This window comes from Calypte anna, chromosome 4A, assembly GCF_003957555.1.
Source record: "Calypte anna isolate BGI_N300 chromosome 4A, bCalAnn1_v1.p, whole genome shotgun sequence".
Taxonomy (NCBI): domain Eukaryota; kingdom Metazoa; phylum Chordata; class Aves; order Apodiformes; family Trochilidae; genus Calypte; species Calypte anna.
Window position 1 is genome coordinate 35,185,307 of NC_044248.1, and position 499,337 is coordinate 35,684,643.

A 499,337-nucleotide genomic window follows, 5' to 3' on the forward strand; every position below is an offset into this window, starting at 1 on the left:
CTCGGTCGCGATAAGGACAAAGCGGTCACGCACCAACTACTGCCACAAGATAACCAGAAATCATCCTGGAAAATTAACTTATTGTCAATCGAAATCCGAGTAGGGAAATGAGAAATACGAACAAATGTCAAAAACACCTTCCCACCCTCCCCCTCTCTATTTTCCTGGGCTCATCTTGGCTCCTGGATTTGCTGCCTCCTCCCCTCTGAGCAACTCAGAGGGACGGGGAGCTGGGTTTTGGTCAGTTTATCACATTTTTCCCCACCGCTCCTTCTTGCTCAGGTTCTTCTGCCCTAGGGTGGGCTCCAGCCAGAAACCCTGCTCCAGCGTGGGCTACTCTCCACACACAGACTCATCCCGGGGGCACAAGCTGCACACACTCCCCTCCCTGCTTTTGTCCCTCTCTGCTCTGCCCCCCGTTCTGGGCTGCTATGGCGGGAGACATGAAGCAGGGCCCGCTGAGAGCTCTGCAGGGTCCCTCTGACTACATCGCTGCCACTGCCACATTTTCCCTGTAAGAAAATGACAGCTCAATAACTGCAGAGTCTTAAAAATCACCACAGCACTCTGTCTGGGAGGAAGCCCCGTGGAAGGCTTTCTAATTCAATTCCTCAAATGCAGGAACACTATTTTTGGCTAAAAGCCAGAGGAGCAAATTCACAGCCCTGAAGTGACCCCAAAAGGATCTCTCCAGAGCCACCACCTAAACACCAAGCAGTTATTTCATCCAGAAGTGCCCTTCTGGGCTGCTTTCAAACTAAGGCAGTGCCACAAACCCCAACACCAGCAATGGTGCTCAGGGCACATGCTACAAAGAGGCGCTCGCCAGTCCCAGGTGGTTCCGCTCCAGAGACCTCACTGCCCTCAGCTGCACCCGTGTGCACCTGGACATGATGTGAAATTAAGGACCCAATGGTTATCCAAGGCCATCTGCCACGCTGCTCTCCACAGAGGGCAGCATTTGGACAGGCAGCTTGACTTCCCCTGCCCTGCATGCCCAGTAGCTGTTTATTTGTGCAAGGCAGGGTAACACCTTGGTGTGCCTGCCTGCCTGCCTGCCTGGGAGGAATCCAACCTGCCGGGCACCTTCAAGGCCTGCAGCTGGTGGGTGACATTCTGAGTCCCACCACTGCCTGTCCCTTTCGCCCTGCCCTCTGTCAGCTGCCAGATTCTCCCCTCCATCTACATCAGCCTGGGCTTTGCATCCCTGCCTTTTTTGTACTGTGCCCTCTACCTGCCAAGCCAACTCAGATTAGCTATGGGGGAAACATAACTGCTCTTTGTGTAATACAATGTATTATACACGTATCTGAGACTGTTGCCTAATGCAGCAGGGGTGAAAGACTCATTTTCTCCCCCTCCTACCTGTATCAAACACACAGAAAGAAGAAACCTGTTCCCACAGAAGTAAAGCAGACCCCAACTCGCCAGCGACTTGCCAGGAACATGCCTTGCCTGCTTCCTCTAGAAAATGTTGTCAAAGACCAAAAAGCTCAAATGGAAAAACAGATTTCAAACTAATTAAAAATTTAATTATTTTAGCAATGCTGCTAGACCATGGAAAATGTCTTAGAAAGCTGTATTTAAGAGCTGATGCCAAAATATGCAGTTTTCTTTGCTCCTCTTGGGCAGCAGAGGTTGGCCACCAGCATGTGATGAGCTAGCCCTGCCTTCATTATGCCTCTTGCACCACTCACTCCAGCTTTTACACTAATATCAGATGACCAAAGGCACAGAAAATCTGTCTATAGAGGCAAGGCCTGACATCCTAATTTTCTCCCTTTCTGGTCCATGGTTCAGCGGTCAGGGCAAACCAAAAACCAGAGAACAGAATTGCTCTGTATTGCCACCATCCACCCTTCCAAAGGAAAATAAAGGGGGAATAACGAAGAGAAACTTAAAGGTTGGAAATTAAAACTGAAAAAAGTTTCCTAGAACAGGGGAAGGGCAGTAACACATGGGTTAAAGCACCAATTTATAAAAATGTACAAAACCCAATCACAGTGATGGCAGGATAGGTACCTCAGGGTCCCTTATGGAAGGGCTGACACAGGAGAGGGCTCCATAGCTCTTTCCAGCACCCGATGGATGTGGGTTCTGAAAAGCACGTGGCAAGAGGATGGAAAAAAGGGATTCTCCAAGGCCTCAGAGTGCAGCTAAAGCAGCAAGGAAGAAAAGATCAGGAAAAGGGTTCAGGGTTTGGTTCCTCCTGGCTTTTATAGAGTATGGGCAGGAAATGGGAGGGAATACTGAGCCCTCTGTGTTACACCCCCCTCAGATCCCTCAGGGTCCTAAAGACCCTTTTATTAGGTCCTCATATTGGTATAAAAAATTAGCCTGCTCCTCTCAAACCACACGGTGCGACTCTGCCCAACTGCTCTGAGGTGGGAGAAGAAGGCAACATGGTCATGGGTGCAAGACTGGGGATTTGAGCTGCTGTCCCTGGGTTCTGCACAGGCATTGGTAAAGGACATTATTTCAGTATGGCTTGTGGATGGAAATGTGTGCATCTGATGGAGATTTCCAAGGGTATTCACCTGTGTGCCTGAACACTCCTCTTCCTCTTGTGCATCTCTTCCTGCTGTCTTTGTGGAGGTGGCAGGTTCTGGACTCTTTCTTCCTGGAAAACAAACTGCACCCAGCCAGGCTGCACATCCACACCAGCTGTTTTTATGGCTGTGTTCCTGTCTGGTCACCTCTGGGGCTGATACTGCAGTGGGATGGCATGAGGAAATTGAACCCTATGATGAGAGTGCCCAAATTTGACCAAGTCAGGATCCACAGCCAGAGGAAAACAGAGAACTCTCTCCCCATGGTTAAGTAAAAAGGAAATCTAGGTAACTTTATGTGTGGAGGTGTTAAAATGGGACAACCAAGAGCCACTAGAAATGCTTGTAAAGCAGAAGCAGCACATTCACCTGGGCTGGAGGGGCAGAGAAAACAAAAACAACAACAAAAAAACAGAAGAAAAAAGAGAGATCAGGAGGCATTCATTTCCTTTGCAACAGACAAATAATTGTCTTTCACAGGGCCCTGGCCAGAAGCAGCAATTGTGGAAGGAGGTTGCAGGGAAATTACTTGTCAAAGGAGGCGCATATTTGGATGATTAAATGTCAATATGTGCCTTGAATTAAGGAAAAGGAATTTACACCTCATTTTGCCGTGGCAGCAAAAACCAAATTAGAGCCAGGCTGTAAATTTGCCAGCCAATAGACACCAATTTATTTGGTTATCTAGAGGCTTTTCCTTCCTAGAGAAACGCTAAAGCATGAGTCCCCTTGGGTGGGCAATGGCTGCTGTGGGCAGCTGGCAAAATGCTGAGCTCAGCCATCCCTCTGGGCTCCTCCAGACTTCTCTGGCTCTGTTCCACCTGGCTCCTGGCCCCAGCACACACATGTGGGTCCTGGCATGCTGTGTCACGTCACAGGTCTCAGCTCCCCAGCAGATGTGCTTGCCTCTATGCCACCTGGGCTGGAACACAAGTCAGGATTTTGTGATGTTGGAGTTTTCCCAAGAGCTTTATTGCCTCCATCCTCCTCCTGGTCAGGCTGTCAGCCTGCTGTACAGCTGCAGATGGACAAAGCACAGGGGCTGTATCCCTGCTCCTTTGGGCATGTGGCAGAGGTTGCAGCATAAAGATGCTGCCACCTTCCCTCAGAAGCCCCCAGCAGTTAGCAGAGGGGGTGAGTGATTTGCCCTGGCATGTGTGGGAAGCCTTTGGCAGGAAGAAAAGGCAGAATCAAGGCCTTAAAGACTTGCAAGTCTGTGCTTATGCTCAAAGCCTGTCCCTAATGGAGTGCCACGGGGTGTCTTCTGTCCCCATGCAGCACCTTACGGTGCTCCTTCCATGCCACCTTTCTTCCTCACAGCTTTCCAGGCTGGGGAAAGCACCTCCCGTTTGCAAAGGGCAGTGTGGCAGTGAAAGAGTTAACAGAGTCATGTTAATAAATTCAGGCTCTCTTTTCCTCTAGGGCATACTTGCATATTAATGGAGGGGAATTGTAACAAACCTGTCTAGGGAGGCTAAAGGGAATATTATGCAAGGTTGGCTGAGAAGGTGGAGGATGGGAAAATGTTCATTTCCAGTGCTTTCCAACACCTCAGCTGCTAAAAGCAGGTGAACAACCTGAGCTCCTGGCAGCGCCTTGCAGAGAGTGGGTCCCCCTGGGAGTGCAGGGGGTACCTGGAAGAAGGTAGCTGCCCCGACCCTCCCAAACCTTTCCTTGTCTGGCTTCTCGTGGCTAAGCTTCACATTGCCTCAGACGTGCTTTTATTTTAAACCCAGGGCTATGACAGCAGATTGCAGCACACGTGTCCCAAATCATCACCCTGTCCTCCAAGGCATCTGGATTAAGTGCAGCTCTTGGTGGGGTGTCAACAGACAGCTCATCCCCAACTTGTTTTCAGCTGAGGACCTCTCAGGGCTTTTCAGCAGCACGGTGCTTAGTGCAGGGGGAGCCAGGGAAGGGGATTTGACCCAGGCTGGGCTGAGCCACCCCTCCCTTTCCCATCCCTGCTCCTTCCCACCAGGATGCAAGTAGCTGCAGCACATGCTTGAACCCTGCCACAATCTTTGGTGCCTCAAGCCCTACAGCCCTGCACACCAGCATGAAAGCCTCTGACAGGACATGAAAAATGCCAGGAGCTTTGCCAGGTCAGCTTCTCTGCTCTCTGCTGAGGAATCCATTTATAATCCCCACTCCAATGAACTGCCCTACAGATTTTATCTCAAGAAGGAGAAATAATCTGTTGCTTTTGCCCTGCAATAGCAGATAGAGTGAGTGTTTATAGTCATGGGGAAATCAGCTACAAATCACTAGATGGGACACTAATCACTAGGCCCCTGCTCTAACCTAGATTTAGGAATAAAGCAACCTTTATTCCTGAAAGCAGAGCATCCCTTCTTCAAAACAGCAATGGGATGCTCCATGTACCCCTGTAGCTGCAGCTGTTTTGTGCCCACACAAATGTCACCAGGGCAGGACACACTCAAATTAGCAGGATACAAAGTGGCCCAAGCCATTTTCTGCTGCAGGTTTGGTTTCCTCTCTCTGTGTCTCTCTACCCCTTTGCCTCATCTCTGCCTGTGAAGGTCAGTGTGGCTCCAACAAACCAGGTGAGAAATGTGAGGTCTGATCCAGAGCAGACAGTCAACAGGAGCAGGATTTTAAGAGGATACATGGCTTCTGCTGGATGGTTAGCTCAGGGGGTAAATTAGGGCTGGTGTTGGTGGGGTGCTCTTCACCAGGCCTCTGGAATTAGAGAGGCTTCATCCCTAAAATCCCCTTTCTTTTTCTTTTTGACCCAGTTGATTTTGGGGTCAAGGTGCAGGGGGAACAAAAGCTGCGGGATATGGAGGGAAGTTGTTGGCAGCATTCCCCAGGACTGCATGAGTAAGGGCCTGAGGATCTGATGCACTGCTCCATCTTGGAAGGGCTTAGGAGCTCATTAGTCCCACAGCTGTGGTAGACTTGTCCCTCAATGTCACCAGAGATCATCCCTAATATGGGGCCCAGCAGGTGCAGAGCCTGAGTGGCTGTCACAGGGCCCAGCATCTTCCAGCACATGGTTACATGTGAGTGGTACCCAGTGGGATGCAGAGTCATTGCTGAGTGTTTCTACAGCCTGAGCACACAAGGGCAAACCATGCTAGTAAGCTGCTTCCTGACATAAGAATCTGCATGAGATCTCCTTGACATTTTGTCATTTTTGATACAACTGTGGTGCTGTGCCGGCTGTCAGACCTCATCAGTACCTTGTGCCCATGTTCTTTAGTCTCCTGCTTTCTCCAAAAGCCCTGAAGCTTTCCTCATTCCAGGTGTCAGGACACATACGGTCTGTGATCATGTTCTCACAGCCACAGACAATAAAGCAGATGTGTAAGTGAGGTGGATAAAAAAAGCACACCGGTCCTTTAATACCAAAACTTAATTGCTGTGGGGGATTAGACTAATAGCTTTGGCTGCAGGATTTGGGGATGCAGCAGAGTGAATCTGAGGGAGCAAGTCAATCCCCTCCTCTCAGCTTGCTGTGAGACAATCTCAGTGTAAGGGATCAGCTTTGGAAACTAGATTGAAGCCAGTAAGGGTTACAGCATTTTAACCTTTAATATAACCTGTGACGTTTTGCCTCAGTGCCACACTGGATCCCATGCGGTTGGGAAGGTCTGAAAGAGTCCTGGAAGCTCTCAAGCTCCAGTGCAGTATTTATTTGCAGGCAGGCAGAGCCTCGCAGCTGCCTTCTTTGGGGAGATGGCTGTTTGCAAGTTGAAAGAGAAATGCCTCACTTGAATTTCCCAGTGTTTGGTTAAGCATCCAGCCCCTGTGATAGGACTGAAGCTGAGCTTTGAATGACGTTTTTTGCTAGGAAGAAAGGGCTGGGGAAGAGACATTTCTCCCTTGGGCTTAAGATCATAAATAAGGCAGTGTTATGTAAGGGTGACTATAACCTATTTATACATAGTGTCAGACTCATACAGTCTGGCTGTGAATGACAAATCTCCTGCTAATTTCTACGGATATAGCAGTGGTCCCTAGTTGAGTTTTGAAACACCAGTGGAAATGCATGTTCTGTGTCAGCAGTAACTGGGACTCCCCCCCCCAATTATACTGAGGGAAGGGTGACTTAGGTCTGGCATTTCCTCTCATACAGGCACAGTGGGTGCAACTGGCTTCAGGCAGCTCCTTTGCACCCATTCATGATCCCAAGGCCCAAATGGCAGGTACCAGGGGGTAATCTGCTGCCTTTCCTGGGACAAACCTGGGCTCTTGTCCCTCAGGCAGGAGCTGGGGTCCTTAGAGGTGGTTCCAGTAGGACTATGCCAGCAGCACTTTGGACTGGTATGAGGCATGGGGATGCTGAGCATCTGGGTGTCAGGACATGGGAAGAAGCAGTGGGAGCTAACAAGATCAAACCAACATCAGGAGCACCTGCTCATGTGCTGTGTTAACCAGGGGAAAGCCTCTCTGCAGGACCCTGTGTGTGCTCATCCTTATGGAACACATCCTGTTTCCCTGTACCTGTCCCCAGCATTAGCGCTGCTCAGTTTAAAGTTGTTAAGCAGAGTGGCTTAAACCAAAAATGGCCACACTAGGCTGATGCAGCCTGAGCTGTGTGGGTCAATCTTGGTTAGCATGGCCTGATGCCTGCTTGGAATCAAGATAATAGCTACTATATATAAAAAAATCAAAGGAAGATTCAAACCCAGAAGTGACTCCTGAGGCACAGGGAAATAGCCATCATAACTGTGGCCAGACAAATCTCCAAATCAACTTTGAGTTTAAAGCCAGGACTTCTTCTCCATCACCTCCCAGTCTGGGCTCTGCTTTGAGCACTGTCTCAGCGTGGCAAAAAAATTGCACATCACTGCTTCTCCTGGGGTCTCTCTTGTGGCCCCTGTGCCAGCAGCCATGATCCCCAGTGACCTGAGCATCGCTGCCATCCACAGGGGGCCCTGGCAGGAGGAGAAGAAAGTCTGAAATCCCTGTGGAGCTCCTCTTTGTCTCCAGCTAATCTCCCTTCCCTGCTTCACAGATGATCTCAGCTCCCGCTGCGGCCTGATCACACAGATCTGGAGGGCACACATGGCCCTGGCTTGTCACGCCCTGCTGTCCCCCCGATGGAGGATGAAGCAGCCAGAGGGTCGAGTGTGGATGGCCCAGGGGGTCCGAAGCAATCACAGCTGCTGTGATGTTTTCCCAGACACCCCCAGCAGAGCCCTGTGACTGATTCACCTCCTGCCTTGGTGCATCAGGCATTGACTCACACCCAGCCTGCGTCAGATGTTGTATACGTGAAGGGCTCCATGGACTTTGGCCCCAAGTATCTCCACTGAACTTTGAAGCTGGACCTTCTTTAGAGAGGGGGAGGAGGATGGGAGACCTTTGCTGGTGATGGTGTGTGCCCCCTCAGGAATGTGAAACTGGGATGGACAACTCTCCCAGCCTCCCGGGATTTGCTTCTCAGTGATTTCCTGTGCCAGCATGAGGTCTCCCTCACAACCAGAGAGGCCTGATCCTGCTGACAAAACCTTTGGGAGGCCTAGAAGGAAGCAGCAGAGATCTCAGGCTTTTTAGGCTACTGCCAAACATATTCTGGTGGCAGAAAACAAGACCTGCAGCAGTTGGCATGCAAATGGATAGGCACATGCCACCAGCTGGCTGGCAAGAGCTTGTGCCCTTGAAAAATCTCTCCCAGGAGCTCACGCTTTCCACACTCTGCTTTGCCCAGTGAGTTCATTAAAGGGAAGAGAAAACCCTTCAGAGAATAGAAAACACTCTCACAGAATCTTTGACGCCCAGACCAGCCAGAGCCCGTCACTGATCCGGTGACTCTCTCTGAGCAGCTGCCACAAAACTGGATGGATTAACCCCAGGAAGAGCAGTGAGCACCAGCAGCATTGGCTCAGCAGAAACCAGGAGACAAAACAAGAGGCAGCACCACAGCAGAAATAGTAACCCTATGTGCTAAATGGATGTATTTGGTAGATGTCCTGACCTGTCCAACAGCAGTGGGAGCACTAAAAGGATTTTTGTACTACAGCCATAATATAGAGATGTAAAAAGTCCAACCAGACCAATGACCCAGCTGAAAGTGAAGCTAACCAGCTGCAGGCACCTTGAATTCAGCATGAATGCAGGTGAGCAAGCCAGCACATCCCAGCTTACTCTTCCTATCTCGTGTTGTGTGCCTGAGGGACTTCCTGGGCCAACGATGGGATCTGTGCCTCTAATAACCCCTATTAGGTTTTTTTCTCCATGAATAGTCCTGCATGCTATTTGAACTCATGCAAATGTTGAGCATCTGCAGCATCCTTGCAACAAGGAGTTCCACCACTTCATTATTCCAGAGCCACTTCCTTGGGCCTTCTTTGAACCTGCCACCTCCTTGTTTCACTGCCCCTCCCCATTTCTGTCCTGGGAGAGACTCATCTCCCCCACAGCTATGGGAGGAGAAGAAATGGCATCCTACTTGCTGCTTTATTTGGGGGACAAACAGTGTTGCCATAAATAAACTGATAAGAGCAAAGTGCCCAACTAATTTAGGAGAACATTGCCCATATTGCATCTTATTTGCTTTATCACACGAAAGACATAGACAGGTTTCTACTCAGCATTTGTAGACTGCTCTTCACCATCAAGATTCACTAAATCATGCTGTCAGAACATCATCTTCTGAGAATGACACCATATAGCACCATACTCCTCTCACTGGGATGCAAATAATTTAGGAAAGTCTTTCTGTGAGGCTCCCCAGGTTGCTGGTTATTCAAGCCTTCTCTCAGGCTCATTGAGCTCATGGTGTGTAAGACAATTAGCAGAGAGGAAGTTGTGTTCTTGCAGCCTTTAGCGTGACGTGGGGGCCCCTTGTGCACTCATGCTGCTCTGTGCTGCCAGCACATGCTCACCAGCCATTGATAATCATAGAGTCACAGAGTGGTTTGTGTTGGGAGGGACCTTAAAGATCACCCAGTTCCAACCCCCCTGCATGGGCAGGGACACCTCCCACTTGATCAGGCTGCTAAAAGCCCCATCCAACCTGGCCTTGAACATTTCCAGGGATGGGGCATCCACAACCTCCCTGGGCAGCCTGTGCCAGTGTCTCAGCACCTTCACAGTGAAAAATTTCTTCCTAATGTCTAATCTAAATCTCCCCTCTTCCAGTTTAAAGCCACTTCCCCCCATCCTATCCAACATGCCCTATTCAACAAACACCTCTAAAGGCAAAGGGGAATGAACAAACAGACTCAAGCAAGCTTTGCACAGGAGGAAAGGTGTATAGGTGGGACAAGTCATGTATGGATATAACAGTGGCCCCTAGTTGAGTAGGCACACAAATATGTACATCAGGTCTGGGGGTTGTTCTTGTCTGCTCTCAGCATCACTGCCCTAAGTCCCCAGAACACAGCTCCAGTGACACAAAGCCAGCTGGTACACCATGACAGCTGGCAGCTAGCAGAGGCCAGCACAGTCTGCCTCTGCTGAAGCCAGTGTATCACCAAACTTGCTAAGAAAAGCAATTTCAGCCATGCCAGATGAAATCCACCTGCTGTCCCAGTCAGAGGCAGGGGGAGTGTGGGCACCACAGCACTGGGCTCTCCCAGCCTTCACACCACATCCCTCCTGTGCTGCCAGACAGCAAGGGCCCAGGGCAGGGGAAGTCCCCAGCAATGTTTCTTTTCACACCTTCATTTTAGCAGGGAGAAGCTACAGTAGGGTTGTTCTCCTTGGGTGGACTTTCCTTGGGTGCTTTTTATTTTTTTCATTTTATTTTGAAAAATGAAGGATTTTTGTCTCTCTTTCAGTATCCTTGGTGTGACCATTACTCAGTGGCTGAGCACAGTGAGTAATGGTGCTGGGTGTGAGCAAGGACTGACACAGGAATACACAGCAAGGAGGAGGAAGGGGTGCAGGCAGTGTGGCCCCACAGGCTCTCCAAAGGTCAGAGCAGTGGTGACAAAGTGCACAAAAGAGGAACCAAAAGAATAAAAATGGGAACTGCCAGACCTCCACTGGGCATCCCCTGGGGAAGGTGTGCAAGGCCAAGTCCCCAGAGCATGTTATCCACCCATGTGGGGTCCACTGGTGACTGGGGGCCTCACAGCTGACTGCTCCAGACCTTCTCTACCACCTCTGGGAGCTTTTTTGGCAGGCATTGCCCTTGCTAATGCCACAAACCTGAACCCCATCTGCCTGGTGCTGATCCCACACACATTGCTGCAAGAGCAGAGGGGTTGTCTGTAACCACAGGGATCCCCTGGGGTTGACCACCTCCTTCCCAACATTGGCTTGGCCTCCTCTTGCAGAGAAGGGACCTGGCATCCCTTCTGGGAAAGCCATGCCATAACGCTGCCTTTGGAGCATCCTGCAGCTTCTTAGCCTCCTTGGGGCTTTCCTGAAGAGAGGAAAACCTGGCTGGTGGGCTTGCCCAGGTCTGAATGCACTGCTTGTATAACTGTAATTTCAAATGTTGCCTTAAAAAAGATGGCCAGATGCTTTTTTAACTGAAATAGCCTTTTGACCATACCAACAGAAATAGGGGCTCACAGGAATTTGTGGGGGGAAGGATGGAACTATCTGCCATTATCAGCGATGCCACCAGGAGGCTTTGCTTGAAGAAGGAAAACTGAAACAATTTACCCAGAAGTAAGGACCTCAACGAGGTTACATCCACATAAAAGGAACCTCATGAATCAGGATTAATGCCTGGGATCTCCCACTAAGGTCAGAGCCAATGGTGCAATTGCAGCCCACGGGGGTCCCTACATCCCCCTTGTACCATGTGCTGGTTTCAGTTCCACCCAAAACTCCTCCTGGGCTTAAGTGTGTGGTATGAGACAGAAGAGGAGGGGAAAATTTCCAAGGGTTTTTCAGAGCTGTTAATTGTGTTTGTTTGGCCTTGTAAAAGCTCACTTCATCTGCAAGGAAAATTTCTTTAGATGGTTTTGTAAACTGCTTTGCAGTAAACTTTGAAGACCACAACAGTATCTCTCCTGATGGCCTCTTGGGCTAAGGGAAAACCTGCCTGACTTTCCCTCCCTGTGTTTGGAGAGCAAATTGGCAGGGATGTGCTCTTTCTCCTTTGCATGAGGGTTGGCCTTCCTCTTTCTGTGTGCTTAAGGAAAATTGCAAAGGTCTCTGGACAAACCTGAGCTTTCTGAGTCTCATCAAACCTGTTGTGATAATTTTCACTCTCCTCTTCATCTGTTACATATGTCCCTGTCACCTTGTCTGCTGGACAGATGAGGAAACCTACCCTGCATCTCTGAGATGTCCCATCTCATCCTATCCTGTCCTGTCCATCAGGAAAGAGCAATGGGGAAAAAGTAAATTTCTTACGTCATATTTTCTTTTTTTCTGAACATCCTTGATTGAGCCTGTTGGGATTAAAAATCTATGGACTGGGGACCATAAAGAGCCTGGAAACAGCAAAACCATCAGGGCAGAGCATCCTTCCTCCAGTAAAGTGCAACCAGGGCATACAGCAAGAACTGATGTGGATGTGCCTGTGGGTATGATGAACCAGTGGTTTAACTGTACACATGAATTTTTGCCACAGTCTTACTGATTTGATGCTGAGCATTCTGGGGCACATCCATGCCTAAGCATTGCCAGTGTCTGTTGCATGGGGAGTAAAGGCAGGGACTGGTTTTGTAATAGCCCATTTCCTTTTCCCTGACACAGAAGAAGTTTGTCTCACATTAGTGTTGTTTCCTACCCACTTGGAAAGGAAGAAGTGGGTGGTGGCCACATCCCCTTCTCTCAAGGCTGTCCCTGGTGTGAGGGGCCCTGGAGCTGGAAGAGAGGGAGTGGAGGAGGCTCACTTCACCACAGCATCAGCTCAAAGCATCTCAAACTCAGCTTTCTACCAGCCCATCACACAGACAAGGGTCAAGCATTGGCAACACACACTCTTCATCCTCATCTAACCATCACAGCAGCACAGACATTGTCTCCTGGTTGGGCAGCAATGCTGGCTACAGACGTGCCTTCCCACAGCATCCTTTCCTTAGCTGGAAAGCCCTGGCAGGCAGAATCTCCTCTTTGTCTCCTTTTTTTCCCCAGAATCTGTGCCATCCTGCACTGTCCATCCCTCAGCAGGGAGTTTTCTGGCGTAACTGCAGCTTCTGGCAGGGATGCTGCTGTGGCCATTGGCCATGAGAAACAAAGTCACAGCAGGGAAGGCTGCTGGGGCTCAGGAACAACCACTGTTTGCTCCTTGTAATGAGCAAACACTGTTAACAAGCAGCTGCAACCTCCTGGCTTTGCACCCTCCCCCCTTTCCATACACAGAGGCATGGCAGGGTGTCAGGGCAGGCTCTTCCACCCCTGACACCCTCTGTGCTTGCAGCCCGGGACCATCAGAGATGCTCCCCAGAACTGAACCAGCCAGCGTGGCCCACATGACCCATTCCCCCATTCCCTTGGCCCTGCAACCTCCATGCCAGAGCAGCTATTATACCTCTTTCCAAGCTTCTCAAATCACCCCAGCATGTGATGGGGTAGGGATGCATGTGCTTAAGCCCAGACACCCACCCACCCAGAACAATTTCATGCCCATCTCACTCACATGTGAGGTGGGGGAGTCCAGACCCTTCAATTCAAGAAAATATTCAGCCTCAGTGGCATGTTTGGGTCCTTAGATGCTCCCTTGGTAGGCCAGTGCTCTTTGGCATTAAGGTTTGACTCTCCAGCATTACCATTTTGTTGGGAGAAGAAATGTCAGGATTAGGGGCAGAGGAAAGAAAGGGTTGGAAACACACTCCATTTCCTAGATGCAGCCGCTTTTTCCTCCTCCCAAATTGCCCAGTCAGCCACAAGATGAGTCACTGGTCTCCTGCATTTCCACCTGACCCACTTTTGGCTTGTCAGGGCTGACTGCAGAGCCTTTGTTTCTAGGATGCACATACGCACAGGCGTGAAGCTGTGATGCTTTGGGCTTCTCCTGTATGAAATAACCTGGAAGCAGGGAAGCTTTTTCAGCACCAGGCTTCCCTTGAAGGCACAAAATGATGACCATCCCAGACCACCATCACCCAGACCTTGCCTGAGGTCTGTGCAGCTGCTGCAGGGAGATTTTTGACCTCCAGCAAGCTCCAAGCTGAGCTTGGGGGTCCGGGACTGTGAAGCCTTTATCCCATGGTTAGATATCCCCCTGGGGAAGTCGAACAGAATAAACAGCAGATGGGACGGCTCATTCTGCTCATCTGCTAATGGATTTCAGCAGGCTGCTTCTCATTTGCATTGCTCCTGTCTGTGGAAAGGTACTGTCATGAGTCAGGACAATTGTGCAGCCTGAAGCAAAGGCATCTCTCAGGGATGCTCAGATCACTGCACCCACCAAGGTACCTCTTTACCTTGTTGCTGCTCTGTCCACCACGGACCTTTTCTTTTCCAAAACCAGGAGCAGCACTGTATTGAACCACAGCTGAAATGGTGAGCTGGGAAACACAGGCCATCAGCAGAAAGCAGAAATGGCATCCCAGGCACAGGAACAACCCTGGGTGGCAGTATAAATAGATATGCACTTGCTCTGCTTTCTGCATGGTGGTGTCATGATTTATTTTTTTTTTCCACTGCCCAAGGGAAATTCCCAGGGGTGAGATGTCCATCCCAATCGTATTTTCCATGTCCAGCTCGTTGTACTTCCTATTTGCTCAGGCACCACATCATGAAGGATGTTGCAGGGGACTTGCCTCACAAGTAGATCATGCCTTGATCCCATGGCTGACCAGTAAGGCAGGGATTTTTTTCCTCTGTTCTCAGCTATACTGTGAGCCTGTCTCTCCATGCAGTATCTCCACGGCTGCCTGAAGGAGCCCCTGCCTGGCCTCCCTCACCTGCTGCCAAACTGCTTTGTTACAGTCTCCCACTTGGGATCCTAAATTCAGATAAAGCATCTCAACACCTCAAGCTAATGGCTGGGGCTCTTGTAGCTAGGGTGAAGGACAACAAAACCAACTCAAAGCTACCCAGAGGGTATGGGGGGGCTCTCAGGAGAAATTCACTGCAGAGGGAGAGCAAAGAGGAAGGGTGCTCTTAATTGTCTGCCAAAGGTAGGAGGACTACTTAGGGCTGTGAGAGCCCTGTTTGGCTCAGTTCCTCTCCCACACAGCGCAATGTCCAGGTTATTCCAGACCCAATTCTAGCTCCGTCCGTGCTGAATGGAGGACATTTAATGTTAGCCTTAAAAAAACCTCCCCTAGGCAGCTGCAGAAGGTGGTACAAGGTCCCTGCACTGCCCGTTGTGTACCCCAAAGATGCTCACAGCCCTCTAGAGCAGGGCAGCCATAACGTGACACCTCCGTTTGTTCTCCACAGCACCTGGCAACCCCTGCCAGCAAACTGTGGCAGCAAACAAATAGCATGGTTCCTGGCCACAGGCTGCAAAACGTGGGAGAAGGAGGCCAGGCCACCATCCCAAACAGCAGCCTCCCGGGTACCCAAGCGCAGGGAGGGCAGGGGGACGGGTGCTGATGAAACGGGCTGTTTATGTTTTCAGTGCACATGGCCCTAATTATTGGTGTCTCTGCACTAATCCATGCTCTGCAGGCAAGCCAGGAGGTGAGGTTGGGCACACCTGCCCAGCCCGTGGGACCCAGCCCAGCATGTTGGCAGGGCCCAGCAGCATGGTGAGGTGCCCGTGCCCCACACATGCGAGGCAACAAACCTCGCGTTGTGTCCACCAGCTCATGTACCAGGGATGTGCTGCCCAGCAGCAACACATCCAGAGCCAAAATGAGGGTCCTGACAGGCCTCATCTCCTGGATTTTGCACAGGTTTGGGGTGCAGGGGGTTTGCCCAGGCTGGAAAGGTGCTGATCAAGGCAGGGTAGTGGCTAAACTCTCTCAGCCACAGCCATGCCGGAGTCAGCCGCACCCTGGCTTCCATTCAAAGAGGTAGCTCCCTTGGCCAAGGTGCACTCCTCCACAAATGCTTACAATATTTGGCACTTGCTGGGCCCCTGGCTCTCTGCACCAAGATTTGGGGTGGTGTGGCAGCTATTTGTTACACCCTGGAAAAGTGGGAGACTGCATTTGTTTGGAAATCAGCATTGTTTATTTGATGGTTCCCATGATTTCTTCTGACAAATGAGAAGCTGTTTAGTGAGGCTTTTCTTCCTTCTTAAATGGGAACTACAAGTTCTGACATGGCTTTTCTCTTGTGACCCCGTAACTAGCATCTATGCTAAGCTTCAGCTCTTTGTAGCTGCATAAACCAAAAAGCACCAGGTCCTTTTCATGCCCTTTCCTCTGCCCTTGAGTAGCCTGTGGCCAAGTCTGGTCAGATTCATTCTGTTCAGAGTATGGCACCTGAACTGGTAACCAGGATTCTTTCCCAGCCACAGCCTAACACAGTGCCCCATTGCTGAGGTCCCCATCTGGGAAAAAAGTCTGCAGCATACTCCTTCCCAGGTGACTGGGAAAGGCAAGACCCACTCCTCATTTCAGATCCTGAAAATACACAGCAAAGTATTTACAAGAGAGTGAAGACATGCCTAGAGTCACGGGCACACAAACCACTTCACTCAGCCAAATCTGGGAGCATTAATGAAGCTGGCCTGGATTTACACCTGCACAACAGAATGAAATTCAGGCTTTGATTAAAAAAGAAAGAAGTCAAGGAAACCCCATGTAAATGAGACAGGTGTCAAAGGAAGAGGATGGTTTTTCACTGGTAAGGAATAAAAATCTGTACAGAAAGTCAATTAAGTGAGCAAGTAGTATGCTTTTCCCCAGTCTTCAATTTGGGAATCACAGTAAATCCCTAAATCCCCCTTTGGAGATGACTTTTAGCTGCGTCATTAAATATCACTGATGGTATTGCAATGAGAGGAAATCAGTGGTATACAAGGACCTGCTAGCAGAGAATGGGGTTCATCTGAAAATATGGTCATAATTCTTCTCTTTGCATTATTTCCCTGCTTCCAGCACTTCTCTGACTCTCCATTTACACACTAGTAGTCCACACTGAACCCCTCACCTCAGGGAGTCCTCGACTGCAGGTGCAGTAGGGTAGCAGGTGTAGTAGGGTGCCTCTACAGAGGCAATACAAAAGGACATACAAGAAAGAGTGAGCACAATTTGGGCTGTAGTCACCATCTCATAGGGCTCTTCTTACTCCATAGGGCACAGTGTTTAAATCCCCAGCACACCCTCCAGCCTTAGCCCCTAGAGCCAACCTTGCCTGCCAGAACCTCAGCTCAGTCTGATCACCCCATCCTTGGGACAGTGCCCCCCAAATTCAGGAATTATTCATTTTTGAGGAGCCATTTAGCAGCCCCAAGTTGCTCATCGTTCAGCAAACATCCTGTGAGCACCAGAGCAATGGGGGGACCACAGGATGCGAAGTGCAAAGCTTATCAGAAATGCCCCCACAGGAAACACAGTGATGAATATAGAAACCTGATCAAACTGCAACCGGAAATGGGCTGCTGAGGGCTCCCAGAGATGCTGGGCTCTCTTGTGACCTGCCAAATTGCTATCTGCTTCCTTCCAGATAAAATAAAAGAGGGGTAACATTATCTGAGGAGAAAAGTTGTATGCACAAAGGGGGGAAAGAGCCCAGCCCAGCAGAGGTGTGTGTGTGTGTACCTGCTCTTTGCAGGAGCCTGATAAGTTTCAGCCCTCTCTCATACACATCCAGCTCCAGCCTGTGCTTCTTCATTAGCTGCTGGGTCAGATCCCCATGGTCAGGGGCCTGTCCAGCACCTCCGTGGCTGGCCCCAGCCCCAAGGTGCTGTGCCCCACTCCCACTCATCACCCACAGCCCATGCAGCAGCCTGGGCTCCTCCACGTGCCTAGGGCAGGACCTGCTCAGGTTTGGCAGGGATGCTTCAGAGCCAGTTCTGCTCAGCTGGTAACATCAGGACACTGCTGAGGCCACCACCTCGACAGACTCCTACATGTGCATTGCTTATGGGTGAAGCACAGAGAGTGGGACTGGCTCCAGAAATAACAGCCCTGGCAAAAAGCACCCATCCTGCAGGCTGGAGAGCTGCTGTGCTCTGCCCCTGGAGCCTCTGCCTGACTCCCCAAGTGAGCTCTACACCACTGCTTTACAGAGAGCATCTTCAGTCTCAGTGGTGGCCATTGAATGAACCCAACTTACTTGCCCTGGGAGCCCAGCACCAGCAAGCAGAAGGGGAAGAGACATGCTGGTAGTCCAGGCTCACTGGAGTGCAGAATATGTTGTTTAAAATGTTCCCTCTCCCTGGGTATAGTCTGTTGGTGTTGAAATTCATTTGCATTACCTATTTTAAGTGCCAGCCTCTTTCTCTAAGAAGCCCTGGAGCTGGAAAGCTTCTTGGGTTGCCTCATGCGCTGCTCCATTTTGGCTCATGCCAGTTCCTAATACTTTCTGCCTCTGCAGTAAAACAAACAGGTTTTGCCTGCACATCCCAACTGATCCATTGCTTGCCACAACCAGGTTGGCCTTTGTCTTCAGTGCAGGATTCTCTACTTCAGCCATGAAGAATGGTGTACTCAGCTCTCACACTGACTCACTTGGACCTTGTAATTAATCAGCCAGCAAGGGCAATGGTTAAACAGCACTCAGTACCATACACGGGCACATAATGGCACAATTAAATATCCTGAATGGATGTCAAACCTCTTGCTTAAGGTAGCTGCTGATCTTAGACAGTTCAGAGAGTTTTTAATACCAGATGCTAATGGGCAATGCTGAAATGTAAGCCTGGGTTAATTAAATCATGTCCCATCGATCAAGTACGAGCACAGCCTCGCTGGCATTTCCAGTTTATCATTAATATGCGACCCCCCCTAGGCCCAGAATTAAACATTACAACCAATTATTCTGCCCCTACCAATAGCACTGGTGCTCCCAAGGCCCCTCATGGCTGGGCACAGAGTCTGCTTGGCTGCTGAGCTCTGTTCTGCTCCTCAGGAAGAGCAGGTTGTGTGTGTCTGAATTGTCTGAATTGTGAGCAGGTTGTGAATGAGTCCTCCTGGGGCTCATTCTTGGCTCCCCATGGGGCTCATTCTTGGCAACCAGGGCCGTGCAAGAAGGACCTTGAGCACGTCTCCAGACACTGTCAGTTTTGCAATGGGAAGGTGCTGGGTTGAGCCCGTGTCACCCAGAGGAGCAACAAGGGAGGAGGAGACCCAGGGGACACAGCAGAGATGAATGATCTTTGTGTTTCACCAGAGGCTTTGAAAGGCCACGTGTCAGTAGGCCTTTCTACACGTTTGTTTCCCCATCTGTAATAAAATAAGTAAAATAGCACTTAGTTGCTTCACAGGGTGTGCACTCACCCTTAGTTGCTTCACAGAGCTGTGCTTAATTGATACATGCAACCAACTTAAAGGTTCTGGGAAGAAGGGAGAATTGAGAGGAACCAAACGGTGCCTGTGCACTATGCCATGTCCTTGTGTACTGCACCCTTCAGAGAATGAAGCTTTCCATGTCACCACATCCCTTCCCAAGCTCTATTCTGAAGTCAGAAGGACACATCCTGCCCTGCCTTGACACACAAGACATCTTTGCAACCTTGGCCATGGACACAGGGGGTTCTGTCCTCAAACCAGGAGGCAGATGTGCTTTTTGCAGACAGAAAGACACTGAGTGTGAAATTATTCTTCAAAACAATCCACCTCAAGGCACTGAGGCAGGGAGGTGGGGGCTGAGAGAAAGTTGGAGGGAACTTATGTTTACAGAGTGCTGCAGCTCCCTGCTCTGCACTGCTGTCACAAGATGGTACCAACATTTCGCCAGTCCTTGGATGTGGCTTCTCATTTCCTTTGCAGTCATGTGCTGCCAGTGCTATCCAAGAGCCACTTAAAATATGAAATAAGCACTCTTTTCCTGGTGCCATGATATTTAGCCTGGTTTCTATCACTGTTCTGGGATGCCATCCAAAGTGCATTTTGATACTCTCTTTTTCCACATGCTTCGTCTCCCTGCTCCTCCGGATGATATCAAAGCTTAATTTTCCTTTATCTTTGCTTCATCCTGGCCTCCAGGATGAGACCTCACAGCACAAGCTGTCTAAGCCACCAGAGCTGTTGCCTGAAGACAGGCTGTCACAGCTTACTTGAACCTACCAGTGACAGACCTGTATGCAGAAGACTAAGTCCTCCTGTTCTCATGGGATTAGGTAACTTGTGCACAGAAAGGAAACTGAACCTTCAGAGGTCTTTGCTGCTACAGATGTTTCTGCCCAAGAAAAAATAAGTGAAGAGCAATGATAAACATTGTGAGTATGCCAGCTGCTGGAATATTGTCCCATCAAAATGATAGGAGAGCTGCTTTATAGGCTAGATGACAGGAGGACCATAAAAGAAATCCCCAATAAGAGGAAATGAACAAAAATTGCATCTGCCAGCATGCTCCTGCCAGCATGGAGCCACACAGAGACTCCTGGCCCCTCACAGAGAAGCTGTGAAGCTGAGGAGAAAGAAAGAAGAAGAGAAAAGAAAGAAGTGTCAGTGAAGAAAAATAAAATCAGCTGATTCAGCTTCAGGCCATACACAGGCAGAGTCAGCTCTGTCATGGAACTGAGTCCACACTGAATGAGTGAAGGGATGGGGCTCCAAGCAATGCATCCAGCCACTCATCAGACTCAGGCAGGACACTTTTTGCACATATGGAGGTATTAATTCAGACATCAGGAAGAAGGCACTGGAGATGTACGGTTCACTTGATTAAAGAAAATAAAATTGAAAGAACCAGCACAACCAGGCAGGAGCTCAGCTCTGTGCCAGGCAGTCTTGATATTGTCAACTGTTGCTAGACAAAGCCCATCACTGACAAATAATCAATATTTTGGGGAAGGACATCCTCTGTTCAGAGCACTTAGGACCCCTTCAATTCCTCCAGTGAGGCAGAGAAGTCCTTGACACCTTATGGTGAAACCACTCACTGTGTCGAGAGATGTTCAGGTTCTGGTGAAGGCTCTGCAAGATGGAAAGCCCACTCAGTCCTTTAAGTTGTTGGTCTAGGGGTCAATTCCTCTCTGATTTTATCCTTCCTCCCCTTCAGATCCTGGGATGTGATTCCCCTCTGTAGCCTAGGGTAGAAAACCCAGCACGGAGAGATATCTCCTTAAGGCAGTACCCAAAAATAGGTCATGGCTGGGACCTGGAGGCTGCTGCTGTTTCCCAGGGCAGCAAAGCTCAGGTAGTTCAGCCTGTCCCAGGAAATGGGGGGCATGGAACACCCAGGCTGCAGCTGCCACCTCACATGTCACAGGCAAGTCACTTGTTGGCCATCTCACATGAGACTTTTAGCAAGGTCTAGATTTACCAAGCACATGAGAAGCTACGGGGACTTGACTCTCCATGCAGGTCTTCACAGCAGGGTAAGAACTCAAAGCTCTGAGCCAGGACAGTAGGTCTGTAATCTCAAAACAGCTTATCTGGAGGACAACCCCCACCATATCACAGGTAAGCACCACAACACTCCACTGAAAGAGGCTGGGACCCAGGCTGAAGGTGTTAAGTTAAAAGCAACATTGACCTGCCTGGGAAGATAAGCCAGGAAGAGATAACTTGGATTATCCAGGAAGATGGATAATTTTGTGTTCTTCAGACAATTTGAAAAGTCACCCAGTTAACCAACACTATTTTTCCACACAAGTCATCTTTGAAGATTTACTATTAATGCAATTAAACTGGCTTCTCTGGCTACAGCTGGGGTATATCTACCCCTGGCCCATGTTGCTTTGGGTCAGATACCAATATAAATGACCAGAGCTGACTGAAATGAGAAGTCTTGGTTTGTCTGAGGACAGATCTTTGGTTTGCTCAGTGACTTCAGGTAAGTCAGACCATGACTCTTAAACTGACTTTCCTCATCTGCCCAGCAAGGGTAACTGCTCCAGCTCCAGGAGTGCATAGAGGCTGAGGGCTGTTCTCACATGGGCATTGCCCTTTGCCCTGTCCTTTATGAGAACACTTTTCAAAACCCTTTTTGAAAACTTCTACTGTAGTAGGATTTTGGTATGAAGTGGGCAGGGGGTAGGAAGAGAAGATCCCAAAATTAACATCTCCTTTTCTCCCTAGTATAGTCCATCCCACCTGTGACACTGCTTAGACAGCACAGCATTTGCAAACCCATTGGAAAAACAACTGTGACATTAAAAGCAGGACTGAAAACCCAAGCCCACAAGATGCACTTAACCTTGCACAGTTCTCTCAGATTTTGGTAAAGGGCCTTGGATGCATCAGATTTAACAGGCAGCTCAGATCAGCCAGGGAGGGTGTGGAGAAAACGCAGTTGCAGCTGCTACCTTCCTAACACGACCAGATGGAGACACATCACAGAAGTTTCTTGCAACTTCAAGACATTAATCTTGGGGGCTACTATAGACACGTTCAGCTGTAATGGTCCATTCCCTCTGTCATAACTAGGAGAAATAAAAATCAGGTCAACAGGGCATGGTCCTTGAAGACGTCCCCAGAAATCCCCAAAAGATCATTTGGTGGATGAATCACCATCAGCAACATGGTAAAGCCTCCTGAATTGTGGATATGGATTGGGATTTACAACAAGTGTACTGCAAAACCATTCAGCAGTTTACAAGACAATGAAAGAGCAGAGGAGGAAAAAAAGCCACCTTCAGACAGGCTTTTTTAACTACATAATTTTTAACTACACCAGCAAACCAGGGCAGACATTTAGGCTTGCTGAAAAACCTCCTTCTAGGGCTGGTCTAGCTCTTTGATCCTGCTCTTAACCTGGTGAGAGGATTGAGCAGCTCAGCTCTGCATTTGGCACGTTGCTACCACACAGTGCATTGTAACTGGTGTCCAGGTGTTGCTTGTAGCTGATGGCACCAATGAAGTGTGAGGTTTAGCTTGCAAAATGGATTAAGCCACAATCATTCTCTTTATCAATTGTTTCAAACCACCTACAGTGCACTTGTTCAATCTGCCATTAGGAAACCATGAATGCAAGAACTCTGACTGATGCTGTGGCTGTGGTTATGGAGGTTTTAAGTGCAGTGACCAGCCAATGCTCTCTATATAGTCCCAGACACATATACCAGGAACTGGGCTTCCTTCAGAAAAGATTGTTCTTAGTAAAATGTTTCAATGCTGTTCAATTTCCTTCATGGCCCCAAAATTTTCTCTTCTAGTATCTATAAATAATCTGGTGATCTTATCTGGGACATGCTCATTCCACAAGCAGATTGCTGTTGCAAAAGCTGACTTAGACAGTAGGACCACAAAAAGGAAAGTTTTAGACTCAGAGCTATGCACCCTCTTAGCACTTGTCTGAATCACACCCCACAGTGATGTCCAGCTCCAAGCTGGCAAAACTGATCAATAGTCTTAAAAACATATTGACTTTCCCTGTCATACAACATTAATCTTGGATCCAGCAGAGTGTCCTTTAATTTCTTAAAGGAGAGCAGGCAGGAGGACAGTCAGAGGGGGAAGTGCATGTGGGGCTGCACTGCTTGGCTCACACTGATCAGCCACAATGGTACAGGGGCTGGGAGAAGCAAATGCCACTAGGTGACAGTTTCCAAAGAAGGGACACCATGGCACAGTGCACAGTTAAAGCATGGACACACTGAACCACAGGATGCTGCACGTGCTAAAAGCTCTCACAAATTCAAAGAGCCATTAGACACATTCACCAGAGAAAAATCCATCAGGGGCTATTGGCTGCAAAGGCATGGTCTGAGCTTCATAAATTCCCTCAGTCCCACAAACCTGGAAGCCAGCAGAGTTCCCAACACAGTATCAGAACGTGCCAGCCCCACACTTTTATTTCTTGCTAGGCATTTTTTTCCTGGCCCTTAGCAGAGGGCTAAGGATGGATGGGCGGAGTACTGCTGGTCTCACATCAGCACGTGGCCAGGGGATGCTGACCTGGGAATACCCCAGACCTACACAGGACTTACTCTCTGTGCAGAAAATTGCCTCCAGCCCCAAGTAGCAATGTCACAAGGCTACAAACAAAACTGACCAGAAAAAAGAAAAAAAAAAAAGCAACCAAAAAATAAAAAAAACCCCCACACTTCCATTTTTATCTAGCAACATATCTGTGAGCCCCATGGAAGAGTCCCCAAGAGCAAGATCCACTGGTCATGTGAAGAAAAGAAAGCTGTACCATTGTGCCCGAACTGGAACTGCCCCTCTGATTTGAAAGCATCATCCCTGTCTCCTGATGATTTTTGCTTCCCAGAGGCTAAAATGAACAAGAATCATTAACAAGCTCAGAGAGCCCATGTGTGCTATCATGGTCTGCATAATTAATCCTGAGCCAATGTGATTTGGTGAATTAATGAAGTTGCTGTTGCTGGGGTGGAAATTCCTTTTACCTGCAGCAGGGTGGATTTGCTGTGCAGCTGCATCTGCAGGCTTGCAGACACCTGTGAGCACAGCAGCAGAAGCTATATACAGGCTATATACAGAATAAATATGCACAGAGCAGAAAAGAATGAGAAGAAATGCATCACAATCAACAGTTTTAGTGGCTCTTCTTTCCAGGAAAGAGGGCTCATCATGATTCCTGTGCAAGAGATAAGGTTTGTCATGATGAGCTTGGGTACCCAGGAGTCAGTTCTAGAACATGGGAAGACATCTCCAACACTTCAGTCTTTTGACCTTTCTACCCACTCAAGCGGTTTCTTTAGTAAACGTCTTCTTTTAGTCACCTTTATCCAGGAGAGGATAAAGATATCTTAAAGATAAAGATATCCAGGAGTAGAGGGAACTATCCTTGTTAAAGGAAAGCAATCCTGAAGACCCAAAAGGAGTGAAGTCCACATTCACTCTTCCCCCTCCATTGTCCATTTGCCCCCTGGCATCCAGGAGCAAGTACATGAGATTCTCAGGTTTTACCTGCATAACAGAGCTTGGTTTGATTTCAGAACAACCAGCTGCAGAAGTTGTACCTGCTCCAGGCACAAAGATTTATGCAAGCCCCTTTTCAACATTTGGCCTTTGATTCCACCAATATCTTTGCCCAAGTGAACTGGCTGGGTTTGGCCTTCTCTGAATTTAACTCTCCTGTTGCTGAATGTAAATATCTTTCTATATTTGGAGACATCAAGACCCTGTTGACTATCTACTTCCAGAGGGTATTCTTGGTAATTCCTGCTGGCAGCTGATATGGCAGAATCTGTGTGCTGGCAGTGGTCTAGAGAGATCCCTAAGGTCTCAATAAAATGGTGAGGATCTGGGCTGGAAATATTGAATTTGATGGTACCCTTCTCTCCCCATTCATCTCATGCAATAGGTTAGATGTCTGTCACCTTTATCAATCTCTTGATTGTTCTGTCTTGAGAGTCAACAGGCACTTGACCCACTCAGATGTGTGTCTGACATTGACCCAGTTGTTATCCACCCCTCCCTGGGAGCAGAGCCCATCTGTACAACGTGAGCAATACACACCTGTTTCTGATATCAAAACAGCTTTTCTGCATCAAGAAGACATCGTGTCTTCAGTCAGTGAGCAAGAAAGAAGGTATACAAAAATAGCCACCCAACTTCCTCTCCTAACATGTGTTTCACTGACTCCTCAGTCACCATTTGCCAGATATGGTCTGTCCAGATCTGACACCACTGTACACGTCTGAGGTGTTCTTCTGTTGTTTTTTGTGGTTTTTTTAAAATATACTTTAGTTTCTTTTACAGTCGACAGTGAAACCTGGGCTTGGAACATTGAAGAAAACAGTGCCCAGTGGTGAAGAACACACAGAAAACTGGAGAGGTGAATTTTCTGTCAGTGCTCACTCTGTTCAGTGCTAAGCTCCCATGCAATGTGTCGTCAGCAGCATTCTGCTCACCACCAAGGAAGGAAAAGAAGTTTTTTGTTCTAATCACAGATGTGGTAAAAATAGGATTTGAATCCTAGACCACAGTGAGCATTTAAATTAAATGACCTCATTTTTAACAATCATACCTAGATGATTCACATATCAGAAAAATCAGGCTATATACAGAGCTGTCCAAATGGAAAATAGAGCATGCCCAGATAAAAGTGGAAAAATGAATTCATCTTGGATTCAGATCTTCATACTACTGACCAGATTTCAGTGATGATCTCTCTGCCATTCTTTGCTTCTCCTGTTCTAAATAAATATGGACTGCAACCTACCTTGTGCTAGGAAAATTCATGAAGTCAAGAGAAAGGTGCTTAAAGACAGCCAGGGTTGCTTGATCTAAAAGAGACAGAAATACCCCATGGTCCAGAGGCCAGCTGAGATCAGGACAAAGACATGAAATAAAGCAAACACTGATAGAGTAGGAGGAAATAAATCTGCTCCAGGAGAGCAGGACAGCCCTGGATCAGGGCCTGTAGACATGGTAGCATCTCCATCCTTAGGGGCCACCCACTAGCAAACCTGACATGGCTATGAGAGTGTGGGGTAAAGGGGGGGCACAGAGACCCCCAGATGTCCCTTCCTACCTAAGCCCTTCTGTAAATTCAGAAATATGAGCTGCCCACATCTACTCCAAAGGATGGTCTTGAATTCACCAGAAAATGAAATCTAAGCAGCAAAACTTGAGCCCTAAAATGATCATGGAAATGAGCTGTGGGAACAAAATCCTTGTACTAGCAGATTGGCTTGAGCATTGGTATAAATCTATCATTCTCTCAGAAAGGACAAATATTTCCTGCAGAGTTAATAGAGCTCTACTGGGTTGCTCTTAATGGTTGTTTATTTTATTTTCCATTGTTTGTAATAAACGTCTGTGCATCTGAAAATAGCTCTCTCTAATGAGTACTGCATGAGTACCCCTGCATTATCTGTGTGCATGGGTGTGTTCCTGTGTGCTGACAACACCTCAAGGACATGTAGAGGGCTACCCAGCTTCTTGGAGAAATGTATATTCACTGAGAAATCCAAAATGGGTTTGGTTTACAAAAGTTTCACCAAATCTCAGACTGAGTTAGTGCATGATTGCAGCCCTTGGCAGCCACTGCTACATCTCTGCCTTTTGGGGAGATGGGCACAGAAGAAATTCTACAAGGAAGGCAAGGGAGACTTAAAATAGACAATCAGAGGGATGGGAGAAAAAGACTGGTTTGCTCTGATTAATATCAAAATTAACTGTCAGAAGAATTGTTTCCCCTGAACACAAAGCCTTGCTGTTTCTTTTCAGTACGACTCCAATGAAATGCTTGTCACCTTTCTCTTGAGATTTTTTTTCACAAATTGCTCTCCTGATAAGATTCAAGGTCCTGACATGCAAAATGAGAGAAAGAAGATGGATACAATGGGCTGGTGATTTCCAGCAGTAAATCTTGGTAGTACATGAAAGTCTTATTACAATATAGCATGCCTTCTTAATGAGCAAGTGAGTTTGCACTTTGGTTAAGACATATCAGTTGATGGAGGCACCTGGAGAACAGTTGGGTTATCTTAAGAACAGCAGGTGTTCAAAACCAGGGTTCAACCAAAAAGCAGTCACAGGGTGCGAGGAGCTGAGAAAAAAATTGATTCAAAATTTTGCACAGAATTTGGTTGATGCAGATGAACTCAGTGCTGGAGCAGGGAGCTGGGTGAAAGCTCAGCAGTGTGCACCAGTGAGGGAGATTGCGCTTTTAACTGAAGAGGGATGAGGTATTTTGAAGGGGCTCCTGCTTGAGCTCCACATCTTTATTTTTGCTAGAGTGCAGCTGAGAAACTCCTCATGGAAATGTTTGCAGCTGCTAAATCCGTAGGAGACACCACCTGCAGTGACTGCCCCAATCCCTGGCACAAGCAAATAAGAAGAATTCAGGCCCTATTTACTTGAGGATCTTTTCCAAGTTCAGCACTGGTTTGGGATTCATCAGTGGATTATACCTATATGCCCACAGTTGAGCTCAGCCTGTCTCCTTGTAGAGGGGGTGTCCACCACACATTCTTCTTTCTTTCCCCTGCCTTTTTTGAGGTGACCAATCTCTGCAGTGTCTGTCTGTGTTGGGGTGTCCAGCCACCTCTTTGTTTTATCCAGGACTGCCAGGTGCAGCACACTCTCACTGGGCTGAACTCTTCAAAATGAAGCCCAGGACTGGAAATAATGATGCCTGCTGAGAAATGTGGTACCAGCTGACTGCATTGCCTTGCCTTCATTGGCCTTCATTGTCTTTGTTTTTGTCTGTTAAAATACGTTTTTTGTGTTTGTTTTTTTTTTAAACCAAAATGTATTACTTTTCCATGGGATAATTCTGCTCAGCTCTGAATTGCCCCTCTTTCTCTCTGAAGTATCTTTGGCATCTCAGCTGAAGCATCAATATTTCTTTCCCACTGAAAATGGTCAGGGGTTTTTCAGAACTGCAAGCAGGGGTTGGTGTGTTTGTGGGTGACATGTGTCTTCATTTGGTGATGGAGACAGGTGTGAAAACACCAGGGACGTTGTTTCCTCTACAAGCCTCTGCGTAGACACCAGTGTAGCTGCAAAAAGGAAGGACAGAAATGTGATCCAAGCCATGGTGATGCTGGATACCTCCCATCTCCATAGCAGGCTCCAACATGGGTCACAGGCTGTCTGACCAAAGCTGTCTCTGGCCCTGTCACTTCTGCTGCTGCTGCTCTTTAGACAACCCAGGGCTGCCAGATCACATTCCCTAGAAGAAGCTGAGAGGTACTAAGTCTGTGCAGCCATCTCACTCTGCCAGTGCAGCCTTCAGGAGGTGTAACAGCATCCTTGTCCTGACTAGATTCAGGCAAGAGAAAATCAGAAAAACAGTTTTTTAAACTGTGCCATCCATATCCTTTGGATGTGCAAGCAAGCACTGCCCAGTGCCACCGTGCTGCTGGCAAGGCAGCACCGAGCCAGTAATTCAGCTCAAAAATGTTGTGGAGTAAACCAGCAAAAGTGCAGGGTGCCCAGCTAATGACACTGTAAGGACAGAGTACCTGAGAAGAAAGGGCCTTACAAAACAAAACCAGGAGATTATTTCTTTATGTGGGGTAACAGGAAGGCTTCTAGGCTTTGAGAGATGCAAATGGACAGAGAAGAATCACTCCTTCACCTGCAGGAGTGGCTCTTCTGTGCCCAGCAAGAATGATAAACTCAGGTCTGGGGTGGTTTTTTGCTTCTTTCTCACCAAACAGGAGAGGAGAAGATGGTGTCTGAGATGGTCAGCACTGTGTGATGTTTTGGGTTCCTCTCACAGCCTGGGAAGGGGCTGGTGGTGGAAACCCAGGGTCAGCTTCTTGTTTGCTCTCCCTCTCCTCCTCCTCCTCCCCACTGCAGTGTTGGAAAACCTGTCATCTTTTCAGGAAAGCCACTGGATGGAGAGGTGATGCTTGTAGGAAAAGGAAATAAAGACTCTAACAGAAGCACTAAAACTAGTGAGGTAGGGTGCTGGCTAGTTTTTCATACATGACGTGGACAAAGAGATGTTGAGAGCTGACTGATGAGTTTGTTAGGCATCCTGGAATCCCTCTGAGAAGGTGCTGATGTCCAGCTGTCTGAAAGCAGCCCCAAGCACTGCTCTCTTCCCACGAGGACCTGCAGCCAGAGCACACAGGAGAGCAGTGTCCATGCCCCAGCCCCAGGAATAGGGCTTCAGGGAGGCAAAGCAGAGATGAAATTTCCTCTGACCTCTTCCTGCAGGATCTGGCAGTCTCCCAGGACAATGGGAAGGCTCAACCCTTCGGGAGCAGTTCCCCAGAATCCCAGCTTCTCACATTTCATCCCTTGTGGTCCACTGCTGGGTGCTCCCAGCACTGCATAAGGATGCACAAATCATACAAACAGGAGCCATGGAGTGGCTCACAGCTCATATAGCAACTTGCTGTGTCCCACACTTCACTGCAGAAGTTTAGCAGGTCAGTTAAGCATAATTTCCCCTTCATAAATCTGTGCTGAGTACACCTGATCACATTCTTGCCCTTCATGGGTCTGGAAATGTTTTCCAGGATTAGCTGAGGTGAGGCTGGCTGGCCTGTTCTTCCCCATATCTTTCTTCTTCATCTTCCTGAAGACAGGAGTGGCATTTGCTTTCTTCCAGTCCTCAGCAGGTGCTCCCAGTTGCAGCAGCACTGATGATGATGATGATGAAGATGGGGGAAGCAGCATGAGCCAGAAAGCACTGGACAGGCAAAGGCCCTGGGACTTCACATCCAACAGTTCCTCACTTCTTCACTGATATTCCCTGGGCCACATCAAGCCCCAGAAATGGGAGTGCTGAGGTTTTTCTTGCCCTACATGCTGCTTTCTCTGGGAAGCAGAGAGCAGTGTGACATGCCACTCCAAGCTCTTTGGGTTCATGTCTTGCAGTTCATTAGGCATGGACTTGCCTTTAACTGACCCAAATACTTAAATGTAAACTTGCTGTTAAGGACATTGCTGGATCTGGATCTAAATTCCTAAGGAAGAGATCTGCTGTGAGTGATCCTACTGCTTCTCCTGGCCACTTCTATGGGCCCTGTCCCTGCCAGCACTCTTGACTGCCTCTGTACACGTGTGTGGGCACCTCTGCAGCAAAAAGATCAGTACTTTAAGCCTTTAAGATAATTATTAGTTCAGTTTCAAAAGCATGTACACCCTGCCTAAAAGAAGAGTTTCTAGCTCTCACCCAAAACAAGAGAAGCCACATGGGGACCTCTGGAAGAGCAGCTGGCTCTGAACAGAGCTGAAGAAAGGTATCTTTTAAAAGCCTCAGGTTTTGAGAAGATGAATAAACATTGGAAGGCAGCTAATTGAGATTCACTCTGGGTTCTCTCCAGGTGCTATAGAGCCTATTAGCCCCTGAGTCTGGAGCAAAAGCTGATGTGTGTGAAGTGGATGCTGAAAATCATGATGATTTTACTTCTGCAGAAAGTCACCCAGCTGTGGCCATGGGAAGAAGAAACATGGGGAGTCTGGAGACTGGAAAAAATTAAAAGAATTGGACCAGGAAGCCTCCTTCTATTTTCCATGAACCACAAGCCTACATATTAGTGATTTGATTTTTTTCTTTTTTTTTTAATATAGCCTCTCAATTGTATTACGGAGCTCTGCAGGTTTCTGATTGATTTTAACATTCCAGTCTAACGAAATCAAACCCAAATCCCAGCCCTTCCCCCAAAATGCCTGGAATGCAGGCATGTTTTGGCTCTGAAGCCAAGCCCAGGGGCTGCAGAGCCTGGCAGGCACTGGCAGAGCTGCTCAGCACGCAGGGCAGCACGTGAGGAGCAACCAGATCCTGCCAGGGCTCGGAGAGAGGGAGGGCATGTTGCAGAAAGACAGAGTCACCGTGACCCATGTGGGTGGATTTGGCTCCTTTCTTTGGGAATGCTATCAGTGGTGGCAGACACTCCCTCTGGGTGCTACAAGCCAGGCTCCCAAACCACCCTCACATGTGCAAAGTGGATCTCTCACCTTCTGCCAGCCCAAGGCTCCCATGGGGTGACCCACCAAGTGTGGTGGGGGGACAGGAAGCAAACCTGGCATCAGGGTCTTTGGTGTGTGCATTGGCTCCAGTCTACAAGGCAGCAACCTCCAAAAATCTGGATCAAGAAAGCTTTGGAGAGACTTTTTGCTGCATTTCCCACTGGTGTATGACCTTGAAGGTGTATGACCCTGAAGGGGGTCAAACTGGAAAGTCTGCACTACACAAGCAGTGTCCAGAGGCAGAATATTCAGAGCAGCATCTGTCAGAATGAGGGTCCCTAAGGCCCCTCTGGTCCTCCTGCTAGGATGTGTCCTCGCCTTGGTGACACAGCTGGCAACACATGTGCTGCACATCCCCACCAACACCACCTGTGGGAGACAGCAGTGATCACCTGGGACAAGTGAGTGCACCCCTGAGTATTTGCTTTCTTTCTGAAACTGGTCATTAGAGAGGGTGTCACTTGCTTTCAGCTGACAGCAAGCAAGGCGTTGTTACAGGAGCCTTCTCTGCATGTCAGAACTTTCTCACGCTCAGAAGTGCTCCTGGGCATGGGAAGGGTAGAGAAAGGAGTGGTGTCACCCTCTGAATGGATGTCTCATGCATTGAGGAAACACTCAGAGAAGGCAGGAGGAACAGGAACTGTGCTGAGGTGATTGCATCAGACCTTTGCATCAGTATCTCACCATCCCAGACATTTCAGTGTGTCTTTCCCTACCCTGACCTGCTTCTCTGAAAATGCAGAGGGGTTTCTGTGGATTTCTTAGGTGCCTGCTCACCAGGGACCTTGTTCTTGGACTTCAACAAGCCTGCCAGGCTCTGTGGTACCATGGGAGCTGGTCTGGCTGTAGGTTATTTCCAACAGTTTTAGAGCACTTGTAGTCCCTCACAGCTACCAAGCAACTCCAAGGAGCAAGTTACTGTTCTGTTTGGTACCCCCACAACATGCAGCTATCCCATTTAGGGTTACCCAGAGATTCAGCACTCCTTTAGGAGCTCTTCTTGTTGCTCTACCATGAATCCTGTGAAGCTGTCCCTCCATGGTGTCAACTCTTCTTTCCAAATCCTGCTTGCATTGCTCCCAGGTCCTCCTCCCACCTTCTTTTAGCACAGCACAACTTTCTGGCCAGAATCCATCCAGTATCATCATTAGAAGGCTTGTTGATCTCCAGAATAACATCTGCATGTTCTTTAGCAAGCACTGAATTTAGTTCACAGATGTTTTGCCCTGTGTGTGCTTTTCTTGAGTCACACAATGCTTGCTGACTCACAGAAAGCATTCCAGTGAAAAGTGATGAGAATGGTAGGATGCAGGCTGGATGGCCTCTCCCCCAAGGGAGGTAGATAAGGCTCAGCTGTTTATGTTAAAAAGAGACATTGTGCTTCTACAGACATCTATGGAAGGAAGGTTCCTGACAGAAGAGCTTCCTAATTTATAGGCAAACATAAAACAGGATCTGGAGGCTGGATATGGATACCAAACAAATGCAGGCTGAAAGCAAAGCCAAACCTTTTCTAAACAAGGTAGGGGAGTACCTAGGAATGAGGGAGAGCCCTCCATCATTTATCCTCTCAAGTAAATACTTGCCATGGGAGGTTGGAAGGCACACTATATATGAACATTTCTCAGAAGCAGCCCTGCCACACACTTCTAATCAAAGCTTCATCCTTCTTTATGTTCTGGTCAAATAGTGCTGTTATTATGCTGATGGGGACCAGAGGCATGGCAGCTTTGCTCTAAGCCACTTCCAGAAGCTACGAGGTACCTGCAAGAGTCAAGGGGCACTAGCCCTACAGCCCCCCCTTCACACAAGCATCACAGTTTTACCAGGAATGAAGAATAAAGCCAGCTCTAACCATTCACACATACAGAATGCACTGGCAGGTTTCCCATGGGGTTTGGTGTATTCCTGCAGCCAGGAAAGGCCAGTCTGGTGCTGCTCATCTCCCCACAGTGCTGGATCTGGGACATTAACATGGTGATGGCTCTTGTAAGCTCCTTTCTGACAGGTTTTGGCAGGATGATACAGCCTCCACCAGAATGAAGTCTGGAGACAAGACCAGATGAAACAGGTGGAGTGATTTATCGTGCTGGAATAGCTGTTTCTTATTTCTTAGCACAACCCTTTGCATGGCTTGCAGACTGACCATGGGACTATGCTTGAAAATTCCCCGTGCCTGCAGAGGATCTTTGGAGCTTTAAGAGGGGCCCTTAACCAAACCATTAGAAGCAGAGCAGATGTTCTACCTCACTGTGCTTGACTCTGAGGCTTCTGGAAAACCATAGCAAGATCCCCACAACTGAGGGCCAAGCTAGTGGCACTGAAGGGACAACAGCCAGCTCTGAGTTCTGCTGGCTGCACGTGTGTTTACCCCATTCATTCACATCTCACATGTAGGGAGCTGTGGATCCAATTAGAAAATAATACCCATGTGCAGCTGATTGCCTGAGCCATCAGCTTTAATAGCAGCTGGAGAGAGTTAGACTCCTGAATTGGTTCTGAGCTACACTTCCCAGTTATTATGCTTCTAATTATGGCAAACCTGCTATTTGTCAACAATGTTTTATCAAAGGTGGGGAGACATGACACTCAACTTTTGGGAGGTGGCTCAGACTTTCTATTAGGTATTACACAAGATGGAGTCTGCCATATACCTGCTTGCCTTTCAAAGAAGCATCTGAGCTTTTTCTGTGAATGTGTAGGAACAGTGCCAAGAAGCAGTCGAGCCAGCAGCTTGGTGGCATACCTGTTCCTCTTCTGGTATCTTCTGATGCCCCAGCATAGTTTTTACTCCACCTGGATCAATTCTGTGAGCAGATCTGTTCTAGAAGCCATTAAAATTTTCAGTCTGATCAGGGCAGCAGACAGCTGGGAACTGGTCTGAGCCTAGGACAAAACTTTGCTAACAGGGGCTTGTAGAGAGAGAGCCCAAACAGCACTTCTTGTTCCTGTTGCTAGCAGCTGAAGTTGTACTGGTGGCTAAGCTGATAAACCACCAGCCATCACATTTGAAAAGTCATGGCAGTCTGGAGAGGTTCCTACAGATTGAAAATGGGAAAAGATAACCCCCAATTTTTTTAAAAAAAAGGAGTAAAGAAAACCCAGGGAACTACAGACCAGCCAGTCGCACCTCTGCCAGGTAGAATAACAGAGCAGACCCTCCTAGCATCTGTACTAAGATACACAAAAAGCAATTAAGTGATCAGTGACAGTCAACATGGCTTCACGAAGGGCAAATCATGCCTGATGAATTTGGTAGCCTTCTATGACAGAGTTACAGCTCTGGTGGGTATAGAAGAGCAAGTGACACTATCTGGATTTGTCCAAGGCGTTTGGCACTGTCCCACAGGACATCCTTGCCCCTAAGGTGGAGAGACATGTATTTGATGGATGGACCACTCGATGGATAAGGAGCTGAGCCACTGAGCACTGATGGCACTCAAAGAGTTGTGATCAGTGGCTCAGTGTCCAGCTGGAGACCAGTGTCAAGGGGAGTTCCTCAGGCATCGATTCTGGGCCCAGTGCTGTTTAACACCTTTGTCAGTGACATGGACAGTGGCACTGAGTGCACCCTCAGTAAGTTTGCTGATGACACCAAGCTGTGTGGTGCAGTGAGTTCACTTGAGGGAAGGGATGCCATCCAGAGATACCTTAACAGGCTTTAGAAATGGGCCAGTGCAAACTGCATGAGGTTCAACAAGTCCACATGCAAGGTCCTGCATCTGGGTGGGACAAACCCAGGCACAATTACAAGCTGGGCACAGAGTGCGTTGGGAGTACCCCTGAAGAAAAGGACTTGGGGGTGTTGATTGACCAGAAGCCCAACATGAGCTGGTAGTGCACTCATGCAGCTCAGAAGGCCAGCTGCATCCTAGGATGCATTAAGAGGAGCATGGCCAGCAGATTATGAGAGAGGATTCCATTCTCACCCTCTGTTCTGCACCTGTGAGACCCCGCCTTGAATATTGCATCCAGCTCACAGAAGAGGCTGAGGGAGCTGGGATTGTTCAGCCTGAAGAAGAGAAGACTCCAGGGGAACCTTATAGCTGCCTTCCAATACCTGAGGAGGACCTACAGAAAGGCTGTAGAAGGACTTTTCATAAGAGCGTTCAGTGATAGAACAAGGGGAAATGGTTTTCAACTGAAGAAGACTGGATCTTAGGAAAAAGTTCTTTAGTACCAGGGTGATGAGACTCTGGAACAGATTGTCAGAGAAGCTGTGGATGTCCCCTCCCTGGAGGTGTTCAAAGCCAGGTTGGATGAGGCTTTGAGCAACGTTGTCTAGATGAGAGAAAACCCTGCCCATAGCAGGGAGGTTGGAATAAATGATCTCTAAGGTCCCTGCCAACCTTACCTATTCTGTGATTCTGTGATTCTATTAATTCAGTAAGAGTTGGTCAGTGGATCTTGAGAACTTGTTTCTAAAGACTCCCTGAGGCACAATTTTTCCTAATGAAACTCTGTTCATAAATAGGGGAGCAACTCTTTTCCATTAAACAAAAGTGTGATGTGCTGTGCTTGGCTGGATTTAGAACATAGAGCAGGAGCTCTCAGGTTGCCTCCTGCAGTCAGAGGCAACCATTGAGCAGTCATTCACAACCAACAGAGACACAGGACTGCACTCCATGAGCTATAAAGCAACTCTAATGCTCTTAAGTAAGCTTAAGATTCTCTACCAAAAAAAACTACCCCAAAAGCAACAAAAATTCCTCCTCTAGGAAGATAGCAAGAGAGCTGCAGGTTATTACCAATGTCCTTGGTGCCTGCAAGGGAGAGAAAATTGCTGAAATTCCCAGGTGTGCCTAGTAAACAGATCACATCCCTGTAACAGAAGGCAAAAGAACAACTAGCCAAACCCTGCTTTACTAGCCAGTTCGACTCAAAATTCCTTCCCAACTCCAGATTTGATGGTCTGTTTAATTGTGGACATAACACACAGAAAGGCACTTGGAAAGCTTCCTAAGTATCCATAGATGCAGCATCAGCCTCCACACTTAGCTGTGGTCAGTCTGCAATGTTGAAGCAGGGTGTGTGTGTTTCTTTCTTTCAAGCACTAGGTCTGCTTGACTTTTTCATGTGGCAGCCCTCATTGTGGTCACTGCCTCAGGCACTGTCAAAGTCTATCTCAGGATATGCAGACACAATCCTTTTTGGAGTGTCCTTGGTCGAGTACCCCTCATTGTCTTCATGGTGAACCAGCATCTTGCTCTTGCAGAAGGGGACAAATAAGCCCAGTGGTGATAATTAGTCTCTATTCAGGATGAAAAGAGACCAAAGATCCTGGAGAACTGGAGCTTCAAAACAGCAGCCCTGACTCTTCTATGAGGAACAAAAAACAGCCTGTCCTGTGAAAATCACAGGAACCAGTTCTGGGCAGGGCAGAGGCGTAGTAAACAGCTTTCACCTTCCTGTGACCCTACTGCACATCACTGTAGCCCATGTGCAATGTATTAGGCATATACAGTAATCCCACAAAGAACAGGTGACTATAAAACTACAAAACACCAAAAGGCATGTAGTTAAACCATAAGCTTAAGTGTTAACATGTAACGAGGTCTCATGGTATTTCCTGTAACCTCTAAAACCCTGAGGCCCCGGGATCTTGTGGCTCTGAGAAAAGAAAAAAAACCCTCAGCATTTTATTTAAAACACCTCCAGAAGATAAAAATTTCTTTCCCACTTTGTGGAAAAAGTTGAGTTTGTTTGTTCAGGTATTTATTACCTCTCTGAGATCTTGTGAGTTTTCAGGGGCTGGCAATGCATAAAAGTGTCTTGTTCATCAGCTGGATTTCTGGGACTGAGCATCCTCTCTCCTGTTTTAAGGATAACATCAAATTAAGGGGGAGCAGCTGATAAGCTGGCAGGCAGACAGGGCTGTGATTCAGAGGGATCTTCTGAAGTCAAACCAAGGTAAGGGCAGACTCATGCACCTGGGCTGAAGCAACCCCTGACACCAGGACAGGCTGCGTGCTGGCTGACCAGGGAGCAGCTCTGCAGAAAAGGGCCTGAGGGTCCTGGTTGACAAGAAGCTGGACATGAATCAGCAGGGTGCCTCCAGAACAGCAAAGCCCAACTGCATCTCAGTCAGCATCAGCAAAAGCACAGCCAACAGAATGATGAAAATTATTATTATGTTCTGCTGCACACTAGTGAGGCTGCATCTGAAGGGTTGTGTCCAGTTTTCAGTCCCTTTAAAAGAAGAGAGCCATCAATAAATGGGAGCAAGTCTGGCAGGGGCCATCAGGATGGTCAGGCAGCACATGGCACACAAGGAGAGAAGGTGAAGGTGCTTGATAAGCATGGAGAAGGGTTTCACTCTATCTTCCCTGCAATCCCTCTTTTTTTTTTTCTCCAGGCTGAGCATACCCAGCTCCCTTACCATCTGCTTGCATATCATGTGCTTCTCCTCATAAATGGGATGACCACATCTGCCCTGCTCATGAGAGCTGCTGGCACTGCAGTTTGTGAATGTCACCACAGAGAGAAGTGCTAGGGGCCAGGGGACAAGGGGGAAAGGAACACCCGAAGTCATCAACGAGGCACGGAGGGCAGGCTTTGCACCAGCATCCCTTTGCCTTGCACAAGTTGAGGGCTGTGACTAGAAGAAGTAGAGAACCCCTGCTGCTTTCCCCAGCCCCATCACTGGTGGGCACCCAAAGGAGCTGCCTGGCAGAAGGGAGTGAAGTTTTTTCACTGTACTTCAGGCACACCATGAGCTATGAGCAATCATTTGGAGTGGATGGCTCTTCTGCAATCCACTGCCTACTCTGGGGGATTAGCATATCTAATGAGTCTCCTGCCTCTTCTAATTGTTGCCCCTATACAATTACTGAAAAACCTGCCTCAACATGACCCAATATTCTCTCCCCACACTTGCTAATTGCCACAGGTCCTTGCTCTTGAGCACGTGGCTATAGCTGCTGGAAAACGTTCTCTCACTCAGATAAAAATTGTAACACAGGCATTTAAACTGGGTGGCTTTGTTTATTCATTCAGCTAGGAAAAAATAGCTGAGGGAAGAGCCAGCAGAGCTCATAGTGTGTGAGGAGGCGAGGCACTAACCTTTGCTCTGTGTCATGCAGTAGAATCCAGCAGATGTGTTCCCAGTGAGGAGCCCCAAAGGGACCCACTCCTAACCTACCTGGGATCTAAGAAATGGACATTTTGGAATGCTGAGCATGGACTGGCTCCAAAGAAAGCAACAAAATGGTAGCTGTTAAGCTCCTCTGAATGAGCCAAAGACATCTGGATGAGTCTGCTTGTGACCAACAGCAGTGGCATGGATGAGGGAAGAAGGAATAAGTCTTTGAGGCCCAACACAAGTACTCCAGTCATGAGTATCTCTATTAGGAAGTGCTGGCCTCAGCTCATCTGCATTCTTTTTGGTCTACTGAACCCAAACTCCTTATCTCCCATGACACAGCTCTGGCCAGTTCTCTCCAATGCTGAGGAGTGAGAAACCAGCTGACAAACTTCCTTTTTAAGATATCATCTTCCAGCATCTTCAGCTGATTCTGCACCCCAAAAGATGAGTTAGGAGATTGAAATGGAGGTGAAATTCCTTGGTTTATACTCTTAATTTTACCAAAGACTGTAATAAGAATAGACAAGGACTGTAAGCTGCCCCTCTGCCAACAGGTTTGATGTTGAGGTAAGACAAGTCCTTAAACAGAGGGAAGCTAACAGACACCCCTTCCTACAATGCCCCCCTTCTCACCACTAATTATGCTGGCACCAAGCAGCAACTTTAGATTGCAGACCCCTGAAGCCAGGTGGAATGACCCCCTCTCCTAGATCTGCATTATGGGGTTTATGTGAAACTGAAGCCATCTTTCTTTCTTCCTTCATTTTTTTTTTTTTTTTGTTTGTTTCATTTTCATTCAGACTTTCAAAGGGAAACCAAACATTAGACTCAGGTGTGGAACCAGATGTATTTGTAGTGCACCATCCAAAATCTTGTTCAGACTCATCTGAAAACTTTCTTCTGCTCTCATAACAATTTGGACACCAGTAAGGCTCAGTAGTACAAATATGTGCAGATGTACATATGCTTCAGATACAAAGAGGAAACAACCAAAAGGTGCCTGTAAGAAGAATCACCACATCCCCATTGCACGTGTGGCTTAGTCTTCTCTCTACTTCAAAGGATTGGCACCTTTTACACAACAGAGCACAAGCTCAGAGTGCTGCACCTTGACAGGTCAGGTAAAGAATACACATTTATGAAGTATATGAACCATACAGAAAACTTTCATGCACGCTGGCCACCCATGCATCTTGGCAATGACTGTTAAATTACACCTTGAAGAGAAAGTAGAGCCACAGAGTATGACTCCTACAATGAACTGGCTTCATCTAAACATAGTAATTAAGGTATTGTGCAACCACTCTGCTACTTAAGTATCTGTAATAATTATGCCCCAGGAAAGTAAGCCCAACACATGTTCACAACCTTCCCCTAACATATGGGTTGTTTACGCATTCAGGTTCCCATCCCATCTTCTTGGCAGCTTAGTTTAAAAAAGCATTTACAAATATGAGGCCACATTGCTGAAATGGCTCCCTGACAATGCCATTCAATTCAAAGACTTGAAAATCATCCTTGAGAGGAGACTAGGTGGTAGGTTGAAGGTTCATCCATGAGTTTCTGTACTAATACCCTCAAATAACAGACACTATTCTATGTACACCAGTTTTATGAGTTCTTACTGGCATTTTAGCCCAAGTCTTGTGGTCTTGTTCTCCCAGGGAGTGTTATACTTACAGTCTCAAGCACGAAGTCACAGGGATGTGTCTTGCAGACTCCAGGATCCCACCATGAGTCAAGTCTGGAAAAGACAGAAAAGTTCTGCTTTACCATGAGAAGGCTCAGGTACAGGCAAAGGACAGCTAAAAGGATACAAGGACCTGGATTTTACCTGGGGTCTGCTGTGTGGGAACAGCACAGCCACAACTCACTGTGACTGTCACCTGAAGTCTGCTCAGAGCCGGGCTCAGGGTTTGGCCGAAACCAGGTGGCTTTAATAGCCTGAAAGATGACAGCTGGTGCCAACAAGCCCATTTTCTTTCTTGTTTTAAGCCTGTGCTTACTAAGGTCTTCCCATTATCACCTCTTTTTCCTGTTTATGATTTGGTGGCCCAAGACTGACAATTGTAACATGGGAACACATCCAAAAAGCTCAGATAAAAGATCACCATTTACAGCACCAAAAATACAGAAGCCCTTCAAATGACAATTACTCCTGCAGCCCTAATACTGATCCTGAAACATCCTTCTTCCCTTTACACAGGGCTATTTTATTTGCACTTCTAATGAACCTTTTCTCTTCCTTTTTTTTTTTTTTTTTTTAAGGCTGTTTCACATGGCTGGATTTACACAGTAGCATAAGCAGGGCAGAAGGCAAACACATGTGACACAGACTGCATCATTCACATAATCATGGAGACAAGGAAGGGGGATTGTTGAATTCATTCTGGCATAATTTCACCACCTTACTGCTCATGAATTACCTACAAACCTATTTTTTTCCAGCTCAGTATCTGTGAGATGTGTATCAGTCAGTGGACCCTCAACTTCATCTGTGCCCTGGTGCATTTGTTATTCAGGCTGTGTGACAGGTCACTGAAGTCATCCATCATTTCATCCAGCTCACTGAATAATAAAAAACCACAAATAAGACCAGTTCCTGCTGAAACAACCTGAGTTTGCCCACAGACCTGAGGTTCTTCAAATAAGACAGTCTCTCCCCAGGGGATACTTGGTAAGTTATGATCAAGCCTCTGCAAGCTGAGCACCAAGTATTTTGAATTTCCGCAGCAGTAATGCCATGAGCCTGAGCCACAGGAATACACAGCAGCAGGTGGAACCCTTCCTGGAGAAGTGGACTCTGAACAAATGGTAAGGAGATGAACCCTGAAAAATGCCTCAGGTGTTTGGAAGAACGTGGCTTTTCCTGGGCTAGTATTTTGTACAGGCTTGAGCTCAGCAGTAAGGTCTGAAGATATAAGGGATGTTTATGCTTCATCCCTTTAGTCTCTTGTTTAATAGGAAAGAAGGAAAGTGTTTATGTCAGTTCTGGATTTTCACATTCTTGTCACTATTTCATATAAAATAGAAAAGGAAGAATCACATCCTGATTTTCTATGTGCATTGCTGCTCTTGGCCCCAACAGGGCATGACAGAGGACAGATGTGGCAGTATTGCATCAATCTGGTGAATATGGAAATGACTGAAGGTTCCTGGGACCCCATGATGGCTGCCACCGCTCCATGCTCCACGCTCCATGTCCTGCCTTGAAAGAGAGATGGACTGGCAATCCAAAGAGGATGCAAATATCCCAGACAAATCCAGGTAAACTACCAAATTTGGGAATGTCTCATGGAGCCCAGCCCACATTCCAGGCCTTGTTGAGGTGCACTCCTCTTGACTCATAGCACAAAGTTGACAGACTACCCACAAAGGCCTCTGAATTCTCTCTGTAATTAATTAGCCACAGGAAAACCTCAGAGAAGAGAGAAGGGAGCAATTTAGCACAGGTCTCAGAATGACACAGGATCTTGAAATGCTGAAGAGTTAAATCTGTCCCTACTTCTCACCAACCTGCCCCTTAACAAGGCATCCCAGAGGCCATCCCTCAGAAGGGGAAGGTCCCAGCTCCAGGACAGATGGTGATTCGGGGGTGAGTTTTCTGAGTCACGAGTCTGACTTCCTCCCACCTTGCTGGTTTTATTCATCAGACAACGAAAACAAGCAGTATTACTCAACAGAAAGCTTCCATCAACTTCCATGGCAATTGAAAGAGGACTCATTCTTGTTGCTGATCTTCCTGAGATGCCACTCCTGAGACACCGTCTGTCCCTCTGGTGCCCCAAATACCTTCTGATGTCATAAGATCCAGACCTAGTCAATAGAATATCTTGTGTGCATGATGCCCTCCTCCTTCCTTCTTTCTGGAGTCCCCAGCATGAGAAGGACAGAAGCCTGTTGAATTGAATTCAGAGGAGGACCATAAAGTTGATCAGAGGGCTGGACCACCTCTCCTGTGGAGACAGGCTGAAAGCATTGGGATTGTTCATCCTGGAGAAGCAAAGGCTCCAGGGAGACCTTATAGCAGCCCTCCAGTACCTGAAGGGGCTACAGGAATGCTGGGAAGAGGCATTTTACAAGGGCATGCAGTGACAGGACAAGAGAAAATAGTTTTAAACTGAAAGAGGGCATATTTACATGAGATAATATGAAGATATTTATTCAGGCGAGACACTGGCACAGGTTGTCCAGAGAAGTTGTGGATGCCTCATCCCTGGAATTGTCCAAGGCCAGGTTGGATGGGGCTTGGAGCAACCTGGTCTAGTGGGAGGTGTCTCTGTTCATGCAGGGTTGTGGGGGGGTGGAACTAAGTGATCTTTAAGGTCTCTTTCAACCCAAACCATTATTTGACTCTGTGATTCCCTTGCCTACATCCCATGGCTTTATTCAAGATCTTAATATGGGACCTGACATGAGAGTTTTTCCTATGCAACTCTATGTCCACAGTCATCTTTGATCATAACATCCTATTTGGCCGGTATTTCCCCCAAATACATTTGCTGAAAGGGTCTGAAAATAATTAATATCTGCTGAATGAAGAGGAACTTCCACTACGAGGGGGAATCCTTCTCTCCCCTCCAGTCTACATCTCTAGTGAGTCCACCTCATTCTGGGCTTGCATTTGTAACCATCTGTGACATTTAAGAAAAAGCTGAATGAATTAATCATCACAACATGGTGTGCAGCAAAAAGCTTATAATTTCCCAGCCATTTACTTCAATTACTATAGAATAAGTGAATTGGACTAAATTACAATGGGGAGAAGGGAGAAAATGGCCTTGTTGTCTTCGATTTCAGTACTCCACCTAAGTGCAGAATTTATTACCTCATTAAATCCTCTGTTGTGTTCAAGAAACAGGAAGAAGAGGGACATGCTTATGCTCTAAACCCCTTGTCTAATCAAACCTTCTGCTAATTTTGGAGTGCTTGGGGCTGGGAAGGTTGGGAAATAATAGATGTGTTTTTCTCTCCCCAGTGCATGCTGCTAGAATGGCACCTGGTGTCCATTTCTCCCCCTACCCCAGCCCATCCTACTGTCACCTCAGTGCAAGCTGCTTCACCCTGAGTGTATGTCATGATTGAGCACATGGTCCTGGCATCATGTCCAGTTCAGCCAGATACTGGTCTGTGCATTGGGTGCTCTGTGAAATCAGCCTCTAGCAGAAATGGCATCAGAACAGTCAAAGCCCAGCTGTCCACATAAAATTTCCAAGCCATGGCTCAGGCGTGGAAATGGAGATCTGAAGCCAAGGTGCTGCAGAACAAGTAGCATCAGGCCTAAGAAGACAGAGCCTTCACTCTGGATGGGTTTTTCTAGATTTCCAATGCAAAGCCCAGGCACCGACACCTCTGACTCTGTTGTCTGACTGAAGCCACCTGGGTTCTTCCAGTGTCCTGGCAACCCCGCATCTCTGTGGCCACACAGCAGCTCTGAAATGGGTGGACTATTCCAGAGCCTTGCCAACACATAGCTCCCAGCCAGCCCAGCCCCTGCTGCCTTTCCAAAGGCTTTTGCATCGGGGTAGCTCAACCTGAAGTGCCAGACTGGAGGACACATTTCCTTGCTGAGGGCTGCGGGGCTGCTCTCTCAGAGCCCTCTGGTGGCAACGAGGGAGAGCCACGAAAATGCCCTTCCTGCCCTGGAAGGGTGGAGGGTTTAGGGAGGTGCCCCGGGTGGGTTTTGCCATCCCGGTGTGGCACACCGAGGAGTGAGCTGAGAGCTGCCCTCAGCAGACACATCTCAGCTCGGCTGGGTTAGAAACGTTTCCATCACAGTTTGGCTGATGCAAGACCCAGAACAGTTTTCAGTTCTGAGTATTTCTTGCTGTTTGCCAGGGAGAAAGTTTTAGCCGGTGCTGCTGGTGTCTTGTTAGGGTCCCACATGAGGAAAGGGGAAGCAATGCAGTAGTTTTGGATGGGTTGGGAGCTTAAATAGATTTTTCACAGGAATGCCTCACGTGCTAAACCTGGATGGGAAGGGTGCATTTCCAGGTTGACTGTGACTATGTCCACAGCCAACGAGGACTCAGCTTGCTTCAGCCAGAGATTAACTTAAACTTCATTTTTCACAGATGCAAGACACATTATATGTATGGTTCCTGGAGCTGGGGCAAGTGCTGCCCCTGCTTTCCTCCTCCTGCTCCTGCACCCTGCCTAAGAGCCTCCCAGTTCTGGTTTTCAAGGAATGTGTGCATTCATAGTTCTTCCCCCACTCCAAAACACAGGTCTGCACCCTGCTCTTCTGCAGCTTATGCAAAGGAGGCTGTGGGGGTTTTAAGGTTAATTACTACCATCAAAAGTGGGAAATTCTTCATTGCCTCTGGACAGGAAAATAGAACAGAGTAGTGGATTTGCTCTGCATCTTTCACCCCAAAAGCAAAATATCAGAATGTTACAGCAATTTCTCCTTCACCTCATTGCTCTATCTATGCAACACCAACTGAGAAAAACATCTTATTTATAATAGTGAACTCCAAAAAAATGGCATGTGGTCAAAACATACTGCTTCAGCTGAAGCACCTCAATGCTGCCTTTTCCCTTCACACACCAGTGTGATCTGCCAGCAAAGGTGCACACTGCACAAGATGTTATCCTGGCTCGAGGTTCTGAAGAGAGGAGGGAGCATTTTGTCCAGTTAGCATGAAGTTTTCCATAGGAGAGAAATTCCTGCAGAAAACCAGCATCTTCAGCTGGAACACTTCATGTGATAGGGACTATTGGGTTTAACTCAAGAAGTCCACAGGACAGTGACCTTCAGACTACATCAGTGTGCTGTTCCTGTGGCAAATTAAATATTTGTGCTGTTAAAAGATGCAGGTTTGCATTTATTTATATTTCACAAATTATTTACTTCATAGGTTAGCATGTGATTTTATTTTACAGGACTGGAGACATGTGATGGCATCCTTAATTTACATAGTCCACCCTCTGGGAGCCAAAGAAATCCCATCATCATCTGATCTTGAGAGGAGGGAAATTTTATATTTAATGGAAACAAGAGGACAAATTTTACAGACTTCCTCCTGAATCAAAGTTTCTTTTTCTTTTGCTTCTTCAGGAGCACTAGCTAGAAGACATCCAATCATGCTGTCAATGCATCTCTGAGCCCTGCCTTGATTTTTACAGCAGGATCACTCTGGCAGCTCACATTTGGTCCATGTTCCTCCACAATCCTCAGATGCTTTTCTGAAGCACTGCTCAGACAGTTCTTTTCCATTCATAAAAAAAATCATAGCTCACATGCTCACAAGGTCTTTAATTCCATCTAGGCAGCTTAGCATTGGGAATTTGACTTTGCCTTCTGAAGTACAAAGTGCTACACCTGCTTTTTATCAAATTTTACCTCAAGAATTTCAGACCTTTCCAGTTTGATAGATTGCACTGAAATTCTAATCCTTTCTGTCAAGGTTCCTGTGATCTGGCCCCACAAATCAAATCGCCCTCCTCAGTTCTTTGTCCAAATTATTAACAGAAATTTGAAACTTCTGCAACTAGATTGTGATGCATCCCTGGATGGTGGATCTGTAAAGCCTTTCCAGTCTGACAGGTACCAGAAAACTGCTAGTAACTACTGTTTTTCCTTTTTTTTTTTCTTTTTTTCTTTCTTTTTTTTTTTTTTTATAAGGATTCATATGGAAGGGATGTCCTATAAGGAGCAGCTGAGAAGTCTTGATTTGTCTAGTTTGGAGAGGAGGCTTGGGTGGGGACCTCATTGCTCTCTTCAGCTTCCTGAGGAGGGGATGTGGAGAGGGAGGTGCTGAGATCTCCTCCCTGATACCCAGTGATAGGACACATAGGAATATCTCAAAGCTACATCAGGGAGGTTTAGACTGGACATTAGGAAGCATTTATTTACTGGGAAGGTAGTCAAATAGGCTTCCTAGAAGGTGGTTGTTGGCCCCAGCTTGTCAGTGTTGAAGAGGCATTTGGACAATTGCCCATGCTTTAGTTTGTTCAGCCCTGAATTAGTCAGGCAGCTGGATGATCATTGTACCTCCCTTTTCACTACTTAAGTCTAGTTCTGTATTTGTGACAAGAGCATAACCTGTGCTGTAATTCCTGACTTGATTCTGAGACTGGCACCTGGGGTGACCCCAAAACATCTTCTTTAAAGGCACTTCACACTGATGAGCTGCCCTGATTTCCAGGCCAGCTCATGTACCATAGGAGAACATTACATTAACTTGATATAATCTCTTGACAAATCCAAAGCAGCCATAAATGTATTAGCAGCACTGAAGTGTTTCCACTGAATTTTGTTTTCATGCAACTTTTGTTCTTGATAGCTCTTGCTAATCCGTTGTTTTTCAGTAAATGCTTTGGTGGAAGCACAGGTTTTGATTTTTACCATGTACAGTTTATAGGTGTATTAAATAGTTGGGCAGAGCCAGAGAAAAACAGATCTATGCATTTTGGTCACTCACATGATGTCCACTCCTTCTTGCTCCCCATTCCAGAGTCCACCAACAAGGATGCCCTGACAGCCAAGTGTAGAAGTCTCCTTTGCAATATCTGAGGCCAGTGCAGATCAGTAATGGGCACAGTGCTTCCCATCTTAACATTCTTTAACATCACATCAAACACATAGAAGAAGCTTGAAAAAAGTATTTTAAGCTTCAATATTTTCATATGCTGCACCATTTAAAGGCAGAAAGACTTTTCTTTCCTGTTACAAATGGAAGTAATTTCTGTGTCTCCATCTGCCAGTGAGTGATACTGCCTTGGTAGTACATAAAACCACTCCAAGACAGAGACATCAATTGGACCAAGAAGCACTACTCAGAAAATAAAATTAAAAAGTGTTTTCCAGTTTTATGATATTGGTTAAAGTGTGGGGGGAAGTGGTTTTTAGTCCTGTTCTATGAACTAGCCTGTTCCTTTCTCTGATAGATTCGGGGAGTTTTGGAAGCTGTTGGCATGCAGATAGCTGAAAAGAAAGTGATTGCAACTTGATAGAGCCTGATGCCCAAGACTGAAAGAGAAGGAAGAAGCTGCGATTGAGAGGAAGCTGCCTGAACTCTGCCTTTGCCTTCTGCTGCTTAGAGCATTCCCAGACATCAGGTTGCTGATTTTCCCTGCCAGGTACTCACCTGTTTTGAAATCTTCATGACAACTGGCTCAGCTGTCTGCAAGAACAAAGCCAAAGGCAGTGTTATAAAACTCCAGAATCATTTCTGAAAATTTCAGCTTCCCACAAGATTACACTTTCACACACCACATGATCTGTGTCTGCCCCAGCTCATGGTGTTGCTGGAGATAAGGGAAGTTTTGCCAGTCAACACTACATGGAGACTAAGAAAAGAAAAGTATTTCTGAGCATTTGAACACTGAGGTCTCCCAGAAGTTTATACATCCACAAAGTTTTGGATGTTTTTTTTCACCATGTCCAAGCGAAGCTGCAAATTGCAGCACAAACCTTGGAAGTTTGGGGGTTTTTTGGTTTTTGTTTTTAGCTGGGGCAAAACACAGATTTTTCCCCAGCCTCACTTTCAGAAATGGCCAAGCTGGTTTGACTGAAAAAAATTCAGCCCAAGGCAGAGGACCACACTGAGAATTTCACTTCTGACATTCTGACTAAGTTAGTCACAAGAAATGGGTTCTTAAAGAAGCATGAAGCCATCATAATAAGAGGCACTGCAACCAGTGCAGCCTTTAATACAGCTGTAATACAATCAATGCCCTTACAGTTTGCTCTTCTGGAGTGATTGTTACACCATTATCTTGTCACCCCACTGGTAAATCAGAATAAAAGCCCACGTGTAGCCAGAGCAACTTTTAGCATCTAAAGGAAACAACTCAGCACTGGGTTTTGCCACACCATCTGATCTGGAAAGACATAGAATATAGAATATCTCTCTACATATAGACATCTATAGACATCATATCTACATATAGAATGCAGACAGGAAGGATTTGCTGTGCTCTGAAAGTTGTCTTGGTCCTGTCTCTCCATGGGGATGTGGTAGTTCTTCTCTGACGAGCATCACACTGTGAAAGGAGGTGGTCTGTTCCACCTCTGTGCCCTTCAGCTCGGCTCTAAAGCACTTGTCCAGTGGTTCCATGCTCTGAATCAAATCCCTTTCATGCTTGATAGGGACATGGACATGAGTAGGAGCCTCCTGCTTCCCAGAAGAGCCTCATGTCTCTCTCTCCTGTGTCATTTCCATTCGGAGTAATACTGGGCTGGGTTTGGTCTAGCCCAGCCTCAGCCCAGTGCACAGAAACTTCTAGGCAGCAACTTTTAGGCTGAGGTTTAGTTACTGGAACTTATTTTTAAACAAAAGGACTTCAGAAGATGCCCTTTTCAAAAAGCCATTCAGTTGTGTTGGAGCTAAAATACCTCCTTCATCCTCCACAGTCTCTTCTGATTGTACTTGTGTCAGAAATCCAAGCACCATTGTACTAGCTGACATCTCTCTGGCTTAGCCACTAAATCCTGCTCTCCTCTGCATGCTGACACTGCTCTTGTTGGGAAAAGTCTGGGGGTGGAGTATAAATTTTTTTGCAGCACTCAAGGTTGCATCCTCACTGCGGAGTTGGGATTACTTCCACACCACCACACAACATCACCTTTTTCTCTTTTTTTCTCTTGAAGTGACAGCTTTGCATTTCTACCTCCACAGGCAGCTGGGAGGAATGAGGACATCTCAAACAGAGGTCACTGAGGAAGGGGCTCGTGGCACACACAGATGTTTGTGAGCAGGTTAGAGAGGGTTTTCCACAGAGGCCCAGTCACAGATGCTGATCACCCCCTGGTTGTATTCTGGGGCCAGGAGGAGGACCTGTGCTCACAGAAGCTCTGGATTCAGAGTGAGCCCCACGGGGCAGGAGGTGCTGAAAGGATCTCTAGTGCTGCTTCTTAAAAAGCTCTTTATCCTGATCTCAGAGTTTCTATGGCAAAGGGAAGATGGAGTCATCCCAATGACAGAGTGGGGTTAGCATTGAACACCTTCCTGTATAAGTCACTGCTTATATGAAGTATTCCAGCTTATACTTCTGTCTTCTATACCCTTGTCAAGCACTTGATGTGATCAGAAGGATTTCAGACCTTGCAAACAACTTTCAGGGTTACTTTGTGTCTTATATTTCAGCAAAAATCCTTTCGGGGACTCTTCATATCTCTTTTTTTCTTTGAAAAGATATTTTTCCATTAATTTGTTCCCACATTTTCCAAAATGGCAATTTAGTGAGAATGAATTTAAAAGGCAGCCCAACTCCCAGTGCCCCAGGTTGGCTGCAGGAGCCCCATGCTGCATTTGGAGTCCCTGGGAGCTGTTGCTCTCCTCAGAGGACCACAGGATGTGGAGGCACCACAGGAACATTCCCTTTTTACTCTGCACATTGTAGGCAAGATCTGATCCTCTTCACTCAGGAAACAGTTGCTGGAAGTGTCTCTTCTGTCCCTGCCATCAGGTGCCCCGTGTCCCATCTGCTCAGGGAACTCTGTCTTCAGCTGCCCTACTTTTTCATCACCTGTTCTTTCACCATTGCCATTTCCATCAGCAATTTCCAGCCTTCCTGGGGGAGCTATTGGTCTATTTGCCATCTGTCCTTCTTCCCCTGAGAACACTTGGACAACATTTCATTTAGTGGTTTTTTTTTTTTTAAGTAAGTTCCATATCACTGGATAATAAATTGCTCCTGATATCCCTTGGAGGCTCCTCCATCTCTTTTGGTGACCTCTTGGTCTTTTTGTGCATTACCATGGCTAATGTTCACCTGCCCTCTTGCTATTTCATTGGTCCACACTTGATGACAGAACAACCCCTGAGTCACAATCCTATTACTTTTCTGTAGAGTGCTTACTACTACCTGAGATTACTTTTCCCCTTGGCACCTTAGCATTATTCTTTTCTCCTTTGCATTCTTGTGCATGTACGTGTGCTGTTTCCTTCCTTGATTTTCACTCTTCATCTTTACTTTTGCCACACCCCTTTCTTCTGACCTTGAAAAACAAAGATAATCAAACTTACAACAAGCTTTTGATAATGTTTTTCTAACTACTTTTTGTTGATCTGCTGAGAGGGGATGAAAAGGAATTGTGGATACTGGACATGGAAAGGGACAAACACATTTACAATCAAAGATTCTCTGGGTTAAGTAACTGCAAGAGGTGGACAAGATTGTACTGAAGGTGATACACAGAGAAGGAGGGAAGAACAGCAAATGAAAGCAGAATCTGGGAATGCTTTCACTTAATTAGTTTCTAGAGACAAAAATAAAGCAAAATTGAGTTCCAATCGGATAAAAATATGGAGTTAGGCAAAGGTAGAACTCCATTTCATATAAGATTGGGTTTTGTCTCTGTCTTTTCAATGTTGGGACTGACAACAGAATTTTTCAAGTTTCCTTTAAAATTAAAAATATAAATAAATAAATAAATAAACAAAAAGCTGAGATTTCCTCCATCAGGTGACAGTGGAAGCTGAAGCACAAGGCTCAGACAAATACTTCAAGAGGTGGCAATGCTGGAATTTGCTTAACAGGAACAGTATCACTTCATTTCCTAAACCGAGATTTTCCTCTGAAACTTCCAGACTGCATTATTGGTTACTAGACAAGGAAATACAAAGTGCTGAGGAAAATACCAGGAGGAAGCCTATGGAGGAGCTCAACTGATTATTCACAGGAGGTGCTTCTGAACTGTCTGCTCAGCTACCATGGTCTTTATGGTCAACCCCAAAGAGAGATGTCTACTTTTTCTATGCCCTCTTTTTATCCTTTCTTCTTTTGTCTCCAGTCCTTCTTGGAGCAGTGAAAGACTGTCCCCAGACAGGTATTACTGGAGAGTGGAGCCTTGTCCACCATGGTCCTCTGCTATCATTCTTTCTCTCCCAGATAATTTGTTCTTGGAACCAGGACATGGTTTGTGGTCTGCTTGATGGTTCAGTGCTTTGAAGCAAGAAGTTACAACAGTCTCCTTAAAACATTCAGACTATCAGATCTAAAAAACACCCATTGGATGCTGTTGTTTTGTTTGCAGAGGGAGTGTTGGGCTCCTGCTGCCCATGAATGCCAATTTAATGTGTCAGGGAAGTCATACCAATGACATTACAGCAGACAGTGTTTCCTGATGAGCCAGGGGGCTATAAAGTGGTGTTTGATAGCCCATGGCTCTTCTCTGCTTCACATACTCATGGTATGAGCTGTGATCTATGATGTAGTCTGACCAAGTGTGGGTGCTGTACTTGGCCTGCAAGCTATTTCTCCAGTCCTGTCCTTTCCAGCAGGCAGTCTGAGAGAGAAATGCAGTGTCAGTAGAGGGGCTTCTGAAATTAGAGTGGTCTCCACTCTGCTCTGCCACTTCTCACAGAATCCCTGACTATGAAATGTAAAGGATACATCTCTTACCCTTCTAGCACTACCATTATCCTGTCAGTCGTATAAAAACATGAATTATTCCCCTGAGATTCCTGTTCCCAGACAGTGCCTTTCCCTCTTCCACTTTCTTTTCTTCAGATGTCTCCTCCAGGTTTTTTTTTTATGCAGCTGGTGAGCCTTGTGTGAGTCGAGACCCTATGGGGGGTTTTGAGATCATGTTGTCCATCCCACTGCCTCACTGGAGACCTAAGATCCCCACGAGCAAGAAAAACTAAGGCAGGCTGCCTTTCCAAGGAGCACAGATAGCTCTCCCACCCCACCACATCAATACAGCCAAAACTGCTCCCCAGCTAATCCATTTTGGTAGGGAATCACTATTATCTAGGTTTGTTGGTTGTTTGTTTTTTTTACAGGGAGAGGGAATGCATCCTCTAATTGTGTATTAGCATTCAAGTGCCAAGCTGGTGAACTCTTTCTGGCTCGGGTGAGTGACAGAGAGAAATTCTGACTCATTTGCAAGAAGGAAGGAGCAGAGTATACTGTGTGTTCAAAATTAGGGGCAGCAGGCAAGATTATAGCTGGAAAGGCTGCCTGCTGAGAGCACAGTGTATTTAGAAGCATCTAAAATTATTTGTATGACTCAATACTGTTTTCCTAACACTAAGAACAGCATGTGGTAACTCTCCCCCTAGGATGCTCTTTTTCTCCTCCTCTCCTTGATTTTTTTTTTAGTTGTGGATGAGAAGGGGAAAAAAAGATTAAGAAGAAAGGTTGTTACTCTGCTGCTTAGCCAGAAACAAACAACCCTTTGCACTTGTCCAGCAATTCAAGGTGTTTTGCAGATGAGCGTGGAGTAGTTGGACTTGGACCTGGGTCGGTGTCACACGGTGCCTTCAAAGCTGTGTGGTTATCTCTAAGCAGTTCTGACTCAGCTCCCAATTTTACACAGTGAAAGCCATGGCAATGGGTAGGCACCACTATGAATCCTGAAATGCCTAATCCAGCAATTTGGGGGAGCCAGGAGGGCCCAACAGTAGCAGCATTAGGAAATGCTAAGGTCGATGGTAAGGCCTCTGCTACAACTTAGCTCCATATTACAAAGGTCCCTGGTGATCCAGAACTGCCAAATAGTATTTAATATTCTCCTCATTTTTCTTAGCTGCTCAAACCCCATTCTCCCCTCACCTGTGACAGTGTGACCCTCCAGAAAAATCTGAGGGGACTGTGTGGAAGGCAATACCTGCTCTCACTGGATGTACTTTAGAGAATCTACTGAATGAGCTGTCTCAGGATTTCATTTCCTTCCCAGGTAATAAAACGAGGTACCTCCTGGCTTTTCTTAATGTGCCTCACATCTGGTTCCAGCTATTACATTTGCCTCTGTCTACTGGATCAAGCTGTGTTTGGCTGTCAGGAATGCTCTGAGGTTGTTCCCAGTAGTTGGAAATCGTGACTGAGCTACCTCTCTGCCAGCTCATTTAAGACCGGAGCTTGCTGGGGAGCTTAAAGGAAAGACAGTTTCATGTCTCAGTGTGTCTCTGGAGGTCCAAATGGACCTCATGCCAGGCAGGTGAGTGGGCACAGACACTGCTGTGCAGTCGTGATGATAACATGGCAGTGCCTGAGCCAGATATTCCCTTCCATGATTCATTATTTCGTATCTCCTTTCCTAACCAGCTTTGCTGACAAAATTAGCAGCTACCTGCTGTATGCTTAGTGCTACCACTCACAGCAGAGAAGAACATATTAATTCATCATAAATTGAAGCAAATGGACCCACATTAAGCAGGAAGCAGCTTACACTTGTATTATTCCATCGAAGTGAATGATATGCTTTGACTCATCTAATAGAGGCCATCACAGAGAAGAGCCTGCTAGGCAGAGGAGAGGAAGTCTGCATCTGGGTGAGAAAGCATCTTGTGACACCAGGAGCCATTTCTAAAGCTGTGTGAATATCAACCACAGCATATTTCTTTATTCAAATCCCCTTACACCTCATGTAGCTATTTGGGGTGGAGCTCCTCCTGATCCACTCAAACCACAGAAAAAGGCAAATGTGCCCACAGCAAGAGACATCTCAGCATTGCCCCTCTCCATAAGCACTCTCAGTGCCCAGCAAGTGCTCTGAAAATTGAAACCACAGAGAGCAGGAAAATCCAACTGAGGAGGAATATGGATTAATGTGCAACTTATTCAGCTGGAAATTCTACCTGACTTCTTTCTGATCCACTAGTTTTCTCTGGGTACTTACCATCTACCCAGGATCTACTGGTGGAAAGAATCTACTTCCCATTCATTGAAAGGACTCAGCTTAGCTCTAAGGAAAGGCAACAAACTGAGAGCTTATCTGCCAGCAGAGAAATGGAGTCTGCCCCCATGTGCATCTGCTCGTGGCCAGAACATCTGCACAGAGATCATCACACCAGTAAGTGAGGCCTCAGTCAGGTCTGTTTCCAGATGTCTTTCAGTCATACCGCAGAGGACACAAGGAGTCACAGAAATGGGGACAGGCAATAACTGCTCCATCTCTAAAACATTGTTCCCACCTTGCCTTCTTCTCCTAAATTGCTTTCCCCATAATCAGCACCCCAACAGCAGCACATTTGAGACTGCAAAGAGACAAACTCCAGACACGATGGCTTTTCCTTCTTGTTCATTCCAGGTCAGCTCCACTCCTATGGCACCAGTTTATTTTTTCCAACAAAGCGCTGCAAAAACTGTGGTAATGGGATTGACCTCTGCCTGGAAGCTGCTGCTGCTGCTGACTTCTTGGGTGAGCACTCAGGGAACGGACCCACTCTGGGCTGCCTGCTGCTGGGGAGAGCATTGCTGGGCTGACTTTCAGCACTTTCACAGGAAAAAGGGGGCTCTGGAATGGCTGGGTGAAACCCAAAGCTTGCCCGGAGGAGCTGGCTGGTGTCAGATGTTGTTAAATCTCATGAGGCTGCACAGTCAGTGCCTGTCCCCAGCAGGCAGGGTGTTCTCCTTCAACAGTTATTTAGGAGCAAGTACCTTAGGTGAGTGTTATTATTAACTCTGGTTATTCACCACTGGTTTTGACATCACTCTGCACCTGAGAGAGGGGACAGTGACTCAGATCCTAGGAGACCAGTGAAGGAATGCACAGACCATGGCATGAGCAGGTGTGTCCCAAGCAGGTACAGCAAAGCAGGGATTGTCCAAAGAACTTGCATGTTGTCTGCAGTCCAACCTGCACAACTCCTTTAGAGCCCATGGCAGGCACGCAAGAGGAGGCTGCATGTTTCATTTCATTTCACACAGATCAGTAAAAGAAAAGGAAGGGAAGAGGCTTTTCTGAGAACAATATCCATTACAAATGAGAAAGGCTGAAAGGGCTGGGGTTCTTCAGCCTGGAGAATAAGATGTTCAAGGGACACCTTGGAGCAGCCTTCCAGTACCTGAAGAGGTACTACGGGAATGCTGGAAAGGGATTTATTATAAAGCATGTAGTGACAGGACAAGGGGTAATGGCTTTAAGCTGGAAGACAGGAGATTTAGGTTAGACATTAAGAAGAAATATTTTGCTATGAGTGTGGTGAGACACTGGCACAGGTCACTCAGAAAGGCTGTGGATTCCCTATTCCTGGGCCATCAAGGCCAGGTTGGATGGGGCTTTGAACAACCTGGTCACCTGGGAGGTGTCCCTGCCCATAAAGGGGATTAGAACTGGATGGTCTTGAAGGTTCCTTCTAACACAAACCATTCTGTGATTCTATGAATTTCTGAGAGCCAAACTTGCACATTAAGCTGTGTTATGAATAAGGTCCAGCAATTGAATTCACTCTTCAGAAAAATAAATAAACCAAAAGCACGCTCAAACCAGGCATGTTCCTGATGGCATTTTGGACTTAGGTACCTCTGAGCTCTGGCAGAGTCATTCTGTAAGTCCAGAGGATGGAAGAGATGAGCTTCTCTGCTTCAAACTATCAAATTGCAGTTAGGACAGCCCTGCTTGGTGCAAAGTTTGGAGAAAAATCTCGAGGTTCTTTACCACCCAATTCTCTTCATGATATTAGATTTGCTGCTGAAAACCATATGGAAGGAAAAGCACAATACTTTTAATTTTTGCAGGTTTTCTCCTTTGACAGTTTTTTTTTTCCACTTTTAACAGCCAGCACAGGCCTCTCAGGAAGTGTACTCTTCTGTTGAAAGAAACATGCATATGCACTGACCCTTCCAGCACTGCTCATTGGTACATTTTCAGTGTCCTATATATTTTGCAATTACTGGATAGGCAAAAAATCACTTACAGTTTCTCTTGTCCTTCTGCTGACTCACTGGTTTACCCTGGAATGACTTCAGTGGCCTTGTAGCCATTCAGCTGCACAGGGATTCACAGGGACCTACAAAGAAGGTGGTTCTCACTCCTCCTTGATGCAGGAGCACAACTCTGAAATTAAGTTCTTTGATCACTCTGGGGAAATTGCTCCCATCCATGCTTCCTTTAGTTCTGGGGCTTTTCAATGCAGCAATTTATGATGGATGGGAACTGCAGCCAAGCCAAGTTTGAGTGACCAGAGCCACCAGCCAGATATGTGGTTGTGACCCTTCATGTGGCTGTATTCAGTTCAACATTAATTACATTCTCACTCAGGATTTGTGCTAGGCTTAGCTGTTGTTCACACAGTGCAGAAGATGGGCTGGTCATGTCTTGTCCTGGCAGTCAAGGGGAGAATCAGGAGCATCAGGATCAGACTGGGCACTGTCAGCTGAGCACTTTGCACCAGGAGCCTGTGAGGACCTCAGAGGTCTTCTGCAGGGACACATAAAGTGGGCACAGGCCAAACTGAGAGTTTCATTTCCCTATCTTTATCTGTTGTGCAAAAATACACCAGTAATTATTTTATATTCATGAGTGTTCACCAAAAGTGTGGTTTTCTTACAAGAAAAAGGAACAGCTTAAAAAAAATAATTCAGGATCACAAACTATTACTGCATCAGCTTTCAGCTCACCAGGGAATCCCTTTCCTCCATGAATTGGTGGGGGTTTTAGCTATTTGTGCTTTCAGCTGAGGTCTCCCAGCGCTGGCAGATTTCTGCCTGGGCTGAGAGCTCCCTCCCTTTTTCCTCCACCAGTAAAATCCACATTTACAACTGGTCGAGTCTTTATTAAAAAAAAACAGGAAAACCAAAGCCTAGACTTCTATGCCAGTGTGACAACTGTGAGTCTGTAACATTTGATTTCTTTATGAACCCTTTTCCTTGTATTTGATGGATTACCTGACAGAAATGCATCCAGACTGAATGAGCCAGGCTATTTCCAGATGGGCTTCATCTCGTTCCAGGGTGGGTGTATAAGATGAGCAGATGATTCATTCTCTGCAGGTACGAGCCTTTACAGTCTTTACAGCCCTATCATAACCTTCAGGAGTGGTGTTTTGTTGTTTATCTGCACCTGCTTGAAAGAAGTAAGTACATAACCAGTAATATCTCAGTGCAACAAATCTCATCAAATTTGGAACCCAGCATGTAACAACAGAGATATAGGTGTGCTACCCTGCCTTCCTTCTGCCATTCAAAAAACAGATGAACAAATGTAATATTATGCTATTGTAAATGGGGGGAAAATCCCCAGTAGCAGGAAAGGGTTAGTGTCCAGCAGTCACCCAAAAAGGAAAAACAGGGTAGCTTTTCAAACCTTTTTTTTTTTTTTTTCCATCTTTTCATCTCCTTTTCCCAAGCCTTTCTTTAAGAAGCAGTCTCTTCTTCTTCATTCCCACAGAGAACAAAATTCTTTTTGCTTGAGCAAGGAAATAATAGGTGCTTGCAAAAGCAAAGATCCACCTTAAATTGCTTGGGCAGCAGGAGTTGTTGTTTCAATTAATTGCCTTAACTTTGCAGAAACATCTGGTATGCTGTTTACATCCTGTGAGAAGCAGACTTCCACTAGGAATAGAGTAAAGAAGATGAATGAAAATCTGCAAAGTCTCACCCACAGACTTGAGCAAACCTAAGATCTTCAGCCTATTCCTATTGAAACCACCCTACAAACTGCATCTGCTCACACAGTCAGGATTTCAGAGTAACACAGCTTTCAGGTGCTTACAGGGGCTTTGATCTTAAGAATGGCAACAAATGGGAATGATGAAGAGTCTAATTACCATTACTGCAGGTAGAGTTAGACTGTCTGACACTGGAAAGTATTCCTGGACTGCATTCAGATGTATTCCAACAAGGACACAAGGACCACATAAAACGTGGTGCAAACTGGAGCTGCCATCCAAACCTGCATCTGCAGGAGCTCAGTGGAAAACTGCCAGGACCAAGGGCTTCATGGGGTTTGTGGAAAGGCTCTCTGTGTGTATAGGAGGCAGGAAAAACTGCATAAGCAGACACAAAAGACAGCAAGGAACCAGATCCAGGGCCACGCATCACATGGCCCCTGAAAAAAAGAAATTGAAAGGCTTATTGGTGAACAGAGGTTTAAGCAATTTCCAAGCTTCTCTAGGAGATGGGATGCTGCCTGTAGGATGCTTCCTCAGGAACAACATAGCTCCTCATCAAAATGAAAGAGATGATATCCAAACCACAGGGTTGCTTCAGACAGTCAGGGAAGATTAGTTGGCCTTGCACGTGCTGTGGCATGCACTTGATGCTCCAAAATGTAAGGTAACTGGTGGGTGAAGACCTTGATCTCTCTGACTGGTGAGAAGCTGAAGGGAAGGCTGCTGGCTGCTCTGAGATGCTTTCCTGATCCTGAGCACATAAGCTGGCTCTCCCTCCGTTGAATCAGTTGGCTCTGGATGGTGCAGACTTGGGCTGTAATAGTAAAAGTGAAAGCAAAAGTGGTACAACCCCAGTGGGAGCCATTCCCAAACCTCTTGATGGGTTAAAACTCTTCACACTCAATACTTCCAACCAAGAGAGACCTGGGTGAACTAGGAAATCTTTCCCGCATTTACCAGGCGCAAAACGGTAGGGAGGGAGCAAATCTAAAAATAATAAGCTTGTAAATTATTTATTTACCAGAGGAGGGACCAATACCTTCTGTCTTTCTCCCTGCATCTGGCTTTGCTATTATCTTGAGCAGCCCACCAGCAGAGAGCAAGCAGAGATGTGTAGAATGAGTGGGTTGGTATGGCTCATCTCATACATCATCTGCAGTGAACTTCTGGGACTGTATGGAGCTTGCAGGCTGCAGGAGATTTAATTAAGAAGAGATGTATGTTGCTCTGGGGACAGGGCTCTTGCCTTGGCATGCTGTGTTTCCATTGCACTCTTTTGACACTCAACATAAATGTTCTTCCTTCTTCATAATGTCAGTCCTTGTTGCAGTAAAACCATTGCATTACTGGTCCTGTGAAAGCACAACTATCCCTTAATGTGGTGGGGAAGCCACTTTGAGACCCTCAGCCCCTTTTGTCCCTTACTTTCTTGACTGGCAGGACACTTATAGCCTTCACTGTTCCTGGACCTGTTTCAGGACAAAGTGGCAGGGCACAACGAAGCACACTGGGGTGTCGGGCCTCAGTGGGAAGTCCTGGAACACCCCAATCTTGCTGGGTGACAGAGCCCACCTGAACATTGTCCTCTCAGCAAGCACCTACTTCCCAGCAGTTCACCCAATGCCACGCAGGAGCATCCATCACATGCAGGCAGCAATGCTGAGCTGCCATTTGAAAGAGTAATTTCTGATAGGTTCATAAATTAAGGGTGTCTTTTGCAGAACTTTCCTCTGTGAGGCTTAGGAGGTGTTTGGGCTTTAATTTAGCCATGGCATAGCAGTCATTTCACCTTGTACCTTCCTTGACATTTTCCAGCTCTGCCTTCTCTATCTGCTCTTCAGACACCCTCTTTCATTATTGTTAAGGCCTAATTAACAACAGTTTCAGTCCTTTTTCTTAATGGAGCAGCTCATGTACATAGCTGCCTGATTTAGCTCATGTAAATAAACATACAGACAGAAAATGTTCTGAAGTGAATGCAGGGTAGGAACAGACTTGGAGGTCTCTGCTGACACCAAACTCCAAGGCCACAGCATATGCATCAGCAGAGCCCATTCAGAGCTTTGCCTCTCTCAGGGCTGGTTTCTGTTCTTCTTTTTATGGATGGTATATCATTTTCCAAGCTGCCCTCTGAACTGAGGAGAGATCACTTAATTTTAAAATGATGGATTGCCTCAATGCCTTGCACTTTTGAACTCCCAAAGGAGCAGGGTAGAAGCCACAATGACAGCCACTTCGAAGGTTTTGCTGGCCACTGCATCAATGTGTATCTTTATCAGGAGCAATCTCTCCTTCCCTGAGCAGGCAGAGATCCCCCACTGCCTGGAGTTTGTTCTCAATGCCATTTTTAATGCAGTCTGTGCTCAACCATGACATGACAGCCATCAGCCCACGTTCCATCACTGTAAATAACAGCTCATATCATCAGACCTCATCTATCACCACAGTTAGAGCTCTTTCAGCAGCCTTGGTCCTGGCGTGCTTCTTTACAACCCATGGCCATCCTCTGCCTCACATGCTGTAGCTACATCTTCTCAGGTCTCACAAAGCAGTTACCTGGAAATCATCCAGCACCACCAGATTCTGCATCCCATAGCACCCAAGAGGACCACCTGAGGCAAGGCTTGGAACCTCTGACTGTTCCTCCTGACTGTTTGGCCCTGCACTGCCTCAGAGCCAAAGACTCCGGGGAGTTTGAAGCCTCTTCCCCAGAAGGCTGTATCCCAGTCCCAGAAACCTGTCCTCCTCCTGTGCAGGACCTGTGGTGCAGATGAATTGAAGTATTAAGTCTCATAGCTGACACCTCATAAGCCAGGTAGGCTGGGAGTCTCCCCAGCTGATTTCAGCCATGTTCTTCAAGCTCAGTATTGTGAAGTCCCTGGAGAGGGACAGGAACCTCCAGGTGGGGAATCTTCTCCCCTACCAGATGTCCAGAGGGAAGAACTGAACACAACTAGGAAATGAGGTACTAGGACTAAAAAAATCTGTCCTCTCATTCCTGCTCTAATATGCAGACTCCATCTCCTCTGATAGTGACCCACTAGCAACGACTCACCCCTTTCCAGAATCATCTTCTGGCAAGAGTGATGGATGAACTTTTCTAGGGTTACCTCAGGCTTCCTCCAGGCGAAGGCTAGGCTCTGGGACTGTCAGGTGCCTGCCCTTCACAGACAGGACACCAGGGGACCTGAAAAAACTCCACCACTGCTGTCAGTTTCAATCCCATCCCAAAGTCTTTGAGTTCAGTGAACCCAGGCACTGCTGGACTTTGCCTCAAACTACTTCCCAGAAGTGAGTACAAAAGTGCCACCATGCATCACCCAACTGGACTAATCCAGTTATGGGAAACATCTTAGTGTGTGCCCCTTGGTATCAGCTATGACCTCTTTAACACATTCTTATCAGCCCACTCTTCCTAAAGCACAGCCCAGAAATAGACTGTGTCAGTGACTCAGAATGAGAGGGAAGAGTCATTCTGACTCAAATACTAAGGTGGATCTCCAGAGGATGGCACATGGGACTCTTTTCACCACTATTTACAGCTCTCCATGTCTCAGGTGCCAAAGTTCCCTCCCCAAAACCTGCAGCATGCTGGAAATATTGCTGCTCCTGTCTCAGCAGAGAAGGTGATGCTGTGCTGACACTGCAGCGTGACTCAAAGGCATCACTTCTCCAATAGATCTCAGCTGGGGGCTGAAGTCCCAGGAGCTTTAACTGGGCTGTTAAATATGATGGGCCAAGGCTCACTGCCTGGCCTAGAGTGCAAGCAGCACAGCTGAACTCACATTTAAACCAAATTCTCTACAACTAAATTCCATTTTCTGCCTACACCCCCTGTCTTGTTCCACCTGAATCCTGGCCAGGCACTGCTGGAAGCTGAGACAGCCAGAGTCACAACAGAGATGTGGATGGTCTCACAGCTGAGCTCACAACCCAGATCTAATTAGGAAAGCCAAGATAAAGAGCACTCATGTTTAGCTGCTTTCCTCAGCTGGTCCCACTCTTGTTAGCACCATTTCCCCAGCTAGCAAGTGTCTCATCCACAGACAGCATCGCTGCTCCACTTCCTCAAAGTACAGCTGAATAGGAGGCTTTTCCACAGGATAGAGCAGATAATTTGCAAAAAGATAGATATTTCCTTAGAAGGAGTGAGCAGCACTTTCTTACCAGAACCTGGCTTACGTAAGACAACCAGAAATGTCTTACATCTCAGGTACCCATGATACAAGCTGGAAGGTACCTTTAATGTTCTGTGAAAAGAGAAAGCCATAGGGCTGATATCATCAGAAGCAGTAAATCCAACCTAGTAGAGACAACAGATTTTATCCGGTTCTAACATTTCTTACTAGCTTTGCCCCTTATGAACACTTCTGTTATTTGAACCTTGCACTTTTTCCTTACTGATTTTAGAGCCATTAATATTCATTTCCATACTGTCATCGAGAGCATCTATGTAAAAGCATAATTTGCTTTTACAGACAGAAAGCTGAGGTCTGCTCTAATCAAAAGATGCACTCCAGACATGCGAAATACAGTACCACAATGAGCATTACAGTGATCAATTGACAAATTGCATCAGCTCATCATTCCCAGGAAGGATTTATTACCAAGGTAAAAGGAACAAACGGTCACAGCAAGAGAGGGTTTGTTTTTCCTTGCTGATTTACGCAAAAGCTCTGTTCCAGCACTCACTTAAATGAAAGCATTAAGGGAAGAATATGCTGTCACATGAAATCATTAAAAAAAAAAAACTAAAAAAGCTGTGCAGTGTATAGAAGAAGGAATACTCACAAAGCTGTCTTCGTCATTTGGGCCAGGTAGTTGCTTTCACCAGAGACAAAAGTTGAACTGTTAAATGTGGAAGGGAATGGAAGGAATAAAATCTTATTAAGAAAAATGGCATGGAGAAAACAGAAATGAGCAATGAAAGGTGGCTTAAAAGGGAAAGCAAAAAAAAAAAAAAAGGAGCTGATTCAAAGTTATAACAAACTTCTATCATGTCAAGACATTTTTCACTTTACTATTTCAGGAGGTTCTTCAAAACCTTTTTATTCTGATAGAGTTGCAAGAAAACACCACAAAACTGGAGAATCTTCACCTGATTTCCTCCCTTTGCAATTGGCACTCTCAGCAAGGCTTGGGCAAGAGCACTGAGACATTTTTTTAAGACCTCTACAACCTTTAATCCAACCATGGACCCTCAGAAGAAATCCATCCTCTCCCTCAGCTGTCTTGCATCTGCAGGCATTACTTTAAGGCAGTACCAGTTGTTAAACGTGTCCATGTGGACTACAGGACATAGACAGGTTGGCTTATGTGTCATGACCACAAATGTGGCAGGAAATTAACATCTTGAAGAGATCACAGTTGCCCATAACTTTGTCTGGGGAGCATCAAACCCCCATTTTTATTAGGCTCAATAAAATAACTGTCACATGTGGTAGGAATGCTTGCACATAACTCCTGCTTCATGACTCCTTGATTCTTTTTGTGCCTTTCTGAACCACCCTGGCTGTGTTTTTGCAGCGTGCCTCATAATTTTCTAAATACCAGACTGGACATCAGCTTAGGAAGCCATTCCTGGCTCCCTGCCATCATTTTGCAGTAATGAGCTCTTGCATAGGAAATCACCTCAGCCCCAGGCTGGGGTCTCTCCTGGCATAAATTCTGCCTGTCTCTTAGATGGTATCAATCATTCATAGCCTTGTCCTGCTCAGAGCATCTGCTTCCCGTTCTCTTCCATAGTTTCCTCCTGATTAATAGATGAAATTGTTGAGTGCAGTTGCCTGGGAAACTGCCATTTCCTTCAGCATTTTTGGCCCCCTTTATGGGAGAAAGCAGGAAATCTTCACAGGAAACCTGAAAAGGCAGCAAGGTCAAACAGGACCCCCCTTTCATCAGGACAACGAGGCTAAGACACCAAAATAAAGGCTGTGGCAGACTGTTCCCAGGCTGCCAGTGTCTGAGGGCAGAGGTGAGAGCACAAGGAGAGGAAGGACCATGTGCTTTTCCTGTCATAGCATCCAAGTGGCAAATATGCTGCTCTGCAGGCACTTTTCCCTCAGGCAACGTTTAAAATGGCTCTCAAACTCCTACCCATGACATCATATGAGTAGCTTGAACCTTGGTGCAAGACAAAGGTGGGCAACCTTGCACTAACACCACCTTCCCTCTGCTACCTCTGCTGTTCAGCACCTGAATTCCCTGGCTGCATTACCATGATGTTCTTGGGAAGCTCCTCAAAGCATCACCAGGAGGGGTGCAGCTCGTGTGAAGATGAAAGCATGGCAAATATTCTGGCAGCCTATGGCAATGTCTCTTCACCCAGCTTTCACCCCAGGGTTTGCACAGCAGTGGTTTGCAAAGACAAGCTGGGGGCAGAGACAGCAATCATATTAAAGGCCACCTCCACCTGCAAAGCTAGGAAAGAGGCCCTGGAGAATCTGAGCCTCCTCAGGCCTGTGGTGTTTTTCTCCCTCTCCAATGACCACACATCACACTCACTGTGAGGCTGGGGATGCACAAAAGGGACTAAAATCCTGCCTCCCAGGGCTGCCTGGGGACCAGTCCTATCCATCCTCTGCAAAGGCACCAGGCATGTCTACCCCCTGCTGAAGAAGGAGCACAGAGCTCACTGACATGAGGAGACAACCAACAACATTGGGACTCTTACCATAAGACTTGATTTATGGTGAGACTCATTACCAGACAGCAACTTAGCCATAATGTGGTGAAGCCAAGAGCCTCATGGAACAGTTTCATAACTCATGAGAGGTCTGCTGGACCAGAGTATCTGCTTTGGATGCACTCTGGCTGCATTCCAGCATGAGACAGGAACCACTGGGAAGACCCTTGAATGGATGCAAGGAGGGGGATCTCTCTCCTTTACCACAAAAGGGAGAAGCTCTGATTTCAGTCTGTTCAAAGCTGTTGGTGTCAGTGTTGTTCTGCCATCATTCTTTCTTCTTCAGAAGTGTTTGCTGATCACTAGAAGGACTCATGCTATGCTGCTTTCTTAAGACTGACTCTCTCTGCTTTTCTTTGACTGGAGGAGAGAGCTAACATCACCTCTGGCAGCCCAGAGGTGCTTATGATCCCACCAGCTTTCACTCATAGCAGCAGAATATTCCTTAAAAATGGAACTAGAATTCTACTTGATGTTAAAAAACGAGTACTACAGCCACTGGTGGCTGATGAGAGATGACACAAGACAGAAAAATCACTGACTTTTTTGTATTAGTCAGCATAGATGTTGCACATGTCCCTCAGTAGCTTTTCTTTCTCAGGCCAGCACACAAAGTTCTGCCTGCACTGATCCAACCATAGGGTTGGATGGGTCTCAGCAGGCACAAACATGGACCAGGGTGAAGGCTTTCTGGTCTGCCAGGGCTGTAGTTTGGAGGTGGCTTATATCTGGCACCAATTCAACTATTCCAGCCCCCAGTACCCCATGCTCTAGGCTGGATCCCAGAGCAGTTAAAGTTGTAGACAGGGGGACATCATCACCTTTGCAAGGGAAGTTACATTAAGCAGCCTTGTCTATGCAGAGCTTGGTGACCAGGAGTCCAGATTTCTAGCTTTGCCACTGACCTTCATGGTCTTAGTCTTTTCTCCCAACCTCTTCTCTGGCCACACAACCTTTGGGCAGGGGCTGCTTCACACTCTGCATATTTACACCCTCTAGCACTCCAAATGCCAAGCCACTGCAACTTCCTCTAGACTTAAAACAAATGCAGAAACCCAAGTCTTTGTCTCTCCAGAGCTTTTGGATTAAATTCATTATTTCCTGGAGGAGAACAAACCTTCAGAACCAGTTACACCAATAAAAGAGGAAATCCCACCACTGTCCCCTCAGTCCCAGAGACTGTGTACCCTATGTCACGTCTGCTTTCCCATTGACAGCCCCAGAAACAGGGGTTTGCAAGCAGACTGCACTGACACTCCAAAAGGAAAGGGGAAGAAAAGAGATGGGGCTGCTGTATATGGGCCAGAGCTCCCCTAAAGCCTGGAGAGACAGTGGGTGCCCTGTTCAGGAGACAGAGGCTTGCTGTAGGAAAGAAGAACTTAGTTGTTTTACAGATGGAAATCTGTGAGCATTTTTCAGTAAGGATTTCAGCTGTTACAAATTGCTTCCTGGGGAATGACTAATGATAGCTAATAGGGACCCCAGAAATCAACATGACAGCATCTTCCTATTTTCTGTTCCCTGTGATCAGTGTCCAGCTATAATTTTCATCCTCCTTAGTAGTATAATGGACAATTGAATTCACATTTCCACTCTCTTATTTTACCATGGATGTCATCGTTCCTATTTTCTCTATAAACATATAAATGCAAGATTTCTTCCCCCCTCCTATTGCTTCAGTTCTCAACTAACAGAAAGAGGCAGAAGGCAGTGAAAGGTTTTTTAGCAGACCTCTCTCTAGTATACTTACACATAATACAGCTTTACTTCTTTTCTTTCTCCTTAAATAAAAAAGGTATAAAAGGGAGTTATTTTAAATTTATGAGCTGATGAGACAGTGAGTAATGGTGAATCACTGTTTAATATTTTAGTCAGCCATCTGCAAGGTGAGCTGTATTCCCATTTCATATTGCTAGAGCTAAGAAGTCACCTCGAGTTTCATGAATGGAATCAGTCTTGCATCAATCCCAAAAGGCTGTATTCAGCACCAAAACCAATCATCTTCCACCCAGGGATCTCAAACACACAGCCTTTGAATGCAGAAGAAAACAAGCACAACTATAAGCCAGAGTGGAGGGTGAATAATAGACTGAGTAAAAAAGAAGCTGCAAGGATGAATCTGGATTTATTGTCAGTGATTCTGCTGGCAGGACTACAGGGAAGAGCAGCTTTCTGGCTGTGCATGCAGGGCAGTGCTTATGGCTGTCCCTCTGCTCCCTTGTAATTTCCTCCTCTTCCTCTGCTTCCCACACCATCACTAGCACTTCAGAGCCACTAAACCTCAGCTCTGCCCAGCCTGGGATTTTCCAGCCAGTTTCCCAGAGGAAGCAGACACAAGCTTTTCTCTCCCTTTTCTTCTTCATCCATCCCAGTGACGTGGAACATCTCTGTGTCTCAGTGGCACAGCTGCCCCAGGAGAAGGGAGGAGGATGCAGCATTGTCCTTGGCAGAGGAGTCAGGCACCTGCAGATCCCTGCTGACGGGGGACACACCATGCAGCCCCATCACCTGCCCCACCTGCAGGGACAGTGTTGGAACAGAGAAGGTGCAGAGCCAGCTGTATGCATCCCAGCCTTCACATGGCACCTCTCTCACCGGGAACAACTGGAAAACTCGGAGATTCCAGGTGGCCCAGAAAAGTCTCCCTTAGAGCTTCTGTTTCCAAATTTCTCCTTCCTCCTGCTCCCAGTGCTGAAAACCTCATCAGCCTCTTGCTCCTAGCTGCTTCCAGGATAGAGCAAATGGTCTCTCCAGGATGGCTACTTAACTGTTTCTTGCCCATAGCTCATAGCCAGTTCCTCTAGGAGCCATCTCTCTGGCATGTGCTACCAGCAAAAAGCAGGCTCTAGGCCCAGCCTCTTAGTCTGCCTTTCTCCAAGGGCATCTTCAAGTTCCTTTCCTTGATTAATGCATGTTAAGGCTGACTAATTTCATACCTTCCATCTCTGTAGCTGCTTTACAGTGGGGAAAAAATGCAATTTCCTCTTGGTTGTCAAGTGTCACAAGAGCTTTGTGAACCATGACAATGTACATCACTTACTGCTGCACACTCACACACTCACACCCACCCCCCGAAATCTCATGGGATATGAATAACAGATTTGCCATAAATATGAGTTATTAAATTACTGTGGAAAGCCAGAGAAGGGTACTGCAGCCTCTGTGACCCAGCAGAAATACAGCTGATGTCAGCACTAAGTCAATAGTAATTCCTTCTCTCCCTAAAAAAAACCTGTTTCGTACTGTGTAACAAAAATTTTGGGAAGATGAGGTGAGCTGATTTAGATGAGAAAGATGTTTCCCTCTCTTCTCACACCAGTGGTTCACCACCCATCCTGGTAAACAGCATGCAAAATTTATTTGCCATAGCTACTTTTCAATGTTTTGTTTTGTTTTTTTTTACTGGACCAGACCCTATCAACTAAAAGAGCCCTCTGGCATGTGGTGTCTTATCTCTGATAACACATGGAGACACCATGTTCAGTTCACCTTCTGGACTTCTCACTTAATTGGGCAGATTTAGCACTGTTTTAGTGCTAAAGAAGTTTCTGTTATTTATCCAGGATTCTTGCCTCAGAGATATTACCTGGCACACAGAAAAATGTAGATTTGTTTTCTCAATGCTCTGTTTCCTCCATAAAATTTCAAAAAGCTTGCTCACAGGTTTGAAGGGCGTATCTTGAGGGACAGTAACAGAACAAAATCAAACATTCAAAGCAGTACCTTTTATTTTTTGGTTTTTGGGTATTTTTTCCCAGTTCTTCCAAGTGAAGCAAAATAAAGAACAAGAGAGCTTTCTGTCCTCTCAGTTTTTCAGACTTAAGAAAAGATCTCCAAGCAAACACATTTCTCTGTTTTTTTGAGGTGAGAGAAGGAAAGGAAAGCATTGGTAGCAAAAAGATAAAAAATTTTCCCTATCTTCTTAACATTTAGGGTGGCAGCGACCACCCAGCAAGACAAGGGGGCACATCTTCATACCACACCAACTCCTTTTGTTGCTGAACCCACCATGAGACAGGATAGAAAAAAAAAGAGGGTGAAAGCACTATTGTAATGCTCTGGTTCTGCTGGGACAGTTCAGTGTGACAGTGGACGAAGACACTCCCCCTAGCAGCATGTAGAGCCATTTTGCTTTCCTGGATTTGTCTGTATCTCTCATTGTTCCCCTTTCTCTACTCACTCATTGTACCACACAGAGCTGGGATCTGAAAGCCTCGTGTGTACTCATTAGTGCTTCAGAGCAGATGATTCACTTTCCCCTCTTTATAATTTTATCTCCCATCAGCTGAGAAGTCAAAGTCTGCAGAATGCACCATTGTTGTTTTCAGGAGTGGGACTGTCACTGGGATGTGAATGATACCAGGAAAAAGGTGTGATCTGAATGGAAACAGAGGGTCAGCAGGTAGCATCCTAACCCTCCTCTCAAGGTAGCAGATTAAAAATAACAACAAGGAAATCATGTCTTCTCACCATCAGGAGGAAAATAACTGTAATAAATGCAATAGCCCTGGCTGAGACACTGCATGAGAAGGGGAAGGTTAGAGGGTGTATTGCCCACTCTGGGAAGAAGGTAAACAGTGCTTGGTTTACATCCTGCATCCAAGCTCTGCCTCCTTCCTGGGAGAGCTGTATTGGTCTCCAAAAGAGCAGTTCTGTGGGCCACCAGCCACCCAGCTGCAGCAGCCACCCTTGCTTGGCATAAAAACATTGAGGAGCACAGGGGCAGAGGGTTCACCTGTGTCAGATCCAGCTCAAGCTCTACCACAGGTTGTTAATCCCTGAAGGGCATCAGGTAGCCTTGTCCAGGACTCCTGCTTTCTGCATGCCATGCTGCTCTCTATCAGTGTGTCCCTCTGCTACCCCAGCCAACAGGCTGTGAAACACACCAACATCATGGAGGTCCTCTTCTGGTTCAACCAGCTAACATAAAGCTGATGACAGTGCCAGTTGCAATGCTTGGAAAAAGATAGACTGACAAACCCCAGTGGCTGAGAGTGCCCTGACCTGAGGGCACATCCACCCCTTACAGAGTGTTCAGGTGATGAAACTCGTGGTTGTTTCCCTGGCTGTTGGTGCTGTCACCCTCCATCCTGCAAACTGAATGGCAGAGACAGAGTCCCAGACACAGCTGTAACTTCCCTGTCCTGCTCTGCTCATGGAATCGAATCATCCATCACAAAGGTCATGCCTTGTTTTTCTAAATTGTCACTGAATTTTTGCACAAAAGTAGGCCAGATGGAAGCAAACCGCATCTCCAGTATTGCTGGATACATGCCAGCAAGGCCAGATTCCCACACATGAGAGCTGTAGAAAGGACACTGTAGGCACATCTCCCTGGGGACACCTTGCAGAATATGGAACAGAGAATGCCCTCATCTCCTCTGAATTTCAATTCAGATTGTTTCTTATTTAAGATAGAGCTTATTCATTCTTGCAGAAGCAGCATTCACCCATTGTGCTCATGCTATTCATGACAGGTAGGTTGAGACATGCCAGAACCTCACAGGGCTCACAACAGCCCTATTTTCATGTGATGCTATATGCTGTTATAGAGCAATTGCTATCCTTGGCTTAGCACATAGTTGAAGATCCATCCAAGCATGCTTTTTTTTTCCCTACCATCCTTTCTCATTTTCAGGGCAACGGTTGAAGCAGAGTCTGACCCTCCATCCATTCTAGCTTGTCTCATCTTGTAACATTTGGGGTTTTAAGGCCCTGCCCAGCTCATGGACAACGGTGGCCACTGCCCTGAGACATCTGATTCTGCCCACTATTTTCATTGCATCAGCCCTGAAGTTTGTGGGATCAGGATCAAGGAAGTGTGGGGGTGGGGAGTCCGGGGGTGAAAGAAGAAAAAGAAGTTTTGTTTAAAGTGGAATCAACTCCTCAGACAATAATTCAATTCAGGGAGATGGAGAGAAGCAGGAGGATATACTCAAGGGAAAAGGAAATTCATGACACATCAGGTGGGAAAACTTGTCAAACTATGCCCAAAGTCAGAAAGTGGCCCCTCAGCTCCACTTGTAGTTAAAGGAGGAGAAAAGGATGTGTAACAACTCCCAAGCTGGCCTCTGGCTTCCAACCAATCTCCCTGGAGGCAACATATAATAAGCATCTTGTAAATCAGAGGTGGTACAAATATCTCTCTACACTGGCAAGACATCTTTCACTGCTCCAAACTGTGGTTCTACACAGTCTGATTTATCCTTCAGTTGTATTACCAGCAACACAGCTACTGGCCACCTCAAGTATGTACCATCCTTCAGTGACTACAAACCCTCAGCAGTTCTTCTGGGCAGCTGCATTATATGCCCCTCACTGCTCCATAGCATGAAAGAGGCAGTAACCTGAAAAACAGGGGCTCACATAACCACCTGGTGTTCTTGGAAAAAGCCAGCTTTGAAAGAGAAATTGGCTAAGAAACAAACATCCCACAAGGACATCCAAGAATTGGCATGCTCCTACATGAGGCATTGAGGATAATGTGAGTGTTATCCTTCTGAATGCAGCCCAAAACTCTTTCCTAGAGCTACTTAAATAAAACAAGCCCTGAAAACAACATTGCTGGTATAACTGCAACATGAACATCACCTTCAAAACAGCCTTATTCTGGCCTCTGTGTCCATGAGAATCACATTATATCTACCAAACAGAGCAATGCAGTCAGGGATGTATCATGCAGCTCTGGCCAAGAGTAATCCAAAATCAGAGAACTGGGAAATACCTAGCAGGGCTGTCCATATGGGCAGCACAATCAGGACTCAAAGGACAATGAGAAGGAAGAAAGATGTTTTTCCCCCCAAACATCGTATTATGAAGGCTGGTTATATGCTGAGAATAGCTGAAATTCACTGATGTGTGAATTAAAATTTTAACTGGGTTAATAGTTTCTATTCAACACACCTTTCAGCTACAGATCCATCAGAAATGTTGACAAAGGTCTTGTGTGCACAAGAGGAAATGAAAGGAGAAATTCACATTGTCCTCATGTACTTAAAGCTGAAGACATGAGAAGCTCACTGTGCTTGGACACATGGAAGGTGGGATCTATCTTGCATCTCTTGAGACCCCTGTAACACAGACACTTCTTTGGTTTGTTCTCCCAGGCTACCTTGATACTGAGAAATATCAAAAGATATCTCCTCAAGAGGGGGGCCTTTGAAACAAACCAGGTCTAAGTCCATCCACTGGAGACTGTTTCTTGTTCTGCACAAAGATGGCATGCTCAAATAATCACATCTGCACTTATTCCACAATGACATCCATCCTGCAAGGAAAACCAGACCACAACACAATATACCCCTTCTATTGATCACCTTCCTACCTAAAAAATTGCCTTGAAATCAACAGCTGACCTCATCTTCCTCTTTGGTTTGTAAAGCCAGTATTTATCAGTCAGAACATACCCCAGCTAAAAGCCACCCTACACTTCATCACCAGGTCAAAACAACTCACAGCACCACCATTCCAACAGAGTGCCCAGCATGGTCTCTCATAAGGTCCCACTGTTTTCTGGAAGAAGTCTCTGTGGCATGGGAATCATCCAGTATGGATGGATCTGATTCTGTTCTCGTGGCTGAAGGATGGGGCACTGAACACCAGCTGCAAAGCAACAACTATCTCCTAAGACTACTATTTTTGGAAACACAGCCTCCTTAGAGAAAATGAGGGGGTTAATTTTTCTTGAGAAGAGCACACCAGAAGCCAAGGACCTGCCTTGGTTTACTGTCTCTTACTTTGGTGCAGATCCAGAGGAAGCTCAGCTGCCAATCAACAGAGACCAGTGTGAGTATGTGCAACATTTCCAAACCATACCACAGAGCCTTGTGATAAATACAGAGCTGATTTGAAAACACAAGGATTTTTCAGCTACTGAGTGAGCAGGCCAAAGTAGAGCCCATCTGTGCCCCATTTTCTGCAGAGACTCATGCATACCTCCAAAACACTGCTGCTAAGTCTTAAACCTTCTCCATCTGCTGCACGCAGTGGTTGCTTGGACCGTAACGAACGCGCTGCCACTTCCAGCACCCAGCAGTGATTGATGCTGTGTTAAGAGGACACCAGTGGTTCCGGTCTATTTACATTTCCAAGGAGCTTGGCTGGGTTTTATGCTGTCATTTTCTTCTGGTATACCAGCTGTGGGAGACCAAAGGTACAAAAATTACTGTGACGCTCAAGCAAGGAAATGCTACTGTTGAGAAAACATCCTATTTATGCCACATTTTAAAAGGAGCCCCTTTTTAAGAGTTTTAAAGAGCTGCCACTAGAAATAAATGAGGCTGCTAATTTGGCCTGGCAAGCAGCGTTTGCTAAACACCATTTCAGATTTTAATTCATCACATGTAGATTTGGAATTGGAATTCTACGAGCAAAATCGTCATCAGGGTGGTTTTTGCAATCCCAGCTCCCTTTCTTTTCACAGCAACCCTGTCTCCCCCTCTCCCTCTGTCTTCCACAGCTGTCAGCTGTCATCAGCCAAGAAGGCAGATGAGGCAGTCCCAGCCCTGCAGATCTGACCCCATCTCCTGTGAAACAGATGCCCAGGCCCCAGCTTTTCTTTCCTCTCCAACTCCTTGTTTGCCTGTAGAAACTGCACATGCTGCTTGCTCCCTGCAAAAGGAAGAAGAACAATTGACTTCCTAGGAAGCAGACAAGGGACAGAACTGAGGTGCAAGAGCCTTCCTGTGCCACTACAGATCAGACAAGGAACGACTTCCATGTCCCTTCTTTCACCTGATTTGTCACCCAGCAGCTCCCATGGGGATTTCTCCTGTCTCCTCTCAGTTCCACCCCACCATGGGAGTGCTCAGGGCAGGATGCTACTGGTGCCTGCTTGACTCCAGCCATGCTGTTATGGTTTGAGGGGGCCCAGGCTAATCTCATGGTACCACTATGAGGACCTGAGGGAACTGGGGAGCAGAACAGGGAAGGGTCAGTATTCCCTCCCTTTTCCCACTATAGTCTATAAAAAAAGTCAGGAGGGTAGGAAATTTACCCCTTCCTGCTTCCTTCTTCATTTCTGCCTTATTTTGCTTGGACTTCTTGGAGAGAGCCTCATGCTCTTTGTCTTCAGCTCACCACGTTCTCTGCAGGATCTGACTCCATCGGTGGGAAGAGCTCTGCCCCCCCTTTCTGAGTCAGCTTTGCCATGAGGGACTTGCAAACATTTATATTAGAGATCACTGAAACTGGGTTTTGTATATATTTGTGTATTTTGCACTATAGTTCCATTTTTTATATCCTGTTCCTGTAAACTTGTTCTAGTTTGAATTACCACTCTTTAAGTCTCTCTTCCTTATTTCCCTTTTATCTTTCCCTGGGAGGGTGAAGGAGGGTAAAAGTGAGGAATTCTGTTCTCTGGGGTTTGCTTTGCCCTGACCACTAAACCAAGACATAAGTTGGCAATTTGTGGGGAAAACTTTAAGGAGTTTGATCCTCCCTCCAGCACTGATGTCTGATTCAGGACAAAGTGAACCCTGCCAAAGAGCTATATGAATAAAATCCTTTTCCCTACTGAGGCATTTCCCCACCACCATGACCACAGCTGGGAGGAAGGTTGCAGTCCCCTGGGGAAAAAGTCCTGGTTCCAAAGTGAGCTCTCAGAAGAAATGTGTGTGTCCCTGTTTGAGCTGTCCTCCAACACAGCCCTCTTGCTACTCTGAGCATCCTGGTAGCTTCCTCTGATCTATGCTCAAACAAAAGGCTCCTTAGCACAGGCAAGACAGATACAGTGATGCCTTCTGGCTAGGAACTAGGTAAAGGACTTCTAGCTCATTTCCACAAAAAGAGCCATCCAACACACCACACTGCCAGCACCCTGCCTCCCATTGTTTCTGGTATTTTTGATATCTATTTATTTACTGTCCTCCATGGCTTGTTACTGCAGAGCACAGGAGATGAACACCACATTGGACTGACTTCCAAAAATCAGACCTCCAGCCTTTTTTTTTTTTTTTTTTTACAATCAGACTTTTGAGAATTCTGTGCAGACCAAGGGGTTGGGGGTGCCTGTGCAAGAGACCTGAGCTGGTGGGTAGGCAGCAGCAGGTTCCCCACCCTGCCTTTGTTGATCAGGGCAGGTGGGCTGCCATTCCCAGGGAATGGAGCTGTCTGGATCCAAGAGAAGGAGTCATGTTTTGAAAACTGCTTTCTGAATGAGTCAGCAGAGCCCTCTCCCAAGGCACTGGAGCCTGCCAGAGGGAAGAGCAGATAGTTTTGTTGGTTTTTTTTTCTCTTCAGCTGTTGAGGTCGATTATTCACCATCTTGAAGTACGTCACCAGCCTTGGGAAGCTGTTTTCTGAGCAGAATACTTCTTGACTTTTCTATTTCTGAGGAAGTTTTCCAGCCTGCCTTGCTGCTGTTTTGCCAAAGCCAGCCTGTGAGAGTAAGGTCTCAAGGAGAAAGCAGAGAAGGCCAACACATTATCCCTGCTGGCCTGGCCTACAGATGTTTTTCCCTTCCAGGCTGGGAAAGCTGCAGCCACTAAAGCCCTCTTCATAAGGACACAATGAATTCTCTCTCCTTTCAGAGACATCCCCTTTCACTTTTCCTCTCCTGTGTTTTACAGGTATCAATTATTATTCTTTCAGAAGTGACCTCACTGGTACGTACTGAATGAAACAGTGAGCAGCTTGGACTGGCCTTTAAGTGAGCTATGTGTATTTTAGACCTGAAGAAGGATGAAACCATGTCATTTATCCATCAATAACTATTGCTTTAAGAAGGATATGCTCTCCCTTGCCCTGAGTTGTTCCTGTCAAGGTGATTGACATAGTCAAATAACTTTCTGGGGACACAGCAAATGTTCCAGCTCTTCAAGTTAAAACTCATTGAAGTTAAGAACATCTCTGGAAAAAACATGCTTGAGACAGAACAAGCTCTTCTCTGTGCTATTCCTGCATCCTGGCCACGTACATGTGACATTCCAAAAGGGCTGGCATCTCTCATCTCCATCAAGGAGCAGGGCTAAAAGGGATAACCTCTAGCCATGGTCACATTCTAGCTTGACTGTCATTCTCTGGGCAATTTTGAACCATGGCTGTGCCAGGCACAAAGCCTTGGGTAAAAGGCAGTTTGTGAATAGCTGGGGAAGGAGGTATCACGTTTGCACAGACCAAGGGTACACACAGAAGCCTGGCTATGAGATGGTCCTAGCCTAACATTCCCCTGGTTTCCATAATGATAAATATGAAAGAGACAGCTCTGTTTTATACACCCATGGAAAACAATAACAACAACAACAGCAAAATCCCATATCCTGGCTGCTCCCAGATAATGAGCTAGCATTTTCCCTCTCAGGCTGAGGACAGGGAGGGCTTCTCCTGCAGTACAAATACATGGAAACAAGGAACACTGGCCCTCTATGCATCCACTAGCATCAATTTGGGGCAGGCAGCAGCATAAATCTTATCACATGGCAAAGTGTAAGCTCTTGATGAGACTAAAAATCTAAAAATCATACACACACACACATCAGACATCTAAAGCTACAGGCACAACCAGAGATCTCTATTTCAATCTTCCCCACCACTTCTTTTTCACCCAAGCTAATTTCCCCAGAAGTCTAGCTACTTCTTCATCCCTGCAAATCACCCACCCCTATCCCTCTGCTTGCTTGCTTGATTAGCATAATTGAGTTGAACCCAGAGTAATTGCTCCTGACCTGCCTCTACTTGGAAGAAGCAGCTTCTATTCCTGACCTGGGAATGGACTTGTGTGCTGGCAGACACGTCTGCCCCCCTCCCTGATGGATGTCAGGCTGGTAAGGGATCCGAGCTCTTCCTCCAGACCATGCTCCACTGGCTTCCTCAGGCAGGATGCAGGGCTGCCTTCTGTGGGCCCTTTGCTGTGAATGAATGTACGTCACTAAGAAACAGCTTGACAGTAAAATGGTCAGAACAGCAATATATGAAAATCAGTGTCTGGCTGCACTTGGCTAGGATTAGCTCCATCAGATGAAGCACAATTAATGCTAATTTGTCGCCGCTGCAGCCAGCTCTCCTACCTCTGACGTCCTATGGGAGCAGGGATTACTGTTGAGCTAACAGGATTGTCTAAAATCATTGTGGACTACTCTAGGAAACAAGTTTTACATCCAAATCTTTATAGTTCAAATCGTTATACTCCTTTACTCTTTGGTTTTTCTGTTTGTTTGTTTTAAGTCAAGCAGAATTATTGCGATTCCTGATTCAGATCTACATAACACAAAGCCAGGTAATTTTAGGCAGCAATTTCTGTACCACTTTCATTCATTTATGATCACTTTGGAAAGCCATCTAGTCCCACATAATTCCCTGCAAATGACTATTTTTTCACAGTAGTCAATTACTGGGGTGTCAAATCCTCTGTGCTATCACACTCAGTGGCTCTGACTTTAATCTATACGCAGACCACCTTGATTTAGTGGGGAAAAACAGCGTAAGTTCTACTTTATCCACAAACTGATGGTTCCCTTTGTTCAATGCACCTGCAACAATCAAAAGCAACAGAACCAATAGATACCAGGAATGTCCAAATCCCATTAAACAGAAGGCTCCTGTCTGCTTATTACAAGTGGACACGGAGTACAAGTTGAGAGACCATGTCTTTAAAACCCCTCTCTAATTCATGCTGTGAGCCACAGAAGAGGATTCAGCATACACTGGTATACATCAGATGGTTTTTGTGGGTTGGTTTTTTTTTCCAGTTTCTCCTTCCTGTGATAACCTTTCACCCCAGGCTTTGTGCTCTTTGTGTGTTTATCAGCAAAGCACATCCAGATGCCCTTCAAGGGAGAAATGACTCATACCTGACTCACAATCGCTGAAGCAACGCTGCAACCTTTAGTTCATTTCCTCCTTCCTGGGAGAAGCATCTGTTAGATTCATCTTGGAAGATTAAGCATTTCTCACTGTCATTTTACAGATGGAGGCATTTGTGACTGGCTGGGGAAGGGTCAACTGATTCTCTGCAATGGATGGAAAACAAACTACTTGGGGCAGCTGAAGCCCCGCACTGAGGATTGTGAAGATGCTCTTGAGAAAGTGCTGTCAGCCCACTCCCTGGATGTACCTCCCACCTTGCAGAAGGAGCTCTGGTCCACTGGGCATCTTCAAAAAAAGAAAAAAAAAGAAAAATCACCCTTCCCATGAACTGTGTGGAACAGGCAGCTGGCAGGCTCCCTGCCCACATTACCCATGGGCTGTCACTGTCTCTCTGGCTGGCTGATGAGCTGCCACTCAGGAAACCCAAACTGCCCTCCAGCCCTCCAGCCCACCCTTCCCTGACAGCAGTCACAGTCCCCAAGTTGCCTATCCAGCAATAAATAACAAAAGCACTGGGAGGCCACTGCAGAAACTGTCTTGTTTAACAGAGCTGGCAGCTCAGCACCCCCAAAGGTTTCCCAGCTGTTTCTGCAGAGCCAAGGGGCCCTTCCTAATGTGAACTTTTATTCTTGAAGGACAAAAAAAAGAGAAGATCCACAAAGGACATCAAACAAGGCCAGTGCTGAAAAGCTGGGGTTTTTTTCTATCTTCCCTCAAAGAAGCCTTACTTCCAGTTTAGGATAATATATGTTTCACATAACTTTAGAATTCTAAAAGCTATTTGTATCTACCATATATCTCCCTTTTTTGATGCTGCCCCATCCTTTGGCTGCAAAAGTCTTTGTACCAGAGGGGAAGATTGTCTGTTCCTTCCCATGAGGAGCTGAGCACATGGATGTTTACACACAAACATCCCAATAAGCCCAATGCTGCCATGGGACATGGCTTTGCTTTCCTCCTCCTGCTTCCAAATAGTATGGAAATACAAATAATGATGTGTAGCCCTTGGTGTGTGCACATTCCTCTGCTCACCACTGTCTCCCTTCTTGGCTGAATAATCACAGATAATTCACTTGTCTGGATATGACTCACAGCTACTTTATTTCACACAAAGCAATCTCTAATTGCATGTTGTATGTCTGTGTTATGAAACCCTCTGCTAACTGTTATTACAAAATTAGTGCAGAAAACTCGAAGGGAAGGAAAACCACAATGAGAAACCAGGCAACAACCCACAAAGGGACAGGCCAAAACTGTGCCAAGTTCCCCATCTCTAGTACAGGAAGCTTTCCCACACAGATCCAAGGATTTCCTGGTCGCTCACACAGTAATTTAGAGGCAGTGAGGCAACTGAGGTCCTTCTTCTTTTACCCTCAGATGGGGTGAAAGTGTTTTGGCAGCAATACAGCAGGGATTTGGTCTGGCTCTGCTTGTCCTTGTATTTGTGCTCAATAAGCTTTCCAGCAGCTCTGAGAACACAAAGTCACACATGGCAGCTGTGATCTCCCAGGGAGGGAGGTGTCCTCTCCCAGGTGTCCCACTGCTCATGGCACTTGCACAAAAGCTTTCTGTGCCTCCAAAAGGGCAGGCAGTCAAGCAGAACACATCATGGCTGTAGAAAATGGAGCTGACGTTATAGACCTGGCAATTTTTCACATTTCTGGGTAGGGTGAAGTCAGAAACATGTGAATTTTCAATTTTACTCAGACTCTAGCTCCATCTGCTCCAGTGACCTCCTTCAGACCATTGCCATTGCCAGGGACTTCGGACAAAGTTGGATGAAACTGGTAGCAGGCAGGTGACAATAATCCATCCCGTGGGCTAAATTTCATTCCCACTTCTAATGCAATGTCTAGACTGGTAAATGAAACAAGAGCAAGGGAGAAAGATGAACTTCAGAACATCAAGAGTCCAAACTACCCAACCATTCAGATACTAGAGGTACAATTTTGGTCCATACCAACTGCATCTTTCCCCAGGACAGGGCTCAAGGGACAGCACACACCAGTGACCACTCCCATAAGCTCTATGGCCAAGGTCAGTTTGGGCTCTGTGACATGATATGTTTCTCTGACACTGTCCTAGTAGGCTGTACTTCCTTCACATTCCTACATGCCACATGCTCTCAGTTTTGTGCTATGAAAACAGTGCTCTCGGATGCTGAAACCCACCCCTGTCAGAACTTGGAATACATCAAGCTGGAAAAACACTCTTACAAAATGCACACAGGCACGACTTGCTCTCCACTGAGGATGTACTTCTTCTCTAAGTATCTACAGAGAGATGCAGGCAGAATGGTGAGCTTAGGGGCAAATCATCAACCGTCCTGCGTCCACAGGGATTGAAAAGGATACCAGATCTGAGTGAGGAAGGGCATCCTGCTAGATGCTGCAGGAAAGCACCCACAGGCAATCAAGACCATGAGAGGGAGAAATAATGCCAAACAAGACTCACCATGCATGCTGGGGAGGCAGATTCTTAGCAGCAAGGGGTGCTTAAGCACCTGGACAGATTGCCACAGGGCACAGAGTTCTCCTTCACTACCAATATTTATACCAAGATGAGACATTTTCTGACAATCACAGCTCAACCAGAAGCTTTCAGGCACAGAGCAGAAGGCATCGGGTGGGAGTCCCTGATCTGTACTATGCAGGTGGCCAGCCTGAAGAGTTAATGGTCCCTTCTGGCTTCAGAGCCAGAGGAAATATTGTGATTTAATCAAGCACAGAAAACCCACATGGGCAAAGGGCTCAGTTCTGGAAGGCTGCCAAGCTCTGCAGTTGGGCTGCAAATGAAGTGTCCAGTCCTTCATTTGCACCATTGGAAATCAGAGGAGCTGGTCACTGGACCCCAGAATAACACAGGCGCTTGGGATAATCAGGATTTTAGCTGTAAGCAATCAAAATAGGATGGATCCAGGGCAGACTTTGTGTACCCAAGGAAAGCAAAATACAGGGACAGGGCTGAGTGTTCATTCAGGCTCACAAGGGGACAGGCATTGCTGGGAAACGGGAACCATCTTTCCTCTTCAGCCAGCCCTGTGATCCCCTCTGGCTTCATTCATGAAAAACACAAGATTATGAATGAGAAGCCCTGCAAAGGGAAGAGGAGGAGGAGGTGGAGGGGGGGAAAGAAGAGAAAGGATTTCATGCTACCAGGACAACCATCACCATGGTAACTATTTAATTAATGAGCTGCCAATAAACCCTACCAATATGGTTCTAGTGAAGTCATGCTGTAGTAATTACCAGAGTTTCATTCATCCTGCCCTGGCGGGGGCTGTGCAAGCAGCCTGGAGAAGCCCGGGAGCTCTGGCAGGCGGGAGGGAACAGCTTGGGGGATCAATGGAAGGGGAGCGCGTGCCTGGGAGTCTGCTCCATCACCCCTCCCAGCCGGATCCCCGGTCACTCGAGCACAGAGACCTCGTGCTGCTCAAACCATCTCTCAGTCCCACGCTGCCAAAGGGCAACCCAGCTGGCCCCCTGCCACCTCCTGCCTCCGCCAGCAGCCTGCAGAGCCAGCTCTCCTCCTCCCTGCTACGCCTTCAGCCTCCAGAAGATGATGCAGAAAATAAGGAAATGAGCAGGCGAGCTGCCTCCTCTGGGTGGAGGATTGCTGTTTGCACATCAGCAGCTGCATGGGCACCCCAAGTGGGAAAAACAGCTTCTGATAAACACCCTGAGGTCTGGTGAAGCTCCTGTGTAACAGGCATAGATGAGGGCTCTTCCATATAGAAGGAGGATAAATAAAGTACCACAGATGAGATACATATAGAAGAGGGGGAAAAAAAGCCTACTAAAGGTGAGCATCAGGACAGTGGATTTCCCTCATCTTGTGAGATGAAAAGATGCCCCCTGACAGTGCAGGTGCTTAAACACATCACACCATTAGCTTGCAGTGAGCCCTGCTCCACAAAGCTCCACAGAGGTTTGTGGGACATGGGCACTATTTACATTGATCACTAGGATAGGACATCTTGGAGTCATATTTGATGCGGAAGTGTAGAAACTCATGTGCTGCAGGACATGCCCTTTTTTAACAGTTGCAACCAACAAGCCCATTTTTCCCACTTTAGAAAAAACAAATCACCCTACCAGATAATTCCAGAACAATGTATGCATCCACCTCACCCAAATCTCAGCCCACAGGATTAGCTTTGCATCCTGGAATTGCCACTACAGTAAAAATAGCCATACATTTTAGAGAATTCACTGTACACCATACTGACCAAACTGGAGGTCAGAGATCAGGGCCAGAAGTGGTGATATTTGTTGTCTTAGCCTTTTACCAAGCCCACCTACAGCTAACAGATCACACAGACTCCCTTTATAATCAACAAAGAGAAACAAACCCCTTTTGTCAGTAGTTTCAGATGTCTATGCAAGGATAATTTCCTTCTAGAATCACCCAGGTCTCCTCCCTAAGGACACAGTATATTTCTAATTAGTGAGTTTGGATGGAAACATGATGGATCTATGTACCTGGAAGGACCTGTTGTGATACAGCATCCTCATTCCTATGCTCCACATGAGCACTACGTTGGCCTGAGGAAACAGTTAAATACAGGAGCATGGTTTTCAGGCAGGAAACTGTGCAATTCATATGAAATACAAATGCTGAGCTGTCTCTGAGATCATACTGGATATTCTTCCATCATCTAGTACTTCAGCAGCACAGCAGTAGAGCAAGAGGGGTTTAGTCTGGACCACGACTGCCCTCTGGGGCATCACATCCTGTCTGTACTCTGAAAAAATCCCATTTATGTCATAGCCTAAGACCCACATCACCTTTCCTTCCCAAAGAATGAGGCAGAAAGGACAAATATTGTCTGGATAGATAGTTTCCATGCCGCAGACAGTTCCCATTCAGGTCAGTACAATATATTCTGAACTAAGCTAAATGTCACCACATAAACCTGGATCCCACGGTCCTTGTGTCTGTCTTGCACCAGCTGCTAAAGAACACCATCTCTAATTTATGAGACCATCAAACACTTTCCAAATTGTTAGTTTTCCAGGCTTCAGTTTTCAGCAGTGTCATAAGGAGGGTCAGACACTGTATTTTGGGTAAGCTGGTGCTGACAGGGCAAAGGAGCACACAACATCCCTGATCTCAGTAGCCCAAGGCTGCCTTCCTCTGCTGGCTAGTGGGATGTGATGTCTTCTGGTTTCAGCTGTAGATGAAACAGTGAGAAGAGTCAGCCTCAACAAAGCACCTGTGAAGTCTCTTTTGAAGTAAACAATAACTATTCTCTGAGAAACCGCTTTAAATTTGCTTGGGCAGGATCAGTAGCAGTGCCAAGGGTCCCACAGGAGCACCAGACTTTCTGTAACCCTCCTCTCTTAGGGTCACTTTTAGATGAGCATAAAAATGAACAGAATTTTCAAGAACAGATTATACACAATTTATGAATTCACAGTAACTACCTGTTGGCTAACAAACTCACACAAAAAGGCTGTGACCAACACACACCCCACGCAAGGGAACCCAGTGCTGACTGGATGGGCAGTGAACTTGGCCAGATGGAAAAAATTTGGTCTCTGCTTCTTCTGGGTGTGGGCTTGGCCTTCATCTTGTTGAGCTGCAATCTTCCAACTTCCTGATGTTTTTCCTCACAGTTTTTCTACCTTTTCACATCCATATGTGCCCACACAAACCAGGAAAACCAGCATCCACATTTGTCCGAAGGGCAAAATTTGTCTGTTTGCCTGAACTTTGTCAGCCATGGGAATCAGTACTAGTTACCTCCTAGTTTGGATTATTACAGGGAATACCCACTTTAAAAGCCACCTAGAAACACCAGTGCTGAGTTCATGCTGTCTTTCCTCCATAAGGACCTGAACCTCCATAGCTGTAACATCTTTTGTACCTAAAGGCTTCCCACTGAGCCAGGGACTGGAAATGAGAGGGGAGTCATCTCACCTGGCTTTAGGTGCCTACTTTAGAATGAGAAAAAGTGCTCATTGCTCCACAGTCTATAGGAAGGAATTCAGACTGTTAGCAGGGGGATAAGCCCATGGCACTGGAGATACCTCAGTCTGGACAGATGAATGACAAGACACAAACAATTACATTGAGCAAGGGATTCAGTCACACATTGCAATGCTTAGGTGGAAATGAAGTGCCTGCATCCAAAATCTCTACCCAGTATCCTTGCCCCACTGGTATTTAACTCACCTGCCAACCCTCAGGCCCACTACTGCCAAATCTGAGCATTATCTGTTCCAGACCAAATCCACACCTGAAAACAAAGTGCTCTTCTAAACAATGTCCTGAAATATGTAGGCAGAGTGTTAGAAGTGTCTCTACCAAGGTGCCTCTTTCCTGCTAATATTGCAAGCTGATTCTGCTTACACAAAAGTCTGGTTGCAGTGTTGCTCAAACCCCATTAAATCTAAAGTCAGTTTCATTTAAACTTCATTTTGAGGCTCAAAATGCAAACTCAGTCACTCTGATCCTAATAATAAAAAAGAAGAAACCTTTATCTCAGATTCCAGGCTCATTTTCTCTTAGAAAAAGTAAATTTTTTTAGAAAAAGACAACTTTCTCACCCCTACTAGGACTAAAACATCCACAGGAAAGCACTGCTTTGAAACAAGAACCGCCAGGACCCCTCATAACCCAGCCCATACAGGGTCTGCAACACAGGTCTGCCATTTTTTCTCTGAAAGCCCTTCTATTTATACTCATCTTGGCAGGCTTGAAAGTACCTGCCAGATGGACAGATAACTGACATCCGGAAAAGACACCCTGCCAGCTGCTGTTAGCAGGGGTTGGGAAGCGTGGGGGATGGTTAATAAGAAACCACTCCACTTCCTCACTGCTCCCCTCCTAAGGCTTAATGGAATTTGGAGAGAGTATTTCAAGCCAGACCATCTGTCAGCACACATATATATCAAAGGAGTCCCAGCACCTTGCTTGCACATCAAGCACAAGCTTTGTTTCCTCACAGGAACCTTTGTTGGGGAACTCTCCCTTATCTCTCCAACTTCCACAGCAGTTCCCACCAGGCAGGGGTTTGACCATGGATGGTCATGGATCATCCAATGGTCATGGTCATCCAATACCATGGATGGTGTTCCCTGCAGATGAGCTGGGAACCACACCAGTGGGCAGAGGGGTCCTTGGAGAGCTGTGGGCTGCAAGTCAGAGGCAGCTCTGTCCAGCAGAAGGGTAAGGGAGGAGGACTGGCTTTCACACCACAAGCAGTCCAGGGTGAAAAGGCTCTGGGCATGATGCTAGACACAAAGTTTAAGGAGTTGGCAGAGCATTCTTACAGGCATTTTCCCCATCTTTCTCTTAAAAACAGTGGTTATTCTCCTTTTTGACTTAAAGCAATGCCTAGGCTTCCATAGCAGGTAACACCTGAGCCCTTGTGGGCAGGCTGAACAACTGGGCAAAAAGGTACCAGCAGTTTTGCAGCCTGTTGGTCAAGAGAAACAACTGGAATAAAACCACACTGCTCGTTTACACTGCTCCCCTTTGCTCCTTTACCCTCCCTCATCTGCAAAACAGCATCCTGATGCCATCCTGTCCTCCTTCATGAACTCCTGAGAAGCATGATTTATGAAAACATGGGACTGTCAGCCTTCTGCTTAAAGGGAAAGCCCTCCACCTGCACACAGGACCCAATTAAAGTGAGTTCCACTGATGGATTAGTTTGCAGCTATTTTTGTTCTCTAGGAACTTGGAAGTAAGAGCAAGGACTGCATTCTGATGAATTAACGTGAAACTTACCTGCAGTTCACTGCAGGTATTTCTATCTTATTAACACATCTGCCTGCAGAAGAAGAATAAATTGGAACAAACAAGTGTTTGGATTTTACTTCTTTTAGGCAATGCTATTTTGGAGATCTGCCTCATACTAAGAAGGTACCTAAGTGACAAACATTACAGCTCCTCTGTGTCTATGACCTCATTTATAGCTAGAAATCTTCAGTAACTCTGCTGAAATCAAAGGAGGTACTTGTAATTTAAAGGCTGATGCTGAGATCAGCATCCCTATAATGCAATACCAGCTACAGATGCCACAGCTCCTCAACAGTTTTGCAGACACTTGCAAGTTCACCCAAGGGTGCCATTTGTCTTTCAAAGCACCAGATCTGGGAGCCTTTATCTGTCCTTCTGTTTTGGGGGGTTTTGTTTTTTCTTTTTTTTTCTTCTTTTGTTTTTGGTGGGATATTTTTGATGTGTGGTTTGTTGGGGTTTCTTTTTTGCCATTTCATTCCCACCAAGTTAGAAAGAAGCCAGAGATTCCAAAAATAAGAGACAATTAACAGTAAATTATGTTAGAAAGTCTCATTTTTTTTCCCAGGTGATTTCACATCTCTGAAGAGGTGCTTGGGTTTGGAATTTAGCAATGCCAGACTAATTCCCTGACTTGCTGCAAGACAGTAAATCATCACTGCTGACCCCTTGAGAGCAATAGTTTCAGGGGCAGTGGCATCAATATCAATACCTCAGACAGCCAGTAATTTAACAAGGCTGCTGCCCATGCTTCAAACTTCTCTTTTAATGCACAAGGTTCAAAAAAGCAAAAAAAAACCCACCAAAGCCACTCTCTTTGTCTCTCCCCAGATCCTGCTTTGTAGACAAGTTTATTTTAAATTCCTTCTATCTGAGGGAGGCCAGGACTCCATTAAAAATCATGCACTGGCACAGATTTGAAGCAGTGGCTTTTGTGACCTTGCTACACTGACAAAAAGGGACACGTGGGGCTATAAAGCTCATTAATTTCTTCTGGCTTGCTTTGCTCAAACAATTGTGTCTTTCCCACTGCAGCAGAATGACCTTGAAAAGACCTTGGTGAACCCCTGCTCTGTCAGTGTCCTGCTGCCCTTATTCACCTTCTTCATGTCCAGGGAAATACTCTGGAGACTGGAAGTAAAAGGCTCCTCACCCACAAAATGGCAAGGGATGTCCAGGGATGGCAAGAGCTGCCCTGCACAACGTTGCTGCCTCTTTGTTAAAAGGAGAGCTGTAGCAAGATGTGGGTGATCAACAGCAACGATAATTTCTGGGGGCAGAAGCCAGAGGAATGAAATGGGAGGAGACAAACCCAGCTTCTCAGTGATCAGCAGGGACAGTCACTAGTGGGGATGGTAGTGCAAGCCTCAGCCACACTGATGCACTGCACGAGGGAAGGAACTGCATGATGCAGGCAGAAACATCCCAGGAGGAGGCCATGACTTCTTCCATGGTAGGATTTAGGTATCTCAGCTGAAGTATTCAGGAAGCAGCTTAATTTCTGTTGGCACAAAAGCCCCATTTTAAGGTGATGCAACCACAGACAGGCCCCATTGCTGGCCTAGAAACAAAACTGCATTTTCACTTGGGTACAGCAGGGCTCCCATTCAAACTGGGTTTGGTTTTACACTCTTCCTGTGCTTCACAGCTGCCAGTACCACAAAGGTGCACTCCTAACCTCTCAATCCTATTGCAAATAGCCAAGGAAATGACAACATTCCACTCTTGTGTCAGTCTGGGAATGGCAGAGCAAAGAGCAGTAGGTAGTCACCAGGAGTAGGACATAATACAGAAGTTGTCAGCTCAGATAGGTTCTCCACTGTCAGTCATTTCAGCATGCAATTTGCTGAAAGGGCATAATCTAAAGTGCTCTCTATCAATAATCTACAGCTTTGCAATTCTTGAAGACTTCTTAATGAAGAGAAACACTTAAAATTAATACTTGGCTACTGGAGGAATTGTCTGCTTGATGAGGACTTTATTACTGTTATGTTTCCCACGCGAAGTTTGATTAATGCAATGAGAGAAGGGAGAGTGGCACAAGCAGCAGCAAAATCATCAGTGTCAGAAGGGGAAGCAAACCCCACCAAGTGCCCCTAGCCTTGTCCTGGAGAGGGGCACCTGATGGAAGGCAGTGCTACAATAGAGTCAGATATCTAAAGATAACTTTTTTTTTAAAAGCAGTTGACATATCACTTACTTTGACAGCTAACATTTAAAGCAGCCCAGCAGAAAGTGGGCCACAGTGAAGATGTTGAGAGATTAGATGTCAGTTCTGGAAGATTTGTTCATTTATAGTAGATGTGAAGTGTAATGGATCATATCATGAAGTGAAAAAAAAATTTGAACATCTCTGAGTTCAGGATCTGGGCATGCTGATGAATACCTGTCTACTTCTGGGACTTCCTAAACTTCTGGAATTTAGTGTAAAAGGATATTCTACAAACTTTTTGTAGCAGCTGCTTATTTATTTATGGAAGAATTGTTTCCATTAGTCAACAATTTTGTCAGTTTGGCAATTTTGATATAGACTGTTGGGTATTTCAAGAAACACAACATTCATATGCATTCAATCCCCTTCATTTCATCACAGAGTACAGCTTTCTTTTAAAACCTCCTCCTAATTGTGAAGCAAGCAACATTTCCTAACAGGTTTACAGAAAAAGCTTCACATACAAAACAATTTCTTGGGTTCTGCAACACCACTTGAAGCCATCAAGGAACCCCTCAATATATCTTCACTTTTGCTTTAAGAAAAGGATCCTGGCAGCCCAAATTTCTTATTCTTGAGCGTGTGCACCTTTCACTTTATCAGTAAATATAGGTGATTATAGAAGTCTATTGCTTAAAACTGCTCTTCAATTTTCTTTGGCCATTGCCTTTGCATGAAGGGTCTGAAAAGGCCCTTTTATATTTGCATAAACATGGAAGAGGGACATAAGGACCAAGATAAAACCATATAAGCACAGAGATAGTCAAAGGCAGCATATTAAGATGGAATTGCTCTGGACAGTCACATTGGTCCCTGCCTTATGGGAGGCTTATTGGGCAGAGAGCAGCCTGCACTGAACACCAGCTGGAGAGAGGCTGAGAGCAGCCCCAGTGCCCAAATCCTACAGAGGCTTCTGCCCACAATGGATCAAGTTTTCTCAGTTGCTCCCAAGCAAAGTCAATGCACCAACACACTAGGAAATGAGTTGTGAACTGCATATAAAGCTGAGCTTCATTTTCCTTCCCCTGAAGAGGATTTACACAGAAAATATCTTTTTCTGGTGTCAGACTCATAATTCAGTTCAATTACTTGCTCTATTATATTGCTGAATCCAGCGATTTATTTATTCAGTCTTAATTTTAACCTTATTTTCATCCTTGTCTTGTTCCTCTTTAATTAGTTTCATGAAACTGTAGTAAAGAAGCCTACTAAAGTGCTTGATGAGCACATAGCTGCTCACTTTTTTATTTTAGTAAAATCCATAAAGAGTACATGGGGCTGGCCTACCCCTTCAAGTCACAATGTGAGCCATGAACATTTGATTCTGCATATCAAAACCCCAGATTCACAAAGGTATTCAGGAACCTAAACTCCATGTTAATACAACCTGCTGCTCTCATTAATTTCCTAGTTTAATAATTTATTAAGTTAATTATTGTTTTTTGCAGCATTCCCTGTCAAAGCAGGAAGCTTTCCTCCACTGAAGGTCCAGTAAGCCCAGCATAAGGAAAATAATGCTGCTTCATTCTGCACAGGACTCCTGCTTGTAGGTCACCTGTGGGGGCATTTGGTTGTTTCCAGCCATCACACAGACCATCACACATAAAACAGCTCCAGGAGAGCTACAAACACAACGGAAACAACCCAAACACTCATGCCAGAAGCAAGCCTGAACTTTAGAGATGTGCTCATTATCAGAGCAAAGCAAAATGTTCATCACTCTGGAAGGTCTCTAATCCCCAGTCTGCAATTCTCTGACTATGTTAGACTTTCTGCACCAATTTAGAATGGCTTCTGGTAAGCAAGGTCCATGACTAGCTTGTCTTCTTCCTATTTCACAACCCATCACCCAAAAGGTTGGTTCCAGATATCTTCCTTGCTGCATTGCACAGATACTCCATCTCAAGCCTCTGCATCCCAAGGACTGGGGACAGGCTGGAGCCATTGCGTGGGACTGGGGCCTTCAAAGAGAGCCTGGAACAGCAAAAACCTGGAAACCTCCTATGCCTCCCACCTTTTCCACCTGAAAGACTCAATTCCTACTCTGCAGAAAGGGGAGAATAAAACCAGATATTTATGCAGATATCCAGCCTAACCCCAGGGTCACAGCACCAGAATAAAATGTCCCATAAAGAGTGGCATTCATACACATCCTTTGTTCTCTGTGTTAGCCTCTGACACAGGTTGGTTTTTTTGTGTCCAAAACAAACAACATAAACCACTTTGAAAAGAAAAAAACAAAACAAAACACCCATAAAAAACAGAGAATAAAGGTTCCTAAGGAGCTTCTTTAATAAAAGAGAAATCTATCAATTGTTCCCAGAAGAGCCGTGTTAGCATAGTAATGTGCCTCTAACCATGTAGTTTAAGCTGTATTTCAATAAGGGAAGTATTCAAGAAGTTCATTAGATTTTGGTCCAATTTGTAGTTTTCTAGTCCCTGGAGGAACTTTGCCAGACACCTCAGCCACAAATAAAAATAGAGGACCCATGTTCCCTCCCTTTTCTATTAGTGTAGCTCCACTGGCATGTGCTCCCCCAGGTAAACCCCAGTAAGATCTTTCTTTCCCCCCTTCCCATATAAGTCCTTCTCACTCAATTCTCTCTCTGACTGCCAAGTTTAAGAACAATTATTAGCAGAATGATCCCCAGATGAGCACTGAGCAGGAGACAGAGGTGATTAACTAAGGCAGAAAGCTCTCCACACCACAACCTGGGTTTTTTGCTCTCTTGGAGTTGTGCCTGGCACCACTGGGAGCAGCCTGGATACATTCACAGCATCCTGGTGCAGGAAGAGCCTCTGCTGAGCAATAGAGAGGAAGAAGGGGCTCAGAGAGTGGAAAGTTCACCTCTTACACAGGCAGAAAATGAGACATTTGGAACAGTCTGAAAATCAACAAGTGAAATCACACACCTGAGAATCATCATCTGGAGTTTTTAAATCCAGATTGAGCTAGCACACATCCCTTAGGAAATGCCAGATACAGATGTCCCATGGTCCAGAGCCCTGAAGTCCTCTCTCAGGCCTTCCAGTTTCCTTCTATGCAGCCCTCACAAAGCACTGTGGTTGTTTTTCTCTTCTGAAAACTGCTTTTCCCATCTCCATCATACCACCCTGTGATAAGAGAACTCCTGAAGTCACTGGGCAGTGACTACAGCCCTCCCTGGGCACTGGACACAAAGCCATAGTCAGGGGTTTTGCTTTCCAGGCAGATAATCAAGGACAATTTAGCCCTTCATTACCATATGCAAATGGTCATCTCTAGCAACAGAATGATCACACTAAATACCATTTTCAATTTGTGAGCCTTCCCAACAAATGAATCAATTACCACTTCTAGCTGGGATCATTACACAGGCTTGTTCCCTTCTGCATTGTTTGTCAGTGATGTTGCTCTGTGCCTTCATTAATTAGCAGTGATTTGGAAAGAAACAACCATAATTCATATTGCAAACGCCATCCTCCCATGTACCCACTCACTCACCATTCCTAATTAAGTTCATGACAGATTAATTCCTTAATGATTATGATTTGTAATGTTAATTAATTAGCCACTTTTCCATTAAGCATTCAGAGGTTTCCAGCATTGCATTGATTCCTTAATTAGTCTGTGGTGAGTGTAAAAAAAAAAAAAGTGAGTAACCTGCTTCATTCCCTTTGTCCCTTAGGCAAATTATCTTCTGCCTGGCCATCCAGTCCCATCTCCTTTCCCACTCCACACAGAATCCCTTTCCTCCACTGCTTCCAATACACCTGCTTTTCTCACTCATCTTTCCAAGAGGATAACATAACCAAGGAACAGATGCAGTTCACTCACATCACTCTTCCTGGGGAGAAACTGCTTTAATATGAATTAATATCACCTCATGATTCCCAATGTAGCTGAAAAATCACCTAGCATCCTCCTACACCAGGTCAAACCTTTCCAACCATTGGCGTTAGATAAGAATCCATGAGAATCTCCAGGATTGCTGAGCTCTGCCTGATGCCAGCTCTGGGGACAGTATCTCCATTACAATTTGGGTTAGCCTGCCAGGGCCTCACTGCAACTTCAGTTTTTGAGGTAACTTTTTTGGCTCCTGGTGTTGACAGAGCTTGCAGGTTGCCCATGGGTGGTTTGCAAGCTCAGATTGCCCTCTCTGCCCTGACTAAAAGTTTAACTAGCCGTAAGATGGAGGCTGCACTTTAGAGCAAAAATTTTACATTCTCCTAAACTTCAGGGCAAAGCTCTAATTCTCAGCAATGCTCTTGGTTAGAAGCATGCTTCAGATTTGGCACCAAACCAGCACAGATCATAGGCATTTCCCAGCCAGCCTTTACTGAGTTTTGAGGGACTCAAACCAGAACCTCAGCTGATCTGAACAGTGGTCCCAGGCCCAAATTCCCACTGCACTTTCTGATCCATGTCTTATCCCCAGCTGCCTGTGGAAGAGGCTTTCTGACATCTCCTAGAGGCTGCAGAGGTGTCCCTATGTCTGTGTCAAATGTGGGCACCAAGTGAGTGAATCTGCAGAAGATGAAGGGGAAGGGACTGAAGAGACAGCCAAGGTGAACAGAGCACCAGTTCACCCAGGAAGATTGCTGCACATCCAGTTCACTCACTGAGATTACTCAGAGATGCACAGACAAGAGTCCTTTCTTCCCCAAACAGTCCTGGAAGAATAGCAGAGCTTAGGACTTCCCTGAAACTCTTTTTGGATCTCTTCATATGGCATATGGGACTTTCCAGCCACTGATCACCACCACACTGATCATCACTGAAAGGCAGAGGTGAGCGGCCAGAGTGCCAGGAAAGGCCAGGAAAAGCCCTGAAACCTTTCAGAGGTATCCCTAAGGGTACCAAGGTTGAAGGTCTTTTTAAGAAGTCAGAGCATTATAGCTGCAGAGAGACATCACACAGGGGCCCTGGCTTCAGCTCCACGTTTGTCCACACAGATACTCACAGAAAGGCTTTCTACATGCTGGGTGCACCCAAGGGTGCTCCTCCACAGGTCAGGCCACTCCTTTGCTCCTCCTGCAAGAAGTAAAGCTACAGTCCTCAGGGATGACCTCAGTGTTAGCCATCAGCTTGCTTCAAGAGACTGGTAGGTAAACCCAGTAATGAGAAGGAGCTCTTGGGAAAACAGGGAGAACTTCCTCTTGGACCAGTGCAACATGGTGAGGAGCTTGCATAGTGCCACTTACCAGCAGGAAAAGCTCTGTAAAGCTAAAGTAATAGCACATGTATGAATAAGAAGTCATGACTTTTGTTCTTGGCACATGAAGTCACTGCCATCAGCAGCTATAGTTCATTCCAAGCTCTGTACTGATACTACTCCATCATTAGTTACCGCACTACACTTGGTTCCTACAATAAATGTGTCTTATAGCTCCAAACCCTCCACTTGAAGCCCAAAGCCACCTGCACCAAGCAGACCTGCTGCAAAGAGACCTCTGCACCATAAGCTGAAAAGGAAACCCCACCAGCCCAGAGACAGCTCTCCAAGTGATTTAAATGCTTGTTTAACCAAAATGCTATGAGATCAATATACTGCCTGCTTTTACCCCCTGCCTTCTCTGCAGGTTTTTTTACTGAAGTCATTAACCCGGGGTTACAGCCTGCAAGAATAGGTTCTGTAAATGCAAGGAAACAGGGGTTTGCAGGAGCCCATGGTAACAGTGGTCACAGGGCACCACTCCTCACTGTGGCACACACATCAGAAGCACAGGAAATGTGGAGGGAACAGAGTTCCCTCTTTGAGGCCACCTGGCCAGCATCTATTGCAGAGCAAAACCACCAACCCGAGTCTTGAATTTGCCAAAATGCAACTTAATAAACATTTCTTAACAAATTACTATTCTGTATATGTATCTATGACCAGAAACAGCAGGGAAAGGCAGAATAAAAGAGGAAAACAATATTACAAACCACACACACCCTTTTTGCTGGGCCTCAGTGAAGCATGCACCAGTTGCAGCACATTGCAGTCTCCATGCAGACATTTGTATAACAGCAGTAAGTGCTTCTCTGTTTAAATATGAGGTGTTTGGCTGATTTCTCATCCAGCCAGCTTGCTCTGAAGAACACAAGCCTTAAGACAGCCACATCAGCCTGATGAGATTCTTGGTGACTCGAGAAGCTGACAGGTAGGAAGCTCTCCTGTCAACATCATATGCATCTGCCAGGAAGCCTCCTCATCAGCTGGTGGCAGGGACACATGAGGATTCAAGACAGAGACCACAGCTCAGCCATGTCCCCAGATCACCTCAGGTGACCTTTCAGTTTAGATGCTTTCTGTCACTCCAAGTAAAGCTTGGCCCTGTGTTTGCCTGCCATCAGGAAAAGCTGAACATCCCTTGAAGCATTTCTCTTCTCCTCTTCCTACTGTCATTACTGCTTGGTGAGTCACTCCCAAGTATGCCCACAACCTGCTAAGCCATTGCTGCTGAAAAACCCAGCCAAATACAACACTCTGACTCCATCAAAATAAATACCACCTTGCTCCTTCCTCCTCTCGAGCACCAGCACAGGCAAAACCTGCCAGCAGAAGAGATCCCAGACCTCCAAAACGTGGCTCAGAGAGAGATGCTGTATAGAACAGGCAGATCCTGTGTGAATTAGGGAAAAGGGGAAGGGAGTCAGCCAGGAATGGCCCTTGCTGCCTGCTACCAGTCCTTACCTACAGCTTCTGGAAGCTGCTGGGATTGCCAAGCAGGTATCTGAAGGGCTGGGTGATGTCTCACATGCCCCAAACATCTTCATTCCTACACAGCCCTGTCCCTTGTGCATCCCTGACAATGTATGTTGGAGCACCCAGCCCAAAGGAATGGGCTGTTTCCTACTGAATTATGGATCTCTCCAGCAAGACAAGGAACGGGAGCAGTTGTGCATTGCTGATGCACAACTACATTAGAGCACAATATTATCCAGCTGACAACATACACGGTCCATTGAGCTCTTCAGCCTAAAAATACCTTTCAAACAAACCCAGCCGTGCAAACAGGCATCCCAGAGCACGTTCCAGGAGCAAGGCTGCCACCACATGGTACCAGGACAAACCTGCAGACTCCTTCAGCCAGAGCAGGAGCAAGGAAAACCAGCATCACACATCCATCCAGCCCTGCCCTCACTGACCAAATCCTGAAAACCCAGCTTGATCAATTCATTGGATCAGGAAATTTTGCTGTTGTGCCTTGCCCTCCCCACCAAGTCATTACAATCTCCACCAGAATCTTGCAAAATAGGGATTCCGAAGATTCAGATAAGACCTCACTGTTCTCACTAGAGAAGATTTTAATCAAGTGAACCTGTTCCAGAATGCCTCACAGATCAGAAAAGTCTGAGCTCTTGCAGTTCCTAAACTGGAATTGCTTGCAAGCAATTTGGACAAATCCAAAGTACGTGGCTTCCAACAGTGACTGGAGAGCCTTTGCCTCTTGTGTTAAACTACAGAGCAGCTCAGGTAACTGTGGTTCTGCTCTGTGATAACAGAATCATCAGAAAAAACACAATTTTTTTTTTCTTCCTCCTTTTCAGCCCCCTCAAATATTCCCCAAAAATGTGGTGAAGAGAGGAGTTGAAAAACTAGAGGAAAACTGAGATTTTTCCATTACACAAAAAAAATTGCCCTTTTTGTTGGACAGACCAGGCTTCTTTTTTTTTTTAAAAAAAAAAAAATGCTTTCTCTAGAACACATGCCTACCACTACACACCCTAGATGCCAGATACCATCCCAGATGCAGAAGCAAAAAGAGCAAGAGAAACAGCAGCTTTGTCGTAGAAGAATAAGGGATAAGGGCCAGGTCAGACCAAAGGGTGAGGGGAAAAACAAAGCTGAGATTTACCTTTCTCAGGAGCAGGCAATGTTTGTGGGACTCCTGCCTTTTGCAGGTCTCCCCTCCAGCAACACTACTCAGAAATAGTCCCTCCAAAAAGTTCCAGGCTTTGTGACTTCCTCCATTCATTGTTCTCCTCCCTTGATTGATGGCAGGTTTGTAATGAACACACAGCCCCCACAGCTGTGGCTGGTGGTGGTGCAGGCAGTAAGAGCCCATCATGCAGTGATACCTCTGGCAATGGCCTTCACAGAGAAGACAGAGCTTTCAGCAACATTGAGCCCTCCTGGGGAAGGTACCTGCATCCTTTACTCATCTCCATCTCCAAGCCACCACTTATCTTCCTTGGTGAATAAAGATCTTTTTATCCCCCACCTCAGATAATCCATCAGGCAGACAGGCATCAAAGCCTGACTGATCCTGCCTGTGATATAGCAGCCAGCTCTGAAATTCTTGTCTGCAGTTCATCCTCCCTGCTGGAGACTGTAGAAGACATTGGGTGGGTTTTCCCAGGATAAGAGTACCTTCACTTATGGGGTCAGAGAGAGCTGCAGCATGTACATGCCATGGAGTATGCTCAGGGCACAGCACTGCATAAAGAGGGCAGAGGAAAAACTGAGATATTGGCTCTACTGCCTGTCCTCCCTTTGGCAAGGTGATAGCTACCAGCAAGCCTTTCCCCTTGGCACTGCTCAGATACAGTGCTCTGAGCCCAGAAACCCAGCCCAGAAAGGCCACCAGAAACCAAACAAAAGCTCTTCTGGGACAGGGATGGGAAACAGAGGCTGTGCCTGCATTAGACATTTCTCAGATGACCACTGTGTTCACAGAGTCTGTTCCTGCAGGGGAGGGAGACATGAGATGGTGGGAGGCTGATGCTGAAAGCGGCTTTGGATGGACACTGCCTGGGCTGGAATACGTGGCCATTAAAGAAAATAAAGAAGATGCCTTTGACTTTTCAAAGCGTCTTTCCATTTGTCCATAAGACAAGTATTGCTGGATCAATTAACTTCCAAGCACTGTGTTGGATCAATAGCAGCTATGCTGCCACCACCATGGGCAGACTCTGCCCTTTGACAGCTGAAAGCAGTTTCTCCTGATGCACCAGCCTGGCTGTTCCTCTATCACTGCAGGTCATCCATGGGGTTTAGCCTTAGCGGCCAGAAGAAGGTGAGCAGCCTTCTGGGCTGGATCCCTCAACCATGTCTCTTTTAACAGCTTCAGAAGTTAGAAGCAGACTTTTGCAGACTGTCTTCAAAGTTTGGGCTCTATGAGAAAACTTCAGAGACAAGAAATGCCACTGGGACCAGGCAACTCCTTCCAAATTATGATTATGATGCCAGGGTAAATCACTAAAATGAAGTTCATGTGCCCTCTGGCAGAATGTGTGGCCCTGGTCTGCAGTGCACAAAGACAGTGGAAGTTAAAGCCAGCACTTCTAAAACTGCCCATGAAAGACTGAGTAGATAAACGTCCTTATTTGAGCTGGAAACAGCAGAAAAAATCTTCTGGTGAAGAGAGAAAAAGAAAACTATGGTGATATCTGTCCATCAGGACACCCCTTCAGGAGTTTTCTGGAGGCTCCAAGGACAACGAAAGCCCCTTTTCAAGCCTAAGTATCACAGAAATCCACACACATTTCTCTGCCAGGCAGAAGTCTGCTGCTTGGTGCTATGATGGTGATTGAGGGCATGAGTAGATCCTCCAGGAGCATGTGGGCACCTGGCAGCAGCCCTTTCCTCACTGTCCCACTGCAGGTCCACTGGTACCATCCAGCAGCACTGCCCAGAGGTCAGCATCACTCCTCAGGGCCATGCTGCTGCCATGAGGTGCTCACCCCCCCCCTCCATAGAGCACCCCCCATGTTACAGACAGATGAAAGGCAGCCAGAGACACAAAGTGGGCAGCTGGACAGTAAATAATTTTCAAAGGCAGTCAGGTGATAGATGGGGATCATGTGGGAAACAGGAGAGGATAAATTGCCCACCTGTGACTGATAGAGCAGAGAAAAGAGTGGGATGGAGCAAAAGGAATGGGCACGGAGGGATCAAAGGAGGAGAGGCTGAGCAGAGTGTACATAATTAAATCCCTGAGGCCTGGATCCTGTCTTTTGGGCTATGTGGGATTGCAAGTGTAGGAGCACAGCTGAAGTAAATGATTCATGGGCTGTGTGTTACAGATAGGACCCCCAAAGCCATCTTTTATTGGTGTGGGGGTGGGAATGCCACTGACAGGATGGTGATGGAATGTGATGAGGCAAGGAGCTTCCTCTGCATCTTTCTTAGAACATTTGAACCTATGCTTTATAACAACAGTTTGGAGAAATTTACCAAAAATAAAATAAAATAAAATAAAATAAAATAAAATAAAAATCACAGCTTAGTACTCTGGACCTGGCCAGGGAAGCAGTTTGTGGTCTGGAACCAGTTACCTTGTCAACTAGAACCAGTTATCCCTGCAAAACAAATTCAGACTTAGACCAAAACCTGATCAGTCTGCTTGGTGCTGCTGTTTTCTTCTCAACAGAAATCACTGTCAGGGAGATGAAAATGTCCAGGAAAATCAGCTCTTAACTCTCTGTCCTTCTAAGCCCTGCTGCTGTGCCAGGTTCGAGTTGTGAGAAATGGCCAATTAGCAAGTGCCAAACCATTTCTAGGGCACTCCCAGTCTCACCAGAAGCAGGGGCCCTCCAGTGCCTTGAAAAAAGAGGCTCCCAGCAGAGCCACCCCAGGCTGACAGCAGCTCAGAAGCATCTTTTCTTGTCCTGTGGTTCATTCATTCAAGAGTGCTGCTTGCTTTTACCCCAAAAATAACTCAGGTGGAAAGACACCCTCTCATACTTAGAATCATAGAATCATAGAATCATAGAATAGGCTGGGTTGGAAGGGACCTCAGAGATCATCGAGTCCAACCCTTGATCAACTACAGCCACAGTCACTAGACCATGGCACTGAGTGCCATATCGAGTCACTTTTTAAATGTCTCCAGGGACGAAGAGTCCACCACCTCCCCAGGCAGCCCGTTCCAATGTCTGATCACCCTTTCCGTGAAAAAATTCTTTCTAATATCCAATCTGAACTTCCCCCAGCACAATTTAAGACCATGCCCTTTTGTCTTACTGAGAGTTGCCTGGGAAAAGAGACCAACCCAAATAGGGCAAGAGACTCATGTGCATGGCACAAGTACAGCTGGGACCTGCCCACTGTCCCTGCCAGGCTGCCTGGAGCAATCCAGGCAACCCAGATGCACCATCCTGCTCCTTCAGTGGATGTAAACATCCTCCCCCATATGGCTCCAGGCTGCATGAGGACATTAACTGCAGGTTATCTGTGACTGTTGTATCCTTCCATCAGCCTCCTCTCTCCCAGAGAACCCAGCAGTGATGGCCAAGAGAAAACTGGAGCAAATGCAAAGCCAGACTTCTGTGTCACCTTCCTGTGGGAATTCTCATGCTATTAAGGTCCCTTACAGCTTCTTCCTCAACAGCTCTATTTTTTCCTCCCATTTTTAAGCTTTTAGCATCCACCACCTGTGGCAAAGAGAATATTCCACACCACACTGCTGATTCCTCATCTAAAGTAGGCAATTTAGTGCCTTAATCTCAACCCTTTGGGCACTAAAACAGGCTAAGACATCTCCCTATATCCATTTTAAGAGGATGAGGTGATAGATCAGCTTTCTTTCAACATTGTGAACTAATTTTACCCTGAGAACTGGTGTCTCCTAGCTTGTTCCCAATTTGACTTGCCACCTAAGGCCATGCTGCTCTTGTGCTTGAGTAAAGCTATAAGCAGCCTGATACTCTGGTTACAGAGAGACCTCATTTCCCTAGGTGGTACAAAACACCTCTCTTCTTGTCCCATTTCCAATAAATAATGTGGGGTTTCTATCAGGCTAAAAGGCCTTACTGTCTGAGGCACTGGGAAAGGCCAACAGTAGACATCAAACACCAATTCACATGCTTCCCATTAACCAGAGGATGTCAGGCAATATTACTAAAGTTTATTACACTGAGTCCCTCCCAGATTTTCAGGTGGTAGAAGAATAAGGAACATACTGAAGCCCAGTTTACTGCAAGGCAAGCACTCCCAGAAATTGCTTGTGTCTCACTGATATGTTCCTGAAGACCCAAAAAATAACAATCCATGAGGCTGAGGGGAGACCTTATCACCCTTTACAAATACTTGAAAGGAGGTTGTAGTGAGAGTGGGGTTGGTCTCTTCTCACTGGTCACAGATGACAGGACAAGGGGAAATGGCTTCAAGTTGCATCAGGGGAGATTTAGGTTGGATATCAGGAGAAACCTCTTTACAGAAAGGGTTGTTAAGCACTGGAACAGGCTCCCCAGGGAGGTGGTTGAGTATCCATCCCTGAATGTGTTTAAAAATCCCCTGGGTGTAGTGCTTAGGGACATGGTTTAATGGTGGGTCATCAGGAATAGGGTAATGGGGTTAGGATGAGGGTGGGCTCCATGATCATGAAGGTCTTTTCCATCTTGGGCAATTCTATGATTCTATTATTAAAATATGAAGTCACTCCTTCCTATACAACCACTTTCTTCTTAGGTGAACCTAAGGCTCTGAACCGTGCCCGGTGTTCTCCAGGCCAAACACAGACTCTTGTGCTTAACAGTTCTTTATTCCAAAAGGACACAGGCACACATTTCTGGTGTGAAACCTGTGCTTAGTCAGTTCTCCTACTCTTAACATCTTTTGATCACAAAATGTCTGCATTATGGATCACAGCCCTGCTAGTACCTAACTGCTTGGCAGAAAAAGAAAGAAGAACATATAAACTCACCAAAGGAGCTTTTTTCTTTCAGGAAGTCATAGACATTTACTTAGAAAAGTAACAGAAGTTCAAATAAATTCTTGCTTCCAAGCCCAGAGCGTTATTCCAGCAAGAGAGAAGCAGAGCTTCTCAGTAGGGATGTAACTTCTAATTATGTATTGCTCCCTGCAGCCTATATGCTAGGATCATTATTATCTTTCATGTTTATTAATCAGCTACCTGACATTAATGAGAAGATAACTTCTAGGAGATATGCAAATTATTCTGCAATTTTCTTTTCCCGTGACTCAGCATTCATATCAGAAATGTGTTAACAAGATACAAAGACTATTAAGACTCTGCATAATTATCCTCTTTCTTGCCTCCAGTTCTGAACAATATATGGAAGAAAATGGGTATTTTCTAATAGATACTCCATCTTGCCAGAAGAAAAGTTGTGTAAGTTATCTTGTCTTCTGTTTAAAATCTAATTTCCTTCATTTTCCCTTCTCTAAAGACCTATCTCTAAAATTTTATTCAAATAAGGCAAAGTTAAATGCTCTCAGGGGAAAGAATAGGAATGAGTGAAATGAAATGCTTTCAGCACTGAGAAGGCTGGACTGGCACCAAGCTAAAATCTTAGTGCCACACTGGGAGTTAATAAAGCTCCTGCACATTACTTTTCAGTATTTTTTCTGCAACATCAGGGGGAAGCATCCCAGACAGAACACATGGCTGTGAGTTAGTTTAATTTACTGTCACAGAGACACAACAGAAGCCTTGTGAAACCAAACCAGTCCCATTCACCCCATATATCTGGGATCAAGTGCAACAAATTGATGAGCATTTAACCCCTTGGAAAATACATTAGTGTGGATAATGCTGGGTGGGGGGGGTGGGGTGCAGCTATTTTCTTAGGTGAGGTACAATAGTACACATCCATCTCCTGCTTGCTGTGCTGGAGCTGAAGCTTTTCTTGGCTACCAACACCTCGGGCACGGAGCTCTCACTTGGTTTGTTGTGTTCAGGTTTTTTCCTGTGCAAACACAGCTCTGTGCAAGAGCCTTGCAATTAACTGTGTAATGACATGACCTTAGGAAATTAACAAGAGAGAATTCCTACCGTTAGTTTTGGGGTTTTTTCCCTTCATCTTCACCTGGCACATTTTTCTTTGAAAAAAATCACACCTTCAAGAAGCAAGGAAGCCCACTCAGCCTAGCTTTCCAGTGTTTAACCCACAGATGCTCCTTCTCCCAGGGAAATCTCTCTGGGACCTAAAGATCCCCCAGGGATGTAAATCCAGCAGCCACCCCAACAACAAAATAAGAGAAAGCAGCTTTCCTCTGAAAGTGGCTTAGCAGGCAAAGCTGGGGCAAGACCTCAAGCAAAGGTAGAAAATGAGATTGAGATCAAGATCAAGATGGAAACACCCCTCCACATGCTCCACCAGCCACAAAACATTCTGATTAGGCAACTTGTTTAACTATCCAAGCCAAAGTCTTTTTGATGAAGCATCCCTTGTGTTAGATATTAATTTCAAAGGTGCACTGTGAGTGGAAATCTAACACTGCAATCAATTTTCAAAATTTAGCTGGAGGAATAGGAACGTGTTCAGCAGGTAATAAAACAACCTGACTATCATGCTGTGCAGGCAGCACACACTGTCAGAAACACAAGGGAGAAGAAAAGCCAAGCTTGGAAGGACCCAGGGACTGAAACAGAGACAAAAAGGGTGCATGTGATGTCTGTGATGTCTGAGACACATCAAAACACTAGACAGGTCTAGACCCCAGCTCATACACAGAAGCACAGGCCACTTCACAAGAAGCTCATATCTTAGATTCCAGGAAACTGCATAAAAACAATTCCAGAACTAGACTCCATATGAAGCTAACTCCTGGGCTCTGCAAAGCTAACCACTAACCACTCTTACCAGCAACCAATAGATGAGATATTCTCTGGAGAGCCATGCTGCTCAAACACCCAGTCATGCTGACAGGACCATGTGCCAAGCCTTTCCAGCCCCACTGGCCTGGATTCCTGTGACTTTGGATGCATGTAGGTTGGCTTTATTGCTGAGGCTATAACGATTTGCTTTTCCTCTTGTTAGAAAGACATCCATAGCTCCACAAGAGCCATCTCATGTCACTTCATGAGGAGACAGGGGCTATGACATCAACAGCCACATGGCACTGCACACATACTGTGAACTTCCCCACCTTGCTCAAGGCACTCTGCTACCAAAGTACAACATTAATGAGGTTAATCTAGCAGGGAAGTGCAGAGAATTGCAGCCAGGTGCCCACCATTAATTCTGCTGCACCTTTGCACAGCCCTGACCTTGAAGTTTTCCATCCTTTGAGCATGGTCCTGGTGCGGTTTCTCCACTGCTCTGTGCATCACAGAAGCAGAGCTCGGTTAGCTGCTGACTGCTGGTTTAGGGGATTCTCAGTGGGAAAGGCAGGGATAAGCGACCTATTGGTAGGGAGGCAGAGGCTTACTTGCCAAGGACAGCATTCGGGTACCTTAAACCCAAATCTCCCCAGGACAGCAGGGAGAGTGCCTCTGGAGGTGCCTGCCCCCTCCCCAAACCTACAGAGACCACATCCCTCCCCATTCCCCCCGGCACCTCAGCCCCACAGGAGCTCCCCGCCGTGGATCCTTACTCCCTGCCTCTCCAGTATGTCCCGTGGCATCCCCACTCCCGGGTGCTCCCCATGGGTCCCCCACCCCCAGGTCCTCCCAGTAGCACCCAAGTGCTCCTCAGCTCCCCCCTGCCCCCTCTCCCGCGCCCTCCCGCGCCCTCCCCGCCGCCGTTGCGCCGCTGCCGTTACTTTCGCTGCCCGCCCCGCCCCGTCGTCCCGACCGCCGCTGTTGCTCCGGACGCTGCCAGGGATGGCTGGGCTGGCTCCGGTTCTCCTGGTGCTGCTGCCCGCACTCTTCGCCGGTACTGGGCGCCAGGGCAGTGGAGGTCGAGGGATGCGAGCTGGTCCCGGGAAGAGGGAACCGAGCTGGTTCCCCCACGCCAGCCGGTCCCGTCCCAGGGAAAGGGAAACCTGAACCGGCACCGGGCACCGGACGGCTTTGGGGGAGCGGCCGCGGAATTTAAGCCAGCAGCGGGCATCAACCGGAGGGAGGCGGGGGAGAGAAACGGCACGGGATGGTGCCGCAAGCCGTCGGGGGGTGCCGGGACCGGCTGGTTGGGGACGGGACCAGTAACGGACACCGACGGGCTGGGACCGGGGGAGGTCGGGGGGAAAGCGGGCGGGACCAGGCGCCGTTAACTCCGGTTGCTCTCCACAGGCCTCCTCCGATTTCCCGGCGCCGCTGCCAGCGTCCCGGTGAGTGCTGCCCTCCCCCACGATCCCACCCTTCAGCCCCCCGTGTCGCCAGCCAGCCCTGCCGCTGCCGGCAGCCCCTTCCCCGGGATGAGCAGGGGGTGGGAGGGTGCCTGACCTCGGCTCCGGGGCACCGGGGCTGAGCAGCGAGTGTCGTCCCCACAGCCCAGGGCTCCCGGGAGCTGAGGGCTGCAGCACTCATGCTCTGGGGATCCCCCTCTCTTACCGGCTCGGTCTGCAGGTGCCCTTCACGGGGACTCGCTATCGGGGTGTCCCGCCGACGTGAAGACGTCGGGAGAAGCCTGGTTTTGTGTCACGCGTGTGTGTCCTGACACCACGGCTGATGCCAAGTCCAGAGCAGTCATTCCCCATGGAAGATAATGTGGCACTTCCCAAGGCTGCTCCAGCTCCTCCCGAGCACTGCTTGTGTTCTCCAGAGGCTGTTTCAGCGACGCGTCTTACACTTCTGATGTCCTTGTCTGTCTTCCCCAGCCTGCCTGCGACCGATACGGTGTCCCTGGATGTCCAAGGGACTACAATCCAGTGTGTGGCACCGACGGAGAGACCTACTCCAATGAGTGTGTGCTCTGCCTCTCGAACAGGTAGGCACTTTGTCATCCTAACCACCCCTTCCCTCTCTGTAAGCGAAATAGTCACCCTGACGTCTCAGTTAACTGGTAGATAATTGGCTTTGGATCGTTCACAGTCTGATAAACTCCAGTTTTAGCAGCGTTCTCTCAAATGTTGATGCTTTGCAGCACCTTCTATCGTGATACCTGTAAATAGCTGAGATTTTATTCAGTTAACTATGAGCACGGAGATTCCTATATGTAGCTCTCAAGGGAGAGCATCTCAGAGGGGTCATGTTCATACAGTACCACATTGCCATTAAATATAATGCCAGGCTCTTTGACAGTCTCCATTAGAAAGTGTGAAACATCCCACTCGAAATGCAGAATTCACTACAAAATATTTGTACAGGATCCAATCTCCTGTACTTCCTTCCACATAGATGAGTAAGAATGCCAGATGTCAGGAGAAAATACTATTTTACCATTCAAATTGTTTCTAAATCAAGAAAAAAATCTCTTAATATTTGAAACAACGTTTTATTCTTTAATAAAGCATTCTTTTAAAAATTTGAAAGCATAGAAAATCAGTATTTAAAGAGCATTGTTAGTGCCCATTAAGGCTGAATAGAAACATCTGTAGAGCATCCTCTCAGTGCAAACTGAGAGGAGCTGCTTATCAACTTCATTTAATTTCATTTCATTAGGAAGAAGCAGAAGTATTGCTCCATGACACAAATAAGGCATTTTGCAAAGCTCCACTTGACATTCTTGTAAGCAGACAAATAGGTATTCAGCTGAACTGTAAAAGTATAAAGCTACAGCAGTTTGAAATGCTGTGGTTTAAAAGCAGTAATCTGCATTTTACAGTCAGACCATAAGGAGCTACTAAGTTTTCCTTTAGGTATAGTATATAATTCAGTATTTTTTTTAATGAATTGGATATCAGAAACAAGACAATAAAAACTGCAAATATCATGAGATATAATCATCTGTGCAGGACTACCAGAATTCCCAGGGATCTGGAACAATGGACTGAAATCAGTACAGTGAGTTAAAAGTGCGAAGTATTGCAGATAGAGACAGCAAATCCATGTCATGGAGATACAAACAGGAGAGTGTCTCACAACCTAAACAGTGTATTTGATCTCAGAACAGAACCATGGGCTTTGAAATCCAGCCTTAACATTGCTAGGATGGGTCACTTTTTACTCATGATCTCTCAGTTCCAGATGGGTGCCTGGTAGATTCTTTCCTGCACACAGCACTGCACATAGCACAGAGAGTTCTCTACCCAAACGTGCTGTGTATTTCCAGTCAGATCCTTCAATAATTCATGATGGGGCTTACATCTTATAAGACGTAGTGTACAGGTGTTGTGTGAACTGTGGGATTTAATCCTGTTACAAAAATGATGTTTATCTTAACCATGTTTTTTGCTGTCTTCTTACTTGCTCAGAAACGTGTATTTTGGTCTGAAGGGACCAAATTAATAATTCAGTATCTGGCATACCCACTGGCTTTCTAATTGAATCTGCAGTTGTTCTAAAGTGTTTGACTTGGCACGAACACAGGGATAAAACACTTTGTCTTACTGAGAGAATGCCAGCTGTGAAAAATGGTTCACATTCATAAGCAATGGTCATTTCACTTCAGGGAGTTTGAGGTACAGTTCGTCACACTCCTCAGGAGGGGAGAACAAAGAGATCTTTCTGCCCTTCTTAACAAGTTGCATGGCCAGTAGTTCAGTGATCCTCAGCAGCCAACCTACATGTCACACATCCCATGTTTAAGCCCACTGAAGGGCTTTTTAAACAGAGTTGTGCTTTCCTGGTGGCCAAGGCAATTCTGTCCCTGGGCTCTCTTATCCATGCAAGATTCTGTGGTCACCTGGAGAGAGCTCCATGTGCATCAAGTGCATTGCAGAAGTTGCTGTGGCTGACCCACAGTAACATGAGGCACCGGGAGCAAAGGTGCAGCACAACCCCTTCCCATCCTGGTTCTGCAGTGCAGCCTGTTATCTATAAGATAAAACCTGGTCTTCCTCTCTGCCTTCTGTGTTTTTTTAAAGCTTAGTTCTAATCCATTATTAAGGCAGTGCTCAAATGCAAATCCCAGGTCTCTCCCACACTTAGTGTCCAGTAGCAGTGACAGTAGATCTTAATTTAAACCTAGTCTGGCAGCAGCACAAACACCTTTTTGGAAGCAGATGCAGCAGCCCGAGCTGATTCTGCAGGGTTTAGCAAAAGGCCAGTCCTTCAGGTAGAACTTTTCCTTACATCTTTACATGTGTTTTACATCCCCTGGGCTTGATTTTTCCTTTCATAGTCCTAATCTGCTTCACTTCCTTCTGGATAAAAGATCCCTGGTATAACTATTAGTATAGTTTATCCCTGCTTTTGGGTAATTATAAGCCTCTTTAATTTCATGAGGAGCAAAACACCTTGAGTCTATTAAGATAGGGAAGGAAAATGAAGACGTAGGGCAGTTTGCAATCTATCACTTTCTTTATGTATCTCCAGTTGCTTGGTAAACAAATTTGTAAATCAAGTGCCTCAAACTACACGCATAAGACTTCCCAAAAACAAAACAAAAAAATTATGTTTCCAGAGTAAGGGAGACTTAGCTAAAATTTCTTTAAAGAAGATTCCAACATTCAGAAAAACTACACATTCAAATTTCAGTGAAGCCTGGGACACGGAGATGCAGCACAATGCACACTCTCCCCACCGAATTCCGACATGAAAGGGGGAAATTTTGTAAGAATTATGGCTGGTTCCCTTTTCAGGAACTGTGAAGTTCAGACTCCGAAGTTAGTGTTTTGATACTTGTCAAATTTTCAGATATCTTGCTCAAGTTTTCAAAGGTCACAAAGCCTACAGTGAGGCTGTTGCTGGTGAATTACTCTGTGTGATTTATAAATCTTCTCATCACTTTTATTTTGAAGCAATATTTGCTTTAAGTGATTACATGCATTGCTGCGTTTAACACATGAAAGGCACGTGAGTGTCCACTTTATGTCTCTGTTTAATTCAAGTGTACAGCTTCTCTTCTAAAATATTTTTCTTATGATTCCAGAGAAAATAAAAAGGATGTTCAAATTTTCAAGAGGGGAAGATGTTGATATGACAGATCGCCACTTTTCAAGCAAATGAGAAGGATGCAGACAGTCCAAATGGAAACAATGCCTTAAATCTACCTTCTGTGTAGCCTGTCTTAATAAATAATTTTTCCTGTTGAAATAAAGTAGTTTCCCTATTAAAACCAGTGTATAGAAACATAGCCACAGTACTCTTATAACCTAAATCCAAATTTATTTTCTCATGCAAGACAGACCATAGGGTAAGAAAGAGACGTCCTGACTGTATACCAGTAACTTTGGAGAAGGAAATGAATGGGTACCCAGAGCACTGGAGGTGTGGGCAGGGGCTGTGCACTGCCTCTGGGCTGCTGGCCCTTTGGGTTCTGCTCCCTAAGGTGCCCTGGGCTGGCACCCAAGAGCTGCTTACCAAGTGAGAAAAGACCCATTTAAAAGGTTCCATCACAGAGTGGATCTGGTGGAGCTTACCACAAGGCGGGGTGTGCGAGCCCTGAGCTTTGTCCTTTTGCTCACACACCTTCATGCAGAGGGGCACGTATCCTTTTTTACAGTTGTTCCCATCTGTTCTGCTAAACATCTGTTTTCTGCATGTTCCTTGAAATACATTTTGATTGACTTATGGTGCATTGGTAATATGCAGGTGGCTTCTACCTTTTGATCCAGGCCAAGGGGCACTTGTTCAAGCCTGGTCCTCAGACAATGGTTTCAGCAGGCACAGGCAGGGATGTGCAGCACACTTCAGGCCTGGTGAGCATTTACAGGTCAACAACTTTGGTTTTGAAAAGCAGTAATACTTCCATTTTATATAGTTCATTTAAAGGGTCAAAGCTGTCCTTCCAGCACATGCCTGCTCTAATTTCCTTCACGCAAACATTAATAATTGACAGAGGGGTGTTGTATGTGGTTTCCTGGGTTTTGCAGAGGTGTTTTGGAAGCAGGGGGGGCACAGGGATGGCTCCTGTGAGAAGCTGCTGGAAGCTTCCACGGTTCCAATTCTGGCCCTGCCTCTGCCCAAGCCAAGCAGATCTGGGAAGCTGAATGTGCCCCTGGGAGTGAGATATTCAACAAAAGGAAAACAAAATTGCTAAAATGTAAGGAGAGAGAGCTGCAGAGGAGAGGAGGAGTTGAGAGAGAGCAATGTCAGAGAAGACACCAGGAAGCAGTGAGGAAGGAGGGGAAAGGTGCCTGAGCAGAGGTTTCCCCACAGCCTGTGGTGAGATGGCGGCTGTGCCCCTGCAGCCTATGGAGGAACATGGGGGAGCAGTCCCTGAAGGAGCACAGTGGGGTAAATGTGGATCTGTAGCCCCTGAAGTGTCACGGGTGGGCAGATGGGAAGCAGCAGCCTGTGGGGGATTGCAGAGAGGGGCAGATGTGGCTCTGCAGCCGTGGAGGAGCCCGTGTCAGAGGAGGTGACTGTTCCTGAAGCAGCCGTGACTCTGTGGGCAGCCCGGGCTGGAGCAGTTCCTGAGGGACTGCACCTCACAGGAGGAACTCGTGTCCCAGGGGTTCATAGAATCATAGAATCATAGAATTGGCTGGGTTGGAAGGGACCTCAGAGATCATCAAGTCCAACCCTTGATCCACTGCCGCTGTGGTTCCCAGACCATGGCACTGAGTGCCACATCCAGTCTCTTTTTCAATATCTCCAGGGATGGAGAATCCACTACTTCCCTGGGCAGCCCATTCCAATGCTTGATCACCCTCTTGGTAAAGAAATTCTTTCTAATATCCAACCTAAACTCCCCTGGCACAACTTGAGACCGTGCCCTCTTGTCTTGCTGTTCCTGAAGAACTCTCCCGTCAGAGGGACCCCGCGTTGGAGCAGGGGAAGAATGTGAGGAGTCCTCCCCTGAGGAGGAAGGAGCGGCAGAAACACCGTGTGGGGAACTGACCCTGAACCCCCCCTGCCCGTCCCCTGTGCCCTGAGGGGGAGGCGGCAGTGAAGTGACCCGGGACCGGGGAGAGGGGAGGGAGGGGGGTAAGAAGGTATTCAGGTCTTGCCAGGGTTTCTCTTTCTCTTTGTAGGCTAAATCAGTTCTTTTTTCCTTCCCAAGAAGAACTGTCTGGACTTTGCCCATTACTGGGCAATGCAAACCTCCCTGTCCTTGTCTCTATTAAGGAGCCTTTGGGTGGATTTTCTCCTCCCTGCCCCACAGTGTGGGTGGGGATGAGGGAGCAGAGGTCTGGTTGGTACCGGCTGGGCCTGAACCATGGCAGTGGCACTGCTACAGGACTGGAAGCTTAGGGTAAAGTAGTCATGTGGAGACAGGAATATGTGGATGGAAAAGAAAGATGACAAGTGCCTCCCAACAATGTATGCCTTGTGGATGGAAAAATCAATTTCTCTATTAATAACAAATCAATTTGAGAGAGTTTCTGTGTGCTCCCAGCTCCAGATCTGGAAGTTTTCGCTTTTTCAAACTACCAAGTGCCAAAGCAATTGTGTGATATGTCATGAATTAACAAGTGGATAGAAATTTTAAGATGTTTCTTCCTGTATTACTGTTTCAATAACTAATTGTGCTTCAACAACTCCAGTCTTGTAAATGCTAGAAATGTTCCTTCGGTATCATCAAAAGGACACATAGCATTGGGGTTCTTTGGAGTTTTGGTTTGGTTTTTGTTTTTGTTTTTTTTTTTTGCAAAACTCATAAAAAAGATTTGTAAACACCACTAAGTGAAAATAATCAAAATGAAAAATAACATGTAGGCTGACAATTATATTAACACTAGAGCACTGGTCCCAATATGTTTCTTTACTATCTGGAAGTGTGATACTTGGAGGGGAAGGGGATGGGTCCTCAGTGGCACAGAAAGATGAGCAGGAGCAGAAGGGAGAGGTCTAACTGGGGGAAGCCCTGCTGTGAATCCCGTGGGAGACAAGTCAGAAGGACTTGAATTTGCAGATTTCCATCTTGCTCCCTAGGCGGCAGCATTTGTTTTCTTTTAACTCTCATTTTATTTTCTGTTCTCAGTGGGGGTATAGGAACGACTTTTTCTTCACAGAAGATGGAAGCAAGGAAAAATATCCTGGGACAAGTACAGAGACATAATCAGAGAAGCAAGAGATCAGGTTAAGAAAGCAAAAGCATGGAGAGAATTGGATCTCACAAGGGGGGTTAAAGGCAACAAGAAAAATCACAATAGGTATGTCAATGATAAGAGGAAAACTAGGGAAATGTGGGCCCACTCCAGAAGGGAATGTGAAAGCTGGTGACCCAAGATGTAGAGAAGGCCAAGGTGCTCAATGACTCCTTTGCCTCTGTCTTTACCAGCAAGGGCTCTGGTCACACCCTCAGTGTTACAGAAGCCACAGACAGGGACTGGGAAAAGGAAAATCCCCCTGCTGTAGATGAAGAGCTGGTTTGAAACTACCTAAAGAACCTGAAGGTGAACAAGTCCATGGGACCTGATGGGATTCACCCATGGCTCCTGAAAGAACTGGTGAATGAAGTTACCAAGCCACTGTCCATCATATTTGAAAGTCATGAGAGACTGGTGAAGTACCTGCTACCTGGAAATGGGGGGAAATAACCCCCATTTTCAAAAATCTGAAAAAGAAAAAAGACCCAGGGAACTACAGGGGCCAGTGAGTCTCACCTCTGTGCCTGGCAAGGTCATGGAGCCTCCTGAAGGCTCTGTTAAGGCATGTGGATAACAAAGGGGTGACTGGTGACAGCCAACACAGCTTCACTAAGGGCAAGTCCTGCCTGACTCATTTGGTGGCCTTTTACGATGGGGTCACAGCCTCAGTGGATAAAGGCAGAGCAACAGATTCATCTACCTGGACCTGTGCAGAGCATTCAACACTGTCCCACACAACATCCTGATCTCCAAACTGGAACAATAGGAATTTGATGGATGGACTGACTCATTTGACAAGGAACTGGCTGGATGGTTGCACCCAAAGAGTTGTGATCAATGGCTCAGTGTCTTCATGGAGATGTGTGACAAGTGGTGTTCCTCAAGGGTTGGTACTGGGACCAGTGCTGTTTAACATCTTTGTCAGTGACATGGTCACCTGGCTAGTTAATGCTAGGGAATCTATCAGTCAAGCTGGTCCTGCTCAATCAGATCTTTTGCATACAGTGGATGGTGATAAAGTCCCTGTTGTGTGCAAAAAGAACCTGTTGGGAAAAACTGTTTGGGTCTGTGCTGCTTTGGGCAAAGACAAACCCGTCCATGGGGTTATTTCTGCTCAAGGTCCAGGACACACTTGGTGGGCTACGCAGGAGGATGAGGAAGTCCATTTTATACCACAGGGGAACCTAACTGTAGCCAAGAGAATCTAGTTTCACTTTGTGGCGTTTTAATTGTTATATAAAAGTAATTAGTTGTATTGAGTGTTTTTTCCCCAGGATAAAGCAGTGGCATCCCAGAGTCTCAGGAACAGTTTGCAGCATGCAAGGTCATGAACACTGACGGACCCTGTACCATCTCTCTTGCTTTGAGAAACTGCTATGATGAGGATCTGCAGCCTGGAATTAAAATATCTTGTTTAAAGACAGGGCATTGTTGGGTAAATGAGTATGAAGTGAAATGGAAAGTAGTAAGGGGTGGAATGTCCACGTTTGAACAGGAGGAAATAAAGAAGGAGGGCTTTTCAGACTCTGAGAGAGGCAGAACACAGAGGGAGGGATCTATTCTCTCCTGTTTCCTGCCATACTCCATAAAAGATCAGAAAGCCAGCAGCTCCTCTCTCTTTTTCCTCTCATCTTCTGCTGGCTGTGCTACTGTTCACTCCCTCCAGCTTGCCAAGGGCTATCGGTTTGTACATATATATTTGTAGATGTTTGTATTCTTTGTTACCTTACCCTTTATGGTATTACCTTTCCCTTGTTTAGTAAAGTCTGTATCCAATTGTTTTCAGCTTACAGCTTAAGGTCTCAGCTTTATCCCCCTTTTATCTTCTCTTGGGGGGGGCAGATATAGAGGAATTCTGTCATTAGTTTTTTGGCCCACCCAAACTGCTAGACCATGACAGGATCAAAGGCAGGAAAAAGGATGGAGTTCTCTCAGGACAACAGCCATGGATGAGGACAGATTAATCTTTGTGATCCTACAGATTTATATCAACCATGATCACCAAGATATAGGTTCAGGGCTTCAGACCTCTGAGGTGGAAATCTGCCCGCTGGGTGTGCCTGGCTGTGAGTCTGTAAAGCTGCAGCTCGGCATCAGGGCAGCTCTGCAGCCATGGTGTGCTGCTGGCAGAGCTGGCAGCAGCCTACTCTTGGCTCAGGCAGGTGACCGAGCTGCCTCGCTGCACCCCAAAAATCATCTCCGTGAAGATGTTCACCTCGGAGATGCCTGTCAGCTGGAACATGCAGGAGTGGGAGGAGGGCAGCACCGTGAGCTGGCAGTGGTGAGACTGAGGCAAAAGCAGCCAGGCTGATCTCACCAGCAGTCGGGCCCAGCAGGCAATTTTCTTCACGTCTAAGCAGGATCTTGTGCAGAGGGTGCGCAGGAGGTCCGAGCTCTGATCCCCAGGCAGCTTGGAGGTGGGGTGGTGGAGAAAGCAGGAAATATTCCCCAGCAGCTGGTCCCTCCAGCACGTGCACTCCAGCCCCACGAGGATAACATTGCGGTGCCCCGCTGGCAGCTGCCTCGTGGTGTCCATCTGCAGCCTGAAGGAGTGCCCAGGGGGTGGCTGCAGGAACACAGGCAGAGTGTAGGTGATGGTGTTCTCCTGGACCCTCCAGAATCCGGAGGTGCCGTCCATCCCAGGGACCGGGTGCACCTGGGGCATGGAAGTCTTCTTGCTGAGCATTTGGCAGACACCAAGAAGGTCACCACCAGCTCCTTCACCACCTTGCAGATGTCAGGCAAACCCTGCACTGGTGATGGGGTGGGCACAGCCAAAGGCCTGCCAACACTGGGTTTACCACGGGGGCCTTCCTGCTCCTGCTTGTTGTCCTTCTCCACCACGCTGCTGGAGCCCCTGGAGGCAAGCTGCTTGTTCCTGGCCAGCCAGCAAAACACAGCAAGCAGCATAGCTCCAGCACTGATCCAAAAGGGCCACTGCTGCAAGATGGGAAGGAGCGTGGCTCCCCTGCTCCGCTCAGTCTCCTCCAGCAGCTGAGCCACCTCCTGAGGCAGATAGTCCTCACGCAGCTTCATCCACTCAGCCGTGTCCACATCCATTGCCTGCTTGCTCTGCAGCCCAGGCTGGATGGCCAGCACAGCCAGGAGGAGTGTGATTGCCACAGACATGGTCTGGAGGAGATGGGAGAAAAGGGGTCTGAGCAGGGCTGGGTGGGAGGGAGCGTGGGGCTGGGCGAGCAGGGCAGGGGCCTCCTGGAGCTGGGGGACGGGAGGAGAGGGGCTGAGGAGGGTGGGAGGGAGCAAGGGCAGGGTTTGGGAGCACTGCACGGGTGGGAGCCAGGGGCTGTCCCAGGAAAGCCTTTGGGAACTGGTTGGGAACCGATGTCCACAGGTCTGAAGAGGCTGCAGGGCTTGGAGACAGCATGGGCTGGGGCCCAGCCCTCCCAAGCCACCCTGATGGCCACCCCCTGGCTGGGCCCTGCCCCAGGAAAAGCCTGGCAGAGGACACCAGAGCGGTTTCCCCTGGCCCTATCCCTGCCACATGAGGGAATCTCATGGAGCCACAGGCACCTGGCACATCCCCAAAGCCTCTCTGGGCACCTGCATCTTTGGGAGCTCTGGGAGCCCCCACCACCTCTGTCCCCAGCCCTGGGGGTGGTGCTGTGCCCTGCTCTGATGGGCTCAGCTCTCCCCCTGGCCATCTGCCCCATCTCCATCCAGCCCAGACTTCCCCTGCCTCCCCTTCCTCCCTGCCTCCTGCACTCACCCAACAAAGTCCAGCTGCCCTGGGGCTGCCTGGTGCTGTCCATGGGAGCAGCTCCCATTGTGAGCAGCTCCCATTGTGAGCTGTCCCCTGAGGTGTCACAGTCAGCAGAGCAGCATCAGCAGCCAGGGAACCCCAACCTTGTCCCCACCCCCCAGAACCAGCAGGTTCTGGTGCAAACCCACCCAGATGGAGCTGAGCACCAGGGCCTCTCCTGACAAAGTGTGCAGACAGCCCTCAGAGCCAGAACCGAAAGGAAAATGGTGACTGCAGCTTGTGTGTCCCTGACTTAGGTAGAGAGGGCACAGTGGTCTGGCTCCCAGTTGTCTTGTAAGGAAGAGATATCATGCATTGAACAGAGACAAATCTCCTCCTCCCTCTTTTCCTCTTGGATTCCTTCTGCTGGGGCAGGACCGAGCTCTGCAAACCTTGATGATCAAGCCAAACGCTAATCGTGTCTCTGGTGCAAGTGGAAATGGTCCTGTGGCTCCTGTCTCCAGCTACCAACTTGCCCCCTGCAAGGGCAAGTGAAATTGGTGTCAGTTATTTATTGAAATGAGTAAAATCTTGAGGAAAAAAATCACAGTTGGGGGAAAAATCACATAGAAGAGAACAAAAGAGAGAGGCAGAATAAAAAGAGCAAAACAGTAAGAATTAGACAAAAACAGATTCTAGTTAGAGAAAAACATCTTAAGGAATCAGCAGCCCAGCCTTGAGACAAGCCTGCAAGACAGATGAAAGGGATGGGAAGGAGTATTCCCCAACTCCCCACAACTTATCTTAGTTACAGCCTTGAGCACTAGGTAGAAAAACATCACGCAATTGGATTCACTCTATTATATTATTTCCACTGCTTCTCCCTGGAAAGCACCCATATCTGCCCACCCAGTCACTGTATCCTGAGGTGGATAGCAAGGAGCACCCTCCTCCAGCCCTCTGCCAGACACACTGGACACAAACAAGCCTCTGATATTGACCCCCTCACAGTGCAGTGCCCCAACCCTCAAAGCTAGAGCAGGTGGGAGCTCCCAGGAGCTGGGGATGTCCAGTTGCCAGTGCCCTGTTCCATGGGGTGGCAAGGCTGTCACAGCAATGAGGAAGCCAGCCATAAACACCTCTGTTCTGCTCACCCAGCTGTCCCTGTGGCCACCCATGTAAAGAAAACTGCTGGCAGCAAGAACCCAAGTAGCTGAGATACCTTCGTCAGTGCCAGCTCCCCACGTGCAGCAAAACCGAGGTTGCTAAGGGGAAAAACATTTCTAAGTTAATTGCACAGGGCTCCTGAAAGCTCACCCCAACACCTGGCAGCCAGAGCAGAGGACCAGTCCCCATTGCCCCCCTTGTCTGCCCACTGTCACTCTTCAAGTGATTTTGGTCACCTTTCTGTGGCACGGAGGCCCCACGAGTTCCCTGGGGGCTGTGGTGTGTGTTTCAGTGAGAAGCCCCATCCTGCTCATGGCCCCAGGGTCTGTGGTAATGCCCTGGCAGCTGGTGGCACCAGGGTCACCTCTGAGCAGGCAGCCACGATGGACTGCCCTGTGCCACCCGCCCAAACTGGTCTGACAGAAACCACCAGAACCACTGCCAGCTCCAAGTCACTGCTGCTGCACCTCCTGCAGCCAGGGGCATCCTCCCTGACCCTCACAGCAAGCAGGACCCATGGGCTGCTTGGCCTGGGACAGCACAGGGGAAAATGTCACAGAATCAAAGAAAGTTAGGGGTTGGAATGGACCTTGAAAGATCACCGAGTCCAACCCCCTGCCAGAGCAGGGTCACCTACAGGAGGTCACACAGTAATGTGTCCAGGTGGGTTTTGAATGTCTCCAGAAAAGATTCCACACCTCCCCTGGGCAGCCTGTGCCAGTGCTATGTCACCCTCACAGCAAAAATATTTTTCCTCACATTTATATGGAAACTCATGCTCAAGTTTATATCCATTGCCCCTTGCCCTATCATTGGTCATAACTGAGAAGAGCCTGGCACCATCCTCCTGGCTCTCTCCCTTTACATATTTATAAACATTAATGAGCTCACCCCTCATTCTCCTCTTCTCCAAGCTGCAGAGCCCCAGCTCCCTCAGCCTTTCCTCATAAGGGAGATGTTCCACTCCCTTCAGCATCTTGCTCACTCTGTCCTGGACTCTCTCAAGCAGTTCCCTGTCCTTCTGGAACTGAGGGGCCCAGAACTGGACACAATATTCCAGATGTGGCCTCACCAGGGCAGAGCAGAAGGGGAGGAGAACCTCTCTCAACCTACCAACCATCCCCTTCTAATGCACCCCAGGTGCCATTGGCCTTCCTGGCCACCAGGACACATTGTTGGCTCATGGGCATCCTTCCATCCACCAGCACCCCAGGTCCCTTTCCCCTTCCCTGCTCTCCAAGCACTCAGTCCCCAACCTGTGCTGGTACTTAGGGTTGTTCCTACCCAGATGTAAGACTCTACACTTGCCCTTGTTGTAATTCACTAAATTTTTCCCTGCCCAAGCCTCCACCCTGTCCAGGTCCCTCTGAATGGCAGCACAGCCTTCTGGGGTGTCAGCCACTCCTCCCAGCTTTGTGTCATCAGCAAAATTCCTGAGCAGACACCCTGTCCCATCAGCAAGGCCATCATAAAGATGTTGAACAGGACTGGACTCAGCACTTATCCTTGGGGGACTCCAGTAGTCACAGGTCTCCACCTGGACTCTGTGTCATTGATCACCACTCTTTGGGCTCTATTGCATAGCCAGTTCTTAATCCATCTCACTGCAGATTCTTCTATCCCACATTTTGTGAGCTTGCTCACAAGGATGTTATGGGACACTGTGTCCAAAGCCTTGCTAAGGTCAGGGTAGGCTACATCCACTGCTCTCCCAGTATCCAGCCATTCAGACACAACATCACAGAAGGCTATCAGATTAGTCAAGCATGATTTCCCCTTGATAAATCCCTGCTGACTGCTGATAGCCTTCTTCTCTCTTCTATGTGCTTAGAGATAAATGTCAGTCTTGTCCCTCAAGGTGAAAGCTGAGGAGAGCACCAGGGCTGGATGGCATGGCTACAGGCTGGTGGGCACCTGTGCTCAGCCCACTATGGCCCCTCAGTCTCCTCAGGGACAGCCTTCAGGACAACATTACCTGCAACTGCAGGGCCATGCTGGTCACACACTTGTGGTCTGGTAGGGCTCATCCCTGCTCCAGAGAGAGACAATGTCCTTCCAGTGATCTGTATACAAGCAATTGAGTCAGGGCTTCCCAAAGCAGGCAGCTTCAGCCTCAAGGCTCAGACCAGGACAGATTTCAGCAGGCATTTTCCAACTTCCCACCTGCCTGAGTTGCCCCCGAGAACATGCTGTTCAGCCACCCAAATTTCTGGAAGGATTCCAACTCTTTTTCACATCCCTGCTGCACATGAGGAGTAAAGAGTGGCTTTGCCTGTCTCTTGGCTCTTGCCAGTGGTGGAGCTCATATTTTCCTAGGTGCAAATGTGTGATGCCCTACAGCCTCTGCCCACGTGCCAGGGCATGCCCTGCCTACCAGCAATGGCAATGCTGCTGAAAAGCCTCCTGGCAAGGAACCACACGTCTCATCGCCTGGTGTAGTCACCTCAAAACAATCTGGTTTGTAAGAGGGAGAGGAGGGAGGAAGGCTGTACCCAGGCAGAGATTGCACATGGAAATACCGATGAGATGACACTGTTCTCTGAGAGGCATTGGAACAACTGGAGGAGCTGTAAAACCCTGCAGTTTCCATCTACACGGCTGTATCCCATGGACAAAGAAAAGGCAGGGGTGTTACTGGAAGTCACATCTGATTCCTATCTGTCTGGCCTGAATCAGTTCTGATGCTGAAAGGCAAGCTACACCCTGCCCAATAGAAGAAGAATAAAATGTGTGAAGGTGAGTGCAGTCAAGGCAGCTCCTGAGCCTGGCTGGGCAGTGGGGGCTCTGATCCAGCAACAAGGGCAGTAAGAGCTGCTGGTGCTCACCTCCTCCTCTTATCCCTGCTGGAATATGATCTGAGCAGTGTGTGCTGCTGGCTCTTGGCCTGCAGCTGGTGTTGCTGCTCTCCCAGGGAAAAACTGAGCAAACAGTTGATGATTCAGTGAGGTTCGTATGTTTTGGGGTATTCAACAAAGGGAAGTGTTAGGTGGACACTGCAGAGCAGCTCATCTCTTACACTATTCTGGGGCAAAGTGGGTTTTGCAGGTAAGAATCTCATCTGATTAACTGCAAGACTTACCCTGTGTGTCAGTACTGGTTGGTTAGGAAACTCTAACTGAATGGAAGCCAAAAATTCCGTAAAGTCTTGTTTCCAGCCACATTTTTTGGGTTAGTAGCCAGAAAAACACAGCAGTTTTTTTGAAAACAAAACAGGAGATGGTTTTGTGGTTTTCCTTTGCATTGCTGAGTTCAGGGGGAACAGGAAGGTTTTGCTCCCTCTCTGATAATTGGACTGGGGAGGGTGGGTCTCTGGAAAGCACACAGTTTTTAACTCACATACGTAGAAGAAAAAAAAAAAACAACTCTGCTTAATGCCCAGACAAGAGGTGCTGGGCCTAAGCCCCATTTTCTGGAAGGAAAACATAGCAAAATCCAGGGGAGAGACATGCATGCAAAGGAAGCTGTATGAACAAGTCAGAGAAGATTAATTATTCCTCATTCTCTCCTGATGGCTGGACAAGTTGCTTCTCATTTGTCCATCTTTTTTCCATTCTGTCTCTGCACATCACTAGAGTGACAACATTTGGGCCTGGCTGGCCACAAGCTGTGTGTCCAACACCCCCCACATCATGTTACTGTAGTGCAAGCACTGGGTGACATTCAAGTCACCCCCCTCTGCATGTGGGTCCAGAGGAGTGGGATGCTCATCACAGGAGGCAGCTGTCAGATCCTCACTGCAATGCAAAATGTTCAGATGAGCATCACAGCAGCTGTATTTCTACCCCCATAGGGAGGGAAGCTCTGTGATGGGCCTCAATGCACCCTGCAATTTATTTCTATTTATTCTAAATCTTCCTGACAGAAGGACATCCTCTGGCTACAGCATCTCCTCATACCAAGTGAGGCATAAATTCCTGCAATACTCTGACCCTCTCCCGGGAAAAGAAATGGGACCTAAAAGATTTCAGGATCAGGAAAAAATCAGCATTTGCCAGCCAGATGCATACAGATTCAGGACGTGACTTTCACACTGTCACCGCAAAGACTCCCAGCAACTCTGAAGCCATTTCAGTGGCATGTCTCAGCCTGAAACACATCATTGCCAGTGCTCCCAATGCAAGCCTGGGCTAGGCTCACAGGCTAAGGGAAAAGAGTATTTTCCACATTAAAGACTTTCTCTCTGTTGACAGTGATAAACAAGGGAAGAGAGGAGCTGATCCTGTTCCCGCAGGCCAGGTTACTCACATTTTGCAATGCTTGGGGCACATGCACGGGAGAAAATAGAAGCCAGAATAGAAACAGAAGAAAATCTTTCTGGGCAGACTATCTTCCTATCTGTCCTGTCTCCAAGGGTGGCCAAGAGCAGGTGCCAGGGTAGGCATGATGCAGGTAAATAGCAATACACACCAGAGGTCCCCCAAGCAGGTGACAGTATGGAATTCAGGGCCTCTGCCTGGACCTCCCACACTAGGCTTGAAATCCAGGGCTGCCTACTGCTGTGGGGACCTTCTCCTGCCCCCTTGAACACACCCCAGTCTCCAAAGACAGGGCTGCTGAAGCCATCCCTGGATACATTTTCCAAGCTGCTTTGCCCCCACCCATGGCTACCCATGCTCCTGTCCCTTGGCACCAGTGGTAAACAGGGCACGTCCCCTTGGCTGGGTGCCTGCTCAAGGCATGCAGGATCAAGTCTTCTCCTGAAAACCTCCTCTGGCAGCCACTGAACAGCATCGCTTGATTTATCAGGCAGTGAGGCTATCCCAATAGCAAAAGCACTCTTGCTTGATCAACATCACCCTGCTAGGAAAATTGGCACCAGTCTGCCTGCCCTTTGGCGCAGATCTCTTTGCAACCCCCTTGTCTTGGCCTGTGCCTCCCCTCAGATTACAAAACCATGCAATCTTCACGATGGTTTTGGCTCACTGCTAAACACATGGCAAATTTCTTGCCTGGGTTTGTCCAGCCACTTCTCCCCTGGGGGAGGCTCCCTGACCCTGGCTCCAGTTAGCTCCACAGCTTTTTGCATCCAGTGCCAGTTTTCCTTTTGCTCTGGCAGATAATCTCAGCCACTGCATCCCAGCTTTCTCATGAGCCCTCCAGCCCTTCTGATTTTCCAGCATCCCCTTCCAGCTGCGAGAAAATCAGCTCCTCCCTACTGCACCCCACCCTAGGAGATGCATCTTCTTAAGCTGCTGCCTGATGCTTCCAGCCCACCCTGCTGGAGTCTGCAGGGTCTCAGGCACTTTAATCCAGGATAGCAGAGGTCTTCATCAGAGGAGGCTGCCCTGCCCTCCATCCTATCCTCAGCCAGACTCCTACCCTGTGCCTCTGAGGGCACCTGGACTGCAGCAGCAGGACCAGCACTGCCAGTCCTGCCCCTATACTCAGCCTGGTGGGATCAGAGTCAAGAACCTTAAACCTGGGTAAATCATTTGCAGGGGACTAAAGTGAGAGGAGAAGTCACCACTAAAGTGAGAAGGACAGAGGAGTGAGAGGAGACAGGACAGATAGGAAGATAGTCTGGCCCAGAAAGATTTTCCTCTGTTTCTATTCTTTCTTCTTCACCAGCATAAACCAGGAGTGGGGTGGGTGACCTGGCTGAGGGAGTCAGTGGTGGGGTCCCAGGGTTCCCCGAGGGGCTGGTGTGCTCAGCTGGAGCAACAATGAAGAGTTGAGCGAGGTTTCCACCCCCGTGCTGCCTTCACCTCTTCTGTACCCCCGCAGGAACACGCCAGCAGCCCTCACCCCTGCGGGCCCCGAGGACGGCGTGGAGCCCCGAGAGCGGCAGGACGAGCCTCGACGGCTGCCGGTGCCACCCGTCCGGAGAGCCCCGCAGCGCCTCCAACCACGCGTTGAGCCCTGCCAAGGGGACTGGATGCCAAACCTGAATTACCAGCCCAGAGAGTGGCTGTGGATCCCGGGAGCTCCTGTGATTTGCGGCAGGTTTTTCAGGTCCCCGCCTGTCACACGCACACGCAGATACTTAAGCAGTCACCCCAGGACCTGCGGGGTTCTTCTTTTACACACCTCTGGTCCCTGCCAGCTCCAGGTAAGCACTCAGCTGGGGGTGCTGGGGTGGATTTGCTGTTGGGGATGGCGGAGGTGGGGGGAGGGAGGAGCTGACCTGCCCGTACTGATGCCGGGGAGGTTGGAGCAGCTGCCAGCAGGGCTGTGGGGGAGAGCTTCGTGCCCGAGGAAGGGAGAGGGGCACCCAGGCAGGGAGAGACCCCAGGCTGGGGGTACCACAGGGACATGGCTCTGCTTCAGCAGCTGCCGTGCTCTTGTTTGCTTTGTTCCCATCCGATATTATCTTCTAAAAGGCTGACGGGGTAGTTTACAGGATGCCTGACAGGTGGCTTTTCCTTATTTACGGCAGGGTCCGGTTTATTTTTAAAGCTTCCATCCCAACCTTATCCTGTGCACCACGGGGGCTGATGTTATCCACAGCCACCCCACAGCAGGACGCTGAGCAAAGCTGGGGACAGGAGGTAGTTCTGCAGCAGAGCAAGGGAAGGCAGGAGGGCTCGTTTGCATTGAGGACTGCTATTTTCATCCCTGCAGCAGCAGGAAATAGCTGCAAGCTAAAACCAGACACAGGTGCTTCCAGTGGCATCCCAGCCCTGACAGTGGGGAGAGCTCTGGGGAAGGGGGTCAAGGAGCCCAGAAGAGGCTAAGGAACCCCATCAGGTCAGGAGCTACTGCTCAGAGAGTTTTCCAGGGACTTTGGATGCAATAAATTGTTAGAAAGCTGCACAGATAGACAGCAACCTATTGTGTCTGCTGTTCAAAAAAGCAAAGCTGAGCAAACAGAGATCATGTCTTTTCTGGAAAAGTGGCTGCTTTCTGCCAAGACAGTAAGTGCTGATTGCCCTAGAAGTTCTGGGTAAGCATACTGGGAGACAAAGGGATGTCTTCTCCCACCTCAGGCCAAAGCTGGGAGCTCAGCTAGTAACCCCAGGGTGTCTCTGGGAAGCAAGGTGCAACTGCAGGACACAGGCAGCATAATTGGAGGAGGTCTCTCTCCACCACCCTGCTCCTGCCTTACATCTAGGTCAGGTCACTCAAGGGCTTTGTCCAGCTGATTTTTAGAGATCACTAAGAATGGATGTGCCCCCACCCTTCATGCCTGTTCCCATGTTGGACTGTCCTGCACCATGAATACTTTTTTCCCAGTATCTAACATTACTTTCTTTTGATGCAACTTGTGTCCATCATTTGGGCATTGCCTTTTGACTGCTCACTCCAAAATGGCCCTGGAGTGCATTTAAATGCCCCATCAGCCATACTAAGAGCACAGCACTGCTGGCTGGAGCCACTTGAAGCTCATGAATCCCTTGCAAGCTTCAGCTGGTGGCTGCTCTCAAAATGCTCCACCTAAAACCAAGACAGTTAGTCAGACCCAAGTGTGAAACCCCGGGGCTCCTAAGCCTGACACTTAGCAGGTGCCACCAGTGCTGTGGTTTCACTGTGACAGTGCATCTGGCATTGTCACTTCTGCCTGGGTTACTAACCTCCTGCCACCAAACTCTCACCCCTGTGCTGCCCTGCAAAGACAGCAGTGGGCATGGGACTGCTCACAGAGCTGAATGATCACCTCAGCCCCTTTACTGGGGCTGAATATGATGGTTTACATCCTTTGCAACAAAAAAAGCCTCTTTTTTTCCAATAACCACAAAAACAGACACGAAAAAAAAGCAGTGGGCAGTGGTGTTTTTCATCAGCTGAACAAACCAGTCATGTTCCTCCATGCTCCTTCCAGGATTAAGGAAATGTAAGCAAGAAAACCACCTCTCCTATACAGGGGAGAGGTCCTGTGCAGCCTGAACACCAGGGTCAATTAAAGTAGCCAGTAGGTGAGTAGTGGTCCAGATATGGCCACTCAAGACTTTTTGGGACTCCTGGTGCCCTCAGGTCTTGTCATATACCCCCAATTTTTAGCACACAAAAGGTGTGTGGCTTCTGAAAACCTCCAGGCCTCAGTGGAACAATGTGGGGAGACCTGGAGAGTCCTCCAGGACACCCAAGGTTTTGACCCTTCCCTGAAAGCCATCTCACAGACTTGAGAGTTAGGAACTCTTCTCCCCCAGAGCAGAGGTAGAGGGCAGAGAAGGAAAAACCATCAGACAGCACATTCTGCATACTGCCTGCATCACATTCTGCTAGCAGGCAGAAGATATTATGTCCTATGGGGAAACCCCTCAGGAACCTAGAGATTATCAGAAACAGCTGTGAAGATGAAACATGAAAGGTGAAGCACATGTTCCCTATGCAAATCCATGCACACACATCAATGTACATTAATGCACTAGGCTGCAAATGATGACTTAGAAACCACCAGGACATGTTGCTGCTGGTGGCTCAGGCTGGATGCATGATCCAGAGGTGATGAGGAGCTCTGTGGTGATGAGGCTTTCTAGGACAAGGGAAAGTGGCTCAGAGCTGACACAGGGTGCTGTTCCAGGAAGGGTAGAAGGACTTGTAGGCAGAGCCTGGCCTCACCTCCACTTTGACTTCATGGAGAGCTCAGCAGCCACAGTGCCAGAGAGCAGCATCTGAAGTCCAGGGGATCTTCTCCTCTCCTGGCATCATTTCCAGAGGTCTCCAAATGCCCCAGATTAGGTGAGCAGTGTTCCATGTGACCCCCACCAGCTCACACACCTGAGGGACTAAACTTTGTCTGGCCCCTTCCTCTATGAACACCTCCAAACTGAGCCGACAGCAGAAAATCACAGGCAGCTGCTGCAGCACACCTGAAGCTGCAACACTCTGCAGAAAAGGGCAGCTTGGTCTGCAGCACCTGAGGTTTTAGATATTCTTTCCCCAGTCTATCCAGGGTGGTGGTTGATGCCTCCTACGACCACAGCCCATCGTGCTCAGAGATGCTCCAGCATTACGCAACCTCTGTGTGACAATTGGTATTTACCAAGTGACTCAAGCAGAGTGGGCTGTTTCACAACCAGCCCTGCTCTATTTATAAGCCCCTACTCAAATGCCAAAGGATTGGTCTATTAATCAAAGCAACCTCTTGTAGACAAGGTTCAGTGGGGCCTTTGGTTTTTGAGGGAAAGCTCAAAGAAGATGAGCTCTCCATCCTCTTGTGAAGAGATGTAAGCCCACAGGGCACCAAGTAGGTTAAGGGGAGTTATCTCTCAAGCAGCTGAGTTTTAAGATATGCAGTAGGGATGTTGGGTTACATCCCAGAGTCAAAGGGAAGGAGAAGCTGGACTACAAGGTAGAGTCAGGGCAGGTCTGCAGCTGAGAAGGGGAACAGGATGGTCCAGAGGAATCCTACAGCAAGCCGAGGGCTCCTGGCAGCACTGGGGAGCCAGCAATACCAGCCACCCACCTGAGGAGATGGGCCAGGCAACTCGGACAGCAGGAGAGCAGATCAAGAAGGGCCACATTTTTGCATCCAGCTCCTCCCCTGCCAACACCCCACTGCTTGGTTTCGGAAACAACTGAGATGATTCAGTGTCAAGGGACTTGTGCATGCTTTGTGGAGCCAACGCCTCCTGGTTTAGTTGACTGAATTGGCAGGCTTGACCCTCTGCCACACAGGAGCAAACCTGGAGCCTTGCAGAAGGGGGCATGGAACTCACCCGAGATGTGCTCACTTGTTTTGCTTGTGATAGAAGTCTGACAGAAATTCATGCAAAGCACAAGTGGGACAAATGTTACTTTGGAGGAGAGTGTGTGTTCCTTACTTCTGCCACTGCTGGGATCACAGCCCAAGGCCCTGAATGCTTGGGCAAAAGACATGCATGAGGTATGGTCCTCCTGGGACTGACCCCCCACTTGTACACCAGAAAACAAACATTTCAGCCATGCTCAGGAACAACATAACTGACTGCTTATGTCCATGTGTGATAACATTAAATATTAGTTTTAAAAAATCAGCTCACCTGCTCATTGCCAGCTTTCTGTGATGTCTGGCCATGCTGCCAGGAGGAGGACCAGGATCAGGATCAGGAGGGAAAATAGGGTGATTGCTGGGTCCAGACCCACGCTACCAAAAGATCTTGTGTCCTCTCATTTGTGATCCCCTGCACAAACTTGTCTGCTGAGTGAGGAGAAGGACAAAAACCAAAATGCTGGGCTGGCTACCAGATGTTGAACCCACATGCAGAGGTTAAATAATTTTCTTTTAATTAAATTTAATTTTTTTTTTTTAATTAATGTATTTAAATTAACACCCCCCCCTCCGCCTCCCCCCATGCTTATTGCAGTGACATCACTCACAAGTGACGCCCAGGCCTAAATAGGGCTGTAAACAGGAATTGTCCCCATGGGAGACGCGCTGGCTATAAATACAGCACCAGGGGAGCACTGAGCAGAGAACAGGCTGCAGTTTCCTGACAGCTGGGGATAGTGAGACAGCTCAGCTGGGCACTGTTGGTGTGTGGTTGCTGCTGTGGGGAAACTGAGGCAGGAGCTGGGGCTGCCGGATCAGCTCCCTGACATGTTTTTGGGAAGGGAGTCGTGCCCAGAGGCCACTGGGGAGGAGGGAGCTGGTGGGGAAGGGGATGGCAAGTCTGGGGCTCGGCAAGTGTGGCCCCACTGCCCACTCCCAGCTTGGGCAATGATGCTGGGCCCTCTCCACAGTGCCTGGCCCCATAGCCCTGCCCCAGGAGGAGATGGCCACGGAGAAGCCAGTGACTCCCACCGAGGAGCAGCTGGAGATTCTGGAATACAACTTCTGCAAGGTGAACAAGCATCCTGACCCCACCACGCTGTGCCTCATTGCAGCTGAGACTGGGCTCTCTGAGGAGCAGACCCTGGTAAGTGTGCTCCTCTGCCCTGTTCCCCCTGCACCCCACACACTCCCCCCACATTTCCTGCCTGTCCTGTCCCTCTCTCTCTGCCATACCCCTGCTCCCTTCCATCTCACCACAGGCTCCCTCTTGCACCCCCCCTCATGCTCACCCCGCACCCCTCTGTGCCCCATATGCTCCCTCCTTGCACCTCCTGCCCCACTCTGCACCCCTCATACTCCTCACTGTGTACCTCACACTGCACCCACACATCTCCTCTGCACCTCTGCGCCCCCAACCCCATGCTGCACCACAGAGCTCCACACCACCACACCTCCCTGCACCCCACATCCTTCCTGCTCCCCACGCCCCTACACTCCCAACCCCCCCTCATCCCACAGTCCTGTGCCCCATGCAGATCCTTGTGCCTCTCCACCCCTTTCCCAGGAGCCCCATACCCATCCTGGGCTTGGAGACCAAGCACAGAACAAGGGCACACCCCATGGAGCACAGGCTGGCTGGGGGGCTCTGAATATACAACAGTGCCTGCTGCCCTTTCCTTCCAAACCTTTTTCTGATTACCTCAGGTGCCCAAAACACCACTGGCTTTGTAGTCTGAAGAAACTACAGTCATTTTGAAACAGGTGGAGGATGGTTGAAACTCCTGCAGATGTGCTGTGGGTGGGACATCACTCCTGCTCATTACAATGAGCTAATTTAGCATCCCTAAGCCCAGATGTCAGGCCAATCTGTCAGGGTCTCTAGGAGACATAGAAGCCCCCAGGTCCCTTCACAGGGACAGGTTGCCACTGTCTGAGGCTTCCACTGAGCCCTGTGCTCCATTTGGCTACCACCAGGTTACCTCAGGCTTCAAAAGCGAACAGTTTCTTCCCAGTTCCTCAGGTTGCAGTGGAGGTGTTTTATACAGGCTGCTAGGCCCATAGCAGCACTAATGGCTGCAGAAAAGAAATCCAGCCCACTGAAAAGTTCTGCTGGCATGGCTGGCTCTCCCTGGGCAAAGCCAAAGGGATATGAGAGCTGAGCAATGCCAGTATTCAGGCTACCATAGGGAGGGGTGCTGGTGTGCCATCCTTTGCACCTATAGTCCTTGGCTGGAGTGGAAAAGGAAGACCCCTCCTACACCATGGTTTGGTGACAGGCAGGTACCACTGCTTGTTTGAGGCAGCAAGAAGGCAGGTCCCCTGAAATACCTTTTCCTCCTTAGAAATGCCACTGCTCCAGTTTTCTTTTTTGTTTTTCTAAAGCAAACTGTAAACGCAGGCCAGATATGCCCAGGACATCTCTGAAACGGTCTTAACATCTTCCCTGGTAACCATCTTTTTCCATGAATCCTGGGTGCTCCTGGAGATCTGTAGACGAAGGTCACACTAGGGACAGGAGTGAGGCTGGGATGGTGAGCTGCAAAGTGCCTGCATTGCCTATGACAGAATCATTGCTCCTGACATCTGGAGTGCTTTATTGGCTAGATAAAGCAGCCATTTTAATAAAATATTTAGTAAAAATGAGATGCAAAGAGGTACTGAGTCAACAGGAGATGATGGTTTATGATAGGAAGTGAAATTTTTGGGAGGAGGCTAGGCACACAATCATCTGACTGGATGTGGTCCAAGGCAATGCTGGTGCCAGAGCCACTTGCAGAGAGCACCGTGGTTGTAGCATTACAAACCACAATGGCTTCAAAAATAGCCATGAACAAATATAGCAACAAAATGAGCAGCAACAAAGCAAATCACAAGCACGTTCCCAAACAAAAGGCTGAGCTGTGCTTCCGGCACACATGAAGTTATCTCTCTCATATTACAGAGGTGGCCTGGCTTTATCTAGCTGCATTTTATCTAGCACTTGAAAATGAGGCTGTGTTCAAGTAGTATCAGCAGCTCTGAGAGTTGGCTTAGAGATGCCAAGCTACTCCTAAATAATGTAGCCATGTGTATTGCTTGAAGACGAAGATAATTTTTAACCCATTTTTAAAAACTATTTGTTCTTAAATTTGCCAAGAGCCACTGTGTTGTCCCTCTAACTTCTTCTGAATGATTCCTGTCAGTTCTGTACCTGCAGTGATTGTTTCACTAGTCCAGCATTTACATAGCCACCACCCAGCAGCTCCTTAGCCTGTCTGTTACTCTGTTAGCAAGAAAAACGTTACTCACAGCTATAAAATGAGGATTCACCCATGGTCTCAAGGTCTGAAGCGAGTAAGAGAAATTATTTTGAAAGAGGGGCACACATAGGTAACAAGACCATTCAGTCAGGAGTAGCCTCTTCTGCCTGGGAACCCTGCAGCACCCTGCTGCAAGACAGCAGCACCCTGAGCTTGGTCCCATGTACTGACCACATTTGCACCTTTAGCAAAACATTCACTCAGCCCAGTGCACTCACTCTCTTTCTTTATTTTCTCCAGAAATGGTTCAAGCAGCGCCTGGCAGAGTGGAGGAAGTCTGAAGGGCTGCCCTCAGAAAGTGGCTCTGTCAGGGACTAGAGGGTGCTGCTCCGATGCCCAGCCCTGTGATGGTGAAGCTCTTCAGAGTGGGTTTCCTTGGGATTCTTCTGTTGCAGTAGTTTTTGAGATACAAAGTAATACCCTGCTATTTAACAGAGGTTTTATTTAAAGTGTACATAACCAGGAAATATATATATGTGTGTATGTGTGTGTGTATACAGCTTCTCCAATGCTGTGATACCTCTCCAGTGATTCCCATCCATTAATAGCAGCTGCACAGAGCAAGGCAACTCATGGCCCTGTCCTAAGCTTGCAGAAAAGCTGCCATGAAAGGTTCTCACATAGAAGAGGGGGAAATTATTTATTTTCCTTATGATGCCCAGAAGCAAAGTATGCATGGTACCTTTAATGTACTGATCATCCAGAGAGGAGGGCACTTGGAAAACCAGATGTATTGTTCAAGTGATTTCAGTTATCTTAAGATGCCTGAGTCAGCTCTGGATATTGGCAAATCGAGTGCCTACAGCAAAATCAGACCAAGCTAAGCCCTCCTTGAAAGCATTTCTCACATTTCTGTTAAAGGTCAGCAAAGGGAAAGAACTGGTTTTTTTTTCTTTTCCCACTGCATTAATAAAGAACAAAAGTTTTTTTGATGAGAGGAGATGTGTTATGTCCCTGTTTGTGCTTCCAGTGGCAGAAGACAGACTCCTTCCTCTGGGAAGGCAACACTCCTCCAAGGCAGCCTCAGTGTGCACTTCTTGCCACAGGGACAGACAGCAGACATGGGCAACCCCCTCTCCTGGGGCACCCATGTGTCCATCCCTGGAGCCCCATGCACACCACAAACCCGAGGTGGCAAAGGCTGCTTCCATCCCAGGGTGGGGGGTGCAGACCCCAGCCTCCCTCTGGCCATTCTTGGAGCATAAGGGACTCAGTTGTGCTGGGACTCTTGCACAAAGCCCAGATTCTCATCCATCCTGTTATAGGATGATGCCTGGGCTAAAAAACAACGAGCACTGTTGCCCAGGGACCTCGTTTTGTTCAAAAATTCTCTGTTCAGTGGATTATTGCATCAATTAATGGATCCTCTGAGTAATCCTCTTCTGGTTTGTGGTCACTTGCTTCTACTCTTTTGTAAGGAAAATCAGCTTAACACAGAGAAAATTAAGATACAGTGGCATTGAAATTGCCACAGGCTATCATTTTTGGTCTTTGTCCCTAGCTGGAGAGCATCTCTCTTACCTCAGTATCTCCAGTTCATCATCACCAGTTAGGCTGCCACTGCAGAGCACACTGAGCTCACAGGAAACAGATGAAAGCAATCTCCCTGTGCCATATCCTACACAGGCTGTTTTGTTCCCCTGTAACCTAGCTGCCAAACTGACTCACCCTCAGACATGACTGGAGCTCCAAGTTTCTTCTGCAGAGTCTGGCACTGAGAGCCTTTTAGTCTTTGCAGTTTGCCTTCTCCCTTCCACTGAGGGGAACTCCGGGGGTTTTTTTGAGTTAGACTTCAAAAATCCTAATGCAGAGCTCCATTATTTTGTCCAGGGTCAGACAACTGAATGTCTGAGATTTACCCCACATCTGTAACTCATATCAAAGACAGCATTTGAGAAAATGGTCTCCAGAACCAAGCCAACTCAACACACCCCCCAGCATTTCCAAAGTCTGTACCAAAGCTCTGTACTTTATCAGTTCGAGTTCTGGATCTGGAATTCTGCAGCCTTCTGTGTTTCTGCTTCTGTCACAGTACAAAACTAAGAAGTTCTCTAAACTTTAGCAAAAGTTTTGAAACCCAAGGGTGGGAGTTGTGTTGCACCAACCGACTGCACACCATCAGCTTTGGTTTGTCAAACTTCTTTATATGAAAGAACAGTTCCTTCCTGTGCTGGCTTCCACCAGCAGTTGTTTCGTCACTTCTTTAACTATTACAGAAAAGAAAAGGAAGAAAAAAAAAAAAAAAAAAAAAAAAAAAAAAAAAAAAAAAAAAAAAGAGTGATAAACTCCAAACATAACCCATCTTAAGCAGAGAGGCTTTCCATTAGGTCTAATTCTGCTCTTCTTCCCTGCTGACTACTTTTTTTCGAAGGCACTGCCGTTTTATTTCACTCCCCAGATAGTCCCAGTAAAAAGTGGCTGCCCTAAAGGAACTGTTCCAGCTAGGTGCTGTCCCATGCTCAAGCAGGTTTTCCAGCCACAGCACTGCCTGAAGAGGGAGATGTTCCACAGGGTGATGGGGGCTGCCAGCAGGGGCAGTGGGCCGTGTTTCTGAAGGAGCTCAGCGCTTAATTGGACGAGCCAGCTCCTGGATCCGAGCAGAACAAATTGCTTTCTTAGCAGCCTCCTTCACTGTGAACGCGTCTGGGTTTAATTGAACCAAGCTCATAGAAGGCCTGGGGGAGCAAGGACAGAGCTGGTCAATTCTGACTGAAGCAGAGCCAGCTCTCAAAGCTGCTTGCTAGCTGACACGCCTCCAGCCCAGCCCTACCCTTCCCTGTCACAGGGACACAGGTAGTCACGTCTCTGCTGCTGTCACCAGGACACTAGTGAGAGGGAGTGCCCCATCTCTCCCTGGAGATGCTGTCACAGCCACTACAGACAGGCATTCCCTCACCCTCTGTCAAACATCCTACCCAGCACCTCCTGCAGCACAGGCTGAGACCAGTTGCATCATGCTGGGCAGCATGCTAGCGTGCCATCAGTCAGCTGCTTACTCTTCATAACTGCAATTAATACTTAAGAAGTCCCAACCAATCATTCCTACTGGAATTGGAAACTCCCTATTTCTTCTCTTTTGATTCTCCTTCCACCCCAAAAAAAAAGCTTTTTAAACCACAGTCCACGTAGCATTAGCACACCCAGCATATGCAATCCACGGATTCTGAAAGTGACTTAATCACACTGGCCAAGCTCAGAACAAAAAGGTGCCATGGTCTGCACAAAATGGGCTGACAGCTGATCCATTTGCCCATGGCAAGGAAGCAGCACCTACCTTTTGCAAGGCTGGGCCAGTTCCTCGAGCCTTGGTGTCATCGTTGCTTGCTGTGCAGCCTTTGACACTGGCCACTCAGCATCCCTGAGGGGCACATACTGAGCATGCACTGGTTTTGCCTTTGCCAGCTCCAGGACCCGAGGGCTCGCAATTGCTTTCTGAGCCAAGCTGGAAACCTATGGACAAATGAGGAGGAAGGTCCTTAGAGGTGCTTCTGGCATTCAAGGGTGACCAGCCTGCAACTTAATGTACCCATGTTCACAGCCCCTGACGATGCACAGATGGGACATGGTCCTGTCCACACTGTGACTGGCACCAGCAAAAGCTCTGGGAGGAGAAATCACTGCCTGGCCAGTCCCACAACCTGCCCTACAGCCTCCTTTTGCTCATGTCAAACTCATCCTCCTGCGTTGGAGATCCCAATTACACGAGTCTCTCTCTCCCCATCCTCACAACTGCAGGCTAGGCACAAATCTGCCCATCTCTTGGGGATGTTTGCTGGGAGTCAGTCAGTGCTCTGGCTGGAGGCCCAGGAAGCAGCAACATTAGCCTCAGAGACAGCAGCACACCCAGGGTTGCCATGAAGAGAACCCCTAGGCATCCCTTCCCTCCCCTCTGTCCCCTTTGCTGTCACCCATGGTCCCCGCTGGCGCCGCATTACCGGGCGGATGGCAGACTCGGGAAAGCCGTAATCATAGCAGCAGTTCAGCCTCCTGACCCGGGGCTCTGCCAGATGCTGCAGCCGTGAGGATGCTCTGGCTGAGGCTGCAGCATCTGAAATCTGTGTTGGCACCTGCAGAGGTTCAAAATAGAGGAGGAATGTACAGAGAGCTCATCCACAGGGACACAATCTCTCTCCCAGCACCCTTCGTCTACAGACAGAAGGAGCACTCGTTTTCCCAGCACCCATTACATTTCTTTCTCTGTAACTCCAAGGTCACCTTGGCACTACTGGGATTTGTACATCACAGCTAGTATTGTTTTTTCCCCCCCAGCTGTTGCCCACTCACAGTCAGGAGAGGAATGCCTGCAATGAGAGCCTGTGCAGCCAGGCAGAAAGTGCAGTGAGATTTATTTTGGGGATGAGAAATGTTTTTCATGTACACCTTCGTGGCTGCATCAAATAATCTGCTGTGCTAAGATGCTCAGATTTCAAAGTAAATACCCTGGTGCTGTTAAAAGCATTCCTATAGCAAAAGTGACTACTGCTCCAGCACTGGACTTCTTCCTCTGTTTTTCACAGGGTGACTGATGCCAAGGCCTGCTCCACCACAGCCTCCCTTATTTCCCAGCCCAGAAAATACAGCCAGGAAACTTTGCCATGGAAATGACTGTAACATGAGATTTCCCCAAGCCTTTTCACCCCTGCCAAAGCAGTCATCTGCCTAGAAGGAGCAAATTCAGAAATATGTCTCTAAATTAGGCTTCTAATAAAATACTCTTGAAATATACACAGTGTTTGCAGGCTCATCCCCCCTGTGTACACATAGGAGCATAGCTGCCCAACTACCAACATGACTGTACTCCCTAGGAGCTGACCAGGCCATTCTCATCAGGTTTCTCCACTTGTCGAGGCTGCTTTATCAGGAGATGCAGCCCAGATTCCTCCTTTGGCTCTCCTGGTATTTTAGGCTGCTCCAGCCTGGCTGTTTTCTGTCTCTCAGCAAGGAGATCTTCAAAGACAGCATCTCACTCCAAAAAAGCAGTTTCTCTTAATATCTAAAAACTCCAGCAGCAGAACCAGAGAAGGTTCTCACCTCCATAGCTCACACTGGGCACATCCAGGGGCAAGACAGAGAATGTTAAAGCTCAGGACTGAGCTGCCTCCCCCAAATCTCACTCCACTACCCCCTCACCTCTCTTCCCAGAAGGAAGTCAGGGTGCACTGTCTTTGGCCGGGCAAGCTCCTGGGTCCTCAGGGAAGCCTTATGGCTCAGTGCAGCTGGTGACACGGGCCACTGAGGGGACTGGCGAGGTCTGGAAGCAGAGAGTCAGGACACTGCCACTCACAGATATTCCTCCACATTAGTTAAACCAGGCTGCACCTGGGACGTGTGAAGGTGATGAAGAGGTGGATAAGGTACTTTATAGACTGTTGGGTAAGGTCTCACAGTCCCTACCTCTTGTTCTCATGAGGGACTTCAACTTCCCAGATATCTGCTGGAAATATAATATAGCAGAGGGAGAACAGTCCCGAAGGTTCCTAGAAAGTGTAGGAGATAACTGCTTGTTGCAGATGGTGAGGGAGTCAACAAGGAGATGTGTACTCCTGGACCTGCTGTTTGTTAATAGAGAAGGTCTTGGGGGGGATGCATTTGTTGGTGGCTGTCTTGGGAAAAGGGACCATGAAATGATAGTCTTTGATTTTTAGTGAAGCAAGGAGGGGATTCTCTAGAACTGTCACCATGGACTTCAGGAGAGCAGACTTTGATCTCTTCCAGACCATGGTTGAGAGAATCCCTTGGGAGGCAGTTCTGGGGGATATAGGAGCCCAGGAGGGCTGGGCATACTTTAAGGGAGTTATTTTAGGGGTGCAGGAGCTGACCATCCCCAAGTCATGGAAGAGAAGCTGACAAGGAAGGAGACCAGCCTGGCTGAACAGAGAGCTGTGGCTGGAACTCAGAAACAAAAGGAAAGTTTATGGTCTTTGGAAGAGAGGACAGGCAACTTGTGGGGATTACAAGGATACAAAGATGTGTAGAGAGAAAATTAGAAGGGGCAAGGCCCACCTGGAACTGAACTTGACCACTGTGGTGAAAAATACCAATGGTGAAAAATACCAATAAATGTTATATCAGCAACAAGACGAGGGCTAGGAAGAATCTCCATCCTTTATTGGACACAGAGGGAAACACAGTGACCAAGGATCAAAAAAATGTTGAGGTATTTAATACTTTCTTTGTCTCAGTCTCTAATAGCAGGAGTAGTTGTTCACAGAGCACATAGTTCCTTAAAATACAAGACAGATTGGGGAATAGATTAGGCCCTGTGTAATCCATGAGGAAATGGTTATGGACCTGCTTCATAAGCCAGACACTCATAAGTCAATGGGGCCAGGTGGTTTACACCCTAGAGTGCTAAGAGAGTTGGCAGATGTGGTTGCCAGGTCTCTCTCCATCATCTTTCAGAAGTCCTGGCTAACCAGGGATGTTTCATTGGACTGGAGACTGGCAAATGTGACACCCATCTTCAAGAAAGGCTAGAAAGAGGATCCCAGTAACTACAGACCTGTCAGTCTCACCTTGGTGCCAGGGAAGGTCATGGAATGGATAATCTCAAGAGCCATTATAGAACAGTTAAAGGTCATCCAATCATGCCCAGTCAGCATGGGCATGGAAGGTAGATCCTGCTTGACAAACCTGATCTCATTCTATGACAAGGTGACCTACTTAGTGGATGAGGGAAAGGTTGTTGGTTCAGTCTACCTGGACTTCAGTAAAGCCTTTGACACTGTCCCTCAGAACATCCTAATGGAAAAGCTGGCTGCCCATGGCTTGGATGGGCATACACTCTGCTGGGTTAAACACTGGCTGGATGGCTGGAGCCAAAGAGTTGTGGTCAATGGAGTTAAATCCAGTTGGTGGCCGGCCATGAGCGGCGTCCCCCAGGGCTCAGGGATGGGGCCACTCCTGTTTGACATCTTTGTTAATGATCTTGATGAAGGGATGGAAGGCACCCTCAGTAAATTTGCAGATGACACCAAGCTGGAGGGAATGTCAATCTGCTGGATGGTAGAAAGGCTTTACAGAGGGACCTGGACACACTGGATCATTGGGCTGAGACCAATAGTATGAAATCAAATAAGGCCAAGTGTTGGGTCCTGCATTTTGGCCATGACAACCCCAGGCAATGCTACAGGCTTGGAGAAGAGTGGCTGGAAAGCTGCCTGGCAGAAAAGGACCTTGGTGTTTTGATTGACAGGAAGCTGAACATGAGCCAGCAGTGTGCCCAGGTGGCCAAGAAGGCCAATGGCATCCTGGCCTGTATAAGAAACTGTGTGACCAGCAGGACCAGGGAAGTGATCCTGACCCTGTACTCAGCACTGGTGAGGCCCCACCTCGAGTACTGTGTTGTTTTGGGCACCTCAATACAAAAAGGACATTGAGGTGTTGGAGCAAGTCCAAAGAAGGGCAACAAAGGCAGTGAAGGGTTTGGAAAACATCCCTTATGAAGAGGAACTGAGGGTGTTGGGGCTGTACAGTCTGGGGAAACAGAGGCTGAGGAGAGACCTTATCACTCTTTACAAATACCTGAAAGGAGGTTGTAGTGAGAGTGGGGTTGGTCTCTTCTCACTGGTGACAGATGACAGGACAAGAGGCAATGGCTTCAAGTTGCACCAGGGGAGATTTGGGTTAGATATCAGGAGAAACTTCTTTACATAAAGGGTTGTTAAGCACTGGAACAGGCTCCCCAGGGAGGTGGTTGAGTCTCTATCCCTCACTGCCTTTAAAAATTGCCTGGCTGTGATGCCTGGGGGCATGGTTTAATGGTGGGTCATCAGGAATAGGGTAATAGGGTTAGGACAAGGCTGGACTTGATGATATTGAAGGCCTTTTCCAGCCTGAGCAATTCTATGATTTGTGTTTAAGCCTCATGTTTACCATGATAGAAGGCAGATTTGGCTTGTGGCCATTTCCAGTGTAGAACCTACTCATGCCATGAGTCCAGAGGTCCTAATCCCAGCAGAGCCTCTGTTCTGCATTTTGCCCTCTGCTTTACCCATCCTCTATTTCTTACTTTGTATTTACTACTTTGAAACTGCATGGATGCTATGGGACCCAAGGGCCTACCTATAGCACCCCAGGCTTTCTGACCTCTCACCTTTGTTGCAGGTAGGCAGCCTGGCATTTTTTAGGTTCAGACAACTTCAGGAGCCGATCAGAGGGGAGGCCAAAATCCACCAGTGGGGGACGCTCCCAGATCGTTGATTCCCGTCCACAGCTGTACTTGAAGAGGGGTCTTGAGGGACAGCACAAAAAAGTTAGTAAAAGGCAACTGACAGAAATTAGGATCCTGGCAGATGGTATCCTAAATGTGGTTAAACATTCATGCCTGCTGCATGTACAAAAGTCAGCACCAGTGCACATGGAAAATCCATGAACAAATGGGAATTTACACTTGAGATTTCCTGACTTGAAAGGTAAATGCTGTTCACATTTACAGAGTTCTCTTTTAAGCACCCTCAGTGCATTGCTTTCAAAGCCTTTCCCTGGGCCATTTCAAGAAGTCACTTCACAACACAAACTTGGCAGCATATCTGCTCAGCTCTGCCAATTCAGAAACCTCTTTGTTGCAATGGCTTAACAACACCTTGTGCTCTTGCAGCTCCTTTCATCTTGGGATCTCCCCAGGCTTGCCTAGTTCGTGCTCACCCAGCTTTCCATCAGCCACAGGTGTTGGCAGATACCTGTCATCATCAGGAAAGAGGTGAGCAGAAAGGCAGGGAGGGCTGTCAGATGGGGACTTAGTCAGAGGCAGCTCTCAGGTGGACGACAGCCCCTGACAGTGGCAGAGAAAACTGCATGTGTCTTGACATCCCTGCAGGCAGAGGAAAGCCAGGAATGAAACACTATCTCACCTCCATTCTCATTGCTAAGACTTCTAACAAACTAGGAACCACCACCTTGTTTCCAAAAGAGCTTCATCCCCTCTGACAGAGCTACACACAAGTTGCTTCAAGAAATGCAACATCACCCAGCCCCACTGATGTTTGTATTTTTACTGAATTTTTTTCTCCTATTCCACAGCATGGACTGTTTTGACTGGCTGCAGAGGTTTAACTCAAGGCCAGTGACCCAGATTTCCTCCAACCAGCAGGATGCTCCAAGATTTCTCTGCTGATAGCACTTCCTAATCTTCATCCTCAAGATTTAGGCCAGGCTCTAAGAAGATACAGGATCACAAATTGTGATGATCCCAGCTGCCTGGGTGGGCTACATCAGTCCCAATACAGACAGGGAACACCCTGGGGACACACAGTCCCTCTGTATGCACAGGTGTCACAAATCCATGTTTCCAACAAGGCACACATGCACACACACAGTGTCTCTGCTTCCAAACTAAAGCTGAGCTGCTGTTTGAGGGCTTTTGGAGGAACATATTCCCGTGCACTTGGAGACTTATACAGCTCTGCAGCAGCTGATCTGAACCCAGAGCTCTAATCAGACCAGCAACCACCATGCACTGCAGAAGCTCTTCCCATAAACCAGGGAGCAGGTATGAGGAAATTAAAAGGCACCAAAACTTAGCACCCCTGAGTTCCTCCTCATTTGACAAGTTAAGCATTCTGGGTGACTTTATTCCCTGCTACAAACAGCCACTGTTCCAAGCACCAGCACAGCCTGGTGGGTCCCAGTAGCATGGAGGTCCCTGCAGGCAGTATCAGCAGAAAAGGAGATAGCATCTCCCCTGCACATCCCCTGATTAGAGTGCACTACCTGAGTTGTCTCCTTCCTCAGGACGTGCAACCACATCACTGACCTGCACCGGTGCTTGCAAAAATCTTGCTTGGGCTTGGCCAGTGCCACTATTCTTGGAGATGGCTGAGTTCTCATAGAAGCTCGTGAGAGAGTCCAGATTGTCTCCTGGTTTCCCAACACGAGTCTAGCAAGGACAGCAAGGGTGCAAATGTTTAGAAACAGGCACAAATGTGAAAAGTGCTTGCTGGGCCTATGTTTTCCTGCCTAGGATGGGACAGACACACTGTCCCTATGGCTCTCTACAGTGCTGCTGCCATCCCCTGAGTACTCACCTTCTCTGACATGGAATTTCCTAACACTGTCCATGTGGTTGTACACTCAAAAAGAAATTATCCTCCAAGTGATGAGTCCAGTTTTACAGTTACCAGTGGATGTGCAGAAAGGCTTGTTTCATTAAATCTCTGAAACCCCTGGGGGAGTTTCATGATTGCATTTTTCTTGCCTCACCATTACCAGCTAACTATACCACAGGAATGACAGTAAAAACAATAATAATGTTATGGTCAGGGTGTGCCATGGAAAGTGGGTGAGGTTTTACAGCATGTTAGTGGTTACTCTTCTGTGCCTAGGGAGAATTTGGAGTTGTTCACCCCCTACTGAGAGAGAGGTCATGTTGGGAGAGGGCACCAGGGTAGTCAGGACAGGAAACAGCAGGGTGATGGGTTTGTGGAGCCTTTTTGAAGCATAGTGACACCCATCCATGCAGTGGAGAAGAGCCTTTATCAAGAGACCATTATCCTTGCTTGTCAGGCCATAGCTTGACCCTGTAATGCAGACAACAACTTAGTTCCTAAAGATGGACTGAATCCTCCAGGATACAGCAGCCTGTGACTCCAATGGGGTCCACTCTCCTTGCACCACAGCACCAACCTACCCTGGAACATCTTGTGGAGCAGCTCAGATGAGGCAAAACCAAGACCTGGGGCAAGCCCAGTGTTTGGACTGAAAACAAGGAGGAGGAAATTGAAGAGAGTGTCTCACACACTGAACATCTTAATCTGTTCTCATTGAAATTGCTTCTGCTTTTGAGAGGAAAGCACCAAAGGCAAAGGGTCTGCACCAGCAGAGGCCAAATCAGTCCTCAGCCCTTGAGCCAGAGCTGCCTGGGTGCCTCCTTACCTGGGATCATGTGCATGAGCCATTTTCTTGGGTTCTGCGAGTTCCTGTATCCTGTCAAAATTGCAGAAAAGGACAAATGTGCCATTAAACATCCAGTTAAAGCATAAAGAAGCTATTGCTGTACTGAAAGCCATAACATACCCTTGAATCCCTGTACCTGTGAAAGACAACCCTTGTGAGAGTGCATTTAAGAGATATCTCTCTCCAAGAAACTTTCCATACATTTAATCTGGAGAACTCACCAGCCCATAGATAACTGTGTTATCTCCTGGACTACAGAGACACAAATCTGCAATTCTGCCCACCCTGCAGGGTCCCCTGGGGACGTGGCAGAGAGAGGGGGAAGGTACTTTTCTAGTTAATAACATGCATTGCAACCCTAGCAGGTTGGAGATGGGTGCTCTCCCAGTCTACAGGAGCCCAGATGAACACAAACACTTGTTATCAACAGTTGTGGTTTACTAAAAAGGCATTGTGGAGACAGCACTGTTCCCATGTGGCTTTAGGAGCACAGGTGAAGACTTATTTATAATTTTCTTCCAGTCTATTTAGCATAGAGATCTTAGATGCTACAGTATTCATCAGACCAAAAGTTTTCAAGATCAGGTATTTGCTGTCTGCTCCTGCTGCTCAAGCTTCCCAAGCCTGAAATCCCAGTGGCTGGGAAGCACTTGTGCTTTGTAAGCACAGGTACGAAGAGAAGGAGGAGATTATGCCAGTGCCACAAATGTGCTGCAGAACTCCCTGATGTCACAGACTAAGCCTACATCCACCCACTGGGGTGGGTGCAGGTGTCTGCCCCAACCAGCCAGCTGAGGAACAACCACACGATGCAGGTAGCTGTGGAGGTGCCCCACCACGGAAAAAGAAGAGAAGGTGAAAGCCTGGGGCACTTCTTCCCTACTAAGTATCACCTGGCAATAAGGCAGCAGAGACCTACAGAGGAGTGGGGACGCCAACAGAGAGTAATGTTTGCTGACAGAAAGCAATCTGGTGCCTTGGGGACACGCCTGTGGTTTTTCTGATGGGGCTGATACCTCCGGTGAGATACTGAGCACCAGCAAACACTTGCTGATGAGCTCAGCACCGCAGAGACCCTTGCAATAGCAGGCTGCTGTTAGAGCATCCTCAGCACACACTACCTGAGAGATACCTGCTGATTTCTCTCTCCATCATGCCTAACCACTGGTCACAGCACTGCAAACACAGCTCCCACTGAGATCCCCCAGAAGGAACTAACTGTCCATGGGACTCTGGCTCCCTGCCACCAGTTCGAGATCAGACACACTCAGGAAGGCAGCAGGAGCTTCAGGAGATAAAAAACACTTTCAGATGTCCAACCCCAAGCAGCTCCCCAGCAGCTTATCCTTGCAGAGGTGCAAGGAGGTGAAGAATCACCAGGCAGAGGTCCCCCTGTCCAGCCTGGTTGTGTTGCAGAGCTGGCAGCCTCTCTGCAAGCAGGGTTGCTGATTTCCCTCCAGTGCTGGCACAGATCCACCACACAGACACAGCCAAACCTTGCACAAAGTCCATGTGGCCCAGGTACCCCACATCCTGGCTTGGACACTGCTGTGCAGAGCTTGCATTGCAAGCAGGCCAAGGCACAAGTCACACATACATCCAAAATAGTTCCCTTGACTCACTTGACAATTGTTAAGTTTTGGGGGTTTTTGCAACTACAAAAAAAAAAAATCTACTTCTTTATCTTTATCCTGGCAAAATCTATGGACAGGCATCCTGTCCTAGTTTGAGCCAGGATAAAGGTAATTTTTTTGTCTTGTACTTTTGCTTTCAGATAAGTCTTTTGTAAGTAGTTGCACTTGCTGACATTAACAGCAAGTTTCTCAGTGTCTGCTTCTAGGCCTGTTAACACTCGATGTTTATAGTTACTGCTAGAGACTGGTGTGCAGAGCCAAGGACACTGCTCAGCTCTGAGGAACATTTTACCCTCCAACATGAATAAAGAGGTCCCACCTGCAGCCCTCCTTTGGGGAGGAACAGACAAGATAGATGCCAGAATTGACCAAACAGTATTCCGTCCCATACACATCATACTCAGTATAAATTTGAGGGATCAAGAGGGTCAAACCCCTTCCTGCTTCCCCTTCTTTGCCTGTCCCTGCTTGCTTCAGCATCCTGGGAGGACTCCATCTGTTCCTCTGCCTGCGGTCCTGATCTGTGCCAGCCTGAATCTGTGTGTTCCTGCCTCCAGCTCCTGACTGCTGCCGACTCCAGAATTCCAGCCTGGACTTTCCCAGGGCTGCCCTGCAGCCTCGGTGGTGACGTGAGAGTTATTGGGGGAAAGGGGTGAGGAACATGGTATCAATTTTCCTGTATATTTGTATATATTTAGTATTTTTTCCTACTTATCATGACTGTTTCATTAAAGCTGTGTAGTTCAGTTTCCAACCCATAAGTCTCTCTCCCTTATTCTCTCTTCTTCCTTTATCTGGGAGGGGAAGGGGATTAATAGAGGGCATCTGTCATTCAGTTTACTTGCCAGGCCAGTGTTAAACCCTGACATGTCCCCACACAGGAGGCACCTGCAGCAGCTCTGCAGCTTGAAGGAATTAAGCCACCTCAGTGACAAAGGGAGCCTTTGCCCCCATTTTGGTCTGGCTCATACTTCCCAGCAGAGAAAACAAAGCCTCGCTGTAGCCAGACACAGAAACACCTCCCGCCCACTACCTGAGCTCACACAGACTCACTGACGGAGGGGATCACCTCCCTTTGAGATCAACTCCCTTTAATGCAAAGGGTCACAGCTTCCATTTTGAAGGGCCAGGACAGTCAGATGTTGTCTATCACAAAGAGCAGGAGGAAGGGCAAAACTCCTCTGTGTGTTTATCACAGTGTCATCTGATAGATAAAGTTTTTGCTCTGCATAAATCCCCTACTGGGCCCTGCCCAAGACACCCGGGGTATGGTCTGGATGGTATGGACACACGGACAGGACACCAGTGCTGGGAGGGTTTCTTACCTGTCGCGTGAGTGTGCAGACAAGTAAGAAGAAACTGCAAAGGCAAGAAGAGGTGAATTTAAAATCTTGGTAGCACCTGCAACCCGGGCTGCCTGCGCTTCAGCACGAAATCATCACAAGGCAGAAGCAACTTATGCATCTCCTTAGGACACCATTTCTTGACAGCTCTATGTGCTGTTACCTCCCCAGCACTGGCAGAAGTGCTCTGCTCCGCTGCAGGACAGAACACCACGTCCCGACACCAGCACCCTCCTTCTGGGACGAGCACCAGAGGCCACCGCTGACCTGCGGGATAGCGCCTGGCTCCCTGCAGCCACCCCTTGTACTGCCCGCCCTCACCTCACGGCTCGTCCTGACAGCCCCGGGGAGCAGCGGCCGTATGAAACCGGGACTCTGGAGCAGTACAGAACAAGCCGCCATCTTTTAACAGGGGTGCAGGGGGGACACGGCAGGCAAACCAGAGCCGTGGCGAGGAAACCGGGTGCGGTTCCGCGGAGCCCCGGTGGCGGTAACGGCCACGACACCGCCCGGCACCGCTTCGCCCCGGAGACCCCCAAGCTCCCGCCACCCCTGCCCCGCCCGGCAGCCCTTTGGCCGGCGGAGCCCCCGGGCACCGTGCTGCGCGAACGGGAGGTGCTGTCCCCGGACCCCCCGCAGGTTTCCACCACCCCCTTCCCCACCCACCGCGGGGTGACCCGCCCGCCGACATGGCGCTCGGTCCCGTCGTCACGGCAACGACGGCCGCAGGCCCGGCCCCGGCCCCGAGCTCGGCGACTCCCCGGGCACCGCCGCTACCGAGGCTCCGGCAGCTCCGCCGGGCTCCGGGGAGCGAGGGATGGGCTGCCCGCCCTGGGAGGCCGCGGATGGTGCGCGGGGCCTCGCAGAGGAAGGCCGGCGGGGCAGCCGGTCTCGGCAGCCGGGTGAGAAGGCCCCGGTTTCTGTCCGAAAAAGGCCCGGAGGGTATTCCGCGGCCTCCTCGCTCGGGTAAATGAATCCCGGACCACCGGTTGGGATAAAACTGTCTGCTTTATGCATCTGTTCCAAAGGACAAAACTGTAAAACCCTCGTAGAAAAAATGCGGTTGGAAAACAGGCCCTTTACAGAACAGCTCCTGGATCACACTCGGAGAGGTTAATTAAGAGGGTGGCATTCGTCAGACACTCATCTTCCTTACCTCCAGCCCCAGCAGAAATCACTTCCAAAAAAACCCAGGCTTTTCACATGTAAAGTGCTTTCTCGAGGTCAAATTGGACTAAACTTTAATAGCCTCCCAGCCTGGTGGAAGTCTCCCACCTCTGGTGCCAATTTAACTTGAATGCTTTCAGTCACTGCTTTAAATTACACTGTTCTGCTTTTGCCCTGTAGGCAAAGAAACACTTAATGTCTTACTGCCTCCATTTTCTTACTCTTACCCACTAAAGAAGAAGTAAACAACCCAACTTCCAGAGATTACTAATTTGCCACTGTCTTAGAAGCTGGATCCAATACAGCAACAATAGAAATGTTCCTGAGAAAAATGCAAGTCACAGCACTTCAGGTTTCTGACACTGGGGAAGTGAGGTCTCATTTTTAACAGAGTAACACTGTTAACAAGGTTCTCCAAAACCTGGGAAGTAAACATGTTTCCATGTAAACCTGAGACATCAAGCCAGGTTATTTTCACTGCATACACTAAAGTCCAAGATTGATTGTTGCTGGCAAGAAGCCATCTCAGACCACCTAAGCTCTATATTCCCTTAACGCCACTGTCTAATTTTCCCCTACAAATAAACTAAAAAATAAACTACTTTTCAAATGTATTTTCAAACCACTGTAAATTTTCTTACCAACTAAACAGCGTTTTCAGGGGGAATTTCACACCCACAAGGAAAAGATACCTGTACATTTCAGCTGCCACCTGGCAAACTGACCATACCCTAACACCTCATCTCCTTCAGCTGCAAATACCACATTGTAGGAAGAGAGCTGTCACTGTGTTTCCAGAACCAGCTGTGCTATCAGCTCCTTGGCATCCTTCATGCTGGAGGAGATCTCGGAGCCATCTTCTGCCACATGGGTACCAATCAAGAACATCTTCCTCTTGTCCCCAATATCAGAGAGTGCCAGAGCTTCGTGGATATCAGTGATGCAATATGCACCTTCAAGGTCCTGGAACACAAAAACAAAACAAGCCTGTTAGTTGCAAGAGGTGGCAGCATTGTTGCCTTTGTGAGCCACTGCCTTTGTCCAGGGAAGGAAGGGTCTGCAAGGCTCTGGAGGCAGGTAAGGTTTACATTTCCTAACGTGCTTTAGGAAGAAAAAATATTATTTTTATCCTTCGCCTAATTTTTTCCCAAAGAAATACGGGTACAGTTCTGGTTTTAGTCATTCCAGTGTTTCTGATAACAATATAAGACTACCTGTGTATGGCAGACCAAAGTCTTGGTGGCCTGAGACCCCAGGAACCCAGCACAGAGTTACAAAAGCAGAGCAAACATACAACAGTCACTCCCTGCATACCCTCTAAGCCCCCAGTGCTTCTGACTCCAGGACCTTGTAGCTCTTGGTTTTGATGAAGCCAAAGCCTGGACTTGTGTTAAAGTCCCAGCACAGCTACTAGGAACACACCTGAAATACTAGAAACTTAGGAGTTAAAAATGCAGAGAAAACCAAGCACACAGGCCTCATAAAAGAAAACCAGGACTTAAAAACCCTGGGATATTCTATTAATCTGATCAATCCACAGGCACAAATCTATTCCAGGTGCAGCACCAGTCATTGACACTTTCACAAAGATCTTGGGGGAAGGCACTGCCTTGTGAAGAAAGCTCTTCTCATGCTTCAGCAGCAGCCTTAGGATCAACCTACCCATTTAAAGACAAAGAACAGCACTTCGTTTTGCATTCTCTGCCAGGTAAAGATTTTGTTACACAGACATTCAGAACTCAAACCTAGCACCAGGTCTAACTGTGGTCTCCCTTGCAGCTCTCAAACTTTGCAACCTTTATTTCCACCCATAGCTCTTACCAGACCATCTCTGAACGCAGGACCTGCTCCTTGCAGATCCCAAACTCCACCTCAGATTTTTTTCTTCTGTGCCCAACAGCTGTCCCAGAAAAACCCTCAGCTCCATGCAGCCTTCTTAAAGTCATGAAGCCTCCTTTGAGAGGCTTTGTTGTTGTTTTCAGAATTTCTCCCAGCCAAAGCTCAACCAGTGGCAGGGAACTCTTACCTGCTTGTTGGCCAGAACCACCAGAGGCAGGGTGGAGTTGTTCTGGATCAGTTGATGAAGCAGCTGTTTTGCCATAGGCAGTCGGGCATGATCAGCCGAGTCCACGACATAGATGAGCAACAGCACTTTGGACAGGTACATCTTCCAGTAGGAACGCAGAGATTCACTGCCCCCGACTGGAAGAGAAGAGACCAGCACAAGATTCACCAAGTAATCCAAGCAGCAATGCTCCCAGATGTGCAGACAGCAGGCCCCGGGCTGAAAACTCAAGGTATTTGAATTAACAAAAAACTCAAAGCATTTGGGTTACTCTACATGAGACTGGTAATACCTTTATTTCCCCCAGTCAACTCCCCTGCAGGCATATCTGTACACTCTGGGGAAAAAAAAATAATCTATTCTAAGCTCTTATCTTGAGAAGATTCTGGGCTTAATTTCTTTACAATTGCTTTCTCCCTTGTTGGTTCTTGCTCTCAAGCTAGTAAGGAGAGCTGAATAACATTTAATGCCCAAAACACCACGTGAGAATGTTTCCATATAACCCATCCCCACATGCTCATTTCATCTCCAGACAAAGCAGGCCTACGATTTTCAACAAAGAAATTTAGCTCAGAGGTGGGGAGGGCATTCATCAGATCAGTATGACACTAGGGACTGGTTCAAAACTCACACAGCTTTCATACTGCCAATAACCAGGGGGGTTTAGGAAGAAGGAAAAATCAAGTCCCACCAGATTCTTTAGGCAATCCTGAGGTGATGGGAGAAACCCTTGCACAGGATACCTCTGACCCCTTCTCTGGTGGATACAGAGGAAAGCTGCACACCTTCAAAACCAGGCATTATATCAATTCTGTGGTGAAACCATAAGAATCAAGTTGCTTCCAACTGGGGACAAAGAGTTAGTTTGTTGAGTTTGGTAGGAGCAGCAACAGTATATTGAGTACTTCAGATCCATTTTCAGTTCTCCAGGTCTTCTTGCAGCCACACTGCAGAGCCATTCACTCCAGAGTACTGAGGTACTCCAAAGGTGTGTGTGAGTCACCCAAATGTAGGAAGTTTTCAAAGCAAAGACCCTGTGACTGTCTCCTGCCTCATACAGGAACCCTTTTCAAAACTGACTTGCCAGTCAGCTATCTTTTACTGCCCTCAAGTGACTGCTCTGTTTCAAGGCAATTTTGCTTTCACTTAAGTCAAAATGATTCAGTAGTTTCAAGAACACAGAAAGGAAAGCAACATTTCCCACTAGGGCATGCCTGAGACTTCTTCAGGAGCCCCAGCATATCTGCAGGCAGAACTGCAATCTGCCACTGCTGAAAGGAGCTTGAGGACAGACTGATACATCACACTTGGGACAGATGCCTCTGATTCTGTACTGAGACATTCTGGGGGCTCACCACTGTTCCCTCTGTTAAGTGCATTCATGCATAGCATAACCCAGGGGTCAGCAACCTCACAGAGAACATTTTTTTCCCCAAATCAGGAGGAACTCAGAAGCCTCCAGCTCCTACCCCTTGTAGAGGCAAGCTACCATCCACTTGTCTCTATGATGGTACAAAGAAAATGATTGAACAGTTTTCTATCTGTCTAAGCCAGCAAAATGAAAATCCTTCTGTCTGCCGATCATCTTGTGCCACATGATCACAGCACAGACTGCTAACCCCTGGACTAGGCCATGGTACAGACTGGATAAGTAACCAGATTAGAGAGCCATGCATGGATTTACCTGGCTGAAACTGGCCTGAGACATTTCATTTCATTTCCCATGGGTCAGATCGCAGCCATCACATCTCAGCCACTACCAACCTGGACCAAAGAGGGAAGGACGACTCAGAAACAACAGGTTCTGCCACAGGGTGCACAGTGCTGGGCCCAAGCCATCCCCAGGGAGGAGCAGAGATACTGTGGTTTCCTCCAGGCTCAGCTATGCAAAGCACCTCCCAGTAGGAGACACAGATGTCTTACACCCACTAGGAGAGGGGCACAAACTATGAGCATCTCTGGAGACATTATTTCCCTAAGACATCACAGAGACTCTTATGGTAGTAGGACTGGGAATGAAACTCTGCCTTAGGTGCCTCATCCTCACATCCCAAAAACTTACCTGGGAACAGCACAATACCTTTAGGCCTGTTTACAAATGTATTAAGGTGTCAAAAGGGTAGCTGCCAAGTAAGCCAGTCATGCACTGGGACAGCACAGTGCAGAAACAGCAGGAAGCCAAGGGCAGCTTCCACCTCCAGAGAAGGCAGATGTCAGTGAAGATAGGATAGTGGCCTCTCTGTAACCAGGGACCTGACTCAGGGCCTCTACCTTCCCCATCAGCTATCTACACCTAGAACAGCTGTGACACCCAAAAGCATCATAGGAGATGCTCTCTGTGGGCATAGAATACCTCAAAATCAGTGCTAAGGATAATGCAGAAAGTTTAGAGAAAACCTACAGACATTCAAAAGCCATTAAAGACTAGAAAACATCACTTAGGCAGCTTTTGAACAAAGAGCTTTTCCTCCCTCTTCTTTCACCTTACTCCTCTTCTGCTCTCACCCTTTGCCAGGCATGAGCACCAAGGAGAAGTTGTACAACATGCAATGGCTATGGACCACAACACAGGGTTTACTGGGGACACCTCTGACTTCACACAATTAGGATTGTCACTTTTCCGTGGGATCTGAGCTCCCTGGAGGACAAGGCAGAACAAACATGGATCCCTGCTAACAGCAGCACAGCGTCTTGTTCAAGAGGCAGAATATCCATAGAGAACACAACCACAACTTTGTTATCAGAGCAGACACAAGGGAATGCAGTGGTTTTAAAATATGTGCCTGATATATAGGACATAGGATAGGAACTTTTTTTGCGTTCCATGCTAAAACAGGTTTACTCACTCTCCAGGAACTCCATCTGGGACTCTTCGGTGTTGATGCAGATGGCATTGAAGCCCTGGGTGGGAGCCATGCTGCGCTTCACCTGGTTGGTTGCCAGGGAGTGGAGCACGCTGGTCTTCCCGGCCCCATCCAGGCCCAGCACCAGGATCTGTTTCCTGTGTCCTTTTCCCTGCGAAGCAAGGGACAGCACGCTCACCCAGGGGCATGTGCAGAGCTGAAGCAGGGCTGGGGGACTCAACAACGGGGCTGGAGGGAACCGCAAAAGGCGCTTCGCAGCGAGGAGGGAGGTGTCCGCGGGTGCTGCGGCACAAGTACGGGGCCGCAGGGCAGGGGGATGCCTGGGACACCCACCGGCCCGGCCCGGCAACACACACCAAGGGAGGAGAGCGGAGACAGCGGCCCCGGTCTGTCCGCCCGCCCCACCGCGGCCTCGGGCCGCGCCGCCTGCTCCGTGCCAGGGCCCTTCCTTGCTGCCGGGCAGCGCAAGGAGGACGGGAGGCCCAGGGGCCCGCTCGCACCGAGGCGGGCAGAGGCGGCGCGGCCTCTTTGGTGCTCCCCGACCCAGCGGCCTCGCCCGCTGCCTTCACCCGGCCCCGGTACCTGCTCGGCGGCGGTAGCGCAGGCGGCGGCAGCGCGGGCGGCGAGCGGAGCGGCTCGGCTGCGCAGGCGGGCCCAGGCCCAGGCCGCCACGGCCGCGCCGCCCGTCAGGGCCACAGCGGCTCCGCAGAGCACGGCGGGCCGCAGGCGGCTGCCCATGGCCTCCCCGACACCGGCCCGACCCGCTCAGCGCCCTTGGACACAGGCACGGCCAGATGCGGACGGACGGGCGCGGAGCTCCCCCTGCAGCACAGCCGCTCCCCCGGCGTCAGCGGGCTCCCGGTGTAAGGCTGAGCGCTGGGCTGCTGTCAGCACCGTGCGGAGCGGAGCCAGCCCGGGCACCGGCGGGGGTTTGCCGCGAGAGGCAGGCAAGCTTCCCTCGCTGCTGCCTGGGCACCCAGTCGCGGGGGGAGCGGTCGGAGCACCGTGCCGGCAGCCGGGTCTGGGCTCCCGCAGTGGCACAAGCCCGCAGTGCCATCCGGTCAGTGTTCCTGCCGGGTTTGACCGGAGGAGACACCCGGAGAAGATAGCGCTGCAGTATCCTCCGGTAACCTCTCTCCAAATCACCCTCCAGAAGCTGCACCGCTGCGGGACAGTGCCTCCCCCCTGCAGCACAACACCCCGGCACATCTCTCCGTGTCAGCAATCATTTCTCTTCAGCACTCTCCAGGCAGCAGTGGCTACCGCGACGCTGTTCTTGGAGAGCAGCACACACCCAGCCCCCTTCCAGATGCTCCCGGTGTGCAGTCAAGGTGATAAAAACTGCATTCTACTTAGTAGATTTTTATTCCATTGGGACCCAGAGGAGGGAGGATTAAGCAACATCAACATTCCCCTTCCTCCCCACCTCTTCAGGTCTTTGCTTTAAATCCTTTCAGAGAGAGCTCTTGATTTTTGGGCTGACACCTGACAACCTTTCCTGAAGTGCTATTTCTACCCCTTGAAAGATCATGTATGGAGAAATACACTTTAGCTGCATTCAGACCAAACCAGAAGTTTCAAGGGATGCTTGGAGGCTACCTGTGGGTGCTAGGAGAGCAGACAAATCTTCCCTTTCACTACCAGCTTTCACTCAGGAAGTGCAGGACTCTCCCCAGCATCCCACCACCACAGCCACTTTCTTTCAGCTCTCTCCTGTCTTGCCAAGACCACTAGAATAAGGCAGGTGGGTTGCAGAAGAGAGGATAGAGACAGCTGCCCCACCCTTCACCATGCCTTCTTATAACAGACTTGTCCTCCCCCTTCAAGCTATCTACTCCCCAGTAATCATAGAATAATAATCTAGCCTCTATATCTTGTTTTCCAAGACCCTTTAAGCCTGTGCTGTTTAGTGGTGTGGTGGTTCTGGCTGGGATGGTTATTTTCATCATAGTGGCTGGTATGGGGCAGTGTTTCGGATTTGTGCTGAAAACAGCACTGATAATGCAGATTTTTGTTATTGCTGAGCAGTGCTTAGTTACTTTTCTGCTTCTCCCACCACCCCACCAGCTAGTAGGCTGGGGCTGCACAAAAAGTTGGGAGGGGACACAAGTGGGACAGCTGACCCCAACCAGCCAAAGGGATATTCCATACCATGACATCATGCTCAGGATGTAAAACTGGGGCAAGAAGGAAGGGAGGATGGGGGGGACATTTGAAGTGATGGTGTTTGCCTTCCCAAGTAACCATTATGCCTGATGGAGCCCAGCTCTCCTGGGGATGGCTGGAAGCCATGAAGTAATTCCTTGGTTTGTTTTGCTTGTGCAACTGGCTTTTGCTTTATTTACTGTCTTTTACCCATGTGTTTTCTCACTTTTATCTCTCTGATTCTCTCCCACTGAGAGCAAGCAGCTGTGTGGGACTTAGTTGCTGGCTGCAGTTAAACCACAACAGGTGGTCAATGGCTGGCTTGGATGAGACACAGAAGATTGTTTGCATCATGCATATGATAGAGATATTGTCAGACAGATCTTCTGGAAGCCTTAATATATGCAGGAAAAGCATAAAACTATGTTTCAAGAGGTTCTTGATTAATACACATCTTTTAAATACTTGGCAATGTGAACAGATTTGTTATTAGGGTATTGCCATCAAACTCAGATGCAGACCCTAAGTGGGGGCAAATGTGCTGAGCAGCCACATAGAATCATAGAATCATAGAATTAGCCGGGTTGGAAGGGACCTCAGAGATCATCTAGTCCAACCCTTGACCCACCGGAGCAGTTGCTAGACCATGGCACTGAGTGCCACATCCAGTCTTTTTTTAAATGTCTCCAGGGACGGAGAATCTACCACCTCACCGGGCAGTCCATTCCAATGCCTGATCACCCGCTCCGTGAAGAAATTCTTTCTAATATCTAACCTAAACCTCCCCTGGCACAACTTAAGACTGTGTCCTCTTGTCTTGTTGATGGTCGTCTGTGAAAAGCCCACCTCCCCCAGACCACCTACAGGCAGGACAAACCCCTTGACACCAAGAGTCTTTCAGCAGCACTTGCTTCTGACCTTTATTCTGCAACCAGCATCACCTGTTGAGGGAGAGAGGTTACACATCCTGATTTTTACCACCCTCCTTTAGCCCCCTTCTTCTTTTTCTGCTGCTGTTTCTTCTTGGTGGCCGGGGCACCAGCAGGTTTTTGGTGCCTGGGGGGGATGACATTACTTGTGGCTGATACAGCTGCAGCGCTGCCGGGACGAGGGGAGGTAGGTGGGCTGCTGGCAGTCCTGCTGGCATCCCTGCAGGGAAGGGGAGACAAGGAGATACCACATGGGGTCACAGACACCTGCAAGATGTGGCACTACCGCAGGGAACTGACAGCAAAAAAGAGCAGCTGCCCCATAAGAGAGCATTAGATCACATTATGTGGGAGCACACTCATGCACAGAGATCTTAAATAAGCTGTAAGATATATAGAAGGGCTGCTGGATGATGGGAACACGTCTCAAAGGGCAGGCAATCACCTTCTGACAGATGTTCACTAGACAGTGTAAGCCCACAAAAGTAAGGCTAACTTCTGAATAGACACGTGGCAGCTCATGCTCCTTCCAGGCCCCCATGCTCAGGCAGTGCAAACCTAACATCTTTCCTCTACCCTTAACCACAAAGGCACTTTTGTTCCAGCTCTCCTTGCAAATGCTGCTCAAGACAACAGTGCCACAAAAGGCTTTTCATGCTTCTGTCAAGATAAACAGACAGCACTGGCAAGTTACCACCTTGCTGCCGGGCCTCACACCCAGTGGTAAACCCTGATTCCAGCTCAAATAATCAGTTTCAAACTTAGAAGGAACTATGGTGTTTTCCTAAATCATGGGTAAAGGTTCTCCAGGCACTGAAAGACTCGAAAGCAAATAGCTCAAGAGAAAACATGCAGAGTCATGTCATCATCATACCTAAGGAAAACACACTGTAGGAAAACAAGACTGTAGGAATTCTATTTGCATGCTGGCACTTTCAAGCATGCCTATTGTATCATTTTGGTTTTCAGCAACCCATAGGGATCTCAGGGAAGAGCAGCTGGTAGAAGGTGCAAGTGCCAAAGTACAGTTTCACTTGTGCTACCCATGGTTGGCATGGTGACAGATTTAGAGAAAAGCAGTAAAAATGCAGCCCTTCCAGCCACCCTAGAGTTTCCTCACATCAATCCCTGCAAAATGGGTACTTACAGTTCAGAGGAGCCAGCTGTGGTTGAACCCTGAGTCCCCTTGCCAACCTGATCCTTCTTTTTGCCCTTCTTCCTTCCACGGTAATAAGAACGCTCTCGCATCGGGAGCCACCGCTCAGGGTCAGGAGTCACTTTGGGGTCGTAGTTCTTAGGCAGCTTTCCTGCAGAACACCCAGGGCAGGGAAATGAGACTGGCATCTCACACACTGCAGAGCCATCACCAAAGCATACGCAGGTGATGTTAGCAGCCAGGAAGCACAAGGAGCCCAGATATCCACACCATCCCATCAGGGTGGTACTCCCACTTCTGTGGAAAAGTGCCGCATCCAAACAAGTTAGCATTGAGGTCTGGATTGGCAGGGACCCAGCCTCAGTAAAGGGCTCCAGCTCTTGGGGAGCTCGAGGCTGGCTATTTGAACTAACAATTTGGTGAGCTCCCTGGAGCTATGCCAGGTCCAAAACTAGGAAAGGCAACCTACCCTTCTTTTTTTTCTTCTTCTTCTTCACTTCTCCTTGTCTGAAAAGCAAGAAAGGAAACAGCTGCTGTGACACAGCACTGACACAGCACAAATGTCAACTAAAAACTGGGTATGGAAGAAGCTAAGCCATAGGCAACCAGGCTGGTGAAGGGATTCGAGCACAGTCCCTATGAGGAGAGGCTGAGGGAGCTGGGGCTGTTCAGCCTAAAGAAGAGGAGGCTCAGGGGAGACCTCATCGCTCTCTACAACTCCCTGAAAGGAGGTTGGAGCCAGGGGGGGGTTGGGCTCTTTTGCCAAACCACTTTCAACAAGACAAGAGGGCATGGTCTTAAGTTGTGCCAGGGGAGGTTTAGGTTGGATATTAGAAAGAATTTCTTTACGGAGAGAGTGATCCAGCATTGGAATGGGCTGCCCAGGGAAGTAGTGGATTCTCCGTCCCTGGAGATATTTAAAAAGAGACTGGATGTGGCACTCAGTGCCATGGTCTAGAAACCACAACAGTGGTTCAAGGGTTGGACTCGATGATCTATGAGGTCCCTTCCAACCCAGCCAATTCTATGATTCTATGATTCCCATTCTCTCTCAAAACTGGGTCTGCTTGAAGTTTCTTGCACTTAAACAACAGGCTCCCCCTTCCACTATACCACCTTCTACAGCAATGCCCCCACCACACCAAGTGTGGTTCTTGTGCCACCCCAAAGAACGAGCACCTCAGAGGCCCTGCAGCCCACTTTACCCTTGCTCCTTTTGCTGGTTGTCTCCAGTCAGCTTCCCAGCTTTCTTCCGAACATAGGTTGCTCCATGGGAGTTCTCCAGTGCATCAACATCCACTTTCAATGACATGGCATCTGAGGAAGGCAAGTGTTTGCTAAGACTGCAAGGGAAGGGTTCAGGGATGCAAACCAGCAAGCAAGAAGATAAACATCTAGATTTGTCCAGATAGCAACTGGCAACTTCAGCATGAACAAATCTGGCATGTTTGAAATGCAGAGACCAGACATGCCTCTGGGGCTAATTCCAGCTCTCTTACCAGCTTACTATAAAAGCTGAGATGAGCTGTTTAATTCACCATCTGCCTCATTTTCCCCTTCTTTGGTATAGGGACAGATGCAGCAACTTCCTCTGAAAGCTGGTCAGGGTGGCAAAAGCAGTATGTAAAACTAGTACTTTAGGTCAGTGAGATCTTTGTGCTAAGTTTTATTAGGCACAGCTCTGCATTACTACCACACGCTTAAGATTCCATTAGAAGAAATGTAGAAGCTCCTATTTTTGGTTCCACCTAGTCTTAAGTTATCAATTCTCTGAGAGAAGGAGGCCAAAGACAAAAGAGTCCTGGGATGCCACAGTAATCAAACCAATTAGACAAGTAATATAGCTCCAGACAACTTGGCCTGGATATGCAACTGTTCTGGAAATATTCCTTTCCTTTCCTCAGGTGAGACTGAGTCTGAATTCCCCACACAGCTATAGCCCAAGAGCAATGCCTAAATACATCTTTCATTTTTTTGGTACCACCATCAAAAGGATACACTTTAGCTTTTTCAGGGTCCACCAGGGAGTAGGCAGAGATGAGCTGTGCCAGAGTGTGCACATCTTTTGGGTTTTGCCTTTATAATGGGGGGAAAAAAAAGAACAAAGTTACCAAGGTACAGACTCATCCTAAAGGCTGGTATCACAGTGCAGTGTGTGCTGCTGCAGCACAGCTGCTGTCTGTGGAGACAAGCACGTGTCTGTGATCTCCTCCAGAGCACATCACCAAACATCACTGGTGTGGACAAAAGGAGGTAGCAGGCATCTCCACAGTGTCATGAAGCAGGCAATGAAAGAAGAAAATCCCCCAGGTCCCAGCAGCAAAGTCAAACTAACAGTCCCTCAAAAAAAGTCCCATATATTACATGATAAAAACTAAATCCTAGACATCCATAGCTCATGCAGCACTAGGAAAAATTATGCATCCCAGTCCCCAAAGCAACCTTCAATGCACACAAAAGACCTCTGGGACCAGATTTTCAACTGAACATCAGCTATTGATGAAATGAATGATCTCCTCTCCTTAAAAAATATGGCTTTGCATTGGAGCCCTTGTGAAAAAGCAACTCTACAGGACAGCTGCCCACCAGTCAACACTGTCAGGCACTGCCTGGCCCCAGAGAGCTCAGAGAGGTCTCTGGGTGGAGACCTGTTCAGCAAACACCCAACTTACTTCCAGAGTTCCTCCAAGTCACTGATTGCTTCCTTCTTCCTGCCATGCTTTAGTTTGAAGTTGGCAGCTTCCCTTATCAGTGACAAATGGACAGGAGACTTTGGCTGAAAGACACAGCAGCCATAATTACTTCCCTCATTATCAGAGCATGGAGCCCAACCCTAGCTGGGCTGACCCCCAAGACCTGACTTAGCACCCTGTCATACAGAAAGCAGATCACCTTTTCACTCCAAGGAGTGAACTGCCTGGGACAAGACAGCTTGCTGCTCCACGATGCTTTCTGACCAGGGAAAAGGAATGATTGCTGCATTTGGGCAACCACTGCACCCCCATTCTACCAACAGACAGGAGCTGCTGCTCCCTGTTTGTGATGCATCTGAAATACTGGAATAGTTCTAAAATGAACTCTTACATAACAGGAGCTCATAGGTCTCCAAATCCCCAGCTGGACGAGCTGCTGGGGGTATGCATCAGCAGGAGAAACTGAGTTGGACTAGCTAGAAAAGACTGAGACAAATCCTTGTGCTCCTGTGGTTTGACTTGCCTGGAACTGCTGATACCACTGGATAGCCTGTGTGAAGACCTCAATTGCACTGTCTATGTCCTCTTCATGACTGTACATTGTCACCAGAGCAGACACCTGCAAACATGCAAAAGCAGCTTAAAGCAGATCCTCACACAAGCTGTCTATAGCCAGAGTCAGTAGTTAAATGAAGGAAATTCCTAAAAGCAGGGGCAGTGTGAGCTTTCTGCCCTGTCCCTAAAAACAAGCTGTGGAAACAGGCAGGGTGTCCAGAAGAACCCTTCCTACATAGGTCCCTCCCAAAGAAATGTCCCCTCCAATCCTTCTCCTATGGTAAAAACTTGACACTGCATTCATAGAAAGAACCTTCTTGTCTTGGTACTTTCTTTGTTTGCTACGGGACAGTTTCACTGGAAAACATTTTTCTTCCCCCATTCTCTACCCCAAGACCCATGAAAAGACAAAGCAGCACTGAAGAGATGATACAGACAGCACATGTTTGTGTATAACCCAGTCACAACACGAGGTGACTCAGGGCAAGGAGCTGGTATTGCTGACTTCCTCAGAAATTACTTTCACCACTGATATTTGCAACTGGAACACACCTGTAACTATCATACTCTGCTCAAGATGCTTACACTGTACCCTCAAGCATTTTCAAGCTCATCAAGATCTTCTCAATAGCAGATATAGACATGGTGCAGACCAGGATGATGCTGTCCAGAAGGAACATCCAGCACTTTCTCCCTAACACTTATTATCCTTAAGCTGCTTCAAAACTTCCCAACAGTACATACCAGGGAAGCAGCTGCTCCAGTTATGCTATGCAAGTAAATTCAGGCAGTACACAGGTCTGAGGGATTACAAAGAGAATAGGAATATAGGCAGAGAGCATCTCTGCTAACAGGCAGAGTACTTCTGTGACTTAAGTTCAGGACACCTGATGCAACTTATAATTCCACCTTTGTCCAAGACAAGGACATGGGCTCAAGGAAGATGGGCTCAGACTCCTTGCAGACACTCAGGTGAGCCAAAACCACAGGGAAGAGGCATCAAGGACCAGACAGTACACAGCTGTGCTACAAGGGAAAAAACATCACACAGTTCAGACTGAGTTTTGCTTACCATACCAGGCTTGTGCTGCAGCTCTTCTATGCTCCTCAGGATCATGCAGGCTTTGGTAACACTGCCTAAAAGAGACCCAGGGAGGAACATACTCTGAGCTGCACAGTAACACCTCACCCTGACAGTGAGCTTCCAACCAACTGTAAACAATGTGGACATAATGATCTCCTTCTCAGAACACCTTCTCCATTTTCCAAGAATAAAGGATAGCTCTCCACACATAGGACCTCTCTGCCCTTGCCACATCCTGCAAGGGTTCATGAGAGCTTGTGCAAGCAGGGTCTTCTCTTTCACCAGTAACTCTATGGTGCACAACTGCATACAGGAACAGGACCATCAGGGAGCCCTACACTGCTCCCAACACCATCCTACCCCACAACAGATTCAGTCTTATTATTTACAAAGACTGTGGACATCTCTGCCAGGGATCTGTGGAACCTGAATATCCAGACATTAAGCTATGAGCATTGTCCAGCCATAGCAATATATAGAATATCTGACTGAAAGCAGATGTCCTCTATACCCTTGACAGAACAGTGACTGCAGCAAAGATCACCCTGAAGTTTCTTCTTCTCACCCCTTGTAACATTATCATGTGCAGACAATCCCCAACAAAGGAGAACACTGGATACCTTGAGCAATTTTTAGCTGGGCCATCGTCAGCTTGATTTCAGCAGCATTGGCAGGGTGCTGGTCTGCAAAGTCCTGAGTCAGAGGGAAAAACAATTCAATGTGTGTGGGCACCAGGCTGCTGCTCTAGTGAATCACATCTCATGCTCAGTTACAGCAAGCTGGCAAGAGCCAAAGGAAGCTTTCCAGCACAGGCAGGCTTCAGCACACAGCAGAAGAGGGCCCCAGGAGTGCTCATCACCCCCTTAGATTTCCATCTCAGGCCACTCACTCCACCCAAAAAGGAGGCTGATGCAAACTGCTTGCAAGCAGAGCAGCAGAGCCCAGTGCTTACTCCAGAGGTCTACTGCAACTTTCTAAACATAAAAACCAGAGGTGCAAGGGAACTATTTCCCTTTAAAAGCAAAGTTGTTCAGTTGGGTGCAAATGCATTTCAGCAGCATTAAACCAAGAGAAAATAAGCACAGACAACCCTGAAAATTTAAACCAGACAAAACAAACTAAGGGAAACAGCACACAAGAATGCCAAGCCAAAGTTTAACATAAACAGAGGTTGGCCAAAGCAGTATTTTCTCAACCTACCTGCAGAAGCCCTACAGCCTTTGCATGCTGCTTCTCACGACAGAGCTGGGCTGCCTGGATGAGCACTGGGAGGAGATGCTCTGGGCTCTGTGACTGGAGACCTGCTGACAGCTTGCGGCACTGATCTGCCTGAAGAGTGGGAAGAGAGAACACCCCTTTCTCAGCCTCTGCAAGCACCTAGCACAGGGTTCACATACCAGTTGTAGCTAAGGAGAGAAGCTAGTGATGGCTTCCCTAAAACGGGTACAGAGAAACAAGTCCCCTTAGAAGCACTTCAGACACCACCCCCAGCATCCCTTCGGTCCTCTCATCATCTCCACACCATCCTCCCTACAGCAGCACTCAAGTCCCTACACAACTGGCTAGCTGTTCTTTTAGGGATCTTTTTTTTGTCTCCTCATTTACATGCCTAAAACCAAGTGGTCTTCTGACACAGAACAGCTGCATATCTGGTTTTGCCCAGCCTAACTCCAGTGGAGTAAATCTGTAGCTACTTAGTGCAGATCAGTTTCCCCTACCTGGTTCGTGTACATTGCCAGCAAAGCCTTGTTGAATTCAATGGCCTGGAGCTGTTTCTTGGAGAGTTTATGCTCAACACCTTCTGCATTGGTCAGCTTCACCTTCTTCTTTGAGTCAAAGACATTTTGGTCCTGGGGGAAATCACACATCACAAGAAGATTCCACTACATCACTACATTCCTTGTAGAAGATTTAACTACTGCTTAGGGATAAGCCTTTCCTGGTTATCCCCCTTCTCTCCACAGAAAAAGAGAAGCAGGCTGAGTAACTACACTGAAAGCAGCAAGGTAATTCTGTACCTTGTTAATTGTGATGATGTTATTTGCAATGACAGCAAGCAGTCCTACATCTGTTGGCCTGCCAACAAAAGAAGCAAAAAGCACATTGTTAATAAACAATGGTCTCTCTACAAAGAGAAGACCAAGACTTTGTTTTAGCAAAGCCCTTACTTCAACTTGATTATTTGATTGTAGAGCTGTAGAGCATCTTCTGTACGACCCTGCAGTTGCATGATATAAGCCATCTGACCATGAATAATGGCCAGTTCAGCCTCAATGTCTTCTTCTGTCACATCCTGAAGGAAAATGAGGCAAAAAGAAAAATGCTGTCATCTCACCTCTCCTCCCCTGGCTTCAGCATTCTGCTGGCGAACGTCTATGAGCTCTCTTGGGCAGTATCAGGAACCAAGTACCCCAGCTATGAGAGGTGACAGTTGTAGTCACAGCACAAATACAAGCATATTCAGGTTAAACCAGGAGAAAAGAAAGGTTCACCTTCTCTTACAAGAACCTGAAGATACCCTTAATTTGTGTGCTGAATGAGTCCATCTGCTTGAGCCAAGGTTTCCCACCACCCACTCAGCATGCTGATCCACAGCAGGGGGTGGGCCACGGGGTGGTCTCAGACAACCCGTACCCATCCTGCCTGTACCAGCTCAGTCAGCTGTGCAAGGAGAACCTCAGCAAACAGCCTGCAGTGTTAGCTACCCTTCTGCAACAACCACAGCTGCTGCCCCAGCCACACCAGTGGGTACCAGCAGCAGGGGCAAGTCTTGCTGGGCAACCCTGCACAGCAGCTTTGGCTACCACCTGGCTACCTGCAGCACCCTTGATGACTGCACCCTCATTCATGCTGGTGCAAAGCAAACACTTTCCAGAACAACATCAAGAACTTACAGAGTCTTCTGACAGCGACTGGCGGCACAGTTCTAGAAAGAAAAAAAATAATTGAAGAACACAATTTAGAGGAGGAAAAAAAGAAGTTTAAAAGTCCTAAAGGCATGGAGGAGCATCTACTTTTTTCATGCATCCCTGAAACTTTTGCAGCATTGCATCTGACCACAAGTCTGATGACTGTTGGGACTGCTCATGAGGGAAAAGACTAGATGATACAGAAATACCAAATGCACAGGAAACATTGTCTCTCCCAGCACTGCCTTCTGAGAGCAGTCACACACATTTTCCTCTGGGCAGAAATGTTCTTAAACCTAACTCCTAACTCCTGGTATTTTCCATAGAGATCACTCAGCTGCAACTGCTCACCATCTTGGGAGTTATTTTAAGTGCTTCAAGCATGCAAAATTCAGATTACAACACCCTTTATGGTGGCAGCAGTCCATCAGTTTTCAATACAGATACCAGTCACTTCTTAACTTTCTGATATACCTCACCTGAATACCACTTATTTTGCTCTCCAAAGGACTCTTAGCACAGCACATAGGCTCAAATTACACATCCTTAATAAATCAGTTATATGAGAGAACTGCTATTCTGTCACTGAAATCGGGACAGAACTGACCTACTTTATGGATATCATATTAATTTATTATTAACTAGTAATTGCAAGAGCAATTAGATCAGAAAGAAACTAATTCTTCTGCTCCCCAGTCATTTCCTTTTTTTAAAAACACACACAAAATCACCCACTCCACAGAGAAAAAAAATCTTCACAAAACCCTCATGTAATCACTTATACTAATTTACTATCTAATTCAGACCATGAATTATTTCTGGGTTTTTTTATAGTATATATTTATATAGATACATATATTAACAAAATGAGGAGTTAGAACAGATGAAACACTTTGTGCTTATTGATAAGAGCTTACACTCATGTCTACATCCTACTTCAAAAAGCTGCTCAAAGGCACTGAAAACCAATCAGGGGGCTGTAAGAGAGCCAGGACGTGGTACATGCCACATGGCTCTGGAAAAAAGCTGCAGAGGAACACTTCTACAAGAACACCAGTCCTGTCAGGAACCATCCACGAACAAGAAATTCTCAAAACCTCCTTCTCTCTGATTAAGCATACCTATAGAGAGCAAGTAACTACTTCTATCATGCAAGGCTTCCCTCTCACCTCACCATGGTTTTACCTTCTGCTTTCTGTAGCTTTTTCATTGCTTCATTCAGCCTTCCTTGCCCAATCAATGCACATGCACTGTTATAACACAGTTCATAGGTAGCTTCTCGAAGGCCCAAGTCCTCCTAGTATGAAAAGCAAATTTAACACTGTATAAACACCAACTGAGCTATACAGATCCCTGTATAGATACAAAACAAACTATATTTCTCATGTACATGTAAACCATTTCTTGCAAAATAAACTTAGAGGCAATTTTAAAAGGGCATTGTCCTGGTTTCAGATGGAATATAGATAAACTTATTTCTAGCAGCTAGTATAGTGCTGTATTTTGGATTTAGTATGTAAACAATGTTGATAACACAGTGATGTTTTGCTAAGTAGTGCTTAACACTAGCCAAGGACTTTTCAGCTCCTCATGCCCTGCAAGCAAGAATCTGGGAAGTGGCACAGCTAAACCAAGCTGGCCAAAGGGATATCCTAAATCATATAACATCATGCTCCAAATGTAAACTAAGGGGAGCTGCCTGGAGGGTGCCTCAGCTCAAGAAACATCAGGGCATCAGTCAGCAGGTGATGCACAATTGTGCTGTGCATCATTTGTTTTGTGTATTATTTCATCATCACTACTACTATTACCATTACAGTTGTTGTTGCTGTTATTATCTTCTTTCTCTTCCCCATCCCACTGAAAGGAAAGTGAGGGAAGGGCTGTGTGGTGTTTAGTTGCTGGCTGGGGTTAAACCACAGCAGAAATGCACCTGCCAAATAGTCACAGCAAAGGATCTTCCCTCAGATTGCACAGCAAAGAAACAATTGACAAAGCAGCAAAAATACCTCCAACCTGAACTTGGGGACCACTTAAGCTGCTGGAAGAGGGCAGGTAAGAACTCTAGAGAACTACAAAGTAGATCCACAGCACTGAACAAAAAGCTGAGCGTGCTGTGCACACCTCCAAAGACAAACATTTCTGATAAAATGAGAACATTGCAATCTGCACAGCTCATTGAAACACATACTCCCAAAGCATGGCTGGGTGAGCCAGGCAGTTAGCTTTACCCTGAGCAAGAGGGTAATGAGACAGAGCAAAGTGCTACTCATCACAGATGTCCTGCCTAATACAGGCTTACAGAGATACACTTCCTGCTCTGCTGTGACATCTACTAATACCAGACTCCCAGAGATGAAAGGTGACTTACAGCTCATGGACAGCAAGAGCATTTATTCCTCCATGCAGGGGAAACCACTGTATGACCTTCGAGCCACTCAGAAGCCATTAAGAGACAGGAACACATTTCTATCCTGTTAAATATCAGTGATTCCGTACCCTTTATTCCTTGACTCACACTTTCACGTGCACATACGCCTACTTACTGGCATCACCTTCTCCCAGGTGCTCTGTGCTGCCACCACAGCAGAGAGGTTGGTTTTCCTCTCCTCCTCATACTCATCCTGGGAGTTGCGGATGAGGTCCCTGTAGGCAGCCAGACAATCGTCGTAGCGCTCCAGCCTGTACAGCTGAGGAAGAGAAGGGATCAGCCTCCAGAGTAATATTTCCACACCTATCCTACCAACTACAGGTTTTTTACTCCCTCCCCAAAGACTGGCAGCAGCAGAGCATCAGATGTTTTAAGCTGAACATTACTAACATTTGCACCTACAGTTTACATGTGCAAGGACTCAAGCAATGCCACACCAGAGACCTGCTCACAAATGGCACAGTTCTTAATCCTAAAACAGCCTCTTTAAAAGCTGCAGTAGAGACAGTTTTGTCCTCAAACAACCTTCTTCCAGATTAGATCACCTCTCTATGACACAGAGATTAAATGAAAGGTCTTTCATGCAGCTGAGAGAAGACAGCCAATTCTCCACAAAACTGTCCTGATTAACCACGGGAAAAATAGAGAAGAAATGCAACTTTTCTGCTTCACATCTAATGACTGAGATTCCAGGTCCCACAAACCATTCCTGGGCAGTCATCTAAAGCAAGCACATGACTCGACCACAAGTAAACCTCATCATCTCTCCTGCATCCTCCATCCCCTTGGCCAGATGGTTATTATCAGGTCAGACCCACAAAGGGAAAGGAAGTCACAAATATAATGTTTGGCTCAGTGGCAATAAGATGACAACTGCCTCCAGCAACAGGTGACTGGAACTCCACAGAATTTCAAACAGCTGGGAACTGTACTTCTCCTTACCTTCAAGGCAGAGAAAGAAATTCTGTCCCCATACTTGCCCCAGGTTAGAGGAGGGGCAAGGCATCCAGCATATGAAACTCCCACCAGGAAGAAAAGCTTGTAATTACCACTTGTCCATAAAGCTCCTTCAGCTTGTCTGTCTGCTGACTGGCACTCTGAATGGTCTTGAGAGCACTTTCAATACGATTCAGCCTGTATTCACAATAGGCCTTCTCAAAGGCAATAATGTCACTGCAGAGATAAGACAAAGGCTGAAAGCAGTCTTCACTCAACAGCATTCACCCACCTGAACACACTTCAGCAGCCCTAATTAGTCACAGACTGCTAAATGCCCCAAAAGCGAAACACCAGAGGTGAGCACATGACTCCAGATTACTGAATTATGGATCTGCTGAGCACTGAAAATCTCTTTAAAACTTACTTTGTGTTCAGCAGAGAAGGAATATCAAAACTTCACCCAAAAGAAGAGATTCATTTTTCTTGTGTTTCCAGACACACAACATTTCACCTGTCCCAGTTCCTGCCTCCTACTGATAATGCAAATCAAATTCTTAAAGCTAAAACAATACCAAACTTCATTATGAGAGTACTTCTTAAGGAGAAGGCATACCATCAGCAAAAGATTGTCACTGAAAACTTGCAAAGACAATTGACTCACACAGAGGGAGAAAAAAGAATGGTATAAAACACAGTCCTTCCTACAGTCTGACACTAAGCCAACATTAACATTAACCTGCTTTGAAATACCAGCACAGCAGAACTGCAGCAAAAAGGTATACTGATGTTAAAATAAAACTGGCTTCAAAGCAAGCTCACACCAGCAGGGAAGCATTATCAAAAAAACACAGCATTGAACACTAAATTCCACCTACACCCTGAGCTACCACGTAAGCCAAAGGAAACTTCATCAGTGATTCCCTTAGTTCATCAGTGGTGCCACTTGTCATCAGTTATTTCTTGGTCTATAAAAATTATCTTAGTCCAGCTGAATGATTAAGAGAGTCTGAAACCAAACAAATGGCATTAAGAATTGAAGCAAAGCAGTGGGTCACCCTCAGTGCAGGACAGGATCACTTCAAGGCAGACAAGAATCACCACTTCTGCTCTGCAGTATACAGAGAGACACAAAGCACAGCCAAGCTAAAGAAATTCTTGGGACAACTCTGCAGTAAAGAAATTACTCCTCCTATTCACCATATACTAAAAAACCTGAAAATAAACCACTTGCATCAGGAAAAAAGGAATTTGTGAATAAGGTAATTTTTTTTTCAGATATGAACATAAATGAGATGTTTCATCACACTAATGCTAAAACACCCTTTTCTGGGAAGCTCCTTTACAAAAGCATTATCCAAAAGAAAAAAATGTTGCTGCTGGGCAGTTCATGGGTATCAATTTTCATTCTCATCACTGCACAAAGAGCATCTTTATTACAAAGAAAATTAGAGTCTGCTTAATGACACACATGGGAAGCCTGACTTGTTCCCTAACACAAGCTCTCTCCAAGGTCCTAGTTTTGAGTACCCACACAAAGAGCCTGTACCATGCAAAAGGTGAAGCAGCACCTTCAGGCTGGCAAAGAAAAGGATCCCAAGTGTGGTGATACAGCCAAGCAAAGCCAATAGCTTGCTGCCCCCAAGCAAGGGCTTCTCACTTCTCTCTTCTCACTCCCTCCTTAAGGCCTGTTCTCTTCCCTTTTACCAGTCAGGGTGGTCAGCCATGTCACCTAGCAGAATCAGCACATGAAGGTGGCTGAAAATAATTAGGGACAATCCCTTCAACAGTAACAGCAAGATTTGACTGTCTCAAAGTCATCCAGACCACCTCTCACAGCCAGAATAAATCAGTGTTTCCCTAAGAAGCCAAATCCCAACGACTCCAAGCATCTTTTGCTCTTGATTTTACCGCCTACTTTTCCCCCCCACTGAATGTGCAGCAGCTTCTCAAGGACCTGTGGTTTCATGTTTTGCAGAGTACAGCAAGAAGCAACTGACCTGGTTAACACTTTAGTGTGGGTGTTGATTACACTGAGGGCTTCTTTGAAGTTCCCATTCTGGATAAGACACACTACTTTACACTGAAGTGCAGTCACATCGTCTTTGCTGATCTGCAGTACTGGAGGAGAAATGAGTTTCAACACAACAATCTAACTCATTATCAGACATGTTAAGGCTTTATCAGAGCCACACGTTGTTACAGTTGAAAAAAATCCATCACAAAGGGCAGTCATGTTAATTTAAATGAGTTCTGGTATTGCTTGCTTTGGCTCAGCTCTTGAAACACCTTCTGTCAAGATAATAGAGTCCAGTATGAATACTGAACTTACCCAAAGTGACCACTGTGCTAACATGCCTGGAACAGAGCTGCACCAAAGGAGCTGTAGGCACCTGGGCAAACCTTCCATTGGCATTTCACTTCCAAGCAGAGAGCACAGTGCCAAAACCTGAGCGCCTTATAAAGTGTGTACAGGAAGAAAAGCACCTGATATAGGACAGGATGGCTCCAGACAGGAGGTCACTCTGCATGCTAATTCTGCCAGTGGAAGGCAGTGAGGGAGAACTAACAGGGAGGCACAAGTTATCATATTTCTTTTTCTTTTTTTTACATGATCCCAATTCTCACATCTAATGACACAGGAGATGAATCCCTACGAACAGCAGAGGGAACTTTTAGCCATAACGTGGCTTCTCCTGCAATCCCATTTTGCACCCCAAACTCCCAGAACAACACCTCCCAGCGTGCGCTCACTCCCCAGCAAGCCCTGACTCCCAGGGTCAAGCACATCACCACCGCTCCCTGGGAGACAGCACTCAGTCCCTTCGTGACCAAAACTGCGGGGAAACCCACGAGTGGACTCTGAAGCCTTGGCCCGCACCTGGGGCTGCGCGATGCAACAGGGGCAACCCACGGTCCGGGTGCGGGGCCCAGGCGGCTGCCCCGCATTCACCTCGCGCCTCTCCCCTCGCACCCTGCCGGGGGCCGCCAGGAGCCCATGGCCGTATCCCGGGCACGGAGCCGACACACGGATCCCCCCCCCGCCCCATTCCCTTCCCAGCCCCGTTCCCCACCGCACCGCCCCTCGCAGACTCCATGGGGAACGACACCGGCCCGGGGGAGGGGGGCCACGGAATCCGGGGAGGGGCGAACAGGGGGTCAGGGAGGGGCGGTCAGGGAGTCCGTGAGGGGCCCCGGCTCCCGGGGGCGTGCGGCCCCACGGCAGAGCAGGGGAGGGTAGGGCCCGGTGCCGACATGGCGGCCCCGGGGCGCTCACTCACTCACTCTTGTTCACGGACTTGAGGGCACGGGCGAAGTCGCCGTTCTGCCCGCAGCGGTTCACCTCGCTCCACAGCCCCGCCGCCGCCGCCGCCCCCGCGCCGCCCGCCGCCGCCGCCATCTTGGAACCGGGAGGAGAAACACGGAGACGGCGGCGGAGAGAGGGGCGGGGACGGCGGCTGCCCCGGAGGCGGAAGAGCCGCACGCTCCAGCAGCCACGTAGCGAAGGGCTGCGCAGGGCCCCGCCTTCCCCAGGGCCTCCTGCCCTTCCCACCCACTGAGACTCACGCCGCCATCTAAACCTCACCCAGCACCTCGGTCCTCACGCCTGAACCCGCACCGCCATCACGCCATCACACCATCACACCTGACCCCGCACCTCCCTCACACCTACCCCCGCACCGCCATCACACCATCACACCTGACCCCGCACCTCCGTCACACCTACCCCCGCACCGCCATCACACCTGACCCCGCACCTCCCTCACACCTACCCCCACACCGCCATCACACCTGACCCCGCACCTCCCTCACACCTACCCCCACACCGCCATCACACCTGACCCCATATCACCTTCACACCTGCCCCTCTACCACCCTCACACCTTACCCCATACCGCCATTACATCTGACCCTGTACCTCCCTCACACCTGACCCCACACCTCCCTCACACCTGGCCCCGCAGCCTTCCACCACGCCCCAGCCCCTTCACACTGCCCCCAGATCCTCGCCCCGCCATTACCCATCCCGCTCTCCCAGGTGAGCAGGTGGAATGGGATTTTCTTCATCACACACCCACCCTTTGCAGGTTTAGTTTGCTCTGATGAAAGCAAAAACAAATGTGCAGAGCTGTAGCATCCTCCTTATGGCTAAATTGCTCGGGTCTTCCAATATTTGAACTAAATAACTTGGTTTTAATGTTAATGTATTAACCCGCTTTTTTTGTCTCTGATGATAAATTTTAAAAAAAATCAACAGATAAGACCAAAGTGTGTGGGGGGAAGGGAAAGGGGGTGATTCCCCCCTCAAAAAAGGATTTTCAGCCAATTCCAGTAACTTTCTTCTAAAAGACTGCCATCAGTCACCAGTTTTCAAGTCTCTGAAATGTCAGGAACAATTACAAATATTAAGTAGCTTGGTCTTTTTTAGTAAAAATTACAAAGTTATGAATATGTTATGAAGGTGACCACTTTGTATAACAATAGCAGCGTGTCAGAATTTGGACTTCAAACACAAACTGAAGAGAAACTGCAGATGTGAGGCCAGCAAAACGAGCACATTGCAGCACCAGACAATCAAGCTGCTCTTTATAGAGTAGTCCAAGGTAAACAACACAAATACTCACTGAGTGACTACTGAGTAATCTGGTCACATCTCTTCAACAGGAAGAACAACCCCATGGGAAAAAAAAAATAAAACAACACAAAACAAAACCCCAACAATTAATACTTTAAACAAAGTACTCATTTATTAGAGTATTTTTGAGTAAACATACAGATCTCAAGATTGCTATTGAAAATTCAAAGTTTTTCCCTCTAGAAGGATGGCAACACTACCTCAGTGCATATATTATGGAAGGATCATACCTCTCAAGTGTCTAGCTCGTAAATCAGAGCAATACTGCACGTACCCAGTGTGCAAGCAAAAGGTGACACTGCATTGTAATTAACATATAGGAAATGCACTGCCAACACATACATGGTCAGCTCTATGGCCCAGCCATACAGAGTAGCATCACATTGAGAAGCAGGCTTAGCAGCACAGCAATGGAAAAGAAAACACAGTTCCTGACCACAAAAAAAGCAAACAAACAAACAAAACCGAGTTTGTAACAGTTTCAGAAGATTAGTACAAGTCCTAAGCATTCCACCTTCACAAGGACTGCAAATTTAGCCACTGGTTTGTAAGCATCTGTTGTGCTGGAGACAGGAATACAGAAGTCTCACTGAAAAAGGTGATGAAGAATGAATCTACAGCCTTTACACACCTCCAAACAATCGTCACCACAGCAGGCAGCCTGGTGAAGTGCTTATATATGGCTGAAAGACCATCTGCTATAGATGGGCTTCTGCACTGTGGTCTTGGCACCTATTTGTTCCTCTACCAGCAGGGATAAAACTGATCTCTTACACACAGTAGAACATGAACAAAGCAGTATGTGCAGGTGGCTACACCCCTGCTGCCCCTACGTGCTGGTATCCATTCCTCAAGGATATTTTCTCCATAACTACTGACCACCTCCTATCAGACTTCAAATATTCCAGCTTTACTTTTTGTTTACATTGGTGCACAAATACTACAGCTAAGACCTGCAGTTTTGTGTCTCTGCATACTGCTCCACCATTAAGCAAAACTTTAGCAATCATCAGCCTTTAATTATGCACAGTAAATTTCCTAGGCTCTTTTTAAAGAACTGAACAAAAATATAGAAGTATGCTTGGTCAAGTTTATCAGTGCACGTTATACAATCAAACCTGGTTACCTGGCACTCATCAATTATCTTGTGATGGAATGGCAGATTTAGTTAAATTAAAAACCCAGACAATTGAGAGGTATGCAGAAAACCTGTCATAAATATTGGAGGCTACATGTGAAATCTTACAGAACACAAGCTACAGTTACAGACATAATGTTACATCCTATTAACCAACAGTGCCTAAGAACTTAAAAAGTCAGTGAAATCAGTTCAGGCAGTGACTCCAAAAAAGTCACACCTCAGCTGCATTGTGAAGAGGGGAAGAAAAAAAAATATTATTCTTAACACAAAGGGTTTCATCTACATTTGAAAAGCTGTTTTATTGTATGTATATATACTATGTATAAAATAAATTAAAAAGGGAAGGAGGAAACAGCTCTGTATATGATTCAAATTAACACAGACCAGTAGTTCCATAAATGAACATTTTTACATCTTCGCAGTAGAAAGCTGACATAAAAGTTCAAAACCATACAATGCTTATAAATAGAAACAGTTCAAAAGATATTTTTAAAAATGGAATTTAAACATCATTTTCCCTTCCCCTACAATACACTTCAGTTTTGTATGTCATAGCATCAATACATTTACAGAGTATTTGAATGTCACAGCCACATATGAATTGGTAACAAAGCAGGTAAAAGTGCTAGCAGTGTTAAAATTTAGGACCTCTCCCAAATAATCCCACCTGCTCCTCTGCCTTCTCCTGAAATGAAGGCTATCAACATTCATCACCCAGTTTGAGGTATGGGCAGAAGAAAAATCTGCAACTGGTACTCCCTGCCCCACCTTGCCTCTGCTAAAATACAGCAGCAATCCACTGATCTGGTAATTGACAATGGAGGTGCACAACCTCCTACCTCCATTCAGCTTGTGTATAATTTAATCAGCATATGAGAAACAAAAACATTTCCTGAAACATAGTATTAATGCTTAACATAAATAACCCAAAACTTTAAATCCTGTTTTGAAACCATGTTTAAATGTTCTTGTTCCAGATTTAAAGCTTCACATAAACACATGACAGAAGGATGTCAATTTTAAACTGAGAGAGTACCTAAAAAACATACCATAGGTAAAAATGAAACCAATCATCTCTCCACTTCATTAAAATGTAGAAACCCTGTCAGCAACAGTAGAACACTCAACACAAACACGGTGAAAAGGAGCATCTAGAATACTCAAGAGGCTTGCTACGCTACTTCTCTTATTGCCCATTCTCCCATTTGTATGGATGGCCACTGCATGACAAGATGCCTGTCATAGTTCTCTGATCTTCCTTTCACCACTGCTGCCAGCTGAAGTCATCATTGCTGCCAAAGACCAAGAAAAATCCTAGGATTGTGGCAAAGATGACCGTGTTCCCCGTAAGAACGAGCGCACAAGCACCCCAGTAAATCTGTGAAGAAGAGGAAGTCAGTTAGAGGGGTTTTGAGCTGAATACTGACAAAAAAAAAAAGGTAACATCTTCATGTCATGGTACAGACAAAATCCAGCAACAGGCCCGTGATGAAAGAAGGTGGCATCTCATCATTTGTGGCTATGCCAGCAAGGTTGGGTTTACCCAAAAAGGACTCGACCAATTCAGAGTTAGCCAAAGCAGCAGGGCAAGTTTCTTCCACCCGTGCCCAAAGTGCCACCCAGCAGGCACAGCCAGTTTGGTGCAACAGTAAAGTAAGCCAAAGCCAGTAAAGTAAGGCAAGGCAACAGCACCAAACACCTCTGCAGCTCAGCTACACTAGCCAACCATGTCATAAGACTTCTTTAAAATACATATAAGGATGCAGGTCTTCCAAATCCCTATAACAAAAGGGAGGTGAATGTTTTCCAAGGAGAGCAAGTGGATGAGTCAAAGGGTGCAAGACATTCAAACTGACCCTTTCAGCTGTTCCTGGCTTAAAAGATTATAGGAGAGAACACTCTGTGGTTTTTGACTTAGTAGCACTCTGAAATTCACACGAACAAGGTCATCTCTCACAGGGTTTTAGTGAAAAGCCATCCACTAGAAAAAAAGTAATAACTCCAGAGTTTAAAACAGTAACAGTGTCATTTACAGTGAGTGCAAAAATGCACCCCTTATACATGCTTCTTTAGGCCAAACTATTCCACAAATTGCCTGCAAAGTATACTAGACACTTTTATATTTGGTTATTTGCCTGCTAAGTTCTCACACAATTTTCTATCTCATTTTCTCTTCATTGCAAATAGGCTGTTAGGGTTTAGTCCAAGACCACATGAAGCAATTTGCAGTCGTGACATTCTGCCACGCTACTGCTTCCAGTATCAGTTTTTCCTGCCAAAAGAACTCTTATTGCTTCCATTGCAAGCATCTTAAGAACTTACCTACAAAAGCTGCTCGGTGCATGAGAGCTTTACCTTCAGTGATAAAACCATAAAGAACAAAGTTTTTCAGGGAGAAAAAAAAAAAGAAATTAATAGACTGAAACATTACTAACCAGTTGTGCTCTCGCAAACACTATGGGTAGCCCAAATGCTGATACAACAATGCCTGTTGTAAGAAATATTGCTAGCTCCTTGCAGGCATTACTTGTAGCATCTGTGTCATCTACTAATCTTCTTGCTATGCAGTACGGGATAGGAGAGAGGATGTAAAAAAACAGAACAAACAGTGGCCAGTACTGGCTGAAAAAGAAAGGAGAAGAAAAGTTAAAATCAACTTGGTTTCATTCCTGTTCTTCCTAAAATCCATGCAAGGCATTTTTCCCATCCAGCATCTACGTTCAGGAAAGACAGACACAAGCCAGAGACAGCAAATCCTTTTCCTTGGAACACCCAGACATTAATCCAACAGACCCTGTTTGTGAGTGGCTCCAGCTGACCTCAGAGGCAGCAGAGCTCACTGACAGGATATTCATAAAGCAAGATTTCACCAAGCAAGCCCAAATCCAATGCCAGCTCACAAGAGGAGCTTAACCCACAAGTTTAACCTCCCAGCTTTACTTGAGAATTACAGAGATGCCTTTGTAGAGGTCTCATGACATTTTTGCCTGTAAGCTTTCAGTACACATACAGGAACAGTGTGCAGTCCTCAGCCAGTAGTCAAACACTCAGCAGTCATGGGGTAACTTTTTTTTTTTTTTACTCTGAACACTATTAAAAAAAAGCCTACAAAAATCACAGGATCTTTTGTTCACCAGAGCAGATTTCTCACACACACTCCAATGCAGCTACACATTGTTTCATTACAACTTTGTTACAGTGCTTGAAGGCTGACTGTGTGACCAACTCCTTCCTAAGGGTTTGAGTCACCAGCCCTGGGTTTATAAGGGAAGGCAGCTGACATAAGAAAGGTCTTCACAGATGCAGAGAACTGCAATTCATAGCCATAAACAGGACTACCAACAGGATGTTCTACATTCATCTAACACTAAACAAGCTGCTTTAGAAGATTTTCTGTTAAGTCAGCATTGACTTGCAGAAGATCAAAGCCACCGACTGAATGAACTTCTTGCTCTACTGGTCTACTGCTTCATTACCTCCTGGAAACTAAGAGGCAGGAGGAATCACCAGACTGAAAGCACAGCAGCTGTACTCACTCCAGACGCTCCATTACCGGGTGTGGTCAGCAGCCAGGAGTGCACGGGGTACCCACACCCACCCACCCACAGCTGCCACTGAGTGCCCACAGAGAACACCAACACTTCCCCAACCATGGAAATTCCCTCTCTGCTCCAGGAGATGCCAAATGTTTCTCTGCCACAGAGGGACAACACTGCAGGTGTGTTCAGACAGCGCGTTCCTTCAGAGCTTGCAGCCGGACCAGTTTAACTTTTGTCACCTTCACTTTCACAATGAATCAACTCCTGGGTAACCTTTCTTGCCGCCTCAATCTTTTGAGATAATAGTAATAAAAAAATAATACCCAAACTCCACCCCATGCCCGGTACTTCTTAGCCCACAGCTCGCAAAGCCCAACTACCGACACGCGAGGAAAGTAACGGGCACGTTACTTGTATTGGGGGAGGGCGCATCCCAGCATCAGGAACATGAGGCCGACGGCTCCGCCGAAGGACAGGCTGATCAGGGCTGCAAGGAGAGCAGAAGCGGACAGGATGCGGAGGTTCAGTGCGCTGTGCCCAGCACCCACCGGAGCCTAACCCGGGGCCGGACCGCCCGTGTTCTCCCTACCGACACAGCGCTCCCACCCCCCGGACCCGGCAGCTCCTCGGGCCGCCCAGCTCCTCCTACGCTGGCTCAAAGTACCCCGGTGGAGCGGAGCGGGGTCTCCGGCTCCTTCCTCCCTCCCGCTCCTCCCTGGGCCCCGCACCGGGCCTCCCCCTGGGCTGCGGCCATACCGGTGGCGGCTCCGGCGCCCACGCCCCGCCCGGCGGAGAGGCGCCGTGTTCTAAGCGGCTGACCGAAGGGGCGTCATCCCGCCCCCGCTGCCAGGGTAACCCCGCCGTCCCCACGCGCACCTTTGATACCGGCCATGGCGCCGCCCGTCCCGCCAGCCGCACCGGGAAGCGGAACCGGGAGCCGCTTCCGCCTGCCCCGCTCCGGACACGTGACGCTGACGTCAAGGCACCGGCTCCACCCCCTCCCCTGCAGCGCGGGAAGGTGCCGCGCCCCATCGGGAGGCAAAGGCGCACTGCGCCCCGCCCCCTCACTGCCCATTGGTCCGTGTGCGATTTGGGGGCGGGGTTTAAGGGGGCGTGGCCCTGCTGATAAATCCCCGCCCCTTCCGGCAAGGTCAGCCAATGAGCGGCGCTGCTCCCGCAGGGGGCGGTTGGGTCAGCTCGGGGGTGTCATGGCGGCTGTGACGGTGCCCGCGTTCTTCCTCCCCTCTCTCCTCCTCCTCCTCTGCGCTGCCCCGGGCCCCGCGCTCTGCTGGAAGGATCCGGGTGAGATCCCCGGGGATGGGGGCGCTTCCGGGAGAGCCTCCCGGCTGAGGGAACCTCGAACCCTTCGGCCTCCCCTGCGGCCTGTGGCGTCAGTGCGGAGGCCCGGGAGGGTTGGTGGCGGCCTGGGGCGCGGGGGGAGGCGGCAGTGCCGGCTCCAGGAGGGATTTTTTTTGCTTTGTGCTGCCTGTAGCCCTCGTTTGGGGCTGCCACAGCACTGGTGCCGCTGTGGTGATCCCGCGGCATCCGTGTGCTCCGAGGGGAAGAGGCCAGAACCCGCCCCCAGGGTCATCGGAGGCGCTGCCGCCTTCCCTCCGTCCTGTTGTGCTTATGAAAGCTTCGCGCTTTGCAGAAACGCGCCTGGGGGGGAGGCCGCTTTCGGCAAGGCTCAAGGGTCTGGGCAAACGCTGAGCTTTCTGCCCCCCCCTTTCAGGTAGGGTCCTGCTGAGGGAGGTGCAGGCCCTGACTCTGCACAGAGGCCGCTACACGACAGCCCGGCGGACAGCAGCAGTCCCGCAGTTACAGTGCACGGGAGGCACTGCTGGGTGCTCCCGTGTCCCCGAGGTTGTTCAGTGCTACAACAAAGGCTGGGATGGCTACGATGTACAGGTAACTCTTTGAAGCTTCCTAAACGCTTAATGAAAACTCCTTCCCCCAGACTTGGTGCTCTCTGAAGGAGAAAAGAGTAATGGGCTCAGGTGTTAGTTCAGTTTGTTTTGTTGTGTTAAGAGGACTTCTGACAACCAGGGCTTCACCTAAATAACTTTGGGTTTGAATTCTCCAGAACTTAAGTAAACATACCTTTGAAATATCTCAGAAAACTGTGTGTATGTAAAAGCACTGTATATCAAGCCTGCATGGGTTGTAATTAAAATATTGCAGGAATTTATGAAATAAAACTTGTGAATCCTTGAGGATGCCCTTGCTTTGGTATTGCTGTGTAGATTTCCAATTTTTATGGTAGAAAGGGGTATAAGTATTTGCATCATTTCAGCTCTGTCCTTTAAAAACTAGATTTCAGTTTTGTGTTATTATTTGCATGCCAGTATGTCAGTACTAGTAATTAAACAGTCATGTGTTTGTGTTTTGTTAGCTATTACCTAGGCTCCTGCAATAGGGTAACCAGGAGTCAGGGCTGAATATAGCTGTTAAAACAGTAACAGCATTGTAAAAGTGCAGTCAGACCTGATCTGGCAGTTGGTCCTGCTGTCCTGAATTTACTAATTTAGAAATTACTACTTTTTTTCCCCAAAGCTGTGTGGCACTCACAGGTAGAGGTGGTAACACAAATTCAGGTACTTCAGAGGAACAGGAGTCTGAGGAATCTGCATGTGTGCAGCTGCAGAATTGCAGTGTGATTGTTCAGTGTTGCATATGGGTACTTAATGATGTCTGCCCAGATTTATTTTGATTTCTGTGTGGAGTCAATAGAATCAGGTGCCCTGGATTTCAGGCTTCTGTATTGTAGCTGTCATACAGGTTATGTGGGACAGGCATTTACTAAGCAACTGTTGCAGAGGGTACAGCTTACTTTTAGAAATATTCCTATGCCTGAAGAAGGAATACTTGAAAAACATGTTCAGTGAAGAAAAAGAAAATCTTCCATAACTGATGATTCTGTGTTCTAGAGTAACAGGTTGGGGTTGTTTTGGTTTTTTAGGATTTTAAAAAATACTAATAGTTTGTTTGAGATTACAGCTGTATTTCAGAGTGCATTTGGCCTAGCAGACAGGTATTGCCATCTCTGGAGCAGGAGGTTTTACTTTGTGTGGTGTTTATTTCTCAGTGGCAGTGCAAAGCAGAGCTGGAAAACAGCCAGAGGTTTGGGCAGATGGAAGTGAGCTGTGAAGGCTACGATCATCCTGATGATCCTTACATCACCAGAGGCTCCTGCAGCCTGCTCTTCAGCCTGGAGCTGACTGAGGAAGGGGAAAGGAGAATGAACTCCAACAGATTTCACTCTGGCAATTACCACCTGAAGGATGATTATTCCAGCTGCGGGGTCGGAGCTCTTGTTTTGCTGGTTCTGGCTGTAGTTTATGGAATATACAGTTATTTCCATGGAAAGTACTCCAGTGGGAACGAGCAGAATTACGAGACTCTTCATGACTGTAACGGGTTCTTTGGGCCTTACTCACAGACTCGGAACATGCCTCCTCCTCCTGGTTTTAAGTCCAGCTTCACAGGTAGGACTCCAAGCTGTTCCTAGTACTCAGAAAAGCAGGATTGTACTGTTATATCTGCAATAAGCTGGCTGGGATAGACTTAAATGCATGGGCATTAGACTGCTGGATTGGTTGCAGAGCCTGCTGCCAGCTTTGCATTCTGTTCTTTGTTCAGAAGTGAGCATAACCACTTGGTTTCCCACAGGGAGCAGCTGTGCAGTCCTTTGAACTTTTGAAAATCCACATCCCCATGCCCTGCAAATGCTCTTTTTACATTCTGAAATATGAGGATTGTGACAGGAAAGGTAACTTTGATAAGTAATCAGGCAGTATGGTCTCAGGCAGGCAGAAACAAACCGATGCCAAAGAAGCACTTTGGAACTTTAGGGGAGGGTCTTTTTCAGGCCCCCATTTTGCTCACACAATTGATGGAGTCAAGTATCATGAACCACTCCTCTGTGTGCAGGTGCCTCTTTGTAGTCCCAGCAGATGAGACATCTGTGAATTATCACTAGGGGTGTGGCACCCAAATCTCATGTGGTTCATCTGAAGCAGTGACAAGGATGCTGCCAGGAAAAGATGCCCTTCTTTACCCAGAAAACTGATGACTTTTGTCACTTGCTGTCTGGGCTGCCCTAGGTGGTTGTAGTGTCTAAAGGAAATAAACATTATTCATCTGGTATCTGACCAACTCTTTAAAACCTATGAAAATGTGACATACAGCACTGGAACATAAATGATATTTGACAAGTTGCATACATTCCATCCTTTTTTTTTTTTAATTTGTGAGAATCATAGAGTAATGTGGGCTGGTCAGGACCTTTAAAGGTCCTGTAGGTGGAGCCTCCAGCAGTGAGATCAGGGCTCCATCCAACCTGGCCTTGAGTGTTTTCAGGAATGAGGTAGCCATGACCTTTATGGGCAACCTGTTCCAGTGGTTCACTGCCCTCATTGTGAACTCCTACTTCCTTGTCTCTAGTCTAAATTGACCCCCTTTGTATTTTAAACCAGTACCCCTTGTCCTGTTGCTACAGGCCCTGCTAAGAAGTTTGTTCCCAACTTTCCTGTAGCCCCTTCAGGTACTGGAAGGCTCCTGTGAGGTCTCCTCAGAGCCTTCTCCAGGCTGAACAACCCCAACTGTCTCAGCTTGTCTTTACTGGAGAGGTGCTCCAGCTCTCTGATCATCTTTGTGCCCTTCCTCTTTTCCCTTAGAGAGAAGGCATTCTATCCAGTAAATAAATAGCAAAGATTGGTTGCTTAGTCAAAAGCTCACCTTCTGGGGGTGCTTTCTTCCAAGTGTACACAAGCCACTCGGCCAACAGAGGGTGCCACTATAACTTTTGTATAACCTTGTACCCTACAAGGGCAGTGGGAACTTTCAAATGTGATTGCAGCAGAAAATTAAAGGGGTTCTGTTTCTGTATTGCTGGTGGCTTTGCAGATTGGTTTCCATGTAGTTATTTCAGACTTCAGACAGTCTGTCTGTGCTGCTCATGCATGAGTGACTTGGTGTGCTCATGCCACTTGCCACTGGTGTTATTGTGACAGCTATTGAGAGCCCTGGTCATAAGTCAGGGTTCTATCACACCAGACACAGGCAGAACAGAGCAAAAGGTTACTTTCTGGAGGGGGTTTTTATGTCCTGTTCCTTGTCAATTAATTGCACCAATTCATTTTTCATTGTAGGACTTGGAAATCTAGCAAGGGTAGGGCCTGAAAAATGTTTTCCTGATTAATACTGAAAATTGGGACACTTAAAATGCAAGTTGGAAGTCATAAAAGAGTTAACTTAAGGCATTTTTAGTAACATGTGTCAAGGATTTCTCCTCAGATTTCAATGTAAGGATGAAGCCTCTTGGATGTGAGGCCAGCTTAAAAATAGTTCTGCTTCTTTGTACATTTAATAGCTGCCTTAAATATGACAGAGGAGCAAAATCCCATCTCTGAATGTGTATGTCCATGCATCAAGAACATATTAGCCTTTGAAAATCTGGATAGTAGTGAAAAAACAGTATCATTCACCTATTGCTGTTAATTCTTGATTTGCTTCACTTTAAATCCCCTGAAGATGCAGAATGCATCTTGTGAAACATGTTTAGTTACCCTGTCTTAATAAGTTCTGCTTCTTCTCTGTTAGTGGTTTGACATAATCCTTAACGTTTACTCTAGAAATTTCAACAAAAAAATAGTTTTCTGAGTCAGTGTTCAGCCACAGCACTGTTGAACAAATTAGTTGGTTCATCTCCCTGATTAACATTGTTTTTACAGTAACTGAAGTACTGCGTGGTTTGTTTTTGTTGTTGTTCCAAGTCTGCATAGTTTAAGGGGAATATCATCGCAGTGAGAGTTTCTCTTCCTTCCAGTGCATTCAAAATGAAATCCAATGTACACCTGTTTAGAGGAGCACAGTTCAGGGAGACTGTAATCTTTGGTCTCCTTTTACACTTCCTTCTCTGTTAAACCTGCTATTGAGCATATTCTTACATCCTTGTTTTTCTCTAGACCAGAAAATTATTCTGCTTTGTTTTTCATAGGATCACAGAATCAGCCAGGTTGGAAAGAACCTCTGAGATCATCAAGTCCAACCCTTGATCCACTGCCACTGTGGTTCCCAGCCCATGGCACTGAGTGCCACATCCAGTCTCTTTTTAAATATCTCCAGGGATGGGGAATCCACTACTTCCCTGGGCAGCCCATTCCAATGTCTGATCACCCTCTCTGTAGAGAAATTCTTTCTAATATCCAACCTAAACCTCCCCTGGCACAACTTGAGACCGTGCCCTCTTGTCTTGCTGAGAGTTGCCTGGGAAAAGAGACCAACCCCCCCCTGGCTCCAACCTCCTTTCAGGGAGTTGTAGAGAGTGATGAGGTCTCCCCTGAGCCTCCTCTTCTCCAGGCTGAACACCCCCAGCTCCCTCAGCCTCTCCTCACAGGACTTGTGCTGGAGTCCCTTCACCAGCCTGGTTGCCCTCCTTTGGACCTGCTCCAGCACCTCAATCTCCTTCCTGAACTGAGGGGCCCAGAACTGGACACAGAACTCAAGCTGTGGCCTCACCAGGGCTGAGTACAGGGGCAGAATCCCTTCCCTGGACCTGCTGGCCACGCTGTAGCATCTTCTCTTTTCATTTCTGAATGGAAGAGGCTTGGTTCTGGGTCAGAACCTCATGTTACTCAAGTCACATGAAAACTCTGTGACTCTCCTACCCTTTCAACCCTCTTGATGCAGTTTTATCAAGGTTGTCAAGCTTGGTGACTCATGCATAATAAAAACATTGCAATGTGACTGCAGTGAGCAAGTCTTTTGATGACAAAATACCCGACTAGAATTACCCCAGACAATACAAAGCCATGTGCCACCAGGCTGAGCCACTGGTACTCAGGATGGGCAGCTCTTTGGAGTGGCATCAGAAAGCAGCCTGGCCTGGTGGTTCACACTTCGATCTCACATGCTTGGTTTCAGTTCCTGCTTCTGGTCCACTGTCTGACCTTGAGCAGACAAGGCATCTTTGCAGTGTTTTGCAGAACTAACCAGGGCTGTGTGACTGAGTGGAAGCTAATTTTTAACATAAAGCTGTTTGGCGTTCATTTCTGGTTTTTTTCTTGCTCTCTGAACTTTTGAGACCTTTCAAGTTAAACTTGATCAAGCATCTACTGAAATCAGGAGGAAATCATGGTCTAATTTTCCATTATGTTTAAGAGGAGAGTCTTGTTGCAACAGCTGGCCTGAGGACTAGGTGCAACTAACTGATACTTTTTTTCTTTCACTTTGTTTAAGGAGACAACAACTTCGGGACTGATTCCAATCATGGAACCAATTCAGGACCAGGATTTTGGACTGGATTAGGAGCAGGAGGCTTGCTAGGCTACTTGGCTGGCAGTCACAGGTAAAATATGCATGCTATCCGATTTTAAGTATTTAAGCTTTCAGGGGGTGTGCCATATACTGTGTTTACATTGTTGCTAAGCTTGCAGGCCTGTATTGTTTTAAGCTGTAGAATCCCACCTCTTGAAATATTTTAAGGAGCTATGTATAGCTTTAGCAGCAGAGACATCTTAAAAATCTTTCTGGGGAACAAGAATTAGGAGGTCTGAGGTACTTCATTCTGTGTTAGCTGACTGGCCTGGCACGGTGGCCTGTGAATTTAAAATAAGCATTTATGCAATCCATCTGAGGACTGCCATAAAACACAGATATTAAGCATAAAATTATCTGTAGACAGGTCTCTTGTATCAATGTCCACTCTCCTGAAGTCTGTCTGGATGGCAGCTGCTTTTCAGTGCTAATCAGTGTGGTCAAATTAAGCAGCCTTTAATCTATAGTCTCTTCCTGGCCCATATATGGAAATCTGAGGGGGGAGGTTTTTCCAAAGGACTTGTAGTTCATAAATAAGCTGCATTTTGGAAAACCATAACAAAAACATCATTCAAAGGAAGTTTTAGTGCTGGGGTAAACATCTACTGGTCGTATTTGCTACACACTTTTAAACAATCAAAATGAATGAATTTTGAATTTTATATAAACAGGGTAAAGGGCACTGGTGCTGCCATTTTAGGCTTCTTTAGAGAACATGGGGTTCCTGCAGGGAATCTTGAGTTGCCCGAGCAGTTTCCTCTGTTAATACAGCCTTTTCAGGGTAGGTAGTGGAACAAGGAAATATTTTCTCTTACATGGTTGGGACGTAGGTGTTGCCAAAATGAATTTAGGTTTCAAATTTCAAATCTACTTTCTTGTCTGACAGAATCTAAGGTCAGAGTTTCAGAGGGAAAAAGTTCCTCATTTGCAGCTTTTGGAACTGCTTATCCTGAAGAATGAGGCTTAATTTCCTTTTGAAAGCCTACAGGTGTTTTTGTGGTGACACTGGACAGCTTTGAAACAACTTCCTGCTTACAGTTTTCCCTCAAAAGCCCACTCCTTGTTGTACAAAATGGTGATTTCTTAATTTTTCATGAAGGACACTACTGAAGGCTTCCTTCTACTCTCTTCCTCAGCAGAGCACAGCCACGTTCTACATATTTCAATACCTGGGCAGATGCTACAGCTCCACCTCCAGCCGGTGAGCACTCAAGCAACTCCACACACGGTGGCAGTTCAGGAACAAGAACTGCTTCTGGTAAGGCAAAACACCTTGTAACCCTCCAAGGCTCCAGAGGTTTGGTGAGCAAACATACCCAGATGTTAGCTGGGGTTCAGCAAGCACTCATTCTCTTATTTTGACACTTTGTTATATGCCTGCCTGTACCATGTCCCACAATTCTGTTTCCTGTGGAAGCTGGGCATAAAACTCCCTAGAGGCCCACAAAATGGGCATGGTACCACCAGAATTGGATTTGTCTTCATCTGCAAAGTGTATTTGTTCAAGGCTTTCCCTTTGATGCACACTACACATGCCCTTCTCTAGCAAGCATGTAGAAACATCATTTCTTTTTGGGAAGTAGGCTGTCTGATCTGGAAGAATAGAATATTTTTTCAGGCCAGTCAGCCCAAAGTTGCTTCCTGTTCTGCTTCATGCAAATATGTTTTACTCATCTCACTTGCCACCTTTAGCCTTTTTAGAACTAGAGAGCCAAGTGGAAAGCCTGTGGTACAGCTTACACCTTTTTTTTTTTTTTTTTTTTTTCAGGCTTTGGGGGCACCAAAAGAAGATGAAATCAATGACATTATTACATCTGAATGGTTGAAGAAAATCTTCCTGTATGCTAGCATTTTTTTGTTGTTTGTTAGTAGTAGACTTCAGAAGTGGATATGAGAAGTGTGAAGGATGAAGCAAAGAATTAATCTTTCCCTGTGGAAACCTGGACTCTCCTGTTTGGAGTATCACAGGTGCTGGAACATCCACTGTTGCAAAACAGCAGCTTCTGATAAGATACAAAATAAAATCATCCTAAGAAGAATGCTATTGCAGAGCCTATATATCTCTCTGTACTTGAGGGATTATAGCAATGGTTGCCTTACCAGTTTTTCAAAACAACTAACTTATGTAACAAGCTTAAATTTAATCCAAAATTTGTGAGTTTATCCTTTTTTTTGGTGGTCTGGTATCCGAAAGGTCAAGCATGGAATCCACCTGTTATCTAAGGGGTGCTGCACTGTGAAGCTACTGTTGTTTGTCTTTGTAAAACTGCTGTGAACATTACTGTGAGTGTACTTCAGATACTCAGATGGGTATTGGAGTTTATTTTCTTAGTGGAAAGGAGCAAAACTGTATGTAGAGAGACTAATACAACATTTGTATCTGTGCTGTGCAACTACTTGAGCCAAAAATTGCAGATTCAAGGATAGTCTGTGTTGTAGGGTTCATCCAAGTGGCTGTGCAAACCTAGAGGATTTTGTGACTAAGTTAGGAAAAAAATAATTAATAACCCAAAATGAGACAAGATGGTCCTTCTCTAATTTGGGCCTTTTTCTGGAAGACTGGAGGTTATTTAAATTCAGGTGTCTACAGCCACTTTGCCCACATTGAGGCTCCAGACTTTTCTTTTTATGGTGGATGTTAATGCTGTGAAAACTTCATTGTGACCACTCTGTCCTAAAGCTGAGCTGCCCAGGACAGTATCTCTGGAACACAGCAAGCCTTGAGACTAAGCAAAGAAAGGAATCTCTAGTGGGATATAAACTTTCCTGAATATACTTTAAAAAAACAAAGTGCTGTCACAGAGTGGGAGGCAGAGAGAGATCTTGGCTTTGTTCTGTAGTGGCATCTGGGGCTCTGAAAAGTGTTGTGTAGTTCTTGTGTGATTAACTGTGCCCTGGGAGGGGCATTGTTGAAAAACAAAACAAAACAGAGAAATTCCTCAAAGGGAAAGGGGAAGCATGAAAAATGGGCTGCTTGACCACCAGGTCTTCTCCAGAGGCCATCCTAGCACAGTTTGGAAGTGTGTGTGTGAGCAGCTTTTCTGTGCTGGCAGCAGTCTGAAAAGCACAGCTTTTACCCTTGAGAAAATACTGTGTCCAGGAATTAATGTAAACTGTTATAGCACAAGCAAGCTGATCCAAGCTGCACCTTCTCAAGGAGATTTAGCAGGTATGGTTAGTCTAGGAAAGCAACTTCAGCATTACTTATTAAAAGCAACTATGTCCACTTGTGAGTACAGGAGTGATTGGCTAAAATGGTAATGCCTGGGTTCTGGCTTAAGCAACAGCAACAAAATACATTGAAGTCTTTATTGGTCAACAGAAGCTACAGAAAAAAATGTGGAGCTTGTGCTGAAAATGTGAACATCTTGCTAAAATTGATAACTTCAGAATAAAGTAGTGTTTTGCTCCTCAGAGCAAATTTCAGGGAAATGCTGAAGACCTTACTGTTGGCTTATTAGGAAGTTTTGCCTTTTATGAGTAAAAGTATATGACAAGTCTTTGTCTTTTTCACCAACTGTATAAAAATAATGTATTTTAAAATGAGGAGGTTTTACTTACTTTTAAGTGTATTCAGGTTGAAACTTGTCATAGTCAATACTCTTTGGAAACTAATTACATAACAATTAAACTATATTTTTTGCTAACTAAGTAGTAGGGTAGTTTGAAGCTGAAGTTTGCTTTCAAATTATGATGTGTTGTGAAATGTTCTAGACAATGATTTTACTTTTATTCATTTTTTGCATGAAATGTGATTTGCTGCATAAACTGCATAAATTATCATAGTTTCTGAATCTGCTTATGGGGTATCCTTGCCTTTCCCTGTGATAAAGTAAATGCATATGGAGTATGTTTGTCTTTAAAGCACCATCTTGCAGCCTGCAGGGAGGGCATTATATGTTTTTCAGGGTTGGTTGTGTCTCAATACCAACTTTCCAGGAGTGTGATAACATCCTTCATCCCCAGACACAGAGCTGGTCAGCTGTATGTTGTTACAACAAAATAAAATAATACTGGGAATAGTTATGGATTGGATTTTCAATAGTAAAATACTGAACCGTGTAAGGAAATGGAGGACTTCTTGTAAATCAGGGTTTTGGATCTGAGTCTGCAGAAAAGTTCCAATGAAGGATCATAGTGAGAGTCCTGAATGACAAAAAGCTTGATGAATGCAGCTTAGAGCTCATACTTGTGAGAGGCCTTGATCTTCCTTCCTGAACATCTGATCTGGAAGGTCCTACTCTTCCTTCTGACCCTGGGCAGGGGTTTGGCAGCATCTTCACAGCAATTCCATAGTTGCAAGGCATATGTAGATGCTTAAAACTATTAAATGCTGTTGTAGGGTAATTGCAGTTGTACTTGGCACCCAGGACTGGTTCTGTTCATATTCTGACATGGGTTACATCCTCACACAAAGCTAAAGCTCATTACAGGAATGAGACTCCTGGTTTTACAGCTGACTTCCCCTGAAGCATGTGATGAAAGAAAAAAAAAGATGTACAAGAGAATCTCTCTCTGTGCTGCTGTGTCTTGTGACTCAGCTCCCAGGTCAGATCTTGGCTAGCTCTGCAGCCAATGCCACTTGCTCTTTTCTCTGGATGTAAGGTGAACCTTACACTTCCCAGCAAGGTGACATGGTATGGTTTGTTGTTTTTTTTTTTAATACAAATATTTCATTATCATTTTATATCACTAAGGTCCAAAAGGGAAATTAAGCCATGTGGCAATTTCCAGCACTAGAGAAATTGTGCACAGAGAAATTGCTGGAAGACAGTATTAAACAATGTGCCTGCACCACCATCTGAAAACTGAAAATGCAGTATTTGTACACACAGTTGTCCACCTAGCACCAATTGCAAGTGTTGTATTTCTTCCTCCTTAGTAAAGCAAATCTGTGTTAGTTCTTAATATTTTCAGACTGTCTTATCAAGCCAGATTCTGGTACAGAAATAGCCCAGCTGCCTCCAAACTGAAGTATGAGCAAAACCATAAAAACAAGAAGGAAAAAAAAGAAATCTCATGGAAGGGGTGTCTGTAGCAGCAGCCAATGCTGTCAGCTCATGTTCTCCTTCCATGCCTATTGGGGCAGTTCAGGGTTAAGTGCTGTGTGGGAGAGGCTCCGTATCACTCAGCCTATTTTGCTGTAACCTCTGCAGCTGGTTCTCATGCTTTCCCAATATCATCTCCCACTAAGGTTTTCACTTGCCAACATCTCTGTTGCTATTGCAACTCTGTTTTGCCAGCGCTACTGAAAGTAATCAGAAGAGTCCCTTTGTGGCCTGTAGCTCTTACCTCCCACTGTCTTCCCTCTTAGAGTTCCCCCTGTCCCTGCTGAGTGTCAGTGTTTCTTCAGTGAAGGAGTGACAAGCCCTTGCACAAAGGACATGAAGCTGGGAATGGCAGGAGTGGATTGAGATCATGTGAAGGGAGCAAACTGTCAGGCTGGGGCTTGACCTTTGTGGGCAGCACGTCTGCAAAAAGAACTTCTTTCAGCCTGCTGCCAGAGAAGGGCATTTTTGTGAAGGGTGCAGCACTGGCAGCTGGAGACTGGAGCAGATGAAGGATTGGTGAGCTGGCAGCATGGGGAAGACCTGAAAACATCCTCTCCATCCTTCTTAGGGATTACTACCAGTATAACCAGGAAGCCAGCCTAGGATGTGCTGGCTCAGACATCCCACTGCAAATCCTGTGGGTAGATGTATGTTTAAGGATATCAGATATGTTGGAAAATACAAGAAAGGGGACTTGGCCCTGCATCCATTTCTCTCCCACAGTGTTGTATCTTGGAATGAACTGAGAGTGGTAGCAAGTTGACACCTGTGCTGCCAAAGCCAGGTAGAGCTTTTGCCTGGGTATGTCCTGTCTGCTCACTCTTCTGACACCATAGCAGGAAATACTGGGCAGCTCTAACAGCAGTTGTATCAGAGTTATTTTATTTGGCTTGTAAATTCCATCCTGCATCCCTAAAGAAGTCCCAAGGGCAATTCAGTGGTTTTGCTCTGAGGACCATCTCAGCCCAATGGCCCAGTTCAGTCTTCAACTATTATCAACTCTAAGTCTGGTGGAGACAAACCTCTGTCTGCTTATAGACCTGGCTCTCTGAGTTTCTGCACAGGGAAATTTTGCTGATTTGCTGGATTTGCCTTGATTTCCCCACCACTGAGACTCTTGTACTGCCTTTGTTCTTCAACGATGTTCAGATGGCATTGTACATCATCCTCTGAGACAGGGCCTTGAGATCATCACCCTGAGCCCATGGCCCCTGCTATCCATCTTCTATGGGCCTCCTGTGCCCTTGTAATCAGCCTGTGGGGCTGTATTTATTGAGGCAGCAATCCAAAATATCTTTTGCTGCTGAGTAATTGGAATTACTCATGTCCCAGTCAACTCTTACAGTAATTTTCATGTCATGTAGCAGCTGCAAATGCATCATGTCTGCTTTAATGGGCAGAAGACAATTATGGTTGAGGGGAAAAAAAAAATTAATGAATGCAGATAGAATGTTGAGGTGGAACAACTTTGCAGAACTGACCTTCACACTGGGAATACTTTATCAGCATTCTTTTCCCAGGAGGAGGAGGAGTACATTCTTACTGTTGTGGATTAGAATAATACCACCAGTGCTTTCTGCACTGCTCCAGCAAGAGTGGGAGACTGAGAACAGGTTTGGTGTTCAGTAGAGGCAGATCCATTTCCTAGTTTGATCCAGAGCTTGCAAAGAATTGGTAGCAGTAACAGTGAAGTTGGATCAGTGCAGAAATTCATGTGGCTGCAGCAGAGGCAGAAACAAACTGATCCACACTGTTTCTGACACTGAGGTCAAAATCAAGCTTGAAGTATGTTGGAACAGCTCAGAAAGTTGTTCCTGTCTTTCCTTTTAAGTCAATGAGATTCTGTACCAACTGTCCTGTGCTCTTCTCCTTAGAGCACAGGAGCATCCTTAGATGCTCTTCTCCTTAGGTAGGCAAATCCAATGTCTCCATCATGATTATTAGAGAACTGACCAGCCCCCCTGAGTCACAGTGCAGTGATTCTCTCCTGACAAGCTTGGCTGGTTAATTCTGCATGCTCTCCTTAGTAACAGGTGGAAGGATTTATTTCCTTTTTAACAGGGAGCTGGGGACTAGGCTGTAACTAAGTGAATGTATATAGAGCTGAAACTGCAGACATGAGGGATGAGAGGAAGACCACACATGAATCAAGTAATCTAGTTTTACCCAAGATGGTGATATATTCTCTTTAGTGCACCTCATGCAGCTGCTGAAGAGAAGTTAAGGTCTGGACATCTCTGGGGTTTTACACCACAAAGCTGCTTTGGGCATGACTGAGAAACAACTTTCTGCAGCAGCTGAGAGAGAAGCAGAACGTGAGCCATCTCCAGCAGCATTCAGCCTGAGAAGAACGGGGCAGACACACGTGTCCTAAACAGGAACCAGTGAGTGTTTGTAGCCTGAACCTGGTGCTGAGGCATCTCTTCCTCTCCAGTCTTTGTTTGCTCAAGCACCTGAGAGGCTTTAATGAGCAAGGAGTGCTACCACACAGCCTCAGCTTGGCAGACATCCAAGCCAAGAGGCTGTAGGTGGGGAAGGATTGTATTTGGTGACCTTTGGACAGCACGTCAGGAGAGGCCTGGGAAGACAGCTGAGCTGCAGGAATGCCTCATGTCCTGAAATGGCAAATCAAGCAAGGGCAAGGGATGGTCAGCAACAGAGAACTTCAAAGAACATGTAAGATGCTCTGGTGAAACCAGTGCCTTATGCTCTGTGCTTGCTAAAAGAGCTACACCCCCCAGTCTGCATGTGGTTTATGAGGACCCTGTATACATTCAGTTGCCAGGCCAGGGCATCCCTGCTCTTCTCTTCCTCTCCTCACAAAGATACGGCCTAGGCAGACATTTTAACACTCTCACCAGCTCAGAGATACATCCACCCCAATATACAGCCCCCTAGGTGAATCAGTGAATCAGTGAATCTATTGCTGAGAACTAGCAGTTCGGGACTTCCTTTTTTTCTGGCTTCCCGTTCAGAGGGAAGAAAAAAAAAACAGCCAAAAAACAAACACCCAACACAATAGAAAAGTCATTTTCTCTGCACAGAGCGTGGAATTTTCTATATTTAAAAGAAATGTTAGGCCTCGCTTAAATCTGGGCACTGGCCAGTATTGTACTGGTGTGGCTGCCTCAGTGAAACCTCTCTTGGAACTGCTGCAGCTCCAGGGCTTGCACTGAGAACAGAGAGACAAAAAACACCCCCAGGGGCTTTGCCCAGACGGTAAATGAATGTCCCGCCCCGTGCGGCTTTCTCGGCACCGAAAACCACAGCATCACCAAGAGTTTAGGATTTGGAAACACTTGTAAAACTCCAGGAAAGTTTGCAGGGAGTGTGCTTGGGAAAATACTCTGTACACCTCACTGATCCTCAGGGATTACTTCAGGCTGGTGAAATGCTGTTTCTGTTGACTGAACAATTACTGGAGGTGAAGTGGAAACATGGTTTATGTTTATTTAAACTATATTTTTGGTTTGTTTTTTTTTTTTTCTTTTTAACCCCAGTATAGTTGCAGTGCTGGAAACAGCAAAGGTTGGAGAGCTGGGCTGCAGTGACAGTGACTTGATACTGCACCTGCACGTAATGCTGGAGGTATCTCAGTATCCCTGCACGATGTAGGGGATCCTCCCCTCACTACTGTCCAATCTCTGACCCATTTTGTCCCTAGTACTGGAAAGGCACAGCTCTTTCAGGGGGTCATACTCACAGCTAAATATTGCCTGGCTGTCAGAGGACAAGTTTGTACTGCAGCAGGCAGCCAGCCCAGGCTCCTCTGCTGGGCAGGATGTGGCCAGGATTCAGTGAAGGAGGAGATGGAGGAAGAAAGCATTCAGCTAGAGCTGGGATGAACATCCCGAAGGGGTTTGGCTGAGTGACACTTCAAAGTCTGCAGGCACAGGACAGCTGGTGAGAAGCAGGACTGTGGGTTAAACACAGAGGTGTTTGGGAAAGTAAGGTGGAATTTCTGAGCCTGAGGTGAATACTCCAGACCCTTCCCAGCAGGGAAGTTATTGAGAGCAGACATGCAGCCTGGAGCTTGACTTGCTGAGAATGAAGGGGAAACCAAGGGACAGAACCCGTGGTCAGCTGAGCCCCACGGTGCAACCCCATGTTCTTTCTAGAGCAAGCCTTCTTCCTCTCTTATTCTTCCTCTTGCCCAGTAATTGCCCATTACATCCTCTCTGCTCCCCACTTACTCCCTGTCCCTGTCAATTAGCCAGCAGCAAAGTGCAGAGTGCTGATGCTTAAGAAACAACAGCTCACCCAGAGAACTTCTGTCAAACACCAGACACCCCATTATTCCCTAACCTGCCCTCATGCAAGACAAAAGCTGTCCCACTCCAGATCTGCTTACACCAGTGCAAACTCCCCTGCTCCCACAGGAGAAAAGCTCCTAAAGAAAACAGTTCCAGGCATTGCAGCTGCACCCCTGTTCAGGCTGTGGCACTGTAACACTGAGTACAACCTTACCCTCCCCTCCAGTTACTCAGGCAACTTTATTTGTCTGGTTTAGAAGCCAGGAATTGCCCTGACACCTGACTGCACACCTGACAGCTGCAAATTTGAGAGCAGACTTTTCCACAGTACTCAGTACCTACCGGCTCTCCCTTCTGTGGCCCAAAAATAATCCAAAATATAAAGATCCCACATGAATGGGAACTGCATTAAGCACAAAATTAACGGTTCAGAGCATCTTGAAACCAATGATACTCGACAGGATGTCTTTGTGCCACGTTTGTGCTTGGAGGCAGATGGCTGTTAGGACCTGCAGTGGCATCAGGAACCCTGGATTTACTGCTCAGTAAAACCACAGCCACAGCGGTTGGCAGCAGGTGTACACGGGGAGTCAAAAGATGTTTTGAGAAAAATGTGTAAAAATAAGCACAAATATTAAGCCTGATTGCTTGGAGAAAAATACCAGGTGAGCAGAAAAAATACTGTCAGTAAGTATGTATCTGAAGAATCTTGGCCTTAGTTGAGTGTGTTATTTTGTATGAAATTATGGCTCCACTGAAGTTTGCCCCTTCACAGTACCCACTGCTATCCAAGCAGGTAGCAAATGCACAACAAATGCAATCTATTCTGTGTGCTTTCCTGGAAGAGCTAATAATAACTAGCTAAGTCTGGATAACCATCTGTAAACTGGTAGTCTTACAAACTGACCCTGCATTGCATTAATTTTTAGGCACAAGAGCCAACACAGCATTTCCACTGATGCTGCAAGGTGGGATAAGCCCATGCTGCTGACCAAACAGGAGCTTTATGGAGAGGTGGTTTTAATAAGTGTTTTTTCACTGATTCTGTTCACCAAACAGATAGAGAAACCTTCATGCTGGAAGGAGGAAGGAGATGCCATCGTGGAATGGCTACAGATCAGAGAATTTTACAATTTGAAAAAAAGCAATTTATTACATTCCTGTCATCATGAGACCTGCATATTCTGAAAGCTACAGGAAGAGGTTTTTCTTTAAAGCCAGAATTTCTGAAATGCAAGTAATGCTGCACAGGGTTTTTTTAACCCAGGCAGCAATGCTTTTTCTCCACTAGCACCAAAAGAGAGTCCTCTCAAAACACAAGACCACAAAGGGAATACATCCTGTGATGTTCTGAACAGCTTTTTTAGAAGTTCAGTAGCCTACATTGAATTTTTAAAGCAAGTTTTTGTGGTGTTTATTTTTCTGGCAGTGAAGCAATTAATACTTAAGTTTTTTTGAACACTGGAACCATAACCACACTCATTTTTACTTGATTAACATAGAGCAAACAGACATACTTACAGGGTACAAGAGTTGTGAAATCTGGTTGGACTGGTTTCTGAAAAAGGAGAAAGATCTCTGTTGAAGTGATCAGCATTAAAGTACTATTAAGATAACATTAATAATGGTTCTTTCAGAGGAGCCTAAGCAATCTGGTCATTAAAACAAACAAGCAAACAAACAAAATCTCAAATAAAACAAGCAAAGCAATAGATGAGGAAAATCAAGGCAGTGAAATACTTCCAGGGAATTAACTGGAAAAGGCACTTAAGTCAAATCCAATTGTGAAATTATACACAAAGGAAAGAACCTAAGTTCCCTTAGGCACTTCGAGTCATCTAAAATGCTTTAACAGTTCTAAACGCAGTGACTTTATTTTTATAACAGATGGATGTTAATATTGAAGTATGCTTTCTATTTCAAACCCAGTTTCAGCTCCCTGTTCCCCAGCTAATCCAGCATGGAAATAATCTGTCTTAGCATTAACGTCAAGTTTCTTGTCCTGGCAGAAGTTTTTATTTACCATTGCATTTTTTGTGCAGACATTACAGGCTTTGATGTGGATAATTTCTTTCAGGATACATACTCAGTGCAGATTTATCTACATTCAAGCTGCTCGGAAGGATCCCAACCACAAAATAATTGCTGTAGCCACTTCCGTATGCTGCTAAGATTTCTTGGGGTGTGCAAATGTTGTTTTGGTTTTTTTTTTGGAAAAGAACTGGAGAACTAACAGCACTTGACTGCTGGAGCAGTGATGGAGTGGTGTAACTTGAGTTTTAACCTATAAATCTGATGGGGCAGCCACTAGAGTTAAGAGGGTTTGTGAATGGCTCAGACTTGACTTAGGGGCAATGTTCAACTTAGAACTCAAAGGAGCTTTTCACCAGGGAACTCATCTTTTGTGTTGGTCTGGGATAAGAAGAGCACTGAGCAAAGAGCTGGATGCCAATAAGGCAAGTTCTTCAGGAAGAGGGGAAGGCAATGGTGACGTTGAAACCACTTATGGACACTGGACTAAAAGTTGGGTAAGATTTTTCAAAGCCAATTAGTCTGAGCCAGTTGTATCTGTGTATTTTGGAAGGGCAGAGCTTTGATGTCTGTCCTCTCATGTGCTCAAGTTCCTCTGCCTGAAGAGCAGCTGGGAGCTGTGGCTGGTTCATACCAGAGCACGGCTGTGGTTGAAGAACCCATCACTGAACTTGGGGAATTTATCCCAGGAGCAGCAGAGCAGGAGGGAAGAAACACAGGAGTTGCAAGAGTGTGATGTTTTGGCAAGGGGGCTCAGGTTAGCTTTTAGGGCACCCTTTTTCAAACAAAGTTATAATGCAACATATAAAAATACATATAAATCCACACCATAACATACTTGCATGACACAGGTCCTCTTCTGGATGAAGAAAATTACAGGCAGGTATATGTGGAGGCTGAAGAAAGGAGCTTGCCCTTGGCAACCAGAAATACCTAAGTAGAAATTTGGTCCAGATGGGAAGATTTGTGAGCAGAGATGGCATTTCTGCAACTGCTGATGGATGAGTCTTTGAAAGAAAACAATATATATACAATGAAGAATCCCTTCTGGAAATGTAAATTGCAAAAGGTGTTTAAAGATCTTCCAAGAGAGGTGGAACATGTCAAAACTCCTTTAAAACAATTTAGAAAACAAAGCCTTATTGGACGTTAGGAAACTTCCACTCTGCAGGGCTGGGAATGTGATTGCTCACCACCTGCTCGTGTATCATCAGACATTGGGCTGAGTAATTCTATCTCAGTGTTGAGATACAGACTAAACAGGACCAAATCAGGAATGCTCGTTAAGACACCCCATTTAAATATCCAACAAAACATCTTTACACTCCAACAGTTCCTGACATAGTCTGAATTTTACACTTATTTTTGTACCTAGGGAAAAAAAAAATCCTTGCTTGCCTCTCAGCTGTGGAGAAGTTTCAGCTTTGGCAGCAGACAGAGGATGCCCCATCTCCCATGGTGCAGCAAAACTTGTTTTGAAGCTGGGTAGGTGAAACAAAGAGAGGGGGTTTTGCAGCCTCCAGGTGACAGCAGCTCAGGAAGCACTTGCCTCCCGCTGAAAGGTTGGAGATCTACAAATCGTCCTGACCTGAGGAATTTCAGGCCCAAGGTGACTTCTCAGATATTATAAGTCGAGGAGCTGCGCGAATGCCCAGAAGTTTAGGAACTGGAATTTAAGATTGGAATTTATCCTTGGCCGAACCAGGACCGTCCTTGATCTCCTGGTTGTAGGAAGCTCCCACGGCAAGTGAGCGCAGGGCCAGTGTGTGGGCTTTCCCTACTTCTGGAACAAAGAGGGATGGCTATGGAGGTCTGGTATTGCTTGAGGCGCTTCACATTTTAAGGGCAGTTTGGGAAGCGCTGAGCTACCCGGGCTTTGCCCCTGCAGAGCGCGATGAAGGCGATGCCACGGGCAGAACCGCGCGTGGGTCGACTGAACAGTACCGCCCCGGGCCGGGACAAAGACGAGCAGGGCAGCGGGTCCGGTAACAGCGGCGGTACCGGGAACGCTCAGTCTGCCCGCTGCTGCTCCTGCCCCTGAGAACCAGCAACCTCCTTAGCCGGAGGCCACGAAGGGCACCGGGGGGGCGTGGGGGGCTCCGCCCTGCCAGGTCCCTTCCCCGTGTGACCCCCGCCGCCGCAGCCCCATTTCCCCCGCCACGCCCCGCGGCCGCCTCACCCCATCGGCCCCTCCCGCATCACCCCTTCGTCAGGCCCCGTCCTACCGCTCCCCCCTCCCCTCCCCGCCTCACAGCAGCCGGGCCCGGGGCGGTGCGGGGCGGGGCCGCCGCTGCGCGCTGTGTGTTGGAATGCGCGGCGCCTCCCGCCGCGCCGCCGCCGCCGCCAGCACTGCCGACCCGCCTCGCGCGCGCCCGGCCCGCGCGCACCGCCCCGCGCCCCGCAGCAGCCGCGCGGCCGGGGGGCCCCGCGCCGCCGGTAAGTGCGGGTGTGCCCGGCGGGGCCCGGGAGAAAAGAGGGGGTAAGGGGAAGGTGTGGGGTGTGAGGGGAGCCGGGAGAGTCGGGCCGGGCGAAAGGCGCTGTCCAGGGCTGATCTGCGGCCGCGGGCGGCCGGGCGGGGGCGGCCGGGCCCGGCCGGGCCGAAGCGGGGGGGGGCGATCAGCACCACGGCTAAGGAGCCGCTACCGCCGCCTGCGCCGCGCCGGCCGCGGGGGCGCTCGCCGAGCCCCGCCGCCGCCGGAAGGCGATGCCGCCGCCGGGCGCAGCCCCAGGCCGCGGGCCCGGGCGGAGGCCCGGAACGGCGCTCGCTCTGCCGTCGCCGGGCACCGAGTAGGCGCGGCCGCCGTGACCTTGCCTGTACCGAGCCGCTTCCCCCACCCAGCGCCCGAGCACCGGGGCCGCTGCCCTGCCCGCTGAGGAGGGGGGGAGGAGGAAGCCGAGCCGTCGCTTCGCCTCCCGTCCCTGCCGGCCGGCGACAGGGGGGGCGGCGGGCGGCCGTGCCCCGCCAGGCCCCCCCGGCGGCGGTGGGCGAGCCGGGGCTGGGGGCGGCGGCGGGGCGGTGCGGGGAGGGCCGCTTTGTGTGGGCAGGCAGAAAATGGCCGCATGCCTGGCAGGGAGAGAGGGAGGGCGGCGGCGGGGGCACGGCCTGGCCGGCTCCCCCGGCTGCCTCCCCCGGCGGATGTGTGCCGGGCCGCGGAGGGGGCGGCAGCGGCGGCGGCGGCCGGGTCGAGCCGCCCCCTTTTGTTGGCCGCCTGGGTCCCGGCGGGGTCCCTCGGGCAGCCAGCAGCCGGGCGGGGGCCCTTAGCGGGGCCCGGCGGCCTCAGCACCCACCCGGGGGCGCCTGCGCCGCCCCCGGTGTCTGACATGGCGGCCCTCGCCGGAGCCGTCGGGTCCCGGCGGCCCCCGTGGGAGCGGCCCGGTCCGCGGGACCTCCCCTGCCAGTGCCCCCCTACGCCCCCCCGGGATGCACAGCGTGGGATCCTGAACCACGCATAGGACCGAACCCATCATTCCTCTGGGGAGTGGACAGGGACCCCCTGCTTCCCCCCGGAGTGGTGAAGAGTCCGACCCCGGGTTCTGCCTCCTGCTGCCCCCGGGTCTCAGGCGACACGTTTAATTTTTATTCCAAGGTGTTAACCGGAGGGCTGCTTGGACAGCAGGAACTAGCAGGGGCTCTTCTGGAACTCTGGTGCTTACAGGTGATTCTTTTCTGTTCTGACAGAATTGCTGCCATGGCAACTCAAGTGCTGGGACAGTCTGGCGGGAACAGCCTCTTTCCTGGCAGTGCTAATATCGGTGTGGGATTGTCCAATGACATGTATGACTTACACGACCTTTCTAAGGCTGAGCTGGCAGCTCCTCAGCTTATTATGTTGGCAAATGTGGCCTTGACGGGAGAAGTCAATGGCAACTGCTGCGATTACCTGGTAGGAGAAGAGAGGCAGATGGCAGAACTGACAACGGTGGGGGACAACAATTTCTCAGACAGCGAAGGAGAGGGTATGGAAGATACCCAGGCTGCAGAGAGTGACCACGAGACGCCTGAAAACGTGGAATTGAGCTCTCTTGAAGTTCCTCGTGCGGAAACCCAAGATGCAGCTGCTTGCCCCTCTCCTAAGGCTCCCAGTGTGGACAAAGATGGCTCATTGGAAGCACCAGCTACTCCAGAAAACACAGAGGACAAGTCCAAGAGCTTGAAGAGCAAACCGTTTCGTTGTAAGCCTTGCCAGTACGAGGCAGAGTGTGAAGAGGAGTTTGTGCATCATATCAGAGTTCACAGTGCTCAGAAATTCTTCGTGGAAGAAAATGCAGAAAAGCAAGCCCAGCTGAAGGAGTCTGACTCTTTCGTTGCAGAGGAGGTGGATTTCTCTAAGGGCCCGATCCGTTGTGATCGTTGTGGCTATAACACTAACAGATATGATCACTATCTGGCTCACTTGAAGCACCACAACAAAGCAGGGGAAAATGAGAGAGTCTACAAGTGTACTATATGCACTTATACTACTGTCAGTGAATATCACTGGAAGAAACACCTAAGAAATCATTTTCCCAGGAAAGTCTATTCCTGCTCACAATGTTCCTATTTTTCAGACAGGAAGAACAACTATATTCAACATATTCGAACTCACACAGGTAAGCCTTTAATTGTTTTTTGATTCAAGCATGGTAAGAGTACTGGTAAACTGTGAGGAGTTAAGCAATCATCTATTCACAGTTTGTTCCACCCCACTAAAGTTCTGTGCTGTCTTAGTGCTACCAGCTTGTAGCCCTGTGGATGTGTGAATCTGGTTTGAGCTCCAGTCTGCAGTCCTAGAGGACTAAGAAAGGCTGTCAGTGTCAGGGGCCCAAGAGGAGATGAAGAGCATCCTGTTCAGTAATTTTAACCTAATTTTTTTTAAGAAGGCGTGACAAAATGTGCTTGTGATGATTGTCAGGGTCTGCAGCATAAAAGCCTGATGTACTGTAAAAACAAAACAGATGGGTTGACAAAAGGTGCCTAAATCAGATAAGTAGTTTTGAAAATTACACCTTCAGACTGAGCTGAACCTTGACTAAGTGGTAATTGTAGAGAAGAAAGAGCTGAAACACACATGCACAGGAGCCTTCCAGCGCCTACAAGGTCAGAGTAGGAGTTGTGTTTCTAGTGAATGAATTCCTGTTACTGTACAGGGGCCTCATTTTTGCTAAGGTCTGTCTGCATCCCTGCAGTAGCCAGCAGCAGACACATAACTTCTGTTGGCCTGCAGGAAGCCCTCCAGGGAGTCTGTGGCCTGATTTCCTGTCTTCTCCTGTTTGTAATATCAAGGAAAAGTGTGAGGCCCCTTTCTCCTCTGGTTTATAAACCAAGCGGAATCAGAGCCCTCAGCATTGCCGCCATCCTGTGAGCTGGGGTGCAGGTGATCGAGGAAACTCCTCACCAGTCTCTCACATGGCAGCTCAGCCAAAACTCCTCTCCAGCCTCGGGCCCAAACCGGCAAGGTGGTATCTACAGCCACCTCACCTCTTTGGGCAGCCAGGTACAGCTGCTTTGACTCCTGATCCTTTCCGAGGAAGCAGGAGGGCAGCACAGACCTTTCCTGCTGCTTCTCAGGAGCTTTTCTTTCTACCTTGTCAGGGCTTTCAGAGGAGAGAGATGACTTCTTACTAAACCATCTTCTAGCGTGCTGACCTGACTCAGTTCCCCATTGTTGTAAGCTGTGGTGGCTGAGCAAAACACTGAGGTCTGTGTCCTTTGAAGTCATGTTTTGTCACAGCAGTGACATGAATGGTCTGGAGGCTTCGGTTGTCTGCAGCTGTCTGGAAGGGGAGGGCTGGAGACGGGCAGGCTGGAGGGACGGGCTTGAGCTCAGAGTGTCGAAGTTTGTGCTCCCCAGCGTGCTTTACCATCTGCTTTGACGGGGTTCGAAGGATCTGCTGGGATTTTTAGTGTTTCAAGACATATTCTTCCTTACTTCTTACTGCAGGGGGGTTGGACTAGGTGACCTTTAGAGGTCCCTTCCAACCCAAATCATTCTGTTCTGTGTTTCTTAACAATAGCCTCATGCTGTTGTTTAGAGGATACCATCGGTTTAAAAATCTGTCCTGTCTAAATAGTTTTTTCCTAAACAAGTAAACAGAAATTATTGTGAGAGGCTTTAGGAAAGTGGTGTAGTTAATCCTCCAGTTTGTTTTTCTTGTTGTGGGTTGTGGGAGATTAACAGGAAAGAGAACAGGTAAAAATGACAAAATAATGGGAGAGGAACTAAATAAATCATCCGGGGAGCTCATGGCCAAATGTGAACCCATGCTGTAATGCCTGTCTGTTTTTCATTTGTCTTGACTTTGAATTAATTCCGGCTTGTTTGTACATGACATTAGGTCCCCCCTGTGATCTCTGCTTGTTGAGTTTCACAGGAACTAACCAGGAAAGCATGTTTGCTGAGGAAGCTCTCTGTTATCACTGCATTTGACCAATTTACACATGAAGTGTATTAACATTTAAAAAAACCAAACCCAAAATCAAGCATATTGAACAATGTAGGATAATGTCCAGTTCTTCTTTTCTCTTTTGAATACAATGATGCAGTCAATGGTTCTGGCTGTTTGGTTTGTTATGCCATTTCACTACTTTCAGTCTGCTGAAATGAGTAACTGTTACTAAGATTTCAGCATTTTTAGGCCACCCTGGTAATTGTTGCTTTGTTAGATCTTTACTAAAAAGTTAAGGTCTTTCAGCCAGTTCACTCTTGATAAAAATCTTTCATATATTGGAAATATGTTAGTAGACTGATTAAGGAATGTGCCTTGTTTCCAGCAACATCGATTTTGTGAGGGAGAGTGCTGAAGCTAAAGGAAGAGTTTTAGAAGAATTAATAAGCTACTGGCAGGTGTATTTATTTACCAGGCTCAAAGTTTCTGCTGGTATTAACATGAAATCCATTGCCTTGAGAAACCCCACAAAGACACAATGCACAAAACCCTAAACAAACAAACAAGCTCCCCCCAAAAAAAACCCAAGAAAAAACATCCACAGATATTTTATAATTGAAAGTACCTGAAGGCTGTTAAGGTAACAGTGTTGAACTTAATAAAAACCACCTGAATTATACTCAGTTGTCTTTGGATTATAGGTTTAATTTAAAACATAAGGAAAATATCTGTTGGAGAAAAGTTGAGATACATGCATACTTTAATCTCTTCCTATTTTATGCATTTGGAAAGGTAAGAAGAAAGCTGGAATTGTTTGTTTGGTTTTCAGATTGCTAATAGGTTAAATAATTCTGTACAGAGAGTTTTCTTTCTCTCCTAGTTTTTGTACTTCACCTGACTTTTTCTGTGTGGGAAAACACCTCCTTGCAGGTAACAGGATTCTGCTGTGCTTGGGCCATGCAGGTTTCTGAAACACAGATTCTGCACCGAGTGCAGTTTCACAGGATCAAATACTCTGCTGCAGCTGCTGTAAGAAGGGCAGTCTCAGTTTTTCTTCCCATATCCTGGAACTGGTTCGATTCATCTCACTAAAATGGCAGTAAAATACTGTTGTCCTCTTCCCTGTGTTGGTTTTCTGCTGGTTACTGAACTGAATAGACTTACTGAGGACGCATATAAATGCCAGAACACATGGCCAGGGGCTGGGAAGGCAGCTGCATGCAAGTACTGTACATGGTGGGAGAAATACCTGTCCCCTGCATGTTTGGGGACCACGGTAAGGCAGGCAGGCAGGCAGAGGTAATCTGTTTGCATACGGGTTGGAAAGAACCCGCCCTGCACTGGAAAATACCTTACAGCTTGCAACAGGGGTTTTGTGTCAGGCTGCTGACAAATATGGAGAGCCTTGAGCAGAGGGGTGGTTTAAGGACCCTGCAGATACTCATAAACCTGTCAGCTGGGATAGCTGAGACTCTGCTGCCCAGGAAGGGTGGCTGGAGATGTTCAGAGCTGACCTGCTCTTGTGGTAGAAAGACCCTTTGTCTCAGGGACAGACACCTGGATGTGTTTGAGCTCATTGGACATGTTAGATCAAGTTTTGACTTGATTTATACCATCAACTATCCACACTGCTGATCTTGGAACGAGACTACATGCAAAACAGGGCAGCATTGTTCTCATTTTTTTCCATTTTACTTGTTAGAAGCTATTTCTAGAAAACTTGATAGAAAATCATCTGCAGTGCTATATAAAGAAGACTTTTACTTTAGGCAGTTACAGTGTCCAGTACCTAGCTTTGGGCTGTCTTTTGGGTTTTTAAATTTTGGTTGTCATAGGAGATCTGACAATGTGGGAAGCCTGATGGAATCAGTTTTGTTTCAAGCATGCAAAACTTTTACATTACAAGAAAAGCTATTTTAATGAGGTGATCTTGGTCATTTATGTCAGTCAGCCTGGTCATTTGCATAGCCTGCTCAAGCTTTTGCTAAGCTAGGGCTTATTCTTCAAGTGTCTTGTGCAGAGGGTTTTCTGGTGGCTTGTTTGCATATAATGAGCTTTTAAAATTACAATAAAAATCCTTTGGAGGATAACGTTTTTTAAAACAGCCCTTACAATGTAGTCATGTATTGAATTCTTTAATGGCAATAAGTCATTTTAAAGTAGTTGCATTTGTCATTCTTTAAATATAGTACTTCTTGTTGCTGTGCCCTATAGTAAAAGAAAGCCTTTTCCACATTCCTAACGCTGTAGGTAACTTTATAAAGATATGAAATGTCAGGTAATGGGGAGGAGACATGATTGAATATTCCAGGACCTTTGGCCACATATTTTCAGATTGTAAGGAGTCATTTAAAACCAAAACCATTTCTTTATAACAAAAACACTACCCCTCCCTTGTACATAACTTAATCTTATTGTGTGTATTGCACCAATCTCCTACCTTGTTTCAACTGGAAAGGGAGGGAGGGGGTTACGATTGCTAGGGTGAATTTACCTTTAAACTGCTGATCTAATCAAGAACTATAGTCTAAATGTTTGATGGGAGGAAGAAATATGGGATTAGCCTGTGTTACAAAGACTGCTTCTACTGCCATTTTGGCAAAGGCCAGCAGCAGAGCTTCACATCACATACTGGCAGATTAAGGTCTTTGCTTCTGCAGATAGAGCTGTGCCTCTGAAAGTGAACAAATAGCCTGCATGCAGGGCTTTTGCTGACACCCAGCCCTCAGAGATTTGGAGAGAACACACTGGCTCTGTGCTTCAACTGATGGAGCAAAATGCTGTAATGTAAGTCTGACTATGCCCTGAATAAATATTAATAGCCAAGTAATTTACTTTTCCCTTCCCAACTTCACTCCCTGTTTCTGTTGGGGATATCCACCTGAGACTAAAAAGTGTTTTTACAGCTTGAACTGGCAGTTTGGGGCAAGACCCCTGTTGCCTTTACTTGGGGTTGTCTTCACTTGAAGAGGATTTTCAAGTATCATGGTACTGATAGTTACACAAGCTGACTGTTTCTTGAGTAGAACTAATTTATGACAGGTTAGTTTCCATGAGTTCTCTAGAAACAATGAATTCTTCAGGCAGAGGGATTTGAGTCTACAAAACAAATGTTGCTGCTGCACTTGAGCTTTTGCTAGCAGCATAGTTTCACTGAGCAGGGCATCGTGGTTTTCCACACTCCAAGCCAACTTCACTCTGCCAGTAAAACTATTCAAGTAGAGACCCAGTCTCTATATGTGCTTTTGTTCTGGCAAATTCAGGTCCACACTGAATGAATAGTTGTGCCCCATCCTAGTCCAAATTAAACATGGAGGTTTCGGAAAAGTTCTACATGAAGCAAGAACATAACCAGTGTTACATGAAGCAAGAACATAACCTGGTTTCTCACAGGGTCTGCATCTTTTGTACATCTTCTGAGTGCTGGGAGAAAATACTGTAGGAAAGTAAGCTCTGGTGGCTTAAGGCTTCCTAAAGATGAAGCTGTCCTCATCACCTTTTGCCTGAGGTTACCATCCAACCCCAGATGTACATGAGGACATGCACATCTCATGTTCTGGCCCCTTGTTCCTAAGCCATGACACATAGCCCTGGTCCAGCTGGGGTATCTGCTTCTCACTTTGTCCCTTTGCTGAAAGACAGTGTACGTGGGAATCTGTAGGATTGTGTATGGCTCTGTAACCAAATTTGGGAATCAGTTGTGTTTCATTAACTAATTTCCTGTTTGTTTTTGCAGGAGAGCGACCCTACCGATGTGCTATGTGTCCTTATTCCAGCTCTCAGAAGACCCATTTAACCAGGCACATGCGCACCCACTCAGGTTGGTGAGGGGCTGCAATGACTCAGGAAATGGGGGTGGTGCACAGTGTCACAGCATGGTTGGAGTTGGAAGGGACTTCTGAAGGTCATTGGCTTCAGCCCCCCTGTTTAAGCATGGCCACCTAGAGCAGGCTGCCACCTTCTGTGTGAGACCTCATCCACTACAGCCTGAGCTTTAGCTCTTTAAGAGGGAAGGCTGTCTTTACCTGCTAAGGAAATACTAAGTGTCATTAATAAAGCTGATAACAGGGGAATATATCCTCCTTTCCTTTCCCTTTTACTTTCCAAGGTGTACTCTGTGGTTCATAGGACCCCTTTAGTGGTCCCAGGTAGTAGTAAAGACAACATTGTGATGATAGAGGAGCAGATTCTTGTCTTTTGTCTGCTGCCATACATCACTTCAAATCAATGAATATTGGGAAATTCTGAGCAGCCGAGAGTCTCCTCCATGATGTCTGCAATTTCATCTCCTCCGGGGTTATGAGGGAAACCTTTGCTTTTGCTTATTTTTGCAGAAAATTGTAAAGATATAAAATATATTTTAAATATGTATTTTCCTACTCAAGGCAAGGAGACACAGATGAGAAAAAAAGCAGACTTGGAGGGTGTTGACAAGTGAATTGGTCTTGTGGCAGTAAAAGCCAAATTAGCAATTTTCATCACCCTTTATTTCCTATTACTGGTCATAACCTGCAGTGTTACAAACATCTACTCTTGTTCTCTTGCAAATCTGTTCTTGAATTAATTAATAGCATTTTTGTAACTTGTGACAAAACAGCATACTAGACAATTGACCTTCTTGACCCTTGTAGGGGAGTTCAGGTAGATCTCAGCCTGTGCTTTTGGTTTGCTAAGATCCGAATTGACCAGATCTTGGTGAATTCCTAATCTTGGCAAACAGTGGTAGTCTCCTGAACAGTAATTGTTTTAATTTCAATAGATGAGACTTCTAATTGAAACTAGAAGTCAGGCAGTTTTAACTGTAGTGAATAGGGGGGTTGGACCCATTAAAAATAGCCAGCTTTAAAATGACATTCCAGTGTTTTGGTTTGATAATTTTGTGAACCAAGCATTCTGCTTCCAGAAACAAAAATAATGTTTAGCTGAACTTCTGGGCTAACTGTGAGTTTGCAGATGATTTGCTCAGTACTGAACCTGGAAACCATTTCATGAACACCTCATGTTCCCCTTGTCTGTGCAAGGAAGTCTCAGATCCGAAGGATATGAGGAGTGGGGTCTGTCCTTGGCCCTTGACTCAGAAATCTGGGATGGAGGGCGTGAGCTGTGCTGACAGAAGTGGGAGTGCACATGGGACTCCTGCTATCAGGGGTGTTTTATTAATAGCTCTCATAACTTCTATAGCATGTCTTGCTGCATTGCCCAGGCAGCTGAGCCTTTTCTGTGGCAATTTCTGGACTCCTGCAGTTCACAGCCTGGCCTTTTAAGGCAAACTGGTGCTGGAGCTTTACTTCAAATGTCAGGCAGTGAATGACAATGGTGTAGAGCCTACTTCAGAGCTAGCTGTATTCTTAGCCATCTTGGTGCATGTTCTTTCCACTTGTGCAACAAAAAAACCTGGATTTAGTAGAGGTGATGGGCACAAACCCTTCACACACAACCTTCTGAGCTACCCCATTGCAGCTACTTCTAAGTATTCTGTGCAGTTAGAACAGCTTTTTCATGTGTCTGTAAGAGAGAGGCAGTTCTTGTCCTCATTAAGTGTAACATGGAACTGTTCCTTGAAGTGTAGGCATTAAAAGGTCCATACTTGTGATAAGGATGAGCAGTGAAGCATATCAAGCTTAAACTTGTTGAAAATGTCACCCGGAAGTGGGGAGAAAAAGAAGGAAGGAAAAAACATAGGCTGAAAATGGTAGGTAGTGGCAGTAACCCTTCTTTAAATGCTACTGTAGGTAGACATGAAATTAACTACTCTAAAACAAGTGTCCCCATCCTTCCTGAGAGGGAGGCAGCAGAGCTTTGTACAGAGTTTGTGAGGCCATTGCAGATCAGTTATGTGGTTAACAGACACACACACACACACGACAGGCTCAGTGACTTCACTGTGGGTTGCTGAGCTGTGCTGCAAAGGAGTAGCATGAGGTTTGAGATACTGGTTCAGAGTTCAGGAGCATCCCTAATTCCTCATCTGAATTTGCACACACACAGATACTCTCAAAGCATTTCTGGACTTGAATTGTAGCATTAGAAGTGCTTTTTTTTTTCCTTTTTGCTTGGATGTGTAAATGGAAAGCCACTTCTGCTGCACATCATGCACTTAAGCAGAACATTTCAGGAACACTCCTGCAAGAGTCATTGCACAGCTGTAAATGCAGATTTCAGCAGTAACACAATGGTTTTAGACTGCACCTGCTTCACTTACACAGAGTAGCCTGCAGCCAGTATGTCAAGTGTACTGAAGTGTCAGAGATAAAGAGCATCTGAGCAGTGTGGCCCTTTCACGTGCTTTGGTTTTTGCTAGATTCTCTCCCTTCGTTTCCTTTTCAATACAAACATGAAGTATGCTAAATCTGTGTAAAGTTGGACTTTTTTGAAACGTTTGTGTGAAACTGCTATTCATCAAATGTTACATTTCCATTTTTCTACAATGCATTCAATGGACCAGTTGGGTATGGATTCCATTTGCTAATATTACTGTAGAGAGATCTCTGCCGGTATGTATACATAGCCAGAACCTGTGATGTTGTTACTGCTTGTTTGATTTTGGATCCTCTTCCTCCCAACCCTCACCCTTCACCCTTTTTTTTTTTTCTTTTGTATTTTGTTCTTGGTGTCTTGTGAACGTGTTTGTGACTCGTGGATTCCTTATGTTGATTTCACTTAATTTTAAAGGCGCATGGATAATTTTTTTCCCCCCCCTTCTTTTTGATTTTCATATTTCTGTCTCTGTATTTCTGGAAATGATTGCCCTCCCACCCCCGTGCTTAATAATCACCCTCATTCCCTTCCACCCTTCCTTTCTTAGGTGAGAAGCCATTCAAATGTGACCAGTGCAGCTATGTGGCCTCAAACCAGCATGAAGTCACTCGTCACGCAAGGCAAGTTCACAATGGGCCGAAGCCTCTGACTTGCCCACACTGTGACTACAAAACAGCTGACCGCAGCAATTTCAAGAAGCACGTTGAGCTCCACCTCAATCCACGCCAGTTCCTCTGCCCTGTTTGTGATTATGCGGCGTCTAAAAAGTGTAACCTGCAGTATCACATCAAATCCAGGCATCCCGATTGCTCTGACATCACCATGGATGTCTCAAAGGTGAAGCTACGGACTAAAAAGAGCGAAGATGACTTTTCGGAGAGCAGCAATGACAAAGGGGAGAAGGAACAAACAAAAGGGGATTCAGCTGCAAAGAAAACTGAGAAAATTGTGAAAGTGGAGAAAAAAGATAGTTTAGCAAAGGAAAAGAAGCCGGCCAGTAATTTTTCTGCAGGCCAGGTGACAACTAGAAGCCGGAAATCAGCTTCAAAAAACAAGGAGGTGCATATTAAAACTGAGAAAAATACTGAGAAAACGTGTAAAACAAAGAAGATGAAGAGGAAGGCAGAGGCTGAAGTAACTTCCTCAAAGAAAGAGCCTTCAGATGATAACTCAGCAGCAACGAAAAAGAAAAAGAAAGTGGAAACTAAACCCAGAGACTGCCAGGAAGTTGAAAAAAGTGATGCTGTACCAGAGGAGGAGCCTAAAAAGCAAAATTCTTGCCCAAAGAAGAATAAAAAAAAGAAAGCTGTGAAAAACAGTTCTAGTAAGAAAAGCAGTAAACTTGATCAGGAGAAGATTGAGGAAGAGGAGATGGCAGATGAGTTTCATGCCACAGAGGAAGATGGGTCTGTGAAGCCTGACACAGAGGACGGTGACCGTATGGAGCAAGATTCCAGTGACACAGCAGCATTAAACAACAAGGATGGTCATGCTCTCAAGTTGGAGAGCACCGATCCTAAAGGAAGCTGCACACAGGACCCAGGGCAGCTTTGTGTGCCAGCTCAGGATGTAACCACAGAAGGTGAAGCAGAGGACCAAGAAATGCCTGATGCAGCAGAAGAGAGTGAAGACACTGTTGGTGATGGAAAAGAGGAGGAGAGAAAGGTGGACAGGGAGGTAGACACTTCCTCCGGGGAATCTTCCCATGCAGAGTCTTCTGAAAAAAGCTTGGATGAGCCCATGGATGTGGATCTGGCACCTCGGAAGGAGCCAGAGGAAACCATGGCAGAAACTGTGAATAACTCAGACCTGATGGACCTGACCAAGACGTGCCTGCCAGTGACAGAGCCAACAGGAGATCTTGTGCCTCCACCTGCACCCCCAGAAGGGTGTATGCAAAGCCCTAAAGTAGCTCTGACCTTATCATCTCCGGATAACACAGCCGTGAGCGAATCTCAGGAAATGGATGAGGACGAGGGCATCCACAGCCACGAAGGCAGCGACATAAGTGACAACATATCAGAAAGAAGTGATGACTCGGGGTTAAATGGCACTCGTTCTGTCCAAGAGGAAACAAGTCCAAAGACATCACAAGGAGCTGCAGACCCCAGAGTGGCCAATGAGAACTATGTGTGCATCTTCTGTGACCGCTCATTTCAAAAGGAAGATGAGTACAGCAAGCACCTCAACCGCCACTTAGTCAATGTGTATTATCTTGAGAAGGCAACAAAAGGGCAGGAGTAGCAATAGCTGTCGTCTGGGGGAAATCTTCTTTTGTAAGATCATATACAGCTTATGTACAGATATTGTAGATTTTTTTTTTCTTAAAGCGTGGTTTGCTTTAGTGTCTGCATTGGATTATTTTTTGGTTTAGGCTTTTTTAAGTTGAAAATAATTTTGACAACTTCTTGCGTAATGGTGAAATCGTTAATTATTGGATCTCTTCATTAGAGAAGGCAGGTAGAGTGTATGAGGCTGTGTTCTGTAAAGTCAGTGTAAGCCTGCAGTCTATTAGGTTATGAAATTCTTTTATAAATGGAGTTTTAGAAACAAGACTGTAGCTAACAATACAGAAGTTGGATGTTTATAGAGCCATTGGCATTAGTTGCTTTACGTTCTCTCAGTCAACTCCTCTCTCTTCCTTTTTCCCTTCCCCTTTTTGTTTTTATAGTTCTTTCCAATGTGACTTGATATTCAAAGTGTTAAACTACTTGATGGTTTTTCTACCAGGAAGATAGCTTCTATTACAAAAAGAGCACTTTGTAAAAGAAATCAAAGTTGGCTAATGATGAACATAACTGTTTAAGATAATGATAATTGTGAACGTACATTTCAGATCCCCTGAGTGTAAATGGTGAGCCAAAACTTAGGAGTAGTCCTTCCAACTTTTGATTGGAGAACCTCTTATCTTGATTAATATCTTAATGACTGTGATATGTAATTGGCTTTGTTGTGGGGGAGCAAGTTTGTTATTTTTCATTTCTGGTTTTGTTTTGTGTTTGGTTTTTTTTTTTTAATTGTGCTTTAAGGGCTTAAAATATTGCACATTGTTTTGATTTTTACCTATGCAGTTTAATCCTTTAGGAATAGCGCTTGTGCAGTACATGTACACTTTATATATGCATGTTTGGTTTTGTTTGTATAAGATTTTTTATTTGGAAAAGTTCAGATTTGTTGCTTACCATGGGACAGTTTTCTGTGATGCTCCATACTGCAGATTTTTACTGTTCTCCTGGGCTCTTGTTAATAGTGCACGAAGCTGCTGAAATTATGAACTGGTTGGCTATACATTTTTGAATGGCTTTAAAACTGTAGAGTTCTTGAGCAAAAGGATACCCATGCAATTTCAAAACACTACTTTATGGGATTTCTCTTACCATGGAAGTGCCACTTCTGATAGTTTGAATACACATACAGAGTAATAAACTCTAATCTATAATTTGGGATCACCAGACTGGAAAATACTCACTCTCAGTGGATTTCGTCTACAGATCCTTCAAGGCCAGATTTTAACATTTATTTATTTTGCCCTTCCCCTTTTAATTTCTGTGGTAGACAGCAGTCAAATTTCATGAGCTTAAATATATATAGTAGCAGTGATTTAAGTATGGATCATCAAAATCTGACATCTCACACACCAAACAAACCAAATAACCAACTGGTAAGCAACAAACCTGGTATTAAAAACTGTTGGAATTCCTGCTCCTTATTCATTCAAGTTGCAGTTAAAAAAATCATCCTGTTTCCATGCAAAGAGAAACACAGAAGTGGTCAGATTGTCATCTCTGGTCTACATGCCATGCCAGTAGTTTTTAATTCTAAAGAGACTTCACATCTGACACAAACACAAGCTACATACATTGCATACTTCTTGCTTGGAGCCAGCCAGTGGCAAAATGTGAACAGAATCCAAACCAGGAGGGAAACAGCAAAACCCTGCAGCCTCCCCTGTGCACTCTCTGACTGTCAACCTCCCCTCTCTGGCTGCCAACTCCAAAGCAGTGAATTTGGAGGCAGATGTTACTGGAGAGAGGATGTGAGGAGCTCAGACAGTATTTGCCAGAGCACTTTATGGCAAATGCTCTCAGTGTAAGCTCTGAAATGAACCCTATTATCTGCCTGTCCCCACAGCATCTTCCCCAAATGGGGAACAAACCCAAACAAACCCACTGCCTTGAATGAATAGGGAGCAACAATGCTGCATTGCTTCTGCTTCTGGGAGAGATTGGTTAATAGGAGGCCAAAGATTTGAGAGGGAACGCATCCCTCACAGCAGAAATAAGTTGTATAATGTATAGTGAGTTTTTGTTTGCTTAGATAGTGTTCAATCCTTACCTTGGCTGTGACAATCATTGTCAACTGAAGATCAAGTTGCAACTCTATTTATGTTAAACATTAAGAAAATAAACCTAGTTGAATCACTTTCCTAAACAACCAGTTGTAATAGTCATAGATGTATTATTTTTTCTTCATAATTGTGTTTCCTTTATATATAAAAGTTGCCACTGTTTGTGAGCGATGCATGCAGGTGCTGGGAATTCCAGTACTGTGTAGAGGTTTTACAGCTCCCTTCATATCCTTGCAAAGAGCCTTAGCCTTTGCCATCTTGTGAGAGACTTCAAGGACTTAAACAATAGTCAAATAAACTCGTGGACTGGCCTGATAATTTTTCTGGTTTGTTCTTCAGTGAAATGAATGGTGTTGACTGACTTTCAGTCTCTCTCTCTCTGAGATAAAAACAAAGATGTGGTTCTCTGAGATAACCTGCTGCACATTTCTGTGAAGTGGTCAAGGTTTCAATGCTTGATCTGACAAGGACTCTGAAGACGACAGTCAGCTCCTCTTCTGCAGTGTTTTCTTACCACAAGATTAGAAACTGTAAATAAATTATTAATGTATTAAGAAGAAAAGTTGATTCCTTCTATCTGAGACCCATCAACAGTGTCCTGAAATACCTAATGTTGATGCAGAACTGTACCGGAATTTTCCACCTGGTTGAGACCTAGGTTTGGAGTATGTTATGGTAAAGCAGCAAGGATGTAACGTGTTAGATGTATCTAAAATGTTTAGACATTGCTAATACTGAGTATTTGAGGACGGGTTGCAGGTCAGGTAACACACCATATATGATGGTCTTACACTGCTATATCTCCCTTTAAACAATGCCTCTTTTTTTTTTTCCTTTTTTTTTTTCTATATTAAATTATTTTGTGTTGGTTTTGCCAATGCTAGCATTTTTTGTGTTTTTTGGCAATAACACCTGTACGAGTGTGTTCAGCCTCTGATATGTGATTAGGAGGATCAGCACACCGATACCCCTGCACTGCCAGCCCTCGGTTGAGCAACGTGGTGGTGTGGGCTTTTGCTGTGTTAATCTCTATATTCAGAGTAACTGCCCTGAGAAGTGGTCTCAGAGTGGGTAGCTAGGCATTAATAATCTATGGTATTGAAATTGCTATTTCTGGATTTTGATGATGTAGGCTGGAACTTTAGTAATTTAAAGAAGAATGTTTTAACAACTGACAGGCCAGTTAAGATGTGGTAATGTAATGGATTTCAACAGATTTAACTGATTTCAACAGACTTAATGTAGCTGAAAGGTATTAAATGAAATTAAAGAGTGTTCTTGACTGTCAGTTGTGTAGATAAGTGGTATGAGTACAATACTAGCAGAATCCAAATAGCTAATGCAATTGTTTTATGTGTACATATATTTTTCCCCTCTAAATTTACACTAGCTAACAAAACTTTTGTAAGCTGGCATGGAAACATGTTTATGATCAGTTGCACCATGTTTGATGCTTTTACAGTGCAATACTTGTATTCTCTGAATTAAACCAAAGGTAATTTTTTTTTTCATGCTTTCTCTACTGTAGTGCATGACGGTCTTTTCCACGTTTGTGATAGATGTAAAAACAAGCCAGATCATACATCCTGTTTTTACCTAAAACATGTATAAGAAGTCTGTTGTCCAAAATGTAGTATAAAGTTAAACTAAATTGCTTTATATTAACCCTTACAAGTGTATTTTCCTAAGCATAGTTACGATTAAATAAACTTTATTAAGGAACTTGCAGCTTTTATCTCCCACTTATTAAAGGCTGTGAAGGCCATGTGTGACCCAGGGTAGGAGCAGCACAAGCATCACTGACAGAGCTCTTCAGTCCTGGAGCCAGCAGGGTCTGGGGGTGCCTGTACAGAGATGCTGTGTGCATGCACACGCAGACTTTCCTGCAGAGCAGGATGATGGCTCCAGAAATAGGCTTTTTTTTTCCATTTGGACACACTGTATTAATTCCCCTGCCCGCCTCAGTGAGGGCAGGGCAGAAGGTGGGAGATACATGCATCGGGATGAGGTTCAGACCAGCTGGTGATGTGGCAGGACAGGCTCAATGGGGGTGAAGGGCATATTCCCTGCCATGCACCTTGCTGGAAGCTGCAGAATTTGAGTTTCAGAAGTAACAAGGCAACAATTCTTCCTGCATTCCCAAAGGGACTCTGGTGCTGCCTCATTTGGTGAATCAACAGTACATTTATAAAAATTATGTCACCCATCACCCCCACGGTCACAACACTGTCTGTATAGACACTGAAAGTGTTTTGAGAGGTGTGGAGCCCTGCATATCATGCAAGGGTGATTTTTCCTCCCTGCCTGCCTGGCCCTTTTAGAAAACCCAAGCTTTATTAGTGCTAACTTGCCTTCTAAGGCTTGGTTATTCTTACCTCCTACTCAAGCAGAACAATTCCTCTTTGCCAAGGAAGCAAGGAAAATTACACTTGATTAGCTCGTGGAGATCATTATATCTGCAGCTGCTGCAGCTTTGAACAATTTGGGATGCTCCAAGAAACAGAGGAAGTGATCATTTTTCTTCCCTGGATAGATATTTTCCCATAAGCAACGCTGCCCCCCCCAAGTCACCTCTGGCAATGGGAATTTGGGTTTCTGAGCCACTGGGACCTGGCCTGGGAGGGCTGCAGGGGGGCAGGGGCTGTCACAGCCTGGGTGAGGGGCAGGGTTGGGTTGGCTCTTGAAGTCTTGCAGGCAGCATCCATGCAGCTGATGGTAAAGCCAATGTAAGGACAGGGGGTGGTACCCAAGCCTGCCCAGGGGCTGCAAGGGGCATGATCTGAGAGCGTGGCACAGAGCTTGGCAGAGCCTGGGGGACTCTGTGCCTCTCTGTGCTCTGTGTTAATGATTTCAAAGGCGATCAATAGAGGAGGCCCTGCCCTTTGTAACACCAGCTAGTGCTGCCCCCACCCCAGCAAGGTGTTCTAGGGACAAGCTAGATGAAACACAAGTGAGTTGGCAACCTGAAAATCTATTTTTCCCTTAAACCTGTAGTCAGGCCATCCTTATCTTTGACTAGCTCTGCACCGTGGCAGAAAGCCTACTAGGTTGTTTTTTTTTTTCTCATAGAAAACCAGTATAAAACCTTCTAGTCTGAAAGCATGAATAGAAGCTGCTTTATGCCAAGGTGGTTTTTTTTTTTTAGAGAACTTGGTAGCTGAACACAAGTGCCTGTCCCTAGGGTACCCTGCAGGCCAGTATGAGCTCCTGCCCACCCCAGGAGATGCTGAAAAGGTGAGGTAGGTCAAGAGGGGAGTGGCTGAGCATCCCGCTGGTTTGTCTAGGGACAAAGCCAAGTTCATGTGTTAATTCAGCTGCCTCAGGCTTTGCTGATGCTCTGAAGGAGCTGAAATGTGAGGCTCCTGTTTCTGGATTGGTGGTTGCTTTTTCTTTGTTTTTGAAGCTTAGCTTACACAAGTGGCTTTACCTTGTTCATGTACTGTATAACTTGTACACTGGAAAAGGTAATTCTAGGACAAAACCCTTTCCTTGGCCAAGATGTATTTTTAAGCTTGGTAAATTGGCTATCCTGCATGTCCCTCATTTGCTGGAAGCACCAGACTTGCAGCAAGGAAATGTCAAGGCAGTGCTCTGACACCCTCAAGACAGTCAACTAAACCTGCCTCTTGCCCATGGGCTGGATGAAGAAGCCATCCTTGGTCTCTTTTACCACTGTAAAGGTCAGAGTACTGTGTCATCTGCAGCATCTGCTGGAGGTGAGAGGGCAGGTGAGGTTTCTGTCTGGGTTTGTTTCCATCACAAGGACCCAAAGCAGAGTTCAGGCAAAAAAGTTGAGTGAGAAGGCGGTGAGTGGTCCTTTGGTGGGGATGCAGGGGGACAGGGACACAGGCAGTGTCCTGGGTAGGTGTGAAGCAGCAGAACCACCTCCTGAGTGCTGGCACAGGTGTGTGCTGCCTTCAGCAGGGATTTGGGAGGTAGAACTGCCAAAGAGCAGCAGTTTTTAGGTGGAGATTTCAGGGCATTTGCAAATACTTGCGCAATGCACCTAACACAGAGCTGTGGCACTGCAGGCACCCACCCCACGCTCATAACACCTGGGTAGCACAGCACATATTCACCTACTCTCTGCTCTGGCTTAGCTGTTTGCACCCTGTTAAGCATCCCTCAGCACTGCAGTCCTGGAGAAAACCAAAAAGAAGGCTGAGCTCCCTTCTCATTGCTGTGCTGGGAGTCCTGGTGTCATAAACAGCTCATATGTTGCTCTTCTCTTCCATAAGGCATTAAGCCCTGGGCCTGCTAAAAGCTGGCCAAAATAATCCTGATGGATTGAGGGCTTTTTTCCTCCTTTTTTCTTTTCTTACTTAATTCAGTGCTGTCTGGTGATGCTGAACTGGGGACCTGAGGCACAGAATAATTCAAAGATGTGGCTGCAGCAACCCTGTGGCATTCACTGCATGGCATGGGACATTGCCACCAACTCCTCCTCAACAGCAACCACTCATGAATTCCCCCCGGTGTTCCAGGACACTGCTAGCTGACCTGCAAGGACACAACTCTTATCTGCCACCAGAATAATCACAGGGACAGGTCAATGCAGCACCAGGACAGAGCCACCATCAACTTTCTGCTCCAGCATCAGTCACCTTGGGCAACACTGAGCAGTTTAGATGCAAGATCAGGCAAGACAGTTGCTGGTGAGGGGAGTTTATGGGCAATTGTAAGCTGTGAATCACCGGAAAATCACCAGGAAGCAGGTGCTTGAAACTTCTTGTCCATTAGGCTCCCAGCCCAGTGCACATCTCCCCACATTACAGCTGTTTTGGGAGTGTTAACAGTGGGCAAAATTTCAAATTTTACACGAGATCTGTTCTGCTCTCCTTGTGAAAAGCAGCGGCCTTTTTTTTTTTTGGTGGTGCCACATAGGATGCATGCCAAAGCAAACCAGCCCAGGGGCTCCCGGCACGTCCCTGCTTGCAAGGAGCTGCAGCCCTCCCTTCCCTGGCCCAGTTCTGCTCACCCCACTTCCCTGCTTCAGCCCTACTCTGGGCTTTGACCAAGGAAAAATCCCGGAGAACCCCGAGGTCTGGACACACAAACACCCTGGGGCTGCAAGCCCCCACCAGCCCAAGCCCAGCTTGAGTTGTTAAACGTACCATCTGTCCTTTAGTAAGATTTTGCGTGTTTAAACTACCCCATCAGAAGCTGTGAGATATCTTTTTGTGAAGTTGTCCTGGTTGGTTCTGTTGAATGCCCGGTTCTGGTGAATGCCCTCTCCTGGAGGAGCTATAAACGATGGCACCTCGCTAGTGCACACTGGGGCACCCACAAAGAGCAGACTTTCCCAGGGGGTTGGACCTTCCCAGCCTTCTCCTTACCCCTCAGTTTTGCACCAATTTCAAATTAATTTTCCCTTTGAGAAGCATTTCCAAGCAGGACTTCACAGCTCTGATGTGCTTCAGCCTTGGGAGCTCATGAAAACCATGTCTGTTCTTTCACTGAGGCACTAATTGCTTCCATGTTACAACCATACAAGGTTTAGCATCTGTCAGGAGCACCCACTTTCATATCCCAGTCAGACAGCTGCTGCTCTCTTTGGCAAAAAAAAAAAAGTCCTTCAAGACCTGTCCAGCCCCAAGTCCCGGCTCACAGCTGGCACATCTGTGTTGGCCACAAAAGGATAGTGGGCATGGGAGGCATAAATATCCCTTCCCTGGAGATCTCCTTGCTGGCAGCAAGCCTTTTCTACTGCATGCCCTGAGCCCATGTGCAAGCCTACCTGTCCTTGGAGAGAGACTTTGTTTTGCTTTGTTAAAAAAAAAAAAAAAAAAAAAAGCTACACCAAAACACTTGACTTCAACAAATTTGCTGCAGTTTTTCAAGTCCAGGGCTGAGGAACACCAGTGTAACAGAGACAGGTTTTCCATCTGTCTTTTCCTGCTTGTGGGAGCTGTTGGGCATCTCATGTTGTGTCTTTCCCAGCCGTACAGCCGCAGAGGAATGTTACAGGGGAAGAGCCTGGCTTGGATTTGTCAAGCTACTCGGAACAGACCGCAGCCAGACCCTTCTCCAGCCTCCCAGTTTGTCTGAAAGGGCCTTTTCCCATGCCTGCTTCCCTAGCACTGCTCCACACAACCCCAGCAATGAGGAGATGGAAGCTTCTGCTCTCTGCTGTTTCCCTGCCTTCCCCTTAAATCCGGTGTTATCGGCAAAAAAACCCAGGTTCTCCTCAGGTCACAAAATGTCCTGTGTGTGTGTGACAGTGTCAGGAAAACCCGATGCCTGTGGTTAGCTCTGGCTGGAAATGGCATTCTAGGCAGCAGGATGGGGCTGGTGCCGGGTTTCCTCTGAGCTGCCTCAACACCCGCTGCAGGGCAGGCTGGTGAGGAGGCACCTGTAAGCATCATCCAGACGAAAGCAGCCCCACAAAGGAGCACATAAAAAGAGTGATAAGAGGGGGAGCCCTAAGAATGCCCTGCAGGGCTACTCCCAGGGCCATCACCGGAGCCATCAGCCCATCAAAGGCCCATCTGCACAGGCCTGAGGCTGCGGAGGGGCACAATGGCAGGCAGCAACCCAGCTCCTGAGGAATGTGGGAGCTGTGTTTGCAGAGCCATCAGCCCCTCTTATCCCGGAGCAAAATCCATCACCGTAAGTCTTTGTCTTGAGGAGATCTCATCAATGTTTATAAGCACCCGAAGGGAGGAGGCAGAGGAGGGATTCAGGTTCTTTTTGTCAGGAAACACTTTTTCACTGTGAGGGTGATGGAGCACTGGCACAAGCTGCCTAGGAAGAACATGGGAGTTTGTATTCCTGGAGACAATAAAAACATCTATGCACAGTCCTGGGCAGCAGGCTCTAGGTGGCCTTACTCAAGCAGAGGGTTTGGACTAGAAGACCTCCTGAGGTCACTTCAACCTCAACAGATGCTGTAAACTTGTGAGTCCTGGAGCTCCCCAGGTTACCCTTGGGGAAGATTGCTGTCCAGGGGCCTGGGGCACATCAGGGGATGCAGAGGAAGAACATCCTGATATCACACAGAACTTGTTCAGGGGGGGAATCAAAGCTAGAAAAAGGGAAGGAATTTAGATGATTTGGGGAACAAGTGGGAGAAACAAAGGAGTAACGGGATAAAGAGGGTTAATTGGGTGTATCTAGCTAGCTAGTCAGAAGACTTGCCTGGCGATGCTGAACAGATCACAATCTGTTCCGAGTCCTTATTAAATTCCTTTCTAACTTTCCCAGGTGAAGACTCTGTATTTTGTGTCCATGTCTGAATATTGGGATGTGAGGGTGGCAACTGGAGCCAGATCATGGGTCACTGTCCCTCGTGGAGCAACTGGAAACAGGTGAGCTATCACTAGTGAAGATCTAGCTGGACTGCCTGGGGAACTGGTGAAAAGGCCAGGGAGAAAAAGGGTGTGTGGGGCCTCTAAGGGCCTTCTTGGAGTGTCAGAGCTTCTGGATGTCTCTGGGAAAGCACAAGGCTGTGGGATCCACCACGAGTGTGTGTGTGTGTGTGTGCATGCACAGCTGTGTCCATACAGGCCACTGGTGTGGTCTGTATTTGCATTAAGCACTGTGTGTCTGTCTGTCTGCCACCTGTGTGTATGGTATGTGTGCTCTGTGCCTACTGGGAATATACTGGGAATACCTCCCTTTGGCTGCCAGACCTGACACTGGCCTTCTTGCTGAAGCTTTCATGTAGTTCACAGGATGCTTTATACCCACATAAGAGTGATTTCTCAGCTATCTGAGAAGGAGACAAAGGAATGTCTTTGAAAAGTTTTATTCCACACCCTCAGTTTCAGAAACCTTTACACAAGCTACAGAAACCAAATCAAAGCAGGGAGTTGCAAAAGCTTCCTCTTCAGGAATATGAGCAGACCTGCTTTTCTCCTGTGTACAAAAGCAAGGTGCTGCACTCCCTCATCTGCCTCAGATGTTGAGGGAACTGGGTTTTCGTCGATGTTGTGGAATTACTATCTGCCACTAGGAGTGCCATAACCACACTGCAGCATTCCTTGCTCCACCCCACTCCCTCCACGTCCTTCTAATTGGAAACACCATAAAGCCTCCTAGAACAAAGTGATGATTTCTGACCTGTGGAAGCCTGTCTGCAAGAGAAGACCTACTCTTTGAGCAGCAAAGCCAGCCCAGGGCTTTCCATCTCATATTTCAAGATGAAAAAGCCTCTCACAGCAAGGTACCAGCCCCTCAGCTCATTCAAAATGGCTGTAGCAGATGGATCAGGTGTGAACTTATGAGCTCCCCTCAGGCCTGGTTTGAAAAATGTGCCTGTAAAGAGGAGTCCAAACTCTCCCGAGTATCAATAAGCAACAAGGTTCTCCAGAGGCTGTTTTGTCTTTTGCCATGCTCAGATGATGAAAAGTGCTATCTCCTTCTTGTGGTTTTCAGATTTTCAATCAGGGAGGGAGGTTTTTTTGTCCTGTAGGCAGCAGTGCCTGCAATCCTGGCCCCCCTGATGGTGCTGATGTATGGCAAAAGGGGAGGCTGCCTCACCACCAGAGCTGTGCCTTTGGGAGTATAGGCTCGGAGCAGCAGCTCCTCTTCTGCATGAGCTGTCACTGCCACCCAGCCTGCAAAGCCAAAACCAAAATTAAAATAAATAAATAAATAAAAAAATGAGGAAGTCAAGCCACTAGGATCAGAACATGGGTTCTGACACAAACTCAACAACTCGCATGCTGGCCAAGAACCTGACCTACCCAGGAGCCATTTCTTTGAGAAAACAAGCTCAATATCCACCCTTTTCCCAACAGAAGGCAGTACCTAAAGACACATCTTCAATCTCACCAGACACATCTCTTTCCCGGTGAACTTGAGAGCAATGGTGGCAATTCCCCAAAACACAATAAAAAAAGCTTTCCAGTCCATGGCACCTTTCCTTTCACCTGGACAGCCAACAGTGTCACAGCCATTCCTGATACTGTGAAACTTGTATGGCAGCCAGAGCATAAATTATTCCAGTGTTGTCATCTTGTACAAGCATGGTTGTCAATCTCCATTCTTGGAGGTTGCCAAGCATCAGCTGGACAAAGTCATGGCTGCCCTGATTTTGTGTTGGTGACAGTCCTGCTCTGAGCAGGGAATACAGCTCCATCCCTTCACAGGCCCACAACTGTCTTTAGGATGCAGACTCAGCAAAGCAAACTAATGTAGAAATGCTAAATTACCTGCAGAGGAAAGCTTGATATCTGCAACTGCCTCACTGGTACCAATTCCTTTCAGTGTAATGTCCTGAGGCACGAGTGGGGGAAATTCTTTCATTCGCTCTTCCCCACCCATGGGAACCTAAGATCAAAACATGAAGAAAAGATTTATCAGTCAAGAGATACTTCAGCACTCCCACCTTAAACTGGGAAGCAAGGCACAAGTGGGAATAAAGAGATTGTTGGTAGCCAGGCAGTAGCTGACTGGAATACCCTACAGGAGTCATTTCAGGTTTGCTAAGAACAGACTCAGGATCACATCCAGAGCAACCTAACAGGAGCTCAGAGGAGAGTAAAGATGGCTCGTGGGCTGCTGGACTCTGCTGGTGGCTCAAGACAGCTCCCTTGATGTGAGTGACAGCACTTGTTCTCAATGTGCACAGGAAGGGAGCTCCAAGTACAAGGACAGCTCACCCTGTCCCCATCAATCTGCAAGTGCTGCACAGTATGTGGCAATACCAAGGAAAAAGTCAGACCACCAAAATGTGCAGAGATGTGCAGTGGAACCAGCAAGAAAAGAACGAGAAAAGTACATTTTTCAACTGCAAACCGTTCTGAAACCGCAGTTTGAAGTTTGCCATGGAAAATATCCCTGTTGCCCCCTGCATTTTAAGACATTCAAGAAAAGCCAAGCATCAGGGAGCAGAGTGTGGCAAATCTTATCAGCCTGAATGCTAGAACAGAAGCTCTGCTGAAAATCCATCATTTTAGGTGCTCCTAGCAGCTGCAGCCATGCAGTCCATGCAAGACTGCTTCACCCAGCAGATCTCCACTCACCCACTGCAGAAGCCCCAAAGCCCTGACTTGTGCTGGTTTTCCTCTTCAGTTGCACCCCAGACAGGAGGCTTTACCAGCTGGGACAGCCCACCTGCCACCAAGAGCCCACAACAGCATTTTCCTCTTACCTTTAGTAACTCCTGGGCAGCATGCTTCTCATAGACATCATCTGCCTCACTCAGGGTAACGATGCGGACTGGCAACAGGTTAGAAGCCACAACAGAAAACCAGGCAGGCTTTTCTCCCTGGAACAAATAACAAGAAGAGGGTGTTAGTTAGGATAACAGAAAAGCAGTCCCCAATTTCCCTCTCCTGTTCTGTGCTTTGCTTCTGTCACTGTAGAGCAGCCAGGGTTTATATTAAACAGGGGAGCTGAGCTTGCAGGACAGAACATCCAAGGCTTCACCATCCTGCCCCAAAGCACCCTCTGTATCACATCCTCTGCCATCACATCTTCTCAGCTCAGGCAAATAATCCAAGAGATATTTTTGCTCCTATTTCCAAAATCAAACACAGAGTGTTTATTTAGTATAAGAGCTGAGGGACCTCTCCTGTCTGATGCTTCTTCTCCTATCACTTTACATTTCTAACACACATCTCTTCTCACTGAACAGTATTTGGTTCCAAGCTGCTCTCAAGCTATGCAAAGAATAAATGTGGAGCAATTTCAGCAGGCACTCTTGGTAACTTTTGCATGCAATGCAAACAAGGTCAGAGATGGGAGACACTGCTACAAACATTCCTAGCATCTTGAAACAAGGAAACCCAAGTGTGGCAATTCCTTCAAGTTCATCAATCTGAGGCAGGAGCTCCTCTGTCACGATCTAAGCACAACTGCATTCTGTTCCTGGAGTATGTAGATACACAGGGCTGATTCAGCAATGTGCTGGGACAGCTACTGAGGATCCGTGGGGCCCTAACTGTGCACAGCTCAGCTTGATATGAGCACCACTATGTGGAGAACAGGCTGATAGCACAAAGCCTCACTGCCAGCCTGCTGCACTGGACATGTCTCTGAGCCTGAGGAGGTGGTGTGACACTTCTTTACCCTGACCTCAAGACGCCCAGGCTGCCAACACCAGTCACATTCTCCACAACTCCCAAGAACAAGTCATGACTCATGACAAAACAGCCCCTTCAGCAGCCCTGCAGCTGCCTGGTTGCAGGATTTCTGCAGTGTTTACTGCCAGCAAGATATGACCTGCATTGCTGTCCTATTTTGTCAGGAATGCAAATAGCCTCCTTGTGCAGGTCTCTTCTGAGAGTCCAAAAGCTTTACCTAAGGTAGTATGGATAGACAGCTAATTTTCTGCTGGGTTTGACCTCCTCACAAACAGCGTTTCTTCTGAGTGAGGTGTTACTCCTCTGTACTGCCAAGCTATTTTTTGGGACAGTGTTCTGGCTTCTCAGTTATGATGGAGCTCACCTGCCATACTGGTACACTATTATTTACAGAATTCTGTCCCCCTCCACCCTTCTGGTTTTCTTGCAGCAGGTCAAGAATGACCCTAGCAAAGTTATCAGTTCAACATTTCTATGGTGATCTTGGAAAGCTGAATAAAACACCCCCTTCCCAAAACATGGCAAACTACTAAGAAAAGCATTATCTAAGTGCTGGACCCATACCACTGCTACCAGAGGAAACATCATGGGAGGTCAGTACCACACAGTTCAATAAAGGTGTATGGCATAGGATTTCCAATACATGGAAGAAATTGTTAGGGGAACACACAGTGCTCTTTAAAAATATTTTCACAGAAACTGGAATACATACACATTTAATTGCTTCTTTGGGCTAATCCTTCAGAGAGGCCTGTGTCAGGAAAGAAAAATGCCTGTGCTTTTCTCTCTTGACAGACAGCTTTCATGAAACACAAAAAACAAGGAAACCCACCTCTCTTCCCAGTTAATTCTGGCACTTTCCTTCCTCCCTCTGTGCCTGCCTGGTGCCTTTGTGTGTTATGGGAAGTGCCTTAAGCTGAAGGTGTTGGTCAGCACTCCAAAGCAGCTACCATTAAACAATATAAATATTGCACACTGGTAACAAGTATCAAAGCTTTCAACTGCAACTCCCCATCCAAATATATTCTGACTTTATGCAGTGCTTTATTAACAGACTCACCATCTCAAAAGCATTGAAAAGAGATCTGGGAAAGCTATCCAGAAAGCCTTTTGTCATCTGCTAGTATACTAAAGAGCTGCTCACAAAATCCTCTCTTACCTGTAAGTAGTCTATACGTCCCAAGGCTGCTAAGAACAAGACTGTCCCTGGCTTGAGAATGAAGGTCCGTGGAACAATGGCACATGTTGGCAAAACCAGCTTTACTTCTTTCTCTGTCAGGAGATTCAAAACCTGAAAAATAAATGGCACTGCCATAACTCATTCTAGATATTTCAATGGCCATAGTGAAATTACTATTGGTGTGACACTGATGGAGGAAAAAGATAAAGTGGAGTAGCATGAGGAAAGTGTAACAGAACAGTTAAATTCTGATCCACACAGTTAGAAACAGGAGGAGGTGGGGACATCTTCATGGCAATGTAGAGTCCATAAAAAAAGTGTAATAGCTGTCAGCAGTCTGTTAGAGCCCAGATTTGGGAATCCTGGGTCTCTCTGGAACAAGATCAGTCAAGATTTACTGTGCTTTAGCATGAGTGCAGCCATACACAGGACTGGAGATCATCTTCAGCTATGACATTTGAGTTACTCCACTTACATACTGATGCAAAGTGACAAATCAATTCCAGCAGCAAAGGTGGTCTCAAATGCCTCACTGAGAGAGAAGTGCTGGATCACACTGTGAAACAACTCAGTGTGCAGGATGACCACCCTGCCACACAGCATGGACCCCTACCCTGGGCACAGTGAAAAAAGCTCTCCCCTCTGTGAGGGCTCCCATATGCTCCAGCTGCCTCTTCCTCTCCTCTCTCTCCCCTTTGACCTCCTAAATTAAATGGCTCAACCATTTAGGCAGTAGCTGATTTCAGTGAAATGATCCACCCCAAGCCCTCCTCAAAAGCCAGCAACCTAACCCTGAGTGCTGCAGCCACAGTGGTCTGATCACTCTCTACAGAAGTGCTGTGCAAATCCAGCTATGAAACAGTGGGCAGGCACAGAAGTTCAGGAAGCAGTGCCTTGAAGGAAACAACTAGTCTGCAGGCTGACAGTGTCTCTATCCTAAACACAGGAAATTGACAGGGGAAATTATTCCAGCTGTGCCCCCAATGCATGCCCCAGTCAAGTAAAGATGAGTTTGTAGCAATCCATGAGGATTAACATCAATTCTGCATTAAGGTCAAACTGACACAAGATGTGGCACAGACAAAACCCTCAGTGCTCTTCTTGTGTTCACAAGCAGACAATCTTTAGCTTGAAAATCAGAGCAGCCTTCAACACCGATTCTGAAAGTGTTGTTTGTTCTGCTAGCTGCAGGTTTTCTGATGTGCTTGCCAATGCTTCAACAAAATTTGAGTTATTGGTAATCATCTTCTAGGCTTTACAGAAGTTTCAGTTTCTTAGGAGAGTCATGAGGAAGCAGCTAAAAACAAACCTCCACGGAATAAGAAAAAAACTTCAATTCCATCATACACTGTCACTGTCCTTGCCTTTTCTTCCAAAGTGAAATAAAATAAGAAAAAAGCAAAACAAAACAAAACCTGCTTGTAACTAGAAATCTCCCCTACCATAATCTGCCACACAGACCATCTGCTTGTGCTCCAGTCAGACTGAACACTGACACAGGAACAAAATTTGATCCAAAACTGGGCATGCAGCTCTCCAAAGGCACAGCAAGGATAATCAAAATCAGAAGTGACAGCAAGTATTTCTGGATTCAGGAGAGACCACTTGTTGTCCTCACTAACCAACCTCCAGTTTCCAATCCAGATGTCTAAGCTGATGACTGTCTTCCTGGTGCCTATCAGAGAGCAAAGTGTTGCAGTAAAGCAGGCCAGAGTCTGGCAAACACATTTCCTAGACAACCAGTAGTTTTCCAGTTCATGAAAGCAGCATCTGCACTTCAGCATGCTGTCTCAGTACAGTTCTTGCACTTTCACCTCTTCAGAACCTTCTTATCTCTGTGTACTTTTTACTCTTTCAAAAAAGATCACTTGCAGCTCTGCATACACATCAAAACATGACTTTTTTGCACATGTGCATTACATCAGTACTGGCTTCAGAGTCACTGCTCTACTGAAACACTCAAGAAAGCCTGACATATTTGACCTCTTAACAGGAACACTGAAGACCCTGCTAGCTTCAAGAGAATGCTTTCTCAGAGCTTTGGTTCAGTCACAGAACACTGGTTATCCTCCTAAGCTTCACCTTTTTCATAGGCTCATAGAGCTTACTGGTAGACACCTATTGGGTGAAGCTGGTATAAACTTGCTTACAGCACTTAGATGTTAGGAAAATTGGCACAGTCATACAGTTCTGTTGGAAAGACCACAGTATGCTATTCAGAAATGCAACAGTGTCAGCACAATGAACCCTTACCAAGCAAATGCAAACCATATTTCAACACAATTGTCCAAACCAAAAGAATGGTAACCCCAGGACTGTAGCAGAAATACTCTTCCCACATGCACAGCTAAACCAGAACAGTCTTCCCAAACCCTGTCATCCCAAAACACAGCACCACAGAGTACCTACACAGTTTTCCTTTATAATTCCTGGTGTGTCAAAACACCAGCGAGCATCCTTCACTTCATTGTGAGTGAACTCCTCCCTTTCCTGACGCTGCCTTGGGGAATGTCTGGGATCTTCATCGATGCTGTAGGAGAGCAGGTCAGGGTCAAAGTCAACCTCAAGTTTAGACTTCTGCTGTTGAAATGTTCTTCCAACTCTTCCTGGATTAAAATGAAAGCTTTCCTGGTAATTAAGTTATTAACTTAAATTGGACATCTGTCCCTTTCCTTGTATAAAGAAATGCATGTCAGTAATATAAAGGTGATAAAGACACTACATGGCTAGAAATTTGTGGGTTCAAAAGCCAAGGTCCCAAGAAATCCCTTATACAATTCTTGCTTGACACTCCCCAAGCCCCAAACCTTTAGGTGGGCTCAGATCACAAACACTCCATTATTTGTTCTACACAAAAGCAAGCCCTCTTCTTTTTCAGTGCTTTAGTCTGTGAAACAGAATTATTTGAACATCAGAGCTAACTTCCAGAAAACCACCCTACCCCTTTTGGAAACACACTAAAACGAAGTACAGTCACAATGGCCTGCAGCCAAAACACGACTATTTAAAAATGAAATTCTGTTTCCTCCTTCAGGACAGAGAGCTTGCCTTTGCTTAACACAGTATCATTGTAAACTACAAAGCCATCTCAACTAGGTTAGCAAATGCTGATGGGAGGTGCTCTGCACAGAGGAAACCTCTGCAATGCTACTAAAACAGCTAAAAAATTACTATTTGAAAGAAATAGGAGTGATGCTACTTAGGGAAGAACTAAAGGTCTTGCACCCATGACTCGGGGAACAAAAACTGGTCAAAACAACTTGAATGCAAGTTTGGAACTTTTTAATGCTTCTACAGGTACCATGCTCCTCTTCCCAAAATGAAAGAGAAATGAGTTCTTTCAGAGTGGAAAGAAATTACATGCCAAAACCAGCTGCATTCTACAGCAAATTAAGGGCTTGACAATCCTTTGTGTAATGCAGTATTTTCATCAGGGCTGAGGGGCAATACCTGTACTCAGGCAATACTCACCCACTAAGTAGCCTTGCTTTTTAAGGCGATTAAGGTACTTTTTTTCTTCACTGCTTAGCTCATCTTCTGTTTTTGTTGCCTCCTCTTTCAGTCTTTCCTGCCTTCGGAATATCCTGTCAAATGTAGGATTAATAATAGGAAATTTCAACAGGTCCAGGGTTGTTCCTGGAAAAAACAGAAGACATGTTAGAGCCTTTGACTACCTGGCACATTTAAACTGAGGAACAAAACAAAACAAAAAAAAATTGCATCTCTAACTTTTGGGTGAAACCCTGAAACACAAAGTTGGAGGTGAAACTACAGCTGCTCCCATACAGTACTACCCCTCCCAGCCAGCAGAAATGAGATGTGCAGATGCTTGGTTTAGATTCTGACTGCTTTACAAGTGCTCAGCAGCCCGTCTCTGTGTCTCTCCCCAGACTGAAGGGCACACCCCTCACTGACAGGGAGAGGCCATGAGGCACATGGATTCAGCACTGCCCCCTCTGGAAGGGGAGCACGCAGGCCGGGTTATCAGCCCCCTTACTGCAGGGGATGCAGAGCACCTTCTGTGCACAGCCTTCGCACCCCCGCCGCCCTGAGGAGGGGCTATTCGAAACACTGCACTGGAGCTGGCTGCCCACGATGCTTCGTGGCAGTGGGCACCCACGCGGTGACAGGTGCCCCGGGGGTGGCCGAGGGTGTTCTTGGAGGAAGCCCAGAGCTATCTGTCCCCCGAGCACCCCGCAGTGATGGAGAAGCAGCGCCCCTGACCTGGCCAGAAGGAGACGGTGGCTCTGTCGATGATATCGGGAGCGCGGGATTTGCAGTAATCGGAACGCAGGAGGCTGTTGAAGAGCGTGGATTTTCCGGAGTTGGTGGCACCCAGGAGGTAGACGTCCCCGGCGCACTTCCAGGAGTGCTGCAGCCGGCTGATCAGCCCCTCCAGCCCGAAGCCCGTCTTGGCGCTCACCAGGCGGACATCCACCAGCGGGGTGCCGCGCAGGCCGGCCTCGGCACACGCCTCTGACAGCCGCCGCCGCAGCCGCCCGAGGTGCCCGGGGCCGTCGGCGGGCAGCAGGTCGACCTTATTGCCCACCACCAGCAGTCCGGCGACGGGGACGTCGGGGCCCAGCAGCCCCGGCAGCTGGGGCAGCACCGGGTCGGGCAGCTCCAGCAGGTCCAGGAGGTAGAGGAGGAGCGGGCCGCGGCCGTGACGCTGGGGACGGCGCAGGGCGGCGGTCAGGACCTGGCGGTGCTGTTCGGGCGGCAGCTCCAGCCGCAGGGCCCGGCCGTAGTGGGCCAGCATCCAGCAGCGCTGGCAGACGGCGGACCGCAGCCCCTCCGTGCCGCCCGGGCTTTCCGACAGGCTCCGGTACTTCTCCGCCGGCACAAAGCCCGGCCCTGCGCCGTCACGGCACTGCAGTTCGGCCCCGCAGCCCGAGCAGCTGATACCGCTCGCTGGTACCGAGGGGTCGGGATGTCCCACCGGGGCCCACTCCCGCCGCTGCCTCTTCGTATCACGCTCCCGTCGGGGAGGAGCCGCTACCACCGCCGCCCTCGCCACCTCCGCTTCAGTCAGCTCCAGGTCATACTCGGGGAAGACAAACCTCTCCTCCTCACCGCTGGCTCCTGCTGCCGCTCCCCGCCGAGGCAGCGGGGCCCAGGGCCGGGCCCGCGCCAGGCGGGCCAGGAGCGCTGGTCCCAGACGGTGCATGGCGGGACCGGTACCGCCGGGGCGGCAAGGAGGCGGGGATGAGCAGCTGCCCATGCGCATCACCCCGCCGAGCTGCCTCTTGGGAGAGGGTGCGCAGGCGCCGCGCCGTCCTTTTCCCTCCCGCCACTGGCCCGGTGCTCGGTGCTGGGTCTCGCCACCCTCTCGGCTCTTCTCTCGGCCGCCGCCGCTTTCCCCGTTCCTCTCCCGGCCGCCGCCGCCCGCGGCTCTTCCCGCCGCCATCATGTACGACGCGGACGAAGGTGAGGGCGCGGCGGCTGCAGGCCGCTCCCGGTTGGGCCTTTCCTCCGGTTGAGGCGAGCAGGGGAGCCTCAGGGCTGGCGGGAGGCCGGGGGTGCTGCGGGAGCGGTGGGGTTCCCAGACAGGGATGGCCCCGGGGTGCCGGAGTATCCCTCATCCCGCCCCGTGCCCCCTACCTCACCCCATCAAGCGAGGGTGTGGTGGTGGGGGGCAGTGAGGCGATGGTAGCCTAAGTGAAGTGTTGTGCTTCCCCTGCAGATATGCAATATGATGAAGATGATGATGAAATCACCCCCGACTTGTGGCAGGAAGCCTGCTGGATCGTCATTAGGTGACTTTTTAATAAAAACTCCAGTGTTAACGCTTCGGTGCATGTGCTCTCGGTCTCACAGGTGACATCCCCTTCACTAGCAGCACCTCATGGAAGCTGTGGGCTTCATTATGCTAAATTATAACTTTCAGAGTGGGAGCAGTAGGGTTCTTTGGGGATTAAGAAGTCCTACTGACCCCCAGTGAGGTTTTGAATGAAGTCAGTCGTGATTTTGATTGTCAAGCACATGATTTTGCCCACTAACCTCACAGCTGATGCCAACATTAAAAAAAATAATATTTGGCTATTTCTTTCTGTGTTTTTCTAGCTAGACATGAGTATCCAGGACCTGCAGCTTTTTGTGGCAGTTATGGAATGAGATGCTGTGTGGAACTGAGTAGAACGTGTTTCTTTTGCTAGTTGTATGATTAATAAGGTGCAGATGGCTGGTATCTTAGAGCAGTTGTTTCAAACAGAATGGGAGATCTGCAGGGGTGATCCCACAGGCAGCCTGGATGGAGAGCAAAAATAAGAAGCTTTGGAGGCAGAAGGAGGAAGACCTTTCTATTGCAGCTCAATGAAGAGTGCTACCTTTGTTTTCAGTAAGGTGGGAGGTAACTGAGGCTGAGGCTGTGCATGAAGAAACTATTGTGTTGTGGTGGTGGCCAAACACTGGTAGGAGCTGCCCAGAGAGGTTATGGAGTCTCCGAACTCGATGGATATTCAGAAGCTGTCTGGACATGGTCTTGGACAGCCAGCTCTAGGTAACCCTGCTTGGGATGGGTGGTAGGATAAGTTGATCTCCAGAGATCACTTCCAGCCTCACCCATTCTGTGATACAAGTTGCCCCTTCCCTTCCTCCTTCCCCTTGTGTAATAGAAGTCTGTGCTGGCTGGACGTGCTGTGGCAACAGCACGATAACCAAAAGTGTGTTCTTGGGGAATCCTGAAATTATTGGTAAAAGAAGGTGGTTTTTACAGGTTTTCTCTAGGGAGCTTAGAAACAATGGGGCAGAAGCTGAAGTAGTGTGGGTTCCCTGTCTGGCTTCAGGAATGTGCTGGCAGGAGCTCATGCAGCAGACATGTTCAGGGCATCCTATTCAAAGTTAGGATGTGGGGCTTCTAACTTAGGCTTTGGTTTTTACAGTTAGATTGTGTTGGGCTGGTGACACAAAAGCCAGGGGAAGTCCATAGCAGGAGTGAAGCTGAGAACCTCTCTGTGGCTGTAAGAGAAGGGAACTAAGTTATGAAAAACTCAACTGTTATCTTGACCTAGGTGCATGCACTCAGTTTACTGCAGCTTGGAAAATTAGTTAAAGCAATTTGCATGCACTGTTGAAAATTTAAGTTAAAGCCACTTTCAATGAAATTTAAGTTAACAGGTTTCCTTTCTTGTTTTAAGGCAGTGCATACAGTCATGGCTTAGCCAAGAGGTGGCAGCAAGTCTGTCACCTTGTAGTGTGTCTTCAGACACCAAAAAAGAATTGTTAAGCATTTTTGAGCATCTGTATTCAGAACTCATGCACTGGGAAAGGTGGATGTGTCTGATTCTGTACTTTATTTGGTTATTTAAATTAGGATCTCTTGTTCATTTATGCATTCTTTTTTCTTTTTTTTTTTTTTTAGCTCCTACTTTGATGAAAAAGGTTTAGTCAGGCAACAGTTGGACTCTTTTGATGAGTTCATTCAGATGTCTGTGCAGAGAATTGTTGAAGATGCTCCACCAATTGATTTACAAGCTGAAGCCCAGCATGCCACAGGAGAAGTGGAAGAGCCAGTAAGTGGAGGTGCTTGGCAGAAGTGGGGTGTTTTTATAATTCAGAATGGGTTTGTGTGGATTTTATTCAGCCACTCAAGAGGTGAAAATACATCCAAGTTATGACATGATATATGTGGTCAATGGGACAGAGGTATGAACTGTTTGGAGTCTGAGGTACATGGCCAAGTTTCCAGATAATCAGGTATATGGCTGAGAAACACATGCAAGAGCTTTGTTACCCATGGGATCAAATTTGCCTCTCCTGCTGGTTAAGTTGTTGGTTGAGAAGTGACCAAAACCAATTGGCTGCTGCAGGTGATGTCAGTTACCATATGAAACTGCACTGACAGGGATGTAGTAGAGCAATGCATGTTTGGGTGGGATTTTTATTTTCAGTAGCTTTACCATGACAAGAAAATTCTAAGGCTGAGAAGTTTTTTGCTAGCTTTCTTCAGCCAGTCAGGTCCAGGTTTTCAAAGGGTGCCATTGCACACCATTTTCCATTGGCACCACGTTTCAAAGGAGAACAGATTTTCTTCAGATGTGTGCTGCTGCTGGTTATTCTGCAATGAGTGTGCACCTCCTACAGTGGCCGTGGTGCTTTCATCTGTGCCCTTGTGTTGCCTGATCCCTGTTCTGTAAGTGCTCTGTTCCCCTTCTGTCAGCCACTATGTTGCTGTTTCCCTGTAGAGTTTTAAAGGAACTGTAGGACACCCGAGCGTTGACTTTATTATCCATTTTGGCTGTTCAGAAATTACTGAAAGTTCTTAAGTGTTTTTTTTTTATTTGAAGATGGATTGTTTACTTCCCTGGAGCTGAGGATGTGAGGCAGCATTGAGTATTAAGCTCTTGGGCTGCTCTTGAACAACCAAAGTAGATGTTTCTTCCATGACAGTCAATGTCTTCTTGTTTTTCAGCCCCGGTATCTACTGAAGTTTGAACAAATCTATCTCTCCAAACCAACACATTGGGAAAGGGATGGAGCACCCTCACCTATGATGCCCAACGAAGCCAGACTGAGAAACCTGACGTAAGAACAAACTGTTGTGGGTAAACACAAGGAAGGACTGGCCCTGGATTGCTAATTGATAGTTTCTTTTGATTTAGTAGCACCTTGAAAATGTAATAATTACTGCTCTATTTACATTTTGATGTCTAGTTGTTAAATCCAGATGATAATTTGATAATAATGCTTAATATTGCCAGTGAGTACTTGAATAACTGCAGTCATCCTTCTTTACAGTAGTTGTAAAGGTAACATAATGATGTTTTTATTCTGTAGGTATTCAGCCCCCTTGTATGTGGATATAACTAAAACAGTTATTAAAGAAGGGGAGGATCAGTTACAGACACAGCACCAGAAAACTTTTATAGGAAAAATTCCCATTATGTTACGTTCAACATACTGCTTATTGAATGGCTTGACTGACCGTGACCTTTGTGAACTGAATGAATGCCCCCTTGATCCTGGTGGATACTTTATCATTAATGGATCAGAAAAGGTAAGATGACATACTGTGCACAGCCACCTTTACAGGCATTGAAAATTCTGTTGCTTGTTTCCATGTGTTTTGCCAAGAACTTAAGCTCTTTTATTCCATCTTACCACACTAATTGTGGGCACTTATGATCTTGTAGAAAAATGGGCTTTTAGTCCTCCATGAGGTCTTTCTTGAGCTGCCTTCCTCTCTGAGTTTCTTCAGTTTCATAAACTGTTTTGCACTGAATGCCACTAAGTAGTCTAGGTATGTTCCTTCCTATTTTCAACACTGCAGAACAGTGTGCACTCTAAAATGAGGTGATACCTCTCTTTGGGTCTCCTCCACTTTCTTCACAGTGGTAGAGATGCACTGTATTGTCAGAATAGGTTCTTCCCTCTGTTCCTATGGATTCAGGTTGAGTAAATCCTATCCTCTGCATGCTTCTGCCTCACCAGTGAAAATGACTTTTTTTTTTTTTTTTTTTTGTTAACTGACACCTGGGCAAAAAAGCAAAAGAAATAGAATTGCATTTTTCTTCTTGAGGGGAAAAAATAATTTGGCCTCGACTGTCACTGTTGAGTGCATTGGCCTTGGAAACAGATAATGAAATGTGTTCTTTAGCAATGTTGTGCCTGAAGCTTAACACAAATGTCTCAGCACAGCTAGCAGGTGTGGTAAGTGCATCTTGGAAAACAGTATTCTCAGAGACTTTTGTTTATTCTGTCTTAACTAGGTGTATGTTTTGTTTAATACAATATTTTTTAAATGCAGAGTATAATCCAGGTAAATCTGACAAATTGACTTCACTCTGTGTAGTTCTCTTAAAGTGAAGGACCATGGTAGGAATATCAGAAACACTGTGCTTGATACTCTGGGCATGCCCTTCTGTCAGTTATTTACTAGTATTCTTGTTTCTAACACAGGTTCTGATTGCTCAAGAGAAAATGGCTACAAACACTGTCTATGTGTTTGCAAAGAAAGATTCAAAATATGCCTACACAGGAGAGTGCAGATCTTGTCTGGAAAATTCCTCTCGACCCACAAGTACTATATGGGTTAGCATGCTGGCCAGAGGTGGGCAGGTAATAACCCCTGCTCTGGGGCTTACATTAACATTATGTTCTTTTATGAGTCTTGCAACTCTCCTGTCTCTTCATGTCATTTACTGCTGGGATTTTGAGAAGAATTTTCTTCCATTCCTAAGTTATAAAGAAGGTAAATTCGGATGAAGATGTATTCTGTCTGTCACAGGTTATGCCTGTCTCTGGGACAAATAATGTGAGGATTGACATTGACTCAGTTTGTGGCAGATTGTAGGGCAAGGCTAAAAAGTAATTTTAGAATTACTGTGAATGAGTTCCTAGAACATCCAAATAAGCAACTTCCTGGTTTTTGACAAAGAACAGGAGCAGGGACCCTGCCTTTGCTGACAGCCAAGCTAGTGTTTTGCAGACCACACATTAATTCATGTTTAACATCTAATTGTGCCATCTGTGAAGGGAAATCAGTGCTATTTGTAACTTCAGAAGCAGATGTCAGGGCTCATGGACCATTGCACTGGTGGTTAGGAATTCCCAAATGTGTTCTAACAGTAACTTTACTGGAAGCCTTAGACCACTCTGGCTCCTGATGGGAGCACTCTTGAGTCATTGTCACTCTGCTTCTCACAATATTTGTTTTCTCTATGGGAGTGGGAGGGCAGAGCAGCTACTTGCATAACCATGAGAACACAGAGTCTTACACAGTGGATTAGAAAAGCTGGATTTAAGCTTACAAAAGGGGAAGCTGAAGGTGGATAGGATTGCTTTTTACAAGTACATAAGGGAAGAGAAAGAGTGCATATGAGTGAATTAATAATACTGTTACAATTTCTTCGTAGCAGCAAAAACTTCCCATGTTTTTACAGGCTTCTAAAGTTAGGAATGTTTTTAAAATAAATAAAAAAAAATCACTGCTAAAGTAAAGTTTCAGAACAACTTCTTAGCAGATCTGCTGAGAGGTCATGGTTTCCTCTAGTGCTTGAACTAGTGCACTTCTGTATTGTCCAAGTCCAAAGAGATTTTTATATATACATACATACTTATTTATATAAATTTATATATTTATATATATATATCTGGAGAGATATACAAGGTAATTTTAGACTGATGTGTTTTCCTTCATCTTTTCAGGGTGCCAAGAAGAGTGCTATTGGTCAGCGCATTGTAGCAACTCTGCCATATATCAAACAAGAAGTTCCCATCATAATTGTCTTCCGTGCACTGGGTTTTGTGTCTGACAGGGACATTTTAGAGCACATCATATATGATTTTGAAGATCCAGAAATGATGGAAATGGTAACATATGTTCAATAAGTTACATTTGTAACTTACTAAAACTATAAGTTTGTGGTGGTGGTGTGTAGGTGTGGCTAATAATCATTCACAGTATTGTTTATTTTCCAGTTTTAATTTATTACTTTATTAATTTTATGTGAGCAAAGTGGAATAGAGGTTTTAAAGAGTTAATATGTATTTGGAAAGGTAGGGTCTTATCTTGCTGCCATTAACTTTAATTGTAAAATCCCATTTTATACCTGAAGCAGCAACACTCCTAGAATTTACTTGAATGAGAACTATTTCCCAAAGTCCGAAGTATTTTTTGTGTGTTACTTTTGTGCTCCATTACTCTTTTCTGCTGCTCTTGACAGAGTTACTGTAATAAAGCCAGAAATAACTGGATCAGTAGTTGGCAGTTCCTGAAAAGAGTCATCAGCAAACTGTTGCCTAGTTTCCTTCAACCCCAGCAGGCACTGTGTGCTACAGGCTTTTGCTGTGTTTTGTGTATTAGGTTAAGCCTTCTCTGGATGAAGCATTTGTCATTCAGGAGCAAAATGTTGCTCTAAACTTCATTGGATCAAGAGGTGCAAAGCCAGGTGTCACCAAAGAAAAGAGAATCAAGTATGCTAAAGAAGTCCTGCAGAAAGAAATGCTTCCACATGTTGGTGTCAGTGACTTCTGTGAAACAAAAAAGGCCTATTTTCTAGGGTATGTGAGTCATGTTTTCTGTCATGTATCTGCAAGTAGACCCTGAACACAGATTTTAGTTCCCATATACGTATATGATTAGAAGAACTCACTGAATTTTTTTTTAACCTCAGTCTCCTGGGTACTCAGTGATAAACTTTAGGGCACTCATAAATTCTCATAGCTGAGAAAATGCAAATTTTGATAAAATGAAAACAAAGATTGAAACCAAATAATCCTCTAACACATGCTGAATCTTAAGTTAGAGGTGATGATAGTGACAAACGACTTTTTGACATCATGTTGCATGGACAGTGTATAGAGGCTGATAAATAATGTGTAGATAACTACTGATAAGCTGATTGTAATGTAAACCCACTCTTTAAAACTTCTAGCACATCCTCTTGATCATTGCTTGTTGGTGTACAAATAAACTGTAGCATCATCATTTTACAACTGATAACATGTGGTAAAACTTAGCCCATATTACAGGGCAGGACAAACACGTAGCAGAAGACATTGCCACGGTGATGTAAATGTTGCCTTCTCTCTGTAGGTATCTGTACTTTCAGTGTTCACCTCTAGGGACATACTTGCTGAAGAGATCTGTTTTAGGACAGCAGAATTCTACATAACTAGAATGGACAATTTTTAGGAGACAGTTAACTGATTTATCTATGGAAGAATGGGATCTTTGCTGTGAATGTCTGCTTGCAGTTTTAAGTCGAAACTATCTATTTGCTTAGGTATATGGTTCATAGATTGTTGCTGGCAGCACTGGGAAGAAGAGAGCTTGATGACAGAGATCATTATGGCAACAAAAGACTGGATCTTGCTGGGCCACTGCTAGCTTTCCTGTTCAGAGGGTAACTACAATATATATGGGTTTTTTTCAAGATAGTTAATGGTATAGACACTGTCAACTCAGTGCTTCTAAATCAGTTCTATCAGACTATTCTGTTAGCCAGTCTTGGGCAACACAGCCTATCTCTGATTATGACTTTTTAATGAAGTGGATAAGTTTCCTCTAATAGAAGGTAGATAGCATCAGCTTGTTTTGAAGCATATTTTGTGCATGCTCACAATTCAGGCTAATTTGGTTTGGCTGCCACCCCCTTCTACCTCCTCCCCCCACACCTCCTCCCCTCAGTTACAAATAACTTGCTTCTGTTCAGGAAGCCAGTGGTGTTTTTCTAAAAAGTGCTGAGTAGGCTGAATTGCTGCAGCACTGTTTAATAATGTTCCTTGGCTTCTTTTTCTACAGAATGTTTAAGAATTTGCTGAAGGAAGTGAGAATATACGCACAAAAGTTTATCGACAGAGGGAAAGATTTCAACTTGGAACTGGCAATTAAAACACGAATTATTTCAGATGGTTTGAAGTATTCCTTGGCAACTGGAAACTGGGGTGACCAGAAGAAAGCTCATCAGGCCAGAGCAGGGGTATCTCAGGTACAATGGCTGAATAAGGCATGGTAGCATTTGTCAGGTTGATGCAAGGGTAAAACTGTATCATGGAAGAGTAACATTGCGTGGCAGCCACACATGTTATGTTCAGTAGAACCATTTTTAAAAGGAAACTTCTGTAGCTGAAACAGATGAAGATTTGAATAGTTGAGTCTGGTGGTTTTTGTTTTGGTTTGGCTTGTTCTTTTGGTTGAGGGTGGGGTAAGGGGGGTGGTGGGGTTTTTTTCTGTTGTTTTATTGGTCAGGGCTTTTTTTTTTATACCTGTAGTGGTCACTGCTAAATACTTGGTGTAACTCTTGTAGAGACTTCATGTAAGGACATATGATTGTGTGTCTGGTCAAGTCCTGCTCCCAGGGAATCTTTGGAAAGGGTGGATTTTTCTTTCCTTCAAAGGTGTTTGAAAAACATAAGTGACACCTTTTGATATAACAGTTTTGTGTTCCACAGCTAATGAGGAACACTGAGTCCAGAGCAGTGCTTAGTTGAGCTTGTTTCTCATGAAGGTGAAAGCAGGAAAAGAGGTGACAGTTTTTAAATGTCAGCACTCTGTTGTCTGGAGCCCTGGTGAGATCATAGTTTGGGAAAAGCAGAGTTAGGAAAGGGACAAAGATGGTAGCTGTCCCTGGATGGTGTGTTGATGGTATATGTGTATACGGGGCTTACTTGCTTTTTTAAATGAACTCACATTTAAGTCTGTAGAATTAAATTTTCTTAAATTTTTGAGAACCTCTGAGCAGATTCTGAAAAGAATGTAAATGCTGGTTTGCTCCTAGTTACTAAAGTCGTGTTAGTTTTTCAAACTAAGTTTAAAAAGATCTCTGTGTCATTGTACTGGCAAGCCCCCTGGTGAAAATGCAGCTTAAAAAGTATTTTACAAGTATTGCTCTTGATCAGAGTAAGCTATACTCCTCAAAACAAACTTTAAGGGTAATCTTAGTCTAAGACCAATGGAGGTGAGGTAAGAAGTGTAGCTAGCAAAAAAATCAGGGCTGTTTTAGTTTTGAAGTACTTAATTTTTAGAGGGCACAGATCCGTGGCTCTGAGGTATCATGGTGCTGGTCAGCAGCACAGTTTGTGTGACTGCTGAATCCCTTCCTGCCTGCAGGTGTTGAACCGCCTGACGTTTGCATCCACACTTTCCCACCTGAGACGCCTCAACTCCCCAATTGGTAGGGATGGTAAACTGGCAAAGCCCAGGCAGCTGCACAATACCCTGTGGGGGATGGTTTGTCCTGCCGAGACTCCAGAGGTAATGAAAGCAGTGTTTATGTCAGTGCTTACTCGTGCCTAACTGCTGGTGTTATCTGCTCATCATTTTGTAGCCATGGCACTTGTGATCATCACCTTTTTTTGAAATGCTGACGTGATTTGGAACAGTCTCCCCGGACAGGTTGTGGAGTTTTCTCCTCTGGAGACTTTCAAGACCCATCAGGATGTGTTTCTGAGTGACCTGCCCTAGCTTTGGTCCTGCTCTGGCAGGGTGGTTGGACTTGGTGATCTGCAGAGGTCCCTTCCAAGCCCTGACATTCTGTGATTGTTTAGCTTTATAGTTAACTCTAGCATGTTTTGTGTCCAGTCTGTTGAGTACTCAAAAGTTTTAAGTTCTTGGATTATCTAGGGGGAGTGTCTTGGTTTGGAAATGCAAGTGAACTTTGTGTTTTTACTAGGGTCATGCAGTAGGACTTGTGAAGAACTTAGCCCTGATGGCTTACATTTCTGTGGGGTCTCAGCCATCCCCAATTTTAGAATTCTTGGAAGAGTGGAGTATGGAAAACCTGGAAGAAATATCTCCAGCAGCAATAGCTGAGTATGTGCAAGTTAAACTGTTTCAACAGAATCAAGCTTTTTATCCTGCACAACAGGATAAGAAACAAACTTTTTGTTTTGGTTTGTTTTTTTTAATTTGTTTTGTGTTCTTCTTCCTAGTGCTACCAAGATCTTTGTTAATGGCTGCTGGGTAGGAATACACAAAGATCCAGAGCAGCTCATGAACACCCTAAGGAAGCTCCGTCGTCAGATGGACATCATTGTGTCAGAGGTATGAATTTTACATCTAGAGTTTGGGTGTCTGCAGATGAGAGAAGATAATGCCTTAATACTACTTTACAAATTCCTAATGGCATTATTTGTAAGTCTGTTTCTGAACATACTTCACATTGCTTGGGTTTTTTGTCCTGGCAGCTTTTTTGAATTTGGTGCTTTTGGGTATTTGTTTGTTTGTTTGTCGTGTGCAGTTTGTTATTTGGTTGTGGTCTTTTTGTTTGTTTGTTTTGGTGTGTTTTGTGTGAGTTTGTTTGTTTGTTTTTTTAAGAGGCCCCAGTTCAGTTGAAAATGGTCTCTTGAAACATTTCTCTGTGTAGGAGTGTTGGTGGTTTTTTCTCCATGCTGTTGATACCACCTGTAGGGCCTTTACTTTAGGGACCTTTGTCATCCTATTTTGTTTTCCATGGTTCTGATTCCAGGCTGAGACTTCTGGCCCTCACTGAGTGCTCCTTTCTTGTCCAGGTCTCAATGATCAGGGATATTCGTGAGCGTGAAATCCGCATCTATACCGACGCAGGCAGGATCTGCAGACCCCTTCTGATTGTGGAAAAGCAGAAGTTGCTGCTGAAGAAAAGGCATATTGACCAGCTGAAGGAACGAGAGTACAACAATTACAGGTGAGATACGTTGCTGAAAGTCAACTGAATGTCTGATTTTCCATCTTGGAAGCTGCAAGTTGCCCCAGGCTGGAGAGAACATTTAAGGCTTTGTGCAACGCAAAGGTGCTTTCTCTGCTTGGTAGAGAAGTTAATTTTTTTTATCACACTCAGGCAGTGGTAGTAATAATAAGCCAAGGAAATCCTTGTTCTTGTTACTGCTGAAGAGACCTGTCCTATGGGATGGCTGAGTATTTCAATCATTGGTTATTCAGTTGGCAGGATCTCGTGGCCAGTGGTGTAGTAGAGTACATTGACACCCTGGAAGAAGAGACTGTGATGCTGGCAATGACTCCAGATGACTTGCAAGAGAAAGGTGTGGCATACTGCTCAACATACACACACTGTGAGATTCACCCCTCTATGATCCTGGGAGTATGTGCATCCATTATCCCCTTCCCTGATCACAACCAGGTCAGTGCACCTCTTCCGGCAACCTCCTCTTAAAGCTGATAGAAAACCTGCAGGTGTACACCTAAAGACTGGTCTTTCCTCCTCTGTTTAGTCTCCCAGGAACACATACCAGTCTGCTATGGGTAAACAGGCTATGGGAGTTTACATCACAAACTTCCATGTTCGGATGGATACCTTGGCACACGTGTTGTATTATCCCCAGAAGCCCCTCGTAACAACGCGCTCCATGGAGTACTTGAGATTTAGAGAGTTACCAGCAGGTATGGTAATAATGCTCAGTCAGCAACACTGCTGCTTTGTTTAAACCCTGTCACAAGTGCTGGATGCCTAATACCTGCATATTTTGTGAATATATGTGATTTTAAATGTTACAGGTTAAATTTAACTTGTAGCTTGACACTAGACTGCAAAAAGGACATTGTGAGTGTGTCAGCTGAAAGTACTTGATCCACATAGGCTGCTAACATCCAAGTGGCAGAATGCCTTTTCTGTGTTGGTATTTGCTAGGCTCTTCACAAGGGGTCACTCTTGAGTCTTCTTTCCAGAGCTGGATTTGTTGATACCATATGGTTCTGGTGAGCCATGGAGATTTTGCCTAAAAACAGCTTCTAGAGAATACAGTTTGAGTTCAGAGTAATGCCTGTTTGGAATGCGTGTGCAACCTTTCAGAATCTTTGCTCTTTTTATTATAGGTATCAACTCAATTGTAGCCATTGCATCGTACACAGGCTATAACCAAGAAGACTCTGTCATCATGAACCGATCTGCTGTTGACAGAGGCTTTTTCAGGTGAGACTTTGTAACATTTTTTAACCGTTTGGGAGGAAAAAGAAAAGCATATCCAGTTGTTGGAAGGCTCGTGAAAAGTTTGTCTTATGCTGCAGGGCACCGTTCTCCAAATCTTTTCAACCTGAGAAGCTTTTTGGGTTTTATTTTTTTAACGGGGATGGACGGAGCAGCACAGTGAAAATGGTGAATGTCTGTGGCAGCAAAACACAGCGTGTGATGATGGTTTATTCTTTGTGTAACTTGACACAACTTGAGACTTCCCACTCTGTCTTCCTACGTTTTCTATTTTGGTCTTATTTACTATGTTTACTGCTCTTTGTGTGGTAGTTAAATGAAAAATATATTTCGACTCTTTGCTGTTACATGTGCATTATAGCTTTTAAATGTCTGTGCCTAGCTGTATAGCTGGTCAGTGGGTTTCCAGGTTTGTTCATTGTCTTTTGTACAAGTGGAGCCTAAGAAGTGTGTACTTGGTATCTTAGATTTACTGCCTTCCAGTGTAGCATAAGTTAAACTTTATGGCTCATGTGAAACTTTTATAGGATCTCCTTTATGCATGGGAAGAGTAGTTAAATGTGGATAGTATGGATCTAAAAGGCTGTGGCTTCGGTATGGTGGCAGCTTGTTTTCTGTTTGTTTATTGTTGGTTTTGGTTTTTTCCCTCCTCAGTGATGGTCTGATCAACAGGAGTTAAGAGGAGAGGTTGCATAGCACATGAACAGTATTGGTTTTGATTATCATTGGTAACAGTACCCATGCCACATGATTAAAGGGTGGTTAGAGTGCAGTTGAGATGTACACTGCCTTTGTAACTTTGTTTCAGATCTGTGTTCTATCGCTCATACAAAGAGCAAGAGTCTAAAAAAGGGTATGACCAAGAGGAAGTTTTTGAAAAGCCTACCCGGGAAACTTGCCAAGGTAAGATAAAGGAGTGTATGAAGACCTGAGGTTTCTTACTTAAATTTTTCCGAGCAAGGTTCTTAATGTCGTTGAACTGAACTGGTCTTTATTTTGGGACATATGAAATAGCATAAGCCTCTGTATTAATAGCAAAATATTTTGGCTGAAATATGCTGCATAAAATGATCTTAGGACATTTCAGCAGTATCATAGAATCATAGGATCATAGAATTGGCTGGGTTGGAAGGGACCTCAGAGATCATTGAGTCCAACCCTTGAACCACCGTTGCGGTTGCTAGACTATGGCACTGAGTGCCACATCCAGTCTCTTCTTAAGTAGTGTGAAGTTGAAAGCAAACTTGCTGAATTTCTACTAGACATCAAAGTTTAATATGTTGAAAATTTGGGAGTCTAGTTATTTTTTTTTTTCCTTTTCCCTGAGGTATGAGACATGCCATCTATGACAAACTTGATGATGATGGTTTGATAGCCCCTGGGGTCCGTGTGTCTGGGGATGATGTCATCATTGGCAAAACAGTAACTCTGCCAGAGAATGAAGATGAACTGGAAAGCACCAACAGGCGTTTCACAAAGAGAGACTGCAGCACTTTTCTGCGAACTAGCGAGACTGGGATTGTAGATCAGGTCATGGTAACCCTGAACCAGGAAGGATACAAGTTCTGCAAGATTAGGGTGAGTACTGACATGTGCACTCTACTTCTAGTGATTTTTCTTCTGTATTTTGAGTTACCAGTTGGATGTTTTCTTATGGCTCACAGGTACGCTCTGTAAGAATCCCACAGATCGGAGATAAATTTGCCAGCAGACATGGTCAGAAAGGAACCTGTGGTATCCAGTACAGGCAAGAGGTAGTAATTTTTTTTTTCTTAGCATTTTATCTCTGATCTTAATACTGAAGCTGCCTTAAGTGATTTGTCTGTGGAATACCTACTAGGGTGCAATATATTGACTGAAATTTAGATAAAATATGCTTAGAAAGGGACACAGCTTCTTACATTGTACTTCAGGGCTTTTGAAATGCTTAAAAAAATTTATTTTGGATCCACAGAATTACTTTTCTTAGGCTTGATAGTGGAAAGTCCTGACAGTCTGTTTCTCTGCTCTAGGATATGCCCTTCACCTGTGAAGGCATCACACCTGATATAATTATCAACCCTCATGCCATCCCTTCCCGCATGACCATTGGTCACTTGATTGAGTGTCTTCAGGGGAAGGTAAGAAGGATTTTTCATGCTGTATGTCTAAACGGTATGAAATTTTTGTTGTTGTTTTGGGTGGGTTTTATTTGTTTTTGGGAAGATACTGCATTAATTCACTAAAATATAAGAAGTGTTCTCCAGTTACTTCATAGCAAATGCACTTTTGTTGGAGAAGACCTACAGTCCTATAGATTTTGTCCAGCAGGTCAGACTACAGGGTAGAGTCTTGTCTGTTGCTTTTTTTTGAAACATTTCTTGTGACCTAGAATAGCAAAATGGTTGATACTGTGTATTTTTTAAAATCACACTATAGATTGTGTGGCTGATGATAAACAAAGCAAAACAGGGTACTGTCATGGCCATGGAATCCCAAGTTCAGGCATTCAGAGTTGAAACTCTTTAAAGTAACTTGATGTTGCCTCACTAATCGCTCAGAAATCCTTCAAGCTTCTGCAAATGTCTTCTCTGTAGGTGTCTGCAAACAAGGGAGAAATTGGTGATGCTACACCTTTCAATGATGCTGTCAATGTGCAGAAAATTTCCAATCTCTTATCAGATTACGGCTATCATCTAAGAGGAAACGAGGTATAATCAAAATGTCAATTTTCTGTATTTTTAAAAAATATACTTCATGTGGATAGTGAGGCTGATGATTCAGTGACTGCACTGGTTACCTCAGGTCCTCTACAATGGCTTCACTGGTCGAAAAATCACATCCCAGATCTTCATTGGGCCTACTTATTATCAGCGGCTGAAGCACATGGTAGATGACAAAATCCATTCTCGTGCAAGAGGGCCAATCCAGATACTCAACAGACAGCCCATGGAAGGTAGATCCCGGTAAGAATGTTAAGTAGTTCCTATAGAGTGTTTTCTTTTCAGTTTTTAGCCTTAAAAATTAGCTGCCTCAACTTTGCAGCTAGAACTTCCTTAGCTCACCCCAGCTGGCCACCCATTTCCATGTGTTCGGATTAAGAGGATGTCTCGTGTGCACGTGTCAAGGTTTTGGTATAGGGAAGTGCTGCAGAGAAGTGTGAAGAGGGAAGTGCTGCCCCTCTTGAGAGAAGACCTGGGGTTGCCCTGTGTTGGACACAGCCACTTCCCCCTGGGAAGGACTGTCTGGGAAGGACTGTCCCAGAGGATCACCCTGTGCCAGAGCAGGGAAAAAGCATGAGGAGGAAAGAGTGACAGAGTATCATGTTACGTGTATGTTACACAGTATGTTACCTGCTGACTGCAGCCCCTACTCCCCATTTCCATTGTGTCTCTTGGAGAGGGGAGGAAGAAGTTGGCAATGAAGGAAGAAAGTTGAGCATAGGAAGAAGATGGAGGAGAAGGTGTTCTTAGTTTTGTCCTTGTTTCTCACCATCCTACTCCATTTTTTATGGTCAAGAAATTAAATTGATTTTGCCCAAGCTCAGTCTTTCCTGTAAAAACTCTCCCTGTTCTGATCTCGACCCACAAGCTTCTTCATCTTATTTTGTCCCCATCCTATCAGTGTGTGGGAGCAAGAGAGCTCCTTGGTGGGCATCTGGCAGCCAGCCAAGGTTAAACCCACCACAGATAAGTAAAGAATGATTTAATTGTTTACCTCAACTTGCTATATGGTTGTGCTGTATCTGTTAACTGTCTGACATCTGCTTTAGAAATGCTGGGCAGCAGCAGTTACAAATGACTGTGTTAGGGAGAATGGCTAAGTTTTATGCTGAGGTATTAAAGGAAAATCAATCCACAGCTTTACTCCTGCCTTATAACACTGCTGTTGTGTTTTTGACAACATACTTACTTGTTCCACCAACAAGAACTGATGGGTTTTGCAACTGAACTCAAAAGTTGAGGTGTTTTGCTTTCCTTTTTCAAGTGATGGTGGCCTTCGTTTTGGAGAAATGGAACGAGACTGCCAGATTGCTCATGGAGCTGCCCAGTTCTTGAGAGAGAGACTGTTTGAAGCTTCAGACCCTTACCAAGTCCATGTCTGTAACCTCTGTGGAATCATGGCAATCGCAAACACAAGGACTCACACCTATGAATGCCGGGGGTGCCGGAATAAAACTCAGGTTTGTGTGGTTTTCAACAGCCAGTGTTTCTTTTTTTTGTGGGTAGGAGGAAATACCCCCTGGGTGAACTGGAGGATAGGGAAGTGAATATTTAAAGAAGCACCAGAACAATTGCTATTTTAGTTTCTTAACTTTTTAAAGTGTTTATAGTGTCGGAGTTAATTTGGATTTTTCCTTATTAATTTTACAGTGGTGTCTTGTCACTTGGCAGGAAATGCTGTTCAGCTGTTTTGCAGTGTGGAGTTTTCAGAGATTTTTAAAAGTAAACGCTTGAGAGCCTATTTTTAGAAGGAAAACTCAGAATAAACAGGAATTTAGAGCCATCGCCCTTGTGACTGTCCCCAGGAAGATATTTAGGCTTGCAGAGTGGGATCCCCAGGGGAGGTCTTTTGTGTTGCACTTTTTTTAATTAAAAAAAAAAAAGCTCAGAAGTGTGTCAAGGGTGAGTGGCAGCACAGATAAAAATAGCTGCCTTAAACAGGCTTGTTCTTGTGCTAGGGACTGGCTGCTGCAACTCTTAACAATGGCATTGGGGTTACTGCAGAGATGTGAGCTGGAAATCTGAACCATGTTCACTGCACATCAGGCACACATGTTCCCTTGTTAAATGGGCTCTTGTTAAAGATCAGATCCCTTGGCTGCAGGTTTTATCATTAAAAATGTGTTCTGGGGAGCTGCTGTGTAGCCTCCACAGACAGTCTCAGCTTCCCTCTTGCTTGGGTACTGCCTGTGACCAATTCTTCCTAAATGCTTTCATGCATAACTTCAAATTGAATTTGAGCAAAAGACTCGACAAGTTATTTGTGTGGGGGGTGGTGGAAGTTGATGCTTTAGGAGTCCTTATCACAGCCTTCTGAAATCTCTTTCCAGATATCTTTGGTTCGAATGCCCTACGCCTGCAAACTCCTCTTCCAAGAACTGATGTCCATGAGTATTGCACCTCGTATGATGAGTGTTTAGCCTTTAAAAGTGTGGTTTTTAAAAAACAAGGAGACTGAAGTGCTCAGGTTTTGTTTTCTTTGTGTAGGTAGCATTTAAAATAGTTATACTCATCTGCTATGCTATGTTCAAAGGGGGGGGGGTTTATTTCCTGTAAATAGAATTAAAATTTGTAATCAAATCTGTGAATCTCTTTATTTATGTATCTGTGAAAGAAGTTTGCAAGCAAATTGGTAATTGAAGAATAAGGGAATTAAGAGGGGATGATTAGTGAGCTAGAAAAAGCCAGAGTTTGCAGCTTTCCAAAATACTCATTTAAAACTGTGCGTAAGTGAAAGTCCTCACATCACAGCTCTGCACCATCATCTGTGGAAAAACAAAAACATGTTATGCTCTGTACTGTTCCAAAGGTTAATATCACAACCTGGGCAGTAGCACAGTGCCTGAGTTTCCCAACTTCCTCTTTTTCTTTCTGTCTTTCCTTCCTTCCTTCCCTGCTCCAGAACTACAGCAGCAGGGGGCTGGTAACAGCTGGCATTTTTCTGTGCTGACATCACCTGGACATGGGACACAGCCTCCCCAAGGGCATACTGTGTAGCTATGATGTTGGACAGTTTGTTCCATTAAAATTATCAGTTGTGGGCTGGCAGCTTACTGCTTAGCTACAGCTTGCTTAGAGGAGAGTTTTTCTACAGCTGAAAAGAAGCAGCTGTAACACGTGGTGTCAGAAAGAAGCCAAGAGGCAACCTCTGTGGTACTACAACCTTGCAGCAGAGTTGCTGTGAGAGGGGAGTGAACATCATCCATTCTGGGGTGTGAGTGTGCTGCTTGTGGCACAGAGCTCAGTAAAACTCAGCTTCATTCACATCCATAAATAAGATGTTTGAAAAGGGATTAGAGACTGGCTAAGGAAGCTTAAACCAAGTTCCTGTGTGTAAGTGATACTGGGATTCATCTTATTCTCTTATTTCTATGCCAAGTGCTGCTAATAGTCTCCTAAAGTCAGTCCCTGCCTATTCAGGGATATAATGATATAGAAAATGAAGCCTCTGAGATTAAAACTAAGGATTATGTCCACACCTGGATTTGGACAGCACAGTGTTCCCTAGGTGGATGCTTTGTTCCCAGTGCCTCTGCCTCCAGCATTGTTACAGTTACTGTACCAGCTCTTTGGATTGATTCCAGAGCAGATGTGGCCATGGTTCTAAGCCAGCCTCTTTGCAGCTGCAATAATTTGCCATCAGGGTTACCTGGAGAAGAGGACCTGGGCTTGGAAAGTGGCTGAAGGGTAGAGTGTAAAGGCTTTAGGTCTTGCCTAAAGGCCTTCTGTGGCACATCTGCCCCCTCCCCAGTCTGACACTCCAGCATGCAGAGAGAATGGAAGTGGCTGGGATGTTTGCAGGATGGGGAAGAATAAAGAGGTGCAGGGACTTGGCAGGAATTTAAGTGCCTGAAGTTCCCTCTCTGTCCTGGGGCTGCTTGTGCCAGTACTGCTCCTAGGACAAATGGGCATATTTGGGAGCATCCAGAGTATGCTGAAAGGATGATACAAATTTAGGCCTGGAAAATCACTGGAAGTTGCTTTGTAAAAACACCAAATGGTGTTTTAATTTGGTATCTTAATCTCCAGTACTTTGCAGCACTTTCAGGGCATTATTTAACAATTCTGTGAGAACTCTTAACAGCTGAGAGCTGGGAATGTTTTGCAAACCCAGTAAAAGCTGCATATTAAACTGATATTTCTAGGGTGCATTTTTTCCCCAGAAAACATTCAACTTAGGAGGCCCTTTTGTATCAACTAATGGAGAAAACTGATAGGGAAAAAGCAGCCTACATGTTCAGCCACACAACCTACCTTTGGTCAGGGCTATTTCATGCAGAGTTTCCACAACATGGATTTTTGCAGAAGCTGTTGCCTCTCCTTTGGCATTTGATGCATGACACTCATACTCTCCAGCATCCTCTTTGCTCAGAGGAGATATCTAGGGAAAGAAACACACACCCCATTCCCCAGTTCAGTATCACATGAGAGATGAAATCTCTTTAAAGGTAGAACTTGTTAATTGCTTGAGACAATGAGATGAACAGAGTGCATGAAGTAGTAGCAGTGATTAACCCCTTTGGACTGCATGACTTCTGTCTGCCCTGAACAGGCTGGTTCAGATTGCAGTGGCTCTCTCCAGTGAGTTTTGGAACAAGCTCCCCACTCCTGTGGATCAGCCTAGCCTTCTACTGCTAGGCCAGATAACATGCACCATAATATTCCCTCCTTGTCTTTGATTGTTTCCTTAGTTTGGAGATGTGTCAGAGCATTTCATGCTTAGTAAGTGGAGGGAGGCAAGAAGAAAAAGCCTTCCTGCAACACGCTGCTGCATCTGGTCAGTCAGTTGAGGAAAATCATTAGCTCAAACCTTCCTTCTCTTTGTTTCCTCCTGTTTTTCCAAGTGGTACAGGAGCCAATGCTCTAAGCTGTGCTCCTGGGCTGTCTCTGCAGTTGGCAGCCATCATACTTGCAATTTCCTTGCTTGAAGGCAGGGGAGCTCCTGATATGTGGCAATCGATTATCCTGCAGGTACTCCTGTATGTAGCTCAGGAGGGCTGTGGAGTGAGAGCTGATGGCTTCTGGGTTGTGCTATTTTGATGTGCTTCATGGAGGAAAGGGCAGTTCCTCCACATCTGTAAGGGCTCCTCACTTCTGGGTGGGTCTTAGGGATGCCTTGTCTCTGTACTGATTCATTCCTGCATGTGTTGACGGTCTCCTTCCCACTAATGGCTGTAGGAAAGTAATGATATACAGGAAGGAGATCTTTGCCTAGTTTTCTCTGATCATAGAATACATGCTTTTTCTGCACGCTAAACAGCAGTGAAAATATGCAGTGGGCTGGGCACAGAGTGGCTGGAGAGCAGCCAGGCAAAAAGGGACCTGGGAGTCTGGATTGCCAGGAAGCTGAACATGAGCCAGCAGTGTGCCCAGGTGGCCAAGAAGGCCAATGGCATCCTGGCCTGTACCAGGAACAGTGTGGCCAGCAGGTCCAGGGAAGGGATTCTGCCCCTGTACTCAGCCCTGGTGAGGCCACAGCTTGAGTACTGTGTCCAGTTCTGGACCTCTCAGTTCAGGAAGGAGATTGAGGTGCTGGAGAGGGTCCAGAGAAGAGCAAGGAGGCTGTGAAGGGATCTAGCACAAGTCCTGTGAGGAAGGGCTGAGGGAGCTGGGGCTGTTCAGCCTGGAGAAGAGGAGGCTCAGGGGAGACCTCATCACTCTCTACAACTCCCTGAAAGGAGGTTGGAGCCAGGGGGGGGTTGGTCTCTTTTCCCAGGCAACTCTCAGCAAGACAAGAGGGCACGGTCTCAAGTTGTGCCAGGGGAGGTTTAGGTTGGATATTAGAAAGAATTTCTTTACGGAGAGGGTGATCAGACACTGGAATGGGCTGCCCAGGGAGGTGGTGGATTCTCCATTCATGGATGTTTTTAAGAAGAGACTGACGTGGCACTCAGTGCCATGGTCTGGTAACCACAGCAGTAGTGGATGAAGGGTTGGACTTGATGATCTCAGAGGTCCTTTCCAACCTGGCTGATTCTATGATTCTATTCTATGATTCTAAGACTAGAACCAGCAGCCATCCTTACCCTTCCTGCCTATTTCACAGAAGTTGTTTTCCTCTAAATGACCCACCTGTCACCCTGTGTCTTCTGTGCTGTTTTTTTGTTCACGAGCTGTTTGCAAACTGCACTGCACTGTTTGTGCATATGAAAAGCACTTACGAGCACCCAGCCAGTCACTTCGTGTTTCTCAGGGCCTCCTCGGGTCTGGATAGCCAAGTTTTCCCGATCCCCGGGCAGAAGCTCCATCCTTTGGACACCATACTGTCCCCGAATTATCTAAACAGAAAGGCAGAAAGGGGTAACAGTTTGGAGGATAACTTACACTACAACTGTTAGGATCTGTACTGGGTTAGTGCAGGGGTGTTTTGGAAGCAGGGTGGGCACAGGGATGGCTCCTGTGAGAAGTTGCTGGAAGCTTCCACGGTTCCAATTCTGGCCCTGCCTCTGCCCAAGCCAAGCAGATCTGGGAAGCTGAATGTGCCCCTGGGAGTGAGATACTCAAGAAAAGGAAAACGAAATTGCAAAAATGTAAGGAAAGAGACCTGCAGAGGAGAGGAGGAGGTGAGAGAGAGCAATGTCAGAGAAGACACCAGGAAGCAGTGAGGAAGGAGGGGGAAAGGTGCCCGAGCAGAGGTTTCCCCACAGCCCGTGGTGAGATGGCGGCTGTGCCCCTGCAGCCCATGGAGGAACACGGTGGAGCAGTCCCTGAAGGAGCACAGTGGGGTAAATGTGGATCTGTAGCCCCTGAAGTGTCACGAGTGGGCAGATGTGAAGCAGCAGCCTGTGGGGGATTGCAGAGAGGGGCAGATGTGGCTCTGCAGCCGTGGAGGAGCCCGTGTCAGAGGAGGTGACTGTTCCTAAAGCAGCCGTGACTCTGTGGGCAGCCCGGGCTGGAGCAGTTCCTGAGGGACTGCACCTCACGGGAGGGACTCGTGTCCCAGGGTTTCCTGAAGGACTCTCCCATGAGAGGGACCCCGCGTTGAAGCAGGAGTGAGGAGTCCTCCCCTGAGGAGGAAGGAGCGGCAGAAACCCCGTGTGGGGAACTGACCCTGAACCCCCCCTGCCCGTCCCCTGTGCCCTGAGGGGGAGGCGGCAGTGAAGTGACCCGGGACCAGGGGAACAAGGTATTCAGATCTGGCCAGGGTTTCTCTTTCTCCTTGTAGGTTATATTAATTCTTTTTTCCTTCCCAAGATGAACCTGTCTGGTTTTGTCCATTACTGGGCAATGCAAACCTCCCTGTCCTTGTGTCTACTAAGGAGCCTTTGAGTGGATTTTCTCCTCCCTGCCCCACAGTGTGGGTGGGGGTGAGCGAGCAGAGGTCTAGTTGGTACCGACTGGGCCTGAACCGTGACAGACCATCCCTGCACACAGACAAGATCAATACTCATTTTACACAAATGTATTTTGTGCAGTAGCAGCATTTTTTCTAGTGCCAGCATTTCACCCTCCCCTCCCTGTCCTGCAACCCCAGCACCCCAACTCCTCAGGGCCCACACCACCCACTCCCTGTCCCTCAGCAGGAGTGGATGGGGCAGCACAGCTTTCTGGTGCAGATGGTGATGGGCAGTGAAGTCTGCAAACATGCACCTACAGCCTCAGAACTCGTGTGTGTGTTGCCAAGGGTGTGTTTAGCCCATCAGATGATATCTGTGCTGACCAAGGAAGATTTGGCTGCCTGCAACCACCGGTAGCCATACCCTGAGACTGTTCAGCAGGCTGGAGCCTTCTGGCTTGGGACTGAAGGGACAGCAGGAACGAAGTGTTGTCCTTGTTTGGAGAGGCTCCCCCTGCAACTTCCCTGCCCATCAGGCTTTTTAGCATGGCAGCAGCAGAGAGAAGTGTCTCTGCATGTTGCTCCTGAAACAGGCTCTCCCTGCATGACCTCTCCTCTTCCCAACAGCCCTGCAGGTTTCTGGTGTCCTTGGAGGGCACAGCATCGATGAGAGAGCAGCGCTGCAGTCATTCCCCAGCACTGTGTGTTCCAAGCTCAGAGCATAGCACAGGGTAAGTGGTGCTCAGCCCTTGCTATCACCAGGTCAGGCTGTCTGTCGGCCATGAGGAAGAGGCACGAAGAGCAGAGCAGCACTGACAGTCAGTGTAAACAAGCAGAAAATGCTGCCTGGGTCACCATGCCTACAGTTTATGTTCAGTCTGCTCAGAGCTTGCTGTCTCAGAACAGAGTAATCTTTAGGCCAATATATTTTTTAATTTTCTCTGTAGTATTTTTAAGCTAGTACTCTTTCAGCTGAATTTTAAGACACCCCCCTAGTGTCCACAAACCTGTGCCATTTTGAAGAGGCTACAGGATACATGGGGTGACTCTCAGCCCTATGGCCAGCATTCTCTCCACTCCACACTGTGCCATGTCCCAAGCCAGGTGTTACCAGCACGATGCCAGAATCAGCAAGCTCCTGCCTCCCAGAGATAACTGCCCTGTGCTGTTCCTGTTTCCAACACAGATAAGCCATGTCCAGCCTCTTCTGTTCCTGCTGACAGCAGGGTGACAGCAGGTCAAGGGACATTCCCCACGTGCTCTGAATACCAGGCTCTACCAAGAGAAACACAAGTCCCACTCTGCCTCAGGATCAACAAGAGTTTAGGGAAAGTAATGACTAAAGACTAAGCAAAGCCAGATGTTTGGGGGTGGACAGAACTGCTCAGATAGGAGAACTCATTGAAGATGTGTGTTTCTAAGGAGTGATCTGCTATAGCCTTTATGCTTACCAGGCAGTTTCAGCAGGGCCCTTACCTTGTTCCAGACAAGCACAGGGGTTGGGATGCCTATGACTTCACAGCTCAGGTAGATCTGTGCTCCTGTCACATTCCAGATGTCCTTGGGAGGGGTGACAATGGAGGGTCCTGTAAAAAGGGAGAAATGTTTTTAAGCACCAGGTGACTGCAAGCCTGTGTCCTTTCTAGCCTTTTCAATGGGGACGATCACTTTGGATGGGTTTTGAGGATGAGGTGAAGGGGGTACCTGCTCAGAGCAAAGCTTGCTCATATGATTCCACATCACAGCACTTCCTTCACCAAAGCTACACATGCATCTGACCTGAAGCTGTTCAGGCTGACTTGCACTTGCCCCAGATGGAAACTCAAGTGTTCAGGTGGCTGGGCCATATACTTGCAATACTGAAGTTAGAGGTAAGATAGTGTTTGTATTCTGTTATCTCATGCTGAGCAGGACTTTACAAACTGCTGCCTCTGCTCATCATGCAGCCACCAAGAGCATTGTTGACACTCAGCTAGCATGGAGAAAAGGACCCTGCCAGGAGACTGTGGGTCTCCATGCCATGGAGAGCTTGGCCAGCTCTGCAGCATCCTTTTTCCCCTCATGATTTTAATCTGCAGCAAAGCCTGTGGGAGCTGGCTAACAGATTTCAAAGTTATGCTGCTCCTGTTTCACCTGTGGCCAATATCCAGCTGAAGGAGGCTGGCTGGAGGATGGCAGAGCTATCTTTGAGGGGGCTGGGGGATGGGATCCTGAAAGGAACCAGGTAAACGCAGAGCTCGGTTTTTTCCCAGAGGGTTTCAATCTCTGACTTAACAGGGAGTTGTTTCCAAAGCCAGATGGGAACAGAGCTGTTTTGCAGATCTGGAGATGTTTACCCCTCGGGCTGGGAAACGCTGGAGACATAACCCATATCCCAGGAAGGGAAGAATGGCCTTTTCTGTTCAATAGCTCTTCAGTGGGGCTGTTATGCAAAAAAACAGCTTGTAGTTCCCTACAATAGGAAGTGCAGACCAAAGGAGCACATAGTGTTTATTTCCACTTATTGATAGCTTGAAGAACACAGCAGCTTCTCCCCCTTGCTCTGAAGATGCAGACAGTAACAGGAAACACTCCACCAGAAGAAGACATTTCCTATGTGAACAAGTATGTCAGAGCCAGCCTGACCCAAGTCCCCGCGTAGGCCAGCCCCATAAAAAAGGGGCAGATTTGACTCCTGAAGCTCCTTCTGGGGTCCTGAATGTTCCCTGATCTCAGCCCTGCATGTGCACTCTGCCCTGCAGACCTCTTGCAGGCAGTGGGGAGCAGGTTTCACATGCATCCCACTGTACCAACACCTTCTAGCAGACAGCTGGCATCTTTTTTTCTCCTTGGGATCTGTGGGCAGATCCACACTGGTATCACCAGCCAGAGGACAAAAGCCATCTCTGTCTCAGCCCAAGGGATGCTGAGGTGGCTCCCCACTTCTAAGCAGCTGGTGTGATCCCAGCAAAATGCTCTTCTCTTCCAAGACTTTTTCTGTCCAGGAATAACAGTACAGGGCCTGCTAGTGGAGAGATGCTAAGACACCAGGGGTGGCTGTAATCCAGATTCTCTGTTACAGAGGTATCCCAGTCCTGGTTTTAACAGCAGGCAGCTGCACAGAAGCAGAGACAGTTTATGTGTGGCCCTGGGTGGTGGTTAAAACCACACCTAATGATCAGTACAGCTGGGTAACCGGCAGACATCACAACCCAGGTGCTCCTCATCTGCACAGAACTGAGAAACTCTCTCAGCTGAAAAAAGGATTTAAGCATCACCATAATGTCTCTTAATCTGTTGCTGGTTGTGCTGCTGCATGAATTGATTCCTGTGCCCTGGCCAGGATTGACACAGCCCCTTTCCCCAGTGGAAGGGTGTTGGAGTTATCCTTGCTCCAGGTGGCCCAGAGCAGATCTGTACCTCCAGGCAGTGCCCCAGCTCCGCACTTTCAGCAACACCCTGCTGGAGGTTGTTCCTTGTAGTACAGTGGGATAATCCATGGGGGTCACACCCCAGCACACTCCTGCCCAAGGTGCTGCTCAGCCCCTGCAGGACCCTGTGGTCAGCCTGAGCTATTGCCATCCCCACCATGGGGACACCTCAGGTCAAGCACTCTGCTCCCCTTCCCCAGCACAGTGTTTCCTGCACAGCCCTGCTGTTCTTTTTCTGGTGTCCCTGGAACAATAGGGACAATAGGGCACTTGGTGGCTCCAGTGGGACACGGATGTCCCTGGGCTGCTTAGCTCAACCCACATTCTGCAAGGGCCTTCAGCAGATGTTCATCTAGCATAGTCTGCTGCTGCTGCTCCAGCCATGCAAAACCTTCCCCACATAAGGTGCAGAGATTGGGACGTCCTCAAGAGCTATGTTAGCTCCTGTATAACAGTGTCCTCTTTATCACTGGTCACTGTGGCTGTCTACGAGGCAGGAGAAACACAGCTGCCCTCAAATGCCCACCTACTCCCACTGCAGAAAAGAAGAGGAGATGCTGAATCTTACATTAAAAGCCAGGTGGATTTGAAGGCACCATTATGCTCTTCCATGATCTGGCTCCATTCTTCCCTGGCTGGGAAATGGCAGCATTCAACTCACCGCTAAATTCACTGCCTGGGGTGTCTCAGTCTTGGCTGCCACTGAGTTTCCCCCTGTGCCAATGGCCTGGACACCTCTCTGCCTGTGAACATTTGCTCCCCTTGCCAGGAAGAAGTCACACCAGGATTTTTCTGCAGCAGCTGCTGGCAGGAAAAAAAAAGAGAGAGAGAGAATTTCTACCCATCTCCTGGGTGACGAGAAATTCTTCATCTTCCCAGGAAAGGGGAACCTCCTGCACAGCTCCACAGCATAGCTCTGGCTGTCTCAGCACAGCAGCCACAGCACAGCACAGCGAGAGCCTGGCTTTTGATGCAGCCCTGAACTCTGTCTCAGGATGTACATTCTGATCCAACCAGGAGGAACGTGAAACTATGCCTTTGGCTGCAAAACAAACTGAGAGCATTCACAGGCCTCCACCTCTATCCAGCAGAGCCCTGAGGCTGGGAAGGAATACACATCCCTAGAGATGCAACAGTGGCATGGGAAGAGTCAGTGTGGTCTCTCGGGGTATTTGGTTTAAATCCAGACAGCCAAAACTCTAAAGCTGGGTTTCTTCCTCCACTAAAAATAAATGAGAAAGGCCAAGAAGTCAGTAGACTTAAAGTCAAATCATGAGAGCTCACAGCAGTAGCTAGACTCCCACCACAGCAAGCTAACACCCAGGTGCTTGGCAGCCACCCAGCTTGCTGTTTGTGCTGGTCTCACTCACTCTCTCTCCCACAGTCCCCCAAAGCAGCCAGAGATAGACAGGGGGCAAGGCAACCTGCCACAATTGAGAGGTAGTGGGTGCCTGAGCCTTGCAGGGACTCCAGAGGATTTGAGGACATTCCCTCCTGCAAGCCAGCCCCCCTGCTTTGGGGGTCCTTGTGAAGGGAGCAAGGCATTCCAGCAAGGACTGGAAACCAGGCTCACCTCAAACAGAGCAGAGGACTTGATTCCTGCAGCAAGGAAGCCTCTGACCCTAATCCTACAGCCTGCATTTGAGAGGCTTTGCTTCTCTACTTGCAGCATTGCCTGCAATGGGGAACATCTCTCTGTCTGCTTCCTTCAGGATGGGGACTTGTGGGTGGCACCTGCTGATGGACAAGGTCACTGCCACCCAGGTGGCTGAGAGGTCTCTGCTCCCCACTGGGCACTGAGCTGGGGGCACTGAGGATGCACAGGATGCTCCCCAGCAGTACTTGCCCTGTCTGGGCAGGAGCTCCTTGGCCAAGAGGACAGCAGAGGCTTCTTGATGGAGATCAGCTGCTCTCCACAGGCACTTCAGGCATTTCCTCCCTGCTCTACCCATTGTTCCTAAGACAAACAGCTCTCCCTGGCCCAGGAAGGGGGTTTCTTGTAGAGCCAGTGAGCTCATTCACCCCGGGAGAGGAGCCTGAAAGTGCAAGGTCTGTTCTTCCTGCATATCACAGGGAGCTGACAGCCTGTGTTATGTCAAAAGCAGCAGCTGGAGAGGAGGTCCCATTGCTGTTATCTTGCTGGTTCTCTGCCCAGCAGCACTAGGCTATCATTTGGCATCTGTTCCTTGACACCTTTCCAGCACTGGGCACCTCTTCTCTGCTCAGCCACAGCAGGCAAGAGCTTTGCCATCTCCCAACCCACCCACCTGCCCCTCACTGGTACCTGGATGGTCTACCACAGCTCAGGGTTAGCTGATCCTCACTGATCTTCCTTCTGTGACCACACACACACAGATAAATCACAGCCCAGCAAGCAGAGCAGTAACATTCTTGTTAAACCCAAGGGGGCTATAGTATGTCAGGAAAGGCAAAAGTGGGGTACACCCTAGCACTTGTGCTTGTGTGGGAAGTCCTGACCACAAACCTATGAAGATGTGTACCTCACACTGAAGCTCCTGTGGGCTCCAGCTTGGTTCCCAGCCAGCTCTCCTGTGCACCACATTGCTGTGCCCCAGCCCCAGTGAAACACTGCCTGAGAACACTCCCTGTGAGACAGCAACTCAAAGCACAAGCTAGACACTGTTCACCCTCACAAGCTCCTGCAAGTCTGAAAATAGACCCACTCCAGTCTCCCAAGTTGCAGGGAAAGTATTTTCCTTTCAAAATTACTTTATATGGAGAAGGGGAAACCTTCTGGAAGCAGCATCTACTCATTCAGGCTGGCACAGCCTCAGCTGTTCCGTCCCAGATCAAAGCTTTGCCAGAGGAAACAGCAGATTGGAAGTGCAAGCATTGCCTGACCCTCCCCATTCCCAAAGCTGCCTGCTCCTTTCTGGCAGAGGCACAAGCCTCCTTCACATCTTTCTGAACTCATTTCCCCTCCTCCTTTAGCCTGGCCTTGAAGAGACCAAGGAGTTACACAAGGAAGCTCTGAGACATGCAGACTGAAGGAGATGCCAGATGCTAAACCTCTTGGGGACCTCCCAGACAAGCTCTATCAAGAAACTTTTCTCCTCCTGACCACCACCTACCCTTCTCTTTGTGACGTTGGCTCAGTTTTACTAAGAAAAGTGTCATTATGGCACAAGGACAACCACGAGTGAAAGCCTGGAAAAAATGTGAAAAGCTTACGTGGGAAACACAGAAACAAGACCTGGCACCATTTATGCATGGAAAAGCAAGCAGGGCTTTCAAAAATCTGACCTGATTAGACTTGTTACGTGGTAATCTCCTATTTAGTATGGACCTCAATCAACCTCAGCCCAACAAAGGATTAAACATATTTTTTTAAATACAGCATGCCTTTCCAGCAGCAGAAAAAACAAACATGGGGAGGAATTTGTTGATCTGCAATTATTCCTTCCTAGTGATATTTGGATATGCTATGATGATTGAGGATGAAGACACAGGAGAAATATGGGATCCTCCTGGGTAGTGGAGGTGTTTGCAAAGTCCCTGAGGGCGTATCTGTGATCTCCAAGACTCTGAGCTGCCAAGTAATGTATTAAACAGCTTCCCTAGTCAGATTTTAGCAGACTAACTATAAAATCTCAAGCTCCAATGAACCAAAACCTTTTCAAATAACCAAATGCCTTTTAAGGAGGAATTTACTGCCTAGCCAACAACAGTGGAAAAACCCAAAGTTACGGATGAATTTTCAAAATGCCAGCATAAAGCTTCAGCCCTAGAAACTCTGTCTCAAAATCCCAATCCACCGTGTACTGGGAGAGCAAGCACTGCACTGAAAAATATCACATTCCCCACCCCCCATGCTCCATCTGAAAGGACCCCATGGTACAAAACAAAAGGTTTAACTCCACCACCCACCTGTACAACTCTGCTCTGCCATGGACTCTCTGGATGCAGCACAAAAATGCTGGCAAGAGCCACCTGCAAATGCAATGCTTTCCTTTGTGGCTGGAGAATGTGGGCAGCAGGCCACTGCTGCAAGACCCCCCCATTCCCAGCTAATGCAAAAACTCAAAGCAGTTTCCCAGAAGAATTAGGGAATTCAGTGCGTTTCCAGCCACAGGTGACTTAGCAAAAACTTCTCTAAATCTCCTTCTCACCAGCAAAGAAGAAAGCACTCATAAATGTTGGATAATCTTTTAAGTCCCTTAAAATCCAGGAGAGGAAGAATGGGAAGAAAGAACTAAAGCAATCTAAGCCACTTGTTAACTAAAAAAGCACAAAACCAGACAAGTTTTTTTTCAAAATATGATTGGAAATGAATGAGGCTCTCTGGTGTCTGGAAGAGGTGGGAGCCTCTGAATTGAAGGCAGCTGTAACAGGAGAAGATGAGCCAGCATCAGTGATAACAGCAGTCTGCCATCTCCCAGAAGGTTTTCCCCAAAACCCCTCTTTTTGCTCTACTCTGGCAGTAGATTAAAAAAACAAAAACCAAGCCACCCTCAAAGCTCAAATATTTCTGGCAGATCCTCAACAGCTGAATTTGGATGGAATGAGTCAACAGATGAGATTTATGTTTCTTGTTTTAAAAGTGACCTGTGGAAACTCAGCATCTCTTCATTTGCAGCACAGATGTGCTTTGTGGGACACTGAAGCATCAGCAAAGCAAAAACACTGCTGGTGTAAAGTGGCAGAAATTTGGAGGGGTGTACTTACTCCTGGGACTGTCAGTCTCCCTGAGAGCTTGGCATCCATGATCCTACATCCATCAGCCCATTTTTTAAGCCCTGAGGGCAGCCAAGAAACCTTCCTGAGCCCCAGAGCTGGTAGGTGACACCTTAGCAAAATAACCCTTCTAAGAGGGATGCTGTCTAGGCTCTGGCAAGGCAAAATAATACCCCTCTGGGAGGGAAGCACAGCTCTGGTGATCTCTTTGCTGATGAAAGAGATTTAGGCCAGTTTAAGTGCTGATTGAAAAGAACCTCTCATGAATCTCCTGTTCATAAGCTCCACAGCCTGTGGGATGGATCCTGCAAGGTGCTGAGCCCTTGTCACCATAGGACAACCCCCTGCACATTCCAGACACTGGGAAAAGGCATTCCTGGAGCCACACAGAATCAAGCTGTGTTCAGATCAATGAAGTAAAGCAGGCTGTTTGACAAGCCAGCAAATCTGCCCTTCACTGAGAGAGGCCCTGAGTTTCTACCTCTGGGATGTCTTTGTAGGTAGGTACAAAGCAGTACCAGTTCCCTGGAGAGTGAAACACTGTCCTCTGATGCCAGCCAAGAGCCACTTCGTGGTACTCTGCATTTAGGAAAGAACAGGTGCTTGGCTTCCACCAAGAGAGAAGTGAGCACCATATATATCAAAGTCCTGACTGACAATGGCAAAACAGCCTGAAGACACCAACCCTGCTGAAAAAAATATCAGAGACTCCAAACCACAAGGGGTTTAAGCTGTAATGAGGCCAATGCACTGGTATTTCCAGCAGTCACAACATATCCCTCAAAGAAGGTATTTGCTGGTATCTGCTGATAAGAGAGACTCGTGGGTATTTGTCCCTTCTTGTGCTGATCAGGCAACAAGTCCAAGCCTGGTATTTTACAGCTCAGAGAGACTGTCATGTCAAAAATCCTGCTAGCTTTTTGATGGGGGTTGGTGCTTTCTTTTTCTGCCTGGCTTGAGCTGAGCCATGCAACCCTAATTCTTTATGCCAGTTTGCTTTGCATGGCAGTGGGTACCATGCTCCTCCTGCCCCAGGTCCCAGCTGTCCATAAACAGCCTTAGTGCATGCACTGCAAATTTAATTTCAGCCCAAATTGCTGAAGCCACCAACTTTGTAAGAGGCTCTTCTGAACAACTGTTTGAAGCTGGGTGATGGTTGCAGCAGAAAGCAGCAGCCTCCCCTCCTGCTGATGGGACCAGTGGAGGTGGCAGCCCTGACCCCTTCTACACCAGCAGCTTCTGCTTTGGGTCCAGGCCTGCCCTGCCTGCAAGAGCAGACAGCAGACCTGAGTGAAGCCATGCAGCCAGGGAGCAAATCCATTTTACAGGCAGTGCTGGAAAGCAGCTGGAAAAGTTCACAGCATCCATCTCCGGGATGGGCTCACGGCTGGGATTAGCTACCAAGAGACTGCTGGGGCATGAGATGGGATGTGGGCAGTGGCTCCCTGGCAGGGAGCAGGGCAAACCCAGAGCCAGCTGTGAGTACAGCATGAGGGCACAGGATGAGCCCAATGGGGAGGGCATGAGGGAGGGAAGGAGGGCATGAGGGAAAGAGGGAAGGAGGGAAAGACGGAAGGAGGGAAAGACGGAAGGAGGGAAGGAGGGAGCACCACTGCAGACTCCCTCAGAACAAATTCAGGCAGTTTTGCTGCTCTGCTGACACAGCAGCTACAGCAGCCAGGCAACTTCAAGGAGTTGGGAATGAAGTAGGGTGCCTTTTCCCAGCTTTTCCCAGCAGTCCTACATGTAACCCACTCCAGGAAGGACTGGACGGATCCCTGCACCTCCCAAGCCTAGGTATAGCAAGGGTTATTTCCTTCCTCTCAAAACTCTTCTCAGCTGTGTCTTCCTTTGCCCTCCAGCAGGATATTTTGGCTGCAATGGAAAAACCTTTTTCTGCATGGCTTCACTATTTTAGTACAAAGAACACAGACACTGGATCAAAGAGGTCTGGGAAACAAGCAGCAGAAAGAGAATCCTGAGGATGAGGTCAAGGCAAATTATGCAGGGCCAAGAACTAGTTCTTTCACTTTGCTATATAATAACAAAGAAACATCCAACTTTCTCCTAGCTGGGGGGCATCATCTCTTAGCAAGAAAAAACTGCCCAGTATTGCACAGGAAACCCTGTGACGAGCACCATGATGAATCTGGAAAACTCATCTGGACCTGCATTTGGTCAGCTTTGTCAAATACAATTTTAACAAACTTCTGTCCCCTTGGAAACATATCTGTGGTGGAAAAATTTGTGTCTGAAGGAGTGTTTTGCATGTTAAGCCTTAGGGAGCTGAGTGCTTTGTTTCCAGGTGGCTTTACTCATGCCCACAGGATGCTGTCTATGACAAATCAGTATGTCAGTCCTCCTTCTGACCCTCTGAATATGTGGTACACCTGGGGCAAACAGGGACATGAGGAGAGAGAGAGGGTCCAAAATGCAACCCCAGTCAACCAAGAAAGAGGAGCACAAATCTTTTAATTGTTTGTGGCTGATCCCTGTCTCAAATCAGAAGAAGAGGAGGTGGTTGTGGCAAGCCCCATTCACACCTTGCACAGCGAGGTGAGGCTTGAGCAAAAAGTTGTGGAAATCAAGAAAGGGATAAACCAGCATCATTTGCCCCATTTGCATCTGTCCACATCCTGTCTCCTGCTTTGCCACCCCCAGCATACTGCAGTGCTGGGGTAGGTCAGGAGAAGCATCTACTGATAAGTCATTCCCAGATGCATTCCCTTCTTCTGCCGGATGACCCATCTCCAGCTGCCTCCCTTCCTGCTAATGACAGCAAAGGCCACAGCTCTGCATTTCCTCCTCCCAAGCAGCAGTTTTCCAATAGCAAAACAAGCCCTCCCTCTCCAGCTCCACTACAACAAAAAGAGCAATCACACACTGTTGGGACCTGCTGATGGAAACATGTTTTTCTGAATCTCTTCTCTGAGCTGCTCACTTTTGAACCCAAATGGTATGTTCCTTTCAGCCCAGCAAGTGCATGCAGACATCTAAGAGGCCATTTGCCATAAGCAAGAAGACCAAGTCCTCTGTCCTCCAAAGAATTCTGTGCAAAAGCTGTCACCCAACTAATTAAAGCAGTCAGGATCCTGCCTGTTTGTTGTCTCCCTGTGCAGGATCCCACCCTGGACAGTGCCTTAAGGACATCACATTTCTATGTGGTGGGAAATGCCAAAAGCCAGAACTTCCACTCTCTGATCCCCACAGTACCCAGGTTCTTCTAGAAACCCAGAAAAGTGCTGCATCCTACAGCCTGAAAGAGGCTCTACCCTGCAGGGCTGATGGGCTGGATGGCCTCTCCTGATGTTGCCTCAAAATCTTTGTAGAGATTACAACTCCCCTCTCTCCCCACCCAATAATCCTAACAACCAGGAGGCCCTGAGGGCTACAAAAACACTTCCAGATGTCTACCACTTGTGCGGGCTGAGTCCCTGCCTCAGCTGCAAGCCAGAGAGTGATTTGTATCACCAGTAGAAGGCCCACAACACCAGAAAGGTTCACACAGACGAGGCATTTCAGTTGCAACACCACTGTTGAGCAGCCCACATCCCTCCTGATCTATTGGGCCAGAGCTCCCCAGCAGCAGGAACTGAAAGAAGAATGGCTCCTTGGAGTAACAAAGAATGGGACATTCTGCCAGTGGCTTGGTACCACATGCTCCAGGGAAGTTCCTAAACAACAGGTATTAGCCTGCAAAGGTGTCATTTGTACACTCAAAGGGACATTCTCCAAGGAAGAGATGCAGTTTGTGCATGGAGTGGCAGTCCCACGCTGTGACCCTCTTCAGAGAGCCCAGCACTGTGATGGCTTTTTCTTTTCATGAGAAAATCTCGTGGGAGCTGGTTGGTGACCTCCCACTATCCTAGCAAATGCCTCCCACAGCATCCTCCCATGGCCTAGCAAACATGAGCCACTATCAAACCCCTTTTACCAGACTCTGCCCCTGGGTCAAAACCCTCAACAGACCAAGCCAACATCCAGTCTGGGGCAGACACAGGGAAGTGCGGCCAAGGGTAGGAGCAGTAGCTTATGATGTGAGTATCAATACCTGTTTTGCTATGAACTCCCAGGTGACTTTGGGCACAACAAGTGAGAACGAAGCCCTCTACTTAAGAACATACCTGAAGCATGACCTCAGACTTCTTTCAAGCATCTCTGCTCACTTGGTCTGGACTGGCAGAGCCAAGAAGCAGCATGTATTTTCAGGCACACTGTGATCATCTCCCAGATCTGTTGGGCAGGCAAGGCTCCCTCCAAATGCTAGAGGAAGGCCCTGACAGAGGCCATGCTCTGCTCTGCTCTTCTCATCTCATTACATCCCACATTAGCCTGACGTGTGAAGCTCACTTCCCTCCAGGAGTTAATCCTATACAACAATGTTTCTGGCTAATATATAAGCCTAATGTTTTGCACAAGGTTTGTGAAAAGCCATGTGGGGCATTTAATGGGCAACATCAGAACTGCATAACCTAATCCTTACCCATGCTTTTCTTGGGAGCTATAGAAACACTTTTTTTTTTCTTCTTCTTTTTTTTTTTTTTTTTTTTTTTTTCCAAGACATACTTGGCCACAGTTATGGGAAGAAAGAGAAGGAGGAGGTGGAGGTTGTGACCCTACACTTACTGTGTTTATGAAAACCCTCCTCCACCAAACGGCACTGGCGCTGCAATGCTGTCCTTGAGACATTCAGTAAACGGCTTGCATGCTATGCCCTACCCCTCCCTTCCAGCAAAACCCACTCCTGGAAGCTAGATTTCCAGTAGAGGCTCCACAGCAGAACAGTTTCTTACTTGAGCACCACCCCTAAACAAAAGTTAGGGAAGAATCGAGCTCCTGGTTGGAAATGCAGCAAGTGCAAACTCTCAGGTGCAGCTCACAGAAAAGTCTCTGCTTGTTTTCATTTTGGACTAAAGCAACACAGTGGTGGCTTTCAATTTCTGTGACTTTCACATCCGTTTAATAATTTCCTTTTCTCACTATTTGCAGTTGTCTCCTCTGCATAGCAGCTCAACCCTTTTGTCCAGTGCCACAGTATCCCAAATTGCAAGTTGTAGGCAAACTACCAAAAGCAGAGCAGCGTAGTTCTAGCCCAGCTGAAAGCCAAGAGAGAGCGGCTAAGCTCCTCGGCACTTCTAGGGCTGCTGTAGGGTCTTACTCCAACTTTAGACAGAAAGCACGGGACGGAGTCTTTCGAGTGCATTTAAGACGGCTTCGAAATAATCTCAGCTTCACAAGTACGCACCCCGATGGGAGAAAACGGGACGAGATTCACCGGGGACCAACTTTTTCACCCTGAAGTCCGCCAGCACAGCCGGACATCGACCTCCCCGCCCCTCTCCCGTCCCCGAGCGCTTCGTCCCCGCTCCCGCCGCCGCCCCGCACCTTGCTCGCAGGCTCCCTTGCTGCGCTGGCTGATGCTGGGCTCGCCGCGGCTCTGGGCGCGCAGGCTGGCGGCTCGGAGCTGGCAGCCGCTGCTGTAGGTGAGCCCATCGCTGCCGCACACCGGGTAGCGGCTCTTGCAGAGGCAGACGCCGGGCGGGCCAGCTGCGAGGCCGATGGCCGGGACCGGGCCGCCGCCCTTGGCTTTGCGGCGCTGGCGGCTTTTCACGCACTCCAGCCCCGGGGCGCAGCGCCCGCCCGCCCCACCGCCTCCGCCGCAGGCTTCGCCCTCGCCGCGGCCGCACTGCCAGCAGCAGCCGCAGGCGTCCCGCACCCGGCCCAGCGGACAGCCCCGCGGCGGCAGCGCCGGGCACCGCGCCGGTTCGCAGGGCCCGCAACCGCCCGCCGCAGCCGCCGCCGGGGCGGGCACCGCCAGCGCCGCCAGCAGCGGCAGCAGCAGCGGCAGCAACGCGGAGGGCGGCATGGCAGCACGGCTTCGCCCCCCCCAGGCAGACACTTAAGCGGCGGCGGGGAAAACCCCTCCCCGGCGGCGCCGGCCCGGCCCCGGTTCCGGCCCCCGCCACGGCCGCCCTCCCGTGACCGCCGGCCCCCCCATCCCGGCCTCGGCCCCTCCGTGTGCTGACCCGGCTGCTCCTCGGTCCAGCATCACGCTGGTCCCCGCTCCTCACGCTCCCCGCCTGTGCTCAGCTCACAGCCGTCAGCTGCGAGGAGCTGCAGCGGCCCCGGGAGTTCGAGGGGACGGGCCGGTTTCCTTCAGGAATGGGGACGAGAGAGAAAAGGAGAGCTGAGGGTTCCTTCTTGACACAAAGTGGTTCCCGCTGCCTTCTTTAGCGTTGGCTTGTAGCGCCTGCCGGGGATGGCTACCGAGGGGTCCCCGAGGGGCTGAGTGCTGTTACCTGCAGTGGAAACTGTGAATATTCTTCGGGCAGCACTGGGTGATGCTGTTTAAGTCTGTCGGGACGGTGCCTCTGGAAGTCCAACGTCCCAACCCCCCCCCCAACGAGGAGCTGCAAGTTCCCAAACTTTTCCCAAAAGTTCTCTCGTTCTCTCAAAAGTTCTCCATGCTCTGGAGGGATTGACCTACTTGTGGCAATTCAGATGCTTACACTGAGGGAATGGGCTTCTTCCACACGCTTCCTCAGCTCCCTGGAGCCCACCATGGGACAGTCCTTCTCAAACAGCATGGCATCTGAACAGATATCCTTGGATTTCCCCATTCACCTCTCCCTGGCAGTGCTCCATGCTACTCTCCTGGGAAAAGGGCTGCCCTCATAAACAAGCACTAAGCCAAACCCAAGGTGTTTGATACCCAGGGTTTTTTGTTGTTGGTTTTGGTTTTGTTTTGTATGGGTAAGTCATCATAGATTCATAGAACCATAGAATGGTTTGGGTTGTAATGGACCGGACCATCGAGATCATCTGGTTCCAACCCTCTCTCCCATGGGCAGGGACACCTCCCGCTGGCCCAGGTTGCTCAAAGCCCCATCCAATCTGACCTTGAACACTTCCAGGCAGAGGGCATCCACAGCTTCCCCGGGCAACCCGTGTCAGTGTCTCACCACCCTCACAGTGAAAAATTTCTTCTTAATATCTAAATCTACCCTCTTTCAGCTTGAAACTGTTCCCCCTTTTCTCCACGCTCTTGAAAAAGTCCTCTCTCAGCTTTCCTGTAAGCCCCCCTCAGGTACTGGAAGAGCAGTATAAGGTCTCACTGGACTCCAGACTAAGCAGCCCCAGCTCTCAGGCTATGTACCTAAGTCACTATGGAAATGATGAAAGGGAGGAAATGACTAAGATATATGGATGGACACATCTGTCAAAGCCAGTTCGAGCTATGAAAACCATTTTGCATAGTTCACCTTTTTTCACTGTCTCTTGCCAGTGCTAGGAATCTCCCTCCCAAGCCCACAGAATCCAAAGCCCTGATACCTCTTGGGAAGAGAACTAAAGAGTGTTTGAGGGACTTGCAGTAGCTTACCAGAGTGAGCCTTTCTGACATGAAGTCATTGTCAGCAGTCCACTTGGCAGGAGGAAAAAAGGTAGCTCTGAAAGGAAGGAGATCAACGCTTTTCCTTTCCTCCTCTGAAATCCCTTGGTTTTTGTGCCAAACAAGAGGTGAGTGCCCTTTCCTCTGCTCGAAGCCCCGTTTTTCCTCCCGGGGAGGATGTTAGTTAAAGTTTTGGTGCAGAAGGACCTCTAGTGTCTCTTCACCGTTCGTGCTTTGGCGTCACAGCTCTAGCTCGGCATTTCGTGATCCAAAGATCTTATGTACTGTGGAAGGGAGAGAAGGTCCCCCATAAGGTGTGTAGGGAAGTGGCTGGGCAAAACGGGATGGATTGGTACTCCCTGGGGAGAAGTCATAGAATCATTGAATATTTTTGGTTGGAAAAGACCTTTAAGATCACCAAGTTCAGCCATTAACCCAGTGCTGCCAATTCACCACTAAACCACGTCCTTAAGAAAGACATCTACAGCTTTTAAGTATCTCCAGGGATTGTGACTCAACCACTTGGGCAGCCCTTGGGCATCCCGTTTCAGTGCCTGACATCCGTTTAGGTGAAGGTATTTTTCCTAATATCCAACCTAAACTTCCCTGGCACAACTTGAGGCCGTTTCCTCTTGTTCTGTCACTTCTAACTTGGAAGAATTATTGTATGCCCCAGGTTCACTTTGCTTTGTTTCCGCAGCTCCTCCACATCCTCTTTTCTTCACCCAGGGGGTTCTGTGTTCCCTTTTGTGTGCCACAGCCTGCCCCATTGAAATATATTACATTCAGTGCTTCTGGTGTTTCAATGACATTTTTTCCCACAGTGTTTCAGTGGACACCAGTATCGATCTGTAGATTTGTGTTGTGTTTCTAGGACTCCACCAAAATCAGTTCTTAGTATTCAGCAGCAGAGGCTTTTCCTAAGCGGATTGAATTTGGTTCATCAGTGGAAGTTCTAGGAATACAACAAAAGTGTTTTCATGTGTTTTGGTCCATTTCATCATCCATATGTAGATCCCTTATTTCATCATCAAGATGGTCCCGCATGCATCACTCCAGCGAGAAAGTGGGCATGGAGGGTGCATGGGCTGGGTGGCCTTTCTGGGGGGGGGGGGAGGGCCTGGGAAGATTCCAGGGTCTTTGAAAGCAGAGGGAAATTTAAGATGGTAGGAGAGACTATGTGGGAGTGGAAGCAGATGGTTTTTAGATGTCGATATACTTCCAAACTGAGCATTTCACTTGCTTTTTTACTTCCTCCAGCCCCAAGCAGTCCCTAAGAGTTTTCACCGACCCTTACTCAGGGTGCAGGGAACATCAGTTTGTCTCTGAGCTTATAGAAAGCTCTAAAGGATGGATACGAGGGAATCACTCAGGTGAATCAGAAGTCAAACGGGTGCCTTTTCCCCATGAAAATCCTGGCCCCATCTCCTGCAGCAGCCGCCTCCCGCAGAACGAGGAGAACCGGGGGTTCGCCGGCGCCTAGTGCAGTCCCGGGAACCCCGAGGATCAGCTGCGCCTGCCCGCTGCCGCGGCACCCTCCCAGTTTCGGTTTCCTTTTCCCCGTCGAGGAAGGGCTTTCCCGGCGCTGCCCCGCCGTGACCCGTCCGAGCAGAGCAGTCGGGCGGCGGCCAAGCTGAGGGGATGGCGGGGCGACGGCAGCAGCAGCGGCGTAAGCGGCGTCGGGGCCTGGGGAGAGGCACCCCGCAGGGTACCGGAGGTACCGACCTGCGGGAGCGGTGCTGCCGAGAGGGCGGCGGGGGTGGCTAGCGGCCTGCCCAGGGTGGGAGCCTCCTGCCCGGGGGTAGCTAGCGCTCTGACAGGGGTGGCTAGTGCCCTGCCCGGGGTGGGAGCCTCCTGGCAGAGGGTGGCTAACGCTTTAACGGGAGTGGCTAGCGCCCTGCCTGGAGTGGGAGCCTCCTTCCTGCCTGGGGGTGGCTAGCGCCCTACCCGGATTGGGAGCCTCCTGCCCGGGGGTGGCTAGCTCCTTAACGGGGGTGGCTAGCGCCCTGCCTGGGGTGGGAGCCTCCTGCTCGGGGGGTGGCTAGCGCCCTTCGCGGGGTAGGAGCCTTCTGGCAGAGGGCTGCTCTGGGGGAGACCCAGCCGCTTCGGGCGTACCAGCGCGCAGCGTCCGGGGAAGCCTGGAAGGAGGCAGCCTGTGCCGGGGAACAGACATGGATTTTCCTCTCTGGTTACATGTTGTGATTAAGTTGGGGAGGTGTGGGAAGGGTGGACAGTGAGTGTCCAGAGGTGTTAGGTAAATCAGGGAAGGCTTTGCTGATAACTGCGTTTCACGCTTGGGCATCCTGGATCTCAGAGGCTAGTGCTGCAGTAGGGCCACGGGCGAGATCTGGTACGTGAGGATCAGGAAAGCACCTGCAGCCCATCAGTGGCAGACGAGAAGGGAATTCCTCCTGCTGGAAGTAGGCAAGGTGTGCATTTTCTGTCATTGCTTCCTCACTGTCTTGTAAAACATTAGAGTTCAAGGCATCCCATTCCCAGGGCTCTGACAGATGTGGATCAGATACTGCAGGATCTGCTTTATCTCCTGAGGACACTCTCCTCAGCTGTGCACCAGTAACAGAGTGTGCTTCTGCTGAGGTTTTGCTGATTGTCTTGGGAGCTGCTGGTATGGCAGCCCATGAGATGGAGAAATGTCTTTCAGTGATAGCTGGAAGAGTCATCTGGCACCAAACCAAGCAGTGGGCAGGATACTGAAACCCCAAGGAGCCTGAGAAAATAAGTTAAACACACTTGTCTCACTTCTTTCTGAGGATCACGAGGTCTTGGTGGTAGCAGAGAGAGACCTAGGGAAGTGGGCCAAGATGGTTAAGATGCTCTGTGCCTTAGGGTGACCATTGTGCCTGTCTGTACTTGTTCTGCAGAAGCCACACAGTTGCAGAGGGATGAGAGGGTTCAGTGTTCAAACCATGATGCAACACATCTGCTTGTACTCTTCCCTGATGGGAAGCTTTCTGAACAGTGGACTACAGCTTCAACTGGATGCTCTAAGACACAGTAAGAAGCTTGTGGAGGGGTGGAGGTATAGATGGTGTCGGTCAGAGATGGTTGCCTATTTTTCCTAGAGGTAACCTGTTCCTTCCTAATAGACTATGGTGTGTTCCTGTTGTAGAGAGGGAACTGAAACACACTAATTCTTGGTACTCAAAACTTCATCTTCCTTTGTTACCCAGCAATAAGTGTGCTGATTTTGAGGATAACACCGAGATCTGAGGTGCCTGAGATGCACATGAGACAGCTTTCTCTCAAACTTCATAAGGATTGGTATCATATACCAAAGTGATGCAGATGCCCTGCAAACCACACATGGCTTGGGAAAGCTGTGGGTGAAACACCCAAGCACATCTGGACCTTGCCACCTTTTGGTTAAGCTGTGAGGGTAACCATCATTTAAAAATAGCACAGAAGTTTGCTGTGGGATTTTCTCTTAACTTGCCCAGGACTGAGTCTGCTTCTCTTCCAGCTTCCTGTGGTGCAAGCCAGAACCAAATCAGTTAGCTGCAGCAGGCTAGCACAAGAGCAGGGTCAACCAGATGAGGCAACCTGTATTTTTCCACATAGTTCCCGCTAAACTTGCTAGGATTTGGCGATCTTCTTCCTTTACTTTGTCTCATGGCACAGCATCTATCCATTTTGTTTCATTTGTTTTGTTTTGTTTTCCCTTATTGTTACAGGCTGGTGAAAGAACTGGGAAACCACGATATTGTTCAAATAGCATGCGGGGACGAGCACGCCATGGCACTCTCCAGAGGTAGCCTCTTGCAAGAACACTTTTCCTCCACATGGGAGTCACGTTATGGCAAGGCTGTCACGGGTTAACACTGGCCCAGCAATTAAACTGAGTGACAGATGCTCTCTATTAATCTCTCTCTCCTCCCTGATAAAGAAAGGAGAGAGAATAAGGGAGAGAGACTTATGGGTTGGAAACTAAACTACACAACTTTGATGAAACAGTAATGATAAATAGGAAAAATTACCAAATATATACAAATATACAGGAAAATGGATACCACGTTCCTTCCCCTCTTTTCCCCCAATAACTCTCACGTCACCACCAAGGCTGCAGGGCAGCCCTGGGAAAGTCCAGGCTGGACTCCTGGAGTCGGCAGCAGTCGGGAACTGGAGGCAGGAACACACAGATATGGGCTGGCATGGATCAGGACCACAGGCAGACGAACAGATGGAATCCTTCCAGGATGCTGAAGCAAGAAAGGGAAGCAGGAAAGGCAGGACAGGCAGGCAGCCAGAACCTGGAAGCAGGAAATCATGGCTTTACCCTGGTGATCCCTCAAATTTATACTGAGTATGACATGTATGGGATGTAATACTCTGTTTGGTCAATTCTGGCATCTATCTTGTCCGTTCCTCCCCAAAGGAGGGCTGCAGGTGGTACCTCTTTATTCCTTCTGGAGGGTAAAATGTTCCTCAGAGCTGAGCAGTGTCCTTGGCTCTGCACACCAGTCTCTAGCAGTAACTATAAACATCGAGTGTTATCAGTCCTAGAAGCAGACACTGAGAAACTTGCTGTTAATGTCAGCAAGTGCAACTGCTTACAAAAGACTTAGCTAAAAGCAAAAGTAGAAGACAGAAAATCACCAAGACACAGGCTTGCCCTCAGCAGGAAGTATTTGAACTCCTTGCACTAGTTGATTACACCATTAGAGAGTAATGAGTGATGGGTGGGGGACACAAAGTACCCTGTCTGTCAGTGCTGCCCTTTTCTCCCAGCACCCAGGGACCTGAGGCTCTGTCTCCCTCCAGCTCCTGAATGCTCCCTATCCACAAAGTGCCTGTAGAGCAGACGTGACCACTCTACTCTGTGGTCACCAGACCTTATTCTTAAGATTGATTCTTACCATTCTTAAGTATCATTCTGGGAACACCACTGATTTTGGCTCCTGCTCCCAAAGTGTGAAGATTCAAGGGAAGCAGTGAGGCTGAGGTGTTTCCTTTTGTTCTGTGTGTGAAGGAGGTGAACTCTTCGCCTGGGGCCAGAATGATCACGGACAGCTTGGTGTGGGGAGCCAAACCATGCCCATCTCTCAACCACAGCTGGTGAAAAGACTAAAGGGGATCCCACTTGCTCATATTGCTACGGGAGGAGCTCACAGCATCGTTGTGTCGCTCTCTGGAGCTGTGTACTCCTGGGGAAAGAATGAGTTTGGGCAGCTGGGACTTGGAGACACAGAAGGTAAGGACAATAGGCTGCTTTGAAGCAGCAGTGGACAGTAAAGTCTTATGAAGAAAGTATATATGGATTAAGTTCTTTGTTTCCTGGTCAGGAAAGGCACAAAGGCACAAGGGATTTAGGGGCTGTGTTTCTAGAAAGAACAAATAATAATTTTATGTGGCCAACTGGTTAGCATGGGCTGTTAAAACCATGTCTCAGAGGTCTCTTTACACTCACATTCTCTCTTCAGGCAGTGTTGCATGAAAGAAATAAATTTTATACCTCTTTTTCTTTTTTAATTCTCTGTAAACACAAGGTGAGAAAAGAATTAAAATAGCACACTGCCTTTGAACCTAGAAGGCTGGAGTGGAGTTGCCATAGATAGACAGAACCTGAAGTCAGTGGGAACTGCAGGAGTCCACATCGTTAAGAGTCAGGTATTTTGAGACCAGGTGCCTTTTGACAAGCAGCTGTGAAAATGCTGTGCTTTTTTTTTAACCTAGTGTGAAGGAAAATAAAATACAACGAAAAAGAGCATTATGAAAAAGATACTCTCAGCTAAGTTGTAAATACACAAATTGCCGTAAGAGAGGCCTGAAAAATGCTAACATCCAACTTCTCCCCATTTTTTAATTCCTTCTTTGTGTGAGACCCTCCAGTACTCTTTCCCTTTAGCAGTGCAATCTTCTTTCCAGACAGATACTGCCCATCATATGTTTCAGCATTAGAGCACTGGAAGACTGTGTTTCTTGCATGTGGGGCAGATCACACTGCAGTTCTCTCCAAGGTGAGTCTGAAATTGGAAGTCAGAATCTGAGACCTCACCCTGAGTGAAAAGATACACTGCTGAAAGTCAGCACAGAGAAACTGGGATGGCAACACCTGCTTCCATCCGTGTACAGAGATGATCCCTAAGGGATGCTAACTGAGCTGTTGTGACAACTGGCTTTTTCTCAGAGTCCTGTCACCTGCATACAAACTTTTGGAGGAAGATGGTGAATGGGAATCCTGGGGCAAAGCGATGCAGTCCAACTCTCAGTACTTTTGGAAAATATTTTCTTCTTTATATCATATTGCAGACTTCAGAAAATGTGAATGACAGCTAATCCACTAGTTAATTCTCTCATACAAGTGAAATTCTTAAGCAATAGGGAGCTATTCTCAGGTGTGAAGTTTTCTCAGGTGCTAAATGATTTGGACAGAAGGCAGTGTAAGATTAGGCTTTGTGAAAAGTGAACTCTACTTGTGTTTGAATCAGGGATATTTTGAATCAAATCCCATGTAACATATTATGTCTTGCCGGCTCTCATTCTTGGTGGCAACCATTTGAATGCTGTTAATGCAGTGATCCTCTTGTTTGTTTCTTCATCTTCTAGGAGGGGTTGGTGTGCACCTTTGGAGCAGGAGGGGCTGGTCAGCTTGGTCACAACTCTACTCGGAATGAACTCGTGCCTCGTGTGGTGGCTGAGCTGTGGGGAGCAAGAGTTTCACAGGTTGTCTGTGGCAGGTGGGAAATTACCAGTAATGTGCTTTCTAAGGCAAAGGCTTTTAGGGGAATGATTACAGAACAGTAAGGAGGGGAGTCACCAAGATGTTCACATCCCTTTATCCCAGTAGGTCAGCACCATCAGAATACTGTCCAGTCTTCAAGTGTAAGCCACTCTCCTGCCACAGCCCCAGTGAAAGCAGAACCCTCAGCCCATGTGGAGTAGAGGGAAAGGGCTGCAAAAACCACCAGCAGCCCTTGGGTTTTGCTCTTTTAAGAAGTGGTGTACTGGGTTCCAAAGGGCAAAAGACTGTCTGAAGCCTGTGTTGGGAAAGTCACCAAATTCCCATCTGCTTTGACAGACAGGTGGATCCCTACAAAGAACTGAAGAGTGGTGATAATTATAATTATATAATAATAATAATCCAGTTTCATTCTGCCTTTCTGGAACTGGGCCAGAAAAACCTCTCCTTTCAACTTTCCTGGGCTTTTTATCAGTCTTAGCAGCACAGTTGTGTTTTTAACAACAGAGTGGCTTGAAGCTAGCAAGGTATAACGCTTTATTTTTGTATGTGGAACCAGGGTAAATCACAAACGTTAGAGGACAGTGAGTTCATATGTCTCTTTACTGCTAACTGTTTATGCAAGGAAGGGTCCTGAGACTTTAGTTAAAGGGATTCTATAGCTGGACTCTCAGCTCTTTCAAAGACAAGCCTCAGCTATTCACTCTGAAAAGACACCTGTAAATTTTATTCTGTCTATCCCAGTGGTATTAGCTGATTATGACCATTTTTCTTTTTCTGAGCAGTCAGCATACCCTGGTCTATGTCCCCTTCTTGGACAAAGTCTATTCATTTGGTTGTGGTGAAGAAGGACAGCTGAGAGCTGAGAGCAAGCCTCATCAGTTGATACCACTTCCCATCACTTCACCAGTGAATCCTGGAAAATCCTGCCACGGTAATGACCAGATGCACAATCTGTACATGGTGCTTCCAGGGAGATGTTTGCTTTTTTATTTCATGTTTACATTGAGAGGCCAACATGATGTCTCATGATTGCTTGGCCACCCCAATAGAGTCCAGTAATGGATTATTGCATTTGCTGCTTGATTTATCATCATGGGTAATGGCCACATACCATCAACTTTTAGACAGAGAGCTACTATCTAAGGGTTTTTTTACTGTTCCACATCTGTGCACTGAACTCTCTGAGGATAACAACTGTCTCTTCCATTGTTCCTTTGAAATATTTTTATTCTTTCACAGAAAATAATGTATCAGAAGAGGGGACTGAAATTACTGCAAGAGGAAACAAAAGTATTGCTCTTTGCAAGAAGGACAAGGTATGTGCATGTTTGATCATTACTACTACAATAAGACTGTTCACAATTCTGATGGAAACATTTGGATTTCCCATCCTGCTTTTTTAGCACTTCACATGTACATCTTTTGCAGATCTTTCCATGCTTACCCAGAAATTAACTTCTATTGCCATTATCTATCTGTTCTGTGATTGATGCATCTAGATGATTCTGGATGACCATAAATTTGTTCATACTAAGGCTAAAATCTTCTTGTAATGATTGGCTTGAAAAAAAGAATCCCATCTGCTAGACCTGTAAAATCTTGACAATCTTTTAATGCATTTCACACAGAATTCCTATCTGAATGGAATTGCCACTGTGAAGGATGAAGATGTGGATGAATGGATTTCTAATTCCAATCCACAGCGCTGGGAGCATATAAAAAAGTAAGTCAGGAACATGATATTTTCTTTTTTTAACCCCAATACATGATTTTTTCTAAAAATTATTACTCTTTGGAGACTACTGTAGAAAGTGATGTTCAAGAATATAGCTGACTCAGAATCTTGTGCCAGCACTTCTAACCTGCTTACAAAGATCCCATTCCTGGATGGGTTCCTCATCCCTCCTGTGCTGCAGTGCCTTTTATTTTGTATAACAAACAAAACCAGATAATGTCCCAACCCATCAGGAGAAGATATCTCCATCACAATGCCCACTATCACACAACACTGCTGGCATAAGGTGCTTAAGCAAGTTCCCTTCCAAGGTCCAGGAGAGCAGAGGTGGGTTGCTGGAGATCTCTTAACTCCTTAAATACAGTGTCTTCTGCAATGCTGAAGAGTGGCACTAAGAAAAGTTTTATGTGGTCAGGAGCAGACACACTGGTACACAGGATTTTTGTTCTTTCAGAATTAAAAACCTGAAGTTGCTACTCATGTTGAAAGGACTGACTTTGGTTTGTTTTTTTACTATCAGGAATATCAGACTGATCTTCTCATCTGAGGCTTGCATCAATGGGAGCTTCCTGGCCAAAAGGTAGTGCATGCTTAGATGTAACAGAATAGAATATAGTGGCTGGACGCAAACTGACCAGAAAGTGGTATTTTAGGACACATATGTAAAGAAGATCTGTTGTATCAGAATTGGTGGGAAGCAAGTCTGTGTTTTTCAAAACCCCTGTTATATTATTTATCCCCCTAGGCCTGTTGAAATCTGCTACAGAAGCTCACATTTGACAGCATCCCTGGTGGTACTTAAAAAACATGTAGATATAGCACTTAGAGACATGGTTTAGTGGTGAACTTGATAGTATTAGGTTTACGGTGGACTCAGTGGTCTTAAAGGTCTTTTCCAACCTAAATATTGCCCTTTAGGCAATATAAAGCTTCCAAAGGATCCATAATACCTCCTCCCAGCACTGGAGAGTGCAAGTTGTTTTAGGATGAAAGGTAGGAAACCTACCATTAACTGTGCACAGCTACACAAGACAGGAAGGAGAGAGTATTATTAATCAGGTCACACCACACTGAGGCCATCTTTTTAGTACAGATGAAATATAACCCACTGGAGCTGGGGCTGAATTTTCCAAGTATTTTCTGATATTAGCATGTTTTGCTCTTCAGACAGTGACAAAGAGCAGCTTCTCACATCATTCGGTGTGTTCTTTTTTGCCTTTGTGATAGAGACAAACATTTCAAAACTTCAAAAGAAGTCTCAGGTGTAGACATGTCAGAAGTGCTAGAATTTTATGGAAAGATCAGCACGAAGCCTGAAGTCTTCCAGGAGGTAAGGATTCTCACTATGCAGATACTGAGGACCTCTGGATTTTTGCATGAAACCCGGGAATTCTCTGCCAACCTAATTCATAAATTATTTTGGCAAAAAATAACTGTATTTTTAACCTTTGTCTCTTTTTCTCCCCTCTGAAGGTGCAAAAGGAGATTGAGAAGTTACTGCCATCATTGTCTTCCTCTCCCATCTCACCTGAAAATTTCAGACTCTACTTGATCTTGCCTTTTCTTCTGAAGAGAGATAAGAACTGTCTATGTTCTCTCAGCCTGATAGCCACAAGCCATCACAAAACTCCAGCCAGACGCCCAGCAAACTCTTGGTAGGGTTTTGTTGATGATAGAACTGAAGGATATAAATGCTTAAGTTATTTCAGCTGTGGAGCAAGAGCTGGTGTCACCAATGTAACTTGTTCCAGAGTTCAGCCTGGAAAAAATGCTTTTGGTAGAAGTGGGGACTATGCAGTGAGAAACAAGAAGGAAAAAATATTCTCCATTACTCTCTAATATTACTCTCATTATTGTGCAAAATTAAGCCTTTTTTCAGGTTAGATTGTTTGATAAAAAGAGAAAATGCAGCTTTATCCAGAAAATGCAGCTATTTGCTTACTACCTGTGACGGATACTTCAGTTGCTGTATTTTTTACAGAATGCCTGTGGTCAAATCTAGAAAAACCCATTTTCAGGGGGCTGGTCTTTCTGTATCAGAGGGCTTCTGACCTAAACGTGAACAACATTAGCTGGGGAACACCCTGTGGATGCAGGAATCCACAAACAAGCCTCTGTGACGAAAACCCACGTGAACCAGAAACTCTGCAAATACTGCAGATTCTTTCCCAGGTGAGGAAGTGTTTGGATCCTGCTTAGAGAGGGGGCATCGGTACAGTTAAGGCATTTTAACCCTTTTCACTTTAATTTTCTGGGATTCCTTCTTACAAGGGACTGTGAGGCCTCGTCACTTGACACTGCTTCAGCAATCCCTTTGGCTCTGCCCCAGCATAGCTTTGAAGAAATCTGGCTCTTAACATGTGCCTGGCTGACCCTCTATAGAAATGAAAATCTGAAGCGTGTGGTATCCCCTGGCAGGGCCAGGGGTGATCTCTGTGGTGGGAGGAGTGTGTGCACTGATGCATGCAGAGTTGCAGCACGTCCTTCCCCCTTTCCAGAAGCCAGATCCCTCACCCTAGGAACTGCACACAGCATTTAAAAGACATCCCACCTGTGCTTGGCACATTGTGGCTGCTACAGGAACTTGAAATACCTGCTACCTGAGAAATTACAGAATTAGAGCATCTTTGGGCTCTATATGAGCATGGGGAAGAAAGAGGGAAAGAGCTGCCATCTTCTTGGTGACCATGCTGAGGTATTCAAAGTTAGGCAAGCCTGAGCACACACTTAGGATGAATCAGTTGTTTAAATTTTATTCAGAATTCAATATCCTTTTGGCTGAGAATGCAGATTTAGGCTTTGGAAGTTTAGACTCTTGAATCTGTGTTTATCCAGAAAAATAAAACTCAAAAAGTGCAGCAGGCTGACTCCTCTGTAAGTGGGGACATCACTGGGAGCTTTCCACGTGCACCTCCCCAATCCTATCTTTGCCAGGCAAACGTGTGAGTGTGAACAGAGAGCTTCAGATTCTCCTGCAACACAGAAGACACTTAAAGTGAAGCCCACCTTTCCTGACGGGAGTCCTGTTGAGGGGTTTTCATTGTAAATTGCTTTCCTGCTAGTTTATATAAACAGCTTTCTCAGACTCCTCACTGCTGAGTGCTGTGCTACTTGTGGGGTTTCTATTCTCCCCTTCTGTGCAGGGTCTCAAAGCTCCTTCTGCAGAGAGCCCTGTTGCTTCTTAGCCCCTGTCCTGCCACAGACACACAGCTCACTGTGTCTGCTGATACCTCTTTTTATATTGTCTGTACCAATGCAGGTGAACACCAGAGCTGGTTTCAGACTACCAGAAAACTGCTTCCATGTGTTTGAGGCTGCCGGGTGTGTATGTGTTCCCCAATCTAACAAGTAAGTATAAAATCTTAGCAGCAGTGCAAACCACTTTTTCTGTTTTATTTAAACGAGCTGGTACACATGAAAGTCAAATCTAAACTCTGTCCTAGTACATCTCAAAACCAGTGCATTGTCCCTAGTCCTCCAGGTCTTTTATATTATGCAAACCAATTTCCCATCCCAGTATTTTAGCAGCTTTCCTTGTAGCCTTTCCTGAGATGACCCTGGGTTCTGAGAGTCCTCCAGCAACCCAAGCAGCTCTATTTGCTTTGAACTGGTGATCAGTGTGAAAGAGCACCACGAGGGCTGTCTGCTGTACTTCTTGTTACTCTGGATTTTAATGTTAATTACACAAATACTGTGAGGGCTCTCTAAACTTTTACGTAGAAACCTTACTGAGCATTTCAATTTCCTTACATTGAAAAACAAAGCTGCGGTAATAATAACCAAAAAAAAATTAAAAAAGGTTGACAGGAAGGAGTGAAAATCAGATGTTCAGTGTAATTGGTGTCACAGGAAGCAGCATGAAATGGGAGATGTGGATAAAAGGGGCTTTCTTAGGCAAATATTTTCTGGCTTGGTTGGAAATTGCAGGGCAACCACCTAACTTTGTACAAATTAACTCCATTAGAGTGGAGGAGGAGGTTTGAAAAACAGTATAGAATCAGAAGCCAAACAGGACATTACCTGAGGCTGCTGCCTTACCACACTGGAGGTGTAACACTTCAAATCAGATTATTTTGTATACCAGTATCTACTTTCAGTATTACAGATAATAAACCCACCAGTTTTTAACAACAATGTAAAATAACCTGTGTATCCAGTACATTTTCACGTTTTGGTTTAGCTGAATTAGAGAAGTTGCTATTAAAATCACTCCCCCTGTGTTTTTTTCTTGGGGCACTGCAACACAAGTGTCTGCCTGCACAGACAGCTCAGATGGCTCCATGTCAGGGTTTCCCATCCACAGAAGTGCTTGGATACAGTATTTAAAGACTGTGCCTGCACTGCTGTACTCTTCATCTTTCAGAATACAGACTGGCAGTTCAGTCTGCAGGTGTAACCCCAAACTCTGATTCTGTAGGAAAAAATCATCAAGTCTTTTTCCTTTGTCCCTGACATTTCAGACAGCCACATGGAATCTGACCAAATATCCATGCATCTTTGACTTCAAAGACAAGCTCGTACTTCATGACTACGAACGCAGGGGTCGGATCACCCCTTCTGGTCTTGTAAGTGTAGCCAATATTTTTTTACAATTTAGGAGAGATAAACACACCTCTAACAGACTGTTACTTCCATCTTCAGGCAGCCACAGGAACGGTGTGCCAGGACTATTGGTATCTTCAAGTCAGAAGACACTGCCTTCTTGAAGACATATGGTCAAACATAAAGGCTGCATCGACAGAGCAATTCAGGATGATCTTATGGGTAAGGGGTAAGGGGTGAGGGATAAGTGATAAGGAATGAGGGGAGAGAGATAAGTGATAAGGGGTGAGGGGAGAGGGATAAGGAATGAGGGGTGAGGGATAAGTGATAAGGAGTGAGGGGAGAGGGATAAGTGATAAGGAATGAGGGGTGAGGGGAGAGGGATAAGGGGTAGGGTTTGTTAGTTCTGAAAGGATCATTGCAGTGTGCTTTGGGCTCCAGTGTTATTGGTAGAGGTGCTGCAGTATTCAGAACAAAACAACTACTCATCAAATGATTATAAAACATGTTTGTTGGGGGAATGTAGAGTAAATCTGGAAGGCAGACTCCACATTCTTATTCCAGGTGGTTTATCAAGCTTTGTTGGTGTAAGTTAAATGCAAGTGGCAGTGATATTTACTGTGAAGTTGCTTTGGGGTAATGTAATAGGACTGCTCAGGTAACTAATAACTGGCAAAGTTCTATAACTATTACTGCTGGGCTGACTTTAAGAATCATAGAATCATAGAATCATAGAATTGGCTGGGTTGGAAGGGACCTCAGAGATCATCGAGTCCAACCCTTGAACCACCGTTGCGGTTGCTAGACTATGGCACTGAGTGCCACATCCAGTCTCTTTTTAAATATCTCCAGGGACGGAGAATCCACCACTTCAGTGGGCAGCCCATTCCAATGACGGATCACTCTTTCCGTAAAGAAATTCTTTCTAATATCTAACCTAAACTTCCCCTGGCACAACTTAAGTCCATGCCCTCTTGTCCTTGTTGAAAGTCGTTTGGTAAAAGAGCCCAACCCCCACCTGGCTACACCCTCCTTTCAGGGAGTTGTAGAAGCGATGAGGTCTCCCTGAGCCGCCTCTTCTTTAGGCTGACAACCCCAGTTCTCTCAGCCTCTCCTCGTAGGGTCTATGCTCGAGTCCCTTCACCAGCCTGGTTGCTCTCCTTTGGACCTGCTCCAGGACCCTCGATATCCTTCCTGAACTGGGGGGCCCAGAACTGGACACAGTACTCAAGGTGTGGCCTCACGAGGGCTGAGTACAGGGGCAGAATCACTTCCTTGGACCTGCTGGCAATGCTGTTCCGGATACAGGCCAGGATGCCATTGGCTTTCTTGGCCACCTGGGCACACTGCTGGCTCAAAAGAAAGACTCCAGGCTAGTTTGCTGTATGTGAAAAAACAGGTAGCTGAGAGACCAGCCTTAGGCACCAGCAAGCAACACAGCCACAAAAGCCATTTTGCTCACAGGAGATGCTGCCTGAGGGGGAAGAAAAAGGACAGTGCCATCGAGAGAGGTGAAAAGCCAATTATAATCCAGCTAGCTAATGCATTGCACTAGTTGTGCCTGAAAAGCTTAATTCCCATCCAGGTCCACAGGTGGAAGAATACATAAACCGGTATTGTAACAGGAAGGAGAAGGCTGTAGAAACACAAACTGTTTGTGCTGGTGCAGCCCTGTGGGAAGGCTTCATCTACGCTGGCTGAGTAGAACAAGCCTGCTAGGGACAGGAGAGGGACAAGGACAGTCAGCGTGGGCAGGGAGGGGAGCACGCCTCCTCCCCCGGCCATCGGCACCAGTTTACCGCGGTGGCTGGCGGCACCTCAGGGCTGCTCCGGGCTTTCCGCTGGAGGCTTCTTCCGAGTCATCCTGGCAGCCTCTGGGATCATGTTCGGGATGCCGTCGATGATAGGGTATGCAATGCCCAGCTCCTCGTTAATGAGCTCGTTGGTAGCTTCCTCGTACCTGGCCGGGCAAATCAGGGAGAAAAAAAAAAAAAAAGAAAAAAAAAAAGGAAAAAGGATTGTAAATAAGTTAATAAGTTGGGTTTGCACTTCGGCATCCGCTCTCTCTCGACTCGGGGCAGCAGCAGGCCGAAGGCGGGATGTCAGATCTTCTTTCCCGCTGTAGCGGCCCTGGCCCGGCCTAGCCCCATCCCCGCCCCTCACCTCAGCGGCCGCTTGAGAGCGGGCACACCAGGAAGCGCAGGAGCGACGGCTCCAGTGGCTGCGCCCTCGCTGACCCTGAGCCCGAGCCCTGTCCCTGTCCCGGGCTCTGTCCCCCGCCGCTCGCTGCCCGCCTCAGCACGGCAGCCGCTCCCCGCAGCATGGCGACTCCCCTGAGGGCACCGAGCACCGCGCCGCCGCCGGTGTGTCCGCCAACCCGCCCCGGGCTGCGCTGTGGTGCGCGCGTAGTGGTTCCGCCTTCTCTTCGCTGTCCCGCCGGCGGTGCTGGTGCCGGTGCCGGTGCCGGTGCCCCTGGTGCTATGGGTGTTTCGGGACTCGCAGGTGACATTCGAGGGCGAGGAGGGAGCGGACGGCGGCGGGCTGTCCCAGGAGCTCTTCAGCGTCGCCGCCAGGACCCTCTGCGAGCCCAGCGCCGGGATCTTCCGCCATCTGGCCTCTGGGCTGGTGTGGTTCCCTCACAGCCAGGTGAGAGCCGTCCCGCTGCCCCCCCCGGGGAATCGGGGAGTTGGCCCCGGGAAGAGGCACTCACAGCTTTTTAAATGCGCTTGGTTTGTTTTTTGTTTTGTTTTGGTTTTTTTCCCCAGGCCTGGAGCTGTGAGGACACCTTTCTCCAGATCGGGACACTGCACGGCATGGCCCTGTTCAACACGCGCTTGGCGCCCTTCCCCTTCCCCAGGGCTCTCTACAAAAAGTTGCTGGGCTTCGCACCCACCCTGGAGGACCTGGAGGAGATGTGGCCGGCTGCAGGCCGGTAAGAGCAGAGCACAGCCCCAGGTTTGCTGGGAAACCTTGTCCAAGGCGGGTCTGCTGGCATGACAATCACAGAATCATAGAACTGGCTGGGTTGGAAGGGACCTCAGAGATCATCAAGTCCAACCCTTGATCCACTACTGCTGCAGTTACCAGCCCATGGCACTGAGTGCCACATCCAGTCTCTTTTTAAATATCTCCAGGGATGGAGAATCCACTACTTCCCTGGGCAGCCCATTCCAATGTCTGATCACCCTCTCTGTAGAGAAATTCTTTCTAATATCCAGCCTAAACCTCCCCTGGCACAACTTGAGACCGTGCCCTCTTGTCTTGCTGAGAGTTGCCTGGGAAAAGAGCCCAACCTCCCCTGGCTCCATCCTCCTATCAGGGAGTTGTAGAGAGTGATGGGGTCTCCCCTGAGCCTCCTTTTCTCCAGCTGGAAAAGCCCCAGCTCCCTCAGCCTCACCTCACAGGACTTGTGCTGGAGTCCCTTCACCAGCCTGGTTGCCCTCCTTTGGACCTGCCTCCAGGACCTCAATCTCCTTCCTGAACTGAAGGGGCCCAGAACTGGACACAGGACTCAAGCTGTGGCCTCACCAGCACTGAGTACAGGGCAGAATCACTTCCCTGGACCTGCTGGCCACACTGTTCCTGATCCAGGCCAGGATGCCATTGGCCTTCTTGGCTACCTGGGCACACTGCTGGCTCATGTTCAGCTTCTTGTCAATCCAGTGCACAGGCAGATCCCCAGGGACGTGTTGTTGTGGAGGTGCTGGAAAGCCACAGGGTTCCAAGGTAGTCCGTGTCTGGGGCACAGATGTGGCTCTTGAGCTTGAGGCTCAAGAGTAAAAAGCCAAAGTAAATTGCCAAAGTAAAAAGCCAAGCCCCAGGGCTTGGAAGGGGTCAGATTTCTGGCTCTATACAAGTTCAATCTGTGACTTCAAACCACTTTTTTCAAACTACCGCAAGTTCAAAACCACTTTGAGCTGTAGTTTGGACTTGGAAGAACTAAGCACTAGCTGCTATTTTTTTTTCCAGTTTCAACGATGATATTATACAAAAGCACAGTGTCACCATATACTGTGGATTGTGGTAAATCTGAGAATCTGCACGCAGACCTTTCACATGCTGGGGAAGGAAAATTTTGGGCAGATGCAGCAGGAAGAGGTGCTGCTGCTGCCAACACAAAGCTTCTAGACCCTTGAAACCCACCTTCTACACAAGTTTCTAGACAGCTGTGAAGATGAGAATCTCCTCCCTGGAGGCATGACTGTGCCTGAGGTGCAAAAGAGCCCTCAGTGGACTCAAATGTCAGGCTGCCTGTGGAGAGCACCTTTGAGAGGTGCTGGCACCCCAAAACAGTTCTCCCAGGTCATCCCACTGATCCGCCACTTAATTTCCTTATAGAATGATACTTGGAAGAATGAGGCTGTGGTCCAAGCCCACTTGCTACCAAACTTTGTGTCAAGTTTCCCTACAGGGTATGGGGGGTGGACTAAACCTGCAATACTTTGGAGTGAAGGCATTTATCCTGAGCTCATGGCAGTGGTGGGACACGACTGTGTGAACCAGTTTAGGACCATATATGAAGGTTCTTTGTGAGTCTAGGTGTTCCTTATGTTTATGCATGGAAATATTGCTTGTCAAAGGATGGTTTTCAGTGGATTTTGGGACTACATTGATTGGTTGTGTTTCTTCTCTCTTTTCTTTCCTTTTGTTTTTCAAAAGGAATCTTCAGGCAATTTTGGAGGAAGAATGTGATGAAATCTTTGAGAGCCTGGGCATGGACTTCACAGTAAGACATTAGTGTGCCCTCCAGACACGCCATGCATGTAACCAGGCAGGATAGTGTCTCACTGCAAATGACACAACTTGCCTGTGCACTCAAACTAATAAGAGTGCTATGACAGGCCAAGAATGATAGATGTAGCACATCTATATCTGTCATATGTAGATAACAATGTTCTCATTTATTTGCATAGGTAATGGAAGAAGGAGATCCCATGGTTGCTGTTGAACTTAAAAAAAAATGGTGCCAACATTCCTGTCACTAAAGATAACAGGTCAGCTTTAGTTTTATACTTCTTAGCCCGTTGTCTTCTTATTATTGTACAAATACCGTATTTACAGTCATCCCCATAGACTCTTAGAAAACATTGAACATCAGCATTGTGATGTCCATCCTAGTCCAATAGCTTGTGTGCTTTTTGGTTCTTGCTCTATGTGCTTCCTGTGTGCCAGACATTGGCAGTTCGTGCAAGCAGTGGGTAAGAAGGGGATCCTTGGACATCCTGTCATCTGCATATGCAGAGATGGAAGGCCTTATCAGGGAAATTCCTAAGAAATGTATAAAATGCCCCTGAATTATATTTTCAAGAAAACACAGACAATTTGTCTGGGAAATCCAGCCATAGGTACACCTGTTTAAGTTTTAGGGGGTGGGGTTTTTTTGTTTTTTTTTTAATGAGCAAAATATTTCCTGCTTAGTTACCTGTATGGAGTGCATCTTGTGTGTAACAGAAGGAGCCATCTCTCAATAAGGTGGTTGTGTCAATGTTGACCTCAGTACAGGGAACAGAGAGAAATTTTGTGGGACTGAGTTATGCAGATGGTCTGCAGATGGTGACCCAGAGGGGCACATGAAAGGGCTGTTTAGGAAGCTTGAAAGGGTAGAATTTACATTTTGAGTGCAATGTCACCAGGACAAACTTCCATGACTAAATAGAGAGGAGAGGAAACAGTATTGATTAGCAGCTGTGCAAAGATTTATTTTGATTTTTGGGTAATTCTTGGGAATTCAGTGGAGTTTGCTGCATTTACATCAATATAGGTCTGCTAGGTTTCCTTTTAATAGTGAAGTGTCTGACAGGATTTCATTGGAGTGTTTACATAAAATACAAGGAGTGTTGTAAAGAAAAAATCCATGTTGGCCAGCATACTCTTGTATTTATGATACTCCTCCCAGCTTGATTCAGTGAAGAAATAATTCCCAATGATGATGGCTCCCAGTAAAGACTGAGTCCCTACAGTAGAGCAGGTCATATGGAATAAGGAATAAAGTTTTCTATAATGCTCCTTTTAAAAAACCACTTAATTGTATTTCTTGGTTGATCCAAAATACCTTTGCAGGAAAGAATTTGTTGACTTGTATGTGAATTACATGCTCAATGAATCGATAAGGAAGCCATTTGAGGACTTCATGCAAGGGTTTTTAAGAGGCTGCCCAACTCGAAACTGGAAGATATTTCTCCCTGCAGAGCTTCAGATTGTTCTCGAGGGACAGAAAGAAGTTGATTGGCATCTGCTGGAAAAAGGTATTAGATACAAGCCCAGTGTATATCTGCTGAGCATAAACTCCTGACCTGTTCTTTCGTTGTGTTTGTAGGTTATGAACAAAAAAAAACCAGAAGCTCAGGAGACTTTAAAAAAAATTTTTATTTGCATTGTTGTTTTGAGCCTGTTTCTAACCTACTTCTACAATAATAAAGGGGAGTAAAAATCAAGTTATAGCTCAAGGATTGCTGATTGAAAAACAAAATGAACAAGCAGATTCTGGACATTAGGGGGATTTTGAATATCTGTGAACAAGGGTATAAAATGTATCAGATAAATTGTTGTTGCTTTAAATAAAAGTCCAAATAGCAAGAATTTACTGGCCAGTTTTAATTTTTCTCTCTTTGACAGAATATGGTTTACCATGGCTACTGTCCCGTCAGATGAAACCATCAGGGCTTTTTGGACTGTGTTTCACGAACTCCCAGAAGAGAAAAAGAAAATGTTTTCTTGGTAATATATAAGGAATTTAAAACTTTTCGTAGCCCTTTTCTCTCCCCTATGGCACTCGTTCAGGTGCTTGCACATGAAAAATACTGCAGTTCCAAACAGCTTCTTCAGCGTGCTTCCCTTCCTGCCTCCCCACCACATTTTTTAGTGAAAGCCTCAGAGAGGTGACACAAAGAATTGCACACAGTTCTCAACATTCTTGCATTCCTTGAGGTTTTGCCCAAGTGCATCTGACTGCCTTGAACCTTGCAGTTGCTTTGTCCTTTTTGGTTGTCAGTTGTTGGTCAGGGGCCCCAACTTCTGTGAGCAGACTATACTGATAAAAGCAGTTTAGCCTTCTTGAAGAATTGCAGAAGCTAGCTTATCCTTTTTAACTGTACAAGGTCAAACCTAGCCTGACCTTTACATCCACAAGGACTATATAAGTAAAACTGAAAGAGGGCTTATAATATTGTGAATCAGCAAGAGACTTTATTATATCCAGGTTCAAATTCAACAAAGCAAAATAATTAGCTTATGGAAATAGCAAGTGTTTTACAGCAGTTTTGCTTATTGATCTTCATTCTCTGATAACATTATGTTGGTTATTTTTTTAAATTTGCTAACTTTTTTTTTTCCCCCCTTCAGCTCTTTTGTCAGGATCTGATCGAATCTCTGCCTGTAATCTGCAATGTTCTGTATTTCATATTGCAAATCCTTTTCTACCAGATCCAGATGAGTATCATCCTTTTGCTAGAACCTGCCATCTCACTTTTTACCTCCCCAGATACAGCCATAAAAAGAATACTCAAGGAAAAGTTGCTCTATGTCATAGAGAATAATGGAATATTTGGCATGATGTAACTCTTGTTCATGAGCAATATAAAGCCAAAAATAGGAAAGCAAATCCTTGTCATATTTTTCTCTATTTAATCTCTGATTTACTGCTTTATGCCCTGTCTGATTTTAACTGGGTTTAGAAACACTTGAGTGTGTATGTTCTCTGAGAGTTCACATTTGATTATAAAAATGAGTTTAGAGAAGGTGCCTGATTGCTAGATTGTAAAGTTAGGAAAGAAGAATCCTATTTAATATATTTCTAAAAGCAAGCTGATAATCGAGCATGTTTATGTTGATGGGCTGCACTGTGGTGGTCTTGTTTAGCTGGTGAACTTTAAGGAACAAGGATTGTGTGATTTGTACATTACCAAACACACAGCCAGCACATGCTAAGCAGTCATCATTGCAAGAGGAATCTAGGGAAAAGTTTTCATCTGTAGCAGTTAAGGATTCTCTTGGGGAGCAATTAGTGCTCAGGAGACTGTTCCTACAAGCTGTGAATTGAAGGAGCAGTCTGTGCTCACCTGAATATGGCCTGTGACTTACCTGAGAAAAGTTCTTGACATAAGGATTTGATCATTCCTAGACTTTGTCAAAAGCTGTATTTGTGTAGCATTAATGGACTTCTTCTTATTTTGCGTGATATTTGCCATGCTTCTTTTTATTTTCTACGGAGATATTTGGTAATTAAACAAAATCCCAGTCCTGCAGAATAGCTCTGTTTAAAGAACCCCGAGGCTTGCAGGGCTGCTGGAAGCTCATGGCTGAAACAGTGCAAACACTGGCAGGACATTGACACTGTCAGGCAGGATGTAAAGGCAGGATGTTTATTTTTCTGTGCATTTTGTTTTCTGTGAAAGTAAAAACAATCATGATTTTTCAGCAGTCCCTCTCCTCTGTTCTTTGTTGCGTTAAATGTATGTATCAGTGGATATCATATTGTAGAATATACAACGGTTTTGATTGGAAGAGACCTTAAAGATCATCCAGTCCTAACCCCCCTGCATGGGCAGGGACACCTCCCACTAGATCAGGTTGCTCAAGCCCCATCCAACCTGGCCTGGGACACTTCCACGCATGAGGCATCCACAAACTTCCCTGGGGAAACCTGTGCAGTGTCTCAACACTCCCACAGTAAAGAATTTCTTCCTAATGTGTAAACTTCAATGTATTCTTTTAAAGTTTAAAGCTGTTACCACTTGTCCTGTCACTAAGTGCCCTTGTAAAACGTCCCTCCCCTCCAGCTTTCAGGTACTGGAAGGTGCTTTTAGCTCTCCCCAGAGCCTTCTCTTTTCCAGGCTGAACAACCCCAACTCTCTCAGCCTATACAAGCAAGATTTTTTACTGTGTTGAATTAAATGATGATTAATTAGATTTCTGCATCTGTAGTCATGTTCTTCCCTCATTATGCAGCTGCTTATGCATGACAGTGTATCTGTATTTTCTGCCTTCATTGATATGAGGAAGCCATTTACTAGAGGAGTAAATTTGAAATAGATGCATTGCATAGGCTGAACAAATCTAGGTCTTTCCTGTTTGGTGCCAAACATGCTTTAGATGAAGTAAAAACTGAGAGCAAGAAGACCTTACCTTCTGTGCTGTCATGACTTAATGTAGAGGTATCTATCACACGCAGTGTGCCCAGCCCCAGTGCTGGCAGCATTTTAGTGATGAATAAAATGTTCTGCTCCCAGGTAGCATCATTGTTATGTCTGATGTGGTGGGTGCCTCAGCAATGCCACTAGTTTGACATTACAGTACAAGAATAGATCATACCTGAAGTTGTGTCGTTCAAAGACATGCAAGGAATGGGGCTGCACAGAAAACTGCATTTTTAAAATACTGTTTCTCATATGACAGTGAAAAGAACGCTGCTTTGAGCTTTCACAAGACAGCTCCAGCAACCTTTCCCTGTGTGTTCTCACAGCCAGTCTCAGAACATAAGAACAGATGCCTCCTGACCTTCGTCTGCTTTCCACAAAGGGCAAGAGGTTGAGCCAAGGTTTAGTGAGAAAAATGAGAAGCTTTCCAGGCTTTCCAAAGGGTTTGGCAGCTGTGGTTGCTTAGATGTCTCACCTGAGCAGCAGAACTGTAAAAAAAATGCCCTGGAGCCTAGGTACTGCCATCCCAAAACCCCTGCCTCACATGGTATCCACAGGGTATCCCTTTTGCAATGAAATAAAGTACAAACAGTGCTTGTGTAATGAAAGCTGGCAAAACACTGACAACGATTAGTAAAGAAAAACTTCAAGCACGCCAGGGTGCGTGGTGGTACAGGAATGCAGGTGGCAATAGGAAAAGGACAACAAGAGCCTCAGAGGATGCCACCTACCACCAAGGGGGCAAGGGGACAGGTAGCCCGTGCAGAGCTAGCCCCTGCTTCCCTCACCTGCCTGGGGCAGACAGGAAACCACAGGGATGCTTGTGTCCTCTAGGAAAGGCACCACCCTGTTCCAGGTTTATTGTAGTGGACAGAGGGAACTGGCAGAAGCCCAAGATGTTGTCCTGTTGGAACAGAGAGTCCGCATGACTGATGGTGCCACATTGTCACAGCTGCCTGTCACAGCAGCTTAGCCTGCTGCTGTTCACCAGCCTGCTTGTTTCCTTTTTCATGTTTTTCTAAGCTGACATTAGGGCTTGGGAAATCCAGAGTGATCTTCTGTGCTGCTCAAGTGCGTGGAAGTCGCATTCTGTTTGGATTCCAAAATAACCTGTCAGAGATTAATGATAATAGGTTTATTTAGAGCCTGAAGGAATTTCCTTCTCATCATGTATGATGCAACATCACATGGGAGATTAAAGTCCAGAGTACCTTTCAAGGCTATTTTTAGTTTGTCCTCAAATAATCTCTGCTTTTGTAAAAAAAGAAAGACCTTCAGAGGCAGTAGAGTGCTCCTCTGTCATTTTCTAAAATGAATTTGAGTACTGAGCTTTATCTACACTTTCTCAAGCACTGCTCATGATAAAATATGCAGAGGAATACAACAAGAGTGAGCCAAGAGGTTAGCTTGGTGAAGCATGTTAGAAGTCAGCTTCCTGCCAAATTTGCTGCAGAGACAGCCTCACAGAAATACTGCTCCTGTAGGAGGTAGTGAGACCTCACCTGGGCTGGGTAATCCCCAGCTGGTCCTCTCTGAAAAGATTTCCCCTAACATAGGAAGGACCAAAAAAGAAAAAAAGACACAAGAGTGCTTCCAGAGCAACACAGAAACATCAGTGGGCACATAGAAAGATGTTTCCTGCTCACAGCAGCTTTCTGGCCCAGGCAACAGGCCCATGCAGGCAGTTTCCCCTCAGTTTCCCCTCCATAGCCATCTTCCCTCCCCTCCTCAGGTTGTGATGGTGAGGAAAAGCTCCAACAACTGACTGTCAAGGGATAAAGCATCACAACCTCCACACAGCCCCATTAAAGGTTCTGTGCCCACGGCCCATTGGAGCAGGAGGCTACAAACAGCACCAAGTGAAGGGCTCTGGGGGAAAATACCCACTGGGAGGGTTAACAAGGCAGGTGAAAGCTGCCAGCCCCCCTGTCTTCCTTTGTGGAGATAACTAATGGATGATAACTTGTACTACCACAGCATTCAGGAGACCTCTCCACACACTTGACGTTGGGCTGCTGCTCATCTGCTTGGGGGAGGAGAAAGGTGCTTTGGAAATCAGGATGAGATGCAGATTTTGGCATCTCTGGGTATCTTCAGACCTGGTCTCTTGGATGACCGAACCCACCAAGGAAATGGTGAGCTACATGTGCTTCTGGCAAAGGCCCAACCTTGCCATGGGTCCACCCAGGGCAGCCCTTTGCCAGCAGGGAGATGTGGACTCCATCATGACCCAGCCTGATCACCCCCCAGGTGAAAAAGACCCATGGTGTGAAGAAATCTGAGAACTTGGTGGTGGTGGAGGCCTTGAGAGGGGCCTGTGCCAGTTAAGAGTTTTGTTATCAAGAGACTCCTGGCACCCTCAGACAAACTGCAGGCTTTTCTCCCTGATCTACTTTTTTTTTTTCTTATTTGTGTGTACACTTCCCTCCTTCATTACTCAATCAGAAACAGAAGGGCAACACTGAGTGTAAAGGTCTCCAGATGATTAAATAAATAAAACACAACAAAAAAAAACCAAATATTTTTTTCTTCTACACTTTTAGTCACTCAAGAAGCTGCTTGTAACACAGGTTAATTAAAAGCTATTATGTCATAGGTGTAATTTTACACTAGACTATATGATCCATGCAAATACAGCTAAATTTTTATCTGAGACATGAGACACTGCATGCCAAGTACACAGACACAGAAAAATTGCTGGAAATGAAGCATGCAGGACATAAATCCTGTGGGCAATGGACTTGCTTTAGGGTCTTCTTCCCCCACATCTTGAGTCTTTGCAAAGATCTCCATGTGGTTTGCTCAAATAATGACTGTCATTTTGGTGGCCTGAGCAGGGTCCAGCTTGTGCATTGCTCTTGTGGTGTACACAGTATTTTTGTAATGGATGGCACTAAAATCAGGAAATTATCACTTGAGAGTTACATTATTGCTTGCTCATTGGCCTCTTTCCTCTGCCCTTTTCTATTTATCCTATGACTACAAATACTTTCCTGAAGTTTGAACTTCGCATAAAATCTACGAGTCCCTAAGCAAACAGCTTGTCAGGTGCCTAAAGGCCAGGTAAATGCAAGAAGAAAAAAAGAAGTGGAAAGAACTGACTACTGTTGTTAATAAGTGACATCTCATGCTTAACAAAAGCTAAGAGTCATCTGATACTGCCTTTCCCTTGAGAACTTCATGCAGAATAGCTTAAATTCTAGAACATTTGCATAACTTTGCCCATTGGTTTATATTGTCCTCAGTGCAGCTACTGCTCTGCTTGGCCTGTAAGGCTTTCTAAACCTTTTCTAAACCTCAGCTACAGTTTGTGGTGTGAACTGGTCATCCACTGGGTTCGGTCTTTGGCATTTCATCTCCGTTGGGAATGCTGGCATGCCAGCTGACAGCAAGAAGCTGTGACCTCAAGCAGTGCCCTGGCTTCAGGGAAAGGAGATTCCCTGAACAGACCTTCCTGGGGGATGATGCAGAAAGGCCAACTCACGTCCCCAAGGAAATGCTATTGTAGAATCGTAGAATGGTTTGTGTTGGAAGGGATCTTAATGATCATATAAGGGTTGGACTCGATGATCTCTGAGGTCCCTTCCAACCCAGCCAATTCTATGATTCTATGATATAGTTCCAAGCCCCCTGCATGAGCAGGGACACCTCCTACTTAGTGCAGGTTGCTCAAAGCCCCATCCAGCCTGGCCTGGGACACTTCAGGGATGGGGCATCCGCAACTTCCCTGGGACAACCTGTGCCAGCGTCCCACCATCCTTACGCTAAAGAATTCCTTCCTGATGCCTAACCTAAACGTGTCCTCTTACAGTTTAAACCCATTATCCCTTGTCCTATCACTATATGTCCGTGTAAAAGTCTCTCTTATCCCAAGAAGCAGGAGATGGTCACTGCCCCAAGCCCGCAGGCCGGGGAGTCCCGAAGTGCCTCCTCACCGGGAGCTCCCGCCGGGCTGCCCACCGAACCCCTCAGCATCGGGACCGGGGACCGGGGCCGGGCCTGCCCGCAGCGCGCCCACAGCAGCCGCCGCCGCAGAGGAGCCGGCCTGAAGGAGCCCATCAGGCTGCCTAATAGGGTCCAGCCCGGCCCGGTGCCGTAGGCCGGTCGGGCGATGCGTGTCCTTCTACGGGCCTGGGGAAAGCGCTGTGACGCTCGGGGTCGATCCGAGGGTTGAACGCCGCTCGCCACCATGGCCTGCGGGGGGACACGCACCGCCAGACAGAGCCCCCGCGGGGCGGGCTCGGCCGCAGCCACCGCCGCCGATTCGTGGTGCGGGGCCGGCCCCGCGCTCCACATTGGCTGCTCGGCGCCGTCGCTCCCGGCGGCAGAGCCGGGGGTGGGGCGGGGCGGGGCGGACTTCCTCGTTGCCGTGGCGGCAGCGGCGGGGCTGGCGGGAGGTGAGAGAAGAGGATCGGGTCGGCGGCGGCCGGAGAACGGGGAGTGGGTATGGGGAGGGGTATCGCGGGGCTGGCGGCAGTTGCTGGCCCTCGGGCGGCGCGGGAGGGCCTGAGGCCACGGCGCTCGTTGCGCTGAGGTGGGGCCTGGCTGAGTGCCGGGGGAGGGAGAGCCCCGCTCCCCGGTAAGGGTTTTTGCCGGTCCTGGCGCCGCAGACGAGGCCGAAAGGCAACGGTGGCAGCGCAGGGGTGCCCGGAGCAGCGCGTTGGTATGGCGGAGCTCCGCGTCCACACCCTGCCCGCCCGCCGCCCTCTCTGGCGCAGGACGCGCGTCCCCCAACGGGGCCTTCCCGGGTCGGTGCGGGCAGGCGGCTGCGCCAGAGCGGCTGCGGCAGGAGCCGAATGGCTGCTGAATGGGCCGGGTGCGGGGTGGGCAGAGGGGCTGCCGTGGGGTGCGGGCACTGGGGAAAGGGGGGGCAGCGGGTGTCGAGGCCGCTGTCCTCCCCGTCCTTTGCGCCGGGGAGCAGTGTGGGGGTCGGTGTGCCCGCCGGGGGGGCTGGGGAAGGGGTCGGTGTCCCCGTCGGAGAGGCCGGTGTGTGAGTGTGTGTGTGTGTGTGAGGGCAGGGAGCTGATGTTCTTACTGGGATTGCGAAAAGGAGATCATGCGGATCTTTTTGGATGCTATTTGTCTATTTTTAAATGTTTTCTAAGGGGGCACCTCTAGCTGAGGGCGTGTGGTTGTACAGTGGAAATGCTCTGTGCCTGCTTTAACTCATTGGCTGCTGCACCTTGAATTCTCTTGCTCTGTAGCCTGATCTACGTTGGACATAGAGCTGGAATAAAACGAAGGAAAAAGGAAAGAGGAAAGTGAGCTTGGAGGCTTAGTAGGGAAAAGAATCAGTAAACCCCATCGTGGTTGGGCAATGCTGATAAAAGTAGCACAATTGCTAGCTGAAATCTCACAAACAACAGGAAAGGAAAAAACTTGTTTATTCTTTCCCGAACAGTTGGCAGATGTTTGTTTAGAGAGCATTCAGCCTTCAGGGATGTTTGTTGCAAGCACAGTATTTACTTAAGTTTCCCGGAATTGGAGGCAACTATGGCTTCAGAATGTTTGTACAGTCATGTGAGGAGACTATGTCAAGATTGCTATTAAAAAGAAAGAAAAGGGAAAAAGAAAGCAATCCTGTCAGATCTTACATGTAGCATTATTTTATCAAACCACCAGGGTCGTTTTCTCACCAAGGGATATATACTTAGTGTGTCATCTGAGTCTTATTATAGCAGAAGGTGGATCTGCCACCCACAGTAGATTTCCTAAAAATATTCCCCACAGTGTGAGGTTTTCCTATCTTCCTGTCTTTACCTGTGCTGTGTACGTCCTTCACTGTTTTAATGGTGAATTATTCCTGGAATGTCAGATTTTGAGAATGTTGGACCTTCCCTCTCCTTTTTTTTTTTTTTTTTTTTTTTTTTTTAATAGGGGGAGTCTCTGCAAGTGGCCAGCTTTGGTGCATTGCATCTGTTCCTGTTTCTAAACTATGAATACCAAGCTGGCTGTGTTGTGATCTGTGAAGAACAGGGATAGGTGATGTGAAGCTCTTCTGCTGCTTTTCATGCAATTTTTAAAAGGGACTCGGGACTCTAATGCCCTAAATGATGCATTTGAAAAAAATGTACCTTCCCTAAGGGTTTGTCCTCTGAAGATAAAAATTCAGCTTCTTAAGGTATATTGAGCTGAGTCCTAGGAATAATAAGTAATTTTAAAAATTTCAGTTAAATGGATGTAACCCTTATCTATATTTTATATGTATGCAGATGTGTATGTGCAGATGCATGTCTGTGTTGGTGCCTGCCCACGTTAGAAACTTTTTATATAATTATTTTAGTGTAAAGAGGGTTTGCAGTGTAACATGCATTTTTACTTCCTCTGCTACTGCCAAAGAAGAGTGACTGCCTTAACCATATTGGAAACGGAGCGTGAAATTGTCATTTGAAGCCTTGTTTTGTTTCAGGACACAGCTCCTAATTGAGCACATGATGTATTAAGACTTGCAGCAGCTTTTCTGGGGAGGAGAGAAAAGCAAACATGGAAACAGTCTTGGTTTTAAAAATACCCTGTGTCTTCAAAATAAGTAAATTAAAGATGTGGCTCACCAAGCAATTGGAAAATATTTAGTTGTGCTACTGTGTTCAAGTGGAAAGTGGCTGTGTTGATTTTCACTCTTGAGTAGAAAGTGCTCCTCTGTCCCCTTGGAATAGAACTACATAGGGATTTATCAGCAAAATGTTTGGAGGGTGGGGGTGTGGGATTCAATGGAGATGATTAAAAAAAAGCCCAACCAGAAATCTGTTTAAGACCAGATTTTTTTTAAGGAGTCTGGCATGCTGCATTGTCTGAGATAGGGACTGTTAAAGTTCAGGGTGCTTCAGAAAATCTGACCACACTAGCTTAAATGAGGGTTTAACTTCTTTGAGATAACACCATAATGTGCATATTAATTACTGGGAATTAGAACTCTCCCAGTTTTAAATAGTGTCTTATCCAGAGGAAAAAATATCTCTTATGAATCATGTTACAACCCATTAGTCTTTTACAACAACTTTTTAAGTGGAATATGAATGTGAGGAAAGTAATTAAAATATTTTTAGCATTTTAAATGAAATTAGTAGTAAGAAAGATGACTGTAGACTATGGGGAGCAGGCTGTTCAAAAGCCTTATTAGAAAGATATCCCAAAGTAATACTGAGCTCCTGCTTTACAGTGTCATTGTAGTTCAAGCCATACAGTGGTGAGACCTTTCCAGCTCGGAGGCAACATGGGCTTATGCTGTCAGGGAATGTGATCTTTGGATCTTCAGGTTTGCTGCTATTGGGCTGCTTGTATCTTCATAACGAGTTTATTTCCCCAGGCAGAAAGAAATGGCAGCTCCAGATTTCTGCTGTTTCAGATGCCAGTTTTGAAATGATTCCCTGCTTCCCTGTTGCCACCCTCAGGGTGTTGCATACTTTTTTATTTGTTTGTTTTTGGTTTGTTTTTTTTTTTTTTTCTTTGAGACAGAACATGAAGTTCACTATAAATATAGCAGTCGTGTCACTTTAAGCACAGTTTACTGTGTCCCTTGGCATTCCTCTTCTTAGTGTAGGAAAGAGTGTAGCTGACATAGAGGGTATATTCCATCAGGCTTTTGTGCTGAGGGCAATCACGTACAGAGTGTATACAATGACTGATTTAACTAGACAGAGCCTTGTAACCTCTTGATTTTTCCTCTGCATGCTTCAGAGCTGGCCTGTGATAAGCACAGTGTGAATGAATTATGCTATAAAAGAGCAAGGGCTATTACAGATAAATGGCATTTATCTATTAGGTGTTTTAAAGTACCTAATAAAACACCCTGGTAAACGCTTTGTGGGTAGGAAATGGCATCACTGATAAAATTACAAGTGGAAAATCCAATCCTCCCCCTTCCCCATGCAGTTCAGTCCTGCCTCAGTGGAAGGGACCACACCTGACTGTGTGACCACAGCTGACAGGCAAGAGATGAACACCCGTTGCTTAGGGCTTAGATTAGGAAAGGCTTTGTTGCTAATACCTAGAGCTTGATTTAGCACCAGGCTTTGGAAACAGAGTGCCTGTGTTTCTTATCTGTGTGCAGTGGGAGAAGGAATCTTGTTTCCTTCACATTCTTTCTCATGGTTTCAAGGTTTGTCTTTTGCCTTTGAGTCCTGTGCTAAGATAGTAAATGCTGCTGTAAATTGCCTTAATTTAAAACCTGGCATGGTGAATCTTAAGACTTGATTTACTGAATCTTTTATTTTCTTCTCCCCTCTGCAAAACACCCCCAAAACTTTAATCATTTTCAAGCAGAGTTCTCAATGTCTTATTAGTATAGAATGTTTATCAAATAACCCAAACTGATTGAGATTAGGAGTAACAAAGGAGTGTTACTAAAATTTCTCTCATGCTGCTTCTGGTATAAGAGCTGTTTCTCTTCCTATAGTTTTTGTGTTAGTCTCCTGTTACCATTATCAAGCTCAGACTGAGGAATTCCATGAGCCTTTTGTATGAATATGTTTTCTTCCCTTCTTGTGTTACCCTACTCTCTGAAATCCCTGCCTTTCAGGGAGTGCAGCACAAAGGGTAACACCTGACTGCTGGCAAGCTGCATCAGTGTTAATCTGTCCATTGCTGTCCTGGCCAAGCTGTCAGTGTGCTGCTCCCTGTGAATTGCTGATTCTTGGGAAATTCTTGCTGCAGTTTAGGGGTGTGTGTGTGTGTGTGTGCGCTCATGTTTGCGTTGCAAGTATGTGTTCAGTTGAGCAAAATACTTCTTAATCTGGATTTATCAGAAGTAATACAGTTCTGCATTGGCCAGTCCACTACAAATACATACGTTGTTCTGTTCAGCACCAGTTTTACTACCTTTGAAATAATTTTCAAAGATTTCTTTAAGCAGTGGTCTCAAATATGACACTATTACTCCAGAAGTTCGGGTTGGGACCTGTTAGTCTAAAAAGTCTTACAGTTGATTTAGGGGGTTGTTTGATTTTTTTGGTTTTGAAGCAGGGTGATTTTGCTGAAATAAAAGCTCACATCTGCTGGGTTTCACAACACTCTGCTGCCTTGCAGATGGAGATGGCAAGGGCACGAAGGTGCTGATTCAGTATCTGAGCTGTCTTGATTCCTTTTTGTTTGTGCAATGGTGGAAATACCTTTTTACTGCCCTAACAAGTCACAAGCCTGATGGTCATGCAGGAAATGCCTTTTTTGGCTGTTTCCTTCTCAAGCTCTGAGCAGTTTATCTCTGGAGGATCAGTTGCTGAGTACTTATTTCGTTGAATATTCTTCCCTTGTTTCTCTTGCCTAGGAAGGATACATGACTTCCTGAAAAGAGAGAAAATGCTATGCTGGGGCTACTCATCTTTTGGACGACCTGGGATAGGCAGCAACCTCCAGGTTATCATTCCTGAACCGCAGGTGTATGGATTCATTCATGACAGAAATGTCAAGGAGGTGGCATGTGGGGGAAACCATTCTGTGTTCTTGTTGGAAGATGGGGAAGTCTATACCTGTGGCTTGAACACCAAGGGCCAGCTGGGGCATGACTGTGAAGGAAGCAAGCCAGGTAAGTCTGCTTTTTATATGTGCATTGAACTGTCTGGAGGCTGGCAGGCTGTGAAGTTTATGGAAGTTGCTTTGTGTTGATTGCACTGGAGCTGGAGCAGCTAACAGAGCTGAAGATCATGTGTAATAACACATTCATGATGCTGGATAATGTTTGCTGGATCTAGAAAGCTAAAAGCTGAGAAGCATGGGTGGGGAGACAGGTCTGCTCAGTTTGTCTGGGTAATGCATCAAAACAGAGGGGAGTGCAGATGGTTTTAGGGCAGATCTTGTTATTTGGTATTATATTGCCCTCTTATAAAAGGGAAGAGAGGGCCATGGGTCACAAGTGCTTTCTGTGTTGTATTTCCAATGCATTGCATCCTTTATGCCTACTCTTGTTCAGCTACTGTTGAGGAATCTTGTCATTGATATAAAAGGAGGGATGTCTCTGAGTACAGTTGTGGAGAACAAACCTGGGTTTGGCCAAGAGGGTTTATGTATTTTGTTTTTCTTCTCTTGGGAATCTCTTGTCTGTTTGTGCATTCACCCCTTCATGCTTTCTTAATCCAGGTAAAGGCCATTGTAGCCTTGTGTTCCCCAGACTCAAACTGTGTTTCCTCGTTGTGTCTTAATAGGCAGAACTTGTGTGTGCAGAACTACGGGTAGCTAATGCCTCTTCTCAGGGCAAGGGAGTGGTTTGATTATGTATTGCTGTTTTGAGAAATCCTGAAGCCTTTTTTGTGGACTTCCTTTTGAATGTTGGTCTTCCAGTTAATCTTCCATTAACTTCTTGGTTTTAGTGTGTGGTAAAGATACAAACACTTCTTCCCATAATGGCAAAACCACATCTGTGAGTAATTAGAGCAGTAAGACATTGTCTTTCCTCAAACTGCAGGCTACTCTCTGCAGGGCTTGGGGCTTTTGTAGCATACCCTGTTATTGTACAATAGACATATGAGACTTGTACAAAATAGCCACGATTCCCCACACAGTATGTGGAAATCTGACCTGACTGTGCTGCTCCTTTTTCTGTCAGTTCATCTTTTGTCTTCATCTCAAAATTGGGTGGTAATGTTGGATGCTGGATGTCCATGGTGCTGGACTAAAGGAGCTGACCTTCAATCTGGCCTCTTACTTTTCCTGTAAGTGGTTTCCAGACAATTGCTAAAAGAGGCTGGAATTATCAGGGGTGCTTAAATCCTCTCTATGCACAAGCACTGTTCATCTTCTGAGGACTTTGTAAGTTTAGGCCCTGGAATAAATGATGTGCTTAGTGAAAGGAAGCCAAGTCCTAGTGATGAGGATAATTCATCCTGCAAATCACCTAAGTAGCTGCATGACTGAAGTGCAGAGGCCTTAGAAAATCATAACTGTTCTGAGTTCTGTAAAGATGGTTACTCTGAGAAACATCTTTGGGCCAGCCTGCTGTTTATAAAATAAAGCAAGCATAAAATGAGAATGAAAATGAGGACTTCACATCAAATGGAAGATCAGTGCTAGAAATGGATCTCGTGAATCCTGAGTGCAGATCTCTAGCAACTGTATGATCCTGCCTTCAGGTAGGGATGTGAAAGAGAGGCAGTCTGAGATTTGAAAATAGACATTAAAAGCAAGCACCCTTCTTCTAGCCCTTAAATTGAGGGGCTGTCATTAAGATGTTACACCACCTCCCAATTATCCTGCAGGTTCAATTTATTCTGAAAAAGGTTTTGCAGTGCAGTTCTCTGAGGAGCCTGTGACCATCCTTGAGAAACTGTGTTTCTCTACTGCCAGCACTACTGCCTGTGCCTGCAGTGGGGTTTCTGCTGGCTGGGGTAGGTGGGAGCAAAGTGCAGTGAAGCAAAGAACATCTTCCCTTTTTAGTTCCTGGTGAACAGTCACAGCAGTATTAATAATACCAAAGGTAAACTGGGGGAGAGTCCTGTCCCACACACTGCTTGTGTGGGTCTGCTTTGGCTTGCAGCAATGGGAACTGAATTTCTTAGTTTTCCTTTGCAAATAGAAATAAGAAGTCCTTCTCTTATTAAGATCACGTCCTTCTATTTCACCCCCACCTTCCTTGCATGAGAAGATGACTTTATACCTGTGTAGAGAGGCATATCAAAGAGAATCTTTCTTAGCCTGCCCAGCTCTGGAAGTGAGCTGCATGTCCCGCTGTGGGGGGCTGTGGTGAAATACTGATTGTTTCCTCCAGTCAGCCCCTGGAGAAACCCATCTGGGCTGCAGAGATGCTTGCCATGGCATGCAGAGTGACTTGGTTGTTTTGAAAGTGACATCAAGATGTGAAAATATGTAGGGGATCTTTGCAGGCTAGGTGACTTCAGAGGGGTGGGGTGGATCTCCTTCCTGCTGCCCAGGTCTGTGCTCCTAAGAGGAAACTCCCTTTTATCTCTCTAACTTCTAGGACTTTGGAGTGCACAGATCTAACCCCATTCCCCTTGCAAAGCTTGCAGGTTTTACAGATGACTTCCTGTGGTGGAATTGTTACATTTACAGTGAATGCTTTTGAAGACTGTCTCCCTTTTTTCCCTTAATAGGTATTCCAAATAATTTATTTCTCTTGTTCTGCTGCCCATTTACATATATCTGTAAGAGGAAGATTCAGTTTTGCTTCTCATTCATGATGCTCACAAAAATATCAAATAGTGTAGAAGTGTTTCAGTAATTCCTCTTACAGGAGTCATTTAGAGGGCACCTTTTGAAATAAAAGAAACTTTTTAGTTAAACTGTGGTTACTGCCACATCAGCTGATCCTGTGGATGGAATGCAGGGACAGGATAGCAGCTGGCAAATGATTCTTATGCCTTTCCACTGCATAGAACAGAAATTACTGGGGGAGTATGTGCCACCAAAAAAGTATGAGTCAATAGAGGTTTATTTTCTGGAAGTGCTCTTCCCTTGGATTTTAACTTGTGGTGGTAAAATGAATGTTTAAGATGTCTATGAACTTCACCCTAAATAAAAAAATGCTCCTTTTGAGTAAAAGCTAACAGCCTGTGATGGTTTCCAACTCCCCAGTTGTGTTTTAGGGTGGTACCAGGTGTGCCACTCCTAAGGCTCCACCAAGATCCATCTTCCCACTTTATCAGACCATTTACTGTTTAATTTCCTCTTTGAACTGTGGTGGTTAGCAAGCTACTTGAGTAGTTCTGGCTAGTATGAAAGTTAACATTGAAATAATTGTTTTTCTTCACCTTTCTTTCTTTTTGTTATTTTTTTTTCTCCCAAAGTCATCTGTAGTTTTGTGTGTCTCTGATAACTTGGCAAGGTTGCAGAAGAGACTCTGTTCTCTCACTATGACCATTGTTAATACAGCTGCTACCTGACCTGTATTATTTTTACTTGTGTTGTTATACACTTAGAGTCTGCAGTTCCAGACAATGCATTAGGAGAAGCAATTCTGTGATCTCAGTTAGGAAATACTGTGCCCACTGTTCTGCAAAATCAATCTGAATTTGCATTAATTTCCTGAGGAACATAAGGTGTAAACAAACATTGTTTCTAGTGTGAAGTGATAATTTTGTACTTGTAATAGTTTTTAGGAAACTATTTTTTTCTCTATATCTAAATTTTGATTTCTTCAGCCCTGGAATTTCAATTGAATTAATTTTCTTCAGGTCTGACATGATGTCCTCACTCCCTGTGATGATTCTTAGCTAAGTGTTTTTTATCTGAATGTGCATGGATATGCTGGCTCACAAAAGACAGTAGCTAAGGTAAAGGCTCTTTTGGATTTGGGCTGACTTATAGAGAAGTGTAGAATAGGTAGCTGGTATGAATTTGGCATCTCTAAAGCTTTGAAAACATGCTTTAGTCTGAGATGCTGAACTTGATTCTTGGTCAAGAGATTTGCTCCCTGCAAGTCATTTGGACTTTGTTTGACTTCTACTAGTGAGAAAACCCAAGCTTTGGAAAAATTAGTGTCTTGAGAGTTACAGGAAAACGGTGCCAAATTCACCTCAAACCTTTACTCTGGTAACACAGCAGGCAGAAATATGTTTTTTTTTTTAAACATATTCATACAGAATCCTGTCTGTATGACAGGATTGTTTCTATGCTCACTGTGGAATCTGTCTTCTTGTAGTTGCAGGGCTAGAAATACCATCATTATGTTCACTTGCTTTCAAAAAGCAGGGAAAAACCCCACCAAAACAAAAAGCCACTACCTGATGCAGAACCCTGGGATTTCTCTGAACTCAGTGACCTTTCTTTACAACCATAAATACTCTTGTCCTGAACTTCAGCACAGGGTTACAGTGACCAGACATCTTGGTGCTCAAAGTGACGTGCCTGTTAATCATAAACCCCATAACAGCTGAGCATTCATATGTGCGACCTGCTTGGAAGGACATTCTGTATGGGTCTTTCTCTTTTAGCCTCTTCCTGGTGGCTGAGAAGTCAGTCAGGGAGGCCCTGGTTGCTCAGGACGAGGAGAAGAGGTGTTTGTTGGAAGCAGCTGTGGAAGTGAGCAGGTTGCTGATGAGGCAGCAGGGCTGCTGCATTAAATAGGTAAGGTTGAGAGCCACTCAGAGGTGGGGTGACAGTGGCAGAAGAATGGTTAGTTTTCCATGCCTTCCTCCTCTTTTCACAAGGAGTGGAGCAAGAAAAAAAAAGAGCTTAAACACCAGTAACTCCCTGAGGTTCCACTAAGCAGAGTTTTTGCAGAGGAGCTGTGGCAGTTTTATTTGGACATGGAGCTGAGGGTCAGCACGTAGGTATTGCAGCACTTCATGAGTGCTGTGGTCAGGAAGAGTCCTGCTTCACATTCATCCCCTTTTTTCTATGCCCCCAAAGGAGAGCTGCATGCTGTAGAAGTTGTAGCAGGAGCAGAGCAGCACTGCTGGTAGGCATCCCTGCCAAAGCCTGGGAGGATGTGCAAGTGTGCTGAGGCATCTGCAGGGAGGGATGAGCCATCAGGGGGACAGAGAGCCCCTTGCAGAGTCAGGCCTTTGGTGCTGACCTGCAGCAGCCAACTTTAAACCCCCAAAATAATAAAGGAAAGATTAGGACACAATTTCTGTTTCTGCACCTATTGTAGATGTTGGTTTTTTTTAAAAAAAAAGTTAGATTATTAAACTGGTCACACCTTGCAGAATCAGATTTGTTCATGTATGCTCATCACTTTACCTCCTTTGATCTTTCACAGGACCTGACCAAGCTGATTGCATTTGTTATGCCTTCATTAGTGACTGCAGCAACACTCAACAATGTGAACTTGCATTATGGTGTGTCTCCCTCAGCTGAATTGGTGCAGTTTGGGCTTCAGGATGATTTTAGGTTTCAAAATTAAAAGGCTATATTTAAAAATCACTTCATTTAGAAACAGTGTGTATGTGATCAAATGAGAAATAAAATCAAAGGAAGTGCTTTACCTTGGGTATCTTAAATATGTGTGCATTGTGTCGAATTGGTTGGCTGACAGCTCAGAATATGTCAGGTATTTACAGTGGGTTGTTTTAAAATTTGTGTGGTGTGGACTGTGAGAACTGACTTCTACCAAAATGCTCTGAGGCTGCAGGATTAGGAGAGCCTAAACTGAGGAGAGGTAAGGCTCTCCTAAAGAGAACTCTACCTAAACCAGTAGAAATCTGACTTCTTTACAGGAAAGAAATCTACAGTCTGACCCTGAAATGGCTGTTATCTCTTCTCAGATACAACTTGCAAGTCATTTGCTGTCTCTAAAGGCATGTGCATTATTACAGTCATCAGATCTCTCTCTTGATTTCACTTTGCTGAGGGGTGCAAACACAAGTGGCTCCAGGAAAGCAAGACAGTTTTTTTTAGTATCAGTACAGCCTATTTTACTGAGGACATGAGGAACCAATTTAATGTCACTTGTCTCAAAAGGCAGAGCTGCAGTAGGAATGAGCAGCTTTTTGTACTTCAGTTGGGGATTTGTAGGGCAGTGTAGCAACTTAAACTGAGTAGGCAGGAAAGAAACTGGAGATGAGAGAAGCAAGTTTTCTGAATACCCCAACCTTTTTGTATTCAGAATAATTGTCTGTGCTGGACATGCTGAATGTCCTAAGGAGGGCTGAGAGTCCCAGCTTTTAGGCAAGATTTCAGTAGTTTGGTGGCTTTTGATGCTTGGAAGTTCATACTTCTTGTATTCAAGATGTTACATGACAACTACAGCTGATATGCAGTTAGGCAGCTTTTGTATAAGTGGGGGTCTGTGAACATCTGACATAGGAAATCTCCCCACACCAAAACCTCTCCAAAAACTCTATTCTTACTCCAAATAAAGCAGCCCAGGTGCTTTTTGCTTTTCCTCAGTAATGATGGTTTTTTCCTTTGCTTTAATATCCTATCATGTTTCCTTTGCCTGAAAACATGCAGGCATGCATTTTGAGGTAACAACGCATGAATTTGGTGAATGTAAAGCATTTTGTATTAATTTATCTTGAAGGCTTACAAGAGTGTGTAGGGTCTTCAGAATTAATGTCTCCTTTCCTGATGGAAAAGGGGTTGGCTTTTTTTTTCAGCATGTAACTGTTACATGGAAATTTGATTCTGGCTTATGGTGTGTGCTTGTTGGTTGCTGTTGTGTATTGACCTGATCTTCCAAGATGCTTGGGATGATTTTGACTCAGTCGACATTAAACAGCCTGGTCCTCCTCTTATGCTGTATTGAAAAGAATTTATATCAAAGCTCTTTGTGAAACTTTTTTCTTCTCAGAAGTAAAATATTTTTGACACTTAAGGCTGCTAGCAGAATGCTGTTCCTTCAACAGAGCTGTGAAGAAATGCTGCCTGTCACTACCTGACCTGCCTTTTGAACACCTCTCTGCCTATATGAACGTGCCAAAAAGGAATGAAGAGGTGCTCATATCTCCTTTTCTCAATACCCTTCAAGCCTTACAGTAGAGAAAATTAATAAACTTCTGTAAATGTTTAATAGGACTCATTACCTCCCTTTCCCAGTCACTGTGCTTCTTTGCAGTAATGTTTATTTAGGCTGGATTTGTAAGCCTTACAGGGATGTCATTGAAAGCAAGGGCAAGGTTGATGTGCTGACTGCACTGTGCAGGTGTGGCTTTTCAGGAATGTGTGGCTTTGTCCTGCTCCCTTGCAAATCACTGCAGGATGGAAATAAATGGGAACAGAATGAAGAGCACACCAAGTGCTTTTGAAAATCGCAGCCTACTTTGTCAAAGTCTGGCAATGCCAGAAATGAGACTGCTGAGTGCAGCTGTCTAGAAAATGTAGCCTGCCTTCTAAAAGAAAATATAAAATGCCTGTGTGAAGGCTAAATGCTTCCTGTTGTTCAAAATTGCTCCAATAATGTGAAGAGGTGTCAAAATAGAACCTGTCCAGAGGCAAAAAGTGAAGTGTCCTGTGCATTGCTTGTAGCATTTGTGGTAGGCAGCACTGCAGGGACTTGCAGGTGCTTCACTTTGAGCCCTTTGCTCAGGCATGATCACCTCTGCAGGGCTGAGCACAGCAGATGAATAATAGTGAACTCTTTTCTAACCTCCTGGGGCAGTGATTTGCAGTCTGGAGCAACTGACTGAGCCCCAAGGACAGGCTGTAGACATTCTGGGTCTTTGAGCCTTAAATCCATTCTGGTTTGCCAGTATGCATGCTGGAAGGGGCTGTGTTAAGGCACTTGGGAAGGGAAGAAGGGAACAGATCTCTTCTTGCAGTGCTAGGAGGTGGGAATGCTGCTTTTTAAGTGAAACTGTTAATTTTATGCTGATTGATGTTCTTTTGCATTTGTAAGGTTGGCTCAATACTTGCCACAGGACTCTGTTCACTCCTACGGAAGTGAAGTGCTGTTCTTCCTTTTGCCTGCTCTGCTGTCCCTGCTTACTGCTATCAACCTCTCCAGATTGCTGTGGCTTTGCTTGGCATTTCTTGGGCAGAAATGGTTTTGCACCATGTAGCACTAATACATCAAATCCAGTATCTATGCACCTATCTCCCTAATTCCTCCCTTCTTCCACCTCTGACACTCATCCTCAGGACATTACCTGGAGGTCTAGCACATCCTGCCCAGCCCTGGAGCTGTGGCATCTTCCATGGTGTGCTTGGTGGACTTTGGGGGTTTCTCAGCAGTCTCAGCCCAGGGAGCCTGGCAGAATGACCACCTGTATAGCTCTCTGCAGTAGCCTGCAGAGAAAAAGAGGCTCTCTGGGTTTCCTGAACATACACTTTTCCTGTGTTTCTTTCACAAGTCTTGCTTTTTTCCCCATTTGAAAGAGCTGCCCTTTTGCTTGTTTATCCCTAGGATCCTTCCCTCTGGATCCTTCCCTCTGCCTGCTGGTGCATGTCAAGCTCGAGCCTCCTTTGTCTGCCCAACCCTTTCCATCATATTTTCCTGGCTGGAATCTGGCTGTGTCCATGCCAGTCTGACCACAGCTCCTCAGAGAGCTGCTTGGAGAGACTGTGTTCTTTAGATAGAAGGCAGCAATATGGGGCAGTAAATGGCTTTCTATGGCTGTGTCTGAGGAATAGGTTTGTTTTCTCAGAGTAGGTGTCTGCTTTCACAGCTGTGAGGTGGTGTAGCTGGCAAACAGTATGTGAAATGACACCCTGGGGTGTCACAGTGGCCTTGGACTTCTTGCTCTTACGTTCCTGCCTTGAGATGGCTCCAGGCAGCTTTATAAAGAGGAGGCACTGCTATTAACTAGTCTGTTGTGTATTTAAGCCTATTAGTAGTGATGCTAAATAAATTAATGAGCAGTACTGAAGGTGTTGTGCAGGGAAGCAGTCATGTAAAGTGTCATTAGTGTCTGTGAATGAAGGGGGACTGCAGAGTCACTGTTATTGGAAGCTTCTCAGCCTTGACCTATGGACAGTGTTTCCAGCCCTGTGACCAGCAGTGTTCCTGGAAATATCACCTGTTCTGGTCTGTCCTTTACTGTCTTACTCTCCTCTATTTCTTTTTTTTTTTTCCAATCTACTCCTTTGTAACCAAATCATCAATGAGTCCTTACCAGCTTCAGTGCTGCTGTTGTCAGTGCCTCTAATAAGGCACTGGGCTCCTGGTACTGCTCAGCTTTCTGCCTCAATATAGCAGCACTTCACCAGAGTCCTAAAGGAGGATGAAGGAGGTTGAGCTTGTAAAACCCAACCTCCTCAACTGTGATGGAAACATTTCCTTGCTCCATACTTCAAGGTTTTTGCCCCACACAAAGAGAAGCTTGAGACTAACACAGGCTGCCATACGTGGGGGAGAGCAGTGGGCAGAAAGTGAGGGTGGCTGCTGTACATCAGGGATGTGTTCTCCCCATGGGGCTTCCTCCTGTGCTGTGCAGAGCACAGTGTTTCCCACACCCTTGCACACAGCAGTCTGTCTTAGTCTGAACACAAGACCCAACAAGCATCTAATGCCTTCTCAGAGAGGCTGAGCAAGGAGTAAGGTATGGGTGTTGAAACTGTGGGGCGGGTGTCAAGCAGGCAGGTCCCTGGTGTTGTGCCAGAGACTGTCTGCAGTCACAGAGGTGTGTTCCTGAAACTGTCCTTCAGCCCTCACCTGACAAAACACAGTTTGTAGATATGGTGTGGGGGAAACACCAGAAGCAGATATAGTTGGTTGGATTAGATTGTTTTCAAAAGCTCATTAACTTTGGAAGATCTGTATTTTTCTTTAGTGGTTTATAGAGTCTTGATTTATTTTTTTTCCTTCCAGACTCCAGATGTTTTCTGTGGGATATGTAAGTGTGAGATGCCAAGGTGGTTGGAGTTGAAAGTGTGCAGAGGGAAATCAGAGGCTCAGTCCTGGGGGCTTTAAAGGAGAGAGGAAGAGGCAAAAAGGCCTTGACAAATGGCATGATTTTCCCTTCCCAGTTTCTAATTTCCAACTGTCAGAATCACACTTCCACCAGGGATAATAACTTTTCCTGAAAGAGTTGTCAAATGTACTTGCACTGCTAACACCAGTAAAAACATTGAATAGCTGAGACATTGTTGAAGTTATGCTGACAAAATAAGGAAAAACCTTCATAAGGGGAGAGAGAAATCCTGAGCATACTTCTATTGATGCACTCTGGATTGCATTGTGTTTCATTTGCTGTGTTTTTTCTCTTTTCCTCTTTTTGTTTTCATTAAAATCCTTGGACACATTTTAATGCTCAGCTGACTTAATTAGGACTGATGTCATGAAGCTCATCCCAGCCTAGAAATGCAGCTAGGGTGTTCAAATGCAGGAACATCTTCAGGATGTGCCCTTGGAGGCTGGGGAGTCAGCAGTCTCCTGATTTAGCTGAAGTTTCCCACTTAAATGTATAAAAATATTGTCACATGAGTTTGGTGATGCACTATTCTTCTACTTGTGTTTTCTACAGTGGTTTAATGAACTGCTGGTGACTGGTAAGTCTGGGCCATAGTATTTTTCATATTTTCTTGTAGTGCTTGTTGAGGGCAGTAGCAGGTTTTTCATTGAGGTTTTTGGGGGTTGTATTAGGCTTCCATAAGAGCTAATGCTGTGCCACCTTGTTAGATGGTTTAATGTGTTGGTGTGATTAATCTCTAAAAGGAGAGAACGTAAGTTTCCTTTCCTGTAAGAAGGCTTTTCAGTACTCAAAGAACTGAAAGACCATATGGGTGAAGCTTAGGTTGCTATTGGTGTATGATTAAATATTCAGCTGCCTTATGCATTAAAATGTTGTATGTCACACTTCTGATTTTTAGGTTTTAGTTGCACAATGTTCAGGCATCCTCCATCTGCATGTGGGCTATATTGACAAGCATGGCAATGCAAAGAAACTGGCTCATCTGTCTTCACCTGTGCCAGCTGCTATCATTTAACCCAGAGAAATCTCTTGCCAACAATTGTTTCTCCCTTCCCTTTGTTTCTACCCCTATCTAATTCTTATTTGGGCAAGCTAGTAAGACACCTATCTTGGAGAATCTGTGAGCACTTTCCTAGCAGACAGCAACAACCAAGATGAGCAAATGCTCTTGAGTTGCTTATTTTCAAGTTGGGGAGTCAATGAGGAGTTTTGGCCAGGTGTGCAAGCAGTCTGAAATCACTTGAGATTCTTCCAAGACACAGCTTCTTCACACCAGTTTAAAAAAAAAAAAAAAAAAAATCTAGATTTTGCCACTGAAGGTGTAACCTTCAGCTATCAGCTCTGGCTGATAGTTTGTCAATGTCATTTTCAGACAGTAGAAGCCATATGTTGCTGTTCATGTACATCCTGATACACCTGCAGCTGAAGGATTCTGCCATGTCCTCTAGCAAAAGCTTGCCTTGTGAACAGCTGGAAGTTAGATGTAGAGTGTACCAATTCTTTGACTAACTTACTAAGAGTAGGAAAGCTAATTAATCATTCATTTCCTGTGCATTCTAATCAGTGCATTATAACCCAGTGCTTTGTGCTTACAGCAGTTGCAGCCACTGAAGAACTTGCATAGCTTTTCAACACTGAAGGTGTGAAGTGAAAGCCCTGACTATTTATAAAACAGAAGGGCTGTCCTGAAAGGTTTTGCAAAGAATCCCTCCTTCTTTGGTCCAGTGTGTATTTTTTGAAGAGATACAAGGGTAAGACCTGTGCAAACAAGAAGCAGTGATGAGTGACAGGAGGTGACTCTTCTGAGAGGTATGGAGGTACAGAACTCCAGAGAGTTCTGCTGCTTACTAGGGGCTCATATCAAGGATGTCACTGAAAGACTGATGAGCCTTGGACATCCCACTGACTATTATCAGCTGCTGCTGTTTCATGTGGGCACCAGTGATATAACCAGGACCAATCTGAAAACAATCAAGGATTACAGAGCCCCGGGAGCACCAGTGAAGAGCTCTGGAGGACAAGTAGTCTTTTCATCAGTCCCCCTGCTCAAAGGGAAGGGGTCTGAAAGGGTGAATCGTATTGGGAAAAGTCAATAAATGGTTAAAGTCAATAAATGGTTAAAGGGAGTGGTGCCACAACCAGGGCTTTGGCTACTTAGACCATGGGACTCATTTCAAGAAACCTGGTCTCCTCGGGGCTGACAGAGTCCATCTTGCAGAGAAAGGGAAGAGCATCATTGGTAATAGGCTTGCCATTCTAGTGGAGAGGGTTTTAAACTAGGGTTGCCAGGAGAGGGGGTCCTCAGTCCACCCCACTGCCACCATTTTGAGGCCAGTAATAGATGCCTTGGGTCTGGAGAAGAATCACAGGCCAGCAGGAGAACACCTGAAATGCTTGAGAATGTAATCCCAGACAGGAACACCAGCTCAGTGGGGGCCTAACTTAAATGCCTCTGTGCAAATGCACATAGCACAGGGAAAAAATAAGAGGAGTTACAGGCATGTGCATTCCTACAGGGCTGTGGTGTTACCAGCATCACAGAAACTCAGTGGGATGACTCCCATGACTGGAATGTGGAAATGGATGGGTACAAGCTCTTTAGGAAGGACAGACAGGGAAGAAGAGGAGGAGGTGTCACCCTTTTCATCAGTGACAGCTGTAGTGCATGGGACCTCTGCCTGGGGATGGATGAGGAGCTGACAGCTTATTGGTCAGGGTTAAAGTCAAGATAGGGGCAGGGGATATCTCAGTGGGAGTGTGTGACAGGCCATCTGACCAGGAAGAGATCTGAGCAATGAGACAAATTGGAGCAGCTTTGTGTTCACAAGCCCTGGTCCTTATGAAGGATTTCAACCACCCTGCTATCTGTTGGAGGGACAACACAGCAAAGCATCAGCAATTTGGGGGGTACGCGGAATGCACTGATGACAGTTCCCTTCTCCAAGTAGTAGAGGAACCAACAAGAATAGGTGCTGTGTTGGACCTTGGTCTCACCAGCAAGGATGGGCTGGTGGACAATGTGAAGCTAAAGAACAGCCTTAGCTGCAGTGACAATGCACTGGTGGAATTCAGGAACCTGAGGGCAACAAGGAGAATGCACAGCAATCTCACTACCTTGGACTTCAGGAGAGCAGACTTTGACCTTTTAAAGGATCTGCCTGGGTAAGGTACTATGGGATAAAGTTTTGGGGAGGAGAGGAGCTCATGAAAACTGGTCAGCATTCAAGGTTCACCTCCTCCAGGCCCAGGAGCAATGTGTCCCAAGAGAGAAGAAGGCAGGCAAGAATGCCGGGAGACCTGCATAGATGAACAAGGGGCTCTTGGACACCTTTAGATGTAAAAGGAAAGTCTACAGATAGTGGAAGAAAGGAAGGATAGTTTTGGAGGAGTAAAAAGAAGTTGTTCAAGCATCCAGGGTTTAGATTAGGAAAGCTGAAGCCCAGATAGGATTAAATCTGGCTGGGGGCATCAGTGGTAACAAGAAAAGCTTCTACAGGGGTCTCAGTGATACAAGGAAAACTAGAAAGAACATGGGCCCTTTACAGGAGGAAACAAGAGACCTGGTTACACTGGATATGGAGAAAGCTGAGGTAATCAATGAATTTCTTTGCTTCAGTCTTCACTGGCAAGGCAGCAGATAAAGGCAAGGACTGGTAGCAGGAAGACCATCTGAAGGATCTGAAAGTGCACAAGTCCATAGGACCTGATGAGAGATCTCTGTGGCTTCTGGGGGAACTGGCATATGAAGTTGCAAGGCTGTTTTGCTTCATATTTGCAAAGGCACAACAGTCTGGTGGAGTTCTCACTGGGTATAAAAGGGGAAAGGTAAGCCCCATTTCCAAAAAAGCAAGAGCCAGGGAACTAGAGTGTCATCTCTGTGCCTGGCAAGATCATGGAGCAGATCCTCCTGAAGGCTCTGCTAAGGCACATGGAAAATGTGGAGGTGGTTGGTCGCAACCAGTATGCCTTCACCAAGGGCAAATCCTGCCTGACAAGTTGGTGGCCTTTTGTGATGGTGACAGTGTTGGTGGAGGATAGAGCAGCTGACATTGTCTGCCTGGACTCAATTCTGGCATCTGTCTTGTCCGTTCCTCCCCAGAGGAGGGCTGCAGGTGGGACCTCTTTATTCCTCTTGGAGGGTAAAATGTTCCTCAGAGCTGAGCAGTGTCCTTGGCTCTGCACACCAGTCTCTAGCAGTAACTATAAACATTGAGTGTTATCAGTCCTAGGAGCAGACACTGACTGAGAAACTTGCTCTTAATATCAGCAAGTGCAACTACTTACAAGAGAGTTAGCTGAAAGCAAAAGTACAAGACAAAAAATCACCTTTATCCTGGCCCAAACCAGGACAACTAGTGCAAAGCATTCCACAGTATCCCACACAACATCCTGGTCTCTAAATTGGAAAGATGTGGATTTCATCCACTAGGTGGATGAAGAATTGGCTGAAGGTTTGCACTCAGAGAATAGTGGTCGATGACTCCATGTCCAAATGGAGACCAGTGACGAGTGATGTTCCTCAAGGGTCAGCACTGGGACTGGTGCTGCTCAACGTATCTGTCAGGAACATGAACAGTGGAGGTGAGTGCACCCTCAGCAAGCTTGCTGGCAACACCAAGATAGGTGGTGTGGCTGACATGCTGGAGGGCTGATATCCAGAGGGACCTTGATAGGCCTGAGAGGTGGAGCTGAGCAAACTGCATGAAGATAAACAAGGCCAAGTGCAAGGTCCTGCACAGATGGATTGGAACTAGATGATCTTTCAGTTGTCTTCCTACCCAAACCCTTTTATGATTTTATGTAAAGTCAAACTGTGTTATGTCTGCTCGCCTTGAGATCCATGAGCTAAAGTGGGCAGAAGGGGGACATGAAAATTGTAACTTTACCAGAGACAAACAAATGATAAATTACTTCTGAGCACTGTTGGTTTTTTTGGGACTGCTGATGGCTTCAGAAAGAAAATATTGGGTCAGTGTATACTTTTTGTAACTTTTTTTGTTTTGAAAGTATTATGATGTTGAAACACTGTGTTGCATAACTCCAGCCCTTCCCTGAATAAAGTTTACCCTTTGCATACTTCATCTCAGCACAGTGTTGTATCTTTTCTAAGGAATGAATAAGGGTGTGTTGATGGTCTGGAAATTAAAACAAATGTGTACCAACCACTAGAACGCCTCATTTTGATGTGAAGAAGGGGTGGGAGGTCAACAAAGAAGAAATTGTCTCAATTTTATTAATACTTCCCATGTTACTAGGAAGAGGGTACATTAGGTGGCTTGGCAAGCCCAAGTAAGCAGAGACCCTAGATGGGCTGTCTGGGCAGTCTTTGCCCCCAGGGGAGGGCTGGCTCTTTTCCATCTCTGGAAAGAGATGTGTGTGAGCATGTAAAGTTTAAACTGTTTGGTGGTTACATTTCTTCATCACTTTGCAGGCCAGCTGCAACTGGCTGGATCTGTGGAATGTACCGTGGTGAGATGGGCTGTATCTTTCTACAGGCAAAGATCTTCAGCTCCAAGACAGGCATGTTTTTGCTGTCTGTGGGCATCCAGTGAGTCCAGGTGAGGCTGTACTCTGCTTCTTGGGTCAGCAGTGCTGTCACTGAAGGCTTTCAGTGAAAGAGGGCAGCCTTTCAAAACAAGTTTGTATTTATTACTCCCCTGGGATGGCACACAGAGCAGCAAGGTCAGGTTTGTGTTGCCAGATTGAACTGAAGATGGAGTCTGTGGGGACTGAAGCAGATACTGTGGATTTCTAAACCTCTTGGGTGTCTTCACTGTGCCAGTGTGCAAAACTCTGACTATGTAGTCCTTGCTGCCACCTCCTGATACTTCAGTACTGATGTGGTGAGAGTCCTTCCTCCTTCAGCTCCTGATGTTGATCTTTGGTGACAGGAGTCTTCTGTCACCTCCTCCAGGTGCTCTAATGGTTCAGGGGGCAGCTTGCAGTCATCCTTCCACAGCAAGTGACATGTGTACTTACTGTGCCAAACAAGGCTTTCCTGGGGAAAAAGCAAGCTCTGTCATATCTGCAGGTAGCAAAGCACAGTCTTTGTGATAGTCTCCCATATTGTCCACCTTTGTTATTTTGCCAGTCTAGAGTTGTACCCCAGAGAGTGTTTGGCAGTGTGCAGGAACCAGCTTTGGAAGAAGGGCAGGCTGGTGACTTTGAGACCAGTTGTAAGAGCTCAGGTGCAGCCCGTCTCAGTGCACACCAGCCAGCAAAGTGATGGTTTCATGAATCAAAAGGATTTCCTGTGGAGATGAAGATGGCTTCATCCCTCTCTTTTGATGATGGGAGTCTCTCCAGCTGGAATTTGAGTTTTGGACCTTTAAGTCTGAAGTACAGAAATGCTCTTGGCTGAACTCAAGTGGCATATTGGTCACGTTGCAGTGGGTACCTTTTGTGTCTTGCTGGCTGGCTGAAAGAGACTATAGGCACACATGCTGTTGAGATCCCTTATCTGCTGTCTGTGATTGACCTTGATCATAGAGCTGCTGCTTGTTCAGACCTTACAGCTGAAAATAGGCTCTCTCAATTATATATAGATATATACACAACAGGCCACCAAGAAGTGCTACAGTTGGATGCTTATGGGCCCAAGGCTGGAAACTGCATGGGTAAAGTGAGTTACCACCCTCAAAATGTTTTTTTGCGTAGGGCTGGCTGTAAGACTGGGTGAAATCAGTCCTGCTGGGAAGAGCTGCAAGGCAAAGGGCTTTATTAGATGGCAGGGCTAAAAGATGCCTGGACAGCAGGCATGCCTGGGCCTCAAGCCCTCTTAGGTGTTTGTGTGCTTATTACTTATAAACTCCATTGGTGCTCATTATCTTGGAGTGGAGGGAAACACACAGCTTTCCCTCTGTTAGAATATGTATTTAAATAATTGTCACCTTTCTCTTCTATAACATCCATTAGGGATCCTTCTCCTCCTCATTTTCTGACTCCCAGACTTAAAAGGCAAGCCCTCCTAGGGGTGCCCTCCTTTTAAATTAATTTAAGACATTTAGATTGATCAGTATGCAGGTTTTGGTGTGAAGTATGTTAATGAGTTCTGGATGTCTTTGATGTGGGGTATCATTTTGACAGAATGACATGTAACTACCCTTCCCTCCTACATGGCAAACAAGTGAGACTACTAAAAACTGATCAGTGCCTTGAAACCTACAGGGTGAAATCTTTCTTCATCAACCTGAAATATAATTTATTCAGGGAAGAAAAAAGAAAATGAACTTTGCTTCTGTCTGACTTCTAGGGAGGTTTTCTATCAGATGTGTGATATTTTCAGTGTGTTATTGCAGAATGAGATTTTCATGTCCATTTGTAAAAACTGCATAATGAATAAGATCTGGCTGTAGGTGTTGTAGGAGTAGTTGTCAAACCTACTTCAGTTGCCTGACATGGTGTAAGATGAAAAGTAAATTGTGGGTGAACTTCCAGAGGACTGAGCAACTTTTTTTCTCCTTTATCCCTCTGCAAGGCCTTCTTGCTTTGCTCCCTTTTTTTAGCACTTTTTTGTGTCTGACAGTAGTGTTAATAGGTTGATAGGTTCGAACTTGTTCCAACCTTAGCACCTGGGATGTTGTAATAGATACTTTTTCATGCATCATCAAGCAATCAAGTGAGGGGCAGATGGGTTGATTAACTTTGTGGATGACTTGTCCTTATTGGAAAGTGAGAGCTGTGGAGGGTCAAATATGTTTTACAGTGTCTGCCAACTTCTGTGTCCTGGCTGATCCTTACACCAAAACTGAGTGAGAAAAACTCAAATCTGGGAATTCTGTTTGTTCCAAAAATAAACTGATTGGTTTTGCTGCATCTGAGAGGCTGTCTGTGTGTTGACTGTAATGATTGCTGGGGACATGTACCTACCTTTCTCTTCTGCTGTCCAGACCAGGCTTTCAGAAGAGCTCAGCACCTACAAGTTTTCAGTAAACCATTGTGTTTTTCTCTTGTGTAGGAAGAGGAAAAAATGGGGAGAAAACCAAACTGGGGATCAGTGCACCCAGCCGAATGGCTCTGCACACAGATTTACCTAGACCTGATGTCTGCATGTCACTGTGAGATGCACCCTGTTGACCAGAGAGGTTTTCTGTTTTCCACAGAACAAATTGGAGCCCTTGCTGGGCAGCACATCGTGCACGTGGCCTGCGGAGAGTCTCACAGCGTGGCACTCAGTGACCAGGGGCAGCTCTTCTCCTGGGGGGCTGGCAGTGATGGGCAGCTGGGCCTCACCACTATAGAAGAAGCCGTGACAGTACCCAGGTATGTTTGTAACAGGTTCAGGTTTCCTTAAGGAAGCTCCTTAGAGGCTGATGTGTCAAGACTTACTTTCCTTCCAACCTGGAAGCAGTGGGAGCACGTTTCGCTCAGAGTGGCAGTAATTGGATGTAAGGGTGATGCCTCCTCCTTTTTCTGACTGAGCCCATCTGGGATTTAGAAAAGTCCTCAGGAGGTTTGGGCAGGACAGGCTACCTGCTTGCAGGTACCTGGGGCATGGAAAAGAAAATCCAAGTGTATTCAGCTTCCTCAATGAAAATTGCCACTGTGGTTTGTACAGAGCAAGGAGGTGCATAAGGGAGGACCAAAAACCAGAAATGCTGCTGTGATACCTGTCTTTATTTCAGCCCCTATGAAAGTCCTCTGAAGTAGAGGATACGATTCAAGAACTGAAAAACCCCTATGGCTGCATGAGCCATCACCTCAGCTCTGAAACTCTTTTGCAGTGTTGCCCATTAGCAGCAAAGTTACTAAGCCAGCCTACTACAGCTCTGAATAGTTAGTGTTGCTCAGAAACTTTAGGGTAGACCTCAGTTTTCTTCATTTACCTATTTATTGGATCTTGACCTGTGTTAGAGCACTAACTGGGAAAAGTGCAAGGCTAGGTAGACGGTGGCAGTGGCCAGTGGCAGACACTACGACTCCATCCAAAGCAGTTCACAGAGGAGAAGTCTCAGCTTATCGCCATAATAAAGATTAACTGGTCTTTTTTTACTTAATGACATTATATCATGTTCCATCAGTAACAGATATGGTCTGTCTCCCATTTGTTCTGCCACTGCAGATCCAGTGCAGAGCAGAAGTTTGCAACATCTGTCTAGGGTGGCTGTCGTATTTGAACAGGATTTAAAGGAAAAGAGTTTCAGTCACAAAACATTAGTGTTTGAGGTGAAGGGCTCTGTGGGAAGCCAGTCCTTAACTTGTAGGAGTCTCTGATGTAACAGAGACAGGCTTACATGTCAATGTGATAGTGCCATTTAAAAAATAAAATTTTTGTGAAATAACTCAAACCTTTGCCATTCTATTTTCTGTACAAAGCACTGAAGAGGTTTTGGTGCTTTAATTCATAGGAACTCAAGGAACTGCTAGGCCCCTAACAGCATGAAAAATCTCAGTGCTTGAAAAAGAATGGTGAGAGAGACCCCAAAACCAAGGATTTTTACCATTTATAGATGACAGAATTCAGCATTATGGCAGTACATGTAGTTGGAGTTAGCAGATGAGTGTCTAAATGTCTCCATGGATTTGCATTGATTATTTATGGATCTGCATAATAGTAAAGACTTTGTCTTCCAATATCAAAACCATAAGTTATGTGTAAAACAAGTGTCTGAATGTCAATCATAATTTTGCCTCAGGTAATAGTGTATTTCTTTACACCTCTGCTGAAATAGTGTAATCTTCTTTAGGTTGATAAAGAAATTGAATCAACAGACAATACTTCAGGTTTCTTGTGGAAATTGGCATTGCCTGGCTTTGGCAGCAGGTACTGTATTTATTTATTACCAAGATGTGTACTGTTACGTTAGGATTGTATATTTCTGTGTAATAAACCAAGGGAATTCCTGTCCTGCTTCCAGGCCAAATGGGAAGCTATAAAATGGATCAGGTACCATGAACATTGAAGAAAAGCTTTGCCAATACTGTCTATAAAGAAAAGGTTACATACATGCCACTCACTGTCCCATTGGTGAATGATGGCAGGAACACTGAAGGGCTTTCCATCTTGATGTAGAAAAATGTGTGCAGTTAATTTCTTTGAAACTATTTTTGGCTATTACTCTTCAGTATGCAACGTGGAGCATTCTTCATTATGCTGTTTAAGTTGCAACAGTGTGATACTGTATTCTGCACTTAGTCGCAGGTCTGTTTATTTATCTGTTGGCTTCAGGCTGTGCTTTTATTTTGGCAAAGAATGTCTTGCTTGATTTTTCCATCCTGAGGCCTGAGAGAGAAGCCTCCAGTTCTTCATTTTGACAAATTTGTTTTTCTGTTGGCCAACTTTTAATTGCTATTCTGTTTCTTTCCTTGTTTCAGATGGCCAGTTCTTCACATGGGGGCAGAACAGCTATGGTCAGCTGGGCTTGGGTAAAGAATGTCCTTCCCAAGCCAGTCCACAACGTGTCAAGTCTCTTGATGGGATCCCTTTGGCTCAAGTTGCTGCAGGTGGAGCCCACAGCTTTGCCCTCTCCCTCTCTGGAGCTGTTTTTGGCTGGGGGAAGAACAGCTCAGGACAGCTGGGACTAAGTGATGAACGAGGTATTAAAATTATACTCCTAGGTAAAAGAGGGATGGACTCTTTTGGCTTAGTGTCTCTGTTTGCATTGACAGTATATTTTTACTGAGCAGATGTGTAGCCTATGGACTCCACAGGCTTTTCATAGTAGGAACAAACACTTTTTTTTTTCCTTGTTGGTGGTAGTGGAAGTGAGGAAGATTAAAAAGAATGATCTTTCAAATGTGAATGTCAACCTGCAGGCATCAAAAGAAGTGCTCATTTTTTTTCTTCATCTTCTCAAAAATGCTTGGTCCATATCTTGTTTGAGGTTGATGTGGAGCAAAGACTGTCCCTGCAGAACCCATCATCTTCTTTGCCAACGTGTTTTTGTCTGGCAAGGAACTGTATGTTACAGAATGATGGCAACACAGAGTATCTCAGTATTATAAAGTGTTTCATTTATTGATTGCACAATTTTCCAGGGCCATTGGTAGGTGGCCATGTTTAGTGAAGCCTAGACATCAACAGCCTTAAAGACAGGTTTGTAAATAAGATTGAAGAGTGGATATGACATTACCACTAGTCTGAAAAGTCCAGATCTACCCTTCCTGTTAACATATTCTTAACTTGTTCTGCAAAAGCAAGTGAATTAAATATTTTCTTTCATAGAATCATAGAATTGGCTGGGTTGGAAGGGACCTCAGAGATCATCGAGTCCAACCCTTGAACCACCGTTGCGGTTGCTAGACTATGGCACTGAGTGCCACATCCAGTCTCTTTGAAGCTTTAAGGCAACCTCTTTATATTTATCATCATAGTTGCTGAGTTATAAGCAGATTACTGAGTGTGGATGGTTTAGTTTGCGCTGGTGAGTACATGAGGTTAATGTCTACATCGATGATCGGGATGTGGGGATTGAGTGAACTCTCTGTAATTGCAGGTGACACCAAGTTGGGTAGGAGTGTTGATCTGCAGAGGGATCTGAACAGCCTGGATCAGTTTAACAAGGCCAAGTGCTGGGTCCTGCACTTGAGTCACAGCAACCCCATGCAATGATAGAGGATTGGAGAAGGGTGGCTGGGAAGCTGCCCAGAGGAAAAGGACCTGGGGGTGTTGGTCAACAGCCAGCAGTGTGCCCAGGTGGCCAAGAAGGCCAGCAACATAGAATCATAGAATTTTCAGGGTTGGAAGGGACCTTTAAGATCACCCAGTTCCAATCCCCCTGCCATGGGGAGGGACACCTCCCACTAGATCAGATTGCTCAGAGCCCCATCCAGCCTGGCCTTAAAAACTTCCAGAGATGGTGTTTCCACCACCTCTCTGGGCAACCTGTGCCTGTATTTCACCACCCTCATAGTGAAGAACTTCTTCCTAACTTCCAATCTAAATCTTCCCTCCTCTAGTTTGAATCCATTCCCCCATGTCCTATCAATACCTGACATCCTAAAATGTCCTTCACCAGCTTTCTTATAGGTCCCCTTCGGATACTTGAAGGCTACAATAACATCCTGGATTTTATCAGAGATAGTGTGGCCAGCAGGACTAGGGAGGTGATTGCCCCCCTGTAGCTGACCCTGGTGAGGCTGCACCTCTAATAAAATACTGTGTTCAATTTTAGGCCCTTCACTACAGGAAGGACATAGAGATTCTGAAGCAGAGAAGGGCAGCTGAGCTGGTGAAGGGTCTAGAGCAGAAGTCATGTGAGGAGTGGCTGAGGGAACTGGGGTTGTTTAATCTGGAGGAAAGGAGGCTGAGGTGAGACCTTATTGCTCAATGAAAGGAGGATGTAGCTGGGTGATGTTGGTCTCTTCTCCCAAGTAATAAGTGATAGGGTGAGGTGAGCCTCAAGTTGAGCCAGGGGAGGTTTAAATTGGCTGTTACGAAAAAGGTCTGAAAGGGTTGTTAGACCCTGGAACAGGCTGTCTAGGGAAGTGGTTGAGTCACTATCCTTGGAGGTATCTAAAAATGTGTAGATGTGTAGGGACATGGCTTAGTGGTGATTTTATAGCATGCCAGGTTAACAACTGGACTTCATGTTCTTAAAAGTCTTTTCCAACTTAAGTGATTCTATGATTCTATACATTTGTAGATGCATAATGCCTGTAAGTACTGTGTGTTGTAAGAGAAAAGTGTTACTTCATGTTTTGTGTACCTATAATGGAATGATGCATTTTGACAACCCACTCTACCAACTGAAACATACATTTAAAGCTATTGCTCAAAAATGCCCTGTAGTTTAGCAAAGGATGCTCAAATATTGTTTGCATAATTTCATCTCACTTTACACTTTTAGGAATATGAAAGACAACTCTAAGACTTATCAAATATCTTGTATTCTCTCAAAAGTGCTCCAGCCCTGTTCTCTTGTACTGTATGTAAGCTAGTGGTGATCTTGTGTAAGAGAAGCCATGTTCTTTCCATGTAGGCTGGCAGATAAATGCTTCTCATTTCAACAAAGCTGCAGTTTATGTAAGAGAGGCTTGCTTTGACATGGGGCTGATCTTACATGACCATGTAAGGGGCATCTGTGGAGCTGTGTTGGCCAGGGATCATATTCTGCTTACCCTCAATACATGACACTGTAGTAAATACTTGGTATTTATGGTAAATTAATCACAGTAAGACAGTGTGATTTATACTTTGTGAACATTACCAGTGAGTCTACAAACATGAACAGTCTGCAGCACTGTTATATAAACAATTATGCTGTAGGAATAAGAAGTGTAATTCCTGTCAAAATAAAGATCATAGTGCTAAAATACAGAACAAAGTAAATAAAAAATCTGCTCTCAATTCAAAATCCATGAAAATGTGACCATTTTCCTTTCACTACATAAGAAAAGAATCACCTGTCAATCTTTGGGTGAGAGTCTTAAAATAGGCCAACTTCTTTAGGTAGGGATCTGAATTTTTGTTGCTATGAAGTAAGCAGCTGCTTCCCTGAGCATCCAGCTGCTTTGGGGTGCCTACTGCTCCTTAAATTCCTAGCTTTTATTTTATTTTTACATTGGTACAACAGATGTAACCTTGCTTAGTGTATTCATCCTTAGGAGACCCACTTTTAATGATTAGAATGTCAGAGTGAAGGAGAAGAGCATTGCTTAATGGTTGGCAGAGATTAGGAGGATCTTCTTAAAGGATGACAACAGAAGGAAAGCTCTTCAGGGGATTCAGCTTGTCATGTGTGTTGCACTGGCATCTCCCATGTGTCAGATTGTTCTTTATGGAAAAGATCTAAGCAAGATTTGGACACAAATGTTTGCAGTTACTGGTAGGGGCTGGAATAGAGCATGAAGGTGAAGGTGGGCATAGCTGGGCTGCAGTCATCATACCTCCCAAACTGCAAGTGTTTGTGGAGTTTATAAAAGATTCTCAACATTTGTCTTCTTGCTCTGGTCAATTTTTTTCAAGGCTGGAGAAATATTTTAAGAATTGGAGGAGGAAAGCAGCAGTGAAGTATTCAAGGATGTGGGGTTTTCCCTCCAGCTATTAGAGCCTCTGTTGTGCACAGAGCCTGTATCTGAAAATCAGACTGCCAGTGGTCTTCTCAGACATTTTGGTTTGTGTTTCTGAAACAGCTCCTTTATTTTATTTGTCATCAATGCAGACCGAGAATCCCCTTGTCATGTGAAGCTGCTGAGGTCTCAGAAGGTTGTTTACATCAGCTGTGGAGAGGAGCATACAGCAGTTCTGACAAAGGTAAAGATGCTAACCTGGGAACCCTGGCTGCTCTCTGGCCTGCCTGGGGGTTTCATGTTAGTTTTCTGGGTAATAGCAGAAAAGAACACATTGACTTACTGCATTGCATCTGACTCCAGTAAAAGAAATTAAATGGAAAGTATAGTCTTCTTGTAATTTATTCTGAGATCCATTGTCAGCATGGCCCATTGCTGTTTTTGAAGATAAAGATGTTAGTAATCCATGACAAGGAATAGTAAAAACTCAGGTGACTCACTCAAAGAGATTAGCTTTGAGGAAAAAAAACCCCAAACATACATCCAAAGGGGTGAGAATAGCATTTTGTTGGAAGATAGAGAGTGTTATTGTGTATTAGAATAAAACACAAGTCAAAATGAATGGGCATTTAAATGAAATATTATTGATTCCTCACAGCATTTACAAGAGATTCTCAGTTCCAAACCTGCTCTAAGTGCTGCACAGCTTAGTGGACAGAGGACAGGACTAGAATTTGGTAGGTCACAGCTCAGTTCTTGTCTTGCCCCTGCCACTTGCTTCCTTTTTTGATGCCTCAGTGTTCTCTGCTGTAAAATGAATTAAAACAGCTGACACTGGGATTCCTGTGGGAAAAACACTGTCGAAGATCAGTTATATAGAAGCTCTTGTTCAAGGAGGAAGGTCACAGTGGCTGAAAGAGATGGTGTAAAGTCCTCAGAAAGTGGGCACAGCTCAGCCACGTTTAGACCTGCAAGGATTTCACACTCATCTGGTGACACCTGGGGAAGCTGCAGTAGTGCAGACAACATATCTAAAGATAATTCTGTCAGTCTGATGGGTAGCTGTATGGAAGCTGCATTGGCTTAGTTTATTTTCTGAGTCCTTTGGAAACCCCTGGCAAACTCTGCCAGGGCTTGTACTGAAACTGGAGTCAGAGAGGTGCTGCTGGGTTACGGGTCCCTAAATGGAGAATGTGCTGTTTGATTTGCTAACAGAGTGGAGGGGTGTTCACCTTCGGTGCAGGTTCCTGTGGGCAGCTGGGCCATGACTCCATGAATGATGAAGTGAACCCCCGAAGAGTTCTTGAGCTCATGGGCAGTGAAGTGTCCCAGATTGCTTGTGGCAGGTGAGTCCTGTGTCTGTGCACTCCAAAATTTTTCTTTCCTGGAGTTTAGTGCTGACAGTGAGTCCTGTAAAGAAGGGGTGTAGTGAGACAGGACCAGGTGCCCTGAGTTATTGATGAGTGGGTGTGGGTTCACCTGTGTCTGGCCCCCTGCTCCTGCACATGCTCAGGAGGGAGGCCAGACACAGGTGAACCCACACCCACTCATCAATAACTCAGGGCACCTGGTCCTGTCTCACTACAAAGGGGAGTACCTCTTGCTTCTGTATCCTGTGTGTCACAACTAAGTTAGTTTAAATTATACTTCCCAGGAGAATTTTAAGGCTTTCTAAAGGCCTTGTCTTTTAATTGGAAATTGTTCCTGGTGCTGTAACCTGGTAACAGATACCTTTCCATCATAAGAATTCAGCAAGATTTTAGAGCAGCAGCTCCTTTGGTCACAAGTTTCCAGCCTCTTTGATGAAAAGAGTCTTAATAACATTGGTGCTGTGTTGCATTTTGGTATGTACAGGCTTAGCAAATGACTAAGCTAATTCTGTCTTCAACCTGAAACCAGCCATATGCTTGCACATGCTGCTCTTCCTCACCTCAACCTAAAGAGCTCCATCCCATAAACTGGTGCCATCAGGTGGCAAAACCTGAGCATTAGTGCTAATGTAAAGCTGCATCTTTCCACCAGCTTCTGATGTAGGGGAACAGAGAATACGTTTTAGGCAATGTGATGGGTTTTTTTTCCTTATTGTTTATTTTTATTTTCTTCTTTTAATTGTTAAACAAGGCTCAAACTTTGTACCTGTCTCTGTTACAGACATCACACTTTAGCCTTTGTGCCTTCTTCAGGAATGATCTATGCATTTGGCTGTGGAACAAGAGGCCAACTGGGAACAGGGCACACTTGCAATGTTAAATGTCCCTCTCCTGTCAAGGGTCACTGGGCAGCTCACAATGGGCAACTCTCAGGGAAACCTGGTATGTACTGTGTGCAAATTTCATTTCACCTATGGGTGTCTAGAGGCATCTTGAGATTGTTCTGCAAAAGTTCTTTAAATAAGAAAAGAAATTCTTGCTCCTCTCCTAAATGCACTATGGAAATGCCTGGGTGACCTCTTGCTTTCTCTGTTAACATGTGCCTTCTCCCTTTTTCTTGTCAGGACAGAGCTCAACAATTGGCAGTCTTGAGCCATGATGAAATTGTACTAATACTGATTTCTGAGGGCTTTGGTTTCTCTTTAAAACCCTTATTGCAGTTTGAAACTTACAACTTTTCCCACCTGCCAGACCCTGTGTATCTCTCAGGACAGTGCTACAGTGCTTGAGTTCCAGCTGATTTCAGCTTGGCCTTCAAGGGACTCAGGTGTTCCTGGTAATACAGAGCCTTGAGACACTGGCAGTGGAAATGTGGAGGAAAAGGCACTGTAGAAACTGGCATTCATCAGCCTCTAACACAATCACATCTCTCTCTTTGACAGATGCCTGTAAATATCATGTTGTTAAACATATCTTCTCTGGAGGAGACCAAACATTTGTCCTTTGCTCCAAATATGAGGTAAAAGAAATGAAGTAGCTTCTCAAGTCTGCTCCTCTCCCAACTTTCACAATGCATCTTTTGTTTTTTATAATTTTATAATAACTCCCCAAAATTAAGTGTTTCTTTGGAGTCTCTTCTGCCTTACAAACCTAATAATAATGATGAAAGTTATTACAGAGATTTACAGCTTTTTATGGTGGCTGAAAATTGCCTTCTTTTAGAGGCGTCTCAAAGAGCCATTAAGAAGACACTAATTTCAGTTTGATCAGCAGAGAGGGGAGTCCAAGTCTCCTTTGTAGATTGGAAACAAAGGGCCATTTTCCTCCTGGGACACTGCAGTCCTCATGTCAGTTCATGGACCACATACAATAGGGTTTTGTCAACATATACTGGATGAAGGGCTGAATGCTGAGCTGTTTTTTTCTGCTTCTCTCTTACTTCTTACAGTAAGTGTTTGACATACACTTGTGAGGCATGGAAATAGGTCTGGAATAAATGTATTAAGCCCATAATTATATATGACAGTATTAAGAGGGCTTTGGGACATTTATGGAAATGATACCTTGGGGTTTTTTTTTGTTTGTTTTTTCCTCTTTTTATAAATGTATTTGGTGATGATGCTGTTTTCTTCTATACCTTTCCATGCCTTTCCTTTCGGACTTCTTAGCAATGCCACAGCTTCCTAACCAAACCTGTTCAGAGCCCCCACTAAGGAACCTATCAGTTATCTATAGAAAACAGAGATTATGAATAAGAAGGAACTGTGTTTTACAAGCCTTGTCTTTGCTGAAATCTGTATCTTCTCACAGAATTCCTTGCCTGCTGATGATTTCCGGACCATAAATGAAACACGTTACACCTGTTTAATAAATGATGAAACTATAGATGTCTGGAGGCAAAAGCTTTTAGAAAAGAACAGTTCTAATTCTGTCAAGTAGGTATTGTGGCACTGGACAAGCCTTTTGTTGAAAGTTTTACTTAAATAATTTTGTTGGCTTCCGTGCCATGCTTTCACTTGAAATGTAGCAGCCTTTTCTAGTGTGGTTCCTGGTCGTATCCAAGAGGAGGACAGTTGCCAGTCACAAGGCTGCCAGGTTAGAGCTTCCCAGCAAAACCAGAGGAATTTGAGGCTGCCTCAGAACATTGCAAATGGTGGGTGGGAAATGGATTTTAAAGGTGTCCTTCACTGTGTGCTTAGAGTTCATTAAAAGCAGCAAGAATTTGTGAACAGACTGATTAAATTTCTCTGTGTACCTGCCATGAGAAGGGCAGAATAGGTGGAAATCAGGCACTGCTAACATTCCTCCTTTCAAAGAGGGATGTTATGTGATCCTGAATGAACCACCCTTTGAAGTGGTGATCCTACCATTGTTTCCCATGGAAGGGAAGAGAGCTGCAGAGGTTTTTTGGGTCATCTTTTCATAACCTTTATCTCTTTTCTTTTCTCTTCCTGCTGCAAATAGTAATGTTGTTCAGATACTGTCCTCAGCTGCCTGCTGGAATGGAAGCTTCTTGGAGAAGAAGTAAGTGGCAAACAGAGTCCAGAAGTGTGGCTTTCCCTTGAGGCAGACTGGAATCCCTTTACTTCATTCACTGCTGCAGTGGGATTTGATTTTTCTGATCAGACAGGAGACGGGGGCAGAGAGTGTCCACTAAAGAGGTGGGTGGTCAGAGCTGGGTAAGGAAGGCAAATGGTCTAAGAAAAGTGCATGGTGAGTGTACTGTACTCTAAGTGGCACAGATTCCTTGGAGTTGTCACAACTATTATTTTTCCTTATGAAATGAAGATCAGCATCTTTGAAAGAGAAGGGTAGGAATATGACATTAAAGCAAGTGAGTGGTGCCAGGTATCTGAAGAGTCTCTTGCCCAGCTGAGCTGGCTGGTGGGGGCTGGTGCATGTGGAGGTGTACTTAACACAGGCTGCTTTTGAAAAATACATAAGGGTAGCATGAAAGCACTTTCCTTTGAGGTGACATCAGTTGTGCAAAGTTTTGTGCTCCTTCTTAAAAAAGCAAGAATTTCCAATGGGTGCAACCAACACAAGGTGGTGACAAGGTTGTAATATGCATTGCTGAGTCAAAAGGTGTGGGTTGGAAAGGACTGTGTTGGCTGTGTCTGTAAATGCTGCGGAGGTAACAGCATAAGATGAGGAGGAGGAGAAATTTTTTATGTTGATGTGATGAATAAATGACCTGTAACTAGGTGAAGAAAAGCTTAGTTACTCGGAATAATCTTTGAGTAATATTTTCCAAGAGCAACTTGAAAACAATTTACTCTGGTTTTTTTGCATTTTTCTGCTTGTGGAATGTTTTCTTCCTTAGTCTTGAGACAAGACAACATGTTATGGCAAAAGGAGAGTTTTGTTTTGTTGGTGTAAACACTTGTTGAGATACCCAAGTTGTTGAGTCAGTGTAAATAGACCCATGTCTCCTTTGAATGTGGAAACAAGTGAAGTTCATTACTTCATCACCCCAGTGCAGTTTTCCTTCCACTTTAATAATATCTGGCTAGTGCAGGACTTAACTTTTACAGAAAATCTTTTAATAACTGATTAAATTTGGAGCCACCATACATGAAAGTGAGGCTGTATTTTACCATGTACCTTTGAATGTGAAGCCTTCTCTTGATAGAAATACCCTCATGTAGCCCTCCAGTATCTTAATACCATATGGGCCCATTTGCAATCCAGCATTGGGGTACACAGGGTTAGATGGAAAAGAAGTTTTTTTGTGACTGTGTGGCTGAGCACACTCCAATTTTATGCCTTCACAACCTGAAGTGCTCTGTACCACAGGGTGACTCTGAGGAGCTATTTGTGCCTGTGGTCTTATGGGAATATCCATTCTGTTCCAGCAGGCTGTGTTCAGGTTCTTGTGTCATTACAGTCACACCCTGACAAATGCATCTCATCTTTAACAGATGGTTCTTAGGTGCTCCTACCTTTTCTTTCACTGTCTTATTGCAGCAGAATCTCAGAGGAGTGAGGAATCACTGGGACTTAGGAAATCCTTGAGATCAGTGGAATTGCAGCAGTCACCTTTTCTATGAGCAGCTGCAACTGTGTGCAGCTTTACTGCTGTAGCTTTTTACTGTACCCTCTGCTACAGATGCTGATCATGCTCTAGTCACTGAGATACATAATTTTCCTGCTGACCTGGACATTCAGTGTTGCTAGATCTGGCTGTTAGGCTGTTGTCCTCTGCAGGTTTGCCTTCATTACTCCTCTTACACAGGCAGCCTAAATAAGTTACAGCCTTTCAGGAACAGCAGAAAGGACAGCACATGTTTGTTGTAACTAAAGACCATGTGGAGACTTTTCTCATCTGTGTCTTGAATGTAGTTGTTGTTTAGTATTTGAAAATTTGAGAGCAAAATCACCAAAAAGCAATATACCTTGCCAAAAAGGTATATTCCTCTGTTTTCTTTAACTCTCACCTGATGTCCCCTAGTTTAGCCAGAGACATCAGTGTCTTCTGCATCAGCCCTCTCTTTCTTACTGGGTATAATTACACAGATTTTACTATAATATTGTGTATGAAGACAACACAGAGGATCCTGCTACATCTGATAAATACATATTTTATAGGTTCTTAAGCAGCACAACCTGTCTAGGCAGGCTTTTAGGTCAGTGAAGAATTCCTAGGGAGATCAAAGACTTGATAAAAGTGTTCCCTAACCAAGACCAAGAGGAATTCAGAAGGGAGAGTTGTCTAGCTTGTCTTTAACAAGAAGATTCCAACTTCTGCTTTGTTTCAAGACTGATTACTTCCCTAGAGGTCCTTTCTCCATTGCTTGTGCTCAGGCCATGCCAATACACAGGTAATGGTGTCTCTTCCCTAAATTTAAGCCTCTCTATCTGGGATTTTTTTAAAGAATCGATGAACATTTTAAAACCAGTCCGAAGATCCCAGGGATTGATCTGAACTCCACCAGAGTGCTGTTTGAGAAGCTGATGAACTCTCAGCACTCCATTCTCCTAGACCAGGTATTGCACCTTTGAAGTTTTGGGTATTCAGAGGGAAATAAATGCTTTGTCCCTCTGTAACATGCAAGTAACAGCAGCTTTTTTGGGAAAGGGTTGTATTGCAAATCTGCAGGCTGGGTCCTTCATGGTATCAGTGGATACTTCTCCACTGACCTGGGCTGATTTTCACCTTCTCAGAATGTTTCTAAGACTTGTTTTTAAAAAAAGTTTTACTTCACTTGAAATAGCTTCTGAAATGAATTCTGTGTATGTAAATAATGACTGTGTGCTCATTTACTGTTTATCAGAAGTTGAGTTCTTTATGGCTGTTAAACTTATTCTAACTCAGGATTTCTTGCATGAATGCAGAGCTGTGAGATAAAATCATGTTTGTTCCCCATGCCATTTTCTAGCTATAATTTTTATAGTTGTTTGAAGGTTTTTTGTTTGTTGGTTTGGTTTTGTTTTTGTTTTTTTCTCTGGGTTTGGCTTTTTTAAAGCAGGGATGTGGTCTTAACATGAGGGGCTGAATAACCTTTAGCCAGCCCTGAAAAAACCTTTTCAAACATTTGTGTTTTGGAAAAATCAGTCCTATTGCATAGAGTGTTATTAAGAGATCATGAGCAAAAGCTGTTAATTCCATCCATGCTGAGTGTACTCCACTTCATCAGTTCTTAAACATCATCTGCATTGTAAGTGTGCCATCACCCAGGATGAGTTGTATTCTTTTGTCTTATTTTCCCTTAGATACTGAAGAGCTTTGAAAGTTTTTTGATTCCCCAGCTGTCCAGCTCACCACCAGATGTTGAGGCAATGAGGATCTATCTAATTCTCCCTGAATTCCCACCCTTCCAAGACTCCAAGTATTATATCACATTAACACTTCCTCTAGCAATGGCTATTCTGCGCCTGGATACCAATCCAAGCAAAGTTCTTGGTAAGAGGCTGGCATGTAAGAAGCATGTTGCTCTCAGCACCCAGCTGGGACACAAAGTGTTGCATTTAGGTTTTTTAGTCATGTTTTTGCTTGGTTTAATTTTTCTGTTACAGTGGCTGCAATAATATTTGTGTATTATTTGTGGTGTAGTGCTTTTATGAAGGAGTTGCATCTAAAAAAGCAGCTAGGAACCAAAAGCTTTCAAGAAATCCTCCCCCCAGTGCCTATGTTCTCATGTAAAGGGATTATAAATACAAAATTTGAATTTTAAACATAAACTATGAGGAAATTAGGAATGTGCCATACATAGTTAAGGCATAGCAAGTTAGTTACAATAATATAAAATGCATAGAATTTATGGTGGTGTGGATAAAAGATGAGAGAGAAAATTCAGGCCAAGAATTGTTTTAATTCTTAGAAAAATTTCAAATTGTTCAATTTCAAAGACTTAATAGGGAGATTAATCTAACTTACCTTGTCTAGTGTGCCTACATTCCAAAGCTCAGTTCCAGTTAAATTTTCCTGCCTCTCTGTGAACATAAATTTTGTATATCTTGAAGATTAAGTGATCTTATTCTCTTAATTTTTTTTCACATTAGAATATCTTTTCTGCATAAGATAAGTCAAAGAATATACTAAGTATAATCTGAAGTCACCTTGTCCTATATAAGGCACAGAAAAACCTTCTGGGTGGACTGTGATCAAGCTGAACACCCCAACTCTTCTCCCACTTTCAGTCTTCTCATTTCTGCTAATATTATTTCCTATGGCCTAAGCAGAACATATGCTGCCTAATGATCATTACTGACGTTTGCTACACTGTTAGTTTTCTTGCCTTCTTAAGGTTATCTTACACTAAGCATTTGACATGAGATTATGATACTATTTAATGCATTCAGACCTCCAGGAACATTGTTCCAGTGAAATTTATTTTGAGGCTTAGTGGTGTTTTATACATACGTATGTATTTTTAAGATTTAAAGAGGCTTTGGAACCACATTTCCTCCCCTACTTAGTGCACATAGTCCCCTGTGATTGTTAGCATACACAAATGTAAAGGATTCTCATACCTGTGCCTGCCAGAATCTACTGTTGTGGCTGACTCTTGAGCAGCTAAATGCATCTTTGTTTCTAACACTCAAAGAGGTTATTTCTGTGGCTCCAGCTTCTACTTTGCAGCTGAATTTGTTCTAGCAAAGAAGGCAATAGTCAGGGTCCCTTCAGAGGAGAGGTAAGGGTTACCTGTCCTTGGCAAGACAGAAATCATCCCTTCTGAAGAAAATAAATTCAGACCTTTAGTGCAGATGTAACAGGTGACACACTCTGACACCTGCTAGAAAAGTTTGTGGTACCCTGGAGAATTGCCCAGACTTTTTTGTCACTCATGAGAGACAACAGGTTGCCTGTGAGGTCATGGTATCTCGAGTACAGCATACTTGGAAAAGGATCTTGAAGGTTGAAAAACCTTAAGCTCAGGCTCTTACACTCATCAGAGACCAGGGCAAGGTAATCACTGGGGTGATTGTATGAGAGTAGAAAGGAAAGAGCTTTTCAGTTTCTGGTTTTACCTGACTCCTCACTTTAACAGAAATTTAGGGGTTGGAAGGGACCTTGAAAGATCATCAAGTCCAACCTCCCCTGCCAGAGCCTTCCCTGACAGGAGGTCACGTAGGAATGCATCCAGGTGAGTTTTGAATGTCTCCAGGAAAGGAGAGAAGTAGGGGAGTTTTTTATACAATCTTTATGTGTGTTCCCATATTTTCATTTTTTAACCCTTTATTTAAGGTCCTTCAATTGAGAATTTATATTGGTGTTTCTCTGATTTCCAGATAACTGGTGGTCTCAGGTGTGCCCAAGATATTTCCTCAGGCTAGTGGACCTCTATAAAGGTGCAGTGGTTTACCTTCTCAGTGGAAGAAAGACACTGTTGATTCCAGTCCTTTTCAGCAGCTACATTACAGCTGCTCTCAGACTTCTGGAGAAACTCCACAAGGTAAGAGAAGAGTTTAGGAGTGTGTTGGCTCAGGATGAATCAGTCTTCTCTGTCCAGTTGGAAGGGATGGAGTGGTCACAGCCCTCAGTTGCAAGATGTGTCCCTGTCCACCAAGACATCACATGGGGAAGATGTTAGTGGTTTGCATTCAGGTTATTTGGAGATAGTTTAATCCTGCCTCAAACACAGGAAAAATTTACTCTAAAGAATGCTGCTGCTGAGCCAGCAGACTGCACACACTGTGGGATCACAAATACCTTCCCCATGATGCTTTCTGCTCCCACTGTGTTGGTTCTGGTTAGTCCAGGTGAGGTGGAAGAGGAACTAGAGGTCAGAAAGAGGTTTATCTCTGTTCTTGGTTTGTACTAAGATGTAAGGAACCATGTGTTTCTAGAGGACTTTCTGGGCCTATTGCTGCAAGCTGCTGTAATTAATTTTATGAGAGGAAATCTGCATGTTCTAAGAAAAATGCTTAATATATCCATATTTAAAACAAAAACAACAAACCATCTCTTTTCTTTACTAGGTAAATCAGAAGGTTAAACATGTAGAATATGATAAGTTTTACATCCCTGAGATTTCCAGTTTGGTGGACATTCAGGAGGATTATCTCATGTGGTTCTTACATCAGGCTGGAATGGTAAGAGGTTTCATGTCTAGTCATGAAATAGCTGTCCATGTTTGTCTCTCTGGTTGTAGAGATATGTATTTTTTAATATCCTTAATGAGTATATATGTATATATATATATGTATTCAGTATAGGAGCATTAATTCTTTCAGATTTGGGTACTCAGTGGCTTGACAAAATTGACCTGTAAGAAGGCTGTCAGAAGAAGTGGAGCTAATGATGTTTACCTAATGCAACAATCTCTGTGCTTATTCGTGTGAATCTTATTCAGTCATTACACAAGGGGATTAATTGAATCACTGGATCCTTTCAATGTAATCGAGACCTCAGGAGCCAAGTCCTGTATTCTAAAATTATAATTTTTACCCTTTACTTCTGCTGTTTAGGCAGGTATTGTGAATAATGTAGCCAGTGATCTTAAAATGTTGCTCTGTAAGAGGAGGCAGTGTTGGCGTTCTGGCTAGGGGACTGAACCAAGACTCAAGAGATGTGGGTTCTGTTCCTGGCTCTTCCAGTAACCTGCTGGGTGATCTTGGGTAAGACCCTTCACCTCTTTTATGCCTCACTTTACCATCTGTACAAAAGGAGATAACTAAACTGAGGGCTGGAATATGCTGTGTAGGAACCTAGTGAGATTATTGAATTATAGCAAGGAAAGGAATCCCAAGTATGAGAAAACACCAAAAAATATCTGCCAAGGGATGCTGCAAGAGTGAAACTTAACTTTAGAAAGAATTTTTGTGTGTGTTTTTATGGACTTTCTAAATGTTGTGTGCTGTGTCCCCTACTCCCCATTTCCCATCATTTAAATAGTGCTGCTCTGTGTTTACTTTTAGTGAGTGAAGCAAATATTGACTCAAATTGATAAAACACTAATAGTTAAAAATAGTAAAAAATTTATTGATATGGTTAATGAGGAGTAATGCAAATTGCAGGAGTGATCTTACGTTGTCATGTTGTGGCCTTAGGGTCTCTCCTGTTGGTTTGCATGGTCTCTGCCTTGCAGAGTTTTCTTCACAAGAGTAAGTTTCACTTATGGCAGGTTAGAACAGACTTCTGTGTCATTTGGTCCTCTTAGTTATATGTGTTGTGCAAGTTTTGAATTAGACCTGTGCAGTTTCTTGAAAAGGAAGTTGCCATGCTTTTCTTGAGATAAAAAAACCTGCGTTGTTGGTCCCAGAGGAGAAGAATTTCCTTTGGATCATTTTTGAACTAGTCTGTCCAAACAAAAAACAAGACTCAAAATTGAAAGAGTAAAGAATTTCATATTTCTCTTTTTCCTTCACAGAAAGTAAGACCATCTATCATGCAGGTAAGAAAACTGGTTTTCATTACTCTTATTTAAAGAAGTGCTTAAGAGCCAGTAAAGGGAACCAATCTGTCTGCCTTCCTTGCAGGATGCTGTGACACTCTGTTCTTATCCTTTCATCTTCGATGCTCAGGCAAAGACCAAGATGTTACAGACAGATGCAGAACTACAGATGCAGGTAATCCTTCTCTCTCCCAATTTTTCTGCTCCATTTCTTTTTTTATGCCTCTTGCACCTGCAAGGAAAGGAGTTCACTGGGAGTTAGTTTGTACAACACTTTATTATATGGGCAAGCAGAATATTCTGGAGAATCTCTATATCTTGGATGATGCAGAGGCAGTACTTGGTATCTTTCACTTCAAGATGTTTAATGTCAGAACATGACAGATGTACCATGTGATGAAAATTTAAATTGTGTAGGGAAGGAGTGCTTGGGTATTTATGATAGTCCAAGGAGAAGTAAGGTGAGATGTCTATTAAAGGAGATGCAAGGCTGGAAAAGTAGTCAAGCTTTCAGGTAAGTGGGCACTTTCTTCAGGAGTGGTCCTCAGAAGTGATCATTAAAGACCAGCTTCCTACACTGTGGTTGCAAGCACAGCTCTTATCAGCAGCTCACCCACCCATCTACAGTGAGTAGCACAGACCTGAGGCTCTCTGGGAGCTTGTTCACAGTAGGTGGGCACCCTTACCCTGTAGGTGGCAGCCCAGCCAGCTGACAGCCAGGCTGGGACAAGGACAGCTCTGCCCTCTGTGCCAGTGTAAACCTCTCAGTGCCAGACATTACCCCTGCAGCTTGCTCCTGGGAAAGGCAGAGCATTGGGCAATGCAGCTGAGGTCTAGGACTACTCCCATCTTCTGTGAAATGAGTTTGCCAAGGCCATCAGTTGTCAGGTTCTTTCAGAGTGGAAAACTCATCACAGTTACTCAGGGCCATGGTGCTGGTTCTGTGTCATACCCATCTCTTGGCTTTTCTATGGCTGCTTGAACACAGCCTGCAGCAAGGCAGAGGAGACTTGGCCTACACTCAGAAGCTGGCTACCTTTTCCTCCTTTCAGTTTGCCACCCTCTTCTGTGTATTTCCAGCTGCCTAGTTTGTGCACTGCTGTGAGGACATCTACCCGCAGGACAGCTGGATGGTAAAGGCTTTGTTGCTCTCTGAGAGATAGGATCTTTATGAAAGCTGTCACTTAGAGGCTAAAAATACCAATACTTCTGTGAATGATGGAAGAGGGGAAGCCTGGTTTCCAGTGGGTTTCTGTCTCAGGACCAACTGACTTTTAAATGGAATTTACAAATGTGAATTTGCCACTCATGAGAATGAATATACTTTGTGTGGTCAAAACTTTGAGTGGCCTTTGTGCCTTACCCAGCACCAGAAATTCCATATGGATGGGAGCTTTGAATTGTATGTGCTGGGTTCCAGGATGCCTCACAAGGTGTGGCTGTCAACTGATTCCTCATCTGTTATGTTAATAACACAGCTTTCCCTCATGGATTTTCTGACTCTTACCAGTGTCCTGTTCACACCAAGTTTCTTGACTCGGGAAGAGCATGAATAAAGTGACTTTCCCACTTACCTGTCTGATGTCAGAAAGGGTTCAGGAATTTGATCTCTGTTGCTCAAATTTTGTGAATTGACCAACCAACACAAATGGTGTGGGAAATGGTGGGGCAGGTAGGCACACATGCATGCACACTCTGCAGAGTGAGTTATGTCTTTCCCCATTGTACCCTGGGGAAAGCAGACTAAAAGGGTAAGGAGGAAAGGTACACCAGGCATCTAGTTGTTAACTGTTTTCCTTCCACAGGAAGAGAGGAGCTGAGCAGCAGCTGGTTTTCACCCCTCTCTTACTTACAGGTTGCAATAAATGGTGCAAATTTGCAGAATGTCTTTATGCTTCTTACCCTGGAGCCTCTGCTGGCCAGAAGCCCTTTCCTGGTACTTCATGTTCGCAGAAGTAACTTAGTTGGTGATGCTTTGAGGGAGCTGAGCATTCATTCAGACATTGATTTGAAAAAACCTCTTAAAGTAAGTTTCCCCTACATCTATAGCACCACTTTAACCAGCTGATGTTCCTGCAGCCTTTCAGCCCTTCATGTTACCACTTCACAAGTGGCTTTTCCATAGGTATAGCAGACAGGGACACTTGATCTAATCAGTGCAGGGATTGAGCCTTTCTTCTCTTTGAATCCTGGAGTGTGTTGGCAGTGGGCAGTTTACAAGAAGGCAAGCAGGAGGTTTACTCTCTTTTCCTTGTGTGTCTGCTGTATAAGGGGTGGGGGAGGAAACATTTCTGTGATATTATGCAACCCTTCTGCAAGATCAGAACACTTACAATAGGACATATTTTATCTGAGAGGTCGCTACAGAATTCAACAGCTGCTGTCATGTTGCTGTTTCTGTTGTTGGGAGGGCAGATGGTTATTTATGATGTGCATAAGGAGTGAAATATTTTCAGAATATCTCATTTGCCACCCCCTGTTCCCATTCCCACCCTGCAAGCAGACTACTTAAACAGGCTCACAAGTTGCAGTGGGTTTGGACATGTTAGACAAATTGCTTTGTAAAGCACCCAATTAGCAAGATGTCTGATTCACTCAGTCCCAGCTCTGCATCCCTGTTATTGACCTGCTTTTTCTATAGGTCATCTTTGATGGTGAGGAGGCTGTTGATGCTGGAGGAGTGACAAAGGAATTTTTCCTCTTGTTGTTAAAAGAGCTCCTCAACCCCATCTATGGCATGTTCACTTACTACCCAGAGTCAAACCTGCTGTGGTTTTCAGACACGGTAAGCCCTTGCCCTTTATACACACAGGTTGAAATAATATGCTGCATTTAAATGACAAGAAAGTTAGTGGCAAACTATGGAAAGAAATTATCCTACTCTCATTTTCCACCCACAGTGCAGTGTGAGCTCTATTTTCAGGCAGTGGAAATTAGTATAGGTCCATGAACTTTAGTAGAATGGTGAATAGTGTGCCTGTTAAGGAGCTAGCTCTTCCTGTGTATTCTTATCCCATAATAAAACTTGTATTAAGTATCAGATGACAGATAAAAGAACTCTTACTGTCATGAATATGATAATCACGTGCTGTTTTATAGAACTAGAGGTGTAGTTTGTGATGGCATCAGAATTCTCTGCTTCCCTGGCTGATCACGAAATTGCAACCAGTCCACTTAGTCATGCAGCACTATCACTTTCAAGGCCTAAACTTGTTAATTCTTTATGGGAGGAAGCTGTTACATGGTAAGAAACACAGTTTGTGGTGAAAGTTGGTTGGCTTTGGAAAGGTGTGGAGTGCAAGTTCTGTGCCTGTCAGATAGCATTATTCTGGAGGTGGTGGATTATGTCCTTTTTTCCCTCCACCCGCCTAGCTAGCAAGATGGAAAATGATGTTATCATCTTCCCTTAAGGTGCAGGTGCCCTGGTGGAGGTTCTTTTAATTAACTAATTAAATTTTACAAGGAAGGGAATCATGTGGCACCTTTTGTAACTTGTAACCAGTATTACAGAGCAATTACTCCTCATGTTAATGCTATAAAACAACAAGTCTTTTGATGCTAAGAATAATGAGAGTGTAAGCACTGAAAATATGAGAGTCATTTATTTACAACATTTAACAAATATAGGCAGCCTGTCTGACACCAGTGTGAGAGTAAATATGCAAAGGAATGAAGACCAGTATACCAACACCTACGCTGGTATATTTCCCTGAGTGGCACTGTGGTTATGCATAAGCTTTAAATAGAAAAGGAGAAAATTGCTAACACATTTTCTTGCATTACATAGACAGCAAACATAGAAGCTTTGTTAATGTCTAAATGCAGAAGCATGAAAAAGGAAAGGCAGGTAAGGTGGAAAGCAGCTGTTGCTGTTTCCACAGCTTAGCATGGCTTACAAAAGTAATAGGGTTTGGCTTCTGAATCTTCATTTCTGTGCCACGCTCCAGTGAAGAATCCAAACTAGGACCTGATGGGAGCTCCCTGATTTCGTCCCAGTTTGAAAAGCAGGGACTGATTTAGAATCACAGAATCATAGAATTGCTCAGGCTGGAAAAGACTTTCAAGATCACAGAGTCCAGCCTCGTCCTAACCCTGTTACCCTATTCCTGATGACCCACCGCTAAACCATGTCCCTAAGCACCACATCCAGGCAATTTTTAAACACATTCAGGGATGGAGACTCAGCCACCTCTCTGGAGAGCCTGTTCCAGTGCTTAACAACCGTTTTTGTAAAGAAATTTCTCCTGATAATCTCCCCTGCCACAACTTGAAGCCATTTCCCCTTGTCCTGTCATCTGTCACCAGAGGGAAGAGACCAACCCCACTCTCACTGCAACGTCCTTTCATGTATTTGTGAAGAGTGATGAGGTCTCCCCTCAGCCTCTGTTTCCCCAGACTGTACAGCCCCAACACCCTCAGTTCCTCTTCATAAGGGATGTTTTCCAAACCCTTCACTGCCTTTGTTGCCCTTCTTTGGACTTGCTCCAACACCTCAATGTCCTTTTTGTATTGAGGTGCCCAAAACAACACAGTACTCGAGGTGGGGCCTCACCAGTGCTGAGTACAGGGTCAGGATCACTTCCCTGGTCCTGCTGTTCACAGAGTTCCTGATACAGGCCAGGATGCCATTGGCCTTCTTGGCCACCTGGGCACACTGCTGGCTCATATCTGACTTCTTGGTGCATGAGAGAAAGGGTACTGTGCATTGCTTCCCTGACAATGTGTCTAATCAGGATTTCTCTGTTTTTACAGTGTTTTGTAGAGCACAACTGGTTTCACTTGATTGGCATCATATGTGGTCTTGCAATATACAACTTCACAGTAGTAGACCTTCACTTTCCCTTGGCTCTGTACAAAAAACTCTTGAATGTGAAGCCCTGCCTAGAGGATCTGAAGGAGCTGTCCCCTACAGAAGGAAGGTATGAAAAGCAAAAAATGTGCAGCTTTTCTGGGAAGGCAGAACATCCATCTGAGAGCAAGAAAGGCCAAACCGAGTAAAAGCTGTTCTATAAAAAAGGCTCCTGATCCTTTTGAGTGACTGATTAAGTTTGGGGGTTGTGATCCTAGCAAAGTACATAAGCCGGAGGTGAATTGGTAATTTTTGTGGGCTGGCATTTATCCTGCTTCTAACAAAGCATTTCTTTATTTGAGATGTATTTCTTTCTTTACCCTTCAGGTGACTAAGAGATTCTCTCTTGCAATCCTATTACCCAGATGCATGATGCTGTTTACTTTCACTTAATTTCTTTTCCTTTTTAGATGAGTGCCTTTTTGAATCTCTGATTATTTTTCCTCTCATTTCTTTCCCTACCCGTCATATAGGAGTCTTCAGCAACTTTTAGATTACCCTGGAGAAGATGTAGAAGAGACATTCTGCTTGAATTTTACAGTAAGACACATTTAACATACCACTCTGTGACTGCTGTGGTACAGTTGAAGCCCATCTACTGATTCATGAATATTAAGGTTTATTCCAAAATACGTCTGTAGCACATACCCATGTTAATGTGTTAAACTTCTTTGCTGCCAGCTCGTGTCTTCTTTTGTATGTGGTCATGAAAACTGAGCTAGAAAGGAGATTAAGCAGAGTGGTTTTCAAAACAGCTTTGTTGTCATTGTGACATGTGGCTTACATGTGAGTAGCCAGCTTCTCACACTAGGCAGGGAAAAGGAGATTCCTTAATCCTCCTTGAAATTGGAAGTTAGGCTTTGTCATCTCTAACTCAGTTCTTAAAATGCTTACACAATTTAGAATTTTCCTTGCTGTCATAATATTAATGCTTTCTAACTTAAAAATTTACAGCAAATGTACTTGATCAGACTTTCTTAGAAATAAAATGCTCAAGGCAATTGTTAGGATACCTGCTACAGCAGTAAAATTTTTTTTCTACCTAGTAACCTAGCTGCAATAGTTTCTTTTGCACAGTGGAAATTCCCTAAAATAGCAAGTTTGCTCTTGATGTACACTGGAGTATTAGGTATGTCACTCATCATGTGCAAACATGTAGAACCTCACAAAAATATATGACACTGTTATTCTCCAAGGTATGATTGCTTCTGCTCACTTGGGCTGGGCAGGGCAAGGGCTTCAATGTTTCTTTATCTGTTTTAAAGTCCTAATGTTCCACCATGCTGCAAATGATGAGCATGATCAGGGTTCTTGACTCTCTGTCTTGGGCCTGGCTGGGGTAAAAACAAGGGACCATAAATGAGAGCACATGAAGTCTTTTTAGATGAAAGTTACCTTTGGAGTGAGTGAGACCTGAGTCTGACTGCCTCTTATGCAGGTCAGAGCTGCAATTCAGGAGGAGGTAATGGAACCATAATGTTGATAATGCAGACTGTGCAAAAAACAAACAACAATTTGAAGCAGGATAAGGGATTTTTTCTCAAAATTCTCTTTTCACACAAAATGGCATTCTTACTTTTTCTTTCTTGCACTATACACTGTATAATATATGAAGACATATAGATACATCTGCTGAAACTATGAAATTAATAACTGATATCCTAAACCCTGACATTAAAAACTCATCTTGCGTGTCAAAATCTGAGCCACTTGTGTGCAATAGCTTGAAAACTGACTCTTCTGCATTTTCTCCACATGACCAGTTTTGTGTGTACAGAATGTAAGTTTGTCCTGGTGCCATTTTAGGCCAGGCAAAAGCAGGAAGATTCCTGTAGTCAGGCCATCTTGCAGTGAGAGCAGATTAGTTAACCTTAGTTAATTAGTTAGCTTCTGTTATAGCAAAGGGAGTCCCTTATATTGCCAGAGCATGTGAACTTAGTTAAGTACAGTTTTTTAGTTATTGAGCTCATTTTTTTTTCACCACAAGAAATTTACCTAAAGGAATTACTTCTTTTCCTTTCTGAGTTTGCATTTAGATTTAATAGTAGTCCTAGAGCAGATTGTAAATGATGGAAGGTGGTGAAGCATGCAGGGTATTTGGGGCAGAGCAAAAATGGTCTGCATATACCATTTTCAAGTTTTCAAAGGCCAGATTGAAGCAGGGCTTTGAGCAACCTGGTCTAGTGGAAGGTGTCCTTGCCCATACTGGGGGGCTTGGAACTAGGTGATCTTTAAGGTCCCTTCCAACCCAAAACATTCTTTTGTTCTGTGAATATATTATTTTCTCTGGCCTGCCCTTCACATGTCAGGCATCAGCTGTGGAAAAGAACCCTGTATCTTTCTGCAGGAGTATGGTCTGAATGGTAATAATTGGTTTTCTGTTTTTGTGTAGATCTGCAGGGAAAGCTATGGTGTGACAGAGCAGAAGAACCTGATCGAAGATGGCGATAAAATTACAGTGCAGAAGGACAATAGGTAAGTGAGGCATATGTGTGGTGAAGTTGGATGCAATACCACAGAAAATTTGGCTGAGGTGACATGTGGGAAAGACCTAGAAGCCACTGTGAATAAATTCTAAGATCAGTTGTTTGGAAGTTATTGGATATTTGTGGCACTTGAATAAAAAGCAAGTTTCATCATCTTCCCACTGATGTTTGGATGGAGATCATTTCTATAAAGAGCCTTCATACAAACCTTTGGCCCTTTTCTCATGGTAAATGATGATTGCAACATGATTTTTGTTCTTGACGGTTAAATTTCCCCGAAGGTTTAGAGAGGAAACTGTATGTGACCAACAAAACCAAGCCTGGCAGACTTCTTTATACTCTCAATTATGGAGCTGGAAACGCTTTCCTTTCAATATGCTGACAGAGGACCCCCATCCCTGCTTGCAGCCAAAAGGCCCTCCTGTACATAGATTCCTTTCCATCTGACTGAACATCTACAACTTATTACCAGCACAGCTACCATTCCCCCCCTCCTTTTTTTTTTCCTGCTGCTAAACTATTTTCTTCTCATAATCCTGTAATGGGATTTCTACAAATGCCTTTGTTACTTGATGCAGCACTCAGATTCTTTCTCTGCTGTTCAAACAGCATGATCCAGTAACTAGTCAGCAGCATGGTTAGGGGCTTGTGCTGGGATTGCTGAGGACCTTGCTGGCAGACTTGGAGATGGAGTCATTTCCTATTAATCTGATTACTGAAAAGGGTTCTGATTGTGTCTAAATCCATTGCTGTAACAAAAGCTTGGTCTTTATTACCTTCTTACCTACTTTACTACTGCCCAAGAAGGTGCAATTTTAGAGCTGAACAACTGTCTTCATGAAAAACCCACATGGAGATGGAGCAGTGTAAGTCTGTCTCCCCGCAAGGAGAAGATGGGTTTCCAGGTATTTAGAGGAGAGTTAAATCTACAACTGGGACAGTGAAGTAAAGATGAAAATGCCAGTGGTAGCACCTGTTAGGTTTTTAGACTGAGCAAGTACACTCAAAAGTGGGCAGTCTTCTACAAAGGAACAAAGATTTTAGCTGAGGAAATGTTTGGGAAGAGCACCCATGTTAGTGCCTGCAATTGTGTGTCAGGATAGGCAGCAAGAGAAAGCAAATCCTTCAGGAGAAAGGTTAGTCTGTGGCAACACTGGCTTAACACATTCCAGAACAGAATTGCTTCATCTTGACCAGAGTTTTGAACTCCAGCTAACCTCTAAATCCAAGTCTAGACATGGCTGTCAATTCATCCAACCTACAATGCTTAATGACTTCCTCCACCCCTACATTTAGAGGCCAGGGACCAATTTGCTGCCCATCTGGCCTCAGTAGTTTGCTGTGTACCTGTCTTTGGGCAGTGCCCTTCCTGCTTGAGGAGAGTTCACTGGGAGCTGAAGGCTGCATGTGGTTGCTTTGACTGAAAAATGCCTGTAGGAAATGCCTACTTTTTCACTTTCTCCTTTGGAGCTGATAGTGATTGTCACGACATAAAATGTTCTTGATAAAGGGTTCATGACCCAGCAGCCAGAGAAGTGTTAAGCAACAGTTAAGTGCTTAATCAGCTTGGGTTTCCCTAATGCTCAGGTGACTATCAGGCAAATGACAATAAAACAAATGTGCAGGAAAATAAATGCCCCTTCACTAAATAATTTCCTGTTTTCCAAGCTTTTCTATTTATCTGCTGGTTTCCTCTTTTTTTCTTTTTTGCTGTTCCCCCATCCCTCATTGCTTCAATGTAGCATATGCGTTGAGAATTCCTTCACCAGGGGATCAAAGTATTTATTTCAGTTCTGACCTCCTCAGCTAGATACTGAGATACCAGAGTCTGTCCTGTGCTTTGACTTATCCTCCAAGTGCAAGTGTAAACTGCTTTCAAATGTCAGGGAAAAACAACACATCCATCCTCACAGGATAGGTTCTGTCCCAGTTTGCCAGGTTGGGTGGTGTGTTAATTGTCAGATGTTAAAAAAAAACCAAACAACAACAAACAAGAAAGTCAGGGTGAAAATTTAAGTCATTGCACAAATAAAATTCTAATGTTGCACTCAGACTGTGATGTCTTGAGAACAGGGAAGGGAAGAGAATAGAATAAAGATGCTTAACCTCCTAACAAAATCCAGAGGCAGGGTTTGGCCAGAGTCTGCCACAAATTTCTTGCCACATTTTTTTTTTTAATTTTAGTCCTTTTTTGGGGAACCGTTGGAAGTAAAACAAGGTTGCCATTCTATTTTCCATGTACTCCATCTGCACAAGCCTGTATTTATTTAACCAAAGAGAGAAGGCTGAAGAGGAGGTTGCTGTGCTTTCTAAGACTGTTTTCTTGCCCTGTAGTAACACGTGTTTCTTGATTTCTTTTGGTGTCTTTCTGTGTGGGGCCAGAAGGGAGGGAATGGGCCATGCAGTTTCAGATCAAGACTTTTCAGAGCAGGATATCCTCAGTCTGCCTCTAGGCTACAGCTTTGGCTTTGGAAGTGTGTCCCCAGGGTTTGGTGTTACTCTGGCTCCCTCCTGGTCCTGTGGGCAACAGGAGCAGAGTGGGTTTACTGTTAATCTGGGGCCTGGGCTGCAGGGGGATGTCCTATGCTACCACTGATGGGGAAGCAGGACATACATGGTGGTTCTTGCTGCCTAATGCTTTGTCCATGTTGCAGTGACTCAGCTCAGTGAGAGGAGGGCATTGGGTTGAACCTGTTTGAGGCTCCTGTGTTCAAGACAAATTGCAGGCAGAAACAGGAAAACTTAGCAGTGCTGCTGCTCAGGCATATGATTAAAAGTGCTTTCCTTTGCCTGCTCTCTCTCCATGTGCTAGGGAAGAATTTGTTGAAGCCTACGTAAATTACATCTTCAACCTCTCCATCCATGAGTGGTACACAGCCTTTTCCACTGGTTTCCTGAAAGTGTGTGGTGGGAAAGTCCTGGAACTCTTCCAGCCCACAGAGCTCAGGGCCATGATAGTTGGAAACAGTAACTACAACTGGGAGGAACTGGAGGAGGTAAAGCTTCTCTCTTGTCATATTTTTCTTCTTTTTCACAAGTACCAGGTTTGTGCAGCAGCATGAGGTGGGTGCTAACCTGGGACATGAGATGTGATAAGCCACAGATAAGATGTGATAAGCCACTGTTTATATTACTTGTACACTTTACCATGGTTCACATGAGAAGTTTTGTTCTGAGCTGCCCTGCTACTGTTAAAGCTCAGGTAGGAAATTCAGGATGAGGAAGGATGAGGATCTGCTGGTTTTAGGGATGAAGCCTAAGACTGAAGGGAAGAGACAAAGTCAAGGTCTTCACCTGCAGTAAAACTCACTCTGCTGCATGAGGGCAAAATGTAAACAGCTGAGGGTTCAAAGGGGAGTCTGGACACAGAGTTGTGTGCACTCAGAATACATAGATCTGCAAGGTAATAGCTCTGGCTCAGCCTTAGCAATAGAAGTGGCTTTTCAATGCAGAACACAATCCTGTTCATGAGTCCAGCCTGTCAACAGGTACTCCAGGATTCCTTATGATTTGTAGTTCCTTGTGACTGTGTAATTAGCTGAATAGCTAGAAGCCAAATGGCCTTTCATATATTGCTAGGAGAACACTTTGTTGGATCTTTGAGCCATACTATTGCCCATGACCCACCGTGTGCTCCATTTCATAACTGTGAGACATTGATCAGGTACCAGATATCTCAGAAGAGATCAGGCCTGAGTTCTACCTGATGTTTGCTTTCCAGTGCCAGATAAGTGATGTGACTTCTTGGTTCTTAATAGAGTGCTGTCTATAAGGGAGACTACACTGCAACACACCCAACTGTGAGAATGTTTTGGGAAACCTTTCATGCATTTCCCTTGGAAAAAAAGAAGAAGTTTCTCTGTAAGTATCTTGCAGTGGTGCAGAGTGTCTCCTGAAATTGAAGGCTCAGATGGGAGTGTCTGCAAAGCTCCAGGGTTATGGCATTGAGTGCTAGAAGATCATAGAATTATAGAATTGGCTGGGTTGGAAGGGACCTCAGAGATCATCAAGTCCAACCCTTGATCCACTACTGCTGCGGTTCCCAGCCCATGGCACTGAGTGCCACATCCAGTCTCTTTTTCAATATCTCCAGGGATGGAGAATCCACTACTTCCCTGGGCAGCCCATTCCAATGCCTGATCACCCTCTCCGTAAAGAAATTCTTTCTAATATCCAGTGAGAATGGCTATCTGTCTCCTCAGTTATCAGATTTTCTCCCTCTCTCTTTTTTTTTTGTCCTTCCTCTTTTTTAATATTGTGTTAATTTTTACCCTCAAAATCTCTGGGTGATATCTGGAGTGCAAAATCGAGTGCAGTCTCTCACAAGGGAGTGCAGTATCCATCCCTTGCATTGCTGGGTGGTAAACTCATAGAGGTCCCCAGTGCCTGTGTTTTATCTGGGTCCTGCTTCTGCAAACTGAGCTTGCAGCACTCTTTTAAAGGCAACAGGACAGTTGTGGGCTTACAGCTGTGTGAAGAAACTAATGTGTAATGTGGCAGGAAATGGTGTGACTGGGTAGCAGATACTTCTCCTTGTGCTTGTGTGATGGGTGTGTGTGTTGCTTCAAGTATCTGAGCTGTTATGGGTGGGTCACTTGATTTGGGGACAGAAGCAGAGACAAGGAAAAATACATGGGTTTTTTTTTAAGGGCAGGCAGTGCTGAGTTTGTTGCTGCAGCCAGGAACTTCTGCTTCCTTGGGACTCCTGCTGCAAAGAAGGTGCATTAGGGGGAGCACTGCCAGCAGGTCAAAGTGAGTGATCTTTCCCCTCAGCACTGGGGTGCTGTGACCAGTTCCCCAGTGTAAAAGAGAGACATGGACATACTGGAGGGAGTCCTGCAAAGGGCTGCTAAGGTGACCTGGGGACCGGAGCATCTGTCCTGTAAGGAAAGGCTGCGAGAGCTGGGTTTGTTGGGCTTGGAGAAGAGAAGGCTGACAGGGGATTTGATCAGTGAAAACAAGTTCTTAAAGGGAGAGTGCAAAGAGGATGGAATCAAGGTCTTCTTGGTGCCCAGTGACAGGTCAGAGGCAATGAGCACAAACTGAAACACAGGGGGTTCTTCTGAATATCAGGAGTTGCTTTTTCCCTGTGAGGATGCCCAGCACTGGCACCACAGAGGTTGTGGAGTCTCCAACCTTGGGGATACTTAAAAGGCAAGGAGGTGGAGGTTGGCTTAAAGGACCTCTGGAAGTCCCTTCAACCTCAGCAACTACAATTCTGTGACTGCTGGAAAGATAAAGGGCAGTGGTTTTAGGGGAGATTTTTTTTTTTTTTTCTCCCAAAGAAATGAGCATTCAAGTAGTGTCCCTCATGGACGAGTTGGAAAAACAGATTTGCATTCCAGAGTTAGCAGCTGTGTTAGAGAGGCTCCTGGGAGCCCTGGTTCACAGCAGAGGCTTTGTGGGCAACTCCACCTCAAGAGGGATATTTTAAGGCAAGGAGGACCTGTGTGTCCCTGTGTTTACTCATCAGCACACACAGAAGCAGCCTCGGTGCTTGCCCTGTTCTCCTCTGAGGCCAGCTATGCCCTGCCTGCCGCTCAGGAAGCATTGTGGCCTTTCCAGGCAGGATCTTAGGGTTCAGGTGGGGCCGGAGTCTGCCTGTAAGGTGAAATCCTCAGCATGAGGTCACCACCTGCCCTAACTGCCCAACCTTTTCCCTGCTTCTTCCAAGTGTTCCTGACCGGCAGCGACCGCATCCCCATCTACGGCATGTCCAGCCTGCGCATCGTCATCCAGTCCACAGCCAGTGGGGAGCAGTACCTGCCTGTGGCACACACCTGCTACAACCTCCTGGACCTGCCCAAGTACAGCACCAAGGAGATCCTCACTGCCAGGCTGGTGCAAGCCATCGATCACTATGAGGGCTTTAGCTTGGCTTGACCAAGGTGGGAGAAACACAGGAACACTCGGGTACGCCGGAAGAAAGAACGATGGGCCTGGCTTTATTTTTGTAAGGGAATGGATCAGAACTTTTTTTTTTTTTTTTTGGGGGGGGGGGAAATCTAATTAGTAATAATAATAGATTGAGATGATGCAGTCTCTGTGTGATGCTGCCAGCATTTTGTGGGGCTTCAGCAGGGAGGGGCTGTTGCTTTTCTAAAGATCAGTTCAGTGGGCATTTTTGTTGTTTCCCTTCCAACCTGCCACTACTGCCCTTGTAGTTTGCTTTTATTGCCCCTACACACATACACTTACCTCTCCTTTTAGTCCAGTTTAAATATTTTGATGTTCCTTACATTTAGGCTATGGAGGATGAAATAGTGATCTCCTTTTCGAAAAGCTGTGATTTATTCCCTCCCCCCCCCCATCCTTTTTTTCCCCTCCTTTTTTTAAATGCAAGCTGGTTCTTGCTTGCTTCGAATGGAAATACCATCTGCCCTTTGGTCCTTGGCAGATGGTACTGGGCTGGAAATGTTATTTGTGACTCCCAGGGCAGTGTATTAGTGATGCTGTATCCGTTTGCACCAGGGTGTCTCATGGAGGGTATGATGGTTTGTAGGAGTTGGTTTGTTTTTCCTCACTTGTCTTGAATTTTGTTTCCAAGCAATGTCTTCTTAACGAAGCCTCAGACTTCTCTGGAGCAGGGTTTGTGTTCAGGCTTGTGGAATGACAAACCCCACCTATAATAATGGGTTTCTCAAATGGTGTCACTCTAGTGTTGTTTTTCTGTCTTGGCAAGTCTAAGAGTTAGAATGGTGACCTTTGTTTCTCCATCTGAACAGGCCTGTTATTCCAAAACAAGGTGAGGTGGCTGCTTTTACCACAGCTGCCCTTCTCCAGAGGAGGTGTGTGTGTGTGTGTGTGTGAGTGTGTGTGTATGTGTGTTTGTGTGAGTGTGTATGTGTGTCAGGGTGTACAAGTTCTCCAGTCTCATCAGGTCAGAGAAGAGACACAAGCATGAGATCCACATGTGGGTGATAACCCTCTGTCTGGAGACTGGTTTTATTTTTGTGGTTAGGGTTACTTTATTTTGCTCCTTGACTGGAGCCCTTTCATCTAACACCTGCTTTGCTGGGGGCCCTGAAGGACAATCTGTATGAATTGGACTGGAAATGCACATTAGGACTTGAGTAGGCAAAGTCATTAGCTAAAGCTGTCCTGTAAGACTGGAGAGCCTTTATTCTCTTTCCCCAGCCACATCCCCCCAGTAAAGTTTGAATGATCCCCCCTCTTTTTCAAGTCTTGATGTAAATCTCATTTTAAGCCTAGGATGGTTTTGACATTGACTTGTTATTAGGACATAGTATTTATGCACCATGTTCAATATATGGGATTGAACTTTGCACCTCATAACAAAAGGTTTTAGGCTTCTGGGTTTTTTTTTAAGACAAGTGGTGGGCTACACTGAGAGCCCTCCAGCCTCTTTATAATGCAGCATTGAAGACAAATATACAACTATATCAAATGTTTATTTTCGATGTGTGTGTACATAGTACAGTATTATGCAATAAATTTGATGTTTAAATCCGACTGAGTGGCTGCCTTTGTGTCAGGGCTGCTCCAGGCACGGGCACTGCCTCTCCTGCTGCCCTCACCATTCCCCTCAGCACCTGGAAGAAGGGCTGCACCCCTGTGTGTCCCCTGGTTGCTCACTTGGATCAAATGCTGCCAGGGTTGTTCAATGAGAACGAGGCAGGATCCAAACCCAAACACTGAAGTGCAGTTGAGCATTATAGCAAAGCCAACCTTAAATCAGGTGGACCAGGATTTAACCTTCTGTATTTTTATGGAGATTCAGCTCCCTTGCATTTTCAGTAGTTGCACTTTGATTTACAATTTTATGTCTGGACACAGTCGTTTCATACACTGCCTGAAAGGCTGCAAGGGAAAATACCCTGCAGAAACAGATCTCTGCCCCTGAGCCTCCAACAGATGCTGCTCACCCCAATTAATTTAGCATTAATACAGCTCAGCCCTTCCCTAAGCAGATACCACAACGAATAAGAAAAGCAGCTGCTCTTCAGAATAGTGAGAGGGGGATTTAGGTGACTCAGATGCAGGGAGAGCTCTTGCTCTATAGACATAAGTGTTGCAGTCACACCAGTGTCACCAGATCCATGGCAGAGGGTTTGGAGAAGCTGAGCCTTGGCAAGCACTGGTACAACCACTGAGTCCATGCCTCATACCCAATCCTGTGCTCTTGATGGACCCAGTAAGGAGGTGGCTGCTCCAGAATGGTCCGTGCCTGTGTAGCACTGGGCTGTTTCCCAAGGGTGAAAGAACAGAACCATGAACCCAGCCCAGTCCTGGAGTCTGCAGCAGGCTCATGGCCCAGGTTTCACTTTGGTCTGCTGCTGCTCCTGGCATTAGCAGCACTTTTTGTGTCACAGGTTTTTTGTGTCACATTAGCAGCACTTTTTGTGACAGTGCTGGACTTGGCACCTCCTGCCCAACCCAAAGGCATTTGGTAAGTGCAGTCACTGGGATAAGGGTCTTGGTGCCCCTCAGGCACATGGCAGTGCCCAGGAGGCAGCCACCATTTCCATGGAGTTATCCCACACTAGAGGATTGGTGAACACACCCCTGGTTACTGATTTCAAATGGAAAATTAACATCCTCATCCACACAAGTGAGCCAAGTCCCCTCCTCTGCCTTTGAGAAATGAAGGTGAACCCAAATTCCCTCCCCAACAGCTGCAAGTCCTTAAATTCCATCCCCAAGGGATGCAAACCAGAAACAGTGAAGCCACAGTAAGCTGACGAACAGCTCCACACCCTGTATGTACACCAAGAACCAGCTTTGTGACAAAACCTGTGCCAGGTACCCAGCCTCTGGCAGCTGAGCATCTCTGGGATTGCCACCAGCCAGCAAGGGCCACTGGTGGCCAACAGAGCCCCAGAGACAGGGTGAGTTTCACCTCTGGGCTGCAGGGGTGAGCTCCTGCCTCTGCAGTTTGTTTCAAGCACTGGTGAGTGGCCCCTTTGCAAATTACCCCCAAAGCAGCTCAGGCTGGAAGATGTCTGGCAGCACTTACCCTCTGCAACTTGCACGTACCAGGAATAACAACTGATGCCTTAGCAGAATGATGAAAAGATACCATGCTTTAATTGCACTGCCTTTAACATAAACATCCAGTATCCCACTCTTTACCCAAGAGTAAACAAAATAAAAATCAAATGTAACTTGTAAGAATAACAAGTTTTTCCTCTGACTCTTTCAATCTTCTTTTTTCCACGACCCATTCATCATCATAATTTAAACAAACTGCAATGATTTATTGTACCACCACGTGGTAACACACAGACACACGTGTCTGAAATGGCCCCAGTGGATGGGAAGCCCAACAGACTCTGCTGCCATCCTACAGCAGACAGCTTGTTTTAGTGACATGAAAACAGGTTGTCTTATACCAACGGCTTATTTATATCACATAAAGCAGATTTTTGTACAGTACTTCACACCTTTTAAAACCACAGCCTTGTATTTAATGTTCTCCAGTCGTCATTGACATTGGCATAGAGAAATCATCAAACAAAACACACAAATGTTCCTTGGATTAACTTAGGGGAGGGTGGCAGGACAAACATCATTTCTGGCTATTTGTGGTTAGTGGGAAGTCAAAGTCAAATAATCTGTGGGAGACACAAAGACAACATTTTAGTGCTCAGGCCTTGGGAGACCTCCTCCTGTGCAGGCTTGGGAGAGGGGAGTCACAGCATCTGCAAACCCAGGGCAGAAAGTTGAGCATTTGTACCTGCCTTTCCAGGACTGGAATTTTAAAATTCACTCCCTCTCTATGATGGTCCTTCCTTGCAGTTCCCTTCTCAGCTAGGTAGGTTGGTTTGTTGGGTTTTTTCTTTTTTTTTGGCACAGGAAAAGACTTCAACAGTTTAAAAAGAGAGATAGCTAGGCATGTTGGTTTTTTTTTCTTTTAATGTACAATCTCAGTTAACAGGTTTTGTTACTTTTAGCTTTCAAAGTTCAAAAATATAAACTCTCTAAAGTGCATAATTGTACTTACATTTCATATAAACTATCTGAAATTCTAGCAATATACCATGTAAACAGCGGTAACTAAGCATCAGAAAATGCTACAATCTCATCAGTTTAAAAATAAAATGGACTGTTCCCTACATATCATTTATGGAGATTTGTCAGGGGCAAAACCCAGCAAAACAGATAATTTATCAGAACACAGTGCAAAACAGGCTTTTAAAAATAAGCAGAGAAATCATACTCCTGGTAAGCCTTGGCCCACTGGAAAAATGTACAACTAAGAAGAAAGGGAAGAAACTGCTTCTCTTGCCCACATAAAGATATCCAGACCCAGATTCAGCAAAGTGCCCAAGATTGAGTCCACTCTGATTCAGCAAAACTCCACAGACAGAGCAGCTTGAGGCACACGGTCACCACACTGAACTGGGCCTCAACCATACCCAACAGAGACAGCACTGTGGACTTTTTCACAACCTGACATCTTTCCTCATCCCGTGCTCCTCTAGTGACACTGCAGCCAGTTTGGCTCAGACAATGTATCTAAAATAACTAGGGGAGAGCTCTCAGAAGAGAGTCCGTAAGAGCAGGCAGAAGGACAAAGGCACAGCTCTGTTTTCCTTGGCTGCCCTGTGCTGTGACAGGGATTTACCCTGCTCAGGCTTCCCTTCCAGTCAAACATCTTCAAAAGCAGTTTTTGAGCCTGTCTGTCAGCTAAAAGATAAGTTTTGCAGAGGCAGAGCCCCACATCCCTCAAGTGATGGAAACATCACTTCAGCATCTGTGAAAAGCCAAGCCTCATGTCAGCACACAATTCCCTTGGACTCTTTGGATATATGAAGTTCAGTCTTTGCTGATTTTATACAGAAAGGGCAATTGTACTGCCAGTAAAATAAATACAGCCTGGGAGACCCCCTCCTAAGTACTTTCACCTTACCCATCCAGACCAGCAAACAAGCAAACCCACCAGGAGAAGGTTGCTTTTTGAAGTGTCCTGAAGAGAGCAAAACACCCTCAGCATCAGCTTTGGCATACACAGCACATACACCAAGTGGAAGGGTGCATGCCTGCATACCACAACCCAAATGTATCTATTTGGGAGTCCACTTGCTCTTATTAAGAAGGAAGGGGGAGAAGTTGTTCTGGGGGTCCTCTTCTTGCCTCCTCCTGAGGCCTGGCTCGATGCCTGGCACTGCGTTTGATCTCAGCCATTTGGCTTCTGCACACCAGCTCCCTGAGGGACCAATGCAATTTAAAACATCACAGAAATGCTCTCCCTGGGACATCAGGGTTGAGCCCTTGGCTGAGGGCAAAGCAAGCTGGTGCACACAAGACCCTGCAGTGGGAGAAGGAGCCCAGATGGCCCAGGACTGCAAAACTGAGAGCCCTCAGCTGACTGGGGTTACTGAACTCACTGCCTTTCACTCCTGCAGGCAGCTCCTCTCTGACACGAGCAACTGGATCAGATGTCCCAGGACTCTTCTCTTCTGAAAGTCATAAATGAATCTGAAAATGCTGAATTGTCAAAACCTGCACCTGAGACACGGACCCTTCCCACAGGCAGAGCAGGGCTCTGGGCTTTCAGTTCCCTGGTATACCACTGACACACCAGGAAGAGACCATCCACTGTCAGCACCATCACACTGGCACTGCTGCAGCCTGTGTTGCCTGTCTGATGGGCTACATAAAAGAACAAGCAAGTAGATATGGCCCCACATGGACCCCATGGACTGTTCATCTTAGACTCATATCCGTATCAGATGATGAAGCACACACACTCATGGGGTGGGTCTTACAGTTACCTGGACACCACACATTTAAACCATCAGTTACCAATACCCCAAGGGTTTTTAAAACCTCTTTTCTTCCCAGTTGCCTAAACATGATCATTTTATAGTATCACTTTCCAAGTAGAACGAGCAGGCAAGAACCTTGCTGCACAGCTCATTTTCTTTGCTGTCCCAAACAGATGCAAGTTCTTTTTTCCTACTTCAGTCGAATTGGCCATTAAAAAAGCAGGAAGAAAACCCATCTCAGGTGTTTTCTAGGCAAAACTAACTCACACCAGCTCTGGATGGTTACCAGGAGATTGTTACAACACTTATCTAGAGCAAAAGAAGATGCTGGACTCCAAACAGGTCAAAAGTCTGAGCAAATCTTCATCGTAACCACAGGAGAACAGTCTTGATGCCATCTGACCTGTGCCTCCACATAAGATCAGTCAGGGCACTTGAATGGTAAACTAAAGTAGAAGCTATTTGATGATTTAATCACTATTCATCCTACTTTGCCTCTTGCTGTGATATCCTGGGAAAAAAAAATAGTGTGGCTGTCTTTGATATTCTAAACATTACAGGATCTCTAAGCAAACCAGAACAGAAGGATCCCTCTCCCACACTTGCAAACTCCATTTTTGATATCAGGCTTGGAGACAAGAGTGGGCAACAGCAAGTGACAGAAAGTCACCTTTCCTCCCCCTCCCACTTCTGGGAATGGCTCTTCAGTTCCCAGGGAGCTCCTCAGCTCTCCCCAGCCAGGCTCCTGCTGCATCCAATTCATGCATTTGTCCATTTGGTGCTCTCTCCTCTTTGTTTATTGGCAAAACAATCTTCTTTACATGATCTTGGAGCTAATATCTCTTTTACTGATCAGGACCTCCAGCAGCCTCAGCTTGGCCTTGATCTGCTTGTACTCATTGTATTCTTCAGCCATAGGAGTACGATCTTCTTTCTGCACATTCCTAGTGGGAGGGAAAGGAGACCATCAGGATTTCTGTAACAGGATGGCTTCCTGCAGCAGCTTTCCTCTGTCCCCCCTCCAAAACCCTACAAAGCAGCTCCTCTCCTCCACTCTCCATCAAGGAATGAAATAAAAATATTTATCCTCTGAGAGGGGGAAGAATAAGGGGGGCAAACAAACTGCCTCAACAAAGAGCAGAATCTTTGCATATTGAGGCTGAACCCAGTCCCAGGGTTACAACTCCCAAACTTTATTTGAAGTGTGCCTTACTTCTTAAATTGCCAACCTCTGCCCAGCAGCTGAAAAACACTTCAGGAGATATCTGAATATCAGCCTGCTAGCATGGCAAAATAAAATACAGCTTCTCCTGAGCTGGTAACACATCACTTACATGGACAGCCACACTTGTGAAAAGGAAGATACTTATCTGAGCTTACACAAAACTTTCAGTTATTCTACAAGAACCTCTAAGGATGGTGGCAGGAAGCTAACAAGATAATTTAAGAGTATTAATATATTAAAACATTCTACCAGCTCATTAACGAGGGACAGTTTCTGAAAATAATAAACCCAGCTACACTGAATCAGAAATACTTCTTAAACTAGTGTGTGAATACCTCACAGACAAGCTAGGATAGTACAGAAATATAAACATACATCAGGAGTAAAATAATCAGTTATTTTATCACTGAAAAACTCTTCCATTGTTTCTATCAGCAGTGCCAGAGGCAGCTGAATTTTCTCAAAATGTACTTTGTCCTAAGACAAAGTTTTGAAGGATGCTGTAGCTCCTAATGTTCTTTGGGGAACAGGGTGGGGGCAGGAAAAATAATTCATTTTAATAGGCAACTGTAATGAATATAAGTAAAACACCAATGATGATGATGAAGAAATATGCAACAGTGAATTCAGGCAACTTTCTATACTTGGAGGCCTTTCTAGATGCCAAACATATTTTACAAGTAGATTAAAAGTAGCTGAAGGACAGAGAGACAGCAGAGAAATTATCACCTTCCATTTTGTCGGAAAAAATTATCTTCAAAGTCTCTCAATTTTTTTCTGATTTGCTTTTTCTCTTCCCTGACTTCTTGGAGCTGCTCTAAGAGTTCAGGGCTGTTGGGTTTAAATATAAACAAGATTATACATATATACACAAGTATGACAGGAAACATACAGTAAAGCTACAAATTGATGGTTGTACATATGCCAAGCAATGAGGCTGCTCCTGCAAGCAGCTCTGGCGAGCTGATGTTACTTGCAGCAAAAAATTCAGAAGAGAATTAAAAAAAAATCAGAAAAAGAATTCAGTTCTGCAAAACAATCATGCACTTAGACTAACACCTCTAAGGAGGTCAAGTGTGCATTCAACTATTCACTACTAAATTCCACAAAACTTACTTGCTGAAGATAGGTCTAGTTTTAGTGACTTTTGGTGACTTTTACAGGGTCAAGGCTCAGTGGTCACGACTTAAGGCTATGAGCCACGTGTGTTTGATTAGACCTGGGTGCCTGAAACTAGCCCAGCTAGTTCAACAACTTGACCACTCCGAAACTGGGATAACCTTGTTGGTTGTACAGGGAGACTACAGGGTTGTCTTCATGATAAAGGATTGCCAGTAGTGAAGTGAAGCTGCTGTTTAGTACTAGAATGCAATGATGTAGAATTTAAAGATCAGTATCTGGACAAAGCAGTTTCTTCCCAGATCCTTTCATATGAGTGTATATTGCATTTACAAATAAAGCACAAGAACTTCTGACTCAGATCATAAACAGAAAATACAAAAAAAGAACTGGATGCTTTTCTGACAAATAAATGTTATCTTAGCAAGAAATAACACTTTGAAGTTGCCTGTGAATGCTACATACATGGATGCTTCATGGAGATTTGAAAGCCCCATATCCTGATTGCTCCTGGATGGCATCTTATCATCCACTGGGGAAACAAAACCATCAGCATCATCTTCAAGTTGATCCAAGAAGCTCCTCACACTGAAATCTGTTTTCATGGTCACTGTGAACTCTGGCTTCACATTGCTGTCCTCCTCAGACCCCTCCTCTTCCTCCTACAGAGAGGGACAGAGCACCCCCAGGACAGAATAGATTACTGCTTCCTTTCTCAGAAACAGGAACCTCCTTCCACCACATGCACTGGGGAACAGATATGGAAAAGTGGAGAGGCAGAGCAAGCACTTGAATTGCTAAGCAATACAGGACACCAGAAGACCAGCAGTAAGACAGCCTACCCCAACAACTCAGATTAGTTAATGAGACCAAAGGCAACCAAACTGAGGGAAAAAATACCTAGCAACCCATTGCTTTGGTTAATTTATGTATTCTGATGTAAATAAAACCACTTACAGCCTCTCTGCACACTGTGTGAAGCGATGCCATCTTCTTCCCTGTTTCCTGCTAAACACACCTGGCAGCATACAGATTGCCAGGTTAAAGTGTGAAATATTTCCTCAACAGATGCAGCTCAACAGCTCTCTCTAATGGCTGAATTCAAGACCTCAAATGCTTGCACAGTTATATCAATGAGCTCCTATCAGTCTTTCAGTGCCCCAGATGTGGGAGATGACTGTAACAGGACTGCTGTTGCTAAGGTGCTTCCAACAGCCACTCTGTTCCATTGACCTGGAATTGGTATTTTTACACCAAAAATTGGAGTGGAAACAGGACTGCTGAGTGCAATTTCCCCCAGCACACACTGATGAATCAGTTGCCCTCCATTTTTTTGCAAAACCTATAGGCACAAAATTTGGAAGCCTGTGCTGCAGTAATTCCTAATTCACAGCATTCTCAAATGAAGGGCTTGTATTCCCACACCACCTAGAAATCAGTTGGATTTTTAGCAAACCAGACCCAGTTTTCTCTTACAGAGACATTTCCACAAGACACTTTTTAATCTTGATCTAAAGAACGAGGCATGAGCATTAGAGGAAGGGTAATAAAAACCAGCATGGACAGCAGTCTCTTAAAAATGTATGTACATATATATATTTCTTTTTTACAACCATGTAACTCTAGCCAGGAAGGATCTAAGCACATGCATATTTTTAAAAGCTTTTGAGGGCTAATATCACTGAAGTCTTCAAATATATGTAAAAATATATTGTTGCACTAGAATCAGAATCTAATTTTTTTTTTTTCCATGCAATTCCTTGGAAACAGTTCCATTATTCTTAAGAGATTGCTCCCACATTTCAAGCAAAAGGGGAGAAATTAACACTTGGATCTGGCCCAGTCCCATTAAATCCTCAGAGTCAATGATTTATAAATGCATACATTTACATGAACTTAGAATCTGCCCAGAGTTTCCTCTTTATGTTAAAGCTCTAGGCAATGAAAATGCAATGCAAAGCCACATTACAACCAGAATGGAGGCTTAAGGATGAAAAAAAGATTAGCTGGAGAGAAGTTTTGAGTAATAATAATAAAAGGTACAGAGACATTTTTAAAAATCTCAGGAAAATCTGCTGGGAACTTGTGAAAGTTAAATCCATTATTTAGCATACGATTAAGTAAAACCATTTCTCCAGACATAAATTATACAGCTTAAACAGAAGGCACAAACCAGCAGTCACATATTGTCCTTAAAACCTGCAAATAAGTTTAGGTTGGGCAGGGAAAGGGAGACCATTGGTCAGTGCCATTTATCAGCCCCCAGGAATTCTGTCCTGCCCTGTCAGGTCAGGGCAACCCAAACTGGAGCAGGAGAACACGGATCCTGCTGCAGCATGGAGGAGGATTTGCTAAATCAGCCTAAGCAGTAAAAACGATACACTTTATTTTAGGGGAATCTCTCTGACACCAAAGGAGGAGCACCAGGCCCTTTCCTGGGAGAGTAAGTTGCTTCTGGATTATCCTTCTGGAGAGAAAGGAAAGGGACAATTTTCATAAGCAGCGTGAAAAACTGCTCCAGAGGGCAGATGGAAGTTGTAACTTCATTCTGTAATAAATCTGGCAGCAGTCTCTTCCCTGTAGATGCCCATGAGTCCATCTCACTCCCCTCACTCCAGGGCACCAGCAGTCCATCAAATATTACTCTGGCCCAGAATCCAGGGGTGAGGCTCCTGCCAATGGAAGCCCATGGGAGAAAAAAAAAAAAGAGCAGCAAATTCACTTGTTGAGACCTCAGTGCCAGAACACTGCATCTGGCTGTCACAAGACCTCTGAAAGCATTTTGCTGTTTAAAACAAAGGAGTGAATTAAAATGAATCTCAGTGAGAACCTGACTGGGAATGGCCATCTAAGGCATTTAAACTTTCCAGAGTTATAAATTAAACCCCCCAGGGCATCCCATCACCAACACTCCCAGCAAGCATGCTTCCCTACAATTTTTTGCAACACAGACAATATTCAAGATATTGTACCCAAATATTCACCTCAAATCACCATTCAAGCTTTTATCCAACTCTCCCAAACGCTTCAAAAACCCAACAGTGTCAGGGACCTGTCAAGACAGATAGTGTTTTGTACATAGTGGACCTATGCAGGGGGTAAATTTAGGGGCCTTTGGGCAATTTCCCCTCTTTAGTTCTCAGTGTAGATCAGTGCAAAGCTGCCACAGCAGCTTCACGGGGGCCCCAAGTGCTAATAGGCATGGAAGTGTTAATGAGCTTAAGGCTGTCGCCCTGATTTCAGTCAGAAATCTCTCAAGGTTTGTATTCCCTGCATGACACTGCTGGGATGAGGTGATACTGCCCCAGCACAGCATCACTCATCAGAGAGCATCGTAACTGGGAGATGGAAGTTTTTAAACTGGGTGCAAGCATAGGTGAAAAATAGAGAACACACTAAAAGAAGGAAACAGAACCAAAAGTAACTCCCAGCAGACCACCACTGTAGATGTGATCCAGCAGTTACCTAGCAAATCCTGAGAACTCAGGGATGACAACCAGCCCCCAACCAGCGTGCTAACATCTCCAGTCTGCCATCTGGTTTTAATAAATGCATGCCTCGAATAGCCCATTAGCATATAATCTGCTGTAATTGCCTAATAATCAAACAGCTTTGAATGTCTAGATCTGCAGGATTTACACCATTAAACAAACTCTAGCTGGATACCAGCTCAGTAACCCAAGTGTGAGGAAGCCCTTTGTTCCTCTGTTGCACTGCAAGGGGAATGAAAGCAAACCAGGGTCCAGCACCACGCTGTGTGTCCTGGTCTATCCTTGGACTTCGCTCCTCCAGGGAAGGAGGCCCAATATCATGGCAGTCTTCAGCACCAAGAATTGCTACACCACAGCACCAGGAGAAAGCAACACAAGCCTGCCTTCCAAATCTGAACAAGCATTCCCTGGTACAACTGCATTCTTCTTACTTCCATCCTCATGTGACTTGCTCAGAAATTCCACTCGCAAGGTGGTGACAAAGAGCACTGGATAAAGGAAACACGTGAATGGGAGTAGGTGTGGGTACCCTTAGTGCCCCAGCTGGCTCCACATGCCAGTGTTAGTTTTGTGAGAGCTCATTCCTGCTGTGGTGCTGTGTGTAAGCCCCAGAGCTTTGGAGTGAGAGAAACTAACGCAAAACAAGTTAGTGCCATTAAAAGGAGAGGAGGAAAGCAAGAAAAAAAAGCAATGTACAAAGGTAACTGTGATTTTTTTTTTTTAAAAAGCAAATTAAAATACATTATGTGCAGGTGCAGAGGGAAGGAGAAGCATGGGAAAGAATGCAAAGCCAAGGAAACACTGTAGTCTTAGCTACAACAAGGGAAGAATTTGATCAGAATGGGTGAGAACGGGCTTAAAGCAGCTACTGATTTTTCAGGAGGACACTGCAAAAAAATCAACACTGATGGAAAAAAATTATCAATCAATCAATCAATCAATCATTCTCTTTAATTGGGACAAGGGAAAAACTGATGCAAACTGAGCAATTAGTTAGCAGCTGGAGGTCTTCACCTTTATCTCCTTGAAGAAGGAAGCTGTTTCGCCCTCGATAATTGGCTGCAGCAAAGGGCTTCTCCGCTTGCTGGAGGGGGAACCCTGTGACAGGTGTTAACAAGTATGTTACATTATGAACCCCTTTCTCCTCCACCACCTGCTCTCAGCTCATTCTCACCCACACATTCACCCTCAGCTCATCACTGGACCATCAGAAGAAATCTGTTTCTTAAAGAAGAGAATCATGCCCAGCAAACCCCCTGAACCTTGGGCTCTTTTGTCTCAGAATGTTGCTCTGCGAGGAACATCACTGACAAAAACTTTTAAGAAAAAAAGCTTGGATGCTGCAATACTAGCTGGAGAGGGGCTACAAAGTAAAGGCTGCAAGAAAATAATCCCCAGCCCAAGGCCCAGACACACAGACAATATTGGGTTGGCTCTCCAGAGCTCCAGCTAGACTTGGGCCAGCCTTGCTTTCCAGGAGACTGATTTCCCACTGGAGTGTCTAATGCTGTAGACATGGATTTTCCCATGTATTTTGCCTCTGTACAAGTCTCTTGTTCTCCCTCAAGGGCCTGGGGAAAGCCAGTCTTGTCTCTCCTCTGCTAACCACTGTGCAATTTCAGTTTTGTGTCTATACATGACCTGAGCTTTCTTAAATTTTGAGAGCTTTGTGTTAAACCGCCCATGCGCAGCTACACTGTTTCTTCCTTCACCCTCTTCACATTTTGGGGATTACTTTGCATTTTCAAGAAGGAACAGATTTTTGTTTTGTTTTAAATGCAGGACCACCTCCAACTATTTGCAGAAAAAAACCCCACTTCTCAGTATGACTGAGCTGAATGATGCTGTACCAGTCCATTCACTTCACTGGCAGTCTAGAAAAAGTGGCCAGGAAATGAGCCCTGCTTGCAAACAGCAAACAAAAAGAAAGGATGATATGTTAACTATATGATTTATAGTTAATAGGAACAATGATAAAACAATTTTCTTTCCATAGGTAAGCTAAAATTATTCTGTGTGGCTTTTAGATCAAATAATTTTTAAGAAGTAACCTACTCAAGTTGTCTACGATGGGAGATGCTGCATCTGCTCCCTCCAGGTGTGCACAGGATTCCTTGCTGGTGGCAGTGGCTCCTTGCCAATGCACCACCTAAAATGAGGGAATATCCAACCCTTGCAGGATCTCTTCAACACAAATGAAGTGTTGGGAGACTGTTGAACCTTTTTCTTAGCCAAGGAGAGTGGTATCTCCTGTGGGAGCCACACCAGTGGCCACTGACACAATCCTGCATAACCACGTAGCATAGAAGACCTACAGCTCAGAATGGATTGGTAAGGAGAGGGAAGTGCGGCTGTAGCCAAACACAAGATGATGAAATAACAGCAGCAGCCCAATGGAAAGAAGAGAAAAAACACAAAGTGAGATGTGCCCCAAGGCTCATGGGTGGGCACTAAATCTCCTTGACACGCTTTGCCCCATTTCAGTATAAGAAATGTCATTGATTCACTCACATTTGCCTGGTCATTGCGTGACAAGGGTGTTTGAGACTTGGCCTTAGGCACAGTGTTGTTTGCAAAAATGTGGTGCTTGCTGTTTCCTACCAAACAGCTACCAACAGAATGCTCTACTCACAATGATAGGGATGGTGTTGGCTCTGGAGAGGATCTGCTTGACCAAGCGATACCTGTCATACAACGGCTTCATCACCTGTCGTTCATTTTTGGTAACCTGAAAAAGAAGTGATATCCATGAAGCCTGCAGCAGATAAGCCTTTCTATAATGCACGTGCCTTTAATTGCTGTTAGTCAGAGGGGGCTTGAAGGGAATTTCATGAGGATGATGGGTGAGCAGCAGCCCTGAAACCAGTAATACAACTGTTTGTGTTTGTCATTCCACTCCCTGCCCCACCTGCCACATGAAGCAGCACCCAAGCTGTGGGGTGTCTTGTAGTGTGGCTATCAGACAGGTAGTTTAAATGACCAGATTAGGTATATATCCACAAAATGACCTACAGAGGCAGCAGTCTGTGCTTCTAATCACACCTAGCACCACATGGCATAACAAGAGGCTTCCCACTCTTACTCTTGTCACTGGAACCTCAGTGGCAGTGTTGGGCTTTATTTTATCCATGTTTTGTTACAGCAGGGTTAGGAAACAAGCAAACAAAATACAAAAAACCTGATCATCACTTTACTTTGTACTCAGCACTGCCTGATCCACATCCTATGACTGTCCTTCCATAAGATCTTTTGTCTAACTTTAGATTATAAAGCTCTTACGTGGGGAGGCTTTAACTGATTCTGATGGCATGCCTATCTTCCTCGAGGATTTTTACTGCTGCTAATCACCAGAGCTGCTGATACATAAAAACCAACAGGGAGCTTTGCAGAATCTCCCTTCCTACAACAGAAAAAGGAGCTTGACACTTGTCATAAAGCTTGAGACAGGGAGGAAATTTTAAAGTGAGCTGTCTTTCATTTGGTTTACTTTGGTTGACTTCCACTGCCTAAGCTTTCTGAAGTTTCACATCCTCCCTCCAGAGCAGGTGAGGGTATGGGTTTGCAAGGATAGAAGAGCTGCAAGTACTGACAAAAGGTGGAACCATCCTGGAGGTGGCATCTTCCTCCAGATAACCAAACCTGTTTTCTATGCTGGAGACAGATAACAGGGAGGAGGAAGAAGGAAGACTTTTAAAGTCCTTTCTTGGTTCAGTGCAAACATGCCCAAGCCTGATAAGGGGCACACAGATGGGCAGGCTGAGCTCTAGGACCTGCATGTCCCCACACCTCTGAAGCAAAGTCAGGTTCCAATACCCAGCAGCCTCAAGCTGGCTCTTCTTGAGTAAGCAGATCACAGGGATTAGGAGGATGTGAGCAGCATCAAAGAATAAACTCAGCCCTCCCTGAACTGAGTTTCATGTTCATGTGTCTGGATTCAATTGCTCCGGCTAGCAACTTGCCTCCAAATTTGGATGTTTCTCTGTAACCAGTCAAGCACACAACTGGAGAAACTGGGTAGGCTATAGATAAATACATGTATTATTCCTAGTTTTACTAGGTTAGCAGCTAGTAGAACAGAAGGCACTGTTGGCACTACTGTTGGCTCAGACAGTCTTTGATACTTAAATTTTTTTTTAAAAAGACTATATTGAGGCTGAGAACCAAACCTTCAATTAACAACATTTCAAAGTTGATAAATAGCACTGTTCTGTACAGAAAAGTAAAAAAAAAAAAAACCAAAAAGAAAGCCTTGGAATGAGCAAAAAATCCTTAGTTATGTTGAAGAATGGAAAAAATAAACAACATACTGTGGTGTCTGACTACCAGTACTGAGGAAGGACACAGAGAATTAATTTAGGAATTGGAAGTTAATTGTAGGGGCCTGAGTCAGCCCTGCAGACTTACACCAGCACACTTAACAGAAACCAGATTCTGAAAGAAAATGTTCAACACATGGGCAAACTGTCTCACTAGGTAAACATAAGTAATACCAGCAAAGCCTGAGTATATTTTGGGAGAACATCAAAATGAAAAAAGACTGCTGGAATAATGGAGCCTTTGACACAACTCTGGGGCAAACTCCACATGGCAAAAGAGGGGCAGCCAATGAACAGGCCATTGCTTGCATTGTTGGAGCAGCTCAAGAAGTTCTGCAGAGATGGCCTTTCTGGCTTCACTAAAACAGTTCAGTTCCCCCTTTGCAGGTTCATCTATCACCAGTGCAGAAAGACCCAGTTGCACAATAAATCTCAGCTTCATTGTTTTTCTTGTTTAGATAAATATGTTTAAGAAAACAACAACAACAAAAACCCCAACCAACTTGGATGAACTATCCCCATTCTCCTCAAGCTCTCAGTACTTTTCCACTGCTGCAGTGCCAGGAGCTGGAAACAGCAAAAGCTGCTCAGCTGCAGTTATCCATGCCATGCAGTCAGTGTTGCTGGGTATAGACTGCTTGCTTGAAATGAAACAAATTAAAAAGCAGCTTTATAAATAAACATTCAGAAAGGGGAGGGGTGGGGGGAAAGGGTATGCTGACAAGCTAGGGTCTGGGCTTGGTTTCTTCTAAAAAATATTTGAGTTCACCTCAACAAGTTGCCACCTGTTGATTGTAAAAGCATTGCAAAAGCATCCAAAGCAGACTTGGTCCCCTGGAGAAGACAGGGAAGGTTAAGTGGATTCCCTTGTGGTGGCCTTTAGCTATTTTACACAAGAATAAGACTGCATGTCCTCTCATAGGACTGTGGTGTTTTCTGACTGCCCAACATTAGCACTTCTGGAAGGCATTTAGATAAATCAGTGAAACTTGTTAAAAAACACTGACAAAGGAGGAAATAATTTAGGAGCAAAAGGAAGGAAGAGATTAAGAATCCCCTGCAGCAGCAGAATGACAGATTTGTCAGATGCAATAATCGAGTACTCCTTCTAAGCAGTAATTTGCTGCTCCCAAGCCACTGCTCAAGGGATTATCATCACTCTGAAATTAAGTTACTTCACCTATATAGCTGGTAGCAAAGATCATTATGTCATCAGTGAAAGATGAGAGATTCGTACAAATCCAAGTTGTTGGCCTGGAAGCCATGGTGCTTCTGCCACAGCAGGGATCAACAGGACACAATACTTAATTCTCTGTTTCTGTAATTAATTTTCCTTTGTTAAGATCAAATGTGCAAGAAACCACATGGAGAAAAAAACCCAGAACATCCACTTCTCAGGGGAAGAATGAAATCTCCTCCCAGCTTATGCTGTAATGCTCAGGAGACAAACTGCTTCATGAATTCTTTGGCACGAGAGGATTGTGCAAATAGCAAGGTGCCAGAAGAAAGGCTGTAGCTCCTCTAAGAAGGAGCAGTGTATGCACAGCTATCTTCCCAGTAGCCAATTGATACAAACAAATTGTAAATTTCCTGGTAGGATGTGGCACTACGCACAACTCTCCCTGTGCAGTCTGTATTCCCAGCAAAGCTGCTGAGTCAGCTGGGCCACAATTTGGATGACCATGGATCCTGATGAGTGTGATGCCAAAATAATGCAGACTCAGCTCCATTCAGCCTGTAGGCTCAGTCCTACAGGTATGTGCCCAGCCTAGCGCTGTGTGCAGCTCTCACCTTCCTGAGAACAGGCTCCTCAGTAGCAGTGAAAGACTGGATAAGAGGATGCAGATGGAGTTTAAACATGAAGTAAGAAATTTTAGTGACTGTGACACCAGAGGAGCATTAGGAGGACTGTTTACCACCAAGATATATGAAGCTGTACTTTGAAAAAAAATAAAACAATGCTGCTGTACCTACCGGTCTGCCATGAATGCTTTCATAATACAGCAAAGCTTTCTGAAGAGACACTTTTTCAGCTGCTATCTGATCTCTTGTCATGTCCTATGAATAGTGGCACAGAGAGAAGAGGGAAGAAAAAAAGTCAGATTCCTGGACACAAACAATACTGATTTGTAGCCTAATGAATGACTTTCGTTAGGCCACATTTGTCATTAGTGTTTTGAAGATTCGTCTTTGCCTTCCAGTCCTCTTTTCCCAGCCCTATGCACAATGCATGGAGATTAAAATGATACAACTTTTGCATAAGAAGGTATTTTACAGACATAAGGAGGATGTATGGATTACCACTGTGCTTTGAAAAAACAATGGTATGAAGCTTTTAATGATGGTGGCTCTGTTTCAGTTAAGATCCAAAGCGTAAATTCTACAATAAAACACATGTTCTTTCTTATTCTCCAAATACAAAAAAAGCTCCAGTACCTCTTGCAAAATGTGCCATCTTTGCTTTGACTGACAAAAAAGCATTTTACAAGAACTGAATTGCAGTCAGACCCCCTTCTTCTGCCAATTCTCCTGTGGAGTGAAAAGCTCTGGCAGACAGGCTGGGGAGACCAAGCTTCCCCATCCCCCCAAAAAAAGAAAAAGAAAAAAAAAAAAAAAAAAAAAAAAAAAAAAAAAAAAAAAAAAAAAAAAAAAGAAAGAAAGAAAAAGGGCAGACAGTTGGAGAAGACTTCCCTAATTAAATCTGCCAGAGGTCCCCCACTGAAATTGTCTGACACTTGGCCTTCCCTGCCTCTCACAGCATCAAATACTATCACAGGCCCTCTTTAAATGGACAGGATGTGAATTCTTGCTACCCTCAGAAAACATGAGAAACACACACTGTGTGTATCATCATCTTCTGCAGATCTAGTAAACAAAGATAATGCTGTCTGCCTCTCTCTCCTACAAAGCACTGCAAAATTTACATGTCAGCAGACTCAAGGACTTTCCTTACAAGGCTGCCCAAATGGCAGGAATTAGGAACATTAGACACAAAGACCTCCCTGCTGATAACCCTCAGAGATTAGAGTAGCTAACACCTCAATGTGAAACTCTGAAAAGCACCTATAAAATGCCCTGAGAGAAAAGCATTCAGCTTTGGAGTGAACTAGAAGAAAAATGGTGACCCAGTCTCCAGAATTACTGGAAGACTCAGAATTTGACAAAAGGCTTTGGACATAACAGCTGAAAGAGCCAAATACAGGGCAGGAAATAAGGAAATACTGCAATAATTCAGAAATATTACTTGGATTATATAAGGATCAAAGAGCACACAGTGATGTTCAATAGAAACCGAGATCTGGAAAAATAAATCAGATACTAAAGACAGAGGAAAAGAAACTTAAGGAAGTGATCTAGGAGTAAAGGTTGTAGACTTTGTGACAAAACATAGACCACAAGGCTTTCACAAGTGACTGTGCAGCCCTGAGTTACCTACTTGTGCTTAAAGGCCTAAAGCTCATCTGTCTACATTGTACCTTAATATCTTCAGGTCGGTTTGACTCTGTTCGCTTTTCTTGAAGCTTCTTCTGGATGGAATCAAGGGTTGCTTCCACAGGAGGCTTGGCAGATTTATCTGACAGATCTTGCTTCTTGTCATCATCCTTTTCAAGTTGAGAGCCAAAGCTCTTGGGGAGCGTGTTGCTCCTCTGACGCACAACAGGGCCAAGGTCTTCCTCTGATATCTTCAGTTTTGACTCTAAACAGGGACATTTGGGCGAAGATGAATAATTTTTCTTTTTTTAAATGTGCCAGTGACAGGACTGCTGCCTAACATCAAATTTAAATGAGGAAGAGTCCCCTCCCCAAAGATGCACCAGTGGTGGCTGCTCACCTTTAAGTTGCTTTCGGAATTTGGCCAAATCATTTGTCCATTTAAGCACTTCTGGGTTGGCTGCTTTGTCACTGTGGGAAGGCTGGGAGGAAAGAACAGTACTGCTGAATCTGTATTAAACCAACAGGAGAGACCCACTGAAACAAGAGCATGTCACAAAAAGAGCTACAACAGAATTTGGACCCTCAATACAGCACAGGCAGTACCTTCTTACTGCCACCTCTGTCTCTCTCACCAGCTCATTTCACAGACCTTGTTTTAATTGCTACTGCCTGTAACAACACTGTCTCTTAGAGGCACAATGAGATTGACCTTTTTTTTTTTTTTAATTTTTTTTTAAACCCAAAGCTTTTCATGGCAAACATGAAGTTGCAGGGACAAGGTGAACACTGGAATCCTTGTGCCCATTGTTTCCTCACAAGAGGGCACTTTCAAAATAGAGGAAGCCCATCATGAACAGTTTGAGCAGTGTTAGGATGCACACATATACACCAAGGCTGTTGTTCACCCAAAGACACAGAAATAACCCAAATACTAGGCTACAACAAGCTCTGAGCATTTCTTCCAGCCTTTTCTACAGCAGGCAAGATCCTTTCAGTACAATCCTGACTGGTATAGTTTTAGTTCCTTAAAAAGCTTCCTGAGCACTGGAAGGACGTGTCAGCAGTAATTAGAGCACAGTACATTGCTACTGCTCAGCAGTGCTTGACTGTAGTTCCTTGCTCAGGAGTAAAGGCAGCTACTGTCTCTCTCTAATGTGCTCGTGTCCTGGGATTACCATCATGCAAACAAGATGTGGAATTGTGCTTTCCATAAGCTGAACTTGAATAAAGAAATGAAAAGAAGTTTAATAAAGGTATTCCTACACACTGAGTGTGTGTTTTTGGCACACTGTCTTAAGTAGTAATCAATCCTTAAGTAAACCAAACCAAGTTTATTGGACCCTCCCTTGTGCTTCAGTGATGGCACCATAATGCCTGGAAAGGTGATTTTTTTTTCTTTTTTTTTTTTCCCCTTATGCAAGCTTTCAAGCACTCTGTATGTTTGACAGACTTCCCGATATCCCTTCACTTTGTTTCTAATGCATACCTCTCCATACAAATACCCAGACTCACCCTGTATTTCCTCTCCTCTTCGAATTTGTCCTCAAATCTCCTGATCTTTTTCTTCAGTCCCTGAATCCTCCGTGTGAGCTGTGCAGGGGTAAGGTCCTCTCGGTCATCTTCATAGGACCCCAAAGATGAACTTCGCCTCCTACCAAGAGTAGAAATAGCACTAAGAGCTTATGCAAATAGCTACAGCAAGTTGTAATGCACAAAAAGGCCACTTAAACTTTGTGTAAAGGCAAATCCCACAGGTGTGAGAAAACTGTGTTGCTACTCTGTAATGACAGATAGCAAAAGATGCTGTAACAGCCTCTTTCAGCAACAGCAACTTTATAAATATGAATTAAAACCCCCAGAAATTAATAGCTGCCAAGAATTCTTCTAAAAGTATCAGTATCGCATCAGTAGAAACAGCAATTCAAGACATCATAGCTATCCAGCACACATGATCCAAAGAGATGTTGCTTTATGCAACTGTGCAAAAACCCTTCACAGCTGGGCTCGAGGGTCAGCACAGGCGACCCACCTCATGAAGGAGTGAGAATTGGGAGGGGAAGGAGGCACTTCTGTATCATCCAGGTACTGCTGGCTCTGTCCATAGGCATAGAAACGAGGGGACAGCATAGGGTCACTGTCCTCATCCAGAAGCTGTCGAATTAAGCGTCCGGCCTGCGGGGAGAGCCGAGCCTCGTCTGAGCCTAAGCCGTCTCGCTGCCATGAGGAAAGAGCAGGGATGGGCTCTGGGAACAGCAAAACAAAGTCTGGTTTTATCGGGGTTGTTTTACGTGTACAACAGACTCCAGGCAACTTTTCTGATGAACCCTGACCCTGTCCTGAAGAGTGACTCCTTGTCATCAGGCATTCTCTGGGCCATTGCTTGAATCTGCCCAGCGCAAAGCACTGCAGAGCACTGCAAAGCCCTGCGAGGCACTGCCTGGCTGCAGTGAGCACTCTGCACAAACATAAATCATCTCCCACAGAAAGCTGTTCCCTAAATACAGAGGTCTCCCTAAATACAGTACCTTTGAGGAAAAAGTTATGCTGGACAAAAGAGGATTATTGGCATATGGCAGTGTAAAGGAGGATTTTTTTCAAGTTTCAAGATATAAAAATGCTGTAATTGTCCTCTCATAACCTGCAGCACTCCAGGATGACCCTGCCACACCTAACAGAAATTCACAGTCTGGAAGTAAGCATAGATTCTTCTAGTCTGCAAGGAAAAGGTGTCTCACATTACTACCTGTTCCACAGGCTGCCTAGCCTGTAAATTAACAATGATGGTCAAATTTCCCTCTTTTTTTCCTCTTTCACATGCAGTCCTGCAGTTTAACTGCACAGTAGAAAAGTGAGGAAATTTTCAATTCCCTGGATGATTTAACCAACTGGAAGTAAAAGCAATAATCTACAGGGAGATGGTGAAGTAGGAGAGAAAGGGAAACACAGCTTCGCATTGTTGATTAGCACTGTGAGGCCACAGAAAGCAATTGCCTCAATCTTGTGATCACTCCTTCCAGATGCCATAGAGAGTCTAAGGTTTTGTGTTCAGATAGTTTACTAAGCTGATTTGCATGCTCCTACTTAGCACCACAGGATTAGACAGTTTAAGAGGCAGGACTTGAATTTATAAATCTAACAAATAGTTCTAGAGTCAAGTAACAAAACAAAGAAGTTATAGAAAGCTCCCAGAGCAGTTGCAGAGCTATGGACTCATTACTTCCTGTGCCTACTGTGTCTGCTCTTCTTCCATGAAGAGAAGGCACTTTTGACCTTACAAATTTTGTAATAAAAAGCAGTATTTCCTTTGGCTGAATAAGGTTACTGCTTGCACAGCCCATAACAGATTGCATGAGGATTCCCTTACAGAACATCAGTGCTGTTTAATATTCCCTCCCATGTTCAATTCAGACAGCCCAAGATCACCCACAGTTCAGTACTGACAGACTCAGTGGTATTTTCCCTGTACACAGCATCATACAATGCTCTCCTCCTCTTCTTCCTTAGCACATGAACATGGATGCCATGCCTCTGCTCAGAGGGTGGTGCAAACTGATGGGCTCTTCTGAAAGGGATGGCTGGAGGTTTTTGCCTATGAGCTTCTTGCTGGCGTTATGATAAGTGAAGCACAGACAAGCCTGGCTTGCAGAAGCCTCTTCAATGAGGTGTGCAAGTCCCAAGTCTATGTATGCTGCTTTGTCATGGACGGGAAAGCTCAGGCAGCCTGCACTTCTTCCAGAAATTATCTAGAACAAGAGTTTTTTCTAGTTTGTGTTCATCCTTGGCAGTTCCTAACACCTGAAATGTTTTGCTCAAGGAATCTGATAAGAAGGAAGGTGAAACAAAGGGCAAACCCTTTAGTCAAGCTGTTTTTGGTGTTGCACACTTCCATGAATCTCATGATTTCATGGAGGTCCTCACAAGACCTCTTGTAGCAAAATAAAGGCTAATAACACAAAAAGCACACATTTGCCTAGCAGGAATGAGCTGAGGTCTAGGATTTTTAAGGACATGTCACACTTCCGTAACACACTCCCACTCCCAAACCAGAATTTCCTCTCGGAAATTGTTAAACCACACTGCCACGGGACTGGCATAGATGGAATAAATGCAGCAGAAATCAGCAGCGTATTTAGCAGTAACCAAATTAGGCTTCTACCACATCAGCTAACAAAGCCATTATTAATCATGCATGATGCATGTGACTTTGTCCCAAGGTAGATTTATACCCCAGATAGCACACAACATTCAGGGAGGTGCAATGGCTCAGTGAGCCTCTGATCAAACCCCAGAGGACAGCAAGCCACTTTAAGAAAGCTAGCAGAGACTGAGGTATGTGTACTTTCTATTTTGTGGATTTCAAAATACAGCCCAAAACCAGAAATTCAAATTCCAAAGGAGAAAGTGTTAAAAAGAAGGAAGAGAGTCCTAAAAGGAAAAATAAAATTTGAGATTTGACAGAAGAAACGGTGATACAGAAAATCAGCTGGATTTAGCCCTCACTTCTGGATGGCCTGACTCTATGGGATAACTTCTTTCCCTTGGAAATGGTTAAGTATTTAGAAGAAAATCAATCTAATCTTGACACAAAATGGCTAACCCTCCCCCTCCAAAATAACATGGCAATTAATTAAGGAACATATTTAGGTATGCAGAATTATGGATTTTATCTGCATCAGATTGCAAAGTGGACCAAGGCTGTGGTCCACCAGTCTTCTCTCTCGTGCTGGCAAGGTACCAGGCACCTCAGCTGGGAGCACTGGAATTGCTGGATTGCACAAATATACAGGAACCCACTAAGGGTAACCTGCTGCTTTTTCTGACAGTGCACAATCATTCCATTCCTGTTTAACAGAATACATAATATCTTTTGTTATTCATTTATCCAAGATAGCTATCGAAGTGTTGAGCTTTTTCTGAAGGCTGCTAAATTCCTGGACTTAATGTAATGGTTCAGGTTTGAATTAGTTACTCTCAGGATTGAAATTGTCACCCTTTCCACTCATTGCAAAATACAATCTCAGCTAAGAATGAAAATGTTTCACCTTTACTTTGGCACTGAGTTGGCAGACCAGTTGTCCTTATTCATCTTCTTTCTGAAACAGATCTCTCTTACTCAGAGAAAACTCCAACAATCTCAGCTTTCTAATTCATCTCCCCATTTTTCCCATGTCCTATTTTTTCCCCATTTTCAACTATGAAAATCTTTCAATAATAAAAAAATAAAAATAAAAAGCAATATTTAACCACCTTGCCTGAGTCAGTGCAGAGAAAGGGTGAAAAGAATTTTATACTTCTTGGTCAGCCTCAACACATTTCTTTTAGGCACACCTCTTCTAAGCTGGAGCAGAAGTGAAATTAGTACTGAGTCTGAAGTCCTTCAGAAACCCTGCACTCACTCTCCAAATCCCAAATCCCACAACCAGCTAATCTGTCAACACAGCTTTTAGCCATCTGCCAGGTGATGCTCTGCAGAACTCTGTAGGCAGAGATACCCCTATGGCAATATAACCTCTCTGCCCACCTGCTGCAGAGAGGGCTGGAGATATTAATAAATCTGTATCACATGAGAAGGAAGAAACATTAATTGCATCAAAATGGTGTATTATTAGAATCATGAATCAGTTTGGTAGGAAAAGACCTTTAAGATCATCAAGTCTAACCATTAACTTAACACTGCCCAGTCCTCGTGTTCCTAAGCACCACATCCACATGGCTTTTAAATACCTCCAGGGATAGTGACTCAAACACTCCCCTGGGCAGCCTGTTCCAGGGCCTGACAAACCTTTTGCTAAAGACATTTTTCCTAATACCTAATCAAAACCTCCCCTGGCACGTTTCCAGGGGCCATTTCCTTTTCTTCTACCATTACAGGTGAGCTGCAAGCCAACTTGTTGACAAAAAAGACTTTTTTTATCATCACACTGTATATTTGCTGCAGAGCCAACAGAGGGGTGCCCACATAAACATCCCACCTGAGGTGCAGCTGGAAAAATGCCACCAGCATCTCCTCTTCCCCTCTCTGAAGGCACAGAGGTGTTACATGCTGCTGGCATTGCTTTTACACCCACCCACCTGACAAACAAAGGAGGCCAAATCATCGCCACTGTAAAATGAAATGGGTCTGGAGGGATTAAAAAGCCTGAAATAATTACAGTACCTGAGGTCCTAATATTAAATCCCACTTGAAAGATGCCAGAAAGCCCTCCTATAACGAAGTGAATAATGCAGTTTAAAGCCCCAAAACATTCACTAGCTCAATAACAAACTACTTTACTCATCTTATAAATAACTGTCTGAAAACAACCTTGCCTGAATATACCAGGAGGTATTCTTTCTATGTAGATCAAAAAGAATGGTCCAAATGAAGTATTACCATGCCTTATCAGTCAGTGAGGTGACATATCTATCAGCTAGCAAGCCAACTTTGTGTTGTTTATAATATAAAATCACAATTAAAAATGAAATATTTTTTTAAATACTGGTGCTATAAAATAAAATTGGTAAACAATGCAAGCAGTCTTTTCTACACATAGCAATAAAAAAGTGTGTCATCAACTTCTGATTTCTTATGCTAAAGAGTGTTACACACACAGTGCCCACTAAGTCCACTGTGATGAAAAATAAGAAGTACCAATATAGTTTTCCTGTTGCTATACTACTTAGATCTTTTTTTATACTCTTTTTTTAAAAAACAGGGAAAGTATAAATTAAATTAGTACTACTCATAGATCAGCTTCACCCTCAGGGTCTCTGTGTTGCCAAACTTCGAGAACCCAAATTTTGTTTTAAACTTCTGCTTTTTTTTTTTTTTTTTTTTTTTAAAAATTGAAAGTCTGCAGAAAAATGTCTGCTGATTGTCTTGTCTGGTTACTGCAAACTCTGCTTGATATCTCATCTGCAGAACTTTTTTTTTTAAAATGTCAGTAATTCAGGGGATGTAGGCAGCACTCACACTCATCCTATCGCTTGGCTGAGCTGCTTGTTCAGCTCCAAGCTGCTGACAGGGCCACCCGGTGCTGTGGAGAGCAACAACACACTTCCAGATTTTCCTTGAGGTCAGGATAGCAAGTTCTGGGCTTGAATTAGAAACATTTCGTAAGACACCTGCACAATAGTGTTGAACTGTGAGAGAACACTCTCTTCCTCACTCATGGCACTCAGTTCCTACTTAATCCATGGCAATTAAAAATCTTTGCTATAAAAGTAGCTCTTATAACACTAGCTTGCAACTTCTTTTAGCTGGCACTGACTGACAGGCTTAGCAGGCAAGTGTAGCAGCCAAGCATCCCAGTTGAGAGAGACAGCTCGGTTCACACAGAGCCTGAAAACAGAATTATTGGATTTTCAGCTGCAAATGCACTCTAGTAAAGGACTCCTCTTAGAGCACGGGAAATGCACCTAGGCTGTGTGCAGCTCTTGGATTTTGCTCACACCCTGAGTACTACATCAATATCCTGAGGGTGACTGCACATACACCCCTGTGCCCTGAGGGCGAGGAGGATGCAGAAAGCCTGCACATGGCAGGGTCTGTGCACTGCAGGAAGAGGGAAGTAAATTTCTCTATCCTCCCTTCTTCCAGCATCAGGTGAAAGAAACATAGCCTGGAGAAGTACACCAAATCTCTCGTCTTGTTTATAAGTTTGACCATGCAGCGAACCTTAAAAATAATCTAGTAAAAATTAATTCTAGCATAGCATAAAATGCAGGGGACCCTGCTGGCTGTCATGACAGTGCCCCTGAAAGAGGGTTTTTAAGGCAGGTCTGGTCTTAACATCATGGAGAGTCTATCTCAGCAACAAATAAAAGCCAGCCAATAAACAAGGTTGTCTGGTGTAATTTTGTGCCCATTCTTCAAGGCCTTTTGCTAACATTTGTCTGGAGGCAGTGACAGATACAGCTGAAGGCAACCTCTCAACCTGTAGTTTTCCTCACAAGCCATTTGTGAAAGGCTGGGCAGTTGTCCTGGTCACTGAATGCTCTGTATCTCCTGCAGTATGATGCAGACAACCGTGCCCCCATCTCAACTATGTCCTGGAGTAAGGAGTCATTTTCTGAGAGATGGACCTACCAAATATGCTAGAGCAGAGCAATAAATAACTTGGTGTTACTGCGTTTTGAGGCACAGTCCTTTCCTTTCTTACTGGGGACCCAACCAGAGCTGCAGCACAGATCTTGAAGAGATGTGGGAAGGTTTGAGTGGCACATGGGAAGGGAGGATGCTCTGGCTGCTAGAGCCATGAATGAGTGGTACAACCCCACCTTGCAAAGCCACTGTCCATGACAGACCCTGCCACCAGCTGCAGAAGCAGAGTTCACACTAACATTTTTCCCTTCCTGGCTGCTGTTAGCCTGATTTCACATTCAGAGCTAGGAAAAACTCAGTTGTTTGGGTTTTTTGTTTTTTTTTTTTTTTTTTTGGAAAGTCAGCTTTTCCTAGCTTAGACACAGAAGACACCATTTTGCTGCTCATTCATCTGCACCAACAAAATGGTGATTCTGGAAAGCAAGTGTTTTAGATGACACCTCTGCCATCCCAGACAGCTGATTCTTTTGCAACTGCACACCTCCCTCCTCTTGTGAAAGAGATGTGGACAGAACAGAGGAAGAATCAGAGAGAAACACTCTTCACTCACAGTCACAACATGCTCATAATCCTGTTTGCAGGGCAAGAAAGCTAAAATCCAAACACTACAGAAAGCCTATGAAGAGAGACTTGTACCAAGGTGCAACTTATTTCATAGGATGGGAAAGCTGCCAGCAGACAGAAAAGAGCTGTGTTCTCCCCTATATGCATTCATATGATTTCCAGGAAGAAAAGAAAGAGTCACTATTTCCAAAGGTCCATGTGATGGCTAAAGCCACACATCACCTCTGAGAACAGAGACATGCTCACCCTGGCTTGATACCCTGGGGGGCAGTGCTAATCAGCATCTCAGCCAATTGATACAGGGGACAAGGCCTTCTGGGTGCCCTTCCATGGTGCTTTGATCAGCCACAATGCACGTGTGGTGATACCACCCAAGAAATCCACACCTAACAAGCAAGTGGAAAAATTCCCTCCCATCCTTAGTCACTATTTGCCTGGCTGACTCAAAGGCAGCCACAGCTGTGGGTTTTCTTCACTCATGCCTGAGGTGTAATAACTACTTCCTTCCTAGAGGGAAAGGCAAAATATACCTGGTCATGTATGCTGTGGAGGCAGAAGTAGAGAACTTAACGTATCAGTGTTTCTCTGAGATTGTTTTTTCGGTTGTTTTTTGGTTTGTTTGGGTTTTTTTAGCAACAAATTAGTTGCATATTTTCCCATTTTTTCATTATTAAAATACCACACTTGCATTTTCCTGTTTCTTCACTGTCAAGTCCCTCTTTCACTCCTAAAGCACAAAGTAACAGGAATTTGTGCTTGTACACAGAGACACACTCAGCAACTGGAAAAGAGTTTGATCCCAGAGGTGCCAGACAACTTAAGTTCATCTCAATTTCAACTGAAATTGAGGTCTCTGGCAACAAGTTCCCCCAGATTTCCCACTCTTATAAGTGATTTGGTGTAAAGAGTCAACCAAGCATGCACTGAGGAGATGGGAGCTAAGAAACAGTATTACAAGAATTTAAACCCCGTGCAATTTAACACTGTTGTTTAACCTGGTGATCAGGTTTTTTTCACAGCAGACATTAAAAAACAGAAAAAGTTGATTGTAAGAGCCATCAAAAGACAAGAGTAACACATAGCCCTTTTTCCAGCTGTACTTTTCAGATCCAAATCATTATTTCAAATCGTGGCTGAAATGGAAGAAAAGGGAGGAAGAGGGTAGTTCCTTTCAGACTGTGAAATACTCAGTTTCTTTGAAGTGCTGGTCAGTCTAGTTTGATACTGGAGTGATCAGTCACCAAGAAATAAGTTATCCTGAAACACTCGGTGCCTTAATAATACTAAACAGCACAGAAAAGTAACTCCAAGAATAAAACAATTGATTTTCTCCCTTTGAGAGGCAATTAGAATTGGTACTCATCTAGTATTTCACTTCCAGTTTCTCCAAACTTTCAGTTCCATATTCAGGAAAAAATTGCTTTCCTGTTGTTTTTGGCAAGGGGACAGGATCACATATAGATAGACCCAGCCCACTCAGAGTTCCCTCTCTTGTTTCACTTGTACAACCAGCCATCACACAGTCCTACCTTCCCAGCTGTCATCACACAGTGCTGTCAAATCCAGCCGAGGCACGTCCGACACAAAGCTGTTTTCCTGATCATCAGCATCTTGATTTCTTTGCAACTTGCTTTCAGGAATACTTGGATGCTCTTGAATCTTCATACTTGATGTCAGCTGTATTCCCATACACCCACAGAAATGAGAGAGAAAGAAAAAAAATGTATCAGGAGGCAGAGGAGGGGAAAAAAAAACAACAAACCCCACAGTAGCAGGAGGTCTGTTAAGCTAAAAAGATCAAAACAAACAGCCTCTGGTATTTTCATCCCCAAATTCCCTGCTCAGTGACCCCTACATGCTAATTGCTCACTCACACCGGTAAAAACATCCGTCCATCTGCCTTCTGCAAATTTTTCCTCCTTTAGAAAGCCACTGCAAGTTCCCAAGACTGCCTGCCCTGGCAACTGCGTGCAGATGAAAACGCCTCCAGTATTAATCGGGATGAAAAGGGAGGAAGGAAAGCAAGGAGAAAGGCAGAGAGAGGGGGCAGCTCCACACACTTCCTACAGGAGTGCTGCTCCTTGGGGCAACAATAAAAACGCTGTTGTGAGGCTGTAGCAATGTGGTATCTTGTAACAGGCAGGCATCAGAGCTCCTGAGGTAGCAGCCGCAGACAGCAAGCAGTGCAGGCTACGTACATGAATGCTCTCATGCAGGCTGTGCTGGCTCAGATCAATTAGTGCCAGCTAAGCTGTGTTGGCTGCACATTCCCTGATTTCCTGTGGTTGTTTTCTAGCTGGGCGTGGAGAGAGCAGAACTATTTATGGAGGAGCTCTGGGTATTAAAGCGGTGTTGCGCAAAACCAAATGGCAGTGGGGTTTTGGCATCTCAGCTGGAAGCAGTGCGGACTCTGGGAAAAAGCCAAAAAATTCACACAAGCATGCAATGACTTAGGGGAAAAAAAAAAAAAAAAAAAAGGCAGAATGCTGTCAAGTAAAATGATTCATCCTTTAGCACTACCTATAGCAACTGCTATTTGTCTCACCACTGTTCACCCCTGCACATACTACACGTCCCAGGCAGTTATGCAGAAATCTCTGCCATTCCCAGACTCCAGCTACACAAAGCATGTGCCTGTGACAGTGCTTGATGACCCAAGCAGTTTTGTCACTCTAAAATAAATTAGCTGTAATGCCTTGCAGAGGGCAGTAGGGAAAAGGAAATATAGAGCACGTACGTAAACACACAGTGTGACACGTACAAACCCACCAACAAACACAGGGCTATCTGAATAGACATTACTACATAACCTGTTTGATCTCTGTCAGAACAGTTTGTACATAATTGTCTCAAATATAGTCTAGCAGGTATTCAACACACAGATTTCACCCCCCCTGGGTATTCTGATAATCTAGTTAGCAATCTGCATGTGCTAATATGTGAAGAAAACTGACATAAAGAAAATAACCAGTATATTTGAACATATTTTATTTGCAAATCCAAAAGAATGACCAAACTGTACTAACTGTATTAAAGCAATATCCTCAGTACATGCCATTAAGGCACATTTACATTTTTTTCATCTGCTTAATGCTAATGATGTGTTTGGGGTTTTTTCCCTTTTGAGAACAGAAAAACAAGTAAGCTTCATGTGGAGAGGGGGAAAAAAACCTGCCCGGCAGACAAATAATTCAAATACAAGTTTTCATCTGGATTCAATGCCATCAATCCCTGCAACTGAACAGGGTCCTAAGTAACCTCATCTAGGCTCCCTTTCCCATGAAAAGGTGGACCCAAGTGATCTTTCCAAGTCCCTTCCAACTTGTGCTGTCCTACAGTTCTAAAAACCTGGGTGATGAACACCCTGGTAATTTTAAAGAGTACCTGCATGGTATTTGTAAAAGGTTTGTATTTCCTTTTCCTTTCAATAAATCGCCTTTCTGAAACACTGTAACAAAAGGAAACACTAGATGACAGTTTGCCAAGCACTAATAACTCGTACAGCTTGACACTAAATCTGATTACAAACGTGTTTACTGTGAGAGCTGTACATGGGAAAATGCTAATTCACCATTCAATATCTTTTAAGCTGCTTCTGGACTGGGAGAACTTAAATATTTCTTTAAAGTCCAGTAACAGATTTCTTGCCAAGATATAAAATAGTCAGTGTACATTATAAACAGAAAAACCAGTCAGAGGCCAGAAACAGGCAGTCTTCTATGTGTAGTAAAGAACAAACTGTACCAGTTGATAAATTGCATTTAAATTGCCAGCACAGTATTTTAAGGCTGAAAGAAACAGAGCAGTAAGTTTCAAAAGAGGTGCTATTTTCAATAATACCCAGAATTGTGAAGAGAGGAACAATTTCATGATGTTAACATAAAAGGGAGCAACCTAAAAATGCCACCTTGTCACCACTGCTCCTAATTACAGTTAAGTGTCCTAAATATCATAATTACACTATGCAGAGTGTACAGTCTCCTGACATATTAAGGCTCTTAGAAGATACCTTATGCAGATAAAAGATCTGCACTTTGCAGATGGGCAAACAGTTCCATTACAGATATATTGGAAAGGGCATATCCATGTCTACTTCCTTTTTAAAATTACTTCAGCTGTTGGAAATATTTAAAAGCTGTTCAAATGTGGTTTAAGCTGTTTAAAAACAGCAGTGCTGTGCCTGCAGTCAGGTACTCTCTTCTCCCTGCTTACTGATGTAGCCTCTAATAGTATAAATAAATCATGAGGGGTCCAGAAGAACAATGGTGGTAAAACCCAGGAGACTGAAGAGAGCAGATGTTTAACCTTTGCATGAAAGCTCCAAGCCCTTAAGTAGTAGATAATTCAGTATTCTCATAACTTATTTTCCTAATTGATTTCCTGATGCCACCAGTTGTCAACTTCCAGGACAAAAATCAAGTAAAGGAGAACTACTGTGTGTTAGGCATGGATGTACCACAGTTTCTTACAATCTAAAGGGGCAATAAGTTGATGATATCTGCAGCAGTTGGCATTTACAGTGCACTGCAGATATTACATAAATGACCACAAAAAAATCTTCAAACTAGGCACTTCAGTTCCACTTTCTAGAAGCTGCTTCTGCAGCCATGCTTTGCAGGTGCTAGTAGTGGCTACAGATCTAAGTAACTTGGGGATAAGTCATCTGCTTTCATTCTCCCTGCTGCAAAGGATATTCAGCAAAAAGAGTAGCTCAAGCAGCTATAAATGGCAACAGCAAGATGTTTGAATCCTGAACAGGAAAGTGTATTCAGTTTGATAACATGTGGATTCAAGTAAGTTTTATTTAAAAGGCTTCCCTCCCCTACACCTAATCTTCCATTACAACCCCAAGCAAGAAGCATCTTTAATCACCTCTTGGTAATACAAGCTGATGCAAGAATGCAGCCACTCTGCTGCCTCACTTCTGACTCACACCAATCCTCCTCTACACTTGTTCCTGTGTTGATGTGACTCTTCAGCACCCATCAGTACTAGAAACCTGTGTTTTTCAAATCACAGCCTACAACCTGGATCTGAGCTACTTCTAAGGACAGATTATGAAGGCTACAAAAGCACTTCAGTGTTCATTCCAGACATGTGCTTCAAGGTATTTTTACTGCCTCATGGAGCCTGGAATCTGCATACCCAGTAGCCATGCTAAATTCCAGATACCTTTCCTGATATCTTCAGACTGGACACAAGGTGAGAAATAAAGAAAGAGGAAGAAAATCCCTGTTACTTCCTGAATGAGTTGTTTATTATGAAAGTATGTCTTTAAGCTGCTCTAAGCAAACGGCTTATAAGGACAAAGAATGTAAAACTACCCTGCAGGAATGTAACATTTTCTTGACCTTGTAATTCCTATATAATAGTCTTGAAGTTAAAACTACATCTTCTCCTGCAGTTAAAATTCTAAATTTTAAAACTCCTCATCTGGGGAAAATTATTTTAAGATTATGATATCATATGCAAATATACCTCCCCCATAATAATTAAAAAGCTGAATAGCAGTACTGTGTGGCATGGCAGTGACAGCACCTTCTCCACATGCAAGCCGGTATGTGAGGAACAACCTGCTGCAAAATCCATGTTCTGGAAAATGCAACAGCTCACGAGCAAGTGCAGGATCACTGGGGATTACTGACCCCCTGGGAGCAAAGTAGGAGATCCATCTAATCCCAATCAGAGCAGTGGCCAAAGGCAGCACTGAACACCCCTTGCAGAGGTTACATGCTTCAGTGTCCCATGAACTTCTGCAGCTACAACACAGCTGGTCAGAGCCTAGATGTTAATTAATAATCTTTTACCTTTTCTGCTAGGTGAAAATAATACCTACCAGAAACAAAGTCTTTTGAAGGCAATAAATGCCTAGTGTCTTCTATTAAAAAAAACAAACCAAACTAAAACACAAACAACACAAGACAAGGCTAATTTTAAAATGCTTTCAGCCCTCCATTAACTCCAGACAAAGAAACCAGACATTGCCCACAATTATTTGCTGCATTCCTCTAAAAAGAGTGCACAACTGAGGGTAAGCTGCCTCAGATAACTCTCCCTAGTATTTTAAATGTGTGGTGGTCTAGACATGTTTCAAGCAAATCCAAAAGAACCAGTGACTGCCAAGGTGTTCACCTAACCAAGCCTCAATCTTTGCTTTGCTGAACAGTTAAGATGGAAAAACATCTTAAAGCAAGTGTAGGATGTAGGTGTCAAACAGAAATGGAAAGCTGAGGAACAAACTGTTGCCATCAATATAATTTCTCCCCCCCTGACATCCATCCCAACCACCAGCCCTAAGCAAGATGCAGATTATTGTCTTCTAACACAAATGGATCACAGATACCTATGTTCAAAGGCAACAAATGACATGGGGAAATCATAAATAAAAGACCAAATTATTTTAGAGAAATCAAAAGCCAAGCTGATCATACTGCCCTGGGAGATAACCAGTCACACACCCTGTTTGCAATCATTAACAAGGGAACTTGGTGTCACTTAAACCAAAGTGCTGACTGCAGTGATGCTTCCCTTTTTGGCAGGGAGGGAATCGAAAGGACCGAAGCAGATGCTTTCAGGCTCCTCAGTGGTTGAGAGGTCCCTGACATTATGTAAATAAAAAGCAGAAGGAAGGGAAAGAAAAAAGCAAATGCCAACTCTGCTTCTCTAGGAGAAATAAAATTTTACAGAACTATATCCCTAACTGCTTGTTTCTACTCAATAAAAACATTTAGAGACCACAAAACTGAAACAGGAAACCCCAAAAATACCAACCTGAGAATGCCTGAAAAAAACCTCATCGTTTTCACTTTCTTTGCTACAAAAAACAAAAACAAACCAACATATTAAAAATACAAAACCAAACTTGTCTTGTAACAAAAAACAAGCAGGACTTCTGCACACACATGTTTTTAGATTCTTGCTAATGCTGCACACTTACTGATTCATTCAGTAAATGAAGGGACACTCTGGGCTGCAACACTTTAGACTGCTCAACTCTGTATTGTTGCTTCCTCTCAGGAGCTATTTGTTAAAATATAATGTAATTTGATTTCACTGCCCTTAATCCATACCAATACAACTCTCCCAATACACAAAGAAAAGGGCTGGATTCCCAACCCAGAGGCCCAGTAAGACGAGCCCTGCAGTACCCTGTGTGGACCATGCTGGTTCAGGTGCTTGGCATCTGACTTCTTTTTAAGTCTGCACCATCAGCATCCTCTGCCTTTCCTAACAGGCTGGGAGAAGGTCTTGAGGGCATATGCTGCTGGGCAGAGCCCACACAAAATATGCAGTGCCTCCATACAGTTCTGCTTTGAAGCTGACACAGTGGGTAATGCTGTTCTGCAGCATTACTAAATTTCAACCTTGGAGTCTGTGGTGGAACATCTCTTAGGCAGTGCTACAACCAGAGGGAAAATAAAACATACATATATTGAGAGGGAGGGAAAAAAAAAAAATCACCTTTCTTCAGATAATATTTCCATGTCATCAGGTCCTGTTCTGTCTACAGGCCTGGTTGAGCTAAAGCTTTCCATACTCTGTAATACAGTAAATGTTAAAGCAGTAAGATACATAAGAGAAACAGAATCAAGCTGCAGGCCATTAAATAGATCAAATATAGAAATACCCAACAGGACTTCTGGAAATAAGACAACAATCAGACTACTGCCCACTGCACATTTATAATAAACCTCCCCCCCTCAGACTTCATTGCCCGTAACCTGCAAAAAACCCACCAGCTCACTGCTTTTGTCTCTTTCATCAGTCTCAAAATGCCTAACAATAATGCTTTGTGGTACTTCACCATTTCCTATTTTACAGACTTGATAGACAGGCTGAGCTTGAGAGTGATTCTGTGGTGTTTACAAGTCCTGTAAGAGCAGGTGTCAAAATCCACAGCAGGGCTCCTTACGCTCATCTTTGAAAATACTCTCCCTCTCAGTCAAACCCTTTCCTAGTTTCTGAAGTGGGCAAAAGAATGCCAAGAGACTGCCACATGCACAGAGGTGATGTTAAGTTGTGCTAATAGGAATGCAGGGCAAGAAATGCAACTGCTTGTGACAACTTGATCTGAAATTTGTTGTGACTGCCATTAGGGAAATCAACACTGTTGTCCTCTAAGGGCTTAAGAAAGCACTGTGAAGACATGCTCTATTGTCACTTTGGGCACATGTCCAGGTGGTACTCTACCTTGCTTTTTGGGCAAGTCTCTCTTAAATAGGGTGAAGTCAGTCAGCAGAGTGGAGTGTAACTCCTGCCCCAGCCCTGGGAACTGTGTGCACAGGTTTCCTGGGGCAGCCACAGCCCTCTCTCACCTGCTGCAAATCCAGCCCCATAAGGTGACACAGCACAGTCATTCCAGCCCTGCTTAATGGGATTCTTCAAGAAGGCTGGATGCCTTCCACATCTCTGAGCTGCAGTTACAAGCTTTTAATGCTTTGTGGTTGGTTTGCTCAAGAGAGTGAGAGCAACTGACAGGTTTTCCACCCCTGACTTACGCTTCTGAGTCAGATGCAATTAGACAGCTGAGAGAAAAGCTTCCACACACTGTCCTACATAAGCTTTCAGGCTTTGAAAAGCAGGAAGGCTCAGAAAATGGTGGCTAATAAGATACAACATCACAAACTTGTTTACATGACAAAGGCCAGTGAGTAAATACTAAGGTGCAGGTTATGTCCTTTGATACTCCAAGCAGGGAGTCTAATTTGGGTTATTATTTGAAGCATAAAGATTTAGCCAAAAAGAAGCTAAACCACCACACATCCTGATGGCAATCTCTAACATGCAAGCATGAAGAGCACTCATAAAAATTTATAAAGCAGCCTTTGCTCTTCAAAAACAGAGCAACTATGCTCTCTGCAAACTGTTTCATAACAGTATTCCCATCTGACAAACCTACTGTGACACCTCCTGTAGCAAAGGAAGCAAGAATCTGACACTGATGGTCATCATGGTCAAAGTGCTTTTTGTACAAGGTTAATCCATTTTATGTCCCCTTCAGCCTTTGCCCTTCAAGAGATATTAAAATGATGGGCAGGTAAGTTTGAAGACGTTTCTTCTGGGCACATTTTTTGGACATTTTTCAGGTCCACAGCAAAAGCAAACACTTCTGCAAGTCTTTTCTTTCCCAAAACCAGAATCAAACTCTTACTTAGATTTAAACTGCTTTACAGTCCACAGGTACAGAGAAGAGGTGCAGAAAAGAGTGTAATCACTTGACATTTGCCTATCTTACAGTCCATTGCTACAAGCAAAGCTGTGAAGTGGGAGCATGTCTATCTCACTGTGCTTTTTGGTGAAGTATCACATGAGTAGCTTCCTGATACTGAGCACTAAATCTTAGCACAGCCTACAATTTTTGGCATCTTGCCTCCTTTTTATCACAGAGAGAAGCCAAATGTGTCTCACTCTAGAATCTGCACCGTGTAAGAGCATCAGGTCATTGTAATGTTGTGACCTAAACAAGTCCCAAAACAATGTTACATTAAGAAGATGCAGCAGGCTCCAAGACTTAATGAAGTACTACTGAGGGAAATGCCCTATAGCTGGGAAAGGGCAGTCTTTACACACAGCTTTTACTGTTACCAGGAACTTTGCCAGGCACCAGGATGCACAGCACTTCTGCCAGCCTAAGCAGGCCCTGTGTTGAAGCACAGTGGAGTTTCTCAACTGTTGACACTATTATGAATGTCTGGTCTTGTTGAGAGGATAGGAGGCTGCATTGGCTTTATTCTACAGCATGGAGAAATTGGCAAATTGTCTTTTATTGTGCAGGTCACATGAGCACGCTGGTCAAATTCAATGCTATTCCAGAATTTTAGGATGTTAAGTTGGTGTTATTTACCACCCCAGTGAAAGGGAGCTAAAAGGATCATTTTCTGGACCAACACACTTGGAAGTATTTTGCAAACTGCAAACATCACAGTAACACACAGACTTCAGGGAAAAAGCATAAAACACTTTTGTCATCTCATGATGAAGAAGTCACATGTGATCTACAGCTTCAGAACTTAGCAGGAATATAAAAATAAACTTGATCTAAACATGTAAACCTACATCTGAGGTTCCAAGCTCTTTGCAATACTTTTGAAAGACTGAGAAAAAGCCTTATTTCCTTTTTCTCTCTCCAAAATGCTTCACTGAATTCAGAGAAAAAAGCAGGGAGTTGTAGAAAGAGAAAACTACTGCGGATGGAATAAGAGAATAATATCAGAAATATGGCTTCTCAATTGCCCAATCACAAAGGTTACATAAGGGTCTGGTCTTCCCCATAGTCCAAAATAGCCATTTGTCCTTGTACTGTGGTCAAATATGGCTACCCAAAGGCATCAGATGTGCACCAAAATAAAAAAGCCTTTTCCCACTCTAGTACTAGGCATCAAATAGCACAGCATGCTGGCTTACCACAGCACTGTCCTGGTTGTCATTAAGCTCTGAAAGCTTGGTGCTGGATTTCTGCCGCTTTGGTTTATTCCTTTCACTAAGATATCCAGAGCTGTTGTCTTGTAACTTTTCTACTTCTTGAGCAGCTAGAATACAGTCTTCAAGATTGCTGAATCCAGAGGGAATGTTTTCTTTGTTGACGACTTCCCTAAAAAGGAAAAGGGACATTACCAGATGTTGTTTAAAACACTCTCCCACTACATTTATAGTAGCAATAGAGAAATGCATCATGCTGACTGGTGCAGTTCTGGCAACATCTTCTACACCCTACAAAACCAGTCTCTCTGGTTCTTCCTACTGCAACAAACACCACACACTGTGCAGCTACTGAGGAGTGAAAGCCAGGTGTATACACCTCAGGTGAGAATGCTGTGGAGATCAATCTTTGGGACTTGATTCACTTCCCACTAAAGCCAATGCAGAGAACCCCATTGACTTCACACGGAAGCTGGACCAGCTCCTGGCTGTCTGTGGTATTTTTGTAGAGAACACGTAGCATATTTTCCTTTGAGACACGTGCTTTTAATTTGGAAAAGTGATTCACAGCCACCGTCCAAGGATCTCCTTTGGTGCATGACACTGCATAATCAGCCCTCTTACTCATCTTCTCAAATGTAAGTTCAGGACTGCGGTGCTTTAGCCAAATGCTTGACTTCCTATTTGGGAATCACACAGACAGAAAAGGGAATGTATCTCTGCAATGGCAACACAATTGCCAGGAGAGAAAGCTGTCCTGCTATGTTGGGGAGTGAATGGGACAGCTAGCTTTAAGCCATCAGCCAGAGCCAAGGCAGGAGGCTTACACTTCACCATTGGAACACTGTGGAACATTGGATAACTGCTGGATGTGCAGCTGCCTTATACAGTGCTGTGTAATTCCAAGACCTGCTTTCACAGACAGCAAGAGAATTTATCTAGATTTGCACTGATGTGACGAGAAATCAGTTATCTGTCGTATCTGGATCAGTTATCTGTAGTAGCAGGATAAAATTTTCAGATCAAAAACAAAACCAGAAATTTTCAGTGACTGTGTAAATCTCAAATCTCTAGGTTTTGTTGGTGGAAGAAATACAAAGACATATTACAGATCTATGATTGAACTTCTAAGATAACATATTTGCCTTTGTGGTGGCTTCTACAAACCACTAAGCAAACCAATTACATATACATGGTAGGTAGTTCATATAGTCTGCAAAACTTGGTAGTTCATGTGTGTGTTCTTGCAATAAAACACTCTTCCCATGTAAATCTCATCTTGTGACATTACAAATCTTCTTGTGTTCCAGCACAAGGCAAGGCAATTGACTAATTGTCAATAAAAACAACAATAGAAAGTTCTTCTTAAAGGAATAGCCAGTTTTGATAATTCACCCAAAGGACTTCCAGAAATCTGACCTAAAGGAACCAGAGAACAGAATTTGAACCCTAGCAAGCTTTCGAACTTTCCAATGTACTTTGAATCCTTGGCTACATCTTTACAAAGCAAACTTGAACAACTGTGTCAATGCTCTCTAAAGACAGCCTTGTAACACAATGTTAAAAAAAAAAAAGCCCTGCAGTACTATATGCTTCCAAACACGTACACTAGCCAGTCTCTGACCTACTTACCTGAGGAGCCTGTCAGCAGGGCTACTGAACAAGAAAAACTACTTCAGAGTTGCTGCCAAATGCTTTGGTGACTTGCAAGCACTAATTTCCCAGTCCATCTTCACAGCCTATTTTTCAGTCACTATGGAAATGGCTTTCTATTTTGCAACTGGGTGTTTTTTCATGGCAGTAGCATTGACACATTTTGGGAAATAGCATGGCTGCAATATTAGCACGAGATCAGCGTCGATGGTCATGCACCTCTATACAGGTGGCTTCGTCTATGAAGGTGCAGATCAAGTAGGACTCAGGGAACTCAGCACCCACAAGAAAGCCCCAAGAGACTAGATGTTTATTTTGGAATCTAGCTTGAAAGCCTAGCAAATCCAATACCACAGCCAGGTACATGCATTCTTTACAGTAACTAGTAAAGCTAGATGTATGCCTAAGCACTGACTACATCATGGCCTTGAAAAGTCTGTAGTTACAGTTCCTCAAAGATAGTTAAGCCTTGGGCGAGTGTAAAGGCCATGGTGGTAGCATTTTTCCTACACAATATATGCAACATGTAGGGGAGTATGAAAGGAAAAATAGGTATTATTTTTAATCTTTGAAAGGTATTTAATGAAATTCACTACTAAATTATGTTGAAGCTCTGTGTAAAAAGGCGGGTAAAATTCTTGAATTCTAATTACTTAAAAGGAAGATTTTTCTATTTTCAGACAAACTCCTGGGTCTCCTCAATAAATCCAAACATAAAAAAGGGAAACTTATCTAATTTTTTAAGGCATTCTAAGTTCAGAAAAGCAACTAAACCCAATGTTTTTACCTAAAGAAAGTTCCTGGCAATAGGGCCAACTGCTTGGAAGTTTCCACGAAAGCAACAAATTCTGTACTTAAAAAATTCTGAACATTTCAATTCAGTACTCTGTTATGCTGTGTAAAAAATTACTTCTAATAAGCTCCACATTTCCCCACTCTAACTCATGCAATGAAGTTCTGCATAGGCACTGCAGTCTGCTCTGCACTTTCAACTCAGTGCATTTCATAACAGAACTAAGCATTGCTCCGATAAGGGGACATGACTAAGGTACACTTAATCAAATATAATTTAAAAAAAAAAAAAGAAAAAAAAAAAAAAAAGAAATCAGGCTCGTACATGTCTCTGTTTCTCCGGGCTTCCTCCTGCTCTTTGTGGTGTCGCCTCCTCTGCCTGGCAGACATATTAGAAGAGGCTGAAGATGTTCCCGATTCAGAGTCCTCTGAACTCTGGCCGCCTGAGCCATGAACATCAAAGAGATGCTGCTCCACGGCGGAGCGGATTGTCTTCTCTAAATACCTGTCAAGCCGAAAAATAAGGTCAATTGAGCTCAAAGACTTGGTGGAGCTCCCTCTCTTGAACAACAAGTAAACCAAGGGTGTCCAAGGGTTATCTCTTATTATGATGGCAAGGCAGCATAAACTGTCCCAGCGCTGTGACATCTGCAAAGAACTGAGCCGAAATCTTCAGGTACGCCGATGTTCAGGTCTCAGAAAAGCTGAGCCTTCTCAAGTCATCTTGCTCTTTTTTAGTTCTAAGGATGCTTGAACCTCCAGTAAAACAGCTAGTTTTACTTCTTGCAACTACGGACATTGCTGCCTAAACTTCACCCTCTGCTTTAACAGTCCCTGCCCTGAAAAATTGTGTTTGATACCCAGCCATGCTGACACCAGGCACAGTTATCCAAGCAGTGACACTCTTCTGCAATTGAAGCTCACTAAGGCAATGGATCACCTGCAACAAAGTGATTCACTGCTGTCTCACGTGGGCATGAGAAAATGCAAGCCATATCTCACTACAAACTTCTCCTGTGCTCAGCGACCAAGCATGGATTTGGTTCTGGAGTTGACACTTTTCTTGTGCCACGAATGCACCCACAGCTGCCCGTGACTTGCTCTGGGGTGAGATCCCCATCATGCTTACTGGCACACAGTGAGGGAGCCTCTGCAGTTCCATCAGCTACAGATGTGAGACAATACAACCAAATCTCCTTCATTTTGGTGCTGATATTTTCTTGTAAAGTTCCTTCCTTTCTTCCTTAATCAGAGGAAGATTTAATGTGCAAAATCTATTTCATTTTCTTTTACATTTAAAAGATGACTTAGAAACACATTATTTGTACATCCTCATCCCTGTTTCTTGCAATGCTTCAAATAGCCTGATGAAGAATGAGTTTTTCAAACATACCTCTCCAAAGTCTGTATAAAGCTTCTAATACTTTCTCCATAATTAAAAGAGTGGTTTGAGGGATTTGCTGCTTGATTTTCAGCTAAGTAGCTACGAACATGTACCTGGGCTGACTTCTTCAGAGGCTGTTGCTAAGCTGTTATAGTTGAAAGTCTGCTGAGACTGCAGTCCCCAAAAATTCAAAAGATTTTAGCAACTGCAAAACCCCACATGGTTTAACTTGTCAAGTGTGTCCTGTGTTTCATATGTTGACAAGAATAAGTTCTGCAAACCTATCAGCCACTGGGAATTTCCATCCCCAGCAAGAGGGCCAACCTGTTAGCTCTGCTGCTCCCAGTTATGGCAGTGGGGTCAAGCTCTGTCCTCTGCTGGGATGCAACAGGGTGCAAACAAGAGCAAGAGGATGACATAGTGTGAGTGGCTTCTTTAAAATATGCAAGTCTACTTAAATATGCAAGTCTGTCTAACCAAAATATTGCAGGCACAGGGCAAGGAAAGAACCAAGGGCCTGAGAATTCCTCAGAAGGAAGTGATTTATTACAGATGCTTTGGTTTGGGCAACACCAATCTTTATTTGATTGTATAAGAACAACCCTTAAAAAAAAAAAGAAATCAAAGAATAATAACCTGCAATACTTTAAAAAGCTCCAATATATATTAAAAAAAAAAAGGTAGCTACAAAATTGTAAAAGAGACACTTACTCTCCTGTAGCAGGAATATTACTACTGACTTGTGATACGTGGGCACTGTGTAAAAGAAAAAAAGAGAAGAAAATTAGGTCTAATTATCACACTAGGGTCTTAAAAATCTTTGTTCTTTGCAGCATTGACGTTTAAAAGTCTGATCTATCTCAACATCAACTGAATGTGCATACCACAAATTCTCCCTTTAAGGAATTTTCACTCCTGCAGTGACAAGATGCATTTTTACAATGCCAATATCCTCAAGAATCAATTTCCCTGTCATTCCCCTGCAGTAGGCCAAAGTCTAACAGAAAGCATTTCAACTTCAGCACCTTGCAGGGTTTTTTTCATTTCTTCTGAGCTTTCTGCCACTGCAGGTTGTTTCAGCCTCATCAGAAAAGTCCTTACCTTTTGAGGCCAACTAGAAAATCTATACACTGTGAAAGGGGACTCAATATTTAAATATTAATGGTGGACAAAGGTAAAACACAGGCTTCACCCAGCTCCTTCTCCTGCTGTTCTCTGATGTTCATTTTCCTTGCTCTACATTTTAAAAAAGAAAATGTACACCCTCTTCTTTCCCCTCTTCCTTCAGTCTGTTTTCAGGCTCAGGAAGAGCTGACGTGACTGTAGGTGTCATTGCTTGCTGTTTAAAGCTTTTCTAAACAAGCTGACATGCCACCTCACACTGCTGCTACTGCTTCCCTCCCTCTGCACAGGGCCAGGATCATCCTGGCTGAGCTGAGTCCCATCCTACTCCCTCTTCCCTTACACTGACTCAGATAAGGTGACACTCTTTGCCTTTTTATCCCTCCTGTGATCTTCATTAAGTCAAATAAGTTATAGGGCTACAGGTTTTGTTCAGATTTATCCCTGTATCAGCAGAGGGATTAGCCATATGACTGGCTGATATATCCCAATAAAATGATACATCCCAGTTGTGTGGGCAGGGTACAAGACAGGCTGTATGCAAGGCTTGCTTTCTGCCAAAACAGCCATGCATTGCCTTCAGGCTTTACCACTTTCTCACAAACCACTTCAATGCAGAAGAACCATGGATGGCTGACTTAACCTAACTAACCAAAGGTTTCCTCTCAGCTCCCCTGGAGTTTTTTGCACTTCACTGTACAGATCTACTGCTAGCTAAGAAGCTGCAGCACTCTCAGGTGATACCCACTCTGCATCATTGCTGGGTTTCAGTGCCACAGGGTGAGAGGGTAAACAAGGGGCCACTATAGCCAGTTTAACCAAACCAACAGAAGTCTCCTAGAGTGAAGGAAAAACTCGACAAACACCAAAAGCTGCAAATCTGAGTTGCATTATGCAGCTGTGCTAGTGCATTCACCTTGGTGTGGGTAACCCAGGGTGCCCCAACCACACATGCATCCCTTCCAGTCCCAACTTCACCAAGTGCTCATCTCCAAAGCAGGAACAGGACCCCAGAGTGGTGGCACAGAGTGAAAGCAGCCAGGAATTTGCCAGTATATCCCATATCCCTCACACAGCACCTGAGCAGCTGTGTCATTCAGATGATTTCATGAACAGAAGACATGCAAACAAGTATAACTGTGCTTATTACGGATTTGCAATCTGGGTATAGGAAAAAATAACTTGCAACATCCCTTTCCTCCCACACACAACATCTTGGCTATTAACTACTGGATGGCTTTGCAATTTGAAATGCACATTTCAAGAACATCACTTGCTTTTCAGTTTACTAACATAAATTCTTTGACCTCTTCCCAGCCCAAACCTGTTTTTTAAGGGCTGGCCTCCTATGGGAAATGGATTACCAAGTAAGATGTTAGTGTGGTTGGCTAAGCTTCATTGTAAGACACAACCAATGCACTGGCTACTGCTCCTACATGTGTTGGAGTAAGTTAATATTATAGTCATTTTCTATAATATTTATATGCAATCCATACTGAATGGGGTTGTCTTTCATAGAACACCATCCTCATTTTCATGTCAGGAAAGTAGTACTGGAGGGGGAGAGAAGATTGTTTGGATCCTGGTTTTTTTAAAAAAATATCCTTAGGATGTAGGTGTACCTACCCAACAGACAAGATAGCAGATCTCAGAAAACAGCTCTTCCATCTATTTCCAACAAGAGTAATAATGTGCAAAAATGCCAACTCCTCTTTCACCTAAACTTAACAAAAGTGTAGATGCTGTGTGTGAGTAAACCCTCACACTGGTAACTCTGCAGTGTTCAAGGCTGACGGTCACTATCTGCAAACCACTCACACCATTACTGAAATGACATCAGCTTCTTTACATAAAAAGTGGCAAAACAAAGCTTGGTAACTCATCATGACATGCATTATATAACCATATAAGACCCTGAAGGTCACCACGTCCAACTGACAGTCCAACACCACCATGCCAACTAAACCATGTCCTGAAGTGCCATGTCCACATGCTTTTTGAATGCCTCCAGGGATGGTGACTCCACTGCTGTCCTGGGCAGGCAGTTCCAATGCCTGACCACTCTTTCAGCAAAAATTTTGTTCCTAATACCCAGTGTAAACCTCTCCTAGCACAACGTGGGGTCACATCTGCAAAATAATTACTTTGTGGTCCCTAGAAAAGCCCAGCTTGGACAACATATATTTTGTCAGAGAGCCATTTATATACAGATCAAGTCTCCTTAGGATGTAGGTGTACCTTTAGATTATCTTTATTATTGTTGGTTATTTACTATACAAATAATAAACTAATACTAATACAAATAATACTAATAAATAACAAAGAGGTATGTATACAGCCACATGCCTGAGCAGACTACTACAAAATAAAGCTCTGATACTTCAATTTTATTATATTTCCCTTCTAAATACTGCTTTTTTGTACACTGAATGTAACTTTATTCTTAGCCCTGTGATATGCTCCTTTATTAGCCCCCTCTCAATAAGATGGAGATTTTAAATAAGTTTTTCCAGATACACTGAATTTCTTTTAATTCCACAACTGGTAGCCTACCTTGCTATTTTGTTTTGAAGCTTAATTTAAAGGCATTGCTAAATGGCTTGATTTACATCAAGGAAGTTCACACCCTGAAAAAAACACCAGAGGAGAAAGAGTCACACAGTGGCTTTAGGATGCGAGCCTGCCCAGCGACTGAGCAGGAGGTGTTTGAGTGTGTTATGAAACTTGGGGAAAGGCACAGCCCTCTGAGGATTTCGCAGCCCAGGCAGGGTGTAGGCACCCCCTGGGGTTTTCCAAACTTCTTGGGTGGCAAAAGAAGTTCTGCTGGTGGATTCATGCTTCACGGAGCAGGCGAGGTGAGCCGCGCGCTCTTGGCAGGGCCGCCTGTGGAAGCAGCTGCCTGGGGAGGGCTGCGCTGCTCACTGAACCATCCAGCCAACAGCAACCCATGGGCTGCTCTGGTTAATTATTTTCTCCTCATGTCTGCTCTGTTTCACTGATATGTGGTCAATTATCTTTATTAAATTATGCAGCTGCTGCAAAGCACACTGAGAAATAGCGACTTTTGATAGAAATGAAAGGCTCCCCTCAGGTGACAGGGAACAGCAGGAGAGTTTCCCAGTGCCAGGGACTTTTTTACCTTTAGAGATCCATCCACAAAACCTGCATCAAGGCACTCAGCTGTTTCAAGCACTATAAACTTTTGAACTGGCTTCTTCTGACCCTACTGGTTTCCACTTTGTGAAGTTTGACCTCTAGCACTTCCCATTGTTGTCTAACTTGTTTACTGAAGCCTTTTGGTCACTTTCCAAGGTGCCCCATCAGCTCTGGATGTCTTGCTTCACACAAAAGGTCAATTCTTTACTGCATTACCTCTTCTCCCATTCTGTTTCAGCTTCAAGTATGAGAGGGTGGTCATAACTTTGCTTAAGAGCACCATTAAATCTCCCCTGCACCCCAAATTAGGGTTCTGTAGGCTTAAATACACACCAGAGTGAGAATTATCTCATTCAATAGGTGCACCCTATTGGGTCTGTACTGGGCATCTTAGGGCAGCAGGCAAAGTACTGAGTTGGATATCAAACCCTCTCTTCTGTTTCATTTTGTTTGGTTTCCTCCATTCAAGGCACTACTGAGCATAATGTATTAGCATCCAGTTATTAAAAGAGCAAAGTAAAAACACCAACCAGAGCAAACTGACTTACTGGCACAGTATTTCCCAGGTGGGTTTTACTTGATATGAAGTTGGTGAATTAACTTCTGACCATACTTAATGTTATACTTGCAATTGGGAACTAAGGCCACTCGTTGCTGAGATTTAGTTACAATTCATCTGCTTCATTCAGAAAGCAAACATATTCTTCCTCATTTCTGATTTTTTTTAAAGAACCAAGCATCAGTAGATGCACAAGCTTTTTAACATTTTGCTGTTCCAGCAAAGTAGAGGATGTTTAAATGGCTTTTATATTTTAGATAGGAAATTTCTGGAGTCCTCCTGAACATATTATTCCAACCTGTGACCTAGAAAAATCCTTTTTCATTGGTATTTACATAGTCTAATCACTGTTCACTCTCCACAACTGTTGCACACTGTGAAATGCAATACTGCAGACTCACATGGGATCTGTTCTAAGGCAACTACTTCATTTGACACACATTCCTCAGAGAGAAGGATTATTTCTGCATATAAAATGTGAAAATAATGAGTGTAAAAACAGAAATGTGCTCTTAGTTACTGGGATATCCCATCACACAGAGGACACATTTTCAAAGTTTTTTCAGCACTTTCACAATCTTAGATCAAATTATTTTGCCTTTAAACGCAGTACATTATATTTGACTCCACCTTCTTCCTATGCAGAATACTAACCCCTTGTCTTGTTTTCTTCAGGATTCCTGATGTTTTTCCACTGGCCCTGGGATCACCCTTAGTGATGGCTGCACACTGACACCTACTGCTTGGAGCAAAGACAACCCTGAAGGGGATTTCCTGCGTGCCACTCCATTTAGCTTGGTGAATCGTGATGGCTGGGTCTGTGCAGGTTTCTCTGCAGAGGAGGGAGATGCTCCTTGGGAGGCACCAGACCTGCACAGTGGTTGGATTCTGGGATCAGGGATACCCAGCAGCTTGGGGTCCCCCTTCTGCCAGTGCTGATGTGATGCAGAGCATTAATGTGCATCAGAGAACGCTTAGTAACAGGGCCCAACACTCCTGTGGGCCTTAGGACCTTGTATGACATGTGCCAATCAGTGGAAAGGTCACCAAGCTAATTTCTGAGCAAGCACCAAATCTGAAACAAGATTTTTTCAGTTTCTTCAGGAAACTGACCTGAGCACAGAATAAAACATCTTTCCTGGTATCCTGCAGGTTAAGATACCTGACTAGCATTATAGAAAAAGTGTTCTCTCAAGTAACAAATGCTAAAATGAGAAACAATCAGCTGCACTGAATACTGCCAACAGGGTATTAGTACTTCAAGAGAACAGATGTACTAAAACAGGGGAAACTGCCCAATGTCTTGCCATGAATTCATGGAAATCTAATGCATTTTTCTGGCATTGCTTGTGATGCCAGCTCTTGTGCCAATTTCATTTTAATGTTCTGCATGTTTGTAAGGAAGCTCCATACTAAAAGGCTTTTGCTTTTTTTCCCCTGTAATACCATTCTGGTTCATTTCAGGATGTACTCATCAGGAAAACTTCTCTGAAACCATCTAGATGATTAATGTCAAATCTAAAGAATATATGCCAGCACAAAGCATGCCTATAGATTTCTTGTCTTCTAAAAACTCATTGCACACGTTGAGCAGAAGTGTGCTTGGTGGGAATTGGTGTTGCCAGATGCTGCTTCATCACCTGACACTGCACCCTGTTTCTCAGTACAGCTGCCATTCAGTTGTACTACGGAATTACACAAGGAGCAGCACTACACATTTTTTAACCACCTCAACTCCCTTTATAACAAGGTTCCATTACAAAGGTTTTGGAACATAAATGCCCTTCAGGCATTAGTCCCTGGAAAGATCAATCACTCAGTAAGGTTTTCCTCTTCTTTTAACAGTGCAGAAATCTCCTTGCCTGGTATTGAGCACAGCTGAGTCAACAAACTGTCTTACAAGGAGAACAGAGGGGGAGAAGATAACCCTGGTCAGAAGCAAGTGAATGGATTAAAACCCCAGATCTCACAATCTGGTCAAGCGTACCTCACCCTTGCAATGCCCAACAAAAGAGGGGTCCAACTACAAAATTTCTGATTTTCTCCCCAAATTTATTCATAGCCTGATTGCAGACATTTCCTCTTGCATCCGAATTGATACTTACCATAAAAAAAACCCTTGCCCTCTTTCTAAAATTTAAGGGAATATGTGTACTTTGGTTCATTTTTTATGGTAAATAAGCCTTGCTTGCTCTTTTCTCCATCTGCCCACTTATTGAATTGTCTTCACAAATCTATTGCTACTTGAACATGAGTTACAGAAGTTGTATGAGGCCTCATCTCACCCTTACACAAGGGCATCCATACTTCCTCTAAGTATACTGGAAATATTACACTTTATATATCCATTGTCATGTAATTACTTCAACTTGAATACTGTTGTCTCATGCCTCCCTTCCATCCTTCCACACACAAATGTCCATGTCTTTTTTCTTTTTTTTTCCCCTTGGAATTCCAAATGTGAGGAATTCACCCTTCATGTCCTGTATTTTTATTTTTCATCCTGAGATGTATGGGTTTATTACCTAAGTTACTATTTTTCATCCTATATCTTATATTCCATGCTTATCTTTATATATATCTCCATCATTCTACATCTTATCTCACTGTCATATATTTTCTCCCAAAGGACACTACTATCCCATTCACACAGCCTAAATTTCTGCTATAAGCCAAATTAATGATCATGATTCTACTCTATTATGACAGTGGCTATTACAGAAAAAAAGTTCATTACATCAAGAAGCTTCACTAGTAACGTCCTTCCTCTCCTACCAGGGCCTCACCCTCTCCCTACCCATCTTTAAGGTCAGTACTAATGCCTGTTTTTTCCATACAGGTGGCATGATATAAAGCACTTTATTGACATTAGACAGATTAGGTAATACACTTTGTCTTCCTCTCTCTGGGAAGTCTTATAAAAATGATTTGATTCTAAAGGTATCAACTCTCTTGACAAACTGTCACATTTTGCTTCATTTAACACTGTCATACCACTTATGATTGCCTATTCCCTTACAAAGCAGGAGCGGTGGTGAATTCTATACTTGGTCACAACCTTCCCAAAGTCTAAAGAATAAAAAGCCCCAAACAAGTTCAAAAGCCTAAATCAGCACCATTCACCTTACTTTTAAAAGTAACATCCAGGGAAAAGTGTTCATTGCTTGTTGACATGGTACAGCCCTGAGGAACCAAGTCTCTGGTTTGATCCTACCCAAACTGGTTTATGGTGAGGCACAATGCTCCTTCACCTTGGTAAAAGCAAAGTATCCTGCAGTGTTCAGAAGTTAAAGAGCTCTTGTTCCCATTTAATTAATTTGTTGCATAATTACCTACATGGCACTATTGTACAAATGCAGCAGCAATTGTTCTGTACATACACATCCATAATTCACTTGAAGAATTACTTGAAGAGTATTTCAAACTATTCAAGTGTGGCTGGTACCAATACAAATAAATTTGACCATCAAAAAGGCTGACACAGACAGTCTCCTCTTCCTCTTCCATGGTGTGAAATGCAATTCCTATGTATGTCATGCATAGATCTGGGGCAAAAAATAGGACATTCAAAGCTGTACAGAAAAAACTGGCCACCCATCCAAGTTCTCAGTTGTTGAAGCTCCATGGATTGCCCAGCCAGCACCAGCTCTCCTGCCAAAATAACTGCACTTGGCAGCTGACCTCAGGACTACACATTTCTGATGTGTGATAAACAGCAGCAAGACTTACAAGCTGTTAGCTTTATTTACAAGTAATTATGTCTCAGCAATGTTACAAAAGATGCAAGCTTGGCATGAAGCCTTATGACACAAGGTGTGCTGCTCCCACTAGCTATTTCTTCACTTCCCAACTATGTGTTTATTCCTGACTGTTCCCTTCCTATTTGCACGATATATTCCCACTGAAGGCCACCCCTTCATTCTAGTAGACGTGCCCCATCTTATTATGCCCACTTTTCCATTTAAAATTTCCAAACCTGTGCCCTTCCTCTTAGAAATGTGCTGCTTTGATACAGTTTCCTCCCTATCTCCTTGGCAATCCTGAGAAGGTTAGCTGAAGATGATGTTCCTGGATCATTTTTCTGTGATCTGGTAAAGGGTAAGCAGTCAGACAGGTGGAAATGTAATGGAAGCCTGCAATCATTTGAAGGTCACATCTAGCCAGAAAGAAAAAGAAAGAAGGGGATTGTTTTCCATGGAAAGACGGGGTGAGGATTTAACTTGAGAAGGCTTGTGACAGGGTAATGTATGTGGCTACAAAACAGTCTCCCATAGGAAAAGGCAGAACCTCCTTAGATAGTTGGGAGCTTTTGAAGCATAGTCTAGGCAACACCTGCAAAAACACACTTTAGGGAATGATGATGAATCAACAGGAAGGCAGACAAGACCATGCAACAAGACTAGACCATGGACGCTTATCATATAATCATAGAATGGTTTGGGTAGGAAGGGACCTTTAAAGATCATCAAGATCCAAACCCCCTTCATGGGCAGGGACACCTCCCACCAGCCCAGGTTGCACAAGGCCTCATCCAACCTGGTCTTGAACACTTTCAGGGATGAGGCATCAACAACTTTCCCTAGGCAACCTTTTCCAGTGTCTTAGCATCCTCATGGTGAAGAACTTTTTCCTAATATCTAACCTAAATCTGCCCTCTTTCAGTTTAAAACCACTACCCCTTGTCCTGTCATTACCCTCCCTGATAAAAAGTCCCTCCCCAGTTTTTCTGTAGCCCCTTCAGATACTGGAAGGCTGCTTTAAGGTCTTCCCAGAGCCTTCTCTTTTCCAGGCTGAATAGACCCAACTCTCTCAGCTGCCTTCATAGCAGAGGTGCTCCCTCCCAAGAACCCTTCAATCATCTTTGTGGTCCTTCTCTGGACTTTCTGCCACAGGTCTGTATCTTTTCTATGCTGGGGACTCCAAAGCTGTATGCAGTATTCCAGGTGTGGTCTCACAAGAGCAGAGTAGAGGGGCAAACAGTTCACTGCCCCACATTTCTGAAGCTTTAATCCAAGTCTCCAAATTAAGAATACATGTCAAATGTACTTTTTGCAGTTTATGTTAGAAAATCTAAGAAAAAAACCAAAGCTACAAAGATAAACTGATTATATGAAAGAGAATTAATGAACTTAAGAGATCACTTTAAGAATTCCAAATATTACTGTGCTCACAAAAAGCACCACAGGGATTTCTTCTTATTTGCTTAAACTCCACAAAGATCAAATAACCCAATTATAATATCTGGCCCTTTCTCCTCTGCAGCTCTTCACTGTTAATTGCCCTGGCTCCTCTTCTTCCATTAAGTATAAATGAAAGCACTGGAACTGAGCCTGCTACTGAAGAAGCAGGGCAAACTTTCACTGATGTCAACAGAATTAGGCCACTTTTACAAGCAGTGACTTTGTCTTCCAGCTGGCAAAACAAGAAATTCAGTTTGTTCAAATGCAGCACAAAAGCCATTCCCTCCAGGAAGGCAAGCTGGGGGCCCAGGCACTTTCCTGCTTTTCTGGGCTGCAGTGGAGGAGAGGTTGCTGTATGGGCTGCTGACTCACCAGCTGGTTCCTGGGTTGTTTCTGAGCAGCACACACTGCCAGTTCCTTCAAGCTTGTGCAAAAATCTCTCCTGCACCCACAGATTATAAACTACTCATGATGGGCATCTAAGCTCCCTAATGAACTGAGGAAAGTAGGAAACAAATGTCCATCTTCTATTTAAGGATTTACAAGACTGACATTAAACCCTCAGCCTCATCTCTAGATACAAAAAAAGCCTCAACAAAGTTGGTACCTCTGAAGCCTCATCACACTTCATGGCACTAGCTCAGCAATCTTAACATTAATCTTCATTTTGATTACAGTCTGTTAAACATTTCTAGCATCACTCCCACATACAATTCCAATAACAAGTCAATCCTATATAGACAAAGAAATTAAAATACTAGAATAAATACCTCACATAGAAGGGTGACATAGGCCGCTCATCTTCTTGGGAGCTGAAAACAAAACATAATTTTTAAAGTTAGCATTTGCAGTTCATTTGCAGGAAGATACTTGCTCTTAGAAAGCAGAAATAACAAAAGTGAAGCAGTACACTTCTTAAAGAGGTAACACTTCAGTTTGTTCTGTCCTCTGTTTGTACTATTGGAAGAGAGGCATAAGTTACATTCCTTAAATCCTGAGAATCCCAGTAATTTCTCAGTGTCCAGAAACGTGGTGCAACAGATCTCTTGCTAGACAGTCAGGAGTCACTCCAGCTCTGCACAAGTGCAAAGACTATTCCCATAGCAACAATAATATATTTTGCCAGCAAAACCGTCAGAGCCTTTTGTTTCCTGCTGGTCCAGAATTAAACAACCTGCCTATTAAAGCAGAAGTTAGGAAAGAAACCAGAATGACATCTTGGGAAACCAAAGAAATGGCCATGGGCGTATGCACGAGGTTAAAATTTCCTCTGTTTCATTGCTCCTGTGGAAAGCTGATTTGACTATGTTGAAATCTCCCCGGGTCTGAGGTCAGGGGCTGCTGGTGGATAGCATGGAGCTTCCCTGACAAAATGGTGTTTCAGTGGCCAACTGTCCCAGCCCAAAGATAACTACATGGTATGTGGCTGACCAGTTGTGTGATCCATCTCATCATGCCTTTGCTGGCACAAGTTTATGAGGATCTGCAGCTTAAAGGTGTGGTGGACAGGCAGTTTGAGACCATGCTGATATAAGAAGGGGTTCAAATGAATCTCACTAAGTCCTTCCAACCAGATAAATGGTTGGCCTTGCACGTCATTTAAGCCTCTCTAGAGCAGGACATCTGCCTTCCTCCAAGCATGCAGAAAAGGTCATCAAGGCTCATTAGTCCCCAGAGGACTTTTAATTTGGACTGCTGAGGGGTACATCATATTTGACAGAAAGGCAGAGAAGACAAGAAGGTATATAAATTACTTTAAACAAAAGCAGAAAGATAATATGGCACAGGTGCTGGAAACCAAGAACTTCTCTCCTGCTTTCCTGCTGTTCCAGGAGCCAGGGACTGAGCAAGCTCAAGTCACCTGGGTGGGTTTTATCACACCAATACCCCAACCAAATTCAACAGGGATCTGAGGTAGATCAAGCCTCAACAACATTGGAAAACTCAGGCTGAGTGAATTAACCTCATGTATTTTGATGGGCCATGAAGGCAGCCAGAGGGCTAGAGCACCTTTTGTACAAAAACACACTTAGAACATTAGAGTTGTTCAGTTCAGGAAAAAGAAGACTCTGTGGAGACCCTAGAGCAGCCTTCCAGTGCCTGAAAGGGCTACAGCAAAGCTGGAGAGGGACTCTTTGGAAGGACATGTAGTGAGAGGACAAGGGATAATGACTTTAAACTGGAAGAGGGTAGATTTAGGTTAGACATTAGGAAGAAGTTCTCCACTATGAGGGTGGTGAAACACTGGAGCTGATTGCCTGGAGTTATTGTGGATGCCTCATCCCTGGTAGTGTTCAAGGCCAGGTTGGATGGGGCTTGGAGCAACCTGGTCTAGTGGGAGGAGCCCCTGCCTACTACAAGAGGGTTGGAACCAGATGATCTTTAAGATTCTTTCCAACCTAAACCATTGGGCTGCCCAGGGAAGTAGTGGATTCTCCGTCCCTGGAGATATTTAAAAAGAGACTGGATGTGGCACTCAGTGCCATGGGCTGGGAACTGCAACGGTGGTTCAAGGGTTGGACTCGATGATCTCTGAGGTCCCTTCCAACCCAGCCAATTCTATGGTTCTATGATTCTCACTACTGGTTTATAAAGGCTTTTCTAAGCACAGAATAAAGGGGAAAGGAACATCTTCATGGGTTTTGTAGCTAGGAGATCAAATACTCAAAGGTACCTTTTGAAGCTTCCACCTGGGCCAGCAGGAAGGTCCCTCTGTGCTGAGACTGTCCTGCAGCCAGGTGAGCACCCTGCTCTCACACAGTGCATCTCCAGAGGCAGATTTTGCTGTGGCTTGTATTGAACCCAGCCAGTGTTATAACTGAGCCACAAATACCACTGAATGCCAAACTCATCTGGGGGGGTGGGCAGGCAAGATAACAAGGGGGGAGGCAGGATGCAAGGGACTCAAAAAAACCATTAAGGCAGACAGACAGAGAGATGAGCAAACCAGCGTGCCAGAAAAAAATTGCAGAGCTTTAATTCTTTATAATTTCAACCCGCCAGTATAGCAGCCAGAAATTCAGAGACAACCACAGACATCTACAGAAAAGACCTTCCAGCACACGGTGTGGGATACCCGAAATACTGATTCAAGGGTAACACAAAAGACCACAGATCAGAAGGAAGAGAAGCTGCTTCCAAAATAGGCACAGTCTGCCAAAATTCACATTGCCTCTGTAATGCAACAGTGGCTGGGCAGTTTTCAGCAGTTCCCTAAGAAAACTGGGGAACACAACTGCTACTGGAACCTTTGCTGCTCCTTTAAAAAGCCCCTGTTCAGCTGCTTGAGCAAGATGCAGCTAGCCACTGCTGTGGGTGCTGAGACCTGGGGTCAGCACTGAGGAAAAAAACCCTACTACAAACTGCTATGGATTTGACACAGAGCAGAAAAAGTGGAGGGAAATATGGAAGTGCACATTATTGCCCTCCCCAGATAGTGACCTGCAACAAAGGCATTGGTGAGCTGTACCTCTGCCAGGTACAGGCTCCCTCCCCTAGCAGCGTGCAGTCTGTCAGCTTGCATACATAAGTTCTCTCTTTATTTAGCATTTATAGAACATTTTTTTAAAGTATAAAGAAGCTACTTTAAACTCAGGCAGCTGATGGTAAAGTTTTTTGCTATGTTCAGTTCATGACATTAATGGCTGCACTTGTAATCTCAATGCAAACAAATTCCAGTGTTGGACACAAAACACAAAAAATGTTTTGTCATGTAAAGTTCAGAGCACCATCAAGATTTTTGTGCATCAATGCAGCTTCAAATAATAACAAATCTGCTTTGTGTACAGGTGGCAGTTGTCAAAGCTACACCAAACATGCTTTCTTTCACATAATAAAAACACTTCCTCATCTTGGGGTTTGTAATTAACTTCTAAGTCACAGAACCACAATGACTGTGGAAAAGCCCAAATAGCTTTCTTATATTCATACTCCCACTAGTTGCTATGGCAGATCAGATGGAAATGTAGTATTTGACAAGGACTGTAGCATTTCCTTCCTTTTCTTCCATGGCAAGTAAACTGCTGCTCCACAAGTTCAAGAAACCATTATCCACTCTTACGAAGTAACTGGGAAGCATTTAAAAACCAGTAGCTGGGAATGCAGAGAACGAAGCCCTAGAGAGGTCAGAAACCAAATACCAGATTCATTTAGATCACCACATTGCAAAATTTAAGTCAATAACAATGCCATAACCTCTCTTACCCAACAGTGCTTTACAGCTTTACATGTGCAGCACTGACCAATAGCTGCACCTGAAAGGAAGAGCTCCAACCTAATCAGTATGAAATTTAGACTTTTAGAAAACCAAAAATATCTTCTAACTTTAAAAAGATCTCCTGCATCTCAGTAAAGCACATTCTCCATTTCCCTTGTAATCATTAAAAACATATTCCAAACATCTTTCCATAAGGTCATCAAGCTTAGTAAACTCATCTGTGAATGAATTTATGAACACATTTAGAGCAGCTATTCCACCTAATCCACAATTGCTCAAATTAGATGTGAGACCACCAAACCCTACTGCAATCACATAAGGATTCTGTTTTGATTTAAAAGCTCTATGAAATAATTATTCATCTTGTAAGGTAATAAAGTGATGTGCTTATACACAAGCACAGAACAGTTTCATGAAGAAATGAAAATTCTGTCTTTTAAACCTTTAAAATTTCACCACGTGGTTTTGGATATAAAAGAGGCTGGTAAGCAAGAAAAATGTGCAAGATATGAGTCATAACTGATCATCAGTTGATATTGCACAATAAACAGGGTAGAAACCGCTTTGCACTGTCCATGCAGGATTCTTTGTCACTGTCATGCCACGCTGACAAAACCCCAACTGCCTACCTGTTTTTAAAACACCTTGTACTTTAGGGTTTAATAGCAACTCGAGGAAGCCCTTTCTGTTGTGAATCCTTTCAAAAGAAAATGCTAGAAGTCCTGAATGTAAGTATAACATCTAACTGGACTGCAGTTGGGCTGAATTCCTCTTTGGTTAAAGGGATATAGAACCCTACCAGAAAGAAAAGAAAGCTTAATGTCTGGCACAGTCACTTGACAAACCAAGTCAGCTCTCCACAGTATGAGGGGACTGACCATTCTCATGTGTATCTCTTATATAATCTAAATTTCTACTTTGTCCAGTGAGATTCAGCCATTAGGCAAGCAAGTTTTGTAGTAAATTAAGTATTGTTTTTTCTGTTTGTTTTTTGCTTTGTTTTTAATACCCTCAAAGTTTTGTCCAGAGTTCCACATCGTTTACAGCCAGAAAGCACTGAAGGGATGAAATAACTTAAAAAAAAAAAAAAAAAAAAATCAGTTATTTATTCAGGTATCACTGCTTACCTGGCAAAGCAGGTGAGTGCAAAATACAGAAGTCTCTTTATTCTCAGATATTTACACAGTTCCCTTATGAGAAGGGATTAAGGAGAAATGAATTGCTCTTTCATGCAATACTTGGGAGAGCAATTTCTCACTCCTAAAGAACACCTAACTATCTGATCACTTCCTTCTTACTACAAACCAAAACAAATATCAGCCAAACTTTAAAAAGTTGTCTTAATTTTACAACCAAAGAAGTAATGTTGTTATGTTTGTGACCTCCACTGAGCTAACAAAGATGTTTGTCAGACTGGAAGGAATGCCAGAATTGCTCACCAGTTAGTTTAGAACATTTTAGGATTTTCAGGCACGTTTATTTTACAGCATTTACGCAATGCATCCTTTCTGTTTCTAAAGAAGGAAATAGGAAAGCTGGGGTAAAGTCTAACTGTTAAACAATAAATTACAGAACCACAATTACTTTTTTTTTTGCCTCCCCCTTTTGCAACAGGAATGTTACAGGTTCACCAATCACATTCTCAAATAGGCAATGAGAGTTTTCCTTTTTAATGTCTCCTTTCAGAGAGAATAAGGGAGCTGCTGAGCAAGTCCCAGAGCTGAAGGTGTAAAAAGACCCACTTAGATGGAGAGTTCCAAATTTATTTACATGCACATGGGATAACCCATATGGTATCACCCCAGGTCAGAGAGTACTTCAGGGCTCTTTCCTCTTGTTTTATTTGCACTTAATTATCAGCAGTTCTTCTGTCCTGGCTTGCTAGCACTAGAACCTCCACTGTAAAGGTGCTGGTAAATCTGCTTTCCATCTATTTTGACAAGCCAGATATTTGGTCAATTAAATTTAAAAAACACGGGGTTTTATTTGTTGTTGTTTTTCTTGTTTTGTTTTTTAACCATTATGAGAATGTGCTTTGACTCAAGTGTCAAAATTTTGCCCCAAGGATGAAGAGCCCAGGCACTGGCAGGGTCATGCTTCTCACAAGGTCATGTTTTGCTAATGCCTTGCCATAGGCTCTATTTGTTCTGACCTCAAATGTTAGATAAAGAAATGGCTTGCTTTCTGTTCCACCACAGACATTCTGCACTTCAAAAGACATTATTTTTTAGTGAGAATATTTTTTTCAGGCAATAAGATAGCAGCTTCTAATGTTTATTAATCAAACAAAAAGGCATTGAAAATTCAGTGGCTTCAAACTACTAATGGTATCAAAAGTAATACAGCTTTTAAGGGAAGGAAAAGGAAGGGTAAATTTGGGTGACTCGCTAAAGCTTCAAAGTTTTCTCCTCACGATTTAGAATCGTTGTGCCACCTTGGATTAACAGACAGACCATTTTTGCAATTGCAGAAGATTTTAACAATATCATTTGTTTACTTATTCTCACATTCAGCTTTAACAACATTAAAACCAGCTTCAACTAAAACCTCGGTTCTGAGGCCACAGTCGTGCTTTTTACTGAATATCATCTTATTCACAAATTTTTCAGCACTTCATTATTTCCCCCAAGTCATTTTCCCACAGAAGTTATTTCAAGCCAGTGACAAATGCAAGATTGAAATGGCTCATGAAAATTTATTGCATACTTATTTTCTCAATAGAGTGATTTATTCATAGTTTGAGCCTCATGAAAGTGGGTAAAAGGTAATGTTTTGGCAAATGAGAAACAACAGGCAATATAAGTTTCTCCCCTCAAATAAAACAAGGATATTGAAGTATGTTATGCAAAAAACCCAAGAATCATACCACCCTTGATGCCAAGAGTAACCACAAATTTAATCTAACATGATAACACCCTGGTGGTACAATGGTCATCATTAAAAGCCAGCACTTATCATTAATTGTTGAGCAATGCTACCCTTGCTCTATAGCTTTACTCATAGGGGACAGGAGGAGTGCACTATAAACTAACAGTCTTAAAACAGCTATTTCCCTGTGAGAGTTATTCCCATGTAAACATTTGCATTTCCCCTGAAGAGTAACTTCTATAGTCAAAACCATAAGAAGTTGTTTCAGATGTTTATCTCAAGTCTTCACAATAGCTAAACTTATACCAACCATGCTTCATACTGAAACCAAAATTTATGTACCTGTGTAAGCTACTCACCAAATGAGCCACAGGTCAAAACACCAGGTGAACAACCCAGCTGCTTTATTCTGAAATCACATACTTAAAAATATATCTCCAATAACGCAGGCAGGGATGGACTGGTATTGGTTTATATATTAATCTCCAAAGGATAAAGCATCTTCCCCAAAGCTGTTTCTTCAGCATTGCTTTTCCTAAAGGTTCCTCAGCTAAGTTATATAATGGTTATAACTGGGAAGTGAGGAAGATCACAGTGTGCAGCAATGACTATGGGATGGCTGTAGAAAGGAACCTCTTTGAGGGAGAGTTCCCTATTAGCCTTCCAACAGCATGAGCTTCTGTGTCCTGTCAAGTGCAGCTACTTACAAGAGACTTAGCTGAAAGCAAAATTATAAGACAGAAAATTACCTTTATCCCAGCCCAAACCAGGACACCAGGCACTTAAAATGCCAGTATTACCATTTCACAAAGACAAGTGAGTATCTAGGATGTAGCGGGAGGAGCCTCTCTTGCTCCTGAGGCTCGATGAGCTGCTGGCCTCTCCATTGCCTCGCACAAGAGTGAGCTATCTCTGTGGGTGTGTGTCCCACCTTTATTGGCCCCCTGGTCTTGCTCATGCCCAATAGGGGGCCTCTCCTAACCAGGCACTCTTTGGCAGCTCGAGGCACCTGGATGTCTTGTTTCTCTACATTTCCCTTTTTTTTTTAAAGTCTCTGCCTTTCCGACTTGAGTTGTTCTTCTGCCTCCTGTATCTGCTCTTCTCTTGGCTTCCCTCTGCTCAGGGGTTTCCAAAGAGAGAATCCTTATCTTGGCTTCCCTCTGCTCAGGGCTTTCCAAAGAGCTTGCTGGTTCCTCATGGGTTTCTGGTTCCTCATGGGATTACGGGATTTAACCCTTCCTCATGGGATTCCATACACGGGTTTTAACCCTTCCTCATGGGATTCCATCCTCCTGGCTTCCCTTTGCTCAGGGGTTTCCAAAGAGAGAATCCTTATCTTGGCTTCCCTCTGCTCAGGGGTTTCCAATCCAAAGAGCTTGCTGGTCATACCTTTCAGGGAGAGTGTTAGCCCAGGCACTTTTTCAAATCAGGGAGAATGTTCCTGTTGCCAGCTCCTCACACTGCTGCTTCTTTAGGCGTATGTTGCCCGCATTCTCCACCAAATGTAGCAGGAGGAGCCTCTCTTGCTCCTGAGGCTCCATGAGCTGCTGGCCTCTCCATTGCCTTGCACAAGAGTGAGCTATCTCTGTGGGTGTGGGTCCCACCTTTATTGGCCCCCTGGTCTTGCACATGCTCAATAGGGGGGCTGCCCTAATTGGGCACAGGTGGATTTGATACCGGCTCACACCCACTTCTCGGTAATCAGAGGCATCTGATTGCTTTGTTCCACTACACTAGGATCACTCTCTTACACATCTGAGGAGCATGAAATATTTCTTGTGCCGATTTCCACAGCCAAGATTAAGGCATGAGGACCCCAGGCTAGAGTAAGAGCCTTTTTATTGTAGGAAACAATAACATACTGCACAGCCACAGGCATTAGGAACATGCTGGATTATCCACAGGTGTAACTACATAGGCTGTGTGTGAGTGGGCACTGAGGCTTGTTGCCTCCACAGGAAAACACCACACTGAAGCCTTTTTGCTCACCTTCTCCCGGTTTAAAGCAACATCAGGGAAGCACAGGTTATCCCACAAGCAGCAAGCTGAAATGAGCACAACTTATTGCTGATTAAATGCCACCAGGAGTGTGAGGCTGATTTTCCATTTATATTAACATATCTGAATCCAGTAGAACTCTTGACAGCATAATTTTGTATAATTACTTGCTACTCACTATTCTCCTGGATTGCAAATATGTTTATCTTTTATAAAATGACGTCAATGTTAAGCAGCTTGCTTTGTTGTTTTACTTCTTAAACTAGTTGGGGCTTATTATGAAAGACAGGGCAGTGTCTTTTCTTCTACTTGTGGTTTGGCAAAAGTCCTCACCAGGATAAAACTATAAAATGGGTCAGAAAGAGGCAGAATGAATGTACCAGCCAAAGTTTCACTTCTCAGAATTTAACAGGGTGAAGTTGCATAATGCACACATACCTGTTGCATTATAATGGTGAAGAACTGTTACTAGGTAACCAGGGATTTTGATTTCAGGATTGTTTGTTAAAAGCTTGAATGTTTCAAGCAAGGTTTTCTAAGAGCCCAGTTTTTAGGTAAATATCCCTATCTTCTTGCTTAATCAGGTGGACACCTCTGAAGTAAACACTGCAGCAAATTTCCACATCAGTTTCCTCTTTTAGTCAGAGCCTCCCTGCAATGCCCACCCTGGAAGAACTTCCACATGCACCTCCACCACCACATCACAGCTGTGACAAGACAGATTACCCAGCTGTGGGTTAAATGAGACCCTGGAAAGCCAAAAATTCATGTAGCATTTTGTAATAGGCTATAACTATGACTTGAGGAGAACCACAGGTTTGAATTTATCTTCTTTCTTCCACCAGGGGGAAAAAAACCCCAACAAAGCAAAACCAAACCAACCAAACCAAAAACCAAATCAGATACAAGCTCTCTCCACCCTCTGAGAATATATTTTGCTTCACATACATATTCCAGAACATACTTCACTAGGGCTTGTCAAGCACTCACAGGACCTTGGGTATAAAGCGATAACAAAGTCCAAAATCCACTGTGGCTATTCAAAAAAAAAAAAAAAAAAAAAAAAAAAAAAAAAAAAAAAAAAAAAAAAAAGAAGAAAGTGTAGTGGAATATGAACAGTGTTCTCAGGCTAAAATATTCCAAGCAAACAAACAAGTAAATCAACCCCAGTGGTGACTGCAAGCAAGACAGCCCATGCAAACAACTGCTGCAGTACAGGTTAGGAACAGATCAGTCACACTCCCTACTTCTACCAGATGCACTTTCTAAAAATATTTGTGATGGATTCACTTAATCTGTTTCAGCAAAGTGCAAAGCAAAAGAAGACACTGATCACAAACAAGGCCCAAGTGCATACCTGCCTTTCTTACCTCCTACAGCAAGTGGCAGATGTGACCAGCAGAGGTGGCTGCCACAGGTGTCAGATTTGCACAGCCTTGGTTAAACTTGCAATAGACTGCACTAGAATATATGAACTGAAATGTACATTAACAGTGTTGTTAATGCTCTGACTGTCAATCTAGGTTATTAAAGTAAGCTAATGTGATTCAGAAAACATGTTAGCCTATTAGCAATTCAAGAGACAATTACTGGTGGATAGGTTATTGGAAAATCAGTAATGAAACCCATGTGACATTCACAGGTGCCTTTTACAGTGCTTGGTCAATACAGCACCTATTACAGAGAAGAGGTCAACTCATTTAGCCTTCCACCTCTTCACATGTAACAGAATATAACCCTGGTATCCCCATTGCTACTGTCTCACACCAGGCCACCATATCCCATCACGTGCCATTCCACAGACATCTATATATAGAATAAAATGACACTGTACAGTATATATGGCTCTCTGCAAACACATTATATGGCCTTTAGGAAGACAGACTCAGCTTACAGATACCTTGGTAGATACAAAACTTGGCCACTCAAGAAACAAACTATTTAAATATCACAACTTTTTAAAAGGTTTGTAAAAGATTCTCCAAATCTTACACACCAGCCAAACAAAGATGCATTTGTATCACTTCAGCACGAGAGTTCCCCCGGATGGTGCAGCATGGCCATCTTATGGCCCAAAGAGAGCACAGAGTGAGGCACCTGAAGGTGAGGGGCAGAAGGGATTTTATTTGCCCAGGAAGGGAACCGAGCATGATCCCTGCCCGCTTTTCATTCCCCTTCTTGAAAGGGGAAGATGGTTGCTCTCAGTTTGGGAAGTGCCCTGAGCACCTGGAGGTTGCCCCTAGTCTGCCTTAGACCCAGAAAATGGAACTCCATGGCCTCAACTGGAACAGCAGCATCAGCCTGTCCACCTCACAAGAACTACAACCACACCACTACCCACACTGGTACTAACCATTACCAGGCATCACTTTTCCTGAAGCTTTAAAAAAAATGTCCAAAGCAAGCAAGACCCTCTTCCACAGCAAAACTGCACTAAGAAGGGAGGAGCCAACATTCCAAGGGAAAGGTGCAAGCTGGAGAATGCTGTTGTTAAAGGATCTGGGAGTCTGTGCTTGTCTGCCCCTAGGTCCAAAGAAAATTAGAAGCTAGAAGTATGGTATACATACTAAAAATAGATAAAGAAGATGGAAAAGAAGCCAGAATTTTATTAATTTCTTTTTTAACTGCAGAGCTCAAACAATTCTCCACCACGCTAGAGATTTAATGGAAGTATGAAGAAAAATCTTCAGTTTTAAAGTGCAGAGTGCATTTTTAACTGATCAAGAGTTGATCCTTGCAACAGCAAAAAACAGTCTAATTAGAGCTACCCTGTGAAACCTACCCTCCCCTGGGATGAGCAGTCAAGAGCACAGTAACAACCACTTGTTTTGACAGTGGCTACCACAGTCAGATCCATCCTCAGGAGCACAAAAAGGTTAAAAGTATTATGTGAGACCTGATCCTTCAAATAGGAATGAAGCACTATGACTACTTCTTTAAGACATTCAAACTGCCTTTCTCCTTCCCTGCAGTCATCAACATGGAATCCTGCAGCTGCATTACTGCAAAAAGAGACTTCATCCACATCTATCTGCAGAGGACTCTGTGCTTTACCAAGACAGCAACAGTTTAGACAGCAATTTCAGTTATTATTTTATTGTGTCCAAGTGAGCAGCAGCTCTGCAGCTTCTGCTGAAACAGCACCACCACAGTGCTGAAACCGCACGCTAAATTACGTTTGTACTATTTTGCAGATAACATGAAGATTGATATTCAGCCCGTTAGAGTAATGCCACAGAAGTATGGAATGTGGAATTTTGAGAGCTGGGAGAGCAGTAAAAAAAATAAAATACAATTAATGACTCAGTAAAAGGACTGTGCACACTTCTGCCCCCTCCCCAGTGGGGCTGTGCACTGCCATTTCAGCAGCCTGCCTGCAGCTATCCCTGCTATACCGTGGCAGGGGCACAAGCCAGCACAGGTAGGCACTCACAGCTGGTGCCGAAGGCAGGTGTGTCTGGAAACAAAACATCCCTTTTCCTCCGAAAACTAAACCTATCGCCCATGCTGCGGAGGCAGCTGCATAGACAGAGCACGCTGGGTGTGCAAGCAGACAGCCATAGGTGGGGTGAGCAGAGGGACAAGCCCGGCCGGGCTCGGCTGCGCTCCCTCACCGCATCGCAGCCCCCGCTGCTGCAGTGGAGCGGTGGGAGGGAGATGTTTGCTGGGGCGCAAGGAGCAGTCAGACCCCCGGGGCTCTCCGGAAGGGGATGGTCCCGCGGCACCTACACCCCTTTAAACCTCCGAGCCGCTCCCAGCCCACGGAAGGCTCTCCCCACAGAGGGCTGCGCGAATTTCGGGGCGCTACATGAACCCCCTTACCTCTCGCCCCCCGGCACAAGGAAGCCAGAGATCTCCCGGAGCCCCGTTAATACATCGACCCGACACACGGCGCCCGGGCAGCGGGATCGGAGCGGTGCTACCCTCCCCACCAGGGCCGGAGTACCGGCTCCCCCCCGTGCTCCGGACCGGGCATCCCGGCACCGGCACAAGCTCCATGCCCGCCTGCCCGCCCAGCCTTTTGGGCCGGGGGCTGTCCCGGCCGGACACGTACCTCTGCAGGGGCATGACTTCGCAAGCCATGCTGGCCATGGGGCCGCCGCCCGCCCAGCCGCCCGCTCGCCGCTCGCCTCTCTCCTCGCCGCGCCCGCAGCGCCTCGCCGCGGGGATCCGGCAGCGCGGTCCGGCCCCGGGGAGGGGCGAAGGGGCCGCCAGCCCCCGGTTGGCGGCTGAAGGCGGCCCGGCCCGGCCCGCCCCACCGCCAAGGGTCCCGGCCCGGCCCCCGTTCGCTGCCGCCGGGGAGAGGGGGACAACCGGCCCGGCTCGGCCCACCAGCTGCGGCAGCCACAGGTTAACCAGAAGAGGTGTAAGTTGCCATTGTATCATAGGAGTTTGGACTGGAAGGGACCTTAAAGAAAGATCATCCAGTTCCTACCCCTCTGCAGGGGCAGGGACATCTCCCACTAGACGAGGTTGCTTAAAGCCCCATCCAACCTGGCCTTGGAAACAACTCTTTTGGGCAACCTGTGCCAGTGCCCATTTGGTCCCGGATCTGCAAGAAATACCGCAAACTGAGGACTAATTACCACAGGATACTTTTTAACACCCCACAAGGTCGTTTGTATCCTTTTTAGTAACTGTAATCCACTCACCCTTCTTCCTAAATGTCACCCCCTCCCCACGGTGGTGCTAGGTCCTCTCTGGGGCAGGTGGGATGCTCAGACAGCACCTGGCCCAACCAAAGCTCTATGAGACCACTGCTGAGCTGATCCGTCTCTGAAAGCTGCACCAAGCCACACACACCTTCACCATGTATAGGTGTCCACAGGGGCTGGCACAACTGAGCCTCTGAACGTACCACTCCTTGTGTTATATACGTAGCCAACACTTTGGTACATACCCAAAGTGTTATTTTTTTAACCTTTGCACCTCCTCTGCCCAGAATACCCAAGGAGTCATTTTCAACTTCCGCCAGCATTGGAATGCTGGAGGAACATTCCTCCAACTTCTGCTCCTGCCCTACCTGTGAGTGCTCTTACCACACCACACACTTCATGTGATGGGGAGAGGGACAATCTCAGACTGATTAAGGTAAGAGAACAGATCCTTTCAATATTTTAGGTGGCAAAAGCCTAATGGCTAATTCTGGCACAGCTAGATGTATCAGTCTTGAAAAATAAAGTCAATATTTAAAGTATTTTTGGGGAGAAAGCTGTGGCAAGAGCTTAGTATCTTTATGTTTAAGACTTCCATACAGATGTAGGTCATGTGAATTAGAAATGAGCCACACCAGCTTTCTAGAGAAGCAGCAGACACTCACTGGTTAGCAAAAGGGTATAAGACATTCCACAGGGATGCCTAGCAGATTTTTACCTTTCTCAGCAGAAAGCAGGTGTTTTCAATCTTAAAAACAAGAGCAGCAGGCAGCTGCATCTTCAGAGAGTGGTGGCACAGAGTAGATGCAGAGGCCAGTGGAGAAGTGGCTGTGCTTCAGTACACAGAACTGTTTAATATTTGCTCCTGTCAGCAGCCTGACTGGAAGAAGTGTGTTAGTAATGCTTCTGTCCATTGCCTCAGCACAGACCTCTTCTGCCCTGCCACATTCATGCCAGGCCCCTTTTTAGGAAAATCATCAATGCTGATAATGCCTTCTGCCGTCATAGATCTGGGCTGCTCTTATCTGTAGCAATTAAATGAATATCTTGAGGACTTCCTGTTAAATTAAACGTGCCAAATGCGCTCTTAAGCAACCAAAACCATGAGAGAAAGATTTTACTCTGATGCATAAAACTGCTTCAGTATAAAACAAAAGCACCTTGTGCTGTTTCACAATTTGACAATAAATCAAATTGCCTCTTCCTAGCCAGTCTTTTTATATACACACACAATAGTTCTTAGTTTATTACACTTCTATATACTGTTACCATTGGGACACCAATAATAAAAAAAAAAACAACCTTTTTTTTTCACATTTACCTAAGGACCCACTTACACAGAGAAGGAGTCCAGGTTCTCCAGAGCAGCTTGCTGAATAAACAGAAATTGAACAACTCCAATGGCTGCTGTAATCTGAATTCATACCCTAGTAATTTTACCATAACTTCCATGGGACTTGCCCATATAAATGAGCTTAAAGGTACTCAGATTGTTGACAAAGAATTCACAAACAAAAAAAGAGATGCTGTAATAACCAGCAAGATAAATTTATGAATTAATATCAGTGAAGAAGGTTAGTTCATGGGTACATGTTAAATCAGCCAAATGCCTTGGGAGAACATTAAAATTTCCCTCGGCCATCAACACCTTGAGATCTACCTTCAGTTTCAGTTCTCTTTGCTTGGAATTTTTCACAAAAGGGTGTCAGTTTCCTCCTCTTCTTCCTCATCTGCCTCTTTAACATCACCAAAAACATCCTGAATAAGAAGTACCCTTGTGCTCACATTTCCCTGCATTCCCACTGGCATGCAGCTTCAACACCTATCAAAAAAAAAGGAGCTCTAAGATGAAAAAATGCAGCTGGTGAACTTTTGCTAGCACTGCTGATTTTCCCAAGGCTTTCCTGTCTCTGAAGCAGCTGCAAAGAAGATTTTACCATGGAGAAATGTCAGAGAGAGTGAAATTTAGAGAAGTACTTCGGGCCAGAGTGGCCAACTGTTGATAAGAGCAGAAGTACCTGCTCCTCAAACACCAGGAAATCTCCCCACTGTGCATAGCTCAGTCTGTATCATCTCAGTGAATCACTCACTCTGCTAAACAAGCACACAGCTTCTTAATTCTTCACCTCACTGCTCACAGGTACAGCCCACAAGCAATGTATTTGTGGCACAAAGTAGGCACACAAAAGGTGCCAGAAAACTGTCTTATCTCCAAACCATTCCACTTCCTTCTTACAGATGTTTGTTAAAGCCAACTTGCTACTTGTCAGAGGCAGGAATTCCTACTCTTCCCCTGCCCTCTTACACCCTTTTCAACTTGCATAATTCCAGCTGGGTTATTATGTATAAAACCTTGGATTATATAACTTTTTATTTTGGATTTGTCTGTACTTGTTGATTTTGTTCTCCCATGTTAAATGTGGAAACCGAAACCCCTTCTGCAAATTTCACACAATTCTTGCTCAGAAAAAAATTGCTTTCTAATGCTCAGAAAGGCCAAACTCACCTGTTGGCAGCAGCAATGCACCACAGTGGCTCTTTACTGTAGCTTCAAACATACACACAGAGAACGGGGGGAAAAAACCTTCTCTTAGGAGAGGCACAGAATCCTCTCCACTGACTGTATGCTCCTCAGTATATTGCAAATACTTCAGCAAAAGGGACAACAAATCACAATAAAAACAACAAAGCCCTCTAAAATACAAACATGTACCTCTATACGTCAGCAGCTGCACCAAGGGAACACCTGGGTTCAAACTAATTGATTTGCAAATCTCTTACTGAGATTCAACAAAGAAAAAACACACTGGCTGGAGACAAACATGAATAACCATTTTTTCCCATTTAAAGAATGAACACATGCTTAAAAACGAAGTATCCTGTCAGTCATCATTACAGAAGTGCTTTCTTCTCCTTCTCTCCTTTTCATACTTAGCTGCACACCAAGTAATTTTCTTAGTGTATAAAGCAACAAGAAAGGAAGATCTGTGAACAGCACCAGAGGCTAAAAGATCTAAGTGATAACAGATTTTGAGGATGTGGCTGTGTCTGCCTCCTGAAAAGCAGCTATCCCTTGCCTTACTGCACCATCATACACAATTAGATACTATTTTCTAAAAATAGAAAAAAAATATATTTTGCCTGGTCTGATAAAATCTGAGGGCTTTAAGATGCTGGAGTTCTTCTCAATAACATCAGTGTATTCTCAGTGTTTACTGAGTTATGCAATAATTTTCCCCAGGCAGAAACATGAGATGCAAAGCAAAGATATGATCAGACTGAAAATTAAAGAATGTACTTTAAAAAACACCAGTAATACAAAATTTAAAATGCCATTATTTATAAACACATACAAGTATTGATACATGCATTTTTCTGTTTAGAGTATCTGTGCATGTAAACATCAGCAATTATAAATACCCTGGAAAATCTCCCGCAGGCCAGAAGATTTGTGTGTACACATTAAAAAATGCAAGTCACATGTAAATAGAAACCATATTTGGAAACTGTAGCCCTTCATGCCCAAAGCAAATAGACAGAGGATTAAATAGGCCCTGTCCAAAAGAGCACAAACAGGAAGAAAGGGTAACTCTCATGTTAAAAATGTAATTTAGTAAAAGGGAATCCTCAGAAAGGGGTCAAGCACTAACAGTGACTTCCCAAGGCTGGTATTCAGCCCTGTATCACTTAATGCTTTCATCAATGATCTGAAAGGAAATACAAAATAATACTGGTGGTTATTTTTGTATGTTTTCTGCAAGCCAGCATTAGAAGTTTTAGTACTGCCATACAGAAGTCAAATCTGGAAAATATATGCAAGATGATGGGTCTCACTGGGGGATACATGTCATGCCAGATCAACACTTCCATATAAGCCCTGAGTTACCATGTAGCTAAAGAAATTAACATCATCCTCAGAGGGATCGACATGGATATTGCATGGAAAAGGTGGATCACATCTCTATTTCCTACTGGGGCAGTTGCTACAGAAGACTCTGATCTGTTCAGGAATTCCCCTTCTCAAGCAAGTTGTGAAAAACTGAAGAGTGTTCAGTGACAAGCTGTGGAATAATTGCTAAAATTGCTAGAAATGATCCAGATTGCATTTGTGATCTTTAAGTAAAGGCCAACAACCTGCCACACTTCAACAAATGCTGTTCCTAGAGTGTAGTTTTGCTCACTATAATATCATTTTAATATAAAAACCACACCTCTGTCCTTAAAATTACCCATCTCCAAGGTGCAACCACCCTTCACGGAGGCTGAGCACTGAACTTTTTGTAGCCTATACCTTTAAATGTAAAGCAAGAGAACTTCACACCAACCACAATAAACTCAAGCTCCACCTGTCAGGTAAAATAGTATAAAAATAGTTAGCAGGGGGACGGATGTTAGGGAAGACACCATCACAGGGACACCCCTGCTGAGCCTCTTTCCCCCACTGGAATGCCTTTGGGGAAGATTTGAAACCTCTTTGCCTTTATGTCTGCAGAGTCTCTTCAATAGTATGAATCTCAACACCCACAGTTTCCTCCTCACCATCCGAGATCCATTTAAGCCTAGGTATTCTGCATGTGCTGCTTCTTTTTGCAGACAGGAATCAATCACCAGCAATCCAAAAGAACTTTTCTTTAATAAATCACACTATTCATTAATTTTGTGGTAAGAAACTTCATTTAAGCACGACCAAATTTCAGTGCATTTCTGCAATAATTCTTTACTCGTGTGGTGTTAGCACTGCACACAGATCCTTGTTTTCCAGCCTACTAAAGGTGAATTTGCTGTCACTTAAAATCTAACTCCAGTCTCCACCAGCTCCTTTAATATCTGGGGGGCCAGCTGGATTGAAAGGGGATTTATTTTCTTCCAAATTTCTTCACTCGCTTTAGCGCAACACAAGCCATGAAGGGAGTCCAAGCACTTAACCCCACATATTTAGGGCTTTGCAAATAAAACAGCCCATGCCTGCAGGAAATGCCAATATTTGATGTAGTGCTCATAAGCTGAACAAGATCCAGTGGCTAGGAATCAAAGGCAAGATGCATTATGACTAGAAAGGAGATATTTCTAAACAGTGAGGATAACTCCTGACACAATTCATCAAAGATGATGGTGAGTTTTTAGTGTCCTGGTACTCAGATGTAATTTGCAGAATTCTAATACTCATTTTCTTAACTAATACTTCTGTTGTCCAAAAAGAAGCAGGTTGTTCCCAATTGATTTTATTTTACTCCTTTTATTTTTGGCACTGGCATAGCTACACAACTATTGCTGCCATATCTGTGGGGAATATACTGGGTTTTTTTGCACTATAGCTCATCTATTCTTTCCTGCAACTTGGAGGCCAAATTACCTTTTAAACAAAGCTAGTTAAAATTTCTTCAAGGAGGAAACATTCCAGAACTGTTCCTTAAACTTGCCGGGACAGGAGAAAAGCAAACACCAATCTGAAAGCTTCTTAGAGCTTGAGGTTCTCAGAGTTCCTGATCTCAGCCAACAGATAAGCACGCAAGCACATTTCCCATCCCGAGGGACACCTCAAGCTCCCAGGAGCCCTGGATTCTCCTCTGGCTCCTCTTCATTAAGCAGCAGTGTCCTTTGCAAGCACTGCCACACCCGCTTGTCAGCTGCTTTAACTTGTTCCAAAAGGCTCTCACCCAATGGGATAGCCCAGAATTATTTCTTGGCCTCCCTCCTGGAGGAGGGGGAGGACTGGGAGTAGGTTCCTAAAGGGTTTTCTGGGAAAGCATCAAGTAATGAATGGTTGTGCCAGCTAATCTGCTGTGGGAACAGGGCAAAGCATGCTGTGCAATGGGTCACTAGGCTCTTCATTTGCACCAGTTAGTGCAAGTGCCAGAGCATGAGAGAGCAAGCAAACATGTGGAAGTCTGGTTGTGTACAAGTCTTCTCACAGCAGGCTTTCTCCAAAGTCCTGCTAATCTAATGAAATGCCCAAATATTAATTAAAATTCCTTTTAAAAATTCAGCTGGTTCAGAGCAGTGAAAATGTTTGCCATAGAAAAAAACTGAAGCAAAAGCATTCACTAACAAAAGGACCCCAAAAGTTTTAAATGAGCACTTGGTATTCCCTGCATTATTTACATTCCTTACCAAAAATGTCACTGGTTTCACACTTTCCTACCTTTCAAAAACATCCTTCCAATTCTCTAGAAAATTACTACCCTTTGAACACCATGCCTCTGCACTCACCACGTTTCCTGCTTTCTAAAGCATCTCTAAGTGAAATGCTTGTAGGTCACCCTTAGCCTTATGAAAATAACAGCCGTATCAGAAGGGGATGGGCAAAGTGGAGGAGCAGGATGCAACATTCATGTGGAGTGCATACAGCTTTTTACTCCAGTCAAATATAAACAGCCATCCCTGTTGGCCAAGGAGGCAGCCTGGCAGAGTTACCCTCCAGAAAATCCCTCTAGAAATAGCTCTTCTTCAGCTAATAAGAGACTGAAAGGAGTCCTCCCTTTGCACAAGTGCCTCAGCAGTCGTTCTGGCTCCTGGGAGAGGTGGTGGGAAAAAATGAGTTGGCAGGAAAGATGGATTCTGGCTGGAAGGCACTAAGAGAACAGTGAGCTGGGTGAGAATAATGCCATCTCTTTGCCTAGAGCTGGAAGACACATCTGCCATGCAAACCAGGGAGATCCTGGCTGAAAGACAACTCTGATCAGATCTATGAAAACCTGACTGTATTTGCCCAGACCACAGCCCTCTCAGGCCAGTTCCAGGAATTTTTCCTGCACCCAGCTGTGCATGCATCAAGAATTATGAATTATTGTTTAGGCACAGACAGGTACTGATGCTAGGTTAATCAGCACAGCTCACTGCTACATCAGCTTTGAACCCAACCACTCCCTGTGTTTCCAGGATATGTAAACACACTCCTGTCCTGCTGCAGGCCAGTCTGAGCAATGTCCAAAGTGGTGCAAGTGGATCCCAAAGGGAAACAAAAGTTTAGCATAAGCCTATGTTTAGTTACTGAAATAATTCAGGATAACGAGAGAAAGGTCTGTAAACTTGCAACATCCCAACCCACCTTCAAAGTCCTGGGAAAAGGCCCCTTTTCTACTCAAGGGGCATAAATCCATCAAAAGCTAACAAAGTTTTAAAGTGAAACTTCTTTTCTGTAGTCTCAGTAGCCCTGTCAGAATGGCAGTCACTTTATTTTTTCACAACTTGACACTTTCTGAAGTTTCAGACTCAGTTATTTTTGAAAGAAACCTCTATGAATTTTACAAAGCATAATGCACTGTTAGCAGTGCTCCCAGCAGAGTAATAATTTCCTGGTGGTTAGGTGGTTCCTAACCATAATGAAGGACAATAAAACGATTTTATTAGATATTTATCCCTCCCTACATGACTCAAACTTTCTGAATGCAGACAGCCTGGAGACTGTGAAAGGGCATGAAGAATTGGTGGTGGCATCTCATTTCCAGGAATTCTGTCAAATCCTTGACTGGAAATTAGTACCATCCAGGAGTCCTCCAGTACTTTGTTTGCAGTCACCTAGTGGGATCTCTTTGCAGTCATACCTAGTGCCTCTTGCAGCAGGTGCCAAAGGAAAAGGAAAACTTTGGTACAGAAACAGAACTACCTTCACATTTCCCAACTGCAACCCTCTCAGGCCAGGAGAAAGGCACTGAGCCAATGTGAGAAAGTGCAATTTGAAGATAAGCTGTCAGCTTGGGATCACATTCCTCACAACAGATAAAATAAGAGGAAATCTCTCATGGCCACTGACCATGAAAGATGAGGATTTTACAACACCGAAACAGCTCAGACAAACAGATGCAAGAAAAGTGACAAGAGCATTGAGTGACAGTCTTGCCCTGCCACCCTCCAGCCTTTTCTTTTTAGGCAGCCAGCTGACTACTCTGATTAAAATACACATATGTGTCATGGGAAGTCACAGCTGAACTCCATCAGCCTCCAGTGCAACGTGCTGAACACAGCGTCCAAATGCACAGTTCATGCAGCTGAGCTGGGAAGTCACAGCAGCAAATAAATCTGGCTGAGAACTCTGTGACCTCTGCCCACTGATCCTGCTGCAGGATGCAGACCCAGGTCCCCTCTGGGAAGCCTCACAGGAAGAAGAATACCTCACAGCTTCAGGTGGTAGAAAACTGCTTGCTCTGCAAAGCTCCCGGAAACAAGGGACACTCTGCTGAACCTCCTCAGCTGAACAATGCACCAGGCACTTCAGGAGGGAGCTATGGAAGCTACAGGAGAGGGAACTACTCAATGCAGTCAATTATTGCAGTGACAGTGCAGAGGCCCTGCCTCTTCCCTCTCGGCTAGTAAGACAGGTCAGTGATGGGTATCCAGGGGTTTTGTAAATGCAAATAGTAAAAGCACAAAGATTTCCCAGGCTGGCTTAGATTCCCTATTACCCATCGTGTGTTCTCTCATAGGAGGTCACTGAACCTCTTACCAGAAAATGACTTCAAGGTTGTGACAGATGTTTGCACCTTATTTCCTACAGAAGAATTATCATCTGACCCAGTTCGTATCAGTAAGTCACCAGCATCATGAGATGATGGGAAGTTGTCCTCACAGCACAAGCAGATACAAAAAAATGAACAAGATGACACAAAGAATCCTTCCAGTTGAGAGGGTCATGCCTTCGATACAGAAAGGGAGTGAGGGTCTTTCAGCTTTGTTACTCAATTCCTGTGAATTTACTGTAGTCCCTTTCTGGTTTCTAAGGCTGCTGGATGCTGTCACAGGAAACAGGAAAAGCTCTTGGTTCACAGATTGAAAGAACAACTTTTGTTTTAGTATGCACATTATGGCACTAAAGTGCTGCTTTCTACATTTAACAGTTGTCAGGCCTTTCTGACTCCTGTTCCTTCCAAGATAAACCTCCATTTCCATGGCACAGGTCACAGCATCAGATTCCAAGTGTTCTCCATCCTACAAGCCATAATTTGTTACCATCTAAATCTTGCACAGAAAGGCAAAGATAAGATGGCTAGAGGTGAACAGGGTGGTTAGAATATTGTAATGAACAAAGACTACTCTAACGGAGTAACCTGTTCAGGGTAGAAGAGAAAGGGCAAATGGTTGGAAAATAAACTGAAATCCACCCAGGTGACTTCCATGGAAAAAAAAAATCTACATAATTACATGTTTCTGTTACTGTCATTACTTCTTGGCTCTAGAGGAGAAGAACCCAGGAAGAGTTGAGACCACACCCTGACTCACCGTTCAGTCACCTACCTTGGACAGACACATCAATCACATGTCTTTGTGGCTGCATTTTTAGAAAACTGAATACTTTTCTTAACAACTCATTATGTAAGGCAGTTCCTAGTGCCAGCATCTCACAATACAAGAAAGAAGGGAATTGATTGCACAGGAGGGTGGAGACAAATGTACTCTCAAAGTTAAATGAGTCAGCTTGGAAAAAACTAACTCAACACAGCCTAGAAAGAAAGTGACAAATAGCAACAATACCTTACATAAAAAGTCCTCTCTGAGGACTCAGAGCAGAGGCCACCAGAGGCTGCTGCTGAATGATGCATAAGGCAACCAGTTCCTCACCAACCTCATTCCAGACCTTTGTTCCTTTCCTGAGCGTTTTCTCGAAGAATCCAGGGCTGTCAGAGGGAAGCCCTGCCTCCTGCCTGACTGCAATCCCTTATGTAAACCTGGCAGCAAGGCTCCTAAGTGATAAGGCAAATTATTACTTTGAATGGGGACTGAATGTACTGCCACGACAGACTTCAAAACAACAAAAAAAACAACAAAACCCAAACCTAAACAAAAATAATCAGCTAAGCAAACAACACCATCCCCCCTGCTTGATTTGTTCTGGCAACAGTAGGCACTCAAGTTCTTATCACATGCCAGAGAATAATGGTAAGTTCTGGCTCCCTTTGGTTTTAAACTTCAGCTCCTAAAAGGAAAATAGGGTGTTTATAGCTAGCATAAACTTCTCAGTGTGCAAAAATATGTGGTTTTGTACCTAATCAACTAACAGCAAGGATATGCAGTGTCATTAACAAGAGGGTGCAGCAGGGTACCCCTTATTTTAGGGAGGCTGCTACAGCATGTGATCCCTTTATTTGCAGAACATAGGTCAGACATAAGGATCCTTATGAATAAAAAGTTGATATAAACAAACCTTCTCTTTGAGAACATGCACATGTTTGAAAGCCAGCACAGGCTATCTGTGCTGACAAATCTCATTGCAGCTGTGAGTACAGCCACAGACAGGAATTTATGATCTTTGGCACACAAAGACGTGGCTAGAAAGTACTGGAGAAGGCAGCTTGCTTAATGAACTTCTGTGGTTGCTCTAAGTTTTTGCAAAACGTTTTTCACAAAGTCTGGCTGCCATAGCCACAGCCATTCCCCAGCACCTGACTGACTGCTGGCAAGGGAAGGTACCCAGCCAGAGTCCTTGCATTGGTCTTTCCACCTAGGGAATGCACACAGTGCCTGCCTGCACTGCAGACAGCAGGGTGCTCTCCCACCCAAGGACCTTCCTTTGAAACAGTCCCAGGACTTGTAAGAAGATGCAGCTCCAGCCAAGTGCTACTATAGCCATATACAACAGCAAAACCTATTTCAGTGCACTTTCCTGGGCAAAGGGTGCAGGATGGTAACAACAGAAGTCTGCAGACAGCATGTACTTCTGAGCCAGCATCAGGAAAGACATTTCTGCTCATCATCAACAATTCCTGCCTCACATTTTGGCTGCAGGAAGCATTTTCCTTCCTGGCTAAAGGCTATCCCTTTTCTTTGCTTGTATACGAAGCCTAGAATTAAAGACTAAGAGTGTTGCTTGCAAGAGGCCCTCCTACCTTTGTATCCACTTAAATCCTAACATACCCTATCCCTGAAGTAAAATCTATATAAAACTGTTATTCGAAGCATCCAAGTTTTAGCACCTCTAGGCGCATCCAAAACCACTCCAGTTCCTTCTGCAGTTACATATGTCCCTTCTGAACCAGAGTTTTGAGCAGCCATTTTACTTCTACACAGAAGAAAGAGGGACCCAAACAGGGACTCAGGGGGCTGAGGTGGAACTTCCAACCTTCTACTTTCAACCTTTCTCCATGGATGTTCCTTTCCCTGTCCTGGTGCTTGGAATTCCTCCCAGGACTCTCCCCTTGGCCTTCCTGAACTTCAGGAGCTCCATCAGCTCTCCCAGAACTCTCAGAGTTGGAAGAGACCCCTGGAGCTCACCCAGAACCCATCCAGGAGGGTTTGCAAGCCTAACTCAGCCCCTCTTACTGAGGGTTTGGTAAGGGCCAAGGGAGCCCCATTCCCTCCTGCTACACCTTAGTCCCAAAGTTGCTGCTTCCCCTGGCTCTGCAGGGTGGGTTTTCCGGCTCTTGGCCAGGTGAAGATAGAATCATAGAATGGTTTGGGTTGGAAGAAACCTTAAAGATGATCTAGTTCCAACCCCCTGCAAGGGCAGGAATGCCTCCCACTAGGATCAGGATTCTGTGAGCACACGGTGAGCTGGGGCCTCTTTCCAAGACAGTGTGAGAAGTGCAGGAACACATAGTGCAGGAAGGCAGGAACACAGAAGGGTGCAGGAAGGAGGGGACTTTGCCACCCTCCTGGCTTTTCTGGGGTGTGGCGGGCAATGGGAGGGAGCGTGAACCCCTCTCTGTCCTGTGCCTAAGATCCCTCATAAAATATGTGCATTGTTTCCAGCCTCTGGAAGTTTGGCTGCCCTGCTCTTAAGCTCTGCATAGGTACTCCTGCAAAAATGAGTTAAGCCTCATGTAACAGACTGCATAAGGGTTGGACTCGATGATCTCTGAGGTCCCTTCCAACCCAGCCAATTCTATGATTCTATGATATTGCCTGCAGACTTTCATCCTTTTTTCATTGGACCAATCTCTTTCCTTTCTCCCGTTTCCTCCCCTTCTCCACTGTTTTGGGATTTACTTGAAGACTGTATGACAGGCATTCTTTTCTGTTACTGCATAATTAGCAGTTTGCCCTTGGCACACAGCTATAATAATGAGGTAACTTTCAAGAGAACATGTACATTATGTGCTGGTGAGGATTATGCATACACATAGTTAATCCACCTGTTTTGGTCAGAAAAAAAGAACATATCAATGCTACAAATACCATTTTCTTAGGATGACAGTTGTGAACAGATTTTATGTTCTGCAATATGCTTTCATTTTAACTGATATTTCACATATTTCAAATAACAGCAGCCCCTTCAAAAATTCCTGTGATGAGGAATATCATACCTGTGAGGAAGCATTATATGTCTTCCAATATTTTTAAAAAATGGTAAGCCATTCTAGAAAACATGGTCACAACTGTTGCTGCTACTTAATACTTGGATCTTCATCTTAAGGTCACGAAGACACATACTGAGAGGTATTTTAATTGGTATAAAAAATAACTAATCAACTTGAAGTATCTCATTTTCTCCCTGAAGACCTCTGCTCTACTGCCAAATGAAACTGATTGAAAATTTATTAAGACTACAGTCCTTGCTGGGGGGTTGCTTACAGGCTTAGTGTGTGTGGTTATTTCTTCACTGTTAGAATTGTGAGCCTGCTAAAGGTGCAGTTCTGCACCTATGACTTCATTCTCTTCTAATCCACTCATATCACGCTGTCTGAGCATGGAAAAGGAACAAACCACGAGTGTTTTCATGAAACAGCAAATTATTATCATTGCCAAGAATAACCTTTATCCTTTTCTACCAAAGATCATATGATAGTTGAGCCGATACAGTCATCTCACTAAAACGTATCTGATAATTATGTATAATTAATGATAATATTTACTTAAGAACTGCTACTACCTTGTGACATAACCCCCCAGTGAGAACAGCAGTGTGTTTGGAAAGCACTTCTGTGTCTAGGTCAGATGCCAAAGTTCTGCTGAAAAAGGTGAAAACTCCTAAGGTAGCCTTGCACTATGATAATACCAGGTGACAGCTCACTGTGAGCTTAGCTGAAACAGAAATGGCACAAGGCTGCCAAAACCATGTTTAAAAACTCTCCTGAAATATCAGAGCACTACATTAATGCCAGGGAATTGGGATTTCTGACTATTGCACAGACAGCTATCCCCCGGGTGTGTTAGGTCTGCTAAAGAACTCTCTCCTCTCCTCCTCTTGGGGTTGGTCCAGGGCCTCCTCTCCATCCTGTCCTGCCCCACAGTCTGCCACCCTGGAGTTGGGGAGCAACACCAGCAAGCACTACCTAGTTCTCCTTCCACAGCAGCAGTAGATCACTGACAAAAAAGTGCTGGAAGATAAGCAGCAGTGTAGCTACTCAACTCAATCAGATAAATCTGTACAGTAGCGTGATGCAGGTCAGAAAACTAAAGCATTCTTGAACAAAATGGGATTACAAGAGACTTCATTTTTACAAATTATTAATTTCCCAGATAAAATTAGAGATGCAAACATTTTTCATGTCAAGTCCTGAGCAGGGAGATTAGGCTTTTGCCTAATTACAAACACATCTCATTTGATGCTTAATGTCCTGTGTCAGTATTGGCCCAACTATTCCACTTTTCTAAGATTACATGTTGATGAAAAAGTATGAATATAATAATATTAATAATAATCCTATCAAATAATTTATGTCTTTTGGGGAATGTTATCCTGAAAGACTCCGTTTTTGGGGCACCTCCTGAAGTATACCAGTCACACACACCTTCCCAGACACAAGACTCAGCAATCCTTTGTTTCAAGGCTCAAGCACTGGATTTCCCTTTACACTTTGCAACATGTAGTGGAACAGGGGCAGGGGCCCTCTCTCTGCCAAGCTCCAGCATACCAATGCCACAGCCATAACTTCTGACCCAATCCCACCTAATCAGCCCTGTCTAGCTGGTAGAACTCTGCTGCCTTCTCACTTTTGCCAGCTGTCCTGCACTGGTGATTGTTTCTTACATCATCTCACTCAAAAGGAGTTGGATTAGTGAAGACATATAAATGAACTTGACGTCTTCTGGCTGCAGGATTTTTGGGAGCAGGCTTGGGGGCAGTAAACCACACAGCTAACATGGCTAGAAGTCAAAGAGAATTTGTGCCTGCAAGGGCTGGAAACAGGATTTGATATGTCTGCTTCACCACCATCATTATGATTCCAAATTTGGTGTCAGTGAATAATTTCCTAACCTATCTCACTGTTATTATGAATCAAAATACAGTGTTAGTGCATAACTTGCTAACTTGTAAGATGAGTGATGTCTGTCTGTGCTAGTGCTGAGAATAGCACCTGTCTCCTACTTACACAGTGAAGTCACTCAGTTACGTGCCTGGCAGCACTGCCTCTGCTTTGTGTTCCACGTTGGTATGCAGGGACACTGCAGGTGTCCTGTTTCATGGCATGTAAATAGCACTATTTCCCACATTAGCCCAACCCCATATTTCAGTAGAATGCAGCAATTTCCCACAGTAACCTGAATCCTTCATGTCCTGTGCTAGACAGAGGAAGAAAGGCAATGACAGGCTCAATTCAGTATCTAAGAACAACAGGGAGATACTGGTTCAGTTTGATGTTCAGGGAAAGACTCTGAGAAATCAAATCGCCCACTACCTGTTCACCTCATTGACAAAGTACTAGCAATCAAAACTCAATACTCTTTTAGATAGATATTCTAATATATGCTCTAAGCAGATAGATTCTTACGTATAAACTTAGATACTCTTATAGATACTCTGTAAATGCTCCTTTATTCTCCATCTTGTCTGAACAACACTAGTATTACCATCATTCCAGAGAGAAAGACAAAACTCCTCAGATGCCCTTTCCTTTTTGGATTGAGAATGGGAATAAAGTCAGACGAATGTTAAGACTTAACCTGGGCATATCAAATATACTTAATTACTCAGAGAAATCTTAACATTTTGGTTGTATCTTGCGCTCAGTGTAATTTCTATGGCCTGATTTCAGACCCTTCACTAAGCAAGCAACCTTCATATGCTTGAAAAACGGCTTAGAAGTTTGCTTGGAAGGGCAAACTAAAGCACACAGCTGGCTTTGTAAGGAACCTGTCAGAACGTGTGGCTTCAACAGGGATATATACATTAAAGTGCCTTACACCCCAGGACATTGACTTGGTAAGTGTCAATGGGAATAAAAAAAAAGTGTTCAAAATGCTCAGAGCTGGAGGTCCAGGTACAGAACAACCAACCAAAGAAACGTGAAGACAAAAAAGAAGCACTAACCTGGAGAAAAATGCATCACTGTTAATGTAGCAGATTTCATCTGTTAAATCCATCTCCTTCCAACATGAAGGATGGTCTGTTAACTGGAGGCTGACCTGAGGCACTCCATCTGACAGGCCTGGCTGTGGCACTATGCACGTTTGGCTGGATCCTTCCACTGTGGAGTTTGTCATCTACAGGAGAGAAGACAGAATAAAATGAAAAGTGAAAGGAAGAAAGCACAGAGCAGCCTTTTCAGATAATCTTTAATGGAAGTGCATTTCATACCATTGTATAAGCAGCAAAAAAATATAAGGTGCAAAATAATAATATAAAATACATATAAATCAAACATTCTGCTTGATAAAGACAATTTAAAGAAAAAATAGGGTGTGTCTTTTAAAAGAACTGGGCAAGAATGAAACTTAAAAAGGAAGGTAAGTAAAATTACTTTCGGTATCACAGAAGACAGTTTAAAAAACTTCCATTTAATTTGCTTCTTGATACACATGGAGTAAGAGATGGAAAAAGCAATTATACAACATTTCTCAATCCCATTCTGTTGTATTTGATCCTTTTTGCTGCTTTTCTCTACACCTTTTGATTTTTTAAGTCCTTTTTGAAATGCAACTGTAACTGCAGTCAGATATATATATGTAGGCAGATGTAGTGGTGGCTTCTTACCGAAATCCAACTTTTTATTTGCTTAATGAGTTGATAGTTTTGTGATATTTCTGCAGTACCAAGATACCTTTTGTGAAAATAATAGCTAATTTGGAGCCCATCAGATTACACTTTTATATAATTTGTGGAGTTTGTGGACATCAGTTAGCATATAGTGACAAGAATTCAACTAATAAATTTTTTGCCACCTAAAGCAAAGTAAATTGGGACCCTCCTGTCAGTCCCTATAGCTAGGTTTTAGTTTTTTCTACCTTGAATAATTTTCTATTATTGGCACATTCTGTCTCTTTCTGGGTCATTACTGAAGCAGGTGAATAGCACAGATTCCAAAAAAAGATCCTTGAGAGACTTTACAGGAAATCTCTCTTCACTGATAAACAAGCCATATATTTTTTTGCTTTCCAATTAATTTCTTTGAACATTCAAGTGAAATACATTGGCTACACCTAGCCACATGTTCACTGGGTCCTCTGTGACAGATTTTTCTCTAATGAAGTATTGCTGGTGCCTCCTAATGACTCTATTTATCCATTTGTTTATAAATTCTGCTGCCTGCTATGGTTTCTGCACATCTGCTGGACAGATCTGGTCAGACTTTCTGGATCACTCCTTAACTCTTTTCACACCTGGCTTCCCATAAGATTTTTTGTAAAATTCTTGGTTTTATCTCTATGTCATAATGCTTTGTTTTGCTCACAGTTGTTTTCTAATGTTTTGTGTGTGTTGAAAAGATTCTTGGGGGTAGAAAGCTGCTTTTCACTGAGATCTGAAGAGAGCAAACAGAAAAATAATATGTATACCAAAGGCAAAGAGAAATCAGAAAGATCTGTTAAGAGAGCTTCCCAGTTTCAGCCTCTTGACCACAGGCTCTCAGTGAGTTCCTGCTGAAGTCAATGGGCATTTTACCCAGAGTCAAAATCTCACCTTGGGACCACTGCTGTCTTCCAGTAGTACTTTGTTAGCCCATTGCCTACAGTGGTCACTGCCTGTTGAAGCCATGAGAACTGGGGACAGGTAGGAACACACCAGACTGTGGCTCTCAGCTGCTACAAAACAGCAGCAGTACTGTGATTTAACACCAGAGCAGCTCTCCACCAGTGTAAGAAGAAATGGTGACTACAGATATGCACAAACCTCTAAACTAAAGCAGTTCCTATGCTGTCCTACTAGTACTCTACAGAAGCATGCATCAGTGCAAGCAAAAAAAGCAGTTTCTATGATGATGTGCCACATGAGCCAGCAGCATCAAAGCCTGGAAAACAGTAGGAGGCCACCCTTTCTACCCCTACTATATGGTAAGCCTCCTGATTATAAGAATATAACTAACAAAGCTAAATAATCATAAAATCATAGAACCATAGAATCATCTGGGTTGGAAGGGACCTCAGAGATCATCAAGTCCAACCCTTGATCCACTACCACTGCAGTTCCCAGCCCATGGCACTGAGTGCCACATCCAGTCTCTTTTTAAATATCTCCAGGGACGGAGAATCCACTACTTCTCTGGGCAGCCCATTCCAATGTCTGATCACCCTCTCCATAAAGAAATTCTTTCTAATATCCAACCTAAACCTCCCCTGGCACAACTTGAGACCATGCCCTCTTGTCTTGCTGAGAGTTGCCTGGGAAAAGAGACCAGCTCCCACCTGGCTCCAACCTCCTTTCAGGGAGTTGTAGAGAGTGATGAGGTCCAAGTTTTGTACCAGCTACTAAATTTGTAGAATCTGCTTTACTCAAAAAGAAGCACTAAGAAACAGGCAACATCTGCCAAACAGCATGTATCAGATTCCCTCTCTGCAAATTGTTCGTCAGCTTTACACTCATTTACAGAAGCTCCTTATACTGGAGTATTCCATAAAAATCCTCCTTGTTATTTTGTGCTATGAAAGAAAAAACCCAAAAAAAGGGTTTTGGTCTTCAATTCTTCTCATTTTCTGGCAGTGATGGGCATGCCAATGACATAAAAGCTCTGCAGGAAATTCCAGTTTGAAAGATCAGATTCAAATTTAGGATTACCACTGCATTTTCAGGGTACTTCAAAATCACTAAAAAGTGAAACCAGTATTCTGCGTCCTCTGTAACCACATGATGTATAAGCTAGTATTTTGACAGCTTTGGAAAACAACACCAAAGCATTGTAGTTATTTTTTCAGCAATACAGTCTACAAGTAATGACAACTTTTATCTGAGTTAAAATTACATTTATATTATTTCTGTGCAAAACTTTCAGTTGCATCAGAATAAAAATACATGTAGGAAAGAGTATTCCTTGAACTCGTATGTTCATTAAAAATGAAATAAACTTTGTGTGTCTTCAATCCTTATTAACAATAGGAAGGAACAATATTCAAGATTTCATTCTACATTTTTAGTGACCCTGTGAAAAATGCACCTGCACAGCTACCCTAACAGCAGCCCTTCACTGGGGTGCCACCGAGCTGAAGATGTGCCTGTGGGCAGACAAAGACTTCTGTAATTTGAATTCCTCACAAAGCAGGTATAATAACTATGGACACAGGCAGCTTAAATGCTTTTTAGTTGCTTAAGCTCTCAGGATTAATCTTTTGGGCAGATTCTTTGTTCAAGTACATACATATATTTCATGTAATGAAGTCTGGGAGAACAATACCTTACTGACTGGGGACAATACCTTACAAAGCAGCAATGCTATAGGATATTCATTATACTGGGAAGACAAGCATATATTGTTGTTAAGTGATAGAAAGGGAAAGAAATATTTTTAAAAATAACACTTTATGAAGGATATTCTAATTTTCCAACACACCCCTCTTTGTGATCAGCCTAATGTGCAATGTTACCCTCTGGAGGACATGGATTACAGCCCATGAAACCCCCAGGAGGGCTATTAGAAAGGTACATAAGGAATCTGTGAGAAGTTCAAGCAGTAGTTTAAAGGAAACAACTATGAAAAAAAGCCCCTATGGAAGCATGTTGTAACACATTTCTACATGCTTTGTCTTGTTACAGTCTGTACCCAATATTGTAATAGGTTTGTAGTCACTTGTGCAGCACACCTTCATTTGCATTTTGCCACCAGAGTAAGCAGCCCACCAAAGAACAAGGAAAAATTAAAGTGAGGTTTATAAAGGCTGTGAGTGGAAGAATCTCCTCACCCCCCAGGTAAGGGCTACCTTTAACTAAACGGCAGTTTTTTTCAGCTCATAGTATTATTAAAAATATGAACAAACAGAAAACAAAGCGACTGCCTATTTATTAAAATAGCATTTTTAAAAGCAGCCCTTCTGCTTCTATCAAGAAGACTTGTGGAAACAGTCTCATGCATTGAGTTCTAACTCAGTCTTTCACATTTGATTATGACACTTTCATTGTTGTTTTTTTCCCCCTTCATATTTAAGAACAAACATCAACTAAATGTTGACCTGACTCCATTGCTTAGGCAACTAATAGCTTTAATGATCTGGATGATGAGGCAGTATATACCATTGGCAACTTTCCAAATGACACAAAATTGGGAGGAGTGAGTGACATGCCAGAGGGACCTCAGCAGGCTGGAGAAGTGGGCTGACAGGAACTTCATGCAGTTCAACAAGGGTAAGTACCAACTCCTGCACCTGGGGAGAAAAAAGCTGGGAACCTAGCTGGAAATAAACTTGGCAGAGAAGGAACTGGGAGTCCTGGTGGACAGCAAGTTGACCATGAGTCAGTAATGTGCCCCTGCTGCAAAGGTGGCCAGCAGTGTCCTGTGCTGCAGTGAGAGGAGTGGTGCCAGCAGCTCAAAGGATGTGAACCTTCCCTGATCCTTCCCTCTGATGAGACCACACCTGGAGTGCTGGGATGAGTTCTGGGCTACCCAGTGTTGTACAAGAGACATGGACATACTGGAGAGTCCAAGAAAGAGCCATGCAGATGATGAAGGGACTTGGTGCATCTCTCCTCTCAGGAAAGGTTGAGAGAGCTCAGAATGCTCAGTCTGGAGAAAAGAAGGCTCAGAAGGGATCTTATCACAGTATGCAAACACCTGAAGGGAGGGTCTAAAGAAGATGGAGTCCAGACTCTTTTCATTGGTGCCCAGCGACAGGACATGAGGCAACAAATTTAAATGCAGAAGGCTCCCTCTGGACACCAGGAAACACTCTTTTACACTGCGGGTGACTGAACACTGGCACAGGCTGTCCAGGGAGGGTCTGGAGTGTCCATCTGTGGAAATCCTCAAAAGACACCTGGTTGTGGTTCTGTGCAACTGGCTCTAGGTGATCCCACTTGAGCAGTGGGATTGAACAAGACAATCCTCAGAGGTCCCTGAACCCTCAACCACTCTTATGATTTCCTAAGTTCTCCTTTGACATTCTCATTTATGCAGCAAATGAACTGAGCATAGGAATAGCTGCATATTGAGATGCTAAGTGTGCCATGGCATGTGTAAGTGGAGCACTTTCTCCAAGGCAAAATCTAACTAATTCCATCTGATGCAATGTAAATAACCATTGTAAATATATTAAAAGCTTCACTTTGGAAGACAGCACCAGTTAATCCAAGGACAACCCCTAAGAATACGGATGTTTTTGTTGAAGGACCAATAATCTGATGTTTGTTTTCTGAAAGTTTTTTATGTGGTTAAGCTTAACCTCAAACTACATTTGACAAAGATAAGATTCATCCTGAACCAGGTATGTTGTGAGCTGTTACATTATAGCTACAGGCTGTGACTGCTGAAAACACGAGCTATGCCAGAGTCTGCTACTATGTAATTCAAAATACATCTCAGCTAAATACAAATAAATTGGTATCGGATGCTACAACTGTTAAAGGCACCATCTCAATAAAGGATGATCAAAACACCAAACAGCAGACAGCTGCAAGGAATTATTACACCACACATCCTGCATTTGGCTTTCAGGTTTTGATGGATCAGAAAGTTCAGATGCAAGGAACTGTTTGCATTTCTTACAGAGACTCTGCTTGCAGTTTGAATAGATACCAGTCAGATTTATGACCACTATAAACCTACATCATGATGGGTGTTGACAAAAGCACAAGAAAACATTTCCCTTAGAGACAGAAGCTGACCAGCCGAGGTGGCATTATCCCACACATACCACAGCCAGGATTCTTCATACCTGACTGGGTGCATCATAGAGATGTTTCATCTCCCTGTGAGGTGTCACAAGTTCCTGGGTTCAAAGACCAAAGATAAATATGCCATGTGTTCTAAAGATCTGATACAGTGTGGCAACTCCAATAATTCTCTGTTCTTGAAGAACAGAGACTACTCCACACCAAGATGAGTCTGAAGACCTTTGTGCAGTGTACATTAACATGGAGTGAAAATACAGACGTTTAGCACAAGTCATCCTACTTTTCTGAATACTTCACTCATCTTCCCAAGGACAAAAAGCTTGGGAATAATAATCCAAGGGAATAAAAATCCAAGATATGCACGAATGCATAAATAATTAGTAATTCATATGCATTTATGTAAATAACTATAGACTCTAAAGGCAAAACTTTTGGAAGAACCTGTCAGTGAGTTTATATTTAAATGTCATAACTGAAAGAATAAAAAAGATGTTTCTGTCAGGTTCTTCCTTGGAGAAGTAACATGCCCACCTGTGGAGAAGGACTTGGGGGTTACAGCTGGATGAAAAATTACTTGAGCTGGCAATGTGTGCTTCCAGCTCAGAAAGTATCAAAAGGAGCATGGGCAGTAGGTCAAAGGGGTGATTCTGCCCTGCAAATCTGCTCTTGTGAGACCATACCTGGAGTATTGTGTCCAGCTCTGGAATCCTCAGCACAGGAAAGATATGGAGTTGTTGAAGCAACTCCAGAGGAAAGCCACAAAGATGATCTGAAGCATCTCTCCTATGAAGACAGGCTGAGAGAGTTGGGGTTGTTCAGTCTGGAGAAGAGAAGGCTCTGGAGAGACCTTAGAACAGCCTCTTAACACTTAAAGGGGGCTTATAAGAACAACGAGGACAGATTTGTTTTGTGTGTGTTAGAACCAGGGATAATGGTTTTAAGAAAGGGGTAGATTTAGACTAGTTATAAAGAAGAAATTTTTACAATGAGAGTGCTGAACACTGGCCCAGGTTTCCCAGAGAGGTGGCAGATGCCCCATCCCTGAAAAGATTCAAGGTCAGGTTGGATGAGGCTCTGAGCAACACGATCTAGTGAAAGATTTCCCCATTTATTGCAGGGGGGGTTGGACTAGGTGGCCTTGAAAGGCTCCTTTACAACCCAAACCATTAGAAGATTTTAAGTCCTTAAGCCTGACTGAACTTAAAGCAAGGGAACAGTTGTCTTTAGTAAGTCTGCTGTAAGTGCTAAAAATAGGCTTGTGCTCAAGTACCTGCTATAGTATAGATTTAGTTCAGAAAGTAATAAAATGTAACAAAAGAATTAAAACCCACCTTGATTCATCACTTCATCTACCACCTACAATATTGACTTTAAAACCACGTCGCAATATTACAAGCTGAGAACTTCTCAAAGATCAATAGCTCTGTATTTTTACCATGTATAGCAGAGAGTCAGCACAGAGAACATAAGCAGTAACACACACTTTCAAAATTCAGTTACCAGCTCTCTTCCACTCTCAGAACCAAGCCTAAATCCTTCCTTGATGAACTGCCACACTGAAATCATAAAAGTCATGATGAATGCAGTCATCCTCACAATCTGGGCAGCTGCCACTGCCAAATTTGGACTTCTCATACTCTACTTGTATTTTTAGGCATTAGATCACTAAAACACCTTCTAAGTACTCCACCCTACTCAAATATCAAAGTTATAAATTTGATACAATCCTAAAGCTTATGATGCTTTAAAGTTCAACCAAGTTCTGATGCTTTATGCAAATTCCTAGGTCCCTTCACCAGCCTGGTTGCCCTCCTTTGGACCTGCTCCAGCACCTCAATATCCTTCCTAAACTGAGGGGCAATTTTAAGGCATCAGTGAATATGACCATAGTGGTACCTCCCCTGTGGACCATAGACTGTTAACCAGGTCTCCAGCTGCATTAACTGGAAAATGTTTGGTTAAATTTATCTTCTTTCCAAACTTGCTTCCCAAACACTATGTCAAACCAGCCTGTTCAGTGAATCCCCTAATGCACACAGGCACTTATGTTCACTGTGTCTTCCTTTCCAGTGCTTACCCATGCTACCTGTGTTTCCATACTTATTTAGCCAGTCACCATCTTAGTTTGAACTGTCTTTATATGACTAAGAAGGTTAGAATTAACGATAAGTAGAAGCTCCCCAAAAGACTTCAATACTTCAGGTTTTTTCCCCATTAGCTTTGCTCCCTAAGACATACCATGTAACTTACTGAATCATTTTGCCACCAGTATGAAAGGCCTTTTACTGTAAATACAATGCTGCATGATATGTAGGAAATATAAATCCAATACAAAGTAGTTTAATAGCCAAATGGCCACTTATCATGACCTGGGACAACAGTCATTAATGATATTTAAGGAAAACAAAATCTGCCTGTTTTCTCCATGCAACTGGAAATGCCAAGTATCACAGCTACTAATGGCTTTGCAAAAAAACAACTGACACTCCAGTGTTCAAGTTAGGTCTGGATGAACAGTGAAGAAAGAAGTAATGCTGGAGACACTCATGCCAGGGCAGATTCAGTGAATAAATTCCAAACTCTCCCTTGAAGGCTGAGCATAAAAATTGTGCACTCCAGAAAGATGTCATTTGAATTCGAAGTTATTCTGACCTATTAAACACTCAAACTGCAAAAATCAACCCAGTAATAAGACTGTCTCCAAACGTGGGACTCTCCATGCTACAAAAGAGGAGGCTGTTGGAGTGAACCAGCAACACCTTAAAGGTCCATTTTCTGTGGGAGGCCAGATGTGTTTTGCCTGAGGGAACCTCCTCATCCCTGTGCAGGTCCATAGGCAGCTTTGTCAAAACGTTGCAAAGTGCACAACATGCACATGGGAGGGAGGCCAAAAAGCAACAAGATGTGTGGGCCTCAAGCCAGAAGACAGAACAAGCTCTAAGAGATCCCCAGCTGCTGTGAGGCATCTGTTTGCAGAAGGAAACCTAGCACGGGCAATGTCCTAAAAACTGAGGTGGAGAGAAAAGAGTGGGATTGATGTAGACCTCATGAGTCAGGGGTCTGCAGGTGAAGCAGAGAACAGCAGCTGGCAGCTGGGCACACAGCCAGCTCACTGCAAAGTGAAATGAAATGTTTTAAGTCTCTGATTCACCAACTGTACCATCAAAGAGGAATCTCAGTGAAAGGTATGTTGAGGACTCCCTTCCCTGATGGATGAAAAACAACAAAACAAAAAAAAACCCCAAACAAACAAACGAAAAACCCCAAACCCAAACCAACTCAGAAGCAAAGGTAGCATGCTTGCCTTCACACCAGGGAGATACATTGCCATATGTTTTACAGGGCAATACAAACCAATCCTCTCTAGCACTCCTTTCTAGAGATCTCCATTGGCTAATGGTTTGGCACATGTTGTCTCTGTGTCACAGATGCACTGATAAAGACCCTAGACTTTGATACCTTTTTTTTTTTTTCTCATTTTCACCTTTAAACTTCAGGTAATTATTTTAGCATACAAACTGCTGGTAACCTAAACATGCCCCCTATATAAGTCTGGTTCCACATATCCTGCAAAGTCACTCAAAAATTCATTTTTGAACTCCAAGGAACTTGAACACCCTCTTTTCAGCTCCTATGTCTGCATTTCCTAGCAATGCACTAAGACATCAGGCTTGCTATGCTTTTTCTTATGCTCTGGGACTGAGTCTGTGCATGTATGAACATCACTATCACGTATAAACCAGAGACAAAACAATGTAATAAATAAAAGGAGTTAGTGGACTATAAATAATATTTACCTTCTTTTCCCTTGCATTTCTCTTTCATATGTGTAGACTGGAAGGATGGCTCTACCATTGCTTGTCCCCAGCAAGTAACTGAGTATTTCCTCTGGCCTTTGCTCCATACTGGTGGCTATCCTTCAGCTTCACTATTTTTAAGCTGTATGAAGCACAGCATCATGCTATCTCAAATTACCAAGGGAAGCTTTGGTAATGAGTCCCAAAGTTCTTTCATAAGCAGACACCTTGCACCAACCAGGAGTTCTGTCAGGCTCTGACAAAGGCAACTGGACACTATGAGAACCAAGAATCAGCTTAATCCTCTTTTGGCCATGTTCAGGTGGGGACAGCACTACAAGTCAGGCAGTCACTGCTGAAGGGTTTGTCTGTACCAACTTCTTCTGTAGAAATACCTTACCTTTAGTCAGAGTACCCCTATGCAGCAGTAAAGCTTATGGCTTCTCGAGAAGCATAAAAATCAAGGCTCAGTCACTATTCTGGATGTAGAGTCAGAGCATCCCCACACCAGCAAGGACAACATAAGTATTTATATCCAAATCTTAGAGTTCTCACCTGCCTATAGAGACACTGCTCCTCTGGGAGTAACTTCTGCCTTACATTCACTTGGTTTCTTTGGACTCTCCCAACTTGACCAGAAGATGTATCAAGAGTAAGAAGCAGAAATATGGCCAGGTGATGACAGTCAGAGGAGTGATATAGGAACAAAGTTAGATGGCTGACTACAGTGATGATTTCTGTTTGCAGTTCCCCACAAGGCAAGCTTTCTGCTCATGTCTGTATCCACCTGCCCAATCAGAACAACAGTAAGAGCAGTAAAATTAATAGCAGCTTACTGTAGTTACAATAAGCATAATTTGAAATTCCTATATATTATTTAAAGAAATATGCCACGACCAGTGAAGGAATCTTGAAGCAAATGCTCTGCAAATACTAACTATGCTGTTAAAGAGCAAATATTAATGAGATTATCAAAAGCCAGAGAACAGAGCTAAGTCAGTACAGCACCCATCACATTCCTCCATCCTTTCTTTTTGCTAATTGTTTGAGGTGTAAACAAGCAAATGTTAGCCAAAGGATTTTTGTATTATAAAAGCAAGAAGCTGTGCCAAAATTTAGAGCTGCTCCACTGAAGCCCATTTAAGTAGGTTGGAAAGTCTCAAGCTGCTGAGAAACCTTTCTTTCCCCATGTATGGTACTTCTCCTGTTCACAGCATGACAATGAATTACACAGTCAGTAATGAAAAAATCTGCTGCCTAAAAGACACTGTTGGCACTGGCCTGAACTGTACTATATCTTGTGGAGTGCAGACAGATCCTTCAAGAAAAATAAATTAGTTTTACCTCTGTATTTCTCCTTCCCTGCAAAACCATACGGCCAACTCATTAACAAAGGAACCTGAAGAACTGAAATGACAACCATGGCCACTCCAGCTATCCAACTTTCTATCACTTTTCTTTCTCAGCAATAAAGAATAGTTTATGAACTCTATAAAAAAAGCAGGCTCAGGCCTTAGGGATTTTAAAGAGAGGGAGCAGCACTTCCAAGCATACCAATAAACTGATATTACACGTGCCTGAGCTCCATTAGCACTATTTTATTGCCCTCTGAATCAACACCAAGTAATTCAGAACCAGAGACTTCACTAGAAATTCCATGAAACCATGTGACAATTCAACAGAAGGGTTGTAAAATACCTGTTCTTGAAGCATTCACCTCTGAACTAGAAAAAGAATCAAAATACATTCTGTACTGTAACAGGATCTTCAGTGTGATCTCATAGTTATTTTCAACCTCCTATTTTCATGGCATTGTGTCTTCATTATCAGTATAACTAGTTTTAAGAACAAGTCATTGCAGACAAATGACTCAAGTGAGTCATGCAGGTGTGTTAGATCACATTCTTCTGTCACTTGCTAGCAAAAGTTAGAAATTAACATTCCTGCAGTAAATGTAGGACCAGGCTTGCTGCTGACTGAGTAATATTAAGAACAGCATGCAGCAGTCAGTGATTGCAGGAATCATGCAGTACAATAATGGCTTTCATTATGTTGAATGGAGATGAAAAATGAGAACAGAAGTGAGATAAAAGAGGACAATCCTCTGATAGCACTATGTTATTAAATGCTCCATCATGGATTTTGTAACAGTGCATGTATACTGATGTGTTTTAATATAGAAATGCATTTAGTTTACACAAAATAATGCTCCCAAGGAAACAGGATATCCGTGTACTGAGAACAGAGCAAGCAGCTATAGCTAGGAGCCTATTAAACATTAACCTCCACAAGTCTGCTCAATACAGACTATGACAAGAGATCTTATTTGCACTGGGCACACAAGTGTACACAAGTATATTTTTTGTGGTTCTCTAAAAAAAGGATTGTATTTACAGTTTATTCCAACACTTGCTAATTTCCTGTCCCTTCCCATTGTCCTCCAACCCATGCTGGATTTTAGAGGCAATCACAAGCACAATGTACCACTCCTACAAATAGGCTGTTTTCTCTGACTTTACAGCATATGTTTACATTAATTAAAACAAGGGGAAGAACTCATCTCCATTAAAATGAAACATGCAAGTAGAAAGACAAAAGCTACCAGAGAGTACCAGGCAAGCCCAGCACTCATTTTTCAGGCTGTCTAGATTCTTAGGCTACTTGGAAAACTTAAACAAAGCAAAACCAGAACCTCAAACATAGTTCTTGCTGAGAATCCTCTGTTGTCATTGTTTTATTCTCACATATTAGCTCCTGAAGGCCTGGCAATCTGTTTGATGTTATCCTTTAAAATGCTGAAAGTAGAAAGAACATGTGCTCATTTCTATTAATATGTCACATTTCAGTAGCCAAGCATATTCTGGAATACATTTGGTTCACCCTGTGAACTTGCAGCTCAAAAAAATTAAGCAATTTAAGATATTTTTTGTTATAGTTATACTGACTCCTAACCCTGCTTAGCAAAGAGTAAGTAATTGTACATCTTCAGAAATCTGATCCTGGTGTTCTCAGAACACTCTCTGGAATTGACATTCAAATATTAATCATAAGTTGAATTTTTCAAACATATTTTAGGTCAGGCAGCTGCATTCTATGTGGAATACTAGAAATGTCAATTTAGTCAAGTCACATTTGCAAATACTAAAAGAGCAGATATCTGTGTTTCTTATAAGAAAGATTATGGGATTGCAACAACTTTTGTGCTTGCATAAAAAATAACTTTTACTATGTAATTACCTATATGCATTTTTCTGCATTTATGAATTACTGGAGATTAAGAATTCTTTGAAATTTCTATTTATTAATTTTTAGTGTTGCTTGAGAAGTTTGTGAATCTGTGAGATGAAAGCCATTGTGCTTTAAAGCCTGATCTCCTTTAAAACCAGGGACCTGGGTAATATACAGCTAGGATAAATCAACTTGGAGCTACAAAATGATCTGCATGCATCCCATGCAGCAGTACTACACCAGCATCACTCTTCTAAACCATTATGGACCTCCACAGAATGCTATGAGGAATAAGGTTTATTAGCAATTGCATGTTTTCCATTCTCACATGAAGAAAAATATCTCCAGTACAGGATTCAAAACAAGCTCAACGTTTGTTTAGCTCAACTGTGTGCTCAACAGTCACTGTAAATCTGAAAAACTACCCAAATACCTCTTACAATCAATAGCTGCCAGCAACCACCTCTGCAGCCCACATTCCCCAAAAAAGACAATCCCACCTGGAAAACCTGACATCCTCTCTACCTATCAGCTCTGAATGGTGCAGCTGAGTCTTTCCAAAACCTGCATGAACTGGAGTACCTGCTCAACATGGCATCAGTTCCCACCACCAAGCCTCACAACAGTTACTATGAGAAATTTTCTACTATCAAGAGTGCTTGGGCCAAAATAAATAGCATCTGTACAGGACCTTTTCAAACAAAGCATGAATTGAGAAAAATATGGTGAGAGCCAGATAATATTTGTTTAATTTCCTACTTTGATAGATAATATTTATTGGCAAATGGTCCAGTCAGAAGTATGACAGCACGAAGCAAAGCTTCTAGTCACCCCTTGTAGCTGTGAATGGAGCAAATTTAGAGACTTTTAGGTCTTCCTAACCTTACACTGTAATAATAAACTCCATTGGTGCATCCTAAATCACAGACTTGTTTATCAGGAGATGCACTACCATCATACTGAAACTCCTAAATATTTTATATGTCTCAAACAGCTCAACGTATCTGTAAGCTCCCTCAGGCATGCCTGATACCATCTTTTAGCTCTGAATTAACATAGGAGTGCTTTCTGACTCTCAAATAAGATTCTTAGGGAACACTTATCAACTAAAACTAAAACTACTCTTGTTCATAACCCCCCCCCAAAAGCAGAAAAGAACTCACTTCATTCAAATCCCAGTCCAGCGTTCTTACACACAGATGGGATGAATTACACTGGCCCAAGGAACAGTTCCTCTGCTTTAGGAAGGCTATTGCATTGCTGAAGAAATTTTTCTTTCTCTGGCAAATTCTTTGCAAATCATACAAAGCCCAGATTTTACGCTGCCTGAGACTCCACCTCAATAAAAGCTCTAAACCAATTAACTATGGAGACCTCAATGATTAGGGAAGATTAGAACATCCCTAGAATACTCTTTGACCTATTTATTCTCAAAGAGAATAATCCTTCCACGTCAAGAAGCAGTGACACTAATAGGACAGGTGGTTGAGGACTCCAGCTCCAAGCTTCCTCCCACATGAATGAAGAAACACAATAGGTCAAGGGCATCCTTGAAGGAGAGACCAAATCACAGGCAGGGTGTAAGATACTTAGCACTGTCTCTAACTCAGTTACTCTTCCTGCACTTATTTATCTCTTTGGACAGACAGGATGACAGAGATTATTGCTAGAAGGGTGAGACTGTTACATTTCATATTTATTTTCAATTATGTGCTGGAAATACCTTTAGGGATATGAATAGCATCAGCAGAAAATACTGAGAAAGACACTAGCACAAAAAGACCTCATTCCCCATGTCTTGAATAGTTAGTTCTACAGGCCCTGGATGAGAATCTGGGCAAATTTTTAGTAAATTTCAATGGAATAAGAAAACACTTCAGTAGTTTGGCTTTAATTATGAATTATACAGTTTCAATAAATGTAATAAACTGTACTCGTCCCTTCACCCATTGTCATTACCTAAAAAGGATTCATACTTGCATCTTGCATTTCTACCTCTCTGAGGTGCAAAGTTCAAACTGAACACAATACTAGCCTTGCTTTTATCTTCCTCAACAAATCATTGAATGAACATAAAAAAAACATTAAAAAGTTTCAGCCACAGTCATCTGTAGTCCCAGAAATATTGAACTGTGCAGTGAATTTACTGTCTCTTGTATTTACAGCACAATACCACACATTAATGCAAGAGTTTAAGGGCATCTGATTACTGTTGCCCCAAGAAGAAAGTAGGAAAAAAAGTTACAAAAACATGACTATACACTGTGTTCTGTTTTAATGGTGAACTTATTCGTTCATAACTTGGTATGAAAAGACACTTCTGTAACTAACTCATTACTGCTGTGTTCACCCTCTCTTTGCTGCTTGATTCAGTAATTGATCTCTTTTCAGCCTCACAAACTGCATAATCTGAGGAACCTGGCCTGTGGCATTTCAGCTCAAGTTTTAAAAGCTGCTAGAAAGCATCAGATCTATTTTTGTTAGGTATTAATACTTCGGAGACATCAATTAAGCTCAAACTTCATCAATGTAAAGCTTTTTCTTAACTAAGGTACAGATTAGTTTTTTTACAGAAGCAAGGAGTCAGGTTCCCTTCTGATATAAAGAAGGTGCAGCACCGAAATGTCATCCAATTTACTGCATCCAAGTATTTGTCTTTGTGTCCCAAAAGAGTAGAGCTATCCCACAAGATTATTTGCTTACTGACTGTATACAGGATTTCTGACAGAAAAAAAAGCTGTTGTTGTCAGTGCAGTGATAAAGGCTGCAAATATCAGTGCTAATTTTTCATGAGAAAAAAAAAAATCATGGTAGCTTGTAGGAAGGAACTGACAGATTTGCAAAGTCAACAGGTGGCCTTCAAATGACACTAGTAAAAGCCATGTTTATAACAAACAAAACGAGTCAGCTCTTCACATAAGAGGAAGTAATTTATGGCACTCTTTGCCAGATGAAATCTTGGAAGCAAAAAACATACATGTGAGCAAGGGGTACACAAGACAATTACTTTGGACATCACTATATACACAAAACACATCAAGACCAGGAAAGCCTCTGAGCATAGTCACAAACTGATAGAGTAATTAAAGGAAACACCTTGCTGCCCTATTGTTCCTCCTCCCTAGATATCTGCTTATAGCCAGTGTGGAGGCAGGACACTAGGACAGGTAGATCCCAAATCTGAACCACTACAGACATCCTTATTTAGGACGACCAACCACTAAGAGGATTACTCAATGAATTCAATGCTGTGAATGATTGCAGCAATGATGCATTATCAGATTGCACTGGGACAGCCTGCAACAGCTGAGTCTTTACTGGGTCAGCAGCTGTGCACCACAGAGGAGGGAATATTCTGTTTCTCTCAGCAGCACCCCATGTAACACTGCAATGCAGCCTTGGCTTCAGGTGGGTCAGCAGGGTTACACCTCTGCTTTTTCCCTGTGCTACAACTCAAGTGTGCAATAGTGTTGTCCATGGAGCAGTTAAAAGAAATTTCAGGGCTCCTGGCTCTCCCTTCATGTGATGTTGGGGTGATGAATAAAGCCAAAACAATGCTGTCCCCTGCACAAAATTCCCCGGAGCACAGTGCAGATGTGACATGAAGCTGTGCTATCAAGACTGCCAACAGAGAAGCAAAAGGGCCACAGTGACAAATCTGTTCCTCCTCCTGCTACTCACAAGATAATACAGAATCTCTTCCTCTCTGTCACATCATGGCAAACTAGCTCATGGCTGATCAAGGCTCTGTAAGACATACAAAGTGTCAAATGATCTATATTTTTAAGACCACAGTTAGGTGGCATGAGGATTTTCAAAGGCATTTTCTAATTCGTGTGGTCACAGGTATTTTCATGAATGTTAACTGGATGAAATAACTACTTTTTTTCAGTATCTGTTCATAGAATACAAATACCTTCAGGAAAAATAGACAATGATTTAACTTGAACAGTAATTTAAAAAGAAGAAAGAGTATTAAGTATTCTTTCCATTTTTTACCCAGACAGTGATGAAAACATCCTTGTTAAAAAGAGGAACAACATTAGCAAAGCTGATAAGCATTCTCTTGTTTAAAGAACTATATAAGAAAGACTGAAATAACTAGTATGTATATATGGCATTTTCACCTTGCTTGCTATTGGCATACAGAAAGAATAAAGCTGACTTGGTATCTATCTGCTGTTCTACCTTGCTATCGGTTCCATTTTACTCAAATAATAGAATCCAGCAGAGCTTTTTCAGACAGAAGTAATAAAAAGCAAAATCACAGTTTGCAAAAAGACATGTTGCTGCTTTTCAATCCAAAACTAATACACTATTCAGTTCTCCTATTATTTCCTTTTGTTCTCCCAAGACTATTTATATATATGACCTTTTACCTGAGACCGTATCTCTTAATAAACAGCTAAAGGTTAATCTGTTTCGTTCCAGTACAACCTTAACCTCCTGCAATTATTACCACAAAACACGTACAAAGGTCGTAAGTTGTGATACGAAAAAAAGAGAGATGCAGAAACCCATTCTTTCTAGAGAGAAGTACAATATAAAAGAGGAAATTACAAACGTTGCAATAACCCTGTGATATACCTCAGTGCTGGCAACTACATCTGTGGAATATCACAGTATTTTCAAGGGGGAAGAGAAAAATATGTCTCCAGCTGTCCAGAAGAATCAGTTACCAAATGCTGCAAAAAGTTAAAACTGGTAATACAGGGATTAAAGATAATTCCATAATTTGTAAAAGTTATAAAGATTTCACTGAAACTCAACTTCTCGTGACTGAGTTACAAATAAGATGCCTACTTAAGATTAAAAAAAAATCAAAGACACAACAACATTGCTCTCTTGCTGGGTGTACCTAATGTGTGTGTGTTTTCAATAACAACAGAGCCAAGATCAGTTCCAGGAGAACATTTTATTCTCCCCTGCAATTTTGAAAACTGGAATCTGATTTATCTATTTACCGTAATGTTATTCATAAATAGCAAAGGATGATCTAAAAGAAAAACATGACCTAGCTATGGGAGAAATACAGGCTCCCCAGACCTTCATCTCATATTACAGTTGCTTAAACTCTGTCTTGGCAATGCTAAACTGCATTTCTGATCTAAAAATCAAAATATTCACTTCAAAAAAGCTTTTCACATGTGGACTTCAGGGATGTTACTTTAAAAAGGAGTATCTAAAGATGCAGTAAATTAGGGAGTCCTAGATGTCTCTATATTGTTCTAGTTATCAGTGTAAGATTTCCAGCATACAGAGACCCCTTTCCTTAAAAGTTAAACTGAGATGATGTTAACTGCTGACAAATCAGGTCAAATGCTGCTGGGATCTGATGGATAGATTAGATTTTCAAGAGCATACATATTCAGACACACAGAGAGCATCTGTCCCCTTCTGTCCCTTGCATCACATACTCCTGTTGCTCTGAGCCCTGCTAATACAAGTAAGTTTTGGGGCACCAGAAATCCTGCAAAGCAGTGGATGTTACAGCCCCACCAGTGTACCAACCACCTCTCCTTCAGACTGATCCTCACAGTACTCACAGGAGGGATTTTAAAAAATGCCTAAGACTTACACTGAAGACAATGAGCACTTCACTAGTCTGTTTTAATGGTAAAAAGAACTAATTCACCAATGAGCCCTTCTGAAGCTCCCACCTTGAAGGTACTGCAAGCGAAGCTGACAGCACAGGTCAGTCAGAATTAAATCCCCACAGGCTGAAAAGTGTCTTACACATCACCACTTCTGATGCCTGCAATATGTCCTTGTTACAAAGACAGCACTGACTGCTGTTTATGCAGTGGGAATAACACTGATCTTTTAGTGTAACCTGATTAACTGAACAACTAATTAATGAGAAACAGAATAAACATTGGGGAACCTGAACAGAAGGAACTGAGAGATTTGTCTTGGTAGAAAAATTCCCATCCTCCTCCTAACCTTTTTTCCCCCATGGGTACAGCAAGGATGATCAGGAAGGGCTGGCTAGAGCAGGGGCTCACATGCTTATTTTACTGTACCTTTTCCCTTGGTGATGATTTGGATGCTTCCTCTTTGAAACACAGTGGTGTAGTGACAGTGATAAATCATGATGGCACCTCTCCCTCCTCCAAAACAAAACCACCAAACAACCCAACAAAACAACAACAGAATGAAGAACATTGCAAGTAAAACATATGCAAATACAGACCAGGATACACATAGGGACTCATATACTATTTTTCTTTACGCTGACATTATCATGGAGCAATGATAATATCACTGGCTATTTGCTTAAACAAAAAATTGTCAGAGTAAAAGCAAAGTTCATGAGCATTTCAACTGCAACATTTGCCAGCTGGGTTAAAAAAATTTATATGGGCAGAAGGATAGAAAGAGATGTTCTTTATATGCCTCTGTTTCTTTTAGATGTCCTAAATAGCAGCATGATTATACATTACTTTATAGAATTTAACACTAATGTATTTGTTTAAATATTCAGGCTTGCATTTAGTAACACCATAAGTGACAGATTTATTTTATGGTGAGTCCTTTACTGAGCTTCAAGAGCAGACACATTGTTTTAATACTACATATGCAGAGTTGTCAAAGACAGCAGAGCTAGAAGCACCAGAAGGCTATTTGGTAATTACATGTGGAATTGTTAGGGCATCACCTGCCCTTTCACCTGCCTCTCTGAATCACAGCCTAAACATAACCATTCTCCTCATTCCAGATTGAATCTGCTATAGGTGAAGGGTTTGGAGGCTCTCAAACTTTGCCCTACAACTCTCATATTGCTCATTTCCTGTCAGCTTGCATCTTAAAATGTCATTCTAGTTGAATCACTATAAATGCCTCACTATAAACATGCCCATCTGTTCACTGGTGGACAACTGCAAAGTGAATATGAGAGAGAAAACCAGAGACAGACTTCCACAGGTGCTCCTTTTCCTCAGGCACTTTCCACTCCTCTTCATCTCCCAGGTGAATCCACTCCTATCCTTGGAGGTTTTATGGCCCAGGCAGGAGAAAACTGGCATGACTTGTCCAAATACAGGAATACTTCCAAAAAACCTGAAACTTTTGCTGAGACCTTTAGAGAGGAGTTCCTGCTGTCTTCTGATGGGAAAGAATTAATCCACTACTGAAAGCTGACCAACAACAAGATACTAAAATGGCCCAAGACATGCAAGAAGAATTAAGGAAACTATCTAGACCTTGCAGCCTTTGCCAGGGCAGCATAACATGGATTAGAAGCAGATGCCTTTCTTCCTGACGCAAATGAGGCACTGTATAACCATGGGGCCAGAGCACTGAGATGGCAGGGGGGGTTGTGCCTTATTTAGGGGGAACCCACTCAGCCCTGGAGTTGGTGTGTCTTCACCATTTACCTCCCTATGTTGTCAAGATTAGATCCTCATGGAGAAGTTTTGAGCATATTTCCTGCCTCTCCACAGGGGTGAAAGGCTGAAATCCTACCAATGGCTGAATGATCCCATCTGAATGTTCCATTAGAAGGAGCAAGCAAGCACTCAACTTTCAGTAGTGTCACCAAAATCAGCTGGAGCACTCTCATAGGCATAAAAATACTCTTAGGGACTTGTCTGTCTGGGTTGGGCACCACACACGTTGAACATGCCAACCACCAAAGGATGCAGCTCCGTGCAGTGATTGGCTTTTCTCCTTAGAAATACAACAGCTGTCTTGCAGAACACAGTGTATACACTTTTGCTGCCATTTAAATTAAAAGAACTATTTATACTTTTGCCATTTAAATTATAAAAAACTGTTTTGCCAACTACCCCTCCTAACTGAAGTGGCAGTTTTTCTTAGAAAGCTTCAAACAAGCAGGATAAAAATTCAAGAAGGCAACTGCATTAAAATAAAAGGATTGTTTTGAAACAAATAGTGCTTTGCACAAGCCCGTGAGAGACCAATTTCTGTAGCTCTTCAGGGAGAGAAATCTGCCTGTTTGGAGGACATCAGAATGCAAATGTGTTATATTTCCAATATTGAAATTGCACATGGATAATTTTACTTGACTTTGTAATTTCAATTTTTAATTTAATTTTAATTCTACATATGGGCTTGCCTTCTCTTTTGCATCAGGTGAACAGGGCTATGTATTCTACCACCTAGTGGGGGAAGAAAGAAGACAGCCTGTTGCATTCCTGTCCCAAATACGTAATCAAGCCAGGAACAGCATTACATCCTTATCATGCCAGTGCTTGTGTTTCACTGTAAACATTTATGTGCTTTGTGCTGACTGGTTCTTAAAACCAGAAGTGCTCTGTCAAGCAGGTGTTAAAGGGAAAAGGTGAAAAAAATAGAAAAAACAAAATCTTGTAATACAGCAGGAGTAGGTAATAGGCTCTATGTTCTACTTGAAGACAACACTGAGATAAAAAATATAACTAAAGATGATGTTTCATCTGAAAATAGTAGAAGGGTCAATCCCAGAAATTTCCCAAGAGCAAGTCTCATAACAGTTTGTAAGCCCAGTTTTCCCTTGCCACTTGAACTAAATGAAAATATTCTTCACTGCCTATCTTTGATCATTAGAGAAGTCTTATCAATGTTATTCAAAGATCCCAATTCATTAGAGTTGTAACAATACACCACTGGCTAGCTACAGAACGTAGGACTAGACAGAGCTGCAGTTTGAACAGCACACTAAGATCTTTGGAAAGGAAAGGTCCTCATTCAAAATTATTATTTTTTATGTTAATGTAGGTTTTGTAAACATTTTTATTCAAAACATGATAAAATTGGCAATACTGCAACTCAAGACTGACTAATCTTCCACTACACAACTTACCACTCAGTTTAGTAACACACAAATCCATCAGGACTGTAACTACACACACAGCAAAACATAAGCCACATTTTATTATAATATTCTGAGACTTACATGATTAATGCACAGCAGTGCAGATACATGTAAACAATTAATTCTCTGGCAGTGTAACATTTCACAATGAAAAGCATCTATTTGTGACCCTGCAAACAGGAATACAGAGTGGATAGCTAATCAGAACACTCACTCCAATTCTCCATCCATTTCATTCCAACTATGAGAGCCTACTGATCAATAGATTGAGACTCTTCCAGACCTTCACTGGGTGAGGAAATTAAAGTTAAACTTGAAAAAAGTCTTAAGTATTGCAGTAGTAGCTGGCTGCAAATGAGACCTGTAAACTCCAATTTATAAGGAAGAATGTACATGTCATATTTCCACTCACTGGTCACCTGCCCAGAACATCATACAAATCTCATTCTACTAGGTTGAGTGAATTCAGTTTCCCATTTAAACAAAAAGTATTCTAAGATAAATTTTCTATTTTGTGAAAATTGCACTTCTGTAACATAGAGGTTTACAAAGAAAATCTTCCCTGCATTTCTAAATATAATCCTACCTTATGCCTAAGCAATGAGCAAGAGGAGTACTGGGAACAATACAAGGACTGGAATGCAGCTTGCAGAGATTTCCAGCTCCCTTACTTTCTCAGTAATGATCCACCAAGAAAGCAAGCTAAAAAAATCCCTCTACCTGGTGCAACTTATCTTTTCCAGTGGTCAAGAAGTCTTGGGAAAGAGAAATATAACTGGGATGAAGGTGTTCCTGTGCCTCTTCAGTGCACACACACAGCATGAACAGTAGTTCAACCAGCAGCATCTTAGAGAGTTGTGGGTTTTCCCATCTCTAGAATTTATTAACTTTTGGCTTCCTCGAAAAATGTTTCCTCTAAGCTGCTGCAGTCTGTACCTGAATCAAATGTCCTTAATCCTCTGGAAACTGTAGCATTGTGGATTTCCCCTAGCTATGACCAACATGATAGACAAGATCCTACTTCCTCCACTCGAGCTGTTTTTCCTGTCCAATACACTGCTCATGAAGAAGCTTGTGACTTTATCTGAATGATCCACATATTCTTGTTGTCATTTTAAAAGAGCAGTATCCCTGCTTTTAAGAATCCACTGATTTTACGATGAAAGTGTGGGAAAATATTAAGGTATCCAGAACATGAAGTGTCAGGAGTCATGGAAGTTTGGGATGATGGTAAGCATCATCAAGCACATGAGATGAAGTATAATCCCCTTCTGGGAAGTGATAGCATGAGCCACTGCTCCCATTTCTGGGTATTTGCTCAAAATTAATTAATGAGGGTTGCGTCAACTTCAATAAAGATAATTATGAGCAGATGAGGCAAAGCAACAGACACCTAAGCTGTCTCATGAACAACCAAAGACTGCAGGGAGAAATAATATTCTCACAATACCTTTACACACTAACTGAAGATAGGTTCCTGTTTTTCCAGTTGAGATTTCAGCACCCAAGGAAGAGCCTGAGGCCATGAAAAAGAGATAAGAGTAACAGCAAGGCTCATTTTGTAATGCAGCAAGCTAGAAAGGCATAGAGCACTGAAAGAAGTGCATTGTTTGATGTAGTACTTCTGATGTCTTTCATTACTTTTTTAAACCACTGTTATTTGGTTTCAAGTTTTGCTTTAAGTTAGTCCTGCAAATGTGTTATTATCCTCCCTGTATAAAAAGTTTCATGCTTATACATGCTCTTTCTAAATTCTTAATCAAGAAAATCCCAGGATCAGCACCAATGGCTTTGACCATCGTGAGGTTAATCTTTTAACATAACATAAAACCTAATTTCTTCCTAAAAGTACCTCCACTCCCATTTAAGGGAACACTACCTTTGGTAAGATTTACAGCAGCATTTCAACAAAAAGGAGATATTAATGTTTGTCCAAGAAGTGTGTTGATAAGCTCTAGCCCTACACAATACACCTAGGAGAACACAAAAGGCAGGTCACTTTATCACAAACACTGTTCTAGCCCAGAGGAAAAGACTCTCCACATTCAAGAACATAAAAGAAAGGACAGAAAAGAAATGCAGAGTGTGGATAGCCTACAGCATGCCTGGAGGTGATGGAAGGCCATGGATCAAGAGTGCTGCTGCTTTTTGCAGTTCCCTACAGACTGAAAGCCTCTTCTCTGGAGTGAGAATTAAGGGCTATCATATTCGAGTATGGAAAGAAGAGTGAGACAGGACTGTGGGAAGTTGGGAGAACAAAGTAAACATGGAGAGGAGTGAAGATGAGGGAAATTATGGGAAAGGTAGCAGTGTAGTGACTCAGGGTGAAACACTGGCAATAGAGTGAGTGATTCAGGGAAAGGGATGACATGAATACCTCAGAAGAAAGGGAGCTATCTCAACAGTATCTCCCTTCCTCTCCTCTCCCTCCTGCTGCTCAAAACATAAAAGCTAAATAGGGCATTTAAACAAATGCAGCTGTGTTTGGTAAAAGGCAGGTCCTAATTTTCTTCCCTTTCCTTTCTGTCTGATCCCCCATTCAACCAGGGTTCATGCTTGAATGCAGCATTCTTAAAATCAGTGAGGCCTCAGTTTAAGAATGTTGTCCTGAGCATGCTACATTTCCCACTCCTTCCAACAGAATTATTTAGCATATCTCTTCCCACCTATTTGTAGAGATGAATTCATCAATGGCTTCTCAAGAATCAGTAGCTTTAGTTACAAATGGCTTGATCATTCCTCTCAGGCAGCTATCTGCCTTGTGAGGCAAAGTGAGGAGCAACATTTTTCATCTCACTTGAATAATTGAATCTTTCAGGCTATTTTGTTAGAATAGTTCTGATTGTCACCATGCAATCTGATAACTCAGGTCTTGGAACTGCTATGCAAAATTTCCCAGATCTCCACCTTTGTCCATCCCCAATTATTAATAAGTGAAAAATCTATCATGGCTTTTGCAGCCGGCTGGGGCTTGAAGGAGATGGAGACATATCTGAAGCCTTTCTTCTGGACTCTTTAAAGTACTTCAGTTTTTTACAATTATATTCTTTTTAACCTATTTTGTTACTGAAGTGACCATCAACTGCTAAACATCACAGTCATCTGCCAGGCAGATAATTTCCATTATTCAGAAGTTACAGTGACTTCAGTAACATATATTAGGGAGAACATTGTAAGTCATCAGTCATTCTTCCTCCTTCCACATAAGCATTTTAGGTTAGCATTAATACCAGCTAAAAGGCTGAACAGCTAAAGACTTCCTCACTGATTCAACACATAAGAAAACAACCAACCCTTCTAAAGGGAGCTGGGTTCAGCTTGTACAGATTTCCCTGCAGTTCAGATTCAACAGGCTCTCCTGCAATACACTGCAAATGCAGTGATGTTTTCAGCTGATATCAAGTACTCGAGGGGCAGAGCTTGGGTTTACTTATAGTTTTGCCAAGATAAAAAGCACTGTATTTCTGTAACTTATTTTCTAATGTTTCCATTCCAGCCAGTGAAAGCTATGGGGATTTTATCAGTGGGTGCCTGCAAAACCCTACCAAGGCAAGGCATGTAGTTCAATCCTTTCAAACTCAGGTGCTCACATCTTGGAAGGAAGCAATTATCTGCACAGCCAACATATGAAATAAGTTGATTGCAAACCATCTTCATGACCATTTTGGGCACAGTCTTCAGGTTGCTTTCCTGTAGTAGAGATGGCACAAGCCAGGCAAAGCACTTCCAGCTACCATACTCATTCTTGACAACTTTTTTTGACCTTTAGAATCCTGTGATGTTACACACATTCTCTTCCCTCCAAATATATAATATTTTAATTATATTACTTTTATTTAATTATATTACTTTATATTACTTAATGTACTTTCTTCAAATAGTAACTATTATTTAATATTTGTTTTCAAGTGCACTCAGAAATCACAATTCAGAGTTAAAATGAGATTTAAAACTCAAGTAGATATTTGAGACAAGCAGACTTCAAAGTGGTAAAGGCTGGAGACCTCTGCTGTCCTAAAGCATGCAAGTTCCTCATCACTGATGCACACTATAAATTATCACTATATCAGAAAGCTTGACTACTTCCTGGAATTATTCTGCCTCTTCATTTAAAAATATTTAATTTTTAGCAGATATATTTCCTATATAAATAACAATGACTAGCTAAGAATACAGATGTTTGACAGTATCAGCCTCCAGACTAGCAATGAAACCTAGATTATCAGCAGAACATCAGAACAATGGCTGCCTCCCACTGACCTAAAAGTTTTCTGAAATGAAACCTGCATTACTGATTTACTGTAAGAAAATGAAGTACTAGAGATACTCACTTTTACCAAAAAAATTCTTGCTAGCTCCTCACACACAGGCTTTTCTTCATCCTTCTTCAAACCTTCCAATTCAAACAAGGTATTGTAATTTTCCAGCATTTTTGTCATTATCTTGTTGCATATCTCCTGTTCTTTTATACCTTCAAATCCAGAGGGCACGCTAAAATTTGACAGAACACAAAGCTGTGTTACAAGTACTCAACATGCAACAGTTCCTGCAAAGAGTGTCTGTAACATTTCGGTCATGGATAGAGGCACCAGAAACTTTGTCCTGGGAAGGAGGATTGTATCAATGGTGGTAACAACTACCATGGTTTGTTTGCTGGTTTTCTTACTGATAGTAAATACTGTATCTATTGGTCAAACTATCCACACCACAGAATGTAGGTAGAGGTCTGAGACAAACACAAAATGAGGTCTCAGCAACTTTGCTAAAAAATTGGGTTTATGCCTGCAAGAAGGATGAGTCAATGTTAAGAAAACCCACATGCAGAGCAGAACGCTACAAGTTAAGCAAGATCTTTGCAGTTTCAGGTGATCTCTTGTTGCCACACAATCTCTAATCTCATTTATGAGTTGCCATCTTCTTGAAGGTAGGCTCATGACTCATAGTATTTTCTAAAGTAGCCTAAAAAATTCATATAAGAAGTGGTTTTAAACCTCCAGTTTCTGGGAGAACAACTACCTGGCTGCAGAAGAAGTGCCTTCTGGTTCTCTTGAATTTGGCTGCAGTGCAGCTAGGAATTACTTGCACAGACTTTAAAGGCACACACAAAAGAAAAGGCAAGATACTGATTTAGAAGTGTTATATTCCAGTCTATGGTCCTTGCCTTCCTTATGTATCTCAGAAAACCCTCTCTTGTAAGAAAATGCAAATTACTGTCAACAGAGCACACAACTAATTGAAGCATTTAATGACCATCTGCTGGAATATATGCTTTTTGCACATTTTATTGGACTTTGGTGCTCAAAACTGACTTAAATCCTGTCTTAATGCAGATGTAAGACCTCCAAATTATTTTCTTCATCATTTAAAATACTTCATCCAGTATCATCATCCAGTGTTTCTCATTGTACAGTATTTCCAGCAGATGCACTCTCTCCTCAGTAATCCACAAAGCAGTTGCATGGATAAGAATTTTCTAAGGAACTTATAAAGTGTCAGTGACCACAGATAAGGAGACACAGAAAAACAGGAAAGATCTGAAGCAAAGATGTAGGGGACAAAAACCCAGAGATTAAAAAAAGGTTCAAGCATTTTTGACAAGAGGACAGTTAGTGATTGTATGGGAGGAAAAAACAATCCAACCCCCCCAAAAATGACACAAGTACTCTCTGAGCTATTTTATCAGTGGGTGCCTGCAAAACCCTACCTAGGCAAGGCATGTAGTTCAATCTTGTCAAACTCAGGAGCTCACATCTTGGAAGGGAACAACTATCTGCATGGCCAACACATGAAATAAGGTAACTGCAAACCATCCTTTTTACAAGGATGATATCCTTGTTATATCTACAGGACATCACAGGGATGTAACTTGAAAATAAACCATTGCTCACTATGACGAGCAAATTAAAACGTACAATTAAATATCTAGTGTAGAACTGTAACTATTGCTTCCTGGGGCCAAAGATGCTTTTCAACAAGAAAGTTCTGAAAGCAGATGCCCCCTGAAACTTACCATCAAGAAATGCCTTCTTGTAGGGGTTGCATGCTACTGATCTTTCTCTATATTTTACTCTCTGCAAAATCTACATCTCTATGTCAGCAGGAACAGGATCCACTGCAGCACAACAGATCTTTGCAAACTCCAAAGAATCATCTTTACTGCTGTAATTTCAACATGCAATGTGTGATAGTCAAAAGACCTGAAGTTTAAAAGAATTGGATGATTCTACATTGCAGGACACTTGTCAACTGTAAAACAGGTCAGTCTCAGCTGCCTTTAATAAATCCACTGATTTCATACATTGTGGCCTCAGACCAAATATAGAAAAAAAGGGACAATGCCTATTGATGGATGTGCATGTGTACATGGGTCAATCCACTTAAAAGAAAGTCACATATTCACCAAAAGACAGCAGTTGGCCTGAATAAAAGAAAATGTACATATGCAATAGGCCCACGCAACCATCCTGACTTAAGGAAACCCTTCTTCCCCTGCTAAATGAGCTGGCACAGTGCAGAGCTTGCTTGATAACTCAGGCAAATCTTGACTGTTACCCTTCTGATGTGCTTCTCTGTAACAGAGTGCCACTGAAATAAGCCTGGTATGCCTACTAGTTTAATTCCTAGGAAGTGGTCTGAAAATATACTAGACCCAGCTCAAGACAAGATAAAGACTGCAGATAGTGTCAATGAGTTTTGGAGCAGAATCTTGATGTAAACTACATCTGCTGGGAGCCAACACCTTTCTACTGGCAACAACTAACAGCAGAAACAAGAAACAGAAGAACTCCCTAGGTGAAAAAGAGCCCATGAAACTTTTTACAAGTTTCATGCTTTTTTGCCCTCTCTTCCCCAGTTACTTTGTCAGTTAAACTTTACTGAACGAGATCTGTGAAAACTCTAACATCTTATTCTAAACAATTCTGTACATGTATGGTGATATGCATATGTAGAACATAAGGCTAAAACTCCTTTTATCACCCCTTTCTGAATGTAACAGAGCAAAGCAGCATGAATTGTTTTATTTTAATGGCAGTGTAACATACATTATCCATTACCATCTCTCTGCCACTTAAACAGGCATATTTTATGAAGTTTCTGATTTATTTTTTCCTTTAATTGCTGTTATTAGACCTCCATCATGGCAAGGGCTGTTACAATCTTTGAGCTATCCGTGGTGACCTTTTCCTTGCAATGCATCTTCAGTTCAGCATATATAAATTTAGATTATAAGCACGCATCACCCTGAATAATTATGCAAGTTAAAACCCATCTGTTGCCACACTGCATGATCCACCAGCCTGACTAGACTTTCTGAAAATGTGTGTAAAATATAGTAATATCTTGCTACTGCTTTTCTTAACCTGTAAAGTTGTGATATCTACAGATTTCACTTCAATTCACTAAGAAAACTCAGTCCTATGAGAAAGTATTCTCTCACACTTCCACTTTCCTGATCCACATCCTTGGAAATTTTTAATATTCTTTTGTCACAATTCCTTTATGTCTAACTTACACGTTAATTAGGCATTATAACTGTGTTGCTTTCAGAGTCTGACACACATTTTACTCCAGTTGAAATTTCCTTAATGGTGGAACTTCATTCCTTTATAGTCACATATGTACAGACTACTTCAGTAGCAGCACCACAGCATCAGCTTCACTACCAGAAATTAATTTTCAAGAATGGAGGAGGGGATACTCAAGAAAGTTAGCCTCAAATGGGTTAAACCACATCAAAGTCCTCTGTCACAATTCTTACTCAAAACTAAATTGACCTGAGGTCAGATTAACTCACTGTGAAAGAATTACTTACATCTTGTGTGGTAGACAAATGAATTTACCTCAGGGTCCCTGCAAACAAGCTCTAACAAGCTAAATGCACAGTAGACTTATGGAATAGTGAATCTCCAGAATCTACAGAGAGTGGAGCAGTAACACATCCAAACATGACTGCATCCAGCATGAGCCAGGCTTCCCTACAAGGCTATCTCTCCACCCACCACACCTGAGAAACTTGCTTCAAGTGGAGATGAGGGCCAGGAGGGCTTAGGATGTAGTCATCTGCCTGTGATGAGCTGGACTGAGATGACTGCATTGATTTCCCTAGGCAACAACTGCTGACAGCTCCCTGTCACAACTGGGAAAAAGTGATTTACATGGGAAATGCTGTGTCTCATTACAAATTCCCAAAGGTGTTTGACCCTACCCCCTGAGAGATGAAGAATGCACATTACCATTTCCTGAAGTGACTTGCAGTAGTAGCTTGTGTGGAATGACAGATCATAATCTTAATTTACAAACCACTAAGGGCTATATGCTCTGTCTTCTCTGACAGCTGTTTTGCTATTTGTACAGTGTCTTTTGTAGAGGAACTCCACAAAGTCACCTTATCAGTCTCCTAGGGGATCTTGCAAGAAGAGAAGAGACTCAGAAGCCAGGGAATGTTGCATTTTGTTTTGTTTCTACAGTCCTTGCAAAACACTTCCATTAGTACCTCAGATGCTCATGAGCTCCTCAGTGAGCATAACTGAAGATTTTGAGAGCAGGGCTGCAGTAATCTTAGAAGGTTACAACTTCTGGCAGTTTGTTTCATCCCCCTAGACAGATATGTAACAGATAGGACTTGATGGCCACAGCTAGGCCCTGTACTTCAGCTGATGAAAGTGATTTATCTTAAAACAAACTGGTGGAGCTAAAAACAGGTGTGGATTCACGTCTGCAGACTGCTGCAAGATCAGAGGCTAACAGTTAAACATACAGCAACACTAACTTGAGGCAGGTGCTCACCTCACTGTGTCCAACTCATTTACACACTCTGCATCCTTTACAGGCTTATGTCTCACCATTTTGGACCAAAAGCAAGGGCATATATAATTACTGAGATTTTAGTGTTTGATTCTGATCGTGGAGTCACATTTTTTGTGGGTTTTGACTGCACTGCCTGAAAGCAAAGTCTGTTCACATAGTGTTTCAAAGGAGTTCTAGTTCACCGAGGAGTTCTAGTTCAGTCCCTCTGCTTCAATTTCAGCTTCATAGACCAAATCCATCCATGTAGGCTTCAAGGCTACTAGAAACCAAGTTAAGAAATTAATGCAGAATTTTAGATCATATTTTAATTCTTACAAATTCAACAACTCATTGGAAGTCTCTTTGAATCTCTGAAATACCTACTACTATGCTAAAGATGATCTATTTTCTCCATACTTAGAGATAACCTACCTTTTCCTCACACCTAATACTTTCCTGTACAACCCTTCAGGTCACTTCTCTTTCGTAGTCATCATACAGATGTAACTGCACCTAACAAGCATTTCAACTGGATACCTGCATCTGTCAGACACTTTTGGGGGGATGGAGGATACAATATGCTCAATATCTCTACTGCAACAGCAAAGAAATTAGTGAGAGCTTGAATGATGGGGGCTGCATAAGTAGATGGTTCTTTAAGAGAGAGTTGGAAAAAAAAGGTGCAAAAGGATCCTCTGCCTTACTCTAACTGGCAGACCACCTCAAGTCTCTTACTATCCCAACCAAGGGACAGGATTAGTGCAGCAGAGATACCAACCTCTGAGAGAGCAGAGAGGAGGAGACAAAACTCAGCTGGTCCTCTCCTTCCTCTTCATCATAAACTGAGAGCTGAGCAGAGACACTCAGTAGCCATAACTAAGGCTACGGCTCTACAGGAGCTGAAATTCAGGCCACTGGACAATAACTTCCTCCAAGAGTAACCACACTGCAAGTTTTAATATTCTACACAGATGAGCCCAATGACAGAAAAGACAAGTCTTTTATGTTCTGATATCTTCATGTTCATGGTTCCACAAGGGCTGTATTTCTCTGTAAACTTGACCTTTAGCATCCATCACAATAAATATGAACAACCCAAGTTAGAAGAAACCAGTGCACTAAATCTCAAGCCATCAGATTTCTATGTTGAGCTGTTTGACCTTGTAACTTACATTGTCCTGTAGCTTACATCACATTTCATTACAAGGAATAGCCATATCCTCCCCTCTTCTATCCACTAGAAATACAGAAACTACAAGATAACCTTTGTTGGAAAAGCACCAGTGCAGTTTGTCAAACAGCACATAAGGAAGCAGGGGAAGTAGTGGATAAGAAAAAAGTAATAAGGGTTGAAAGATGAAGAAATGAGATAAATTACTGAGAACATGACACAGAAAAATAGAATGAGATGAAGAGAATTAAAATGAAGTCAAAATGTCTGGAAAGTGGCCACATGGGGAGATTTATTCAATTGTTAAACAGCTTCAGCTATGGAGTAGGAGATAATATGTTTAATTAGCTGAAGTGTCACTAAAAAGGCCCTGTAGAAAGTAATCTTTCACTATCAGCAGATGGGCTTTATTTTCTCTGACACTGTGCATTAACTACACAGACTCCAGCACTGATTTTAGACATGAGTGTGAATTTCTGACAGAAAAATTTCAGATCTTTCTGCTTCAGCAGTATAATTGCTGACAATCTGGATGCTAAGCCTTCTTTCCTTGTCCCAGTGAAAAACCTCACACACTGTTTTGTATAAACAACACACAGAGGAGCATTCAACTGCAACCACCTGCTGATATTTAATTTCTGCAGCTAGTGTCTCTAGGGGCTGTTTGCAGCCAGCAGTAAGACCTCCCTTGCCAAGGCTTTAGGCAGCCTTACTCCAGAGCTCAGACACATGCTCTGAGGATCTATCTCTGCATGGTCAACCAGTTGTCTAAGCCCAATGCCTCAAGTTTAGTCCTGCAAGTTCTTCTCCTCCTCCTCCTCCTATCAAAGCTTTGTTTAAACAGATGGTTACAGTTCCAGCAATTTGAGACTGCATCCATTAACACTGGACAAAAGGGCATTTAAACTGGTGCTCACAAACTTCAGGAGTACCATTCTGAACTTGAAAAGAGAAAGATGTGATGAAACACATAGCTGAATTATCAGATAGTGAGACTTACTTTAAATAGAAATCTGCATCCCTTATTCTGGCATTTGGGTCTTCTGAAAAATGGAGTTGTTAAGTGTCAAGACTTACTTTCCTTTTGCTACATGAGCACTTATTTTAATGAGCACTTATTTCAATGCATGTCACAAATGCAGATCTGGCTGCATTTGTATACAGCCACAAGAGCCCTCGTGCCTTAATCTCCAGTAGCCATGGCCTTTTCCAATCTTCTGCAGTGGAATGAGTGGTTCTGCCCCTCCTACATGCAGACCCTATACCTTACAAAATTTTTTTTGTCCTTTCTATGCCATCTTAGGAGCAGAGGTTAGTTGAGGCAACACTTATGCAGCTTTTAAGAAGTCTTCTTTTGTTCAGTTTAGGGAATGGCAATTGCAATTCCAAACTGCAGTTCACTACATTCTACACCAAAAAGTATGCAGAGATAAATTTTACATTTTTGTGAATGATGTGATGAGTAAATTAATAATTATTCCAATAGCTACTTAGGAGTTTGAGTCAGAGATTTAGTCACTGGTCTCAGATTTTATAATTTATTTTGTTTGTTCTTGATTCTACCAATACATTTATGCAGAAATCCCCAAACTACCTATACTAATATAATCTTTAAAAATTTGTTTTGCTTTTCCTCCTCAGAAATCTGCAGTATTGTACTTCCATTAACTCTCCTGTTCATGTGTTCCTGCACATACTACTGCCTTTTGAGTTTTCTTTTCTTTTGGAGAGGAAGACAATTCTTTTCAAAATATGCCTTATTCTTTTGCAATAACACAGCTCATGTTTTCATCCTGACATAATATGATGGATCCTTTCACATCCATGAGCGATATCTTAAAGAAGAGGCAGCAGTGAAGTCACAAGGATGAGCTTTGGTTTAAATGTTTCATCTTTTCATGTTCTCTCCCTTATCAATGGAAAAAGATATACTCCTTTAAAAAGAGAGCAGGCAGCATCTGGCCTAGCTATGTGACACTGGCTCAATACATTAAAAGGAACCTAATTTCTGCTTTCTCTGTTTAAAGAAATCCACTTCTTTCTACTGGCTACAGAGGAGGCCTAGACAGACAGTCTCAACAGGCAATTAATCTAATCTTAGTCTCATAAATCTACTCAAGTTTGTTCCAGAGTGAAATTTTAAAAGAGTCAATACAAATACAGCATTTGCTAAAAGGAAATAACTTTCTTTTCAGATACCACACTCCTTTCAAGACTGATGACTGAACTAAGCTTCCTTTGTGTCTCCCATGTCTTAGACCTTGGATGCCAGTGAGTGTATTACAGACAAGACCAGGGTGAAGATGCTAATGGTGCACTGCATCACAGCAGTCACTCAAAAAAAAAAAAATGCTCTCTCATGTGTCTTGCACTTGGAAATAACTTCTTGCTACTGCTGCAAGCTTCACTAGCATGTATAACATGCTGTCTTCACCACAAGCACCAAGGAACTGGGCCCAATGAAAGAAAGCAGTAAAACTAGTGAGTCCAATAAGACTCAAGAGGCCAATGTAACCCCATAACCTCCAGAACAGCTTCTGAACATACTAGAAGGTTAAAGAACACAGAATAGAATCATCAGCATCTTCAGGATAGACACCAGATCACAAGGCAAAATCTGCAGAGAGTATGCAGTATCCATATCTAGAAATTATATGGCACCTGAGTGGTGCATAAGAGTAATTTTCCTCCAGGTATCCTATCTCCAAGCCTTTTCCAGTGAAGCATTCATATTATTTGATGGCAAAGGAAGCAAGCTGTATGAGCACAAGTCTCCTTGCACCTACACAGTCTGAAGGCCTTTTATTGTTATACTCCTGCTCTGCTCTCAACACATCAAGAGAAAACTGACCAACAGTCTAGCAAAATAGAAAGAGGAGATGGGAGAGCAACTGAACTCCCATTCAGCTCAAACAATAGTTTTAACACTAGAATTTATCACAAAGCCCCTGTCATTGCTTCTGATTGATAAAATAATCAGTGCTTTGAGCTACATTTCTTGCTGTCTGCTCTGTTACACTGTTCATCAACATACAGGGATAAGTGAAAATACCAACTTACTGAAAGCAGTTTGGTCCAAACACAGTGGCAAGATTGCAAAGGTTCATCCTGTTCTCTACATGATGTTCAGCAACCTTTACCAGGAACTGGCACAGATACTTCAGCAGGCAGTAATGAGCATCAGGCAGTTCTTTAAGGAGCTCTTTCAAATTGCTCTCCTTCTGCATGTCATTCCTAGTGTCTAGAAAAAAAAGAAGAGAAACAAAAACATGTATATGGTTTTCTACACTGCTACCAATTTACTTACATGAGGGAGCAAACAGTGGGATCTAAAATTTAGTCTTATTTCTGCACAGAGACACAGAATTCTCCACACCACTGTTTTCTCAGGGAACCTGAATCTTTATCCTGAGCTTCACCTTGGCCACTACTGGCATTGTTTCATGCTCACCTTACAGCTGTAATTGTTTTCCTCAGCAGAGTCAGCAGTGGTCATAGCTAACAGGAGAATATTTATATGGTAGTACATAGATATATCTGCTTTAACTCCAGCTCTTCCAGCTCTACCAGATCTCCTAGTTCCATGGTTCTTCTAGATCTTATCTCTACTTTTCGAAAACCTGTCTCACAGTCTATTTTGGTTTCCCTTTCATGAAAACCTTCAAAATGAAGAAAGCAAGAACAGAAATCAAAACCTGCAAATTCTTTGCTTCCTTCCTCCTCTGCACAATAAAACACTTTTCAAGAAGTAATTTGTATCTACCAAGATCTTCCATTTGCATGTTAAAAAAGGCAGACTTTTGGAAGTAATTAATTATTTGCTTCCCATTATGACAAAACAGGATGCTTTCATAGCTGCAAATAAGAATTTCTACTCTCCACCAAAACACAACGTAAATATGCAGAGTTCTTGGGGGTTTATGCCACAGCATTTTCAGACAGAAGACCTCAGACCCTAAAGGTTTTCTTTATCAATCTAATTAAAAGCAGTGTCTATTAACATGAAGACAGCTGTGCCTTTATAATAGGTTTTTTTCTGTGTTTATCAGCCTATGAGGCTGATGGTGTTAATGCTAGAAGACTGATGTTGGGTAATTGCTTTTTCCTTACAGATGTACTGCTAAGGTTTAAAAACAACTCTAGTGGTAGGAATAAAGTCTTTATTCCACAGAGCCAAAGTGAGATCATGCTAAACACTAACCTTCTGTGTTCCCTGTAGCAAACTGCTTTGCTCCAGAGTAGCTGCTGCCTTACAAAGGGGAACACAGACATCCTCCCCATGCTTAAGGTAAGAAAGCATTTTTTCATGCAGAGGATGTTATGATCATTAGCAAGGAGATTTACCCAGCATTCAACCAAAACCAAACTCTACTCAGTCTTCAACTTAGTCAGGAAGATGTAATAAAGCAGCCTGGATTGGAAATTTCTTTATGGAGAGGGTGATCAGACATTGGAATGGGCTGCCCAGGGAAGTAGTGGATTCTCCGTGTCTGGAGATATTTAAAAAGAGACTGGATGTGGCACTCAGTGCCATGGGCTGGGAACTGCAGCGGTAGTGGATCAAGGGTTGGACTCGATGATCTCTGAGGTCCCTTCCAACCCAGCCAATTCTGTGATTCTATGATTCTATGAAATGGCTCAGCAATGAGATGCTGCCTCTTCTGTAGGGCCAGCTATCAGCATGCAGAGGTCAAGACTGTCTTTAAAAGATCCCATGCCTTGTGCTGCAGGAACAGAGAACATTTTACATTTCCCCAACATTCTTGGGAGGAAAGCAGGAGGGTGAAAACAAAAAAACCTTTGAAAACAGTGTAAAGTATGTAAAAATGCCTCAGAAGTTTCATCTTAATTTTTAAATTTTTTTATTTCCCAGAAATATTCTAGGCTGGATTACACAGTATGCCAGGAGTAGATTGCTTGGAAAAGTAGTTTGCTGTGTTAAATCAGCAATCTGTATAAAAATATCTGAAAGGGATTCCTGAGAACTCAACCATAAATTTGCAATGTGATTTCTGTTTTACAATCTGACATTTTTGTAGCTAATAAACAGGATTTATCCCTCATATAGTTCAGGAAACAAATTATTTCTGTATGTATGTAACTGCCACTTCACACAGTTGACCTTGATTTTATCTGCTTCCAAGCTTAGGTTTCTTGCCTTACTTGAAACACATAATACAGTTCATGGTAAGAGAAGCCTTTTTAAGTTTTGTATGCATGGAGAATTAATTTTTATGTATTTGTTTTGGCACCACAGACTTAATTATGAATTATTTCCTGACAGCAGGCCGAAGTTTAAAATGCCAGGACTAAACATTTCAACAAACTGATTAATTGAATCTTTTTTTCTACAGCTAAGAAATTAGCTCCTTCAGAAAAGTCAAACATCAAATATGCATGAAGTAGATGAGTAAAAATCTTACTTGCCTATTTTTTGCATGTATTTCTTTAAATTTTTTTTAAAGCTATATAGAACAAAAAGCATAATGACTTCAATAATTACTTCAATACTATGCTAGCCTGATAACATGAAGAAATCTGATTTTTTTTTCTGCCACAGAATTTCAGGACACTTCTGAATATTGCACAATGGAATAACAATAAGGGAGTTAATTGGATTTGGATTTGCTCTGATCAAAGTGGACTGGACAGTCTCTGACTTGATTACTAATTATCTTTTCATGAAGCTCAAAGAAAACCAAAACAAAACTAATTTCCACATAGCCAGAACATTAAAATTCACCTCCTAGCATACTTCTCAGAAAACAAAACATCTAGCACATAGTGTTTCCTAGTACAAATTGCCACGAGCAGTTATGATAAGGACAGCCAAAGCCATCTTTTGGAAAAAATGCACCTCTTCCACCACTATCACCCCACCACCTAATTAAGAAATGCCCTTGAGAACTAATTGCCTCTCTGAGCCTCCCACTGGGGCTTTAGATTGACAGGTACTTTTCCATTTACTGAAAAATTTTCCATCCCTTCTAGACTAGAAATATGCTAACAGCCTTCATAAAACATCATGAACACAGGTTTGCACTCAGACAACAAACAAAGCTATTGACCTCATGGCATCAGTTGTATTTGGTGGGTAGGATGTCCCTGTTCATTAACCATGATGTATTATGTGGTATGGATCAACATCAGAGATTCTTATCATCAGGCACAGCAGAACCTTTGTTCATTTCTGTACTTTCAAGAACAGAGGCAGATATCTGATCATAAGATCTTGAGAAATTACCCTAACTGAAGGACACAGAGACACATGAGGCAGCAAGCCCCATTTACTGAGCCATGAAATTCCTTGTCCTTGTGAAATGGGAAAAAGAAAATGCAGCTTTCCTCTCTCCTTTTCCAGTGCAGAAGGAAGAGAAGGAACTCACACCTCTCTCCCAATACACCCCAAACCACAAAACTAATTTGTCAATGCTCCTGCTGCTGGCACTTGTTTCATAGATTGACTTTATTTTTAAAATTTACTATTAAAATTTGTGGCAAATTTAGGGAGCAACATGCATACACAGTATTACATATTCACGCATTTCTCAGTATGAGTGTACCTCTGCTATCCACAACCATATCCTTTCATCTAAAACATGAATACTACTACCAAAAGTAGTATTAAGTCATGACAATCAATTGCCTGGAGCATTCCTTCTCCTTTTGTCCAGCTGCTATACAGTTTTTCAATTTGTTTTAAAGTGAATCACTAAATTGTACCCAGCTGGCACTGACCATCAGAGAAGCATTAGAGCACCAGAGCTGTTTATGATACCACACAGACAAGCACAAAGTGTGCCAAAGCCCTAAGCTTATGCACATGCTTCATTTTGTGAAGTACAAACTGTCCTGGGGAAGTCAAGACATCCAAGTGCAGTCTTTCTTATTCAGCCAGATTAGAGAGGGTGGCATGAAGCTGAGCACATGCTTCAGTGTCTGCAGCCTCCTGAGACCAGACAAATGAGCTTGTCAATAATGGAAACAGCAGAGTGCCAGATTCTCAAAGGCAATTCATTAACCTATATTCAAGTCATATTTTCACATACAGCCAGCTACCAGCACTCTCAGGATTTTTAAGCACAGCACATCTGAAAATTTTGCCCAATACAGCAGAGAGGAGAAAGCAGTAAACAAAGAGTGAAGGCTGTGGGAAAGTGCTCTCAAAGCAGAGTCAAAGGTATCCACTTTTTCATTTTGAGAGCCTGCCAGAAGCCATGTGAAGCAGATGACACCCCAGCAGAGGTCTGCAAGAGAAGCTTGGCTAGACGATCAGCCAGGAAGGGCTTGAAATCACAAATGGGATGGTGGTTTCTGGGCTGAGGAAGGGAACAAAGCCAGCAGCCTCAGGCCAGATTTAGGTTCAGCATCCAGAGGACACAGAACACAGCATGACACAGGCAGAGGGCCAAGGAAGCCAGAAAGGGCAGTGTGGCACCTCAGAACTGAGCTAGGGACTCAGTACTGAGTGGCAAGTCAAGGAGACAACTGAAAAGCACAGGCAGGCTCTCTAAAAATGCTAATTAACTAGGAACAGGAGTCTCAACAGTGTAGGAGACAGACATTTTCAAGGGTGTTTTCAGTCTTACTTAATTACAGTATACACCCACAGATCACAACAAGAGGAACATATTTTCCAATGGTTCATCCTATTTCTGGACATACTGAGTTTCTTGGACATGCTACAGTCACAATTAAATTCCCCAATCCATCCCTCTTCATGCTACTCCTTCCCTCTGCAAGGCATGCTTCCTGAACACCATGAAAGGTATGGATGTCTGCAGACAGGTGTGTGTAATTGCTTCACTCGTGTCTCAAACAGTCTGAACCCAAACAACTCCAGTTGGAAAGCACTGAAACCATATCAGCACAGTGCCATGCCCTTCCTAATTATCTCTGCTGTGAAGCAAGGAAGAGTCTAGAGCTCAGTGTCATGCTAACATGTCTGCATAGCTTTCAGCTGCTTTGCATACTACCACTTGGAGAGCAAGACATAAAAGCTTGCATCTGCCTGTAGCCATCAACATACCCTAGGAAGTTAATCTTTGGCACACAGGCAGCAGGTTGTACACTGAAGTGCCACTACACCCAACAGGCAATTGAAGGAATCAAAGCATTTCTTTCCACCTCCATAATCTACAGGACGTGGATCTCCAGCCAAGAAACAGTGTGCCTCAGACACGATCCTGCCCCAGAGGAAAAGATAATATCACATGTTGTTGCCATCAGCAGCAGAAATGCTGGAAGTCCTCAAGATAAGAAGGTTGTCATTACAATCCAACTTGAGACCCCTTGCTCTCCATCACTTTGGCACTTTGCTGTGCCGTATTTCCCCTTCATTCTGACATTCTGCATTTGCACTTCTTTTGCAGCTCTGCTGACTGTCACAATCTGCATTAAAAATCCAGTTCCAAAGGTTTTTTTTTTACTGCATAACAAACATCTTATACAAGTGGAAAGCAGAAGTTATTTCTCTAGTTTGGAACTAACCCTGATAACAACAAAATGACAATAAAACCCACAAGAAAAGGTTAAAATCATGCCACAAGAGCTGGAAGAATCACAGTGAATCTGATTTTCTGCACTGCTGCAGTTACCATGGTTAGAGGGTCAGCTCTCATCTATTTATTTTCATTTATTCATTTTTCATAGTCACTGTTTAGGTTGAAATTTGACCCCTAAAATCCCCCAGCACAGCCTATATTTTTGGTTCTGCTTGTTCCTGTAACTCAAACAGCTGCCAACTACTAAGCATTCTCTGAACTGACCAGTTGACCCAGTGAGGAGCTGCTCCCTCCCATCACCTTCAATCCCTCTCTCTGAAATCAGCAGGGCTGCTCCTGGGCACCAGGAAAACCCTTGCCATCAGTGGCAGGCTGTGAGCTGGAGGAGGTATGCAGGATAAAACTTATATCTAGCTGCTGTCCACTGAAGAGTATAAATTCTCTACATGAGAGCAATGTCAAGAAGCCAGGGTCATCAAATAGCATTGAACTTGAGTGAACCCTAAAAGAAGACAGAAGCCCACACATCTTTGTATTCCTGCTGGAGGAGGGAATGCAACAACAATGATAAAAGAGAAAAGGAAAAAGACAAGTTTTTGTTGTGCTAAAAAGTGCAATAGGAACCTGTCTTGCTGAAAGCAAGTGACCTGTGAAAGGGGTAAGAGCTGTGCATGCAGCTCCTAGTATATACAAATTTCTCAAGAGTCAGTGTTCATGATATAAAAGATAAGGAAAGAAAAGCCAGAAGGAATAAACAAGCTCACACAGGGATTGCTGTGTGGGACCTGATGAGGTTTCTGAAACTTTCACCCTGATGTAAGCACAGCTTGTTTTTCTTTTCTGTTTTGCACAGGCAGGCACAGAAAAGAGATTGTGCATAGAAAAGAGATTGTGATGGACATTTTTGACCCAAGAACACCCTGCAAGGAGCAGCCTTAATACTTGTCAGGTGCTCTGAGGAGACAAGCCAACACAAAGATCACTATCAGCCTGTCCCAGGCCCCCACTTGCTACAGGCATCTCCAATCAACATCTTGTAGAGAGTGAAGCCCTTCTCAGCAGCCACTCCCACTGCTCTTCTCCAGCGGCAGAGAGAGGATGTCTGGATACACCAAGCAGTTTTTAGGATACTCTACGTGATGTCTTCTGGAACTGAACAGTCTTGGCATTATGCTGGATGTTTATATAAACAGCAGTGAGCCAGGATTTGGGGGCAGTGTGCAGAGCTCTGTTTCACACACCACTGCACAGGCTGCAGACAGCATGACAAACCAGCTGTGCAGGCTTCCTGAGCTACCAATAGGTCAGGTTCTCTCTTTTTCAAAAAAGGGCAGGTTATTTACTCTTTAATTTGGTAACAAAGACTATATTTGGAATTAAAAAAGGTTACAGCTACAGGTAAAATCTATAATTTTCAATGCTGCTATTTATAACTAGAGGAATCACTCTCTAAAAATTTTTACAGGAAGTAATTGCGTTTTACTCTCAAGCCAAGATCTCAGCTGGCTTTAAAAAAATATGCTGATACTAATCCTTGAAAATATTCCAAAGGAACTCTAACATAATCCCAAAAAGCATTCTCCCAAGCAAAGCTTCAACAGGAGGTAACAGAGAGGTTGTAACAGAACTTATAATTGCCTTCACTGTAGATACGCAGTGAAGCGGCTCAAGATTTAAAGTTATTTTTTAATAACCTGTTGGCTTCAAAGTAGCTTGACCTACTTTCTTCATAGTTTACACAAAGAACACCCAGGCACACACTCTCTTGGTACTATTTTGCAACAAATACCCTTGTACATACTTCGATAAGTGCATAGGTAACTCCTCCAATCCTGCATAGCTGGTTGATTATTTAGCTGTAAATAAAGGCCCACCTACCACTTAAAATAATCTGAACCTGATGAAAGTCAGCAGTGTCTTTCACAGCAACTCATGTAAAAAAACCTCATTTTTCTTCAAACCTTACAAAAGCTTTCCTCTTGCCATAACAGCCAATCTAGAATTTTTCAAATATGATTTTTTCATTCCCCCTTAATCAAAATTACAGTGGGACTATAACTGGAGTTACTGTGCAGTGCAGACAAACTTAGCCACACGTCACAGCTGGACTGACTTCTACAGAACTGCATTCTTAAGTTACTGGTTTTTGAAACAAGAAAGCTTGGTGAGTAACTCTGTTGAGAAAGGATATCTATCTCTTTTCTGTAAGAATTACTGGGGGGATTTTGCATTTCCTATGGGAAGCAGATATGAATTAAAATTTCCACAAACAGCACCAGTCAAAAGGACATCAGAAGATTCTGGTGTAATCCACTGGTGTGACCTTTGTAGGAACAAGAATGTAGAAGAGCAAAGGTGCTAATTAAAGAAAAATTCCACTTAAAATAGCAATTCATGAGAAAGAACATAAGTGAATACAGCTCATGAGTCAGATCTTGTGAAAACTACAAGACCCAAAAGCAAGCACAGCTACAATCAGAAAAAAAGGAGCTTTCTAAAACAACAGCACCTTCCTACACAACACTTCTGAACCCTACCCCTGCACTCCAGACAACTTTACTAAATGAGGAAAGTATTTTACACAGCCCATATGCAGCCTGATTACAGATGAAATGCCTGCACTCAAAGGAAAGCACAGAGCTCTTCCCTGATGCACCCTCCACACTCTCTACATCCCTAAACAGGAAAGAAAGAAGACAAGGTTGTGTTCTCCCTCCTCCAGGCATGTCTGACATCTCCAGTGCAGGCAAGAACAGCAGAAGAGAGACCTCAGGACAAGAGTCTGAGAACTTTGCACTGTCCACTGGGGATGCATGTCAGAATGCATGTTTGTCCTCTGCAATAATCTATCTTTACTGTAAAGTTCACACCTCTGGTATAATACACCCACTCACTTGGCAACATTTTTGAGACATCAAAGAGAGACATCAGCTACCTGCAGCAAGAGGAAAGAACTGCCACTGACCCACATGGAAAAGGCCAACCACCACCTATTCCACATAACAACAACATGGACTGTCTGCTACAGATGAATTAGATGGAGAAATCATTTGACAGAATGCTGTGAAATTTCCAACTCTGTAAAGAAGAAATTACATTCTATCTTATGTCTAATCCATCACTTCAAGGAGAAAAAATAAAAAAACCCCCAAACTTCTAGGTTGTGAGCTCTGATGAGGAATAAAAGACAAAGCCTGCTGTTCCTCGCAAGCTGGTTAATTTTTTTATAATCAAATAACTTAGTGAGAAATAGAAACTTAGACGACATATGCTTTGGGCCCAATGGACACTCAGTTTGATTAACAGAACTAACAAAAAGTTGTAACTTTCTGAAGTTGGTGTAACTCTTTGGATTTCAGTAGAATGAAACTACCAGAAATCATAATGAAACTACCAGAAATCATCCTAGCTAAACAGAAGGAAATCCATGTCCTAAAAAGACTGCAGCTATTGTCTACAAGCTTTCTCAAAGAAACCAGCTGATAATTTCCATACATATTCAGCAGATATAATTGGATTAGAAAACCATAAATAGTCCAGACTTTACTAAACACATCAGAAAAAAATTTCTGTTTCTTGTAGCAGAATTGAGCACTCTGGAAGAAGGTGAGAGCTAAAGCAAAAGGAAAGGCAGAATGAAGCAGATAAATTAAGAAACAGAGTATTGTTTGTGCTCGCTGCATCACCAGTTATCCAGATGGGAGCACATTAAGGAATTGAGATTTTACCTCTCGCTTACCCTGGTAAAGCTGAATGAACCTGGGATGTAAGGCAGAGGTGATAATCCCATCTGGCAACTCTCTCAAAAACAATTTCAACAGGCTGGCTGCTGAGTACACATCACCATCCTTAACAAGCTCCACTTCTTCTCCACGCTCGTACTGCAGACGCAGTTGCTCCACTATCCTCATGCTGCCGTTCACCCTGAAGAGGCCTTCCTGGGTCATACCTGAAATTATACACTGCACATGAGACTGGCCTGAACTAAGACATCCTGGTGATAGGATGAAACAGATTTTCTAGTGTGAATAATATGCTTACAGAAATACAAAAGGAGGGCAATTAATACAGCACAGTTTAAAAGAAAAGACTATTATCTCCCCAGAAACCCCCTCTAGTCGTGTAATTGGATTATGATCATTAACAAATATGACTGAACAGATCTTGAGGCCTTTGTGAACCCACAAAACTCAGTGGCATTACTGTAACCTCATGCCATCCAGAAATAAGATGAGAGTTATATTTTGCATTGGTATACTACTGGTATACTATTACTACTATTATTATTGGTATATTGGTATATTTTATTGGTATATTTAGCCAGAAAAGGATCTAGATTCTACAAAACAGTGTTGTTGTTTTGCTTTTGCAAGTAGCCTATTATTCTGAGCTGGACTCTGCCAGGCTGACATGCATGACTAGTTTCAGCTTCAAGTTTAAGGTAACAGCTTCTTACCTGTGGCCATCACGAAGCAAAGCCACCTGAATCATGCTGATTCCAGCAGCAGCTCCATAATGAGTACTGCAGCTTTACTTTAGCAGAAAATCTCAGCAAGCAAATGTGTATTTTGGACAGGAAGAGGGCCAAGGTATTTCACAATGAAAGAGAAAAGGTATCAAGAATTTCAGGTCAGACACCTCACACCCAGCAAAGCAGATACAGAAAGGAGGAGGTTTCCATGAAGGAAGCTATATGAATCACACTGTGTCAAACCTCACCTTCTAGGTGTATGCCAAGATTTAAAACATTCAGTAAAGTGACTAGAACTGAACTCAGTAATTTAATTTTCCTCTCAAACACGTTCCCCACAAAAATTCTGCCTTTTCTAATACTGTGTCTATAGACCTGCTTATTCTTCTTCAGAAGCATAACACTGAAAGGATAAAAAAAAAAAAACGGTTTTCATCAGTTCAAAGCAGACACCACTAAACAGCAGCCTGATAGAACACTTCCATTGGGCCAAGAAAACAATATTGATGCAGCCATATCAGCAGAAAGGAACAATATATTTTATTAGAGACCAGAAGTAAAATTGATCCAGTAAGAGAAAAAAATGGACAAGTGTTCCAGCACTTTGCTTGACTTACATAAGGTACAGTTTACAGATCCTGCATTCCTGTATTCACAGCAAAACACACTCACAGGAGATGCTGTACTGCCATCTTGGGGGCAGCAGCAAATACCATGTCTCCATAATAATTTTCATTACTGCAGCACTAAGCAAGCAAAAACCACAGTCCCCAAAGAGACAGAACTTCATTTGCTATTCCTCAGTCATTTACAGAAATAAAAAGAGGCTAGGACATACAGTAATCAGGTACTAGTTAGCTCAGCATAGAAAAATTGGGCTTCACCTCTAAACTTGAAAATAGGAAGCTTAATGCAAACTTAGTTTGAGGCCAGCAGTCAGCTTAGCTTTTTCAAATGTGTAGTCAGCTCCTCATGAGCTAGAAAAGAGACTGTGAAATGGTCTGGCTTTAAAAAGCCCTACAATGTCTAGCACATCTTTGCAGAACATCAGTTTTAAGACAATACTGAACCAACAGTAGCCCTGATTCACAGAAGACTCCACATAGTTTTAATTAATACCTGAGCCTCTCTTAAAACTATCTTCACAGTTTATCATTAATTCAACAAACAAACCTTAGGCAAGCATGAAACAGGTATGTCAAAAATTTCCTGTGTAAGAGGACATCTTTGAGATCTTGCACTTTTTGAGAAACAGAATGGATTCTATCTTTATCAGGGCTGGATAATCAGCTTGGTGTTGAGAAGCCCAGATAGTCTTGCTGCAGAGTAGAGGACATGGCTTGTTCAGTTTATGGTTGAGGATCTGTCATTTGGGATTCAGATCTTTTTATGGAACACAGAGCACAACCCACAACTTGCAGCTTCTCAGCTTCTGGTTTTGATTAAACCTAAATGATGCAAAAACTTTTTCCACCCTTGCTCTTTCAGTAATCGTAGCAGATTGCTTTGAGGGAAGTTGAAGTAGATCAAGCAAGATGTTGCTGTGTAAAAGTAGGATCATTTTTTAAATTTGCACTTTACCTTAAAGAAAGTTGATTTTCAGGACACTTTCAGCTTCTAAGGGTATATCAAGATACAGACAGGGAATGCAAGGCTCTGCAGTTGGATTATCATTATTGAGTAGCTAAAGGAGAGACCTTAGAGTAAAACCAGATGCAGCTGCTTAGAAGATGAAATTACTTCCACAAAATCTTTCCTGTTGCTGAACAACTGCCATAGGGTATATCTGTGCACCAATGATGCTCCAGATTTCTTCAGAGAGAGACATTTCAACAAGAGGAACTAAATTAATTTAATTAAAATAATGCAAAGAGAAGCTAAGAATTGAACACCTACTTCCCTGAGGGGACTACTAACTGGAACCTATCTGAAAACCTGTAGTAACATGTACTTTTATTCCAGTAATGTACTCTGATGAAGGGGGTGTGTGTGCATGTGAATATTTCTATATAGATATTTATGTCTTCTCACTGACTGAAAGTGTGAAGGACAACTGATTTGCAACTACAAAAATGCCAAACAGCTTCATTATTTTCATTTCACAAGTGAAATACATTCCACTGATGAACTGAACAGCTTATTTATGAGAGTGTACTGCTACATAACACCACAGTTTACCTTTGTAAACTTCCTATTAAAAAAACAAGTTCAGCATGAAGGCAGAAAGAATAAAGAAGCATTCAATAACAGCCTCTGCATGTGGTTGGTGCCACCACCTAATTCAGCTCTCCTGTACCACAAAAAAGACAGATGCCTGCCTTTGAAGCCTTACATAATGAGTGCTACCAAGCAAAAATGACTCACTTAAGCTTACCATGCTGGGTGAGGTACTCTACTATATTCCACACAACTATTGGGATGCCATTCTTGCTCAGTCCCTGCTGCTGGAGCTCCAGAAGACTCACACCAAAGACCTTTGGGCAGGTTGTGTCCCTCTGCTTGTTGAGTGGAAGCACAGCTATCTTTTTCATGTCCTCCTTCAATCTCACAGCTGATTTGCTTTGCTTAAAGGAGCAGAGGGGGAAAAAAAAGTTTATTAGTCACATTTGCTGCAGAAGGTTGCATAGTTACAACATAAGCACACTCATCAAAACTGGCTTTTACGCTCCAGAATAAGGTTCTGGTCTTACTTTCTTTTAATCCACTGTAAAATCTTTGTCAAGTAGGAAGGCATAAATGAACTGAGAAAAAAACTAGAAGAGTAATTAACAGGAAAAGAGTGTAAGTAGTCTGTAGTTATGATAAGGGAGAAAGACAAGCTTGTAACAAGAGTAACAAGTAATTTGGCCTGGCAGGAGACTGCTTTTGTAACTTAGGCAGCTCAGACAGGCTACAAAAGCCACTGGACAAACGTGAGCCTGAAAAATACCAATACATCACCATTAGTTCAGCTTATCTCCAGGATGCCTGTCAGGGAGAGTACTCTGGAGAAGGTTTACTGCACCTTTATTGCAGATGCTGTTCCCTAGGGATTCACTTTGGCAACTATCAGGCAAAATGGATCCTCATGAAACATTTCATGTTTAGCACCTTCTAAGTCTGAAATTCCTTTATTGAGGTTTTAGAGTTAGAAAGGGACCATATAATCTAATCACACATAATAAGGGGGTGAAAAAAACACTCCACAATAAACCTTTGACTGCATACATCCCATGCATTCTTCTAGAGGCACAATATTCTTACAAGTTTTGAGTTGCAGTGACAGAAAAAAACACGAGAATATAGCAAATAAAACCCATGAGAATAATATAATACAGGATTAATGTATATGATCAATAACAGGCAGAAATCTAAATCAGCATATAGTGTTGCAGGTTTGGAGAGACAGCTCATGGTAGAGCAGCAGCATCACCTACAACACATGTGATTTCCACACATATCTAAGCATAATTTCACTAAATAATGGTCAAGAATGGTACAACTCAGTCAACCTCACTCAAAAAAAAAAAAAAAAAAAAAAAGAATAGCTTTTCCTCATGTTTCTGATATCATGCTGCAGGAACCAGAAGCCTCAGCTATTATGGAGTTCAACCAGTCCACTGTTATTGTGATGCTTAAAAACTAATTTATTCCTATCGTGTACTATTAAGAAACGGGTAGTAGAAACTGTACACATACAGAATATTGTACTGTAACTCAGTGAAGTGCTCAGACATTTGCCTAGGTCTTGGTGCTTGACTGTGTTAAGACAGATTTTTAGCAAGGCATCCATCTTTTATTTTAGACAAACCCTTGAAATTTCTTCACTTGTGGGATTATTTTTTTACTGCAGTCTGCAAGCAACATGAACATCTACACTGGTGCTGCTATCACCCATGACTGCTCTCCTTTCAGACAAAAAATTATCTGGCAGTTCATTTCACTCACTTTGCTGTGATTTTCCCATCAAACACTGCTATTTGCAGCACACGTGTGTTCTATAGTCCCCACTCCTATGGGGCACTTATTTGATCATTACAAAAGATGCTGCTTGTATAAATGTCTTAAATACATTTTAATATTTGTGAAATGGAATTCCAATACACAAACAAATCCAGCATTACTGTGACCACCTTACAAACGTTCATGATAAACCCATCAGGCTTTGGAATAAAATTTGATTGATTTATTAATACACCACATCTCTTTGTAAAAGAGTTGTTCCCATTCAGGATTAAATGAATAAAACACAATTTTCACTCCAGGCAGACACACGCCAAGGCAAAAATCACATCGCCTGGGTTAAATTCAAAAGGCAGCAAAAATCCTTTGATCAGTGTCCGAGCAGCTGCGGTGCTTGGAGAGCTTTTCCAATTAAGGCCTTGAATTAGCCTCACAATCTTGCTCAGTTACAGGTTTCCAGCCCGCTTCCATTTCGGCATTCAAAAACCTGAGTCACCGAGCTGGATTTACTTGGGGAAACTCTCGATTTAAATTTTCAAGAGAAATCGCCCTCATCCGCTGGAACCGAAGCGGAAATTTTTCAGCTTCTTTGGGCGCTGGGAGAGGATGCGCTGACTGGGGACAAAGAATAGGTATCCAAAAGATACATTGAAGCAAAATCAAACTGAAATCACCTCCTCAGAACAGCTCTGAAACACAGAACTGTGTGACCTTACGGCTGCAAGATCCGATTTACAGGGGAAAATTAAAAAAAAAGTTGTCCAAATGTTAACGCCAGCCTTACTGATGGCCGAGGCGGCACAAAGCGACTGAATCGCCCCTGCACGATCCCGCCGTGAAGTGCAGCCCAGAGGAGACGACTGGAGTTGAGAAAACCTATTTATATGAAGTGGAGAAAACCTATTCGTACGCCACAGGAACGCAAGCAACAGCCCTCACTCACACAGGGCACAACGCGGCGCGGTTGCTCCTGGGCTTGAAAAAAAAAAAAAAATTAAAAAAAAAAAGCAAAAAAGCAGCCTGGAACCTCCTTTATTCATCCTCACCTTTCCCAAAGCTGCCCAAAGGGGAGCAGAGCGCTCGGAACGAGAGGTCTGAGAGCCCTACCCGGCCTCTCTATCCCCCCGGCTCCGCAAGGACCCCGGCGGAGGGCGGGAGAGAGGGCGGGAGGGAGAGAGGGAGGAGGCGGCCGCCGGCACCCAACCGCCCCCATCTCCCCCCGCCGCGGCCGCGCTCCCCCCCCACACACCCCCGAGCTCATCGCTCCCCCGTCCCCGGCCTCCCGGCTCCTACTCACGCGTATGGCCAGAGCCCCGGCCCCCATGCCGGCCGGCGGCTGGGCCGGCTCCCGCAGCCCTCCCTGCACGCCCGCCTTCGCTGGGCCCGGCGGCCCCCTCAAGCCTGGAGGCCCGGGCCCAGGGTGCCGCCCGCCCTGCCGGCCCGGCCCGCCCCCGCGGCCTGCGGAGCAGGGAGCAGGGCCTGCCCCCCGGCCCCTCCCGCGGGACCCGCCCGGAGGGGCTCAGCCAGGAGGGAGAGAGAGCCCTAAGGGATCCACCCCGGGGACACGGCGGGAGGGGGGTTCTCCCAGGTGCCGAGGGGGAAGAGGGGACACCCGACTTGTGCGAGTCCCGGTTCCGTCAGACCCGGTCCGGCGCCACAAAACCCGCTTTCAGCCGGGTAGCCAGGCCCTTGCACGCCTAAAGGTTAACACAGAGGTGGCCGGGGTCGAGACAGGGAGGCAAAACAAAGCCCGTGCCAAGGGAGCCTCTGACGGCATTGCCAGATGGGCCCAGAGGGTATGACACAAGGCATACCCCCTGAATTTAGAAAGGGTAAATCGGTGTATACATAACCCGCCTGTGGTTTTCCATCTAGGGACGTGCAACTGAAATAAGAGAAAGGCTAAAAGTGAAAAGGGGAGGCAGGGGAGACACCACATGCAGCTGCTGACTGGCAGTAGTGGGAAGAGGGATCCATTCCCCCTGTGCCCTGCTCCTGGTCACTACAGCCTGCGAGCAGCTTGTCCTAGAAATTAAAAACACGTTTCAAAACAACGGCATGCAGGTGTGGTGTTTCAAATGTTTGTCCCTTTTTTTGTAAAAGAAAAGCACGTAGACACATGGTTATTTCTGTATCGGCTCAGATGCAAGCAAAGCTCAGCAGGGCCTCAGCAGTGTAATGGGAAATAAGGTCTTTGGGAAGTGCCTCTCAGGAATACCCACCTCTGGCATGGGGACAAAAGAACGTCTTGAGAAAAAGGGGAAAAGAACATTTTATCAAGGTCTCCAACAGAGAGATATGCCGCTACTATCAAATGCTATCAGATTTGAGTTTTTGTTCAGAGTTTGTTTTTTTATTAGATACTTTATTCAGAGTCTCCTTTACACTCAGTTGCTGCTTTCTCCTCCAAGCCAGCCTAACCCAAAATTACTACTTCACCAGACTGTGAGTTTACAAGAAAGTTAGACTATGGCATTAGTATTTCCTTTTAAGTCTTCTCAGAGTGAGTTGATGCAACATCTTCCTCTATCCTCCTCTTTACTGTAAGCCTCTAACATGCTTTTCACATAAATCACACACAGCTCTCTCCTTCTTAGTCCTAATTGCAGCTCCACACTGAAGCCCACTGGCATGCTCCAAACCAGAATCCGGAGAGTGAACAATGAGAAACTGAAAATCCCTGGAGACCCAGGGGGTGAAGAGTTCAGACATGAGCCTACAGTGAACAGCAGCTATGGCATTAAGGCTTTTATAAATGGATGCTGAGAGTCAACAGGTACATTCTCACTCTATAAAAAGCAAGACCAGGAAACAAGCACCAGCAGGAGCAATGCCAGAGCCAGTACTCTGGATGGAGCACAGTATTTTTCCACCACAGCTGTGTATCTGAGTCAGGAAAGTCATGATTCTGTTAAGTCAACTGGAGCAATTTTGGGCTGTGACACACTTGTAACTTTTTCTCTGGGTTATAAAGACACTTCTGTACTTGCTTAGAGACTTCAGAGAGCAGAAGGCCAGCACACTTGCCTCCTGTGTGGCAGAAGAATACAAACCAGACTGAAACTTCCTCAGTGCCCTTTTCCCATCCTATCTTCTCCTTATCAGTCCTACAGGGCCAGCTTCCCCTGTGCAGGGCAGAGTAAGATGTACCTGAGCTTGTCCTTAACCACAGCCTAGAAGCAGATTCCTTCCTCCACCTTCTACCCTTCCCACAGAGATATGTTTCTTTGTATCCCAACCTCCTTCCTCTCCTTTCACTGAACCACTGCCTTTCAGAATAAACTATTGAAAGGAAAGGTGGGATGAGGGGGGAACACCAGTACATACTTCTGGCACCACAGAGAGCAGCCAAGAAGTGCTGTGATGTTTGTCTGTAGCTTGCACACTGCTCAGGAAACCTTCACTGCTTTCCTGTAGGCAACTCACAAAAACCCTTAGGAAACAAACAAACAAAAACAAACAAACAAACAAAAAAAAATCAGAAGCAGAAACAAAATAAAACCTCTAGAAACCCAACAACAAAAAGGTGTACCTCTGTATAAGATTCCTACTCTGCTATTTCACATTTTCTCCTTAAGATGTTGCATCAAACCACCACATCAGTCACACATGAAAGCAGAAGGAGCAAGTTCCACTAGGATCCATGGTTTTCTAACACAACAATGCCTCTTGCTATCTCTTCCTTTTCCTATCCCTGAGGAATTCTATACTGCATGGGCAGTAATACCACCAGATGAATATTTATGCAACTCATCATAAACATGTCTAAAACCATGAGAGCTCAAATCAGAGGGAATGGATTGTGAAAGACTGATGAAAAGTGGATGAGACCCACAGGCTGAGTACCACCAGCTTTTATGACATAAACCCAACCTACCTTTGGTCACACTGTTGTGTTGTTTTATACTTGTCAGCTACATTGTTATCATCTGAATGCAAGAGGATCTTTTAAGTGGGGCCAAAGGAATATACTGTCTGGCTGAGATACACACCTATGTCGTCTCTCTAATTCTATGTAACAGCTAAACACTAATGTAAAAACACTCCAAAGGAAGCGCTAATAAAATCATGCAATGAATCAAGCATGAGAAAAAAATACAGTATTTTTTCACCTTCCACTTGTTTACAATTAAGGCATTTAATCTCCAATATTGAAACAACATTCCTAGGGGGGTAAGAACAGTTGGGGTAGTGTTAGAAATTCAAAGAAACTTCCTCACACCACTTCTGTGAACAACCCCATTATCTCTGCTATGCAATATGTAGCTTTAACCTGATTGTGATTCATCATTTCCACTGTGACATCAGAATTCAGCACTCATTTCCACAACTGCCTGCATAAAAGCAGGCTGCTGTGAAATAAATGTCTGCTGCCAGCTTTGACATCTTTGAACATTACCCAGTTCTCTCCTGGGGGCTAGCCCGAGGAGCCAGCTATAGGACACTTGCTGTGACTTTCCAGGGCACTTGTGAGAAGGCCATTCCAGTCAAATATGGGGAATACTCCAGTGACCAGCACAGTGTAAGACCAGGGAGATGCAGGTGAGAGAAGGAGACAAATCAAGAAGCATGCAAAAGTGGTTGGAAATTGCCAGTCCAGCACATCTGGATGACACTTTACTGTGTCTGCAACTTCCCACCTAAAAAGCAGTATCAAGACACCTTTTTCTAAAAAAAAGTTAAAAAATAAAAAAAGCATTTGCTAAAAAACATGTGATTGACTTTGATCAAGACATCTATGTGGAGTATTTCTGAACTGGTTTTGCTCAGTGAAATACTAATTATATAGATAAGGAACCAAAGGAAACCAAACAGCTACCAAAATAGCTGAGTACAAAATTAATGTATACTTAAGCAGCAGGGTTAATAGCTTACTGAATCAGTAAGATGGAGGCAGGCAGACTAATTACAGAATTACTTAAATATAATAAGACTGCTATTACTTTAATAGCAGTCTCCTTCAGGATTACCCAATTACAAAGTTAAATGTGTCCATGCAAAACTGTTTGACATTTGAGGATTTGTTGATCTAAGTAATTTTGCTGTGCAGGGAAATAACACGCTTTCAGGTCTGTGTGCTAATTTTGGTTTTGATACAGGGAAAGCTGGATTTGTAAAACAGCAGTGGAGTACTAGAAGCAGGAATGTTGCTCCTGCCACCCCAGCTCCTGGCTTGTGGCACAACAACAACACAGAAATGCCACCCCAGCTCCAAACTGAAATGGTATCTCAGCAATTAACTTTTGCCCAGGCCAATTGCTGTGCCTGCCCCAAGCTCTACTAAAAATCGTGGTGGTTTTTAGCTGCAGGTGGGAGACTAAAAGCACAAATTGTGTTACAGGATTTCTGCCTAACTTGCAGTGCAAGCTGCCTGACAGCCAATCTGCTCCTGAGGATTTTACTCCTCAGTCACACAGCCTACACCTGAGTTACAAAGAAAGATGCCTGGAGGCTGGGGGTGATGCCTTGCATCCACTTTCCCAGACACCAGTGCTGGAGGACACAAAATAAATATAAACAAATAAAAAAGTAAATGAACAACCTTCTCCAAGCAGCCAGGCAAGAGGCTCTGTCTTCTCCTCCACTGTCTCCCATTTGATAAGTGTTCCACATTATTTTGTTGTTAAGGTAGCCCCTGCCCCACAGTGGCACGAGATCAGAATCCTGATTTTCCCCAAGATGGTTCTCTTGTAAGCAAATTAAAGGTCTTAAATATCTAAACCAAGGGTAAATGGGTTCTTGTTTGTTTGTCCTCTTGCTTTGGTGAACAAGTGCATTGCTACTTTGTACTTCCAGGTGAAAATCAGAAAGTGGAAGGGACTGCAAACTCATTTTCACTGCATTTTGATGTCCAACTGAAGAAACACCAAATGCCACTGGGCAGCACATGGAGAACAGAAAAATAAAACTTTCATTTTTGAGAGCTCCTTCAATGGACGACAAGGCAGGGCTTAGTTGTGAGGCTCTACAACTAAGAAAGAAAAGGAAAAAGAAAAAGAAAGAAAACTGTACAGAAATGTCAGGATGAATTTTTAAGGCTTTCACAGCACCTTTGCCCTTCAAAGGCAGAGGAGGATGTAGGGAGGAGAAATGGGATATGAAAATTATGATTGCAAAGTAAAAAAAAAATAATATCTGAGTAATATTGTTCTGCTGCTCAATATAAGATTGCTTTTGTGACATCCCACTACATACAAATTCCCCATTACAAAAAGTCCATATTTGTTGGAGGCACTCATAGCCTGTGATTTATGTGAAAAGAAATACTCTGAATGATGAATACTTCATCATATGAGCAGGTACTGTAAAAGAAAGCATAATAATAATCAGTGGCAATAAATAGGAAAAGAGTTACAAATAAATTATTTTTTTATTGTGGGTATCCTGCCACATAAACATCAGACTGGTGGGGCAAGGGCCTGTCCAAGCCACATTTTAGCCCGGATTTCTTCCCTTGGCCACTTGGGACAGAACTTTGAGTGTATTTGCTGACCCTTGAAGTTGAAAACACAGAATATGGCTGCTTACGTAAGTTTAGAACTGATTTAGCAGACTAATCATCGGCTGGCTAATTTTTACTTAGTGACACAAATTGACACAGCTATTTTTAGAGAGATGTTTGCCTCTTTCTATTTCTGCAATGACTTCAAATCTGACGTGGAGTTGCAAGAACCTCCAGCGGTTTATGGCCAGCTGAAGCGTGGAGACATTTTCATTTCAACACAGATACTGAACAGAATTGTTTCAGACCCGAGAATCCCTCAATACCAGCAAAGCACACCAGCAGCTATTATTTATTAATCAATATATCTCGGCAGTGTGAGCGCCCTCGTTAATACCAAGAAAACAAAGTCCCCGAGTGGGCAAGGACCATGGAGATTCCTTCCCGCAGAGGAAGAAGCCATTTCATGCCTGGTCTAAACTCGTTCTTACATCCCCACCTTGTGGCAAAAGACAGCAAAAGCAAATTATCTTTGGCAGCACAGGGTAACCACGGCTTCACAACCTGCCTGCCAGCAGGGATGCCTCGTCTTGGCTCGGTGGCTGCTGTCGCAGTTTCTAATGTCACAGCAGGTCACCTGCCTCCAGCTCTCCTGCCACACCATTACCAGGGGCTTCGGGAAAATCCTGTCCTGGTCAAAACAAGCAAGATGTACTTGTTTCCAAAATCTCAGCAAAATTACATTCTAGAAACTTTCTTTGGAATTTTCTTTGGGTTGGTGTAGAAAAAGCCTCTGTTCCAGCACTCTGCCAACCAGTTTAGGAAATCTGCTTGGCATAATTTGGGAACAGCATCCTCTCCTCAGTCCTTGCTTAGCAGGGCAGTGCATCCATTTCACAGACTGCTGGTGTGTTTTGGGTAGGAGCTAGGAGTAAAACAGGAGGTAAGAAGCATGGGGCTGCTGTGAAGATCAGAACAGGGAACAGATCTGTTTTTCCAGAAGGCACTTTCTGGAGAAACTATTCCTGTGTTTGCATAGCAAAGCCTTCTTCACTGGGGCTTGCATGCTCAGGCTGTACGCTCAAACACCCCTCAAAATCTACCAAAAATATTCAGGTTTTTGTTTTTTTTTTTTTCCCGAGGATTTTGCAACAGGGGAAAGGGAGCCACACAAAACACAAACCTTTGCCCTGACTGTTGCAAGTGAGCTTTGTGGCCTCCAAGATGAGGCATCAGATGGGAAATTGGGATCAGAGGAATTTACCTTTCAAGTGTAACCAGGGAAAATATAAAGTACTTGCCAGTCTCCCAGCTCAAAGTGCTGGGAAGAGTGGACAGTGGCTATGAGCTTCTATTAGTTTGTTGGCTCTGAACACGCACAAGGTGTGTTAAGAGCAGGTGGAGCCTCAGAAAAGGCTGTGAATCATAGAGTCAAGCCCAAGAGTCAACAGAAATCACATGTGAAGTGAAACATGATCAACATGTTGAGAAAAATATGAGAGCTGGACCTAAATAAAACATTTGGTGTTGTGAGTATGTAACATCTGCATTAAATATGATCTTGGTTTAGGGATCTCTGGTGTGTCAGGTTTGGCACTGCCTATGAAGAGAGCAGAAGTCAACATTCGTGGTAAAGCTGAGGCCTTCTTGTGGCTCAAGAGGATAAGAAGGAAGGTCTTCAGTTTGCTGCTATGGCCCTATGAGTTATTTTTAGTTATATTTTTTATTTATCAGCATTTATCAAGTGTGTAAAATAAGCACTTTGAGAATGAATGGCATTTGACAAGTTGATTTCCTGTAAAACTCAGCATTTCAGCTGGAGCTCTCAAATTGCCTTCAAAAGGCAACTGTAAACTGTAACAAAAATCCTTGATTACCTGTTCTAGTTGGATATTGTGCAGACTTTCAAATATGATTTTTGCCCCAGTTTTACACATTTTTTAAAATTTTTTTTTAACTGGGCTTTTTCACTGCTCCAGAAGTTTTCTTGAGAAGAAATTAATAAGAATTTCAAGTCTGAAACTCCCCCATCACATCTCATTTACAATCTGGCCATATGACTCCTGCTCCTACCCATTAGCTGGAAGTCTAAGAACTGTTTTGGCTGCAGTATGATTATGAACCCTGGTGAAAGTCCTAGGATCTGTGATATGATGTGTTTCCAGCTGAATCAGAGGTATCAATTCTGCTGTTAGAGGTATGAGCATGGGCTCATCTGCAGTACTGTGTTCACTCATGCTACATGAAAGATTAATTTAAATGAAGAAAGAGTAAAGAGGAAGAGAAAATTCAGTTTGATGTTGCAAAATGAGGACTAAAACCAAATATGATTGCTTCCTGCCACAACACAGTAGAGGTACACACCAGAGTGAGAAGAGAGCTATGATGTGTGGAATAACACCAGCAAGCAGCCAAACTGCCATATGTGTCTCCTGAATAACTTTAGAGTGGAAATAACGAGAATATTTACAATCTAGCAAGATTCTGGAGTAGCTTTTCGGATGGAGGAGCAAAGACAAGAAACTGCACCAGTCTGAAAGCAGATCTTGGGATGGGGGATGCTGCTGGAGCAGGGAGCAGCCCTGGGGAGCCAGGAGATTTTTTCCTGTTTGTGGTTGAAGGGGAGGCTCAGTGGGGAAAGCCACAGGACATGGCACCTCAGGTCATGATGCTTTACTTAGCTGCCAAATTGACTTTTTCTTGAATTTGGGACTTTTTTTCAGCAAAAGAGGACTTGCCCATGGGAAGCAGATGCATTCCACAAACATGCTCATTTAGTCAAGTAGCTATTTTCCACTGAAAAATAATTTATCTGGAAATTTTCAAGGAGCCTGAGAGCTAACATCTGCTTGGACTGTAAACCTCTTGGGTGATGGCTTCGTCTCCTTGTTTCCTGTGCCAGAGGCACTTGGCAAGCCAGACAAACAAAGGATCTGGGATGGGGAAGCAGAGTCCATCCAGCTTCTGCCAGCTCAGCTTTCAATGTTCTGTTTGTGAGCCAGGAGGACAGTGAGTGACCCCAATGGAATTGGGACAGTGGCCAGGCTGGTGCGGATGTTCTGCAACCATTTGGTTTGTAAACCATACTGTGAACCTGACCATAGAAATCTGAAACAGGACTTTGCAGTGCACAAGCTCTTGATGGAATCAATCTGAATGAAAGGGTAAAATAACAAATATCAATAAATTACTGTTTTTTGATAAATTGGCTAAGAGGTGTGTTAGGTCAAATAGGAGGCATTTCAGGAACCCACACTAAGTAAAAATTGTGCAATTATCTGAAAAATAACCCTATACCAAGAGGAGAAAAATGGGATTGAAAAACCTATGTTTCAATGATTCTATTACGAAATTGTTCTGTTTAAGAAAAAAACAAATTCTCTCCACTGCAGAATAACCCTTTTCTCTTACTTGCCTACTCACACATCCTCTGAGTCATGCAGAGCTCTGTGTATCTTATGCATCTGGAATAACAAATTTTCTTCCCAGAGAAGATGCACCCTCTGACAGGTCTTCCACATTTTTGCCACCTACAAGTGTCTCGGGAAATGTAGTTCAACAAGCTTGAGCTAGCACAGAAGTCAGCTCAGATTCCAGCTTTTTAAATGCTTGGTTGTCAGCAAGGTGTGCAGGGGGTGCTCAGCCACAGAATTCAAATTCTTCTCATGATCTCAATACTGACTACAGCTGAGGAGTTTTTCAAGTCTGATCCATAATTCTACACTGCAACCCAACTTCTTTACAATGCCAGCTGCCCAAATAAACAGCATGCCCACACACATCCATGGTGTGCTTCCTGCTGCAGCAAGAAAGAGGATGCTCCATGCCTGGGAGTTTTTCTGGAAAGGAGTGGAGGCAGCAGCTTTCCTCTAGTGCATCCCTGCTTGTCAGAGCTTGACTGAACAATAAAGGACATGTGCAGATCTGTCACAGGCATGATTGATTGCTCTGATTTACCCTGATTTTTTCCTTCCCACAGCCTTCTCCTGCCATAGCTGCCAGCTGATTTAGTGTCTATGCTGGGTCAGGGAGGCTGTAAGGTCATTTTTCCTGTGTCTCTCCCACACAGTGCCTAATGATTTGGAGTCGCAGCATCCTTGCCTGTAAAAGGGAATGTAAAGCAGTGGAAATTTCTGCCACTTGCTGTGCCTGGCTTCAGTGGAGACAGAAAAGTCACCATGCCCAGATAGTCCTGTTCATGTTTCACAGCCCACGGTGTTATTGAGACTCCTGGGCACCAGGCAAGGTCAATGGAAACCCTATAGTTTGGATGTAGATGCAATTGTTACCTTGGGGTACTGCAGATATAAAGCCTTTCATGGAATAGTTGGAAAGGAACATAATCCCTGTTCCATGGTGAGGGTATAGATGGATCCTGCATTGTCCTTCTAGCAAGGCATCTACGTGATTTGTTTTGAGACTCAAGGGGGAAATACAGTGTATATAAGAGACTATGCCCTGTGAACACACAAAGCAATTGCTCCCCATGTCTCTGCTCCTTCCAGAGGACAACTGCTGCTCATCACCTGCCCAGCACACCACAAAACCATACCTAATCTGAGACAAATGTCCTTCTGGCATTTTGACTCAGTGCTCTGAGTTAGCAAGGGATACCCATTGCTATTGGTATTAGGCCAATTTTCAAAGGCAGCAAGGGAACGGCAAGGAAGTTGAGACTCCCCAAAGAGTCTGCTCCCAGTAATATTAACTCAAGCATGCTATAGATGCATATATCACAACAGGTCTGCCACTGTGAATGCTAAACCAATGCTAAAAATCCAACAGGGCATACAGAGGTTTATGATAACCAGCACAGGGATGCAGTATTGACATGCTGAAGGATCTCACTGAGCACTCAGCTCCCTGGGACCCATCTTGATGAGTCCCCTTAGAGCAAGGTCAGGATTCAGAAGAGAAGAAAATAAATAAGGTCATTTTCGTGGGTGTCTGGGGCTCATTTCCTACCGTGTGTACTTGCTAATAACTCTTTTCACACTGGATTACAGAAAACAGCACACAATAGCACCTCTCTCATCTACCCACACTCATGGGTTTGCCCAGCCCTCTCTCTATCCCTACCCAAGCAAATTCTTTCTCTCCCACTATTCACAGAAAGGTGGAGAAGAAGATCCCTCCTGACTCAGCACAGGGAGTCTCAGAGAAAATTTACAGGTCATTACCTGTGGGGTGAAGACTTTTCACCTGTCCAGGACTATGAAGAAGGGTCCTAGAATATGTATGCCTTGGGGCAACCAGATGGATCCTGACTGTCAATTGTTTTTTACAGAAGTTGGCAATGGACAGAAACATGCACCCATCAGGACACTGAAAGCAAATTCCCTCCTGAGGGGAGAGGCACCAGGACTCTGCCTGCCAGCATGGTCACAGGGGGGAAAATCTTTTTCAAGCCACCCTGATTAATGGGCAGCCAAATGAGGGTCAGTGGGTCCCAGAAGAATTCCAATGAGATGCATTTGTGGATAATGGCCTGGCAAGACAGCAACAGGGGGGGCTGGAGAAAGGCAGTAAGCTGAATACTCCGTGTATTCTGATGGGGAAGTAGGGGAGGTGCAGTTTGGGGGAAGAGGGAAGGTGAGGTCTGTCCAAGCCCAGGAACTACTCAATGGTAAAATTACCTCCTGTGGTGAATGCCTGAGTGCTTCAGCAATGCTTAGCACTGCTGAAATACTCCACAAGCACTTGTCAATGTTTTAGCAACATTGAATCACAGCTTAGCCAATTAACTGAGAAGTACAAGTAGGATTCCTGTCCTTTCCCAGTATTAAGGTGCTTGTTCACAGCATCATTGCTGCCCCATCGGTTAAACCAATTACCACAGTTAAACCAATAGAAACATCCCCAGAGAAGCATCTCAGGTTTTAAGTCAGCTCCATGATTAATATTGAGACATCATCTTTAGTGTCATATAAGCACTGGGATGGTTTTTTAATCCTATTTGATATTATTTATGAAGCTATATCATTTTGAAATCCAGAAAGGACTACTACATTCTTCAACTGTTTCCTTCTTTTTTTTTTTTTTTTTTTTTTTTTCTTTTTTCTTTTTTTTTTTTTTCTTCTTGTATTTGTTATTTTTTACTTTGCCATTGAGCAGATCTTTAAACAGTTTTCACTTATTAACTTTCTTATGGTATAAACTTATACAACACTCCCAAATCCTGCAGTGGAAGAACTTCATTTAGTCCACATAGCTGAACACTCAGAAGTGAGGAGAAGATTTAACCTGCCCCCAGAGGCAGATGCATCTTCACACAACCCTTAATGACATGATCACACAATATTTTTCTCCAGAGAACCTCCTAGTAATTTATCATGAGGAACCTGCAGAGGGTCTGACCCTGGGCTTTACACCAGGCTATCAGGCTGTCTTATTTACTGCAGAAAAAATCAGCTGGAGGAGTGTGAGGGGACAACCTCTGTCTCATCCCAGCCCTTGCCCCTAAGCACAGTCACTGCTGAACCCAGTTGGTGGTTTCTGTAGAGCCTGGAGGTGATTAGGAGCCAGAGACATTAAGTTCCTACAGCTGGCTAAAAAAAAGGAAAATGATATTTTTTTATGCCCTCCTGTGGGGATGGAAGGTGTGTTGTCCTGACCCTTTGCAGACACCAGAGACTTCCCCCTGAAAATCCATGTCCATATCTCAGGTGTCCTTGGAGCTGCATAATGGAAATGACTGCTTTTAAATGACTGCTTTTTTCCTCATACTCCTTGTTCCCATGCTGATGCTGGTCACTTCTGATTATTCTGTTTCCTTGTCTAGATATTTTTTTCTTTCAATTCCCCAGGGCAGAGCAGTGCCTCTGTGAATGCTGGAGAGCAACTGGCAGCAGTGTGAGAAATTCAATTCCTCTCAAAGCACACACACAAAAAAAGGATTTTTAAGTGATAGATCCTGTCCCAGAACACAAAAATGGCCAAACAAAGGAACAGTAAATATTGGTTCCTTTTGACAAGAGGGTAAACCTGGAGTGAATAATAAGGTGGTTGCTTTCCATAATCAGATCCCAGGGGTGGGGCTGAAGCATCCAGGAACCTCCACAAAAACTCACTTTAGGATGAAGCTCTTTGTAGACTAGGTAAGGGATTATGGATGGCTCTGCAGAGCCAAGAGGTCCAAAGTCTTGTGGTATCCTGGGAGGGGAAAAGAAATTACAGATTGCATCATATCCAGATCACCATTAATCTTACCTGCACAAAGGACAGGGACCTTGTTACCCTCTGATGCTCAGACTGTGTGTTGTGTTATGGTCTCCTATTTAAACATGTACAATGTGTGTTTCATAAAAGCCACTATGACTTTGTATCAGCTCATGAGTTTAGTTTGCATCAGATGTATCTATGTCACTTTATCTGTATTTCCTTGCCTGCCTTAGTCACCAAATGAAGTTTCAGGAGCATTCACAGCTTGGACCTTGGGGAGAAAGGAAATGACAATTTGGTGGCCTTGCAGAGAGGCAAATGGAGTAGGCTGGTAGTGAGGAGAAGGTTAGGCTGGCTCTGAAAGGGCTTAAAGACTGACAAGGGCAAATGGAGAAGATGAGGCAAAATGCTAGAATAAATATTAGTCCTGTAATTTGTTACCAATTCAGAGGGGATGCTTTGGTGACACGCACCTGAAAAGAGGCCCCAAGTAGCTTGAAAACAGGGCTGTGGCATAAGGAGAGATTTGTCACAGCAGCACCCAGCAGGCTGCCTGTGTGGTGAACACTGCTGCCAGGAGGTGAGGAGAACAACCTCTTTGGGTCTCCTCATCTCACTCATCACCTCTATTATAATGCAGAACCATGTGTCCTGCTACCCTGAAGGCAGCAGATGGTGCTAGTGATAGCACTATTAATGCACATGTTAATCAAGTAGAAGTTTAATACTTAGACCATAGAATCTGCTGAGTTGGAAGGATCATCAAGTCCAAGTCCTGTTCCTGTGTAGGGCACCCCAAGAATCACACCATGTGCCTGAGAGTGTCATCCAAATGCTTCTTGAACTCAGGCAGCCTTGGTGCCATCACTGCTTCCCTGGGGAGACTGTGGCAGTGCTCAGCCACCCTCTGGGTGAAAAAACTTTTCCTAATATCTAACCTAAACTTCCCCTAGCACATCTTCCTGCCATTCCCTCAGGTCCTCTTGTCAGTCACCAGAGAGAAGAGGTCCGTGCCTGCTCCTCTTCCTTCCCTGGTGAGGAAGCAGTGAGCTGGGATGGGGTCTCCCCTCAGTCTCCTCCAGGCTGAACAGACCAAGTGCCTTCGGCCACTCCTCATACAGCTTCCCCTCTAAACCCTTCACCAACCTCACAGCCCTCCTCTGGACACTCTCTGGTAGTTCTATGTCCTTTTTGTACTGTAGCACTCATCACTGACACAAGTACTCAGGATGGGGCTCCACCAGTGTAGAGTAGAAGTGAGACAACCACATCCCTCAAGCAGCCAGCAATGCTGTGCTTGATGCACCCCAAGACTTGGTTGCTCCTCCTAGCTGCCAGGGCGCACTGTTGGCTCATGTTCAACTTGCTGTCAACCAGAACACATGGATCCCTTTCCACAGGGATGCTCTCCAGCCTTTCCTCCTTAGGGTGTAAGTATGCATATTCTGTTTCTGTGTCCCAGGTGCAAGATGAACAATTTTAAATGCATACGTTTTCCTCATATTCCTTATCTCAAGGAACCTCAGGGCACTTGCAAAAATGGGAAACCTGCTTTTTTGTGTCAGGTCATGTTCAACAGCAATGCACCAGCCTTCTGTGTGTGCCCACAGTCCTGCTCCAGAGAGAAGACAGAAGATAGCAGCTGATGTAGCAAAGAGCCTTGACACACCAAGTCATGGTGAGACTTTAAAGATAAGATCAGGAAGAAGGATGTGAACAGCTAGGCTGGAATCTGGCAGGCCTAATCCAAATGAAAATAATCTCCCAGTTTTACAAGGGAGCCCTTAATAACTTGAGGTCAGGCTGTCCTCTCCATCATCTCTTAGGAAGAGCTCTTCTCAAAAACCAGCACTGATCGCCCTGAGGGCCCACGGTAGCTGCTCCTCTGCTTTTCAGCAAATGGACTCATGATCTTGATCCCATGATAATTATTACCATTGCTACTCTCAAAGTAGTAAATTAGGCAGGGACTGTGCAAAGACAAAGTTTTTGCCAGAAACAATATACAAAAGCAACTCCTCTGCCCTCCGAGATGAAGTTACATCAGTGGCATCACAAAGTTAAAACACTCATTTCTAACTCCCAAACCAATCATATTTGCAGGAAACAGCTAAAGTCCTTTTCTCCTCTGTGCAAAGTTGTCTTTACAATCAGAACTGTGCATCCTAGCAGGAAGGCTAATGAAGAAATGGTCCAAGATTCACAGAGAAATGTCCCCAAGGCTTCTGGACAAGACACTCAGCAATGTGCTTTGTGGTGCTGGGCTTGGAGAAAAACATCCAAGCCTCCATAAAACCAGGACTCAAATTTCTGTATCTGAAAGCATCAGTGCGCATAGGAAAGGCAGCTCCTTCTCTGAGAACAAAAGTGCTCAGAGATGAGATGAGTTTAAGTTTTTCTGTCCGTCTTAAGCCTCCTGTATTTTAAAACATTTTTTTTTCCAGGCTTTCTACAGCCCTTTTCTAAATGCATCCAAACCAAGACATCCAGCTTTGCAAAACACATACCAAGCATAAGAATTTTGATCTGGCCCAGCTCCTAGTCCTTAAAATCACCATCCTTAGCTCTTCTCTTATTTTCCATCATTTTTCTTTGCTAGCAGCAGTTCTTTAAATTGATCTTTGAAAGGGAACAGTTTTGTACTCTGTAGATGTCTCAGACATGACTTAAATAGGAGCAAATTGCATTTCAAGCATTTCACATTGATGAAAATTAAAGGTCCATTTCCCCAAGCTTTTAAACATGTGCTTAACTTTGGGCACATGACTAATGCTATTGACAGCAGAGGGATAATTCCTGTGCTTTGCTGTACTGCTGCCCAACAGCTGTACAGACAATACAAACTGCTGAAGTGATATTCATGGGGTTGACTCTACATGAGGTTGTTTTCTTAAAAATAAGCCTAGAGGAGGGATATCACTTGGGAACATGTTTTAGCAAGGAATAGGGCACCTGAGGAAAAAGGACGCAGGAAAGGTTGAGTCATGCAAAAATTTGGTTTCAGTCTTTACTGGTAAGACTATCCTGGTAAGAAATCCAGTGCCCCAGAGACTAATGGGAAACTCCAGAGCAAGGAAGGCTGATCTTGGTGGAAGAGGATCAGGTTAGGGAACATTTAAATAAACTGGACATGTGTTAAATCCATGGGCTCTAATGGGATGGACTCACAGGTGCTGGGGGAGCCAGCAGGTAGCATTGTGGGGACACTCTTGCTGATCTTTGGAAGCTTGTAGTCCTTGGGGGCAGTTCCAGAGAATGGGAAGGAGGGAAATGGACAGGCTGGAGTATTGGGCTGAGACCAACTCTATGAAACTCAACAAGGCCAAGTGTTGGGTCCTGCATTTTGGCCACAACAACCCCAAGCAATGCTGCAGGCTTGGAGAAGAGTGGCTGGAAAGCTGCCTGGCAGAAAAGGACCTTGGTGTATTGATTGACAGTCAGCTGAATATGAGCCAGCAGTGTGCCCAGGTGGCCAAGAAGGCCAATGGCATTGTGGCTTGTATCAGAAACTCTGTGACCAGCAGGACCAGGGAAGTGATCCTGACCCTGTACTCAGCACTGGTGAGGCCCCACCTCGAGTACTGTGCTCGGTTTTGGGCGCCTCAATAGAAAAAGTCCAAAGGGCAACAAAGGCAGTGAAGGGTTTGGAAAACTTATGCGGAGGAACTGAGGGTGTTGGGGCTGTACAATCTGGGGAAAAAGGGGCTGAGGGGAGACCTTATCACTCTTTACAAATATCTGAAAGGAGGTTGTAGTGAGAGTGGGGTTGGTCTCTTCCCACTGGTGACAGATGACAGGACAAGGGGAAATGGCTTCAAGTTGTGTCAGGGGAGGTTTCGGTTGGATATCAGGATAAACTTCTTTACAGAAAGGGTTGTTAAGCACTGGAACAGGCTCCCCAGGGAGGTGGTTGAGTCTCCATCCCTGAATGTGTTTACAAATCATCTGGATTTGGTGCCTGGGGACATGGTGGGTCATCAGGAATAAGTAATAGGGTTAGGAAGAGGTTGGACTCTATGATCTTGAAGGTTTTTTCCAGCCTGAGAAATTCTGTGATTCTATGAAATGTCAATTCTTTCTCAAAGAGGGGCAAGAAAGAGGATCTGAGGACGTACAAGCTTGTTTCCCTCACTTTGATTCCTGGGAAGGTGATTGAGGAAATAAACCAGGAAGCCATTTCTGAACACATGAAGGAGAAGATGAGGGAGTAGTCAGCATGGATTTTTGAAGGGAAAAGCATGTCTGACCAACCTGATAAAGATGAGATGACTGGCTTGGTGGATGAGGGGAGAGCAGTGGATGTTTCTTATTTGTAGAGTAGACTTTAGTAGGCTTTCAATTCTGTTTCCCATAACATCCTCATAGCCAAACTGATGAAGTGAATATAAGGGGACAGTCAACTGAGAGCTGCCACAGCTGCCAGAGTCAGAGTTGTGGTCATGAAACCCAGTTGTGGCATGAAGCCCAGCTGGGGGCCAGTCATTCATGGTGTGCCCCAGGAGAGGATACTGGGGTCAGGACTATGAGACAGCATCATGAGTGATCTGGATGATGGGGCAGAGACTGCTGCCAGTGAGTTTGCAGATGCCATGAAACTGGGAGGAGTGGCTGATCAGCCAGTGGGGTTGTGCTGACATCCAGAAAGACCTCAGGAAGCTGGAAAAGTGGGGCTGACGAGAACATCATGCAGTTCAACAAGGGGAGGCTCAAAGCACTGCACCTGAGGAGGAATAACCCCATGCAGTGGTTCCTGCTGGGGGCTGTAAAGCAGATTTACAGAAAAGGATCTGGAGGTCCTGGTGGACACCAAATTAACTGTAAGCCAGAAATGTGCTATTGCAACAAGGAAAACCATTAGCCTCCTGGGGGGGATAAGTAGCAGCATTTCCAGCAAGTCAGAGGAAGTGATCCCTCCAGCACTGGTGAGACATCCACAGAGTGCTGGGTCCAGTTCTGGGCTCCCTGTAGGACAAAGATATGGATTTGCTGGAGTGAGTCCAGAGAATGGGTCCCAAGATGATTAAAGGTCTAGACCATCTGTCAAAGAGGGACACAGCTTGGAAAAGAGACAGCCAAGGGACATCTCCTCAATGTGTAAAAATATCTGATGTGCATGGGAGGAGACACAAAAGAGGGAGCTCTCTTCTTAGTGCTCTCCAGTGACAGGGTAAGACACAAACTGAAGTACAGGAAATTCCATTTAAACACAAAAAATAAATTTTTTAATTATTATTATTTTTACCCCCCCACTGTAGCACCCCTCCCACAGGGCAGTGGTCAACACTAGCACAAGTTTCCAAGACAGGCTGGGAGATTTTGAACTCTCCATCACTGGAGAGTCTCAAAGTCTGACTGGACACAGCTTCAAGTAGCCTCCTCTAGCTGGCTCTGCTCCAGGCTTGGGGTTTGGAGTAGACAGACCCCAGAGTCACCTCCTAGCCCCAGCCGGGGGAAAGAAAAAAGCCCCCACTTAGTGTGAACAGGAAGGTTTTCAACAAAACTGGGAAAAGCACTTGACCAAGCAATTTGTAAAAGTGAAAGGCAGCTTTTACTTGAGTGAAAGAAATACCTGCCTACTTCCATCAGTTTCTCATACTTCTTAAATTCATTCTTAATCACACAGAAAAAAAGACATCTCTGTCATTCCTATTTTGTATTATTTGCTGGCTTCCATGGGGTAAAAAGACAGATCCCAAACTAATTTTGAATATTTTCTTTGTGATAAATCACTGTTTTGACCAGGAGTGCTAAATACCATTTGTTCTCAACAGTTGCTCCAGCAGCAGCCACCACAGATCCCATGCTAAATTCAAATTTAGATTAAATTTTTTCATGTTACCTTTTCTGGTTGGTAAAACATAACATTTAAAGCATGGCAGTGTAGCTGCCTTATTCAGCTTAGCCATGGGCATTGCAATGCAGCCAGCAGAGCTTCAGGAGGGGAAAGCCCTGCCTGTCAAACTTAATTTCCTTTTATGACAAGGTAACCCATCTAGTTGAGCAAGGGAAGCCAGGGGATGTAATATTTATGGATTTCAGGAAAGCTTTTGATAGTGTCTCTCATAGTAACCTCCTGAACAAAACGCCCAGGATACAGCTGGACAACCATGACGGGTGAGCAGCTGGCTCACAGGTCAAGCACAAAGGGTGACAGTGACTGGGGTAGCATCAGGCTGGGGAAGTGTGACAGATTTTAATGATTACCCTCAAACTCATCTCAACCATAGGCCACTCACATCCATTCAGTTCAGTCCCTCATTCTGATGTCTTCATGTTTTAGTGGTGAACTTAAGAGTATTAGGTTTATGGTTGGACTCAATGATTTTAGGGATCTTTTCCAACCTGAATGATTCTATGAGCACTTATATGCTATTTCCATGAGTGATGAAGTTGACCTTCCCAACAGCAAAAGCTTCAAACTAGTATCCAGGCAAATCCCGGCTAGCAACAAATACCTTCAACCAATATTTAATTTTCTAAGAATCAAAACTAGGATCTCCTGCAGGAAAAGGGAAAACAAGAAACGTTTCAACAAATGTACAGAAAGGACAATTACAAGGCAACCTGATGAGCAGCCTCCAGATTGAGCACCATTTTTGCATAGGATGATCCACCACTGCTTATTGCAGAATTACTCATGATTTTGCTACATTGCAGACACAGAAACCAGATGATGCAAATCACAGCTACACTATTTCAGTGACCATCCTACAATTTCATTTGGTCAGTGTGAATGCTCCATTCTCTCACACTGTTACTGGTGCCATTGGTTTCCTGCTGGGAACCTCAAGCACTGTTGAGAAGTGAGTCAGTGAACTTTGTTTTCTCAGGCCCTGGAGTTTACAGGCCAAAATCTGAGGTACAGTTTTAAGCCACTCTTCGTTTTAGAAGTTATTTATAATTGTGAACACTGCTGAGCACTGCCCTCATTTTCCACTTAGTCCAAAAGAGAGGTGAAGATCAGGCATAATTCCTGCCAAGTTTTTTTTTTTTTCTTTTCCTTCTGCATTCCCAGTGATAGCAACAAAACAGAGCAAAAGGAAGGGCTAGGCTGAACCCCACTCAAATAATGATATTTACACACAAACACTCTCATTAACCAAAAACTGCATTGTAGCCTGACATGGAACAGCAGCTGAACCACAGCTGAGCAAGGCCAGATAGAGACAGGGTTTGATAGAGTTGACATTTGTAGAGTCAGTCCAGCAAGATAAAATCTGCTTTCTAACTCTGTATGTCATGAATTAAACCTGCCAGGTACCAAGCAGCTGTAGCACAACTGAGACTCACAGTAGGAAAGGAGCAAAGTTCCTGCTCAGTACGAAAATAACCCCATTGGGTTTTTTTTCCCTTGTAAATGTGTTTTAGGAGGCTTTTACATTGGTTTTGGTTTTTGTTGTTTTGTTTCTATAAAAAGAAGGACCAAAGTTTTCTGCACTGAACAAAGAAGGATTTAGAGAAGCTTTACAGAGCATGCATATTGCCCCTTCACAGAACATCATCTATTATCTGACAGTATTTGAAATGTTCAAAGTGGCTTTGCTGTTATGTAAAATATTTTATCATCCTCTGATTACAAGTTTCCTACTCACTTAGCTACAGACAAAAATCCTAGAGGCATAAAAATTAGAAGACAAAGAAACCATTCATGTGAACTGTCAGAAAGATGCGATAATTTTCTGGTGATATTTGTTTGGGGCAGACAGTACTGATGCAAAGTAATTAAATTAAAACAATATGGGAATAGCAAAGATTATTACTTTCTATACCCATCAGACACACTTTCCACTTAACTATGAAGTTGATCTCTACACAGCTATTGTATCTCTTCTTATCAGTGCTGATGTATTACATTTTTTGCCTGGAAGTGCATGTACATCAAACAATTAATCATAATAGGTTTTGCCTCTTCCACAGCCAAGCCAAGGACCAAAAAACCAGGTTTGGATCACACTGACCTGCTACAACTTTTGCCAGGTATTGGTGTCCTTTGGAAAAACAGGCAATACATGGGGAACAAGCAAAGCCTCAGTAACCTTGGAGAGCTTTAGCATCAATCACTGCAAAATTTTAAATGCCAAGTATTTGAAAGCAGAAATGAAGGTGCTTAAACTCCCAGCCCACTGCAGCCAATGTCTCTGTGGCAGTGTAAGTAGGGAGAGGCTGAGTATAAGACTGCTTAGAATATGCATGCAAAAAGTGTCAGTATTTAACTAAGTTAAAATGTTGCCTTAAAGTGCTGCTGGAATTGCACAGCTCATGTTCCCTGGGGTGGAGCCAAAACTGAAGCAACAAAGGTACTGGTAGAAAATTTTAGTAGTTTTTGGTATTCCTATTACTGTAACTCATTTGCCCGTGGCTAGGAAAAAAATTTTTAAACACTGACCAGCTGATGATAATTTTTCTGGACACACTGGTTTGGTGGCATTTGCATTCTGTAGCCAAATCCTGCTTCTTCCAGTAAGAAACCAAGGAACTCCTGTCTACTTAGTTCTTGTGAGGTACTACTTGGTTTTTGTAAGGTATTATTGCTAACATGTATGGTCAAGTTCAAACAGCAGTCACAAGACTTCTAAATCCTGCATGTCTTGGTTGTAGAGCTAAATATTGTCTTAAAATCCTGTTTGGAGCCAGACTTGGAAGCTGATGGGAAGATTTAGAAAAAAACACATCAGCAGAAAAACAAAACAACGAAAGCAGTAAAGAAGGAATGAAGAGTCAGGTTTGTTGACCATGATACGAGATCTGAGCTTTAGTTGTAATGAAAATACACCTGCTTCAAATCAGACAAGATTTTAAATTTTGCTCTGGGCTCCTGTATCCGAAAATAAAATATTGTTTTCTAATTTTGAGGGCACTTCAAATACGACAAAAAGACAGACTTGATGGATGGCTCCTGTGCTATCTATTGCAGGGCATGTGTCACACATATCCCTGGGCTGTTTCTCACTGCTGTTGTTTTAAAGATGAGAGACGTGTGCTCATTCAGAGAGGCTGTCTGGCTGTATTCCCTACACAGCTTCTTTCACTGCTCTGTAGACACTTTATCCCAGCAGGAAGAAGGTCTCTGTCATCTGCAGGATGCTTTCCCCATTAACAGTATGTACGCAGGCATGCCTGCCTGGGGAGGGATGGGGGACAAAGCTGAACTTAGGGCTAATATGAATCCCAGTTAGTTTTGCCAGACATTTTTTAGCCAGGGACACACATTCACTGTCTTAGAAACAATGAATGAAAAGGAACACCTATATACTCATTGGTTTAGAAGCATGTTTTAAGGAATTAACACTGTGGAGGGAAAATTCCCCCAGGACCTCCTAGGTGCTGTCCTGGGCACTGCAGTGAAGAAGGATGGAGTGAACAGCACCCATCCTTCCTGAGTCAAAAATGTCCCAAATGTCCCTGGAGCCAGGGGGAAGTGTGTGCATGAGACCTCTAAAGATGAGTCCTTCAGAATCTACCCAGCCCCCAGTATAAACCCTTTATTATTGGTCACTGCTCTTGCCCCAGTTTGAGCTCCGTGCTGGACATGGAGCTGTCTGAGGGCTCCTCAAGAACCACAGAAATGGCTTTTTGCTATCAACCTTAAACTTTGTTCTAAACTTGTGCGAAAGGCTTCCTAGAGGCAAACCTGCTCCTGGAGATAAAGTGTCACTGCCCATCCTGCAGACACAGCAGGACAGACCCCTGTAAGACAGTTCGCTGTCTGAAGCCACTTATCAAGATACCCTGATTTTCATCTGGGCTTTAAGTTGGCCTAAACTTGTTTCTGAATTTATTTTTCCTACTGGAAATTTAAAGGGAAGGACAACGTGGAAAAAAAAATTCTGATGTCAGTGGAAGTCTGTCCAGTGACTGCAAAAAGGCCAGGGTTTTGCAGTGATCTGAGGGTAGAAATGCTCAGCAAAAAAGACTGCATCATCCCTTGTCTCCATTTCTGATATCCATGCCCCATCTACCAGAAAGAACAGTATCCAAATGCAGCTGCTGAAGCCCTCAATTGCAATATGGTGAAATTCTGCCTACAGTGAAAATGCTGGGCTTGCTGTTACTTTAGCCTGCCTCAAAATTACTACTTTAATACTACACTTACACTGCAAGACATGTTTTATATAGATTCAGCAACTGAGAATCCAAGTAGCTATTAAAGCAATGGAATACCAGAATGTTAGAGATTGGAAGAGATCTCAAAAGATCATTGAGTCCTGGCCAGAGCCAGGGTCACCTGGTATAGGTCACGTAGGAATTAATTCAGGCAGGTTTTGAATGTCTTCAGAGAAGAATTTAACTAAAAAAGTCAGCATGGCAACACCTGTTAAAGAGAAGAGAATTGGAGATGCAGTGTGCTCACTGACAGCTGAAAAATGAACCTGATACACATCCCTAGGGATGGGATTAAAAGGTGACTTGATGGTGATTAGCAAGATCCAAAACCTTCTGTTTAGTGTTGTTGGCAACCCAGAGTATGGCAGTGAGGAGATGCTCCTGGCAGGGACCCCAGCACTGGGCTGGGTTTGCACAGAGGGCACAGGGCACAGGTGGGACTGGAGCAGAGGGACAGGAACAAGGCCAGGGTGGCACAAGCCCTGTGGCCACAGGGATGTTTTGGGGCCCTGCATGTAATAGGGGAAGGAAATCTCACAGAGGATTTTGGGAGCAGAGAGAGCTCAAGGCTCTGGCTCTGCCATCTGTGCCTGTGAAGGTCATGTCCAGATGTGGAAACAGCTACAGCAAACCAAACCAAACCAAACAAAAACCAAACTAAACCAAACCAAACAAAACCAAAAAACCCAAAACAAAACAAAAACCCAAAACCAAAAACCCAACCAAAAAAAAACCAAACCAAACCAAAAAAAACCCAAACCAAACCCCCAAATCCAGCCCTCCCAATTGCTCCCTAACAGAAGCACAGTGACAAGAAAAATACTCACAAAATAAAGGGCCCTTCCAGCAGGCTGACCAGATGCCCTACAGGCAGCACCAACAGCCCTGTCAGTGACTCCATGCTGAGGGAACAGCAAGAAGTCCTTCAGGGGACAGTCCCCTGACACACAGCCTCAGGGGAAGAGGTACCTGGTGGCTTCCCTATCCCTCTGGAACTGCAGCCTCAGTCTTCAAGTACTGGAATGAAACAGACTTGTGAGAAAGATTATTCAGGGCTGGGAAGTGAAAAAACAGCCCAACAACCAAGGCTCCATTGACTCTGAACACTGTATTTCTGGCCACAGCTCAGTTAAGGGAAGCCTCAGGATGTAACAGGGCCATCTTCCCCCCAAAACCTGCACACCTCTGCAAATCCACAGGACAGCAGGTCTTAGGTGTGGTGGTATATGGAGTTATTCAGTATTAAAGTCAATTCATTGGTCCTTATAAAGTGACTGACAGCTTTGTTGCAATCAATAGCACTGTGTTCATTAACTCCAATTTATAATCTGACCCTTGGGGTTTGATTCAGACACATCTCTAATTAACTAAACACTAACATGAAAAGCTACTGATGCATTTATGGACAGCCCATTGATTAGAACTGAAAAAAAAAGGCAATTAAAGGCAATTTTTATATAGATACATATATATATATATATATCACCTATAGGTTTTTTGATTTGATTTTTTTCAGATCTAACAGCAGTCAGACCCAATATGTCTCTTTAGACTAAGCTACATAGAACAGAGCCCCTGTCCTTATATAATGCTACTGGAGGAGTATGATGTGCATTATTATTCCTGATACACTGCAGTCTCATTACATTCCAGGGCAGTCATCTGAGTCAATTGCAATGCCCAGAGTGCTGGTGATTGCAGCCCAGGGACTGGCTCAACTAAGAGCCAAACAGGATGCTGGGGAGTAGGTAAATGCAAATTCCCTCCAGCTTCCAGGAGGAAATTAAAGCTCTTCGTTTGTGTCTTGGGTAAGAATCTCCCTGCTGATCAATGCTGCTGGGCTCTAGTGCCAGACATCCTCTTGGAGTCCCTACAGCTCAGTAATTTCTTCAATCTGATCAGTGCTTAGGACTGAGGATCAGCGAAGAGGTGAGGCTTCCAGAGGGGAGTTTTACTGCAGAGGTAAAGTAGAGGTGGGATTAAGATGCAAGGAAATCCCATTTTTTACAGCCCCTGCTTGTGATCCCAGTTAAAGGGCAGGATACAAGCAACATCTCACCCGGGCTGGGCAAGAGGGAGCCAGAGCTTTTTGGGACAAAGTGACAGTCCCAGTCAAAGCTGATCTGCAGCCAGGCTCTTTCTTGCACAGTTTGGTCCCAAGCCCATCATGAAGGCAACAGGGATATGGCTCTGGTGGGCTTCCTGTAACCTTGTTGTCCTTGAAGAAAAGCTTTGGCCACCTCCTTTCCTAGTGACCCAGGCAAAGCTGTCAGGATTAATTGCAGGACTGCAGAGAGGGAGCTGAGGAGTAACCACAGCATCTGCTGCTCGAGGGCAGCCTGGGCCATAGAGAGCAGATGGTGCAGGTGCTGTGCCTCGTTCACCCCTCTGCAGAGGGTACACTGGAAGGGGTTCCTATAACCTAACATCAGGGATGGCAAGGTGCCATAGGGGCAAGGGGGTGCGTGCTGAGACACATCATAGGTCTGTTAGTGATGTTACTGCAGCTTTGGATGGAGGATGCTCATGCTTGAGCAGCTCAGCAGACAAGCTCTGATGTACAAATTCTTCCAGGAATCAGTGGCTTTTAGTGCATTTAATTAGCAGAGGTTCCCTGCTTGGCAAAGGAATGCAGAGGTTGTCTGCCTCTGCTTGCTGGGGACCCAGCCTGGGGGTCTTTGCTCCCTTTGAGAGGTGAGGGAGCTCAGCTTCTGGGAGGAACTATTTACTCCAAAGTTATGCCCTTTAAGACATGGAAACCCCCAGTGAAGAGCAGGTCTTCTGCAGGGTTTGTCACCAGAAGGTATCCTCTTATTCACCTGAATAGATTGTCTACCCAATACATGCCAGAGAAACTTACTAATTCTGTGTCCAGCTGACTAACCTGAACCTTACTGGTCTTGCCTGAAATATTCCCAAGTGATTTAGCTGGACAATATTCCTAGGCTCTGGCACTGACACTATTTGATACCTGCTGGCCAACACAGCCTCACTATGGCCTCCATTTGTTCTACACTGTCCAGGTCTGAGCTCATCAACAGTTGAGTGGCTTTAAACAAAAATAAATTTAAAAATACCCAAACCAAAACCATACTGAACACTTTGCATGCTGAAGAGGGTTAAAATGCCAAATGTCAGTACAGATGCTGTACCATGTCCTGCAGTGGGACTGCAGCATTTTCTGAGACCCCTGTTATTAGCATATCCCAGAGAAAAATGTCCTCTTAGGCTGGAGGTAACAGATAGTGCAGGCATTTATTCAAGTGCCATGGAAGGAAAGACTTCACCTATATATATGGCAGATAATTAGAAGATTAAGGAGTTACTCTCTCAGACAGTAATGAAAGATTTAGAAACCCAGTGCTAGGGTGCCCAGGTCACCAGCTGAAAAAGCACCCAAGAGCAGTGCCCAAGATTCCCTGTTGCCTGATGGCTTTGGGATAGCCTACAATAAAAGTGGTACCCCAGTTCATGAGAGTCAAAGTTGTCTCCACAGTTGCCAGGCTGGCCATTGTGATGGCAACTTGTGCAAAGTGGCTGAGTGAGGAAAGGCTGTGGTCCTGAGGCTGCCCACTCCTTTAGTGGGTCAGTAGGCAAAGACAGCACTTCTGGGGGGTATCACTCTCATGGGTGATAGGACGTGTGAGAACTGAACCCTGGATCAATACACCTGCCCTCCTTGCTGCAAATTTGTTGCTCCTGTGAGCAACAAACCTCCTGTGAGGTTGTGTGCAAGCACTGTATCACCATGACCTAAGAAGTCAAGCTTGGTAGAGGCTCCTTTTGGACTTCAGTGATTTCCTTGAGACGGAGAGTTCCATCTGCAAAA

General features: G+C 45.0%; 14 protein-coding genes across 43 annotated transcripts; 6 read left to right on the top strand and 8 right to left on the bottom strand.

The window, feature by feature from the left end:
• Positions 1-102,063: 102,063 nt before the first annotated feature.
• Positions 102,064-106,247, top strand: SPINK2 (serine peptidase inhibitor, Kazal type 2). The gene is made up of 4 exons (XM_030450212.1): positions 102,064-102,139; positions 102,496-102,533; positions 103,023-103,132; positions 106,178-106,247. The coding sequence occupies exons 1-4, from the start codon at positions 102,088-102,090 to the stop codon at positions 106,221-106,223; spliced, it is 246 nt and encodes an 81-aa protein (XP_030306072.1). The 5' UTR covers positions 102,064-102,087; the 3' UTR covers positions 106,224-106,247.
• Positions 106,248-119,382: 13,135 nt separating this feature from the next.
• On the top strand, positions 119,383-127,981 carry HOPX (HOP homeobox). Of its 2 annotated transcripts, XM_030449934.1 has the most exons (4): positions 119,383-119,573; positions 119,875-120,199; positions 124,753-124,928; positions 127,324-127,981. In XM_030449934.1, the coding sequence occupies exons 3-4, from the start codon at positions 124,785-124,787 to the stop codon at positions 127,399-127,401; spliced, it is 222 nt and encodes a 73-aa protein (XP_030305794.1). In that variant the 5' UTR covers positions 119,383-119,573; positions 119,875-120,199; positions 124,753-124,784; the 3' UTR covers positions 127,402-127,981. The 2 variants fall into 2 exon arrangements, with proteins under 2 accessions (XP_030305794.1, XP_008491997.1); XM_008493775.2 differs by lacking the exons at positions 119,383-119,573; positions 119,875-120,199 and adding an exon at positions 124,492-124,545.
• Positions 127,982-129,398: 1,417 nt separating this feature from the next.
• Positions 129,399-141,373, bottom strand: THEGL (theg spermatid protein like). Its single transcript, XM_030450035.1, has 8 exons — positions 141,275-141,373; positions 140,936-140,969; positions 137,956-137,999; positions 136,838-136,960; positions 135,179-135,316; positions 132,214-132,334; positions 130,358-130,533; positions 129,399-129,758 (listed from the first exon to the last, which is right to left on the bottom strand). Exons 3-8 carry the CDS (start codon positions 137,976-137,978, stop codon positions 129,644-129,646), a joined length of 696 nt encoding a protein of 231 aa, XP_030305895.1. The 5' UTR covers positions 137,979-137,999; positions 140,936-140,969; positions 141,275-141,373; the 3' UTR covers positions 129,399-129,643.
• Positions 141,374-141,950: 577 nt separating this feature from the next.
• On the bottom strand, positions 141,951-148,057 carry ARL9 (ADP ribosylation factor like GTPase 9). The gene is made up of 4 exons (XM_030449759.1): positions 147,632-148,057; positions 147,032-147,200; positions 144,147-144,322; positions 141,951-143,083 (listed from the first exon to the last, which is right to left on the bottom strand). The coding sequence occupies exons 1-4, from the start codon at positions 147,785-147,787 to the stop codon at positions 142,904-142,906; spliced, it is 681 nt and encodes a 226-aa protein (XP_030305619.1). The 5' UTR covers positions 147,788-148,057; the 3' UTR covers positions 141,951-142,903.
• A 2,029-nt stretch (positions 148,058-150,086) lies between these two features.
• SRP72 (signal recognition particle 72) lies at positions 150,087-165,352 on the bottom strand. 2 transcript variants are annotated; one of them, XM_030449980.1, is made up of 19 exons: positions 165,173-165,352; positions 163,888-164,008; positions 162,001-162,124; positions 161,067-161,210; positions 159,706-159,817; positions 158,506-158,537; positions 157,780-157,904; positions 157,630-157,687; positions 157,330-157,461; positions 156,812-156,940; positions 156,232-156,304; positions 155,600-155,664; positions 154,496-154,591; positions 153,952-154,055; positions 153,278-153,355; positions 152,485-152,622; positions 151,749-151,786; positions 151,271-151,430; positions 150,087-150,343 (listed from the first exon to the last, which is right to left on the bottom strand). In XM_030449980.1, exons 1-19 carry the CDS (start codon positions 165,285-165,287, stop codon positions 150,169-150,171), a joined length of 2,019 nt encoding a protein of 672 aa, XP_030305840.1. In that variant the 5' UTR covers positions 165,288-165,352; the 3' UTR covers positions 150,087-150,168. The 2 variants fall into 2 exon arrangements, with proteins under 2 accessions (XP_030305840.1, XP_030305841.1); XM_030449981.1 differs by lacking the exon at positions 165,173-165,352 and adding an exon at positions 164,967-165,011.
• Positions 165,353-166,619: 1,267 nt separating this feature from the next.
• On the bottom strand, positions 166,620-172,176 carry LEPROTL1 (leptin receptor overlapping transcript like 1). The gene is made up of 4 exons (XM_030450165.1): positions 172,080-172,176; positions 171,615-171,690; positions 170,100-170,286; positions 166,620-169,042 (listed from the first exon to the last, which is right to left on the bottom strand). The coding sequence occupies exons 1-4, from the start codon at positions 172,093-172,095 to the stop codon at positions 168,926-168,928; spliced, it is 396 nt and encodes a 131-aa protein (XP_030306025.1). The 5' UTR covers positions 172,096-172,176; the 3' UTR covers positions 166,620-168,925.
• Positions 172,177-172,373: 197 nt separating this feature from the next.
• SARAF (store-operated calcium entry associated regulatory factor) lies at positions 172,374-182,542 on the top strand. Of its 4 annotated transcripts, none has more exons than XM_030449858.1 (6): positions 172,374-172,505; positions 172,936-173,111; positions 174,289-174,688; positions 178,443-178,551; positions 179,657-179,778; positions 180,289-182,542. In XM_030449858.1, the coding sequence occupies exons 1-6, from the start codon at positions 172,412-172,414 to the stop codon at positions 180,312-180,314; spliced, it is 927 nt and encodes a 308-aa protein (XP_030305718.1). In that variant the 5' UTR covers positions 172,374-172,411; the 3' UTR covers positions 180,315-182,542. The 4 variants fall into 4 exon arrangements, with proteins under 4 accessions (XP_030305718.1, XP_030305719.1, XP_030305720.1 ...); XM_030449859.1 differs by having other exon boundaries at positions 179,660-179,778; XM_030449860.1 differs by having other exon boundaries at positions 178,446-178,551.
• Positions 182,543-192,250: 9,708 nt separating this feature from the next.
• REST (RE1 silencing transcription factor) lies at positions 192,251-208,555 on the top strand. 2 transcript variants are annotated; one of them, XM_030449681.1, is made up of 4 exons: positions 192,251-192,291; positions 193,535-194,445; positions 199,958-200,041; positions 203,027-208,555. In XM_030449681.1, the coding sequence occupies exons 2-4, from the start codon at positions 193,545-193,547 to the stop codon at positions 204,721-204,723; spliced, it is 2,682 nt and encodes an 893-aa protein (XP_030305541.1). In that variant the 5' UTR covers positions 192,251-192,291; positions 193,535-193,544; the 3' UTR covers positions 204,724-208,555. The 2 variants fall into 2 exon arrangements, with proteins under 2 accessions (XP_030305541.1, XP_030305542.1); XM_030449682.1 differs by lacking the exon at positions 192,251-192,291 and adding an exon at positions 192,815-192,836 and having other exon boundaries at positions 203,027-204,723.
• A 6,000-nt stretch (positions 208,556-214,555) lies between these two features.
• On the bottom strand, positions 214,556-224,220 carry NOA1 (nitric oxide associated 1). The gene is made up of 7 exons (XM_008493846.2): positions 223,262-224,220; positions 222,509-222,673; positions 221,447-221,643; positions 219,017-219,148; positions 216,924-217,040; positions 215,983-216,100; positions 214,556-215,385 (listed from the first exon to the last, which is right to left on the bottom strand). The coding sequence occupies exons 1-7, from the start codon at positions 224,202-224,204 to the stop codon at positions 215,180-215,182; spliced, it is 1,878 nt and encodes a 625-aa protein (XP_008492068.2). The 5' UTR covers positions 224,205-224,220; the 3' UTR covers positions 214,556-215,179.
• Positions 224,221-224,287: 67 nt separating this feature from the next.
• POLR2B (RNA polymerase II subunit B) lies at positions 224,288-241,682 on the top strand. Of its 2 annotated transcripts, XM_030449489.1 has the most exons (25): positions 224,288-224,464; positions 224,721-224,793; positions 226,398-226,548; positions 227,448-227,560; positions 227,813-228,032; positions 228,935-229,093; positions 230,183-230,347; positions 230,841-231,037; positions 231,763-231,882; positions 232,281-232,467; positions 233,589-233,732; positions 234,151-234,290; positions 234,410-234,521; positions 234,989-235,143; positions 235,398-235,596; positions 235,688-235,856; positions 236,289-236,385; positions 237,209-237,303; positions 237,728-237,978; positions 238,065-238,154; positions 238,413-238,520; positions 238,977-239,090; positions 239,185-239,345; positions 240,367-240,562; positions 241,433-241,677. In XM_030449489.1, exons 1-25 carry the CDS (start codon positions 224,446-224,448, stop codon positions 241,520-241,522), a joined length of 3,525 nt encoding a protein of 1,174 aa, XP_030305349.1. In that variant the 5' UTR covers positions 224,288-224,445; the 3' UTR covers positions 241,523-241,677. The 2 variants fall into 2 exon arrangements, with proteins under 2 accessions (XP_030305349.1, XP_030305350.1); XM_030449490.1 differs by lacking the exons at positions 224,288-224,464; positions 226,398-226,548 and having other exon boundaries at positions 224,734-224,793; positions 241,433-241,682.
• IGFBP7 (insulin like growth factor binding protein 7) lies at positions 241,624-260,351 on the bottom strand. The gene is made up of 5 exons (XM_030449491.1): positions 259,869-260,351; positions 247,855-247,964; positions 245,264-245,380; positions 243,357-243,483; positions 241,624-241,867 (listed from the first exon to the last, which is right to left on the bottom strand). Exons 1-5 carry the CDS (start codon positions 260,347-260,349, stop codon positions 241,848-241,850), a joined length of 855 nt encoding a protein of 284 aa, XP_030305351.1. The 5' UTR covers positions 260,350-260,351; the 3' UTR covers positions 241,624-241,847.
• Positions 260,352-276,357: 16,006 nt separating this feature from the next.
• On the bottom strand, positions 276,358-276,804 carry PIGY (phosphatidylinositol glycan anchor biosynthesis class Y). Its single transcript, XM_030450307.1, has one exon. It carries the CDS (start codon positions 276,633-276,635, stop codon positions 276,402-276,404), a length of 234 nt encoding a protein of 77 aa, XP_030306167.1. The 5' UTR covers positions 276,636-276,804; the 3' UTR covers positions 276,358-276,401.
• An 11,534-nt stretch (positions 276,805-288,338) lies between these two features.
• Positions 288,339-343,687, top strand: HERC3 (HECT and RLD domain containing E3 ubiquitin protein ligase 3). Of its 5 annotated transcripts, none has more exons than XM_030450279.1 (25): positions 288,339-288,381; positions 293,247-293,504; positions 311,325-311,484; positions 312,909-312,985; positions 313,537-313,758; positions 317,325-317,416; positions 318,388-318,518; positions 319,324-319,484; positions 319,985-320,061; positions 320,853-320,977; positions 321,507-321,566; positions 323,918-324,029; positions 324,756-324,945; positions 326,775-326,938; positions 327,465-327,578; positions 328,856-328,879; positions 328,965-329,054; positions 330,735-330,905; positions 331,521-331,664; positions 333,632-333,798; positions 334,202-334,268; positions 336,121-336,203; positions 339,027-339,210; positions 339,973-340,075; positions 341,889-343,687. In XM_030450279.1, exons 2-25 carry the CDS (start codon positions 293,279-293,281, stop codon positions 342,095-342,097), a joined length of 3,153 nt encoding a protein of 1,050 aa, XP_030306139.1. In that variant the 5' UTR covers positions 288,339-288,381; positions 293,247-293,278; the 3' UTR covers positions 342,098-343,687. The 5 variants fall into 5 exon arrangements, with proteins under 5 accessions (XP_030306139.1, XP_030306145.1, XP_030306140.1 ...); XM_030450280.1 differs by having other exon boundaries at positions 288,375-288,424; XM_030450281.1 differs by lacking the exon at positions 288,339-288,381 and adding an exon at positions 288,544-288,563.
• Positions 343,688-345,243: 1,556 nt separating this feature from the next.
• FAM13A (family with sequence similarity 13 member A) lies at positions 345,244-473,189 on the bottom strand. Of its 19 annotated transcripts, none has more exons than XM_030450286.1 (23): positions 473,099-473,189; positions 470,234-470,423; positions 467,128-467,337; positions 457,945-458,125; positions 449,258-449,417; positions 423,366-423,538; positions 395,215-395,256; positions 385,139-385,183; positions 383,369-383,548; positions 380,584-380,770; positions 377,641-377,717; positions 376,951-376,993; positions 371,709-371,856; positions 363,562-363,775; positions 363,045-363,183; positions 361,930-362,011; positions 361,574-361,794; positions 360,072-360,155; positions 356,414-356,509; positions 354,796-354,879; positions 350,756-350,952; positions 349,901-350,002; positions 345,244-348,890 (listed from the first exon to the last, which is right to left on the bottom strand). In XM_030450286.1, exons 1-23 carry the CDS (start codon positions 473,123-473,125, stop codon positions 348,764-348,766), a joined length of 3,009 nt encoding a protein of 1,002 aa, XP_030306146.1. In that variant the 5' UTR covers positions 473,126-473,189; the 3' UTR covers positions 345,244-348,763. The 19 variants fall into 19 exon arrangements, with proteins under 19 accessions (XP_030306146.1, XP_030306148.1, XP_030306147.1 ...); XM_030450288.1 differs by lacking the exon at positions 473,099-473,189 and adding an exon at positions 472,848-472,905; XM_030450287.1 differs by lacking the exon at positions 385,139-385,183.
• Positions 473,190-499,337: the final 26,148 nt, after the last annotated feature.

What these genes read in the sequence shown, in the direction of transcription:
- THEGL (XM_030450035.1), bottom strand. Translation starts at nt 137,978, where the DNA reads ATGGCTCATGCACATGATCCCAG. An exon ending in GCTCATGCACATGATCCCAG is followed by an intron (nt 136,961 to 137,955) that starts GTAAGGAGGCAC and finishes TGTCCTTGCTAG; the next exon opens with ACTCGTGTTGGGAAACCAGG. An exon ending in TTTTGCAAGCACCGGTGCAG is followed by an intron (nt 135,317 to 136,837) that starts GTCAGTGATGTG and finishes CTGTCCCTCAAG; the next exon opens with ACCCCTCTTCAAGTACAGCT.
- NOA1 (XM_008493846.2), bottom strand. Translation starts at nt 224,204, where the DNA reads ATGCACCGTCTGGGACCAGCGCTCCTGGCCCGCCTGGCGCGGGCCCGG. An exon ending in GAATTATAAAGGAAAACTGT is followed by an intron (nt 219,149 to 221,446) that starts GTAGGTACTCTG and finishes TTTATTTTTCAG; the next exon opens with GTTTTGAATCTCCTGACAGA. An exon ending in CTGCCCAGGAGTTACTAAAG is followed by an intron (nt 216,101 to 216,923) that starts GTAAGAGGAAAA and finishes TTTTGATCTTAG; the next exon opens with GTTCCCATGGGTGGGGAAGA.
- FAM13A (XM_030450286.1), bottom strand. Translation starts at nt 473,125, where the DNA reads ATGGGGGCCGGGGCTCTGGCCATACGC. An exon ending in GAAATATTATCTGAAGAAAG is followed by an intron (nt 376,994 to 377,640) that starts GTGATTTTTTTT and finishes TGTTTTTTGTAG; the next exon opens with CAAAGAAAGTGAAAACGATG. An exon ending in TTTTTTTCAGGCATTCTCAG is followed by an intron (nt 371,857 to 376,950) that starts GTTGGTATTTTT and finishes ATGGGAATACAG; the next exon opens with CTGACATCAAGTATGAAGAT.
- HOPX (XM_030449934.1), top strand. Translation starts at nt 124,785, where the DNA reads ATGGCCACGGAGAAGCCAGTGACTCCCACCGAGGAGCAGCTGGAGATT. An exon ending in TCTCTGAGGAGCAGACCCTG is followed by an intron (nt 124,929 to 127,323) that starts GTAAGTGTGCTC and finishes TATTTTCTCCAG; the next exon opens with AAATGGTTCAAGCAGCGCCT.
- HERC3 (XM_030450279.1), top strand. Translation starts at nt 293,279, where the DNA reads ATGCTATGCTGGGGCTACTCATCTTTTGGACGACCTGGGATAGGCAGC. An exon ending in TCCTTTGCTCCAAATATGAG is followed by an intron (nt 320,062 to 320,852) that starts GTAAAAGAAATG and finishes ATCTTCTCACAG; the next exon opens with AATTCCTTGCCTGCTGATGA. An exon ending in TCTTACATCAGGCTGGAATG is followed by an intron (nt 327,579 to 328,855) that starts GTAAGAGGTTTC and finishes TTTCCTTCACAG; the next exon opens with AAAGTAAGACCATCTATCAT.
- REST (XM_030449681.1), top strand. Translation starts at nt 193,545, where the DNA reads ATGGCAACTCAAGTGCTGGGACAGTCTGGCGGGAACAGCCTCTTTCCT. An exon ending in ACATATTCGAACTCACACAG is followed by an intron (nt 194,446 to 199,957) that starts GTAAGCCTTTAA and finishes TTGTTTTTGCAG; the next exon opens with GAGAGCGACCCTACCGATGT. An exon ending in GCACATGCGCACCCACTCAG is followed by an intron (nt 200,042 to 203,026) that starts GTTGGTGAGGGG and finishes TTCCTTTCTTAG; the next exon opens with GTGAGAAGCCATTCAAATGT.
- PIGY (XM_030450307.1), bottom strand. Translation starts at nt 276,635, where the DNA reads ATGGCCGGGGGAGGAGGCGTGCTCCCCTCCCTGCCCACGCTGACTGTC.
- LEPROTL1 (XM_030450165.1), bottom strand. An exon ending in TGCGCCCTCCCCCAATACAA is followed by an intron (nt 170,287 to 171,614) that starts GTAACGTGCCCG and finishes TTTCTTTTTCAG; the next exon opens with CCAGTACTGGCCACTGTTTG. An exon ending in TGTTTGCGAGAGCACAACTG is followed by an intron (nt 169,043 to 170,099) that starts GTTAGTAATGTT and finishes TCTTCTTCACAG; the next exon opens with ATTTACTGGGGTGCTTGTGC.
- ARL9 (XM_030449759.1), bottom strand. Translation starts at nt 147,787, where the DNA reads ATGGGCAGCCGCCTGCGGCCCGCCGTGCTCTGCGGAGCCGCTGTGGCC. An exon ending in CCAGATGGAGTTCCTGGAGA is followed by an intron (nt 144,323 to 147,031) that starts GTGAGTAAACCT and finishes CTTCTCTTCCAG; the next exon opens with TCGGGGGCAGTGAATCTCTG. An exon ending in TGGTTCTGGCCAACAAGCAG is followed by an intron (nt 143,084 to 144,146) that starts GTAAGAGTTCCC and finishes TTTGTGTTCCAG; the next exon opens with GACCTTGAAGGTGCATATTG.
- SPINK2 (XM_030450212.1), top strand. Translation starts at nt 102,088, where the DNA reads ATGGCTGGGCTGGCTCCGGTTCTCCTGGTGCTGCTGCCCGCACTCTTC. An exon ending in GCGCCGCTGCCAGCGTCCCG is followed by an intron (nt 102,534 to 103,022) that starts GTGAGTGCTGCC and finishes TGTCTTCCCCAG; the next exon opens with CCTGCCTGCGACCGATACGG. An exon ending in GTGCTCTGCCTCTCGAACAG is followed by an intron (nt 103,133 to 106,177) that starts GTAGGCACTTTG and finishes TTATGATTCCAG; the next exon opens with AGAAAATAAAAAGGATGTTC.
- POLR2B (XM_030449489.1), top strand. An exon ending in GCCAGACTGAGAAACCTGAC is followed by an intron (nt 227,561 to 227,812) that starts GTAAGAACAAAC and finishes TTTATTCTGTAG; the next exon opens with GTATTCAGCCCCCTTGTATG. An exon ending in GTATCCAGTACAGGCAAGAG is followed by an intron (nt 238,155 to 238,412) that starts GTAGTAATTTTT and finishes TCTCTGCTCTAG; the next exon opens with GATATGCCCTTCACCTGTGA.
- SRP72 (XM_030449980.1), bottom strand. Translation starts at nt 165,287, where the DNA reads ATGGCGGCGGCGGCGGGCGGCGCGGGGGCGGCGGCGGCGGCGGGGCTG. An exon ending in CCTCAAGTCCGTGAACAAGA is followed by an intron (nt 164,009 to 165,172) that starts GTGAGTGAGTGA and finishes TTTCTCCTCCAG; the next exon opens with TACTGCAGATCAGCAAAGAC. An exon ending in AAAGCTACAGAAAGCAGAAG is followed by an intron (nt 158,538 to 159,705) that starts GTAAAACCATGG and finishes TTTTCTTTCTAG; the next exon opens with AACTGTGCCGCCAGTCGCTG.
- IGFBP7 (XM_030449491.1), bottom strand. Translation starts at nt 260,349, where the DNA reads ATGCCGCCCTCCGCGTTGCTGCCGCTGCTGCTGCCGCTGCTGGCGGCG. An exon ending in CAAGGGAGCCTGCGAGCAAG is followed by an intron (nt 247,965 to 259,868) that starts GTGCGGGGCGGC and finishes CCCTTTTTACAG; the next exon opens with GACCCTCCATTGTCACCCCT. An exon ending in AAGTGACTGGCTGGGTGCTC is followed by an intron (nt 243,484 to 245,263) that starts GTAAGTGCTTTT and finishes TTCTTTCCCTAG; the next exon opens with ATATCTCCTCTGAGCAAAGA.
- SARAF (XM_030449858.1), top strand. Translation starts at nt 172,412, where the DNA reads ATGGCGGCTGTGACGGTGCCCGCGTTCTTCCTCCCCTCTCTCCTCCTC. An exon ending in GCTCTGCTGGAAGGATCCGG is followed by an intron (nt 172,506 to 172,935) that starts GTGAGATCCCCG and finishes CCCCCCTTTCAG; the next exon opens with GTAGGGTCCTGCTGAGGGAG. An exon ending in TACTTGGCTGGCAGTCACAG is followed by an intron (nt 178,552 to 179,656) that starts GTAAAATATGCA and finishes TCTCTTCCTCAG; the next exon opens with CAGAGCACAGCCACGTTCTA.